Source organism: Rhamphochromis longiceps, linkage group LG22, assembly GCF_057381845.1.
Source record: "Rhamphochromis longiceps isolate RC_006_pf linkage group LG22, R_longiceps_female_GT1.1, whole genome shotgun sequence".
NCBI classification, from domain to species: Eukaryota; Metazoa; Chordata; class Actinopteri; order Cichliformes; family Cichlidae; genus Rhamphochromis; species Rhamphochromis longiceps.
The window spans coordinates 11,660,894-12,221,098 of NC_140577.1; the positions used below are offsets into that span (position 1 = coordinate 11,660,894).

The 560,205-nt window shown below is 42.4% G+C and overlaps 20 protein-coding genes and 140 non-coding genes across 166 annotated transcripts in view; 143 read left to right on the top strand and 17 right to left on the bottom strand.

Annotated features, from left to right (window-relative positions):
• Positions 1–612, top strand: part of LOC146643459 (uncharacterized) — an 8,573-nt gene extending 7,961 nt beyond the window's left edge. Inside the window, exon 4 of the mRNA XM_085396921.1 lies at positions 477–612. The gene's annotated coding sequence lies outside the window, so the exon portion shown is untranslated. The remainder of the gene's footprint in view (positions 1–476) is intronic.
• Positions 613–10,417: 9,805 nt separating this feature from the next.
• On the top strand, positions 10,418–18,755 carry clic1 (CLIC family member 1). The gene is made up of 7 exons (XM_085395512.1): positions 10,418–10,555; positions 10,809–10,873; positions 12,394–12,503; positions 12,850–12,975; positions 13,396–13,502; positions 13,787–13,968; positions 14,089–18,755. Exons 2-7 carry the CDS (start codon positions 10,832–10,834, stop codon positions 14,248–14,250), a joined length of 729 nt encoding a protein of 242 aa, XP_085251638.1. The 5' UTR covers positions 10,418–10,555; positions 10,809–10,831; the 3' UTR covers positions 14,251–18,755.
• Positions 18,756–26,585: 7,830 nt separating this feature from the next.
• Positions 26,586–37,414, top strand: ddah2 (DDAH family member 2, ADMA-independent). Of its 2 annotated transcripts, none has more exons than XM_085395594.1 (6): positions 26,586–26,695; positions 27,518–28,117; positions 29,802–29,990; positions 31,675–31,794; positions 34,007–34,150; positions 36,635–37,414. In XM_085395594.1, exons 2-6 carry the CDS (start codon positions 27,818–27,820, stop codon positions 36,752–36,754), a joined length of 873 nt encoding a protein of 290 aa, XP_085251720.1. In that variant the 5' UTR covers positions 26,586–26,695; positions 27,518–27,817; the 3' UTR covers positions 36,755–37,414. The 2 variants fall into 2 exon arrangements, with proteins under 2 accessions (XP_085251720.1, XP_085251721.1); XM_085395595.1 differs by having other exon boundaries at positions 26,588–26,695; positions 27,759–28,117.
• Positions 37,415–37,958: 544 nt separating this feature from the next.
• On the bottom strand, positions 37,959–41,220 carry rps5 (ribosomal protein S5). Its single transcript, XM_085395596.1, has 6 exons — positions 41,130–41,220; positions 40,192–40,295; positions 39,739–39,948; positions 39,087–39,215; positions 38,202–38,300; positions 37,959–38,075 (listed from the first exon to the last, which is right to left on the bottom strand). Coding segments are annotated over exons 1-6 (612 nt in total). The 5' UTR covers positions 41,131–41,220; the 3' UTR covers positions 37,959–38,006.
• On the bottom strand, positions 38,378–38,509 carry LOC146643463 (small nucleolar RNA SNORA3/SNORA45 family). Its single transcript, XR_014909457.1, has one exon. It is a non-coding gene; the product is annotated as a small nucleolar RNA SNORA3/SNORA45 family (small nucleolar RNA).
• Positions 40,021–40,153, bottom strand: LOC146643464 (small nucleolar RNA SNORA3/SNORA45 family). The gene has a single exon (XR_014909458.1). It is a non-coding gene; the product is annotated as a small nucleolar RNA SNORA3/SNORA45 family (small nucleolar RNA).
• A 1,349-nt stretch (positions 41,221–42,569) lies between the features above and the next one.
• On the bottom strand, positions 42,570–51,637 carry ppt2b (palmitoyl-protein thioesterase 2b). The gene is made up of 8 exons (XM_085396164.1): positions 51,233–51,637; positions 49,678–49,831; positions 47,500–47,595; positions 46,911–47,018; positions 46,697–46,780; positions 46,483–46,567; positions 46,108–46,162; positions 42,570–45,511 (listed from the first exon to the last, which is right to left on the bottom strand). The coding sequence occupies exons 1-8, from the start codon at positions 51,422–51,424 to the stop codon at positions 45,368–45,370; spliced, it is 918 nt and encodes a 305-aa protein (XP_085252290.1). The 5' UTR covers positions 51,425–51,637; the 3' UTR covers positions 42,570–45,367.
• A 2,153-nt stretch (positions 51,638–53,790) lies between these two features.
• cratb (carnitine O-acetyltransferase b) lies at positions 53,791–71,931 on the bottom strand. The gene is made up of 15 exons (XM_085395441.1): positions 71,525–71,931; positions 71,021–71,245; positions 70,128–70,246; positions 69,415–69,468; positions 66,329–66,494; positions 63,425–63,599; positions 58,385–58,475; positions 58,075–58,162; positions 57,890–57,990; positions 57,653–57,772; positions 56,949–57,071; positions 55,999–56,134; positions 55,827–55,889; positions 55,600–55,737; positions 53,791–54,635 (listed from the first exon to the last, which is right to left on the bottom strand). The coding sequence occupies exons 1-15, from the start codon at positions 71,573–71,575 to the stop codon at positions 54,429–54,431; spliced, it is 1,857 nt and encodes a 618-aa protein (XP_085251567.1). The 5' UTR covers positions 71,576–71,931; the 3' UTR covers positions 53,791–54,428.
• Positions 71,932–75,003: 3,072 nt separating this feature from the next.
• Positions 75,004–85,288, bottom strand: ppp1r18 (protein phosphatase 1, regulatory subunit 18). The gene is made up of 4 exons (XM_085396678.1): positions 84,950–85,288; positions 80,688–84,671; positions 77,852–78,070; positions 75,004–75,921 (listed from the first exon to the last, which is right to left on the bottom strand). The coding sequence occupies exons 2-4, from the start codon at positions 84,609–84,611 to the stop codon at positions 75,868–75,870; spliced, it is 4,197 nt and encodes a 1,398-aa protein (XP_085252804.1). The 5' UTR covers positions 84,612–84,671; positions 84,950–85,288; the 3' UTR covers positions 75,004–75,867.
• Positions 85,289–85,895: 607 nt separating this feature from the next.
• nrm (nurim) lies at positions 85,896–89,130 on the bottom strand. Its single transcript, XM_085396800.1, has 4 exons — positions 88,933–89,130; positions 88,100–88,293; positions 87,809–87,985; positions 85,896–86,969 (listed from the first exon to the last, which is right to left on the bottom strand). The coding sequence occupies exons 1-4, from the start codon at positions 89,081–89,083 to the stop codon at positions 86,649–86,651; spliced, it is 843 nt and encodes a 280-aa protein (XP_085252926.1). The 5' UTR covers positions 89,084–89,130; the 3' UTR covers positions 85,896–86,648.
• On the bottom strand, positions 88,630–88,702 carry trnak-cuu (transfer RNA lysine (anticodon CUU)). The gene has a single exon. It is a non-coding gene; the product is annotated as a tRNA-Lys (tRNA).
• Positions 89,055–90,909, bottom strand: limd1b (LIM domains containing 1b). 2 transcript variants are annotated; one of them, XM_085396801.1, is made up of 8 exons: positions 90,812–90,909; positions 90,607–90,708; positions 90,454–90,521; positions 90,289–90,351; positions 89,684–89,814; positions 89,484–89,535; positions 89,315–89,381; positions 89,055–89,223 (listed from the first exon to the last, which is right to left on the bottom strand). In XM_085396801.1, exons 1-8 carry the CDS (start codon positions 90,843–90,845, stop codon positions 89,195–89,197), a joined length of 546 nt encoding a protein of 181 aa, XP_085252927.1. In that variant the 5' UTR covers positions 90,846–90,909; the 3' UTR covers positions 89,055–89,194. The 2 variants fall into 2 exon arrangements, with proteins under 2 accessions (XP_085252927.1, XP_085252928.1); XM_085396802.1 differs by lacking the exon at positions 89,055–89,223 and having other exon boundaries at positions 89,242–89,381.
• A 2,093-nt stretch (positions 90,910–93,002) lies between these two features.
• Positions 93,003–109,509, top strand: cdcp1b (CUB domain containing protein 1b). Its single transcript, XM_085395782.1, has 13 exons — positions 93,003–93,741; positions 96,080–96,298; positions 96,802–97,143; positions 97,671–97,877; positions 98,707–99,061; positions 100,139–100,350; positions 102,987–103,331; positions 103,945–104,304; positions 105,284–105,481; positions 105,788–106,147; positions 106,736–107,089; positions 107,177–107,258; positions 108,200–109,509. Exons 1-13 carry the CDS (start codon positions 93,678–93,680, stop codon positions 108,684–108,686), a joined length of 3,585 nt encoding a protein of 1,194 aa, XP_085251908.1. The 5' UTR covers positions 93,003–93,677; the 3' UTR covers positions 108,687–109,509.
• A 371-nt stretch (positions 109,510–109,880) lies between these two features.
• On the bottom strand, positions 109,881–112,984 carry LOC146643472 (tetranectin-like). 2 transcript variants are annotated; one of them, XM_085395785.1, is made up of 4 exons: positions 112,336–112,984; positions 112,074–112,178; positions 111,865–111,963; positions 109,881–110,935 (listed from the first exon to the last, which is right to left on the bottom strand). In XM_085395785.1, the coding sequence occupies exons 2-4, from the start codon at positions 112,168–112,170 to the stop codon at positions 110,529–110,531; spliced, it is 603 nt and encodes a 200-aa protein (XP_085251911.1). In that variant the 5' UTR covers positions 112,171–112,178; positions 112,336–112,984; the 3' UTR covers positions 109,881–110,528. The 2 variants fall into 2 exon arrangements, with proteins under 2 accessions (XP_085251911.1, XP_085251910.1); XM_085395784.1 differs by having other exon boundaries at positions 112,074–112,350.
• A 599-nt stretch (positions 112,985–113,583) lies between these two features.
• exosc7 (exosome component 7) lies at positions 113,584–117,277 on the bottom strand. Its single transcript, XM_085395783.1, has 8 exons — positions 117,153–117,277; positions 116,901–117,002; positions 116,433–116,527; positions 115,250–115,415; positions 114,615–114,685; positions 114,397–114,520; positions 114,161–114,316; positions 113,584–113,780 (listed from the first exon to the last, which is right to left on the bottom strand). The coding sequence occupies exons 1-8, from the start codon at positions 117,207–117,209 to the stop codon at positions 113,676–113,678; spliced, it is 876 nt and encodes a 291-aa protein (XP_085251909.1). The 5' UTR covers positions 117,210–117,277; the 3' UTR covers positions 113,584–113,675.
• A 742-nt stretch (positions 117,278–118,019) lies between these two features.
• On the top strand, positions 118,020–133,109 carry zdhhc3b (zDHHC palmitoyltransferase 3b). Its single transcript, XM_085396252.1, has 7 exons — positions 118,020–118,381; positions 123,885–124,216; positions 125,760–125,884; positions 126,703–126,799; positions 127,764–127,845; positions 128,189–128,319; positions 129,831–133,109. Exons 2-7 carry the CDS (start codon positions 123,914–123,916, stop codon positions 129,987–129,989), a joined length of 897 nt encoding a protein of 298 aa, XP_085252378.1. The 5' UTR covers positions 118,020–118,381; positions 123,885–123,913; the 3' UTR covers positions 129,990–133,109.
• A 1,329-nt stretch (positions 133,110–134,438) lies between these two features.
• tmem42b (transmembrane protein 42b) lies at positions 134,439–141,334 on the bottom strand. The gene is made up of 3 exons (XM_085395855.1): positions 141,032–141,334; positions 139,572–139,718; positions 134,439–139,289 (listed from the first exon to the last, which is right to left on the bottom strand). The coding sequence occupies exons 1-3, from the start codon at positions 141,206–141,208 to the stop codon at positions 139,143–139,145; spliced, it is 471 nt and encodes a 156-aa protein (XP_085251981.1). The 5' UTR covers positions 141,209–141,334; the 3' UTR covers positions 134,439–139,142.
• A 10,910-nt stretch (positions 141,335–152,244) lies between these two features.
• On the top strand, positions 152,245–152,317 carry trnak-cuu (transfer RNA lysine (anticodon CUU)). The gene has a single exon. It is a non-coding gene; the product is annotated as a tRNA-Lys (tRNA).
• A 460-nt stretch (positions 152,318–152,777) lies between these two features.
• Positions 152,778–152,888, top strand: trnal-caa (transfer RNA leucine (anticodon CAA)). Its single transcript has 2 exons — positions 152,778–152,815; positions 152,843–152,888. It is a non-coding gene; the product is annotated as a tRNA-Leu (tRNA).
• Positions 152,889–153,841: 953 nt separating this feature from the next.
• trnak-cuu (transfer RNA lysine (anticodon CUU)) lies at positions 153,842–153,914 on the top strand. The gene has a single exon. It is a non-coding gene; the product is annotated as a tRNA-Lys (tRNA).
• Positions 153,915–154,378: 464 nt separating this feature from the next.
• Positions 154,379–154,489, top strand: trnal-caa (transfer RNA leucine (anticodon CAA)). Its single transcript has 2 exons — positions 154,379–154,416; positions 154,444–154,489. It is a non-coding gene; the product is annotated as a tRNA-Leu (tRNA).
• A 953-nt stretch (positions 154,490–155,442) lies between these two features.
• On the top strand, positions 155,443–155,515 carry trnak-cuu (transfer RNA lysine (anticodon CUU)). The gene has a single exon. It is a non-coding gene; the product is annotated as a tRNA-Lys (tRNA).
• A 459-nt stretch (positions 155,516–155,974) lies between these two features.
• On the top strand, positions 155,975–156,085 carry trnal-caa (transfer RNA leucine (anticodon CAA)). Its single transcript has 2 exons — positions 155,975–156,012; positions 156,040–156,085. It is a non-coding gene; the product is annotated as a tRNA-Leu (tRNA).
• Positions 156,086–157,038: 953 nt separating this feature from the next.
• On the top strand, positions 157,039–157,111 carry trnak-cuu (transfer RNA lysine (anticodon CUU)). The gene has a single exon. It is a non-coding gene; the product is annotated as a tRNA-Lys (tRNA).
• Positions 157,112–157,575: 464 nt separating this feature from the next.
• On the top strand, positions 157,576–157,686 carry trnal-caa (transfer RNA leucine (anticodon CAA)). Its single transcript has 2 exons — positions 157,576–157,613; positions 157,641–157,686. It is a non-coding gene; the product is annotated as a tRNA-Leu (tRNA).
• Positions 157,687–158,639: 953 nt separating this feature from the next.
• trnak-cuu (transfer RNA lysine (anticodon CUU)) lies at positions 158,640–158,712 on the top strand. Its single transcript has one exon. It is a non-coding gene; the product is annotated as a tRNA-Lys (tRNA).
• A 464-nt stretch (positions 158,713–159,176) lies between these two features.
• trnal-caa (transfer RNA leucine (anticodon CAA)) lies at positions 159,177–159,287 on the top strand. The gene is made up of 2 exons: positions 159,177–159,214; positions 159,242–159,287. It is a non-coding gene; the product is annotated as a tRNA-Leu (tRNA).
• A 953-nt stretch (positions 159,288–160,240) lies between these two features.
• Positions 160,241–160,313, top strand: trnak-cuu (transfer RNA lysine (anticodon CUU)). The gene has a single exon. It is a non-coding gene; the product is annotated as a tRNA-Lys (tRNA).
• A 459-nt stretch (positions 160,314–160,772) lies between these two features.
• On the top strand, positions 160,773–160,883 carry trnal-caa (transfer RNA leucine (anticodon CAA)). Its single transcript has 2 exons — positions 160,773–160,810; positions 160,838–160,883. It is a non-coding gene; the product is annotated as a tRNA-Leu (tRNA).
• Positions 160,884–161,836: 953 nt separating this feature from the next.
• trnak-cuu (transfer RNA lysine (anticodon CUU)) lies at positions 161,837–161,909 on the top strand. The gene has a single exon. It is a non-coding gene; the product is annotated as a tRNA-Lys (tRNA).
• A 464-nt stretch (positions 161,910–162,373) lies between these two features.
• trnal-caa (transfer RNA leucine (anticodon CAA)) lies at positions 162,374–162,484 on the top strand. Its single transcript has 2 exons — positions 162,374–162,411; positions 162,439–162,484. It is a non-coding gene; the product is annotated as a tRNA-Leu (tRNA).
• Positions 162,485–163,437: 953 nt separating this feature from the next.
• On the top strand, positions 163,438–163,510 carry trnak-cuu (transfer RNA lysine (anticodon CUU)). Its single transcript has one exon. It is a non-coding gene; the product is annotated as a tRNA-Lys (tRNA).
• Positions 163,511–163,974: 464 nt separating this feature from the next.
• On the top strand, positions 163,975–164,085 carry trnal-caa (transfer RNA leucine (anticodon CAA)). Its single transcript has 2 exons — positions 163,975–164,012; positions 164,040–164,085. It is a non-coding gene; the product is annotated as a tRNA-Leu (tRNA).
• A 953-nt stretch (positions 164,086–165,038) lies between these two features.
• On the top strand, positions 165,039–165,111 carry trnak-cuu (transfer RNA lysine (anticodon CUU)). Its single transcript has one exon. It is a non-coding gene; the product is annotated as a tRNA-Lys (tRNA).
• A 459-nt stretch (positions 165,112–165,570) lies between these two features.
• Positions 165,571–165,681, top strand: trnal-caa (transfer RNA leucine (anticodon CAA)). The gene is made up of 2 exons: positions 165,571–165,608; positions 165,636–165,681. It is a non-coding gene; the product is annotated as a tRNA-Leu (tRNA).
• Positions 165,682–166,634: 953 nt separating this feature from the next.
• On the top strand, positions 166,635–166,707 carry trnak-cuu (transfer RNA lysine (anticodon CUU)). The gene has a single exon. It is a non-coding gene; the product is annotated as a tRNA-Lys (tRNA).
• A 464-nt stretch (positions 166,708–167,171) lies between these two features.
• Positions 167,172–167,282, top strand: trnal-caa (transfer RNA leucine (anticodon CAA)). The gene is made up of 2 exons: positions 167,172–167,209; positions 167,237–167,282. It is a non-coding gene; the product is annotated as a tRNA-Leu (tRNA).
• Positions 167,283–168,235: 953 nt separating this feature from the next.
• trnak-cuu (transfer RNA lysine (anticodon CUU)) lies at positions 168,236–168,308 on the top strand. Its single transcript has one exon. It is a non-coding gene; the product is annotated as a tRNA-Lys (tRNA).
• A 464-nt stretch (positions 168,309–168,772) lies between these two features.
• On the top strand, positions 168,773–168,883 carry trnal-caa (transfer RNA leucine (anticodon CAA)). The gene is made up of 2 exons: positions 168,773–168,810; positions 168,838–168,883. It is a non-coding gene; the product is annotated as a tRNA-Leu (tRNA).
• Positions 168,884–169,836: 953 nt separating this feature from the next.
• On the top strand, positions 169,837–169,909 carry trnak-cuu (transfer RNA lysine (anticodon CUU)). The gene has a single exon. It is a non-coding gene; the product is annotated as a tRNA-Lys (tRNA).
• A 464-nt stretch (positions 169,910–170,373) lies between these two features.
• Positions 170,374–170,484, top strand: trnal-caa (transfer RNA leucine (anticodon CAA)). The gene is made up of 2 exons: positions 170,374–170,411; positions 170,439–170,484. It is a non-coding gene; the product is annotated as a tRNA-Leu (tRNA).
• A 953-nt stretch (positions 170,485–171,437) lies between these two features.
• trnak-cuu (transfer RNA lysine (anticodon CUU)) lies at positions 171,438–171,510 on the top strand. The gene has a single exon. It is a non-coding gene; the product is annotated as a tRNA-Lys (tRNA).
• Positions 171,511–171,974: 464 nt separating this feature from the next.
• trnal-caa (transfer RNA leucine (anticodon CAA)) lies at positions 171,975–172,085 on the top strand. The gene is made up of 2 exons: positions 171,975–172,012; positions 172,040–172,085. It is a non-coding gene; the product is annotated as a tRNA-Leu (tRNA).
• A 953-nt stretch (positions 172,086–173,038) lies between these two features.
• Positions 173,039–173,111, top strand: trnak-cuu (transfer RNA lysine (anticodon CUU)). Its single transcript has one exon. It is a non-coding gene; the product is annotated as a tRNA-Lys (tRNA).
• A 459-nt stretch (positions 173,112–173,570) lies between these two features.
• On the top strand, positions 173,571–173,681 carry trnal-caa (transfer RNA leucine (anticodon CAA)). The gene is made up of 2 exons: positions 173,571–173,608; positions 173,636–173,681. It is a non-coding gene; the product is annotated as a tRNA-Leu (tRNA).
• A 953-nt stretch (positions 173,682–174,634) lies between these two features.
• On the top strand, positions 174,635–174,707 carry trnak-cuu (transfer RNA lysine (anticodon CUU)). Its single transcript has one exon. It is a non-coding gene; the product is annotated as a tRNA-Lys (tRNA).
• A 464-nt stretch (positions 174,708–175,171) lies between these two features.
• trnal-caa (transfer RNA leucine (anticodon CAA)) lies at positions 175,172–175,282 on the top strand. Its single transcript has 2 exons — positions 175,172–175,209; positions 175,237–175,282. It is a non-coding gene; the product is annotated as a tRNA-Leu (tRNA).
• Positions 175,283–176,235: 953 nt separating this feature from the next.
• Positions 176,236–176,308, top strand: trnak-cuu (transfer RNA lysine (anticodon CUU)). Its single transcript has one exon. It is a non-coding gene; the product is annotated as a tRNA-Lys (tRNA).
• Positions 176,309–176,772: 464 nt separating this feature from the next.
• On the top strand, positions 176,773–176,883 carry trnal-caa (transfer RNA leucine (anticodon CAA)). The gene is made up of 2 exons: positions 176,773–176,810; positions 176,838–176,883. It is a non-coding gene; the product is annotated as a tRNA-Leu (tRNA).
• Positions 176,884–177,836: 953 nt separating this feature from the next.
• trnak-cuu (transfer RNA lysine (anticodon CUU)) lies at positions 177,837–177,909 on the top strand. The gene has a single exon. It is a non-coding gene; the product is annotated as a tRNA-Lys (tRNA).
• A 464-nt stretch (positions 177,910–178,373) lies between these two features.
• Positions 178,374–178,484, top strand: trnal-caa (transfer RNA leucine (anticodon CAA)). The gene is made up of 2 exons: positions 178,374–178,411; positions 178,439–178,484. It is a non-coding gene; the product is annotated as a tRNA-Leu (tRNA).
• Positions 178,485–179,437: 953 nt separating this feature from the next.
• Positions 179,438–179,510, top strand: trnak-cuu (transfer RNA lysine (anticodon CUU)). The gene has a single exon. It is a non-coding gene; the product is annotated as a tRNA-Lys (tRNA).
• Positions 179,511–179,971: 461 nt separating this feature from the next.
• trnal-caa (transfer RNA leucine (anticodon CAA)) lies at positions 179,972–180,082 on the top strand. The gene is made up of 2 exons: positions 179,972–180,009; positions 180,037–180,082. It is a non-coding gene; the product is annotated as a tRNA-Leu (tRNA).
• Positions 180,083–181,035: 953 nt separating this feature from the next.
• trnak-cuu (transfer RNA lysine (anticodon CUU)) lies at positions 181,036–181,108 on the top strand. Its single transcript has one exon. It is a non-coding gene; the product is annotated as a tRNA-Lys (tRNA).
• A 464-nt stretch (positions 181,109–181,572) lies between these two features.
• On the top strand, positions 181,573–181,683 carry trnal-caa (transfer RNA leucine (anticodon CAA)). Its single transcript has 2 exons — positions 181,573–181,610; positions 181,638–181,683. It is a non-coding gene; the product is annotated as a tRNA-Leu (tRNA).
• Positions 181,684–182,633: 950 nt separating this feature from the next.
• On the top strand, positions 182,634–182,706 carry trnak-cuu (transfer RNA lysine (anticodon CUU)). The gene has a single exon. It is a non-coding gene; the product is annotated as a tRNA-Lys (tRNA).
• A 459-nt stretch (positions 182,707–183,165) lies between these two features.
• On the top strand, positions 183,166–183,276 carry trnal-caa (transfer RNA leucine (anticodon CAA)). Its single transcript has 2 exons — positions 183,166–183,203; positions 183,231–183,276. It is a non-coding gene; the product is annotated as a tRNA-Leu (tRNA).
• Positions 183,277–184,229: 953 nt separating this feature from the next.
• trnak-cuu (transfer RNA lysine (anticodon CUU)) lies at positions 184,230–184,302 on the top strand. The gene has a single exon. It is a non-coding gene; the product is annotated as a tRNA-Lys (tRNA).
• Positions 184,303–184,766: 464 nt separating this feature from the next.
• trnal-caa (transfer RNA leucine (anticodon CAA)) lies at positions 184,767–184,877 on the top strand. The gene is made up of 2 exons: positions 184,767–184,804; positions 184,832–184,877. It is a non-coding gene; the product is annotated as a tRNA-Leu (tRNA).
• Positions 184,878–185,830: 953 nt separating this feature from the next.
• Positions 185,831–185,903, top strand: trnak-cuu (transfer RNA lysine (anticodon CUU)). Its single transcript has one exon. It is a non-coding gene; the product is annotated as a tRNA-Lys (tRNA).
• Positions 185,904–186,367: 464 nt separating this feature from the next.
• trnal-caa (transfer RNA leucine (anticodon CAA)) lies at positions 186,368–186,478 on the top strand. Its single transcript has 2 exons — positions 186,368–186,405; positions 186,433–186,478. It is a non-coding gene; the product is annotated as a tRNA-Leu (tRNA).
• Positions 186,479–187,431: 953 nt separating this feature from the next.
• trnak-cuu (transfer RNA lysine (anticodon CUU)) lies at positions 187,432–187,504 on the top strand. Its single transcript has one exon. It is a non-coding gene; the product is annotated as a tRNA-Lys (tRNA).
• Positions 187,505–187,968: 464 nt separating this feature from the next.
• Positions 187,969–188,079, top strand: trnal-caa (transfer RNA leucine (anticodon CAA)). The gene is made up of 2 exons: positions 187,969–188,006; positions 188,034–188,079. It is a non-coding gene; the product is annotated as a tRNA-Leu (tRNA).
• Positions 188,080–189,032: 953 nt separating this feature from the next.
• trnak-cuu (transfer RNA lysine (anticodon CUU)) lies at positions 189,033–189,105 on the top strand. The gene has a single exon. It is a non-coding gene; the product is annotated as a tRNA-Lys (tRNA).
• A 461-nt stretch (positions 189,106–189,566) lies between these two features.
• Positions 189,567–189,677, top strand: trnal-caa (transfer RNA leucine (anticodon CAA)). Its single transcript has 2 exons — positions 189,567–189,604; positions 189,632–189,677. It is a non-coding gene; the product is annotated as a tRNA-Leu (tRNA).
• Positions 189,678–190,630: 953 nt separating this feature from the next.
• Positions 190,631–190,703, top strand: trnak-cuu (transfer RNA lysine (anticodon CUU)). The gene has a single exon. It is a non-coding gene; the product is annotated as a tRNA-Lys (tRNA).
• A 464-nt stretch (positions 190,704–191,167) lies between these two features.
• Positions 191,168–191,278, top strand: trnal-caa (transfer RNA leucine (anticodon CAA)). The gene is made up of 2 exons: positions 191,168–191,205; positions 191,233–191,278. It is a non-coding gene; the product is annotated as a tRNA-Leu (tRNA).
• A 950-nt stretch (positions 191,279–192,228) lies between these two features.
• On the top strand, positions 192,229–192,301 carry trnak-cuu (transfer RNA lysine (anticodon CUU)). Its single transcript has one exon. It is a non-coding gene; the product is annotated as a tRNA-Lys (tRNA).
• A 459-nt stretch (positions 192,302–192,760) lies between these two features.
• trnal-caa (transfer RNA leucine (anticodon CAA)) lies at positions 192,761–192,871 on the top strand. Its single transcript has 2 exons — positions 192,761–192,798; positions 192,826–192,871. It is a non-coding gene; the product is annotated as a tRNA-Leu (tRNA).
• Positions 192,872–193,813: 942 nt separating this feature from the next.
• Positions 193,814–193,886, top strand: trnak-cuu (transfer RNA lysine (anticodon CUU)). The gene has a single exon. It is a non-coding gene; the product is annotated as a tRNA-Lys (tRNA).
• Positions 193,887–194,350: 464 nt separating this feature from the next.
• Positions 194,351–194,461, top strand: trnal-caa (transfer RNA leucine (anticodon CAA)). Its single transcript has 2 exons — positions 194,351–194,388; positions 194,416–194,461. It is a non-coding gene; the product is annotated as a tRNA-Leu (tRNA).
• A 953-nt stretch (positions 194,462–195,414) lies between these two features.
• On the top strand, positions 195,415–195,487 carry trnak-cuu (transfer RNA lysine (anticodon CUU)). Its single transcript has one exon. It is a non-coding gene; the product is annotated as a tRNA-Lys (tRNA).
• Positions 195,488–195,946: 459 nt separating this feature from the next.
• On the top strand, positions 195,947–196,057 carry trnal-caa (transfer RNA leucine (anticodon CAA)). Its single transcript has 2 exons — positions 195,947–195,984; positions 196,012–196,057. It is a non-coding gene; the product is annotated as a tRNA-Leu (tRNA).
• A 953-nt stretch (positions 196,058–197,010) lies between these two features.
• Positions 197,011–197,083, top strand: trnak-cuu (transfer RNA lysine (anticodon CUU)). The gene has a single exon. It is a non-coding gene; the product is annotated as a tRNA-Lys (tRNA).
• Positions 197,084–197,542: 459 nt separating this feature from the next.
• Positions 197,543–197,653, top strand: trnal-caa (transfer RNA leucine (anticodon CAA)). The gene is made up of 2 exons: positions 197,543–197,580; positions 197,608–197,653. It is a non-coding gene; the product is annotated as a tRNA-Leu (tRNA).
• Positions 197,654–198,606: 953 nt separating this feature from the next.
• On the top strand, positions 198,607–198,679 carry trnak-cuu (transfer RNA lysine (anticodon CUU)). Its single transcript has one exon. It is a non-coding gene; the product is annotated as a tRNA-Lys (tRNA).
• Positions 198,680–199,143: 464 nt separating this feature from the next.
• trnal-caa (transfer RNA leucine (anticodon CAA)) lies at positions 199,144–199,254 on the top strand. The gene is made up of 2 exons: positions 199,144–199,181; positions 199,209–199,254. It is a non-coding gene; the product is annotated as a tRNA-Leu (tRNA).
• Positions 199,255–200,207: 953 nt separating this feature from the next.
• On the top strand, positions 200,208–200,280 carry trnak-cuu (transfer RNA lysine (anticodon CUU)). The gene has a single exon. It is a non-coding gene; the product is annotated as a tRNA-Lys (tRNA).
• Positions 200,281–200,739: 459 nt separating this feature from the next.
• Positions 200,740–200,850, top strand: trnal-caa (transfer RNA leucine (anticodon CAA)). Its single transcript has 2 exons — positions 200,740–200,777; positions 200,805–200,850. It is a non-coding gene; the product is annotated as a tRNA-Leu (tRNA).
• Positions 200,851–201,803: 953 nt separating this feature from the next.
• trnak-cuu (transfer RNA lysine (anticodon CUU)) lies at positions 201,804–201,876 on the top strand. The gene has a single exon. It is a non-coding gene; the product is annotated as a tRNA-Lys (tRNA).
• A 459-nt stretch (positions 201,877–202,335) lies between these two features.
• On the top strand, positions 202,336–202,446 carry trnal-caa (transfer RNA leucine (anticodon CAA)). The gene is made up of 2 exons: positions 202,336–202,373; positions 202,401–202,446. It is a non-coding gene; the product is annotated as a tRNA-Leu (tRNA).
• Positions 202,447–203,399: 953 nt separating this feature from the next.
• Positions 203,400–203,472, top strand: trnak-cuu (transfer RNA lysine (anticodon CUU)). Its single transcript has one exon. It is a non-coding gene; the product is annotated as a tRNA-Lys (tRNA).
• A 464-nt stretch (positions 203,473–203,936) lies between these two features.
• trnal-caa (transfer RNA leucine (anticodon CAA)) lies at positions 203,937–204,047 on the top strand. Its single transcript has 2 exons — positions 203,937–203,974; positions 204,002–204,047. It is a non-coding gene; the product is annotated as a tRNA-Leu (tRNA).
• A 953-nt stretch (positions 204,048–205,000) lies between these two features.
• On the top strand, positions 205,001–205,073 carry trnak-cuu (transfer RNA lysine (anticodon CUU)). The gene has a single exon. It is a non-coding gene; the product is annotated as a tRNA-Lys (tRNA).
• A 459-nt stretch (positions 205,074–205,532) lies between these two features.
• trnal-caa (transfer RNA leucine (anticodon CAA)) lies at positions 205,533–205,643 on the top strand. The gene is made up of 2 exons: positions 205,533–205,570; positions 205,598–205,643. It is a non-coding gene; the product is annotated as a tRNA-Leu (tRNA).
• Positions 205,644–206,596: 953 nt separating this feature from the next.
• On the top strand, positions 206,597–206,669 carry trnak-cuu (transfer RNA lysine (anticodon CUU)). The gene has a single exon. It is a non-coding gene; the product is annotated as a tRNA-Lys (tRNA).
• Positions 206,670–207,128: 459 nt separating this feature from the next.
• trnal-caa (transfer RNA leucine (anticodon CAA)) lies at positions 207,129–207,239 on the top strand. The gene is made up of 2 exons: positions 207,129–207,166; positions 207,194–207,239. It is a non-coding gene; the product is annotated as a tRNA-Leu (tRNA).
• A 953-nt stretch (positions 207,240–208,192) lies between these two features.
• On the top strand, positions 208,193–208,265 carry trnak-cuu (transfer RNA lysine (anticodon CUU)). The gene has a single exon. It is a non-coding gene; the product is annotated as a tRNA-Lys (tRNA).
• A 459-nt stretch (positions 208,266–208,724) lies between these two features.
• Positions 208,725–208,835, top strand: trnal-caa (transfer RNA leucine (anticodon CAA)). The gene is made up of 2 exons: positions 208,725–208,762; positions 208,790–208,835. It is a non-coding gene; the product is annotated as a tRNA-Leu (tRNA).
• A 953-nt stretch (positions 208,836–209,788) lies between these two features.
• On the top strand, positions 209,789–209,861 carry trnak-cuu (transfer RNA lysine (anticodon CUU)). Its single transcript has one exon. It is a non-coding gene; the product is annotated as a tRNA-Lys (tRNA).
• A 464-nt stretch (positions 209,862–210,325) lies between these two features.
• trnal-caa (transfer RNA leucine (anticodon CAA)) lies at positions 210,326–210,436 on the top strand. Its single transcript has 2 exons — positions 210,326–210,363; positions 210,391–210,436. It is a non-coding gene; the product is annotated as a tRNA-Leu (tRNA).
• A 953-nt stretch (positions 210,437–211,389) lies between these two features.
• trnak-cuu (transfer RNA lysine (anticodon CUU)) lies at positions 211,390–211,462 on the top strand. The gene has a single exon. It is a non-coding gene; the product is annotated as a tRNA-Lys (tRNA).
• Positions 211,463–211,926: 464 nt separating this feature from the next.
• On the top strand, positions 211,927–212,037 carry trnal-caa (transfer RNA leucine (anticodon CAA)). The gene is made up of 2 exons: positions 211,927–211,964; positions 211,992–212,037. It is a non-coding gene; the product is annotated as a tRNA-Leu (tRNA).
• Positions 212,038–212,983: 946 nt separating this feature from the next.
• Positions 212,984–213,056, top strand: trnak-cuu (transfer RNA lysine (anticodon CUU)). The gene has a single exon. It is a non-coding gene; the product is annotated as a tRNA-Lys (tRNA).
• Positions 213,057–213,515: 459 nt separating this feature from the next.
• On the top strand, positions 213,516–213,626 carry trnal-caa (transfer RNA leucine (anticodon CAA)). Its single transcript has 2 exons — positions 213,516–213,553; positions 213,581–213,626. It is a non-coding gene; the product is annotated as a tRNA-Leu (tRNA).
• Positions 213,627–214,579: 953 nt separating this feature from the next.
• trnak-cuu (transfer RNA lysine (anticodon CUU)) lies at positions 214,580–214,652 on the top strand. Its single transcript has one exon. It is a non-coding gene; the product is annotated as a tRNA-Lys (tRNA).
• A 464-nt stretch (positions 214,653–215,116) lies between these two features.
• On the top strand, positions 215,117–215,227 carry trnal-caa (transfer RNA leucine (anticodon CAA)). The gene is made up of 2 exons: positions 215,117–215,154; positions 215,182–215,227. It is a non-coding gene; the product is annotated as a tRNA-Leu (tRNA).
• Positions 215,228–216,173: 946 nt separating this feature from the next.
• On the top strand, positions 216,174–216,246 carry trnak-cuu (transfer RNA lysine (anticodon CUU)). The gene has a single exon. It is a non-coding gene; the product is annotated as a tRNA-Lys (tRNA).
• A 459-nt stretch (positions 216,247–216,705) lies between these two features.
• Positions 216,706–216,816, top strand: trnal-caa (transfer RNA leucine (anticodon CAA)). The gene is made up of 2 exons: positions 216,706–216,743; positions 216,771–216,816. It is a non-coding gene; the product is annotated as a tRNA-Leu (tRNA).
• Positions 216,817–217,769: 953 nt separating this feature from the next.
• Positions 217,770–217,842, top strand: trnak-cuu (transfer RNA lysine (anticodon CUU)). Its single transcript has one exon. It is a non-coding gene; the product is annotated as a tRNA-Lys (tRNA).
• Positions 217,843–218,301: 459 nt separating this feature from the next.
• trnal-caa (transfer RNA leucine (anticodon CAA)) lies at positions 218,302–218,412 on the top strand. Its single transcript has 2 exons — positions 218,302–218,339; positions 218,367–218,412. It is a non-coding gene; the product is annotated as a tRNA-Leu (tRNA).
• Positions 218,413–219,354: 942 nt separating this feature from the next.
• On the top strand, positions 219,355–219,427 carry trnak-cuu (transfer RNA lysine (anticodon CUU)). The gene has a single exon. It is a non-coding gene; the product is annotated as a tRNA-Lys (tRNA).
• A 459-nt stretch (positions 219,428–219,886) lies between these two features.
• trnal-caa (transfer RNA leucine (anticodon CAA)) lies at positions 219,887–219,997 on the top strand. The gene is made up of 2 exons: positions 219,887–219,924; positions 219,952–219,997. It is a non-coding gene; the product is annotated as a tRNA-Leu (tRNA).
• A 953-nt stretch (positions 219,998–220,950) lies between these two features.
• On the top strand, positions 220,951–221,023 carry trnak-cuu (transfer RNA lysine (anticodon CUU)). Its single transcript has one exon. It is a non-coding gene; the product is annotated as a tRNA-Lys (tRNA).
• Positions 221,024–221,482: 459 nt separating this feature from the next.
• On the top strand, positions 221,483–221,593 carry trnal-caa (transfer RNA leucine (anticodon CAA)). The gene is made up of 2 exons: positions 221,483–221,520; positions 221,548–221,593. It is a non-coding gene; the product is annotated as a tRNA-Leu (tRNA).
• Positions 221,594–222,546: 953 nt separating this feature from the next.
• Positions 222,547–222,619, top strand: trnak-cuu (transfer RNA lysine (anticodon CUU)). The gene has a single exon. It is a non-coding gene; the product is annotated as a tRNA-Lys (tRNA).
• A 459-nt stretch (positions 222,620–223,078) lies between these two features.
• trnal-caa (transfer RNA leucine (anticodon CAA)) lies at positions 223,079–223,189 on the top strand. Its single transcript has 2 exons — positions 223,079–223,116; positions 223,144–223,189. It is a non-coding gene; the product is annotated as a tRNA-Leu (tRNA).
• Positions 223,190–224,142: 953 nt separating this feature from the next.
• On the top strand, positions 224,143–224,215 carry trnak-cuu (transfer RNA lysine (anticodon CUU)). Its single transcript has one exon. It is a non-coding gene; the product is annotated as a tRNA-Lys (tRNA).
• Positions 224,216–224,679: 464 nt separating this feature from the next.
• On the top strand, positions 224,680–224,790 carry trnal-caa (transfer RNA leucine (anticodon CAA)). Its single transcript has 2 exons — positions 224,680–224,717; positions 224,745–224,790. It is a non-coding gene; the product is annotated as a tRNA-Leu (tRNA).
• Positions 224,791–225,743: 953 nt separating this feature from the next.
• trnak-cuu (transfer RNA lysine (anticodon CUU)) lies at positions 225,744–225,816 on the top strand. Its single transcript has one exon. It is a non-coding gene; the product is annotated as a tRNA-Lys (tRNA).
• Positions 225,817–226,280: 464 nt separating this feature from the next.
• Positions 226,281–226,391, top strand: trnal-caa (transfer RNA leucine (anticodon CAA)). The gene is made up of 2 exons: positions 226,281–226,318; positions 226,346–226,391. It is a non-coding gene; the product is annotated as a tRNA-Leu (tRNA).
• Positions 226,392–227,337: 946 nt separating this feature from the next.
• Positions 227,338–227,410, top strand: trnak-cuu (transfer RNA lysine (anticodon CUU)). Its single transcript has one exon. It is a non-coding gene; the product is annotated as a tRNA-Lys (tRNA).
• Positions 227,411–227,874: 464 nt separating this feature from the next.
• On the top strand, positions 227,875–227,985 carry trnal-caa (transfer RNA leucine (anticodon CAA)). Its single transcript has 2 exons — positions 227,875–227,912; positions 227,940–227,985. It is a non-coding gene; the product is annotated as a tRNA-Leu (tRNA).
• Positions 227,986–228,938: 953 nt separating this feature from the next.
• On the top strand, positions 228,939–229,011 carry trnak-cuu (transfer RNA lysine (anticodon CUU)). The gene has a single exon. It is a non-coding gene; the product is annotated as a tRNA-Lys (tRNA).
• A 464-nt stretch (positions 229,012–229,475) lies between these two features.
• trnal-caa (transfer RNA leucine (anticodon CAA)) lies at positions 229,476–229,586 on the top strand. Its single transcript has 2 exons — positions 229,476–229,513; positions 229,541–229,586. It is a non-coding gene; the product is annotated as a tRNA-Leu (tRNA).
• Positions 229,587–230,532: 946 nt separating this feature from the next.
• trnak-cuu (transfer RNA lysine (anticodon CUU)) lies at positions 230,533–230,605 on the top strand. Its single transcript has one exon. It is a non-coding gene; the product is annotated as a tRNA-Lys (tRNA).
• Positions 230,606–231,064: 459 nt separating this feature from the next.
• On the top strand, positions 231,065–231,175 carry trnal-caa (transfer RNA leucine (anticodon CAA)). Its single transcript has 2 exons — positions 231,065–231,102; positions 231,130–231,175. It is a non-coding gene; the product is annotated as a tRNA-Leu (tRNA).
• A 953-nt stretch (positions 231,176–232,128) lies between these two features.
• Positions 232,129–232,201, top strand: trnak-cuu (transfer RNA lysine (anticodon CUU)). The gene has a single exon. It is a non-coding gene; the product is annotated as a tRNA-Lys (tRNA).
• A 459-nt stretch (positions 232,202–232,660) lies between these two features.
• trnal-caa (transfer RNA leucine (anticodon CAA)) lies at positions 232,661–232,771 on the top strand. The gene is made up of 2 exons: positions 232,661–232,698; positions 232,726–232,771. It is a non-coding gene; the product is annotated as a tRNA-Leu (tRNA).
• Positions 232,772–233,717: 946 nt separating this feature from the next.
• trnak-cuu (transfer RNA lysine (anticodon CUU)) lies at positions 233,718–233,790 on the top strand. The gene has a single exon. It is a non-coding gene; the product is annotated as a tRNA-Lys (tRNA).
• A 459-nt stretch (positions 233,791–234,249) lies between these two features.
• Positions 234,250–234,360, top strand: trnal-caa (transfer RNA leucine (anticodon CAA)). Its single transcript has 2 exons — positions 234,250–234,287; positions 234,315–234,360. It is a non-coding gene; the product is annotated as a tRNA-Leu (tRNA).
• Positions 234,361–235,313: 953 nt separating this feature from the next.
• trnak-cuu (transfer RNA lysine (anticodon CUU)) lies at positions 235,314–235,386 on the top strand. Its single transcript has one exon. It is a non-coding gene; the product is annotated as a tRNA-Lys (tRNA).
• Positions 235,387–235,845: 459 nt separating this feature from the next.
• Positions 235,846–235,956, top strand: trnal-caa (transfer RNA leucine (anticodon CAA)). The gene is made up of 2 exons: positions 235,846–235,883; positions 235,911–235,956. It is a non-coding gene; the product is annotated as a tRNA-Leu (tRNA).
• A 953-nt stretch (positions 235,957–236,909) lies between these two features.
• trnak-cuu (transfer RNA lysine (anticodon CUU)) lies at positions 236,910–236,982 on the top strand. Its single transcript has one exon. It is a non-coding gene; the product is annotated as a tRNA-Lys (tRNA).
• Positions 236,983–237,441: 459 nt separating this feature from the next.
• On the top strand, positions 237,442–237,552 carry trnal-caa (transfer RNA leucine (anticodon CAA)). The gene is made up of 2 exons: positions 237,442–237,479; positions 237,507–237,552. It is a non-coding gene; the product is annotated as a tRNA-Leu (tRNA).
• A 946-nt stretch (positions 237,553–238,498) lies between these two features.
• Positions 238,499–238,571, top strand: trnak-cuu (transfer RNA lysine (anticodon CUU)). Its single transcript has one exon. It is a non-coding gene; the product is annotated as a tRNA-Lys (tRNA).
• Positions 238,572–239,030: 459 nt separating this feature from the next.
• On the top strand, positions 239,031–239,141 carry trnal-caa (transfer RNA leucine (anticodon CAA)). The gene is made up of 2 exons: positions 239,031–239,068; positions 239,096–239,141. It is a non-coding gene; the product is annotated as a tRNA-Leu (tRNA).
• A 953-nt stretch (positions 239,142–240,094) lies between these two features.
• On the top strand, positions 240,095–240,167 carry trnak-cuu (transfer RNA lysine (anticodon CUU)). Its single transcript has one exon. It is a non-coding gene; the product is annotated as a tRNA-Lys (tRNA).
• Positions 240,168–240,626: 459 nt separating this feature from the next.
• Positions 240,627–240,737, top strand: trnal-caa (transfer RNA leucine (anticodon CAA)). Its single transcript has 2 exons — positions 240,627–240,664; positions 240,692–240,737. It is a non-coding gene; the product is annotated as a tRNA-Leu (tRNA).
• Positions 240,738–241,690: 953 nt separating this feature from the next.
• trnak-cuu (transfer RNA lysine (anticodon CUU)) lies at positions 241,691–241,763 on the top strand. The gene has a single exon. It is a non-coding gene; the product is annotated as a tRNA-Lys (tRNA).
• A 464-nt stretch (positions 241,764–242,227) lies between these two features.
• On the top strand, positions 242,228–242,338 carry trnal-caa (transfer RNA leucine (anticodon CAA)). The gene is made up of 2 exons: positions 242,228–242,265; positions 242,293–242,338. It is a non-coding gene; the product is annotated as a tRNA-Leu (tRNA).
• Positions 242,339–243,291: 953 nt separating this feature from the next.
• trnak-cuu (transfer RNA lysine (anticodon CUU)) lies at positions 243,292–243,364 on the top strand. Its single transcript has one exon. It is a non-coding gene; the product is annotated as a tRNA-Lys (tRNA).
• Positions 243,365–243,828: 464 nt separating this feature from the next.
• Positions 243,829–243,939, top strand: trnal-caa (transfer RNA leucine (anticodon CAA)). The gene is made up of 2 exons: positions 243,829–243,866; positions 243,894–243,939. It is a non-coding gene; the product is annotated as a tRNA-Leu (tRNA).
• A 953-nt stretch (positions 243,940–244,892) lies between these two features.
• trnak-cuu (transfer RNA lysine (anticodon CUU)) lies at positions 244,893–244,965 on the top strand. The gene has a single exon. It is a non-coding gene; the product is annotated as a tRNA-Lys (tRNA).
• Positions 244,966–245,424: 459 nt separating this feature from the next.
• On the top strand, positions 245,425–245,535 carry trnal-caa (transfer RNA leucine (anticodon CAA)). Its single transcript has 2 exons — positions 245,425–245,462; positions 245,490–245,535. It is a non-coding gene; the product is annotated as a tRNA-Leu (tRNA).
• A 953-nt stretch (positions 245,536–246,488) lies between these two features.
• Positions 246,489–246,561, top strand: trnak-cuu (transfer RNA lysine (anticodon CUU)). The gene has a single exon. It is a non-coding gene; the product is annotated as a tRNA-Lys (tRNA).
• A 464-nt stretch (positions 246,562–247,025) lies between these two features.
• Positions 247,026–247,136, top strand: trnal-caa (transfer RNA leucine (anticodon CAA)). The gene is made up of 2 exons: positions 247,026–247,063; positions 247,091–247,136. It is a non-coding gene; the product is annotated as a tRNA-Leu (tRNA).
• A 953-nt stretch (positions 247,137–248,089) lies between these two features.
• On the top strand, positions 248,090–248,162 carry trnak-cuu (transfer RNA lysine (anticodon CUU)). The gene has a single exon. It is a non-coding gene; the product is annotated as a tRNA-Lys (tRNA).
• Positions 248,163–248,626: 464 nt separating this feature from the next.
• trnal-caa (transfer RNA leucine (anticodon CAA)) lies at positions 248,627–248,737 on the top strand. Its single transcript has 2 exons — positions 248,627–248,664; positions 248,692–248,737. It is a non-coding gene; the product is annotated as a tRNA-Leu (tRNA).
• Positions 248,738–249,683: 946 nt separating this feature from the next.
• Positions 249,684–249,756, top strand: trnak-cuu (transfer RNA lysine (anticodon CUU)). Its single transcript has one exon. It is a non-coding gene; the product is annotated as a tRNA-Lys (tRNA).
• Positions 249,757–250,216: 460 nt separating this feature from the next.
• Positions 250,217–250,327, top strand: trnal-caa (transfer RNA leucine (anticodon CAA)). Its single transcript has 2 exons — positions 250,217–250,254; positions 250,282–250,327. It is a non-coding gene; the product is annotated as a tRNA-Leu (tRNA).
• A 953-nt stretch (positions 250,328–251,280) lies between these two features.
• On the top strand, positions 251,281–251,353 carry trnak-cuu (transfer RNA lysine (anticodon CUU)). The gene has a single exon. It is a non-coding gene; the product is annotated as a tRNA-Lys (tRNA).
• A 461-nt stretch (positions 251,354–251,814) lies between these two features.
• On the top strand, positions 251,815–251,925 carry trnal-caa (transfer RNA leucine (anticodon CAA)). The gene is made up of 2 exons: positions 251,815–251,852; positions 251,880–251,925. It is a non-coding gene; the product is annotated as a tRNA-Leu (tRNA).
• A 946-nt stretch (positions 251,926–252,871) lies between these two features.
• Positions 252,872–252,944, top strand: trnak-cuu (transfer RNA lysine (anticodon CUU)). The gene has a single exon. It is a non-coding gene; the product is annotated as a tRNA-Lys (tRNA).
• Positions 252,945–253,404: 460 nt separating this feature from the next.
• Positions 253,405–253,515, top strand: trnaf-aaa (transfer RNA phenylalanine (anticodon AAA)). Its single transcript has 2 exons — positions 253,405–253,442; positions 253,470–253,515. It is a non-coding gene; the product is annotated as a tRNA-Phe (tRNA).
• Positions 253,516–254,468: 953 nt separating this feature from the next.
• trnak-cuu (transfer RNA lysine (anticodon CUU)) lies at positions 254,469–254,541 on the top strand. Its single transcript has one exon. It is a non-coding gene; the product is annotated as a tRNA-Lys (tRNA).
• A 459-nt stretch (positions 254,542–255,000) lies between these two features.
• Positions 255,001–255,111, top strand: trnal-caa (transfer RNA leucine (anticodon CAA)). Its single transcript has 2 exons — positions 255,001–255,038; positions 255,066–255,111. It is a non-coding gene; the product is annotated as a tRNA-Leu (tRNA).
• Positions 255,112–256,064: 953 nt separating this feature from the next.
• trnak-cuu (transfer RNA lysine (anticodon CUU)) lies at positions 256,065–256,137 on the top strand. Its single transcript has one exon. It is a non-coding gene; the product is annotated as a tRNA-Lys (tRNA).
• Positions 256,138–256,596: 459 nt separating this feature from the next.
• On the top strand, positions 256,597–256,707 carry trnal-caa (transfer RNA leucine (anticodon CAA)). Its single transcript has 2 exons — positions 256,597–256,634; positions 256,662–256,707. It is a non-coding gene; the product is annotated as a tRNA-Leu (tRNA).
• A 953-nt stretch (positions 256,708–257,660) lies between these two features.
• Positions 257,661–257,733, top strand: trnak-cuu (transfer RNA lysine (anticodon CUU)). The gene has a single exon. It is a non-coding gene; the product is annotated as a tRNA-Lys (tRNA).
• A 464-nt stretch (positions 257,734–258,197) lies between these two features.
• On the top strand, positions 258,198–258,308 carry trnal-caa (transfer RNA leucine (anticodon CAA)). Its single transcript has 2 exons — positions 258,198–258,235; positions 258,263–258,308. It is a non-coding gene; the product is annotated as a tRNA-Leu (tRNA).
• Positions 258,309–259,254: 946 nt separating this feature from the next.
• Positions 259,255–259,327, top strand: trnak-cuu (transfer RNA lysine (anticodon CUU)). Its single transcript has one exon. It is a non-coding gene; the product is annotated as a tRNA-Lys (tRNA).
• Positions 259,328–259,789: 462 nt separating this feature from the next.
• On the top strand, positions 259,790–259,900 carry trnal-caa (transfer RNA leucine (anticodon CAA)). Its single transcript has 2 exons — positions 259,790–259,827; positions 259,855–259,900. It is a non-coding gene; the product is annotated as a tRNA-Leu (tRNA).
• Positions 259,901–260,853: 953 nt separating this feature from the next.
• Positions 260,854–260,926, top strand: trnak-cuu (transfer RNA lysine (anticodon CUU)). Its single transcript has one exon. It is a non-coding gene; the product is annotated as a tRNA-Lys (tRNA).
• An 8,888-nt stretch (positions 260,927–269,814) lies between these two features.
• Positions 269,815–364,749, top strand: osbpl10a (oxysterol binding protein-like 10a). 2 transcript variants are annotated; one of them, XM_085396659.1, is made up of 13 exons: positions 269,815–270,409; positions 286,683–286,858; positions 306,111–306,190; positions 308,835–308,903; positions 315,801–315,998; positions 329,888–330,128; positions 335,330–335,460; positions 351,727–351,873; positions 352,263–352,761; positions 358,105–358,291; positions 359,832–360,014; positions 360,105–360,258; positions 363,477–364,749. In XM_085396659.1, exons 1-13 carry the CDS (start codon positions 270,132–270,134, stop codon positions 363,519–363,521), a joined length of 2,388 nt encoding a protein of 795 aa, XP_085252785.1. In that variant the 5' UTR covers positions 269,815–270,131; the 3' UTR covers positions 363,522–364,749. The 2 variants fall into 2 exon arrangements, with proteins under 2 accessions (XP_085252785.1, XP_085252784.1); XM_085396658.1 differs by having other exon boundaries at positions 269,816–270,409; positions 351,724–351,873.
• A 4,463-nt stretch (positions 364,750–369,212) lies between these two features.
• On the bottom strand, positions 369,213–478,044 carry LOC146643614 (dolichyl-diphosphooligosaccharide--protein glycosyltransferase subunit STT3B). Its single transcript, XM_085396657.1, has 16 exons — positions 477,548–478,044; positions 425,515–425,623; positions 414,563–414,850; positions 400,869–400,934; positions 393,546–393,645; positions 391,979–392,077; positions 388,891–389,037; positions 383,249–383,297; positions 382,388–382,542; positions 379,931–380,142; positions 378,334–378,521; positions 377,398–377,569; positions 376,677–376,850; positions 374,268–374,381; positions 370,483–370,689; positions 369,213–370,332 (listed from the first exon to the last, which is right to left on the bottom strand). Exons 1-16 carry the CDS (start codon positions 477,805–477,807, stop codon positions 370,258–370,260), a joined length of 2,415 nt encoding a protein of 804 aa, XP_085252783.1. The 5' UTR covers positions 477,808–478,044; the 3' UTR covers positions 369,213–370,257.
• On the bottom strand, positions 433,809–435,431 carry LOC146643615 (uncharacterized). Its single transcript, XM_085396512.1, has 2 exons — positions 435,263–435,431; positions 433,809–434,375 (listed from the first exon to the last, which is right to left on the bottom strand). Exons 1-2 carry the CDS (start codon positions 435,397–435,399, stop codon positions 434,105–434,107), a joined length of 408 nt encoding a protein of 135 aa, XP_085252638.1. The 5' UTR covers positions 435,400–435,431; the 3' UTR covers positions 433,809–434,104.
• LOC146643616 (E3 SUMO-protein ligase ZBED1-like) lies at positions 445,861–448,255 on the bottom strand. Its single transcript, XM_085396897.1, has 2 exons — positions 446,524–448,255; positions 445,861–446,334 (listed from the first exon to the last, which is right to left on the bottom strand). Exons 1-2 carry the CDS (start codon positions 447,964–447,966, stop codon positions 445,861–445,863), a joined length of 1,917 nt encoding a protein of 638 aa, XP_085253023.1. The 5' UTR covers positions 447,967–448,255.
• A 12,835-nt stretch (positions 478,045–490,879) lies between the features above and the next one.
• Positions 490,880–511,361, bottom strand: LOC146643617 (TGF-beta receptor type-2-like). The gene is made up of 7 exons (XM_085395759.1): positions 511,078–511,361; positions 508,696–508,837; positions 506,019–506,209; positions 501,255–502,018; positions 500,265–500,406; positions 492,529–492,653; positions 490,880–491,261 (listed from the first exon to the last, which is right to left on the bottom strand). The coding sequence occupies exons 1-7, from the start codon at positions 511,148–511,150 to the stop codon at positions 491,082–491,084; spliced, it is 1,617 nt and encodes a 538-aa protein (XP_085251885.1). The 5' UTR covers positions 511,151–511,361; the 3' UTR covers positions 490,880–491,081.
• Positions 511,362–542,591: 31,230 nt separating this feature from the next.
• Positions 542,592–560,205, bottom strand: part of LOC146643618 (RNA-binding motif, single-stranded-interacting protein 3) — a 313,547-nt gene continuing 295,933 nt past the window's right edge. For all 3 annotated transcript variants that reach the window (XM_085395367.1, XM_085395368.1, XM_085395370.1), the window contains 4 exons: positions 554,698–554,808; positions 547,126–547,215; positions 545,300–545,424; positions 542,592–543,464 (listed from right to left, as the gene is read on the bottom strand). In XM_085395367.1, coding sequence (XP_085251493.1) covers positions 543,461–543,464; positions 545,300–545,424; positions 547,126–547,215; positions 554,698–554,808 — 330 coding nt within the window. In that variant the 3' untranslated portion in view covers positions 542,592–543,460. The remainder of the gene's footprint in view (positions 543,465–545,299; positions 545,425–547,125; positions 547,216–554,697; positions 554,809–560,205) is intronic.

The following is a 560,205-nucleotide window of genomic DNA, read 5'->3' on the forward strand; positions in this document are numbered from 1 at the left end:
CAAAATAAAAATTTAATAATTAAATAACAAACAAGTAATAATAATAATAATAATAATAATAATAATAATAATAATCATTTCTTATACAGAACTTTTTAAACAAAGTTATAAAAGCGCTTTACAGAAAGACATTTAAAAAATAAAATAAAATCACAGAAAAGGTTGGGCTTTTAAAAAGTAATTATTAAAAAGTCTTTTTGTTAAAGAAAATTTTAAGAAGAGACTTTAAAAGTGATAAAGTAGTTAAAGTAGTTGAATTCTTAGATTGCACAAAGACAACATAAGTTTAAAAACTACTCCATTATGGCATTCTGAATGAAGCCACTTACCATTATGGGTCTATTTTGCTCTCAGTTGTCTGATCTTTTACTTAACTGTATTTCTTTCATTGTGGAACCTTTTACTTGTAAAATACATTTTTTTGTGATGTATTTTTTAATTTGTTTTTGGGGAAATGCTTCCTCCACTATTAACAGAGGCAAACAGATGAAACTGTGGACTGACTGAAACCTGATCCCTCTGCTGTTTCCCCCCCACTTCACAGCACAATGCCTGACCTGTCGTCAGTGTCCCATTGGCATCTTTGGAACATGCTTCCTATCAAAAGATGTCACTTGTACTAATACAAATCAGAGCTGCTTCACAGGAGATGCACGTAAGGAAACTTTTTTTCCTCTATTGTGAAGATATTCAGACAGAGAAAGCTCAGAACTGAGGAAACACATAAGGAAAAACAGAAATACTTTCCGTCTTTGTTCGAATGACAAAGGTTGATTGAACAAAATCAAATATTTCAGGTGAAATTATTACATTAAAAATTTAGGGTTGCCTGTCAAATACTAAAGCTCAGTACAAAACAGAGATACATCTTTGGGTGTGCAGCAGCTCCGTGTTAAAAAAAACAAAACCAAAAAACTTTAGCCAAAGAAAATTTTAGTCAGATCAGAAAACTTGACGTCGTATGGAAGCTTGTTTCCACCACTGAATAACCTGAATAACTTATTGCTATCAAAAAGGCACAAAAATTGGAGTAATTATCTGTAAATTTTAACAAAATTACTGTGGCGGAAACAAACGTCCACACCAGGAACTATTTGAAAATATTAACACAGTTACCATTTCAAGAGGCAGATGTCATAGTCACTTGCCAATAATTATTTAAATGCCTCCAAGCAACTTATGCATTCCTTTTGTTCACACCCAGAGTTCATACCGCCTGAAAGGAACTGGAAGATTGGCAGTTTCCATCCCCTGGCTCCTTTAGTCACAGTGTATAGGCTACTTGAGCCCCGAAGTTGTCCCCGATGTATCCATCGGAATTTGAGTGTGTAAATGTTTGATGTGCTTAGATACAACTTTGGTAAGACTCAAAACTAAAGGGACCTTGATGATAACATAACAAACCTTAACTAAAAATAACACAAGAAATAAAAAATACAATATAAAATGCTGTGTCACTGGTTCAGCCCCCTGACAAAATGCTACCATGGGACAGTCTGAACCTTTGAAACAGTCTACATTAATTAAACAAACTAGGTTCCCTTTAAAGTTATAAGGTTTCAGGCTGTGGAAGACAGAAGGTTCAGCTGATAATCAGCCGGTATTAACTGAAAGTTTTGCACTTTTATTTTAAAAAACGTTTCCCAGAAGGTTTATGAAACAGAACAGCAGGTGCTGTTTTAGGGAGCAGATAAAACTGCGCTACATATTTACTCATCATCTGCTTCCGGTCCTTGCAGTGTTCAGCGCTGCTGGGGGGCTGAAGCTGCACACCCGCGGCTGCCTGGAGTCGGATCTGTGCGGGGCGTCGCTGAACGGCTCCATCCTCAGTGTGGCCTACAGCACCTCTTTCCAGTGTTGTAACACAGACGTGTGTAACGGAGCCACTTCCATCCAGCTCCCACTCACTGTGGCTCTCTTTGCTGCTCTCCTGGCCTCCCTGTGGAGCTTCTGGGAGATGTAGTTCTTTGTGATATGCCTCAATACTCAAACTGCTTGAATCCATAGTTAATCAGTATATTATCTCCTGTGATTTATCCTGTTTGCTTTGAAATCAAACAATAATTGAAATGAAATTTAATAAATAAATAGCATCAGTGTGGCTTCTTTCTCTGGTCTTCTGATTAAAATTTGCATACTTATAATAGAATTTAAGGAGCCTGGATTATTCAGAAGTTTTTTTTCTTATAAAAATGCCTACAGACAATACTAATTAGATCTTAAACTTTACATTGAGTTCGCTATAAGATGTTTTTTTTTAGGTGAAATCTTTACTAAATAAAATAATGTGCTAAAAAAACAGCAGGAACATTTCCAAATATTGAAAATATTTGAATTTTTTAAATCTAAAAAGAGATCCTGCACAACTTCAGTGACAACTCCATATTAATGGTCTTTAAAAAATACATTTACTGCTGTTAAGTATAACAATCTTACTCCAGGTTCTTTTTAATTTTCTTTGTTTTGTTTTCTGTTGCCTGTTAAATCTGTTAATTTATAATAGGGAAACACATCGCTACATCCAGTCTTGCGAAGTGTGGTATGGAAAAAAAAATCCAGTGCCAAATTTGTTGACCTTTTATCCATGTCGTCTGTTTAACCGATAAAAATCATGAATAATGGTGGTGGTACAATCCCATCATAGGAAATTTGAAAACGCAGCTGTTTCGTCCACACGTAAACGGCGTTTCGAATCAACGAAAATGGAGATTTTTTTTTAAACTCTTTTTTTTTGCGTTTACGTGTGGACGAGGAATACAGAGTTCGTCACGCAACGTCAAAGGTATGTGCCTTTTTTCACGTCATGCTGAGCGCCACGTTATTGTTTACATGAGATGAATTGCAGAATGGCAGATAGAGACATAATACTGTTAATCTGACTATCTTCAGTTTTTACACGCTTACAATACACACGCAGTTACATTTAGAAAGGCAGAGGCATCAAGGTGATTATTTTACGTGTAGTTGTTTCCCCCCCCATGTGTAATAATATTCAACATTGCTATCAATACATTTTTCAAAAAATGCTTCTCTGTGCAAAATGGGTTTAAGAACATAAACAGCTGTGGGAGACTGTTTGTCCGTGATTTGAACAGCCCAGCGCTGCTCCCGACACAGGGAAAACCAATTCTGCAGGTGAAACCAAAGGGAAGATATGCTTCACCATATTTTCTAGTCTTTGGCTTAGAATGAAGTTGGTTTGGAAACATATTCAGCTATGCTTCATCTCCTGCTTTGCGTTTCTGTGGGCGCCCCGTGCTGGCAGTGTCCAAGCGTTTTGGTTCCCCCCCCCTTTCATACCGCCCCCACACTTTGGGATGGTCTGGGTTAGAAGAAGTTAATCCATTCACGCATGGGTCACTTATGCATAAACTACAAAATAGTAAAGTTAGCATCTCAACTGTTGACTAATCATGAATGGGTGAAGGCTTTCTTAAGGATCATATAAACAGTGTGAATCAGCAGGTTTTTCTCTTTTGGGCTTGGAGTGTTTCTTTTGTAAGGATGACCTGTGCTGTGGCATCCTAATCTCTCAGAAATAACCAGATACAGTTTAGAGCAGAGTACTGTTTTTGGTTTTGTTTTCCCCACAGATGGTTTTACATCCCCACCTGACTTTCCATGACTCATGAATGCCGACCAGTGAATTGCAAGAAAGTCTACAGCACAGGGACACTTTTTTTTAGTATTCGTTTCAACCCCATTTTACCTTCTGATCTGCCTTGATTCTTCATGGCACACATTCAACAAGATGCTGGAAACATAACTCTGAGATTGTAGCTCATATTGATATGATAGCATCACACAGCTGCTGCAGATTGGTCAGCTGCACATCCATGATGTGAATATCCTGTTCCACCACATCCCCAAGGTGCCCCATTGGAGTGAGAGCTAATGGCTTTGGAGATCATTTGAGTACAATGAACCCACTGTTCAATAAACCAGTTTGAGCTGACATTACATTTATTAATGAACTCCCTGAGGTCAATGTGAAACAACCCCAGCTACGAGATTAATCACATAAAAAAGGAAGTGTCCCACTTGCAAAGGGATAAAAACCACATTCCAAAGCTGGGGCCAACCGTGCCACAAATCATCTACCCTCAACATATAGACAACATCAACAGGGGACAGTTGTCCTCACACACCCAGCACTCTCTACAGAGTAGGACCACAGTCACCCCGGCCTCAGGAAGCCAACTCTGCAGCATATAGTAGGCTCTGGCCTGCAAAGACAGAAAATATAACAAGAAATTCAACTGAATCTTAATTATATAACTAACAGAATGGCTGCTATAAACATTTTAATCTAAACCATTGTAAGTCTGGACTAAATAACATACCAGAGTGACAGGAAATATAACAGCAGTTTGGAATATAAGTGTACTTGCGCGTGACTGTTATCAAAACACCTGGCTTCAATTAACCCAGCCCACAACAACTGTGAAACACACACAAAAAACCACTCTTAAATTAGCTCCCATTTCCCACAGCAAATTTGAGGGTGAGTTAATATGCAGGTGATACCAATCTACCACATCACATGACTGTGGAAAAATCCCAGCAGACCAGCAGTTTCTTAGATACTCAAACCAGCCTATCTGACACCAACAACAATTCCATGTTCAAAGTCACTTAAATCACCTTCTTCTCCTAATAGCTGATTAAATATTTGCTGTTAGTCAGCAGCTGAACGGTGGGAAAGTGGCTGGTGAGCACAGTGCACTTCAGACAGATTATTTTTAATTTCTTCTCCTGTGAATTATTGTCAACAAACTTAACAACCAATAATCATTCAGTATTATAGGATTTGTTTTGTTAGTAATGTATACACCTGTTGACTTAAACCCCTTTGCTTAGTGTTTTTAAGTGAAGACAGATCATATAATCTCTTAATGTACCCCGGTGGTGCTGGCCCCATTTGGCCTCCATGGACAGACACTGAATCTGGAAAAAGCTTTGGCTATTAGTGTAAAATGATCCATGGATGGAGAACCCAGCAGGACACTCCTCTTTGTATTTACTCTTTACTCTTTAAACTAGACTCAGTTTTCATGTCATGTTTATTATCTAACAAAAGAAAGCTCAATAACCCCCTTGTCATGGTCCTGGGTCATTTTGACCCAACGTTCTTTGTTTCCTTGTGTTTCTGTATCATGTAAAGTTCATTTGCTGTTCTTGGAATTATTCTATCAGTCCTAAATTGTTCAGATTAGTTTATTGGGTTTCCCCTCCGTGTGTGTTATTCCATGTCTCCCCAGCTCATCATGTCTGTGCTCTCCCTCGTGCTCCTCAGTGGTTTTCTCTCCAACTCTGGTCTGCGTCTTTGTGTATTTCCTGTTTTATTGTGAAGGGCTGTGTCTTATGTCAGTGTATTGAGTTTTGCTTCCCCATGGTCTCGTCATGTCTGATTGTTCCCAGCTGTGCTCTCCTTCTGTGGCTCATTCCCTTGTTATCCCTCTGTGTATTTAAGCCTTGTGTTTGCCTGTATTAGGTCCTGGTTTGTCTGTCTCCTGTGTGAACCCTGTTGGACTTCTCCATGTTCCAGGTTTTTTTTGTTCCTCTGTATTATTGTTTTGTAGCTGCTCCCAGTTTAGGCTTTGTTAAATTTAGTTCCCTGCCATGCTCTACTTTTGTTTTCTGCTTCACCTTGCCCTGGAAATAAACTCATCCAGTTACTCAGTTATCAGTGCTTGCACTTGGGTCCACACTTCTCATCTCTTGACGATCTGCCGTGCAGATCTTGACAGATTGAACTCTCTCTCCAAAGACACACAAAAGGTGTTAAAAATTACCTTAAACGGGATTTTTAGAAAAACAAAGTAACAGAAAAGACACGAAAGATGCAAAAACACAACAATGTGCAAAGACACTCCAAATACAAAAGAATTGGAAAAAGACACACCGAACCATTAACATCTGCAGAACAACATCAGCAAGCCGCAACAAGAACACAAGCAGTCAGACACCCACAGCATAAACTGGTAATAAAGAAACACAACGCAAACCTTGAAATGAAAACAACACCAAAAAGAGAAAAATAGCAGAAAGAGATGCAAACTAAACACAAATACATGCAAAACATCTGTCAAAGAACACAAAAGCACATCTATATGAGATGCTGCTCAGTCATAAAAACATGCAAAAATAAAAGCAAATGCACAGAAAAAACACAACCAAACCATATTGTGGCAAACTTCAGCAAAGTAGAAGATGTAGAGCTTTATTTTAGACCTGCAGTTCCTGTGTTCTTTACACTGCTCAGCTACAGAAATGCAGTTTTATTAGGAATATCCAAGAACAGCGGTCAGAGGTCATTAACGGGTGCAGTAGTCTCAGTCATGGTGTCCATTGCTGGCCACACTCAATACAGAACAAACAGCTGCAATAATGTTATACATTAACAATAACATGTTAATGTATAACATGTTATTGTTAATGTATAATAGATCATTAACTTGTGAATGTCACGTGAACAGTCCCATGAGTCTTTGGGCTAGTGGCTCCTCCCCTTAGCCCGCTACAATATTATAGACTGTATTATAAAGAGACACAAAATGACCAAATAAGACTGCTAGCAATGGTAGAGCTGATGAAAAATTAGAAAAACAACCAAAATAGACCAAAAATTTAAAAAGCACATTATTATCAATTCTGTCTCACTAAAACGGGATTGTTTTGCTGAAAAGTAAAGCAAAAAACTCTACATGCTACTATCTAGTGTAATAAACTGCTCAGCTGGGTAAAGATGAATAAACATTGATGACACTGGTACAAAAAATAAATAAATAAATAAAAAAAAAAACCTTTCTGGACAAGAATTGAACTGGAATGTAAGAAATCAGCTTTTAAGAACGCACTTTAGTGCTTCCCAGAGTTATACATCTCAACATCATTAGAAGAGAACCTGTGAGTCAAGGCTCTGTGGTCAAACTGCTGAAAAGAAACCACACTGAGTAAGTCCAGTAACAAGATGAAAGTTTCCAGGAACAAGAAAAGTAAATTAATGGGAATTAAAACAATTGACATCTGTTTCCTGTCTTATTTTGATAGTCAGTTTTGCTTCTTGGTTCCTTAGCTGAATTTTGTTCCCAAGGTGTCTCCACTCTTACCTCATGTGTGTATTTGAGTCCTCAGTTTCCCTCCTTTCTTTTATCACATCATTATCAGTCCTCCCCTAATGCTATGTCCTCTCTCGGCCGTCCTGTGTTTCTTTGTAGTCAGTTTCCTAGTTTACTTAGTTTTGTATTTTGTATTGTTTGAGTTTGTGAGTACAGCAATGAAGCTGCTTTGTTGAGTTTATGTTCAGTCTCCAGAGTCCTGCATTTGTGTTCACTCCCAGGCTACCACACAGCAAGCCTGTGATACTTGGTCTCAGCCAGCCTCAGTAACGGAGCTGAGACGAAGAAGCAAACACGTTAAAACCATCACAGATGGCGTCCGTGTGGCATGTTTTGAAAATGCAGAAAGCTTTGAATATGGACAGAAATCAATTAAAATTAGTGCATAAAAGAAGTAAAGAGCAAATAAAAGAAGAAATAGTGAATTATGTCAGCATGTGCACAGTGAAAAATTTAAAGGATTAAAGTTGAGAATAGTTGTTTTAAAGCAACATGAAGATTGTGAGGCAGCACGGTGCTGCAGTGGTCAGCGCTGTTACATCACAGTAAAACGGATGTTGTCTCCATGCCTGTATCAGTTCTCTCTGGGACAGTTATCCTTTAGAAAACTTACAAATCAGTCCAAAAAACAAAAATTATCAGAATGCAGAAAATGTAACAACTTATACTCAAAATTTCTGGAGACACGACCTCCAGATTTTCTGTGGATTGTGAGTAACACCTTCACCTCTAGGGGGCAGCATTTTACAAGTGGCTGGTAAAACTTGTCAGAATTAAATGAAGCAAATAAAAACTTTTGTGACAAGAAACTTTTTAAAAAAAACCAAGACAACAAAAATCTGTGAAATGTGAAATATGAGGACTGTGATCCTGAATGTGTTAATTTGAAAGGAGATTTAATATTTACAGCAAGTAGAGTGTTTTCTGTAAGTTATCTTTTCAGTTTGGCCCCCAAGGTGCTAATTTTACATACATATTTACAAGTTGTTGTTATTTTCAGAAATAGCAGGAAAATCCAAAAACTTCTGTAAAATAAGGTAAAACAAACAGGCTGACCAGATCCCCAAATCTAAATGTGGGGTGGAATAGGTTTGTAGACCTTACTAATGCCTTTTGTGTTTAATGTTAAAAAGAAACTCGCGTTTTTTTTCCCAGAAAACACCCAAAGGAGCCTGCATGATTCAGAAAAAATAATTTTTGAGACAGATGAAACCAAAACAAGCTCGTACAATGGGAAGAGAAAAGCATGGAGACGGAGAGAAACGGCTCATGAACTGAAGCATATAATCAGTAGTGATGTGCGATACCACTGGTTTCCTTTCTGATGAATTCAGAGTGGTATCGATGATACTGATCCGATACCGATACTCTGTACAAAAACTTAATGTTTCATTGTATTTCATAATACAATATATAACTGTATTATGTACCGGTAATCGGAATAATATAGCTTCATAATGATTACAGGACATCAGACTACTTGTTCATATTGCTTAATAATGTAGAATTATCATGCATAAATAAAAAATCTGAAGTTTTGTGCTATTTGAACACCTTGCCTGCCTGCAGCACTAAAGGACTCCGCCAGAGACGTCTGACTCCCCTAGCAGCACCTGTCCCTCTCCTCCTCTTCAGTTCGCCTCAACATAAGCTCGTCATATTCTGTGATATGATTTACTCTGAGGTGTTTGACTAGGTTAGTGGTGTTGCCACAACACCTCACTGTCTTGCCACATGTATCGCAAACCACATCTCAGTCGTTTGTGGAGGTAAAATACGTCCACACGTGACTTCGTTCACGCTCTGCGTGAGTGCGCAGGCCAGTAGTTTGCATATGACCGTGAAAGGCAAGAGGAAGTAGTTCCTTCCAATTTAGACAATCCGAATGACATAGTTTCTTTCCACGGTGTTCCTGTTAATGAAAAACTACAAATTTACCCCAAAGTACTAAAATATCGATATTGATGAGAATCGATTCTAGAACATAAATTACTGGTATCGGAAGAATCGATATTTCAATATCGATCCGCACACCACAAGTAATCTGTTAAACATGGTGGAGGTATTATTATGTCATGGGCTCGCATGGCTGTCAGTGAAACCAGATCACTTGTGTTTATTGACAATGTGACTACTGATAGAAGGAACGGGATGGGCTATATTCTCTGCTCAGATTGAGCCAAGTGCTGAAAAACAGGTCAGACAGGCTTCACAGTGAAAATTGTTAATGAGCCAAAACAAACTACTAAAGAACCCCAGGAAATTTTCAAGGCAGAGAACTGGGATATTTTTGCAATGGCCAACTCAGTCACAAGCATGCTTTGCAGTTTTTAACAATGTGAGCACAATAATGTATGAGCCTCTTAAAATCAGAGACTGAGCATCAACTAAGCACGTTTGTTTAAACCAGGGTCTATAATATGTGAAACATGTCAAATGTATCCCTCATGAATGATATCAAGTCATCTTGGCCCACAAACAACATTCCTGTAACAAAGTAAAAGCCGCAATCAGTTTTTTGGCAGGGATTTTTATATATCCTTTATTTATGCAGTTAAAAAATCTCGTTCACATTAAAAATGTCTTTTTTTAAGAGTAATCTGGTCGAGAGGGCAGCAGAATTGCAACAAATATAACAATAGTTCTGTAAACATATTTTAAGTGGACAAAGGACACGATTGGTTATAATGTAAGTACAATAACACAGAGTTATAAAGATACTTGAAAACAGGCCATTTTTAAATTTGATATATAAAAAATCTGTAAACCCTTTTCACCGAAGTCTATTTACCAACATACATAAAGATGTTACACGTAAAAAACACGCGGAAACATTGGAAATCAGTTTTTGGCAGGCGATCGCAAGGAAGGCTGAAAAATGTGAAAGAGGGGATCAACTTTTGGACTTTTAACTGTATTTTCGTAAGTTTTACAGCTTTTCCTATTGATAAAGTCTGCATTTTAATCAGATGTTTAAGGTTTGATATAAAAATCCGCTGTGGTTGTGCACAGAGGCAAAACTACAAAATCTACAACCCTAACTGTATATGGGACAGTCAGACACATCAGCCACCGCCCCATAACCAGTGCCTTTAACGCGTCTCCCCAAAGCTGCCAAGTGCTCTTCTCATGGTGGCTGTTACGTAACACGCCGCCTGCTCCAAGCTCAGCTCTCCGCGGTGACTTTTCTGTGCTTTTATTTGCTGCTTTGAAATAAACGTTCTTTAACGTGAATAAACAGACCGCTCCTTCATACGACGGCCGCTTTTATTCGCTGAGAGCACAGCCCGTCATGCACCACCAGGAAATGGAGGAGGATGATGATGATGATTGTGTCGCTGCAGCCAACGGACGCGCGCACACACACACGCACTCCGCAGCAGAACTGGGAGGAGAAACCAGCAACAGGCAACGAGAACTTCGAGCACTGTGAGGTTAGAAGCTCTACTGACTCTAAATTATGTGAATTTTGAGCTTCAGGAGCGCACGGCATGTGTGGATTTACTTTGTGACGCCCGTGGAGCTGCTACATTGTCGCGTTTGTCACTTTAGTATTTAGTATTGTGTAGCGGAAGATGGGCTGGGCTCCCCGCGTTTGCGGTTGTTTCTGGCTCAGAAAAGGCGACTTTGCGCTCGATCGGGCTTCGCGTTAGAAACTTTTTAACGCCCGTGTCTCTCTCTTTATAGGTTTCGTGCAGCTACGGGTGAAGATGAGCGACGCCGGTCAGCCCAAACTTGAACTTTTCGTGAAGGTAAGAGAGTGAATGGGCGCAGAGAAGGAAAGCATCACACCCAGAGAGTGACGCGCACACGGGCGACATTATGTGCCCTGAGTTTATTTAGTGGGCTGAGCCGGTCTGCTCGGGCTTCTTTTATCTTATTGTTTCATCAGCACGCTCAGTGTGTTTTCTATTACATGCTGATAACCTGTCTCTGACACCTGCACGGTCCTTACAGCTGACTTCAAGCCACCTTTATTTTATCTTTTATTTTCACGCAGTATTTGTTGTAATAGTGACGTCAATCAGACCCCCCTCTGCTGACTCACCGGGCTTATAAACCACTGTAAGGCTAATCTAATTAAACGCACATTAAGATAACAGCCAGCCGACTTTAGTCTATATTTAGTATGTTGGCCAGGCAGGCTAATCCCATTTTCTTTGAGTCAAAAACAGGCAGTAACATACTAACCAGTGTGGCTCACTTCACACATAAAGATTTCTCTGTGTGAACATGTGCACCACCCTGTGCTTCCCACCCCCACCTTCTTCACGGTGAAAGATGCTGTTGTAACTTCTCTAAATTGACCTCTTAAATGTAGTTTCTCGTGAACTGTGGTTAACAACACTAGGCGGTTGCCTGATGAGCCACGTTTCAGATCCTAAAGATCAAAACTAGCACGCCCTACAGCAGTAAAGAAGTTAGGGGTGGGTGGGTCAATCCACGTTTACATTTCAGACATGAAAACCGAAAGGTGTGTTTTGTTGCTCTAAAAATTTTAATTTCTTCATAATGCCTTGTTTTCCCCTAGTATCAGTACTAGTATTGGCAATATTTACCCAATATTTACTTAAGTATCGATACCAAAATTTGCCGTATGGCTCGGCAGTAACAGAAGTAACATATGCTGCATCTCAAGCTTCAGGTAGTTTCATTTTGGGGATTGTTTTTGGAGCTGATTAATGATTGGGTCTACAAACTGTGTTATAGTGTTTAAAACAGCCTTGTGCAGACTAAATAATCATAGTTTGTTTCATTTATGCAATAATTATATTCCAATTTATCCGATAGTGGGAAAATTACTGCTGTAAAGACAAATCAGACAAGCAGATAAACTCTGTACATTTGCGATTTAAAAGGCAGAAATTAGAACTTTATTTCCATCATACCAAAAAACCCCGAATTTCTTTTTTGTTTAACAGCAGCTATTCCATCCTGCTCAAACGCCTTCACTTTCAGTTGTCGATTCGAGTTCTTTGAGGAAATGTGATGTGTGGTGATGTATATTTCTCTTTGTTTTGACTCAGACATCCTGTGTGCTGACTTTGCAGGTTGGTTTAAGGGTGAAAAACTAAGGTGCACGTTTCTGCATCAACAGTATGCGTACTGTAACCAAATGTGCGGCCAAGATTTTAAGGCTTTTCTTTGCGTTTTTGGATCGCTGACCTGAAGAAACACAGCAGATTTTCCAGCATTTTATGGAGGAAAGTCTTAGAAAATTAGATGGAAACATTACTGTAATATTGTAATATTCTCTGTTTTTGTTTCCCAGGCAGGAAGCGATGGTCAGAGCATCGGCAACTGTCCTTTCTCTCAGCGTCTCTTTATGGTGCTGTGGCTTAAGGGAGTCACCTTTGACGTTACCACAGTGGATATGAAGAGGTGAAAGCACTCGTCCTTCACGCTCTGTATGGCCACTTTTGTTTATTCTGTCTCTCTCACTAATGCTGGCGCAACAAGGGAACATTCGCCTACACTTTTAATGTTTTAATGGCCCCAAGTGAAGCTGGCACTGAAAAAGCCTGGGGTATTTCATTCATTCATTAAAAGATAAAAAGCTGCCACGCTTTGATTTTAGGTGAAAGTTGGACACATTGTAGCTGCTCACATGGGTAATTTCCTGCGGTTGGAAATCTTTCCACTCCTTTTTTTCCCTTTTTTGTCTTTCTCTGTTCTGACTCACTCTCTACTCCATCTGTCTTCTGGACTTTTTCCGTCCCGCTTTCAGGAAGCCAGACATCTTGAAGGACCTGGCACCGGGTGCTCAGCCTCCCTTCCTGTTATACAGCAGCGAGGTGAAAACTGACACCAACAAGATTGAGGAGTTCCTGGAAGAGCATCTCTGCCCTCCAAAGTAATCTTTCCCTTCATCTCTGAAGTGCTGATACAGATAACACAAACTGTCTTGTTTGATCTGATAATGATCTGAATATTGCAACTTTGTTGGGCACAAAGAGATGTCTCTGGAGGCTTTGAGCACAGATTGATTGTTTTGAATTTTGCAGGAAAAAGGCAACATTTTGTAGACAAGTTGAAAAAGTAGGCCCTGCACGCCAACTCCAAACCACAAGATTTAAATCTGAATCTTTGTGAGATTAAACTATCTAATTCTACATTTTTGCAGGTGTTTCCGTTGTAGATACAGCAATGAATAGATTAATGATAACAAAATAAACCGTTGGCTGGAAATGCATTTGTTGACTTCTTGCACATCAACACGAATCGCTTGAAGATTTATATCTTGATGTGATCTATGATGTGATTGGACATCTAGGTATCCTCGTCTGGCTGCTCGTAACCCAGAGTCCAACACGGCAGGCCTGGATGTCTTCTCCAAGTTCTCTGCCTACGTCAAGAACTCAAACCCTCAGACCAATGAAAGTAAGTCGGCTCCACTCAGACTTATGGTGCAATAAAGTAAATGTTAGAGTAGTGCCTGGTTTAAAATCGTGCTGAGCTGCTTCTGTCAGTTCCCAGATGGGCTAAAAATCAGCAGGGAGCTTCTGTTAATAACATTAGGCTCTGAGTGTAAACACGTCACCTGCTGATGTTTGTGTGCAGCTTTTCCTACCTCGTCTCTGCTGCTGGTTTAAATATATTTATATCAAGACACCTCTCTTTATACTTAATGCTTGAGTGTTTTCTGTGTGTGCCCATGTGCTCAGATCTAGAGAAAGGCCTCCTGAAGGCTCTGAAGAAGCTAGACGACTACCTCGGCTCCCCACTTCCTGATGAGATCGACGAGAATAGCGCCGATGAGCTCACTTCCTCGTCACGCCCTTTCCTGGATGGCCAGGCGCTCACTCTGGCTGATTGCAACCTGCTGCCTAAGCTCCACATCGTGAAGGTGATCTTGTGATTTTTAAAGCAGTGCAGCATGAGGATGATGGGTTATAAGAATGAGTCAATGCTTTGCTTTGTTTTTTTGTAATTATGCCTATTTTTTTCCCACCCTCTATCTCTGCAGGTGGTGTGCTTGAAATACAGACAATTCACCATCCCTCAGAGTCTGACAAACCTCTGGAGGTACCTGAACGCCGCCTATGCAAGGGAGGAGTTCTCTTCCACCTGCCCGGTTGACGAGGAGATCTACTTCGCCTACTCCTCTGTAGCTAAAGCTCTCAAGTAGGGATAGAACAGGGGGTTACATGTTCTGAATATACCAGCAGAGCAACATAGGAAAGCACAAAATACACACACACACACACACTCATGAATATTCACTCTGCAAGCAGCATGGTCGATCCTTTTCTTTGTAAACTGGAGCGCTGCAGGAATCATTTGTTACGCCTGCAGGTTAATTTCTTGCACCCTTATACGCCAGTATCACCTTTCGCAGTGTTGGCGCTAGTTTACATTGTTTTTCCTCACCTGAAACTGGGTCGGTTTACATCAGCAAGGGAAACAAGGAAGCTCGGGAAAGCGCAAGTGAAAGCAATTACATGCAAGTAGTGCAACTTTTAACCCCGTTAAACTTCCTCCTCCGATTGGTTCTTTCACGGGTCACGTTCTCCGGTTGCCGACCACGTTGCTCGCAGGAGCGCACATCCACATCGTCATCGCACTCGTCTAACTACAGCCCTGCTTATGTACAGTTTCACCATGAGCAGATACACACTGACGCTTCTTGTTCCTTTCTTCTTCAAGACAGTTGCTACAGTATGTTTTGGGGTTTTTTGTTATTTTTCCTGGTAGTAATTTCAACAGACACAAAGCTGCCTGACAGATCAAACTTTTCATATGTAACGTTGCAGGCTTCCCCCAGGCAGATTCAGCTCTCATTTCTCTGGTTAAGGAAGTGAAATTTGCATATCAGCTCCAGATCACCTGCCAAAGAGTCTTTTGTACTGAGCCTTTCACATGGACTTTATTTCGTTACTGAGGGTACAAGGCCTTTTTACAGTACAAAATCTTTTTTATCCTTTAATTAAAAGCCAAGTTTTGTCTAAGTGTTAGATTGCTTATTCTTTGTAGTGCACCTCAGAGAGGAAAGGGGTGCATACCGGGTCTCGCTGAAGAGCTGAAAACAGTTACAGAGACAGGAAACTGTTTCAATAGAGGCGGGCTTCCCCTTTCTGTGCTCCCACACAGCAGGCGTGAAGGATTATTTAAGATTACCAAGCGTCTATGTGATCCGCTGTGAGGGCCCATTGCCAGTAATTTATTCAGTGCTGCCCAGTGGGTATTGAAGGAGGTGCAGGATGAAGCGTATTTGTGTTTCTCACTGTCAGTTACTCCCATGAAAATGCTTTCTAATTCTAACGCTTTGTACAAATTAAATCAGCTGCACAAAATATAACATTTAGTCTTCTTGCTAACACGATGAATTACTTCGACTGCTTATCTGGTGTAAGCACTGTGTAAGCATTGCCATTGAATGCTACCAAAAGAAGCCAAAACTACGGATTATATAAAAGGTGTTTGTAGCCACCATGACATCATTTCCTTTTTTTTTGAAACAATCTTTTGAAACCGGATGTGACAAACGAGAGCCGATTTGAAACTTTGCATTCATTGGCTTATGACTTGTCAATAATTTGTCATTGCCGTTAGCCAATGTGCATCCTAGATACACCTTGGACTGACCAAAATGTATAAAATGGACCCGATGTTTTGTTTTATCCATTTATGGTACTTTCACCTCCTTCAAACCTGACACATATAGGGACTACATTAGCTTATAGTCCCTTGAGGCTGGGTTTTATTCTCAAACGGTGCATCTTTCACATGTAAGGCGATTATGTTAACTGCTACGCTGTTGAACCACTCTCTCTTATTCAGTATGATCCAAAATGAGTAACTCAGCCTATTTAAGCTCTTCCAGAAACTGTTTACACAGGACAACTCCAAAGGCTGTTACCCCATAGGTAGTCTTTTCAAGCAGAGAAGTCCAACCCCAATGGCCATGAAAAAGGGTGGCCATTTAAGGCACTTCCCTATTGGTTTCACTCTTCAGACCATGAAGTTACATCCATTTTTTAATAGTCTGCAGTTACCATGAGCCTGTTAAAGTGCTATAAAACATGCTAAACATAGACATTTTTTTTAAAAAAGAGGAAGGATAAGCATCAACATAGCTACAGTTATAAAACAACCAGGTTGATATAAATAGAGTCTGAACATTTATAATATGTGGATTTACTTTTCGAGATTAGTGCACCACGTCAACTGCTAGTATCTCCTGTCCAAATGTCGTCTACATTTTGATAGAAACCAAGAATTTTGGCCTTGTAACCAGTTGTAGGTTAAATGCATTGTTAGTGTTTTCACGGGACTTGCTGACAGTAAAAATATACCTGAACCAGCCTGATCCTTTAAAAGCCTTGTGTCCTCAGAGATGCGCTGTGGACTAATCCACTCCTGGGAGGAAGTCCTCTGGTCTGAAATTCCTGTTTAAGTGACTTGAAATGAACTCGCTGCGAGGAACTGGAACTACTGGACAGCACGCCTTTTCTGACTTTAGGAGCAGCTTGTGAAGGAAATAATGAACTAACATTTATAGAGAGCTCTCAGGGATGGGCCCTGTCTACATGTGCAGTAGGGCTGCCACAAACGATTATTTTGATAGTCGACTAGTCACCGATTATTTTTGCGATTAGTCGACTAATCAGATCATCATCCATTGGACGTAAAACTACAGCTTATTGCACCAGCAGCATCTGCTCTTATATAACTATCATTAGCTTACAGCTTTAAGTGTTTAAGGTCTGTGCTAACTAAAAATAAAGACAAGATGATAGTTTATTAAATTTTAATGAAATTTGCAGATTGTTTCGGTGAAGTTTAATAAACTCCTTGCTATCTAAAATATAACAGGACACTGGAGTATATTCTGGAGCATCTCACACTTCTGATAATCAGTTGTCTGCTTGACGTTTATTCAGCTGTGTAAAAACTATAACTTTAATCTCAGACAAACTGATTTACTCAGGAACAAATAAAATACTAAAAAAAAAAGCCAAACAATAACATTTTAAGTTATCTAAGTGACTCATATATATTTAACCTGAGTAGCGAAAGACGGCGGTGGGTTTGAAAACGATTTGCGGGGAGTCCGGTGTTCTCACGGCGCTAGTGAGCCTAGCCCCCGGCTCGCTAACGAGCTAGTGGGTAACAGATGTCTCCGAAAACGTCGGAGCGCTTTTGAAAATATGTGGTGTCCTGATAAACTGAGCAGATATTTGAGGTTTACACAGCTACATTCTCGCCTGAAAATATGTTAAACGTTTATTTTGTGACCCAGAAAGAATAATAAGAGTAACATTAAAACTAACTAGCTGCCGCCATTGTTGGAAACTGCGCTGGGCCGCGCTATGAATTCTGGGACACAGCTGCTTCTTCTTCTTCTTCGGGGTTTAACGGTAGCTGACATCCTTGTACATGCAATGCTGCCATCTTCTGTTTCAGTCCGTTATTACACTCTTAAATCCTGCCACTTATTCCTGCGTCTTTTGTGATCTTAAAGCTTCAAACGACGCGTCGACTATTAAATCAGTCGTCGACGATTTTGATAATCGACGTAATCGTGACTAGTCGACAAATCGTGGCAGCCCTAATGTGCAGTAGTAAAAATTAGTTTCTGAGTTGTGTTTTTCCCTTTTTTTCACACAAAAAACTTAAATGGAAGCTTTTTAAAACCTCCGTCCACAGTGAAGACTCTCAATAGGGAAACAGGAGGAAAAGGTGTGCGCCTTTATTTCCTTTTTTGACAACAGGCTGGCTTCTAATTGGCCAGCATTCCTGTACAGTTAGGGTCACTTGTTGCGATTATGTCAAGCACCCTTGACGTATTTCTTTTTTGCATTTTTGTGTTACGATTTTTTTTTCTGAACAAAAGCAAAAAATTCCAGTTTTAAAAGAACATCCATGTACGTGTGGACCGGGCTACAGTTTGTGCTGCAAACATCTTTGTTGTGTGTCTCAGATCAGGGTGAAACTCATTGACAAAATAAACCTAAGTGCAATTTAAGCATATTTAAGAAGACAATCTTGAGTTAAACTTTATTAGAAAAACAGCGGGAGCAAAGTCAATTATTTTTCTACAGAGGTTGTAATCCCTCCGCAATGACATGCTTGGTATTGATCAAGTAGATGATGCATTGTACTTGACTGAATTGTTGGATTTTTATCTAATTTTTAAAGTGGAATGATGTTTAAAGGGACAGAGTCTGAATAATTTTAGTGCTAATATATTGTAGTATTTCTTCTCTCCGTGTGTGGAAGACTGTAGGACTTGATGTAATTTCAGGGACCACTTAATATGTTAAATTAGACAAATCATTAAATGCATAGTTTGTTTCTCAATTAACTGTTTTAACTTTTTTTTTTAAGAATATATATATATATGTCATCCATGTCCGTTGTTATCCAAACTGTGCTTTTTGCTTTGTTTCTTAACCATCTTTTACTATTTTAGCCTTTTATTGTCTTTTTTTCCACTCATTTTGCCATCATGTAGTCAAAAACATCTAAACTTCAAAGTCCACTTGATCAAAAGTAAAAGTGCTGACACACAATCAGCTGGCTTAAATCATCGATCAAGGCAAACTACTAGCTGAAATGTATTTTGTACTTTAAACATCTTACGAAGTAGGGTTTATTAATGTCCCAATAAAACATCTTCATAGTAAATCAGTCGGTGACAGATGTGTTTCATTTTTAAAAAAAAATTTTTATCGAGGATAAAACTGCATCGTCTCGTCTGCTGCTCAGGCCAGCAGGAGCCCGAGCGCAGGCAGCAGGCAGAGCACCACTCCCACCAAGCTGGGGGCAGTAACGGACACGGCACCGTTGCACAGGTCGGTATCGCAGCACACGTTGGTGTAGTTGAAGGAGACCCCTGACGTGTATTTCTCTCCACTCACGTCGCACTGGGAGGCAACTGCGCAGCTTTTTTCGTACAACGTCAGCTGTAGTGGGCCTGTGAGAGCAGAGGAGTAGAAGGATATTATTATTGTTATTATTATTCGCATGGAATTTAAAGAGCATTCAATCCTTTTTCTACACTTTTAATGGTTCTTGACACAGGACACTGTGCCTTTTTAGGACTAGTTCACTCAGCAAGTGTCGAATGCGAGGAAAAAAATATTTGATGCACTGATTAAGTATTATGTTTCCAAATGTCTCTCAGTTTTGGAAATTTGCATCTATTTGGACTCAAGGATGATCTGATTTTGTGAAAATCTGAATGTCAAAGGTCACAACAACCTAACAAAGCATGCGTTTAACCAGAACTCATGAATTCATAAATCTGTTTTGTCAAACTTTCCCACCAAAATATAACAGAATGACGTTTTATATCCTCATTTCTCAGCAAATCCAATATATTTTTCAATTAATTGTTATATAACATAAATGGAATCATGACTAATTGAGATGATATGATGTGTTTATGCTTAAATAGATACTGAAGTGTATTGTGTTTTATACATTTTTTGATCGTTTTAAATTTAACATTATGAATGCTTCAAAAACAGTAAAAGCAAAGAAAACTTTGAATGCCTGATTAGTTTTATTTCTTGATTTTTTTTTTTGCACCTGGATGTTAGCAATATAGACTCACCAGACACTTCATTAGGTATACCTGTCCAGCTGCTCGTTAATGCAAATCTCCAATTAGCCAACTGCATGGCAGTAAGTGACATAGTTGTTGGTGCCAGGCAGTCTTATCTTAGTGTTTCACAAACTGGTGATTTGCTGGGATTTTCCCACACAACCATCTGCAAGGTTTACAGAGAATGGCCGGAAAAGATCAATTGTTCAGTGAACAGCAGTTCTCTGGGTGAAAATGCCTCATAGAGACCAGAGGCTACACTGAAGGAATCCATCTTTCCTTGTATTTATGGTTCAGGTTGCTGCTGGCGGTGGTGCAGTAATGTAGGAGATATTTTACCAGCTCATTATTGTCTAAACACCATATTGTTCCCGAGTATTGTTGTTAACCACGTCCATCCCTTTATGCCCACAGTGTACCAATGTTTTGATGGCTGCTCCCAGCAGGATAATGCACCATGTCATCAAATCATCTCAAACTGGTTTTTGAACATGACACCGAGCTCACATTACTCATATGGAACGAGCGACTTTCATCACGAATGTTTAGCCGACAAATCTACAGCAACTGTGCGACGCTATCATGACAATATAGCGTATATGGACCAAAATGTCTGAGGTATTTTTCCAAAAGCTTGCTGAATCTATGACACAGAGATTTAAGGAAGTTTGAACAGCAAAAGGAGATCAAAGCAAGGAACTAGCAAGATGTGGCCGGTGAGTGTAGGAAATCCAAAACTCAAAAAACAACAAGATATAAACAGAAAGGATAGCAGAGTCCAAAAACTGCAGTAGAACGAAGTACAGTAAAACAAGAGACAGCAGATTATTCATTCAGACTCTTCATCAAGCAAGCAAATTTAACTAGTTCCTCACTGGGATTGTTTTAAAATTACTCATACTGCAAACTGAGAGTAATTGTGGGAACTTTGTCCCCTGATGAGACATGGTGATCATTTTTGCCCCACCCAGATAGCCCGGAGTGTTATTTTTAGACATAATTTGACATCACGGGTGCTATTGAGCTGACAACCGGCCTGATGAGAAAATGGTACAGAAGTTTGAATCATTCTTTCACCTGGTTTTGTTTTCACATTTAGGTCACTGACGAAAGACAAGGCCCTGAGAAGCAGTTCAAAGAGCAGCCTACAAAGACATGAAACAGTCCTTATTGTACAGTTTATGTATGATATGTGACCACAAGCTGAAAGGTTTTGTTTATAAAAAGAACTTTAGACTTGGTCCTAATGGTGTCTTTATTGTCTGTTCACTGTAATGTGCATTTCTAAAAATGTTTCTCACAAATCTTTTATAAAATAAGGCTTTATTTTCCAGTTTGTGGCCATCATGCTTGAGACTCACTGAAAATAATCTAATCTAATAAATGCAGACAAATCTGGCTCTTACCTCGTGTTCCTGTCGCTACGCTGGAGAGGCAGCGCTGGCCAGCTGGACACTCCACAGGAAACTTTAAGCAGTCCAGAGGAGAGATGGATGGAAACATACAGGTGTAACAGTGCAAACAGGCTGAGGGGCAAAAACAGTGGTTGTTAGGCACTGTCAGCTGTACAGCTCTGGCAGGGATTGCAACAACAAGAGCTTAAAACTCCAATATTGTATCAGCTGACAGTCACAACATAAAAGATTTAGCTCTGAAACATGATATTTGCGAACTAACAGTAACTGCAATTATGTTTGTTTCCACAAGAAGCCAAATTGTTTCGTAGAAGATGAATGCATATTTTGATGTTGAAAAATAGACTTGTTGGTGCCCCCTGGTGGAATATCTTTGTAATTGAGACACTTTTTAACTTCTCTTCTAACATTGGCTTCTCTGCACTTCAGCAACATCTGATAATTACTTTTCTATCACCGATTCGGCAGACAACTGTCATAACAGAAACTCTAAGTACTTTTCATTTACTAGCTATACATTTTATGATGCCAACATGTTTCTATTCATAAGACAACAGTAAAAACACTGTAAAATGGGTTAAAGGTTACACTCTCTTTACTTTTCGTATTTCCAAGTGTACGATATGTACACAACAAATGTAAATATGCAAACAGCGCACTGCAAAATTACATTGGCAAGCAGCTTTAAGACAGCGTAAGCAGAAGTCATGTGTCCTTCCTTCTGCATGTTCTACTCGGGCACCACCCTTCACCAGAGTTATTGAGTATATGATTAAAGATGTACACTTGTAGTTGAGTAAGTTATTGTTATGATAATATTTCATTTTGAGTTTATTTTATATTTATGAGTAAAACTAGTAAACTTTAAATTAAAATAGTCAAACTCATTAGAAAAAAAGCCTGACATTGGAGAATAAATATGAAATGTTTGTTTATAATTCACTTTTAGTTTAAAAATATCAGAGTACTTGTAGATTTTACATTTAACTCAAGTCAGCACCTTTTAAACTCTTCACATGTTGTGTACGATAAAGTTTAAATATGTAACTAAAATTGTAACTAAAGTAAGTGTGTTATGGGGTGACTGTAGCTCAACAGGTACAGCGAGCCATCTACTAACTGGGACATTGGTGGTTTGATTGGCAGCTGCTTCAGTCTCAGTGCCAAAACGTCCTTGAGCAAAATACTGAACCAAGTTGCTCTTTGTTGCAGTGTGTATAAAACACTGTGTAATAGAAAAGTGTTATATAATAACCGTTCGATTTACCGTGTTAAATTTGTACTTTCCACCACTGAAAAACAAGAAAAAGTGCTTGAACTTTCAAAGTCTTAGACAAAATGTGTACTGGACTAAATGACTTATTTCATGTTTACCAGTCACATAAGAAAAATTAAAAACACTACCGACAACAAATCCAACATACTGAACTTACTTGAACGGATTTCTTCAACAATCTACACTATTTGAATCAAACTACAGTAGTGGAATATAAGCATACACTACAAATCTCCTCTGTGTAGTATTTCCTGGCAAAAAGAGCTTCCTAATTAAAGGGATAAAACTCTCTTTATGTGAAAAGTATACCTGAACTCATCAAATCAAGCATGTTAGCATCCATCATTAATCATTTTTCCTGTAACAGGAGATCTTGCACTAAAATGCATTAAAAAATATGTCAGCTTTAAGAGAGTCAAATCTCAAATGTGCATGCAGAAAAATGTCAAACATCACAGAGTTTTGTTTCCACCGACCAAGCTCTGCAGACTTTGTCCCTCTCACTGACTTAAGTAATGGATGTCCAGTATTTAAAAGTATTCGATTTTTTCCCTTACATTACAAAAGCACCTGAAGACAATTGAATGTTTTTACATACCTGCCAAAGGAAGACAACACATGAGAATAAATAAAAGTTGTGAACGAGGCATGATGCTTCCTTAAAAGTCCCTTGGTTGATGTTTCGAGCTGGATTTTTCTAAACACTTCTTGTCCCAGGGCGTTACAACTCCCTAACTACTTTATGTGGTGCGTCCCCCAGCTCATTTGCAAATTACATTTATTTTCATCTCTGTTTCTCTCTATGTCCCCAATGATCTGATAAAAGGTCCCTCTTTATATCGCAAGCACCCGCGTGTCACCTGAGTTTTTCCCTCAGTCTTTGCTGATTTGTGCTGTCATGAGGCGAACTCCTCCCTGAAACTTCTAATTCAATCTGGAGAGTTAATTGTGGACAGCATGGTTACAGGCAGTGGGAAAATGAAGAGTTATATAGTGAATTTGGTGAGTGTTTATATACTAACGATGCTCAGGAAGCTTTTGACAAGAACAACATCTTCACTCATTCATTCAGTGACTGCTGGTTGCAGGCATTTGTCTCTCTTGTGGTTCTGCCGCAGCATTTCAGTCAAGTTAAGTTCTGGACGCTGACTGGGCTATTTCATCACCTTGATTCATTTTTGTTTTGTTTTGTTTTTAGCCTTTCTGTTGTCTAAGGAGTTTGGAAAGCAAAGCGTCTGGACTTCTTTAATTTTCTTGAAGACATTTCACGTCTCGTCGAGAAGCTTCTTCAGTTCTAAGAGCAAATGGTAAAGAGTCCCAGATTTTTAAGCCCTATGGGAGTGTCCTCCAAGAGGGTAATGAACCGCCTATATCACACGAGCCAAGGTGTGAAAACAGATGTGGGTCACAATCAGCCAAGGTTTCAGGTGAACCCATTAGGAAACCTAGCCTTTCTGTTGTACTTGGGATCATTGTCCTCTTGCACAACCCAATTTCAGCCAAGCTTTAGCTGTCAGAGCAATGGCCTCATATTTTACTACTTTAATACTTTGGTATATAGAAGAGTTGGGTTGCAAAACAAGCTCAACTCATCATCCTTCCACCACCATCCTTCACAACTAGTATGACCCTGTGACCCTGTGCATCATGGCCAAACATCTCCACTCTGGATTCAAAGACATTGATCCAGAAATCTTTTGATTTGTTCAGATGTAACTTTGCAAACCTAAACTGTGCTGTCCTCAGTCAGGACTCTGTAGAAATTTGTGGGTTTTTTCTGACCTTGGGGTGAATTTTCCGCGTTCACACAGAAGACACACCTGACCAACAGACCAGCAAACTGCCAAAACAGCTTTTTGTAGAGATGCTTACAGTTGCTGATGATCAGTTACCAAGTCCATTTGATGATTAGCAAACTGCCTGCTACTTTTAATTGCACAAGGAAGCTGTCTGAGAGTTCTTACCTTAGAAAAGTTTTTCACAGTTAATGCAGGTCCCACAATAAAACCCTGCAGGACTGATTTAGTTAGCTCAAAATCAGTTTTATGGACCATTGTGTGGATATAATTAGTTATAAACTGGTTGTTTTCTTGCCGTACTTGTGTGTATAAATAGGTTTTTTTAAAAGCCTAATTTTCCTGTCAAGTTGTAATCTATTTTTATGTGCAGTGTCATAAATTGCGCGGTTTGCGAGCATGCAACTGCTAAAAAAAAACATTTGAAAAAAACTGCAATAAAAAGGGGGGAAAGGGTTTCTTAAGAAATATAATGTGAAAACTTAAAGTTTTTAGTGATTTTGTTTTGTTAAATACTCTTTGTCATCTAGCTCCATAATTCTTGTGCCAGTTTTGTTTAGTTAGAAATTCTGGCCTCTATCTGAGCCATTTATAAAAGAAAAGACATTATGTGTAACTGCATGAGACAGCAGCTGCTGTAGAGAAAAGATGAGCACCGATAAAGTCAGCACGGTGCAGAAAGAGTCAGCAGACAAACAGAGGGAGAAAGCCAGCAACTCAGAGACAGCGGGTCAGTGAGCTCCACAGCGAGCCTGTTTAAACAAATTATCCTTCAGGGCCTAATGGGAGACGTGAGGGCAGCAAGCAGGACGGTCTGCTGACAGCAAGTCTTGTGATGGAGCGAAACGAGTGGGCTCAGACTGAATAAGCTCTTTACAAGTTGAATAATTACAAGCTTAAAAAAAAATCTTCCTGGAAATATTGAGGTTTTTGTTCATTTCTCTTGTATTTTTTCAGTTACTTTTGTCTGGATGCAATACTGTATGCAGAAATAATCCATGGGCATTGCTGAGGCATAAATGACATTGAGAGTTTATGACCTGTGATGCATTTTGGAGGCATGTATGTTTGCTACTAAAGCAATAGATTTTTGCATGGAGTTTGGTGTGACTTTGTTTCTGTCCATTTGTGTCTTTATTAAATGATTTGCATATAACCTACAAAAGAATCCCCAGAACTAGTGCCAAATAAAAGTATTATGGGATTAAAGGTCCTTTTCTTTTGTTCAAATAAGCAAGCATTCATGTTGTAAAACTTAAAAATACAAGCCTAAAGCGACTCACAACTGAGTCCATTCATGTTTGTGCAGACAGTGTTAATCCTGCATTTGATGGGGATGTTTTTTTTGTGTGTCCTGGCTGAAGGATCTCAGTGGACAGATGGTGTTCTTTAATCCTGTCTGTCTGTGCCCTCTACCTCCCATCCTCCACCCTTTTTTACATCTATTCATTCTGCCGTTTACATCCAGGTTCTCATTTTCAGCCTCTTCTACACACTGGAGACGAGCTCCTGCAGCTTCCCTCGTCTTCCTCGTTGCAGCAGAAAATTTGGATAAAAACAAAGATGGCTCAGTAATTCAGCATATAAATCTTTGATTCGCTTTCAGACAGACCACATTTATATTTGTATATAAAGCACAAGCCTGACCCTTCATAAACAATTCATCAGGATTACAGCAGGGATGGGAGAGGGGGAAAGGGGGAGTCCATAATCCTAGAAAAATCTGACTTTAATTCTGTTTTAATGCGTAGGAGCACCAGTGTGGCAAAAATAGGAATTTTCTGGGCATTTTTCAACAAGGCATCCGTCTAATGTTATATTAAACTAGTCTAAATTACGCATTTGTTAGTAACACCAGATAGGTTGAACAAGTATTCTAAATGTAGCAATTACGTAGGTTAACAGTAACGGCGGTCACAAATGTACTCACAAATTAAGAATATGTTTATATTAACTTCACACAAATTAAATTCTGTTTTGTTAACGAACTCGAAACCAGTGTAAATTAAATTAAAACGGTTGTAACTTTGCAGTGCAGTTGCCACTAAAAGTGCAAGCGCCAGAACAGCAGCGCCTGCGATAAATCACCGCTGATTGAATCCGGGTAGGACGTGTGGGGGATGGGGAGGGGAGGTGGTGGGGGAAGTGAGCGTCAATGGTTGAAAATAAGACCGGAAGTTCCTTGGGGGTGGCGTTAAAAACTATGAGCACGACCGTTGGCAAATTATTATTTTTTTCAGTTACAGTGTATACATAGTGTATACACACTATCGCGCGCTATTTTATCGCGCGCTATTTTTTGTATAGCAGTTGCAATATGGTACAAACGACGCGACACAGTTCATGTAAACCAATGCTGTCTTATTTTGAAATTTGCCACCGGAAACATGCCAATTCACGTTCGCCGTCTTGACGCGATAGCCATTCGGCAGAGAGAAAGGAGCTGGAGAGTAACGGGAACTCGGCTGCTTTGGAAATTAAATTAAAATAGAGGGAAAACGGCGACGAAAGCGGATACCCGGGACCTAAAACAGGTGAGCAGGCCTAAGTGTAGAGCTCTGTTTGTTATTTGTGCGACTCGGGGTGAGGGTGTTGCTGTTATTTTGCCGATTTAAGAAAGATGGGGAACATCATGAAAAGTATTTTGGAAGAGAGTTGAGTTGCTGGGGCGGTGCACTCCTGCAGCCCCACAGCCTCAGGATGTTTTGTTCTGCTTGTGGTTGAAGTTTGTACTGATTAATACAGCTGGTAAAACTCAAACAAAAGCTATACGAGGTAGAAAAATTCAACATATAAGTAGTGATTATAATGTAGTTTGTAAATATTCGGTGTTCAAGTATCCATTAATATTCTCCATGTGCTGCAGCCTTTTAAAACAAAGTCAAGTGAACATCAAAGCCCAGCACTTGTTGCATAAGTTATGAAGCAGATTTAAGAAACATCCTGTGTGCAGCTCACCGTGGGTGACTCCTGCCAGTTACAGGGAAGATGATAAAAGGGCAATTGTCCCAAATCTAACCCACTGGCCAGATATGAAGAGGCTTTGCAGCATATTGGAGGGCTATTGAATAATGATTCCTTATAATCTGACCTTGAACAAAGCTCCTTTGTCTCCTTTCAGCCGTGCTCTTTGTCTGTGTATTATTTCAGCTGTCCTTGGATGTTTTAATGGGGGATAAACAATTTTTTTTTTATTCCCCTACAGAGTAAATAAATTACAGATTTTTAGGACTATATTTCACTTTAGTCCAGTGCCAATGAAAGCATGTAGGCAGGGATGTGACCCTCTAATGTTTTATAGAAATTGATATTTTTGTTTGTTCTTGCCTTGATGTATCCATCTTTTTCTTTCTTAGGCTGGTAGTATTTGCTTCCCATGTTTGGGATAATAGATGGTGAAGTCCCTAATTAAAGAAGAGGCAAAGACCAGGCTGAAGATGCTTCCCATTCTCTTCCTGGATCTACTTCTTCACAAGCTTAGCTTAGTTTAGAGCATTTTTCCTCCAGCGTCTTAATAATACCGAGACTGCAAGAGAGGAGACCAGAAACACATAAACGTTCACATCCTTTTATTGCCTCTTGTTCCTCTCCTGGCAGAGCCAGCTTAGTGAGATTTTTGGCACAGCCCCAATATTTGCTACCACATTATTGAAACCATGGCAAACATGTGCCCTTATGGCCATTTCACCCACGCCGTGGTGAGGGGCATTCCAGAGACCTTTGGAAAGAAAGCAGGGGACAGCCAGGAGAACGGGGAGGTTTCGGTGGACCTGGCCAAAGCTCAGCGTCAGTTCGGTTGCCTGACTGGAGCGTTGAGGCAGAAGGTGGGCCTGCAGCTGATCGAGATCCCCCCTGACCCCGAGCTGCCAGAAAGCTGGAAGATAGAGGATGTGGCTGTCATCCAGGGAGACACGGCGCTCATCACCAGGCCCTTCAAAGAGCAGAGACAAAGCGAGGTAATGCAGCATAGAAAAAGCCTTTCAGAGTGCACTTAATCTTCTATGTAGTATTGGGTAATGGTTTGTATGAGTACGGTATAAAAATGAACTTGACAAACATAGTATGGGCTGTTTGTAACATGGTCTCACTGATCTTTGTTGTTCCTTGTTGCTATGATCATTGGCCTTTCAGACATATCCCCCCTAGACTCCTGAAAACAATGTTTCTAAGCAACAGTGATATTGGTTGATTGATACTGGTTTTCTTTTTGGTGTTTTAGATGCTGGCAGACTTATTGGGAGTGTCCAAAGTTCCAGTTATACTTCTGTAGTTAGATCTCAGGGTTTTTCCTGGCTACAAGTCCATTCATCGGCTATTATTTTTGGCTGTTTGATAAACAAAATGTTATTTTATGACTGACTTAAAAATGCAACTTTAAGAAAAATGTTAAGAGAGAGTTTGTAGTTTTCCTAAACTACTTGGAGGTTTGCTGGAAAAAGCTTTAGGGAAAGAAACTTCTCAACAGTGATGCGGTTCAAATGGTTCCTGTCCAGTTAATAAGTGTTGACACCATTTTACAGTTTTTTTTTTTTTAATGTCCTAATGTTTTCTTAACATGTTTCTTAGAGTGGAACTTAACATGGCTCGGACAGAAAATGAATCAAAAGCCAGGAAGCAAATCAAAGAGCTGATTAATTAAAATAAATTAATAGATAAACACCCAGACCCTTTGGGTGACAGTAAATGCACAGTTCCTTTTTGGAAGTATTTTTCTTCTTTAGTTCCAGATATTATAATGTATTATCTGGTTGTAAATGGACTTTTACTTATATAGTGCCTTTTTACTCATTGAGCACTCAATGCACTTTCTTCTGTAAGTCTCATTCACCCAGACAGACACATTAATACAGCACTTTTATCTAAGCATAAGCTCTTTCTAACATTCTCACACACTCGCGCCCGAGTGAATGCATTGGAGGCAACTTGGGGTTCAGTATCTTGGCCAAGGATGCTTCAGCAAGCGGTCTGGAGGAGCCGGGGATCGATCCCACAACCTTTTCATTGGTAGACACTCAAACACATCCCGGATGTTCTACTGCTGGAACCCCGTTGTTTTGCAGTGTCGCGCGTATTGCAAAATGTGTCACCATAACATGATAAGAGAGTTGTTCTGTTGCACAGTTAATCTAAATGTAGTTTTTATTTACAATTGTGGCTTCCACAAATGATAAAAAAAAAAGCCCGAGATAACTGATCGAGAATTATTTAAATGATTTTTCAGAAATCTGGTTTTGCAACGGTTTCACTGCTTACTCCAACAGTTTCAGTTCCACTTATTCTAAGATGGCAGGAAGAGAGACCTGGATTAACAAGAGGAGGGAAACCAGCTCAGCTGTTTGAAAGAAATCTTTAAAGTTGAACAGTAAATAATCAGAATGTAAATGAATGACTAAATTATACAACAGCTGGATTTATACGCAAATGTTCTTTTATTAGACAGTTGTTGTTTTTAAGCACATTTTAAAATGCTCAGCTGACAGTCTGTTTTTTTTTTTGTTTTTGTTTTTTTAATTATTGTAGCTTCTTATTGCAAATATTAATTGCCAGTGAAACACAGAACTGATGATGTTACACGGAGACCACCTGCCTGAGCTGCTTTCTTCCAACTCTCGTACTGAGTCTAGTTTATTCCTTCCTCAGGTGGAGGCGGTGAGGAGGGTGATGTCGGAGCTCAACCTGACTGTGGTGGAGATGGACGGAGAGCAGGGCGACTCTGTAGGTGCCACGCTGGAGGGCAGCGACATCCTCTTCACGGGGAGGGAGTTCTTTGTCGGCATCTCCTCCCACACCAACCGCAGAGGGGCGGAGGTGCTGGCAGACACCTTCAGGGTAAGGGCTATAGAGGGAAGAGGGTACAGTGAGCAGGAGGAAGCTTTTTCAAACTTTCCCTAGTTTGGGGCTGCCTGTCGTGAAGGCACATGTCTGTCTCTGATTTGAGGAGTCAGGGCGGCATGCTTTTAACAGAATCTGACATTTTTGCCTCAGAGTCGTCTTTTTAAGAGGGATGTCAGTCAACACATTTTGACACGTGGCACAGCTGCATCATCCATCGAGTGTTTTGTTGCAGCCTGCTGCTGTAGTTTATCATGTCAGATGTCATTTGAACTTAAATGTTTATGACAGCTTTTCTATTTAGGGCTACTTGTAATTAAATTCAGTGTGTGGCACAGTACTGGAGGATTTAGCCCTGGCTTCTTTGTTAATTCACTCAAACTGAAGAGCAGTTAATTAAAGTATGTGAAACTTAAAAATGCAAAGGAAGACTTTAGTGTAGGGTCTTCACCAGAGATTAGATAATCCAGGTGTGTCATGCCTCTTTTATACACTAAAGGTAAATAATACCTGTGCATCCATGATTACAGCTCAAGCTGAGGGATCCTTCCACATAGCGTAGTGGGATTGATTTTTAGGTATAAAAAGGAAAAATGCATATAGAGGGAAGCCATACATCAGAGAAACTTTAAAGGTTGAGTCCTCTCTGCCTTTGGTTCACAAACCTACAGGCATTCAGACGCTGTCTCTACTTTTAAGATGAAAACTTTCCTTTGTTAATAAAGCTTATAGTTAGGCCTAGATCAAATCCTCGGGTTATGTTGCTATAGCTCAGGCTGCTGGGGGAAATTCTCATGATGCACTGAGCATGTTTTCTTCACTCCCTTTTTTTTAATTTATTTTTTTATCCTGATGCGTTTATATACAACTGCTACATCTTATTATCTTTGCCTTACAGTAAAAGTGTCTTAGTATGGACCGCTGTATGTCTGTGTATCTCCATAAAAGCCCAGCTAAGGATTATCAATACACAACTAACTAAAATATAGAGTTTATATTTTTAGCCTGCACAACAAAGATTGCCTCGGTGCCAAGATTACAGTCGGATATGAAACCCAGGTGCCAATGTGAGCAGGTGGCCATTTGCTGAATTGCATTTGGGGAATTCTTGTGTATAAACACTGATGAATGAGGTTGTTCCACTGCCCAAATAATCACAACGCTGCACAGCACAGCGTGCTCACTCGGGCTGGGCTCAAGCTGCTCATTAGTATTGACTCTTTTCAAGAACTATAGATGCACTTCTGTTTGACACGCACACATATTTTGCATATTTTGGAGTTGAATTTGCTCTTCGCTCTTCCCTTGGGTGTGGGAGTGTGGGGGTGTGGTGTGAAATGGTGTCAGCGGATGAGAGGGTTTAAGTGTTCGACTGGGGGACTGGGGAAAACCAGGAGATGATTTCATCAGTGTTGTGTTTCAGAGGAGTCACTCTGGCTCCATTTAACTTTCGTTCATAAATATCACCCTTACATATACAGTGTGTAGAGCAGAGATGGAACCACTTTATAGTGTGAGAGTAAGTTAGGAGTCGATTGGAGTCGAGGCATCAGTTACTGGGATGTGTGAAAAGCCAATCTTAATGTTATTAGTTACACCTGTGATGACAAAACAAACCTGCTTGGAAACTTCTAGAAGTTTCCAGTATGCTTGGTAACCGTTCACCCCCACATGTGTTCAGGACTTTGCCGTGTCGACTGTCCCCGTCTGTGATGGAGCCCGACTGAAAAACATCTGCTCCATGGGAGGCCCAAACACCATCATCTTCAGCAACAGTGATGGGGCCAAGAAGACACTCCGGGTATGTATGTGTGTGTTGTTTCCCAAAGGGTAATTCCTTAATAATATTGTGGCATTGTAGCAATTGAGGGAAAAGCGCATACCAAGGAGAAAACACTCCCTGTAGCTTTTATGAAAATAGGATTTTTGCCTGCTTATTTGGATTAACTCAAGACCGTATTAAAAGTCCAAAATTAGATGAAAAGGGATTATTCTGAACACACAATAACAACAACAACAACAACAGAATAAAAATATGGAGCTGGAAGTGAGCATAATATTTAACTTCAATCATTAAAGTTTTGTTTTTGTCCATTTGCTGACTGTGTTATAGAAATCCAGGTGTGACAGCCTGCCAGCTGACCCTGCACATTCATCTATTCATGCCAGTTTGTTTACACAGGCTACATAGCTTTCCATTTAGCATGTCTGTGTGCCTGTGCTGGAGACCTTATAACAAACAAGTTGGAGGCTCTGCCTAAAAGGAACAGAAATGGCTGTGAGCAACAGCTTGTGCGGCTGTATATGAGGGGTGATCAGTCTCAGTAGCTGGAAATCCCTTATCCTGGCACTACGTTTAGTCAGAAAACAAAGGATGGTTCCACGTCATGATACTATTTAGTGTGATTACAAACACCTGGATGTATTGCTATATCCAGCCACATTGGTAGCAGCAATGACCCACAATCCTCTGCGACAGCTGCACCTTTGAAAAGAAATCCAAGGGGCAATGAACGGCACTGCAAGATGCTATACATGATAAGGATGGCTTTCCACCTAATCAAGGAAGAAGTCTGTGAGAAATCATAATAAACAATAATAAATTTGACCTCAGTAATGACCAAAACAGCTAAAAATTACTTGACACATCAGTTTATGCCGTTATGACTCGTGTCCCTAAAACACTGAGAGGTTGATGTAAATTAGAGCTGCCATTTTCAACTTTAATTGTAAATGCACCACTTAAAAAAATTAGTCACATTTTGAAAGCACATTAGATCTCACCTGCGGGGCGTCATGCCAGATCGATATGGATTGGGCAATGTGTTGGAATGAAATTATGCCAAAAAAAAATAAAGTCAAAGTGAAAAAATTATGCAGCTAGCTAGTCTATTTTGAAATAATTTCATACCAACTCAAAATGGTACTCAGTAGTTAGTATGGCCAGACAAGGTCGGGTAAGCTTTCTAATGAAACAATGGATGGTGTCCTGGAGGATCTCCTCCTAGGGCATCACTGAGCTCCTGGTGAAGTCTGAGGTGCAACCTGGCAGCATCAGGCCCAAACATAATGTCCCAGAGGTGTCCTGTTGGATTAGGCTCAGTGCAAGCATGATATCAATTCCTTCCTCCTCCAAGAACTTTCTGCACACTCTCGCTACATGAGGCTGGGCGTTATCGTGCACCAGGAGGAACCCAGGACCCATTGCACCAGCGTAGTCTGACAGTGTTTCCAAGGGTTTCATCCTGGTACCTGATGGCAGTCAGTGCCATTGCCAGCCGGTCTGTGCATCCCTCCCTTTTTGTTAGTCCCTGGCCAACTATGAAAGCAGTCATGCTGAATGATGTTACAGGCCGCAGAATGCTCTCCACATCTTCTCCAGACCCTTTGATGTCTGTCACATGTACTCGGGGTGAACCTGCCCATTCTCCAGAGTGCCAGGCAGGGCCCAAGTAACGCATGCTGGGCCCTCATGCCACCCTCATGAACTCAGTGACACTGACTTTAGCCAGATGAGAACTAGTGGAAAAGAAATGGTCCATCCTTCATGTTTAGGGGGGTTGTCTCGTTGTTGCCTGACTAGTGCACCTTATGTTAATTACATTAACAACAGCAGCTGGAACTGATTAACAAACTCTTCATCTACTTTGACCAGATTAATATCCCAGAAGATTACATGACTTGATGAAAAGGGTTCTTTAGTTAATTTTTTTGGTGACTTTGTATTAAGCATCGTGATGATCAAGCCTTTGTGCTGGTTTTCAGTTAGTTTATTGAAATGTAAAGAGAGAAATGACAACATTTAAAATGAACCTTTTTTAAGACAAGGATTTTAAAGCATTGTGCTAGGCAGGGCCCAACATCTCTCTATGGTCAATACTGTTTTTCATTATGAGTCATAAATATATAATCTCTCCATCCTCACTTGAACTGCACACATCTGTTTATGTCATTAGTGCTGGCTTGGAGCTCGGCGACTGTGTGTAATGCTGGATGTGCGTGTTTGTCTGCAGATGATGGAACAGCTGACTGATCACCACTACGATGTGCTCACCGTCCCAGAGGAGTTGGCAGCAAACTGCATTTACATCAAAAGTCTGTCCAAACGGGACTTCCTGCTGCACCGACCAGCAGACGAATGCCCTGACAGCGTTTCTGTGAGTACCACAGAGGGTTTTTTCTTTTTTTTTTTTTTTTAAATAAACTGCACATTATTGCAGTATAATGTCATGTTCATGTATGTGCTAATAGCAATAAATAAGTTTTCCTGTAATTTGCTATTTTCATTATGTTATAGTTTGACAGATTTTTTTTTTTCTTCCTCTCTGGCAGTTTTTCTGGCTCTTATCTCCTTGTTGTATTAATTAGGCTACATAAACACTGAATCATATGTTCAGTAATCATAAGCATGCATGCTCATCCAACAGCTTTAAATACTGTCAGTGTGAGCTTTAAGGTCTCACGGTGCTTTACTCGGTCGCGTGAGTGCTTGCATAAACCCACAAATATTTGCTAACAGCTTCCATCGGGAGGAGTACAAATGATAGCTGGACTCAGGTTTTCAGATGTTAGCCCTCCTTTTTTCCACCGTCTCCACATAAAAGAAGCTAGGTCATCAGCTCCAGTTCCCTTTAAACAGCAGTCATTAGCTTGTGTGTTTCTGATAAGTCTGTGGGAGAATCTCAGCTTCTTTCAAGACGGAGTGAAGTAAACTTGCCGCCCAAGATCAAATATTTATAACTAGTATTGCTGCAGATTCACATGTGTTTGCGCTGCACCACAGAAATACATGGCTTCTTCTTTGGTGTGATCAAAGCTTTTTATTAGTTTTATCTAAATATAAAAAGAAATGCAACAGCATTAACATCAAAGCCACACTGCATCAACAATATAATAGAAGATCTACAGATGCATTGTATCACACATCAAAATCAACCATCAGGCTCCTATAAGAAATTTGATATCTGCTCAGCTCGTGTTGTTTGTTTTTGTTTTTTGTAATAAACCCTGTGCATCCGGTCCTTTGTGTGATTGGTCCTGTGTGTTAAACCTAAGTGCTTTTATGATTTATAAATCTGTCTGTTATTAGTGATTATCCCTTTTAAGGCCTAATGCATCTGTAATTCAGATGTTACCTCTGTGTCTTGTGCTGCTTCACCACCTGGAAGTCAAGTGCCTCTGTTAATCCTAAATCAGACCTAAATGTGACTGACTCGCTCTAAACTGATCATTAGACAAAAAAGGTTCTCTAAAGAAGATCTGGGATGTGAACAGATTTCTTTTTTTCACATTTCTTTACTCGTTACATTGCAGTTGAAGGTCACAGTTGTGCTTGTGGTTCCAAGAGCTGAAATGTTTTTGAGACTAGTGAAGTCGATATCCCGCTCACGGTGCCGTCTCTGACCCGTTAAATATGTAAGTAGGTGGCAGGACAGAAGCTGAGTCCAGCATAGTGAGAATAAATCAGCATTTTCAGATACTTCTGTAGTTTGTTTCAGGATTGAGGCAAATTAAATAAATCAGAAGTAAAATAATGATTGTATTTTGTGAAACTGTGTGTGCGCCACTGCTAAAAATTATATCAGGCGAGATTTAAAACCGAACTTACAATTAGAGGAGTTAATTTGAACATTTGGAAACTTTGATTTTTCACAATGAGATAAACTTCACAAAGAAAAAGCAACAAATTCCTTTAAAGACTGATAACTTGTTTTTTGCATGATTTCCCTTCAAGCAGTTTGCCCTCAAGTCAGTATTTTGCATTTAAAAAATTTCACAATGTCCAATATTGTCCACCAACCCACCCATACAACCATCTTATAATAGGATCACACAATCTTTGTAGATTATTATCTTTGTACACCAGATTAAAAAACAGCTTCATTCTTAAAGAACACTCCCACAACCTTCAATTTAATCTGAGATGCACATCTGTGCATTTTTGTGATGGCTGGTGTTTTATTGGAATCACTAATTGTTTTCAGTAGAACACTGTGCAACCGGGCCAAGTCATATTGTCCTGAAATGATGTCACTTGTTAGTGTGTATATGCACCTGGCTGCTTTCACAGCTGAAGATGAGCATGCAGCTTGGCTGAGGGGTCAGTTCATCAGCTGTCACTGCTGCCATCAGCTTGACCAGGAGAGATGCATGTGCTGGTTCTGCACAGGCCTACAAAAAAGTTCCACTTGCATCAAGTGTAACAGGTAAATTTGTAAGCAGCATCAGGTCACATGCTGCTGGAATTGTACACTGTACAAATCACATCAAGAAATGTGAATGTTATCCAGACAACGTGGAAACTCATCAGGGGGGAAATGGAAAATAACGCTAGCGTGGCAATAAATCATTAGATGAGTTTGATAAATCAACATTACCATTAGAAATGTAACAAAATTGAAGTTGCTTTTTAATTTATTTATTTTTTAGAGTTTTGGTCTCTAAAGAAAAGGGAAACATCAAAACTGTCATGTAGATCTAAGACTCTTAATCGCTGACACTCATGAGTCAGATCTGGTGTTCTAACTTCCAGCCAGTGAAGCAAATTTTCCTTCCTCCTTTCCTTTCAGTTTTCCCTGCAGTGTAGTCTGTAACAACTAGCTCAGGTCTGAATGACTGAACTGTTTCCTCTCTCTCTGCAGGCCTTCCAGAAGCTCCAGGACTACACCCTCCTGCCGACAGCCTGCAGCGAGGCCTCCAAGCTGGGAGCGTCTCTGTCCTCACTCTGCCTCCTTGTCAACAGAAAGCATACATATTTCTGAAAACACGCCCACGCCACTCAGCATTTATCTGCAGGTGTTCGCAGTGGTGGGGGTAGTGATACTAATGTGCAGTATTTTGAGACAGAACCAGCCACCTAATTTACTGCACCACTACCCCCTCTGCTGAACGAACAGCGCTGCACAATGTCCTTAAATCTACTCATGAAACCACTAGATGAAGCTGTAGTTTTGCACTGTTCCAACTCTTTCACAGTCCACCAAAGTAAAACAGTAACCCCACAGGAAAGTCTTCACTGCAAGTTTCATTCTGTATATATGCAGATGTTCAATACCTTTTTAGACCAAAGTGTGAAGGAAAAGCCAAAGGCAACAATCAGCCCAACATTTTTTTAACTTTTCTCACCAAATTGATGTAATCTAGATCCAGTAAAGGGCATTACGTCTGCTTTCCAGAAATCTGATGTCTCTTAACATTACTGCTTGTGATAGTCCCCTTTAAATGTTTTCTTGGCTAACCTAAGACTTGGTGCCCACATTTACTACAGTGTACAGCTTTCATATCCACATTTCAGTACTTCGGTATTAACTGTTTTTAAATTGCAGACCATCTGTAGCTGCTAGGTGATGATTCAGATTTGATTTAGCTTTGCAGTGTATGAATTTGTCCCAAGTGTAGAAATATTAAAATCCAGCTTCTAACTTTTAGTGATACTTTTATTCCTGTGTAATTCAACTGCCAGTTCTTTAGGTACATCAGGCTAAAATAAATGTAAATCTAGTCTTTTCAATTATTTTCTACTTGTCCAATTCAGAATCTCAGTGGGGCAGCAGCCTATCCCAGCTGTTAGCGAAACCTTGGATTGATCACCAGTCTATCGCAGGGAGAGTACAGACGTGCAACCCCACATTCACACCTAGGACCAATTATGGGAGACTTGCAGAAAACAAACACATGCATTGAAAGACACCAGCTAATCAATGGTATCAAATCTGGCACCTTTTGGGGAGGCTACAGTGCTGACCAACTGTGCCACTATAATTGAACAGTACTTTTGAGCCAGTAAAACAGTAGCTATCAGCAGTGCCACCCATCCAAAATTAAAATATTACAGCTTGATTAAGGGAAAAGTTGTCACAGCACTAACCAATAAGATAATTTTACCTTGTAGTTTAACTCAGAACTCCAGCTTTCCATCACAGAATCAAAGGCTTGTGTATGTGATGTCCAATAAAACACTCAAACTCAACAGAAATTTCTTGATTTATTTGTTTTGTTAGAAAGTGAACATGTTTAACGGTTGGACTTGGCAACTCTCTCCAACTCGTCCTTCTTCTTGATGGCATAAGAGTTAGATGAACCCTGCAAAGAGAGAGAAACTTAAGTTTAACACGCCTCACAACAGTTTCTCATATGTGTCAGCTCTGATCACTAAAAAGGTTCCAACATAATTGGCAGGATGTAATCAGAGTCCACTAAGTCTGTTACCTTAGCTGCATTGATCAGCTCATCAGCCAGGCACTCAGCGATGGTCTTGATGTTCCTGAAAGCAGCTTCTCTTGCTCCCGTGCACAGCAGCCAGATGGCCTGCAAGACGAGACGGAGCACACGTTAGTGAGGTGAAACGGGTTAAACTCCAGAGACATGACCACAGGCCAGCAGTGAAATGTATCTGAGTTGGTGATTGGCTGGGCCACGACAGACTACAGCCAATGAATAAGCAAAGACTTTTAATCTACGAGCACTCTAGCACACCAAGACAACAGAAAATGTCCAGGCGTGACTCTAGCCTCGTTTAACACATCATACATACATGAAAAAACAGTGAACCTTTTCTAATTTATTTTCATGCTAAAACTGTTGAAGATGGTGTTGGACAAAGAGGTTTTTCAGCATGGAAGCATTTTTTTGGTACTTCTGTCCTTTTTGACAGAAGGACACTGGCACTGATGATAATCAAGTATTTATTTACTTACACTGGAGAGGCTATTAATGAAATTGTTAAAAATAAGACTGCCACAATCTAAGAGACTAACTGCCTTTACTGTATTCTATATGCCCAACAAGGTGAGAAAAGACTGAACCTCGCAATTTCTAACGATCACTAATAGGAGGGGTTAAAATGTTCAGCTAAGTGAAGCCAAACTGAACTTCTCAGTTTAGCTTCGCTTCATATTTTCTGTTTTGATCTTTCCGCTTGAGAACCACTCTTGTATGCAGACCTGACAGTAATAAAGGTCATGTGCAAACCAGGAAAAAAACTGAACATGCATCAAACTTTACATGTCCTAAAAGATGCATTAAAGTCATCTAGTCACATGATTAGACATCAACAATTACGTGGAGGTAGAAAAAAAATTGTGCGTTTGTTACCTGGTTGACTCTGCGGAGGGGTGACACGTCAACAGCCTGCCTCCTGACGGTACCAGCACGACCAATACGGGTGGAGTCCTCACGGGGTCCACTGTTGATGATGGCATTGACCAGGACCTGCAGGGGGTTCTGGGAACAAAGAGGTTAAGAAGATAATTTTTTTAAAATCAATCCATAACATGTAGTGACAGAGATCCATTAGTCTGGACACCATCTGAAAGCTGACACAATCTGCTGTTAATCCTTGTGTTTGCTCCCAATTTTCTTACTCAAAGTTTAAAGCCAATATCACATTTACCCTTAAATATGCAGATTAATTCTGGACCCTTGTCTGCTTGGCAACAACCACTGCAAAACTCACTAAAAATAATAAACAATCCAGCAACTGTCTAAAAAAAATGTTTTCAATGCTGAAATACTGTCTTAAAACCCAGATGGAATTCAAATTTGAAACATTTTCTCAGCACGCCGTGTCTAAATTAAGTTATTTATATTTTAGTTATTATTGAAAACTGCTCATACCACAGTAAGATCCTGTTCTCTGTAATTTTCAATAGTGTTTTTCATCGCATAAGGAACCATTTATTTTCTGTAGTTATAATTAAGAATCTCTTTAACAGTGACACATACTATAGCAGTGCTATGAAAGTACCTCTCCAGTCAGCAGGTGGATGATCTCGAAGGCGTGCTTGACAATGCGAACGGTCATCAGCTTCTTGCCGTTGTTGCGGCCGTGCATCATCATGGAGTTGGTCAGACGCTCCACGATGGGGCACTGAGCCTTGCGGAAACGCTTGGCGGCATAACGTCCTCCAGAGTGTGGCAGGTACTTGGCGTACTTCTCTTTCACAGCAATATAATCCTGCAGCGAAGAATGACATCTTTAAGCATCATTTTCTGTTTTAAGTTGAAAAACAGCATCGTTAAAGGCAGATATTGTGTCTGAGCCGGTGATTGACTGGGCCACATTAGACTACAGCCAATGAATAAGCAAAGACTTTTCCTCTGCGAGCACTGTAGCACACCTGGACAACAGGTGAGTGTCCAGGCGTGACTCTAGCCTCGCTTAACAGCACAACAGTGAATCTTTCACACTGCCGCTCACCTGCAGGGAGATGTCGTTGATCTGGACATCATCGGTGCTCCACTTGCCGAAGAGCTTGATCTCTGGGGTCTCAGCCACAGCGGGGGCAGTCTCCCAATCGGTCACTGAGGAAACACCACAACATTACTGGCACATTGTTTTAAAAATTATAATTTCAGGACTATAAATGACAAATGTCTTTTTCCCCCCCCCCAACATTTACACGTAAGAGTTTGGGTTTGTGAAGGTGGACCTTACTGCAAATCTGTGGCCTCTCTATTACATTTCTATGTGACATAAGTCTTATAAATGGAACTTTATTTAACGAATTTGTGTATAATGAATGAAAACTACTGTAGCTTGACTGAGCTGCTACTCAATGTTACGTTCAAACAAAGTGACGTTAGCTTTCCAGCAAAAAGCAGAAAACCCCACGATTTGACACTTTAATAGGAAGCACATTTATTCATATTAATAGGAGATTGAGTAACTGTTTGGTCAGATTTAGCGAAGCAATGACAGTCACAAGTACAGCGAGGCCGGAGATGAAGCCTGCATCACGCTAACACTAGCAAACTTGCGCCACAGCGGATTCTAAGCTTACAAACGTCTATAAACGGGCGTAGGTGCGCGTTTAAATTCAGCATCAGTTAATTAGTAGGGAAGAAATTAAGTTTAATATAGACATATTTTGTGAATTAGTGTCCTGAATTTGACATCTATCGGAGCCGCTACTCAACGTGCAGAATCCACATGTGCTACAGAGCTAGTCGCATGCTAACGCTCAGCGCTGTTGTGCTGATACGGAAACATTCGGAGGGAATAAAAACGCCATTTCGACTAAACTGAAGTTTTCTGTACGAATTTCCAGGACAATGGAAATCCACAGTGATTTTGGATACGCGTCCGTCCCTTTTTCACGATTTATGAAGCAAGTAAAAAGTAAAAATTTCACTCACTTGTGTCTGCCGTTCTGTACCACACTTCTCTGAGACGGAAAAGGGCCTTTTCGGGGCGCCGTGTACAGATATCCGGTCCGGCGTTTGGCTGCTTCCGGCGTACAAAAGCTTATGGGAAACGTAGTCTTTTTTTTTATGTCATTATACATTAATAAAGCTGCTGCTGGCCTTTTAACTTTCACAATTGCTGTAAAAACAAGCAGTTATATTACATCATATTTAATATTATTTAGTTTTAGTTATTTTTCTGTTTAAAAATATGTTTTAAATTAATTTTGATTGATTCAGTCGTGTACTCTAGAATATTCTTCAGCTAGTGATCACTACATTTATATTTTGTATTTTGCTCAGTAAAATGGCAAATTATATATATATATATATATATATATATATATATATATATATATATATATATATATATATATATATATATGTATGTATGTGTGTGTGCGTGAGTGAGTGTACGTAAGGCAAAAATACATTTTGTAGTCTTAACAAACTGGAAAAGTCCGTATTTGATATGACCACCTTTATTCTTCATCTCAGCCTGAAGCCCTTTTAGACAAGCTTTCTTGTCATTTCTTTAAGTAGTCTTCAGGAATATTTCTCCAGGTTTTTTGAAGGCTCTTCTTTGGAAAACAAAGGCAGCAACGCCTTTGTTTTCTGTCAGGAGAATCCCACAATGTTTCAATGTTGAGGTCCAAACTCTGGGGAGGCCAGTCCATGACTGATAATGTTCCACTGTGTGTGTTGTTGTTGTTTTTTGTTTTTTTTTAACAAGTATGCTTTTAATGCACTGGCAGTTTTTTTGGGGATCATTGACATGCTGAAAAATGAAGCTCTTGACAATCAGATGGACAATCAAAATTTGACCATACTGTTCTGTATTCATATTCAATCAATTTTGACAAGATTCCCAATACCACTGTCTGAAAAGCAGCCCGAGACCATGACAGAGCCTCCACTGGCTTTACACTTTGCTTTAAACACTCATTGCAGTACCTCTCCCCTGACCTCCATACAGATAACAATTTGAACCCAAAAGAAATCTAAATTGTTTTTTTTTTTACTGACTCATCTGTTATGTGCGAGAATAACAGTGGTTCATCCAGTAAATTTTGCGCATTTTTGTGCTTGAATAACTCACAGGTCAGGATTAAGCAGCTTAACAAAAAACAAACAAAAACATTCATCTGGAAATGATCAGGTACAAGGACTGGATTGCAAATGAGTCAAAAAGCAGCCGATGTCCAAAGAAAAACTCTGCAAGTCCTTCAGAAAGCCTGGAGAACTATTGTTCAAGAGCCTTTAAAAAATTACAATAAAGTCTGGGTCCTTGGAAGCAAAATGTACAGAAAAAAATCATCTGGTTCACAAGACCAGTTTTGGCTTTATTTATGTGTGTTGTTAACTGACAGGACAAAGCACAAACACAAACAATGCTCAAAACCGTCTTTTATTGAAGACCTGACAGCATTTGACACCTGTTCATTTATAACACAAACACGGTAGAAACAGCTCTGGCTTTGCACGAGCATACATGAACAACAGATGCAATAACATTAACATAGTAGCTTGAACACAGATAAAACCATCCCTATCTCAACAACATCCCTTCTCTTTACAATGTGCAATTCATCCTTAACCATTAAGTTTCTTTTCTGTTTTATCTTTCAAATACACGCTCCGCTTTTTGTCCTTTTGAGAAATATAAGAACGACAAGTATAAATTAAAAGTATTACAAATGAATCCCTTAAACAACAGAAAAGAAGGAACATGAAGGTTGCTAAAAGGCCTGAGATATCTAAATGTGATGGGAGGTTCGGTGGACCAGTAAACACTAACATATCACAGCCACTCTCTAGTCTTATTATGCCCAATGCCACCCCTCCCTATCATTGTTTTTAGCACCGTCACTAAAGGCAGTGTGTTGTAGCACTTTGGTAATGGGCATGAAATACTGAGGCATGTAGGGGGGAAAAATTAAGGCTTCATCTACAAAAGCGATGGAGTAAAGCTCCAAAGCACTGCATGATAGTTACAATAAACTGATGATAAGATCGGAGGCTCACTCTGAATTAGACACCGGGGTTAAAGATGGGGGAATGAAAAACATATAAATGACTCAACGCGAGACGAGCGGGGCAGTAAGTCTCAACATGTAGACGACTTAACGTCGCTCAGGCACTGTCGTGTTTGTGTGGCGGCTTTGAGGTATGTTTGATGGAGCAGACGCACACTGTCTGATACACTGCATGCTTTTAAAGTGATAAACTAATATTTTTATTCAAATAAAAAGGGGCATGCCGCCAACTTTGCTGATACAGCAACACTGGTGAGCTCAGCTGGACAACTACAGCTCACTTACCTCAAAGCCCGCATTAAAACTGGAGGTTTGCCATGAAACAGGCAGGAAGAACGTAACAACAAACTGGACTCACACTTGTAAATAAAATTCAACATATCCTTAATCCTCTGCTACGATGACTGCTTGCACTCTTGTCCCTTGCAATGGTACAATGAAAAATTGTTGGAGTGCTCCTTTAAAGTCAGAAAAGCAGCTAAAACCCCTTCTGACAGCCATCAGCAAACAGGCAGCGATGTGCTGGATTTCTCCAAAAGCAACAATGTGGGTTTTTTAAAATAAATACGTGAAGGAGAAGTGTAACATTTTGGGAAATGTGCTTTTTTTCCCCTTTATGAATCAAGCCTTGGTCGAGATAATGCTACAGGTTAGATTATGGTAAAGGTTTCTCCAGAAAATCTCATCCTTTCAAGCAGTTTGAAAAGATGTATGGAAATCCCTGATCCCTGTACTGATACAACCCACCCAAACAAGAACAAGACGTGCACGACAAGCCGAAACTACACCGCAGACAGTATAAAACATGGACGTATCTCCAGGGTTGGATAAATTAATTCAGTTCTGAAGGTTTTATTGTTAGTTTTTATTAGTTTCAATCTATGTAGACATCCACAGTCTCAGTAAACATGTCCGTCCATCATCATGTCCTCTATTTTTTTTAATTCGTTTTAGTTCATTTTATTTTATTAATATGTAGTTTTAATTTTTAGTTTAGTTTTAGTTATAACAACCTTAGAAACGTACATCTTTCATACCATCTACGTATGACGGTGAGGGCCGGACTCACGTTGTTCGCAAAGGTGACATCAGTGGGAATAAATGGAGAGCGTTAGCTCAACATAGCAGCTGAAAGCCACTAGCCTGGATCTGTGTTATCATTAAAAATGAATTAATGAATTGCATTAAATCTGCCTACCAGCACTCTTAAGCCCACTGAATAACATGTTAAATGTTTTTTTGTTAATGCACCCAAAAATCTAATTGTGATGGTGATATTTTTGGGGTTTTAAAATGCTGGCAACATTATGTTGGTAGCTGGACTCCAGGAAATATCTGCAGATTAACCATTCCTCCAAATGTTTCTTACATTTATAGAGTACATATTATTTATTAAAGCAATCTGCAGTGTGATACTTTCTACTCTCCTTAACCTCATTTTTATTTTGTATTCTGTTTTTTGTTTTTTTTAAATCACTGTCTATGTGTGAAATCTCACAGCATAAGGTCCTCAGTAGGCACCTGTGATACTTTTACCACTTTTACTTTAGCTATGTTGTTTAATTATTGCAGACTGAACTATTTTGTACTCTTTATTATGCTATTATAAAACAAAATTTGAATACAAATCAACAAAGTATCCATCTATCAATCTGTCAATCATGACTGTAGCCTTCCTGCAGTACCTTCTTAGCCCACTAGTAGTCGCCACTAATAGTTGCCAATGTCATTTTACACTTACTTTATTCAGACAAATAAAATAAACAAGTTAGTGAGTGAAGTTAAAAGTGCTGGTTTTGTCCTTGTCACACACAAGCAGGCTAGATGTTTCCCTTTATTTCCATTATTTGTGCAAAGCTAAGCTAACCTGCTTCTGGTATAGCCTAACATGTACTGTACACATAAAAGAGAGAGAGGTAACAAAAATTTTCCCCTAATGTTAAACTTTCTCCTTAAATGTTAAATAAGATGAAAATGAAAGACGGTTTAAAATAAATCCTGACATCACCAAATGATCTTTCACAGCTGTAATCCCCCCAAAATATCAGCTCATGTCCTACAGAAGACACTATAACCGAGGCTGTAGAGGTCGACCGTTTTTGTGTGTTTTTCTGTGTGTCCGTCTGCATGTGTGTGCTGTGAAGAGGTTTTGTGCTACACCAGCCACTTCTCCATGCATGTGTGGAACACGGTCTTGTTGGAGTGCCACCAGACGTGCTGAACGCCGGGAACAGAGCAGAGGATCAGATCTCCGCGAGCCGCCAGCGTCTTCAGCCCGAAAACATCTCTCAAGTACAGCTGGAAAAAGAAAACACAGCACAAGGGAGTCATTAATAAATCTACCGCCTCAGATTTTTGGTGGGGTTGTGCATGTATTTTTCTATTCTTTAGAAACAAAGCACATGCCTTGCTCTGGGAGGAGCACCTCCATAAATGAGACATAGATAAAAGATGGCTCTGCTTTATGACAAACCCATTAACGTGTCAAAGACATCAGAACAAAGATCTTTTTTTGTTTTGTTTTGTTTTTGTGTTAAACTGAAAAACATTTTAGTTTCTCATGATTTATTCTGGTAAGAATCATGGTTTCTCCTTTTTATAATTTATATATTTATTCATCATTAGATCTCTGCCACAGTATGTCTTTCTCCTGTCTTCTTCCCCTCATCCCAGCTGGTCACGGTTCCTAAGCCTGATTTTACCAAAAGTTTCTTCCTCTTAAAAGGGAGTTTTTCCTTCCCACTGTTGCCAAGTGCTCGCTTATTGTCTGATTGTTGGGCGCCCTTAGAGGACTGTTATTGTGAATTAGTGTTATATAACTTATTTAGAATTGAATTAAATGACCTAAAAACAGATAGAAATAAATGAAAAAATGTATTCTGACTTTCACTCACATCTTGGTGCTGCATTTCAACAACCGTCTCGTTGTCGTCATAAAATCCAAACTGGCTGTAAAGACATGAAAGCAGTGTGTTAGCATCACATGAGAGTCATCAGATCATCCACAGTTACACGAAGCAAGATGTCATTGACAGCTGTGACCACAAAGAATAAACTGAAATCCCTTTAAAGCAGAAAATATGATGCAGCCTTGTTTGATCTAAAGTCTTATTTTAATTATTTTAGCACCACAATGAGTTTAAATATATTATTTTTGTAAAATTTCGATCTAAATTCATTTGTTGCAACTTTCACAAAGTCCAAAAATCTTTTTAAAGATATCCATGTGTGTGAGATTTCAGGGAAATAAAATCAGAGGATGCTGTCACCTCGACTGCCAGGGCGTGATGACTCCATCGTCCGGTCCTCCAATCAGTACCAGCTTTTTGATTTTGAGGAAGTTCTTCTTCCATTCTGCAGATGGCAAATAAAACACACCTCATGGCTACTGTGCACTTTATCTGAGTCATTTTGATATAAGTAATTACTCGTTACACTGAGTAATTTTTGATAAGGGTTGTTGTTGATTGTTCTTTTTCTGACCTGTTGAATTTGGGTTGGGTCTCTCACTGTTGAGCAAAGCCAGATAATCACTGCTGTTGACATAGAGGTCTCTGTGGTGGGGGTCTGCAGACAGGTGAAAAGCAAACACAATATCAAACTGCTCGTTTATGATTTTAAAGTCCGAAAAGGCAGGAAAAAAAAGAAATTTGACGACTTCAAAATCTGTGAGAAAAAAGTAATCCTGGAGTCTCACCGTTCCAATAGTTGCAGATGGATATCATCTGACCTAATGCGGTGTAACACAAGTGGTAGAGGTTTGACTTCACAAACTGAGGGAAGAGGTACTTTAAGTAGTCTGTGTCTGAGGGGAAAGAAAGAGGAGCGAGAATGATGACCAAGTCAGAGAATAAATCAGTCCACAGCACGATAAAGTATTTCTGCAGTCTTTCTCTTCACATTGCTTCACAGCTTTCTGCTAACTGTGTCAGTCTGCTGACTGATGCTGGAAATAGCTGCGAGCTCTGGCTTGTCACCAGAGCAGCAAGAGTGATATGAAGCAGTAAGGCTTTGAGCTAAAATTCTCTTAAAAAAAACAATAACTTATAAAAACAGGTCCAACAACATCAGTCTTACTAACTCATTGTTGGGTTTTTACTCCCTAATTTACGATTTTGCTGATAATTATCAGGCAGCTTCTCATCGTTAGATCATGAGAGTTTTCATTTTACAGCTGTCAGATATTGACACTGGTTCACTAACAGGGTATTAGTAGATTCTCAACAGAGAAATACTGATTGCATTTAAAACACGCTGCTGAACTAAGCTCTCCATGTTGGACCCACCTCCGTACTGCCCGGCTTGAGGTGAGGACAGGGAGATGAAGGAGTGGACGTTGTGGTCAGACAGAGTGGAGAGGATCCCTCTGCAAACCAGACCGCCTGTAAGAACATCAATAAAGACACATGTTTGTGTAGCTTTTCAGAGAGCAAGTCCACCTTCCAACCTTCTCATTGAATGTTATATAACCCACTTAGATAAAAAAGTGCCTCACAGAGCAGTGACAGACAGATAACTGGTCAGCTGACTGTGCGTATGTCAATTTCCCAGTGCTCAAAGGTCTTATATCCAGTTATTTTGATTGCAAACTCCATTTTTGATCATTAATTCGTCAAACAAACCTGAAGAGAGTTAGCAACCCACCTCAATTTTTTTTGACAGGCTAATTCAAATCAGGAAGTCAAAATCTCTTTGCAAATCAACACATCTGTTTAGCAGAGAAACATCTGTTCTCTCGTATTAACACATGTTTTAACCTTGTATCATTGTGACGTTTTAAATTCTAACAACACCTTTATTGTCGTTTATTGTGCATTTCACTGCATCCAGTAAGTTATTTTTAGTCTGTTTTATTTCACTTTGTTGAATTTATTGAGCCATTTTACTTTATAGAGACACTCTATTGTGTTACAGTCAGCTTTTTGCATCAGGTTCTGTACTTTATTTAGAATTTTAGTTTAAATATGTTTACATAAGCTCCTTTTGAGGACTTTATTTAAGCTAACTTGAATGTTGTGACCATTTGTGCTAGAGTCAAAATTTAAACAGTTTCAGAAAGAAGAGGAGATGGTTTTACAGGGATATTTGGTGCATCGCAGTAGCACAAAGCAATAATAAGGTGCTGCTGTCTGAACACAGGCAGAAATAAATTAACTCTTCACTGGTCTGATGAAGAGCAGCTTTTCCTCTGTAGAAATGTGAAAATTGAAAATAAATCAATATTAATAATTTAGTTAATAAATAAAGTTTGAAGTTGAGCTTTTTGATTTTTCAGTTCTTGGGGTGAAATCTTGTGTGATATCAGGTTTTACTCCTGTCCACAGTTTTTGTTTTCGCAACTGGTTTATTTGAAATATTCAACGCATTGCACAGTTTGGATTTAGAACCCGTCTCACCAATAAAATCCAATAATCACATTTTTCTGACACAAATCTTAACATTGTGGTTAACCAGACAGAGCTTCTACCAGTGAAACTCCATCTGGTGTCCAGAGATTCTTTAAAGATCTGATCTCCTATCCCGATCCTCCATTTGCCACCAGCCAGGAGTTTTTTCCATCGTCTGTGATTTCTCAGTGAACATCTGATTAGGCTCAATTGTCTTGGTGGATGTGTTTCGGTTGAAGTCTGGAGAACCCGTCTTCCCAGTTAGTCCACCAGGTTATGCGTGTTATTTCTAGCGTCAATTAGTTTTAATGAGCGTGGATTGGCTTATCCTATTCAGACACGGAGGGGGCTCGCCCAGGGCAGGTTGCACAACCATTCACACCCATATTCACACCTATGGGCTATTTTGACTCACCAGTTAACCTGACATGCATCTCATTGTACTGTAGAGTGAAATTCAAACTCGAGCTAGCAGTACATTAGTCAGTGTGGCGCTAAGACTTTGTGTCATTTTGTCATTTCCTCTCACAAAGATGCTCAAGTTCTGAAATACTCGAACGAGGTGTAGAAGCTACTTTTGGCTCGTCACAGCAGGTAGGCCCACATGTTTGAGACACTTTTCCTTACACAATCCCAAAGAAATGCGCGTCTCCTCCCAGGATCGAATGTGTAAACCACTACACCACTGAGCCACTCATGCGACGGTGACAAGTAAACATTCCACAATCAAGATAATGCTTTTCTCATAAAGACAAACTATTTTATCAAGAAGCACACAGAGTAAGTCCATGTTTTTTTCTTTTTGGTGTGCTCTCTTTTCACAGAAACATGCTGAGTGAAGAGAATCTTGTTTGCATTACTTGTTCCTCGGGGGGAAAATTTACATTGAAATACAATATGGCGTTGCGTGGTAGGAATTTCCAGCAGCTGACTGAAGCAGAAATCCTAAAGCAAACAGATCATTAAACACTCTTCCTGAAAATAAACCTTCACAGCTAATAGTGTCGCTCTGATATCTCCCTCAGCGAGATTGCCAGAGAAACCATGGACACATAACTGCAATTTGCACTCGCTCACCTTGAGAGTAGCAGATAAAGTGGACCCCATCTGCTGCGTTTTGCATTATTGGGTAGATAGCTGCCTTGAATCCCTCCACCTGTTTCCACATGGGCTCCAGGCTCGCGCCCCTGTCAAACAGGTCGATGACGGTCACGTTCGTCCCTGGATGAGACTGCAGGAGACGGAAGAAGGAGATGGTTTTGCATCATTTAACAGGAAAAACTCACAGGAAGCACAGCGTCTAAGCGATTTGTCATATTATAGCATTGAACAGCTACAAGAATCAGCAACGTGCCCTCAGTAACTTCAGATGCCGGTGCTGTCAGTTATCCTTGAGGATGTTTAAGCTTCTGAATCACTGAACTGCAAATTAACTAAAGCAGAAAAAACAAGGCCTCAGATCCGCTTTTGGTATTTTAAGCCAACCACAAAGGTCTCTTCTGTGGTTTCCAGAAAAAATAAATAAAGAGGAACCTAATGTTGGTTTTAACCTCTTAAACCTCTCCTGACATGTCCACAGAAACTCCAGAAATATCAACACACAAGTCACATCAGCCAGGTATGGAAGCTTGTTCCTGACACAGAAAACAAAAAAAATCATTTTTATCTCAAAATCTAAACTTCAAACTTCTCAGAAAATAACTCAAAATTGAGAAAATTATTTGAAAATCAGTTGAAATTTTGAGATAACTAGATAACACTTTTTTTCTGAGGCAGAAACAAGCATACATAGCCAGATCATCTGGTGAGAGTTTGACAGTTTCTATAGGTGTGTGTGTGTGTGTGTGTGTGTGTGTGTGTGTGTGTGTGTGTGTGTGTGTGTGTGTGTGTGTGTGTGTGTGTGTGTGTGTGTGTGAGGAGGTTGTAGTAGAAGATTAGTAGTAATTAATCACTTTATCATTGTGAGTACTGAGAGACTTCAAGGTGCTTTAGTGTATCTATTATAAAGAACATTATTTTTCTTCTACACTCGCAGTCCAGAACAGGTTTATTTCAGTTAACTAAACCTCAATAATTAAAACTAAGCATGAGAAATTTAACAGAAACAAAAATACAATTTGGTAAAGTAACTGACAGGATATTATGCACTTACAAAAAGTCGCTAAAATAAAGCAGAACGCTTTAGTCTTTGTCATTTTCTCCCCATCTGTGAGCAAAGCCAGCCTGAGGAGACTGTTTTTAACATATTTAATCTTACCCCAGACATATGCAATAAAAATTACAGGAAAACCAAACACAGCTCTGGAAAGTAACTTAATGATAGTAATAATACAGTAATAATACAACTCTGATCGGTGTTATATTACAGCACAATAACTTCTCTATAATGAGCCCGTTAATTGTATGATTGCTGCTTTATTTCTACATCAACAAAGCAGAAAGTACTTCATATTAAATCACTAAATAATGTATTACCCTTACCATAAAGCTCGCTAACAGCAGATGCATATTGCACGGTCCACGTTTTGCTGATAAACATGTGGTGATATAACCTGTAAGGCCTGCAGGATTTACTGTAAAATACACCTTAACTATCCCCTGAATCAGCCTCTCCGTTAGCCCCGACACTCACCTCGTTAATGAACCGCTGTAAGTTTATAAAATCCCCTGAGCTGTCGAACAAACCGTGCACGATGATCACCGGCTTGTACCCGACCACCGAAGCCCAGAGACACGCACCGAGCAGCGGCCACAGCAGCCCGGCTGCCCCGCTGCTGCTTCTCCTCCTCCTCATCCTCAAGCTGGCACAACCGAAACCCTCCATCACAACTTAAAGTAATAAAGGCGAGAAAAGGTGTTGTAAAAAAATAAAAGCATTAAACTGTTGGGTTTTTGCTAATGTGGCATTATTCTGGGTCCAGTTGTGCTCCTTTAGACGATGCTGTTTCACGGCCAGCGCTTCTCCGTGAGAGTGCTCAAAACACTCCAGGAAAAGCAGAAACACTCCACAGCTGGTCCCTGCTTTTTGTTTTCGTTTGTTCCGGTTTTAAATTACAGGTGAAGCGGCCGCTACTGGCGTCATTTCCTGCTTCCGCTCGTCCAATCAGCGGGAAGCAGAGCGCTGCCCCACAGGGTCACGCGCAGATACAACATAAACAGTTAGACTGTTACACCGTGACGCGAGTATGTAACATAACAAGCTTTGTTTACTCTTTAATGTGCAGCTTTAACAGTGTCTCTCTGATTTTGATCAAATTCATTTAATGCTGGGCTGTGCAACTCAAATATTTTAATGCTTTTAACACAGTGTATTTATTTGTTGCTGCCAATAATGTTATAATAAAATGCAAATACGGTCTTCTGCTCCTTGTCAGCCATCAGGTTAGTTAGCCAGCAGCTGCTTGTACGCCTAGAACTCAAGGTCCCACAGGACCTCAGCCCTGTTGTTTTCAACCACCTTGGTGGTGTTTCCCATCAGGGAATTCTAGTCAGTATATGGACAGATGTTCCTGTACGCTGCCCCAGCCACCTGGTTGTGCCTCTCAACTTACACGGGTCCAATTGCGTCTAACCTTCTGCAACTATATGTTTGATAGTCTCCAGGGCACCTTATCAGTCTTTAGCTTGACCCCTGCCTCTATGGATCTGGTGCTCAAGGGTTGTTCATGCGCTGTCCCTTAGATTGGTGGACAGAAGGCCATGCTATCTATCTCAGACACCGTCTGCCTTTATAAATATTGTAACATTATTAAAAAAAAAAAGTGACAGGGAAAACAAGTTTTAAATAAGTTTTATTTTTTAAATAATGTTTTATAAGCATTTCACTAAAAAAGTTTAATACATTTTGTCAACTTTTTTGTTTTATTTTTACAGAAACTTACAAAGTTTCAAAAACCCGAACCAAATAAGAACTTTGGTAGTTAATACGAAGCTAAAACTGGGAAAATGTTTCACTTTATGTAACTATAAAACTACTGATCATGAGAGCCATAATAATATGATGTAAGCAGTTCCCTCTTTCAATGGTGTTTGCTCCTTTGGTGCATACTCCGTTGTAAACTGAAATTACAATTTTACTGTTGCATTCCTCTGACAGTCAGTCAAGCTGCAGTTTACAGGCATGTTTATTCAGTCTGACCTTTGAACTTTGACATAAATCTCAGTCACAACATAAGCATAAATAGAAATAGATAACAAAGAGGAATAATCTGGATGTTAGGCCACACATACAGCTTCATCTTCAGTGCTGCTTGACAGACTCTAATGCAGTGTGGAGGGACGATGACCAGTTCTCATACACCTCTCCACAAAGCCAGTCCAAATCCTCAAAAAGTGCTCAGCTGGATTAAGAGCTGGTGACTCAGATCATTTTCATACTCTTCAACCCATTCAGTGACCTCCAAGCTTTGGCGTTATGGAAAAGCCTCATGAGTCCAGGCCTGTTCAAAAAGGTTGCTGTATCCCGTCTGCAACTTCATGTTTCCCATTATTCTCAAATATTTTTTTGCACTTTTATACTTTGATCTGTATTTCTGAGCGTACCATTTATATGCATATAATTCTGTGATTTAAAGCAGGTTTCATTACCTTAAAATTGTGCAGCCTGTACAGGCCACCCACTGAGCAGCTTTATTAATTGTGCAGGATCACTTATGGCATGCAGCTTTGACAGGTCTTTCTACTTTAATTTTAATTTCAAACAGCTATTATACGGCCACAGACCCCTTCCCCCCTGACACTGGCCAGGAGTACCATCATCCTTGTAGAAAACACTCACATCACAATGAGATAAACTTATCACTCCAGATAATGTTGTATTGATTTGCAGTGACCCTTACCACTAAGGAGAACCACGTCAGCAAACTACCTCCCTTTAGCCTAGACTGAAGGGTCAGCTTTTCCTGTTATTCATCAGGTAGTGGTCTGCTATGACGGGTTGCATACACTATAGTTATTTAATGTACCTTTCATAAAGTAGGCAGCTCAGATGCTCTGCTGATGAGGTTTGAAAAGTTGAGATCTCATTGTGTCCAGATTTGAACATTGGAGGGGGCGCACTGGAGCAGAAATCAGATTGGGTGAAAAACTGCGATTCTGTGATGCCACTTTGCTGAAAAAGTGTCAGATTTTTAATGGAAATCCTCACTCTCATACTTTCTTTAACATGGACAAAATAATTTGAGTGAGAAATTATGTGAGCACAGGCTTTATTAACCAGTCCTGCAGGTTGAGTGCAGAACAAGATCCTCCAAATAAACAAACAACAAAAATTATGCTTATTCAAAATTCATCTCACGATCAGGTCGAGTTCAGACACAAAAACACCACATCACCCTCAATAATTCCTCTCCTCTGGTCCATTCAAACCACCTTTTTCACCTATTAAAAAAAAAAAAAATCCAACTTTCCCATTAATTCTGATGAAAAAGTGAAATGTGAAAGGTTGAAGGACACAGGTCATCTCACAAGTTGTACAAAGGAGTGCACGCGTAGACGTTTCCGATTAATGCTGGAGTGTCACATTGAGTCGTTTCGCTTTCATCGAGAGACGCTGTGGAATTTGATGCTTCGAAATGCAACGATGACGATGCAAATTTGACAGCTTAGAAAAAGATTTATCGCTTCACCCAAACTTTAAAGAAGCAACAAAAGAACCCGAGAGCTGCAGAGATCTTTTCCAGGCTCTCACACAATTAAATGCTCGAGTGAAGCGTGAGTAGCAAGCATACCCCCCCCCCCCCCAAAAAAAGCACCCCTACAAAAGTCGTACAAAATATTCTTTAGAGATAATGTTTGGCATCTTGCTGCTGGACGCTGTAGCAGCAGCTCTACACAGTAGGCTGCAACATCTCCTGCAGATGACACATGGTGTCCCTCAAAGTGCGAGCGAGTCTCTCTGCGTTAGTGTCCTCGCAGCAGTTAAAGGCCGTGATGGAGAAGTGGATGTGGTCTGCCTGAGAGTTGTAACAGACGGCGTAGCCGTCAGGAACGAGAGGACCGAAACACATCACGCTGTCCGTGTTGTTTGCAGGCATCTGAAGAGACAAGACAGGAGGGAGATCAATAATGGAACTGGGCCTTAAAGCTGGGCACACGTCATTAAAAACACACAAATCCTCAAATCTGAGTCTCAAAGTTCACTCTTCATCACGAGAACACTAAGGCTCACCAGACAGCTGATCTAGAGCTTCCAGTTATATCACATGATCTGTACAGATGCCAAGAGCTCAATTCTGCTGTTCTCATTTCATATCTACAGTGTTTTTAATTGCTCATAAAACATCAAATACGAGCACCTACATTTCAATGCGAGCTGGGCCGTGTTAACTTTGTTGACCAATAACATTCATCACAGTTATCATCAACTACCTCCTTTATGACTAAAATTAAATGAAAATTTGCCGTCACAATTTATGCTCCAACTGGTCAAAATCCACATAACCGGTGATCATAGCTGCTAACTGGAAACTTGTCATTATCTCAACAGCCAGTTGGGTATTTTTTCCTGAATCACACTCATGAGACAACACAACTTTGTCAAAGATAAGAAGGAGAAACAAAACAAATACATCGTTGAGTTCAACCAAGCAGCACAGATCCCCTTTAAAACTGTGCGAATCTGGAACATTCAGCTATACTGTACAAATGCTTTGATATATACTGTCATTTGAAAACTAAGGCATGCCAGAAAAAACCCCACAAACAATCAGGAGCTGACCCCGGGGCAAAAAAGAAAAAAAAAAACCTACAAAAATTCCACACATCTGACTGTCAACACCTAAAATGAGGAAGAGAAACAGATTCATTTTGAGGAAACTCCAAGCATCCATGTATGCGTGTGCTGCAAGAAATTCACAGGAACTTCACAGGAGATTATCTGGTAGAAAATTCCCTCTCATATAGCCACTATCATTTGACAAAACAACAACAACAAAAAAAATTCCCATTTCCTACTGAGCAACAGTGTAAATAACACCTCGAACAAAGACACACACACACCTGTCCTGTCCGGAGTTTAAAGTGTGTTGCTAGCCCGTAAGCCGTGTCCATGAAGATTTTGGGAATGCTCATGCCCTCCTCGATGGCCTGCAGCTTGAGCCCCAGCAGGTGGCGGTCAATGCCGTGTCCATTAAGTGCCTGAACAAATGAAACTCTTGTTTGAGTGTTTTTGAATCAGTTAATCAGCAGCTTTGAGATAAATGTTTTAACATTTATTTAACACTTACCGCTTCGGTCAGAGCCGAGTAGGCATCAACAGCTTCTCTGAACAGCTCCTGCTTTGCTTCCCGCTGCAAACCCCAAAAAATAAACACATTCTGAATCCAAGCTACAAAAATCCTCCAACAGTTCTGTTCCCATTCAGCGGGAGAACTTTCTCACAGGGTTTGTGCTTCTCACCGATACGGACGGATTATCAAAGGCCAGAATGAACTGGAGCCCCTGCTTGGTGGGTGAGCGGATGTACTCGGTCCTTCCTCCTCTAAACATCCTCTGAGTGGCGATATCGCAGGCAGAACAGACTTCACTGTGAACTCTGCAGACAAAAATAAAGCCAATATCAGAGACAATGCTGCTAACAGGTAGGTGTTCATCTCAAGTAAGTGCTGCACTTTAAAGACAAAGCAGAAAACAAAACTTAATGATTCTCACTCTTGTAGACAGTTAGCACATTCAGAATTTACAGAGAACTCACGTGTTACAACCAAGGTATGCAGAATAGCATCTCTGAACACACAACATGCATTCAGAAGCAGGCAGACTACAGCAGCAGAAGACCAAACCAGGTGAAACTCCTGTCAGCTAAGAGACAGAAACTGAGGCCCCAGTTCACAGGGGCTCACCAAAACTGAACAATAAGATGGGAAAAGTGTTTCCTGGTCTGATGAGTCTAATCTTCTGATGCAACATTTGGGTAGTAGGGTCTTAAACAACATGAAGGGATGGATCCATCCAGTAACAGCAAACTATACCTAATAAAGTGGCCGATCAGTGTAAATCAGTCACTCCAATTACTCCAACAGAACTCATCCGATCAAGTCCAGGTATCAAACAAGGCGTTAGATTACCAGGTGGACTGGTGTGAGTGAAGAGGAATCTATTTTATGATCAGTCGGTTCACAAAGCAGCTAAATGGGTCAGTTTTGGACATTACCAGTTATTTAATAAAGTAACTTTCCCTCTCTAATGCAACGGGGTTGAAGTAAAAAAAACTACAAATGCCATCTGATCCAGTCTGAGACTAACCACAGCACAGCAGGAAATTCTAACAGCAGATTAAAAACAAACAAACAAACAAACAACACACAAAAAAAGAAAAAAGAAAAGAAAAGCAGATTGCTGGCACTGACCTGTAGTAGGCGAGCTGCAGGGCGACCTGGATAAAGGAGTTTGGGCTCATCTGGTGCTGCTTTGGAAGATTCTTGCCAAACTTCTTGAAGTTGAACACATTAACGTCGAGGTCGTTGATCAGGCTTCAACAAATTCAGGACAAACATTTGCATTTGTGCTGATTTTATGTTTAAAGTCAAGGTTCAATTAGCAGCTTTAAATAAGCTTTCAGACAGCAGTGTAGAGAGGAGGTGGGAAATCACTAGATTATGTGACAGAAAGTAAACAAAGTTTACTTCTACCTACTTTTACTCACTATTTTAAACATTTCCATATAATATTTTTAAGTCCCGTTGAACTCCACACTGCACGTAAGAAAAAGCTTTATTCCTCAATCATATTTTGGCATCTGAATGATTTGAGAGAGCTCTGAAATTGCACAGGACCATATAAAAAGCTTGGCATCTGACCAGGACAGCAGTGGATTATGAAGAATGACTTTACAGTTATCCACAGAGGCATTATTTCCATCAAGGTTACATAAACACAGCAAAGATAAATCTGTTTACACTCCTGCGGCCTTCTTTTAGAGCAAGTTCTCTCCACCTCTGTCAGATTTCAGAGCAAACACAAACATGCAGCTGATGGTGTGCGGAGAGGTCAGCGCGCTGCAGAGCTCAGCTCAGAGTTTAAGTTAAAAAAAAAAAAAAAGTTGGGAGCTTACATGTCAAGGTTCTGCTTGGCGTGCTCGATGTCCCTCTTGATTTCTCGGTCTATGTGAAAGTAAAGCTTCTTGGGCATTGGTAGCGGGAGCAGCGGCGCCCTCTTTGTGTCCGGTTTCTCACTGCAGACAAGAAAAAAAAAACGTAAACACTCAGAGCAGACACCCCATCATTCTCCACCTCAGCTCAATTTTTCTTGACTAATTCAGCACATCTGCAGTTTCATTCCAACATCTCACCAATACTCGATCACATGATCCAGCAGCGTCGCTACAGGCGGACCCTCGGCCGTGGCTTGCTCATACAGAAGACCCCACGAGCCGTCCTCGCCGACCACAAACTGTTCAAACACAGACACGAGTCAGCACTCTGCATCAGCTGCTCTAAACAAGCCATCTCTCGCCATTCACGTGCGCATTCCCACCTGAAGCGTTTTGTCAAACCAGCGGTTTCCGCTGTTGGAGAACGTCCCGCCGCCATGAAGGACCTGCGCGGCCTTGCGGCTCGCATACCTGTCAATTAAAGTGGTTGCACAAGCGATTCTTCATGAGCTCACACGCAGAAAACCACAGAGAGTGCACAACATTTAAATGGAGCAATAGCTCAAATACGGGTAGTGATAATTGTGCAGTGTTTCCAAACCTCCATAAGAAACAATAATATCTGCACAGACAGCATTACTCAACTGATTTAGCAAACACAGAAATACTCGGTGTGTGTGTGTGTACACATACTTTTCATCTGATATCCTCATGACTGGAGAATCCAGACACAAGGAGAAAAGTCCCGTCTCTATCATCCGCACCGATTCCTGGTTCAGTTTATCTGATACACACAGAGACCGTGTCGTTTAAACCCAATCAACTCGTCTCCCACATGTAGCCGTTATTTATATGATGCCCAAAAATTGTTCCTGCTTATTGATTGCTTCTCCTTATTTTCTGTTAAGTATTGTTTGTTGGTGCTGCTATCACTAGGATTATTTCCCCATTTGTTTATTGTTTTTATTTTATACTATAGAACACGTTTTCATACTTGTTCTCATACATAATGGTATGTTTATATTTGTATGCACCAAAACAATCTACAACTTCAGTGAAAGCAACGACTAATTGTATCACAGACGTAAAGAAGTCATTGTGGAGGACCTGCTGTTTGTGCGTGGCAGCCAATGAGAAGAGAGCTGCCTTAAGGTTCTCAGATGAGAGGTGAAACGTCTTCAAGCAACTTAAAGAAGTCCAGACGCTTTTCTTTGCAAGCTCCTTTGACTCCTCTTTCTACAGTTCCATCTGGTTTCCGAGTTTGACACAACAATCTCACATTTTTCTGTTTTTGCATTTATCAAGTATTAAAAGGAGTTAAAATAAAAAGAGTCAAACTATTCGACATCATCACTCCTCCTGTCCTTTGCCAGCTCGTACGGTTATTAACATTTCTCCTCTATCAGCTCCTGCACTGTCCGTACACACTCTGCCTCTTCTGTCCCAAACTACTGTTTTATAACTTAATGACTTACTTGAAAATAAATTTCTTTCCCTTTGAGGGGCTGCACCACAGTATTAAATAAATGAGGATAATTTTGAGCTGTGAATCATGCAAAACTACTTCAGCAGACTCCAAGTATGAAAATAACAAGATGGAAACACAATGATTCCAACTTTCGGTCATTTTAAGTGTCTGAGAGTTTCGTCCATCACCAACATTTCAGTTTTTCCAACCAAGATTGATTATTGGGTTTCTGCTGATGCAGGCATAAAACATTTAACACTTAAAACTGCTTTGAGACATGTAATGGTCTTAAACACCAAAAAGACCAAGGAGATCATTGTAGATTTCCGGAAGAGGGGTCATAACAACCATCTGCCTCTCTTCATTGGCAGTGAGGCGGTGGAGAGGGTGAGCAGTTTTAAATTCTTGGGGGTAACTGTGACCGAGGACCTGTCCTGGGGCAACCATATCACCTCAGTTGTACGGAAGGCCCAACAGCGCCTCTACTACCTGAGGAGACTGCGGAGCGCACACATTCCCAGATCTCTGATGTTGAACTTCTACAACTGTGCCATCAGCAGCGTTCTGACGTATGGATTTCTAGTGTGGTTCCCCAGCTGCACCAAGGCCGATCAGCAAGCACTCCAGCGGGTGGTGAAAGAAGCTGGCAGAATTATTGGAACAAGTCTGCCAGAGATCAGTAATATCTTCCCCACTCGCTGTCTGAGGAGGGTGCACAGTATCCTGCGGGACCAACATCACCCTGCGCGCCACCTTTTCCATCTGCTGCCCTCAGGGAGAAGGTACAGGTCTATACAGGCCAGAACATCCAGACTGGCCAACAGCCTGTATCCACAGGCAGTGGCGTGTCTAGAAAATTTTTGTTGGGGGGGCCAGGTAGGGGCACAGATTTGGAGAAGGGTGGCAGATTTAATTGGCAGATAATGTTTAAAAAAAAAAATTCTACCAACCCTTAACCATAATTCAATAATCCTATAAACCTAATAACCAAATGCACTTTTAACTCTTATTAGAATGAGATTTTAACCACTACGGTGCAAAGTTTTTAGATACTGCGTTGATAAAGTACAAGAGATACAATCAGTGCTTTGTCAGTGTTTACTCAGCATTCAAGGACAGCAATATTTGCATAGTATTTTTACTGACATATAGTGCACATATGTTTTGGGCAAAAACATTTTTGAAAATTAAAATACGAACATTTGTAACAAACAATTGACAAATTAGCCAGTTCCAATGCAAAACTTTATCTGCCTGTTAAAAAAAGAAGATAATCTTCTCACAAACTGGTGTTTGATTTTGAAACAGGAAAAAAGTGGGGAAACAAATGAAAAGACTAACATTTGAATAAAACCTGAAAGCAAGTAAATACTTTCTATGCTGCCTTATGGTAAACTTTGGTAATATTGATAAAGAACAACACTGGCTGATGATAAAATCCAGTCAGCTGGCATGGTGACACTGCCAGTATTAACCTGCAGGGCTGGACTGGGACAAAAAAATCGGGCATTTTCACTACAGACCGACCCACCAGGTAGTAAAGCCATAAAGACTTTGAATGAAAACAAATGCTGTTGTGACAGTGATGTACAGTCTTGTTGGTATATGTATGATTTCTATACATTTTACGTCAGATAAAAACTTTGGTTGTAAGATTTAGATAATTATTTAATAAAAACTAGGTATTTTAAATGAGAATAAGAAAGAAAAGTATTTCTTTGTGCCCACCTTTCCCTGTTAATGCCCTACCTGGCCCCCTGGCAAAACTTTGCTAGACCTGCCCCTGCACAGTTACCAGCTGTCAGCTACATAAAAAAGGATCCTGGTGTTATTTATCTCTCAGAAACAGTTGATAACTTCAACTCATTCATGTCACCTAAAAGGTAAACCTGTTTCTCCATCACCTGTTCAGCTCTGATGATTCAGTAAGGACATCTCCTGGTTTCATCTTCATGTTTCCCTCTCACCACATATCTAAACAGACATCATGACCAGCAGCTTTACAGCTGTGGCTCCAGCAAACATCAGCTGATACTAGAAATTAATATTAAATACATTCTAACAACAGCTGATCAAGCTTAAACGTGCTGCTGTTGTTTAGCGCAATATCTGCTGGTTTCCTCTTTCTGGCGCAAAGTGGGCGATAAACAAACAAGAGAGAAAAGCCGATCAGCTGATCATTGATCAGTTTCATGATTGAAGTAGCAACAGGAGAGGGAGGGGGAGAGAATGAAAGAAGAAGAGGCAGCTGTGCAGCGTAACGACAGAATAACTCCAGCTTTGTGTCTTTTTTTCATTATAGCGAAAGTTCGGGACAAACTGCGTCTCTTCTCAGCTCAATACGAAACGTGTAATATTTTCTCTGATTGAGGGACCATTCCATTTTTTTTAAGGAGCCGTTGGCAACTCTACTAACCTTATGAATAAAATAAAGTTCACTATCAGTAACATCATAGCACCCACCCAGCTGTATAAAAACTCCGTCAAACTGGCTAGAACGCAGTATGAGTTATTGCAACTGACAGTAAAAAGTCAGCAACATGAAAATAAACTCCACCTAAACTTGGTTTATATCTGACCCAGATAGACTGCAGGTCATAACTTCTTACCTGAAGTTCAGTTCACCTGACACTCGGACTGGCGGCTGCTTCGGGTCTCTCCTCCTGCCTCCCCTTCCCTCATCCACCTGTTGCCTCTGTGGAAGCCCCGCCATAGCCACCACCAAACAACGGAGTTATTTCTACACATCGACCTGCATCTGGCCAATCCACCACCTCTCATTGTTCATGCCATTACAAAAAAAATAAAAAATAAGTCACTGGGGATATGCCCGATGGCCAGTCCAGCTATGTTAACCTGCAACCAAATTTGCAGCTCCATACAGCAATGTTACAACTTAGATTATATCTTATAACTCATAACTCTTATGTTAGCTGCCCTCAGTAGCATACTGTCTGAAATATTCCACAGCTGCAATAATTCTTTAAGTGTTATTTTTTTCCTTGGTATTCTAATTTCACCGAAGTTTACTAAACTCAACAAACTTGATATTACTTACCGGGACATTTATTCTGTCCTCATTTTCTTTCACCGAAAAATTGTTTCCTGCAGTGCCGTCTTTCGTGCTTGGCTCTCCTACCTTTGCTAACGTGATGCGCATAGCGCAGAAGCGATGCTGCAGTCACTTACACTCGGATATCTGAGCGTCACCGTGAAAACATAATCGGACATTTGATATTTGATTGAATTTTATTGTTTTGCCTTTGGGGTGGCACCTGGGGTGGCCAGTCTGGTTTGGGGGGTGGCCTGTGCCCCCCCAGGCCACGCCATTGTCCACAGGCTGTGAGGCTCCTGAACTCTCTGCCCCCCTCTCACGGACAATAACCATATCCAACTTCTTAATAGCAATGAACTGGTCTGCATTGGTGCATCATATCTTTATTCTCTTCCCCCTCCTGCCCCCCCCCCTCTTTCTTAAATAGATAACTATCATATCTGATATCATATCTCACAGTACAATAATATTGAATGGGTTGCATTGTTGTATTTTGTCATGTTTCTCAGGTCTTTGTCTGAATTTCTACGAACATTATTGCTAAGGATTGTCTTATTGCATTGGAGTCACACTGGGTTAAATATGTACACTTGGGTTTTAAGGGGTATTTATTATTTTCTTCTTTTTTTTGGGTTGTATGGAAGCCCCAAACGCAATTTCATTGTTCTTGACAATGACAATAAATAAATAAATACTAAATACTAATCAATCCATCATTAAACCAGTGTTAGGTCTAAAAACATGAAGAGTTCTGATCACTGAGCTGCTCCAAGTACACAGCACCCTCTCCTGTCTCCTATGTGTAGTTAGGTTTCTACAAAGCAGATGATAAAACCACTGAGTTGGAAGGTCTCATTATCTAAAATCTATAATTAGGTAAAAATTAATAAAACGCCTCCTTTGGCCACCACCTTCAAGCTGCTCTAAAGGAACCTCAGATATTGTGACGTCATTTCAAGCACATCAGAAAAATGGATGCGAGGGCGTATCCTATGCTACTCTAACACCAGCAAAGCTTCACCAACATCAGGGGATGTTAATCCTACAGTCAGAGCTTGGCATGTAGACGTTTCTCACATTTGTATTTTCTTAAACTGAGCCATTAACAGATCAGTTTTGTTTGCTCTCTTAAAATAACCGAAAACAGCAGCAGCTTACAGTGAGATAGCAGTCAAGTAGTAAGCACCGGCTTGCGTGTGTGGTGATCTACCTCTCAGCAGGCGGTTGTAAGCCTCTCCCCATGTGTGGCGGTGCTCGCTGGTCAGGATGCCCATCGGCTCCTTGTCCGTCTTCCAAGACTGAGACCTGATCCTGAGCAGCTGCCCGTGGATCTGACTCTCAGTCATCCGCGAGCCATCGCTGTTATAAACCTCCAGCTGGAAGAACTGGGAGTAAGAGGAAAACCATGTCAGTAAGATCAAAGTTTTTAAAAGCAATACAAAACTAAAAGCGGGGGCATCTTTCGATTACTAAGCTGCACTAAGTGCTTTTTACAGTCACAAAAAACCCTTCAAATCCACAGAAACACCAACATTTACAGTTATCAAAAAAACCAAACAAGTTCAGAGCTGAGACGATAAAATCTGAATTTCTGTTAAGCAGTTTAAGTTCTTTGAGGGTTTTCCTGTTCTGCCTTTTACAAAAACAAAAAGAATTGTCACCTGAAAAATATCCTCAAAAGTCCATCAGAAAACCGAGGCTCAGTGGATGAAAGCACTTTTTTTTGACGAGTACATTTCTAAAGAAATAAATAAATAAAAAATTCTCACTGCATCATTTTAATCTCTAAGAAAGCACTTTTGGGTTCTGGTTGCTTGTTGTTGGGATTATTAATCTCCATATGAATGAAGTTACACCTCACAGCTGGTTTAGTTTACTCTTTTCTGCAGGCAGCAGTCTCTGAACACCACTGTCATCAGCGTCACGCCTGACTAGTGGCAGAGCTACTTCCTGCCGGGACTCTCATGTATCCAAGCTGTAACCTTGCAACATCTCTGACCCCTGACCCGATTGTTCTTGGCTGAGGTGCTGAGACGGGGCGCTCCAGTCTGTACTGCGCCCCGCCCAGCAGCTGTTTCAGCAGACGATGCCCAGCCCCACACGTGCAGAGCAGCACAGGACTCTCTGGGTCCTGTATTTATATCCAGAGACTTTCTTGGCCAACGTGGCAAAGACCAAGGAACTGATCGTGGACTTCAGGAAGACCAGGAAACACTTGACCCCTGTTTCAATCCAGGGGGTCAGTGTTGACATTGTGGAGGACTATAAATACCTTGGAGTACACATTGACAATAAACTGGACTGGGCTAAAAACACCACAGCACTTTACAGGAAGGGCCAGAGTCGTCTCTATTTTTTGAGGCGACTGAGGTCCTTCAACATCTGCCAGAAAATGCTGAGGATTTTCTATGAGTCTGTGGTGGCCAGTGCGATCCTCTATGCTGTTGCATGCTGGGGGAGCAGGCTGAGGGTCGCAGATGCCAACAGACTTAATAAACTGATCCGTAAGGCCAGCAATGTTGTGGGGATGGAGCTGGACTCCCTCAAGGTGGTGTCGGAGAGGCGGATGCTGTCCAAGATAAAGACAATGTTGGATAACACCTCCCACCCACTCCATGACATGTTGGTCAGTCACAGGAGCACGTTCAGTGAGAGACTGAGATTACCGAAAAGCACCACTGAACGACACAGGAAATCATTCCTGCCTGTGGCCATCTCCCTGTACAACGCATCCACTTAACACACTGTTTGCTGCTACAACTACACGTTTCTTTTCCAAATATTTATTTATAAGTGACTTATGTATGTATGTATGTATATATATGTATATATTGTACTATTCTTAGTTAGCGTATTGTCTGTCTTGTCTTAATGTTGGTTTAAAATGGAGCACTGTAACAAAAAGTAATTTCCCCCAGGGATCAATAAAGTATTCTGATTCTGATTCTGATTTAGTCACACTGTGTCTCCAACTGAACATTTCTAGGATACTCTGGGTCGACGTGTTCATCAGAGGGCGCCACAACAACACAGCACAGCTGCACTCGTCCATGAAAGGAGAACAATTCCTCGACAGATCAGAGTCCATGCAAATAATGCTGACTGGATCACATTCAGTCATACCTCAGATTAAATGGTGTGCATATACATATAGATTTTAACTTGAGCTACAAAATGTATTTAAAAACACAAACTAGCATTTGGCTTACTAGTATACAATAACTCCGCTTACTGTCATCAGTCCAGAGTGAGAGCTGATGTTGTACTTGTGGCTAATAAACCCTGTAGAAACAGACTAAATAAAAAACAAACTATTTCTATCACTTCTCTGCTGCAGCTCCGCCAAACTTGACGCACTGCAAATGAGTCACGCCCTACATCAATTAAAGTCACTTTGGCAGCAGAAGGCCTTTTCAGTAAATCTGTTAACCTTTGAAAAAAAACTGAGCCACAACAGGAAGCGCCAGAGGTGAACATCCAGGATATTTTGTTAATTTTGGACGCTGCGTCTTCTGAAAGATGAACAACTTACTAACCTACAATAAAAAGTACAGTAGATGTGAGTATGCAGTAGTCCTTAGTCATTATGAAACACTGTGTAGATTTAGTATATCTCATTTCATGCTTTTTTCCTTTCCAGAATCAAACATGTTTTCATGGTTTAAGAATTCCTGTGATAAAAAGTAACAGATGTCTGAAATGCTAAGAAGCATGCTTTTAAACACTTCTCTTCCTTTCTCTAATTACCCAACTGAACTCAATGTTGAATCAGACATCTGCTGACTGGTTCTCCACTTATGTGCAGATACTTTACAAACTAAATAAGCTTCTCTTTTAATCAAGATGTAGATGAAATATCCACATACAGCCAGCAATCACTAGATAAAACAACGATCTCGTGGGATAATGTGCTGCCAGAGTACTCAATGTTCAGAAGAAAGCTTCCTGTACGATCACGTGACTTCTGTTTGCAAAAATTGGTGTATCAACAATCAACTTGGAGTTTAAGAAACACAAAAAGCAGCTTCAGATGTGATTGCACAAGACTCGACTTGACTGGCAACACAAGAGACTATCTAAATCCATCTTCTGCCACCTGTCAGGCACGACTCACCTGGTAGTTCCTGACGACAGTGATGTGCGTCGGCGAGCGGCGGGAGCGGCCGTAGTGAGCAATGTAGTCGTGTTTGGGGCCGGGGATCCTGCAGGAGGAGAAGAGGAGCGGGTAGAGCTCCTTGCACAGGGGCTTCCTTCGCATGAACTCGACCGGCAGCTGCCCGCTGACAGACAAAGAGAAACACGTCAGTCATTATTGTTTTTTTCCCCCCCATCCTTTGCTTTCCTCAGTCACCCTCTCTGGTTGTTTCCCCTAGTAAGATGAAACCCTTAATCCGCCCCTTCTGCTCAGCCATGTTTTGAACAATGAGCGTATACTTATAGCTGCCGCCTCTTCAAGACAGTCACTTAATGACTGCCTGCACCTACAAAGACATGGGTTACCCTCTTCTTGACTGCACCCTGCACTAGTTGAATACACCGAGGGACAATGAATAACATCTCTGTGCGGGATCGCTGATCATCTCACAACTGTGCAAAGAATAAAGACACCCATCAGTTTTAGACCTGCTCATTGCACAGGACCTCACCTGATAAGACGCTGCACCTACTGTAGCTCTGTCAGCAGGCAAAAATGCAGACTGTGAAAGTCTACAGACTTCTAACATGTCTCATTAGGACACTGGAGAATCTGATGGCTTATAACTGACTATTTAATTAAAGTAATGTATAACAGACATTGTTAGTGTCCACTCTTTCAGCGGGAGCCACAGTGGTGTTTAACAATCAGAGCAATTCAATTAAAAACAAACAAACAAAAAGCCAATTTTGTATAAGGTGACAAAGTACAAGTAGGTCCTGTTTTAGGATTATATATGAATGCTTATAGAGCAAGAAAAAAGGTAAAATACTTTTAGAAAAGAAAAAATCTAGATTTTTTTTTACTGATGTTCATCGGGGGAAATGCAAAGACGTTAAATAATATTAAAACATCTCAGACCCTCCTGCTCTTCCAAACAGAGATCCAAGGGAGAATCGATTGGTCAGCGGACAGTGATTTCTACCCGTTCATCTCCAAACTGTAACCTCTCTACAGCACAAGTTACCATGCTGATGCACCCTGTTAAGTGGACTACCTTCATAATACAGAAAACCAGGCTTGACCCTAAGGTTATTCGGAAAAACCCAAATTCTGCTTCCCGGTTCAGGCCGGGTCATTCTGATCCCGACTTCTTCCTAAATCAGCCAGTTAAAAACGTTCCTCTTCCAGCTAGTTTAAATCTTATCTCCCTGTTAGAGTTTAAACTATTGCTGCTGAAGTCCACAGACTATGATAAAGGCGTCCCTCACTGATCAACACAAGGCCCCCTGATTGTTACTCAGCACTGTAACACCAATTTTAATCTTACAGGATGCATGACAACAAAATAAAGTGCAATGTGATAAAAGAGTTCAGATCAGAAATGCACAGCAGCAGAAACTTTCTATACTCAATAGTTCAGAGTTTGTGCAGTGGGAATAGAGCAGAGAGTAGCTATGAAAATGAGAGCGAAAGACAAGGAAGAGGAAAAAACTTTTTGGAGTTTAAAAATTCAGAGCTATGCTGAATGCGCCGACACTGAAACACCTTTTTCATGCTTCATTCGGGGAGACAGAGACTCCAGCAGACGTTGCAGCACTGAGCTGCAGATTCTGTTACAATATGTGCAGGCGAGTACATTTAGACGCAGATTAACTTCATGCACCAGAGAAAACACAAGGCGATGCCAGCCGAGTCAAAGGTCACGGCACAAAAATAGAAGCGAATAAAACCAACTGCAGCACCGCAGCTTAAACGCTGTCAGAGGATTACTGCAAAGTCTGACACCAGTACAGAGCCTGTGATTCCCCCGGGTAATAACCAGCTCCATAAGCTCTAAAGGGAATAACTGTATTTTACTATAGTAACCCCCCAACCCCACCACACAGCAGAGAGACTGGGCACCAGTAAATATGACTTGTATAGCAGCTTGTACTTGATCTGCACTATAAAGTGTGACATATTTTCGTTTTTATTCCACTGATTTAATCTGGCATCTGTGTATAGCTTACAGGCTAAACACAGAATACGTGAACACAGAGTGGGAGAGTGAACCAAAAGAAAAGGTGTTTGATTGAACCTCTGTGTAAAAGTCACTGCCATTTTACAGACTTTGGTTCATGGGTTTCAACCAAATGAAAGCTCCTCTTTTACAAGAACGAAAGTTTTAAGTTCTCACTTTCATTTTCTTTCAAACATTAACAAAAAGCCTGAAACAGCTTTTTGTTTTTAACACAACATTAGTTAAATTACTATCAATGAAAGAAATGAGTCTGAGAGTCATATTTATAGAAATATTTTTACGTGATTGTTATGTATTCAACTTCAACTGCGACAAAAACAATTGAGCTACACACTCATCTGCCACTTTACTAGTTACGCCTGTTCAACTGCTTGTTAACGGAAGTATCTAATCAGCCAATCACATGATAGAAATTCAACGCATTTAGGTATGAGGACACAGTGAAGACGATTTGGTGAGCATCAGAGTGAGAAAGAAAAGTGATTTAAATGACTTTCAACATGGCTGGCCTGAGCATTTCAGAAACTGCTGAACTGCTGGGATTTTCCCAGACAAACATTTCTAAGGTTTCCCAAGAAAGAAAATATCCAGCGAACAGCGGATCTCTGGGAGAAAATGCCTTGTGAAGGCAGAGGTCAGAGAAGAATGGCCAGATTGGTTTAACCTGATAGTGACTCAAGACAACCACTCATTACAACCAAGGTATGCAGAAGAGCATACCTTGTGAGAACTTGAAGCAACAGAAGATCACACATGGCATGCTACTACATCAATATGGTCAGAAATCTCAGAGAAATGTTTCCAGCTCCTTGTTCAATCTGTGCTGTGAAGCATTAATGCAGCTAGCAAGCTGTATTTAATAAAGCGGCCAGTGAATGCTCGCTGAAAACTTTTGACTTTCTATTTTCATTGGAGACAATGCTGTTACTTTTTGTACTAGTGTCCTCATCATTTTTAGCCTTTAGAGCAGAAAAGGGAAGTCCTGCCATGTCCATACTGATCACTGATCTGCTCCAAATATGTTCCATAAATTAAGACTCACGTGTTTATTTTGGCCTTAAAGTCCAGAACGGCTGCAATCAGTCTGGACGCAAACCTGCAGGGAAACAGACACGAAGCGGTTCTATAAACACAAATCATATTCAGCTAAACAAAGCAGCACGATGAAACCTCAGAGATCATTAATGGCATGATTCATGTTTTTTTTTCCCCCCTTTTCAGGCGATGAGATCTAAAGAATTTAAGTGAAACGGACCCCCTTTTCAGTCTCACAGATGCGGCCTATTCGGTTTATGCGTCTGTCTTTTGAAAGAAGTCAACAGAGGCAGTAACGACTTTGGCACACAGAGGAGCAGGACATCATGTTGCAAGCTTTAAATGATAAAAATAAAAACAGCAGGTGTGAGTATCAGGATCATAAGTGCATGATGACACAGCAACACTTAACTAAACCCTTTTGCTTCTGTGTCCTTTAACACTTCTGTTGTGTTTACACACTCAAAGTAATACAAAGATCTGTTGCTGCTGTTGTACTGAAATCTAAAAATGGCTTACACGCTATGAACTGTGAGGCTTTGAGTGTTCAAAATACATACACCGCGGGCCAACACATCTTCAGCGTTGAGATGCTGATGTTAACTTTGTGAGTTAACATCAGCATCTCACCCTTTAATGTTTAATTTTACGGGTTTCTGCACCATCACTTCCACATAGCTGTTCTCTGCCGTCTCTCTACATCAGTTTATGTAGACTCACACCAGCTGGCTCCTCCAGTCATTAAAATCTCTGCGGGGCAGAGAGATAGCCGCGTTCGAGTGCACGGGCAGAGGCTGTCTGCTCTCCAAGTACGCCCGCTGCACCCACCAGTCCGAGATCTGCAGGGGAGACCAAAGGAAGGGCACGGAAATCAGCTCTGAAGTTCAAAAAAAGGACCAAAACCACAAAGGCACTGATTTTTGTTTTTACTGGAGTCTGTGTGTGTGTGTGTGTGTACCTCAAAGCTTTTTAACAGACTTTTGCTGCAAAGTTAAGTCACAGACAAGAAGCAAGACATGACTCTTCTTTGATTCTCGGCAATAGGGTATACGTTTTAACATTCCCTAAACTTTGAAATAATAAGTTTGTTTAATGCAGAACAAGAGCTAAATACATACAATATCATAAAGTAATGCTTATTTTAGTGATTGTTTTTAATCGATAGGGGGGAAAAAAAACTATTTTGAAACACTGTTTTGCAACGTAGTGTAGGTATACACTGAGGGGAAAATGGTGATTCACATGGCCTCACTGACATTGGGCAACAGAAGACTGGAAAAATGCTGCTTGGTCTAATAAGTTCATTTCTGAAAACAGTTACCCAGCTTATAAACCATCAGATCACACATTTAGGCTTGCACAGAAGCTGTTTTTCCTCAACCATTATTAATTTACTGATTTTTTTTCTCTATTTATTGAGAGAAAACGTCCAAACCATCAAAACATCACAAAATTAATGTTTTGTCTACAAGTGGTCAACAAGTGGTCAATAATCAAATAATCAGGGCATTTTTGAATAAGTTATTCTAATTAACTGATTCTGAGGGGCTCGTGTGGGAGTCACCAATTGATTTTTCATTGATTCTTTCCCCTTCCGCTACTCTGCTACACACCCAGTTCTTGTTGAGTCTGGCTCTCTTCTCCAGACCCTCCTGCAGCTGTGTACCAAGCCCGGCCGGCCGGCCGAAATCGTGCACTATCCTACGGGTGTGGCTCAGCTCCTCGAGGGGCAGCAGGGGCTCCAGCGCCCGCAAGTAGCCCTGTAGGGTTTGGGCCAGAGGAGGCACCGGCTGTGGGGGCACCGAGGAGAAGAAACACAGCTCCTGCCTCAGGGAAACCTGCAGGTGGAAGGTGAAGAGGTGAAATAGAGTTCCTCATTTGAAAATGCTGAAAGAGCAGTAAGTGCATGTGAGCACAGTGCAGGAACTTCCTCAGAGGTTTGACCAAATGCCAGAGAGTGCAGGGCGTTTCAAGAAAAGGAGTCAAAGATATGACAGTGGAAGCAACACCCGCTGCTTCTTGTCCGTTTATCATCCGTTTCTGCTCACGCAGAGAGAGTATAACAAGGCTTCAGCGTTTTAGCATGACAGCAAGTGTGAAAACAAACGTCGACTCACCCGGGACAGCCATGCTCTGCAGGTCCCTGAGTGAATGTTCCTAAAAATCATCTTTCCTCGCGTCACAAATCCGCTCCGTGTTCAAAGGTGTGACACACAAAAAACCCAGATGGGCCTTTTTAGCTCACGACAACTTCTGCACAGTTCGCGCGAGGTCAGACGGGCAAAATGAAGCCCGGACCTCCTCCTACTTCTCCACGATGGCTGCAGAGCACAGTCCTCATCGCTCGACACGCATTAAGTTTGAACTCGTTTATATTTCGGGAGAAAAACCGAGCACAGCCTGCCCCTTCCTTCGAGCCGAGGACACGCGAACCCTCACGTACCGTGCAGAAGTGACAAACTGGCGCACGTGCGGACGTGAAAATGTTTCCGTAAACAGCTACGTGACCGAGACAAAGGGCGCACTGCCGCCCCCGTCCACGGGGTGTCGCTGTTAGGCTTGATGACCTCACAAAGGGCGGGTTTGTTCGACATTGTAACCCGAGACTACATAAAAACATACCTGATACCACTTTTTACAGCTGCGAAAATGCAACAATAATCGTGTATTTTAGTATTATTTTCTGAATCGTCTTCTAACATCGTATTTTATTAACTTTATCTACTGGAGGTAGTGCAGGTAACTACAAGAACAAGGTTAAATGCAGTGTTCTTGATGTCACACTCACTCACACAGAGGTCATTAATAAATAAGACTACGATCAAGAGGTGATTTCATGACACCGACATAGCATACATGGCTTGAACAGACTACACTGAATCCACTCTTGAATTTGGGTACCATGTCGTAATCGGGTATCCTAATCATAAAAAAAATGCTAGTAAGGGACGCCATCATTAGGGTGAGCCTGTCAGAGAAACAGCGAAAATTTATGAGTGACCAAATCAACAGTCTGGTTTGTTTTTAGAAAGAAGCTTGGCAACATCACAACATCTAACAAAATCTTGAGAGGGATGCAGGTCATTTTCAAGGTCTACAATCAACAGATGCTGTCATGAAGGTACATACAGAAGGTTTACAACAATGTGTAAACTATTGATTACATGTTTGAGCAGGCAACTACAGGCCACAAGGCTAAAAGGAGCAGCACGGGTTTAGTTCCTTCTCCTACCGCATAAGCAACCCAAGGGTTTCTCAAGGCAAAGATATGATATATTCTTGAGTGGTCTGAACCCAACACAGCATTTTCAGTTATTCACTACAGGTGGATGTAGTAAAGACCACAAAGTTTTGTCATTTGAGTTTAGCCTTAGCCTTCCTTTTCATTAGTTTGACTTTTATTTTTAATTATTATTATATTTCAGAGGATATTATTCAGAGGTGCACTTTTCAAAAGTTCACATTGATGTAAACATCCAATAAAAAGCACCATGACATGACATAAATGTAATAACAAATTTGACCAAAGTGAAAGACATTTTCCATAAGTGTTTTAAATTTGACTTTAGTTTTTGTGCTCACAAAATCCTTTTGGTTAGTTTTCATTTTGCCCAACAGACTGCTGATTTCACTCCTTGTTTAGGATTCTTTATTCTTTTTAGGTAACTAAAATAATCTCAGCTGTAGTTTATTGAGAACAATGTGTCTGCAAGGCAGTTAATCGTGTGTTTGCGCAGAACCCAAAGAATCCAAAAAGATTTCAAACCCTAAAAACGCAAGAGCAAGGAATCATAATTCAAGAAGCCATAAGGGAATTGAAATGTGTGCTCACAGAATAACTATGGGAGAGGCAACGGGTGGGATCCATGGCTGGAAACTATAGACATAATGAGCCAGGGGAAATAAATACAACACAAACCACAGAAAACAACAGTTAGCACAATAAAACAGGAAAACACAACTGAACGAGTAACAAAAGTTAACTTAACATAGGAAAGAACAGGTGGACTCAAACTGGGAACTGGGAAGGCAAAGGACAAATGCAGACAAGCCTGGGACACTAAGGAAGGGAACAAATAAGAGATGACAAGACAAAGGATGTTAAACTCGATACGAAAGACCAGCGATCTAAGACAGGACGTAACTAAAAAGATGACAGACTCACATGTAAAATTACCAGAGAGATACAGAGACAACCACAGAACAGAGTAGGAACACCAAAAGAGAGCAAATAAACCAAAAGTCATAAGCAAACAAAGGACTACACCCATATGGAAAAGATATATATAAATCTTATAAAGTTTGTATCTGTCTTGTGTGAAACTTGTATGAAAAGCATATAAGAGTGAAAACAGATATAAGATCCCTTGAAAAATTACATAATGAAACTTGTATGTTTTGGATACTCTCTAAAACAATGTATGAAAGTAATGAGAAAGTGGCCACTTTCATGAGTAAATCATGTAAGCCTTATATGATTTACTCATGAAAGTGGCCACTTTCATGAGTAATCACATATAAGTTTTTACTATTTCTTTTCCATATGGGCAGGCACAAAAAAACCAAAACAAATAAGGAACCGATACCAGGCATCAGAAGATATCGCCAGGAAATACAAACACTATTAACAGAAAACAATGAACTTAAATTACTTCTCAAATTCCAGAAGAAATAATGAACTGACAGCAAACTCAAAGCCCTGGCTTCAAGACCCAGAGACCACAACGATGACAAATACCATATTCCATATTATAATAACTAAAAAGACCAAAAGAAAAAAACACTGAAACTAATAAAAAGAAAAGAAAACATTTCCAGATATTAGAAACTGAACTGAGTCCAGCAAGTAAAACGAGTAGACTAATAACTGCACCAAAGTGGTATCAAAGGAGTCAGCTCTAAAATAAAATAAACCAAATTGATCGAGTTTAATATATGAAACATGAGTCAAATTGTGGGCTACATAAAAATGTGTCACTTGTGTTAACAGCTGAGTTGGTGATGGTGGTGCAATAGTGTGGGATATATTTTCTTGGTCCACTTTGTGTTCTTTGGTACTGTGAGAATCATGTAAACACCACAGTCTACCTGAGCATTATTCCTAACCATGTCCGTCCCTTTATGACCACAGTGTATCCATCTACTGACCATATCATAAAGCTCATCACTGATGTGCAAACTCAACTGAGTGAAAGAATTAAGGCAGTCCTAAAGGCAAAAAGGGGGTCTAACTAGGTGCTGGCACTAGTACTAACACCAAAGGAGCGAGTGAGTGTAATCCAAATGAAAATGAAATTACAGCATTGAGAAAAGTGTGAAATTTGTTATCAAGCTCATGTGATACAACTGGAAACTCCAGCATAGGTAAAGTGAAACAGAGGAGATTATTTACTGAGCAAAATGCTTAATACTATATTTTTATTAACTTATGTATTTATGTAGGCGATATTGTAATTGATTTCCTGAGAACATTTTGAGGGGAACCACTGCGATTGGACACGGAAAAGCAGATAAAAAGTCTGTTTGTATCCAGACAAAAAAAGAGGAGCCAACACACTTTTCAGTAATTTTTATTAGTTTTTTTTCTTTTGAAGTCAGGTTCTTCAATCACAGAATCACAGAATTTGCAACTTCTTTTACCAATCAAAATGCTCAATTACAAAAGATAACAAGATTATAAATGGTGCACAGCTGAAAGTCAGATATCAGCTGTAATATGAAGTTTCAGTTTGCTCTTTGTCCTCTCAGGGACTTCCTCTCAGTCTCCACCTCCACCCGAGAAAAATAACAATACAAAACCATTCTTTGCACAGCGGTTGTTCATGCAACAATAAAATTCCATTTAACGCCAATTTAAAAACAATTAAAACTTTCATCACCTCACACATTGCACCAAAACCCGTTCATGCAACACATAACACCTGCTGAGAGGAGCGTTTTCTGAAAGGCTTCAAGCAAAACACATTAACAGATCTTCAGATCATCTGTATGGGCAATTCCAGCAGGCACATGAAGTCAGATGATACAAACATCAAGAGTTCTTCTTTTTCTGTGATGAGGCAGTGCTGACTTAAATTAAGAAGGACATTAACATAAAAGAAACTATCATATATATATATATATATATATATATATATATATATATATATATATATATATATATTACCTAGAAAATATAACTCTTATCTGTTTCATTATATTGCATAGACAAGTGATCCTTCATCACCCAGCAGTGCACCGCTGAGGGGTTACGTGCTACTACATTCATGTCACTTTCCCTCAGTTTCCCTGAAAATAAACTAGGTGACTTTATCCGTGAAGTAAACACAATTATTTGGTCCCTTATTCATCCTGATACTAGAGAAAACAAAACACCACAAGTAATGACAAACACAATTAAAAAATGATCAAAACAGACCAAAAAACAACATTATTGTTCAATAAAATGGTGGTGACCTCATCAGATGGGTAATTTTGGCGAAGGTGACTGGCTTCTATCGAGGGCAAGACTCATCTGAAAAATAGAGACGGAGATGGAAGGTAAATATGGTGAATCTAGGATCTTTATGTCATTTTAGTTTGTATTTTGAGGTATTCCCATTCACCAAAGGTAACATTTATAGCTTTGTGAGAGCCATAAATGCAATTTTACCTTTCCATTTGCTCTCTGGTATTTACAGTAGCATTGAATTTAAAAATCTTAACCATTTCTTTGTAATTTTTATTTGCAAAAGTTTCATTTTACCAAGCTTGCCCTCATTTCCAACCAGCTGCTGTTTACAAGATATTCAAATTTGGTCAGTTTGTACAGTTAAGGTATATTTTTATTTCCTATATTTTCTAACCTTCATTTAACCTCCTCTTCTGTTGGACTAACTACCCTTGCAGACAGTTCATATATTTAAAAAAAAAAAAAAAACTAAACAAAAATGATATACTGCTAGGTTAGCAACCAAGCTAACAGATGCGCTGACTAGCAGCTAGTGTGCTAACTGCTAGTTTGCACAATAACTCCTAGAAACATTTTTCAATAACTCTAGGGAAATTATGTAAAATCCACAACAGTGACAGGAGAAATATACATGTCTCCAGTACAGAAGAATGACCTGCCAGCATTTATTAAATGTTTAGAAATGTATATTTTTAACGTCACTCTCCCCTTAGCAGCAAAGCTAGCAGCTAGCTAAATTGAAAAGCCTTTTTGCCCCTTCAGTAAATCTTATTTAATAATATTATGTAAATATTGGCGACAAAATGCTAAGGGTAGTAATTCAGCAAACATGGACGAACAATATTACAAGGAATGTGTATGTATGTTATTTTAATAGAACAATAACTTAGAGTGACCATATTTTGATTTCCAAAAAAGAGGACACTTGGCTACTCATGAAGAACTTGCTTAAAGAAATATATTTAACATATTTAAACGATGCCTTCTCTGTGTGGTTAATGAATTGTCAAAATAAAATATGTCATAGAGGCTTTTGCAAGTCAACAAGTGCAAAAAAATAACTTAAAAGCCTCTGGAATTAAATAATGGTACAGAAATAACGCCTCATCTGCATAAGAAAAATTACCAGTACTGGGTCGGTACGAGGGAAATTTCTTTTGCAGTTCGTCTGAAAAGATGCACTTGCGCTTTGGGATCTTTTAAACATCATTAGGCGCATTGCTGCGTGCTGTCTGTCCCATCTGTGAGCGCAGAACAAGCGCTCACAAAGCAGCAGTTCGGGAATGACGTCACACATGGGTCCTCTGTCTGAATATAGGAAAACCCGGACATTTTTATCAATCTCGAAAATCCCCCCCAGACGCACCGGACAGAACATGAAAAGGGGACATGTCCAGTGAAAAGAGGACGGTTGGTCACCCTACAATAACTAATCTTGTTATTACATGGCTCTGAACAAACTGATGCTACAGAAGGGACCATCACCTGTGGTAACAACATGTGACTGACAAAACATTAACAAATGAGCATCTGGTTTCAGACTCATATAAAGACATCTTTACATTACTGAAGAGACATTTAGTCACCATTTTTCCTTCAGAAATTTCCTAAAAAGCTGGGCACTGTGGTTTTTAGCACACAAGTATTTTTATTTGTGAATTGTACACATTTGGAGTCTCTCAGAAAAACTACAGTGCCCATTCTTTTCCTACTGAGGAAACATCATGAATTTTATGTCAGTGGTAAACAATGAAGAAGCATAATGTCAGGCTTTCTTGTTAGGATCAATACATTGTTGGTTTGGGATTTGCGAGTTATAAGACAAGCTCAAGCCTTATCTTGAGGCACTCAGCCTTCTTCTGACCATAAACCAAAATTCAGCATGTTATCTTTCATGAAATCCAAACCCACAGAGTTTATCAGGGTGTCAGTAAGGCCGAAAAAGACCTCACTAAACGTTATGTTTTCTGAGCCGTGGGGGTAAGTGACTCACATCTATTACACGCGGTCCCGTTGCAGTTCCCGTACTCCTCGTATTCTTCACCACGACCGCCCCCCCCTCCCTGTCACCCTGCTCCTCCTGCACCTCCTCATCCTGCAGCCTCTCCGCGCTCCCCAGGTCCTGAGAGTGGGGATTGAAGAACTGCATGAGGGCCTCCGATGGGTACTCACACACCTGCTCCAGCTTGACCTCATTAAAACACACCTTCCCCTGCAAAAGTGAATACAGAAAGGCGTGGTTATGCTTTTGATGAATTACATTTAAGCTAATATTTACGGTTTTACATGCTTGTTAAAAAATATAGTATTGTAGCAAAAACCTTCACATTACAGATTTGCAGTAATGCTGCAGTAAAAGTGGGGTTATTACAGGGAAAATGTTGGTGTTCCTTTAGCAAGCTGTTTGTTCGTCATGTAAACACACTGCAGATCTGGAGAAGGTTTCAGTGTCAGCGAGGTTTTGATGCTGTCAGTGTAATTTTAAGTGACAGCACGGGGCTTAACACAGCAGAAATACACCGTCTGTAGAAGGACTTACTGGCTGAACCCTTCGTGCACTCATTGATAACTAATTCTGATGCATATTCAGCCTAAGAAGCTGAAACTGAAGTTTTGGTTTGCCACTTCTCTTAAACTGCTGAAAAGGAGAACAAGGCCCCCGCCTGGCCTGACGGGTGTTTGAGTTTGTTTATTCGAAGGCCGGTGTGGTGTAAAACGCCAGCGCATCCCCACACAGCACGTTTTATAACGACAGCATCTCAGCTCTGAAGCCTGAACGTGCAGCAAACACACCCAGAAGCGCAGACGTGATGTGCACGATAACGGCTTTGCACTAAATGTGGACGGAGCACAAAACAGCTCTGGGTTAGAGAAGCTGGCATGCTGAGGCACAGTAGGCTAATCCTTCCTCCCTGAACCCGATTAACCCAGGCACAGCGGGACAGCAGAGGCACCCGGCGACACAGGGATGGGAAAAGAGCAAAAAAAAGAGCCATAAAGAAGAAAGTTTATCAAGTAATACTTGACTTCAGATTCTCAAAAGTGCACTGCTCCATTTGAAAACATGTGACAGCCATGTTTAAGGCCACATCTTAGCAGCATAAAGAAGGATATCTACCACTTCTGGACATATTTTATGCTAGAAAACAAAAAAAAAAGTGCACATATGAAAAGAAAACTTAGATGAGATAGCAGATGAGCCTCTTGCCCTGTGACATGATGGCGTGGCTTGGAGGGGGGAAGGGAAGGAAGCCTGACGTCAAACTGTCTGTAGGGCATCAACGTGAGAGCGACAGGTGGTCAGAGAATCACTCAGTGGTCATCACTCACAGAGGCTAAGGAGGGCGGTGCTTACACATGCAGGCAGGGATTACACAACTTATTATAGAGATGCATGCAGAGAATGCATGATTATTTATCTAATTAAAGGCCACAGTAATGCTATTTGGGAACTTTCATTTTCATGCTTTAGGTTACAGGTGGTCCGGTAATGTAACAGTTGAGCATCAGAGTCGCATTTGGCAATTTAAAAATGGGCACCGCGTCACTTCCCTGTGTCAGGCTCTTTGTCGTGCTTGGAGGAAGTCTTAAAAGAGGAAGTGAGCAAAAACATGCAGCGTGACAGGGAGTTTCTATCAGACCAAATAACAAGACTTTAATCCTCTCAGTATGACTGTCAAAAATGTCAGTTTTCCTTCCTTGCGACTTCTCTGCCAGTGAGCCGCCCTTTGATCTGTCTGCAAAACCCTGCCTCGCTTTCTTTCCCATCTCACGCACATCGAGCTCGTAGTTGGCGGCCTGCTGTCAGCTGTATACAGTGGGAGGGCAGCGTGGTCAAAAACTGTCTGCCAAGACTCTGGTCTAACTACCAAACCCCTGCTAGGACACAGCCAAGAAAACACAAAGGGAGATTTGTGTGAGAAGCTGACTCAACAGAAACAACTGAACTGGTACAAGGGAACGAGGAAGCAGACTGAAGGGGGTTACCACCAATCACATTCTTCTAATAGGCAGTGAAAACTGTCAATACAGCCAGATTTATCATTACAGGATGGTGAAAAAAAAAAAAAAATTGCTGCCCTGCTTAGCAACTCTGGCTTCCCCCTCCTGCTCGGATTCACAGAAGTTAAAAAGAGGAAACAGAACATTTAACATGAACTCCAGGAAAATTAATTTACAGGTCCACTGTGGACGCAGGTGTGGTATCGCATGTATTCACAGAGATAAAAGGTCATGTTATGTAGGTAGAGAAAATGCAAAAAAAAAAAATTATATAGAGAGAGGATGTCTGTCACTGCGGCTTCCTATTTAGCTTTTTTTTTCTCTCCAGTGAATCCTGCAACATTACTGTCAACCGTCTCTGCAGATGACTATGAAGCATATGAGTGAGTCCAGTTAACACCAATCATCAAGCACTTTCCTTTATCCATCTGTGGGTTTGCATGCTTCTTTTTAATGATAATAAATCACCCAAATACAATTTTACTTAAGTGTGTAAAGTGTGATATGTAGAAACCGTTATCACAGGATGAAAGTCAAAAATCTGCACAGCACGAGACCGCATAAGCAAATGGCAAAGGAGATCACTTGAGGACTTCATGGCTAAGAATCAAGATGTCGTGCTTGATAAAGCCTTAACCAGCTTAGGTCGGTCTCTGCAACTGTACTCAGTGGAAAGGGATGTTCTCTCGGTGAAAAGGCTTGATGGCGAGGCCCATCGTGCAGGTGACAGCAGGTGATAAACGTTGGTGTATGTCTGATAAACTTTAGAAAGCATGTGGGGACATGTTAAAACAAAGTAACAAAGTAACAACACAGTTTCCACTCACCTTTTTTGGGGTCCCTCTATTCTTGACCAGACACGACTTCTCCAGGTTCTGATATCCACCGATCACCACAATTTCCTCCACAGTTGGATACTTCTTCTTCCCCGGCTCAGTCACAGCGGGGGCTGTCTGGGTCTGCTGCTGTGGTGTTGTCTTCGTGGAGGTTGACACTGTCTGGCCCTGCTGCTGCTGTGGTGGTGTCTTTGCGGGGGTTGACACCGTCTGAGTCTGCTGCTGCTGGTGTGGGGTCTTCGCTGGGGTTGATGTGGACGCCGAGGGCCGTGCTGCGGCTCCCGTTGCCCTTTTTGGTGTGATTGTGATGGTGGCGCCTCGCTTCACTTGGCCCCCGGAGGCACTCCTGATAGAAAAGAGCACAGGTGTCTGGGTGGGTGACGGAGACACACTCGGAGACTGGGCAGGAGATGGCGAGCTTGGGGAAGAAGCCGGGGTCGGGGCACAATCTGTGGCTTTCAGGGAGTTGTCTGGGGATTGGGTCCTGAGATATGAGGGGGTGACTGTGATAGTTTGTTTGGCCTGAGGTGTGGGAGAACAAGCGTGATGAGAAGACACTTTGGGGTTGAGGTCTGGTGTTTCCTGATCCTTCTCCTGGGTTTTAACATCGTCCTTTATCTGATGTGCTTTGAGGTCGTCCTTTATCTGCTGGGTCCGAAAATCGTCCTCTCTCTGTTGCTTTAACACTCTTTGTTGCCCCTTCGTCTCTCTGTCCTTCAGGGAGGTATTTGACGAAGAGTTTTGCGCTTCCTGCTCTTTCAGCTGAAACTGCTCAATCTGCTGCTGTATTGTCTGAACCCCACTAATGTCATCGCCTGTAAATGCTTTGTTGTCCCCCTGCTGTGAGTTCGATATGATTGGCTTCACTTTAACAAGGTGCACAGACGATGAGATGTCCACTGTCCTGTCCCTCAAATACAAGCCCGACCTCGAACCCACGGTTTCCAAGTTGTAGATCCGACTCATGGCTGCGAGAGAGTTGGGAAGAGGCGGCGAAGGAGAGAGAGATTGTGTAGAATCGAGAGGTGATGTGTATTCCTCTACCTCCTCCTCGGAGAGCTCCTTTCCTTCCTCCTCCTCCTGTTCTTCTTCTGTGCTTGCGTTTCGGCCCCAGTCGCGCCTTTGTGGCTCTTCTACATGTTTCACTGGGTCGTCCTCATCCTCAGATATCTGGAGGGCTTCGGAGGTAGCTTCGGAGGCCCTGGCGGTACACTCGCTTGTCACTTCCTCTCCTCTGACAGTTTGTGACAGTAGGACAGAAACAGGAAGCTGAGGGCAGGTTTTCAACACGCCGACTTCCTGCGTGACGTCAAACGCAGCCGCGGATGTCTGCGCCGCTGCTTCTTCCTGTCCCTGCTCTGTTTCGGCCGGCCTCTTCTGCATGTGTGCTGTAGCTTCCCACTGTTTTTCTATTTCAGTTCCCCTCTCCTCGTACCTGTCCCCCGCTGTCTGAGTAGCATTAATCTCCGCAGCTTCACTTCCTTCACCCTGTCGCTGTTTCTCCAGCTCTCTCTGTCTGATTTTCTCTCGCAGAGACTCTATGCGGCTTAAGGGCTTCCCAATCCTCCAGCTATCCCTCCTCTCGACCTGTCGACCTCCATGACAGTCTTGCCCCTCGCTGCGTTGACACCCGGGCTTTATTTTCTCCACCACTTCTTCTGCAACATAAAACACAGTCCTGGGAATCTGAATCTCCACGGGGCCTGGAGGGTTCCCGGTGAGTGCGCTCCTTTTCGGAGATCTGGGGGTCGAATCATAACTGAGGTTTTCTGATCCTGCTGCTTGCACCTCCTCTTTGCTGTCTTTGTTGCTATAAAAGGTTGTGTCTCCTATTTTTTCTATTTTACTTATTAGATCCTCAGTATGTGGGGATAAAACAGACTGTGTTAGGTAAGGTCCTTGTAGTCTCCAGTCTGCACCTTTATGGAGGGCCCTGTCTGGAATTGTAGAGCCTAAACTGGAGCACTCAGTAAAAGCCAAATCATGTCTGCAGTGACTCTCAGCATCAACGTTGCTTGTTTCGGGTGAGCTCTCTAGTCCATCCTCTCTTTGAGAATCTGTTTTCTCACAAACTTTCACCTCAATCTCTCCCCCTCCCTCTGAATCTTTGTCTACATTCACCTCCCTTTCTAAACTCTTCTCACCTGCCGGTCGCTTCACCTCTCTGTCAGCTCTTGCTTTCCCATCCTGCCTAATCGGCACTCTCCTAGCAAATGATATTCCCTCCGTGTTTTTAACTGAGGCCACCGTGAACCCCACATCCCCGTCTGCATTGCCGACCTTCTCCGCAGCCCTCCTGTCAACAAACTCGACTTTCTTAAGCTGTATACCAAAGTCTTCGGTTTTTACTCTGTGCTTTCCCAATCTGTCTCTCTCTAGAAGTCGTGCACACCCCATCTTCGATGTGGTTTCCCTCCTTAAGGCAGCTACATCTACCCATGGCGCCATGCTCTCTGAGTGAATCCTCTCACGAATTTTTCTCTCGTAAAACCCTTCGTCACCTATCCCATTCTCCTTAGCGCAGATGACTCGATCGGAGAAGCTAAACGAGCGTTTTGGGACACCTTTTAGCAGCGTATTCTTTCCATCTGCCTTCCTCTCCTCGGACTGCTGCTCATCCTGATCTCCTGAGTATTTTCTCCTCCCTGGCTCAAGGAAATTATCGGAGCTTTTGGATCGGGATGGAGGCTTGGGGTGCTCTCCGAATTTACTCAGCAGCTGACTGACCCTCCCTCCTCTCTCCACAAAAACATTATCATCCAAGCTGTCCTTTCTGCTGTCTTTATTAATAACTGTTGCCTGGCCCCATGGTTTCTCCTTTTCTTTCTCTCTCAGCCAGGACACATCTGTTCTCAGCTCCCTGCCTATGCTCTCCCTTCTTGCATCCATGCTGCCCTTCATCTCCCCATCCTCTCTCCCTTTCCCCCCTGCACTCCTTTCTTCAGGGCAGGTTGAGGGCTTTATAATAAGAACTTCAGAGGCTCGGATCTCAGTGACACTCCCTCCTCCAGCCAGAATCTCCCTTAGGTCCATCTTCACCCCTTTCTTCCCCGGCTGGTCCTCCTCGAGCTTCTCCCGCTCTGCCTCCCTCCATCTACCCTTTCTCTCATCGCTGCCCTTCCTGTCCTGCTCGATGATGATGATATTGTCAGCTCTGATGGTCCGAAGACACGGAATAAGAGGGGAAAGCGAAGAAGTGGGTGAAGGGGTTTCTTTTTCCTCTGTGTCTTTTCTAACTTTAAGAAATTCCTGCTCCCTGACTGCATCCTTAACCAACTCCTTCAGCTGGCTTTTTTCCTTTTCACACCCCTCCCTGCTATTCTCTCTTTCTCTTCCTTGACTCCTATCCCTGCTCCTGTCTTTTTCCCTCCCCTCACTCAAGTCCCTAAACCTCTCTTTTTTCAGCTCTATATCTCGTCCTCTCCCCAGCTCCCCATCTTGACTCCTGGGGCTTAATTTATCTCTCTCCTTAACTTCTGGCTCGTTCCCTGTTTCTCCATCCCTGCTCTTCCTCCATGCACTCTGCGTGAGAATAAATGGATTTTCATGGACTGGAACTATTGTTTCTACAGACACCTGGCTCACTAGTTTGGGATCTGCATCCAGCCACTGGCCTGGATCTGGACTGAGCGACAGTTCGCTTCCCAGATTAACTGTTACGAAGCTGTCTGTGTCACTCAGACCATCAGAAGGAGATCTGACATCCACTTGCAGCAGACAGCCGTCTCTCTCCTTCTCCCTGTCACCCACATACTCCTGCTTCGCCTTCCTTCTCTGGATGATCCCTCGCTTCCAAGCTGGCATGCTGGCAAACTTCTCCTCCTCCTCTTTTTCCCTCCTCTCTCGCTCCTCCTCTTCTCTCCTCTTTTTCTCCAGAAGGAGTTGTTTCCATTCTGGCAGAGAGGAAACAGACATAACAGAAAAGGTGCCCACTTTTGGATAAAACGGTTCCTCTTCAGAGCCTCTGGGAATCCTCTGCAAAGAATAAAATATTATCAATTTTCTTTCTAATAAACATGCAAAAATGGAAGTTTTGCCACATAAAGCCGAGGAACAACTACACCTCATGGTAACATGTTAGCAGGTTTAATTTACATCCAAGTAGGCATTAAAGCACACGTTTGACAGTGCAGTCTATTTATCTGTTCATGTTAAAGGATAATAAAAGAGCACATGTAATCGAATTAACTCGCAGCACATAATGCATAACCTCAGTTGTAACATATTTAATGAAAATTCTGAATATAACTCACCCAAACTCTTGTTTTGGCAAAAATATCACTGCATCCACCCCGACTTTACATCTCCACTTGTGCGTAAAGCGGTCTACTCCACCATGGAAAACCTCCTTTGCCTGTAACGAACAGATTAATCTGTCCTGTCAAAACCCAACTTTTAAAAATGATCAGTGACCCAGTCAAACGATATCGGGACCTGAGTGGACATCAGAGCAGAAAAACCTCCGTCCTCCGTGCGGTTGTAAATATTTCCAGCTCGAGAGCTGCAGCGCTCTAATCCGATAATTACATTCAATTCCCTCTGGAGAGTTTAGTGGCACACACCATATTGTCGGACCTAAGAAAAGGCGTTTAAAGCACACAGCCGTCTGCCCGGCCACCAACCAGCCCTCCCCCGCCTTTGCTCACCCCCGCGTCCCGCAGGGTTAATTGGTAAAGCGGTGGAGGTGGAGGGCGGTGAAACGGGATGTGGTGTCAGCATGCAGAGCTGCAGCGGGACTTGATTGAAGCAGATCAAACACGATCAGCTCCACTGACAGAGGTGTGTACCCCAAACTACCGGAATATCTTCATTGCTGATTATTCGCATTTTTATTTTTAAAAATTATTTTCTAGCGTCTCTGATAGAAAACATACAGTCAAAAATGTTATTCATGTTTATTCATATTCATCAACACGAGAGCGTTTAGATGGATATGAAACTTTCCCCTAATTACAAAAATCCCTCAGGTGTACCCAATAAGTTGGCCAGTGAGCATATATATCGATCTATACCCTGTCAAATAAAATAAAAACAACAACAAAAAAACATCTTCTGGCTCGGTTATTAAAGCTGTAGTTCATCTGTGATATATCAGCTTTAAAATTAAATAAAAACAAACAAACAACAATTTAAATCAAACATCTGCTCCTTAAACTCTTAAAACTTGACTCATAAAAATAAAAAATAAACCTAAAAAACAGACACAATTTACCAGGACAAGTGAACTTTCCACTTTTATTGAACATGTTTTTAAAAATACTGAAAGCTGTCACGGTAATTACAGTAAGGCACACATGGGGAAAACATTAGTGTAAAAAAACATACCAAATGAGACATTACAGAATCCACTAATACTAATACTGGCTGCCTTGATAATACCTTATTTATCAAGCATGATAAACGTTAAAAGTAGTTTGTTCGATACGTTCAGCTTCACGTCTTTAAACAATCGGTTTGATCTCACCATCGAGGAAAAGCTTTGAAGGAGATACATTCATTGTAGCAGAAACATTGTCACTTTGTTCTGTCACAGAGCAGAAAAAGAAAAAAGCTTTTACCAGTGTAAAATCTCAGTGAAACGTCGGTTTTCAAAGGAAAGATAAACCTGAAATTAGCTTCCAGAGAAACACAGTGTTAATGTACTTGTCTTGGGCACTGTAACAGCCAGTAAGACTATACAGTAAAACAATTTCATGTATTAAAAAATATTCAGTATAAAAATGTTTCAACCTAATTGTATCAAAATTAGTAGTTTTAAGAAAAGTGACACCTCTGTACGAGCAGGGGGGGCGGCTGTGTTTTCACACGATGGCATAAACTGTAATAAAATACATTTGAAATGACAAAATCAGCAGACATCAGGCTCAAGAGGCCTACAGAAACTCTTTTGTAGTCAGTTTTAAAACATTATTTATGACAGATTCAGATCAAAGCACTGGGAAGACCTCTGCTTCACTTCTTCTTGTGGTCGTCAGTGTCCTCGTTGGGCATGGCGTCGGCGCTGCCTCCGTGTGGCTGCGCAAAGAGCTGCATCTTACTGTTGAGCTGCACACACAGGTAGGCTAAATCCTGTTTGTCCAGAGAGTGCGCCAGAGCCAGGTAGGCCGACAGAGCCCCCGCCAGCAGGAGCCTGTCCAGGGATAAGGCCGGCAGGAGCCACAGCACCACACCCAGCTCCAGGCACACCGGGTGGCGCAGGTGGGACAGGAGGCGCTGAGCACGGGGCGACTTGTGAGAGAGGGGGTCCCCCAATCCGAGACAGTCGTAATACACCTGAGGGAGGAGGTTAGTCAGTAAATGGAGTTTATTCATGCCCATACACACGCTCTCCTCCGGGAGCACCGAAGTTACTGATCTAAGTAATGCAGATTACTTGGGTCAGTATTGTAATCTCTATTGATTTATTAAAAGGGCATTTCATTAAAATGTAATTATAAGATGGTGGTGGAAAGGGTCAGAGTCATTAAATACGGAGTTAGGCCCAGAGCACCAGGTGACAGGTGAAACATATAGATGTTAATAACCGCTGGTTTTCAAAAATTATCAAAATGTGTGCACCAAGGCAATACTGGCACCACACTAGCACTGCTTTACTGGAGGAGAGCCTTTACATTTGGGGACGGAGGTTCAGTTCTCACTGCAGTAAAATCTTTCAGTCCTGCTCAGCCACAACAGTGAAAACTCTGATTAGGGTTGTGATTCATACTGATGGGTGCTGAAAATTAAAACCTTGAAATTCCTCCCCATGTGATGCTCAGTTTGAACTTCAGCAGGTCAGCTGCTCATGTCTACATGCTTACAAGCACTGAGCTGCCATGTGATTGGCTGATTAGATATTTTTGTTATTGACCAGTTGAAAAGCTGTACCTAATGAAACGGCCAGGGAGCATATGTGCAGTAAATATCCATTTGCTTCTTGTTGTTTAACAGCACGATATTTTAAAGTGGTGTTAATTAATTCTTTTAAGGAACACCAACTAACCAAGCAGTAATCAACAACCACAAATAAAGCAAACTGTAATCATAGATTTTTTTTTGTATTTTTAGTTGAGCAACCTCTGATTTTCCAGCATCTGAAAGCACAAACATGTGCATTTGTTTTTGATCCCTACCTGCTTGATGCCCAGTAGTTCTGGGTAATCAAAGATCATGAGGATGCTGCAGATGATGGCCCAACAGAGGAAGTGCAGCGAGAAGCAGAGCAGGGGGAACCAGACACTCCAGGGTGCCTGACGCACTGACCACAGGCAGGGGGCGTTAGTCACAGGCTGCCAGTACCGCATCAAGATCTAACACAGGAAACAGAGCAATGATGCACACTGAAAGGTGTGATTAACACTAAGGTAGGAGTAAGTTATGCTTCTATGTGACAGTAAACACTCAGAGAAAGGGCGCTGCTGTACCTGGAGGGCGAGTGCTGTGGTGAAGCAGTATGCTGTCCTGTTGAGGGGCCCCAGCACTGACTGCAGGGCCTGTTTGACAGGCAGCCAGGCCAGCAGGCTGTGCTGCACGATGAAGAGGGCCAGGAGCCCCAGATCCACAGCAAGAGCCCTCAGAACAGAGCTGTCCCGCAGGGCCACCGACCATGGTATGGAGTCTTAGCCATGGGGAATCAGAGGAAAAAACGTCACTTTAACATTGACGGCAATCCTAATCCTAAGCACTCATTGAAAATGCCACAAAAAAACAAAAAACAAAACGGACAATCGAACGTTACCACGAATAGCTAATTAATCTAATTAACAAACCCAGTATTCCTGCTCACCCGAAATCAGCTTTCAAACACTCGCCATTTGGTCGATATTTGATATTGGCGATAAGCAAATTATGCTTTTAAGCCCGTAATGATAATTTTTGTTTTAGTAAACAGAATAAAATAGCCCTAATAATAAAAACAGCCCTAAAAAAAACATAAGGAAAAAAAAAATCTCACCGCCCAACGTGGGGCTCGAACCCACGACCCTGAGATTAAGAGTCTCATGCTCTACCGACTGAGCTAGCCGGGCGCTGGTTCTAAACAGCCGCCCAGTGGTATTTACAGCACATATGGAGAACGTAATAATTGAACTATATGACGTATATGAATTTAACATTCGTTAAATTATACTTATATAAACCTATACAGTAATTTTTTCCATAGCCAAAAAGTATATGAGGTATTTAACGGTTTTACAGATATCGCCTCCACCAGTGTTTGGTAATCGCTCCTGGCCGCCTGCCGCTTACGGGAACTTACCTCGACAGAGTGTCGTCTCCCCCGTGATGTTATGGTAAATGGCTCGAAACGAGACAAACCGAATGAGATCTGCACCGGATATGAAAACAAACGCAAAGTTTAGCAAAGACGTAGTGCAGAGAGCCAAGCCACGTACCGTGACTGACGCCATTATCAGTGCTTATCGCGAACAGTTCCGGGAGATGGGAGGTGGTTGTAGTACCCGATGTAGACACAAGGTGGTGCTAGTGTGCGGCGAATGCTGCCTACAGGTGGAGGTGCATCAGAGGAGACACAGATCCACACACAAAACTAAGGAGAAACAAATAGCAGGAGTGGATGACTTTATTAGAGTATCTTATTAAGTATCACAGAATCTGTCTTTGTTAAATGAGGTTAACACCAGGCCTGTAGCACTCTACATGGTAGTTTCTGTCACAGGATGTCACTCGAATAGACTCTGTGGATCCCTGAAAAAAAAGAGATAACAAAGCACTCAGAGTGCTTCTTTGTGAAATCATTTGCTGTGAATTGAATTATCAAATATTTTGCATAGTTTCTGTGAAGCTCACTTCTGTTGGGAGTATCGGCAACCTGCAGGCAGCACAGTGGGGAGCCTGGACCCTGAAACCGAGAAGAAGTTTCAGTGAAAGTTCACAGAGGTTAAAACATGAAGTCAACAAAGGTGTGAGTTTTCTCCTGTTCAGCCTGTCTGGCAGGGTTTCCCCCTTTGCTCTTGAAAAGGACTATTGTTGCTACATAAAACACCCACCTGTGGTAGTCGCTGACACAGTAGATCCTGCGGTGTGAGTCGACAGCGAAAGGCTGATCCTCCAGGCTCTGTCTGCAGACGACACAGCGAAAGCAGGATGGGTGGTAGGGTTTCCCACGAGCCTGCAGGATCTGATCATCCAATGTAATGTCAGTTTCTTGCATGTGACACCACACATATACTCACAGTGCTTAGAAAAAGTATTTGACCCCTTCCTGGTTTCTTAATTTTCTTTGCACATTTGTCACATTTACATGTTTCAGATCATCGAACAAATTCTAATATTAGCCAAAGATAACCTAAGTAAAACATTTCTATGTGTGTGCCTGTGTGTGCCTGAGTGTAAAAAAATTAAATGAACTTAGTTTTCCCAAATAAATGTTGTCAAATGTAGGGCAGGCAAGGTTGAACAGCTTTTAATCCGTTAATAAATGAAAAGGTAATTTAAAAACTGCATATTTATTTGGTGTATCGTTTTCTAATATTAAAATGTATTTGATGATCTGAAACATGTGTGCGTGACAAATATAGAAAAAAAACCTAAGATCAGGAAGGGGGGAAATGCTTTTTCACAGTACTGTTTAAGTAAATAAATTAATAGTTACCACATCTGTGATTAAAAAGCCACAGCTGTTACACACTTCAGGGGATGGATGAACTCCAGAGAACTGCAGAAAATACCACGAGTACCAGGAAAACACCACCACCCAAATAGATTAGGCAATAAAGTTAATCTGTCATTTTACAACCTATTAAAAGAACATACTTACCAAAAAGTCATCCTCACAGTATATCATCCCTGACACTGTGTAGAAAGGCTTGCCACTGAGCGTTTTACCTGAAAACATGCAAAAGCTTAAATATGTAGACCGTTATACATCACACTGTACTATCAGAGAAGCATTCACACGAGGAGAGCTCACTGCAAACGCTGCAGATGAAGCACGCGCTGTGGAATAAACGTCCCATCGCCTGACACGCTCGACCTGCTCTGTAGACAGCTTGATTGCATCTCGTACAAGTTCCTGAATAAACATGAAGAATAAATGGAACAACTGGCAGCACGTCTGAATAATAAAAGGCTAATCCGCCAAAAAAAGGTGAATATTAAGTCTTTTCCATTCTTACCAAAGTAAACACTGTCACTGTAACTGGGATTCATCTCAGCACCAGTTTGCCCACTGCTCTGAGTCTGCAGCACGGCTGTCTGGAGGTCTAATTTTATGTGCAGTGCAGACAGCTGTAAGAGGAGCTGCTCGTTGGGTTTATGAGAATTTGCTCTCTGCCTTTGCTCTCTGAAGGGCAAAATCTTAAGAAATGACTCCTCCGAGGCGGCTGAAAAACTTTAGACAGAAAGTAGTTTTGTGTGAACGAAAACACAAATAAACGCGTAAAAGTACTTCAATTTTGTACTTATACAGTATTTAAGTAGCTGTTTAATGTTTTTAAAAGTGTCTAATGGTGGAGTACATATTAGAAAAAGAATAAGTGCCGTTTTTTAGGTTTTTTAGGTTTTTCTGTTGCAGCTACTGTGAGAACTTTCAGCTCTAAGCAGCTTTCTATTTAAAAACTGTATTCTCGGGTAAGCTAAGAGATGAAATGTGTCAGAGCAGCAGAGGAAGGAGCCTGAAGGTGAAAAAGAACCTGCAGCACATTCAGCCTACCACAGCACTCACATTGTGAGGACGCTGGTTTAAACACCTGACTCCTACGTGTTTATACGGCAAAAACTATAAGCTACAAGATAAAAACAGCCATTCATACTAACAATGTGTGAATACTGGATAATGGATGTGGAGTGAAGGAGGACATGCAAAGAGTTGGTGTTATTGTAGGATGTGAGGGTAGGCAAAATTCCCATCAGTCTTATTGATAATTATAATTATTATTATTATTATTTAACACTCACAGGAACTCCTTTTACTTTAAACCTGCTGGTTAAAAAAATCTCCACTTTTACTCAGATAAGATTTTGATAGAATAGAATAGAATAGAATAGAATAGAATAGAATAGAATAAACCTTTATTATCCCACAGATGAGAAGATTTCGGTGTTACACAGCTTTTATAGCAAGGGGAACACAAGATATAGAAGGAAGACACAAAGTGGACCTATATACATAAGCAACTGAAGTTCGTATATACAGGTAACAATGTACAGAAATATGTATAAAATATAAAAAACATGTATAAAATGTGCAGTGAACAAACAAGCTGGTGATGGTAAGATGACCCTTTAAGGATGTTAAAGGAAAGCTGAGAGTTTCAGCACTTCTTAATGGATTTCCTTTTTAATCAAAAACTGAAAATAAGAAAAGAAATAAATAAGAATGTTTTTATATGAGTAATCTAAATATTTAGAAACTGGAAAAAATACAAATATCTTCAGAAACAACTTCAGAGCTCAACGTTTAAGTGAATCCAAAAGAATAAAGTACTACAGTACATGCCTGAGTCTTATATTTTGGCAGCCTAAATGTGCATTTTTAAATATTGAGGAGGAGCAGTGAAGCCTTTTCTGGGATCATCTGTCTTGTGATACTGCCCTCATGTGGAAGCCTTAGGACCTTCCTCTCATAAGTCGGTCACTAAAACCAGACACGCCCAAAGAGCCAGAAATACCTGCACCAGGTAAACACCGACTGGTTGTAACTGAACAATAGAGATCTGTTTGTTTGTTTTTTAAGTGGCTCTTTACACTTATTAACCTTTAATATTTGGTCCTTAATCCTCCTCTTTTATTTTAAAGTCTTTAATCTTTCCAATTGACAATGACAGCTTGTTATTATATTGTAAGTGTATTACAGCAGGTCATTTAAAGTTGCTTGCGTGTCTCCATTAGCTTCCACGCAGAGAGGATAAAGAACAGAAACTCATGCAGCTCGTGTTTTGGATCTACGGTTACAGTTGGAGCAGGGGAGGGATGGAGGGAGGGGGCGTCTGACAGCTGCTGATTCCTCACTGAGGTCCTCTTGTGAAGCTGTCTGCTTCCATCACAACGCCCACTCTCCTAGCTGTCAGACTGGTTCACCAAAAAACTTGCATGTCGTTTGTATGTTGGTTGCGCGCGCGTGTGTGTACTGTTTTTTTTTTTAAAAAACTTTGTGTAATCCAGTGTGTTGTCATGATGTAGAGGTTTGGGTTCATATACGTCAAAAATGCCTGAAGGTTGAATTCAGGCATTTTGACTCAAATAGCAGTACCTGGATGTGTGTTTGTGAGCTGTCTAGCCCTCAGGTATGTTTCTGTGCAGGAATGTCTGCGTCACGAGGCGTGTGGAGGCAGGAGGCAGTCTCTGCAACTGCGGGAGTGCTGTGCAGAAGCTGTCTTACGCACAGTTAATCACATTTCCATCTCCATTTTACAAAATGGAAATTCCAGCTGACCAGGAACAACCTGATTTATGCCTGTTTTGCTTCTCACTAATATTCCTTCTGAAGCTTTAATATTTCTAATCATTCAGACTACTTCTGTCTATCAGTATATTTATCAGCTATGATGCAACGAGGTTTGCTTATGCTCTGGGCTCTGCTTCCACACCCTTCGTCTGCCACATTTTGGGGGGTTACACAGCACGATGCCAACAATCTTTGGCATGTTTGGCTGCTTATAAATAGGGCGCTCATTGTCCCACACAGTGCAAGGGAAGTCAGAAGAGGACCCGCGTCTTAATCTAAGAGTCCGGACTGCGTGCGCTATCGCTGCAGTGTTCCTGCTTAAAGGCACAGCGGCAGGGCCTGCTCTTCCTGTCAAGTTTGGACAGGTACTCTACCTGCGGTCCACGCCCTCTTCTGTGCCGCTGCGCGCAAGTGTTCGTGAGCAGGAAGTGGCTGTCAGCGACGCTGCTGCTGTTGTTGTAACGTTTGGAAATGCAGCTGTAAGCTGTATCTGAAAGAGAGGCGGCGATTTTAGATGATCTTTTTAACTTACAAAAACAATCATTTAAAATTATTTTGCTTTTATTTTATTTATTTTTATTATTTTTTTTGAGGACATGCGGCTCTGCAGGACCTGCGCTCTCCTGGCGCTTCTGTTTCTGGCAGTCTTGGATTCATCAGGTGAGGGGAAAAAACGACCTCATTCAGTATTTTGTGTTGTTTGTTGAATCTACGTGCATCTTCAAAACAAAACACGAAACGTCCTCGTGTCAAAAGCGTGGCTTCTTTTCGCGTTCGTGCGCCAAATGGGTCAAAAACACAGCTGAGAGGAGCGCGCGCTGAGCTGCTGTAAAGATGCACTCAAGCGAAGCTGTGCTTAAAGCTCCGTGTCAATAAATGATAGGATAATAACGAGCATTAAAGGCAGCTCAGACATGACTGAGGCTGGAGCGCGTTTCCACTCATAGCTCCCACTTCCAGACCTCCATTTTCAAAAAGGTTTATGAGGCATTTATGGAGCTTCCTGGAGGCATGAATTCATCACGACTTCATTAATGATTGACCAACAATCTGTTGCTCGTTTTTTTGTTTTTAAATAATCGTTTTATGCTAGATGTAAACTTCCCGGTTTTGTGGGTTGAAATCATCATCAGCAAGTTTAACTTTAAAAAAGGGTTTTTATCATATTTATAAAATGACTTCTAAATAACTTTGGACGGTGTGACGTTCTCAACACACCCACTGTTTACGGTTGCAAGAAGCCCTTTGTGGACTAGTTGTTACAGGTTCAGGTTAAAGAAGGACTTTATTTTGCTTTAGCTTGAGAGAGAGGAAGAGGTAACATTATGCTCACTGCTTTGAGAGTGAGGATTAATTAAATATATTTATTTTGTCGCTTGTTTTGGTTTTAAATCCTAGATTGTATGTTTAGTATTAGGTTTCTTGATATTTTTAGCAGATATGGTCCAGGCAGGGATTATTATGTGATTGCACATGTGAGGGTTTCACCTCATTCAGAGTAGGAGGGTATGTGAGTAAATGTGGAATTTCTTGAATTCCATTCATAGAACTGATGTGAAATAAGGATAAATCAGGAAGTAGGTCAATCCGCATTTCGCAGAATTTGGTGAAAGTAAATAACAGGCAGAAAATAAAGAAGTTAAGAGAAGAGTTCTGATATTTGCAGAGGATGGGAAGCAGGGCAGTAAGTTTGTAACTGTAGGAATAAGTGTGCTTTGTAATATATGAGGGTGTGTGAACTTCCCTGATTATTTGCATACGTTACAAAATATTCACATGGAGTGTGTTACTTGTACACCTTCCTATTCATACTCTTATCTAATCAACCAGCTAGTCATGTAGCTGCACCTCAGTGTAGGTCATGAGCTGCAGTTAACTTTAAACATCAGAATGGGGAAAACATTTATAATGAGAGAGTATTGTTGGTGCCTAACGAGCTGGTTTGAGTCCATCTGGGCTCACTGATCTCCAGGGGCTTTCAGCACCACAGTCTCCAGATTTTACTCTTTAGATGGCTGATGGTAAGGTCACTATTTGGCATCAGCAGCGTGAATCCAGTGACCCAGCCTGCCTTTAGTCACCAGTCCGGGCTGGTGATGTGGGGATGGTGTTTTTGATGCACTTTGATCATTTATGGTATTTTTGCCAACTGTGTTCATACCAGAATGGCTGCTGGTTACAATATTCCAGTAGCTGCTTGCATCATGTTAACACACCAAGTCACCAACAAAAAGTAGCTTCTGAGCACGATCATGAAAGCAGTCATGATGAAGTGGCATCCTCAGTCACCAGATCTAATTCCAGCAGAGTAGAGTAACCTCTGGGATAGACTAGCATGAACGTGCAGGCAAAGAATGTGCCAAAATTATGCAATGTTGACATCAGGAACTGTAGAAATGGCACAGAAGTTTGTGGAAACAGGATGATTAAATAGAAAAGACCACCAAAAACAACACCTGTAACCACATCTGGTTTAAAAGCCTTGCTACTGTGGAGAAAAACTGCTTCTCCCAGAGTTAGAAAAACATTCTCAGGAGAAAACAACGGGAGAGTCACCTCATTATGCTTTTTAAAACTGGTTCACCCTCTCTTTACTCACTAGGTGACTCACGTTTATCGAAATTCAGTTAATTTGCGCTTGTCTGCTACTTCAGTGCATGGGAATAGGTGTGCCTGGAGCTGCTGTGTTTGCTCAGGCATGAACAGAAAAATCAGCTGGACTGTTTAAGGATGTGTTTGTTTCTTTTATATATCATTAAGACCACAAGTATTTGGTCATAGATATAAAAAATAAACTCATCTGAATCTGACTGTGGCTTTTTAGGTAAAAATACATCTTCTGGTGGACATGAATGTGTACATTTTATGGGATCTTATCTTTCAGGGTGAACCAAAGTGACTAAAGTCTGATATAATTATCCCTGTAGAGCTATGCATTTGTTGATCTTCTCTTAAGATTAGTTTACAGCATATTCACATTATTGGATCTGATTTCCAGAATCCCAGCAGGAGGTCGTTCGACCAGACAAAGGCTTGAATGTGACAGTGTCCACCGAGCAGCCAAAATGTTTTGTGTGCATCGTCAGCAAGGTGAACAGCACACAGCTTTCCTGCCACTCCTCTCTCTCTCTGGTACCTGAAGTTGAGACCACACTGGAGTTTTCCTGCCCCCAGCCTGTCGAGCAGGCTTACACTGTGACGATTGCTCACTCCATCGGTGAGTTTACTCACGTTCAGCTTCGATCAGACCTCGTTTAAAGCGTTTTATCCCTTTGAAGGCAAATGTAGAGTAAGTATTCATTTGGTCTAATCATAGCTTCAAGGATAGATAATTCGTTGATGTAAAAAAAAACCACTGTGCAGGAGCCTCTACTTTCACAGCTTTTTCCTACCCTGACATTTTATTGCATTGAGACTTTCCATTATTATTTTTTTTTTTTTTTAATTTTCTAATTAATCCTCAGAAAACAATTTCTTTTCCCCCAGTCAAGTCAATTGGTGGTTATTTCTATTGTGATAGAAGCTCAAAGCTCGTATGCAAATCCACTTAGATATAGCAGTGGCATCTTCGGGTTTTCATTTACTAATTTTTCTAAAGACATTTTCAGTGTTATGCAGATTAAGCATAATTAAGGTGTGAGTACCTTTTTTTTTTTTTTTTTTTTTTTTTTTTTTTTTAACCCATCTGTGCATCTTTTCTTGTCTTCGACTGAAATCCAGAATGCACTGAAAATGCCTGCAGCCCACCAACTCTGCAAACTCAACCATCCATCCTGACTAACTTTGCCAGAATCTTCACCTGGGATCTGAATGCAGCTCAGGATACAGTCGTGCGCCTGAGCATCATCGAAGGAGGGCTGACGGACACATCACAGCCATGCTCAGATGGACATCAGTTCTCTGTGTCCACATCCATAGCCAGCAGCAAGGCCCAGACTCAATACTGTCGAGGCGGTTCTGTGAAAAGTTTGTATCTGATCAATCCAGCTGTCGTGTCTCTGCAAGTGAAACCAAAGGCTCAGGTGGTCAGTGAGCTGTTTCAGACCTCCGTCACACAACTGAGTAAGAACTGTTTGCTAAATATAGACTCTCTTTTAATTAGAAGCTCCACAGGATTAATGCTGGGTTTAACTGGAGCTGCACCACCTGTTAAGTAACCCAATTATAGCTTAAAACTTTTAAAATGAGTCACCAAAAATCAGTCAGATTTTAAAAAATGATTTAACTGTGTGCATTTGCTCTAAATATTTACTATTTCCTATTTGCATTCAGTCTTTCATAGAAATAGGTTTCTTGCTACTTGCAGATGATTTGTGTGAACAAAGAAGATAAAGCCTGTAATTTGCCATTTGTGGGTCTGAAGATATTAGATTATAGTGGGGTTTAATGGTGCTGGTAGACAGAGCCAAGCTGGCCAGTGGTGGCAACACACTTCATAGTTTTTCCATCCATCACTAAAGGCAAAAGTGAGTAATTTAATTAAAGCTTTAATGGTGGACTCTATTACAAGGACCCTGTGAAGGGATTGGCTAACAGCTGGTGCAACTCAACCCTGGCCTCTGTCTCACTCTGCGTTTCACTCTGTTTAGAAACTGAGGTCATAAGCGTTGATTCCAGCAAGACCATGGTCCTCAGCCGGGACCCGAAGGAATCGGTTTGTGAAGTGTGCACCGCTGAAGGCCCCACTCTCACCTGCAGCACGGAAAAGACGCTGAACAATGTTGAGAAACTGTCAGTGGTGTTCAGCTGCCCGAAACCACAAGACGGGTTCAATGTGAAGATAAAAAAGACAATAGGTGAGAGCTGCTGGAGCTGTGACAAATAAATTAATATACTAATAAAGGTTAAAAAATCAAGCCAATCAGTTGCTTTCCAAAAGGTATTGCATGGTGGATCAACATTTGTTCTCTTAATAATTCTATCAATGTTGACAACATCTCCAACACCACTGGCTGAAATCCAGCCCCGAGCCATGACAGAGCCTCCGCCGTGTTTTACAGATGGCTGTAGATGCTCACTGTTGTACCTCCCTCATGACCTCCTCCGTACATATTGACAGCGATTTAAACTAAAATTTTCAAATCTGGATTCATCACTCCGTAAGACCTACAATGATTGTCAATCAAGTGCTTGTGTAATTTGTTATTCCTCAGCCTTTTATCCCTGTATCGCTGCTTTAAGAATGGCTTCTTGATAGCTACTCTTCCACTGAGGCCATTTCTGAACAGTAGACGGATCAACCGGAGAGCCAGATCTCTCAAATCTTGTTTCAGGTCTTTGCTGGACATGACCTTCAGATACTATTCATCCACTGTAGTTTTTTGTTTGTTTGTTTGATTGGGGTTTTTTTTAGACCTTCCACTTCCACTTATTTTATCCCAAGTTACCCAGTTTCCTCACATTTCTTTAGAACACACTGTGCAGCATGCTGCCAAGTTTTTGACTAATAGCACTTTAGGAATCAGCTTGTTGCAAAAATACTACTTTTGCGCATTTATCTATAATGTTTTTTCTGCATGTATTTCTACATTTACTTTGGCATCGCTCTCATTGATGGAAAACTTCACATTTCATCCTCCTCAGCCATCACGTGAAATTAAAATATTTCCTAATTTCTTCATCCAGAATGCACCAAGACTTCCTGCAAACCTTCTACAGCAGAAATTGTTCCCGACCAACTTAATGCCTTCAAAAGATCCTTGACGTGGGACATCAGTGTCCCAGAGAGTACTGTATTAACGCTGGACTTTCCTGGTGGTGGTTTGAAGGAGATTTCTGCAGGGGTGACCTGCCCAGATGTCTATCAGTACTCAGTGAGTACAATTAAACGCAGTGGCGAAATTCAAAGTAACAAGTACTGCAAAGGCGGAACAGTGTCTGATCTGAATCTGCTTGGAGCAACGACTGTGACTATTGAAGTGCCCAAAGGAGAAAAACTGGAGTCGGCAGCATTTAATGTCAAAGCAACAGAGAGAGGCAAGTTTGAACACTTTCTAGAACCCGTAGAGGAAGATGTTTTATTCATTTTACATAAAGAAAAAACATCATAGCACATATTTATGGAGACATATCCTTAACAATGGCTGATAAATCCTTTAAAATGGTAATGATTCAATCATGGCCTCTTTATACAGTTGCAGCTAAGGACCTATAACTCAAATGTAGTTACTTTAATCTGTATATATTTGACTTGGACATTGATTAATAGGGAAAGCAAAGCTAAGCTTTGTTTCTTGTCCCCAGCCAAATGTTAAAAAGTTATACTAAAATAAATTATATGCTATACCTGATTAAATTTTGTGTGAAAACAAATAAATAAATAATAAGTAGAATGTTAATTATGTTTTTATGAAAAATCAACTATAAATATATTTATGTCTCCCTTCTTAATTGAACCACAAATAGCATAATATTAGTTTTCTATTTTATTTCGTTAAAGGTCTGCTGAGGCTGTTGGAAATGTTTCGTTTTATAAGAATATTTGACCAGCAGTGTTTTCTTGAACTGATTTGACTTAAAGGTGTTAATGATGTAAAGTTGTGATTAGGAGTTTTCATGCACTCCAACACACTTCTACCAATTCTGCCATGAACAGTGGTCAGATATCCAGACAGATTTGTGCCAGAAGCTTATTGATGGAAACCAAAAGCATCTGGTTTAGGTTAAAGATGAAAGGAGTAATTTAACCAAATATTAGTGGGAGTGTATGTATACATTTGATCTTATAAGTATACTTTTGACCCTGTGTGGATGAGAGAAAATCCAAAATAAATTCAAACTTGTGCACCCAATTCTTCTTTTTTAAAGTAATTAAAGATGTATGTTGTCCAATTATTCCACCCTAGAAAAGGAACTGTTCCAAGAAATCATTAAAACCCCAAATTGCCAGTGCATTTATGCTCATGAGAGCATATAAACTCCTGGTCACAACTATAAACCACCCGTAAATTATTTCATGTCTGTCTAATATGAATATTTCATCAGACTAGTATAGAGCTGAATTCTCTTCAGCTGGATCAGCATCTCACCATCTTGTGCACCTTTTGTTTTTAGCTAGCATAATGATGTCTGTGGCCTCTGAAATCAAGAAAACCAAAATTATCATCACGAAGGTGAATCGAGAGCTCCACTGCAACGTGTGTCAGATGGCGCCTTACCAGAAATGCTACCCTGAAACCCTAGCACTGTTTGCTCCTTGCAACGTCTCAGTAGAGTTTACCTGCCCTCGACCTCAAGATGTCTTCAGTGTGGAGGTCAACAGAGAAATTGGTATGTAGAGTTAAAATATGTGAAGTCAGGTCTTAAGGTCTAATTTGTCTAAGACTGTAAATTTGTGCAATCCATCAGTTTAGCTTTGTTTTCTTTAACATCTCCTATCTAAAAGGACACTTTCTCATGATTGGCCAGCTTGGGGAAGCCTCCATGGGGGTATCATCTAGTTTTCATGAGATGCCTAAGGAGCATTCTGCACCTGTAAATGACCATGTGAACAAAATACATGATGAGCTGATTAGCTTATTAGCTTTTCTGAAACATAGTGCTGGAAACATTCCTAACAGATTTAGTCCCAAAATTGATGTGTCATAGTTGATTTGTGTGATAACATCACACAGTTGCTGCATATTTCTGCATTCGTTTTAACTGAAGCTGGTCATTTTTATCTGACCTCTGGCACCGAAAAGACATTGATACTCACCGTATATTATCTGTTTTTCGATGGTTTTGTGGGAAAATCCCAGCAGATTAGCAGTTTCGAAAATATTCAGACCAGCCTATCTGACACAAAAATAATACCACATTCAAAGCCACTTAAATTACCTTTCCTCCCCATTCTGTTCAGTTTGAACTTCAGCAAGTCGTTTTGATCATCGTTTAGGTCTACTTGCCCAAATTCATTGAGTTGCTGCCATGTGATTGACTTATTAGATATTTGCATTAAAGAGCAGTTGTAGGTGTATCTAATGAAGTGGCCTAGAAATGTACATGACAGAAAGTAAATGCATGTTTAAATTTTTAAAGCGGTCATAAGCTGATTAGACATAATTTACACATGAAGAGGTGCTAAAGCTAACAGTGATTGCAGGTAAAGACAAAGCTGAAGGTTTAAAAAAAATTAATGCAAGTGGACTTTGTTGCAAGAGCTTGGTTCGCATTGGCGGTGTTGTGCCAAAAAGTGATTGCCTGCCAAAAACTGATTTCCAATGTTTCCGTGTATTTTTTATGTGTAATACCTTTATGTATGTTGGTAAATAGACTTCGGTGAACAGCGTTTACAAAGGGGTTATATATAGAATTAAAAGATTATCTGTTTTTTCAAGTATCTTTATAACTCTGTGTTATTGTACTCACATTATAACCAATCCGGTCCTTTTTCCCCACTTACAATATTTTTACAGAACTATTGTAATATTTGCTGCCATTTCTGATGTCTTACTCTTACAAAAGACATTTTTAATGTTAATGAGATTTTTTTTAACTGCATAAATAAAGGTTCTATAAAAGTTGCTGCCAAAAACTGATTGCGGCTTCTACCTTGTTACACGAATGTTGTTTGTGGCTCAATATGACTTTGTGTCATCCATGAGTGATGCATTTGACATATGTTTCATATATTATAGGCCAACAAGTTACTTATAGCAGTTTAAATACGAGCAATCAGTTTTTGGCAAATACCGGAAATCAGTTTTTGGCAGACAATCACTTTTTGGCACAACACTGGCAATAAGTCAGACTCGTTCCCGGTGGGTGATGGGCTCCGCCAGGGCTGCCCTTTGTCTCCGGTTCTGTTCATAATTTTTATGGACAGGATTTCTAGGCGCAGCCAAGTGGCGGAGGGCTTTCGCTTTGGTGGCCTCAGAATCTCATCTCTGATTTTTGCGGATGATGTGGTTCTGTTGGCTTCATCGGGTGAGGGCCTCCAGCTCGCACTGGAACGGTTCGCAGCCGAGTGTGAAGCAGCGGGAATGAGGATCAGCACCTCCAAATCTGAGGCCATGGTTCTCAGCCGGAAAAGGGTGGAGTACCCACTCCGGGTCGGGGATGAGTTCCTGCCCCAAGTGGAGGAGTTCAAGTATCTCGGGGTCTTGTTCGCGAGTGATGGGAGAAGGGAGCCGGAGATCGACAGACGGATTGGGGCTGCAGCTGCAGTGATGCGGACGCTGTACCGGTCCGTCGTGGTGAAGAGGGAGCTGAGTGTAAAAGCGAAGCTCTCAATTTACCGGTCGATCTACGTCCCTACCCTCACCTATGGCCACGAGCTGTGGGTAGTGACCGAAAGAACGAGATCGCGGATACAAGCGGCAGAAATGAGCTTCCTCCGAAGGGTGGCTGGCCTCTCCCTTAGAGATAGGGTGAGAAGTTCGGCCATCCAGGAGGGGCTCAGAGTAGAGCAGCTGCTGCTCCGCATCGAAAGAAGCCAGCTGAGGTGGTTCGGGCATCTGACAAGGATGCCCCCTGGGCGCCTCCTGGGTGAGGTGTTCCGGGCATGTCCCACCAGGAGGAGGCCCCGGGGCAGACCCAGGACACGCTGGAGAGATTATATCTCTCGGCTGGCCTGGGAACGCCTTGGTGTTCCCCCGGATAAGCTGGAGGAGGTGGCTGGGGAGAGGGAGGTCTGGGCCTCTTTGCTTAGGCTGCTGCCCCCGCGACCCGGCCCCGGATAAAGCGGATGAAGATGGATGGATGGACTTTGTGCTATGACTGACATATGTCGCATTAGACATTTAAACATTGCTGTGTGCTTATCAGAATAGAACTAGTGTACAATGGAAATGGTAAAGACTGGGAGCGTGTAGTAGAATCAACTTAACCTCCAGAGCCTGAGATACCTGGAGAAAGGTTGGAGAGTGAGGGGGAAAAGCCATTGGAAACTCACCATCTCTTTTGTTTTATCTGTATCTGGACAGACGCCCCGTTCTCTGGTGACCCGGTTCAGGCCGAGTCCTCGGTGCTCCCAGAGTTCAACCGGACCTTCAAGTGGGACTTGAAAACTGATTTCACTCACACATTCCAACTGGACTTCCCAGAACAGGGACTGAGACAGATTTCCAGTGAGGAGACATGCCCGGATGAGCACAAGTACTCTTTTATTATCTATTTACGCGGGCAGGCAAATATTGGTACCTTCTGCAGAGGAGGATCTGTGACCACCATCCAGGGTCGCTACAGGGGCCGCGTGTCTCTAAAGGTGCCGGCGAATGCAAAGATGGATCCTTTTGAATTCAAACTCAGTGGCGGGCCTGAGACAAACAGTGAGTCATTTTATATCTACAAAAAAAACCTCAGACAAGACAGAGCACAATAAATCATTGAGTAGAGAACTTATAATGAAGCACTTTTTAGAAACATTACCATAGTTAATAGTCTCATATTGCCACTTGTAAAATGTTATGTTTTCCATGAAAATCTGGGCTTTTATTTATTAAATGGATTGCTTTTATTTTTTTTGTTTATAGATTAATTCATATAGGGCAGCACAGAGTAGACAAAAAAATGCAGCATGGTCTGGGATGAATCCAAAATACTGGTGCAAGGCCTTAAGCATTCAGGTTGCCTGTTCTACCAGGTGAATCACAGGAGTGTCCAAATAACTTGCAAAGCAATGGGGATTTATAACACTGACCTGGTGTTGTATAGAGATTTGTTTTAGTTCAGGTGTCAGTTGCTCGCTGTTTTACTTCACAACCATAAAGAATTGTTTAATCATAAAGAATGCATAACTACAACAGCAAAAATTAATGAAAAGGTTAGAATTAATGTTTTGAGTTTTTGTGTTCTAAAATTTTATGAAATATTATGAAATCTTGATTTTTCTAACTTCAGTGTCCGCTGCTTTTTTTTTTCTTTTTTTTTTTTTACTCTTAGTGATCGCGATAGTGGGGGTCAACCTACCACGAGGTGTATCGGACACAACACTCGTGACAGCTAACTTTCCTCGAGACTTCCCTGACAACATGCAGATGCAGTGGAGCTTCACGGTGCCCGGGATGCACAACTACACCGTGCTCTTTGATCACGTCACACCCCCCGAGTGCCTCAACAATGGAGAGGTGACGGTGGAGTATCAGGCAGGGGCCAAGACGGTAACCAAAGCTCTAAAGGATCCTCAGCCAGAGCATCAACAGGGCAACTTCAACATGGTGCTGACAAATTGTCAAACCAACACGACGCTGCCAGGTCTCACGCTGAACTACAGGGTCTCTGTGGTGAGGAGCGGCCGTCCAGGTACAGTGTTAAAACATAAACAGCTGGGACTTGCACACAGTTTTGTTTTTCTAAACATCAAGCTATTTTATGTGTCTATCACACTACTGTCATTTCCTTTAACTATGGTAGATATTGTAATGTAATTATTTATGTTTTTCGATGATTTTATGGAATTTGCATGGGCAAAAATTCCATTTATTTAAACTTAAGTTCATTACATTGTGCAAGTATCATGTTAACACCAAAATATAGATAAAATGGAGACTGTGTAACACTTTTATCAACAACCCATTACAGTGAAGTCATAGTAGAAAGGGTCCGAATCTAAACAGGCATTTTGTTTGCACACTGAATGTTTTCATTGTGAATTTGGGAACAAAATTCTTCAGCAAATCTGCAGCCTGTTCAGGTTTACACAGGTAGTGCAGTGTAGTCCTTCACGATGGTACATTCATATGTGTCATCAAAAGATGACATGAGATGAGCGCAAACGAGTCTGGAGACAATGTGGCAAAATGTTACGATGCCTATGAGGATGTGAAGAGAACAAATTTTAGTGTCCATTTGATAGACGCCTCACAGCAAGGAGGTTTTGAATCCGCCGGTCAGCTGGGCACTTTCTGTGTGGTTCTCTCTGGGCACTCCAGCCTCCAAAGGCATGTGTCTTAGGTGAATTAGTGATTCTAAATTGGTGTGAATGCTAGAGTGAATGGTTGTCTCCATGTTACCCATATAGACTGCTACCCTGTCCAAGGTGTAGCCCATATCTGACCTTATGTTAGCTCTGATGAGCTCCAACTCCTGCTGTGACCACAGATAAGCCAAAGAAAAATAGATGAAGTATGGTGTCTCTGCTTTGTCATGTCCCACATTATTTTCACATCTAGATGGGGAAAAAATTTTTTTTCATGTTTTGTTTTTATTTATTTGTATTTATTTGTATTGGATATATTACCTTTATCTTTATCTATATGTATTATTTTTATTTGCATTTTAGTTTTGTGCACTGTGGATCTAACCAAAGACCCGGGAGTGTCCCTGCAGATTGAGAATCTAAATTCTGACTCCTACTGTGAGATCAGCATCAACTCTGAGGTTAAAGAGAAGATAAATGTGACTGCGGGATCAATAGCCAAACTGTCCTTCCTCGACTGCCCAAATGACGACATACGCCTGACTGCCAAAAAAGTTATTGGTGAGAGTTCTCATTCCTGAAATCTGTTTTCTTATACATGACAGTAGATCTATCTCTGTTTCCTGGGTATAGAAAAGATTAAATCTAAGTTAAATAGTCCATTTAAAGTCTAAAAGGATAGACTGATATTTTGAGAAAAATGTTTATTAGCTTTATTTCTGAGACTTCAAAGAAAAGCTCATCAAGAGTCCTTCTGTTGGTTTAAATAAGAACTTTTGCAACAACAACAAAAAAGTTTACTATTTAAGTTGTGCTTTATTTGGAAACTTAATATCATGGATCTCACTTCATGCTTTTGGATGACAGACTGCAAGAACACAGAGTCGTGCCCGGTGACTACACTTTCTGTGTCCACAATGGAGCCTTGCCTGCCAGTGCCCCTCAACAGCTTCACCTGGCACCTCAACATCCCCGAAACCAAAACGTGGGACCTGGTGTCACCAAAAGGAAGTTTGCGGCAGTCCCTGCCCAGCCAGGAGTGTAAAGAGCCTTTTTCTCTGCACTTGGCAGAAGAAGAGGGTAGCAATTTTGTTGGAAATTTCTGCTTTGATGGCGTAATCCAAAAAATCCAAGTGCACGCCAACATCTCCATCACAGCTCCGGGACAGCAGTTAAGCAGGATGACGGGGTCTTTCCTCAATATCAGCGTCAGCGAGGAGATCACAGGTAAAATGTCAATATGTATTGTTGGGCTCCTGCCTGGGTTTTTTTTTTTTTTCTTTTTTACTAAAAACCCAGGCCCAGACATATTTACTCATTAATTGTATCAGTTATATTATTTAGAAGAAATGCTGATAACTGGTCATTATGATTTTTTTCCCCCGATAATGGCTTCATTTATTTGTTGTCTGACTGTTTTAAAACATTGCATTCGTGCTTGGTAAATATAATAGAAGCCAAATTCAACATTTAAAAGGACTCAAAAGTGAGAATGACCTGAATCATGAGCTAATCTGTAAAAAGTGACTAGTTTTATCATCCAGTATGTTCTGTAGTCTTCTGTTGTTTGAGTTTGGTTAAAGAAGTCATTTTAAAGAATTACCTTAAGATGAAGGAAATTTGAATCAATAATTAGTTAATGAACAAAATAATTTATTTGAGAGACTAAACAACAACATGCTGCAGTACGCGGCTATTGTACTTTAAAATTCCACGCAGAGGCAGTGTTGCACCACAGATGGGTTTTTATTTATTTATTTTCATTTATAAAACACCCAGGATTTAGACTTGATATGAATTCCTTCCCTCTTTCAGAGACCATTATTTACACGGTCAGTCCTGACACGATGTCTCCAACACTGCTGGCGACCCCCAACTGGCCTCAGGGTATGAAATCTTACCGCACCCTAAGCTGGATCGTCACGCTGCCCAACCAGTACAAAGCACAGCTCAATTTTAACGTCACACAGCCTCAATGTAAAGAGGGACACACAGGAATCGATGTGAGGACGATAGAGAACAGAGAGCTGAAACTAAGTATTTCAGAAAATGATCCGCTGGTGGTGGAACAGTTGGTGGGTGAAAGTTTCTATCTCAACATGTCCAACTGTGAACCAGAGACTCGTCAATTTAGTGCACTGACCACAATCAATCTGCAGAGGAAGCAGAGTAAGCAGTTATCACTGTTGCACATTCACATACACAAAACATCTTAGGGGCATAAATCTAATCAGTGTTTGCTTTGTTCCTCCACAGATTTCTTACCCATCGTCCTTGGGATATCAGGAGCTATTTTGTTTTTGCTTCTAGTGCTAGCTGTTGTATGCATTGTCACAAAGTGAGTACACCTGCAGCAAAACACTGGTAGCCTAAACAATGCCTGAGACTAGGCTGTGTTAGTTAGAAAGAAATCTCTGTCTGTGTGTCTGGTTTTTTGTTTGTTTGTTTGTTCGTTTCTTTGGCTGCAAACTCCTTCTAGACCATCAGGAGTTGAGCAGCCAAACTTAGCATACAGGTACATCTTCGGCCGCTGAAGGTTCTTATCTACATCAGATTTTACACAGTTATCATGTTGCCTAGAAACCACCTTGCAAAATGGCTAAAAGTACTACTTTTTTTTTGCAATTATGCAAAAAACACATCATAAAAGCATATCACTTTTACTTCATAACAGTAACATGTCATTTAAATCCACAAAAGCTGAATTATGCATGGCCATCCTGTTGCCTGGCAACCACCAAGCAATTGTCTAAAATGACCCTTTTTTTTTTTTTTTTTTTTTTTTTTTACATAAACCACATCCACTACCCCAATTTTTTTTGTTCTACTTTTTCTCATTGTGATTACATTTATCAGTAACGATGTGCTTAATCTCAGAGTAGATACTGAGCCATACTTAAAATTACCTAGTTTTTCATCCTTTTTTATCTACTTTATATTTTCTTTATATATTTTTTAAAGTTGTTTTTGCCCAAATTGGAACACAAACCATTTTTAATACCAACTTTTATTTTTGCAGTCATGACATATTAGTGTAAAATAAATATGAACAATGTAGCTGCTGTAAGATAAACCATTGATTTGCTGTTTCTGCTGATATATACACACAGTTAAGTCCAAAGTATATGGACACATTTTATAATTTTGCCTCTGTGCAAAACCAGTGAATTTAAGTTTAAACAAACAAACAAAAAAATTTACAGACATTTTTATGCATAGTCTCTCATAGTGGCATTATTAGACCATAAACCTTTGGTTTGTCTTCATCTTTTCAAACAGGAAAAAGAAAAATCAAAAAAGGAACAGGGGATCGTCCATATACATGCCCAAAGGGAATATCTTCCGGCCATCTGACATGCACTTCACCAAAACCAGATCTGAAAATGAATCTCACGTCTATGACTCCATAGATGAAACGATGGTCTATGGCCATCTGCTGAGTAACTCCAGCCACGGCGAGGCGTTTCCAGACCAGTATAACGGCATTCAGACAGACACCTACCGCACTTTCACAGGCCCCGCTGATGGAGCGCTGCCTGTCATTAAAGAACCAGATCCACAGCCCGGGGACAAAATGTTTATGGATCCCTCTGAGACTTTCATACCATCCCGTCCACGTACTCCCATCAACCGACAGGACAGCCTCGGCTTCCAGGACCGCAGGATGATTGACAATGAGCTATACACATTCAAGACCACAGGGGACATAAACACCATCCGACTCTCTGCTGCTGATATGGAGCCCATACCGGATGACTATTTGTAGTGTGTCAGGACCACAGCCATCCAATGAACTGCTATTACAAAATCCTCCTTACAGCACCAAGTATCTGCCAAGGGGTACTCATGCACGTGTCTGTGCTGTGACTATACTCAGGGAGTCTGAGCTTATATGTCTAAGCGGTATTTGGTAGAACTCAGTCTGCTCTAGAGATCCAAGAGTGAAAGCAGTGAGCCCTGTTTTTAAAAGTCTGGAAAATAATGTCCCTGGGATACAAAGAGTGCATGTACAAAAGCTTTTCCTTTATGCTTGTGCAACGTTTCATAACATTGTGGTCTCACTAATGGCTCAGACATAAGGAACACATCTGGCTCGACCCATCGCAGCTCTAGACAAATGCAGTTAGTAGAGAAAAGCAAAAAGTGTACTTACTGCAGTGTTGAGGCAGCCATGAACCTCAGTGTGAAAGCACACGATTGGCTCATGTAGTTCCAACATGAGCTGTTGATTGGTTCTTTTTTTTTTTTAGCTGCTTTATGTAATTGTCCCATAGCTTTTTATTAAGGATCCTTGATCCCAGAGATATGGCTCACAATCTTTTCATCTTACTCCCAGACAGAAAAAGCAGCAACTACTATTTCTTGAATGTTTGTTTGTTTTTGTTTTTTTTTTTAAACTTGTTTAAAGTATGGAAAATGGAAAATTATCCGTTATTGTTGTTTGTAAATGTTTTTTATCTTGTTGACTAGTATTTTTTTATTTTATTTTTTTAAGATTTGCCTTTTCTTAGCCTGTACATACCAGAATTGTTTTGTTTTTGTTTTGACTTGCAATAAATTGTCAGTGTATGATGGGGAAGCAGTGTAGCCTTACGTGACCTTACGGCCATCATTACCTCATCTGAAGTGATGTTTCATTTTCCCTCTTGTGCTTAAACATGGGCTTCTTTGCATGCTGGACACTAAAAAAAGCTGTTTCAGCGCAGGAACTCCAACTATAAAAACAGTGTGAGGAGAAGGAGGGTGTGGAAGAACCGCTGAAGATTCGCAGCTACTGTTTACCAAGGAGCATAGCGGAAATAACAAATGCAGAGGCCAGGTTTATGTGACATTTCTAAACTGCAGACGATTTTTAAATAAAGTCTGCACGTCTTCTGACTTGCAAGTTTTGTAGAATTAATCTTCAAATTTTTTTTGTGGAAAGCAAATTTCTGAAAAACAGGAAAAAGCAAAACAGGGATAGACATTGTAGTTTATTGATGGTAATTTTACAGGTCGCAGGCTACAAGACTAGCAAACTGGAACGAGTGAAGACTGAGTTATTATAAAAATAAAAAAGTTATATCAGTCATAATTATGGCTTTTTTAAAGTCCTATTTAAAAAGAAGTTTAAAACAGTGGTTCTCAGCCAGTGAGTCACAGAACTGCTGTTGATCGGTGTGAGGACAACAGAGAGTTACACGCAGTTTTTAATTTGTGGATGGTGCCAGCACCCAAACACTATTTTTAATCACATGAACATTGTTATTTCAACTTATGTTTTTCTAAAATGATATGCAGTTTTCTTTGCCATTTCTTTGTACAGCCACACAATCTCTCGCTTACTCCAAACTGGACTGTGGTCTTCTTCTTGTTTTTATTCCAAACACCAGGAACGCTGCAAAATTACATACCAGCAGCATCACATTTGTCTAAAATAACATCTTCTTATGCAACTGATTGTGACTTCTACATCAGACTTTGGTTCTGATGCAAAGCCAGTTGGGAACCACTGGCTTGAACCCCTTTTAGGATAGCAAAAAAAAGCAGCATTGCAGTGAGAGTAAACACACACACACAAAGCAGCTATAACCAAGCAAACGCAGAGTCACTGGTGAGATAAATGTGGTCAAACGATGTTGAACTGGCACACGGATGGCTTCTCGTCGCGGCAGTTCTCGTCAAACCACTTCCCCTGGGAGGCTGCAGAGAGCACAGCGCAGTTCTGGGACATGCTCCCGTCTGGCTGGGGGGACCTAAAGTTGGACGTGTCCCAGTTTTTGTAGGTGATGCTGCTGCTGGTCTGGTCGATCCAGGTGCCCTCAGTTACCATATCGTTGATGCCCAGCCACGCCTGCTCATCTGGGCCGATGCTTTGGCGGACGTAGTCTCTGAGCTCATCGTTCTCATCCTTGGATGTAGGTGTGCCAAGGACACCGCCCAGGGCGTTGCAGTCTTCGCTGGCGGTGTGATAACGTTTCCTCACAGGGTCACTCAAGAAACACTTGCCATTGATCTTTTTGCCTTTTAAACAGACTGCAGAGGGGAGAAAAAAAGGAACTGATGGTTAAATAAGAACAGTAAAATGCTTTTTTTTTTTTTAATGTTTCTTGTTTTTGTGAGGACTTTTTTTGATAATGATATGCAGGAAAAATGTAGCTTTGTTATCATGGCGAACACAACTTTAAAAAAAGAATGTATGTGTTTGTTTTCCAGAAACAATATGATTTTCTGTTCAGAACAGTGGGGCAAACGTGTTTTCCAGATTAAAATATGGCATTTTAAAGACTCCACATGTATCTAATCTGCACTTATGTTTAACTGAAGCATGCTTCAGGATATTGGATCCAACTTAAATACATATTTTGTTCTCTCAACTGTAATCCATATCAGACAGAAGTGAGACTAAGAAGTGCGTCTGTCTCCACTCTGCTGGTGTGATATTAAAGGCATATTCACCTTCAATCACCAGTGACTAGGATCAGCCCAAGCACAGTTTATGAAGGAGGACACGTCAACAAGTGTTATATAGATAAACGGGCTAAAATGGATAAAATAAGTTGATGTTGCATGAATAACTGTGAGAAATTGTGTTGAATAATCTAAATGGGTAGAGTGAGTGAAAGTGTGTACTGGAAATTCTTACTCTGACTTGACTGAAAACATATAAGATGCATGCACACTAAAAAAATCAAACAATGATTAAAAACAAGAATTCTGATATTTTGTGTCTTATTAATAATATGTGACAGCTAGTTTATAGTGCATGCATATTTTTTTAATAAAATATCAAATGTCTTAAGGTAGATTTAACAACTGGCCCCAAAGCAAGGTAAGCAAGGACTGTTATACACTGTTAACTTGCATACACTCGTACACTTAAGGGTTTTATCACATGACGGTGCAGGTAGTGCCTTCTCTTGATGACTGTTTTAACTATGAACTGTTTTAAACACCAGGTTTACCTCTTTGCAGAGCCTGCTGCTCCTTCAGTAGGTTGAGCTCCTGGACGATGTCATCGATCTGTTTCTGTAATTGCACAATAGCAGCATCCTTTGTTGTATCTGATTCCAGACATACAAGAAATTTTTTTAGAAAAGGTTAATTGTGCAAACTCAGTGATCAAACAGCTTTAGAGTGTTTTAAGTAAGAGGAGACTCTTAAGACTCTCTACCTTTTTTCATGGGCTTCTTCTTTGTTGGAATCTGCTGAAGCGAGGAGCTTACGAGCAGCAGCACTCCTAGGAGCAAACACACTCCTTTGAACTCCATGGTTAGACCTGTCGAATGAGGCTGAATCAACGTGGACGCTTGCAATTTATCCATCTCCCTCCCTCTCTCTTTCTATTTGTCCCTCTCACACACTCCCTCTCATCCCCCAGAAGATGGAAAAATTATGTAGTCTGAAAGTGCTGTTTGTAGGAATAACAGTCCAACCTCAGAAGCCTTTAAGGATGGCGTGTGTGCGTTTCTTTTGGCTCCAGACTCTTCACACGGAGGTTGAGGGCTAACCAGAGCCAGGCCTGGAAAGCAGGTGTAGACCTGCAGACTGAGGCCAGACAGTGTGAAGCAGCTATTACATAAGCCCTCTGCAGCTTTCATGAAGGTGTATAAAAAAGACAAACAAAGAGCGACTCTTCTGTTGCATAAGACCCTGCATAACTCAGCTGTAGTTTTACTGGCTCAAATTATTATAGTTTCATCCACAGCATATGGCTAAAATTTGACCTGTAAGTTTTATTACTGCAGATGTTTTTGACAGCAGTGAAGGTGCATTATGATCCTTTAGTAGATGAGATGCAGGATATTTTCTTTTTTTTAGTTTCAGACTTCGCACTGAAAGATTTAGGCAATGGCTCAAACTTTGCCCAAATGTCAGACGGATCCAAAGCAAGAGCTTGTTTTGGATCAGTCTGTTGCCTGCCTGTGCACACACCCTCACCCTGTCTGAGGACAAAGTGGAAATCATCCAGAGTCACATCTGGTCCTTCAGTAAGATTCCACTACACTTATTCCTCAGCTGACACGTGGCAAACACAAAAGGATGCAGAAAGACTGGACAGTTCCAGTGCAGGTCTGCTGAGAGAGGGCAGTGCAGATTTCAAGAATGGAAAGTTTTGCATTTGTGGGGAGTTAAAAAACAACAACCCATTCACTGATGCGGAGCAAACTTTAAAGATAAATGAACACAAACACTAAGTATTGTTCAAGGTTCATATTAGGCCATTTTTCCAACCATTTGCATCATAATAAGTATTTTAAATAATCTGCACTTCATCTTCTTCCTGACTTTGTAACAGCTTGAAATCAGACTAGAACTAAAACAGACAAACAATTAGCCCATAGAAAATATTTTGATAATCAATTAATTATTTTAAGCAAAATGCCAAAAATTCAGTCTTTATTGACAGCAACTTGAATATATTTGGTTTTGGGCAAAAGAATACTGGTGGCCGCAAGTGCTTCCCCTGAGCCTCCTACTATATGCACGTATGGTATAAATGTGAAATAATAATAATAATAATAATAATAATAATAATAATAATAATAATAATAATCCTTCACTAGCTTCAGCTTTCAACCAGACATATCTTCTACAAAGCTTCATCTGTTGTGATTCAGATGCCACATAAAACAATTCCTCTATCAATCTGTGTGCAAACAAAACAACAACAAAAACGTATCTGAAAAAACAAATATAAGCAGAGTACAAATAAACACTTTATTAGAAAATTATGTATACATGTAAACACAAACTTGGAAACAGGAGCGGATTTTTAGCCCAAAAAACCAACTTTCTGTCTCTTTTTTCCGAGACTCTCTTCCTGTTCCAGCAGCTTCATGAGAGGAGCGTGGAGGGCTTTCCCAACTCTTTTGCCCGCCTGCAGAAAACAAGCAAAGAAAGAAAGAAAGGAAATAAACAATCCACCTATTTTTCTGCCACTTATCCAGGTTTGGGCACGGGGCAGCAGTGTAAGCAAAGATGACACTTGGCTCTGCCTAGAAATTCTGTCTATAAAAGTAGTGAACTCCTTTAGTTAGGTGGGTGAGCAGGTGCCCATTGACTTATGGTTGAAATGCAGCAGCCCAGGTTCAAGTTCAACCTGCAGCTCCAACTCCACGTGAGAATATAAAGGATTCCTTTTAACTGAAGGTCAAATGTTGCTGCTTTAAAATGTAAATAAGGTTAAAAGCACAATTTGTTAATTCTTCAGCTGTGCTGAGAGGAGGCCAGATGGCTGAGGAGCGAAGCTGGGCTCACCTCTGTCATTTCAAAGATGCTCTCTGGGTCCAGACTGCCTCCGCCCACCTTCCTCATACAGGTGATGGTGCCCTTGTGCGTGACGGAGATTATGAGGCTTGCCACAGAGCAGGCCTTCTCCTGCAGTGTTGCATCCACCACATGTCTGTGTCCCACCTGCAGAAACACAGTGAGCCGCATGTAGCACTATGGTGTGGTGACAGTCATCACCTCTGAGCATCAGCAAGTGAGCTCACCTTGCACAAAGTCACTATACAGGGAACGTTTTCTACGTTGAGTCTCATACAGTCGTAGGGGTCGTCAGACAGCTCAATTTCTTTTCCTCCTTCTTCATCGGATGATATGTGAACTTTGGGAATTCTGTCGGTGGAGTAATCAAGACTTTTAGTAAGATTTCATTTGTGCAATATTAAATAAACTGTAAGATGCCAAAAAATCTCAAACGGAGACTCACTTTGTGTTGAAGAGAGCCGCCTTGATAGCTACTGATATGGCATCGTACAAGTTTCCATCACACTGCAGGAGCTGTGGAAGCATAAAAACATGAGATTTGACCCAAGTTGTTTGGATTTATTTGGAAATGTTCAAGCAAATCTTAACACCTCTACACTGCTAACAACTCTTACTATACAAACAGGAAGAAAAACGTAAATGCAGGAAAACAGCCTTGTCATTTTGAGGATAAAAGCAGAAGCACAGCCCATAAGAATCACATGTAGGGTTGTGATGGAATAATTGTAATTATTTATTAGTTTTTTGTGCTAAAATATGTCAGAAAATTGTGAAAATGACTGGTGTAGTAAGTTCTCAGTCAAATTATTGTCCAAAAATAACTTGTTCTGTCTAAAAACAATAAATTTATTATTGCAGAAAACAACTGTGGAGCAGCAGAGGAGAGGATTTTGGCTGGATCACTAGTCAAAATTCAATGACGCTCAAATGGAGGGCAAAAAAAACTGCAGTCATGGAGAAAGGGAGCTGCAGTGTACAGTGCACGTTTTCTTTATTTTTGCACACTAGAAAAAATAAATATTAAAAAAGAAAAAAAATTTTAGGAAGCAAAAGGCAGCGTTGGACACTACGACTCACCAGCACATCCACATAGAGCACCCAGCAGTGTTCTCCAGCACATATGCAGAGGCTCTTCAGATCGATGCTGCGTTTGTTGTTGAAGACTTTGTAGAGGGTGTTACTCAGCTTCGTGCCCAGCTCCTCACCCCCTCTGCCCTCAAACTCGGGGGTCGCATTGGCCGAACTGAAGAAGAAACAACCCAGCTATGTCGTACAGCAGGAGCTTATCCCAGAGTAAAGCTTGCTAATCTTGCTACCTCTCTTCACACAAACACGTTATGTATGGTCATATGATAATACTTTCTTTAGTGGACTATGGTGGAAATCCAGGGAACAGATAATGCAACACTACCTCCTGGTGGCAGCACATCCATTAAAACACTCACTTAACTTCAAGTGATTTTTTTTACTTTCAATGTCTTTAAAATCTTTAATTGCTGATGCAAAAATTTTGATTTGAATTCAAGATTTTTCACCTAAACACTGTAAAAAATGACGCGTACCCACGTTTAAACCAACGGGGTGTAACAACTCTTCCGAGCCACAGCCTGGCTTACCTTTCAACTCCCCACAAAACAAAAAACAAAACAAAAAAACAGTTGTTTTTTTTAAACCACATTCATGAATAGAGAAAAAATACACTTAATTATTCTGGGGTATTTTTTTTGGTTTTTATTCTGGGGTATTTCTAGTTCTTTTTATATAACAGCAGCTGTTGCACTTTTACCTATTCTCACGCTGCCAAATAAATCTTACAGCAAATAATGAGAATAATGAGAATAATGAGAATAATAACTGTAATAATAATAATTAATCAAATCAGAAGTAATCAAAATCAGTACATGTTTTAGCACCAACTCTGCTGCTACACTATACAGTTTGTGCCCGTCAATAATACGTAAAAATAAAAATAAAATAATTCTGTGATTAACACAGAAAGCAAATTTCGATAATCACTGTGAAGATTGTAGAAAATGCCGTGGGACCTTTTCCCCCCTCTGTTAAATCCATAGTGGCACCTCTGGGCTCAAACACACACTTGATTACAGCTCTCACCAGACACATGTGCTTTAACGTGGAATTACCAGCTTCAAGTGGAATAGTGAAATCATATTGTGGATGTTTGTATCCCTATTTTGGCCACAGTTTCATAATTGTTATACCCCTCATAAACAGAAATATCATTTAGCAGCATACATACCAATCAACAAAGAACTCCAAATAGCCCTCGGCTGGCACCGTTGGCCTTGGTTTTCCAATCTCTGCCTTAACACCCACAAGAACCGCTGTGTGCCCCTGAAAGAGAGACAAACCATGGGGTGATATAAAAAGGTTGGTCTGACAGTGGAACCTGGAAATGAGCTTCAACAGCACTCTGACTTCTGAAAAGCGTACTCATGCCTTCACTTCATCTCAGCTTTACTACTAACAGTTTTCATTCATCTGCCAAGTCATTCAGGTTTTGCTTTGCTGACTGTAGCTGGACTAAAACCCTGTGGGAAGCCTCTTAAGTGACAAGTGAGATCACATATCAGCCATTGTGGCTTCCTTACACTGGCTCAAAGTCAAATTTAGATGTGATTTTAAGAATTCGTTTTTGCGTAAATCGTTTAATGATCATTAAATTTCAGTCTTTCAGCTGTTCACACATGCTGCCTGATTTAATTACCAGCGTGACTTTGGCGGATCCGTCTGTGTTGGAAACCACATCGGTCTCTATTTCCATGTGTCTGTAGTCCTCGCAGCCTCGTCCATCCACCCTTAAGTCATCCTGAAGACCAGGAAGAAACATGTCAACAGAGACAGTGCTAATGCAGCTAGCTTCCTATCGCTAAAGCTCATAAATACATTTAAAATGATTTTAACAGAATAAACAAAAGTCTGGTGCTGTATTTTTTTAACATGTTTGTTAACAACTTACTCGTATGCCGTGTAGTATGTACACTTTTTCAGCCTCACTAACTTGCACTGTTGCCATTTTTCAGAAACACTTTCAGCATGTGTGTGTATGTCTGTCGCTTTACCCCTGCGTCATCAGAAGACGACAATGGGGGAAAAATCCGAAGGGCATGCTGGTTGTTTGAGTTTTCTAATAATCTTTACAGGTAAACGCCCCACCCAACAAACACAAGACAGTGACCTCCTAAAAACAAAGATATTCCACTGATGTTGACACGAAAAGCAACTTAAAGTTTGAACAACCCTTTACAACAATTTTTCTGCACGTGCTTTAACTTATGCCACGTATTTTTGGTAATTTTTTTCTTGTGATTTTTTTCCACGAAATCTGTGAATTTTGTACCCTATGTATTTTACTTGTAAATTTGTTGTTTTATATTATTAAGTTTCTATTTCCTATTTTATTAAAGAAATTTGGTATTTTTTTAATAAATAGATGAGTGTTTTCTCAACAGCTGCCCATTTTTGCGTGTAAATTTACTTTTTGTGTCATAGACTGACATTTTTTTTTGTTTTTGTTTGTTGCTTAAAATATTGTAATTTTTTGGGGTTATTTGCCACTTTTTTTCCTCTCATTTTTTCCTTGTAACTTTTTTTGGAAATTTTTCTCCCCTAGTACAATCCCTTATTTATTTATTTATTTATTTATTTATTTATTCATTCATTCATTTATCTATTTTCCTTACAGAATTACTCACTTTAACCTTCAGCAGCCCTCACCATCGTAAGGGGGGTGGTAGGATTTTGCAAGGTTTTGATCTCAGCCCGGGTGAAAGTACCACCTAGAAGTCAACGCTCAGGGTTAAGCGGCCCATAACAGACAGGAGAGGGTGTCTGACTTCCTGGTTGGATCTGCATTTTGTTGTCCCGCTGCCCGCAGAGCTTTCTGGATCTGACGGGAGGAGCGGCAGTTCGACAGCACCTTGTGTTAGGTCACGTTTAGCTGACTGTTAGTGAGGATAATTAACACTTCTTTGAAAACGAGACAGCAACGAGAGCGGGAGCCGAGTCGCTGGGGCCGTGGAGGGCAACTGTCCGAAGATCGGTGAGGTTAGCTGGGATTGAGCTAACGGACGCAGCGGAGGGGCAGACAGGCGTGTGTGGATAGTTTGGGGTGTCTGAACTCTACAAGCCTCTAAACTACACAAAGAGTTCAAGAAGCGTCCGTCGAGAAAGGCAAGAGAGTGCGAGGTAGGCTGTGAAAACCCAGTTTCACTCTGGAAAATGGTTTTGTAGATTTTAAGTGTTTCCATTTATCAACTACTGGAAAACCAGTCATCCCGCTCTGTTTCAGCTACCAGTTAACTTCCTGGTTTGGTTTATTACTGCACTTTCCAAAAGATGAGTAGTTATGTCCTATACATCATATATGTTACCATATACGATACTCATCATATCTTTGTGGTGGTTAGTTTACCTGAAATACAGCAAACCGTGCTCAAAAGCACTTCAGCCGTATACATGAGCCCAGAACACACGCTTATTTTTTTTCCTCCTTAGTGCCTCTCAGGTTATTCAACATATTTTAGCAGATGTCTGTTTTTTATCCTCGAAATCAAATCGGCCAAAGACGAGCTGGAAGGACCAGTCAGTGAATCTTGTTGTGGATAAACAAGTAATGAAACTGCTGTCTTGCAGTTGCCATAACATTAAATGCAACCATTATTAAAATAGCTTATCTCATTATGAATGGCTTAATAAAATCAATGTCATATGATAAAACAAGATAGCTCAATAAGATACAAAAAAACACAGTTAGATAAGAAATTAATGATATAATATAAGAGTGAAACCAAAGACAGGTGACTGAAATGAAAAAAGGTGATCATCTCCTCAGAGTTGCACTTTGTCGTGGAGTCAGATATATTGGTGAGCAATCTGTTCTTGATGATTTATTGGAAGGAGGATTGACTTAAATGTTTGAGATTTTATACTCCTACTGACAACTCGCATTCACCCAGGGTCTTATTCTGTTCCACCTTTAACTCTTTTCGTAGCTCACATCCTCGCCTTTGATGTATTTAGAGTCACCAATTAAACATACATTAGGTATAAATGAGAGCAGCTAAATAAAAATACACAACAACAGAAAGAGCAGGTTAACTCCACACAGAGAGCATCCAGGAAGTCTTGAACCCAGGAGCCTCTTGCTCTGAAGCAGTTGGGTCACACCAGATCCAAAGAGGGCAGGTTTTGAGACTTTTACCTACCAAAAGTGGTCCAAAAACAGGACAACAAGTGATAGGTGCTCAAGCGTAATGAGGGCTGTGATAGAAAGTTGAAAGAATACAGAGTGCATCCTGATCTGTGGCCACAAACACCTGAGTGTTAGTATAGGACTACAGTGCAAAGGAGAGATGTTTTATTAAACACAAACAGTGTGTGTTAATGAATGTAGATGTGAACATGCCACATATTCAGTTTACAAATGTAATTAAAATTAAATTCTTAAGTGTAAGAAAGTGTTTCTTTAGTGTAAAGAAGTCCATTTTAAAGCGTTCACCTTAGCTGAATTCAATATTTCAAAAAATCTGAAATGATAAGCTAAATTGAAAGGCACCCTTTTACCCCACTCCCTTAAAAATAAGCCTACAACACAGGGGGTCATTTCATGTTAAAAATTCACACGTGAAACAAATAATCAACCTGAGGTGAACTTGAGAAAAACGGGTGTAGTGTTCTACGTCTTTATGTTTAAACCATGTCTAGATCTCGAAATACTTTCAACTCACCATTCGTTTCACACCTGTACAATAAACATGACATCAGTAAAATGATTAACAATTCATTTTTTACTGAAAAAACTGGACAAATTAATGGCTTCTGTGCAATTTTCACTCTTTGTAAAGCCATCTAGTGGGCCAGACTGGACCCTGGACCTGCTTTAGCCAGTAGAGAGTTCGCTCTGTCAGTTTAAAGACCATCAACAGCTACTCCGTGAGCAGTTTGTCGTGTCTAATGTGTCTCTTCTGCCACTCTGCTTCAATACAGGGACAGCAGTATCTATGTGATGATAAATAAAACAATGTGTATCGGTGTCATATTCAGGTCATGTTTGTTTTTGCAATAATAATCCCTGAAGCATCACATTAGTCTTGAGTGAAACAACCATTTTCAGTTTTTTAAGTGGCCCGATGAGACTATCAGTAAAGTGGAACAACATCAGCATGTTAACTGGCTGTTTATCGCAGCAGGAGGTCCTCGTGCCGCCTGCCCGCTCAGCTGCCTCCTTCACTCGGTGGTGTAATTTATTTTACAGCAGGGTATCAAAAATGCCTGTGAATCGTGGAGTGTTTTAGTGTGCTGCATGCATTTTAAATGAACTTACCTTTACCGTGTTAAACATTTTCACATACTGTATCTACTGTATCTTCCGGATCGTCTTAGACAAGATTTTGTTGTGTAAAGTGTTTCTGTTCCATTCATGTTGGTTTTCCTCTCTATACAAGCAGCTATTCACTGACAGAAATCTATAGACTCATTCTGCAGGAGGAACTATTTGCTTAATTGTTAATGAACTCAGCATCAGTAGTTAGTTTCACTCCAGGGCTTTCTTGCCTATTTCATTGTCTTGAGTTTCTGTCTTTTTTCATCATCTCCATTTTCACTCAACACTGGTTTCATTGCTGTTTCTAGCTGTTGTTTCTAATGAAGGGAGTCGTTTTCAGTGACACGCCGGCCATGTGTAAGCTTCCTGCATCCTGAAGCAAGTTTTACTTGAAACTCGACAGGTGGACTTCCTCCACCCGTCGAGCCAAATACGCGTCAAGTGAGTCACACAAGTAAACAACACGTGGTTATTACAGGGACACTAGCATGTGTACTCAAAATTCATTTAGTACTCCAATAGAACACTTAAAAACAATCGTTCATCTAACCAGAGTGAAGTAGGTGAACTTACAGCTTATTTGCAGCGGGGGAAGTAATCTGAAACTTGAACTTTAAAGCAAACAGTTCCCAAAAATGCTTCAGCTTTTTTTGTGTGTGTCGCTTTGGAACAAACTGTGTTGCTACACCTTTGCAGCCACAGTTACAACATACTGTAATATAGGAAGTTGAATATTGAATATAAATCATGAGAAAAAAGCAAGTGGTTGGTCTGGAGTTGTTTCTGGAGCAAGCTAAAGACCCAGAACATTAGGAAATACCTGAATGGTAGGTTTTAAGTGAACATCGGGCCAGTTTGTCGTGAACGGCATATTTGTGTCAATTCTTGCTGACCTCAAGAGCCCTGGGAATAAATCTGCTAAACATAATTTTTGTAGCATTATAGAAAAAATACAACAAGTGTATTTGGCTACTGAATGAGTCTTTTTAGATTCTGTGATTTCATTTTATTAATTCATTTATTTTTCGGAACAAAGTTGTATTATTTACCAGTTTCAGTGTACACTTTGTGTCTTTTGTCCTGTATTCGTCATTTCACCCCCAGCCAGTTGCAGCAGATGGACACCCCTCCCTGAACCTGGTTCTTCCTGTTACTGGTTTCTTGCTGCTAAAAAGGAGTTTTCCCTTCCACTGTCACCAAGTGCTTTCTTACAAGGGGGTTGTCTGATTGTTGGGGTTTTCTCTGTATTATTGTGGGGTCTTTACCTTAAAATTTAAAGTTGTGATTTGACACTATATAAATCAAATTGAATAAATTTTCAGTAACAGCTGGAACAAAAATTGACTTCTTTTGACTGGTAGTTTACGGTGACAGATTAGTATTATCTGATGACCACGTTGAAATGAATCGCTCAAAAAATTATTTATTCAAATAAAGAGTAAAAATTAGAATAGCCCAAATGAGCGCACAAAACTGTTTTAAATACTTGGTGCTGCTTAAAAATGTCACTGCTGATAGATGCTGTGTGACATTCTTGGGAAATGTAGATGTGCTGGGATTCTTTCCTTTATTGTGATCCACAGCTTGACATGGTGGTGAATGTTGGGTACAGAGTTTTGTTTGTCACCATGCCATCTATGCCGCTTGACATCTGTCCAACTTTGGCTTTAGACGGATTGATCCTTCCAGGAAGCTTTTATTTCACTTGCAGTAATGTAATGACTTGTTGTCAACTTGAGTGATGTTAAATTCTAGCCTGGGCTCATTGCGAAATGGTCATGAAAATGATTTTGTGTGGGGTTTTTTTTTTTTTTTTTTTTGGTAAGTGTTTTTCTTTTTCTTCTCACATGCACGGAGACAAACTGTCCACTTTACTTTGTTATGTTGCAGTCAGCAAGACTTTGGCCAGTCCTGAGTAAGCGGGATCAACTTTGAAACCAGTATGTTTCACATTTGTGCTGCCTCTGTTTTTGAGCGTCCTGAGTAGCATGTGTCGCCATGCCAACCTAGAAAACTGAGCATCCTTTTGAAACGTCCGACTTGTGTACTTTAACCCAGATGTGATCTTTTTCTAAACCTAATCAAATAGTTTTCTTTCCTAAACTGAACTAGGTCATTTTTGGTATGTAAACAGAACTAATGCTACAGTCACACTGGGGAAAACGGTGATCTGCTCTGTCTGGACCCTCCCTCACACATAGACATGGTGAAACAACGAGCATAGGAGAAGAAACTTTGGCACCAAAATGTAGTAAAAACTGATCCTATTAAAAGGTTAAAAATCATAAATCCATTTTGGTTTTGATTTAATTTTGCTTTCCTTCTGGACAGTGATGGAATCTGAGATTTTGTCCCAGATGTGCTGTATGTTTTTATTCTGATTAAATTTCTGTCCTCTGGGAAGCCTGTGTAACTGTCAGGATCATTGGACAAGCCTTAATTAATGTGGACATAAAAGTGAGATTAGACTATCATTCAGTTAAGTCTAATGGATAGATCGAATCCTTAGTTACACCCAAGCAGTTTGATTGCTCTAATTTTAATCTTAAGTTTCAGTGAGGAGAAGGGCATCAAGGTTCCTGTATCCTACAGGAATCAGCTGTTTTATTTTAGCCTTCATGTAATACTGAGATCTAGTTATTTTTGACAGTTTGGCCCCTTTCAAGTCACATCAGATTTTTGTCTACACACACACACAAACCTGCTTGATGACTTATTTATGAGCCTCGTCTCCAGACGGATCTGGATACACACACGCTTAAGCCCCAAGCAGAGCAGGACAGCAGTGTAGTCTGTTTTGTGGTGAAGCATTGTTTTGTGTTACCTTTAAGGCCAAATGCTGAAACTTTGCTGTGAGAGGATGCATGGATTTTCTTGGCGTTGTGGGATCAGAGCGGTTAGTGTTTGTTCCTCCTCCAGTTAATGCGTCCTCTTGAGCGTTTACTCCAACATTATTTGCTGATTCACTGTGCCTTAATGGCTCCTGCCTTTATTTATATTCCTCGAGGACCATGCAGATTCTGTTATTAGTCTGTTTACACTGACTCTTAATTGCTGTGGGACACCACTGTTACAGCGAAGTATCAAAGTAATACAGTCAGAGCAGAAAAAAATAGTTGTTTGATAGAAAATGAATCCAAAAAATAAATCAAACGTTGTTTTGTTCAGCTTCTCTCCTGAGATAATTTGAATTTCTGTGTGTGACAGAGAGAATAATCCATATTGAAGGTGATGGAAGTGAAAATAACTGTATGGCAACTGTGTACCATCCCTCGCATAAGTCCCTAATTCCTCCTCTTCTTTCATTTTCTTCCCACCGCTCTGTCCCCCCCTCTTCCTCACCATCTGTCTCGTCACTCCTCGCAGTATGTGGTTGGAGCCACAGGTGCTTTAGGATGAAGAGCCCGGCGCACCGCACCAGGGACATTGAGCGCCAAGCTGGCTACCTGAAGCGCGAGCACTGCACCCCTCCTCCACCGCGCACCGGCTCCGACACCATGTGGTTCATCCGCGACAGCTGCGGCATCGTGTGTGGCATCATCACCTGGCTCCTGGTCTTCTACGCCGAGTTTGTGGTGGTGTTCGTCATGCTGCTGCCTGCCAAGAACGTGGCCTATAGCCTCTTCAACGGGGTGCTGTTCAACGGCCTCGCCTTCCTCGCCCTTGCTTCCCATGCCAAGGCGATGTGCACAGACCCGGTCAGTCAGAGCTTTATTGGTCCACTTTATTTGCTTGTAGGATGCGATACTGACTGTCTGACTAGCACTATTTATCCTCTCTCGATTTATTACTACAATAATTTAAGAATGTGTTCCTGTTGGTGTGCTCATAGTAAATATTTGACTTGCAACAGTTGCATGGGGTACTAAACTTTTATTTCTGTGCTCTTTTACTTTAAACTTCCACAAATTCCTCCACACTTCTCTGACACGTACTTTGCAAATTATATCTACATTTTATTAGGTACACTGGCAGCTAGGAGTTTATAATATATGCTTATGAAATGCAGCGCTCTCCAAACTTTGTGGTTTTGTATCCTTTAATGTATAGCTGGAGCCTATGGTATGACTCACATGCTTTTATTTAAAAAAAAAAAAAAAAATCTAAACTACCTGTAACTTGCAGCAGAAATAGAAGTAAAAAATAAAATAAAAAATTGATCAGATTTCTGTTATAGAACCAATTTAATTCTTATTTTCCACCACATTAATCATCCCCTCAGTGGATCCCTGATCCTTAGGTTGTGAGCCCCTTAATTATTCAACAGAATTTAAACTGTAGTCATATCAGATATAATAAAAATGTCATTCACGTCATTCATGTCTAAAATGTCATTAGATACATTTTTCTTATAACATCCCACAAACATTACCTTTTTTTTTCTCTCCTTTTTTTTTTTGTTGCCCATCTGGCTTAGTTGTATCACAGTCCATTGACTTTCTTGGATATCAGGTGCAAAATAAATTATCTTGGGTTCTCTCCTAGTTTTTGACTCTGAGGAAACTCTTCTTTGTTTCCCTTATTAGGCTCTTGGATAGTCTCACATAACCCATAAAGCCCTACTGAAAAATTTGACACTTTAAAATGAGTTTAAGGCCCCACCCGTGAGGGCTTGCATGCACTTTAGTCTGGGGTGGGCTTTGTTTTAAGTCTAATCTCATTTTTAATCTTCCGTTACTGTGTTTTAGTAATTTTTTATTTGTACTCTTCTTTATGGATTCAGCAGCTTTTTTTGTTTATCCCTTTCAGTCTAGCTTTACTATTTCTGCAAACCTTTTTTCTAGCATACTCTTAATTTACTTCTAATTGTTACATAGATTTGGATTTGTTTTCTCTATGTGCTTTGTTTGTTTTTTGGTTTTTTTAAAAATGCTTTTGTGTTTGTCATGTTTTGTCTATCCTGGGCTTGGAAGCCTCTTGAGTCAACTCCAGCATTTGTAATACAAAGAAAGTTCAACATAGCCACAATATCTATTCCTTATCTGGTTTCACTTCCCCTAAAATCCGCAGACAGGCTAAGCGGGTCACATGAAGGTGATTACCAACTCGATAAGTCAGCCCAGGGTTTCCCAATCTAGCTATAAGTGCGGTCACATAAAAGAGAGTGTGCGTTTGGCTGGAGAATCACTTTTTAAATGCACTTTATAAAATAAAAGCCATCTTGCCGTCAAAGGAAATCATGTACCACATGTAGAGTGACAGAGCAGAGCTGACTTCTCTTTTCATCCCACTCCTCCTCAGGGTGCTGTGCCTAAAGGAAACGCAACCAAAGAGTTCATTGAAAGTTTGCAGCTCAAACCAGGACAGGTGGTGTACAAATGCCCCAAGTGCTGCAGCATCAAGCCAGACAGAGCTCACCACTGCAGGTACAGCACTGTATGAATTTGTGTAGTATAAGAAAGGGTACACTTCTCATTGCAGACTGCACATTTTGGGAACAAAACAAACAGGAATCTGCTGAAGTCTGCACCTCACAGAGGAAAGTCCTGATGCGACTCTCCGGCTGGGAACGCCACTCCTCCTCTGTGTTTGTGCCTAGACTGGCTCTCCTGCGTCTTTCAGCTGTGTCGCATTTCCCTGCAGACTCTGCAAGTTGATAATAATAAGGACTTCCCTCTGTGGTTGCTCAGTGGTTTCTCTGGGATCTCAAGGCATGAAAAGTGCAAAAACACCTCCGATTAATTGAATTGTGAAGCCAGTGAGTCAGCCCGTCTCAGAAGCAAAAATGGCAGTCAGTTTGATTCTTTTCAAGCTGAATATTATGAGTCATTCTTGAGGGTGCTTCAGATGATACAGTGCAGTGACACAGTTATCTCTAACAACCCAAACAAACAGTATCTTACACACAGAATGGCAGCTTTTTAAAAAGCGATTTCCCCATAAAACAAAGCGCCCAGGCAGCTCGAGTGTGACTCTCTGCTTTGTCTTATGATAAATTATGAGTTTCTGGCTTTTACTTGAGTTGTCAGCCTGCTGCAGTTTTGACAGATAAATAACCCCCAGTCTGCAGCTGCTATGACTGAGAGCAGCCTGTTCATTTTCTCACAGTTGACTGAATTATGCTCCTTAAGGTGTTTGTGTGTGTGTCTTTTAGTGACAGTTGTTGTGACATACCAAAACCCACATTTGTGCATTGCATGACTCCCTCAGGTGTGCCTATGATTAATTTATTTTGTCTCCACAGTGTGTGTAAACGCTGCATCAAGAAGATGGACCATCACTGCCCCTGGGTGAATAACTGTGTCGGAGAAAGCAACCAGAAATACTTTGTCCTCTTCACAGTGAGTCTTTAACAGCAAAACGAATATTAGAATCCACTTGGAAATATTCATAATAAGTCCCTCTTTCATTATCATGCTCACACTTATACTTGCTCTTGGGTCGAATGTCATAATATATAGGGTGCACCCACCGGCTACTTTAGTAGGTACACTGGCTTGGACCCAGTTTTGCCATCAGAACTGGCCTAATTTTTCATTGCACATATTCAGCAAACATAGGAAACATTGGATAGAAATTTTGGTCTATATTGACATGATAGCATCACATTGTTACTGCAGATTTGTTGGCTTCACATCAGTGATGTGTATCTCTTGCTCCACCACACCCCAAAGGTAATCTATTGGAGTGGGAAATGGCACTGAAGGCCATTTGAGCACACTGTAACTCATTGTCATGTTCAAGAAACCAGTTTGAGGTGATATGAGCTTTGTGACATGGTCACATTGTTAACTCTGCTCTAAGCCTACCATCCATATATGACAGCAGAAATTGAGACCAAGACTAAGCAAAGTCTTTCCAATCTGTCTGTCCAATTTTGATGAAGACATGTAAATTGTAATCTTAGTTTCCTGTTTTTAATAAAAGTGGCACCCGGTGTGGTCTTCAACTGCTGTAACCCATGTTGTGCATTCAGAAATGCTCTTCTGCACAACTTGGTTGTAACCAATCGGTGTCCATTTGTGGTTATTTGAGTTAAAGACCTTTAGACATCGGAAAATCCAGACTCCCTTTTTCTTAATCCAGCTGTTCACACTGACTGCGTAATTTTGTTTAGACGAATTTGTGGCAGGTTTTTTTTTTTTTTTTTTGAACATAGTTTGATTTTTTTTTCCTTCTTCTTCTTCCCCCAATTTGCCTGTACGCCTAAATGCATTTTATTTTGGCTTTCCAAATTAAGACCATAAATGAATATGAAGATTATAAAAATGAGATGACTGACATTACATTTGTGTTTGTTTTCAGATGTACATTGCACTAATATCTTTCCATGCGTTATTCATGGCGGCCTTCCATTTCGTTTTCTGCATTGAAGAAGACTGGGCGAGTAAGTGTGTGTCCTGTAATATAGTAGTTTAGTATAGGAACCAATCCAATCAGTAAAGCTTGTGACTAAGATGTAAAATGTTATGCATTAGAAGACTAATGTGGAACTCTTTTCATAGTTGATTTATTGTCTAAGCAAACTTGACACATTCTCTGCACTGACAAGCTATGACTTCTCTATTTTTATGCAAAATGTGAGGGGCAAGCCTCTGATTGGGCTAAGTGAGGGAACAGGGAACCTTGACGCTTAAGTCTTTAAGTCTGTTTAATATCCTTTCTGGTTTCCAAATTTTAGGTTATTTACTTGGTTTAACATAAAAAAAAAAAACTCCCTTTCTTTCCAGAGTGCAGCAACTTCTCTCCACCAGCAACTGTCATCCTCCTCATCCTCCTCTGCTTTGAAGGTCTCCTCTTTCTGATCTTCACTGCAGTCATGTTTGGGACTCAGGTCCACTCCATCTGCACTGATGAAACGGTGAGTAAATCCAGCAGGGAATTTCACCACCTTACCTCTCCTCTGCACACCTCTTGAAAACTGAATTTCAGCTACTGCCGTGTCAGCAGTCTGACATGAGGTTAAGTTCTCATGTCAGAAACTTCCCACCTTGCTGAAGAGCCTTTAAAAAGAAAGATACTAGATCCTTTTCAGCTTGATGTGGAGAAAGTGCTGGCCTGGCTCTGACCCTTGTTTCTGCAGTTTCTACTTCACCTCACAGAGAACATTTCTCTGTATAAAACTGCAGTTAGACTCTTTTTAAAGTTTGACTCAACCAGAAACATTTTGTTGTTTGTCTTCACAAAGTTAAGTGGAAGTAATCATTACATCAGTCGCAACTGATCTAAGTGTAGGCGACCTCATTGACCACATCTTTGTTATTAAGGAAACATGAATATTTTTTATCAATTGTAATGTTTTAGAAGAAAAACAGCAACCGTTTATTGCATGAGATTATATTTATTGATTGTGCTCTCTAAAGCTACTTATGATCAGTACATTTACTCTCAAGAAGAGAGAAAAGGTTTTATTGTCCATACTCTTAAAAAAGGAAGTATTTTCTCAATCTGTAAAATGTAATATTAGAAATTAGAAAAATACTGTACACTAGTCTTAAAAACCCCCATAAATTCATGATACAAAGTTTATTTTGTCATATACTGGACCTTAGTTTAGCCCCTCAGTTCATCCTCTGTGAAACAGTTGTTTTTTTTAGTTTTTTTCCCTTTAAGCTAACTTTCTTGTGATTGGTTGCTCCTTGCAAACAGAAAATTTAAAGTCAGACCTGTGTGCTTGAGGGACTGTACGAGGAGATCTGCTCTCACTGACATGATATGAGAGTTTAAAGAAATTACTAAAACCAGAGATTTAGAGCAGTCTCAACTCTGAGCGTAAACTGACCTCATTATTTGAAACTCTGGCCATGTTTGATATCCGTCACTCTTAAGAGTACAGAAAATAAGGAAAAGCATGTCTGGTCCTTTAAAGAAAAAATGTTTCTTAACAGTATGAAGACCAGCACCAGACTCGGGTGTTTTAGTTTGCAGTTTGGGGTCGAGCCTCCATAAGATTTCCCAATGTATATATTATGTATATAATGTTCTTCCTCTACCCCCTCTTCCTATAACTATGCATTTGACAAATAAAGAACCTTGAACCAAAATAAACTAAACCTGTTCGTCCTCCAGGTGGGTTCAGAGTAATGCATTTTCTGCTCAAGACACCCACAGCTCTGACTCAGACTTATCACTACAAAGAACTGTCAATTGTAGTGTTATATGGCCTCCATTTGTTGACTGTGTTGGTTTATCCTGGGAGCTTTCTTAATCGTCAGGAACCACTGAGAGTGAGTCACCTAAGACCTGTGAAAGGAAAACAAAAGAATACAAATTGTGATTCATTTTTAATCCCTCATTCAGCAGCTGCATGTTTTGATGTTTTGTATCAGGGCTGAATTTAACTCGCACTGCGTTGCTTTACCTTTTTTGCAGGGTATCGAGCAGCTGAAGAAGGAGGAGAGGAGATGGGCCAAAAAGTCTAAATGGATGAACATGAAGGTGGTGTTTGGCCACCCATTCTCTATAGCCTGGCTGAGCCCCTTTGCAACACCTGACCATGGAAAGGCAGATGTGTATCAGTATATAGTGTGAAAGCTGGATTCTAAGTGTCTGTGGACATAGACTGATCACTCTTGCCTGGAGCACAAACTTCTCTTAACCACTTCTAAATTTTCTTTCTTCTAGGAACTATTGATATTTCAGGGTGTTTTGCTGTAAAATGTGTTTTTCCTTTTTAAATTTTGCCGTTGCCCTTTCCCTGTTTTGGTGCTGACTGAGATTAATGAGGTGTAGCTGCACAATACAGCACTCTTAAGCTATGCAGCAGCATCTTGACAAGAAGCATCTAATGAGACTCTGGCAAAACACAACAAGAGACTAAGTTTTGCATTCGCTGGAGTGAATATGCCTGCAGTATCTTCAATCATCTCCTACTTCTAAGACTACACAATGTGAACTCAAGTCCTGAATGTTTCTACTCAAAGAAGCGCAGCATGGTTGCCACAATGAACACCTGGTTTTGTCTTCCTGTAAAAAATGATCCTTTTTCCTTCATTTGCTTTATTAATGTAGTCGCGGTAGTCTTTTTGCTGAATGCTGCGGATGATTTGCCTTAGAACAGAGCATTAGCGAGCAGTGGAATCTGCTTTTTGTAAAGCTATTTCTATTTATTTGCCTTAATGTGACAGTTCAGGCTCACACTTGTTAATGCTACTTGTTTCCTCTTTTTGATGCCAGAGAAAAGTAGGTTTGTCCATTTCATTTTTCTTTTTCTTGCATTACTGCAATCAAAAGACAAATGTAACGCCTAACCTTTCTGGCAAGAAATCACATTTTGGAAAAGTTTTAAGTGTTTTTCAAGAGGACTCTGAAAATGGAGAACAGCAATAACCTCACGGTGGCTGGTTAAAGTTATAACCCTTAAGATTTCTGTGCTACTTGGTCAGTTTATATTGCACTAAACGCTCACTGAGCAGTGTTTGTATGTGCCCACAGAGCATCCAGGTAAAACAAGGTTTCTTTTCATTTTCCACAAGTAACCCGAGTCTTGCAGCGCCTATCTTCTTATGATTTTTTTTTTTTTTAAATTTAAAACCAATCCAGCGTCACAACATCTAGAAAAAGTCTGATCGGGTCGTGAAGGTTAGATCATAAAATGCTAAGCCAAAGGCAATTTGAAGATTAAACTCTGACAATCACTTTGCGTTAGCTTCACAATAAAACTTCCTTTGTGTTTGGCCAGCAGACCATGTAAGAAATGTTGCATTAGATGCAGCTTAAACAGCTGGTACAGATGCTAGCACTGACTGAATTAAGCACTTCCACTTGCTTATGCTGGCAGTTTAAATTGTGCATGATTAATTGCGTAATCTAAGACTAACAAAAAATCTGCAGCTCTGCCGTAAATATTACCTTAACCTTTCAAGCCTTTTGTTTTTTGATGACCTTCATAGAAATCATCAATATGTGTCTTACAGAGATGAGATTTAAAGGAGGAATATTGGGAAATTTATGTTTTTAAATACTTTTCCCCCCCCTTTCTTTGAACAAGTAATGAATGCCGAAAGTTTAAACTAAACATTCAGATCACCTTCTAATATTGTGAAGGTCCTCCTCGTGTTGCCAAAAATGCTCTGACCCATTGAGGAATTAATACATGACCTTTAAGGTGGATCTTGTGGCGTCTGGCAGGACAGCATTTGGGTCCTGTTGGGTTTCAGGGTGTGGCCTCCATGGATTGGGCTTGTTCCAGTCACATGATTGGATGCTTGATCCACTTCTGATCTGGGGAGCTTGGACTCCAGGTCAATGCTTTGGGCTCTTTGTTGTGTTCATCAAGCTGTTCCTGAATGGTTTTTACAGAGGGCTTGGGCACGTTGGCATGTTTGTGGAGGCTGTTTTGCTGTAACATTTAAGTGGGTGGTACATGGGAAAGTAACAGCCATGTGAATGCCAATCTTCCCGGGTGCCCAGCAGATCATCTCACGTTAATAAAATGAGCAATGCTAATTACTTGGTCTCTCAGTGATTTTAATGTTGTGACTGATTGGATTATAATTGAATAGCTGTGTAGAATTTTATGGCAGAGCTGTGTTTAATTACATTAGACTACCTAATAAGGTGACTATGTAGAAAAGCAGTTAGAGAACGTAAATAAACTGGATGTCAAAATGTTGTCCAAAAATGCTAAAAGTGTAAAAACCAAAAGAGTTCAATTTCCTGAAAAGCTTAAGGGTTATAACTTTCAAGTCTGATACTAGGTAGGTAAAAGTGTAAGATACTTACAGTGACTTCCTGGTCGAATATAAAACTGAAGTTAAACCAGCATCCTTTTGAACTTTAGTTTCATTTGCTTTGTAACAATCACCAGCTGAGACAGAAAGTCAGGGAATCAAGCAATACACGTTGCTCTGTGTGTGTTGACACTAAGTGTATTTTACTTGCTCTCAGTTGATGGAATTCACTTGTGGTCTGGTTTGTCACAGATTTTCATTGTAATTATGTTTTTTGGAGGCGGGAGCTCAGAGAAAATGTTCACTCGTGCTGGAAGTGTGTAACTGTCACAACTGTGGATTTTAATGGAACACAGGAAACTTCAGATTTTACTTTTGAGGATGAGAATCTGATGCAGATAAGAAATGGGCATCTTCAAAGCATTTAACACTTAAATGCCTTTGCCAGAACGTGTTATTAAAAGCCTTACTCGAGTTAAAACAAAAAACATGATTTAGAGGATGATGAAAAGATATTATAAATATATGTGTTGCCAAATTGAAGGCTAAAGGAGGGGAGGCAAGGATGTAGCCATTAAAACAGTTGTCAGAAATTAGATTTTCTTAGGTTTTTAAATGTCGTAACCATTATGTGGACACGGAACAGGTTTACACATACAGCACACCAGCTTTTTTTTTTTTTCTTCTTCCTCTCAAAAATGTTCTGTGGTCGGTATGCAAACTTATTTGTCTTATTTACTGTGGGCCACGTGGTTTTTATTTTGTTTTTCTGACCATTGTATTTGTTTCAAAGGATATGAAATAAAATGTATGACTATGGATATTTTATTTACGGTTTGTGTAAGCTTGTAGACATTTTTGATGCAAAGATGTTAGTGATCGATGATATTGATGCCACAATCATTATTTAACAGCTGATTCTTCATTATAGAAGCTTCTATCTAAGGCTAAAAAACATTTTCAAAATTGGGTTTAACATTAAAACAGCATAACCTCACACACAAATACTGTAAAAGCGTAGACCTAAAATCTCATACTGTATCTAAACTGTAATGTGTAATTATATCAACAAAGTTGAAGTTACAAACTTGATTTGCATTTATTTAATTAGAATTCACTTTTTTTTTTAAATTATTTGTTTATAGCTCAGTATTTTGGGAAGGGTTAGTGTGGAAAAACAATGGAGGAAAAAGTGGTGACAAAGTATTGGATATTTGGTTTGAAAAGAAGTCCTGCCACTTATCAGTTATGTATACATTTTCATGGTCCAGCTTTAATTATCCTTTCATCACGGTCAGATATTTTATATAATTTATATCTAATGGTGTCATACAAATATACATTAAGAATTTACTCACTAAACTATAAACTGTCTTTTCAATTAAAATGTATTCATATAAATTTGAATAGAAACATTCAAATTCCCCTATTGTTATATAGCGCCAACTTAAAACAGTCGTCAGCTCAAGGCACTTATAACAGCGGTCGGTTCCGTAAGTCGTTTGGTACCGGGCCGATAGAGTTGAGGCTTAGCTGTGAAACTTATGTTTTTCAAGGGTTTTGTCAGTTTTTATCGTTAAATCTGTTTCCCTGGGTCTTTTCCCATGAATTATAAGTAAATTTTCTTTTGGTTGGTACCGGTAATGGTTTTATTTTGTTGTATTTACCCGCGACACCTTAAAGGCCGGTCCGCGAAAATATTGTCGGACATAAAACGGTCCGTGGCGCAAAAAAGGTTGGGGACTGCTGACTTATAATGTATAATAAGGTAAAGACTCTAACATATTAGAAAGAAACTCCCAACAATCAGACAGTTCTTCATTAGCAGCACTTTGCAAAAGTGAAAGAAGAACTCCCTTTTGACAGGAAGGAGACCTCAATTTGTGCAATCTGTGTAGAATTACAGATTTTCATCATTTCAAAACCTTCAAAGGATGAATCACATCCATTGAATCACAATCTGAATGGTTGCTGCCTTTAAGTTTTGAGCGTACTTTTGCAGATTTCATGAAGGGCTGTTTTCCATTTTTACTGGAACAAGACTACTTAAAGAAAGGAGGCCAGTCTAACAGAGCACACATCTCATTGTGTAATTAGATGTAAACTAGCTCAAGGACAGCACTTTCTCCAGCCCCATTATCAACAGTAATGCTGTTTTTTATCGGACACTGCTGTGGTTGAATTTCCTCTTCTCTTCATGAAAACGTACACTCCCATTCAATGTGAATTAACCGGAAACAGCAGAGCTTCAGATTTACAAAGAGCATCTTACTACAACACAGTAATGAGTCAACAATCCGTTTGTTAGATGAGATGTTTAATAGGTTGGGTGGGACTTCTCTCAATGGAGTTCTTACTTTACACATTTTTCTATATTAACAATATATTTACACTTTTACAAATGTTTGTTCCACATAATCTGTAATGCATTTTAATAATGATTCATATCAGAGCAATCTAATCAAACTGTCTCAATGCATATTAAAAAGTTGAACATGAGAAGAAATATTTTGGTGTAGCAGCTTTCAGATTAAAGCGATGACTGAGCTGCTTATAGCAGGAGCCGGAGTACAACAGACACAAAATCAGTCTGTTTTCCTTCAGGTCTTCAGTGAGCTCCCCTTATCTTGTTTTCAAACATGAACTCTACAATTTCCAGCACACAGTAGAAGAGTCATGTTTTGTCACTATTTGAAATATTCTGTTTTAAATCAAAGAGCTGCCTGGATAGAGCATGCAGAATGCAGCATCTTGCCTGTAGTGAAATCACCAGAAAATGACCCATTCTATTATCATTTGGGTTCAACAGCTGCATCATATAGTTGCATTACGGAGCTACCAAGTTAAACACTGTTTAAGACCATTTTAGTTTTCTTGCAGTGCAGCATATTAACTTGTCATTGTGACATGCAGCTTGTCAGGTCAAAGCCCTACTATAGTGATTTTCTAAACACTTTGGACACCCACGGATAGAAATGCATGCCACTTCAATACCATGCTGCTCTCACAAAGCTATAATTTTTTGCTACTGCAGAATCTCTGGATGCTTATCTTACAGTGAGAGTGGCTTCACAGGAACATGGTTTCCCATATCATGCCGTTAACTGGAGAAAAGCCAGGCAGATATTAAAGGCAGATTAAAGAAATACATCAGCATTTAATTTCTTGCTGTGAGCCAGATGAGATCATTACCACAGCCAAGAACCCCATAGATAGGCCTAACATTAAGATTGCAAATGGGAGAAGGAGGATCTATCAAAAAGACCCCTCTAAAACTCACTGACATATTACTTTGTTAACATTTAAACTCTCTAGGTGTAAAAATGTAAAGTCATTATGATACGGGGTCTAGAAGCAAAGTCTCTGAACACTGATACTAATCAGACAATGAATGAGTTTGACATTTTTAAGAACTGATGTTATCTAAATTAGCTTGCAGCCGTTTGTAGTCTTTATGCCAGCTGCAAGCTGGTTAGTTTAGGTTAGGTTGTAAATGGTTTGGCATATGGATTTATGTAACAATTTTTAAATCATGCTAAGCTAACTAACTAGGTTAGCTACTTGATTAGCTTAGCATAGGATATAAATCGAATTGTTATTTACTAGCAATCTTCTTTTTAGTCTTTTTAGTCTTAGGCTAACCAACAGCTTAGCTTGTAATTTCAAATGTATTGGTATTTACAGTCCATTTAAAATATTTTTGGTGAGCTAAGCTAACTAACAGTTACTGATTAGCTTAACTTAGCATATAGGCACTCTTCTAGTCTTGCTGACCACTTAAAGCTTTTTTACAGAGTGGTATAATGATCTCATCAGGCTCCTGTTAAAATATCTTACTGTTACTTTTAAATTAAAGCAAAACATTGAGGCATAAACACCTGATGATGCTTCATGTACATCCCTGCTATGAAATATTGTTCGGCGTGCCTTGAATATGAGAAGATAATATTATAGTCACATTTTCACTGCAGTCACATTAACTGGGATGCAAATCACATGGTACAAAACCTTCACAGCAGCACTTGGAAGGACATTTGATATATTTGTGCGTTACTGCTGTGAGATACTACAGACAAGTACCATAGCTACCATTATGCATTTATATTATGATATGTATCCAAACAACAGCAAAATGTGATTTGTTCATTAAAGCAGCCTTTGATGTCTTGTTCAGGCAAATCCCTGTAGCTGATTATACTAAGAGAACCTCCCTCTGGTAGCATATATTGACATTTTCTCTCTTCATTTATTAATGTTCACAGCTCCCTCCGTAACACACGTCACAGTGTATGAGAAAATACGTTATTGCACTCTCACCGACTCATCCAGAGATGTTGATGGAAGCTGTTAGCGAACAGAGATGTCTATGAAGCCCAAAGAAATAATGAATTATTATTCAAGATGTGCGACAGACTAATATGAGAATTTAAATTCAGGTCAAAGAAGCTAAACTGGCAATCGCAAGGCCTGGCACTGGAGAGATAGCGGGGGACACTTAAGTCACAAGTTTAATGAAGCGGTTCACAAAGGGGACGTCACTCTGATTCTGAGTGGATTGTAGATGCAGGAGGATGCTTTGGTGTGATTTATCTGAGTTCAGGCCCTCTTGATAATATGCACACATCTATCATGAAATCGAAAATCAGCTGCCTCTGAATCAAAATATGTGTCATGCTCATATCTCGAGGTTAAGGTTCAAGCTGTCAAGAAAGGCAGATAAAAATAAATAAATTCAGGCAGAGAGAGAATTCCTCTCGGGGGGATAAGCCTTTGAGTGCTACATCAGAAGCATTATTACTTGTGAAAATATAAGCACACTTCATTAGCTAAGGACTTCACTTATAAAACATTGCCTTGAGCATGCATAAAATGCAATGTTGGTGCTGGATGTTGTGGTGAGTGTCTTAGTAACTTAAGGAAATGGGAGAATTAAGAGAGCTTTTTGGAATACAATACCTAATGCACAGGCTGAGTGATGCACAGAGCAGAAGATGTTATTTGTCCATTGCTAATGATGACACATGGAAATCAAATATGTGCAGAAATTCTTAAATTATCCTTCTGTATTATTTGAGTTTTCCTATAAAGATTTCCATTTACAGTAATGTATCTATTCCTTTCCTGCAGACAGCCAGATGAAAAGATTGATTACTCTCATGTCTATACAGTTAATGGTGGTGGACAAAGTCTGTCTAATGGCTCAGTCACACTAGAGTAAAATATGATGGTGACTTACTTGCACCTGGGAAAAATTGGTTGTTGCCAGATGACTAGTTGTGGCAACCAACTGGTCACTCAGAGACTGAGCATCTAACACTTTCAGTCTCTGCAGTTACTCTCAGTTGCAAGACAATTGCACAGGTTGCCTGGTGGGAGGCAACCTGTCTCCAGAAAATCGGAGTCTGACTCAGAGTGACAGCAACTGCTCTCAGACAGGTTGACAAGGGTTTGAAAATATTATTGCCAACATGATGCAATCAATCTGAGTTTGTCTGTGCTGATGAGTGCAACTTGTCTGCCATGTCTCTTTGCATTAGTCATCTCAACTCAACTAGTTGCCAACTGGGTGGTTTCTGGTTATATTCCTTAGAAAAGCAAGGTTGATAAGCACCTACGTCACTTTACAGTTATACTGCTGTCCTATAGTAACTACATTACTAATTGTGGAGGAACTTCTCTTTCAAATCTACAAGATTCTGGTTGGACTCTGAGTGCAAGTAGTTAATGTGATTTTTCTGTATATGCAGATGGCAACAGATTTGCAAATTTTCACCAATTTATTTAATCATTGGATTACCACAACAGGTCGCATGTAGTTGCCAATTTGGACCCATTCAATAGCAAACTGATAGCAGAGTTGCTCTTATTGCCTGAAGACAGCAACTGCAAATGATCACAGACTCAGTTCCGTCTTTGAAGCAACTGTTTCAAAGGCAACAAGATCGCAGGTTTATAGCACAGTTAAAATAATTTTGGTCATTTATGGTCTCCAATCACTTTTCCCCTAATAATCTAGTAACTCCCAGCTTGTGTTCTGTGTCAAAAACCAAAGAGTAAAATCAACACCTTGGTTTTAATGACTCCCTTTATCAGGAAGGAAGTCACTACCCTTAGTTAGAAAGTAGTTTCACAAATATTGACCTACAAAGACAATAAATGTCATTTTTGCAGTTCTGTTTGTGAATATATTACACAAACATGACATAATGCATTAATTATTTAAATAAAATGTGTTTAAAAGGAGATTTGGTTATCTTGACACTGAGCCAGGCCAGCTACCCTTTGATTTCCAGTCAGACTAAATTATGCCAGATGAGGCTTCATAAAGTATGTCTCTAAAGACATGTTAGTGGTATCAATCTTCTCATGTAACTCTCAAAAAGAAATCAAACAGATGCATTTCCCAAAATATCTAACAACCTTTTTATTTATCTTCCTTTTTACATTTTACATTAGCTCAGAAGCTGTTGTGCTATTGTTGACTTTCCAAAAAGTAATGTAAAGCTAGTATAATTTTTGCTTCTTCTTTGTGGACAGAGATGATTTCAGACTTAGCCATCCATTATTTTGTCTCTACTAGCCAGACTTTGGATGTGCTCTGGTTTGACTGTCTGAAAGCCAACATCTCCTCTGATTTTAGGAAAGGGCTAAACAAGGCTGCACCACAGCTGAACCAGCAGGGTTTTACATCCTGCAGGGCTACAAACAGCAACCTGTAAAACAGATATTGATTTCAATAAAGCAATCTTTTTTTAAGTATGTTGATTAATAATTTCACTTTAGGCTAAACAGGTGAAACTGAATTTTGTTATATGACTGGAAGAAAACAACTATTTCTACTTGCTCTTTAGCAAGTGGAATAATAACTTTTCCAGGTGTGCCCAGATTAAAGAAGAAAACACTTTAAATTCAACTGCTGTTTCAGATTTTACTGCTCTTTGGCTCTGAAGTCAGAGAAGATGTCTGCCAAAACAGACCACAAGCCACAGCCAGCTGGTAGAGACAGGTCACATTATTCATCTTTTTTGGCAACCGTGTTCTGTTGTCCATCCTGCGGCGAAACCCTCTGCAGTACCAACAAACCAGAGAAGGTCAGAGAGATCCCAACCCACCACAATGTTATCTGGGCTTCCCCAAAGATCAGCTGGCCCAGGAAAGCCTGCAAAGAAAAAAACATCATGCCTGTTTTTAGAAACAAATTGCCAATAAAGGTGCCCTAATGGCCAATATCCCTGCTGAGCTTAACAATGAAGAGCCATAAATCACAGTGACAAGTTATTTCTGAATACAGTCTAGCCTATTTTCTAAAATAAATCAGGTTACATAAGAAGGAAGGACGTTAAGGTCAACGTGAAAATATTTTCACCCTCTACTGTCTGATGTAAAGGATTTCACTCAGAGGACATGAAGTAAGAGCTATAAGAGACAGATCGTCACTTACGGAAGATATGAAGTTGGAGGCAGTGGTGGTCACAGTGGTTCGGGTGGAGGACGAGGAATACCTGAGTGCTTTGGCAAGGAAGGTCCACATCACAGCATTGCAGGTGAAAAGCAGGCCGCCACACAGCAGCCTCAGAGGGATATGAAGCTGAAAGACGAGAGAAGAAACTTATTAAAGATGCTCTTGACAAATTTTTCTCCCCCACTGAAGGGAGGAAGTATCTAATCTGCACAGTTTTTTTGTTTGTGTGTTTCTCTGTTTGTTAGTGGTCTAGTGTCCACAGTTTTCAAGATATCATTTTCAAAATTAATGTGATGGTATATACTCATAACTGATTTCATTTTTGTGAAAATTGGGTCAAGGTCACACCAAATGTGAAATTAAAATTTTATATTACCCACAATTTCTTTTTGATCATCTTTAAATATCACAACAATGTACTAGGTATTGGGCAGCATGGATACCTAGTTTGGCTAACATTTGACTTTCACCTTCATGGTTAGCACCCACGGTCAAAGTTAACCTTGTAAAAAAAATTTCAAGCAACCACATCGAGTAATGTGCTATATGAAAGGCGACGGAGAGAGCTGCACAACACACTTTTTCCAATACAAAGTCCAACAACGTCACATTGATGCCATAACGGGTTGATGTCATCATATTGGAATAAAAACGTCATAAAACATCAAAGTTCTTTGTACAGCCCATGCCCTTCGGGGGAAGTTGCACTCTCTGAGAGCTCCAACAATGAGAGAGACCCCTAGCTCTTTCCCGACAGTGGGAAAGAAAAACTCCCTTTTAACAGAAAGAAACGTCCAGCAGTATCATGCTCATAGAGGGGCCAGTGGCCAAAGGTAGTCACTTAGTTCTAACATTTACTTTCCAAAGCTTCACAGTGCATTGTGGCAAATCTCGTGGTGCAAAGTAACAGCCTTTACATACGCTTTGCATCCACCTGCAATCCTAATTTGCAATTCTGTCAATTCATTTGTGCCTTAAATCACGTATCGGGGTCGCTGCTTTCCACGTTTCTACAGTTTAAGGCTTCAGACAGCCGCCTGCAGATGTTTCTGACATCACTGTGTGACGTATGTAGGCAGCTTGAAGGTCATTCACAGAAAAACTTGACATCCTCACCATCAGATACCAGCCGTTCAGCTTATTATCTACACGCAGAGATAATTTTTACGCTTATAGAATAAAACAACGCCTAAATACAAGTAACTGTAGTGGTGTGCTTCGGGGGCGCGGGTACGCCACGAGCGCGCCGCTGCCTGCGCGGGCTCCCCCAGTGTGATGCCGCAGATGGTGCTGATGCTGAGGGAGGCGGTGAGGAGAGGCGGGCGGGGATAACCCCCCTAACTTCCCTCGTGAGAAATCACCCCGCTCGCAGGCGAGCATTATTATTCACCCTCACTGTGTTAATAATTAAAGCGAGTTTAACTGCGGCAATGCCTCACCCGGTCACAGGCGGTAGTTTCGTCCGCCTGTCTGAATTTCCGCTGTTCTCCCCATGTCCGGAGTCCGGTTTCACAGACACCCTTCAGGTAGTCGGCTCCCAGCGACAGTTTGGCCGAGGACGACGCCACGGCCCCGAGGAAACCCGCCAGCAGTGCATAGAAAACTCCCGGGAACATGGTAGTGGTGATGATGGTGATGATAGGCGAGGGACATTATTTTCTAATCCATCTTTTTACATGTCTGCTGCTGAAGCTGGTCGGCGCTGAGCTGCGTGCATGCTTGTATGACTGTCACTGAGCACGTTTTCCTGCACTTTCCATCGACAGCCGTCCGGTGGCAGTCACACAACTCATGGCCGTGGCTCTCCGAGGCATTCTGGGAATTGCAGTTCCGTAATATTAGTTCCGATATTTTAGTTTCGTATTATCTATTTTTTATATTTATATCATTTTGACTCTTAGTTTTTAAGTCAGTCTAGCTTCAGTTAGTTTCCATGGTGTTTTTTTTTTAGTTAATTTATTATTATTATTATTTTCAGAGTTGGTTTTAGTCTTTTTAATTGTTATTTAACATGTTGTATATTATAGAGGCAAGATTTCGGACAATCAGTAAAGGAATTACAACAAAAACACAACTTTTTGGAAGCAGTGGACTCTCAGTCTTGTAGGGATGCAAAGTCTCCATAAACATGTTCATTTAAATCCCCATCAGGCAAGTTGTAATACCATTTTTTATACCAAACCAACAAATATTTAAAGTAAGGCTATTTCCTTTATATTATTTTTCATTTTATTTTAGTTAAGAGAAGTGACAATTACAGGTAAAGTCACACTTTTGTATAAATCACATAATATATCCCACATTAGTGAATACATGCCTTAAGTTTTTTATTAAAACATTGTGAGGTTAAGAAGAGTTTGAACTGAAGTCCCTTCACATTATTTTGTACTATAAATCCTGGGTGGAGCAGAGGGCAGTCAATACTAATGTAATGTTCTTGAGTGTGGGTGGAGAGCACTGACTCCACTTGATCCAGGGACAAACCTTGGTTTGCTTTTAGCATACTGATGAGCTGCAGTATAAAGGTTCATTACATTAACCCACACAGGGTATAAGTTAAGTGAGTGAGAGGCGTATGAATGTGTGTTGGTCACTTATGGTCCTTCGGTGGTCCTTATAGAGAGAGGACCCTGTAAGAGAGGTGGAACCAGAGCAAGACTAAATGAGTCTCCTAATTAGAGGCAGAAAATTGAGCAACAGCTCAGATCCATGGGTCTGTAATGAGAGTATTAATCAGAGTGTTGTAATAGAGACAAGAGTCATCAGACAGATGTCCGTCTCTTCATCGGACTCTGCAGCTGAACATCTGGTTGTAGATGGATGAGAGACCATTCAGTCAGCATTGCATTTGGCTATTAATTTGGCTTTTCATGTGGAGCAGCATGAATCAGTGCTTCATACACCAGTGTAGTGAACTCAGCATAGCGCACACTGCCTGGCCTTTATAGTAAAACACAAGACTGTGCATGGGAAATAGAAAGAACACAAACAGAGATGCATAAACTCGCCGTAATTACTTTACTTTCAAATGTAGGTGAATGCATTTGAACGTGTGATGTCTGCTCTTACAACTGATTGACTTATTGCAAAGAAGGGAGACATGACCTTTTCAAAAAAGAAAAAAAAAAGTCAAAATTTGAATAAATACTGATCTTTTGGTAAAATGGTACAACAGATTGACACTGTTATTCAAAAATTGATTATATCAGTGAAGATAATTCAGGTTGCCTTGGAACTGTTCGCAGCCGAGTGTGAAGTGGTGGGAATGAGAATCAGCACCTCCAAATCTGAGGCCATGGTCCTCAGCCGGAAAAGGGTGGAGTGCCCACTCCGGGTCAGGGACAAGTTCCTGCCCCAAATGGAGGAGTTTAAGTATCTCGGGGTCTTGTTCACAAGTGATGGGAGAAGGGAGCAGGACCTCGACAGACGGGTTGGTGCAGCGGCTGCAGTAATGCGGACGCTGTACCGGTCTGTTGTGGTGAAGAGAGAGCTGAGTGTAAAAGCGAAGCTCTCAATTTACCGGTCGATCTATGCCTCTACCCTCACCTATGGTCACGAGCTGTGGGTATTGACTGAAAGAACGAGATTGCGAATACAAGCGGCGGAAATGAGCTTCCTCCGAAGGGTGGCTGGCCTCTCCCTTAGAGATAGGGTGAGAAGTTCAGCCATCCGGGAGGGGCTCAGAGTAGAGCAGTTGCTCCTCCACATCGAAAGGAGCCAGTTGAGGTGGTTCAGGCACCTGACAAGGATGCCTCCTGGGTGAGGTTTTCCGGGCATGTCCCACCGGGAGGAGGCCCTGGGGAAGACCCAGGACAGGCTGGAGAGATTATATCTCTCGGCTGGCCTGGGAACGCCTTGGTATCCCGCGGACAAGCTGGAGGAGGTGGCTGGGGAGAGGGAGGTCTGGGCTTCTCTGCTTGGGCTGCTGCCACCGCGACCCGGCCCCGGATAAGCGGAAGGAAATGGATGGATGGATGGAGATAATTCAGGTTACTGAAGCAACCAGCTTATTTTTGTAGTTCTGGTTGATTTCTACGTTTCTTATGTATTTTAAAAAGTTTTCTCAACAAAAAAGTTTGATTTATTTATATAAAATAATTTTAAGATGCACTTTAAGTGGTCTAACCATGAGAAATTATATAAAAATACTCGAAGTAGTTTTAGTCTAAGGCAGAGGTGGAGGTTTCTTCTGCTAAGCCAGCATGGTTTAGTCTAAATTTAACATCAACACTTTAATTTGTCTGATATAATAATTAAATGAAGCAACCAGCTTATTTATGTGGAAAAATATCTTAAATTACTGTGATTAAAGTTTACCAAACACAGTGTTAACTACAGGGAGGCAAAAAGAAAACGTCACCTAGCTTATATTTAGACTTAAAACTGTTAGGATGCCTGGGTCGTCGACCCAGGGTTTTTGAGTTTATGATATTATTTATACTGTCTAGTTTTTGGTTTCTTTGAGTTCTGTCTTATGGCTTAGGTCTCTGTCTTCTTTAGTTGCTCTGTCTCCCCTATCACCTGCATCCCCTTGTCTAGTTCGCGTCTATGTGTATCTTAAGTTCCTATATCCCCGTGTTCAGTCAGTGTTTGTGTCTGCCCTGTTCCCACGTCTCTGTTCCCTTTGTAGTGCCTGCATGTGAGTCTGTGTCTTTGTTCAGTCTGTGTTATGTGTTTCCTGTTTTACTTTGAAGGTCTCCGTCTTTTCTCAGTGTGTTCAGGTTACGCTTCTTTGGTCTCGTCAGTTCTGATTTGCCCCAGCTGTGTTTCCCTTCTGTTACTCATTTCCTGATTGCTCCCTCTGTGTATTTAAGCCCTGTGTTTCTTAGTGTCTGGGTCGCGATCTACCGTTTATTTTGCTGTGTGTTTTGCCAGTCCACCGGTGTTAGTTTATGTTCAGTTTTTCCCAGTTATGTTATGTTTACGTTCAGCATTAAAGCTGTTTTGGTTTAAGTTTGTCTCCGGAGTCTGCATCTTGGGTCCTATTCCTGTTTGCACACAGCCGTCACCTAACAAAAACAGACTGCACAGTCTACTGCTTGCACTATGAGCAACATCATGTATTTTATCACAGAGTAAATCATTATTACAGCTATTTTAGCTGATTTAAGGCTCCTTTGACAACGTATTTGAAGCTCTCATACAAGAGAGTTAAGAAAAAACTGTAACAAATAAATAAGTCAATAAAACAATAATATACTTATAATAAATGTCTGTCTATAATATAGACAGACATTTACAAGCATGTTTTTAGATTGTTGGAGAAATCCAGAGAACATGCAAACATCCACACCGAAAGGAATCGGCCAGCAGATTCAAACCCAGATCCCCTTTGGAGTGAGGTGATAGTGCTAAACGCTGCACCAATGTGCCACCACTTCTGAATGTGTATGTGTGTAAACACACATTAACAGTGATGAAGTGGTAAGTCATGACAGTAAATCAGCAACCACAAATAGCAGGATTTTAAAGTAGTGAAGCAGGTAAACGTCACTCAGTCTTCGTTAATCTAATTTAAACCTGCGTCTTTCCATCTGTAACATACTGAAATGGTTATTTGGCAAAAGATTTAGCATATCACCTGGTATTTCCTAAGAAATTATGTGTTACCCTCGTCATACTCAGCTCAGTTCTGGACAGGTTTGGGGTGGCCTACTTTGCTAAGACCAAGTCTACTGTTGCCATTGTTTATAAATCTGGAAAATTACATCATTACTTGGCACAACTTCCCCAACCACATCTTTACTGGCCAGCAGAGGTCTCTAGTGTTCTGCAGAAATATAGACATCGACTACAAACCTGCTGTGGATGTAAATCATTGACTTGCTGCCTGCATGCTGTTGATTCAGGTAACAATTAGGTTGAAATACAACCTATTTTCACTGTTTATGCTTTGATAAGTTGTTTCCACATCTGCCCATTGCTTTTCCATCTTGACATTTGGAAGTAATAACATTTTGATTATTCCATAAAGAAGTTATTATGACAGCATTGCTGCTGTCAGTGCCTTTGTATGTTAGCTTACAAGAATTTAGCTAAGAAGCAAATCATAGAGTTCTCAAAGGAAATTAGAGTCACAAAACATGGGCAGTAATAAAACCTGAAGCTCATAACAGTGCAGGTTGTTTGTGTGTGTAGTTTGCATGCAGTATGTGTGTGTGTTTTCCTGTTGCCCATGGAAGAGGAAATTAAAGTGGTGAGCAATGACAAGGCAGAAGACAAGTAAGGTGTCCTCTGCATTGATTTCAGTGAAACAAGCTTCAGGGGAACCATTGTCCTCACTCCATCACATTTAGACTTTTGACACAGTCATCCTTTTGGCTTAGAAGCAAAAATCTTCTCATACTGAGTTTCCAGCCTGAAGCCCCTCTGACAAACACAAGTGTCAAGTTAGACCACTAATTGGGGTCCTTCTGCTTCTGTTCAAATGAGGGATAATTGAGCCCACAGAGAGCCTTAGTGACAGTTTTGCTTAAGGTCTGCCGCTGCTGTCTAGTATCTTTGTCCGCCTTTTATGCTTTCGGTCCTCCAGGGTGATCTAATAATGAAAAAATATGTATGTCTTCAAACTGTAGGGTTCATTAGTGTAATGGCTTTAACTCTGACATTTAACTCTGGCAAACGATTGATGACTAAAATAGATTATAATGAAATTTGATAAGCAAAAAGTCTTTGAAGTGTCTTTTTTTTATTACCTTTCTATTTTGAATAATTTTTCATGGAAACTAGGGATTTTTATATATGATGTGCAAATAGTTTAACTTCATGATGGAGAAAATGAATTCACAGCTGCAGCTTGCGTTTTCAGTACTGACTAAAGGACTAAAGTGGTCCTAAGGTGCTGGCATTTTTTGATATGTGAAATCTTGCACTGTTGCCAGCCAGATACTTTCCAGATGGTATTACATGGTGGATCAAAAATCTTTCAGGTCCTGTCCATGTGAAATATTTGTGAATCCCTTGAGCCAAAGGGCCCAACTTTCACTCTGTAGGAAAACTCCATTATTGATTTGTGTGGCAATTTTCAGTTTCACTACAGCCTGGAGAGTTGTTTGTCACTGGCCAGTCAGTAAATCAGTCACTTCCGTTCACAAAAATATGCTAAAGAACAGAACAATCATATGGAATTTCTCTGCCAACTGACTGGGGAATACACATTTTTCCCTAGTGACAGGTGGTTGCCAGGGGATCACTGAACAGTTTGTAAGTCAATTTTGCAATTATTATAATACTATTTTTTTCCTTGCAATTGTTGGTTGCCAGATGGTTGGGGAGCAGTCTTTAGGTGCTTTATTCACTTGACTCTACATTTCACCATTTGGTCACACGTCCAAAATGGCGGATTTGTTAATGTCACATGGTTAGTGGTCATGTGTCTGCAAACCTGTTTGTTTTCTTGGGGGGTTTTTAACCAGTGGAATTGCCCCCTGCTGGCAGTTAGAAATAATGCTGGTTTGTGGCATTTACTTATGCACCTTTGTAACTGAAGAGACTTCCTTAAACCTGCAGTAGATTCAGTTTTCATAGACAAAAGCTATATCTATCTTTTATATGCCCTCTACTGCATTAACAGCAATGAATTAACGAGCTTTAAATTAGTTGCGATAAGGTTATCAGAAGGTTATTTCATCAATTTCACTTAAAATATGTTATGTACGGACCTGGATTTTTGATATTATGAAGGCCATCTCTGATACATTTGTGTTAATTTCCTGGTCTTAATTGTCTTCATTCTTGTACAAGTATTGGTATTAAAAAGAATCATACAAAGTGCTGCCTCCATATTTAGCATCACGCAGGCTTATTTCTAAGCCTCCTAATGAATATGCATGGCTTCATCTTACACCTGTGCATGGAAAGAGGCAGTAGGGAGAGAGATACAGTGAAATATTCGGTCAAAGGCAGAGATCCAATAAAATCCCTCTCCTTTGCTTTTAGCTTCTCTTTCCTGTTTCTGTCTGACTTACACACACAAATACACACACAGTCGAATAAACATAGTCAGCTGACCTTGTCAGCATACAGGGTCAATAGCTCCCCTCTAGTTCATTAAGTAGTTAGTGGCGAGGTTGTGAATAATGCAGGCTGGTGTGCAAACATATGCAATCTTTTGGCAAGCTGAGCACTGCTGCATGCCACTTATATAGGCTGTACTCAGTTATACATCTCACTCACAAATTAAATAAAGAGAAAAATGTTTTGACTCAAGATGACATGATGTCATAATTTTAAGATTACGGTAGAGTAAAACCAAAGTAAGAGCTGTCAGAAACAATAAGGGTTTTTTACATATCAGATAAGAGAGACATTTTATGGAGCCATCTTGGTGGGTAGCAAAGTTTGCACTAAACAGATAAAATGCTCCATAAACAAACTGGCTCAAAATTATCTCAGTTCTCATGGTTGCCAGAAACAATTAGATGATGTAAAATGCTAATCTAATCCAACTTTTCGTTGAACATGCAGTGTCGGCTGAGCAAACGAAGGTTACTGTGTCTGTCTATTTCTATGTTATTACATGGCTTTGATTTGAACTCTGAATCTGCTAGGAGCAAAATGCTGAGGGACATGCAGATTATGAGTGTGAATAGGTGCACAAAGTGATTGGCAGTGTAACATTATGTAGAAGTACCAGGAACAGGGACAGCCAAGCTCACAGATCTAAATAATAATACGATCACTGATGTAATACATCAGTTATTCAAATTCTGACAGCCATCTCTAAATTGAGCCTTGTTATTCATTAGTTTTCCCTGTAACCTTTCAAAATGTGCACAGACTGAACAACAATCTTTTTTTTTTACATCTACAGTGGGGCAAAAAAGTATTTAGTCAGCCACCGATTGTGCAAGTTCCCCCACCTAAAATGATGACAGAGGTCAGTAATTTGCACCAGAGGTACACTTCAACTGTGAGAGACAGAATGTGAAAAAAAAAATCCATGAATCCACATGGTAGGATTTGTAAAGAATTTATTCGTAAATCAGGGTGGAAAATAAGTATTTGGTCAATAACAAAAATACAACTCAATACTTTGTAACATAACCTTTGTTGGAAATAACAGAGGTCAAACGTTTACTATAGGTCTTTACCAGGTTTGCACACACAGTAGCTGGTATTTTGGCCCATTCCTCCATGCAGATCTTCTCGAGAGCAGTGATGTTTTGGGGCTGTCGCCGAGCAACACGGACTTTCAACTCCCGCCACAGATTTTCTATGGGGTTGAGGTCTGGAGACTGGCTAGGCCACTCCAGGACTTTCAAATGCTTCTTACGGAGCCACTCTTTTGTTGCCCGGGCAGTGTGTTTTGGATCATTGTCATGTTGGAAGACCCAGCCTCGTTTCATCTTCAAAGTTCTCACTGATGGAAGGAGGTTTTGGCTCAAAATCTCACGATACATGGCCCCATTCATTCTGTCCTTAACACGGATCAGTCGTCCTGTCCCCTTGGCAGAAAAACAGCCCCATAGCATGATGTTTCCACCCCCATGCTTCACAGTAGGTATGGTGTTCTTGGGATGCAACTCAGTATTCTTCTTCCTCCAAACACGACGAGTTGAGTTTATACCAAAAAGTTCTACTTTGGTTCCATCTGACCACATGACATTCTCCCAATCCTCTGCTGTATCATCCATGTGCTCTCTGGCAAACTTCAGACGGGCCTGGACATGCACTGGCTTCAGCAGCGGAACACGTCTGGCACTGCGGGATTTGATTCCCTGCCATTGTAGTGTGTTACTGATGGTGACCTTTGTTACTTTGGTCCCAGCTCTCTGCAGGTCATTCACCAGGTCCCCCCGTGTGGTTCTGGGATCTTTGCTCACCGTTCTCATGATCATTTTGACCCCACGGGATGAGATCTTGCGTGGAGCCCCAGATCGTGGGAGATTATCAGTGGTCTTGTATGTCTTCCATTTTCTGATGATTGCTCCCACAGTTGATTTTTTCACACCAAGCTGCTTGCCTATTGTAGATTCACTCTTCCCAGTCTGGTGCAGGTCTACAATACTTTTCCTGGTGTCCTTCGAAAGCTCTTTGGTCTTGGCCATGGCGGAGTTTGGAGTCTGACTGTTTGAGGCTGTGGACAGGTGTCTTTTATACAGATGATGAGTTCAAACAGGTGCCATTCATACAGGTAACGAGTGGGGGACAGAAAAGCGTCTTACAGAAGACGTTACAGGTCTGTGAGAGCCAGAGATTTTCCATGTTTGAGGTGACCAAATACTTATTTTCCACCCTGATTTACGAATAAATTCTTTACAAATCCTACCATGTGGATTCATGGATTTTTTTTTTCACATTCTGTCTCTCACAGTTGGAGTGTACCTCTGGTGCAAATTACTGACCTCTGTCATCATTTTAGGTGGGGGAACTTGCACAATCGGTGGCTGACTAAATACTTTTTTGCCCCACTGTACAAATAAAACCCTCCTTTTGCCACTTGCTACAGGTACCTTTCAGATGTCTGGATCAGAAAAAAAAATTGTAGGGCATGGTTCAGAGTTCAAAATTGGGAAACATCTCTAAAGTTCTGAAACAAGAACTCCAGAAACAAAAAGCTGGCAGCACAACATGTGATTGTTTTTCATTAAAGAGGTAGTTTGACATTTTGAAAAGTATGCGTATGCACTTGGATGCATGTATAAGGTGCACATATACTTAAAAATTAAAGGAACAATTTTTTAATCCGAGTATAGCATCATCTATTATCCTTTTGAAGCCTAACAACTCAGTAGCGAAGAAAGATGTTTCCCAACACTTTTTAAAAACATTTATAACTCCTATAACTGCTAAACCATTTGCTCAATTAAAATAATTCCAACACTTCTAGAAAACAGCGACTCTACACTTTACAGTGATATTAGTGTTATTACTATAATCCCACGCACGGTGTCACATCAGCCCCATGAAGACGAAGGTTGGCTGAGAGAGTTAGTGAGAGAGATGAGCTCTCAAGAAAACAGCTGGTTTATTGGACCTTTGGGTTATGTTTAACATGTTTTTTAATTGTTTTGTTGATGCTTTTTGTTGTTGTTTTTTCTGTAAAAACCGGATAATCACTGAAAAAGACAGAGTTGATGCTTTCAGGAACCATTGGAATTTTTTGATCAAGCTAATGGTTCAAGAGTTATGGTGGTTTGACTTTTGTTTTAATAATTTAAATTCCTAGGATATTAATTTAGTCTGGTGTATATACCAGACAAGACTTTTGACAGTTTGACCTAATTTGATGTTAAGGAAATTATCAACAGGTACACTAGAGTGGAAAACCCTGAAACAAGTGGCACTGGCAATTTTTCCATCCGTGTCATATCTCAAATCAAATCAAATCAAATCAAATCACTTTGATTATCACATCACATGTGCTAGTACACTGGTACAGCACATGTGACTGAAATTGCTTCACAAGCAACAGTGGTAAGAAAAATACAGAACCATAAGATACAAGCCAAATATAGGAACAGGAATGTGACAATTGTAAGAAAAGTAAAAATATAAGAATGTATGCACATTACTATATATATATATATATATATATATATATATATATATATATATATATATATATATATATATATATATATATGTATGTGTGTGTGTGTGTGTGTGTGTGTGTGTGTGTGTGTGCACGTATCTACATATATCTAAAATAAAATATGAAGAGGTCAGCAGTATGAATAATGTGCAAAAGAAATGGCAATATGTACAAAATGGAATGCATAAATGTCGAAGTACCAATGAGTGTTTGTGTGTTAAACTCAACAAAGTGCGGCTTGTTGAGGTAGCTGTAGGGTTGCTGTGAAATCAGCTTTGCAGGTTATAGGAACTTTTGTAGTGAAGAGCTTTCGTTAACATGACAGAGCTCTGCTTTCTAAGTGGAAGCCTGAATTGAAATCCCGCTTGTATCTGGCATTTGTCATGGAATACCAGAATTGCCACCTCCACCACTGGCACCCTGTGCTTTTCACAGAGGACAGCGGATTTAACCTTAGAACATATAACACATGTGAAAGCTTCCCGAGAAGTCGTGGGGAACTTTATGCTGAATGTAACATCCTTGATTATGAGTGCTTTGCTGGTGGGTCAGTGATGGTCTGGAGAGGCACATGCACTGAGGTATGCACAGGCCTCTACAGGCAAGGCAACAGCACAATGAGTGCAGTTAGGTATGGGCATGAAATTCTCCGACCCACTGTCAGACCCTACGCTGGTGCAATGGCTCCTGGCTTTCTTCCTGCTGCCCGGCCTCATCCGACAAGAGTATGCAGGCAGTTTGCGTGGGGACTGATACCGCTGACCGACACTCCCCACCCCCCAACCCTCTATTGGCCTACTTGACCAAAATTCAATACAACACCCCTGGGACATTTAGCTTTGGTCCATCTGACACCACCAGGTTGGAACTCAGACTGTCCAGGAGCTCAGTGATGCCCTGGTCCAGATCTGGGGAGAAGATTCCCCGGGAGACATTCAGTCGTCTCAATCGGAGCATGCCCCGTGGTGTGGCATGCATACAAGGACATAAGAGCTTGAATGGATGATAGAAAAACTTGAAAGTAGCCTGTGCTTTCTTTGCCTGCGCTTGAAATGCTAGTCAACCTCCCCCAGCTATAAGAACCTGTGTCCATCTTAAAGCCTTACTGCTGAAGAAGCCCAGCTAGCTCAGTCGGGAGAGCATGAGACTCTTAATCTTAGGGTCGTGGGTTCGAGCCCCACGTTGGGCGAGGGGACTTTTGTGCAAATGCCCGCAAGAGTGAAAACACGTGTGTATAGAGAACAGCAAATGGCGTGTTGTGCAAAGGAAGATGAATGTATGGTAACAGAAACCAAAGTTCCACTGTCGTGTCTGCACAAGTCCACATCTCCACCATTTGATGATTCTGGACTAAATTTAAGGAGAGCTTAGCAAAAAAGCAACACTCTAGGTTTACCTGCATCCCTACTCTCACCTAGGGTCACAAACTGTGGGTAGTGAATGAAAGCATGAGCTCACAGATATAAGCAGCGGCAATGAGTTTTCTCAGTCAGGTGGCAGTGCTCGGCCTCGGAGATTGGATGACAAGCTTAGTATTTCAGGAGGAACTCAGATTACAGCTGCAACTCCTCCACATCGAAAGGAGCCTGCTGAGGTGGTTGGGACATTTGAACATCCAGGATGACTTTGAAGAGGTGGTTGGTCAACTCGTCAGGATGGCCGAGTGGTCTAAGGCGCCGGACTCAAGGATAGGCTCCTTCCAGACAAAAGGGACTTCTGGTCTCCAAATGGAGGCGTAGGTTCAAATCCCACTCCTGACATCTACTTTCTTTACTTAAACATATGTTTTCAAGAGCTTCATCAACCTTTGTGTGTTAAACTCAACAAAGTGCGGCTTGTTGAGGTAGCTGTAGGGTTGCTGTGAAATCAGCTTTGCAGCTTATAGGAACTTTTGTAGTGAAGAGCTTTCGTTAACATGACAGAGCTCTGCTTTCTAAGTGGAAGCCTGAATTGAAATCCCGCTTGTATCTGGCATTTGTCATGGAATACCAGAATTGCCACCTCCACCACTGGCACCCTGTGCTTTTCACAGAGGACAGCGGATTTAACCTTAGAACATATAACACATGTGAAAGCTTCCCGAGAAGTCGTGGGGAACTTTATGCTGAATGTAACATCCTTGATTATGAGTGCTTTGCTGGTGGGTCAGTGATGGTCTGGAGAGGCACATGCACTGAGGTATGCACAGGCCTCTACAGGCAAGGCAATGGCACAATGTGTGCAGTTAGGTATGGGCATGAAATTCTCCGACCCACTGTCAGACCCTACGCTGGTGCAATGGCTCTTGGCTTTCTTCCTGCTTCCCGGCCTCATCCGACAAGAGTATGCAGGCAGTTTGCGTGGGGACTGATACCGCTGACCGACACTCCCCACCCCCCAACCCTATATTGGCCTACTTGACCAAAATTCAATACAACACCCCTGGGACATTTAGCTTTGGTCCATCTGACACCACCAGGTTGGAACTCAGACTGTCCAGGAGCTCAGTGATGCCCTGGTCCAGATCTGGGGAGAAGATTCCCCGGGAGACATTCAGTCGTCTCAATCGGAGCATGCCCCGTGGTGTGGCATGCATACAAGGACATAAGAGCTTGAATGGATGATAGAAAAACTTGAAAGTAGCCTGTGCTTTCTTTGCCTGCGCTTGAAATGCTAGTCAACCTCCCCCAGCTATAAGAACCTGTGTCCATCTTAAAGCCTTGCTGCTGAAGAAGCCCAGCTAGCTCAGTCGGGAGAGCATGAGACTCTTAATCTCAGGGTCGTGGGTTCGAGCCCCACGTTGGGCGAGGGGACTTTTGTGCAAATGCCCGCAAGAGAGAAAACACGTGTGTATAGAGAACAGCAAATGGCGTGTTGTGCAAAGGAAGATGAATGTATGGTAACAGAAACCAAAGTTCCACTGTCGTGTCTGCACAAGTCCACATCTCCACCATTTAATTTGATGATTCTGGACTAAATTTCAAGAGAGCTTAGCAAAAAAGCAACACTCTAGGTTTACCAGCATCCCTACTCTCACCTAGGGTCACAAACTATGGGTAGTGAATGAAAGCATGAGCTCACAGATATAAGCAGCGCAATGAGTTTTCGCCGTCGGGTGGCAGTGCTCGGCCTCGGAGATTGGATGACAAGCTTAGTATTTCAGGAGGAACTCAGATTACAGCTGCAACTCCTCCACATCGAAAGGAGCCTGCTGAGGTGGTTCGGACATTTGAACATCCAGGATGACTTTGAAGAGGTGGTTGGTCAACTCGTCAGGATGGCCGAGTGGTCTAAGGCGCCAGACTCAAGGATAGGCTCCTTCCAGACAAAAGGGACTTCTGGTCTCCAAATGGAGGCGTGGGTTCAAATCCCACTCCTGACATCTACTTTCTTTACTTAAACATATGTTTTCAAGAGCTTCATCAACCTTTGTGTGTTAAACTCAACAAAGTGCGGCTTGTTGAGGTAGCTGTAGGGTTGCTGTGAAATCAGCTTTGCAGCTTATAGGAACTTTTGTAGTGAAGAGCTTTCGTTAACATGACAGAGCTCTGCTTTCTAAGTGGAAGCCTGAATTGAAATCCCGCTTGTATCTGGCATTTGTCATGGAATACCAGAATTGCCACCTCCACCACTGGCACCCTGTGCTTTTCACAGAGGACAGCGGATTTAACCTTAGAACATATAACACATGTGAAAGCTTCCCGAGAAGTCGTGGGGAACTTTATGCTGAATGTAACATCCTTGATTATGAGTGCTTTGCTGGTGGGTCAGTGATGGTCTGGAGAGGCACATGCACTGAGGTATGCACAGGCCTCTACAGGCAAGGCAACGGCACAATGAGTGCAGTTAGGTATGGGCATGAAATTCTCCGACCCACTGTCAGACCCTACGCTGGTGCAATGGCTCCTGGCTTTCTTCCTGCTGCCCGGCCTCATCCGACAAGAGTATGCAGGCAGTTTGCGTGGGGACTGATACCGCTGACTGACACTCCCCACCCCCCAACCCTATATTGGCCTACTTGACCAAAATTCAATACAACACCCCTGGGGCATTTAGCTTTGGTCCATCTGACACCACCAGGTTGGAACTCAGACTGTCCAGGAGCTCAGTGATGCCCTGGTCCAGATCTGGGGAGAAGATTCCCCGGGAGACATTCAGTCGTCTCAATCGGAGCATGCCCCGTGGTGTGGCATGCATACAAGGACATAAGAGCTTGAATGGATGATAGAAAAACTTGAAAGTAGCCTGTGCTTTCTTTGCCTGCACTTGAAATGCTAGTCAACCTCCCCCAGCTATAAGAACCTGTGTCCATCTTAAAGCCTTGCTGCTGAAGAAGCCCAGCTAGCTCAGTCGGGAGAGCATGAGACTCTTAATCTCAGGGTCGTGGGTTCGAGCCCCACGTTGGGCGAGGGGACTTTTGTGCAAATGCCCGCAAGAGAGAAAACACGTGTGTATAGAGAACAGCAAATGGCGTGTTGTGCAAAGGAAGATGAATGTATGGTAACAGAAACCAAAGTTCCACTGTCGTGTCTGCACAAGTCCACATCTCCACCATTTGATGATTCTGGACTAAATTTCAAGAGAGCTTAGCAAAAAAGCAACACTCTAGGTTTACCTGCATCCCTACTCTCACCTAGGGTCACAAACTATGGGTAGTGAATGAAAGCATGAGCTCACAGATATAAGCAGCGCAATGAGTTTTCGCCGTCGGGTGGCAGTGCTCGGCCTCGGAGATTGGATGACAAGCTTAGTATTTCAGGAGGATCTCAGATTACAGCTGCAACTCCTCCACATCGAAAGGAGCCTGCTGAGGTGGTTCGGACATTTGAACATCCAGGATGACTTTGAAGAGGTGGTTGGTCAACTCGTCAGGATGGCCGAGTGGTCTAAGGCGCCAGACTCAAGGATAGGCTCCTTCCAGACAAAAGGGACTTCTGGTCTCCAAATGGAGGCGTGGGTTCAAATCCCACTCCTGACATCTACTTTCTTTACTTAAACATATGTTTTCAAGAGCTTCATCAACCTTTGTGTGTTAAACTCAACAAAGTGCGGCTTGTTGAGGTAGCTGTAGGGTTGCTGTGAAATCAGCTTTGCAGCTTATAGGAACTTTTGTAGTGAAGAGCTTTCGTTAACATGACAGAGCTCTGCTTTCTAAGTGGAAGCCTGAATTGAAATCCCGCTTGTATCTGGCATTTGTCATGGAATACCAGAATTGCCACCTCCACCACTGGCACCCTGTGCTTTTCACAGAGGACAGCGGATTTAACCTTAGAACATATAACACATGTGAAAGCTTCCCGAGAAGTCGTGGGGAACTTTATGCTGAATGTAACATCCTTGATTATGAGTGCTTTGCTGGTGGGTCAGTGATGGTCTGGAGAGGCACATGCACTGAGGTATGCACAGGCCTCTACAGGCAAGGCAACGGCACAATGAGTGCAGTTAGGTATGGGCATGAAATTCTCCGACCCACTGTCAGACCCTACGCTGGTGCAATGGCTCCTGGCTTTCTTCCTGCTGCCCGGCCTCATCCGACAAGAGTATGCAGGCAGTTTGCGTGGGGACTGATACCGCTGACTGACACTCCCCACCCCCCAACCCTATATTGGCCTACTTGACCAAAATTCAATACAACACCCCTGGGGCATTTAGCTTTGGTCCATCTGACACCACCAGGTTGGAACTCAGACTGTCCAGGAGCTCAGTGATGCCCTGGTCCAGATCTGGGGAGAAGATTCCCCGGGAGACATTCAGTCGTCTCAATCGGAGCATGCCCCGTGGTGTGGCATGCATACAAGGACATAAGAGCTTGAATGGATGATAGAAAAACTTGAAAGTAGCCTGTGCTTTCTTTGCCTGCGCTTGAAATGCTAGTCAACCTCCCCCAGCTATAAGAACCTGTGTCCATCTTAAAGCCTTGCTGCTGAAGAAGCCCAGCTAGCTCAGTCGGGAGAGCATGAGACTCTTAATCTCAGGGTCGTGGGTTCGAGCCCCACGTTGGGCGAGGGGACTTTTGTGCAAATGCCCGCAAGAGAGAAAACACGTGTGTATAGAGAACAGCAAATGGCGTGTTGTGCAAAGGAAGATGAATGTATGGTAACAGAAACCAAAGTTACACTGTCGTGTCTGCACAAGTCCACATCTCCACCATTTAATTTGATGATTCTGGACTAAATTTCAAGAGAGCTTAGCAAAAAAGCAACACTCTAGGTTTACCTGCATCCCTACTCTCACCTAGGGTCACAAACTATGGGTAGTGAATGAAAGCATGAGCTCACAGATATAAGCAGCGCAATGAGTTTTCGCCGTCGGGTGGCAGTGCTCGGCCTCGGAGATTGGATGACAAGCTTAGTATTTCAGGAGGATCTCAGATTACAGCTGCAACTCCTCCACATCGAAAGGAGCCTGCTGAGGTGGTTTGGACATTTGAACATCCAGGATGACTTTGAAGAGGTGGTTGGTCAACTCGTCAGGATGGCCGAGTGGTCTAAGGCGCCAGACTCAAGGATAGGCTCCTTCCAGACAAAAGGGACTTCTGGTCTCCAAATGGAGGCGTGGGTTCAAATCCCACTCCTGACATCTACTTTCTTTACTTAAACATATGTTTTCAAGAGCTTCATCAACCTTTGTGTGTTAAACTCAACAAAGTGCGGCTTGTTGAGGTAGCTGTAGGGTTGCTGTGAAATCAGCTTTGCAGCTTATAGGAACTTTTGTAGTGAAGAGCTTTCGTTAACATGACAGAGCTCTGCTTTCTAAGTGGAAGCCTGAATTGAAATCCCGCTTGTATCTGGCATTTGTCATGGAATACCAGAATTGCCACCTCCACCACTGGCACCCTGTGCTTTTCACAGAGGACAGCGGATTTAACCTTAGAACATATAACACATGTGAAAGCTTCCCGAGAAGTCGTGGGGAACTTTATGCTGAATGTAACATCCTTGATTATGAGTGCTTTGCTGGTGGGTCAGTGATGGTCTGGAGAGGCACATGCACTGAGGTATGCACAGGCCTCTACAGGCAAGGCAACGGCACAATGAGTGCAGTTAGGTATGGGCATGAAATTCTCCGACCCACTGTCAGACCCTACGCTGGTGCAATGGCTCCTGGCTTTCTTCCTGCTGCCCGGCCTCATCCGACAAGAGTATGCAGGCAGTTTGCGTGGGGACTGATACCGCTGACTGACACTCCCCACCCCCCAACCCTATATTGGCCTACTTGACCAAAATTCAATACAACACCCCTGGGGCATTTAGCTTTGGTCCATCTGACACCACCAGGTTGGAACTCAGACTGTCCAGGAGCTCAGTGATGCCCTGGTCCAGATCTGGGGAGAAGATTCCCCGGGAGACATTCAGTCGTCTCAATCGGAGCATGCCCCGTGGTGTGGCATGCATACAAGGACATAAGAGCTTGAATGGATGATAGAAAAACTTGAAAGTAGCCTGTGCTTTCTTTGCCTGCGCTTGAAATGCTAGTCAACCTCCCCCAGCTATAAGAACCTGTGTCCATCTTAAAGCCTTGCTGCTGAAGAAGCCCAGCTAGCTCAGTCGGGAGAGCATGAGACTCTTAATCTCAGGGTCGTGGGTTCGAGCCCCACGTTGGGCGAGGGGACTTTTGTGCAAATGCCCGCAAGAGAGAAAACACGTGTGTATAGAGAACAGCAAATGGCGTGTTGTGCAAAGGAAGATGAATGTATGGTAACAGAAACCAAAGTTACACTGTCGTGTCTGCACAAGTCCACATCTCCACCATTTAATTTGATGATTCTGGACTAAATTTCAAGAGAGCTTAGCAAAAAAGCAACACTCTAGGTTTACCAGCATCCCTACTCTCACCTAGGGTCACAAACTATGGGTAGTGAATGAAAGCATGAGCTCACAGATATAAGCAGCGCAATGAGTTTTCGCCGTCGGGTGGCAGTGCTCGGCCTCGGAGATTGGATGACAAGCTTAGTATTTCAGGAGGAACTCAGATTACAGCTGCAACTCCTCCACATCGAAAGGAGCCTGCTGAGGTGGTTCGGACATTTGAACATCCAGGATGACTTTGAAGAGGTGGTTGGTCAACTCGTCAGGATGGCCGAGTGGTCTAAGGCGCCAGACTCAAGGATAGGCTCCTTCCAGACAAAAGGGACTTCTGGTCTCCAAATGGAGGCGTGGGTTCAAATCCCACTCCTGACATCTACTTTCTTTACTTAAACATATGTTTTCAAGAGCTTCATCAACCTTTGTGTGTTAAACTCAACAAAGTGCGGCTTGTTGAGGTAGCTGTAGGGTTGCTGTGAAATCAGCTTTGCAGCTTATAGGAACTTTTGTAGTGAAGAGCTTTCGTTAACATGACAGAGCTCTGCTTTCTAAGTGGAAGCCTGAATTGAAATCCCGCTTGTATCTGGCATTTGTCATGGAATACCAGAATTGCCACCTCCACCACTGGCACCCTGTGCTTTTCACAGAGGACAGCGGATTTAACCTTAGAACATATAACACATGTGAAAGCTTCCCGAGAAGTCGTGGGGAACTTTATGCTGAATGTAACATCCTTGATTATGAGTGCTTTGCTGGTGGGTCAGTGATGGTCTGGAGAGGCACATGCACTGAGGTATGCTCAGGCCTCTACAGGCAAGGCAATGGCACAATGAGTGCAGTTAGGTATGGGCATGAAATTCTCCGACCCACTGTCAGACCCTACGCTGGTGCAATGGCTCCTGGCTTTCTTCCTGCTGCCCGGCCTCATCCGACAAGAGTATGCAGGCAGTTTGCGTGGGGACTGATACCGCTGACTGACACTCCCCACCCCCCAACCCTATATTGGCCTACTTGACCAAAATTCAATACAACACCCCTGGGGCATTTAGCTTTGGTCCATCTGACACCACCAGGTTGGAACTCAGACTGTCCAGGAGCTCAGTGATGCCCTGGTCCAGATCTGGGGAGAAGATTCCCCGGGAGACATTCAGTCGTCTCAATCGGAGCATGCCCCGTGGTGTGGCATGCATACAAGGACATAAGAGCTTGAATGGATGATAGAAAAACTTGAAAGTAGCCTGTGCTTTCTTTGCCTGCGCTTGAAATGCTAGTCAACCTCCCCCAGCTATAAGAACCTGTGTCCATCTTAAAGCCTTGCTGCTGAAGAAGCCCAGCTAGCTCAGTCGGGAGAGCATGAGACTCTTAATCTCAGGGTCGTGGGTTCGAGCCCCACGTTGGGCGAGGGGACTTTTGTGCAAATGCCCGCAAGAGAGAAAACACGTGTGTATAGAGAACAGCAAATGGCGTGTTGTGCAAAGGAAGATGAATGTATGGTAACAGAAACCAAAGTTCCACTGTCGTGTCTGCACAAGTCCACATCTCCACCATTTGATGATTCTGGACTAAATTTCAAGAGAGCTTAGCAAAAAAGCAACACTCTAGGTTTACCTGCATCCCTACTCTCACCTAGGGTCACAAACTATGGGTAGTGAATGAAAGCATGAGCTCACAGATATAAGCAGCGCAATGAGTTTTCGCCGTCGGGTGGCAGTGCTCGGCCTCGGAGATTGGATGACAAGCTTAGTATTTCAGGAGGATCTCAGATTACAGCTGCAACTCCTCCACATCGAAAGGAGCCTGCTGAGGTGGTTCGGACATTTGAACATCCAGGATGACTTTGAAGAGGTGGTTGGTCAACTCGTCAGGATGGCCGAGTGGTCTAAGGCGCCAGACTCAAGGATAGGCTCCTTCCAGACAAAAGGGACTTCTGGTCTCCAAATGGAGGCGTGGGTTCAAATCCCACTCCTGACATCTACTTTCTTTACTTAAACATATGTTTTCAAGAGCTTCATCAACCTTTGTGTGTTAAACTCAACAAAGTGCGGCTTGTTGAGGTAGCTGTAGGGTTGCTGTGAAATCAGCTTTGCAGCTTATAGGAACTTTTGTAGTGAAGAGCTTTCGTTAACATGACAGAGCTCTGCTTTCTAAGTGGAAGCCTGAATTGAAATCCCGCTTGTATCTGGCATTTGTCATGGAATACCAGAATTGCCACCTCCACCACTGGCACCCTGTGCTTTTCACAGAGGACAGCGGATTTAACCTTAGAACATATAACACATGTGAAAGCTTCCCGAGAAGTCGTGGGGAACTTTATGCTGAATGTAACATCCTTGATTATGAGTGCTTTGCTGGTGGGTCAGTGATGGTCTGGAGAGGCACATGCACTGAGGTATGCTCAGGCCTCTACAGGCAAGGCAATGGCTCAATGAGTGCAGTTAGGTATGGGCATGAAATTCTCCGACCCACTGTCAGACCCTACGCTGGTGCAATGGCTCCTGGCTTTCTTCCTGCTGCCCGGCCTCATCCGACAAGAGTATGCAGGCAGTTTGCGTGGGGACTGATACCGCTGACTGACACTCCCCACCCCCCAACCCTATATTGGCCTACTTGACCAAAATTCAATACAACACCCCTGGGGCATTTAGCTTTGGTCCATCTGACACCACCAGGTTGGAACTCAGACTGTCCAGGAGCTCAGTGATGCCCTGGTCCAGATCTGGGGAGAAGATTCCCCGGGAGACATTCAGTCGTCTCAATCGGAGCATGCCCCGTGGTGTGGCATGCATACAAGGACATAAGAGCTTGAATGGATGATAGAAAAACTTGAAAGTAGCCTGTGCTTTCTTTGCCTGCGCTTGAAATGCTAGTCAACCTCCCCCAGCTATAAGAACCTGTGTCCATCTTAAAGCCTTGCTGCTGAAGAAGCCCAGCTAGCTCAGTCGGGAGAGCATGAGACTCTTAATCTCAGGGTCGTGGGTTCGAGCCCCACGTTGGGCGAGGGGACTTTTGTGCAAATGCCCGCAAGAGAGAAAACACGTGTGTATAGAGAACAGCAAATGGCGTGTTGTGCAAAGGAAGATGAATGTATGGTAACAGAAACCAAAGTTACACTGTCGTGTCTGCACAAGTCCACATCTCCACCATTTAATTTGATGATTCTGGACTAAATTTCAAGAGAGCTTAGCAAAAAAGCAACACTCTAGGTTTACCTGCATCCCTACTCTCACCTAGGGTCACAAACTATGGGTAGTGAATGAAAGCATGAGCTCACAGATATAAGCAGCGCAATGAGTTTTCGCCGTCGGGTGGCAGTGCTCGGCCTCGGAGATTGGATGACAAGCTTAGTATTTCAGGAGGATCTCAGATTACAGCTGCAACTCCTCCACATCGAAAGGAGCCTGCTGAGGTGGTTCGGACATTTGAACATCCAGGATGACTTTGAAGAGGTGGTTGGTCAACTCGTCAGGATGGCCGAGTGGTCTAAGGCGCCAGACTCAAGGATAGGCTCCTTCCAGACAAAAGGGACTTCTGGTCTCCAAATGGAGGCGTGGGTTCAAATCCCACTCCTGACATCTACTTTCTTTACTTAAACATATGTTTTCAAGAGCTTCATCAACCTTTGTGTGTTAAACTCAACAAAGTGCGGCTTGTTGAGGTAGCTGTAGGGTTGCTGTGAAATCAGCTTTGCAGCTTATAGGAACTTTTGTAGTGAAGAGCTTTCGTTAACATGACAGAGCTCTGCTTTCTAAGTGGAAGCCTGAATTGAAATCCCGCTTGTATCTGGCATTTGTCATGGAATACCAGAATTGCCACCTCCACCACTGGCACCCTGTGCTTTTCACAGAGGACAGCGGATTTAACCTTAGAACATATAACACATGTGAAAGCTTCCCGAGAAGTCGTGGGGAACTTTATGCTGAATGTAACATCCTTGATTATGAGTGCTTTGCTGGTGGGTCAGTGATGGTCTGGAGAGGCACATGCACTGAGGTATGCACAGGCCTCTACAGGCAAGGCAACGGCACAATGAGTGCAGTTAGGTATGGGCATGAAATTCTCCGACCCACTGTCAGACCCTACGCTGGTGCAATGGCTCCTGGCTTTCTTCCTGCTGCCCGGCCTCATCCGACAAGAGTATGCAGGCAGTTTGCGTGGGGACTGATACCGCTGACTGACACTCCCCACCCCCCAACCCTATATTGGCCTACTTGACCAAAATTCAATACAACACCCCTGGGGCATTTAGCTTTGGTCCATCTGACACCACCAGGTTGGAACTCAGACTGTCCAGGAGCTCAGTGATGCCCTGGTCCAGATCTGGGGAGAAGATTCCCCGGGAGACATTCAGTCGTCTCAATCGGAGCATGCCCCGTGGTGTGGCATGCATACAAGGACATAAGAGCTTGAATGGATGATAGAAAAACTTGAAAGTAGCCTGTGCTTTCTTTGCCTGCGCTTGAAATGCTAGTCAACCTCCCCCAGCTATAAGAACCTGTGTCCATCTTAAAGCCTTGCTGCTGAAGAAGCCCAGCTAGCTCAGTCGGGAGAGCATGAGACTCTTAATCTCAGGGTCGTGGGTTCGAGCCCCACGTTGGGCGAGGGGACTTTTGTGCAAATGCCCGCAAGAGAGAAAACACGTGTGTATAGAGAACAGCAAATGGCGTGTTGTGCAAAGGAAGATGAATGTATGGTAACAGAAACCAAAGTTACACTGTCGTGTCTGCACAAGTCCACATCTCCACCATTTAATTTGATGATTCTGGACTAAATTTCAAGAGAGCTTAGCAAAAAAGCAACACTCTAGGTTTACCTGCATCCCTACTCTCACCTAGGGTCACAAACTATGGGTAGTGAATGAAAGCATGAGCTCACAGATATAAGCAGCGCAATGAGTTTTCGCCGTCGGGTGGCAGTGCTCGGCCTCGGAGATTGGATGACAAGCTTAGTATTTCAGGAGGATCTCAGATTACAGCTGCAACTCCTCCACATCGAAAGGAGCCTGCTGAGGTGGTTCGGACATTTGAACATCCAGGATGACTTTGAAGAGGTGGTTGGTCAACTCGTCAGGATGGCCGAGTGGTCTAAGGCGCCAGACTCAAGGATAGGCTCCTTCCAGACAAAAGGGACTTCTGGTCTCCAAATGGAGGCGTGGGTTCAAATCCCACTCCTGACATCTACTTTCTTTACTTAAACATATGTTTTCAAGAGCTTCATCAACCTTTGTGTGTTAAACTCAACAAAGTGCGGCTTGTTGAGGTAGCTGTAGGGTTGCTGTGAAATCAGCTTTGCAGCTTATAGGAACTTTTGTAGTGAAGAGCTTTCGTTAACATGACAGAGCTCTGCTTTCTAAGTGGAAGCCTGAATTGAAATCCCGCTTGTATCTGGCATTTGTCATGGAATACCAGAATTGCCACCTCCACCACTGGCACCCTGTGCTTTTCACAGAGGACAGCGGATTTAACCTTAGAACATATAACACATGTGAAAGCTTCCCGAGAAGTCGTGGGGAACTTTATGCTGAATGTAACATCCTTGATTATGAGTGCTTTGCTGGTGGGTCAGTGATGGTCTGGAGAGGCACATGCACTGAGGTATGCACAGGCCTCTACAGGCAAGGCAACGGCACAATGAGTGCAGTTAGGTATGGGCATGAAATTCTCCGACCCACTGTCAGACCCTACGCTGGTGCAATGGCTCCTGGCTTTCTTCCTGCTGCCCGGCCTCATCCGACAAGAGTATGCAGGCAGTTTGCGTGGGGACTGATACCGCTGACTGACACTCCCCACCCCCCAACCCTATATTGGCCTACTTGACCAAAATTCAATACAACACCCCTGGGGCATTTAGCTTTGGTCCATCTGACACCACCAGGTTGGAACTCAGACTGTCCAGGAGCTCAGTGATGCCCTGGTCCAGATCTGGGGAGAAGATTCCCCGGGAGACATTCAGTCGTCTCAATCGGAGCATGCCCCGTGGTGTGGCATGCATACAAGGACATAAGAGCTTGAATGGATGATAGAAAAACTTGAAAGTAGCCTGTGCTTTCTTTGCCTGCGCTTGAAATGCTAGTCAACCTCCCCCAGCTATAAGAACCTGTGTCCATCTTAAAGCCTTACTGCTGAAGAAGCCCAGCTAGCTCAGTCGGGAGAGCATGAGACTCTTAATCTCAGGGTCGTGGGTTCGAGCCCCACGTTGGGCGAGGGGACTTTTGTGCAAATGCCCGCAAGAGAGAAAACACGTGTGTATAGAGAACAGCAAATGGCGTGTTGTGCAAAGGAAGATGAATGTATGGTAACAGAAACCAAAGTTACACTGTCGTGTCTGCACAAGTCCACATCTCCACCATTTGATGATTCTGGACTAAATTTCAAGAGAGCTTAGCAAAAAAGCAACACTCTAGGTTTACCAGCATCCCTACTCTCACCTAGGGTCACAAACTATGGGTAGTGAATGAAAGCATGAGCTCACAGATATAAGCAGCGCAATGAGTTTTCGCCGTCGGGTGGCAGTGCTCGGCCTCGGAGATTGGATGACAAGCTTAGTATTTCAGGAGGAACTCAGATTACAGCTGCAACTCCTCCACATCGAAAGGAGCCTGCTGAGGTGGTTCGGACATTTGAACATCCAGGATGACTTTGAAGAGGTGGTTGGTCAACTCGTCAGGATGGCCGAGTGGTCTAAGGCGCCAGACTCAAGGATAGGCTCCTTCCAGACAAAAGGGACTTCTGGTCTCCAAATGGAGGCGTGGGTTCAAATCCCACTCCTCACATCTACTTTCTTTACTTAAACATATGTTTTCAAGAGCTTCATCAACCTTTGTGTGTTAAACTCAACAAAGTGCGGCTTGTTGAGGTAGCTGTAGGGTTGCTGTGAAATCAGCTTTGCAGCTTATAGGAACTTTTGTAGTGAAGAGCTTTCGTTAACATGACAGAGCTCTGCTTTCTAAGTGGAAGCCTGAATTGAAATCCCGCTTGTATCTGGCATTTGTCATGGAATACCAGAATTGCCACCTCCACCACTGGCACCCTGTGCTTTTCACAGAGGACAGCGGATTTAACCTTAGAACATATAACACATGTGAAAGCTTCCCGAGAAGTCGTGGGGAACTTTATGCTGAATGTAACATCCTTGATTATGAGTGCTTTGCTGGTGGGTCAGTGATGGTCTGGAGAGGCACATGCACTGAGGTATGCACAGGCCTCTACAGGCAAGGCAACGGCACAATGAGTGCAGTTAGGTATGGGCATGAAATTCTCCGACCCACTGTCAGACCCTACGCTGGTGCAATGGCTCCTGGCTTTCTTCCTGCTGCCCGGCCTCATCCGACAAGAGTATGCAGGCAGTTTGCGTGGGGACTGATACCGCTGACTGACACTCCCCACCCCCCAACCCTATATTGGCCTACTTGACCAAAATTCAATACAACACCCCTGGGGCATTTAGCTTTGGTCCATCTGACACCACCAGGTTGGAACTCAGACTGTCCAGGAGCTCAGTGATGCCCTGGTCCAGATCTGGGGAGAAGATTCCCCGGGAGACATTCAGTCGTCTCAATCGGAGCATGCCCCGTGGTGTGGCATGCATACAAGGACATAAGAGCTTGAATGGATGATAGAAAAACTTGAAAGTAGCCTGTGCTTTCTTTGCCTGCGCTTGAAATGCTAGTCAACCTCCCCCAGCTATAAGAACCTGTGTCCATCTTAAAGCCTTGCTGCTGAAGAAGCCCAGCTAGCTCAGTCGGGAGAGCATGAGACTCTTAATCTCAGGGTCGTGGGTTCGAGCCCCACGTTGGGCGAGGGGACTTTTGTGCAAATGCCCGCAAGAGAGAAAACACGTGTGTATAGAGAACAGCAAATGGCGTGTTGTGCAAAGGAAGATGAATGTATGGTAACAGAAACCAAAGTTACACTGTCGTGTCTGCACAAGTCCACATCTCCACCATTTAATTTGATGATTCTGGACTAAATTTCAAGAGAGCTTAGCAAAAAAGCAACACTCTAGGTTTACCAGCATCCCTACTCTCACCTAGGGTCACAAACTATGGGTAGTGAATGAAAGCATGAGCTCACAGATATAAGCAGCGCAATGAGTTTTCGCCGTCGGGTGGCAGTGCTCGGCCTCGGAGATTGGATGACAAGCTTAGTATTTCAGGAGGAACTCAGATTACAGCTGCAACTCCTCCACATCGAAAGGAGCCTGCTGAGGTGGTTCGGACATTTGAACATCCAGGATGACTTTGAAGAGGTGGTTGGTCAACTCGTCAGGATGGCCGAGTGGTCTAAGGCGCCAGACTCAAGGATAGGCTCCTTCCAGACAAAAGGGACTTCTGGTCTCCAAATGGAGGCGTGGGTTCAAATCCCACTCCTGACATCTACTTTCTTTACTTAAACATATGTTTTCAAGAGCTTCATCAACCTTTGTGTGTTAAACTCAACAAAGTGCGGCTTGTTGAGGTAGCTGTAGGGTTGCTGTGAAATCAGCTTTGCAGCTTATAGGAACTTTTGTAGTGAAGAGCTTTCGTTAACATGACAGAGCTCTGCTTTCTAAGTGGAAGCCTGAATTGAAATCCCGCTTGTATCTGGCATTTGTCATGGAATACCAGAATTGCCACCTCCACCACTGGCACCCTGTGCTTTTCACAGAGGACAGCGGATTTAACCTTAGAACATATAACACATGTGAAAGCTTCCCGAGAAGTCGTGGGGAACTTTATGCTGAATGTAACATCCTTGATTATGAGTGCTTTGCTGGTGGGTCAGTGATGGTCTGGAGAGGCACATGCACTGAGGTATGCTCAGGCCTCTACAGGCAAGGCAATGGCACAATGAGTGCAGTTAGGTATGGGCATGAAATTCTCCGACCCACTGTCAGACCCTACGCTGGTGCAATGGCTCCTGGCTTTCTTCCTGCTGCCCGGCCTCATCCGACAAGAGTATGCAGGCAGTTTGCGTGGGGACTGATACCGCTGACTGACACTCCCCACCCCCCAACCCTATATTGGCCTACTTGACCAAAATTCAATACAACACCCCTGGGGCATTTAGCTTTGGTCCATCTGACACCACCAGGTTGGAACTCAGACTGTCCAGGAGCTCAGTGATGCCCTGGTCCAGATCTGGGGAGAAGATTCCCCGGGAGACATTCAGTCGTCTCAATCGGAGCATGCCCCGTGGTGTGGCATGCATACAAGGACATAAGAGCTTGAATGGATGATAGAAAAACTTGAAAGTAGCCTGTGCTTTCTTTGCCTGCGCTTGAAATGCTAGTCAACCTCCCCCAGCTATAAGAACCTGTGTCCATCTTAAAGCCTTGCTGCTGAAGAAGCCCAGCTAGCTCAGTCGGGAGAGCATGAGACTCTTAATCTCAGGGTCGTGGGTTCGAGCCCCACGTTGGGCGAGGGGACTTTTGTGCAAATGCCCGCAAGAGAGAAAACACGTGTGTATAGAGAACAGCAAATGGCGTGTTGTGCAAAGGAAGATGAATGTATGGTAACAGAAACCAAAGTTACACTGTCGTGTCTGCACAAGTCCACATCTCCACCATTTAATTTGATGATTCTGGACTAAATTTCAAGAGAGCTTAGCAAAAAAGCAACACTCTAGGTTTACCTGCATCCCTACTCTCACCTAGGGTCACAAACTATGGGTAGTGAATGAAAGCATGAGCTCACAGATATAAGCAGCGCAATGAGTTTTCGCCGTCGGGTGGCAGTGCTCGGCCTCGGAGATTGGATGACAAGCTTAGTATTTCAGGAGGAACTTAGATTACAGCTGCAACTCCTCCACATCGAAAGGAGCCTGCTGAGGTGGTTCGGACATTTGAACATCCAGGATGACTTTGAAGAGGTGGTTGGTCAACTCGTCAGGATGGCCGAGTGGTCTAAGGCGCCAGACTCAAGGATAGGCTCCTTCCAGACAAAAGGGACTTCTGGTCTCCAAATGGAGGCGTGGGTTCAAATCCCACTCCTGACATCTACTTTCTTTACTTAAACATATGTTTTCAAGAGCTTCATCAACCTTTGTGTGTTAAACTCAACAAAGTGCGGCTTGTTGAGGTAGCTGTAGGGTTGCTGTGAAATCAGCTTTGCAGCTTATAGGAACTTTTGTAGTGAAGAGCTTTCGTTAACATGACAGAGCTCTGCTTTCTAAGTGGAAGCCTGAATTGAAATCCCGCTTGTATCTGGCATTTGTCATGGAATACCAGAATTGCCACCTCCACCACTGGCACCCTGTGCTTTTCACAGAGGACAGCGGATTTAACCTTAGAACATATAACACATGTGAAAGCTTCCCGAGAAGTCGTGGGGAACTTTATGCTGAATGTAACATCCTTGATTATGAGTGCTTTGCTGGTGGGTCAGTGATGGTCTGGAGAGGCACATGCACTGAGGTATGCACAGGCCTCTACAGGCAAGGCAACGGCACAATGAGTGCAGTTAGGTATGGGCATGAAATTCTCCGACCCACTGTCAGACCCTACGCTGGTGCAATGGCTCCTGGCTTTCTTCCTGCTGCCCGGCCTCATCCGACAAGAGTATGCAGGCAGTTTGCGTGGGGACTGATACCGCTGACTGACACTCCCCACCCCCCAACCCTATATTGGCCTACTTGACCAAAATTCAATACAACACCCCTGGGGCATTTAGCTTTGGTCCATCTGACACCACCAGGTTGGAACTCAGACTGTCCAGGAGCTCAGTGATGCCCTGGTCCAGATCTGGGGAGAAGATTCCCCGGGAGACATTCAGTCGTCTCAATCGGAGCATGCCCCGTGGTGTGGCATGCATACAAGGACATAAGAGCTTGAATGGATGATAGAAAAACTTGAAAGTAGCCTGTGCTTTCTTTGCCTGCGCTTGAAATGCTAGTCAACCTCCCCCAGCTATAAGAACCTGTGTCCATCTTAAAGCCTTGCTGCTGAAGAAGCCCAGCTAGCTCAGTCGGGAGAGCATGAGACTCTTAATCTCAGGGTCGTGGGTTCGAGCCCCACGTTGGGCGAGGGGACTTTTGTGCAAATGCCCGCAAGAGAGAAAACACGTGTGTATAGAGAACAGCAAATGGCGTGTTGTGCAAAGGAAGATGAATGTATGGTAACAGAAACCAAAGTTACACTGTCGTGTCTGCACAAGTCCACATCTCCACCATTTAATTTGATGATTCTGGACTAAATTTCAAGAGAGCTTAGCAAAAAAGCAACACTCTAGGTTTACCTGCATCCCTACTCTCACCTAGGGTCACAAACTATGGGTAGTGAATGAAAGCATGAGCTCACAGATATAAGCAGCGCAATGAGTTTTCGCCGTCGGGTGGCAGTGCTCGGCCTCGGAGATTGGATGACAAGCTTAGTATTTCAGGAGGATCTCAGATTACAGCTGCAACTCCTCCACATCGAAAGGAGCCTGCTGAGGTGGTTCGGACATTTGAACATCCAGGATGACTTTGAAGAGGTGGTTGGTCAACTCGTCAGGATGGCCGAGTGGTCTAAGGCGCCAGACTCAAGGATAGGCTCCTTCCAGACAAAAGGGACTTCTGGTCTCCAAATGGAGGCGTGGGTTCAAATCCCACTCCTGACATCTACTTTCTTTACTTAAACATATGTTTTCAAGAGCTTCATCAACCTTTGTGTGTTAAACTCAACAAAGTGCGGCTTGTTGAGGTAGCTGTAGGGTTGCTGTGAAATCAGCTTTGCAGCTTATAGGAACTTTTGTAGTGAAGAGCTTTCGTTAACATGACAGAGCTCTGCTTTCTAAGTGGAAGCCTGAATTGAAATCCCGCTTGTATCTGGCATTTGTCATGGAATACCAGAATTGCCACCTCCACCACTGGCACCCTGTGCTTTTCACAGAGGACAGCGGATTTAACCTTAGAACATATAACACATGTGAAAGCTTCCCGAGAAGTCGTGGGGAACTTTATGCTGAATGTAACATCCTTGATTATGAGTGCTTTGCTGGTGGGTCAGTGATGGTCTGGAGAGGCACATGCACTGAGGTATGCACAGGCCTCTACAGGCAAGGCAACGGCACAATGAGTGCAGTTAGGTATGGGCATGAAATTCTCCGACCCACTGTCAGACCCTACGCTGGTGCAATGGCTCCTGGCTTTCTTCCTGCTGCCCGGCCTCATCCGACAAGAGTATGCAGGCAGTTTGCGTGGGGACTGATACCGCTGACTGACACTCCCCACCCCCCAACCCTATATTGGCCTACTTGACCAAAATTCAATACAACACCCCTGGGGCATTTAGCTTTGGTCCATCTGACACCACCAGGTTGGAACTCAGACTGTCCAGGAGCTCAGTGATGCCCTGGTCCAGATCTGGGGAGAAGATTCCCCGGGAGACATTCAGTCGTCTCAATCGGAGCATGCCCCGTGGTGTGGCATGCATACAAGGACATAAGAGCTTGAATGGATGATAGAAAAACTTGAAAGTAGCCTGTGCTTTCTTTGCCTGCGCTTGAAATGCTAGTCAACCTCCCCCAGCTATAAGAACCTGTGTCCATCTTAAAGCCTTGCTGCTGAAGAAGCCCAGCTAGCTCAGTCGGGAGAGCATGAGACTCTTAATCTCAGGGTCGTGGGTTCGAGCCCCACGTTGGGCGAGGGGACTTTTGTGCAAATGCCCGCAAGAGAGAAAACACGTGTGTATAGAGAACAGCAAATGGCGTGTTGTGCAAAGGAAGATGAATGTATGGTAACAGAAACCAAAGTTACACTGTCGTGTCTGCACAAGTCCACATCTCCACCATTTAATTTGATGATTCTGGACTAAATTTCAAGAGAGCTTAGCAAAAAAGCAACACTCTAGGTTTACCTGCATCCCTACTCTCACCTAGGGTCACAAACTATGGGTAGTGAATGAAAGCATGAGCTCACAGATATAAGCAGCGCAATGAGTTTTCGCCGTCGGGTGGCAGTGCTCGGCCTCGGAGATTGGATGACAAGCTTAGTATTTCAGGAGGATCTCAGATTACAGCTGCAACTCCTCCACATCGAAAGGAGCCTGCTGAGGTGGTTCGGACATTTGAACATCCAGGATGACTTTGAAGAGGTGGTTGGTCAACTCGTCAGGATGGCCGAGTGGTCTAAGGCGCCAGACTCAAGGATAGGCTCCTTCCAGACAAAAGGGACTTCTGGTCTCCAAATGGAGGCGTGGGTTCAAATCCCACTCCTGACATCTACTTTCTTTACTTAAACATATGTTTTCAAGAGCTTCATCAACCTTTGTGTGTTAAACTCAACAAAGTGCGGCTTGTTGAGGTAGCTGTAGGGTTGCTGTGAAATCAGCTTTGCAGCTTATAGGAACTTTTGTAGTGAAGAGCTTTCGTTAACATGACAGAGCTCTGCTTTCTAAGTGGAAGCCTGAATTGAAATCCCGCTTGTATCTGGCATTTGTCATGGAATACCAGAATTGCCACCTCCACCACTGGCACCCTGTGCTTTTCACAGAGGACAGCGGATTTAACCTTAGAACATATAACACATGTGAAAGCTTCCCGAGAAGTCGTGGGGAACTTTATGCTGAATGTAACATCCTTGATTATGAGTGCTTTGCTGGTGGGTCAGTGATGGTCTGGAGAGGCACATGCACTGAGGTATGCACAGGCCTCTACAGGCAAGGCAACGGCACAATGAGTGCAGTTAGGTATGGGCATGAAATTCTCCGACCCACTGTCAGACCCTACGCTGGTGCAATGGCTCCTGGCTTTCTTCCTGCTGCCCGGCCTCATCCGACAAGAGTATGCAGGCAGTTTGCGTGGGGACTGATACCGCTGACTGACACTCCCCACCCCCCAACCCTATATTGGCCTACTTGACCAAAATTCAATACAACACCCCTGGGGCATTTAGCTTTGGTCCATCTGACACCACCAGGTTGGAACTCAGACTGTCCAGGAGCTCAGTGATGCCCTGGTCCAGATCTGGGGAGAAGATTCCCCGGGAGACATTCAGTCGTCTCAATCGGAGCATGCCCCGTGGTGTGGCATGCATACAAGGACATAAGAGCTTGAATGGATGATAGAAAAACTTGAAAGTAGCCTGTGCTTTCTTTGCCTGCGCTTGAAATGCTAGTCAACCTCCCCCAGCTATAAGAACCTGTGTCCATCTTAAAGCCTTACTGCTGAAGAAGCCCAGCTAGCTCAGTCGGGAGAGCATGAGACTCTTAATCTCAGGGTCGTGGGTTCGAGCCCCACGTTGGGCGAGGGGACTTTTGTGCAAATGCCCGCAAGAGAGAAAACACGTGTGTATAGAGAACAGCAAATGGCGTGTTGTGCAAAGGAAGATGAATGTATGGTAACAGAAACCAAAGTTACACTGTCGTGTCTGCACAAGTCCACATCTCCACCATTTGATGATTCTGGACTAAATTTCAAGAGAGCTTAGCAAAAAAGCAACACTCTAGGTTTACCAGCATCCCTACTCTCACCTAGGGTCACAAACTATGGGTAGTGAATGAAAGCATGAGCTCACAGATATAAGCAGCGCAATGAGTTTTCGCCGTCGGGTGGCAGTGCTCGGCCTCGGAGATTGGATGACAAGCTTAGTATTTCAGGAGGAACTCAGATTACAGCTGCAACTCCTCCACATCGAAAGGAGCCTGCTGAGGTGGTTCGGACATTTGAACATCCAGGATGACTTTGAAGAGGTGGTTGGTCAACTCGTCAGGATGGCCGAGTGGTCTAAGGCGCCAGACTCAAGGATAGGCTCCTTCCAGACAAAAGGGACTTCTGGTCTCCAAATGGAGGCGTGGGTTCAAATCCCACTCCTCACATCTACTTTCTTTACTTAAACATATGTTTTCAAGAGCTTCATCAACCTTTGTGTGTTAAACTCAACAAAGTGCGGCTTGTTGAGGTAGCTGTAGGGTTGCTGTGAAATCAGCTTTGCAGCTTATAGGAACTTTTGTAGTGAAGAGCTTTCGTTAACATGACAGAGCTCTGCTTTCTAAGTGGAAGCCTGAATTGAAATCCCGCTTGTATCTGGCATTTGTCATGGAATACCAGAATTGCCACCTCCACCACTGGCACCCTGTGCTTTTCACAGAGGACAGCGGATTTAACCTTAGAACATATAACACATGTGAAAGCTTCCCGAGAAGTCGTGGGGAACTTTATGCTGAATGTAACATCCTTGATTATGAGTGCTTTGCTGGTGGGTCAGTGATGGTCTGGAGAGGCACATGCACTGAGGTATGCACAGGCCTCTACAGGCAAGGCAACGGCACAATGAGTGCAGTTAGGTATGGGCATGAAATTCTCCGACCCACTGTCAGACCCTACGCTGGTGCAATGGCTCCTGGCTTTCTTCCTGCTGCCCGGCCTCATCCGACAAGAGTATGCAGGCAGTTTGCGTGGGGACTGATACCGCTGACTGACACTCCCCACCCCCCAACCCTATATTGGCCTACTTGACCAAAATTCAATACAACACCCCTGGGGCATTTAGCTTTGGTCCATCTGACACCACCAGGTTGGAACTCAGACTGTCCAGGAGCTCAGTGATGCCCTGGTCCAGATCTGGGGAGAAGATTCCCCGGGAGACATTCAGTCGTCTCAATCGGAGCATGCCCCGTGGTGTGGCATGCATACAAGGACATAAGAGCTTGAATGGATGATAGAAAAACTTGAAAGTAGCCTGTGCTTTCTTTGCCTGCGCTTGAAATGCTAGTCAACCTCCCCCAGCTATAAGAACCTGTGTCCATCTTAAAGCCTTGCTGCTGAAGAAGCCCAGCTAGCTCAGTCGGGAGAGCATGAGACTCTTAATCTCAGGGTCGTGGGTTCGAGCCCCACGTTGGGCGAGGGGACTTTTGTGCAAATGCCCGCAAGAGAGAAAACACGTGTGTATAGAGAACAGCAAATGGCGTGTTGTGCAAAGGAAGATGAATGTATGGTAACAGAAACCAAAGTTACACTGTCGTGTCTGCACAAGTCCACATCTCCACCATTTAATTTGATGATTCTGGACTAAATTTCAAGAGAGCTTAGCAAAAAAGCAACACTCTAGGTTTACCAGCATCCCTACTCTCACCTAGGGTCACAAACTATGGGTAGTGAATGAAAGCATGAGCTCACAGATATAAGCAGCGCAATGAGTTTTCGCCGTCGGGTGGCAGTGCTCGGCCTCGGAGATTGGATGACAAGCTTAGTATTTCAGGAGGAACTCAGATTACAGCTGCAACTCCTCCACATCGAAAGGAGCCTGCTGAGGTGGTTCGGACATTTGAACATCCAGGATGACTTTGAAGAGGTGGTTGGTCAACTCGTCAGGATGGCCGAGTGGTCTAAGGCGCCAGACTCAAGGATAGGCTCCTTCCAGACAAAAGGGACTTCTGGTCTCCAAATGGAGGCGTGGGTTCAAATCCCACTCCTGACATCTACTTTCTTTACTTAAACATATGTTTTCAAGAGCTTCATCAACCTTTGTGTGTTAAACTCAACAAAGTGCGGCTTGTTGAGGTAGCTGTAGGGTTGCTGTGAAATCAGCTTTGCAGCTTATAGGAACTTTTGTAGTGAAGAGCTTTCGTTAACATGACAGAGCTCTGCTTTCTAAGTGGAAGCCTGAATTGAAATCCCGCTTGTATCTGGCATTTGTCATGGAATACCAGAATTGCCACCTCCACCACTGGCACCCTGTGCTTTTCACAGAGGACAGCGGATTTAACCTTAGAACATATAACACATGTGAAAGCTTCCCGAGAAGTCGTGGGGAACTTTATGCTGAATGTAACATCCTTGATTATGAGTGCTTTGCTGGTGGGTCAGTGATGGTCTGGAGAGGCACATGCACTGAGGTATGCTCAGGCCTCTACAGGCAAGGCAATGGCACAATGAGTGCAGTTAGGTATGGGCATGAAATTCTCCGACCCACTGTCAGACCCTACGCTGGTGCAATGGCTCCTGGCTTTCTTCCTGCTGCCCGGCCTCATCCGACAAGAGTATGCAGGCAGTTTGCGTGGGGACTGATACCGCTGACTGACACTCCCCACCCCCCAACCCTATATTGGCCTACTTGACCAAAATTCAATACAACACCCCTGGGGCATTTAGCTTTGGTCCATCTGACACCACCAGGTTGGAACTCAGACTGTCCAGGAGCTCAGTGATGCCCTGGTCCAGATCTGGGGAGAAGATTCCCCGGGAGACATTCAGTCGTCTCAATCGGAGCATGCCCCGTGGTGTGGCATGCATACAAGGACATAAGAGCTTGAATGGATGATAGAAAAACTTGAAAGTAGCCTGTGCTTTCTTTGCCTGCGCTTGAAATGCTAGTCAACCTCCCCCAGCTATAAGAACCTGTGTCCATCTTAAAGCCTTGCTGCTGAAGAAGCCCAGCTAGCTCAGTCGGGAGAGCATGAGACTCTTAATCTCAGGGTCGTGGGTTCGAGCCCCACGTTGGGCGAGGGGACTTTTGTGCAAATGCCCGCAAGAGAGAAAACACGTGTGTATAGAGAACAGCAAATGGCGTGTTGTGCAAAGGAAGATGAATGTATGGTAACAGAAACCAAAGTTACACTGTCGTGTCTGCACAAGTCCACATCTCCACCATTTAATTTGATGATTCTGGACTAAATTTCAAGAGAGCTTAGCAAAAAAGCAACACTCTAGGTTTACCTGCATCCCTACTCTCACCTAGGGTCACAAACTATGGGTAGTGAATGAAAGCATGAGCTCACAGATATAAGCAGCGCAATGAGTTTTCGCCGTCGGGTGGCAGTGCTCGGCCTCGGAGATTGGATGACAAGCTTAGTATTTCAGGAGGAACTTAGATTACAGCTGCAACTCCTCCACATCGAAAGGAGCCTGCTGAGGTGGTTCGGACATTTGAACATCCAGGATGACTTTGAAGAGGTGGTTGGTCAACTCGTCAGGATGGCCGAGTGGTCTAAGGCGCCAGACTCAAGGATAGGCTCCTTCCAGACAAAAGGGACTTCTGGTCTCCAAATGGAGGCGTGGGTTCAAATCCCACTCCTGACATCTACTTTCTTTACTTAAACATATGTTTTCAAGAGCTTCATCAACCTTTGTGTGTTAAACTCAACAAAGTGCGGCTTGTTGAGGTAGCTGTAGGGTTGCTGTGAAATCAGCTTTGCAGCTTATAGGAACTTTTGTAGTGAAGAGCTTTCGTTAACATGACAGAGCTCTGCTTTCTAAGTGGAAGCCTGAATTGAAATCCCGCTTGTATCTGGCATTTGTCATGGAATACCAGAATTGCCACCTCCACCACTGGCACCCTGTGCTTTTCACAGAGGACAGCGGATTTAACCTTAGAACATATAACACATGTGAAAGCTTCCCGAGAAGTCGTGGGGAACTTTATGCTGAATGTAACATCCTTGATTATGAGTGCTTTGCTGGTGGGTCAGTGATGGTCTGGAGAGGCACATGCACTGAGGTATGCACAGGCCTCTACAGGCAAGGCAACGGCACAATGAGTGCAGTTAGGTATGGGCATGAAATTCTCCGACCCACTGTCAGACCCTACGCTGGTGCAATGGCTCCTGGCTTTCTTCCTGCTGCCCGGCCTCATCCGACAAGAGTATGCAGGCAGTTTGCGTGGGGACTGATACCGCTGACTGACACTCCCCACCCCCCAACCCTATATTGGCCTACTTGACCAAAATTCAATACAACACCCCTGGGGCATTTAGCTTTGGTCCATCTGACACCACCAGGTTGGAACTCAGACTGTCCAGGAGCTCAGTGATGCCCTGGTCCAGATCTGGGGAGAAGATTCCCCGGGAGACATTCAGTCGTCTCAATCGGAGCATGCCCCGTGGTGTGGCATGCATACAAGGACATAAGAGCTTGAATGGATGATAGAAAAACTTGAAAGTAGCCTGTGCTTTCTTTGCCTGCGCTTGAAATGCTAGTCAACCTCCCCCAGCTATAAGAACCTGTGTCCATCTTAAAGCCTTGCTGCTGAAGAAGCCCAGCTAGCTCAGTCGGGAGAGCATGAGACTCTTAATCTCAGGGTCGTGGGTTCGAGCCCCACGTTGGGCGAGGGGACTTTTGTGCAAATGCCCGCAAGAGAGAAAACACGTGTGTATAGAGAACAGCAAATGGCGTGTTGTGCAAAGGAAGATGAATGTATGGTAACAGAAACCAAAGTTACACTGTCGTGTCTGCACAAGTCCACATCTCCACCATTTAATTTGATGATTCTGGACTAAATTTCAAGAGAGCTTAGCAAAAAAGCAACACTCTAGGTTTACCAGCATCCCTACTCTCACCTAGGGTCACAAACTATGGGTAGTGAATGAAAGCATGAGCTCACAGATATAAGCAGCGCAATGAGTTTTCGCCGTCGGGTGGCAGTGCTCGGCCTCGGAGATTGGATGACAAGCTTAGTATTTCAGGAGGAACTCAGATTACAGCTGCAACTCCTCCACATCGAAAGGAGCCTGCTGAGGTGGTTCGGACATTTGAACATCCAGGATGACTTTGAAGAGGTGGTTGGTCAACTCGTCAGGATGGCCGAGTGGTCTAAGGCGCCAGACTCAAGGATAGGCTCCTTCCAGACAAAAGGGACTTCTGGTCTCCAAATGGAGGCGTGGGTTCAAATCCCACTCCTGACATCTACTTTCTTTACTTAAACATATGTTTTCAAGAGCTTCATCAACCTTTGTGTGTTAAACTCAACAAAGTGCGGCTTGTTGAGGTAGCTGTAGGGTTGCTGTGAAATCACCTTTGCAGCTTATAGGAACTTTTGTAGTGAAGAGCTTTCGTTAACATGACAGAGCTCTGCTTTCTAAGTGGAAGCCTGAATTGAAATCCCGCTTGTATCTGGCATTTGTCATGGAATACCAGAATTGCCACCTCCACCACTGGCACCCTGTGCTTTTCACAGAGGACAGCGGATTTAACCTTAGAACATATAACACATGTGAAAGCTTCCCGAGAAGTCGTGGGGAACTTTATGCTGAATGTAACATCCTTGATTATGAGTGCTTTGCTGGTGGGTCAGTGATGGTCTGGAGAGGCACATGCACTGAGGTATGCACAGGCCTCTACAGGCAAGGCAATGGCACAATGAGTGCAGTTAGGTATGGGCATGAAATTCTCCGACCCACTGTCAGACCCTACGCTGGTGCAATGGCTCCTGGCTTTCTTCCTGCTGCCCGGCCTCATCCGACAAGAGTATGCAGGCAGTTTGCGTGGGGACTGATACCGCTGACTGACACTCCCCACCCCCCAACCCTATATTGGCCTACTTGACCAAAATTCAATACAACACCCCTGGGGCATTTAGCTTTGGTCCATCTGACACCACCAGGTTGGAACTCAGACTGTCCAGGAGCTCAGTGATGCCCTGGTCCAGATCTGGGGAGAAGATTCCCCGGGAGACATTCAGTCGTCTCAATCGGAGCATGCCCCGTGGTGTGGCATGCATACAAGGACATAAGAGCTTGAATGGATGATAGAAAAACTTGAAAGTAGCCTGTGCTTTCTTTGCCTGCGCTTGAAATGCTAGTCAACCTCCCCCAGCTATAAGAACCTGTGTCCATCTTAAAGCCTTGCTGCTGAAGAAGCCCAGCTAGCTCAGTCGGGAGAGCATGAGACTCTTAATCTCAGGGTCGTGGGTTCGAGCCCCACGTTGGGCGAGGGGACTTTTGTGCAAATGCCCGCAAGAGAGAAAACACGTGTGTGTATAGAGAACAGCAAATGGCGTGTTGTGCAAAGGAAGATGAATGTATGGTAACAGAAACCAAAGTTCCACTGTCGTGTCTGCACAAGTCCACATCTCCACCATTTGATGATTCTGGACTAAATTTCAAGAGAGCTTAGCAAAAAAGCAACACTCTAGGTTTACCAGCATCCCTACTCTCACCTAGGGTCACAAACTATGGGTAGTGAATGAAAGCATGAGCTCACAGATATAAGCAGCGCAATGAGTTTTCGCCGTCGGGTGGCAGTGCTCGGCCTCGGAGATTGGATGACAAGCTTAGTATTTCAGGAGGAACTCAGATTACAGCTGCAACTCCTCCACATCGAAAGGAGCCTGCTGAGGTGGTTCGGACATTTGAACATCCAGGATGACTTTGAAGAGGTGGTTGGTCAACTCGTCAGGATGGCCGAGTGGTCTAAGGCGCCAGACTCAAGGATAGGCTCCTTCCAGACAAAAGGGACTTCTGGTCTCCAAATGGAGGCGTGGGTTCAAATCCCACTCCTGACATCTACTTTCTTTACTTAAACATATGTTTTCAAGAGCTTCATCAACCTTTGTGTGTTAAACTCAACAAAGTGCGGCTTGTTGAGGTAGCTGTAGGGTTGCTGTGAAATCAGCTTTGCAGGTTATAGGAACTTTTGTAGTGAAGAGCTTTCGTTAACATGACAGAGCTCTGCTTTCTAAGTGGAAGCCTGAATTGAAATCCCGCTTGTATCTGGCATTTGTCATGGAATACCAGAATTGCCACCTCCACCACTGGCACCCTGTGCTTTTCACAGAGGACAGCGGATTTAACCTTAGAACATATAACACATGTGAAAGCTTCCCGAGAAGTCGTGGGGAACTTTATGCTGAATGTAACATCCTTGATTATGAGTGCTTTGCTGGTGGGTCAGTGATGGTCTGGAGAGGCACATGCACTGAGGTATGCACAGGCCTCTACAGGCAAGGCAACGGCACAATGAGTGCAGTTAGGTATGGGCATGAAATTCTCCGACCCACTGTCAGACCCTACGCTGGTGCAATGGCTCCTGGCTTTCTTCCTGCTGCCCGGCCTCATCCGACAAGAGTATGCAGGCAGTTTGCGTGGGGACTGATACCGCTGACTGACACTCCCCACCCCCCAACCCTATATTGGCCTACTTGACCAAAATTCAATACAACACCCCTGGGGCATTTAGCTTTGGTCCATCTGACACCACCAGGTTGGAACTCAGACTGTCCAGGAGCTCAGTGATGCCCTGGTCCAGATCTGGGGAGAAGATTCCCCGGGAGACATTCAGTCGTCTCAATCGGAGCATGCCCCGTGGTGTGGCATGCATACAAGGACATAAGAGCTTGAATGGATGATAGAAAAACTTGAAAGTAGCCTGTGCTTTCTTTGCCTGCGCTTGAAATGCTAGTCAACCTCCCCCAGCTATAAGAACCTGTGTCCATCTTAAAGCCTTACTGCTGAAGAAGCCCAGCTAGCTCAGTCGGGAGAGCATGAGACTCTTAATCTCAGGGTCGTGGGTTCGAGCCCCACGTTGGGCGAGGGGACTTTTGTGCAAATGCCCGCAAGAGAGAAAACACGTGTGTATAGAGAACAGCAAATGGCGTGTTGTGCAAAGGAAGATGAATGTATGGTAACAGAAACCAAAGTTACACTGTCGTGTCTGCACAAGTCCACATCTCCACCATTTAATTTGATGATTCTGGACTAAATTTCAAGAGAGCTTAGCAAAAAAGCAACACTCTAGGTTTACCAGCATCCCTACTCTCACCTAGGGTCACAAACTATGGGTAGTGAATGAAAGCATGAGCTCACAGATATAAGCAGCGCAATGAGTTTTCGCCGTCGGGTGGCAGTGCTCGGCCTCGGAGATTGGATGACAAGCTTAGTATTTCAGGAGGAACTCAGATTACAGCTGCAACTCCTCCACATCGAAAGGAGCCTGCTGAGGTGGTTCGGACATTTGAACATCCAGGATGACTTTGAAGAGGTGGTTGGTCAACTCGTCAGGATGGCCGAGTGGTCTAAGGCGCCAGACTCAAGGATAGGCTCCTTCCAGACAAAAGGGACTTCTGGTCTCCAAATGGAGGCGTGGGTTCAAATCCCACTCCTGACATCTACTTTCTTTACTTAAACATATGTTTTCAAGAGCTTCATCAACCTTTGTGTGTTAAACTCAACAAAGTGCGGCTTGTTGAGGTAGCTGTAGGGTTGCTGTGAAATCAGCTTTGCAGCTTATAGGAACTTTTGTAGTGAAGAGCTTTCGTTAACATGACAGAGCTCTGCTTTCTAAGTGGAAGCCTGAATTGAAATCCCGCTTGTATCTGGCATTTGTCATGGAATACCAGAATTGCCACCTCCACCACTGGCACCCTGTGCTTTTCACAGAGGACAGTGGATTTAACCTTAGAACATATAACACATGTGAAAGCTTCCCGAGAAGTCGTGGGGAACTTTATGCTGAATGTAACATCCTTGATTATGAGTGCTTTGCTGGTGGGTCAGTGATGGTCTGGAGAGGCACATGCACTGAGGTATGCACAGGCCTCTACAGGCAAGGCAATGGCACGAGTGCAGTTAGGTATGGGCATGAAATTCTCCGACCCACTGTCAGACCCTACGCTGGTGCAATGGCTCCTGGCTTTCTTCCTGCTGCCCGGCCTCATCCGACAAGAGTATGCAGGCAGTTTGCGTGGGGACTGATACCGCTGACTGACACTCCCCACCCCCCAACCCTATATTGGCCTACTTGACCAAAATTCAATACAACACCCCTGGGGCATTTAGCTTTGGTCCATCTGACACCACCAGGTTGGAACTCAGACTGTCCAGGAGCTCAGTGATGCCCTGGTCCAGATCTGGGGAGAAGATTCCCCGGGAGACATTCAGTCGTCTCAATCGGAGCATGCCCCGTGGTGTGGCATGCATACAAGGACATAAGAGCTTGAATGGATGATAGAAAAACTTGAAAGTAGCCTGTGCTTTCTTTGCCTGCGCTTGAAATGCTAGTCAACCTCCCCCAGCTATAAGAACCTGTGTCCATCTTAAAGCCTTGCTGCTGAAGAAGCCCAGCTAGCTCAGTCGGGAGAGCATGAGACTCTTAATCTCAGGGTCGTGGGTTCGAGCCCCACGTTGGGCGAGGGGACTTTTGTGCAAATGCCCGCAAGAGAGAAAACACGTGTGTATAGAGAACAGCAAATGGCGTGTTGTGCAAAGGAAGATGAATGTATGGTAACAGAAACCAAAGTTACACTGTCGTGTCTGCACAAGTCCACATCTCCACCATTTGATGATTCTGGACTAAATTTCAAGAGAGCTTAGCAAAAAAGCAACACTCTAGGTTTACCAGCATCCCTACTCTCACCTAGGGTCACAAACTATGGGTAGTGAATGAAAGCATGAGCTCACAGATATAAGCAGCGCAATGAGTTTTCGCCATCGGGTGGCAGTGCTCGGCCTCGGAGATTGGATGACAAGCTTAGTATTTCAGGAGGAACTCAGATTACAGCTGCAACTCCTCCACTTCGAAAGGAGCCTGCTGAGGTGGTTCGGACATTTGAACATCCAGGATGACTTTGAAGAGGTGGTTGGTCAACTCGTCAGGATGGCCGAGTGGTCTAAGGCGCCAGACTCAAGGATAGGCTCCTTCCAGACAAAAGGGACTTCTGGTCTCCAAATGGAGGCGTGGGTTCAAATCCCACTCCTGACATCTACTTTCTTTACTTAAACATATGTTTTCAAGAGCTTCATCAACCTTTGTGTGTTAAACTCAACAAAGTGTGGCTTGTTGAGGTAGCTGTAGGGTTGCTGTGAAATCAGCTTTGCAGCTTATAGGAACTTTTGTAGTGAAGAGCTTTCGTTAACATGACAGAGCTCTGCTTTCTAAGTGGAAGCCTGAATTGAAATCCCGCTTGTATCTGGCATTTGTCATGGAATACCAGAATTGCCACCTCCACCACTGGCACCCTGTGCTTTTCACAGAGGACAGCGGATTTAACCTTAGAACATATAACACATGTGAAAGCTTCCCGAGAAGTCGTGGGGAACTTTATGCTGAATGTAACATCCTTGATTATGAGTGCTTTGCTGGTGGGTCAGTGATGGTCTGGAGAGGCACATGCACTGAGGTATGCACAGGCCTCTACAGGCAAGGCAACGGCACAATGAGTGCAGTTAGGTATGGGCATGAAATTCTCCGACCCACTGTCAGACCCTACGCTGGTGCAATGGCTCCTGGCTTTCTTCCTGCTGCCCGGCCTCATCCGACAAGAGTATGCAGGCAGTTTGCGTGGGGACTGATACCGCTGACTGACACTCCCCACCCCCCAACCCTATATTGGCCTACTTGACCAAAATTCAATACAACACCCCTGGGGCATTTAGCTTTGGTCCATCTGACACCACCAGGTTGGAACTCAGACTGTCCAGGAGCTCAGTGATGCCCTGGTCCAGATCTGGGGAGAAGATTCCCCGGGAGACATTCAGTCGTCTCAATCGGAGCATGCCCCGTGGTGTGGCATGCATACAAGGACATAAGAGCTTGAATGGATGATAGAAAAACTTGAAAGTAGCCTGTGCTTTCTTTGCCTGCGCTTGAAATGCTAGTCAACCTCCCCCAGCTATAAGAACCTGTGTCCATCTTAAAGCCTTGCTGCTGAAGAAGCCCAGCTAGCTCAGTCGGGAGAGCATGAGACTCTTAATCTCAGGGTCGTGGGTTCGAGCCCCACGTTGGGCGAGGGGACTTTTGTGCAAATGCCCGCAAGAGAGAAAACACGTGTGTATAGAGAACAGCAAATGGCGTGTTGTGCAAAGGAAGATGAATGTATGGTAACAGAAACCAAAGTTACACTGTCGTGTCTGCACAAGTCCACATCTCCACCATTTAATTTGATGATTCTGGACTAAATTTCAAGAGAGCTTAGCAAAAAAGCAACACTCTAGGTTTACCAGCATCCCTACTCTCACCTAGGGTCACAAACTATGGGTAGTGAATGAAAGCATGAGCTCACAGATATAAGCAGCGCAATGAGTTTTCGCCGTCGGGTGGCAGTGCTCGGCCTCGGAGATTGGATGACAAGCTTAGTATTTCAGGAGGAACTCAGATTACAGCTGCAACTCCTCCACATCGAAAGGAGCCTGCTGAGGTGGTTCGGACATTTGAACATCCAGGATGACTTTGAAGAGGTGGTTGGTCAACTCGTCAGGATGGCCGAGTGGTCTAAGGCGCCAGACTCAAGGATAGGCTCCTTCCAGACAAAAGGGACTTCTGGTCTCCAAATGGAGGCGTGGGTTCAAATCCCACTCCTGACATCTACTTTCTTTACTTAAACATATGTTTTCAAGAGCTTCATCAACCTTTGTGTGTTAAACTCAACAAAGTGCGGCTTGTTGAGGTAGCTGTAGGGTTGCTGTGAAATCAGCTTTGCAGCTTATAGGAACTTTTGTAGTGAAGAGCTTTCGTTAACATGACAGAGCTCTGCTTTCTAAGTGGAAGCCTGAATTGAAATCCCGCTTGTATCTGGCATTTGTCATGGAATACCAGAATTGCCACCTCCACCACTGGCACCCTGTGCTTTTCACAGAGGACAGCGGATTTAACCTTAGAACATATAACACATGTGAAAGCTTCCCGAGAAGTCGTGGGGAACTTTATGCTGAATGTAACATCCTTGATTATGAGTGCTTTGCTGGTGGGTCAGTGATGGTCTGGAGAGGCACATGCACTGAGGTATGCTCAGGCCTCTACAGGCAAGGCAATGGCACAATGAGTGCAGTTAGGTATGGGCATGAAATTCTCCGACCCACTGTCAGACCCTACGCTGGTGCAATGGCTCCTGGCTTTCTTCCTGCTGCCCGGCCTCATCCGACAAGAGTATGCAGGCAGTTTGCGTGGGGACTGATACCGCTGACTGACACTCCCCACCCCCCAACCCTATATTGGCCTACTTGACCAAAATTCAATACAACACCCCTGGGGCATTTAGCTTTGGTCCATCTGACACCACCAGGTTGGAACTCAGACTGTCCAGGAGCTCAGTGATGCCCTGGTCCAGATCTGGGGAGAAGATTCCCCGGGAGACATTCAGTCGTCTCAATCGGAGCATGCCCCGTGGTGTGGCATGCATACAAGGACATAAGAGCTTGAATGGATGATAGAAAAACTTGAAAGTAGCCTGTGCTTTCTTTGCCTGCGCTTGAAATGCTAGTCAACCTCCCCCAGCTATAAGAACCTGTGTCCATCTTAAAGCCTTGCTGCTGAAGAAGCCCAGCTAGCTCAGTCGGGAGAGCATGAGACTCTTAATCTCAGGGTCGTGGGTTCGAGCCCCACGTTGGGCGAGGGGACTTTTGTGCAAATGCCCGCAAGAGAGAAAACACGTGTGTATAGAGAACAGCAAATGGCGTGTTGTGCAAAGGAAGATGAATGTATGGTAACAGAAACCAAAGTTACACTGTCGTGTCTGCACAAGTCCACATCTCCACCATTTAATTTGATGATTCTGGACTAAATTTCAAGAGAGCTTAGCAAAAAAGCAACACTCTAGGTTTACCTGCATCCCTACTCTCACCTAGGGTCACAAACTATGGGTAGTGAATGAAAGCATGAGCTCACAGATATAAGCAGCGCAATGAGTTTTCGCCGTCGGGTGGCAGTGCTCGGCCTCGGAGATTGGATGACAAGCTTAGTATTTCAGGAGGAACTTAGATTACAGCTGCAACTCCTCCACATCGAAAGGAGCCTGCTGAGGTGGTTCGGACATTTGAACATCCAGGATGACTTTGAAGAGGTGGTTGGTCAACTCGTCAGGATGGCCGAGTGGTCTAAGGCGCCAGACTCAAGGATAGGCTCCTTCCAGACAAAAGGGACTTCTGGTCTCCAAATGGAGGCGTGGGTTCAAATCCCACTCCTGACATCTACTTTCTTTACTTAAACATATGTTTTCAAGAGCTTCATCAACCTTTGTGTGTTAAACTCAACAAAGTGCGGCTTGTTGAGGTAGCTGTAGGGTTGCTGTGAAATCAGCTTTGCAGCTTATAGGAACTTTTGTAGTGAAGAGCTTTCGTTAACATGACAGAGCTCTGCTTTCTAAGTGGAAGCCTGAATTGAAATCCCGCTTGTATCTGGCATTTGTCATGGAATACCAGAATTGCCACCTCCACCACTGGCACCCTGTGCTTTTCACAGAGGACAGCGGATTTAACCTTAGAACATATAACACATGTGAAAGCTTCCCGAGAAGTCGTGGGGAACTTTATGCTGAATGTAACATCCTTGATTATGAGTGCTTTGCTGGTGGGTCAGTGATGGTCTGGAGAGGCACATGCACTGAGGTATGCACAGGCCTCTACAGGCAAGGCAACGGCACAATGAGTGCAGTTAGGTATGGGCATGAAATTCTCCGACCCACTGTCAGACCCTACGCTGGTGCAATGGCTCCTGGCTTTCTTCCTGCTGCCCGGCCTCATCCGACAAGAGTATGCAGGCAGTTTGCGTGGGGACTGATACCGCTGACTGACACTCCCCACCCCCCAACCCTATATTGGCCTACTTGACCAAAATTCAATACAACACCCCTGGGGCATTTAGCTTTGGTCCATCTGACACCACCAGGTTGGAACTCAGACTGTCCAGGAGCTCAGTGATGCCCTGGTCCAGATCTGGGGAGAAGATTCCCCGGGAGACATTCAGTCGTCTCAATCGGAGCATGCCCCGTGGTGTGGCATGCATACAAGGACATAAGAGCTTGAATGGATGATAGAAAAACTTGAAAGTAGCCTGTGCTTTCTTTGCCTGCGCTTGAAATGCTAGTCAACCTCCCCCAGCTATAAGAACCTGTGTCCATCTTAAAGCCTTGCTGCTGAAGAAGCCCAGCTAGCTCAGTCGGGAGAGCATGAGACTCTTAATCTCAGGGTCGTGGGTTCGAGCCCCACGTTGGGCGAGGGGACTTTTGTGCAAATGCCCGCAAGAGAGAAAACACGTGTGTATAGAGAACAGCAAATGGCGTGTTGTGCAAAGGAAGATGAATGTATGGTAACAGAAACCAAAGTTACACTGTCGTGTCTGCACAAGTCCACATCTCCACCATTTAATTTGATGATTCTGGACTAAATTTCAAGAGAGCTTAGCAAAAAAGCAACACTCTAGGTTTACCAGCATCCCTACTCTCACCTAGGGTCACAAACTATGGGTAGTGAATGAAAGCATGAGCTCACAGATATAAGCAGCGCAATGAGTTTTCGCCGTCGGGTGGCAGTGCTCGGCCTCGGAGATTGGATGACAAGCTTAGTATTTCAGGAGGAACTCAGATTACAGCTGCAACTCCTCCACATCGAAAGGAGCCTGCTGAGGTGGTTCGGACATTTGAACATCCAGGATGACTTTGAAGAGGTGGTTGGTCAACTCGTCAGGATGGCCGAGTGGTCTAAGGCGCCAGACTCAAGGATAGGCTCCTTCCAGACAAAAGGGACTTCTGGTCTCCAAATGGAGGCGTGGGTTCAAATCCCACTCCTGACATCTACTTTCTTTACTTAAACATATGTTTTCAAGAGCTTCATCAACCTTTGTGTGTTAAACTCAACAAAGTGCGGCTTGTTGAGGTAGCTGTAGGGTTGCTGTGAAATCACCTTTGCAGCTTATAGGAACTTTTGTAGTGAAGAGCTTTCGTTAACATGACAGAGCTCTGCTTTCTAAGTGGAAGCCTGAATTGAAATCCCGCTTGTATCTGGCATTTGTCATGGAATACCAGAATTGCCACCTCCACCACTGGCACCCTGTGCTTTTCACAGAGGACAGCGGATTTAACCTTAGAACATATAACACATGTGAAAGCTTCCCGAGAAGTCGTGGGGAACTTTATGCTGAATGTAACATCCTTGATTATGAGTGCTTTGCTGGTGGGTCAGTGATGGTCTGGAGAGGCACATGCACTGAGGTATGCACAGGCCTCTACAGGCAAGGCAATGGCACAATGAGTGCAGTTAGGTATGGGCATGAAATTCTCCGACCCACTGTCAGACCCTACGCTGGTGCAATGGCTCCTGGCTTTCTTCCTGCTGCCCGGCCTCATCCGACAAGAGTATGCAGGCAGTTTGCGTGGGGACTGATACCGCTGACTGACACTCCCCACCCCCCAACCCTATATTGGCCTACTTGACCAAAATTCAATACAACACCCCTGGGGCATTTAGCTTTGGTCCATCTGACACCACCAGGTTGGAACTCAGACTGTCCAGGAGCTCAGTGATGCCCTGGTCCAGATCTGGGGAGAAGATTCCCCGGGAGACATTCAGTCGTCTCAATCGGAGCATGCCCCGTGGTGTGGCATGCATACAAGGACATAAGAGCTTGAATGGATGATAGAAAAACTTGAAAGTAGCCTGTGCTTTCTTTGCCTGCGCTTGAAATGCTAGTCAACCTCCCCCAGCTATAAGAACCTGTGTCCATCTTAAAGCCTTGCTGCTGAAGAAGCCCAGCTAGCTCAGTCGGGAGAGCATGAGACTCTTAATCTCAGGGTCGTGGGTTCGAGCCCCACGTTGGGCGAGGGGACTTTTGTGCAAATGCCCGCAAGAGAGAAAACACGTGTGTGTATAGAGAACAGCAAATGGCGTGTTGTGCAAAGGAAGATGAATGTATGGTAACAGAAACCAAAGTTCCACTGTCGTGTCTGCACAAGTCCACATCTCCACCATTTGATGATTCTGGACTAAATTTCAAGAGAGCTTAGCAAAAAAGCAACACTCTAGGTTTACCAGCATCCCTACTCTCACCTAGGGTCACAAACTATGGGTAGTGAATGAAAGCATGAGCTCACAGATATAAGCAGCGCAATGAGTTTTCGCCGTCGGGTGGCAGTGCTCGGCCTCGGAGATTGGATGACAAGCTTAGTATTTCAGGAGGAACTCAGATTACAGCTGCAACTCCTCCACATCGAAAGGAGCCTGCTGAGGTGGTTCGGACATTTGAACATCCAGGATGACTTTGAAGAGGTGGTTGGTCAACTCGTCAGGATGGCCGAGTGGTCTAAGGCGCCAGACTCAAGGATAGGCTCCTTCCAGACAAAAGGGACTTCTGGTCTCCAAATGGAGGCGTGGGTTCAAATCCCACTCCTGACATCTACTTTCTTTACTTAAACATATGTTTTCAAGAGCTTCATCAACCTTTGTGTGTTAAACTCAACAAAGTGCGGCTTGTTGAGGTAGCTGTAGGGTTGCTGTGAAATCAGCTTTGCAGGTTATAGGAACTTTTGTAGTGAAGAGCTTTCGTTAACATGACAGAGCTCTGCTTTCTAAGTGGAAGCCTGAATTGAAATCCCGCTTGTATCTGGCATTTGTCATGGAATACCAGAATTGCCACCTCCACCACTGGCACCCTGTGCTTTTCACAGAGGACAGCGGATTTAACCTTAGAACATATAACACATGTGAAAGCTTCCCGAGAAGTCGTGGGGAACTTTATGCTGAATGTAACATCCTTGATTATGAGTGCTTTGCTGGTGGGTCAGTGATGGTCTGGAGAGGCACATGCACTGAGGTATGCACAGGCCTCTACAGGCAAGGCAACGGCACAATGAGTGCAGTTAGGTATGGGCATGAAATTCTCCGACCCACTGTCAGACCCTACGCTGGTGCAATGGCTCCTGGCTTTCTTCCTGCTGCCCGGCCTCATCCGACAAGAGTATGCAGGCAGTTTGCGTGGGGACTGATACCGCTGACTGACACTCCCCACCCCCCAACCCTATATTGGCCTACTTGACCAAAATTCAATACAACACCCCTGGGGCATTTAGCTTTGGTCCATCTGACACCACCAGGTTGGAACTCAGACTGTCCAGGAGCTCAGTGATGCCCTGGTCCAGATCTGGGGAGAAGATTCCCCGGGAGACATTCAGTCGTCTCAATCGGAGCATGCCCCGTGGTGTGGCATGCATACAAGGACATAAGAGCTTGAATGGATGATAGAAAAACTTGAAAGTAGCCTGTGCTTTCTTTGCCTGCGCTTGAAATGCTAGTCAACCTCCCCCAGCTATAAGAACCTGTGTCCATCTTAAAGCCTTACTGCTGAAGAAGCCCAGCTAGCTCAGTCGGGAGAGCATGAGACTCTTAATCTCAGGGTCGTGGGTTCGAGCCCCACGTTGGGCGAGGGGACTTTTGTGCAAATGCCCGCAAGAGAGAAAACACGTGTGTATAGAGAACAGCAAATGGCGTGTTGTGCAAAGGAAGATGAATGTATGGTAACAGAAACCAAAGTTACACTGTCGTGTCTGCACAAGTCCACATCTCCACCATTTAATTTGATGATTCTGGACTAAATTTCAAGAGAGCTTAGCAAAAAAGCAACACTCTAGGTTTACCAGCATCCCTACTCTCACCTAGGGTCACAAACTATGGGTAGTGAATGAAAGCATGAGCTCACAGATATAAGCAGCGCAATGAGTTTTCGCCGTCGGGTGGCAGTGCTCGGCCTCGGAGATTGGATGACAAGCTTAGTATTTCAGGAGGAACTCAGATTACAGCTGCAACTCCTCCACATCGAAAGGAGCCTGCTGAGGTGGTTCGGACATTTGAACATCCAGGATGACTTTGAAGAGGTGGTTGGTCAACTCGTCAGGATGGCCGAGTGGTCTAAGGCGCCAGACTCAAGGATAGGCTCCTTCCAGACAAAAGGGACTTCTGGTCTCCAAATGGAGGCGTGGGTTCAAATCCCACTCCTGACATCTACTTTCTTTACTTAAACATATGTTTTCAAGAGCTTCATCAACCTTTGTGTGTTAAACTCAACAAAGTGCGGCTTGTTGAGGTAGCTGTAGGGTTGCTGTGAAATCAGCTTTGCAGCTTATAGGAACTTTTGTAGTGAAGAGCTTTCGTTAACATGACAGAGCTCTGCTTTCTAAGTGGAAGCCTGAATTGAAATCCCGCTTGTATCTGGCATTTGTCATGGAATACCAGAATTGCCACCTCCACCACTGGCACCCTGTGCTTTTCACAGAGGACAGCGGATTTAACCTTAGAACATATAACACATGTGAAAGCTTCCCGAGAAGTCGTGGGGAACTTTATGCTGAATGTAACATCCTTGATTATGAGTGCTTTGCTGGTGGGTCAGTGATGGTCTGGAGAGGCACATGCACTGAGGTATGCACAGGCCTCTACAGGCAAGGCAATGGCACGAGTGCAGTTAGGTATGGGCATGAAATTCTCCGACCCACTGTCAGACCCTACGCTGGTGCAATGGCTCCTGGCTTTCTTCCTGCTGCCCGGCCTCATCCGACAAGAGTATGCAGGCAGTTTGCGTGGGGACTGATACCGCTGACTGACACTCCCCACCCCCCAACCCTATATTGGCCTACTTGACCAAAATTCAATACAACACCCCTGGGGCATTTAGCTTTGGTCCATCTGACACCACCAGGTTGGAACTCAGACTGTCCAGGAGCTCAGTGATGCCCTGGTCCAGATCTGGGGAGAAGATTCCCCGGGAGACATTCAGTCGTCTCAATCGGAGCATGCCCCGTGGTGTGGCATGCATACAAGGACATAAGAGCTTGAATGGATGATAGAAAAACTTGAAAGTAGCCTGTGCTTTCTTTGCCTGCGCTTGAAATGCTAGTCAACCTCCCCCAGCTATAAGAACCTGTGTCCATCTTAAAGCCTTGCTGCTGAAGAAGCCCAGCTAGCTCAGTCGGGAGAGCATGAGACTCTTAATCTCAGGGTCGTGGGTTCGAGCCCCACGTTGGGCGAGGGGACTTTTGTGCAAATGCCCGCAAGAGAGAAAACACGTGTGTATAGAGAACAGCAAATGGCGTGTTGTGCAAAGGAAGATGAATGTATGGTAACAGAAACCAAAGTTCCACTGTCGTGTCTGCACAAGTCCACATCTCCACCATTTGATGATTCTGGACTAAATTTCAAGAGAGCTTAGCAAAAAAGCAACACTCTAGGTTTACCAGCATCCCTACTCTCACCTAGGGTCACAAACTATGGGTAGTGAATGAAAGCATGAGCTCACAGATATAAGCAGCGCAATGAGTTTTCGCCGTCGGGTGGCAGTGCTCGGCCTCGGAGATTGGATGACAAGCTTAGTATTTCAGGAGGAACTCAGATTACAGCTGCAACTCCTCCACATCGAAAGGAGCCTGCTGAGGTGGTTCGGACATTTGAACATCCAGGATGACTTTGAAGAGGTGGTTGGTCAACTCGTCAGGATGGCCGAGTGGTCTAAGGCGCCAGACTCAAGGATAGGCTCCTTCCAGACAAAAGGGACTTCTGGTCTCCAAATGGAGGCGTGGGTTCAAATCCCACTCCTCACATCTACTTTCTTTACTTAAACATATGTTTTCAAGAGCTTCATCAACCTTTGTGTGTTAAACTCAACAAAGTGCGGCTTGTTGGGGTTGCTGTGAAATCAGCTTTGCAGCTTATAGGAACTTTTGTAGTGAAGAGCTTTCGTTAACATGACAGAGCTCTGCTTTCTAAGTGGAAGCCTGAATTGAAATCCCGCTTGTATCTGGCATTTGTCATGGAATACCAGAATTGCCACCTCCACCACTGGCACCCTGTGCTTTTCACAGAGGACAGCGGATTTAACCTTAGAACATATAACACATGTGAAAGCTTCCCGAGAAGTCGTGGGGAACTTTATGCTGAATGTAACATCCTTGATTATGAGTGCTTTGCTGGTGGGTCAGTGATGGTCTGGAGAGGCACATGCACTGAGGTATGCACAGGCCTCTACAGGCAAGGCAACGGCACAATGAGTGCAGTTAGGTATGGGCATGAAATTCTCCGACCCACTGTCAGACCCTACGCTGGTGCAATGGCTCCTGGCTTTCTTCCTGCTGCCCGGCCTCATCCGACAAGAGTATGCAGGCAGTTTGCGTGGGGACTGATACCGCTGACTGACACTCCCCACCCCCCAACCCTATATTGGCCTACTTGACCAAAATTCAATACAACACCCCTGGGGCATTTAGCTTTGGTCCATCTGACACCACCAGGTTGGAACTCAGACTGTCCAGGAGCTCAGTGATGCCCTGGTCCAGATCTGGGGAGAAGATTCCCCGGGAGACATTCAGTCGTCTCAATCGGAGCATGCCCCGTGGTGTGGCATGCATACAAGGACATAAGAGCTTGAATGGATGATAGAAAAACTTGAAAGTAGCCTGTGCTTTCTTTGCCTGCGCTTGAAATGCTAGTCAACCTCCCCCAGCTATAAGAACCTGTGTCCATCTTAAAGCCTTGCTGCTGAAGAAGCCCAGCTAGCTCAGTCGGGAGAGCATGAGACTCTTAATCTCAGGGTCGTGGGTTCGAGCCCCACGTTGGGCGAGGGGACTTTTGTGCAAATGCCCGCAAGAGAGAAAACACGTGTGTATAGAGAACAGCAAATGGCGTGTTGTGCAAAGGAAGATGAATGTATGGTAACAGAAACCAAAGTTACACTGTCGTGTCTGCACAAGTCCACATCTCCACCATTTAATTTGATGATTCTGGACTAAATTTCAAGAGAGCTTAGCAAAAAAGCAACACTCTAGGTTTACCAGCATCCCTACTCTCACCTAGGGTCACAAACTATGGGTAGTGAATGAAAGCATGAGCTCACAGATATAAGCAGCGCAATGAGTTTTCGCCGTCGGGTGGCAGTGCTCGGCCTCGGAGATTGGATGACAAGCTTAGTATTTCAGGAGGAACTCAGATTACAGCTGCAACTCCTCCACATCGAAAGGAGCCTGCTGAGGTGGTTCGGACATTTGAACATCCAGGATGACTTTGAAGAGGTGGTTGGTCAACTCGTCAGGATGGCCGAGTGGTCTAAGGCGCCAGACTCAAGGATAGGCTCCTTCCAGACAAAAGGGACTTCTGGTCTCCAAATGGAGGCGTGGGTTCAAATCCCACTCCTGACATCTACTTTCTTTACTTAAACATATGTTTTCAAGAGCTTCATCAACCTTTGTGTGTTAAACTCAACAAAGTGCGGCTTGTTGAGGTAGCTGTAGGGTTGCTGTGAAATCAGCTTTGCAGCTTATAGGAACTTTTGTAGTGAAGAGCTTTCGTTAACATGACAGAGCTCTGCTTTCTAAGTGGAAGCCTGAATTGAAATCCCGCTTGTATCTGGCATTTGTCATGGAATACCAGAATTGCCACCTCCACCACTGGCACCCTGTGCTTTTCACAGAGGACAGCGGATTTAACCTTAGAACATATAACACATGTGAAAGCTTCCCGAGAAGTCGTGGGGAACTTTATGCTGAATGTAACATCCTTGATTATGAGTGCTTTGCTGGTGGGTCAGTGATGGTCTGGAGAGGCACATGCACTGAGGTATGCTCAGGCCTCTACAGGCAAGGCAATGGCACAATGAGTGCAGTTAGGTATGGGCATGAAATTCTCCGACCCACTGTCAGACCCTACGCTGGTGCAATGGCTCCTGGCTTTCTTCCTGCTGCCCGGCCTCATCCGACAAGAGTATGCAGGCAGTTTGCGTGGGGACTGATACCGCTGACTGACACTCCCCACCCCCCAACCCTATATTGGCCTACTTGACCAAAATTCAATACAACACCCCTGGGGCATTTAGCTTTGGTCCATCTGACACCACCAGGTTGGAACTCAGACTGTCCAGGAGCTCAGTGATGCCCTGGTCCAGATCTGGGGAGAAGATTCCCCGGGAGACATTCAGTCGTCTCAATCGGAGCATGCCCCGTGGTGTGGCATGCATACAAGGACATAAGAGCTTGAATGGATGATAGAAAAACTTGAAAGTAGCCTGTGCTTTCTTTGCCTGCGCTTGAAATGCTAGTCAACCTCCCCCAGCTATAAGAACCTGTGTCCATCTTAAAGCCTTGCTGCTGAAGAAGCCCAGCTAGCTCAGTCGGGAGAGCATGAGACTCTTAATCTCAGGGTCGTGGGTTCGAGCCCCACGTTGGGCGAGGGGACTTTTGTGCAAATGCCCGCAAGAGAGAAAACACGTGTGTATAGAGAACAGCAAATGGCGTGTTGTGCAAAGGAAGATGAATGTATGGTAACAGAAACCAAAGTTACACTGTCGTGTCTGCACAAGTCCACATCTCCACCATTTGATGATTCTGGACTAAATTTCAAGAGAGCTTAGCAAAAAAGCAACACTCTAGGTTTACCAGCATCCCTACTCTCACCTAGGGTCACAAACTATGGGTAGTGAATGAAAGCATGAGCTCACAGATATAAGCAGCGCAATGAGTTTTCGCCATCGGGTGGCAGTGCTCGGCCTCGGAGATTGGATGACAAGCTTAGTATTTCAGGAGGAACTCAGATTACAGCTGCAACTCCTCCACTTCGAAAGGAGCCTGCTGAGGTGGTTCGGACATTTGAACATCCAGGATGACTTTGAAGAGGTGGTTGGTCAACTCGTCAGGATGGCCGAGTGGTCTAAGGCGCCAGACTCAAGGATAGGCTCCTTCCAGACAAAAGGGACTTCTGGTCTCCAAATGGAGGCGTGGGTTCAAATCCCACTCCTGACATCTACTTTCTTTACTTAAACATATGTTTTCAAGAGCTTCATCAACCTTTGTGTGTTAAACTCAACAAAGTGTGGCTTGTTGAGGTAGCTGTAGGGTTGCTGTGAAATCAGCTTTGCAGCTTATAGGAACTTTTGTAGTGAAGAGCTTTCGTTAACATGACAGAGCTCTGCTTTCTAAGTGGAAGCCTGAATTGAAATCCCGCTTGTATCTGGCATTTGTCATGGAATACCAGAATTGCCACCTCCACCACTGGCACCCTGTGCTTTTCACAGAGGACAGCGGATTTAACCTTAGAACATATAACACATGTGAAAGCTTCCCGAGAAGTCGTGGGGAACTTTATGCTGAATGTAACATCCTTGATTATGAGTGCTTTGCTGGTGGGTCAGTGATGGTCTGGAGAGGCACATGCACTGAGGTATGCACAGGCCTCTACAGGCAAGGCAACGGCACAATGAGTGCAGTTAGGTATGGGCATGAAATTCTCCGACCCACTGTCAGACCCTACGCTGGTGCAATGGCTCCTGGCTTTCTTCCTGCTGCCCGGCCTCATCCGACAAGAGTATGCAGGCAGTTTGCGTGGGGACTGATACCGCTGACTGACACTCCCCACCCCCCAACCCTATATTGGCCTACTTGACCAAAATTCAATACAACACCCCTGGGGCATTTAGCTTTGGTCCATCTGACACCACCAGGTTGGAACTCAGACTGTCCAGGAGCTCAGTGATGCCCTGGTCCAGATCTGGGGAGAAGATTCCCCGGGAGACATTCAGTCGTCTCAATCGGAGCATGCCCCGTGGTGTGGCATGCATACAAGGACATAAGAGCTTGAATGGATGATAGAAAAACTTGAAAGTAGCCTGTGCTTTCTTTGCCTGCGCTTGAAATGCTAGTCAACCTCCCCCAGCTATAAGAACCTGTGTCCATCTTAAAGCCTTGCTGCTGAAGAAGCCCAGCTAGCTCAGTCGGGAGAGCATGAGACTCTTAATCTCAGGGTCGTGGGTTCGAGCCCCACGTTGGGCGAGGGGACTTTTGTGCAAATGCCCGCAAGAGAGAAAACACGTGTGTATAGAGAACAGCAAATGGCGTGTTGTGCAAAGGAAGATGAATGTATGGTAACAGAAACCAAAGTTACACTGTCGTGTCTGCACAAGTCCACATCTCCACCATTTGATGATTCTGGACTAAATTTCAAGAGAGCTTAGCAAAAAAGCAACACTCTAGGTTTACCAGCATCCCTACTCTCACCTAGGGTCACAAACTATGGGTAGTGAATGAAAGCATGAGCTCACAGATATAAGCAGCGCAATGAGTTTTCGCCATCGGGTGGCAGTGCTCGGCCTCGGAGATTGGATGACAAGCTTAGTATTTCAGGAGGAACTCAGATTACAGCTGCAACTCCTCCACATCGAAAGGAGCCTGCTGAGGTGGTTCGGACATTTGAACATCCAGGATGACTTTGAAGAGGTGGTTGGTCAACTCGTCAGGATGGCCGAGTGGTCTAAGGCGCCAGACTCAAGGATAGGCTCCTTCCAGACAAAAGGGACTTCTGGTCTCCAAATGGAGGCGTGGGTTCAAATCCCACTCCTGACATCTACTTTCTTTACTTAAACATATGTTTTCAAGAGCTTCATCAACCTTTGTGTGTTAAACTCAACAAAGTGTGGCTTGTTGAGGTAGCTGTAGGGTTGCTGTGAAATCAGCTTTGCAGCTTATAGGAACTTTTGTAGTGAAGAGCTTTCGTTAACATGACAGAGCTCTGCTTTCTAAGTGGAAGCCTGAATTGAAATCCCGCTTGTATCTGGCATTTGTCATGGAATACCAGAATTGCCACCTCCACCACTGGCACCCTGTGCTTTTCACAGAGGACAGCGGATTTAACCTTAGAACATATAACACATGTGAAAGCTTCCCGAGAAGTCGTGGGGAACTTTATGCTGAATGTAACATCCTTGATTATGAGTGCTTTGCTGGTGGGTCAGTGATGGTCTGGAGAGGCACATGCACTGAGGTATGCACAGGCCTCTACAGGCAAGGCAACGGCACAATGAGTGCAGTTAGGTATGGGCATGAAATTCTCCGACCCACTGTCAGACCCTACGCTGGTGCAATGGCTCCTGGCTTTCTTCCTGCTGCCCGGCCTCATCCGACAAGAGTATGCAGGCAGTTTGCGTGGGGACTGATACCGCTGACTGACACTCCCCACCCCCCAACCCTATATTGGCCTACTTGACCAAAATTCAATACAACACCCCTGGGGCATTTAGCTTTGGTCCATCTGACACCACCAGGTTGGAACTCAGACTGTCCAGGAGCTCAGTGATGCCCTGGTCCAGATCTGGGGAGAAGATTCCCCGGGAGACATTCAGTCGTCTCAATCGGAGCATGCCCCGTGGTGTGGCATGCATACAAGGACATAAGAGCTTGAATGGATGATAGAAAAACTTGAAAGTAGCCTGTGCTTTCTTTGCCTGCGCTTGAAATGCTAGTCAACCTCCCCCAGCTATAAGAACCTGTGTCCATCTTAAAGCCTTGCTGCTGAAGAAGCCCAGCTAGCTCAGTCGGGAGAGCATGAGACTCTTAATCTCAGGGTCGTGGGTTCGAGCCCCACGTTGGGCGAGGGGACTTTTGTGCAAATGCCCGCAAGAGAGAAAACACGTGTGTATAGAGAACAGCAAATGGCGTGTTGTGCAAAGGAAGATGAATGTATGGTAACAGAAACCAAAGTTACACTGTCGTGTCTGCACAAGTCCACATCTCCACCATTTAATTTGATGATTCTGGACTAAATTTCAAGAGAGCTTAGCAAAAAAGCAACACTCTAGGTTTACCAGCATCCCTACTCTCACCTAGGGTCACAAACTATGGGTAGTGAATGAAAGCATGAGCTCACAGATATAAGCAGCGCAATGAGTTTTCGCCGTCGGGTGGCAGTGCTCGGCCTCGGAGATTGGATGACAAGCTTAGTATTTCAGGAGGAACTCAGATTACAGCTGCAACTCCTCCACATCGAAAGGAGCCTGCTGAGGTGGTTCGGACATTTGAACATCCAGGATGACTTTGAAGAGGTGGTTGGTCAACTCGTCAGGATGGCCGAGTGGTCTAAGGCGCCAGACTCAAGGATAGGCTCCTTCCAGACAAAAGGGACTTCTGGTCTCCAAATGGAGGCGTGGGTTCAAATCCCACTCCTGACATCTACTTTCTTTACTTAAACATATGTTTTCAAGAGCTTCATCAACCTTTGTGTGTTAAACTCAACAAAGTGCGGCTTGTTGAGGTAGCTGTAGGGTTGCTGTGAAATCAGCTTTGCAGCTTATAGGAACTTTTGTAGTGAAGAGCTTTCGTTAACATGACAGAGCTCTGCTTTCTAAGTGGAAGCCTGAATTGAAATCCCGCTTGTATCTGGCATTTGTCATGGAATACCAGAATTGCCACCTCCACCACTGGCACCCTGTGCTTTTCACAGAGGACAGCGGATTTAACCTTAGAACATATAACACATGTGAAAGCTTCCCGAGAAGTCGTGGGGAACTTTATGCTGAATGTAACATCCTTGATTATGAGTGCTTTGCTGGTGGGTCAGTGATGGTCTGGAGAGGCACATGCACTGAGGTATGCTCAGGCCTCTACAGGCAAGGCAATGGCACAATGAGTGCAGTTAGGTATGGGCATGAAATTCTCCGACCCACTGTCAGACCCTACGCTGGTGCAATGGCTCCTGGCTTTCTTCCTGCTGCCCGGCCTCATCCGACAAGAGTATGCAGGCAGTTTGCGTGGGGACTGATACCGCTGACTGACACTCCCCACCCCCCAACCCTATATTGGCCTACTTGACCAAAATTCAATACAACACCCCTGGGGCATTTAGCTTTGGTCCATCTGACACCACCAGGTTGGAACTCAGACTGTCCAGGAGCTCAGTGATGCCCTGGTCCAGATCTGGGGAGAAGATTCCCCGGGAGACATTCAGTCGTCTCAATCGGAGCATGCCCCGTGGTGTGGCATGCATACAAGGACATAAGAGCTTGAATGGATGATAGAAAAACTTGAAAGTAGCCTGTGCTTTCTTTGCCTGCGCTTGAAATGCTAGTCAACCTCCCCCAGCTATAAGAACCTGTGTCCATCTTAAAGCCTTGCTGCTGAAGAAGCCCAGCTAGCTCAGTCGGGAGAGCATGAGACTCTTAATCTCAGGGTCGTGGGTTCGAGCCCCACGTTGGGCGAGGGGACTTTTGTGCAAATGCCCGCAAGAGAGAAAACACGTGTGTATAGAGAACAGCAAATGGCGTGTTGTGCAAAGGAAGATGAATGTATGGTAACAGAAACCAAAGTTACACTGTCGTGTCTGCACAAGTCCACATCTCCACCATTTGATGATTCTGGACTAAATTTCAAGAGAGCTTAGCAAAAAAGCAACACTCTAGGTTTACCAGCATCCCTACTCTCACCTAGGGTCACAAACTATGGGTAGTGAATGAAAGCATGAGCTCACAGATATAAGCAGCGCAATGAGTTTTCGCCATCGGGTGGCAGTGCTCGGCCTCGGAGATTGGATGACAAGCTTAGTATTTCAGGAGGAACTCAGATTACAGCTGCAACTCCTCCACTTCGAAAGGAGCCTGCTGAGGTGGTTCGGACATTTGAACATCCAGGATGACTTTGAAGAGGTGGTTGGTCAACTCGTCAGGATGGCCGAGTGGTCTAAGGCGCCAGACTCAAGGATAGGCTCCTTCCAGACAAAAGGGACTTCTGGTCTCCAAATGGAGGCGTGGGTTCAAATCCCACTCCTGACATCTACTTTCTTTACTTAAACATATGTTTTCAAGAGCTTCATCAACCTTTGTGTGTTAAACTCAACAAAGTGTGGCTTGTTGAGGTAGCTGTAGGGTTGCTGTGAAATCAGCTTTGCAGCTTATAGGAACTTTTGTAGTGAAGAGCTTTCGTTAACATGACAGAGCTCTGCTTTCTAAGTGGAAGCCTGAATTGAAATCCCGCTTGTATCTGGCATTTGTCATGGAATACCAGAATTGCCACCTCCACCACTGGCACCCTGTGCTTTTCACAGAGGACAGCGGATTTAACCTTAGAACATATAACACATGTGAAAGCTTCCCGAGAAGTCGTGGGGAACTTTATGCTGAATGTAACATCCTTGATTATGAGTGCTTTGCTGGTGGGTCAGTGATGGTCTGGAGAGGCACATGCACTGAGGTATGCACAGGCCTCTACAGGCAAGGCAACGGCACAATGAGTGCAGTTAGGTATGGGCATGAAATTCTCCGACCCACTGTCAGACCCTACGCTGGTGCAATGGCTCCTGGCTTTCTTCCTGCTGCCCGGCCTCATCCGACAAGAGTATGCAGGCAGTTTGCGTGGGGACTGATACCGCTGACTGACACTCCCCACCCCCCAACCCTATATTGGCCTACTTGACCAAAATTCAATACAACACCCCTGGGGCATTTAGCTTTGGTCCATCTGACACCACCAGGTTGGAACTCAGACTGTCCAGGAGCTCAGTGATGCCCTGGTCCAGATCTGGGGAGAAGATTCCCCGGGAGACATTCAGTCGTCTCAATCGGAGCATGCCCCGTGGTGTGGCATGCATACAAGGACATAAGAGCTTGAATGGATGATAGAAAAACTTGAAAGTAGCCTGTGCTTTCTTTGCCTGCGCTTGAAATGCTAGTCAACCTCCCCCAGCTATAAGAACCTGTGTCCATCTTAAAGCCTTGCTGCTGAAGAAGCCCAGCTAGCTCAGTCGGGAGAGCATGAGACTCTTAATCTCAGGGTCGTGGGTTCGAGCCCCACGTTGGGCGAGGGGACTTTTGTGCAAATGCCCGCAAGAGAGAAAACACGTGTGTATAGAGAACAGCAAATGGCGTGTTGTGCAAAGGAAGATGAATGTATGGTAACAGAAACCAAAGTTACACTGTCGTGTCTGCACAAGTCCACATCTCCACCATTTGATGATTCTGGACTAAATTTCAAGAGAGCTTAGCAAAAAAGCAACACTCTAGGTTTACCAGCATCCCTACTCTCACCTAGGGTCACAAACTATGGGTAGTGAATGAAAGCATGAGCTCACAGATATAAGCAGCGCAATGAGTTTTCGCCATCGGGTGGCAGTGCTCGGCCTCGGAGATTGGATGACAAGCTTAGTATTTCAGGAGGAACTCAGATTACAGCTGCAACTCCTCCACATCGAAAGGAGCCTGCTGAGGTGGTTCGGACATTTGAACATCCAGGATGACTTTGAAGAGGTGGTTGGTCAACTCGTCAGGATGGCCGAGTGGTCTAAGGCGCCAGACTCAAGGATAGGCTCCTTCCAGACAAAAGGGACTTCTGGTCTCCAAATGGAGGCGTGGGTTCAAATCCCACTCCTGACATCTACTTTCTTTACTTAAACATATGTTTTCAAGAGCTTCATCAACCTTTGTGTGTTAAACTCAACAAAGTGTGGCTTGTTGAGGTAGCTGTAGGGTTGCTGTGAAATCAGCTTTGCAGCTTATAGGAACTTTTGTAGTGAAGAGCTTTCGTTAACATGACAGAGCTCTGCTTTCTAAGTGGAAGCCTGAATTGAAATCCCGCTTGTATCTGGCATTTGTCATGGAATACCAGAATTGCCACCTCCACCACTGGCACCCTGTGCTTTTCACAGAGGACAGCGGATTTAACCTTAGAACATATAACACATGTGAAAGCTTCCCGAGAAGTCGTGGGGAACTTTATGCTGAATGTAACATCCTTGATTATGAGTGCTTTGCTGGTGGGTCAGTGATGGTCTGGAGAGGCACATGCACTGAGGTATGCACAGGCCTCTACAGGCAAGGCAACGGCACAATGAGTGCAGTTAGGTATGGGCATGAAATTCTCCGACCCACTGTCAGACCCTACGCTGGTGCAATGGCTCCTGGCTTTCTTCCTGCTGCCCGGCCTCATCCGACAAGAGTATGCAGGCAGTTTGCGTGGGGACTGATACCGCTGACTGACACTCCCCACCCCCCAACCCTATATTGGCCTACTTGACCAAAATTCAATACAACACCCCTGGGGCATTTAGCTTTGGTCCATCTGACACCACCAGGTTGGAACTCAGACTGTCCAGGAGCTCAGTGATGCCCTGGTCCAGATCTGGGGAGAAGATTCCCCGGGAGACATTCAGTCGTCTCAATCGGAGCATGCCCCGTGGTGTGGCATGCATACAAGGACATAAGAGCTTGAATGGATGATAGAAAAACTTGAAAGTAGCCTGTGCTTTCTTTGCCTGCGCTTGAAATGCTAGTCAACCTCCCCCAGCTATAAGAACCTGTGTCCATCTTAAAGCCTTGCTGCTGAAGAAGCCCAGCTAGCTCAGTCGGGAGAGCATGAGACTCTTAATCTCAGGGTCGTGGGTTCGAGCCCCACGTTGGGCGAGGGGACTTTTGTGCAAATGCCCGCAAGAGAGAAAACACGTGTGTATAGAGAACAGCAAATGGCGTGTTGTGCAAAGGAAGATGAATGTATGGTAACAGAAACCAAAGTTACACTGTCGTGTCTGCACAAGTCCACATCTCCACCATTTAATTTGATGATTCTGGACTAAATTTCAAGAGAGCTTAGCAAAAAAGCAACACTCTAGGTTTACCAGCATCCCTACTCTCACCTAGGGTCACAAACTATGGGTAGTGAATGAAAGCATGAGCTCACAGATATAAGCAGCGCAATGAGTTTTCGCCGTCGGGTGGCAGTGCTCGGCCTCGGAGATTGGATGACAAGCTTAGTATTTCAGGAGGAACTCAGATTACAGCTGCAACTCCTCCACATCGAAAGGAGCCTGCTGAGGTGGTTCGGACATTTGAACATCCAGGATGACTTTGAAGAGGTGGTTGGTCAACTCGTCAGGATGGCCGAGTGGTCTAAGGCGCCAGACTCAAGGATAGGCTCCTTCCAGACAAAAGGGACTTCTGGTCTCCAAATGGAGGCGTGGGTTCAAATCCCACTCCTGACATCTACTTTCTTTACTTAAACATATGTTTTCAAGAGCTTCATCAACCTTTGTGTGTTAAACTCAACAAAGTGCGGCTTGTTGAGGTAGCTGTAGGGTTGCTGTGAAATCAGCTTTGCAGCTTATAGGAACTTTTGTAGTGAAGAGCTTTCGTTAACATGACAGAGCTCTGCTTTCTAAGTGGAAGCCTGAATTGAAATCCCGCTTGTATCTGGCATTTGTCATGGAATACCAGAATTGCCACCTCCACCACTGGCACCCTGTGCTTTTCACAGAGGACAGCGGATTTAACCTTAGAACATATAACACATGTGAAAGCTTCCCGAGAAGTCGTGGGGAACTTTATGCTGAATGTAACATCCTTGATTATGAGTGCTTTGCTGGTGGGTCAGTGATGGTCTGGAGAGGCACATGCACTGAGGTATGCTCAGGCCTCTACAGGCAAGGCAATGGCACAATGAGTGCAGTTAGGTATGGGCATGAAATTCTCCGACCCACTGTCAGACCCTACGCTGGTGCAATGGCTCCTGGCTTTCTTCCTGCTGCCCGGCCTCATCCGACAAGAGTATGCAGGCAGTTTGCGTGGGGACTGATACCGCTGACTGACACTCCCCACCCCCCAACCCTATATTGGCCTACTTGACCAAAATTCAATACAACACCCCTGGGGCATTTAGCTTTGGTCCATCTGACACCACCAGGTTGGAACTCAGACTGTCCAGGAGCTCAGTGATGCCCTGGTCCAGATCTGGGGAGAAGATTCCCCGGGAGACATTCAGTCGTCTCAATCGGAGCATGCCCCGTGGTGTGGCATGCATACAAGGACATAAGAGCTTGAATGGATGATAGAAAAACTTGAAAGTAGCCTGTGCTTTCTTTGCCTGCGCTTGAAATGCTAGTCAACCTCCCCCAGCTATAAGAACCTGTGTCCATCTTAAAGCCTTGCTGCTGAAGAAGCCCAGCTAGCTCAGTCGGGAGAGCATGAGACTCTTAATCTCAGGGTCGTGGGTTCGAGCCCCACGTTGGGCGAGGGGACTTTTGTGCAAATGCCCGCAAGAGAGAAAACACGTGTGTATAGAGAACAGCAAATGGCGTGTTGTGCAAAGGAAGATGAATGTATGGTAACAGAAACCAAAGTTACACTGTCGTGTCTGCACAAGTCCACATCTCCACCATTTGATGATTCTGGACTAAATTTCAAGAGAGCTTAGCAAAAAAGCAACACTCTAGGTTTACCAGCATCCCTACTCTCACCTAGGGTCACAAACTATGGGTAGTGAATGAAAGCATGAGCTCACAGATATAAGCAGCGCAATGAGTTTTCGCCATCGGGTGGCAGTGCTCGGCCTCGGAGATTGGATGACAAGCTTAGTATTTCAGGAGGAACTCAGATTACAGCTGCAACTCCTCCACTTCGAAAGGAGCCTGCTGAGGTGGTTCGGACATTTGAACATCCAGGATGACTTTGAAGAGGTGGTTGGTCAACTCGTCAGGATGGCCGAGTGGTCTAAGGCGCCAGACTCAAGGATAGGCTCCTTCCAGACAAAAGGGACTTCTGGTCTCCAAATGGAGGCGTGGGTTCAAATCCCACTCCTGACATCTACTTTCTTTACTTAAACATATGTTTTCAAGAGCTTCATCAACCTTTGTGTGTTAAACTCAACAAAGTGTGGCTTGTTGAGGTAGCTGTAGGGTTGCTGTGAAATCAGCTTTGCAGCTTATAGGAACTTTTGTAGTGAAGAGCTTTCGTTAACATGACAGAGCTCTGCTTTCTAAGTGGAAGCCTGAATTGAAATCCCGCTTGTATCTGGCATTTGTCATGGAATACCAGAATTGCCACCTCCACCACTGGCACCCTGTGCTTTTCACAGAGGACAGCGGATTTAACCTTAGAACATATAACACATGTGAAAGCTTCCCGAGAAGTCGTGGGGAACTTTATGCTGAATGTAACATCCTTGATTATGAGTGCTTTGCTGGTGGGTCAGTGATGGTCTGGAGAGGCACATGCACTGAGGTATGCACAGGCCTCTACAGGCAAGGCAACGGCACAATGAGTGCAGTTAGGTATGGGCATGAAATTCTCCGACCCACTGTCAGACCCTACGCTGGTGCAATGGCTCCTGGCTTTCTTCCTGCTGCCCGGCCTCATCCGACAAGAGTATGCAGGCAGTTTGCGTGGGGACTGATACCGCTGACTGACACTCCCCACCCCCCAACCCTATATTGGCCTACTTGACCAAAATTCAATACAACACCCCTGGGGCATTTAGCTTTGGTCCATCTGACACCACCAGGTTGGAACTCAGACTGTCCAGGAGCTCAGTGATGCCCTGGTCCAGATCTGGGGAGAAGATTCCCCGGGAGACATTCAGTCGTCTCAATCGGAGCATGCCCCGTGGTGTGGCATGCATACAAGGACATAAGAGCTTGAATGGATGATAGAAAAACTTGAAAGTAGCCTGTGCTTTCTTTGCCTGCGCTTGAAATGCTAGTCAACCTCCCCCAGCTATAAGAACCTGTGTCCATCTTAAAGCCTTGCTGCTGAAGAAGCCCAGCTAGCTCAGTCGGGAGAGCATGAGACTCTTAATCTCAGGGTCGTGGGTTCGAGCCCCACGTTGGGCGAGGGGACTTTTGTGCAAATGCCCGCAAGAGAGAAAACACGTGTGTATAGAGAACAGCAAATGGCGTGTTGTGCAAAGGAAGATGAATGTATGGTAACAGAAACCAAAGTTACACTGTCGTGTCTGCACAAGTCCACATCTCCACCATTTGATGATTCTGGACTAAATTTCAAGAGAGCTTAGCAAAAAAGCAACACTCTAGGTTTACCAGCATCCCTACTCTCACCTAGGGTCACAAACTATGGGTAGTGAATGAAAGCATGAGCTCACAGATATAAGCAGCGCAATGAGTTTTCGCCATCGGGTGGCAGTGCTCGGCCTCGGAGATTGGATGACAAGCTTAGTATTTCAGGAGGAACTCAGATTACAGCTGCAACTCCTCCACATCGAAAGGAGCCTGCTGAGGTGGTTCGGACATTTGAACATCCAGGATGACTTTGAAGAGGTGGTTGGTCAACTCGTCAGGATGGCCGAGTGGTCTAAGGCGCCAGACTCAAGGATAGGCTCCTTCCAGACAAAAGGGACTTCTGGTCTCCAAATGGAGGCGTGGGTTCAAATCCCACTCCTGACATCTACTTTCTTTACTTAAACATATGTTTTCAAGAGCTTCATCAACCTTTGTGTGTTAAACTCAACAAAGTGTGGCTTGTTGAGGTAGCTGTAGGGTTGCTGTGAAATCAGCTTTGCAGCTTATAGGAACTTTTGTAGTGAAGAGCTTTCGTTAACATGACAGAGCTCTGCTTTCTAAGTGGAAGCCTGAATTGAAATCCCGCTTGTATCTGGCATTTGTCATGGAATACCAGAATTGCCACCTCCACCACTGGCACCCTGTGCTTTTCACAGAGGACAGCGGATTTAACCTTAGAACATATAACACATGTGAAAGCTTCCCGAGAAGTCGTGGGGAACTTTATGCTGAATGTAACATCCTTGATTATGAGTGCTTTGCTGGTGGGTCAGTGATGGTCTGGAGAGGCACATGCACTGAGGTATGCACAGGCCTCTACAGGCAAGGCAACGGCACAATGAGTGCAGTTAGGTATGGGCATGAAATTCTCCGACCCACTGTCAGACCCTACGCTGGTGCAATGGCTCCTGGCTTTCTTCCTGCTGCCCGGCCTCATCCGACAAGAGTATGCAGGCAGTTTGCGTGGGGACTGATACCGCTGACTGACACTCCCCACCCCCCAACCCTATATTGGCCTACTTGACCAAAATTCAATACAACACCCCTGGGGCATTTAGCTTTGGTCCATCTGACACCACCAGGTTGGAACTCAGACTGTCCAGGAGCTCAGTGATGCCCTGGTCCAGATCTGGGGAGAAGATTCCCCGGGAGACATTCAGTCGTCTCAATCGGAGCATGCCCCGTGGTGTGGCATGCATACAAGGACATAAGAGCTTGAATGGATGATAGAAAAACTTGAAAGTAGCCTGTGCTTTCTTTGCCTGCGCTTGAAATGCTAGTCAACCTCCCCCAGCTATAAGAACCTGTGTCCATCTTAAAGCCTTGCTGCTGAAGAAGCCCAGCTAGCTCAGTCGGGAGAGCATGAGACTCTTAATCTCAGGGTCGTGGGTTCGAGCCCCACGTTGGGCGAGGGGACTTTTGTGCAAATGCCCGCAAGAGAGAAAACACGTGTGTATAGAGAACAGCAAATGGCGTGTTGTGCAAAGGAAGATGAATGTATGGTAACAGAAACCAAAGTTACACTGTCGTGTCTGCACAAGTCCACATCTCCACCATTTGATGATTCTGGACTAAATTTCAAGAGAGCTTAGCAAAAAAGCAACACTCTAGGTTTACCAGCATCCCTACTCTCACCTAGGGTCACAAACTATGGGTAGTGAATGAAAGCATGAGCTCACAGATATAAGCAGCGCAATGAGTTTTCGCCATCGGGTGGCAGTGCTCGGCCTCGGAGATTGGATGACAAGCTTAGTATTTCAGGAGGAACTCAGATTACAGCTGCAACTCCTCCACATCGAAAGGAGCCTGCTGAGGTGGTTCGGACATTTGAACATCCAGGATGACTTTGAAGAGGTGGTTGGTCAACTCGTCAGGATGGCCGAGTGGTCTAAGGCGCCAGACTCAAGGATAGGCTCCTTCCAGACAAAAGGGACTTCTGGTCTCCAAATGGAGGCGTGGGTTCAAATCCCACTCCTGACATCTACTTTCTTTACTTAAACATATGTTTTCAAGAGCTTCATCAACCTTTGTGTGTTAAACTCAACAAAGTGTGGCTTGTTGAGGTAGCTGTAGGGTTGCTGTGAAATCAGCTTTGCAGCTTATAGGAACTTTTGTAGTGAAGAGCTTTCGTTAACATGACAGAGCTCTGCTTTCTAAGTGGAAGCCTGAATTGAAATCCCGCTTGTATCTGGCATTTGTCATGGAATACCAGAATTGCCACCTCCACCACTGGCACCCTGTGCTTTTCACAGAGGACAGCGGATTTAACCTTAGAACATATAACACATGTGAAAGCTTCCCGAGAAGTCGTGGGGAACTTTATGCTGAATGTAACATCCTTGATTATGAGTGCTTTGCTGGTGGGTCAGTGATGGTCTGGAGAGGCACATGCACTGAGGTATGCACAGGCCTCTACAGGCAAGGCAACGGCACAATGAGTGCAGTTAGGTATGGGCATGAAATTCTCCGACCCACTGTCAGACCCTACGCTGGTGCAATGGCTCCTGGCTTTCTTCCTGCTGCCCGGCCTCATCCGACAAGAGTATGCAGGCAGTTTGCGTGGGGACTGATACCGCTGACTGACACTCCCCACCCCCCAACCCTATATTGGCCTACTTGACCAAAATTCAATACAACACCCCTGGGGCATTTAGCTTTGGTCCATCTGACACCACCAGGTTGGAACTCAGACTGTCCAGGAGCTCAGTGATGCCCTGGTCCAGATCTGGGGAGAAGATTCCCCGGGAGACATTCAGTCGTCTCAATCGGAGCATGCCCCGTGGTGTGGCATGCATACAAGGACATAAGAGCTTGAATGGATGATAGAAAAACTTGAAAGTAGCCTGTGCTTTCTTTGCCTGCGCTTGAAATGCTAGTCAACCTCCCCCAGCTATAAGAACCTGTGTCCATCTTAAAGCCTTGCTGCTGAAGAAGCCCAGCTAGCTCAGTCGGGAGAGCATGAGACTCTTAATCTCAGGGTCGTGGGTTCGAGCCCCACGTTGGGCGAGGGGACTTTTGTGCAAATGCCCGCAAGAGAGAAAACACGTGTGTATAGAGAACAGCAAATGGCGTGTTGTGCAAAGGAAGATGAATGTATGGTAACAGAAACCAAAGTTACACTGTCGTGTCTGCACAAGTCCACATCTCCACCATTTAATTTGATGATTCTGGACTAAATTTCAAGAGAGCTTAGCAAAAAAGCAACACTCTAGGTTTACCTGCATCCCTACTCTCACCTAGGGTCACAAACTATGGGTAGTGAATGAAAGCATGAGCTCACAGATATAAGCAGCGCAATGAGTTTTCGCCGTCGGGTGGCAGTGCTCGGCCTCGGAGATTGGATGACAAGCTTAGTATTTCAGGAGGATCTCAGATTACAGCTGCAACTCCTCCACATCGAAAGGAGCCTGCTGAGGTGGTTCGGACATTTGAACATCCAGGATGACTTTGAAGAGGTGGTTGGTCAACTCGTCAGGATGGCCGAGTGGTCTAAGGCGCCAGACTCAAGGATAGGCTCCTTCCAGACAAAAGGGACTTCTGGTCTCCAAATGGAGGCGTGGGTTCAAATCCCACTCCTGACATCTACTTTCTTTACTTAAACATATGTTTTCAAGAGCTTCATCAACCTTTGTGTGTTAAACTCAACAAAGTGCGGCTTGTTGAGGTAGCTGTAGGGTTGCTGTGAAATCAGCTTTGCAGCTTATAGGAACTTTTGTAGTGAAGAGCTTTCGTTAACATGACAGAGCTCTGCTTTCTAAGTGGAAGCCTGAATTGAAATCCCGCTTGTATCTGGCATTTGTCATGGAATACCAGAATTGCCACCTCCACCACTGGCACCCTGTGCTTTTCACAGAGGACAGCGGATTTAACCTTAGAACATATAACACATGTGAAAGCTTCCCGAGAAGTCGTGGGGAACTTTATGCTGAATGTAACATCCTTGATTATGAGTGCTTTGCTGGTGGGTCAGTGATGGTCTGGAGAGGCACATGCACTGAGGTATGCTCAGGCCTCTACAGGCAAGGCAATGGCACAATGAGTGCAGTTAGGTATGGGCATGAAATTCTCCGACCCACTGTCAGACCCTACGCTGGTGCAATGGCTCCTGGCTTTCTTCCTGCTGCCCGGCCTCATCCGACAAGAGTATGCAGGCAGTTTGCGTGGGGACTGATACCGCTGACTGACACTCCCCACCCCCCAACCCTATATTGGCCTACTTGACCAAAATTCAATACAACACCCCTGGGGCATTTAGCTTTGGTCCATCTGACACCACCAGGTTGGAACTCAGACTGTCCAGGAGCTCAGTGATGCCCTGGTCCAGATCTGGGGAGAAGATTCCCCGGGAGACATTCAGTCGTCTCAATCGGAGCATGCCCCGTGGTGTGGCATGCATACAAGGACATAAGAGCTTGAATGGATGATAGAAAAACTTGAAAGTAGCCTGTGCTTTCTTTGCCTGCGCTTGAAATGCTAGTCAACCTCCCCCAGCTATAAGAACCTGTGTCCATCTTAAAGCCTTGCTGCTGAAGAAGCCCAGCTAGCTCAGTCGGGAGAGCATGAGACTCTTAATCTCAGGGTCGTGGGTTCGAGCCCCACGTTGGGCGAGGGGACTTTTGTGCAAATGCCCGCAAGAGAGAAAACACGTGTGTATAGAGAACAGCAAATGGCGTGTTGTGCAAAGGAAGATGAATGTATGGTAACAGAAACCAAAGTTACACTGTCGTGTCTGCACAAGTCCACATCTCCACCATTTAATTTGATGATTCTGGACTAAATTTCAAGAGAGCTTAGCAAAAAAGCAACACTCTAGGTTTACCAGCATCCCTACTCTCACCTAGGGTCACAAACTATGGGTAGTGAATGAAAGCATGAGCTCACAGATATAAGCAGCGCAATGAGTTTTCGCCGTCGGGTGGCAGTGCTCGGCCTCGGAGATTGGATGACAAGCTTAGTATTTCAGGAGGAACTCAGATTACAGCTGCAACTCCTCCACATCGAAAGGAGCCTGCTGAGGTGGTTCGGACATTTGAACATCCAGGATGACTTTGAAGAGGTGGTTGGTCAACTCGTCAGGATGGCCGAGTGGTCTAAGGCGCCAGACTCAAGGATAGGCTCCTTCCAGACAAAAGGGACTTCTGGTCTCCAAATGGAGGCGTGGGTTCAAATCCCACTCCTGACATCTACTTTCTTTACTTAAACATATGTTTTCAAGAGCTTCATCAACCTTTGTGTGTTAAACTCAACAAAGTGCGGCTTGTTGAGGTAGCTGTAGGGTTGCTGTGAAATCAGCTTTGCAGGTTATAGGAACTTTTGTAGTGAAGAGCTTTCGTTAACATGACAGAGCTCTAAGTGGAAGCCTGAATTGAAATCCCGCTTGTATCTGGCGTTTGTCATGGAATACCAGAATTGCCACCTCCACCACTGGCACCCTGTGCTTTTCACAGAGGACAGCGGATTTAACCTTAGAACATATAACACATGTGAAAGCTTCCCGAGAAGTCGTGGGGAACTTTATGCTGAATGTAACATCCTTGATTATGAGTGCTTTGCTGGTGGGTCAGTGATGGTCTGGAGAGGCACATGCACTGAGGTATGCACAGGCCTCTACAGGCAAGGCAACGGCACAATGAGTGCAGTTAGGTATGGGCATGAAATTCTCCGACCCACTGTCAGACCCTACGCTGGTGCAATGGCTCCTGGCTTTCTTCCTGCTGCCCGGCCTCATCCGACAAGAGTATGCAGGCAGTTTGCGTGGGGACTGATACCGCTGACTGACACTCCCCACCCCCCAACCCTATATTGGCCTACTTGACCAAAATTCAATACAACACCCCTGGGGCATTTAGCTTTGGTCCATCTGACACCACCAGGTTGGAACTCAGACTGTCCAGGAGCTCAGTGATGCCCTGGTCCAGATCTGGGGAGAAGATTCCCCGGGAGACATTCAGTCGTCTCAATCGGAGCATGCCCCGTGGTGTGGCATGCATACAAGGACATAAGAGCTTGAATGGATGATAGAAAAACTTGAAAGTAGCCTGTGCTTTCTTTGCCTGCGCTTGAAATGCTAGTCAACCTCCCCCAGCTATAAGAACCTGTGTCCATCTTAAAGCCTTGCTGCTGAAGAAGCCCAGCTAGCTCAGTCGGGAGAGCATGAGACTCTTAATCTCAGGGTCGTGGGTTCGAGCCCCACGTTGGGCGAGGGGACTTTTGTGCAAATGCCCGCAAGAGAGAAAACACGTGTGTATAGAGAACAGCAAATGGCGTGTTGTGCAAAGGAAGATGAATGTATGGTAACAGAAACCAAAGTTACACTGTCGTGTCTGCACAAGTCCACATCTCCACCATTTGATGATTCTGGACTAAATTTCAAGAGAGCTTAGCAAAAAAGCAACACTCTAGGTTTACCAGCATCCCTACTCTCACCTAGGGTCACAAACTATGGGTAGTGAATGAAAGCATGAGCTCACAGATATAAGCAGCGCAATGAGTTTTCGCCGTCGGGTGGCAGTGCTCGGCCTCGGAGATTGGATGACAAGCTTAGTATTTCAGGAGGAACTCAGATTACAGCTGCAACTCCTCCACATCGAAAGGAGCCTGCTGAGGTGGTTCGGACATTTGAACATCCAGGATGACTTTGAAGAGGTGGTTGGTCAACTCGTCAGGATGGCCAAGTGGTCTAAGGCGCCAGACTCAAGGATAGGCTCCTTCCAGACAAAAGGGACTTCTGGTCTCCAAATGGAGGCGTGGGTTCAAATCCCACTCCTCACATCTACTTTCTTTACTTAAACATATGTTTTCAAGAGCTTCATCAACCTTTGTGTGTTAAACTCAACAAAGTGCGGCTTGTTGAGGTAGCTGTAGGGTTGCTGTGAAATCAGCTTTGCAGCTTATAGGAACTTTTGTAGTGAAGAGCTTTCGTTAACATGACAGAGCTCTGCTTTCTAAGTGGAAGCCTGAATTGAAATCCCGCTTGTATCTGGCATTTGTCATGGAATACCAGAATTGCCACCTCCACCACTGGCACCCTGTGCTTTTCACAGAGGACAGCGGATTTAACCTTAGAACATATAACACATGTGAAAGCTTCCCGAGAAGTCGTGGGGAACTTTATGCTGAATGTAACATCCTTGATTATGAGTGCTTTGCTGGTGGGTCAGTGATGGTCTGGAGAGGCACATGCACTGAGGTATGCTCAGGCCTCTACAGGCAAGGCAATGGCACAATGAGTGCAGTTAGGTATGGGCATGAAATTCTCCGACCCACTGTCAGACCCTACGCTGGTGCAATGGCTCCTGGCTTTCTTCCTGCTGCCCGGCCTCATCCGACAAGAGTATGCAGGCAGTTTGCGTGGGGACTGATACCGCTGACTGACACTCCCCACCCCCCAACCCTATATTGGCCTACTTGACCAAAATTCAATACAACACCCCTGGGGCATTTAGCTTTGGTCCATCTGACACCACCAGGTTGGAACTCAGACTGTCCAGGAGCTCAGTGATGCCCTGGTCCAGATCTGGGGAGAAGATTCCCCGGGAGACATTCAGTCGTCTCAATCGGAGCATGCCCCGTGGTGTGGCATGCATACAAGGACATAAGAGCTTGAATGGATGATAGAAAAACTTGAAAGTAGCCTGTGCTTTCTTTGCCTGCGCTTGAAATGCTAGTCAACCTCCCCCAGCTATAAGAACCTGTGTCCATCTTAAAGCCTTGCTGCTGAAGAAGCCCAGCTAGCTCAGTCGGGAGAGCATGAGACTCTTAATCTCAGGGTCGTGGGTTCGAGCCCCACGTTGGGCGAGGGGACTTTTGTGCAAATGCCCGCAAGAGAGAAAACACGTGTGTATAGAGAACAGCAAATGGCGTGTTGTGCAAAGGAAGATGAATGTATGGTAACAGAAACCAAAGTTACACTGTCGTGTCTGCACAAGTCCACATCTCCACCATTTAATTTGATGATTCTGGACTAAATTTCAAGAGAGCTTAGCAAAAAAGCAACACTCTAGGTTTACCAGCATCCCTACTCTCACCTAGGGTCACAAACTATGGGTAGTGAATGAAAGCATGAGCTCACAGATATAAGCAGCGCAATGAGTTTTCGCCGTCGGGTGGCAGTGCTCGGCCTCGGAGATTGGATGACAAGCTTAGTATTTCAGGAGGAACTCAGATTACAGCTGCAACTCCTCCACATCGAAAGGAGCCTGCTGAGGTGGTTCGGACATTTGAACATCCAGGATGACTTTGAAGAGGTGGTTGGTCAACTCGTCAGGATGGCCGAGTGGTCTAAGGCGCCAGACTCAAGGATAGGCTCCTTCCAGACAAAAGGGACTTCTGGTCTCCAAATGGAGGCGTGGGTTCAAATCCCACTCCTGACATCTACTTTCTTTACTTAAACATATGTTTTCAAGAGCTTCATCAACCTTTGTGTGTTAAACTCAACAAAGTGCGGCTTGTTGAGGTAGCTGTAGGGTTGCTGTGAAATCAGCTTTGCAGGTTATAGGAACTTTTGTAGTGAAGAGCTTTCGTTAACATGACAGAGCTCTAAGTGGAAGCCTGAATTGAAATCCCGCTTGTATCTGGCGTTTGTCATGGAATACCAGAATTGCCACCTCCACCACTGGCACCCTGTGCTTTTCACAGAGGACAGCGGATTTAACCTTAGAACATATAACACATGTGAAAGCTTCCCGAGAAGTCGTGGGGAACTTTATGCTGAATGTAACATCCTTGATTATGAGTGCTTTGCTGGTGGGTCAGTGATGGTCTGGAGAGGCACATGCACTGAGGTATGCACAGGCCTCTACAGGCAAGGCAACGGCACAATGAGTGCAGTTAGGTATGGGCATGAAATTCTCCGACCCACTGTCAGACCCTACGCTGGTGCAATGGCTCCTGGCTTTCTTCCTGCTGCCCGGCCTCATCCGACAAGAGTATGCAGGCAGTTTGCGTGGGGACTGATACCGCTGACTGACACTCCCCACCCCCCAACCCTATATTGGCCTACTTGACCAAAATTCAATACAACACCCCTGGGGCATTTAGCTTTGGTCCATCTGACACCACCAGGTTGGAACTCAGACTGTCCAGGAGCTCAGTGATGCCCTGGTCCAGATCTGGGGAGAAGATTCCCCGGGAGACATTCAGTCGTCTCAATCGGAGCATGCCCCGTGGTGTGGCATGCATACAAGGACATAAGAGCTTGAATGGATGATAGAAAAACTTGAAAGTAGCCTGTGCTTTCTTTGCCTGCGCTTGAAATGCTAGTCAACCTCCCCCAGCTATAAGAACCTGTGTCCATCTTAAAGCCTTGCTGCTGAAGAAGCCCAGCTAGCTCAGTCGGGAGAGCATGAGACTCTTAATCTCAGGGTCGTGGGTTCGAGCCCCACGTTGGGCGAGGGGACTTTTGTGCAAATGCCCGCAAGAGAGAAAACACGTGTGTATAGAGAACAGCAAATGGCGTGTTGTGCAAAGGAAGATGAATGTATGGTAACAGAAACCAAAGTTCCACTGTCGTGTCTGCACAAGTCCACATCTCCACCATTTGATGATTCTGGACTAAATTTCAAGAGAGCTTAGCAAAAAAGCAACACTCTAGGTTTACCAGCATCCCTACTCTCACCTAGGGTCACAAACTATGGGTAGTGAATGAAAGCATGAGCTCACAGATATAAGCAGCGCAATGAGTTTTCGCCGTCGGGTGGCAGTGCTCGGCCTCGGAGATTGGATGACAAGCTTAGTATTTCAGGAGGAACTCAGATTACAGCTGCAACTCCTCCACATCGAAAGGAGCCTGCTGAGGTGGTTCGGACATTTGAACATCCAGGATGACTTTGAAGAGGTGGTTGGTCAACTCGTCAGGATGGCCAAGTGGTCTAAGGCGCCAGACTCAAGGATAGGCTCCTTCCAGACAAAAGGGACTTCTGGTCTCCAAATGGAGGCGTGGGTTCAAATCCCACTCCTCACATCTACTTTCTTTACTTAAACATATGTTTTCAAGAGCTTCATCAACCTTTGTGTGTTAAACTCAACAAAGTGCGGCTTGTTGAGGTAGCTGTAGGGTTGCTGTGAAATCAGCTTTGCAGCTTATAGGAACTTTTGTAGTGAAGAGCTTTCGTTAACATGACAGAGCTCTGCTTTCTAAGTGGAAGCCTGAATTGAAATCCCGCTTGTATCTGGCATTTGTCATGGAATACCAGAATTGCCACCTCCACCACTGGCACCCTGTGCTTTTCACAGAGGACAGCGGATTTAACCTTAGAACATATAACACATGTGAAAGCTTCCCGAGAAGTCGTGGGGAACTTTATGCTGAATGTAACATCCTTGATTATGAGTGCTTTGCTGGTGGGTCAGTGATGGTCTGGAGAGGCACATGCACTGAGGTATGCACAGGCCTCTACAGGCAAGGCAACGGCACAATGAGTGCAGTTAGGTATGGGCATGAAATTCTCCGACCCACTGTCAGACCCTACGCTGGTGCAATGGCTCCTGGCTTTCTTCCTGCTGCCCGGCCTCATCCGACAAGAGTATGCAGGCAGTTTGCGTGGGGACTGATACCGCTGACTGACACTCCCCACCCCCCAACCCTATATTGGCCTACTTGACCAAAATTCAATACAACACCCCTGGGGCATTTAGCTTTGGTCCATCTGACACCACCAGGTTGGAACTCAGACTGTCCAGGAGCTCAGTGATGCCCTGGTCCAGATCTGGGGAGAAGATTCCCCGGGAGACATTCAGTCGTCTCAATCGGAGCATGCCCCGTGGTGTGGCATGCATACAAGGACATAAGAGCTTGAATGGATGATAGAAAAACTTGAAAGTAGCCTGTGCTTTCTTTGCCTGCGCTTGAAATGCTAGTCAACCTCCCCCAGCTATAAGAACCTGTGTCCATCTTAAAGCCTTACTGCTGAAGAAGCCCAGCTAGCTCAGTCGGGAGAGCATGAGACTCTTAATCTCAGGGTCGTGGGTTCGAGCCCCACGTTGGGCGAGGGGACTTTTGTGCAAATGCCCGCAAGAGAGAAAACACGTGTGTATAGAGAACAGCAAATGGCGTGTTGTGCAAAGGAAGATGAATGTATGGTAACAGAAACCAAAGTTCCACTGTCGTGTCTGCACAAGTCCACATCTCCACCATTTGATGACTCTGGACTAAATTTCAAGAGAGCTTAGCAAAAAAGCAACACTCTAGGTTTACCAGCATCCCTACTCTCACCTAGGGTCACAAACTATGGGTAGTGAATGAAAGCATGAGCTCACAGATATAAGCAGCGCAATGAGTTTTCGCCGTCGGGTGGCAGTGCTCGGCCTCGGAGATTGGATGACAAGCTTAGTATTTCAGGAGGAACTCAGATTACAGCTGCAACTCCTCCACATCGAAAGGAGCCTGCTGAGGTGGTTCGGACATTTGAACATCCAGGATGACTTTGAAGAGGTCGTTGGTCAACTCGTCAGGATGGCCGAGTGGTCTAAGGCGCCAGACTCAAGGATAGGCTCCTTCCAGACAAAAGGGACTTCTGGTCTCCAAATGGAGGCGTGGGTTCAAATCCCACTCCTGACATCTACTTTCTTTACTTAAACATATGTTTTCAAGAGCTTCATCAACCTTTGTGTGTTAAACTCAACAAAGTGCGGCTTGTTGGGGTTGCTGTGAAATCAGCTTTGCAGCTTATAGGAACTTTTGTAGTGAAGAGCTTTCGTTAACATGACAGAGCTCTGCTTTCTAAGTGGAAGCCTGAATTGAAATCCCGCTTGTATCTGGCATTTGTCATGGAATACCAGAATTGCCACCTCCACCACTGGCACCCTGTGCTTTTCACAGAGGACAGCGGATTTAACCTTAGAACATATAACACATGTGAAAGCTTCCCGAGAAGTCGTGGGGAACTTTATGCTGAATGTAACATCCTTGATTATGAGTGCTTTGCTGGTGGGTCAGTGATGGTCTGGAGAGGCACATGCACTGAGGTATGCACAGGCCTCTACAGGCAAGGCAACGGCACAATGAGTGCAGTTAGGTATGGGCATGAAATTCTCCGACCCACTGTCAGACCCTACGCTGGTGCAATGGCTCCTGGCTTTCTTCCTGCTGCCCGGCCTCATCCGACAAGAGTATGCAGGCAGTTTGCGTGGGGACTGATACCGCTGACTGACACTCCCCACCCCCCAACCCTATATTGGCCTACTTGACCAAAATTCAATACAACACCCCTGGGGCATTTAGCTTTGGTCCATCTGACACCACCAGGTTGGAACTCAGACTGTCCAGGAGCTCAGTGATGCCCTGGTCCAGATCTGGGGAGAAGATTCCCTGGGAGACATTCAGTCGTCTCAATCGGAGCATGCCCCGTGGTGTGGCATGCATACAAGGACATAAGAGCTTGAATGGATGATAGAAAAACTTGAAAGTAGCCTGTGCTTTCTTTGCCTGCGCTTGAAATGCTAGTCAACCTCCCCCAGCTATAAGAACCTGTGTCCATCTTAAAGCCTTGCTGCTGAAGAAGCCCAGCTAGCTCAGTCGGGAGAGCATGAGACTCTTAATCTCAGGGTCGTGGGTTCGAGCCCCACGTTGGGCGAGGGGACTTTTGTGCAAATGCCCGCAAGAGAGAAAACACGTGTGTATAGAGAACAGCAAATGGCGTGTTGTGCAAAGGAAGATGAATGTATGGTAACAGAAACCAAAGTTCCACTGTCGTGTCTGCACAAGTCCACATCTCCACCATTTGATGATTCTGGACTAAATTTCAAGAGAGCTTAGCAAAAAAGCAACACTCTAGGTTTACCAGCATCCCTACTCTCACCTAGGGTCACAAACTATGGGTAGTGAATGAAAGCATGAGCTCACAGATATAAGCAGCGCAATGAGTTTTCGCCGTCGGGTGGCAGTGCTCGGCCTCGGAGATTGGATGACAAGCTTAGTATTTCAGGAGGAACTCAGATTACAGCTGCAACTCCTCCACATCGAAAGGAGCCTGCTGAGGTGGTTCGGACATTTGAACATCCAGGATGACTTTGAAGAGGTGGTTGGTCAACTCGTCAGGATGGCCGAGTGGTCTAAGGCGCCAGACTCAAGGATAGGCTCCTTCCAGACAAAAGGGACTTCTGGTCTCCAAATGGAGGCGTGGGTTCAAATCCCACTCCTCACATCTACTTTCTTTACTTAAACATATGTTTTCAAGAGCTTCATCAACCTTTGTGTGTTAAACTCAACAAAGTGCGGCTTGTTGAGGTAGCTGTAGGGTTGCTGTGAAATCAGCTTTGCAGCTTATAGGAACTTTTGTAGTGAAGAGCTTTCGTTAACATGACAGAGCTCTGCTTTCTAAGTGGAAGCCTGAATTGAAATCCCGCTTGTATCTGGCATTTGTCATGGAATACCAGAATTGCCACCTCCACCACTGGCACCCTGTGCTTTTCACAGAGGACAGCGGATTTAACCTTAGAACATATAACACATGTGAAAGCTTCCCGAGAAGTCGTGGGGAACTTTATGCTGAATGTAACATCCTTGATTATGAGTGCTTTGCTGGTGGGTCAGTGATGGTCTGGAGAGGCACATGCACTGAGGTATGCACAGGCCTCTACAGGCAAGGCAACGGCACAATGAGTGCAGTTAGGTATGGGCATGAAATTCTCCGACCCACTGTCAGACCCTACGCTGGTGCAATGGCTCCTGGCTTTCTTCCTGCTGCCCGGCCTCATCCGACAAGAGTATGCAGGCAGTTTGCGTGGGGACTGATACCGCTGACTGACACTCCCCACCCCCCAACCCTATATTGGCCTACTTGACCAAAATTCAATACAACACCCCTGGGGCATTTAGCTTTGGTCCATCTGACACCACCAGGTTGGAACTCAGACTGTCCAGGAGCTCAGTGATGCCCTGGTCCAGATCTGGGGAGAAGATTCCCCGGGAGACATTCAGTCGTCTCAATCGGAGCATGCCCCGTGGTGTGGCATGCATACAAGGACATAAGAGCTTGAATGGATGATAGAAAAACTTGAAAGTAGCCTGTGCTTTCTTTGCCTGCGCTTGAAATGCTAGTCAACCTCCCCCAGCTATAAGAACCTGTGTCCATCTTAAAGCCTTACTGCTGAAGAAGCCCAGCTAGCTCAGTCGGGAGAGCATGAGACTCTTAATCTCAGGGTCGTGGGTTCGAGCCCCACGTTGGGCGAGGGGACTTTTGTGCAAATGCCCGCAAGAGAGAAAACACGTGTGTATAGAGAACAGCAAATGGCGTGTTGTGCAAAGGAAGATGAATGTATGGTAACAGAAACCAAAGTTCCACTGTCGTGTCTGCACAAGTCCACATCTCCACCATTTGATGATTCTGGACTAAATTTCAAGAGAGCTTAGCAAAAAAGCAACACTCTAGGTTTACCAGCATCCCTACTCTCACCTAGGGTCACAAACTATGGGTAGTGAATGAAAGCATGAGCTCACAGATATAAGCAGCGCAATGAGTTTTCGCCGTCGGGTGGCAGTGCTCGGCCTCGGAGATTGGATGACAAGCTTAGTATTTCAGGAGGAACTCAGATTACAGCTGCAACTCCTCCACATCGAAAGGAGCCTGCTGAGGTGGTTCGGACATTTGAACATCCAGGATGACTTTGAAGAGGTGGTTGGTCAACTCGTCAGGATGGCCGAGTGGTCTAAGGCGCCAGACTCAAGGATAGGCTCCTTCCAGACAAAAGGGACTTCTGGTCTCCAAATGGAGGCGTGGGTTCAAATCCCACTCCTCACATCTACTTTCTTTACTTAAACATATGTTTTCAAGAGCTTCATCAACCTTTGTGTGTTAAACTCAACAAAGTGCGGCTTGTTGAGGTAGCTGTAGGGTTGCTGTGAAATCAGCTTTGCAGCTTATAGGAACTTTTGTAGTGAAGAGCTTTCGTTAACATGACAGAGCTCTGCTTTCTAAGTGGAAGCCTGAATTGAAATCCCGCTTGTATCTGGCATTTGTCATGGAATACCAGAATTGCCACCTCCACCACTGGCACCCTGTGCTTTTCACAGAGGACAGCGGATTTAACCTTAGAACATATAACACATGTGAAAGCTTCCCGAGAAGTCGTGGGGAACTTTATGCTGAATGTAACATCCTTGATTATGAGTGCTTTGCTGGTGGGTCAGTGATGGTCTGGAGAGGCACATGCACTGAGGTATGCACAGGCCTCTACAGGCAAGGCAACGGCACAATGAGTGCAGTTAGGTATGGGCATGAAATTCTCCGACCCACTGTCAGACCCTACGCTGGTGCAATGGCTCCTGGCTTTCTTCCTGCTGCCCGGCCTCATCCGACAAGAGTATGCAGGCAGTTTGCGTGGGGACTGATACCGCTGACTGACACTCCCCACCCCCCAACCCTATATTGGCCTACTTGACCAAAATTCAATACAACACCCCTGGGGCATTTAGCTTTGGTCCATCTGACACCACCAGGTTGGAACTCAGACTGTCCAGGAGCTCAGTGATGCCCTGGTCCAGATCTGGGGAGAAGATTCCCCGGGAGACATTCAGTCGTCTCAATCGGAGCATGCCCCGTGGTGTGGCATGCATACAAGGACATAAGAGCTTGAATGGATGATAGAAAAACTTGAAAGTAGCCTGTGCTTTCTTTGCCTGCGCTTGAAATGCTAGTCAACCTCCCCCAGCTATAAGAACCTGTGTCCATCTTAAAGCCTTACTGCTGAAGAAGCCCAGCTAGCTCAGTCGGGAGAGCATGAGACTCTTAATCTCAGGGTCGTGGGTTCGAGCCCCACGTTGGGCGAGGGGACTTTTGTGCAAATGCCCGCAAGAGAGAAAACACGTGTGTATAGAGAACAGCAAATGGCGTGTTGTGCAAAGGAAGATGAATGTATGGTAACAGAAACCAAAGTTACACTGTCGTGTCTGCACAAGTCCACATCTCCACCATTTGATGACTCTGGACTAAATTTCAAGAGAGCTTAGCAAAAAAGCAACACTCTAGGTTTACCAGCATCCCTACTCTCACCTAGGGTCACAAACTATGGGTAGTGAATGAAAGCATGAGCTCACAGATATAAGCAGCGCAATGAGTTTTCGCCGTCGGGTGGCAGTGCTCGGCCTCGGAGATTGGATGACAAGCTTAGTATTTCAGGAGGAACTCAGATTACAGCTGCAACTCCTCCACATCGAAAGGAGCCTGCTGAGGTGGTTCGGACATTTGAACATCCAGGATGACTTTGAAGAGGTGGTTGGTCAACTCGTCAGGATGGCCGAGTGGTCTAAGGCGCCAGACTCAAGGATAGGCTCCTTCCAGACAAAAGGGACTTCTGGTCTCCAAATGGAGGCGTGGGTTCAAATCCCACTCCTGACATCTACTTTCTTTACTTAAACATATGTTTTCAAGAGCTTCATCAACCTTTGTGTGTTAAACTCAACAAAGTGCGGCTTGTTGAGGTAGCTGTAGGGTTGCTGTGAAATCAGCTTTGCAGGTTATAGGAACTTTTGTAGTGAAGAGCTTTCGTTAACATGACAGAGCTCTGCTTTCTAAGTGGAAGCCTGAATTGAAATCCCGCTTGTATCTGGCATTTGTCATGGAATACCAGAATTGCCACCTCCACCACTGGCACCCTGTGCTTTTCACAGAGGACAGCGGATTTAACCTTAGAACATATAACACATGTGAAAGCTTCCCGAGAAGTCGTGGGGAACTTTATGCTGAATGTAACATCCTTGATTATGAGTGCTTTGCTGGTGGGTCAGTGATGGTCTGGAGAGGCACATGCACTGAGGTATGCACAGGCCTCTACAGGCAAGGCAACGGCACAATGAGTGCAGTTAGGTATGGGCATGAAATTCTCCGACCCACTGTCAGACCCTACGCTGGTGCAATGGCTCCTGGCTTTCTTCCTGCTGCCCGGCCTCATCCGACAAGAGTATGCAGGCAGTTTGCGTGGGGACTGATACCGCTGACTGACACTCCCCACCCCCCAACCCTATATTGGCCTACTTGACCAAAATTCAATACAACACCCCTGGGGCATTTAGCTTTGGTCCATCTGACACCACCAGGTTGGAACTCAGACTGTCCAGGAGCTCAGTGATGCCCTGGTCCAGATCTGGGGAGAAGATTCCCCGGGAGACATTCAGTCGTCTCAATCGGAGCATGCCCCGTGGTGTGGCATGCATACAAGGACATAAGAGCTTGAATGGATGATAGAAAAACTTGAAAGTAGCCTGTGCTTTCTTTGCCTGCGCTTGAAATGCTAGTCAACCTCCCCCAGCTATAAGAACCTGTGTCTATCTTAAAGCCTTGCTGCTGAAGAAGCCCAGCTAGCTCAGTCGGGAGAGCATGAGACTCTTAATCTCAGGGTCGTGGGTTCGAGCCCCACGTTGGGCGAGGGGACTTTTGTGCAAATGCCCGCAAGAGAGAAAACACGTGTGTATAGAGAACAGCAAATGGCGTGTTGTGCAAAGGAAGATGAATGTATGGTAACAGAAACCAAAGTTACACTGTCGTGTCTGCACAAGTCCACATCTCCACCATTTAATTTGATGATTCTGGACTAAATTTCAAGAGAGCTTAGCAAAAAAGCAACACTCTAGGTTTACCAGCATCCCTACTCTCACCTAGGGTCACAAACTATGGGTAGTGAATGAAAGCATGAGCTCACAGATATAAGCAGCGCAATGAGTTTTCGCCGTCGGGTGGCAGTGCTCGGCCTCGGAGATTGGATGACAAGCTTAGTATTTCAGGAGGAACTCAGATTACAGCTGCAACTCCTCCACATCGAAAGGAGCCTGCTGAGGTGGTTCGGACATTTGAACATCCAGGATGACTTTGAAGAGGTGGTTGGTCAACTCGTCAAGATGGCCGAGTGGTCTAAGGCGCCAGACTCAAGGATAGGCTCCTTCCAGACAAAAGGGACTTCTGGTCTCCAAATGGAGGCGTGGGTTCAAATCCCACTCCTGACATCTACTTTCTTTACTTAAACATATGTTTTCAAGAGCTTCATCAACCTTTGTGTGTTAAACTCAACAAAGTGCGGCTTGTTGAGGTAGCTGTAGGGTTGCTGTGAAATCAGCTTTGCAGCTTATAGGAACTTTTGTAGTGAAGAGCTTTCGTTAACATGACAGAGCTCTGCTTTCTAAGTGGAAGCCTGAATTGAAATCCCGCTTGTATCTGGCATTTGTCATGGAATACCAGAATTGCCACCTCCACCACTGGCACCCTGTGCTTTTCACAGAGGACAGCGGATTTAACCTTAGAACATATAACACATGTGAAAGCTTCCCGAGAAGTCGTGGGGAACTTTATGCTGAATGTAACATCCTTGATTATGAGTGCTTTGCTGGTGGGTCAGTGATGGTCTGGAGAGGCACATGCACTGAGGTATGCACAGGCCTCTACAGGCAAGGCAACGGCACAATGAGTGCAGTTAGGTATGGGCATGAAATTCTCCGACCCACTGTCAGACCCTACGCTGGTGCAATGGCTCCTGGCTTTCTTCCTGCTGCCCGGCCTCATCCGACAAGAGTATGCAGGCAGTTTGCGTGGGGACTGATACCGCTGACTGACACTCCCCACCCCCCAACCCTATATTGGCCTACTTGACCAAAATTCAATACAACACCCCTGGGGCATTTAGCTTTGGTCCATCTGACACCACCAGGTTGGAACTCAGACTGTCCAGGAGCTCAGTGATGCCCTGGTCCAGATCTGGGGAGAAGATTCCCCGGGAGACATTCAGTCGTCTCAATCGGAGCATGCCCCGTGGTGTGGCATGCATACAAGGACATAAGAGCTTGAATGGATGATAGAAAAACTTGAAAGTAGCCTGTGCTTTCTTTGCCTGCGCTTGAAATGCTAGTCAACCTCCCCCAGCTATAAGAACCTGTGTCTATCTTAAAGCCTTGCTGCTGAAGAAGCCCAGCTAGCTCAGTCGGGAGAGCATGAGACTCTTAATCTCAGGGTCGTGGGTTCGAGCCCCACGTTGGGCGAGGGGACTTTTGTGCAAATGCCCGCAAGAGAGAAAACACGTGTGTATAGAGAACAGCAAATGGCGTGTTGTGCAAAGGAAGATGAATGTATGGTAACAGAAACCAAAGTTACACTGTCGTGTCTGCACAAGTCCACATCTCCACCATTTAATTTGATGATTCTGGACTAAATTTCAAGAGAGCTTAGCAAAAAAGCAACACTCTAGGTTTACCAGCATCCCTACTCTCACCTAGGGTCACAAACTATGGGTAGTGAATGAAAGCATGAGCTCACAGATATAAGCAGCGCAATGAGTTTTCGCCGTCGGGTGGCAGTGCTCGGCCTCGGAGATTGGATGACAAGCTTAGTATTTCAGGAGGAACTCAGATTACAGCTGCAACTCCTCCACATCGAAAGGAGCCTGCTGAGGTGGTTCGGACATTTGAACATCCAGGATGACTTTGAAGAGGTGGTTGGTCAACTCGTCAAGATGGCCGAGTGGTCTAAGGCGCCAGACTCAAGGATAGGCTCCTTCCAGACAAAAGGGACTTCTGGTCTCCAAATGGAGGCGTGGGTTCAAATCCCACTCCTCACATCTACTTTCTTTACTTAAACATATGTTTTCAAGAGCTTCATCAACCTTTGTGTGTTAAACTCAACAAAGTGCGGCTTGTTGAGGTAGCTGTAGGGTTGCTGTGAAATCAGCTTTGCAGCTTATAGGAACTTTTGTAGTGAAGAGCTTTCGTTAACATGACAGAGCTCTAAGTGGAAGCCTGAATTGAAATCCCGCTTGTATCTGGCGTTTGTCATGGAATACCAGAATTGCCACCTCCACCACTGGCACCCTGTGCTTTTCACAGAGGACAGCGGATTTAACCTTAGAACATATAACACATGTGAAAGCTTCCCGAGAAGTCGTGGGGAACTTTATGCTGAATGTAACATCCTTGATTATGAGTGCTTTGCTGGTGGGTCAGTGATGGTCTGGAGAGGCACATGCACTGAGGTATGCACAGGCCTCTACAGGCAAGGCAACGGCACAATGAGTGCAGTTAGGTATGGGCATGAAATTCTCCGACCCACTGTCAGACCCTACGCTGGTGCAATGGCTCCTGGCTTTCTTCCTGCTGCCCGGCCTCATCCGACAAGAGTATGCAGGCAGTTTGCGTGGGGACTGATACCGCTGACTGACACTCCCCACCCCCCAACCCTATATTGGCCTACTTGACCAAAATTCAATACAACACCCCTGGGGCATTTAGCTTTGGTCCATCTGACACCACCAGGTTGGAACTCAGACTGTCCAGGAGCTCAGTGATGCCCTGGTCCAGATCTGGGGAGAAGATTCCCCGGGAGACATTCAGTCGTCTCAATCGGAGCATGCCCCGTGGTGTGGCATGCATACAAGGACATAAGAGCTTGAATGGATGATAGAAAAACTTGAAAGTAGCCTGTGCTTTCTTTGCCTGCGCTTGAAATGCTAGTCAACCTCCCCCAGCTATAAGAACCTGTGTCCATCTTAAAGCCTTGCTGCTGAAGAAGCCCAGCTAGCTCAGTCGGGAGAGCATGAGACTCTTAATCTCAGGGTCGTGGGTTCGAGCCCCACGTTGGGCGAGGGGACTTTTGTGCAAATGCCCGCAAGAGAGAAAACACGTGTGTATAGAGAACAGCAAATGGCGTGTTGTGCAAAGGAAGATGAATGTATGGTAACAGAAACCAAAGTTACACTGTCGTGTCTGCACAAGTCCACATCTCCACCATTTAATTTGATGACTCTGGACTAAATTTCAAGAGAGCTTAGCAAAAAAGCAACACTCTAGGTTTACCAGCATCCCTACTCTCACCTAGGGTCACAAACTATGGGTAGTGAATGAAAGCATGAGCTCACAGATATAAGCAGCGCAATGAGTTTTCGCCGTCGGGTGGCAGTGCTCGGCCTCGGAGATTGGATGACAAGCTTAGTATTTCAGGAGGAACTCAGATTACAGCTGCAACTCCTCCACATCGAAAGGAGCCTGCTGAGGTGGTTCGGACATTTGAACATCCAGGATGACTTTGAAGAGGTGGTTGGTCAACTCGTCAAGATGGCCGAGTGGTCTAAGGCGCCAGACTCAAGGATAGGCTCCTTCCAGACAAAAGGGACTTCTGGTCTCCAAATGGAGGCGTGGGTTCAAATCCCACTCCTGACATCTACTTTCTTTACTTAAACATATGTTTTCAAGAGCTTCATCAACCTTTGTGTGTTAAACTCAACAAAGTGCGGCTTGTTGAGGTAGCTGTAGGGTTGCTGTGAAATCAGCTTTGCAGCTTATAGGAACTTTTGTAGTGAAGAGCTTTCGTTAACATGACAGAGCTCTGCTTTCTAAGTGGAAGCCTGAATTGAAATCCCGCTTGTATCTGGCATTTGTCATGGAATACCAGAATTGCCACCTCCACCACTGGCACCCTGTGCTTTTCACAGAGGACAGCGGATTTAACCTTAGAACATATAACACATGTGAAAGCTTCCCGAGAAGTCGTGGGGAACTTTATGCTGAATGTAACATCCTTGATTATGAGTGCTTTGCTGGTGGGTCAGTGATGGTCTGGAGAGGCACATGCACTGAGGTATGCACAGGCCTCTACAGGCAAGGCAACGGCACAATGAGTGCAGTTAGGTATGGGCATGAAATTCTCCGACCCACTGTCAGACCCTACGCTGGTGCAATGGCTCCTGGCTTTCTTCCTGCTGCCCGGCCTCATCCGACAAGAGTATGCAGGCAGTTTGCGTGGGGACTGATACCGCTGACTGACACTCCCCACCCCCCAACCCTATATTGGCCTACTTGACCAAAATTCAATACAACACCCCTGGGGCATTTAGCTTTGGTCCATCTGACACCACCAGGTTGGAACTCAGACTGTCCAGGAGCTCAGTGATGCCCTGGTCCAGATCTGGGGAGAAGATTCCCCGGGAGACATTCAGTCGTCTCAATCGGAGCATGCCCCGTGGTGTGGCATGCATACAAGGACATAAGAGCTTGAATGGATGATAGAAAAACTTGAAAGTAGCCTGTGCTTTCTTTGCCTGCGCTTGAAATGCTAGTCAACCTCCCCCAGCTATAAGAACCTGTGTCTATCTTAAAGCCTTGCTGCTGAAGAAGCCCAGCTAGCTCAGTCGGGAGAGCATGAGACTCTTAATCTCAGGGTCGTGGGTTCGAGCCCCACGTTGGGCGAGGGGACTTTTGTGCAAATGCCCGCAAGAGAGAAAACACGTGTGTATAGAGAACAGCAAATGGCGTGTTGTGCAAAGGAAGATGAATGTATGGTAACAGAAACCAAAGTTACACTGTCGTGTCTGCACAAGTCCACATCTCCACCATTTAATTTGATGATTCTGGACTAAATTTCAAGAGAGCTTAGCAAAAAAGCAACACTCTAGGTTTACCAGCATCCCTACTCTCACCTAGGGTCACAAACTATGGGTAGTGAATGAAAGCATGAGCTCACAGATATAAGCAGCGCAATGAGTTTTCGCCGTCGGGTGGCAGTGCTCGGCCTCGGAGATTGGATGACAAGCTTAGTATTTCAGGAGGAACTCAGATTACAGCTGCAACTCCTCCACATCGAAAGGAGCCTGCTGAGGTGGTTCGGACATTTGAACATCCAGGATGACTTTGAAGAGGTGGTTGGTCAACTCGTCAAGATGGCCGAGTGGTCTAAGGCGCCAGACTCAAGGATAGGCTCCTTCCAGACAAAAGGGACTTCTGGTCTCCAAATGGAGGCGTGGGTTCAAATCCCACTCCTCACATCTACTTTCTTTACTTAAACATATGTTTTCAAGAGCTTCATCAACCTTTGTGTGTTAAACTCAACAAAGTGCGGCTTGTTGAGGTAGCTGTAGGGTTGCTGTGAAATCAGCTTTGCAGGTTATAGGAACTTTTGTAGTGAAGAGCTTTCGTTAACATGACAGAGCTCTAAGTGGAAGCCTGAATTGAAATCCCGCTTGTATCTGGCGTTTGTCATGGAATACCAGAATTGCCACCTCCACCACTGGCACCCTGTGCTTTTCACAGAGGACAGCGGATTTAACCTTAGAACATATAACACATGTGAAAGCTTCCCGAGAAGTCGTGGGGAACTTTATGCTGAATGTAACATCCTTGATTATGAGTGCTTTGCTGGTGGGTCAGTGATGGTCTGGAGAGGCACATGCACTGAGGTATGCACAGGCCTCTACAGGCAAGGCAACGGCACAATGAGTGCAGTTAGGTATGGGCATGAAATTCTCCGACCCACTGTCAGACCCTACGCTGGTGCAATGGCTCCTGGCTTTCTTCCTGCTGCCCGGCCTCATCCGACAAGAGTATGCAGGCAGTTTGCGTGGGGACTGATACCGCTGACTGACACTCCCCACCCCCCAACCCTATATTGGCCTACTTGACCAAAATTCAATACAACACCCCTGGGGCATTTAGCTTTGGTCCATCTGACACCACCAGGTTGGAACTCAGACTGTCCAGGAGCTCAGTGATGCCCTGGTCCAGATCTGGGGAGAAGATTCCCCGGGAGACATTCAGTCGTCTCAATCGGAGCATGCCCCGTGGTGTGGCATGCATACAAGGACATAAGAGCTTGAATGGATGATAGAAAAACTTGAAAGTAGCCTGTGCTTTCTTTGCCTGCGCTTGAAATGCTAGTCAACCTCCCCCAGCTATAAGAACCTGTGTCCATCTTAAAGCCTTGCTGCTGAAGAAGCCCAGCTAGCTCAGTCGGGAGAGCATGAGACTCTTAATCTCAGGGTCGTGGGTTCGAGCCCCACGTTGGGCGAGGGGACTTTTGTGCAAATGCCCGCAAGAGAGAAAACACGTGTGTATAGAGAACAGCAAATGGCGTGTTGTGCAAAGGAAGATGAATGTATGGTAACAGAAACCAAAGTTACACTGTCGTGTCTGCACAAGTCCACATCTCCACCATTTGATGATTCTGGACTAAATTTCAAGAGAGCTTAGCAAAAAAGCAACACTCTAGGTTTACCAGCATCCCTACTCTCACCTAGGGTCACAAACTATGGGTAGTGAATGAAAGCATGAGCTCACAGATATAAGCAGCGCAATGAGTTTTCGCCGTCGGGTGGCAGTGCTCGGCCTCGGAGATTGGATGACAAGCTTAGTATTTCAGGAGGAACTCAGATTACAGCTGCAACTCCTCCACATCGAAAGGAGCCTGCTGAGGTGGTTCGGACATTTGAACATCCAGGATGACTTTGAAGAGGTGGTTGGTCAACTCGTCAGGATGGCCGAGTGGTCTAAGGCGCCAGACTCAAGGATAGGCTCCTTCCAGACAAAAGGGACTTCTGGTCTCCAAATGGAGGCGTGGGTTCAAATCCCACTCCTCACATCTACTTTCTTTACTTAAACATATGTTTTCAAGAGCTTCATCAACCTTTGTGTGTTAAACTCAACAAAGTGCGGCTTGTTGAGGTAGCTGTAGGGTTGCTGTGAAATCAGCTTTGCAGCTTATAGGAACTTTTGTAGTGAAGAGCTTTCGTTAACATGACAGAGCTCTGCTTTCTAAGTGGAAGCCTGAATTGAAATCCCGCTTGTATCTGGCATTTGTCATGGAATACCAGAATTGCCACCTCCACCACTGGCACCCTGTGCTTTTCACAGAGGACAGCGGATTTAACCTTAGAACATATAACACATGTGAAAGCTTCCCGAGAAGTCGTGGGGAACTTTATGCTGAATGTAACATCCTTGATTATGAGTGCTTTGCTGGTGGGTCAGTGATGGTCTGGAGAGGCACATGCACTGAGGTATGCACAGGCCTCTACAGGCAAGGCAACGGCACAATGAGTGCAGTTAGGTATGGGCATGAAATTCTCCGACCCACTGTCAGACCCTACGCTGGTGCAATGGCTCCTGGCTTTCTTCCTGCTGCCCGGCCTCATCCGACAAGAGTATGCAGGCAGTTTGCGTGGGGACTGATACCGCTGACTGACACTCCCCACCCCCCAACCCTATATTGGCCTACTTGACCAAAATTCAATACAACACCCCTGGGGCATTTAGCTTTGGTCCATCTGACACCACCAGGTTGGAACTCAGACTGTCCAGGAGCTCAGTGATGCCCTGGTCCAGATCTGGGGAGAAGATTCCCCGGGAGACATTCAGTCGTCTCAATCGGAGCATGCCCCGTGGTGTGGCATGCATACAAGGACATAAGAGCTTGAATGGATGATAGAAAAACTTGAAAGTAGCCTGTGCTTTCTTTGCCTGCGCTTGAAATGCTAGTCAACCTCCCCCAGCTATAAGAACCTGTGTCCATCTTAAAGCCTTGCTGCTGAAGAAGCCCAGCTAGCTCAGTCGGGAGAGCATGAGACTCTTAATCTCAGGGTCGTGGGTTCGAGCCCCACGTTGGGCGAGGGGACTTTTGTGCAAATGCCCGCAAGAGAGAAAACACGTGTGTATAGAGAACAGCAAATGGCGTGTTGTGCAAAGGAAGATGAATGTATGGTAACAGAAACCAAAGTTACACTGTCGTGTCTGCACAAGTCCACATCTCCACCATTTGATGATTCTGGACTAAATTTCAAGAGAGCTTAGCAAAAAAGCAACACTCTAGGTTTACCAGCATCCCTACTCTCACCTAGGGTCACAAACTATGGGTAGTGAATGAAAGCATGAGCTCACAGATATAAGCAGCGCAATGAGTTTTCGCCGTCGGGTGGCAGTGCTCGGCCTCGGAGATTGGATGACAAGCTTAGTATTTCAGGAGGAACTCAGATTACAGCTGCAACTCCTCCACATCGAAAGGAGCCTGCTGAGGTGGTTCGGACATTTGAACATCCAGGATGACTTTGAAGAGGTGGTTGGTCAACTCGTCAGGATGGCCGAGTGGTCTAAGGCGCCAGACTCAAGGATAGGCTCCTTCCAGACAAAAGGGACTTCTGGTCTCCAAATGGAGGCGTGGGTTCAAATCCCACTCCTGACATCTACTTTCTTTACTTAAAAATATGTTTTCAAGAGCTTCATCAACCTTTGTGTGTTAAACTCAACAAAGTGCGGCTTGTTGAGGTAGCTGTAGGGTTGCTGTGAAATCAGCTTTGCAGGTTATAGGAACTTTTGTAGTGAAGAGCTTTCGTTAACATGACAGAGCTCTAAGTGGAAGCCTGAATTGAAATCCCGCTTGTATCTGGCGTTTGTCATGGAATACCAGAATTGCCACCTCCACCACTGGCACCCTGTGCTTTTCACAGAGGACAGCGGATTTAACCTTAGAACATATAACACATGTGAAAGCTTCCCGAGAAGTCGTGGGGAACTTTATGCTGAATGTAACATCCTTGATTATGAGTGCTTTGCTGGTGGGTCAGTGATGGTCTGGAGAGGCACATGCACTGAGGTATGCACAGGCCTCTACAGGCAAGGCAACGGCACAATGAGTGCAGTTAGGTATGGGCATGAAATTCTCCGACCCACTGTCAGACCCTACGCTGGTGCAATGGCTCCTGGCTTTCTTCCTGCTGCCCGGCCTCATCCGACAAGAGTATGCAGGCAGTTTGCGTGGGGACTGATACCGCTGACTGACACTCCCCACCCCCCAACCCTATATTGGCCTACTTGACCAAAATTCAATACAACACCCCTGGGGCATTTAGCTTTGGTCCATCTGACACCACCAGGTTGGAACTCAGACTGTCCAGGAGCTCAGTGATGCCCTGGTCCAGATCTGGGGAGAAGATTCCCCGGGAGACATTCAGTCGTCTCAATCGGAGCATGCCCCGTGGTGTGGCATGCATACAAGGACATAAGAGCTTGAATGGATGATAGAAAAACTTGAAAGTAGCCTGTGCTTTCTTTGCCTGCGCTTGAAATGCTAGTCAACCTCCCCCAGCTATAAGAACCTGTGTCCATCTTAAAGCCTTGCTGCTGAAGAAGCCCAGCTAGCTCAGTCGGGAGAGCATGAGACTCTTAATCTCAGGGTCGTGGGTTCGAGCCCCACGTTGGGCGAGGGGACTTTTGTGCAAATGCCCGCAAGAGAGAAAACACGTGTGTATAGAGAACAGCAAATGGCGTGTTGTGCAAAGGAAGATGAATGTATGGTAACAGAAACCAAAGTTCCACTGTCGTGTCTGCACAAGTCCACATCTCCACCATTTGATGATTCTGGACTAAATTTCAAGAGAGCTTAGCAAAAAAGCAACACTCTAGGTTTACCAGCATCCCTACTCTCACCTAGGGTCACAAACTATGGGTAGTGAATGAAAGCATGAGCTCACAGATATAAGCAGCGCAATGAGTTTTCGCCGTCGGGTGGCAGTGCTCGGCCTCGGAGATTGGATGACAAGCTTAGTATTTCAGGAGGAACTCAGATTACAGCTGCAACTCCTCCACATCGAAAGGAGCCTGCTGAGGTGGTTCGGACATTTGAACATCCAGGATGACTTTGAAGAGGTGGTTGGTCAACTCGTCAGGATGGCCGAGTGGTCTAAGGCGCCAGACTCAAGGATAGGCTCCTTCCAGACAAAAGGGACTTCTGGTCTCCAAATGGAGGCGTGGGTTCAAATCCCACTCCTCACATCTACTTTCTTTACTTAAACATATGTTTTCAAGAGCTTCATCAACCTTTGTGTGTTAAACTCAACAAAGTGCGGCTTGTTGAGGTAGCTGTAGGGTTGCTGTGAAATCAGCTTTGCAGCTTATAGGAACTTTTGTAGTGAAGAGCTTTCGTTAACATGACAGAGCTCTGCTTTCTAAGTGGAAGCCTGAATTGAAATCCCGCTTGTATCTGGCATTTGTCATGGAATACCAGAATTGCCACCTCCACCACTGGCACCCTGTGCTTTTCACAGAGGACAGCGGATTTAACCTTAGAACATATAACACATGTGAAAGCTTCCCGAGAAGTCGTGGGGAACTTTATGCTGAATGTAACATCCTTGATTATGAGTGCTTTGCTGGTGGGTCAGTGATGGTCTGGAGAGGCACATGCACTGAGGTATGCACAGGCCTCTACAGGCAAGGCAACGGCACAATGAGTGCAGTTAGGTATGGGCATGAAATTCTCCGACCCACTGTCAGACCCTACGCTGGTGCAATGGCTCCTGGCTTTCTTCCTGCTGCCCGGCCTCATCCGACAAGAGTATGCAGGCAGTTTGCGTGGGGACTGATACCGCTGACTGACACTCCCCACCCCCCAACCCTATATTGGCCTACTTGACCAAAATTCAATACAACACCCCTGGGGCATTTAGCTTTGGTCCATCTGACACCACCAGGTTGGAACTCAGACTGTCCAGGAGCTCAGTGATGCCCTGGTCCAGATCTGGGGAGAAGATTCCCCGGGAGACATTCAGTCGTCTCAATCGGAGCATGCCCCGTGGTGTGGCATGCATACAAGGACATAAGAGCTTGAATGGATGATAGAAAAACTTGAAAGTAGCCTGTGCTTTCTTTGCCTGCGCTTGAAATGCTAGTCAACCTCCCCCAGCTATAAGAACCTGTGTCCATCTTAAAGCCTTGCTGCTGAAGAAGCCCAGCTAGCTCAGTCGGGAGAGCATGAGACTCTTAATCTCAGGGTCGTGGGTTCGAGCCCCACGTTGGGCGAGGGGACTTTTGTGCAAATGCCCGCAAGAGAGAAAACACGTGTGTATAGAGAACAGCAAATGGCGTGTTGTGCAAAGGAAGATGAATGTATGGTAACAGAAACCAAAGTTACACTGTCGTGTCTGCACAAGTCCACATCTCCACCATTTGATGATTCTGGACTAAATTTCAAGAGAGCTTAGCAAAAAAGCAACACTCTAGGTTTACCTGCATCCCTACTCTCACCTAGGGTCACAAACTATGGGTAGTGAATGAAAGCATGAGCTCACAGATATAAGCAGCGCAATGAGTTTTCGCCGTCGGGTGGCAGTGCTCGGCCTCGGAGATTGGATGACAAGCTTAGTATTTCAGGAGGATCTCAGATTACAGCTGCAACTCCTCCACATCGAACGGAGCCTGCTGAGGTGGTTCGGACATTTGAACATCCAGGATGACTTTGAAGAGGTCGTTGGTCAACTCGTCAGGATGGCCGAGTGGTCTAAGGCGCCAGACTCAAGGATAGGCTCCTTCCAGACAAAAGGGACTTCTGGTCTCCAAATGGAGGCGTGGGTTCAAATCCCACTCCTCACATCTACTTTCTTTACTTAAACATATGTTTTCAAGAGCTTCATCAACCTTTGTGTGTTAAACTCAACAAAGTGCGGCTTGTTGAGGTAGCTGTAGGGTTGCTGTGAAATCAGCTTTGCAGCTTATAGGAACTTTTGTAGTGAAGAGCTTTCGTTAACATGACAGAGCTCTGCTTTCTAAGTGGAAGCCTGAATTGAAATCCCGCTTGTATCTGGCATTTGTCATGGAATACCAGAATTGCCACCTCCACCACTGGCACCCTGTGCTTTTCACAGAGGACAGCGGATTTAACCTTAGAACATATAACACATGTGAAAGCTTCCCGAGAAGTCGTGGGGAACTTTATGCTGAATGTAACATCCTTGATTATGAGTGCTTTGCTGGTGGGTCAGTGATGGTCTGGAGAGGCACATGCACTGAGGTATGCACAGGCCTCTACAGGCAAGGCAACGGCACAATGAGTGCAGTTAGGTATGGGCATGAAATTCTCCGACCCACTGTCAGACCCTACGCTGGTGCAATGGCTCCTGGCTTTCTTCCTGCTGCCCGGCCTCATCCGACAAGAGTATGCAGGCAGTTTGCGTGGGGACTGATACCGCTGACTGACACTCCCCACCCCCCAACCCTATATTGGCCTACTTGACCAAAATTCAATACAACACCCCTGGGGCATTTAGCTTTGGTCCATCTGACACCACCAGGTTGGAACTCAGACTGTCCAGGAGCTCAGTGATGCCCTGGTCCAGATCTGGGGAGAAGATTCCCCGGGAGACATTCAGTCGTCTCAATCGGAGCATGCCCCGTGGTGTGGCATGCATACAAGGACATAAGAGCTTGAATGGATGATAGAAAAACTTGAAAGTAGCCTGTGCTTTCTTTGCCTGCGCTTGAAATGCTAGTCAACCTCCCCCAGCTATAAGAACCTGTGTCCATCTTAAAGCCTTGCTGCTGAAGAAGCCCAGCTAGCTCAGTCGGGAGAGCATGAGACTCTTAATCTCAGGGTCGTGGGTTCGAGCCCCACGTTGGGCGAGGGGACTTTTGTGCAAATGCCCGCAAGAGAGAAAACACGTGTGTATAGAGAACAGCAAATGGCGTGTTGTGCAAAGGAAGATGAATGTATGGTAACAGAAACCAAAGTTACACTGTCGTGTCTGCACAAGTCCACATCTCCACCATTTGATGATTCTGGACTAAATTTCAAGAGAGCTTAGCAAAAAAGCAACACTCTAGGTTTACCAGCATCCCTACTCTCACCTAGGGTCACAAACTATGGGTAGTGAATGAAAGCATGAGCTCACAGATATAAGCAGCGCAATGAGTTTTCGCCGTCGGGTGGCAGTGCTCGGCCTCGGAGATTGGATGACAAGCTTAGTATTTCAGGAGGAACTCAGATTACAGCTGCAACTCCTCCACATCGAAAGGAGCCTGCTGAGGTGGTTCGGACATTTGAACATCCAGGATGACTTTGAAGAGGTGGTTGGTCAACTCGTCAGGATGGCCGAGTGGTCTAAGGCGCCAGACTCAAGGATAGGCTCCTTCCAGACAAAAGGGACTTCTGGTCTCCAAATGGAGGCGTGGGTTCAAATCCCACTCCTGACATCTACTTTCTTTACTTAAAAATATGTTTTCAAGAGCTTCATCAACCTTTGTGTGTTAAACTCAACAAAGTGCGGCTTGTTGAGGTAGCTGTAGGGTTGCTGTGAAATCAGCTTTGCAGGTTATAGGAACTTTTGTAGTGAAGAGCTTTCGTTAACATGACAGAGCTCTAAGTGGAAGCCTGAATTGAAATCCCGCTTGTATCTGGCGTTTGTCATGGAATACCAGAATTGCCACCTCCACCACTGGCACCCTGTGCTTTTCACAGAGGACAGCGGATTTAACCTTAGAACATATAACACATGTGAAAGCTTCCCGAGAAGTCGTGGGGAACTTTATGCTGAATGTAACATCCTTGATTATGAGTGCTTTGCTGGTGGGTCAGTGATGGTCTGGAGAGGCACATGCACTGAGGTATGCACAGGCCTCTACAGGCAAGGCAACGGCACAATGAGTGCAGTTAGGTATGGGCATGAAATTCTCCGACCCACTGTCAGACCCTACGCTGGTGCAATGGCTCCTGGCTTTCTTCCTGCTGCCCGGCCTCATCCGACAAGAGTATGCAGGCAGTTTGCGTGGGGACTGATACCGCTGACTGACACTCCCCACCCCCCAACCCTATATTGGCCTACTTGACCAAAATTCAATACAACACCCCTGGGGCATTTAGCTTTGGTCCATCTGACACCACCAGGTTGGAACTCAGACTGTCCAGGAGCTCAGTGATGCCCTGGTCCAGATCTGGGGAGAAGATTCCCCGGGAGACATTCAGTCGTCTCAATCGGAGCATGCCCCGTGGTGTGGCATGCATACAAGGACATAAGAGCTTGAATGGATGATAGAAAAACTTGAAAGTAGCCTGTGCTTTCTTTGCCTGCGCTTGAAATGCTAGTCAACCTCCCCCAGCTATAAGAACCTGTGTCCATCTTAAAGCCTTGCTGCTGAAGAAGCCCAGCTAGCTCAGTCGGGAGAGCATGAGACTCTTAATCTCAGGGTCGTGGGTTCGAGCCCCACGTTGGGCGAGGGGACTTTTGTGCAAATGCCCGCAAGAGAGAAAACACGTGTGTATAGAGAACAGCAAATGGCGTGTTGTGCAAAGGAAGATGAATGTATGGTAACAGAAACCAAAGTTCCACTGTCGTGTCTGCACAAGTCCACATCTCCACCATTTGATGATTCTGGACTAAATTTCAAGAGAGCTTAGCAAAAAAGCAACACTCTAGGTTTACCAGCATCCCTACTCTCACCTAGGGTCACAAACTATGGGTAGTGAATGAAAGCATGAGCTCACAGATATAAGCAGCGCAATGAGTTTTCGCCGTCGGGTGGCAGTGCTCGGCCTCGGAGATTGGATGACAAGCTTAGTATTTCAGGAGGAACTCAGATTACAGCTGCAACTCCTCCACATCGAAAGGAGCCTGCTGAGGTGGTTCGGACATTTGAACATCCAGGATGACTTTGAAGAGGTGGTTGGTCAACTCGTCAGGATGGCCGAGTGGTCTAAGGCGCCAGACTCAAGGATAGGCTCCTTCCAGACAAAAGGGACTTCTGGTCTCCAAATGGAGGCGTGGGTTCAAATCCCACTCCTCACATCTACTTTCTTTACTTAAACATATGTTTTCAAGAGCTTCATCAACCTTTGTGTGTTAAACTCAACAAAGTGCGGCTTGTTGAGGTAGCTGTAGGGTTGCTGTGAAATCAGCTTTGCAGCTTATAGGAACTTTTGTAGTGAAGAGCTTTCGTTAACATGACAGAGCTCTGCTTTCTAAGTGGAAGCCTGAATTGAAATCCCGCTTGTATCTGGCATTTGTCATGGAATACCAGAATTGCCACCTCCACCACTGGCACCCTGTGCTTTTCACAGAGGACAGCGGATTTAACCTTAGAACATATAACACATGTGAAAGCTTCCCGAGAAGTCGTGGGGAACTTTATGCTGAATGTAACATCCTTGATTATGAGTGCTTTGCTGGTGGGTCAGTGATGGTCTGGAGAGGCACATGCACTGAGGTATGCACAGGCCTCTACAGGCAAGGCAACGGCACAATGAGTGCAGTTAGGTATGGGCATGAAATTCTCCGACCCACTGTCAGACCCTACGCTGGTGCAATGGCTCCTGGCTTTCTTCCTGCTGCCCGGCCTCATCCGACAAGAGTATGCAGGCAGTTTGCGTGGGGACTGATACCGCTGACTGACACTCCCCACCCCCCAACCCTATATTGGCCTACTTGACCAAAATTCAATACAACACCCCTGGGGCATTTAGCTTTGGTCCATCTGACACCACCAGGTTGGAACTCAGACTGTCCAGGAGCTCAGTGATGCCCTGGTCCAGATCTGGGGAGAAGATTCCCCGGGAGACATTCAGTCGTCTCAATCGGAGCATGCCCCGTGGTGTGGCATGCATACAAGGACATAAGAGCTTGAATGGATGATAGAAAAACTTGAAAGTAGCCTGTGCTTTCTTTGCCTGCGCTTGAAATGCTAGTCAACCTCCCCCAGCTATAAGAACCTGTGTCCATCTTAAAGCCTTGCTGCTGAAGAAGCCCAGCTAGCTCAGTCGGGAGAGCATGAGACTCTTAATCTCAGGGTCGTGGGTTCGAGCCCCACGTTGGGCGAGGGGACTTTTGTGCAAATGCCCGCAAGAGAGAAAACACGTGTGTATAGAGAACAGCAAATGGCGTGTTGTGCAAAGGAAGATGAATGTATGGTAACAGAAACCAAAGTTACACTGTCGTGTCTGCACAAGTCCACATCTCCACCATTTGATGATTCTGGACTAAATTTCAAGAGAGCTTAGCAAAAAAGCAACACTCTAGGTTTACCTGCATCCCTACTCTCACCTAGGGTCACAAACTATGGGTAGTGAATGAAAGCATGAGCTCACAGATATAAGCAGCGCAATGAGTTTTCGCCGTCGGGTGGCAGTGCTCGGCCTCGGAGATTGGATGACAAGCTTAGTATTTCAGGAGGATCTCAGATTACAGCTGCAACTCCTCCACATCGAACGGAGCCTGCTGAGGTGGTTCGGACATTTGAACATCCAGGATGACTTTGAAGAGGTCGTTGGTCAACTCGTCAGGATGGCCGAGTGGTCTAAGGCGCCAGACTCAAGGATAGGCTCCTTCCAGACAAAAGGGACTTCTGGTCTCCAAATGGAGGCGTGGGTTCAAATCCCACTCCTCACATCTACTTTCTTTACTTAAACATATGTTTTCAAGAGCTTCATCAACCTTTGTGTGTTAAACTCAACAAAGTGCGGCTTGTTGAGGTAGCTGTAGGGTTGCTGTGAAATCAGCTTTGCAGCTTATAGGAACTTTTGTAGTGAAGAGCTTTCGTTAACATGACAGAGCTCTGCTTTCTAAGTGGAAGCCTGAATTGAAATCCCGCTTGTATCTGGCATTTGTCATGGAATACCAGAATTGCCACCTCCACCACTGGCACCCTGTGCTTTTCACAGAGGACAGCGGATTTAACCTTAGAACATATAACACATGTGAAAGCTTCCCGAGAAGTCGTGGGGAACTTTATGCTGAATGTAACATCCTTGATTATGAGTGCTTTGCTGGTGGGTCAGTGATGGTCTGGAGAGGCACATGCACTGAGGTATGCACAGGCCTCTACAGGCAAGGCAACGGCACAATGAGTGCAGTTAGGTATGGGCATGAAATTCTCCGACCCACTGTCAGACCCTACGCTGGTGCAATGGCTCCTGGCTTTCTTCCTGCTGCCCGGCCTCATCCGACAAGAGTATGCAGGCAGTTTGCGTGGGGACTGATACCGCTGACTGACACTCCCCACCCCCCAACCCTATATTGGCCTACTTGACCAAAATTCAATACAACACCCCTGGGGCATTTAGCTTTGGTCCATCTGACACCACCAGGTTGGAACTCAGACTGTCCAGGAGCTCAGTGATGCCCTGGTCCAGATCTGGGGAGAAGATTCCCCGGGAGACATTCAGTCGTCTCAATCGGAGCATGCCCCGTGGTGTGGCATGCATACAAGGACATAAGAGCTTGAATGGATGATAGAAAAACTTGAAAGTAGCCTGTGCTTTCTTTGCCTGCGCTTGAAATGCTAGTCAACCTCCCCCAGCTATAAGAACCTGTGTCTATCTTAAAGCCTTGCTGCTGAAGAAGCCCAGCTAGCTCAGTCGGGAGAGCATGAGACTCTTAATCTCAGGGTCGTGGGTTCGAGCCCCACGTTGGGCGAGGGGACTTTTGTGCAAATGCCCGCAAGAGAGAAAACACGTGTGTATAGAGAACAGCAAATGGCGTGTTGTGCAAAGGAAGATGAATGTATGGTAACAGAAACCAAAGTTACACTGTCGTGTCTGCACAAGTCCACATCTCCACCATTTAATTTGATGATTCTGGACTAAATTTCAAGAGAGCTTAGCAAAAAAGCAACACTCTAGGTTTACCAGCATCCCTACTCTCACCTAGGGTCACAAACTATGGGTAGTGAATGAAAGCATGAGCTCACAGATATAAGCAGCGCAATGAGTTTTCGCCGTCGGGTGGCAGTGCTCGGCCTCGGAGATTGGATGACAAGCTTAGTATTTCAGGAGGAACTCAGATTACAGCTGCAACTCCTCCACATCGAAAGGAGCCTGCTGAGGTGGTTCGGACATTTGAACATCCAGGATGACTTTGAAGAGGTGGTTGGTCAACTCGTCAAGATGGCCGAGTGGTCTAAGGCGCCAGACTCAAGGATAGGCTCCTTCCAGACAAAAGGGACTTCTGGTCTCCAAATGGAGGCGTGGGTTCAAATCCCACTCCTCACATCTACTTTCTTTACTTAAACATATGTTTTCAAGAGCTTCATCAACCTTTGTGTGTTAAACTCAACAAAGTGCGGCTTGTTGAGGTAGCTGTAGGGTTGCTGTGAAATCAGCTTTGCAGCTTATAGGAACTTTTGTAGTGAAGAGCTTTCGTTAACATGACAGAGCTCTGCTTTCTAAGTGGAAGCCTGAATTGAAATCCCGCTTGTATCTGGCATTTGTCATGGAATACCAGAATTGCCACCTCCACCACTGGCACCCTGTGCTTTTCACAGAGGACAGCGGATTTAACCTTAGAACATATAACACATGTGAAAGCTTCCCGAGAAGTCGTGGGGAACTTTATGCTGAATGTAACATCCTTGATTATGAGTGCTTTGCTGGTGGGTCAGTGATGGTCTGGAGAGGCACATGCACTGAGGTATGCACAGGCCTCTACAGGCAAGGCAACGGCACAATGAGTGCAGTTAGGTATGGGCATGAAATTCTCCGACCCACTGTCAGACCCTACGCTGGTGCAATGGCTCCTGGCTTTCTTCCTGCTGCCCGGCCTCATCCGACAAGAGTATGCAGGCAGTTTGCGTGGGGACTGATACCGCTGACTGACACTCCCCACCCCCCAACCCTATATTGGCCTACTTGACCAAAATTCAATACAACACCCCTGGGGCATTTAGCTTTGGTCCATCTGACACCACCAGGTTGGAACTCAGACTGTCCAGGAGCTCAGTGATGCCCTGGTCCAGATCTGGGGAGAAGATTCCCCGGGAGACATTCAGTCGTCTCAATCGGAGCATGCCCCGTGGTGTGGCATGCATACAAGGACATAAGAGCTTGAATGGATGATAGAAAAACTTGAAAGTAGCCTGTGCTTTCTTTGCCTGCGCTTGAAATGCTAGTCAACCTCCCCCAGCTATAAGAACCTGTGTCCATCTTAAAGCCTTACTGCTGAAGAAGCCCAGCTAGCTCAGTCGGGAGAGCATGAGACTCTTAATCTCAGGGTCGTGGGTTCGAGCCCCACGTTGGGCGAGGGGACTTTTGTGCAAATGCCCGCAAGAGAGAAAACACGTGTGTATAGAGAACAGCAAATGGCGTGTTGTGCAAAGGAAGATGAATGTATGGTAACAGAAACCAAAGTTACACTGTCGTGTCTGCACAAGTCCACATCTCCACCATTTAATTTGATGACTCTGGACTAAATTTCAAGAGAGCTTAGCAAAAAAGCAACACTCTAGGTTTACCAGCATCCCTACTCTCACCTAGGGTCACAAACTATGGGTAGTGAATGAAAGCATGAGCTCACAGATATAAGCAGCGCAATGAGTTTTCGCCGTCGGGTGGCAGTGCTCGGCCTCGGAGATTGGATGACAAGCTTAGTATTTCAGGAGGAACTCAGATTACAGCTGCAACTCCTCCACATCGAAAGGAGCCTGCTGAGGTGGTTCGGACATTTGAACATCCAGGATGACTTTGAAGAGGTGGTTGGTCAACTCGTCAGGATGGCCGAGTGGTCTAAGGCGCCAGACTCAAGGATAGGCTCCTTCCAGACAAAAGGGACTTCTGGTCTCCAAATGGAGGCGTGGGTTCAAATCCCACTCCTGACATCTACTTTCTTTACTTAAACATATGTTTTCAAGAGCTTCATCAACCTTTGTGTGTTAAACTCAACAAAGTGCGGCTTGTTGAGGTAGCTGTAGGGTTGCTGTGAAATCAGCTTTGCAGCTTATAGGAACTTTTGTAGTGAAGAGCTTTCGTTAACATGACAGAGCTCTGCTTTCTAAGTGGAAGCCTGAATTGAAATCCCGCTTGTATCTGGCATTTGTCATGGAATACCAGAATTGCCACCTCCACCACTGGCACCCTGTGCTTTTCACAGAGGACAGCGGATTTAACCTTAGAACATATAACACATGTGAAAGCTTCCCGAGAAGTCGTGGGGAACTTTATGCTGAATGTAACATCCTTGATTATGAGTGCTTTGCTGGTGGGTCAGTGATGGTCTGGAGAGGCACATGCACTGAGGTATGCACAGGCCTCTACAGGCAAGGCAACGGCACAATGAGTGCAGTTAGGTATGGGCATGAAATTCTCCGACCCACTGTCAGACCCTACGCTGGTGCAATGGCTCCTGGCTTTCTTCCTGCTGCCCGGCCTCATCCGACAAGAGTATGCAGGCAGTTTGCGTGGGGACTGATACCGCTGACTGACACTCCCCACCCCCCAACCCTATATTGGCCTACTTGACCAAAATTCAATACAACACCCCTGGGGCATTTAGCTTTGGTCCATCTGACACCACCAGGTTGGAACTCAGACTGTCCAGGAGCTCAGTGATGCCCTGGTCCAGATCTGGGGAGAAGATTCCCCGGGAGACATTCAGTCGTCTCAATCGGAGCATGCCCCGTGGTGTGGCATGCATACAAGGACATAAGAGCTTGAATGGATGATAGAAAAACTTGAAAGTAGCCTGTGCTTTCTTTGCCTGCGCTTGAAATGCTAGTCAACCTCCCCCAGCTATAAGAACCTGTGTCCATCTTAAAGCCTTGCTGCTGAAGAAGCCCAGCTAGCTCAGTCGGGAGAGCATGAGACTCTTAATCTCAGGGTCGTGGGTTCGAGCCCCACGTTGGGCGAGGGGACTTTTGTGCAAATGCCCGCAAGAGAGAAAACACGTGTGTATAGAGAACAGCAAATGGCGTGTTGTGCAAAGGAAGATGAATGTATGGTAACAGAAACCAAAGTTACACTGTCGTGTCTGCACAAGTCCACATCTCCACCATTTGATGACTCTGGACTAAATTTCAAGAGAGCTTAGCAAAAAAGCAACACTCTAGGTTTACCAGCATCCCTACTCTCACCTAGGGTCACAAACTATGGGTAGTGAATGAAAGCATGAGCTCACAGATATAAGCAGCGCAATGAGTTTTCGCCGTCGGGTGGCAGTGCTCGGCCTCGGAGATTGGATGACAAGCTTAGTATTTCAGGAGGAACTCAGATTACAGCTGCAACTCCTCCACATCGAAAGGAGCCTGCTGAGGTGGTTCGGACATTTGAACATCCAGGATGACTTTGAAGAGGTGGTTGGTCAACTCGTCAGGATGGCCGAGTGGTCTAAGGCGCCAGACTCAAGGATAGGCTCCTTCCAGACAAAAGGGACTTCTGGTCTCCAAATGGAGGCGTGGGTTCAAATCCCACTCCTCACATCTACTTTCTTTACTTAAACATATGTTTTCAAGAGCTTCATCAACCTTTGTGTGTTAAACTCAACAAAGTGCGGCTTGTTGAGGTAGCTGTAGGGTTGCTGTGAAATCAGCTTTGCAGCTTATAGGAACTTTTGTAGTGAAGAGCTTTCGTTAACATGACAGAGCTCTGCTTTCTAAGTGGAAGCCTGAATTGAAATCCCGCTTGTATCTGGCATTTGTCATGGAATACCAGAATTGCCACCTCCACCACTGGCACCCTGTGCTTTTCACAGAGGACAGCGGATTTAACCTTAGAACATATAACACATGTGAAAGCTTCCCGAGAAGTCGTGGGGAACTTTATGCTGAATGTAACATCCTTGATTATGAGTGCTTTGCTGGTGGGTCAGTGATGGTCTGGAGAGGCACATGCACTGAGGTATGCACAGGCCTCTACAGGCAAGGCAACGGCACAATGAGTGCAGTTAGGTATGGGCATGAAATTCTCCGACCCACTGTCAGACCCTACGCTGGTGCAATGGCTCCTGGCTTTCTTCCTGCTGCCCGGCCTCATCCGACAAGAATATGCAGGCAGTTTGCGTGGGGACTGATACCGCTGACTGACACTCCCCACCCCCCAACCCTATATTGGCCTACTTGACCAAAATTCAATACAACACCCCTGGGGCATTTAGCTTTGGTCCATCTGACACCACCAGGTTGGAACTCAGACTGTCCAGGAGCTCAGTGATGCCCTGGTCCAGATCTGGGGAGAAGATTCCCCGGGAGACATTCAGTCGTCTCAATCGGAGCATGCCCCGTGGTGTGGCATGCATACAAGGACATAAGAGCTTGAATGGATGATAGAAAAACTTGAAAGTAGCCTGTGCTTTCTTTGCCTGCGCTTGAAATGCTAGTCAACCTCCCCCAGCTATAAGAACCTGTGTCTATCTTAAAGCCTTGCTGCTGAAGAAGCCCAGCTAGCTCAGTCGGGAGAGCATGAGACTCTTAATCTCAGGGTCGTGGGTTCGAGCCCCACGTTGGGCGAGGGGACTTTTGTGCAAATGCCCGCAAGAGAGAAAACACGTGTGTATAGAGAACAGCAAATGGCGTGTTGTGCAAAGGAAGATGAATGTATGGTAACAGAAACCAAAGTTACACTGTCGTGTCTGCACAAGTCCACATCTCCACCATTTAATTTGATGATTCTGGACTAAATTTCAAGAGAGCTTAGCAAAAAAGCAACACTCTAGGTTTACCAGCATCCCTACTCTCACCTAGGGTCACAAACTATGGGTAGTGAATGAAAGCATGAGCTCACAGATATAAGCAGCGCAATGAGTTTTCGCCGTCGGGTGGCAGTGCTCGGCCTCGGAGATTGGATGACAAGCTTAGTATTTCAGGAGGAACTCAGATTACAGCTGCAACTCCTCCACATCGAAAGGAGCCTGCTGAGGTGGTTCGGACATTTGAACATCCAGGATGACTTTGAAGAGGTGGTTGGTCAACTCGTCAAGATGGCCGAGTGGTCTAAGGCGCCAGACTCAAGGATAGGCTCCTTCCAGTCAAAAGGGACTTCTGGTCTCCAAATGGAGGCGTGGGTTCAAATCCCACTCCTCACATCTACTTTCTTTACTTAAACATATGTTTTCAAGAGCTTCATCAACCTTTGTGTGTTAAACTCAACAAAGTGCGGCTTGTTGAGGTAGCTGTAGGGTTGCTGTGAAATCAGCTTTGCAGCTTATAGGAACTTTTGTAGTGAAGAGCTTTCGTTAACATGACAGAGCTCTGCTTTCTAAGTGGAAGCCTGAATTGAAATCCCGCTTGTATCTGGCATTTGTCATGGAATACCAGAATTGCCACCTCCACCACTGGCACCCTGTGCTTTTCACAGAGGACAGCGGATTTAACCTTAGAACATATAACACATGTGAAAGCTTCCCGAGAAGTCGTGGGGAACTTTATGCTGAATGTAACATCCTTGATTATGAGTGCTTTGCTGGTGGGTCAGTGATGGTCTGGAGAGGCACATGCACTGAGGTATGCACAGGCCTCTACAGGCAAGGCAACGGCACAATGAGTGCAGTTAGGTATGGGCATGAAATTCTCCGACCCACTGTCAGACCCTACGCTGGTGCAATGGCTCCTGGCTTTCTTCCTGCTGCCCGGCCTCATCCGACAAGAGTATGCAGGCAGTTTGCGTGGGGACTGATACCGCTGACTGACACTCCCCACCCCCCAACCCTATATTGGCCTACTTGACCAAAATTCAATACAACACCCCTGGGGCATTTAGCTTTGGTCCATCTGACACCACCAGGTTGGAACTCAGACTGTCCAGGAGCTCAGTGATGCCCTGGTCCAGATCTGGGGAGAAGATTCCCCGGGAGACATTCAGTCGTCTCAATCGGAGCATGCCCCGTGGTGTGGCATGCATACAAGGACATAAGAGCTTGAATGGATGATAGAAAAACTTGAAAGTAGCCTGTGCTTTCTTTGCCTGCGCTTGAAATGCTAGTCAACCTCCCCCAGCTATAAGAACCTGTGTCCATCTTAAAGCCTTGCTGCTGAAGAAGCCCAGCTAGCTCAGTCGGGAGAGCATGAGACTCTTACTCTCAGGGTCGTGGGTTCGAGCCCCACGTTGGGCGAGGGGACTTTTGTGCAAATGCCCGCAAGAGAGAAAACACGTGTGTATAGAGAACAGCAAATGGCGTGTTGTGCAAAGGAAGATGAATGTATGGTAACAGAAACCAAAGTTACACTGTTGTGTCTGCACAAGTCCACATCTCCACCATTTAATTTGATGATTCTGGACTAAATTTCAAGAGAGCTTAGCAAAAAAGCAACACTCTAGGTTTACCAGCATCCCTACTCTCACCTAGGGTCACAAACTATGGGTAGTGAATGAAAGCATGAGCTCACAGATATAAGCAGCGCAATGAGTTTTCGCCGTCGGGTGGCAGTGCTCGGCCTCGGAGATTGGATGACAAGCTTAGTATTTCAGGAGGAACTCAGATTACAGCTGCAACTCCTCCACATCGAAAGGAGCCTGCTGAGGTGGTTCGGACATTTGAACATCCAGGATGACTTTGAAGAGGTCGTTGGTCAACTCGTCAGGATGGCCGAGTGGTCTAAGGCGCCAGACTCAAGGATAGGCTCCTTCCAGACAAAAGGGACTTCTGGTCTCCAAATGGAGGCGTGGGTTCAAATCCCACTCCTGACATCTACTTTCTTTACTTAAACATATGTTTTCAAGAGCTTCATCAACCTTTGTGTGTTAAACTCAACAAAGTGCGGCTTGTTGAGGTAGCTGTAGGGTTGCTGTGAAATCAGCTTTGCAGGTTATAGGAACTTTTGTAGTGAAGAGCTTTCGTTAACATGACAGAGCTCTAAGTGGAAGCCTGAATTGAAATCCCGCTTGTATCTGGCGTTTGTCATGGAATACCAGAATTGCCACCTCCACCACTGGCACCCTGTGCTTTTCACAGAGGACAGCGGATTTAACCTTAGAACATATAACACATGTGAAAGCTTCCCGAGAAGTCGTGGGGAACTTTATGCTGAATGTAACATCCTTGATTATGAGTGCTTTGCTGGTGGGTCAGTGATGGTCTGGAGAGGCACATGCACTGAGGTATGCACAGGCCTCTACAGGCAAGGCAACGGCACAATGAGTGCAGTTAGGTATGGGCATGAAATTCTCCGACCCACTGTCAGACCCTACGCTGGTGCAATGGCTCCTGGCTTTCTTCCTGCTGCCCGGCCTCATCCGACAAGAGTATGCAGGCAGTTTGCGTGGGGACTGATACCGCTGACTGACACTCCCCACCCCCCAACCCTATATTGGCCTACTTGACCAAAATTCAATACAACACCCCTGGGACATTTAGCTTTGGTCCATCTGACACCACCAGGTTGGAACTCAGACTGTCCAGGAGCTCAGTGATGCCCTGGTCCAGATCTGGGGAGAAGATTCCCCGGGAGACATTCAGTCGTCTCAATCGGAGCATGCCCCGTGGTGTGGCATGCATACAAGGACATAAGAGCTTGAATGGATGATAGAAAAACTTGAAAGTAGCCTGTGCTTTCTTTGCCTGCACTTGAAATGCTAGTCAACCTCCCCCAGCTATAAGAACCTGTGTCCATCTTAAAGCCTTGCTGCTGAAGAAGCCCAGCTAGCTCAGTCGGGAGAGCATGAGACTCTTAATCTCAGGGTCGTGGGTTCGAGCCCCACGTTGGGCGAGGGGACTTTTGTGCAAATGCCCGCAAGAGAGAAAACACGTGTGTATAGAGAACAGCAAATGGCGTGTTGTGCAAAGGAAGATGAATGTATGGTAACAGAAACCAAAGTTACACTGTCGTGTCTGCACAAGTCCACATCTCCACCATTTGATGATTCTGGACTAAATTTCAAGAGAGCTTAGCGAAAAAGCAACACTCTAGGTTTACCAGCATCCCTACTCTCACCTAGGGTCACAAACTGTGGGTAGTGAATGAAAGCATGAGCTCACAGATATAAGCAGCGGCAATGAGTTTTCTCCGTCGGGTGGCAGTGCTCGGCCTCGGAGATTGGATGACAAGCTTAGTATTTCAGGAGGAACTCAGATTACAGCTGCAACTCCTCCACATCGAAAGGAGCCTGCTGAGGTGGTTCGGACATTTGAACATCCAGGATGACTTTGAAGAGGTCGTTGGTCAACTCGTCAGGATGGCCGAGTGGTCTAAGGCGCCAGACTCAAGGATAGGCTCCTTCCAGACAAAAGGGACTTCTGGTCTCCAAATGGAGGCGTGGGTTCAAATCCCACTCCTCACATCTACTTTCTTTACTTAAAAATATGTTTTCAAGAGCTTCATCAACCTTTGTGTGTTAAACTCAACAAAGTGCGGCTTGTTGAGGTAGCTGTAGGGTTGCTGTGAAATCAGCTTTGCAGGTTATAGGAACTTTTGTAGTGAAGAGCTTTCGTTAACATGACAGAGCTCTGCTTTCTAAGTGGAAGCCTGAATTGAAATCCCGCTTGTATCTGGCATTTGTCATGGAATACCAGAATTGCCACCTCCACCACTGGCACCCTGTGCTTTTCACAGAGGACAGCGGATTTAACCTTAGAACATATAACACATGTGAAAGCTTCCCGAGAAGTCGTGGGGAACTTTATGCTGAATGTAACATCCTTGATTATGAGTGCTTTGCTGGTGGGTCAGTGATGGTCTGGAGAGGCACATGCACTGAGGTATGCACAGGCCTCTACAGGCAAGGCAATGGCACAATGAGTGCAGTTAGGTATGGGCATGAAATTCTCCGACCCACTGTCAGACCCTACGCTGGTGCAATGGCTCCTGGCTTTCTTCCTGCTTCCCGGCCTCATCCGACAAGAGTATGCAGGCAGTTTGCGTGGGGACTGATACCGCTGACTGACACTCCCCACCCCCCAACCCTATATTGGCCTACTTGACCAAAATTCAATACAACACCCCTGGGACATTTAGCTTTGGTCCATCTGACACCACCAGGTTGGAACTCAGACTGTCCAGGAGCTCAGTGATGCCCTGGTCCAGATCTGGGGAGAAGATTCCCCGGGAGACATTCAGTCGTCTCAATCGGAGCATGCCCGGTGGTGTGGCATGCATACAAGGACATAAGAGCTTGAATGGATGATAGAAAAACTTGAAAGTAGCCTGTGCTTTCTTTGCCTGCGCTTGAAATGCTAGTCAACCTCCCCCAGCTATAAGAACCTGTGTCCATCTTAAAGCCTTGCTGCTGAAGAAGCCCAGCTAGCTCAGTCGGGAGAGCATGAGACTCTTAATCTCAGGGTCGTGGGTTCGAGCCCCACGTTGGGCGAGGGGACTTTTGTGCAAATGCCCGCAAGAGAGAAAACACGTGTGTGTATAGAGAACAGCAAATGGCGTGTTGTGCAAAGGAAGATGAATGTATGGTAACAGAAACCAAAGTTCCACTGTCGTGTCTGCACAAGTCCACATCTCCACCATTTGATGATTCTGGACTAAATTTCAAGAGAGCTTAGCAAAAAAGCAACACTCTAGGTTTACCAGCATCCCTACTCTCACCTAGGGTCACAAACTATGGGTAGTGAATGAAAGCATGAGCTCACAGATATAAGCAGCGCAATGAGTTTTCGCCGTCGGGTGGCAGTGCTCGGCCTCGGAGATTGGATGACAAGCTTAGTATTTCAGGAGGAACTCAGATTACAGCTGCAACTCCTCCACATCGAAAGGAGCCTGCTGAGGTGGTTCGGACATTTGAACATCCAGGATGACTTTGAAGAGGTGGTTGGTCAACTCGTCAGGATGGCCGAGTGGTCTAAGGCGCCAGACTCAAGGATAGGCTCCTTCCAGACAAAAGGGACTTCTGGTCTCCAAATGGAGGCGTGGGTTCAAATCCCACTCCTGACATCTACTTTCTTTACTTAAACATATGTTTTCAAGAGCTTCATCAACCTTTGTGTGTTAAACTCAACAAAGTGCGGCTTGTTGAGGTAGCTGTAGGGTTGCTGTGAAATCAGCTTTGCAGGTTATAGGAACTTTTGTAGTGAAGAGCTTTCGTTAACATGACAGAGCTCTAAGTGGAAGCCTGAATTGAAATCCCGCTTGTATCTGGCGTTTGTCATGGAATACCAGAATTGCCACCTCCACCACTGGCACCCTGTGCTTTTCACAGAGGACAGCGGATTTAACCTTAGAACATATAACACATGTGAAAGCTTCCCGAGAAGTCGTGGGGAACTTTATGCTGAATGTAACATCCTTGATTATGAGTGCTTTGCTGGTGGGTCAGTGATGGTCTGGAGAGGCACATGCACTGAGGTATGCACAGGCCTCTACAGGCAAGGCAACGGCACAATGAGTGCAGTTAGGTATGGGCATGAAATTCTCCGACCCACTGTCAGACCCTACGCTGGTGCAATGGCTCCTGGCTTTCTTCCTGCTGCCCGGCCTCATCCGACAAGAGTATGCAGGCAGTTTGCGTGGGGACTGATACCGCTGACTGACACTCCCCACCCCCCAACCCTATATTGGCCTACTTGACCAAAATTCAATACAACACCCCTGGGACATTTAGCTTTGGTCCATCTGACACCACCAGGTTGGAACTCAGACTGTCCAGGAGCTCAGTGATGCCCTGGTCCAGATCTGGGGAGAAGATTCCCCGGGAGACATTCAGTCGTCTCAATCGGAGCATGCCCCGTGGTGTGGCATGCATACAAGGACATAAGAGCTTGAATGGATGATAGAAAAACTTGAAAGTAGCCTGTGCTTTCTTTGCCTGCGCTTGAAATGCTAGTCAACCTCCCCCAGCTATAAGAACCTGTGTCCATCTTAAAGCCTTGCTGCTGAAGAAGCCCAGCTAGCTCAGTCGGGAGAGCATGAGACTCTTAATCTCAGGGTCGTGGGTTCGAGCCCCACGTTGGGCGAGGGGACTTTTGTGCAAATGCCCGCAAGAGAGAAAACACGTGTGTATAGAGAACAGCAAATGGCGTGTTGTGCAAAGGAAGATGAATGTATGGTAACAGAAACCAAAGTTACACTGTCGTGTCTGCACAAGTCCACATCTCCACCATTTGATGATTCTGGACTAAATTTCAAGAGAGCTTAGCGAAAAAGCAACACTCTAGGTTTACCAGCATCCCTACTCTCACCTAGGGTCACAAACTGTGGGTAGTGAATGAAAGCATGAGCTCACAGATATAAGCAGCGGCAATGAGTTTTCGCCGTCGGGTGGCAGTGCTCGGCCTCGGAGATTGGATGACAAGCTTAGTATTTCAGGAGGAACTCAGATTACAGCTGCAACTCCTCCACAGCGAAAGGAGCCTGCTGAGGTGGTTCGGACATTTGAACATCCAGGATGACTTTGAAGAGGTCGTTGGTCAACTCGTCAGGATGGCCGAGTGGTCTAAGGCGCCAGACAAAAGGATAGGCTCCTTCCAGACAAAAGGGACTTCTGGTCTCCAAATGGAGGCGTGGGTTCAAATCCCACTCCTGACATCTACTTTCTTTACTTAAAAATATGTTTTCAAGAGCTTCATCAACCTTTGTGTGTTAAACTCAACAAAGTGCGGCTTGTTGAGGTAGCTGTAGGGTTGCTGTGAAATCAGCTTTGCAGCTTATAGGAACTTTTGTAGTGAAGAGCTTTCGTTAACATGACAGAGCTCTGCTTTCTAAGTGGAAGCCTGAATTGAAATCCCGCTTGTATCTGGCATTTGTCATGGAATACCAGAATTGCCACCTCCACCACTGGCACCCTGTGCTTTTCACAGAGGACAGCGGATTTAACCTTAGAACATATAACACATGTGAAAGCTTCCCGAGAAGTCGTGGGGAACTTTATGCTGAATGTAACATCCTTGATTATGAGTGCTTTGCTGGTGGGTCAGTGATGGTCTGGAGAGGCACATGCACTGAGGTATGCACAGGCCTCTACAGGCAAGGCAACGGCACAATGAGTGCAGTTAGGTATGGGCATGAAATTCTCCGACCCACTGTCAGACCCTACGCTGGTGCAATGGCTCCTGGCTTTCTTCCTGCTGCCCGGCCTCATCCGACAAGAGTATGCAGGCAGTTTGCGTGGGGACTGATACCGCTGACTGACACTCCCCACCCCCCAACCCTATATTGGCCTACTTGACCAAAATTCAATACAACACCCCTGGGGCATTTAGCTTTGGTCCATCTGACACCACCAGGTTGGAACTCAGACTGTCCAGGAGCTCAGTGATGCCCTGGTCCAGATCTGGGGAGAAGATTCCCCGGGAGACATTCAGTCGTCTCAATCGGAGCATGCCCCGTGGTGTGGCATGCATACAAGGACATAAGAGCTTGAATGGATGATAGAAAAACTTGAAAGTAGCCTGTGCTTTCTTTGCCTGCGCTTGAAATGCTAGTCAACCTCCCCCAGCTATAAGAACCTGTGTCCATCTTAAAGCCTTGCTGCTGAAGAAGCCCAGCTAGCTCAGTCGGGAGAGCATGAGACTCTTAATCTCAGGGTCGTGGGTTCGAGCCCCACGTTGGGCGAGGGGACTTTTGTGCAAATGCCCGCAAGAGAGAAAACACGTGTGTATAGAGAACAGCAAATGGCGTGTTGTGCAAAGGAAGATGAATGTATGGTAACAGAAACCAAAGTTCCACTGTCGTGTCTGCACAAGTCCACATCTCCACCATTTGATGATTCTGGACTAAATTTCAAGAGAGCTTAGCAAAAAAGCAACACTCTAGGTTTACCAGCATCCCTACTCTCACCTAGGGTCACAAACTATGGGTAGTGAATGAAAGCATGAGCTCACAGATATAAGCAGCGCAATGAGTTTTCGCCGTCGGGTGGCAGTGCTCGGCCTCGGAGATTGGATGACAAGCTTAGTATTTCAGGAGGAACTCAGATTACAGCTGCAACTCCTCCACATCGAAAGGAGCCTGCTGAGGTGGTTCGGACATTTGAACATCCAGGATGACTTTGAAGAGGTGGTTGGTCAACTCGTCAGGATGGCCGAGTGGTCTAAGGCGCCAGACTCAAGGATAGGCTCCTTCCAGACAAAAGGGACTTCTGGTCTCCAAATGGAGGCGTGGGTTCAAATCCCACTCCTCACATCTACTTTCTTTACTTAAACATATGTTTTCAAGAGCTTCATCAACCTTTGTGTGTTAAACTCAACAAAGTGCGGCTTGTTGAGGTAGCTGTAGGGTTGCTGTGAAATCAGCTTTGCAGCTTATAGGAACTTTTGTAGTGAAGAGCTTTCGTTAACATGACAGAGCTCTGCTTTCTAAGTGGAAGCCTGAATTGAAATCCCGCTTGTATCTGGCATTTGTCATGGAATACCAGAATTGCCACCTCCACCACTGGCACCCTGTGCTTTTCACAGAGGACAGCGGATTTAACCTTAGAACATATAACACATGTGAAAGCTTCCCGAGAAGTCGTGGGGAACTTTATGCTGAATGTAACATCCTTGATTATGAGTGCTTTGCTGGTGGGTCAGTGATGGTCTGGAGAGGCACATGCACTGAGGTATGCACAGGCCTCTACAGGCAAGGCAACGGCACAATGAGTGCAGTTAGGTATGGGCATGAAATTCTCCGACCCACTGTCAGACCCTACGCTGGTGCAATGGCTCCTGGCTTTCTTCCTGCTGCCCGGCCTCATCCGACAAGAGTATGCAGGCAGTTTGCGTGGGGACTGATACCGCTGACTGACACTCCCCACCCCCCAACCCTATATTGGCCTACTTGACCAAAATTCAATACAACACCCCTGGGGCATTTAGCTTTGGTCCATCTGACACCACCAGGTTGGAACTCAGACTGTCCAGGAGCTCAGTGATGCCCTGGTCCAGATCTGGGGAGAAGATTCCCCGGGAGACATTCAGTCGTCTCAATCGGAGCATGCCCCGTGGTGTGGCATGCATACAAGGACATAAGAGCTTGAATGGATGATAGAAAAACTTGAAAGTAGCCTGTGCTTTCTTTGCCTGCGCTTGAAATGCTAGTCAACCTCCCCCAGCTATAAGAACCTGTGTCCATCTTAAAGCCTTGCTGCTGAAGAAGCCCAGCTAGCTCAGTCGGGAGAGCATGAGACTCTTAATCTCAGGGTCGTGGGTTCGAGCCCCACGTTGGGCGAGGGGACTTTTGTGCAAATGCCCGCAAGAGAGAAAACACGTGTGTATAGAGAACAGCAAATGGCGTGTTGTGCAAAGGAAGATGAATGTATGGTAACAGAAACCAAAGTTCCACTGTCGTGTCTGCACAAGTCCACATCTCCACCATTTGATGACTCTGGACTAAATTTCAAGAGAGCTTAGCAAAAAAGCAACACTCTAGGTTTACCAGCATCCCTACTCTCACCTAGGGTCACAAACTATGGGTAGTGAATGAAAGCATGAGCTCACAGATATAAGCAGCGCAATGAGTTTTCGCCGTCGGGTGGCAGTGCTCGGCCTCGGAGATTGGATGACAAGCTTAGTATTTCAGGAGGAACTCAGATTACAGCTGCAACTCCTCCACATCGAAAGGAGCCTGCTGAGGTGGTTCGGACATTTGAACATCCAGGATGACTTTGAAGAGGTGGTTGGTCAACTCGTCAGGATGGCCGAGTGGTCTAAGGCGCCAGACTCAAGGATAGGCTCCTTCCAGACAAAAGGGACTTCTGGTCTCCAAATGGAGGCGTGGGTTCAAATCCCACTCCTGACATCTACTTTCTTTACTTAAACATATGTTTTCAAGAGCTTCATCAACCTTTGTGTGTTAAACTCAACAAAGTGCGGCTTGTTGAGGTAGCTGTAGGGTTGCTGTGAAATCAGCTTTGCAGCTTATAGGAACTTTTGTAGTGAAGAGCTTTCGTTAACATGACAGAGCTCTGCTTTCTAAGTGGAAGCCTGAATTGAAATCCCGCTTGTATCTGGCATTTGTCATGGAATACCAGAATTGCCACCTCCACCACTGGCACCCTGTGCTTTTCACAGAGGACAGCGGATTTAACCTTAGAACATATAACACATGTGAAAGCTTCCCGAGAAGTCGTGGGGAACTTTATGCTGAATGTAACATCCTTGATTATGAGTGCTTTGCTGGTGGGTCAGTGATGGTCTGGAGAGGCACATGCACTGAGGTATGCACAGGCCTCTACAGGCAAGGCAACGGCACAATGAGTGCAGTTAGGTATGGGCATGAAATTCTCCGACCCACTGTCAGACCCTACGCTGGTGCAATGGCTCCTGGCTTTCTTCCTGCTGCCCGGCCTCATCCGACAAGAGTATGCAGGCAGTTTGCGTGGGGACTGATACCGCTGACTGACACTCCCCACCCCCCAACCCTATATTGGCCTACTTGACCAAAATTCAATACAACACCCCTGGGACATTTAGCTTTGGTCCATCTGACACCACCAGGTTGGAACTCAGACTGTCCAGGAGCTCAGTGATGCCCTGGTCCAGATCTGGGGAGAAGATTCCCCGGGAGACATTCAGTCGTCTCAATCGGAGCATGCCCCGTGGTGTGGCATGCATACAAGGACATAAGAGCTTGAATGGATGATAGAAAAACTTGAAAGTAGCCTGTGCTTTCTTTGCCTGCGCTTGAAATGCTAGTCAACCTCCCCCAGCTATAAGAACCTGTGTCCATCTTAAAGCCTTGCTGCTGAAGAAGCCCAGCTAGCTCAGTCGGGAGAGCATGAGACTCTTACTCTCAGGGTCGTGGGTTCGAGCCCCACGTTGGGCGAGGGGACTTTTGTGCAAATGCCCGCAAGAGAGAAAACACGTGTGTATAGAGAACAGCAAATGGCGTGTTGTGCAAAGGAAGATGAATGTATGGTAACAGAAACCAAAGTTACACTGTTGTGTCTGCACAAGTCCACATCTCCACCATTTAATTTGATGATTCTGGACTAAATTTCAAGAGAGCTTAGCAAAAAAGCAACACTCTAGGTTTACCAGCATCCCTACTCTCACCTAGGGTCACAAACTATGGGTAGTGAATGAAAGCATGAGCTCACAGATATAAGCAGCGCAATGAGTTTTCGCCGTCGGGTGGCAGTGCTCGGCCTCGGAGATTGGATGACAAGCTTAGTATTTCAGGAGGAACTCAGATTACAGCTGCAACTCCTCCACATCGAAAGGAGCCTGCTGAGGTGGTTCGGACATTTGAACATCCAGGATGACTTTGAAGAGGTGGTTGGTCAACTCGTCAGGATGGCCGAGTGGTCTAAGGCGCCAGACTCAAGGATAGGCTCCTTCCAGACAAAAGGGACTTCTGGTCTCCAAATGGAGGCGTGGGTTCAAATCCCACTCCTGACATCTACTTTCTTTACTTAAACATATGTTTTCAAGAGCTTCATCAACCTTTGTGTGTTAAACTCAACAAAGTGCGGCTTGTTGAGGTAGCTGTAGGGTTGCTGTGAAATCAGCTTTGCAGGTTATAGGAACTTTTGTAGTGAAGAGCTTTCGTTAACATGACAGAGCTCTAAGTGGAAGCCTGAATTGAAATCCCGCTTGTATCTGGCGTTTGTCATGGAATACCAGAATTGCCACCTCCACCACTGGCACCCTGTGCTTTTCACAGAGGACAGCGGATTTAACCTTAGAACATATAACACATGTGAAAGCTTCCCGAGAAGTCGTGGGGAACTTTATGCTGAATGTAACATCCTTGATTATGAGTGCTTTGCTGGTGGGTCAGTGATGGTCTGGAGAGGCACATGCACTGAGGTATGCACAGGCCTCTACAGGCAAGGCAACGGCACAATGAGTGCAGTTAGGTATGGGCATGAAATTCTCCGACCCACTGTCAGACCCTACGCTGGTGCAATGGCTCCTGGCTTTCTTCCTGCTGCCCGGCCTCATCCGACAAGAGTATGCAGGCAGTTTGCGTGGGGACTGATACCGCTGACTGACACTCCCCACCCCCCAACCCTATATTGGCCTACTTGACCAAAATTCAATACAACACCCCTGGGGCATTTAGCTTTGGTCCATCTGACACCACCAGGTTGGAACTCAGACTGTCCAGGAGCTCAGTGATGCCCTGGTCCAGATCTGGGGAGAAGATTCCCCGGGAGACATTCAGTCGTCTCAATCGGAGCATGCCCCGTGGTGTGGCATGCATACAAGGACATAAGAGCTTGAATGGATGATAGAAAAACTTGAAAGTAGCCTGTGCTTTCTTTGCCTGCGCTTGAAATGCTAGTCAACCTCCCCCAGCTATAAGAACCTGTGTCCATCTTAAAGCCTTGCTGCTGAAGAAGCCCAGCTAGCTCAGTCGGGAGAGCATGAGACTCTTAATCTCAGGGTCGTGGGTTCGAGCCCCACGTTGGGCGAGGGGACTTTTGTGCAAATGCCCGCAAGAGAGAAAACACGTGTGTGTATAGAGAACAGCAAATGGCGTGTTGTGCAAAGGAAGATGAATGTATGGTAACAGAAACCAAAGTTACACTGTCGTGTCTGCACAAGTCCACATCTCCACCATTTGATGATTCTGGACTAAATTTCAAGAGAGCTTAGCGAAAAAGCAACACTCTAGGTTTACCAGCATCCCTACTCTCACCTAGGGTCACAAACTGTGGGTAGTGAATGAAAGCATGAGCTCACAGATATAAGCAGCGGCAATGAGTTTTCTCCGTCGGGTGGCAGTGCTCGGCCTCGGAGATTGGATGACAAGCTTAGTATTTCAGGAGGAACTCAGATTACAGCTGCAACTCCTCCACATCGAAAGGAGCCTGCTGAGGTGGTTCGGACATTTGAACATCCAGGATGACTTTGAAGAGGTCGTTGGTCAACTCGTCAGGATGGCCGAGTGGTCTAAGGCGCCAGACTCAAGGATAGGCTCCTTCCAGACAAAAGGGACTTCTGGTCTCCAAATGGAGGCGTGGGTTCAAATCCCACTCCTGACATCTACTTTCTTTACTTAAAAATATGTTTTCAAGAGCTTCATCAACCTTTGTGTGTTAAACTCAACAAAGTGCGGCTTGTTGAGGTAGCTGTAGGGTTGCTGTGAAATCAGCTTTGCAGCTTATAGGAACTTTTGTAGTGAAGAGCTTTCGTTAACATGACAGAGCTCTGCTTTCTAAGTGGAAGCCTGAATTGAAATCCCGCTTGTATCTGGCATTTGTCATGGAATACCAGAATTGCCACCTCCACCACTGGCACCCTGTGCTTTTCACAGAGGACAGCGGATTTAACCTTAGAACATATAACACATGTGAAAGCTTCCCGAGAAGTCGTGGGGAACTTTATGCTGAATGTAACATCCTTGATTATGAGTGCTTTGCTGGTGGGTCAGTGATGGTCTGGAGAGGCACATGCACTGAGGTATGCACAGGCCTCTACAGGCAAGGCAATGGCACAATGAGTGCAGTTAGGTATGGGCATGAAATTCTCCGACCCACTGTCAGACCCTACGCTGGTGCAATGGCTCCTGGCTTTCTTCCTGCTTCCCGGCCTCATCCGACAAGAGTATGCAGGCAGTTTGCGTGGGGACTGATACCGCTGACTGACACTCCCCACCCCCCAACCCTATATTGGCCTACTTGACCAAAATTCAATACAACACCCCTGGGACATTTAGCTTTGGTCCATCTGACACCACCAGGTTGGAACTCAGACTGTCCAGGAGCTCAGTGATGCCCTGGTCCAGATCTGGGGAGAAGATTCCCCGGGAGACATTCAGTCGTCTCAATCGGAGCATGCCCGGTGGTGTGGCATGCATACAAGGACATAAGAGCTTGAATGGATGATAGAAAAACTTGAAAGTAGCCTGTGCTTTCTTTGCCTGCGCTTGAAATGCTAGTCAACCTCCCCCAGCTATAAGAACCTGTGTCCATCTTAAAGCCTTGCTGCTGAAGAAGCCCAGCTAGCTCAGTCGGGAGAGCATGAGACTCTTAATCTCAGGGTCGTGGGTTCGAGCCCCACGTTGGGCGAGGGGACTTTTGTGCAAATGCCCGCAAGAGAGAAAACACGTGTGTGTATAGAGAACAGCAAATGGCGTGTTGTGCAAAGGAAGATGAATGTATGGTAACAGAAACCAAAGTTCCACTGTCGTGTCTGCACAAGTCCACATCTCCACCATTTGATGATTCTGGACTAAATTTCAAGAGAGCTTAGCAAAAAAGCAACACTCTAGGTTTACCAGCATCCCTACTCTCACCTAGGGTCACAAACTGTGGGTAGTGAATGAAAGCATGAGCTCACAGATATAAGCAGCGGCAATGAGTTTTCTCAACAAAGTGTGACTTGTTGAGGTAGCTGTAGCACTGCTGTGAAGTCAGCTTTGTAGGTTATAGGAATTGTGTCTTTCTTCTTTTTCTTATTTCAATAATACATCTAGAATGTCTTAAAATCTACTGTGTATAAGACACTAGAGCACTATCATTCCCAACACGCAACATACTGACGATTTGTCACGGCCTAAGGCGTCTCATAGTTACGCAAAAGGCACTCTTTCACGTCCTCATAATACACTCTGGGTTCTCAGTATATTCCAATATAACCTCACTTGTGGCCGTAAAAGATTCTTAGAGCAGAAGTTCAAACCATCCAGTCGAACATAATCACATCAAGGTGTTTGTGATATTAGTGACAACAATAAAATAGCTTCATGTTTTGGCCATCACATAGTGTAATCCAAACCCAGTCAGGTTTTGAAATTATACAGATTTAAGGTGCTTAATACTTTTTTAGGTTTATTATTTTCATTTCACACGTAGAGCACAAGTATAGATTCGTTCCAACCCTCTCTCATTCTTAGAGGCCCACTGTCATTCCCAACATGTAAATTCCCCACGTCTTCACAGTTCCAAGACATAAAATAGTGATGACTTTTCACAATCATCGCAATGTTGCCTGTTGGGATGAGACCCTATTGCCAAGGAACAACATCCGAGATCTCTGTCCAGAAGAGCGCAGTTCTAGGAACAGCTGAGACGCTATATGTGCTGTGTTGTCTTGTGCTTGAGGTGTTTGGAGTACCAACTACAGTTAAGTTGTTACCAGGCCGGGTCACTGCAAGTTGCTCTTCAGTACCACAGTGGTTCTGCTCTCTGTGGACTTTTATTTGCAGGACAGCACATAGACATAAACGCTTTAATTTTTTAGTGAGGAAACCTTGTTTATTCCAGTTCAAGATACAATTAAATAAGCAGGAGCAATCCAGACAAATCTGCACATTGATAAAGTTTATGTACAAAGCAACACACCTGCCATTAACCGTTTCTTATTTAGTTATTCCAATATTTCACTCTTAAAGTAAAAAAGAATGTTGAAAATCTATTTACATTGGTATTCATATGTGTTCTGCTTATTTCATACATCTCCACATATGTATTATAACTATATGTATCAGATAAAAATAGTTCAGAATATCTAAAGAGAGCACTTTTAAGAAATGCTGATTGTGACTTATCAGTGTTTGTTTTTAAAAACATACATCTATCAGAGTCATTTTCATTTGTGCAAAAAATACAACCTGGCAAGAAAAAGGAAAACCAAATGCTTTACAAACAAAAATATAGTGTCAATAATTAATTATTATGACATCTAATGACAAGGTGAATGGTACAACGATTATATTCAACAACAAAAATAAAACATGATTGAAAATAACTGTATGAAGAATGAAAGACAGTTATTGATGGTATCGTAAAACCATTAAAATATATATTCAACTTGTCGTTTCAAAAAGGAGTTTTTCCACAAAAAATGAAAGTTGCTAAAGTTATTCCCATTTACAAAACTGGTGAAAGACATCATTTTACAAACTATAGACCAGTGTCAATACTCTCCCAGTTCTCTAAGATACTGGAAAAACTCTTCATAAAAAGATTTGACAGTTTTGTGGAAAAATATGAATTAATGACAGATAGTCAGTATGGGTTCAGAAGCAACAGATCAACAGCTTTGGCACTGATAGATTTAATGGAAAAGATAACGGAATGTATGGATAATAAGAGGTATGCGCTCGGAGTTTTCTTAGATCTAAAGAAGGCGTTTGATACTGTTAATCATGAAAGTCTATTAAAAAAACTGGAAAAGTACGGGTTTAGGGGAGTGGTTTTGGAATGGTTAAAAAGCTATGTAGGGAATAGGCAACAATATGTACAAATAAATGAATATAAATCTAATTTGATGGATATAGCTTGTGGAGTACCTCAAGGTTCAGTACTGGGTCCAAAAATGTGTATTATGTACTTAAATGATATCTGCAGAGTATCGGAGATTTTAAAGTTTGTAATATTTGCAGATGACACAAATATACTGTGTTCAGGTGTGGAGTTGCCACAGGTTTTGGAAATGATCACACAGGAATTAACGATATTAAAGAAGTGGTTTGATATAAATACATTATCATTGAATCTAGATAAAACCAAATTTATGTTGTTTGGAAACCAAAAGAAAAACATCGAAGTAGAAATATGTGTTGACAATGTATATTTAGAAAGAGTAAATGAAATAAAATTTCTTGGGGTGATCATTGACCACAAGCTCTGTTGGAAGCCACACATTACTTATGTTCGGGGGAAATTGGCACGGGGCATTGCCGTCCTGGCGAAAGCAAAGCATATGTTGGATCAGAAAGCACTGCACATTTTATACTGTGCTTTACTACTGCCATATATGAGCTACTGTGTAGAGGTCTGGGGAAACACATACAAAAGTAACACACAAACAATAACTATAATACAGAAAAGGGCCATTAGATTAATAAATAATGTAGGGTACAGGGACCATACAAATGCACTCTTTGTCAAAATGCAAGCTATTAAATTCCAAGACTTGGTGAAGCTTAAAACAGTGCAAATAATGTATAAAGTAAGAAATAAACTGCTTCCCAAAGAAATCTGTAAATTGTTCATAGAAAGAGAAGGTGGGTATAACTTAAGAGGGAAATGGAATTTAAAAATACAAAGTGCTAGAACAACTTTAAGAACTATGTCTATCTCAATTGCAGGAGTTAAATTATGGAACAGTCTAACAGAAGAAATAAAAGACAGTCAAAACATAAAACAGTTTAAAGTAAAATATAAAAACCTAATTTTAAATAAGTATAAGAATGAAGAAAACGGGGTTAACCCAGGACGGTAATGTTGCTGGTAATGGTGTTGCGGTTCTTTTTTGTTTTTTTGTTTTTTTGTTTTGTTTTGTTTTGTTGTTTTTCCATAACTTGTGTATCTGCAAATATACACATTCTGTATTTTTCATATAAAAGAAACTATACTGTGGTGGGGCTTGCTAATTTCTTGTTTTTGATTTATGTATGTTATGTTTTGTTTTACTTCATATGTTTCATATGTTGTTTGTTTAATTTAAGACAAAAAAAAATTAAATGAATGAGAGGTAAAACTTGAGGGGGTAGGGACAAATAAGTAAATACTTCAGCCTACTCCTTTTCAAACAAATAATGGAATGATATTTTGTAATGATTGTGAAGGCACATGTTTGAAATGTTTGAAATAAAAATGAACTGAACTGAACTGAACTGAAATGCTTGGAAACTGTGACATTAGTTTGTTCATCTTCACCTGTGGCCTGGATCATGTGATCATAGTGTCAGCTTCTCTGTACTGGATTATTCTGTTTTAATGAGATAACTGACAGTTATCCCAGCCAAACGGCACAAGTTTAGCCACTTACTGCCACCTATAGGTTAAAAGAGAGGTTGAATTAAAGCTCAAATATGAATAATTTCTTGTCAAAAGTCTTTAGCAGGAAGAAAGCCTATAAAAGTCACAAGGGGAATTCAACAAACTCCTGCCTCACTTTGTTCACCTGTGTGCTGTATTCCATGGGCTGGTTGGCTGCAGGACCAAACATTTGGCCTGAAATTACAGACAGTGTCCTAAGCATTTTCCTGTATCCGTCAGACAAAGAGGACTGGGAAAGCCACAACTTTTGCCCTGGCAATGTTATGGTAGAAATATGTCTACCAAGTTTATTAATGCAAAATCCTTGAGTAAAGTGTCACTGAAGGTCTGTGTTGAGGCATCTACTCCAGCAGTGTGACAACTCTGACTTTTAGCTAACTACAAAGTGTTGGTATAGATGACCAGTGTTGGAAATGCCACCAAACTAAAGGTACTTTGATACATACCCTCTGGTTTTCCCAGTTTGGAAAACTGTATTGAAATATATGCAGGGATGGACACCTTGTAACTTGCCCATATCACCTAAATTGTGTCCACTAGGAGACAAAGGAGAAGTTCCACATTGGAAGGACTCCCATACTCCAACACTTAAAAAGTGGAAAGAAAGAATGATTGAGACGTTTCTTGCAAAAAAGATGTTGGGAAGGTTACATCACGCGACTGAAGCTTCGGTGGAAAAATGGGACAGTTTTTGCACCTATTTGTCTACCTGAAGCGGACATTCCAGCTTAATGCAACAGATGTTAAAACCTCACTGTTTTGTTTTGTTTTTTCTTGTTCTTTATTGTTGTATTTTTGTTTTTGTTGTTATAAAATGCAAAATCTAATAATTATTAAAATTATAAAAAAGATCAATGGACAGGCATCGCTTTAACTTTGGTTTTAATTGATTAACCTGAAAAGCACTGCTTGTCTTGCCTGCCCTGATGCCATCACATCAAAAAGAGAGTTTCCCATTTCTGGCCCATCAAAATTTTGTGATTTTGTCAAAGCTATTAGTTTCACATTAACATAACAGTGTTGTCAGCGCTGTGATGTATAGGATTATGGCACTATGATTGTGGTACTAGTACTGCTACTGTATCATCAACTGTAAAAAAAACAAACAAACAAAAACCCCAACATTGTCAGAATCAAGCCGCCTTGACCTCAAGCACGAGCCTACAACAAAACCATTGACTCTCTGTTGCCCAAGGATTTTTTTCTCTCTCTCATATTGGTAAATGGTAAATGGCCTGTATTTGTATAGCACTTTTCTAGTCCTTAAGGACCCCAAAGCGCTTTACACTACATTCAGTCATTCACACACACATTCACACACTGGCGATGGCAAGCTACATTGTAGCCACAGCTGCCCTGGGGCGCACTGACAGAGGCGAGGCTGCCGGACACAGGCGCCACTGGGCCCTCTGCCCACCACCAGTAGGCAAACATGGGGTTAGTATCTTGCCCAAGGATATTTGGCATGCAGCCAGGATGCAGCCTTGGGATCGAACCACCGACCTTCTGATTAGTGGCTGACCTGCTCTGCTTTACAAGCAGCCAGTATCTCTCTGTGCCCTGTTAAGCATCTTGTGGAGATTCATTGCGGCATGCCTTCGATTTCTCAGTGCAATCTCAGTCTCTTCTTAATGGCCTGCAATAGTCTTCAGTCTTGTCTTCATTAAAGTGTCCTTTTCACCCTGGTTGTCATGGTTGTGATTGTGAGGGTATGTGCACAAATAGGTTATATAATGCTTTGATTAGAAATATATCCATGCTTCTATCTCAAGTAATTTCAAACTAATACTTCTTTGGTGTCAAGTCTCTTTTACCATATCTACTCACAGAAAAAATGTCTTTCCTCATATTATTTAGTTTCCTGGATTATAAAAATGAAAGTGAGCCATGCAAGTAAAATATAAAGTGACACTATACTATGTAGTCTACTGAGTTGGTTGGATGTAATCTCTCTTCGGGCCACAGAAATTGCAGAGTAAAGCAGAATCTGCAGTTCAAAAAAATGCTATTTGTAGTTGATGTCCATGTCTGTTATCTCTTTAACAGTCTTTCTGCATTTACTGCATGGTGGTTCTTGTGCAATGTTTTTACAGCAATGATTATTAAAAAAAAAATACTGTTGCTTGGCATTACTAGTGCTTAAATACCCAGGGCACAATTTTTAAAGTAATAACATCTTAAAATGTAACCTGTGTACCAGTAGTTTTTGTGTATTATACGAGAAAGTTTTACACATAAATGGGTTCCTAACATCCTTTCTCTCATGTAAAAAATGACTCAGCCGTGTATTGTGTTTTAACTTCCTCTGGGAAAAAATAAATAAATCAAAAGCTATCAAATGTTCGCTGAAACACACCTGAATCGTTTCATTCTGGCACATACTGTATACAGAAAGATCTTTTGCGCATCTCTCACAAGGACTTTCCTTTAATAATGAGAAAATTAAATCTCACTCACAGGTAGAATATATGAAGTTTATAGCCAGAATTTTAGTGACTGAAACAGAGTACCAATAATTTTAAAAACTGACACTGAGATCACGGTGAATATTGTTATAACCTTTAGATTTATTTAATGTGCATTTGTGCATATGTATATTTTTTATTGTTTCAGTTTGCAATGTGCAACACCAGCCATTTTCAGCAGAGTTAATCATCTGGTGCCATACATTTAGCTATATAGCTTTCGTGTAACAATACACCAGTCTGGTTCACAATTATAATATTTTTCTACATTTTATTTTAATGTTAATCCAGTTGTAAATACTTGCTTTTTTAAAGTGTAAAGAGTCACCTCACAGGGCCATAATGCTACAAATGAAGCAGTCAAAGAAGAGATCCCCCCGTTCACACTAAACTACATCCTCTCACATGCTTCTCTCTCACAAAGCGACTGTGAAATAAAACAAGCTATCTAGTAAGGGCTTCCTTCCTTTTTCTGCTGCTTGTGTAACTTTTTTGTTGCTTTATTTGGATTGGACCTTTATTCTTAATCATGACTGTGCTGCACTGGCAAGTATGCATTGCACTAGTCTGCTTATGAGTATAAACGTGTGTTGATTGTGACATGTTATTTTATTATCATGAGATTAGGTTAATTTATCATGAATAAGCATGAATTGTTGTTTGTATTTCTTACCTATTCAGGACGTACTTTGCCTCTCATCCCATGACATTTGTGGTATTAATATAGACTATAGATTGAATGATTGCTGTACACTTAGGTCCATAATTTGTTAGGCAAAGACACATTTTTTTAGTTCTTCGTTTTTACACTACCACCACAGTGAATCTTAAATCAAATAAGCCAAAATGTAATTGAAGTGCAGACCTTCAGCTTAAATTCGATGGGCTTAATAACAAAAAAATTATGGAGACTTTTTTTTTTTTTTAAATACAGAATCACCCATTTTCAGAAGCTCAAAATTAAATTAACACTTGACTGATTGAGCAGATTCGTGGTCAGGTGAGGAAATGTTTCCTTTACTTTTTATTTTATCTGTAAACATGAGTGCCAAAGAGATTTCAGTGCAAGTGAGGGAGGCCACCATTAGGTTGAAAAACTAGAATAAACCTATCACAGAGAGCACTTTAGAGATGGAAAAATCAGCAGGGTACAAACTACTTTAACACTCAGGAACAGGAAGCCAAGATTTTTTTTTTTTTGAAGAAAACATCTAAAGAAGCCTGCACAGTTATGGGGAAAAAACAGTTGTAAAGATAAAACCAAGATTAATTTGTACCTTGGTGGGAAATATAAATGATGGTGAAGGAGAAAATCAGCTGATAATCCGAAGCAAACAACATGTCAGCCATGATTGAGGCAATGATATTGCTTTGATATGGTCCTGTCTTCTCTCTCTCTCCCCTGTCCGTTTGAATATGGAGATGGATCTAAACGAACCAGTGTCCTTCAGTGGCAGGTGTGGTCACAGGAAACCCTGAATGGGCACACCTGTCTCTTATCTTCATTCAATGCAGTATTTATACTCCCAAAACCACAACCTGTCACCAAATTGTTAGCCTACTAATGTGGGAATATGTTGGAAAGTCTGTCTCATTCTCAACTGGATATGTGCAGATCTGTCTGATCCACTCTCCCCTTGCTCATTTCAAAGACTTTAGTATTGGATATCCAAGACCTGAACTAGTCCCCTTATTACTGAGCTCTACAGCTTGTTGTCGGTTCTGTCTCCCTATCCTCAGCCACAACTAGTGGTGGACTTGGCTGCCCCTTCCTGAGCCTGGTTCTGCTGGTTTTAAAGGGAGTTTTTTCCCTTGCCACTATTACCAAGTACTTGCTTATAGTATATCCTGTAGGTCCTGTACATGTAGTGAACTGCCAATAAAAATCTTTAAAACTGATTGCTGGGGTTTTCTATCTGTTATTGCAGGATTTTACTTTACATTAACAAAGTGTTGTGAGGTAACTGCTACTGTGATTTGGTGCTATAGAAATAAAACTAAATTGAGTTGAACTGTATTAAACTTACCTGAACATCTTACCTCACACCTGCTGTAGGGATTCCTAGCTGTTGTTCATCTGCCCATTAAAACTGCAAAACGTTTTGAGCTTGTCCTGTGTTTGTGGCCTTCTGGTGAACTTTGACAGGAATATTCTTCAATGATCAAGTCAGTCACCTGATCCCAACACAATAAAGCATGCTTTTCAGCTATTAAATACAAAACTGAAGGCAGACAGACTCACAAACAAGCTGCACCTCTAAACTCTACACTCTCTTGGTCAAATCCAGACTTTTTAGTTTATCGGCATTTATTTGTCAAAGCCAACACACATTGTTTTATATTTAGACAGACTATCTCCACAGAAGTCCCCCTAAAGTGCGCCTATAGTGAAGCTTTAGGGACTTTAGGGGGATTTTCTTTCCTATAACATTCCGTCAGTATAGTTGTGTTTTTATTCATCCACAATTATTGTAGTTTAGGCATGCATACATGCACATAGTGAGCTGTCACTGTTCACAAAAAAAGTCATGCGTATCAGCTTAAATATGTGTCATGTGAGGCTTTTCCTGCCCTTTCCAATTTTTTTTTTTTGGACGGAGGGGGGGGGGGGGGGGGGGGTGTCTGACGATACGTTTCATAGGAGAGTGCATAGTAGGTAATATCCGGGGGCAGGTCTAGAGTAGAGTGGGAGTGTCTGCGCTCTGCTGTCCTTCCTACCAGAAAAACGGTGGATGAGACCCACATTGCCACACAGCCGCGCACTGCAGAGGACAGAGCGGGACTCAAACACCATCGAGGAATATGTCAGCTGTGTCACGCACCGAGGGACGCATAAAGCCGCCGCGCAGCGCAGTTTCTGCACATCCACTGCCTCTGCTTTAGTTTAGCAGACAAACACAACCCCGTTTAGCACTTATGCTTTGCTAAAAATCTCTTCTGCTGCTGCTTCTGGTCCATTCCTTTCCCTCCTCCCCTCTCTTCCTGCTCCTCCTCCTGCTGTGTGCCGTCCCGTCGCCAGGATGGACAAGACGCTCTGCAGTCCGCATCCCGGGACCAACAAAACAAACTCTTCCTCCGCGGACCTCCGCGGGAGCTCATCATCGAGGAAGCCCGGTGGGCGGCCCGGGTCGCACAGCCCCGGCTCCGGCTCCCTGGGAGGCTCGGCTGTAGCGGGAGGCAGTCGGGCAACTGTGCTGGGGAACAGCATGAATTTGCAGCAACAGCAGCAGGCGCGCAAGAGGCAGCTGGAAGGAGTCCTGAGCAAATACACCAACCTGATCCAAGGCTGGCAGAACAGGTAAGCACGTGGATGGGGTCGGGGACGTTTGACACATGATTTAGTTTCGGTTCATGCCCCAGGTGAGGCTTCGTGTTGTTATTTGCCCCGTCCACGTTGCACTTTTACCACCACGTCACTGCAAGGGGGAGGGGGTTCAAAATCACACAAGTCTGGACGCCTGCTGATGAATTAGTTTGTTTGATCGCTGTCTTCATGGGCTGACTTACATAATGGGCAAAAGAGATGTTAGAAAACAAAAACTGTCATTAAATAATACTTATAATAATAATCCTCTAAAATTCTTGTAATTTCCAGTATATTATGTTATTATATTAATTGCTAAAGTATTTTCAGAAACATCAGATTTGCTGCTTTTCTTGGTCTGTTCTTATAATAAAGTTAATATCTTTGGGGGTTTTGAAAGCCTGGTTTCCTAACTTGCATTCTCAGAACTCAGAGTAAAAGTTTTAAACTATTTTGGAACACTTGAGCAATAATTTAAAAAATGTATAAATTAAATTAGGATTAGAGATTACTCAACTGAAAACAATGATGGAATTGGAAAATGCCAAAGTAATTAATCATTTGTCAAAGTTGGTGCTGATTCATCATCTGTCAATACATTTTAGAGCTACTGGATTAATTGTTCCCCCTTTAAAATAGCCCTCTTAAATTCTTAACTATCGATCTCATTAAAGATATTGGTTTATTAAAAAAAAAAAAGTTAGCCATCCATCTGTTTTCTGCTACTTATGTGGGTCTGGGTTGTGGGGGCAGCAATCTGAGCAGAGATACTCTTCCATCTCTTCTGGAGGGGAACCCAAGGCATTCCCAAGCCAGCTGAGAGATGAAGTGTCTTCAGTGTTTCATGAGTTTGTATCAGGGCCTCTTCTCAGCATGACATAACATAGGGAGCCATCCTTATGTTGTGGCAGAGTACTGAATGGTTAAGTTGGCGGTAAACATTAGCCTTCATTTTTATTACATGTTATAAGTGCGCTTCAAACAACACGACTGATTACAGCAGTGGTTCTTAAACTTTTGCCACTACACATCCAGTTATAAGAGAAACGGCTACTAAACTAACTAATAAAAGGTGCTTAGATGGTGTTTTTCTTCTCAATTTGACAACTGAAAGTGTCATTCACCTATTAAATCATTTATACAAGTGCTTTTCTATGACTAAGCACTTTAACCTAACATTGGGTCAGGGGAAAACTGGGCTTCGGTATCTTACCCAACAATACTTTGACATGCAGGTTGGTGCCAGGGGTCAAACAACCGACCTTCACATTAATAGACGACACGCTATACCAGGTAGCACAACGCCATCAGCACACTCTTATTTATTTTCCCCAGAAAAATCGAATTAATTCAGCCATAGTTTCTAGTATTTTCCTCCAGCTTGTGCAGGTCTCCACCTTTAGCAGCTCTGTGGCCTTCACTACAACTGAATAGGACTGAAACTGAAGCCAATCAGATATCATGCAGTTTGATTAACGGGAAAGTGCCAAACGACTAACTAACAATCATTGTTACTTTGTTTTAACCAACTGGTGTTTGGCTAATAAAATGTGGATAACACAAAGGTCAAGGTGGACAAAATGAAGTCTTGCTGACATTAAAAAAGATTAGAAAGGACAATGAAAAGTGGCTAATGCGCAAGAATGAGACCCTGCTGCCACAAAGTGTTTGTGTTTCCTGAAACTGTGGACACACTGTACACTTACGCCTGCCCGTCTGTACAGGTTTTTGCAGTTGCTGATCTGTACTGATATTATTCCCATATACTGTGACAATCTGTAATTCCGCTGCTCCTGAATCAGTGCAGGCACTCTTGTAATGAAGTATATAACATCTTCACAGCAGTGCAATTCTCAAAAAGTGCCTGTACCTCATCCAGAATTTATATGCCATCACGCCGCCCTGTCCGATTTCCTCATCTCAGACACAGACAAATACAGAGAGAGGTTTTTATGAGAAGCTGTGTTTTTAATTTTAAGTCAATGTGAGTCACATGTGAAACATCTTCCCCTGGGTTGGACTTTCTTTTCATTCTTGTTTTTCTTCCCCCCGCGGTCTGAACAGCTAACATGAATTATGCAGGATCTCTGCGTTTGGCAGTGCAATTAGTTTTGTGTGTGGGTAAAGAAGAACTAAGCGACTTGGAGCATCCCATTGTGTACAGTGGCACTGCTGCAGAGGAGAGGGAAGCTCACGTTGTGTGGGGTTTGTTTGTGTTGAGGGGCGGTGTAGGAAGGCGGAGGAAAGACTGACTCGTCCCTGCTCTCCCATCAAACTGACAGACGATGCAACGAACTGCATCTTGATACGTACCCGCAGGAACACTTGTGGGACAGCGAGACAAACCTTCATTTCAGAGCGATCAAAGCGAGGTGGCACTGATTAAAGGAAGCCTTAAATGTGCGTGATGTTCTCGTGGGATTTGTCACATGTAGCCTGTGAAGCGCGTTTTAATCAAATAGTACGGTCTGCCATGTGCACGGGTGTGCTGATTTCTGATCTTTGTACAGACGAAAGGGCATTACCAAATTGGTTTGGCCTTTGTGGGTGATGCTGCCTGTCCAGTGTCAATTTCAAAGTGCCTATAGGGTAAAGGTGTAGCTTCGCAGGAGAGAATCCTTTAACTTCATTGACTTGAGCAAGCGCCAAGACCTCAAGCTGAAAGAGTGTTTCAGCACAGACGGGGAGCAGCGACTAAAACATCTTGAAAACATAGCCTGGAGCTGAGATGGCTTTTAGTTTCCATTTAGATTGTCTTTGAAACTATACTAACATGGGTCAGTAGGCTTATTGCTACTGCTCATAGCCCTAACATTAGTAATGATGACAAAATGTACAAAGTAGTTTCATTTGAATTCAAATTCATAATTTTTAAATTGTATTTTTTGGCTCTTGAAGGAGGAAAAGAGTTTAGCAATCAGACTTTGCTTTGCTCTGTTTTTGTTTTTTTCACGTACAGAACACTGCCACGATGTGACTAATCAAAGCAGTGATGATTATCTCTACCTGAAATTCAGTTAAAGCTATATAAGTGAATTAAGGTGATTCCTGGAGTCATCTTATTATCACTACCAAGAAGGACTGTTTGATCCTCTGTTTGCTTGTAGGATAACTTTAAATTAAGAATGTGTTTCCAGAGCTGGGGCTAGAAGTAATAAAGTTTTAGAGTTCTGGATGTGGATTTAGGAATTTTAGTGCACTCTCTTAATAAAAGACGAAAGTTGTCACTGAGAATCCAGAAATTAATCAAGTGCAACATTCAACTAGTAAGACAAATTTTTCTGCTCATGAATGGAAGTAAATAACTTTAATTTAGTGTCTAATCCAAAAAAGAATGCTGTGCATGCCTTTTTTTTATGCTTTTGTTTTTGTCAAACAGTAAATTAGAAAATTCATGGATAACAACAATAACTATATTTTAGCATTAAAACTGTCATTTGGATTAAAGAGCTTGTGCATGCTGGTGGATTAACCATTACAGAAACATAAAAAAATATTTTGGTAATTACCAGTGCTTTTAATTTATGGCAGCTGTGACATGAACCTTACATTGTGTGGTGCTCTAATAAATGTAAGCACTGTAAACACCATGCTGAAGTAAGAACAAATCAGCAGACACTGTCTTAATGTTCTCAGGGAAATGTAATCTTCTGGATGTAGGGAGTCCGTTTATGGATGGTGTGGAACACGGTGCAATCTGCCAGGAGCAAATCGACTTTCACTTTCAGTACTTGTGCTTCTGTGACTGTAGAGATAACACTGCGAAGGGGATGATCAGGATCTGATCCATTCCCACATTTCATTGCGTCACCAGGCACCTGTTTCGGTGTAAAAAACAGAGACAATGAAAAGGGGAGTTTTACAGGAGAAAGAAATGATAGAAACAGTCATATGGAGCACTTATGCATCGTCTCCATGAGAATTCCCCACAAAGGTGGGATCTGCAACTTGTTGTTTAAAATCCTTGAACTGTGGTTCAGCTTTGCAGCTGCCGTCTGTGACATCCTGCAGTTGCAAACTCTTAGTATCAAGAAATTATTATGTGCACTTAGGTTTGTTGGCTTTGCAGCTAATGGTGTCGCTGCTGGCAGAGAAGCCACACTTGGTCTTACAGGCACGTTTCTTGACTCTTAAACTCTGAACTTTTACTGCAGATATCAGTAAATAAAGTAAATGAACATGATTGCTGTGAGCTCTGTGCAGAGATTTGCAGGTATGGGTAAAAGAGGGGTGACTCACTGGAGGATGCACCAACAGATAGCAGTTTTTCAAAGGAATCTGCTGTAGTGGAATATTCATTTATTCTTTTTCTTCTTCTTTTTTTTTTTTACAGCATTATATGCAATTGCATTTTGAGATGATTTAATATTAAATATTAATATTTAGCTTAAATTGCAGAGTTATCCAAAGAGTGCTTAAAGTACAATTGAAATCTGCCATGTTAAACCTTTTGCACTCTTAAGTTTGATTGGATCACCCATGAAGAGGAAAACATGGGTGATCCATGGGTTGACATTCATAATTATTCTGTAAATCTTGCATTGACCGGAGTTTTCACCCTTGATGGCTTATTTTAATGTGTTGTGCTGTGAAAGGCCAATATGTCACAAACCCAGGAACACTGAAACAATTAACTGGAAGTACTTGTAGTCCTTTCATTAAAGCAAAACAAAACAAAAACAACAAACTCCCCCACCCCACCCCTGAAAAACTGTAATGTTGATAATATGTCAACATGAAGGTCAGAAAGCATTACTTTTGTTATTGTTTATGGTATTTCTATTTTTAGCTCGTTTTAAAGCTTTTAAAGCAGAAACCATTGCAGCCAATGTAATTATTTTTAAAATAATCTATTCCAGCAAGATTATTTCTTTAGAATATCTTTAGTAAAAATGTCATTCTGCTACAGCAACGTTTTATTTATTTATTTAATTTCAAGATTATTTAGTTTTGAAATGAATCAGGACTGAATGGTGGGTTCACTGTTGTGTTTTGAGCCTTTGTTCATATTTCTTCACAGTAAGTGATTTTTACACCCTATGCTGTAGTTCTCTATCTTTCTCTGAGCTCAGGAAAGCATTTGCTGTCACCTGGGATAAAGATTTATATTATATATATATATATATATATTATTAGAGGTTTACTATGGGAGGGGGCCTGTAGAGAAATATAAATCAGCTAGGTTAAAAATGAAAGGCTTTTTGCAGCCGGACCAGATTTTAAAATGACCCGTTTCTTTTATACCTGTGAAGGAAGACGATCAGATGCTCCATCCTTCCTCAGGTTGTGTTCAGCTCACAGTTAATATCCGTAAGTGCCCGCAGCGTAAAAATAGAAACGTTTAAAGGAGGAGAGGCCGTGCCCCGGTGGAAGACATTGTTTGAGTAATTACATTGTCAGTCACGTTTCATCACGTGGAGGAACACAAAGTGTGTGTGTGTGTGTGTGTGCGTGCGTGCGTGCGTGCGTGCGTGCGTGTGTGTGTGTGTGCATGTTTGGCAGGCCGTGTCTTGGTGGGCAGGAGACCTGAGTGGAGCTAATTCTGCCACTGTGTGGGCGGCCATGTGTCAGCGTGAAGTACCGTTATGTTGAGTAGGTGCTGTGTGCGTTTGTGTGAAGAAAATGTGCTAAGTAGTCAGTTTTGTTTATATATGCACATATGAAATGCGTGCTATACTTGTAAGGATAGTAAATGATTCAAACCCTTTAAACCTAAGCATTGATGACAGTCACAGTCAGTGTAATATAGTAATAATCATTTATTATAACACTGTTGTAATAATGGCAGTGTGACTTTAATAATGTGCCATTATGGGAAAGCTAGTGACACATTTATACCCAGATGAACTGATGAAAGGAAAGATTTTGGAAGGGAAGAAGTTTAATGTGCAACAGAGCAAATGAGCTCAAAGTTTGCCTGAAGGTGCTGTAGAGATTAATTGAAATGCTTATCATAAAAAAGTGGTTAATAAGAATAAATGGTCTAAGGCAGTGTATACAAAACCAATAAACAGATGGGGTTGTTAACAAGAGTTTCAGTATTATAAGCATTGAAACTGCAGAATTCTGGAAAGCCAAAACCCCCCCAAGAAAAAACAGCCTTCTTTCAGCAAGTCTTGTCTCTGTCATAAGCTCCTCCCACCAGCGTAAGCACACGCATCTGTGTCATACGTGTGAAAAACGCAAAGGCAAAAGTCAACACACAAGAGCAGTACTTACTCCTCTGTTTAATTTTTTTAATTATCAAGCGCCACCGATCGTTACACAATCTCACATGAAAGAAAAAGAAAAGACAAAAACATCACAAGCCACGTCTTCTACACTCCAAAGAGGGCGAGGCATTTCTAGTTTCCTCTCAGATGACCTCAGTTATAAAGGATCAGTTATGTTTCTCAAAAAAATGAAAGAAAAATCACATGGTTCAAAGTGTTTTCTCTAGCTGCCTGCGTGTGTTTCCTCCCACAACCTAAACATATGCATCTTAAGTTAGCTGGTGATTCTAAATTGACTACAGCTGTGGGAGTTAGGGTTGGGTACTCTTTACATTTTGAACCCATAGTGGCAGCTTGAATTGGCTTCTATGCTCGGCGGTAACTTTTTAGTGCTTATTTTGAAATAATAAATGTACATTTTTGTCTTACAAAGCAAGTCCATACTTCTCGACTGAAACATTTTATTTATTGACAACATTTGTTCGCTCTGACAATGTCTGACGCTGACGTTGCTATCAGTGTTTGCATACAAAGGTCTTTGATATAGTTCCTCAGATAGCGTGTTGCTTTCCCGTCAATACAATGCTGGTAAGAAATTTCAATACAGCCAGAGGAAGAATGCTGAGTTTAAATGTCAAACAATAAAGTGGAGGGAAAAAAGGCCAGTTTCTCTGACGACAGCTGATCCAACTTCCTAATTAATTACCTACTGCGATATTGACAAAGTGCCCAGAAAATGTTTCATTATCATCTATGGGTTAACTTCTCATATGTTGATGGCCAATATGCTAAAGTTAGTTGGAAACTTATGAGGCTATAAAATAGGTGGACTGGCAACAGGCCTACACCCTGATTATTACTGTGTTACAGTTGGAATGGTCTCCCTCTCTGAAGTGTATTTAAGATTACTTTGGGATGTTTTTATATTTAAGGAAACCAAGTAGCACAATCATTTTAATATCAACAAAAGTCCTTACATGCACTGACAAAAAGTGTGGCTGAATATGAAGGAGATCATTAATATGCCATCTATCCTTCGTATGTCCCAGATGCAAACTTTGCACAGTGTCACAAAGATTAATAGAGGAAGTGTTGTTTGCAAGCTGCTTGTTATTCAACAGTTGATTATCATACACGGTGTATGTTGTGTTCGCATGCATAAGAGGAAGTGTTGTCAGACAGGTTTTGTAACAAACACAGAGCACAGTCAAACTTATTTAGAAGAGAGAATAAAGGGTAACAGGTTTTTAGAGTTTATTCTAGTTGTGTGTGCTTATGTTTTTTCTGTGCTTCTGATGATTCGTCAATCATTTGCAGATTGACTTCCTATCTGTCTGAGCTGCTTCACATTCACACACCTGTAACAACTCTGAGGTCATGTAACCAGTTGCTCTAACACATTCCTCAAATGAGATTAAAACAGAGAGGTGATCAAAATATAAATGTTTGCACTAAATATATGGAATGATCTAACTCTGCACATCTGCTTGGCTCAGATTTTAAATCCTATTTTATTTTAATAAATTTTTGTCTTTTAATGTTGTGTATTGTGTTCTGTTTTCCTGGATTTTAGTGTTAAGTTGAATTGGCCTATATTTTGCTGTTTTAAATGTGCTGTATAAACAAATTTGACCTTGACTATGGCTTGTAAATCAGTAACTATTTTAAAGCCTTTTATATCCTTATCACGCTGAAAAGGAGTGGATAGTTGGTAAAGAATATAGTGGATGGGAGGAAAAAAAGAACACAATCATTATAAAAATCCTTAAATCAAGTCTTAATTCTCAAACAGCTCTGTGTAGAAATGAGACTATGACTAAAACTTAAAGGTGCAGAAGTCTGATTGGTCAGGAAGCCTTTGAATGTGCAGACAAACACACACATACGAGAACTCATCTCCTTCTTAATGCTGCCCTAGAAGCCACGAGAGTCCATTTGAGAATTAATAGGTTGACATTATGCATTCTCCGGCCTCTCAGACTAAACAATCAGTTTGCCACAGTGAAGTGTTCCCACTTAAAGACACTCTGAACATATTTAGCATGTCTGCAATGATAGGAAAATACTCAGCTTATTTATTACAGACACATAAGTACCATCTGTGAGGCCTGGTTTACCTCTCGCAGCTTTTTCTGTCTGCATTTTGAAGTCATGCATTACCTGCAAGTGGTTACTGTGTGATCATTTCACGCTAGTGGACATGCTTTTTGTCATTTTAAAAGTAGAAATGTGAGCTTTTGATTGTGGATTGTAGCGCACGGCTAGTTTCCAGGGGGACGAATGTTGACGACACACTTTAAAAAAAATGGAAAAACAACGTCACCTTCTGCTGCTGTAAATCAGTTGTAACATTCATCATTCCATGGAGCAGATATCTAACTTAATTCTTTGTAATTTGGTTATCGGCATATGTATGAAGTGTGTGCCAATCACACAATTCATACCATTTATAGCTCTTTCTCAATTTCCATTTTAGACCGTCTTCCTGTATAAGAAGCTGTGAGCGTTGTGTAGATGTTATATCCATGTCTTCGTAAGTGCTCTGCAGGGTGGGGGATGTACTGTGATGAACAAATAATTTCTTTGCACTTGCACTCAGTGGAAAAGGAGCTCTGCTGTGCTTCTTTGATCAAAGCTGTGAGTCGGGGTGGTGCAGCTCTGGTGGGTGTTTCTGTGTCTGAAAAGGGGAAGAAAACTGCAGGCATTAGCTTGGCTTCATGTTGATATATTTCTGTCTGTTTAATGGCTGTATCTCCTGTCTTTTTGCTGTTTCTTGGGTTTCTGTTCTAATTTTCTGTTTTTTGTAAGGCCAGCTTTGATATTAGAGTGCAGGGGAAAGGGAAATGAGTTAGCATTTTGCATTTCCCCTTTCCTTCATATCTTGTTTGGTTTTCTTGTGTGTAGTTTTCTTGTATACTTTTAGGAATGCTTAAAATAACATCTGGTTTTAACAAAGCCTTTTAATAGTTTCATTGCCCCCACTTGTGAAACTATTCCATGTCCCTGATATGGCAGCTGGTCAAAAAGTACAGCCTGAAATGTTTAGATGTTTAAAAACGTCAGATGGTAAAGTTTTATTATGATGATACGTTTGTGGAAGCAAACAAGAGTTAAGAGATTGTGAATGATGAGCTTACACTCACCAGCTACTTTATTACATACATCTATTTAGTTGCATGTTAAAACATGATTTATCAGCAAATCAAGTCCATGCATTTGTGGATCTAGGTATGGTTAGGATGACCTGCTCAACGTCACACTGAGTATCAGAAAGGAGAGGAAAGGAGATTTGAGTCACTGAATGTGGCATGGATGTTGCTGCCAGCTGGGCTAGTGCGAGTTTTTCAGAAGCTACTGATCTGTTGGGATTGGATTTTCCTGCACAATCATCCCGAAATAATAAAAAAAAATATATATCTAGTGATTTTTAGAGAGGTTTGGATAGATTGCTTCAAGCAAGGTTTGGACCTTGAAGCAGATGGACTACAGCAGCAGAAGACCACACTGGGTGCCACGCCCGCAAACTAAGAACAGAAAACTACAATTCACAATGACCTCATCAAAATGGACAATGGGAAATTGGAAAAATGTTGTCTGGTTCTGATGAGTCATGATTTGTCCTGAGACATTTGGACGAGGATCAGAATTTGGCATAAATAACATGGGAAAAAAGATGATTCTGATGACAGCATGAAACCATCCTGCTTGGTATGAACAACTATGGGTGGTGCTTTGAGTAGAGGATGTTTGGGATGTGGTGAAACAGGAGATTTTCATCATGGTTATGTAGCCAACAAATCTGCAGCAACAGTGTGATGCTACCATCTCAATGTGAACCAAAATCTCTAAGAAATGTTGCCAGTAACTTGTTGAATCTGTACCACAAAGAATCAAAGCATCTCTGAAAGCAAAAGTGGCTCCTAACCAGTAGTAGCAAGGTGTACCTAATGAAATGATTGAGTATAATTTATTTGGCCACAGCAGTGTCAAGATCTTCTCATGATGTTACAGGAAAATAAAATGCCAGCAGCATGTAATCTCCCTGATAGTTGCCAATCACTCTCTTATTGATCCCCCTTTTCCTGCCAATAATCAGTGTGATTCACTACTCTGACGTCCCTCCAAGCATATTTGAGAATTAACTGCCAAAAGAGCAGCGAGGAGATGTAAATCCTGCTGACAAGCCATTTCCTGCAGCACAATTGTTAAATCCATTAGGAAATGATAGTGTTTCTGTTGATGTGGACAAATGTGCTTGACTAAGCTCTTTTTAAAGTGCAAATATTGTTATGGTGGTGATTTATAGCGGGCTCTATGTTGTTACAGATGTCTGCTCCTGAGTGCACGTACAGGTTTCTAGAGATAGAAAGTTTGAACATGAATTCTAATTCAAGTATGTATAAAGGTTTAAAATAAACAGCTGTGGTATATTTAGAAGCAATAAAACCCTACGTGATGACACGTTCTCTGATATTTTAAGGGCGGATAACAAAATCGACTGCAGATGGTGATTTGTTTCATGATTGCATTGAGTGAATTGATTTGTCCATTAAAGGTATTGAATGTCTTTGCCAACAAAGAATCCCACCCCAGGGTACTGTAATATCTAAACTGAGTAACAAAGGCATTCACATTCATCATGCATTAGCACATATTACTGAGCATATTCAACTTCCTGTTCTGCTTGGTCACCATGCATTTAGTGCCCATGTTGTATCCCTGTGTTAGGGCTGAACGATATATCGCATTTGCGATAATATCGCGACATGATCAAGTGCAATTTTCTAACCGCAAAGGCTGCGATTATACTCTGGACATGTCCAAATTCATGGGCTGCATCCTCCTGAGGCCGCATTTGTAGTTTATTATTAAACTCCACCGAGACAGCGGTGACGCTAATCAGAAGGCTAGACCGTCCAATTTCACGCCTTTAAAATTTAAAGGCGTGTTTGTGTGTGTGTTTATACAATTGCTATTATGTTTGCACTTTATGTGTAATGTTACTGACTGCAAAGATCAGTAAGATGTGTGTATTTTTTATTTATTAGTTTTATTTATTTAATATTATTTTTTAATTGAATGACTGTCTAGTAGTTCACAGATGTCGAAAAACTGAGTGTGGTAAAGCCACTGATTTTTTTTATGTATATTTCTGCAATCTGCACATTGTACTGACTTTCATTTTAATGTTTACACCAGGGTTCCTTGTCAGCACTTTATGCTCAGATGTTTGTAAGCTAAAAATAAACTATTGTGTATGTTCAAATATACTGTTGTGATTGAAGAAGTTAAATAAAAATGTCAGTCATCAATTCATGCATCACCTCATGTCATCATAACAGAGGTCTGTCTTCCAGGAAAGAACAGTTTAAAATTAATGTAATATAGTATTGGCCATACTATATGATGTATTGCTTGTCTTTGTTTAATAATACAGAAGACAAAGACCTTAAAAAATAATCGCATATCGCATCGCAATCGCAATATTGGGGCAAAAAATCGCAATTAGATTATTTTCCATAATCGTTCAGCCCTACTCTGTGTGAGCCTTATTCTCATAAATTTCTTTCAGCACCTTCCAATCTGTTTTTTCCAGGACACATTTTTCTTTCTTTTTTCTTTTTTAATCATGATGTTGGGTGTCTTTTGAAGCCCTACAGTTTCATTTATCAACTGGAAAGTGACAAAAGCCCACATAACAGATTGTGAGCCATATGCACAGCCTGCATTTTAGATACTAAGGTACTGTAAAATATTGTTCATGAATCAAGTTTGATACTAGTTGGAAATTAGATTTACTGTCTTAGATTTTACTGCAGCCAAACTAATCATCTTTTCATTTGGTCGGCGGGCTGCTGCAGCCTCTTGCGTCCAAAGGCGAAAAGGTCTCTGTGGGCCAAGACTCTGGCCCTGCAGGTCGGTATCGGCTTATCAGCAGAGAGAGCCCACGAAAGCCCGGACTTTGCTTTCTGGCGCCATTCATCATATCAAAAGTCTGCAATGTGGTTTAGCTGGACAAGCGAAGACTGCCTGGAGGGGGTCAACAGTGAATGCCTCCATTCTGCTGACTGCACAGGGGATAAGACTTGATACACTGCTGTGAACTCAACATGCAGCGCGTGAGGCCGACGAAGACAGCCCTGGATATAAAGTGATGCAGGCAGATTGTTCCCTGGATGGCTGCGGTCGGCATAAATCTCCAGCCCTCCTGATGGAAGGGGACAAGACTGTGAGCAAGGATCAATTTTCAGACGGCAGCGTTCCCCGTGTGCTCGCTGGAGCTGAGAGGGTTCATGGGGAAAAATGCATCCTGTGAAGGATGGAGAAGTTAGCAGCTCAAGCAGCTAATGAGTTAGGAAATTATGATATATGCACTGTTAAAGCAGTGGTTTTTGAATACGCTGCTCCAGTTTATCTCAAGATTTTAAATCAGCCTTCGCGTCAGTGTGCTTTGCTTGTTACGTCACACACATGCTTGTTTTGCTTTCAAGGGAAACTTTGTCATGACTCACCTGAAGTGCGAGTATTTTAATATCTTTTTAAGGCAGCTTGTAAAACATTACATTATTCAGCATCCCTCATTTCATTTGTTAGTTAGAGCTTGACCTGGTGTCCGTGCCTCCAGCCATAAACTCAAACTGCTTTGTTTTGAGCTCTTTTAGATTAATGAACAGATGCAGGCAGCATGAAAAAAGCCTAAAATGCATCCAGGAAGGAGGGTTGCCATTCACTGTCCATCAGGGTCTCAACAAAAAGGTGCTCTTTGCATTCATTTGCTGCTTTTATGCATTCATACACCCCCACCCCCCTCCTTCTGTTGCCCCCTCTGACATGCTTGTATTAGTCACGACCCACCTCCTTGAAAGCTGGGAACCAATCAGAATGACCATGATGCAAATGGAAGAAAGAGGCTGGAAATATATGGAAAACCCAGTTTCCCAGTGTAGCTGCAGAGATGTGACAGAAAAACAACAATGAAAATCTGATTTGTGCAACACTTGCTGGCCTCACTGTTTCTATCAACATTTTTGTCAATAAAAATAACCCCTCAAGCAAAAAAAAAAAATCAATAGATTACTTCATGACTTGACCAACTTTATTTAGTTTAAACAGGCACAGTTTTGAGTTCACTGGACTCATGTGTGAGTCATGTTTCAAACGTAATGTTTAGTCAGTTGACAAAGATTGATTCGCAGCATTTCTGTTTGCGTGTCGCACAGTTTGAATGACTTTCTGCTTAACTAGGAGCCAGCATATGTTTGAGGATCACACATCAATAGGGTGTAATGATAAATGGAAAGCAGTGTCTGTTCAGCAGATGTTGGTTTATTGTGGTAATGAACTTTTTTTTTTTTTTTTTTTTTTTTTCTTTAGTCATTAGAGAAATGATCCTTTGGTGTTCTGCGCTAATATATCATAGATCTGATATGAGAGCTAGCATCTCATCTCAGCTTTTCCTAATCATCTAAAAGGCCTGCATAGTCCTAGGAAACTGATGGTTATGTTCTTTTCTTTATACCTTTTTATCCTTTATTTAGGTGAGTAGTGAAAGCTGGGAAAGACATGCAGTTAATGGCCTCAGGGTGGATTTGAACCCGGGTTTCTGTAAATGCTTAAAAAAAACTGATCACGAGCTTAACCTGATGGGCAACAATGGGGGCTCATATTTTCACCTTTTTAATTAAATAATGATGCAGATACATTGGTAAAGGAAGATGATGCGTTTCCATTAAACTGTGGGGGATACAGATTCATAACAGGTAATAAGAATATAACCTGTTATGAAGAAAATAGGAAACGGTGCCAGTGTTTGAAACATGAAGTAAACAGCTTTTCTGAGACACCCAAAAGACACATGTGACATGGAATGGATAGATGGCGCCTTAAAGTTCTATTTAAGATTCATATAGAGAAAAAATTTCCAAACCTTCCTAGCCCCACGTGGAAAAATAATTGCACCCCTTTGCGAAGTCATGAATTATCTGCTGAGACCTGTTAAGTCAAAACTGTTACAATGGTAGATGTTTATATAAAATGGCCAAAGTTTCCAATAAAGCGTCAGTGAGTGTATGTACAAGTAATCAATATGAACCCAAAGCTCAGGCTTCAGACAGTTCCACGTTTAAAAAAAAAAGTTTTTTTTTTGTCCTGATCTGCATGATGTCACAAAGAGGGGATATCATCAGAGACACCATGATAATTCAACATTTCCATGATGCTTAACTCACAATGCATTGGTAAGTTCTCAGTCTCTTCTTCTCATGTCACTTGTTTTTATTGCTGCAAAAGGGGAGCGTGGCGCAGACAGCCTGATAAATATTTTTCGTTAAAAATGTTGCATGCACCTTAAAAACTGAACTCTTCGCATTGCAGTCTAGTCCAAGTTACTTGGATACAAATACCTGTTGACTGCTGTACTGTTACAAGTGTTTTGAATGTGAGACAGCAGTCAGTCTTCTGTGACATAAGAGTTCTTGTAGATTTGGGTACAGCGGTGTCATTTAAAAAACGTTGTGTCATACCTGCACTCCAGTACCTAACCAGTACCAGCAGCCCATAAAGTTTGTGATGGATTCTGTTATTTTCTTTGCTCACTCTGAAATGGGCAGTAACTTGGTAATCAGCTCTCTTCTTTGCTCAATCTTTGTTTAAAAATCCAGAATAAGTCCATATGTTTGATTTGCACATGGGCGGCACTTTCCTCGAGTTCTTCCTCCGATGCATTCATCTGGGTTTTACCGGTTTCCTCCCACATGCTGACTGTCACTTATTTTGGCCTCACTAGAAATGTTGTTGTACGCCGTACAGTGACAAATAAAGGCACTCTGTTCTAAAAGCACAAAAACAGAGCAGCCGAAAGTAGCTTTTATCCCTGATCATTAAAATCCAGCTGATGTTCAAACTTTCTGTTTGCAAGGGCAGCCAGTCTGATGAAAGATTGCTTGAAAGGAGAGTGGACTGGGAACGGGAGCTAAAACTGAGATAAACTTGATGGCGATGTGCCACAGCCCAATGTAGGATGAAATCAGATTATTTTGAACTGCAGATCATGCAGATCTACTCTAGTTGAGTCCATTAATACAAATATGGAGCTGGAAATGAGCATAATAGGTCCACTTAGGTTTGCTGATCAATACTGCAGCTCCAGTAATGGTGCATGGAGAGTTTTATGTTTAGTTTTTTTTAATATACAGGTTGAATCTCAGGGAAAGGAGGATGATACAGGGCGCCTCTGAACATGAACACAAGACAAAGACAACCGCTATTGCCTCAGGCCTCTGTGCAAAAACATGAAAAGGTCAGCCATAGCCACCCAGTGCCATTGTGGTCTGTGCTGAACTGCAGAACCAGAACAGAGTGTTAAGCAGAGCCGACGGACCAGCTTCTTGAATGTCATACGCGATCCTTTCCGGCCACAGGAAATGAAATGTCTCTGCCTCTGTTTGCCTGACTGGCTTTGCATCTTCCAGCCAGCGATGAGGGATTCAATTACCCAGTGATTGAATGCGATTCATTAATCACAAAGGAGAAAATGTGGGGTTTAATTTCCACGCCTCGGGCTGTGGGTTCTGCACAAGATGACCGCGCTAATTGCTACCATGAGTAATTTGGAATCAAGCTTGCCGGCTTGATGGTGCTGAAAGCAGGCGTTAATGTAAATGAAGGGCTGTTCTTTTTATTTTTTAAAATTTTTTGTTCACGAGTGCTGCCTGAAGAGAGATGTGGTGAATAATATCCTGCAGGCATCATTACATGGGAGGTGAGATATGTTAAGGGTGTTGAGTGTTATTACGGCAGCTCTCTTTTTGCTCCATTTCACATACATTCATGTCCCCCGCCTTGTTTTCCTATTCTCTTCCACATCCTGCACAAAGTTTGTGCAGCAGGAATATATAAAAAAAAGTTTTTACCAGTAAACAAGATAATGAGAGCATAAAACAAAATGATGATGATAACGGTCACGGTGCTTCTTCCATTTCCCGTTCCCCGGTCTTTTCCCTGGTTCATTACTTTCTTAACTTCATTCTCTCTCTCTGCCTTTTCCTCCTGTGCAGGTATTTTGTGTTGGATCCAGAGCTGGGACAGCTGCAGTACTTTGTCAATGAGCAGGGGAAGAGCCAGAAGCCCCGTGGCTCGCTGCCTCTGATCGGCGCCTCGGTGACAACGAGCGACGAGGCTCCGCACATGTTCATCGTAAACGCCGTCAATGGAGAGCTGTATAAACTCAGAGGTATGTCCTCGCGCTGGCCTCAGGCTGCCCGTATACGGCAGAGAACAAACAGTGAGAGGGTGTGTGTGTGTTTTACTTTGGATTCCTGTGAAGTGCGGTGTAGATACTAGCAGCGGCGGGATGAATAGCGGCTTATAGATGGCTCATAAATTCGAGCTGCAGTGTTTTTCTTTAAAGAGCAAAGACTTTCGAGGACATTTTTCTGCTTATTTGATTTGTATTACTTCATTGTTTTGGTTCAAGCCTGAGCATTTTATTTTTAGCAACACTAGATAGATGACCTCCTGAACACTACCTGCTCACGTCCACACAGAGAGATGAGTAGTCAGTGGAAATAACTGCATTTATCAGCGAGTCAGATCTGATCTGAATCAGTGTTTCATTCAGTAGTTGTAAGAGGTCAAGAAACAGATAAGAGACGAGGAATCTTGGATTTACATTCGCGACGTGACAAAAACCATGACATGAAATAAGAGCGATGTGTTTATTTAGCACTAGAACTGCCATGGATTCCTGTGGGCTGGTGGCTTTTTGACTCAATCCTGCAACAACAGCAGTTGTGTGCAAAGAAGTAAGTTCTTCAAGAAGTTAATTTGTGAATTAAAACAAAACAAAAAAAAAGCTTTTTATACTTTGAAAAATTGGGGTTTTAGTTTTTAGTTCTAGTTTAACAAAACATTTATATCTTTTCATTACAGAATATAAAGTTAAAGTGTGTACTGGAATTCACTAATAAATAAAGATTATACCGAGCAACACAATAATAGATCTAAATCATTTAATTATTGTAGAAGAAAAACAGAGTTAAAAATGAGTTTTGGATAATGGGCTGTATTAGTTTAGCTAAAATAAAGAAGGTATAAAAAACAAAAAACAAAGTGCTCTCTGTGACACAGATTGAACAGGTCATTGCCCACAGTTGGCTAAAGAAAAAGAAAGATACACTGTGCACTAAATCAGTTATTGTAAAAGTACAACACAACATCCTCATCTGCCTCCGCCCACCAGACTCTGCTCTGCTCCCCAGGCATGAAACATGTCTGATTCAGCTGTTCTGCTCTGGATTTCACTCTTTATTTGCTCTGATTAATTCCCCGCATGCTGGGCTTTCTGCTCGGTTCAGCTACAGTTCTCCACGCGCTCCATCACACACTCCTCCGCTCTGACCTGGCTCAACATCCCAGGCATGACCCTTTCAGCGCGGCGGTAATTATTCATCATTTATCCAACTACAGTTCCCTATATATTTATTTATCAATATCATCTAGCTATATCTGGCTCATGTTAAAGCTGCCATCACATCACAATGTGTCCAAACAAGTGCGTTGCTAGGCAACCCGGCATTCTGCAATTGCTGTTTTACATGAATTTCTATTGGGTCAGAATGACACCCGATGTCTAAGTTGTCATAATTCTTTTTTCTTTTTTATCCCACACACTCCAAAGTTCATTATATGATCAATAAACCCGTTTTAGGGAAAGTCGTGAGATGGCAGAGTTTTAATTTAACAGAGTTACATATGTTTTAAAATGCCAAGAGATCAGAATGACCCTCAGTTCTAGTGTTGGTAAGTAAAGTAAACAGTTTCAGTTCCATTATTTATTGATTCATTTCATCGATAGCAGTGCTGTCTACAGAAGTTCCAGTATGACCTGATGTTGCTTTTTTCTCAGACTTTTTACTAAATCTGTTCAACACTTAAGACTAGAAATTATATAAGTCTTTAGTTGATTGTCTAGAAACTATATAAGTGTGAAGTCATGAACAGATTTGGACACAATAAATCATTTAAAGTCTTTAGACTTTGATGGACATTTATTTAATCCGTATTAATTTGGTGTCATCCACATGGACATTGAGCTTTGTGGATAATAAAACACAACATTGCCATTTTATATCAATTCAATTAAATGTAGTTCAGTTTTCTTTATATAGTGCCAAATCACAACAACTGTCACTCCCTTTTCGATTATAAAGACTTGACCCTAAAATAATCGAGATAAAAATCCCAGAGATTAGGATGACACCCCTATAAGCATGGTCTTGGCGACAGTGGGAAGGAAAAACTCTCTTAATAGGAAGAAACCTCTCGCAGACATCTGCAGTGACCAGTTTGGGTTGAAGGGAAAGAGTTTCAATTTGTTAAGTTACTTATCATTCATTTATTTACAGTCAATAGGAGACTCACTCTCATTCTTAGAGTGCACTCTGTTATTTACACAGTAAACATATAATAATGGTGTCAGACACCTCTGGAAAGTGCTGTGGATATTAAAAACGACTGTCCACAGTAGGGGTGGGTGATATGGCCTCAAAAAAAAATTACGTCACGGTATTTCAAGGAAATATACAGAAAGAACAAGGTTTTACTGGTGATTGCAACAGACAGTAGGATTTCATAGTGGAAACAAAATCCATCTTTCATCAATGAGCTACTGTCACTGATTTACAGACTGCTTAACTGAAAGTATGAATCTTTTGCCACAAGGTGCCACAGCCAGTGTAAGCATAAAAGTAGCCTAGCTTGTGTTTTTCAATGAAACCTTTAAGTAAAAGCAGAAAGTAACCACTTAACATTAGAGTTTAACACAAGCTAAAGTAACCTTGTAACTCTTCAGTTGCACAAGGTTGTCACATAATAAAATTGAAACTTTCTTTTCTATTTTCTACCTGGGATGGTAGTATGTTGGGTCAGACTGTGTAAAGTGGATTTCCATCCACCTCGTCACACTGTTCCTGTGATATATTAACGAGTGCTCCAACAATCCTTCACCTACTCTGTCCTCCTTGGGTTCCTTAATAGCTTTTTTTCCCTTTCTGTATTTTTTGCCTCAAGTATATCCTTTCCACCTTAGTTAGTTAGTTAGTTAGTTAGTTAGTTTTCTTGTTCACATTGCAAAATACTATGCTTTATTGGAGATCTTACCTCTGATAACTCCTTAGGTACTAAATAGTCATTACAGGGTGGCACTGCTGCTCTCGCTCTCAGACATGACTGGTCTTGTATTGTTGTGCTGGCTAGGGAGCGTAAACACGTAGCATTATCATGTCATAGATATTGCTATTGACACTATTTTATCATGGAAACATTTATGTTTTTTATGATTATATCGAGATATGACATGCACAGCCCATAGGATCAAACTTAATAGTGGCTATATAAATAAAAAAAATCAACTTAGGTAAGGGCGGCACGGTGGTTAGCACTGTTGCCGCATAGCAAGAAGGTCCTGAGTTCAATTCCACCATCAGGCCGGGGTCTTTCTGTGTGGAGTTTGCATGTTCTCCCCGTGTCTGCGTGGGTTCCCTCCGGGTACTCCGGCTTCCTCCCACCGTCCAAAGACATGCAGTTTGTGGGGATAGGTTAATTGGATAATCCAAATTGCCACTAGGTGTGAATGTGCGAGTGAATGTGAGTATGAATGGTTGTCTGTCCCTGTGTGTTAGCCCTGCGACAGACTGGCGACCTGTCCAGGGTGTACCCCGCCTCTCGCCCTATGACAGCTGGGATTGGCTCCAGCACCCCCCGCGACCCTGAAAAGGATAAGCGGTAGCGAATGGATGGATGAATAGATGGAACTTAGGTAATCATCATTGTTCATTTTAAATATAATTTAAAACCAATTTTTATTTGAACTGTGATGTTGCATCTATATATAGTCATTATTTTTCATGCAAATAAGTCGGCATGCACGTGTGCCTAATCCAGATAAGAAATTATGTTTCTATGGCCATTCAATAAGTGAATTTACACAAAGGTGAAATGTTTCTTTAAGAAGTATTGCCGCAACATGATCCTTAAGGTGGTTACTGTGCTAAAGGCCTGGGCTTTCAGTGACCTGTATCCACTTAAATAAGAGAGACTCCTTTTTCATTGTTGCTCCACTTGAGCTGCTGGAATGTCCCCTTACAGTCTTGAGGGGGAGGATATCAGAGTAACTTGGCCTATATTCTCTGAATAACTCTGTGATCCAGTGAATCAAGCTAAAAGGAAACAATAATACCACAGTGAAGAAGAAGTTGGACTTTGTAACTCACAGAAGAGGTGTTTCTATTTCCAGTGACTCATTCAGATGCTTGCCAAAAAAACTGCAATCCTGTCTCGACTGGTGCCAACACCCCAAACTAAACAAATGCGTTAGAGGATGGTATTGTTGTTGGGGTCAGCAACAAAGATATCCTTAAAAATGTTTGCTAAATTAAATTATATTTTAAAAATTAGCCACAAAAGAGTAAAATTTGTACTTGCAAAAGCTCACTTTGCTCAACCAGCAGGGCACAAAGTGGCTCAAATTAGCTTTTTAGTAGTCTGTGAAGTTAAGATTGGCTGGTATACTCAGTTCTGGATATTGGTTACCATGAGAACCCCTGAAACCTACTTGGATGCGGGTTGGGGGAACTTTAAGGTTCAGTCGGGAGTCATTTTTCAGTCTTTCTGGTTTAGCTGATAAGCAGTGTATAAGTCCACCAATAGTCCAAGTCCAGAGCTGTAAATGCCACCTTTATTCTCAGGATGATATCTCTTCACAGGATAGCTTTGAACGACTTGCCTTTTCCCTAGCTGCTGTAAGAAGATGCTGGATACACACAATCTGTAGCATTTCTCACACGGCTATACAGTAGCCTGAGAGTTTTCTGCCTCTAAACTGAAGCGGCTTCGTCCTTCCGTTGTCGGATATAAGGACACATGGGCCGCATGTTTTGTTGCTGAGCAAAGGTGAAGAGCGACTTGAATTTAATCATGTCTGAACACTGAGATGAAAAATTAAGCTATTTATCATATGAAGACTCAGAGACGCGAAGCCAATGAAAGGGTCAGGTTTTTGTGAGCTGGGTACAAACTGGCTTATTAGGATGCCTGGCACAGTTTTGATTGTGCAGCTGTATAATTAAAGCACAATGTTTTAAAGCCATCATCAAGAGTTATTGTCTGATTAGTATTTGTAAGACTTGTATGGCTTCTCAGGATGGCCCCTGTTAGCTGTGGACGGTTTTGGCTGTTGTACATATTCAGCATAAATTTCACTGAATGGTAATTGGGTGTTTACTGATTTGCTTCCCTGTGGACAAATTGTTGTTAGTTATTGTTTGATTTAGACCATATGCTAACGAAAAGTGTGTAAAATATGTCAAATGTGTAAAGACTGTTGACTGCATTTAAAAAGTGCACAGGCTGTGCATGACTCCACTCAGAGGATTGTGGAGTATTATTTTGAAACCTCTGATGCAACTTTTCCCCCGTATGAGTTAGTAGACTGTATGATGTTTGTTGCTAAGAACATAAATAAAATGATATCATAATGCCACTTACTTAAAACTTGGATCTCGGATACATACAGGTTGTTGGTGATTGGTTGCTGGCTAAGTGAGTGTGGCACCAGAAACCTCTTTGTGATTGATTGCTGCAGTCGCAGCAAAAAGTTGAGCCTTCAAAAAGTTGAACTGTTTTGAAATGAGTGTTGTGAGCGCAAGGAGGAAAAAAATGCTCTGACCTGAGGATCACAGGCCCCTAATCACACATAACCTTAAGTCTTAATACCGTTTGAATGGGTAAGGAAGTTCATCTGCTATACAACTGAGAGTTGACATAAGACAAATTACATTCATAGGCCAAAAGTGGTTTTTGTACCAGGCTATAAATGTGTTTAATTTGCTGTTAGGTTTGATGGGTTTATATAGGAGTATGTGCAGAATGGCTCTTGGTAGCAGGGAAAAAATCTAATTGGCCATTGTGATGTTTGGACTGTTAAGATAGAACTGAAGAAGCTTCTCGGATGAGAGGTGAAACGTCTTCAAGCAACTTAAAGAAGTCCAGACGCTTTTCTTTGCAAGCTCCTTTGACCACATGAAAGAGCCTTACATCAACAGCTCAGGCTGGTGATGATGATGATGTAATGATGTTTGGGGGATATCTTCTTCAGGGCTCTTAGTACCCTTAGTGGTGTTTAAGCCACATCCTTTGATGGCTTCTTCCAACAGGATAACGCGCCACATCACAACACTCAAATACTCTCAAACTGTTTTCTTGAACATGTTTTACAGTGTTGTCAAATGACCTCCAAGGTTATCTCGCTCCCAATAGAGCATCTTTGGGATGGGGGTGGAACAGAAGATTCACATCATTGATATTTTTTTCTTTGGCTTTGGTTTAAACTTCTTTGGTGGGTGTTTAAAAACACAGACTACATGATCAGCTTTTCTACTTTCACTGAAGTAAACTTTTACTCTGCTACTCGTCTACGGCGAAGTAAGAAAGGAAAGGATTACATCTGTTGCAGTCCTTTAAGGGTGCGATCATTAAGGAACAAAAATCATTAAAATGTGCCAATAATTGGGGAGCACTCAGTCTTTTGTCTTTATTAACAGCCACTGTTCACTTTCACATAGTAACTTTTATCTCAGAATATGTGTGACTTTTGCCTTAATTGGACGTTCTTACTCTGTTTAAAGATGACATCAAATTCCTCTTTTCTGATCAGCGTAGGAGATTAAAATGAACTGCTTGGTGCAAAAAAAAAAAAAAAAAAATCGTGAGGTGCAGTAGTGTGAAGCAAGAAAAAGCAATTGTATCTAAAGTTAGCCTGTAATCACAACAACGTTTCTTTGCATATAATGCACTGGGACTGCTTTAGCAAGAGCATAGGGTTCAAATGTCATTGTGCTGTGCTGATGAGTGAAGGCTGGTTGCTGGTTACTGTAATTGCCTGGCAGCTCTTCCCTCTGTTCTAGGCTTCGTCAGCCCGTCCATTTTCTTGAAAATATATGTTTAAAGTGCCTCGCTCATAATATCTCCCAGCACTTTAATCAAATCTAACTGCTCGTCCAAGCATTAATCCTCAGACTCACCATTATCATAACCAATAACATCTTTCATGACACTGTAATTAAAACATGTGTAATTAGGCGGTGGTGGTGGTGCCATGACTGAGTGGGAAGGAGGTTTCTCTTTCTCTCTCCTTCTCTCTTGATCACCTAGTAATGTTCAGATATCACTCAGCCATCTCTGTGGGCTGGATATTGACTTTTAAATAAGAGCAGACTAGGACGGGTGTCCATTGTTGCTCGTTTTAAATGAGCACACGGTCCAGCTTCTCATTTTCCTGTTAGTCTTCTCACTTTACAGGGCAAACTTTATGTATTCATGAAATGAATTGAGCTGTCAGTGTCATCTCCAAGACAAACCCAGCTAAATTTATTTCAGGATCAGTGTAATCCTCCTCAGTGAGGCAGCTACTCTTATATAAATGCTACACTACTATTTTGCATCCAGTGAGTCAGTCTCTCTCATATTTCTTTATTAAGCGTTTATAATCAGTCATTTTCCAGGCCTTTTGAAGGTCTTTACAAGGTTTTCTTTAGACAGCGGCTGCTTTATCAAACATTTTCAAAGGAATTTTTGGTTTCGTTTTTTTGGATTCCTCCTTCTTTAGTTACACCGATGAAAAATACCAAAGATTTAGTCAGTTTGTTGTTTCACTTTGATTCAGTCTGACCGTTGTAATGGAGCTACAAATATTTACATGAGAATACAACTGATGAACTGAGACTGATTTCCTAATCATTAACTCATTGGTCAATCACTTTCAGCTCAGAAAAAATTATTCATTAAGGCAAAAGCCCATTAGTCTCTGGTTTCTACATGTTACCTCCAACAAGCCAGAATTTTCTTGTATTCTTTTAAAGTGAGAAATTGTCTCAGTGGAAAGGTACCTGTCAAGAAGCCATTGTTAAGGAAGTGAAACAGGGAGAAAAGGCTGAGGCATGTCAGGTTACACAAGAAATGAATGAAAAATCGGTGGCAATAAGTGTGATGAAGTGATGAACACTGTCTACAACCATCTGTAAAATATCTGCTTTATGGTTTAAGGCTGTATTTCAGCCAGTGGCACTCTGGCATTCATAATTCTGTCAGATATTAATCCACAATGCAGTACCATCAGAAAAGGATCTGATTGTCAGCAGCCTAATTTTTCAGCATGTCAACGATCCCACTTTTATTGCAAATGCAGTAAAAGCCTACCTGGATAGAAAAACAGACAGAGCCTGGACCACAACACTATTGAAGCAGTGTGGGATCATCTTGACAGACAACAGAACAAAAGGCAGCAAACATCCAAAAAAGAGCTTTGAATGTCCTTCAAGAGGCCCAGAGAACTGTTCCTGGAGACTACTTAAAAAAAATTACAAGAAAAATGCCAAAGAGAGTTCAGGCTGTGTTGAAGAATAAAGATAGTCATAACAAATATTGACTTCCCAGCTCGTTAGAATCGTACAAACTTTGTTTTTGTTTTTTTATGCTGTTTTTACATGTGTTTTTGGATATGCTTCAATAAATCTCTGCACCTATTTCTTTATGTTAATAAAAAGAAAAGACGAGTGACTCAAGATTTTTGCACAGCACTGTACGTATATCACTTGTGTCAGCATATGCACAGGTGCAAGGCTGGTGCTCAATACAGATGACTAATTACCTAAAATCACAGCTGTGCTTGTGCACATCACAGATAAACATCAGATTTAGGCGCTTGCTCATCTGCGGGTAAGTCGTCCCTTTAGTCAGAGTGAGTGATTTCTGTGGATGATGACAAGAAGAAGAAAGTGGGAAGCTTGTTACCGGATATTTTTTGCAGAAAGACAGCTTGTTACAGGTGTTTTTGACTGAATACTGTGTGCTCCCTGCAGGGGCGAGCAGCCACTCCCAGTGGGAGAACACACATCGAATGCGGCGTTTGTGTGAATGTCTCATTTTCAGAGTTGCCTCTTCACTTAAAGAGACCTTCTGTAGCTGGCAGATGTTGGCAGTGAAAGTGATTGACAAGTGCAAATTGAATTCTTCCTGCACTAAAATAACCCGAACCTCAATAATAACATCTCAACTTAACTTTAAAAAAGAAATCTCAGAAGATTTTTTTTTGGTTGTTTTGGGTGATGATGTAATACCGCATTAATCCGATGATAAAATGTGGCCGCCTTGTTTTATTCTCCCTAACAAGGAGAGTGCTGCACTCATTTTCCCACTTAAACATCTTCTGATGATTATATTTGTGAAAAATACTCTGGAAACAAAGGGGAGTTGATTTAGGGTCCAGTTTGCTTCAGATGAATGTGTTTGTACAAAGTGATGAAAATTACACTATTCTCAGAAATTCTCAGTGGTGCTGCATTCACTTACACATTTAACAAGCAAACAAAAAAGCTGTGTGAGGAGTTTGAACCCTGCTAACTTTCACTCCAATACAACCAGCCCACTTCTGTTAAACGCAACATTTTCCAGTGTTCCCAAAAACTATCAGGGGATGCTTTTCCCCTGCAGAAAATCACAAAGTTTCACTGATGTTTGGCATAAATCCTTTTTTAAGAGAGTACTGAGGACTCTCTTTTTTCCAGTCTCCAGTAAATGAGTAGTGGATTAATGGTGCTCACAAAATGCACTGTTTGACTTGAATAATGTTCCTATCACAGTTCCTGAAGTTTTTGGTACAGCAGAGAAATGAGAATTTTAAAAAGAAAGAAAAGGTTCAAGAGTGCCTGAATATCCTTAATTACTTCTGTAACAGACAAAAGCATTCCAGTGCTGCAAACTGTTAATAAGAAAAGACTTTGATCTGTTTCGTTTTAAGTATAAAAAAAAAAAATGCAGACAGAGAATCCTGTCTTCATAAATGCGGCCGCCATCAGCAATGACGTCATCAGGAACAACGGGACTTTCTAGTATTTGCAATCCTTGTTTGCTTTTAACTTCAGTGTCTGTAAACATCCCTCAAAACTATTTCTGAACAGTTTCTGAAGTTTCATAAGCTGCAAATAAATGATGTCCTGTAAGTCCTCGTTCAGCGAACCTCTCGACTGTGAGGGGAAAACTCTCTGACGGAGGTTTCAGAAAGGAAGATGTTGTTCAAGTTGTGCTCCGTATTAGACAATCCTCCACACTCTTTGTGTTGTACAGCCACAGGAGCGCAAGACTCGCTCAGCCATGATGTATGCAACAGGAAATCCCACCTGCGGCATTATGACACCTGGACTATTTTCACTTGTGATATCTTGTCTAGACCGTACCTAGTGTTGCTTTAAGCTTTGGAATATTTCATTTTAATTTAGCGTTTCACTTTGAGTGCCTTAGTTTTACTTATTTCTTCTTTTTTTTTTTTTTTACTTTTGAGTTTTTGTTTGGTATCTTTCATATTTATATTTAAGTGAGCATCTGTAACAAAACACTTACACTCCTGGAAGTTATAGAGAAGTTAAGAAATATTCTGATTTTGACTCTGAAAACCCCGTTCACAGAGCTACCCACAGCCGGGGGGTGCATCCTTGCCAGTCAGCCAGGCAAGGCAAGTTTATTTATATAGCACAATTCAACAACAAGGTGATTCAAAGTGCTTTACAGAGACATTAAAAAACAAAAACAATAAAAAGCATGATTTAAAATTGATTTAAAAAAACAGTAGATAAAATCAGAACAGTAGATAAAATCAGTAGTTAAAATATAAGTTTTGAAATTTAAGCTTAAAAGTGTGGATTTGGTGTTTTATTCAAATGCAGCTGAGAATAGGTGAATCTTCAACCTGGGTTTAAATAAACTGAGTGTTTCAGCTGATCTGAGGCTTTCTGGGAGTTTGTTCCAGATATAAGAAGAATAAAAGCTGAATGCAGCTTTTCCGTGTCTGGTTCTGACTCTGGGAACTGATAAAAAACCAGATCCAGATGACCTGAGGGATCTGGAAGGTTCATACTGGGAAGCATCAGAACTTTAAAGTCTATCCTCTGACGGACAGGCAGCCCGTGTAAAGACCTCAGAGCTGGGCTGATGTGGTCCACTTTTTTGGTCTTAGTGAGGACTCGAGCAGCAGAGTTCTGAATGAGCTGTAGTTGTCTGACTGATGTTTTTAGGTAGACCTGTAAAGATGCTGTTACAGTAGTCAAGCCTACTAAAGATGAATGCATGGACTAGTTTTTCCAGGTCCTGTTGAGACATCAGATCTTTTATCCTTGAAATATTCTTGAGGTGATAGTAAGCTGATTTTGTTATTGTCTTAATGTGTTTTTCTAAGTTTAGGTCTGCATCCATCACTACACCCAAATTTCTCGTCTGGTTTGTGGTTTTTAGGTGTATAGATTGAAGTTCTCTGGTGACCTGTAATCGTTTTTCTTTGGCACCAAAGACTACTACTTCAGTTTTATTTGTGTTTAGCTGGAGAAAATTGTGGCACAACGAGTCATTAATTTCCTCAATGCATTTACCAAGAGCCTGTACAGGGCCTCGGTCTCCTGGTGACATTGTGATATATATTTGTGTGTCATTTGCATAGCTGTGGTAGTTTATTTTGTTGTTCTTTATAATCTGTGCCAGTGGGAGCATGTAAATGTTAAACAGAAGGGGTCCCAAGATGGAACCTTGGGGAACTCCACATGTGATACTTGTCTGCTCAGATGTGAAGTTACCTATTGATACAAAGTATTTCCTGTTTTCTAAGTATTTTTTGAACCAGTTTAGTACAGTTCCTTAAAGACCTTCCCAGTTCTCCAGTCGTTTGAGTAATATGTTGTGGTCAACTGTATCAAATGCTGCACTGAGATCCAGCAAAACTAAGACTGACATTTTTCCACTGTCTGTATTCAGACCTATGTCATTGAACACTTTGGTCAGAGCGGTTTCAGTGCTGTGGTTCTGTCTAAAACCTGACTGGAAGGCATCATAGCAGTTAGTCTGTTTTAAGAAGTAATTGAGCTGTAGAGAAACTGCTTTTTCAATAATCTCACTTAAAAATGGGAGATTTGAGATCGGCCTGTAGTTGTTCACTTGTGTTTTGTCAAGATTGTCCTTTTTCAGTATAAGTTTAATTACAGCAGTTTTTAGTGGTTCTGGAAACACACCTGACATTAAAGAAAAGTGGACGATCTGTAACAGGTCTGACTCCAAAGTCTTTGAGACCTTTTTGAAAAAACTTGTTGGCAGGACATCTAAACAGCAGGAGGAGGAGTTCAGTTGACCTAAGATGTCCTCCAGGTCTTTGCTGTTAATAGGGTGAAACTGTTTGATGGTGTTTAAACAGTTTTTCAGTGGACTCTGTATATATCCTGAATATGTTGTTGATGTACCAATTGCTGGTCTAATCTTTTGGATTTTGTCTGTGAAGAATTTGGCAAAGTCATTGCAGGCCATGGTCAAATGAAGTTCAGCTGCCACTGACACAGGAGGGTTTATTAGCCTGTCAACTGTAGAAAATAAGACCCGAGCATTATGACTGTTTTTGGTGATGATGTCAGAGAAGTAGGACCTCCTTGCACTCCTCAGTTGTAAATTATAATTGTGAAGTTTCTCTTTATAGATGTCATAATGAACCTGGAGGTTTGTTTTTCTCCATCTGCGCTCAGCTTTCCAACACTCTTTTTTTTTCATTTTTCACCAGGGTGGAGTTTCTCCATGGAGACTTTTTCCTTCCAGAGATAACCTTCACCTTAATGGGAGCAATAGTGTCCATAACATTTAACATTTTAGCATTGAAGCTATTGACGAGCTCATTGACTGAACCTCTGGACAGGCCAGGTGTTAAGGGGAAGACCTGGTTAAATATCTCACTACTGTATTCAGTTATACACCGTTTTGTGATCACTGCTGTTGATATATTTGTGTGGGCTGAAATTTTACTTTCAAAGAAAACACAGTAATGATCAGACAGGCCCACATCAGACACAGTAGTGTTTGAAATGCTCAGGCCCTTGGATATCAGTAGGTCAAGAGTGTGTCCTCTATTATGTGTGGCCTCTGTTACATGCTGAGTCAGCCCAAAGTTGCCCAGAGTGTTACTCAGGTCTTTAGTCCCTTTGTCCTGAGGGTTGTCCACATGGATGTTAAAATCCCCAGCAATAATTACAGTCTAAATCAACACAGATCACAGACAGCAGTTCACTGAGGTCATTTAAAAAGTCTGTGCAGTATTTGGGAGGCCTGTAAACATTAAGAAACACAACTTTGGATGGGGCCTTCAGCTGTAAAGCCACATATTCAAAAGACTGAAAACTTCCAGGAGATAGCTGCTTACATTGAAATGATTCATTAAATAAGACAGCGACCCCCCCCCCCCCCCCCCCCTCCTCTCCTGCTCACCCTGGCCTCACTGATAAAACTGTAGTTAGGAGGGGTCGTCTCGATGAGAACAGCTCCACTGTTACTTTGGTCCAACCAAGTTTCTGTTAAAAACATAAGATCAAGGCTGTGCTCAGTGATTAAATCATTAATTAAAAATGTTTTCCCAGCTAAAGATCTAACGTTTAATAAAGCCAACTTAAGTGTTTTAGAGGTATTATTTGCCCCCTCGTGTTTGGGAGCGGTCAATGTAACTTCAATTGCTCTGGTGGGGGGTTTATGGGGGGCAAAAACGGATTGGACCGGGGGGTAGATCTGAGCCCAGCATTGACCCACTCCATCATCTCCTCAGTGAATTTCAGGTGTGGCGAGGAGGGAGAAAGGGAGGTGGAGGAGGGAGATGGCCTGTCAGGGGTTTGGGGGACAGGGGAAGGTCGTGGTCCCTGGTCCTGGTCGTTGGTGTTGTTGAGAGAGTTGGAGGCAAATAGGGACCCCTCTTCTTGCCTCTGATGTCTCTCCTTTCTGAAGCTTTTCCGGCGTGGGGGCAGATGAGGCTCCTCCTCAAGGTTTCTGCTGGGCTTTGTCTGTTCTTGGAGTACTGTTTGTTCCTCTTTATGAGATAACTCCTCGTTTATATGAGCCTTAGCACCAAGCACAGATGGATGACGTATGGAATAAAACAAGTTGGAGGTGAACGGTTTCACCCCTGACTTGTTAAAATTAAATCCATTTGCTTTAAACAGATGCCTGCGTTCCCAAAAAATATTAAAATTGTTGATAAAATGCACTGAGTGGTCAGTACATGCTGATATAAGCCATTTATTCAGTGCAAGGAACCTGCTGAATCTCTCGTCTCCTCCAGCAAACTTTTCCCACTTAGTTTTGCTGGTGACCTTAACTTCTTTGGCCTGTGGAGATAACGCTGTGTGGATTGTGATCAATAAACAGATTCTTGTAACCTCAGTGCAGTTTTGTACCTAAAACTTAATAATTTACAAATGTGCTACAAGTGAGTATTTATCCATTTGTATCACTGCAAAACAACAATAATTCAAATAGTTTGACATTTTTAAGTTAAAAATACATAGAAATTAAACAAAAACAGATAAATGTGGCCTTTATTGCACATTAATCTTGAAATTTAGAAACGTTACAAAAAGTTAAAGAAAATACATTTGACTTTTTTTTTCTGGTTTTACATGCAGCGTCACATATTTTAATACAAGAAGCACTCCAAGAGCGCAAACCTCCACCAAGCTTACTCACTCTTGGGAAGTATTCACTGTGAAGGGAATAGCATTGTACTTGGTACATTATGTAGAAGTGGATGATAGATAACAGGTGTTTGTGAGGATTAAACTCCATAACATTATTCTCCAATATATTTCTCTTTCTCTTGACAATGCTTTTTCGGTCAAACTGGCAAAAACGTCGATGTCAAATGTAAAAGTGAGATGACATGATATGTTGATGCAAACAATAATGTGATATATGAAATTCCCATATACAAGTATAATTTCTTACAGTTCTTATGGTTTTACCTTATATGACCTTGAAGAAGAGGTCAGAGTTAATAATCAGATATTTAGAATTCCCGTATGTCATTCCCCATATAAATGAATGTTTTCAATACAAACAACTGCAGTAAGAAGCATAGTTTTAAAAAGGATTCACTTTTACCTTCAGATCAGATCAGCTCAGAGGTCAAATATCACATGATATTTGAAATCCTTACACAGTACTTTCTATCTGTTGACAACACACAACACACTTGTAAGAATCAGTTTCTAAGTTCTGAGCCTTTTTGTCAATTTGTGATCATTAAATTATTCAGTTGACCTTGAACACCTTGGTGGATGTCTGGCAAATGTCGATATATTAGCATTAACATGATCCCACTCCACACCTACACCTAAACTACACCTACACTGTTGTATCAGAATGAACTCTTTTCGAGCTATTGTGTTTGCAGACACAATGGCATGGATGCAAACACCTCCAAAAACAAGCCTTCTTGGTGAAGGTAATGATTTTTTTTTTTGTATTACTATGATGAGATTAACCAGTAAATCCAGAACGCCAGGAATAGGTTAACAGTTGCCCAAACCACTGCTGCATTTTCTTCTTGCCAGCACTGAGGACACATCCATTGCCTTTGAAATAGTTAGTTGGCACCTCCTGGGAGCCTGGGTTGAGATGGGAAGCCTCATTTTCTGACTAAGGAGCAAGTTTGATTAAAAGTGAAAAAGAACACGTAGCATGACTTCACACATTGTACGTGTTTAATAAAACTGGCACAGCGTTCGTTCAGATGTCAGCGCTAATCCTGTTGGCATGCTATAGCTTATTTTTGATGCGACTGCTGCTCTTCCAGAGCATTTTGGTTGGAGCTTGTGATCTTGAAATTTTATTCTCATGCTGCAGATGTGCCAACACGAATAGACTTCTGACAGAAACTTTTTGGCTCGGTGGCTGGCATGAAATAAGGAAACCTTACACTGAACCAAGTGCCGTGCACTGAACAGTCCGGAATAAATATACATACCTTTCGAGGCTGGCACCTGCTGCTTCAGACACATGTTTAATTCAGCGTGTGCAGAGTGGGAGTGCTGTTCTGGTTCAGGTTCAGCTGAGATTTATAAGTAATAAAAACTTTAGTTATGCCTCAGTTTACTTTGTGCTTATGTGCATTTTATCTTTTCTTCTGACAGTTATGTCTTAGTCAGTCACTAAACGCAGCAGAATATTTGAAGTTGTGAGGGATGTTCAGTTTGAACTTTCTCTGTGTGTTTTTTTTTCTCGCTGTTCTGGCTCATTGAACTCAAAACATTCAGAGTTCAGTGTAGTAGTTTAAATCTGAATGAAGCCCATCTTTCTGGTAAACTTGAAGCAGTGTTTACGCTGTGATCTATAAATAAGTCTTGTGGGCCTATTGTGCTCATTCATGCGAGGATTTTGTAAAGACTTTAGGTGTCCCACTCCTGTTTTTCTGTTCCGCAAAGATGCTCCCAAGTGCTGCTGTGAGCCTCAGATGGACCGTTTGGTAAAGTTGGCATCTGGACAGACTTTACAGCATTATTTTTATTGTGTGACCTGCATAATTAGAACAAAAAGCAGAATGAAATGGCTCTTAAACAGATAAGCATAAAATCTAAGGAGTTATTGGGGTTTCTTTTTTATTAGCCTTTTATGCCTTTCCTTATTTTTCTGCCATGTGAGCATACACACTTGCCAGCCACTTTAGTTGCTTAGTTGCATATATCATATATCTATAAGCAGCCAATCACAAGCCAGCAACTCGGTACATTTATGCATGCAGACATGGTCACGATGACCCTGAATGTGGCCTGGTTGTTGGTGCCAGACAGCCTGGACTGAGCGTTTAGGAAAATTCTGTGATTTTCACACACAACCATCTCTGACCCAAAAAAGGTGCCTTTCTTATCAGCTGAGAACAGGAAGGTGAGGGTTTAATTACGCAGACTCACCAAAGTTAAACAACAGAAGATTGTAGAACAGAAAGCTCTACAAATTGTCCCCTTGACTGCACCAAAAGAGTTGAGAGAAGTATCTGTTTTGTAAAGTGGAACAGAGAAATTGCTAATATGAGCACAGTCTATCTAGCAGCTGTGAGTGAATGTTAGCGCAGTCCTCATCCTCACAAGCAGTGCAACTTTGTTTACTAGCTGGTTCTGTCACAGGCACAAATTCACACATTATCAACCGCCACTGGATGAATATGTTCTTGTCCAGCTGAGTGTGGCTGCTTACTTTTTCCAATTTGTTCAGCTGCCAAAAAAGAAATATGTGCTTTTTCTAAAGTTGCTTTCCTGAGCTTGTATTCTTCAACGTTTCACGGTTCAAGGTCTTTAAGCTCCAGGTGCTTTGTGATGAAAAGCAGCTTTAGCTTAGCTGGATTCATGACTTCAGGTGACAGGTGACACATTTTTGTTTTCTGTTGCTGTTCTCAGTTAAACCAAAGTTGAGATGACTTTGATTAGTTTAGTTGATTTGGGCTTAGCCCCACTTGTAGTAAAGTAAAGTAGTAAAAATGCATCTGTTGTCACTAGCTAGGTAGGCTAACGGCTGGAATGTGTATCAGGTGCGTCCTGAGGAAAGGGATCAAAGTGAGTGATGGACAACAGATTTATGTGATTTATGTGATATGTCACAGTCATATGAGGTTTTATTGCCCCAAATGTTGAATGAGCGTCTTTATTTTATGGCATAGTCGGTCACATGTAGTTACAGACGTTTTTAATGATATGCCTAACATTTTTTTTAGTTTATCATCAGGTCATACCTGTTTCAGGTGTATTTTAATGAATTTAAAGGCATTTTACTTCATAATGTAAAATGGTTTTTTTGGTTCCTTTCTATTGTTTGCTATATTGAAATAAAAGAAGTGCAGAATGACATCTGGCCTGCGTGCATCAAAGCTTTTTTCTACTGTTTGTACTCCAGCTCGAGTTGACCTGCTGTCTTACTTTTATCAGTGCCATCACAGTTATTTTTTCTCTAATAATTAGTCAGTGAAATGAGATCAGGTGGATTTCCGTTCTGCCCTGGAAGAGGTCAAAGCAAGCAGACAGTCAGCGTCTTCTTCAGCCTGAGGCTGCAACTCACTGCATTAGTCAGCAAATCTGGCGGTTTGTGTTTGGATAGCGGCCTGGATTGTTTCTGTGCTGAGGGGAAAAACCACATGCAAGCTGAGCGCAAAGTGGCCGAATGAGTTGCTGGTGTTTCTTGAATACTGAGTGTTCAATTTGGCGTGGACAGGAAAATGAAGAGGTTCAAATGTGATAGCAGCCCTCAGGACATCATTCAGAAAGTAACATGATCAAATATTCAGGAACACAGTCAGCAAGTTCAGTGATCATTCAAAAGCAAATGAGATTGCTGGCATCCTGCAGGTTGACCTCACTGATGCCTCATTTGCAGCCCTCATCGCCCTTTGGCGAAGTTTGTAGCTTAAAGCAGTAGCCGGTTCACTCCATCTCAAACCGTAATCTAGATCCTTATTTATTTTACACTTGTGTACCCTGAACTCTGTTGTAGCTACACCCATTAGGCTTAGCTTAGCAAAAAGCCTGGAAAGCAAAGAGCATAATTCTGCATTGCTATGCTGCACCACTGTTTAACATGTTTGATCCATACAAATCGAAAAGTGTAACGGGGTCATGTGGGGATTTGTGCGTGGCTACTTTTTAGTAGCAGTTTAGTGCCACAGCTGGAGAATGAAACCTATGAAACATGTTAATTAGCTAGCTTTTGAGGCGCTAGTAGGTTGATTTTTTATTTATTTATTTATTTATTTATTTTTTATCTTTGGCAGAATGAGGATAAGCTAAGCTAACTGTGTGTTGGCTGTTTTATTCTCTGCTCTTTGTTTTTTGCGGCATACCGACTCATTTCTGCCTTTTGGGGTTAATTAAGTCTTTGGTTAAACTTGCTTAAGAATTTTGATTTAACATAAAGTAAAGAAGGCTGCTGGTTGTTTAAAAAAGGTAAAACCAACTTGTTTACGTTGTCTGTTTGAAGCACTGTAAATCATGTGTGGGAACATCTTTGCCTTGTTTGATGCTAAACCCTTAGTCACTGTGTAGTTTCACTTGGATTTGATCTAATGGTCTCATCCTGTGAAGGAACTAAAACCATTTACATGTGAGTAAATAGATAACATATAAATCTGGGATGATTTACTAATCATTAACTCATTAGTCAATAAATTTCAGTTTTGAAATGGTTATTTATTAAGGCAAAGGCTGATTAGGTTCCAGTGCTTGCACCTGGGCATTTTCACTGCAATGTATCCTTAAGCCACTTAACACTGATCTATGAATTATTCAAGCATAAAAAAGGCAGATGGACGAGTGTTGTGTTTACACTAAGACAGTTTAGCAAAAACACTGAAATGCAGTTGGGCTGCATTTCAGTGTCTTGAACCCTTAATAAAGTCCCCTGTCTGCAGCCGTGACTCTGTCTCACTTCATGCCGATAATAAGTGCTTGTTAACCATTGGTAGATGTGGACACTTGAAGGCTTTCTTATAGCTGTGTATTGATCGGCACCTGAACTCATGCACTAGTTTGTTAGTCGAGTCAGGAGCATATGGGTTTTAATTTTTTTTAATTAGCTTTTGTTCTGTGTGTGTTTTTCTGTAGCCTCTGATGCCAAGGAGCAGCAGTTTTGGATCAGCCAGCTCCAAGCATGTGCCAGACGTCACTCTGACAGCAGTGCCAAGGTAAAAAACACACACACACACACACACACACACACACACACACACACACACACACACACACACACACACACACACACAGACACAGACACAGAAACATGTTATAAACATGACCCTGGTCTAAGCTCTTGGTGTCTGTTGCTGAGGAAGATAAGTCAGCAGAGAACCTTGACATTTCCCTCGAGATTAATGTTCTGTTGTGTGTCTGTTTATAAAGGCCTGAAATAGAATACTGTTGCAAACTCATACTGGGTTCAGTACAAAGTTTTTTTTGTTGTTTTTGTTTATTTGTTTTTGACAGGAGTAGGATTTTCCTCAGGTGGAAAACTCTGTGCAGCGTACCTAAAGGAATTCCTGCCCTCTTTCTTTTTATTCTGCTTTTAAGCGGCTGGCTTTGAGTAAATGGAAAAGTGACAGATTTCTTCCTGTCATTTTAAGTTTCAATTGGTCTCTTAATTAACGACCCATCACAAGATACAGTCTAGATCATAATACTCCTGATCTTATTTAGTCGTGAACTGGATTAATTTGTCCCAGATTTGGCTGTTTGCGAGCTTCCTTAACTTCTCAGTTGATTTTAATTGACAACAAAATCTTTCTTTCAGCACTTCGCGCGCTACAATAACCTGTGACTTGCTATGGATTGTGAGCCAGATGAGCTACTACTGTTTTTATTATTTCTTCCTGTCATTGATTCGTAGTCATAGTGCACTAAAATATCATTTTTTCCGCTTCTTTAAAAACAAAAAACAAGTGACTTCAAAGAGTTATTGGGTTATAGCTTCCCAAAGCGTTTGTGTTATAGCAGGATAAACAACAATGAACTCCGGCTGCATCCTGAATTTCAAAGTGAGTGTAGTACATTGGCTCTTGTACTTATTTGACAATGATCTTGGATGGTGATGAAACAAACTGAAATGGATGACATGAAAGTAATAGTGCTGAATAGTTTTAACCTCGACACACTGCGCGTGGCATCTTCTTTCGGGTGATTTACAGAGGTTTGTTACATTTTCCGATTCTTCTCTGCACTCGCCCTATGAATGCTCATCACAGTGAGCATATCTGCAGTCAGAAGACTTTATTAAATGGCATCCAGATAAATGCCACATCTCTGCCGACAACAAGTACTGTTACGTTTCCAGATGAACTATGTGCCTCTGACTTTGTGAGCGACTCATTCTAAAAGGAAACAAATAATATGAAAAAGAAAGTGAACGAGACATACAGAAATGTGTTAATGTACGCAAGAAATAAAATGAAAACGGCAACAAAAGTGAGGCTGACACCCTTTGCCCAACTCATCTCATCTGTCTTGTGAAGCTTTGCCTGCTGATTAATCTGACAATATTTTTAGTCCTTCCTTTGATTTAGTGATTTAGGGAAATATCGTGTAGTAGAGCGCTCCTGCTGCTTTAATAAAGGATGCATGTGCAGCTAAGAGTCCCTGGCGTCACTGTCCTCTTCTTATCTCTGTATGCTCACTCCAGATGGATTACTGAGTTGGGTGCATTATAACTACCTTCATCAAAAACTGTATTTTTTTTCCAAATATGGATTTCATGGAATAATGTTTGGGCCATTGCTTCTTTGGGGGTTTAGTGTGGTCGTCAAGGGATTAGTTCTATGTGTGTCGGTGTGTGTGTGCTGCCTGTATCTCTGTGGGGTGTATCCCCATTCGTCTGATCCAGTGGAGAATGAGGCTTGTTATAGAGCTCCTTGTGGAGCTCCACAGCCGGTGGTGACAGTGTGAAAATCAGCAGTGCATGAACAAGAGAAAAAATCCAAACTGTGTTATTTCTGCAAACTTTTGGTATTAAAGTTAGGTTTTTGCGTCAGATTGCAGTTACTCAGAATGTACTTCATCGTTTGTTTTTTGAGTAAAGTTTAGAGCTGATGCTATTAGCCACTTCATTATATGAACATCTGTACAAACTGTTAGTTTGGAGAAGCTTGTTTGAGGCTATCGCTATCTGATACTGCAACGCTGGAATATGTAGAGTTCACAGCGTTTATCTTTTGAGTTATCTCTTTTGTGCCTCGTAAAATTGCAGCAGTAAGGTAACAACTTTTGCTCTGAGGGTGAGGTTTCTGATTTCTGGTTTGTTTTGGACTTTTTCCAAGTTTTACTCTTTGTTTTCCAAACAATTTGGGATCTTCCATGAAAGCTAAGGTCAAATGCAGTAATCTGCTAGATACCAAAGTATTCTGAGGTACTATCTTTGCGAATGATATCAACCCACAGGAAAGAACACCCACCAGTGATACACATTGCCAAGGGGTTGCTAAGTGGACTTCTGGGCTAATTTATATTCTTGAACATAGATAAAGCCTACAGGATAAAAAGAGAAACAAACTTTTAGATTTAGATTTTAATCACCATAATATTTTACTTGTAATGCAAAGATTTTTGAGTGTAGTGATTTTCCTGGCATCTTTTTCACTTTAGCTTCATGAATAGAAAAGAAATACTTGTGTATGTATTCACTATGTTTGCATACTAAATCTGCAGAACTTTAAAGATGACTTTAAGATGAAATCTGTATTTTTATACATTTTTTTTCTACTGTTCTTCGCTCTTTGGAAGCAGCTGCTTTTTTCAAATAGGTTTTCTTCTTTTTTACTTAGTTTATGCTTTTTGTTTCAGGTGAGGAAGCTAAAGGGCTCAGATGAACACTTGAGTGTGGAAAGAGCAGGAGGAGGCCAGGAGCTGCTGGTGAGTAAATGACAGACAAATATTGCGCGCGCGCACACACACACACACACACACACACAGGTTCACCTTCAAACTTTAAACCATGAGAGCGAAAACTTCTGTTGTTCCTTGAGCGTAGATATCAGTCCGCTGCATATAGCTCCTTACAAAATCCAGATTTTGTGCGTCTTTTTCAACAATTAAATAGTTTACAGCCTCATTATGTTGCCTGTTTGCCAACTTGCTTATTCAACATGTAGCTCTTCAACACATCAAACCGTTGCACAGCTGGAGCGGGGGGGATTCCAATTACTCTGCTCGGCCATAATGAGAAAAGCAATCAAAAGATGGGAGAAAATTGGATAAGTAAGGAAAAAATGGAAAGGCAATGCGCTCTATCAGTCTTTTCCCTTCTGGCCTGTGGAGCTGAGTAGCAGTTTTGTTCCCGTTCGGTGACTGCGGGGCATTTCCACGGCAGCAGCTGTTATTACTGTACGCAGTGCTGTGGTCTAATCCGTCCCTGAGCCTCGCTGTCTGCCTCACAGATCGTTATCGCAGCCACTCCGTTGATGAGGCAGCTGGCGGTGGAGGCGCAGCCACATCTCCGATAACTCACCTCTGTGACACAAAAAGTGTGTCGGGAAAGATTTATTACAAACAGAGGCGAATGATTTCGTTTCCTTGTGAGTTTTTATGGAAAAAGATGTTGATCCATTAAAGGTGCAGTCAAAAATGGCTTTTATTTTGAAGTAGAGCAAGAATATGCTTGTGTGCCATGCTTCTAATCAGTAGGAGGTAAGTGCAGATATCCTTTGGGCTCGACAAAACAGTGTGAATTAATGACAGTTTGTACGGCATGTTTGTGATGATATGCCACTTTATTGCCCAACGTGGTGCTGTGCGTTATGCGCAGATATTTCTGCCTTGATCTTGTCTGTCTGAAAGGTTGTTCTAGATTTCTTCAGTTGCAACTTTGGAAACCTAAGCTGTGGCTTCATGTCCATTTTAGCCCTCAGTCAGAGACTGGACACAGAACCCCTGAAATCAGTCTGTAGGGGAAAATTGTGTAATTTTGGAGCAGTGGGGAAGTGGTTGCTGGAGGTTGCTGATAGTCTCTAGTTGATATTAGTAACAAAAAATATATGCTGCAGCACTGAAAACCACCTTGAGATTGCTTTGGTTGTTAGCAGATTGCCATCATTTCCTGTAGTTTGCCTGTAAGACACTGACTTGTCAGCAAAAATAGCAATCCGTCAATTAATATTATTCTGATACATCGTTAGGGCCCACCTCCCACCTCCCATCCCCCTTTTCCTTTTGAGTGTGTGTGTGTGTGTGTGTGTGTGTGTGTGTGTGTGTGTGTGTGTGTGTGTGTGTGTGTGTGTGTGTGCGCATTTGTAAAGCTATACCTGTAATCTCCATAATACCAAAACCCCTGAAAAGCCAGCAAAGTGCACCATGATGAGAGCCAGAAACCAATATTGAACTAAGGTGCGTACACAAGCATAGAAGGCAGCCAGCAGTGTGGTAATTGTGCTATGAGAACAACTCTATCCCCATCAAAAACACCCCAATCTTCACAGTTCAAACATATAACAAAAAGTGTTGATGAGGTGACAAGAACTTAAAAGTCCAGAAACCCCACAACCAATAGCAAAGACCAACAAGCTGAGAACACCAGCGTTCTGTGAGAGAACCATGCAGGAAAGTCTGAACACACGGTATAAGTCAACCAATACTGCAGAAGCCAAAAGGCAGAAAGCGATCCGAAGGCCAAGTGGGACAGCAGCTACCCCAACCCAGGGGCTGCCGCACAGCTCCAACAGTGCATGACGACCAATCCCACAAGGCGTCCACCCCAGGCTGACAGCTCCTGCACCCCTACCAGTCCTTGAAATGAGAGGCACCCACCACACCCTAAAGAGCCAGGCACAGGGACAAGGCAACGTGTCTGCAGGGAGGCCCCAGGGAATGCACCTCACAGGCCAACACAACGTGGGGAAGAGAAGGGAAGGGAGCCACAGAGCCAAGTCAGAAACCCAGTAGTACCCGGCAGCCCCCGCCCTCCTTCCGGTCCAACTGCTCCACATATCCAGTGCCACTCCCAGCCTGCCCGGAGCCAAGAGAAAACGCAGCAGAAAGGCATTTACTTTTAACTACATGTAAATTTATTCTGAGGCTGTCACAGCCATCACCTCTCTGCCCCTCGATGTCAGCATTATAAACGCATACAAGCAGTTCAGTGTGAAGTACATTCGCTCAGCAGGAAAATACATGTAATCTTCAACCCTAGCTAACCTTTATTATTGTCTGTATTTCTTATTTTAATGATAAAAAGATTATTTTGTTTCCTGTTTTGTTTGATTAAACTGTATTTACACCCAGAGCCATCCCCGATATCCTCCGAAACTCACTATTCGACCACTGAGACATGTAAACCTTTTGCCACTGTTAAAAGATTAAACCTTCTATTTCGGTATGGCTTTGTAGAAAACTTGATGGTTATTATTTACGGAGGCATGTGCATTCACATTGCTCTATATTCCAAGCTAATAACATTTTAAAATGTGATATTTAATCAGTTTTCCTTCCATCATGCTTTAGTCTTGCGCTGTAACTAATAATCATCAGTCTTATGTGTGTCATCACCACCATTCATCAACTGGACTGATCGCAACAGAGTTTACTGCTAGAAAGCGTGTCCTTCATTTCCTATAAACACATTTACACATCTTTATCAATAAATGGATATCTATCCCAGTCACAAACACGCCTATGAGCATGAGGCCGGTAAAGAGAGACTGCATTGTTAGACATGATGAGGTCTAAAGGTTAAAAAAATGAAGCATGCTAATGTTGTGCTACTTTGTTTGTGTGCTGTAAAAGGGAGTGATGAGGGGGCAGTAGAACTGAACCAAGTGATGTAACTAGGCTGTTTTTCCTTTGTGTGTGTGGGTTTTTTTTTTTTTTTTGGCCTGCAGAATTACTCAAAGATTTATGGACAGATCTCAACGGAAATTTAAACTTTGAACTTACAAAATTTTGTGGCGGGGCGCTTAACCATTTCATTTTGTGCCATATATAATACATAAAGATCATTTAAAAGTGAGGTTTTGCTGTTAAAATGTGTTTCCTGTTTTAACCTGCTTTGTTGATAATCTAGTGAAAGTGCAGAATAAATACATCATCTTTCTCTGTGCAGCCACGTTGTTTGCATCACATACAGCTTCCAGTCTAAGAAAGCCCCATGTTCAACAAAGCACTAACTCTTAAATGAATGAATAGACACTTATATCTCTTCGCCTGAGGATCTTCCCATCATTTCCCACAGGACAAGTTGACCTTGTTTATTGCAGTGCGGCCAAAATATCAGAGGTCGCATCTGTTGGAGTCAGCAAACAGGGTTCCCCTTTCCAGCCACAGCTGAGTCCTGCAGGTAGCCGGCTCCAGCATTCTGTTGTGATAGTCTAAATTCACGTGACATGGCTTCAGAGTTTCTCTGTAAAAGCCTTTGAAGTTATCAAGCTGATTAGCAGTCTGATAAATTGGCCAGTGACCTTATTATTTCTTTTGTTGTGAAGCTGGAAAGGTGCAAACACCCCTCCTGAGGGCACAAGAAGGCAACATATGCCCTGTGAGTTAGACTGATACAGCTGTTTCTGCTCGATTAAGCCTTTGAATAGACTTTGATCAATTCACACTTGAAAGTTTTTCATAGTGGACACCCACCTCGTCAAAGTAATGGGCCATATCTGTTAACAAGTCAGTCAGAAGTTTCTTCACTCCTACATACTCTCTGGTGTATAGTAAGTTATATTGTTGCAAATGAAAGCATTTAAGAACCACAGCAGTTAAAGAGCATTGTTTTCCAGTGTGTAAAGGGCACCAACTCTCTGTTAGCTCAATGACTGCAATTTCATTTTAATTCAGTTTCACTTATATAAGGCCAAATTACAGCAGCCTTCACCTCATAGTGCTTTATTGTTGGGTAAAAACCCTAAAAAGGTGGAGAGAAAACTGTATGAGCAAGTATTTAACCACAGAGAGAACTAAAAACTCTGCTATTACCATCAGCACCAAATCTGTGTGCTGGGAGCTTCATGGCTTCGGTTTTGGTGGCCTAACAGCTGCAGGTGTAATGTGTCTGTGGCCCAGTACTTTTTTTCCATTTTAGTGTCTCAGTATTGAGCTATTTTCAGACACTCTAACCAAGTTTATTGCTGAATAGCAAGTTGTTTGTAATAAGTGTCTTTCCCTGTGGTGCTGACTTTCCTGTCTACTCCTGATGCCTCGCAGAGGGCCAGGTTTGCCCACGCAAGTGTTGTTGTAAAGATAGGACTTCTGTACCGCAGGGTTAGACTAACAGGAAGTGTACCGAGGCCACCTTCTTTGAACGAGCCCTGTCCCCCAGTAAGACCTGTAAGACCTCTGCTTTTCTCTTTAAGTGAAGTTAGTAAAGTATAATCACATTAACTTTGCAATTGCCGAGTTATTTATTTATTTAACTTAACGATTTCAGCAGTTAATTTTAGATAGAAGTGAAATGGTAAGAGAGGAATGCACTTAACTAAAAGAGCTCTAATTATGTAAATACACGTCTGTCCTCCTTCCTTCCAGCTCTGGCCCTCCTTTTTCTTTACAGCTTTCTTATTTTTTCTGTTGCAGTTTATTAAAGTGCTTTGGGGCTCTGTGCCAGTTTTTGGAGTACAAAACCTCAGCGTGTCTATCTGTTCACACTCCCGAAACACTGTCTTTTCCTCATACTCATAGCTCGTGGCTTAGCCGCGCACAATACAACAATGTACTCTCCCGTAAGCTGATTATCTTCTGTTAGAACTGCTTCACAAGTACCGACCTTCAGTACCTCCCTCTGCTTAGACTTTGGTGATGCATCTAATCAGAAGGAAAATATTCTTAACTTGTGAGCAGTTTTATTATCTGAAAAGAAGAGGGAGTGACCCCTGATTATTTGTGTGGTATGTAACAACGGCAGGTTCGTGATGGGTTTGATCCTCTTGGTTACTGCAGAGTGAGCAGCATCTCTGACCAAAAATGGGAAGGCCATTTGTTTCCCTCTCATTGTGTGGTGCTCTGGGGTGGAAGTTGTTTATTTGATCCATTTTATTTTCACCGCTGCTGTGACCAGACCTCTGTGGTCTTCTGGGGGATAAATCTGCGCTGGATCTCTGCTGCAGTATACTAATGGAGAGCAGGGGCAGGAGAGAGAGATACTGGTCTGACATCGCTGCCTGTGTGAGCATGGAGGTCAGCGAAGTGAGGAGACAAGAGTCACAGAGGGGGAAGCAAAGGAGGCATCAAAATGAAAGATGTGATGTGACTTAAGCTTTGCCGCAGAGGGAAACAAAACAACAAAAAGGCTGATTCTATCTTTTGATAAAACTCAGCTGAGGCACCCACCACCTATCAATTCACATGCTTGTATGAGAAAAAATGTTTTTAGGTAACAGTTTTACTGGGGAACAACAAGATGCATGACACATCACACTGTGTCAACATTTATTTAACACAAACTAATCCAAAATGCAATGACTCCATGATTCAGTTGTTGGCAGAGCCACCTTTAAGCTGTTTTGGATTTTATCAGTATCTCACATTGTTATGGACGAAAGTTCGTTGAGGTTTGCAGGCATCCGTCTATGCACAGCTCTCTTTAGGTCCCACCGCAGTTGATTGGATTAAGCACTTGACTTTGATTGATGTCCAAACCGCCATCATTTAATCTGGAAGTTTTCTGGCTTCCTCTTTGGACACATTTGTTTCATTTTCTTCAGTTGGACTCTCTCCTGCAGGGTTTTCCCTTGCAATTGATTTATTAACGTACACATGGTGGTTAGAACAGAACGGGAGGCTGGCACATATCCCATAAATCCAATGGTAAATTAGTGTTTTCACATATTGGTAAATAGGGGCTATGACCACTTTCAGGCCAGATTTACCTGCCAGACTGATGGCCTCATATTTGACTGTAAAATACTTTGGTATGTTTCCAAGTTTTCTCTTTGACCGCAAGGTGTTCAGGTCCTGTGGCTGCAAAACAGGCCCCAACCACTGCCTGACAGTTGGTATGCTGTGCTTGTTTTTTGCTGTGCAAATGTGAGCAAATATCTCCACTTTGGTCTCATCTGTCTTAAGGAGAGTCTTGGCTTTTTTGGCTTTGCTGTCATGCTCATTTTAGAGAGAAAACGGTTGCTGTTTTTCCAAATAGTTCTGCCATGAACGTTTAACATACTGCGGCCTGTAGAGTCTCATCAGTTAGTTAAGTGCAGTTGATTAGCAGCGCCCGGCTGCTACTTACTCTCTTAGTTCCTAAGAAAGCAGTAAGGGTGTACTTCACACACTGCTTCTGCTACTATATTTTACAAATAAATAATATGCTTTAATACGTCATGTGTTATTGTTCATATGAGCTTGTATTTACCTAACTTCAAGACCAGTTTAGGACCAGTTCATTTTTCTTCCATTATGTCCTGATATGTAATATCTTAAATTGAAAGAGGTTGTACTTTTTTTGCCACATGACTGTAGCACAAATCATTGTACGATTGTGTGTCACTGGATGAAAGTGGCGTGTAGTGCTCAGTAAGATTAGTACGGTTTAAGTAACAGTTCATTTACCAGGACTTACCCAGTGAGTTTAAAGGTTTTAAGGCGTTGGTTGTGATGAGTTGGAAGTGACGGATCCGTGTCACTAGGTGACATCATAATAAAACGCACAACATTAACACTAGCATGAAGCTCATGAACATAAAACTACTCCCCATTTATGTGTAATAGTGAATACATCTTACTAAACCCTTATTTATTTATTTTTTAATCATTATGTATAGATTTTTTATTTTCCTTTACTTTTTCCTTTACATCATCATGTTCCTGTCATCTTTAAATCCCATCTTCCAGGGCTCCTCTTCCTCTGGTCGGACCCGTAGTTTCTCCCTCCTTCCCCACCTAACACCAACTTCATCCCCGGGATCTCCGAGGCACCTGGGTCACCCCGCCACACCCAGCAACATCGTCACGATCACTCACCACAAATCTCCAGCTGCAGCTCGACGAGCCAAGAGTCAATACCCAGGCCGGCTGCTGGAGGTCAAAGAGGTGGGTGGAGAAGTCGTAGCAGTAACAACACACCTTTTGACTTATGAGTGGGCATATGTTTTCACCTTTTAGATTTATTGAATGCAGTTTCCTTCTTCAGTACACTTTCTTTCTGAATTTTTCCCTTAAAAGAAACTGGCTTTAATTATATGTTACAAGAACTAAGTTAAAGAATAGTTTTATTTTTCCAGAAAATGTTATTTATTAATTGATAAATTACATAAAGAAACAAGAACCCAACAAGAGCTTAACCTATCATGGCGTGTTTGTGTCAGTTTCTGTCTGACACAAGTGAATCGCGGGAAGGAAACCTCCTCTTCCTCCTCTTCCACTGTAATCTCGGCAGTTCTTTTCTCTGTTTTTACTGGAGACGGTCACTCCTTAACATCTCTTTTTCATTATAAAGATTATTCAGCTGTGTCTGTCCACTGCTTGAGGGTATCCAGCACAGATTTGTACTAATTTTCGGTAATGGCTTTTTTATTAATGCCAGCAGTGAGCAGTGTTTTCCAAAGACAGGATTTGGTATTTGGTATTCCACCTAAGGAAATACTTTCTATAGTCTGACTCATAAGAGGCTGTTTTCAAAGGCTTTTACAGATTGGTTATCTAGTAATTATATTTAATTTTAGTATTTTTGTGTCCATTAGCAGAAATGTTTTACTTTGAAAAACTAAAGCCCCTCTGCGGTGTAACGCTCTGTTGAAGTAGCAGAAGTCTGTCATTCGGATGTGGGTCACTTTAACATTAATGCTCGTCACAGCTTCATTCAAGCTTAACAACAACAGAGCGCCATGGCGCACACGAGACGGGACAGTACAGCAAGTGATGTATAATGCATCACATCGCAGTAGACAAACACGAGTGTTCAGAGATTTCTTTTTTCCTTCATTTTATTGCTGTTAAGGGGATTTTTTTTATTTTATTTTTTTTTTTAGAAAAACTGATAATTTCTTAGCTTTTTTGTGAGCTGAGTAAATCAGACAACAGGGAATCTTGTGAGTGTCTGACATTTTACTGATTTTCAAGCACATAGATTTAGCAATTTAATATTTAGAAATTGTGTAATTGCAAATAAATCAAATCAAATCACTTTTATTGTCACATCACATGTGCAGGTACACTGGTACAGTACATGCGAGTGAAATTCTTGTGTGCGAGCTTCACAAGCAACAGAGGTGTGCAAAAAAAAAATACAATAACATAAAACAAGCAAAATATAAGAATGGCTAAATCTGAGAGTAATAAATATATGTACAATATATATTACAGTAAAGGCAGAAATATCAAACATTTATTTCTTACAGCTTCTTCCATGTAAATAGTTATAGATTTAATTTCTTTTACCCACAGTATCTTGCATAACTGTGCAGCTGATTGAAATTATGCTTCGTGAATAGTTGAGCATATATACTGCAGGGATTTGTGTTCTCCTGCAGTAGAGACTGAGAGAAGTAGATGGGTAGCATTCCTCTGGTTAGAAACAACAGCATGGACACAGATACAAAGCACTGTATATAAACTATAGCTACGTTGAAGCTAACAGATAATTCAGCCGCTTGTTTTGTTTTCTCATCAATTGTTATTGCGACTTTTATAAGAAGGAGCCAGAGTGTTCATTGTGAGCTGGACATTGAAAAGAGCACGCTGTCTACTTTGACGTATGAAAAGCTGATGCGATTTATATCAAAGTGAAGAAATACGTGTTTAAAAGTGGCGTAAAGACATGCAGCAGGGTGGATGATGAGGAAATTATGGTTCAGCGGTGGTAACGTATTAGCAGTGCGTTGGCAGGTTTGGACTCCCCGTCTACCTGCAGTGAGTGTGTGCTGTCAGATGAGGGTATTGTAAAAATATGTGGTATTACTGATCTGTGGGCTACTCTTTCTTGGTGCTGATGCTTGGTTGCTGGTCTAGCAGCCAGTTGCAGAGAAGAGTGAAGTAATAATATTTGACTGATGCACAGAATCATCCATGTTGAGCATCAAGGTGTTGGGATTTGAGAATTGCACAGGAATCCTTTCCAGTGGTCAAAAACCCCTCATCACAGGCAAATACCTCCCCAAATGGGCATTTAAATTAAGCATGTTTTATATAATATCATTTTATATTTGTCACCCTTTATACTGTGAAGCCTCAAATATAATTTACAATATAATTGTCCCACAAATAATCATTTTTCCGGTGCCATCGTCAGCAAGCTTCAACCTGACTAGCTTACTGGGAGTCCAGTAATTTCTGTGAAGCAACTTGTATTGGATAAGCTGAGATTGGGCTTCACATGAGCAAACATACCACGATGAAACCAGCTTCTTCCAACTATCCCCTAAAATCTGAATTCCCCCCCGAGCCTGGAATTCTGATTAACTGGAAAGTTTTCCAGTTTTTAATTAATACAGACTAGTTGTTGGTTGTCTTTTCTCCTTATTTCACCCAAACTTCACCGAAAGTCCATTGCAAGGCCTGGGTTTGAGTCCAATTCAGGCCATTTCCTATGTGTTATCCCCCCCTCTCTTGACTTTTTTCTCATCTACTTTCCTATCCTGTCAAAATAAAGGCAAAAAAATAAATCTTTTTTTTTTTTTTTTTTTAAAGCTGTGCTATATTTTCTGTGACCTTTGTCTTCAGAGATTGTAAAAGTCTCAGGCGAGACACTGGTGCAGTGAGTTCAGCAGATATTTCTGGCATCTTGGCAGGCCTGACACTGACTGCAGTGTGCTCACACTTTACTGTAAGTTCAGCATGGTTGGCATTTTTTATTGCATATATATCAATACTGATTAACGTGGCTGGTGACAGAAGCAGTTTGTGCAATCATCAATTTGCAAAAAAAAAAAAAAAGCTAGAGAAAAGACTAAACTGTAAACCGTTGATATTCCACGCAGTGTTGCCCGGTTCATCCCTGAAAGTGTGTACTGTACTAATGCTACGTTTAAACAGTTTTATGATTTCTGTGAGTTAAAACTTGGAAGCACAGCGTAAGTTAATTAAAAAAAATCTCCTCACTTGACATTTCCGGTAACTTTTGCTGTAGTTTGAAGTTCAAATCCTCATTAATTCTCCCCGCCTCATTCACCAGTCCTGTCAGTTCTAGTTACCACTTTGTCCCCATGTGCTACATCTCTGTACTCTCAGAACGGTCGTTCACCCTTTACCGCTTATCTTTCCAGAGAAGATTTTTTTTTCCCCTCCTTTTCTCCCATCACTTCTTAATAGGCTTGTCTGCAGCTGATTTAAATTGATTAATTGCACAACATTAGGCTTGAAGTGAAGTTGGTAAAGCAAAACTAATAGACACAATGAAGACATGATTGTATGCTTGGCTGGTGAACTATACAGCCTTTTGCTGCTGCAGTTTTGCTTTCACCCCTTTTTTTGTTTAGAGACAAAATGTTCTTTTCGGATTATTGCCAAGCAGCTGTGCATCTGGTCGCTAAATTATGGAGAGATGATGACAGGAGGAAATATGGACAAAGAGAGACAAGAGGCTTTCTAAAATACTTCTGCCCATGTAAACTGTTGGTACTGAGAATGGAAACAGAGGCTGACAGGTATGAAGTCATGCCGGCCATGTCAGAAAATGTTTGTTTATCTTTATAAGAGACTTTTTGATATGTTTTTGTCTTTTAATTATGCAAACCTAAATTAAGACCTCAAAAATTATTGAATATTTTAATTTTCACTCTTTTTTTTGTTGCGTGTTTCATTCCCTAATTGTGGTGCAAGCAATTGTATGTGAAAGTGTGTAGTGACAAACCGACTGAGCATTACATGAGTGCAGTTCCCATTAAGTAGTCTGTGTAATCAGCCATGCATTGCATTTGGTTTGCACCATAGAGCACCATAGAGCTAATCCAGGGGAGCATATGCAAGTCGGGGAATCTGATATGGCACAGCGCCTTTGGAAATTTGTTAAAACAAACCATAAATGGGTTTTTTCAGCCTGAAAATTGGGGCAAATTATGTCTGTCCATCCATTTTTCAATCGACTTTGTGGGCGCACTGGAGTCTGTCTCAGCTGTAGTACTGTGACAACCTGGCCAGGCCACCAGTCTGTTGATTGGCTTTTGGCATTGTTTCTCACCTCACATCTTTTCAGAAATACAAATTTCCTTTCTCCATGAACTGGAATCTGCTGATATCCAGCATATTTATTCATTAACAACACACGCGCAGTGTCGCAAAACTGTCAGCGACATACTAGCATAGTGTGGAAGCCCTTCATGAATCAATTTGCAAGTAAAACGCAGCAGAACTGCCACAGAAGCGTGCACAACAATAAACCTCGGAACCAGCTACAAGCTTGCAGCCTCGGTATGAGCAAAGGATCAAATCAGGTACAGGAAAATTATGGAGATGAGTGAAAAAGTGAAAAGGATGGATGACCTGTTATCTGGAGAAGTTCTAAGCCTACTGGGAATTGATGCATTGGAAGTATCTGATATGTTTTTGTTGTATGACGTATGTTGTTCATTCAGTTCATTTTCAGTTCATTTTTTGCACGTCTTTACAGAAGCAGAGCACTTATTTTGTTTTATTTTGATGTCAGAAGATCCTTCAAGTTACTGCATTTGGGGAAAATTGTGAAGTTTGTTTTATTGTGAAAAGACAATTTTGCTTTAAAGTACATTTTTATTTGTGTATGCTGTCAGTAATTGGTCAAGAAAATTAAAATCTGCAAAAATGTGAAAGATCTGAAAAGCGGGGACCTTCAGATGTTTGCTATTTTTAACTTTAAATCATTATTTCAGCCATGAGTCGGGCTGACTGTGTTGCTCAGCTGAAGGTTACAGGGATAAGAAGACAATCTTTGACCTGTGGATTTCTGAGCTTTGTACCAGAATGACAAAGACAGTTCATTTACTGTCTTCTTTGAGCTGGGACAAAGGAGCTTTATGTGACGCCTACCAAAGAGGAGATGTTTTGTTTTGTTTTTTTGCCTAATAACTTGTCGTGTAATTGACATTTCACTGGAGCATCTGTTAACCTTGAGTCACTGTGCCGCCCAACACTAAACGGTGTATTAAAGCCTGCCGTTTAACTCAACAGTTTCTCCTGCATGCGAGTCTGAAGGCACTCTTTGGAGGAGCATCAATGTTTCATGTGGAGATCTTTCTTTTAAGCCTTACTTGCTCGCTGAAGACCTGGCTGACTTCGACTTGTTAAATTCCCCATTCAAGATGCGCCACGCTGTGCGTCTGTCTCCCCATGCTAAGAATATCACGCCTAAAGGATTCACTCTGTGACAGAAAAAGAAGCTAGTGATCAGTATGAGTGCAGGATCATTTCTCACCTCTCAGGAGCAGAGTGTCTCTCCTCAGAATGAACCAGGGACAGTTTGAGTAAATAACAAGCAGATGGTGTGATCATTAAGCAAAACAAACATTCCTCTGGTGCCCGCCTTTCCTCCACAGACAGAAAACAAGGCCCTCTGTGATGCATGATTCATCCTCTGTAAGGCTTCACATTCTTTTGGTCCGGAAGAATTAGGTTGCTTCTTTCTGTGACCTGATTCATATCTACCATTATTTAGCTCCTCTCCATCTCTCTTCATGTCTTCTCTTCCACTTCTCCTCCTGCCTTCCCTTCTTCCTCTTGTCATTTGTTGTTTTCCAGCCTTTATTCGTAACAGGCCAGTACACTGGAGCTGATAGTACAGGAGTCTGCTTGTGCTGTGATTTATACACAACTACACACTGTAGAGGCCAGAAAGCTGCTGCATGCTGATTACATAGTGGATTTATGATCAAACAGCAGCATCTGGGATGTTTTGTTGTACATCCAATTTATTTTCTGGTTACTACAGCTGATAATATTCATAAACACCACTCTTTTGCTTCCTGTAAGGCTCTCTATCACAGCTTTTTCCAATGTGAATCATGCTTGGATTGGTCCTTTACCTGGAACTAGTTTGAAGTGGGAGACCTTACCAGGGGCAAATTGCCCCTGACCTTGTAGATGCAATGTTCACTAAGGCACACAAACCCTTTCTCACAAGCTATCCAAACCTTCCTGGACCCTTTGTTGAATCATGAATTAATTGTGGGCACATTTTGCGGAAGATGAGTTCAGTTTCACAGGCCTGATAATAAATCACTTAAATAAAACCTGTGTTACAAAGTGAAGTAGGCTAAATAATCTCACAAAGCCTGAGAACAGCTGAGAAATCATTGACATCTTTTAGCTTGAAAATTGTTATAAAGCCATTTCTTTGGGACTCCAGTGAACCACGGGAAGAGCCGTCATCCACAAATGGAGAAAACTTGTGACAGTGGTGAACTTTCCCAGGAGTGGCCAACCTACCAAACTCATCTCATCAATGACTAATCCAGGAGCTCACAAAAGAACGCAGAATAACATCGGCAGGCCTCGCATGCGTCAGCTAAGGATTAGAATTTATGATTCAACAATAAAAAAGCGAGTGGGCTAAAAATAGCGTCCATGGAAAAGTTTGTATTTGCCAAAAAAGTCTTGATGGTTCCCAAGACTTTTGGAAAAATATTCTGTGGTCTGATGAGACCCAAGCTGAATGTTTTGGCAGGTTTGAACAGTACTAACAAAGAACATTATACTAACAGTCAAACATGGTGGTGGTAGTGTGATGGTGTGGGGCTGCTTCTGGACCTTCTGCTGTCTACCAAGAAATCCTGAAGGAGACTATCCAACCATCAGTCTGTACACTGAAGCTCAACGGTGCTTGGGTTATGCAGCACAACAATAATGTAAAACACACCAACAAGTAGGGCTGGGCTATATCATACTGTTCACGGTAATACCGGTGTAATTTTGGGCAATGATAGGAAAATGAAATATCGCAATAGAATATGAGTAAAACGTGCATGTGCAGTGCCTATGTTTATATACGCACATGGCGGCGACGCAGAATGAGAAGAGCGAATTGGTTTGTAAAAATGCTGCAACTTCCGTGGTGTGGAACTGGTTTAGCTTTCGTCCGTCAGATACACAACAAAGCACTATTTTTGGTATGCTAGCGGGCCGTCGTTATTACCGTGTTGTTTGGAAAATACGGCACACTTAAAATCAATCCTTTTGATTTTTCTGAAAATCGACAGTGCCCCTTATGTATGAATTCTGGTTGTGTTTGCTGACCTCGAAACGATTTTACATGGTACACGGCGCTCGAAAATCTGTCAAATGTTTTAGTACGACTTTGCTAAGCTACGAAGCCGCACCGCTTGATGGATTGACGGAGCATTACGGCTATTGCAGGCAGGAGCCTCGCGGAGTGATACGTACTGGGCTTCAACATAATATTACCGTATTGTGTGTGTATAACCTCTTTAAGTTTTGTGGATCTTGTACATGCTTATATGGATATGTCAGCCAATTCCACTGGAAATGCCTTTTGGTTAAACTGTCAGCAAGGAATTTGCACTGTTACGTTTTTACAGTGGGGCAAAAAAGTATTTAGTCAGCCACCGATTGTGCACGTTCCCCCACTTAAAATGATGACAGAGGTCAGTAATTTGCACCAGAGGTACACTTCAACTGTGAGAGACAGAATGTGAAAAAAAAATCCATGAATTCACATGGTAGGATTTGTAAAGAATTTATTCGTAAATCAGGTGCAAAGTGGGCCAAAAACAAACAAGAGAGACTCGCTACAGAAAAGCCGATCAGCTGATCATTTAAGCAGTTTCACGATTGAAGTAGCAGCCGGAGAGCGAGAGGCAGTCGCTCGTTAAGCTTAACGTGGGAATGCTTTACAAACATTCAGAGATGGACTTACACACTTGCTTTACTTCTCTCGGGATAACTTTGTCGGAGATGAAATGCCAGGTTGCTAGCGAAGCTCCAAATGCTATCCAGATCACCGACAGGTCCCGCATGCCACAGCCGCTCTATCACGTGATGCATATTGCTCCGACGTGCTAACGTTCTGAGGCGAGTTACGGCGTGTTGCAAGTTTTGTGAGGTGCTTTCGTGATATTTAATGGATCGGATTACATTTTTTATTTTTCTCCGATATCCGATCCAGTAATTTAGGTCAGTATCGGACCGATACCGATACGTAATATCGGATCGGTCCATCTCTAGAACAAACATCAACTTCTGTGTCAAACTAATGTGACTTCCATGTTGAGGATCATCACTGCGATGGTGATTGTATCAAAGCACCAGATCACGAGCATGACGGGGAACCTGCTTTCAACCATCAGCTTTTGAGCTGCCATATTAAAAAGCCATTGTTTAGAAAATGTTTTCAGCTGCGTCTTTTTTCTAATTGATTCTAGCTGGGGACACAAATCCACTTTGGGGTTGCATCAGGAAGGACATCTGGGGTAAAACTCCAAATCAAACACGTGAAGCTACCCGCTGTGGTGACCACAGGTTAAGGGAGCAGCTCAAAGTAGGTTTTATTTGGTACAACGAGTCTATCAATTATCGCTCTGGACTCTCAATTTAACACTGAAAGATTTGGATGTCTGAGCTCTGGAAGCACATCTGGTGACCTGCAGGTAGATGGCTTATGTTTTATTCACAGCTTTTCATAGACAAAGTCTATACACAACAATCCAAACCAGCGCACATCCTCTTTTTCTTTGTCACATATAATCAGCATGCTCTGAATTAAAACACCTTGCTCTGCTTGCCAACATAATCTTTGGCTGCTGTACACAACTGAAGATTTTAAAGAATGAGAGAAATGAAAGGGAACATTACCACAAATTTTAGATATAATATTAACAGAAACTTGCTCTGTCAAAAAACAAAAAGTCAATATTTGTGGAATGATTCACCTAAATTTAACTGTTGATATTCATATTCATCATGTTCATAGGGCCACTGCACCAGATCCTTACCTCCTGCAAATACTTACTAATAATAGGACTTAGTTGAAAATGTTTTCTAGATAGTGGAAGTTTTAAAATATAATATCTAAAAAAGACTCCTTCCTTCATCCCTTGAAATACCCTTAAATGTGGCATCATTTTCATCAAAAAGTGGAACATGTTTGATTTTTAATTAGATGAAATCACCCAATTTAAGTTTAAGAGTCAGTGTTTTGACATGTGCAAGTACATGTGGCAGAAAGAGACTTCCACTGAGTGCATAAATGGCATAAATCACTTTATGATTTCACTTGATATTATCGAGCATGCTTGCGCTCATGCTAAAACAGACTGGTCATGTTGAACTCACCACTTATACAGGAAAAATGTCAACCATGATATTGTGGTATGAGGATTTCTGTCACAAGGTAATGTAGAAAAGCCTTAAATAATGCCCTGTAATTACAGTAATGTGTCACAGAGTGTGACAGCGTGAAGGATTTTAGCTGGAAAATAAAATAAAATCCTGTTTCAAGTAAAAGAGTAAGTTGTGATTGTTTGACAGACACAGTGAAGCAGAGATGATATCAGTGATACCATACACTAAGAATCTATTTATAACAAGCATTCAATAGATGACACCCTTCTCCCCAAGAACTTCAGCATAGCTGAATAATTGGAAAACGACTGTGCATTTTCAGGATGAAATTCCTTCCTGTGAATCTCTTTGCCACATCGTCCTCACTGCAACAGCTTTTTAGTGACTCCAGAATAGCTCTGTGTACTGATGCATGGAGACAGATGTGCTGTAGAAGTGTACGCAGAGGACGAGTGTTTGTGAAGCCATTCAATATTAATGAATACAACATTTCCAGCGTGATAAACAACCCAGATTCATTAGCCCTGAGAAGCTTATTACACTGGAAGCGAGAAGCGGTTAGTCTTTTTTCTTTTGTGATGCATTTAGACTCTGATAGGTGACTCATACAGAGATAATTTCAGTAAGTAAGAAATACTCGGTGTGTCTGTGGGAGCACGGAGGAGAACCTTTCTGCTTTGACGAGTTTTTGCAGTTTCTTGTTTTGGCACTCTCGTCTTGGAGCAGGTTGTGTGGATTGCTTGTTTCCAGTAGTCAAGACTGAGGTTATACCACTAGAATTAATGCTAAGTGGTATCACCACCAACATGCCAGTAAAGTTGTTGTATAAGATGATGAAAGATGAGTCACATTCATTTCTGTTTCTTTATGCGTGCACTTGACATTTTTGGTTTGGTTTGTGAACATAACCTGTGCAAACAGACTTCAAATACTGTCCTCAGTTAATCCAACATGATAACATTTAAAGATGCTGCAAGCCATTTTCTAAAAGTGTGCATTAGAGTGTCTCTAATGCTCAAAAGTAAGCTTTAATGTGGCCTGTAGCCCAAAAGTGATGCTAGGATCCTGCTCGGTGTTTAAAGAAACAAACAAACAAACTGATCTTACTTTTAAAGATTTGCTCTTTCCACAGTGAGTCAGCACAGCTGGAACTAAATAGCTCGGCAATTCAGGAGTCAGTTGTCCGCTCTAGGATGAAGATACATTCTCTCTTAAACTTATTCCCTCATTCTATGCTTTTAGGTTTAAAGGTCCCTAAAATGCAAAAACAGGTCAATAGTTCAACAGTATTGACTGTTAAGATGGACAATTTCCTAATTTCTTTTTCTTAATCAAACATTAGTTAAAAAGCAGCAAATTGAGCATGAATTGTTGATACAGGCTAAATACACGTCACAATTAACTGCAGCATCTATTTTAAATGCAGCTTTGTTTCATTTAAAATTGTTGCTTCAAAAATCAGATCCAGGTCTGCAACCAATCACAGTCGCGGTGTTCAAAGTTACTTTGATACATCAAGGTGGTGATAAAATGGCAGAGGTGGATTCAGTCTGCTGTCAGTCGGCGACTAAATTGGTCAAGTTGACAATTACATGCAATCTGTTTGTGATAATGTGGTGATTAAATGTGCCGTCTACACGGACGTTAACATGGACTGCTTACATTCAGAGTGTAGAAAGAACTTCATATATCTGAATTAGAAATTCCTCCACAAATAGTGATGTAGTTGCTGCAGGGCTGTACCTGCAGAATAGCGTAGGTGCCCATAGGTGCCGTCCTGCTTTTACTCCAGTTTGACTGAGTTATTAATGAATGGCAGAGTAGAGATTTAGTTTTAAGAAAGAGAATAAAAATGTCAAATATTATCAGCACGTTTTCATCAAGTGCCTCAAAAAGTAACAATCTGTACATTAAAATATGTGTGAAGTACAGTCCTGATCAAAAGTTTAAGACCGCTTGAGAAATGGCAAAAAATCATATTTTGGATCTTAACAAGGTTCCAAGTAGTTTCAATATGCAACAAGAAGAAATGGGAGTGACACAAATACAAAAAATTTTTGAGCATACAATTTATTGAAAACAACGGTTAAACTGAAACAGGCTGTTTTACAGCTGATCATAAGTTTGCCTTTATAAACCCAAATCTGTGCAAAAATGTGGATTCATTGTCATTTTCTGTCAGGTAGTCACACTGTCATGATGTTCTAATAGCAAAGGCAAAAAAACGTTTCCTCTTTGAATGTTGTTGGGTTGTTGAACTGCATAAGCGAGGTCTCTCACAGCACTAGAGATGGACCGATCCGATATTACGTATCGGTATCGGTCCGATACTGACCTAAATTACTGGATCGGATATCGGAGAAAAATAAAAAATGTAATCCGATCCATTAAATATCACGAAAGCACCTCACAAAACTTGCAACACGCCGTAACTCGCCTCAGAACGTTAGCACGTCGGAGCAATATGCATCACGTGATAGAGCGGCTGTGGCATGCGGGACCTGTCGGTGGTCTGGATAGCATTTGGAGCTTCGCTAGCAACCTGGCATTTCATCTCCGACAAAGTTATCCCGAGAGAAGTAAAGCAAGTGTGTAAGTCCATCTCTGAATGTTTGTAAAGCATTCCCACGTTAAGCTTAACGAGCGACTGCCTCTCGCTCTCCGGCTGCTACTTCAATCGTGAAACTGCTTAAATGATCAGCTGATCGGCTTTTCTGTCGCGAGTCCATCTCTCTTGTTTGTTTTTGGCCCACTTTGCACCAGAAAGAGGAAACCAGCGGCTGAACAACAGCAGCACGTTTAAGCTTGATAAGCTGTTGTTAGAATTTATTTAATATTACTTTCTACACCAGGATCGTTTTCTACGTAGCTGACGCTGGTAACTGTGCAGGGGCGGATCTAGCAAAGTTTAGCCAGGGGGGCCGATAGGGCATTAACTGGGAAAAGGGGGCACAAAGACATACTTTTCTTTCTTATTCTCATTTAAAATGTCTAGCTTTTAATAAATAATTATCTGACACCCAAAGTTTTAATTTGATGTAAAACGAATAGAAGTCAATTACTGTATATAGTGACTATTAAGTCTAATGTATATATACCCTAGTAAGCTATAGTACTTTTTCCTTTGGGAAGGTACCATCTGTGCAGTCTGCAATTTTGTTGAAGAAAGATGTTGAATCTATTTAATATTTCTTGAAAAATAATTGATTTCTGTGCATTTTTTTTCACACTGCATCAAATTAAGGTTGATTATGTCGATTAAGCATCATGAGGTGGCGCGTGAGGGGTGGTTCCCTATTTTTTATTTATTTATTTTTGTTGTTGCTGGGAGTTGGAACCCTATTAGTTAGGTTGCTTAATATTTACGCTAAGTACTCTTTAAAATTCCAGAATAGGGAGGATGGTGTAGGTCTAAGTTTATTAGATTGATCAGTATTGCTGAACTATGAAATATTTTTTTTGTATACAGGTATAACAGAATAGCTTTAGTGTAGTTGTTGTTTTAAACTTGAGTATGAACTTGCAGACTTGCAAAATGCAGCAAGATATTTTAAAAAACAGTTTTGTTGATTAAAAAACACTATATCGGATTCATATCGGTATCGGCAGATATCCAAATTTATGATATCGGTATCGGACATAAAAAAGTGGTATCGTGCCATCTCTACACAGCACGCCATCACTGCTGAGGTGGGACGCAGTAAGACAGTCATTCGGAATTTCTTAAATGATCCTGAGGGTTATGGCACAAAAAGGTCAAGTGGAAGACCAAACAAATTTCACCAGTACCGAGCTGGAGGATCCAGTTGGCTGTCCGTCAAGACGCTGGACGATCCTTGACCCAAATTAAGGCCGTTACTGGTGCCGACTGCAGCGCCATAATCATCAGACTGAGACTGAAAGGCTTCAAAAACAAAAAACGTCTTCAAAGGCCTTGTCTCCTTGATCAACGGAACTTCAGGAGGTGCAGGGGTGTCAAACGGCCGCACGCTTAGTCCAGATGTTGCAACATACCTCATGACTGAGAGGGTCCCTCGTCTGTGTGGTAACAACTGGATTTTTCAACGGAACAATGCTACAGTACACAATGCCAGCAGGAAAAGGCACTTCTTCCAGGAGAATAACATCACTCTTTTGGACCAATCTGTGTGTTCCCCTGATCTAAATTCAGTTGAGAACCTTTTGGGATGGATGGCAAGGGAAGTTTACAAAAAATAGACAACAGTTGCAGACAGTAGATGCCCTTCATGCAGCCGTCTTCACCACTTGGAGAAATGTTCCCACTCATGTAAACGCTTGCATCAAGCATGCCACAGTGAATTTTTGAAGTGATCAACAATAACGGTGGAGCTACTCATTACTGAGTTCATGTTTGGGACTTTTTTTGAGGTGTGGTCCTAAACTTTTGATGAGCTGTAAAACAGCCTGTTTCAGTCTAAGTGTTGTTTTCAATAAATTGCATGCTCAAATAATATTTTGTCTCATTCACATTTCTTCCTGTTTTATGTTGAAGCTCTACTTTGAACCTTGTAAAGATCCAACCATGCAAACTATGATTTTTTGCCATTTTTCATCTGGTCTTAAACTTTTGATTGGGGCTGTATTACAGTGGGCGTAATTTCAGTTTATATGCACCCAAATTGGAAATTATAGTAACGTGACGGTTGATTGTATGATTATTTTTATTAATGTCATGTCTCACTGTGCATCCACAGGTTATGTCCCAAGCAGAGGGCCAACAGAAGAACCTTGTCCAGTCCATCGACTCCCTGCCCACCAAAGGGCCGCTCTCCTGTCTGGATCAGGACCTGCTCCTGCTCAAAGCTACGTCGGCTGCCACACTGAGCTGCCTGGGCGAGTGCCTGAACATCCTCCAACAGACTCAGAGCCGCAGCCAGGTTCCACCTCAGTCCCAGGTCTCCCAGCGCAACCACGCCTCCCAAGGAGCACCCTCCGGTGAGTCCGCCACGGGTCCCGTTCCAGTGCTTCTGCTGGAGCCCCCGACCCCTTCATGCCCCACATCCCCCTTGTCTTTTCAGTCTCCATCTCCCGAACCCAGCGGCAAGGCCCAGCTGTGTCAGCTAGACTGCGCCTCTTGTCCCTGCCTGATGGGTGCCATGAACTTAAACCTTTCCAGCAATTGTTGTTGAATGTTGCATTTGTGTGTTAAATTGTTGTCTTTTCTCATAAGCGTTGTTCTGTATCGCTTCCATTCATTTTTATGTCTTCTTCAATGTCCTCAGTTGCATTGAAATGCCAGCAGTCCTCAGAATGGTCGTGCCAAGTAAACGCATGAAGGAGCGCGTATGGCAATGATTTTAACAGAAAGTATTGTTTACAGAGCTGGTGCAGACATTTCAGATTGTCACCCTATATGCATGTGAGGGGAAAAAATCAGGGTGTATGTGTGAATGAAACCTTATACTATGCTCTTCAACATCTCAAAGGTTCAAGTCTTTGCCAAAGGAATCCACACTGGTGCCTATATTGTTAGACCTCTGCCATGTTTAACCCTCTTTGTGCCAGATCATAATGGATCCAATAAAGTTGTTTCTATTTAAAACCGTTTACAGACTGAGGGTGGTTATATGGGTATATAATAATAAAAATAAATAAAATAAAAATAAAAATGCCAACGGAAAGGATAAAGGAGGATGAAGGATGAAGGAAATTGAAGTCCATCAAATGTAGGAGTCTAATCCTATTTTCCAAGCAAAGAGGAATATTTGTAATCTATTTATACTTTCTGGGTTTCTATAAAACAATAGCATGATAAAGGTTTTCTCCAGGAGAGGAGAGGGGTTGATGTAAAGTAATACTCCTCTAAAAACCTGTTGAGTACCAAACAGTCGTTGCCCCTAGGATTGGGGGAAAAAAAGAACAACAAGTGGCAGTGGCAGATGTATTCTGTTTGCAGTCACAGCAGGATGGATCACACCAACTATTCATAAGCTAGGGCACAATCTGGGGATACACTTCTGTCGACAAATCAACAGTTCCTTCCTATTATTGGCAATTGGCTGCTAATATAATAATAATAATAATAATAATGGATACTTTATTGATCCCCATGGGGAAATTACTTGTTTTTCTCTGCATTTGACCCATTCACTCAGTGAAGCAGTGGGCAGCCCACTAAGCAGGCGCCCAGGGAGCAGTGTGTAGGGACGGTACCTTGCTCAGGGGTACCTCAGGGTAGCCGTTAAGTGGATTCGAACCGCCGACCTTCCGATCATGGGGCGACCACTTTACCTACTGAGCTATCCCTGCCCCTATATGCCACTAAAAATACATCTGTGTTGAAATATTGCCTTGGAGGTACTGCATTTGGCAGTTTATTGGTAAAAGAAATATTACTGGAAATAAAAATAAGTAAAATTATGCTGTAGACGTGTTTGGGGAGGGTTTATGCTGTTTTGTAAGACTAAAGATTTAAATCACAGACAATTAGCATGAATTAGTTTTTCTTTGAAAGGTTGCTTGTGGTAAACCGAAGGTGTGTTTAGAAAGAACGCGAGTTTAAGTTGACCGCTGGGCCTTTAGAGGAGTTCATAGTGGCTACATTTATGTGTAAAATGATCTCTCAGAGCAGGAAGCTCTCACACTGAAGGAGTAGAGTGCTGTCCAATACAGCTCTTGCTAGTAATGAATAGAGGCTTTAATTGCTTTAGCACAAGCGAGAGGGATGTGAAGCAGACAAGCTGAGATGATATTCATTCCTGCTTTTAGAAAAAAAAAAAAAAATCCATAAACTGAATGTGGATACTGAAGAGTTGAATATTTTTAGCTTCTAGGGATTTTGAAATCTGCTGTAACTGCTGTAAATCTGAACCGCTTTCCTCCTGCGAGCAAACTGTAACATTTTCCGATCCATCATTTACGCCCTGTGGATTATTCATTGGAGTGTTTGAGCCATAAAGTTGTTTTCCCACTTGTACCTGTAACTTTGGGAAGGTCGTTTGGGTTTGGATCGCATCCTGAATCTTCCAGTCCTCACAGTTTGTTGGTCTTCTTTTTGCGCCAGCATTCACCTTGCCCTGTACCTGTTCGTCAGACAGGGGGTGGTGTGGAGTGGGACCACCGGGCCGCAAGTACAGACCTCTTTCCTTCCGCATCCTGGCTGATAAGTCCCGCGGGGGTCCAGCTGCTCCCTGCTTCCGGCATGTACCCGCCACACCTCAGTGAGGAGTTCGTTTTTGTTTTTGTTAGGATCCTCGGTCGTTAGCATAGCTTGGCTCTCAAGCATGGATGGCTACCTGAGTATCTTGTTAAAAAGCAGCTGATAAAGGGAGTGGCTGGCTGGTTGAATGGTATTGTTATGCCCACAGACCAAAGCATTGCCACTGCATGGGCAAGATAACTCTTGCAGAGAGCCAAGCATGAGGTTGGACTGAGTTTGGCTGGCACGTTTGTCCCTCCAGGCTTCCGTACTTTTAAACCAAACCAAAGCAACTTGCTTTTGAGTCACAAACCCAACATAAACCTGCCAGTCACACACCAGACAGCATTATTATCGGCTGATATCACAGAGGATCTTTGCTGCTTGCTCTAGCACTTTCTGGATCCCCTCCTTTCCGCTGCTCAGTCAGTGTCATAAAGAGCTTGAAGCCCCACCCACCCTACTCCTCTTTCCCCTGCACACAAGCAGCATTTTCCTTTAAGGAACTGAAAATCCATAAAGGAAATTTCCAAACCTTTGCGAACCAGTCCCCTTCAAGCTTAGCAAACATTTAGTAAAAAAACACACCAGTCCATCTAAATATAAGTGAGAGCTGAAAGTCTTATTTAAAAGAGGTGAAAGGGGGAACTTGTAGGGGGAAATTCTGATGTGACAACATCATCGGGAAGTCTGAATTGATGTCACGGCCCAGAAATGGAAGATAAAGCCATTGGAAACATCTTCTGCATGAATGTTTGTGTCGCCACTGTTTGATCTCTGATAACACACCTGCATGCCTCTCTCCAATGGCCCGCGACATGCCCCAGCTCACCGAGTAGCTCTGCTTCTGGTGCTTCATTGTGACATCTTGGAGAAAGTATTTAATTGTAAAAACCCATTAATGAAGAAAAAAAACACAAAACTTCAGAAGTTTTAAATGAATAATTAATTACGTTAAAATTGAATTCTGATAAAAGCCATCGCCATCTTCAATAACCTTTTCAAAAAGTGCACACACAAAAACACTCAATTTCACTTTATTCACAGCTCAATAACAAATCTTGCCCTCAGGCAGAGCTGGCTGCCCTTATGTCTCCGGTTTACAGGAGCCAGGTATCACTGGAGGTAGTTTCTTCGCACTTTCAGGTTCCTGCCAGTCAAACTGTTCAGTTGACCAAAGCAGAACCTGGCCTGAGGGCTATTTCAGCACTTTTTCCAGAGACAGACCCTCTGGGCCCAGCAGAATGCCAACCTGTATCAGCACAGTTAGCTTCTCACTAATGGATATCAAAGAGCAGCCTCTTGGTGCATTAGATATTTAACCTAATTTTAGTGCAGAGAGTGGATATGAGAAGGATCTCTGGTGTTGCACCATTAACAGTACTTTGAAATGGGATCCATTTCTCTGCTGTGTATTAGCAGCTTTTAACAATTGAATCACGCAGCTTAAAAATTGATCATTTTTATTTTACTGATAAAGACACTTAGGCCTTCATCAAATACTGGGTTGCTCGAGGACTGCATTGGAAGCCCTTCAAAAGTAGCGACTCTATTTAAAGTCTGAGGATGTAGTTTGGACGTTTCGGCACACATCCAGTGAGGAGTCTCGTTGTGATCTAACCTTTGACTCCTGTCGTGATTTTGAGGACTTTTCACCTGCATCTGCGCCAGCTGTTTAAAATAAAACCCTGCTTTATTTTTCCATTTACGTTGAGAACTTGATTCGACCTTGATCTAACCCAGCTTCTAGGTGTGAGTACCATAGACGTGCAGATAAACAAACTGCAGTAAATAAATGTAAATCCACCCTGTAGGAGCGCGGCATCTTTTGTTGCCTGCTGACACGTCTGGTAAATAAGTGGACCGAACATTCTCAGAGTTGACTTTGAGTTTTATCTGCATGAAAAAAACCCAAACCATAAAAAAAACCCTACAAGTTCGCAAATTAATTAAAGGATTCAGGCCAGAGTAAATGAAGTGTAGGTGAGAAAATGTCCTGTTTAATCAGCTGTTTCACTTCAGTTTTTCTGCCTTTCCCCCTGCTTCTTAGATAAAAATACCTAAGGTGTCATTAATGCTGAAAATAAATAAGGAACACGTTGCCTTGTGAGCTCCTAACTTGTTCACATTAGCTCAGAAACTAATATTTTGAGAGACTGAAATGAGCCTTGTTATATTTTACTGCCTTCATTTTGTTTGTTGGTGCAGGTTTGGCTTCTGCTTTTGGTTTACCTGCAAGTCTTTTTCATGTACTCCAGTTTGGGAACCACTAAATTATTTTGCTTCGGAAAGCAGGATTTGATTAAATTACAATGAAGCAGGTGCTGATGTAACATTTAAAGACGATGCATGAAAATACTGATTTTAAATCAAATCAGCGCCCATTTAATCTCAAGCATCCATGTTGTACTTATTTGTGTACAATGTGTGCAGGTGTGGCTGCTTTTTAATTAAAGTTTCTTAACATTTTGAACGAGTTAGAAAATCCCTAAAAATGGGTCAGTTCTGACAACGCTGACATTTAACAACTGCGCCTTCAACAAAAGATCCTTGAGTTGGATGATCATCTCTGACAGCAAAAGCCCAGAAGGTGAAGACAGTAAAGGTTGAGCATTTTTCGGTATGATTTATTATTAAATGCACAATCGCTGCAGTAAGTGGAAAGAAATTGGTTGATTGATTTCTTTTCTTCTTCTTTATTGAGCCTTTGATCTTTTTGGGACGGGAATCAAATTTAATCTCCATTCTAGTCGCTTCTGTATGTTTGATCATGTGAATCAATACAAGGCAGGCTATAACACTGAACAAATATTAAATTCGCGTAGATTCATGCAAGGACACACATGCACACACCTTCCTGGTTTGTCACTTCCATCAGTCACACACACACACCTTTATATTGAATGTCACATATATATATAAAAAGGAGAGGCTAATCTTGGTTTTCACCCTGATCCCTCTTTGATTCTTTCAACAACAATAACTTGTCGTTTTTCAGATGGTGCTCCTGTGTGGACTGTACCAAAGTCGCCCTCGGGGGAGCAACTGAAGAACGGGGGTCTGACTCCTTTGCAGTCAACCGAGCCCTCCCCGGCCCTCAGGAAAAGGATTCTGCCCCATGGTGCTGAGGTGAGAAACATCACGTCACGCTGTCAATTATCGCGTCAGTATTCGGCCCGTCTCTCTGACCTCTGCTAGCTTGGCTTGGATGCTAAAGGGCTGCACAAACAGTCTGTATGATTTCTAACTGCAGTGTGTTTCATTCAGATCACTGTACAGCTGCTTGTTGATAGGATTTGGTTGGATGGGTACAAAGAAAATCAATTTACATTTGCTCCTTTGGCCCTAAAGTTCAGGCTTATCATGCAAAGTGAATTTTAGTGTATTTTTTCGTCCTTTGCTGCATATTGCATTTATTGGATTGTGTGCGTGTAGCTATGAGCAGGAAGCACAGTGAGCATGGCATACAGCAAAGGTCACTTCCTGTAATTAAACTGTAAAAAAAAATACATCTACAGGGTATCATATTCCACTGCTATGCTCTGCTTCATGTTCCTGAATCACATTCAGTTTTATTGCAAAGTTTTGAGGAGTTTGACCTGGATAACAGAGACACTAGAAAAAGAAAGCAAAGGCAGGTACTGCGAGTTAAGAAGCTTGTGTGAAATTTTGTTAATTTTATTGAAAGTGTGAACAGGTTTTTTTTTGTTTGTTTTTTTGTATTGAAAGAAATGAAAAGAAAGCAGCAGAGTGCAGGGATGTGCAAACTACTAGCATGGAGGGCACAGAAAATATATCTGTAACACTTGGAGTCATGTGGTTAACTTTATGCTAAAATAATGTGCAGTGTCAGTGGAGCAGGTGCCTTGATATGGTGTGAACAGATTTAAAAGATGGATATAGATTTCTCACGTGACATTGTGCGCACATTACTCAAGAAATGTCCAACATAATGGATGTGATACAACCACTTATTGGTTGGGAAAAATGTGTTTTCCAAGAGTGGCTGGCAGTGATTCCTGAAGGTTTCTGGCTCTTGTTGGTTGAAATAGGATGCAAAAAACAGATAATGCACCACAAACCTCCTAATAATTGCTTTGAATGCTAGCATATTCCCACAGTTGCATGTATTTTTTTAATGTAAACACTCCATCAATTACTAAGACTGTACCAATATCCTAAAGTGGTCACAAGGAGGTTTTTGCCTATGTGACTCAGGCTCAGCAGCCACTTGCAACCACTCAGGGAATACTAATTGTTCTCCCACAACTGGTGGTTGCCAGAAGGTTTTAGACCAGTCTCTAGTGGTTAGTTCTGGTCTCTTTCATATCTGTTAGGGTCTGCTCAGACTCTGATGTAAGTAGTTAATGTGCATTTCTGTGTATTTGCAGCGCTGCAGATTAGTTTATCACCAACAGATTTTCTGTAATTTCTGACTTGAAGCCTTTTAATCTCAAACTTGTAGCAAACTGGTTGCAGACTAACTCAGTTTTGATGCCATTTTATTGCTGTGTTGATGCACCAAAGTTGCTTTGAAGACCGTCTCTGCAAACCTGGTCCATGTGTTTGAAACAACCATTTCAAAGGCAACAAGATAACAAATTCATTGCACAAGGTTGCAGGTATTTTGGTCCTGCCATGGTCACAAACTGTTGTTGAGGTAATTGGCGACCGCTTAAGTGACCGTAGCGTTGTCTATGATGTGAGTAAACGCTTTCCTGATGACTATATGGTTTCCATTGCTAGTTTCGTGTCTTATTCAAAACAACATCATGTTTATTTTGTAAATTGCGGTTGCCAATAGAGTCAAAAAGAAGGATAAAACAGAGTTTGGCTTACCTGTTGCTTGACCTTTTAATATTTAATGGTGATGATGCAGTGCAACCTCATGTGTTAACTAGCTGAGCCTTTTTTCTTTATCTTAGCCTTGTTGACCTATCAAATTATGAAGCCAGTTTTAATTCTGCAAACACTTAAGTTAATTTTAAGGGGATATTTGATTGATTTCCTTTTTTTCTCCAAGTTTCTTTTTATAAGCTTTTCTTTATTGAACTTTGAATAAATAAAGACAAAGCTTATGTAAACAAAAACACTCTGTGGCATTAAATATGCAACAAAGTCTCAAGTGGTTGATGTCAGGCCTTCTTGAAGTTGCCAAAAGATGCATTTTTTTCATGTTCATTGTTATGAAAACTTTGCCTTTTAGTGCTTTGTAAGCTGAAATTACTTGCTGTGGTGATGATAGATACAAATACAAAATATACTTAAGCTGAAACTCAGGGGCCAGTGGCCTCACTTGAGAATTTCTGCCACACTCTATCGTGTTTGCTCTTCCTGGCTGGAAGGGGGAGCACTCCACTCATCTGACAATTTTAAAAGAAGTGCTGTCAAATAAGTGGGTCACACAGTGTACTGAGCCAATCCCTGGAGGAATGTGTGTCTGGACCAACCTGTTTCAGTACCAAGAAATGGAGGGGGCAGGGGGCAGGTGACTGTGACGTAAATGCAGTGAGAGTCTGGTGGAGAGAAAGAGGGGACACTGGAGTGAGATATTAGCGCATCAGTTTCTGTAATTTAGTTAAAACATTGACTTTTAACAACAAGTTCCACCCAAAATAAATCATTTTAATTTGCTTATATTTGCTGTGAACCCCTTAATGTTTTATTTATGCAAATTCTTTTATTATCACTAAAGTTAAAGCAACAAGTTCCACTGGTAGTTACGAGAATGACCATAGACAAAAGCAAAAGCTGTTTTCCCCATTTTCTCTTCATTGATTTCATTTTAAATTCCTTGTAATGCCATTCGTGGAATGTCAGAATGTTTCTCTTGCACACCCACAAACTACACCCTTTTTGGCTCCTACCTCAAAGCACACTGTGTTCTGTTGATCTGATGTGCTGCACAATAATGTTTAATATTTAGTATTTACTGTCATATTCCCATATATCATGGTGATGTTGTTTATTCTATTACTCTTGTTCTCTTCTGCTTGTTTTCTTTTTTCTTTCTCAGCAGGTGATCCAGGTGATTGATATATGCATTTTTTTCTTTTTTTTTTTCTGCTCATTCTGTTGGTTTTTGTCTTTTGCCCTTCTCCCCCGTCCCTCTTCTCAGCTGTTTCTCTTTCCCTCTTTCTTTCTCCCCTTCTTTCCCCCAGTCAAGTCTGTCCCGTATTCAGTAAGTGAAAATAAAATAAACAATAAAAGGTGAATCAAATGGACCATTACGGCAAGGCTGGGATGGTCAATTTGGTAAAGTAAATCCGTTGGGCATCTTTGTTTGCCTTTAGACAATAATTCTGATGGCAAAAGAGCCAAACGGGACAGGCAAAAAAAAAAAAAAAAGAATGTTTCTCTTGCGCTGGAATGTCCAGGGACCCCCACATTGGGAGCAAAGTTTTCAAAAAACCGAAAGAACAAGATCGCGAATACAAGTGGCAGAAATGGACTTCCTCCGAAGGGTGGCTAGTCTCTCCCTTAGAGATAGGGTGAGAAGTTCCGCCATTCGGGAGGGGCTCAGAGTAGAGCCGCTGCTCCTCCACATCGAAAGGAGTCAGTGGAGGTGGTTCAGGCACCTGACAAGGATGCCTCCTGGGCACCTCCTGGGTGAGGTTTTCCGGGCATGTCCCACCGGGAGGAGGTCCTGAGGCAGACCCAGTACACACTGGAGAGATTATATGTCTCGGCTGGCCTGGAAACACCTTGGTGTTCCCCCAGATAAGCTGGAGGAGGTGGCTGGGGAGAGGGAGGTCTGGGCTTCTCTGCTTGGGCTGCTGCCACCGGGACCCGGCCCCGGATAAGCGGAAGAAAATGGATAGATGTGTAGTTGTAGGTTCACAATTATGGAAGTAGAAATCGGCTAAAATGCTTCTTAAACCAGCCTTTATTTTATTCGGTGCACTTTGCAAGCACCAGTTCGGACTCTGTTTTTCCTTCAGAGATGCTTTAATTATTCGTGGCACAGATTTGACAAAGTGCTGATCAATATTGATATAATAGCATCACACAGTTGCTGCAGATTGGTGGGCTTACATCAGTAATGCAAATCTCCTCTTCTACCACACCACAGAGGTGCTTTATTGGTCTTATATCTGGTGACAAGTTCAAGAAGGCAGTTTGAGATGATTTGAGCTTGTGTTGTGCTGCTGGGAGCAACTGTAAGAAGATCAGAATCCAGATGGTTTTAATTTCCATTGCAAATAGTAAAATTAACACACAACTAAAACGCATTCGATGATCTTTTGTGCTGTGTTTATTACCCACTGGACAGCCTATTTATTCACTGCATACCACACTGTTACACAGCAAACCAGGATGCTTTCTGTGGTGGAGTGATACAAGGCCACCAGCAGTTTCCCATCCACGGTGGTCATAAAGGGATGAGCATGGTCAGCAAGAACACTTAGGCAAGCTGTGAAATTTAAACAATGCTCAATTAGTACTAATATCACCACTGGCAGCCTGAACTGTTTATTTAATTTAGGTGAGGTCTGTGCAAATTGTAGTCTTGGTTTCTTGTTATTAGCTGACAGGAGTAACACCTGGTGTCGTCTTCTGTTGCTGTAGCTCATCTGTTTTATGGGTGTGCACTGAGAGATGCTTACCTTGGTTGTAAATAGTGTTAATATTGTTGACTATTAATTTTTGTGATAGTTTTTCCTGACAAAAACAAGACGATAACCAAATAAGAACTAATGCACTTGGACAGAAGCTATGATGAAATGGATTGACACGATTGACACGAATAAAAACAAGATGAAAATGTTTTGGAGAAACGAGATCCACTCAGTATGAATTAAGTTGGGGAGGCGGGACGAGTTTGGAAGTGATCCAATTAGAAGTAATCTCCTTGTGCAGCAAGGTGAGACGCGGAGAATTTGATGTCCAGGGAGTAAGAAGAGCATACATATGGATATGGACACATTTTGCACTTACTGTCAAGAAAAATAAGCAACTTTCGCTAGTCTTTACACTGTCTATATGCCAACCATGCCAGGTGTACCTAATAAACTGACCGACGTGTTTACATGAGCTTCTTGTAATCATAAATCACTTTTCTTTAACACCGTTGTCACGAGTCACATTAATCTTTGGCGCTGTCATCTTTTTATTCAAACTTAGTGGAATAATGTAACCCTCACCTACACATAAGAAGATGAAGATTAATGGATGGAGTGTCGTCTCAGCAGCTTTCAATTCTGCTCATGCTCACAAATATCCTTTTCATCAAATGCTAGACTTTTATCATTACCTGTCAGAAGTGTGTGTTGCTTGTTAAATACTTGTCAGATCTTGTAATGGCCTGACATTCATTTCAGCGAAACCACAAAACAAATAATGGAAGGCTTTGTGGAAAATTTTAGCCTCTGTGTAAATGTTCAATCAGCTTCCTGCTTTTACGCCACGAGGGACGAACTGTGCCTGGAGCGATCTGATCTGCAGCCACAGAATTATAATCTGTCATGTTAATGATCATTTTCTATTGACATACGAGTGTGAAATGGGTATTACAGTGTTGCAGTGTCAAACCATTTACAGTCCAGCTGTTCAAAACACTTCACGTCGAACAATTATAAGCAGAGAAGCGAGGGCAGGTCGTAATAGTGATTTGGCCCCTTTTAAGACAGCATTATGGCAGTTATGATTCAGTCGGCTATCTCCATTGACTTCCCTGCCTCTGCCGGTATGTTTCTGCCAACTTAAGTAAGGCGTACCATCCTTCACTGATGGATAATGGCAAGCTATTAGGGATATCATAAAAATGACAGTGACTGTATTTTCATGGAGCTGGATAAGGCACACGTTGTCCTGCTTGTAGCCTCGTTAATGATACGATGAATTATCGGCACTCATTCCAGATGCATACAAATGTGCAAAAGTCTTGAGCTACCAGTGATTTCTTTATATTTTCTAGGTGTAGTGATTTATTGAAACATGTGCAGACATGTATGGAAATACAGCATGTGAGACCACAAACAGAGTTTGTACAATTCTAGCATCTGTCTCATAATTTAAAATGGTCTTCAGAAATAGCTCTCCAGACTTCTTGAAGGACATTCAAACATCTTCTTTGGATGTCGGCTGCCTTTTGTTCTGTTCTCTGTCGAGATGATCCCCCATTGCTTCAATAATGTTGAGGTCTGGGATAATCAGGGCAATCCGTGACTGATAGTGTTGCGTTTTCTATCCAGGTACGCTTTGGTGCATTGGCAGTGTGGTTTGGATCATTCTCATGCTGAAGAGTGAAGTTGTTTTCAAAGTCGCTTTAATAATTCCATCAATAGTGACAAGATCTTGAATACTGGCTGAAATGCAGACCCCAAACATTGATAGAGCCTCAACCATGCTTTATAGATGACTGTGTTACCACTCTTCTATACATATTGAAACACCTTGAACCAAAAATTTCAAATGTGGATTCATTAATACTCAATAAGACCTGTTGCCACTGGTTTTCAGCACAGTTCTTGTGTATTTTAGCATACAACAGGCTTTTTTCCTTGTTTCCTTTCCTTAAGAATGGCTTCTTGACAGCCATCCTTCCACTGAGACCTTTTCCGCTGAGGGTTCAGTGAACAGTAGATGGATTAACTGAATGCCAGATGGATCTCTCAGGTCCTTTGTCAGGTCTTTGCTGGATTCTTTCCCTTTTTTTTAATAACGTGACTTTCAGACACCGTTCACCTGCTGTAGATAGTTTTTTTTTTTTTTTTTTTTTTAGGTCACCTCTTCTTTTGTCTTTAACTTGTCAAGTTTTCTCAGGGATTGTAAGGATAGACTGCACACCGTTACAAGATATGCCCACTTCTGACTAATAGAGCTTACATGTGATATACTGTTCAGCACTAAAACTGCTAACTTAAAGTATACAGAACATGGGTGTATGCCTGTAGTGTCGTGTTTGCTGTAAAAGTGCCCTGTCATGTGTGATGTCAGTAGTTATCACAAAGACTAGATGTCATTTTTAAAGGAAAAGTAGAGCTCTAAATTTGGAAACATGCTTTTGACTTTTACCACTCTGTGTCTCTGCTCTGTAATATTTCACGCTCTCCTGCAGCCTGTTTCTCAGCACTGCCCTGCAGCTTGATCCAGATTTCATTAGAGCCTTTAAAGATGCTCTGGCTGCCGTTTGAAGGCGCAAGGCAGAGAGGCAGCGGACGTACAGTGCAGGCACATTAGTCCAGCCCGACACTGATGTTTAGTCCTCCTTTAAGAGGAATTTTCTAACCGGCGTCCATGTCTCATCGAGTTGATTTAAAGCCTTTTCTCAGTATTAATGAGAACAGAAGGTGAGGCAGAGCGAGTGAGAGATTCTTCACGACTCGACAGCCTTATCATTAAGATGATGTTTAGATAATCAAGGATAAAGATTGCTCTGGGATGATAATTTATCTGATGTTCTGTGCTTGGCATAGTAATGGTGGATTTGTTGAGGCGCTGAGTTTGCCATCTTGTGGTTGTGAAATGCAATGCAGAAAGAATTTGAATAAAACCAGCTTTAAATAATTGGTTTGGACAAAACCCTCAAAACGAACATTTGCGATGGCGTAAAGCTCAAGGTCAGTTTCTGATCCTCTTGGCCACTTGCCCGTTTAACATATACCCCGTAATCTCATGAGCAGACTTGAGAGAAGGAAGAAAATACATTACCTCAGAATAATAAAGGCTTTCTGTATGAATTATGTAGCACTGCTGTGGCGGTTGATATTAATTCCTATGCAGTCAGTAGGAAAAAGCTCAAGACCGATGCGTGACTGTGGGAAAATAGAGAGGAAATTGCTGGTGCTTGCAGAAAACCCATTGGTTTATGCATCTACAAGAGCTCCAGTGCAATCCCCTACCACATATTAGAGCTGCCTACAGTATTGCTGTGGTTATGAGCTGCTGCTGCAGAGCAGGAATTCAATGATAGACAACTCTGAATTATAAAGAAAAAGGCAGAAAACAGGAATAAAACAGTAAAAAATGTGGTAAAATGTGTCAGTATCAGTTATAATATCAGCGACAGCCTCTATCTTCAGATCCAGGATTTGGAAAGAAACACAGTCATGTGGAGAGAAAGCACAAATACTGTTGCATCAGAAAATAGTCCATATTTTCTTTTCTCTTAAGTGCACTCTGGACAAAATCCTCGGTGCACTGCAGAGTTATTGTTCCTTCTTTACTCCAGCAGAGGGCAGCAAAGTCTTCCCATAAGTCACTGTGCAGCTAATTCAGTATATAGGAAACGTAAAGATGTGTATTTTTTGCTTCTTCTTTTAAAAGGAGAACAACCTGGATTTATTTTATTTCTAAACTTTGCCCTCGACATCAGTAACATGCTAACATCCTGCAGCACTGATGCTTCCTCAGTCTTATTAATAGACAAAAGGTCCTGTCAGTCTGCGTGTGACAAAAACAAATAATGATAACTGTGTTCTCAGCTCGCATTCAGTCTGTTCAACAAGCCATGAGTCACTCTCTGCTCTGTAATCTGTTTTTCTAATAAAATTCCAACTTTACACTGACGGTGACATCCCCCTGTTAGAAACCACCTTCTCCTTTATCTCCTAAAATAGACCTCAAGGCGCTCACTTTTTAAATGGTTATTCAAAAAAGCTTTCTCTGCTCCTGCACACAGAAAGGAAGTTTGTAATAAGTGATTTTCTCAGGTAATTGATAATCAATTTGACCAATAGAAGATCAGAAATGCTTGTTTTGTTCAAGATCCTTTAAAAGAAAAAAAATGTGATTTTTGGTTAAAAACACAAATCGGAAATTAAAATTGTTCCTAAATCATTTAAGCATAAGTCTGCTTTCATAAAATCCAGACAAGGACCTTTAAAAAAGCTTTAATGACATTTGTCACTCTATTTTTGCTGCTAAACAAAGATTCTGGTGCAGATGTTTGTTTGTTTGTTTTTTGCCTTCCTGTCATGTAACGGTAACTGTGCATCATCCATGATTTAGAAACTTGAATGCTGAAGCGGATTACTCAATGCTTCACTGAATAATTATGCAGGATGCAAAATGAACTTCAGCTGTGTGGCGATGCAGGCACGTTTATGACTCCTTTTGAAGTCGATAAAGAAGCATTTAACGGAGTGAACTTATTTGTCAGCCACTCAGAGGCTTTTTATCGCCATCAGCAATGGATAGCTTAAAGAGATGCAACAGATCTGGGAGATGAACGAAAGCAGTTTCTGAGATCTCATAAAGCTCACTCTGCAACCTCAAAAGGTTTTGAAGTTAGGGACGTCTTTTTTTAGTTCGAGTTTAATGTGTTGATTATTGGCTGCATACAAAAGATGAATGCGTCCACCACAGCATCAGCTGTTGGTTTGTTTGTTTTTATCTCATCCAGGTGAAAGAGTGAATCTGAGTATTGGTCAGATTTTTGCTTTCTTAAGGGACTTTAATTCTTCAAAGTGTGTGCAATCCAGCCAAGCAGGGACAGTGAAACTCATAATTGTTTTACTTGGATCACAGATGAACTACTGCATCGATGACGTTCTGGTTTTAAACTGGACGTGATGGTTGTGATTCATCAGTCACAGTGTGGGGATCCCCTCAATCTTACACTCTATTTTAGTTTAAATGGGGATAACAATGCGCAAAACCTACATCACAGATTAATTGTGTGTGTGTGTGTGCCTTTTACGTCCTCACAGCCCATGTTAGATGCTGCTCTAATGAAGCTGGTACAACAGGGTACAACATCCGCATCTCCACTGCAGTGCCTGATTTAAAAAATATTATTATTTTATTCTTTAGGAGGGAAAAAAGGTTTTGTGAGGTTTTCTTTCTTGACAAAGCTGAACAGCTTTTTCATTCATACCCATTCAAGGAGTCTGAGGCTGTGAATTATTTATTGCAGTTCTGATGTTGCATCTGGGTCAACGCCCACCTCCCCCCCCGCCCCCCATTGTACCGTAAGCATCTGCGGCGTCTCAGCTTGAACTCTTTTCGTGGACTTTATTCCTTTTCCGGAGCTTCTGGGAGATTTAAAACTCTGTTGTGATCTTGCGAGCAGAAAACTAATTTAGTCTTTAAAACATTAAAGACATCTAAACAGCTTTAAGTGGATTTAAAGCTGCTAATTACCCCATTGATGCATGATAATATGCTTTGTTGGCGAGCAGTATAAGCACTGCTCGTGTAAATTGGCAGAAGCAACTGCAACTTAAAAGCTTTTTAGTAATTCGCTGGTAGTTGACATTCACAACATGCCTGACATTTAACAGGAGCTCAAAACACACACACATACAGTGGTTACTTTGGTAAGTGGTAGATCCTTCCATTTATTCACTTCCAGAGCTCCTCAGGTAGTGATTACACTACTTAGCTGCAGTGTAAAGCACACAGGTGAGAAGATCATTGGTTGAGTAAATGTCAAGCGATTGACAAAGTGATTATAAAGTGATTTTCATGTGGCTGCCTGTTAGTTTAGAGAGGACATGTACCCAGCCAGCTAGAGTCTTACCGGTGGAAATGCCACACTGATCTAAGAGAGGTCAGAGGCTAACAGGCTGGACTTGGATAGCACGGGAACTCAGCACTACAGGAGGTTAATGTGATCCCGAGCTGGACTTTGTATTGAACTTAAAGTGTCTCCCTGGAGGTAAGACACATGCTTTATTAACATAATGCGACATCATCACACAAACTTGATGGTGATGCTCATATTAAGGATGGTAAACATGAAGATATCTCCAGAGTATCTACAAACAAGCTTCGGCTTCACACGTTTTTATTTCTGCTGCTGGATCTCAATGATGTCAAAACCAACGGATATTCTTACACGGTCATCTCAGACACACACCTCTGGCTGTGAGCAGAGAGGCGCCACCGTCCTGTATTTTTACCTGGAACATTCACATTCAACACATTGTGTTTGTGTGTGAAGCTGTTTGTGATTTCAGAAAACTGTGTGAAATTATGCTTAAAAGTGTTTGTTGCACTGCTAGAGTTAGGTCCAGAGTGGATTTTATATCGAACGATCAAGACGATTGATGTGATAAAAGTGCAAAGATGTTTGGGAATTACAGATATTTTTATACACGCATTTTCAGAGGCTCATGGCAAATGAAGCAGGCATAATATTCTGAAGTTGAAAAGTAGACCAAAGACATGCTGGATGATTACATCTCTCGGCTGACCTGGGAACGCCTCGGTGTTTAAGCAGGAGAAGGTGACTGGGGAGTGGGAGGTTTGGGCATCCTTGCTTAGGCTTGCCCTGCAAGGATCCTGGTCCTGTATAAGTGTAAGGAAATGAATGGATAGATTCAAAGCTGTGAATATATATATATGCGTAAATAAATATATAAGTATAAATATGAGGCACAAAGACATGTCAGTGAAGTGAGTCAGGCCATCATTAGGCTGAAAACTCAAACTAAACCCATCAGCTAGAAAACAGAAACTTTAGGATTGAAAGAACTAAAACGCATGACGACAGAATTATTTCCGTGTTTGAGAAAAACTACTTGGTTAGATGTCGTAAAGTTAAGAGCAGTCTTGAGGAGGCAGGCGTATGGCTGTCTAAGCCTACAATCAAGAGACGGATTCATGAATGGAAATACAGTGTGTTTACAACAACGTGCAAACTGCTGATTGCACTCAGGAACAGGAAGGCCAGATTAGCCAGAAGTCATCCAAAAAGACGCTGCACAGCTCTGGGAAAAATATTTGGACAGTTGAAAGTAAGATTAACAGGATTATATAGTCAGCACTTCATAGTGTCCAAAGCAAACTGTAAAAGCAACCCAGGAGAAAAACCGAATATTCTTTAAGGGCCAAGTCAGTCACCTGATCTCAGCCCAACAGAGTATTTGCTTTGCTTTTGATTATTAAAACCAAAACTGTATTTAAAAAATGTCTGCAAGTCTCAAACAGTTACTGCAATTTGCACATTATGGACCCGATGTATTACTATACATGACATTATTTTAAAAACTGCAGTATTTGTTGGCAAAAGCTGGTCTAACAGGGTGGACTGCTCGATAGTTTTCTTTCTGTTTTCTTTCTTTTTTCAACAAATAATTGTAAATTACTCCGTGTTTAGGTTTTTGAACTCTTGGATTGTTTTTGTGAATCTGAAGTGATAAATAATTAGTTTCCATTTTAAAACACAGCAGCAACAACAGCACGGAGGGGAAGCTGTGGCTCATATTTCATCAGACGTCTTTGTACTGTAGGTGCCGGCTCCCCATTGTTAAGAGTGTCAGTTTCATAATCTCAGTAAAAAGATGTGCGTGCACACTGCAGTGGTGGATTTTGAACTGACTTTAATCTCATTCATTAAAAAGAGAAAAAGCTGTATTTCCCCAAAAACCAGCTCTCTGTTGTTTAGCTGGTGTTTCGTGTCCTGAACAAGGTTTAGGGTCAGTTTTACGCTCTGCATAGGAGGAAACACATCCAGCCAATGAAAATCTGTGTTTGAGCTGGATGGAGACGAATCGTTTCCTTTTTATTTTTCTTATTTATTTATTTTCTGTGTACTGCTCCCAGAGGAGTAGAAGCAGGAGAAATCCACTTCACTCTCGTACACACACTTCAGAGGCCGAGCTGGAAGGAGGACAGAGCTGCTGCAAAATAGCAAGTGGTTTAGAAGATTCCTTTTCTCAGATGTTGTTTCGACAAACAAATGAGTGAAAATGGAAGTGATGATGATGATAGGGGATGAGAAGGACAGCTGGTGAAGGAGGACAAGCCCTCAAAGTTGTAACTGAGGAAGAAAAGGAGTCTTTGAAGTGCAGACTTGCACTAACTGAGCCTTCTGCAGACGCCTACACTGGATAGAAAAATACATTAGGAAGGAGAAGGAGGCAGGGGGGAACCATGTGAATGAGGGCGAGGAAGACGGTTAAGGAGAAAGATGATGATGAAACAGAATAGCGGATGGCATGAATGAAGAGCTGGGGGGGGGGAGTAAATGAAAGACACAATGACGGAGATGACAGTGTGAGGGCGGAGGAAGAGTGGGGAAGAATGAATCAAACAGAGGACTGGAGTTAAAAAAAAAAGAGAGTCTGTGTTACAGAGAGAAAATGTACTGGAAACGAGCTGAAAGGTAGAACAAGGTAGATGATAGCCCCCCCCCCCCCCTCGCATGTGTTCCTGAAGAGTCGACTACTGTAGGGGTGCAGAACTGGCAGACTAGTGGTAATAATAGGAGATAATACATACACCCGTCCCACATATACTAGGAGAGGAGGAGGAGGCGTAGGAGGTAGGGAAGCCTTGTCAGAAGAGGACAGGAGGGAGGGGAGCAGAGGAAAAAGTGATGAGGTAAGGGTGGAGGAGGATGAGGTAAAAATGGAAAGATGAAGGGAAATCGGAGATGGATGATGGGAGGGTGTAGAGGGAAGCATCACTGGGACTTTCCCTCAGCTGTTTTCTTCCCTACTCCCTCTTTTTATAAAGGCGGGGGGGGGGGGGGGGGGGGGGGGGTTAGCAGAGGCGAGAGAGAGACTCTCTGTAAGTCATGCATAGCAACTTTGCTCAGGCACACTGAACGCCTCTCCAAAAACCAAAAAAACACAACAAAGAGCCAAGACTCCTTCAAGGCAGCTGCTCACTCAGTCAGGAAACCCACATGTGGGAGAAGACACTTCGAGCTTTAATCACCTCAAAAGATCCAAATTTAGATCGAGTTTCCACCAAGAGAACATCTCTTAAATTGGATTTTGATCCGGCTGAAGTGCCGTGCTGTGGCCGTCCTGCTTTTGGAGCAAGAAAATTTAATTTCCCTCCTTCCACTGGATCGTTTACCTGAGGCCAGCCTATCCGTTTCTTTTCTTCTTTTTGGAGATGAGATCCAGTCTTATGCAGATCAAGCCTGTAGCTGCACAACAATGCAGTGTAAGTGTTTCTGAGCTGATATTTGTGTGTGCATGCACCCTTGCATCGTGTGCTGATTATCTTTTTTTCTCTGTTTTGGTTATGGGGTGAGTAAGTGTATATGCAGCCTGGGGAGGGGGGTACACAGTGTGCACAAGTTTGTGCATTTTGGCAGTGAACATTGCTGGTCTGATGTGGGAGGCAGTGAGTTTTCCTCCAACACTGAGCGCCTTTGTTGACTTCATAAATTATAGAACAAATCAGCCGTCGGGGTTTATTCGTGTGGTAAACATTTTCTGCATCTGTTAAAGTTGCTGAGATTGTTTTTGAAGTGCAAAATACACTCTTAGACTCTCATTAATACATCTGACATGCTTAATTCTGTAACTAATTGTTAATAGATATGTATTAATGCCTTATTGGTCTGCTATAAGCTGACATTTTTTTGTGTTTCATCTGAAAAATCTCTCGCATCCTCTTTATATTGCATTTATGAAGAACATGGTGGAATATAAGCATTGCATTTTTGGAGGAAAATATTGAACTATACTCCACTCCATTTATTTGTCATATCTAGCCACTAGTTAAATTATATACTAAAGTTATTTTTGCTAAATATAGATCAAATCTGGATGATTAATTATTAGATAACCTACCGTTTTGCAGATACAGCTGATTCTGTTGTTCTTTATAAGCACATAAAGTGTAATTTGGTGATCTGAATACTTACTTCACCACTTTAAAGGAATCTCATACAACACTGTATGAGATGAGTTTGGGAGAAACTGCTTGACTTTGAAAATTTGAGCTTTGTCTGTGTGTATGTTAAATGTTCACAACATGTGTAATTGTTAGGGACTATGGTAGGAACAGTGGGCGGTTAAAAGGGTAAAAAATGCGACAGGAAGCACTACATGAGAGCAAGAGGGGCATATACGTGATTTTAAACATGACTATAGAAGAACTTATTAAAATGATGGATTTTCTGCTACAATGTGTGACGGTAGCGGGAGGAACGGAGCTGAAACCTTTTAATAGTGTACTTGCTCTTGTCCTCTCCCTCTCTCGCTTCGATGGAGCCATAAATCTGAACACACTTTGCAGTTATTTCCTATTTGAGACACATTATGATCCACTTTTGGACGAGTTGGACTGCATTAAGAAGTCTGAGTTAATGCCAGCCACCGAGTCCACCGATATATCCACTCGAGGGTTTTCTGGAGAGATGCTCTGACCTCCTCAGCAGTAATTTCCTGTTGCTGTCAGGAACCTCTTTAATTAGTTAGAACCACTGAAATCATAACAGACCTCCTCCTACCATCCTCCCCTCCCCTCCTTTTCATTTCTATATATATCACTCTGCTGCGAGAACCAGGCAGCCCCAGGGACTCCTGTACATGTGTGCTCATGCATGCTCCCTCCTGTGTGCGCTGGTGTCTTTTGTGCAAAAATGTTTTGGTGCAGAGAGCGTGTAGTCTGTGTGTGCATGTGGATATTTTGGCGTGCACCCATGGAATAAAATATTCATGTGACAAGCAGGCACTCGGGTCCTGGAACACTCTGGTATTCTTCTGCTTCTCCCAGCTCTCTGCAGGAGCCCTGTGTGCAATTACACTGCCTGGAGTTTCAGATCAGACTTCCCTCAGTATTCCTGCCTGTTTTTGGCTTTTTTTCCTGCAGCGTCTTCACTAAAATAATCTAAAGTAGGAAAGAAGACACGTACTGTATGTATCTGTAAATGTTATTGCATAGAGTCACAGATGGAAATGGAGGATAAAGAGCAGAGGGGCGTGCAGAGAGTTGTTGTTGCCTGCAGCCTCGAGAGCACTTTCTGCATTATACATCAACCTCTTTCTTTTTTCTTTCCCATCTTCTTTTCTGCCCCAAGTTGCTGCAGGAGATATCAAAGGCACGAGCTCCTCTTTAACCTTGACTGGATGTGTTTGTAGTTGAATGGTGGGACACAAACGAAGGACACAACTTCTCACCATTGCAGACGTAGTGAAGGTCAGAGCTCGAGGCTCTTGAGTCCAAACAAGAGGCCAGTCGGCGCACTCAGAGAAATTCAGAGCTCCTGTTGCCATTTAAAACACTCAAAGTGCCTTGAAAGGCTGAAAGGACATGAATGGGCCACAGTGAAAATGAACCGAATGACTGGTGATAATTGGTAATTGGCTGTGTCCCGATAGGTTGCTTCTCTAACAGGTCCTGTCTTGGCCTCTAAATGAGATGCGTGACCTTATCATTGGTATTGACAGTTGAATGGTGGGGGAAGAAAATGACTTTATCTTCCTCCTCTTGGCCTTTTCAGAGGACAGGTGCCAGAGCGAGCACCATTGTGTCTGTGACTGTGGAATACTAAGCATGACTAAAGTCCCGAATGTGCACCATCTTTTGGTGTTAGCTTTTGATTGACTTCTTAGTTTGTTGCATTTTTTTTTGAGTTCTCAAGATGTGAAAATATGTGTGATTCCGACATAAAAGATGAAGAAAAAATATAATTAATATGTTGGATTTTGTGCAAGCAGTCCACCTGGGCCAATTTTCTTTTCCCTCTTGTTTTCACAGCAGCACCCAGGGCTGGAAGACGTCAGCCCCAGTGAGGAGGTGACGGATACGGAGGACAACGAAGAGGAGGACCTGGGCGTCCTGGATGACCAGCGGAGCATCATTCTCCACCTGCTCTCGCAGCTCAAACTGGGAATGGATCTCACACGGGTATGACACAGAAACACTGACTCTATAAGAGAGATGGCATCCTTACTTATGAGAATTAGTTCAGCCAGGCCTCAAAGTCATGTACTAAACCCTCCTAAGTTCCTCCTGCAACTGTAACTCATCTTTACATCTATTCTTTCTTCTTTAATGCGGTGTCTGAGTTAATTAGCATCATATTTGTTGTCATTGACGTCAGCTAGGTTCTGTAATTTGGCATCTTTCTACCACAGCTGCTTTCTTCGCCTTGGGCCTTTCATGGATGCAAATGGAAAGGCAGAAGAAAGTCAAGTTACCAAAAAGTTCTTGGCTATGAAGTTTGATTTTAGCAGCACTGACTGAAATAAAATGTGTCACAAAGTGTCTATCTTTCCTTTGCGTTGCTTTCCTAGGTGGTGCTGCCTACTTTCATTCTGGAAAAGCGATCACTGCTGGAAATGTACGCTAACTTCATGGCGCACCCCGACATGTTCCTGTCAATAACAGCGGGGGCCACAGCTGAGGACCGAATAGTCCGCTTTGTGGAGTATTACCTGACTGCCTTCCACGAGGGGCGGAAAGGTGCCGTGGCAAAGAAACCCTACAACCCCGTGTTGGGGGAGACCTTCCACTGTTCCTGGGAAGTTCCTCGGGACAAAGTCAAGCCTTTGGACAGATCGAACCCGGGGTCGGCTCGGGAGCCAAGCAGAGGCCCCAACAACACACAGCAGGACGAGGACTCACCGGGAAGCTGCTACAGAGTGCGTTTTGTGGCCGAGCAGGTGTCCCATCATCCCCCTGTGTCCGGGTTTTATTGCGAGTGCCGGGAACGGAGGATGTGTGTCAACGCCCACGTGTGGACCAAGAGCAAGTTCATGGGCATGTCTATAGGAGTGTCCATGGTGGGAGAAGGTGAGCCAGTCTACCACAAACCTTCTAAAATACTGTGGGTCAAAAAAAAGTTATCACAGAAAACAATCAGTCTCCTGCATTCATGCATTTTGTTTTGATCTTTACTTTATTTTTATTAATGCATACAGCTCTAGCTGTAAGCACAGCCACATGCACCTGTTCTTGATAGCTTCTGTTTGCAAGGGGCAGCCAATCAGAAGAAAGCTGTCTTAAAGGGAGAGGAGAAAAAGCGGCTTGTTAGCAGATGAACAGTGTTATGCACCTGCATAAGATAAATAAGCATAATTTTGAACTGTGAATCATGTAAATCTACTCTGGCAGGGTCAAGAATATGCTATGCAGCCACAAGTGAGAAAAATAGTTCCCCTTTAATAAAGAACAATCCCTCATTTAGTGTAGCTCACCTTCTAGCATCTACAGGCTATGTAGAAAGTCTCTAAACAGTGTGTCTCACCAAAACTGCCTGCCACTGTCTGTGTGAGGACTATAAGATCCCTCCTGTGGCAATCAATAGCCCAGACCTCTCTGCTGGTACTGTTACATCGTGTACAGTAAGCTGTCAGGGATGAGTCACCCTGAGCCGAGATACAGGAAGTCCTTGGGCCCAATCAACTAAATCCGGATACGTAAACTGACCACCTGCCACCAGGTTGTGATGCAGCAGTTCGTTGTCATGCGCGGAGGCTGATGCTGCCGTCAGAGAACACGATGACCGTCACCCCAGGATCCATTGATTGGTGGATTTATTTTTTGCAGTGGCGTCTTTCCTGACAGCAGCTGATACTGTAGTTTTATAAAGAGGCACTGATACTGATTGGCAGTGAGTCAGCAGCAGAATAAGAAACGGCAGCTGATGCAGCCTGAAAGCTACACGAGATGCTAGATTTCGGTTTGACCTGGATCTCAATGTATGGAGCCTCCTAGAGGTCGTGTAGGATAGAAAAAAAGAATAATAAACCTTTTTATACACTGATGTGCCACATCTGGATTAACTGAAGTTCTTTGCTTTAATCTATGACATGCAAAAGCATCTTTAGAACCTTTACATGATTAGTTGAAAACGTGCTCAGGATGTTATCTCATTACTTGACTGATAATGGACTTCAGTACTCAGGAGAGTGACAGTTATTGAAAATATATTAATATGTATATAATTAACATGAAATTGCTTGTTTGTTTTTTAATATTGTGGCCATCATTAACACTTTTATATAAGTGCTACGTAAGGGTTTTGCTGACTGTAGTGTAAGCCTTGGATTAAACAAATATAAATCCTATTTCTTGAAAAGTTGGGTTATTTTCTAAGAAGAAAAAAAATCACTGAAATAATCTATAATATCACTTGAACCTTTATTTAAGTGACAGAAATACAAAGAAAAGACTTTGAGTAGTTAATTGCACTTGGAAATGTACAAGATGTCAGGATTTGACAGCTGCAACACACATGGCATGTTTACTGATGCATTACATCAGCCTTCCTTTTAATAAAACCTTTTAATCGCTTTGGTACTGAGGATATTATGTTGTAGTTTTGCAGCTGGAAATTTTGTCTTGCTTGCTGTAATGCCTCAACTCACCTCAGCAGTCCTGGTCACTGTTGTGTGATTCTCCTTTTTATGAAGTGCTGTACTTTTTCAACAGGAGATGGATTTGGACTGGCAGCAGGTCAAACGCTCACTCTGTCTGTGAAGTTGTGTCTTTGTAGCCATGAAGACATTGTCCTGCTGAAATGTGCATGATACTTCACCTGCTACCAATTAACTTGCTTAATGCTACAATCACACTAGCAGGGGTGTCGAACTCCAGGCCTCGAGGGCCGGCGTCCTGCAAGTTTTATATAATACCCCGGGTCAACACACCTGGCCTCTGGAGAACTTCTAGGCATGTCGGGGACGTAACTTAGCCTTTAAATGAGCTGTGTTGGATCAAGGACACATCTAAAACCTGCAGGACACCGGCCCTTGAGGCCTGCAGTTCGACATCTGTGCACTAGGGAAAACCACAGAACGACCCAAGGTAGCATGACAAGTATGCAGTCTTGTTGCCCTTGAAATGATTGCTTTGAAGACTGGAATCAGGATTGCAACCACTTGCAGTTAGTTGCAGTCTTCACAGTGACTTTAGTGCAAAAATGGTCAAAGAAAAAGTCGGGGTCAGTCTGCTATCAGGTGTGATTGAATGAGGTCAGGTTCAGATACAGTGCATGCAAACTGTTTGTGATAATATGGAGATTAACTGTTCGCAGAAATTCACATTAACTATTCACATTCAGAGTCCAGGCAGAATCGTATTGGAAACAGAAATTACTCCACAAATACTGATGTTGTTGCTTCAGGACATCCAGTTGAGTCGAGTCTGTTGTTGCAGACAGACTCTGATTGTTGCTCAAAGTTGGACCATGATTATTTTTTAAATGGAAACTTATGGAATTGGCTCATGACAGCCGAGTGACCAGTTTGTTAAGTGAACATTTTGTCGGTCAGAAAAAATGTAAAACAAAAAGTCAATGCAATAAATGGGCAACCAGCAGCGTTTCCTAATTGGAGGAAACATCCATCATAGGTCTGTCCCAGCTTGTTGAATGTTTTTGAAGCCATCAAATTCTAAATTTGTATAATTTTAAAAAATACAGTTACAATTATATTTTTAAATACTTTTATGTACTTCTGTCAGTTAAAGGTTCAGATGAATCAGTACAGATTTTTGTTTGTGTTGCACTTTTCTAAATAACCCAGTTTATATATATGTGGTATTGATCTTCATATTTAATTGTCTAAAGCACCAAAGCATTTTTACTCAAAATGTGCCCTAATGTAAGAATAATGCTAATGTATTTGCATCTCTCTAATAGTTTTTCTATGTGTTTGACTCGTAAATGAAAAGCTTAGTCACTTGAGCCCCTTGGAGGAGGAATTCATTTCTTATATTTTGTGGTTGCTACTTTTATTTGCTCTAAATGAGCTCTGAATAACTCCACCACCACGAGTTTACTCATTTACCATACAGACAGTTCTTTCAGCAGTACTTGGTTAAGCCTGGCACTCCCGTCGCTGGTTTCTCTCACTCTGTGTCATTATGTGCTCACAATAGGACCGCATGCAGTTTTTTCCCCTGAAGGCATCTTGCAGTGAAACAGCTAAACAAGTGACCTCTTGCAAACACGAGGTTATGATGGTAGAGCTGAAAATTGTTCGTGGTCATGAGAGGGGCATGGGAAAACTTGATCTAACTAAATCTCCTTGTACACTGATGACACACATGATGTTGGTGAGTGGATTATTAGAAGCACAATAGCTTTTCTTTATGGGGATTCCTGAGAGACTGAAACACAAACAAGGAGCCCAAAGAGATAAACTGGTTTCTATTTTGCTAAACATTCTCCAGTGTAGCTAATAGCTTTTATAATTGCAAATTAATACAGGTTCAAACTATATATATCCCATAATTCCGGTGTTTGATCACTCTGTTTGGCAAAATTTAAAATTCAATTCAATTGATTAATTCCTGGCACAGACGCAGCTTTTAAGTCTAGTCCAAATGTTCAATTGGGTTGAGGTCAGAGCTTTAAGAAAGCCAAACCAGCAACTGTTAACATTTTTTTTTATCAGTTTCAAAACCAGTTTGATGTATATTTAGGATCATTTTCCTGTTATAACTGTGTCTAAGTTTCAACTGTTCATTTGGGTTGTTCTTTATTATTCCATCCACTTTGTTGACTGTACCAGCACCACTAGCAGCAAAACAGCCCCCAGAGCATGATGCTACCACCTCCATGCTTGACAGCTGGTACAGTGTTCTTAGGTTTGAAAGCCTCGCCTTTACTTCTCCAAACAGACCTCGTTACTGTGGCCAAATTACTGAATCTTTGTGTCATCTGACCATAAAACTTTTCTCCAGAAAGCATTTGGCTTGTCCAAGTGCGCAGCTGGAAATTTCAGTCAAGCTTCAAGGTGTTGATTTTGTAGCAGGGGCTTCTTTCTTGGTCTACATCCTCTTAGTACGGAGGCGATGTAAAACCTGCTTCACTGTCACAGTGATGCTAGTGTTTCAGCAGTTTCCACTTTATGGCCGACTTGTGTGTTTAAACTGATCACCTTTGAATCTGCAGTTTAGAAATGGGTCTAATAGCTCCAACCTGTTAAAATCTACAGTTCTCAGATCTTCACTGAGTTCCTTGGACTTTACCATTGTCCTTAGTATTGGTCAGTCCAAGGAGTGCTGTCAAACAAATCATTGCAAGCCCAAAATCACAATGACTACCATGCCTAGGATGACTGTATGTAAACTTCTGACTATCTTGAGCATCTCAAAAGCAGATCATGCAGTCTGCTTTTTATCTTTTATTTGGTAAATTTGATGATTTTTGTTGTTCCTGTGCAATCCAGAGCTGGAAGCTGCTCATGGATCTGTTCTGAAATGCACTGTGACACATCTGTTGGAATCAGACATCATCTTGAGTGGTTTTGGTTCAGCTCCTTTTTATTGTCTTAGACTATATTAGAATGGCTTTGCATGATTCACAATTCAAAAAATAATTCCCATCTAAATGTCCTATTATGCCGTTAATATCTTATTTATGTGACCCGTCTGAACCAAGCTGTCTTTAAGGCAGCCCTCCCCGTAAGCCAACCTTCCTGTGATTGGCTGTCCCTCAAACAGGTTTTATCAGAAGGCGGCGCCCACCCACCTGAGACTGTATTAGGGACATATTATCTCATAGCTGTCGTAGAAAAAGTTTAGGACTGCCTGACACTTGAAAGGGGTAACTCGCCAATAAGCTGCCCTCATGGCTAGAAACCTTTGGCTATGTTCTATATAATCATCTACAACTTTAACAATAAATATATCAGCTTTAAAGATCTTTCGGATAAAGCTTGAACTGAAAACACATCTGAATCCATATTTGTTAAAAAAAAGAAAGCGTTGCACCCCTACATGTGTGCACGTTTGATGTAAGTGTAAAGTTTTTAAACAGTGTCTAATGTCTGTATCTGCTGTTTAAGTCTCCAGGCTGCCTTCTGTGTTTCATAAGCGAAAAATGCTCAGTCAGTGACGGGCACATAGCTGGCTTAGTATCCATATACGAAGCCCACGCATTTAATTACTTTGACAGCTGATTGTGTTTTCAGACAAAGACGGATGGTGTGCAGGCAAATCAACTGTGCTGGCATTCCTCACCTGATTTAAACTTCTTGGAAAATGGTGTTCACACTCTTGGATTACTCAAACAATTCATTCTCACAATGAGCTTCAAAAAAAAAAAAAAAAAAAAAAATTCTTGTAGCTGCTCTCATCATATCCTGTCGGACTGACTTTAAGAGCTCCGTCTCTTTCTCCCCGTAGGAGTCCTTTATCTCCTCGAGCACGACGAGGAGTACGTCTTCACATTGCCCTGTGCCTACGCCCGCTCCATCCTCACTGTGCCCTGGGTGGAGCTGGGGGGCAAAGTCTCCATCAACTGTGTCAAGAGCGGCTACTCGGCCACAGTGACCTTCCACACAAAGCCTTTCTACGGAGGGAAGGTACATCGGTGAGTATTCCCCCCTCTGCGATAGCTTCTTCATACATGTGATTCAGTTTAAGGACGGCTGGTTCTTGTTCACTTCAGGGAAGGCAGAGGAAGCGAAATAATTCATCTGTGAGGTTATCAGACTCTTACATATGACAGATTATGTCACCAACAGTAGTAGTTCATGCATGCAGTGGATTTCACAGCTTATGCTTCTGTCTTAACGTTTCAGTATTTGTGAGTTATTTTATAAAATGAAACATTTTAGCTGATTTAAGCAAAGAAAATACAGGAAATGTTTGCCAATAATTTGGTCATAAAGAACATTAACTATCTGTCGCACCAGAACTCTTCTTCACCGTTAAGAGAAAACAATGTTTCCCACACACTGAGTAGATGCTTGCATAAAGTTGATGTATTGAGCACACTTATGCTGTCAATGTGGCATCATCAGTGTGAACCAGGAAGTTTCATAAGAACAATCCAGGTGTGGCAGGTGGATGCTCTCCCTGAACCTGTTGTATGCAGTTTGAATGCTTCTGCTCAGTACCAAGAGAGTTAAGAGTCTGTGGCTGGGATGTCTATGGTGAGAGGACCCTCTATGTCTTCCTCCTGCATTGTTCTCTTTACAGGCTCTGGATGGCACTTCAGTTCACCCTGTTGGTCAACAGATGATAGGGATTGCTTGAGGAAGAGCCTACGGATCCAAGCATTGCTTGTTGCATAACTTTTTCAAGAAAATCATTTATTACTTGAACCAAATAATATGGAGAGCTTTGCTCTTTTTGTCTTCCTGATTAAGCCAAACAAATAAGTCACAACTTCCTGAAAAATGATTGGAGTAATGTGATTTAGCGACTAAGTAAAGACAGGCGACCATTTAAATTTTGTGACCATTTTCTGACAGTGGTGGTGGAGAGTGCGACCCAACACTGGTCCAAAATCTTCCACAGGCATTTAGTAGACTTCAGATCCAGTAATGGTAAATGCCGTAGCGTGTTACTTACATCGTTTTCATAATCAAACAACTCAGTGACCCCTTAGGCTCCTGTGGATGGACTGAGAGACGTTTCATTCCGAGCCACCTTGAGCTCAAGCTCACCGTGTTTCCTTAAATTTAGTCAACAGATGGATGTCACAGTGTAAGCACAGTATGGAAGGTAGTTTTAGTAAAACTGCTTCAATAAAGGAACTATTTGGCGATTAAACTCTGATGAAACTGAATAATGGCAGAGCAGAGTAAGTAGTAGGTGACGATCCATGCAATCTAGATGTTGGCAGTGTTGGAGATGAAGCAGGTGGAGAATTGGATAAGGCTTTGAGCAAACAAATGAGGTGGAGATTGGGAGTCTGAAAGTCAAACTAGAAGAGCAGCACTGGGATTCAAAGCACAGGGAGCAGAGTAATGATGGCAGATGTGGCTTTGACAGCCCAGAGAAGACAAACAGCCCAAACACCCATTAATTGATTTTAAGTGCATGTATATATCTTAACTATCTGCTTGCTAAAGGCTGCTTTTAACTTAACAACAACAACAACGGTCTCTGTCTTGCTGCCATAGGGTGACAGCAGAGGTCAAGCACAACCCGACCAACACCATCGTGTGCAAAGCACAGGGAGAGTGGAACGGCACGCTGGAGTTCACGTACAGCAGCGGGGAAACCAAAGTGATCGACACGACCAAACTTCCCGTCACCAAGAAGAAGCTGCGGCCGGTGGAGAAACAGGCGAGGACAGAATCCAGGTGAAAGGCAGCAGAGTTCAGTGAGCATTTTGGGAGCGTTTCACACTCATTTGCCCTCCGACACGGTTTTAAATGTGTTTTGGCTTATAGGCGGTTGTGGCAAAACGTCACCAAGTCGCTGAAGGAAGGGAACATCGACGAGGCCACGGAGCACAAACACAGACTGGAGGAGTGTCAGAGAGGGGAGGAGAGGCAGAGAGCAGCTGATAACAAACCCTGGATGCCCAAATACTTCACTAAAGAGGTACTGCAAGAGCAATAAGATTCAGTCTGAGCTCTAGTTTGTAAACATTCCTATTTCAAAGTATATCCCACTGAACGGCATAATACTATATTTAATAAACAGTGCGCTTCATTTACTGTGAAATCTGAGTGAAAATCTTTGCATTATTTAGTCGCCCTGACAAGCAAAAGAATTTTGAGCCTTGCTGATTGTTTCAGAAGTAAGCTTTATTTTTAACTCGAGGTAACGCCTCTCCCCTTTTCCTCATTAGTAGCACACACAGCGCTTGTAACTGTGTGATTATACTGTGTGCTGTTTTTGTGGTGATACATTTTTGGGTCACAAACTAAATGTTAGGTTTAGTTCTTGCTTCTGCAGTGGCAACCGACTAAAAGAGAACTCGTGAAGAACACGCAAAGTCGTTCTGCTTTAATCACCTTTGCTTCCACTATATTGCTGTCTACCTTTTTTTTTTTTTTTTTTTTTTTTTTTTGGCCTGTCCCGTTTGGCTCTTTTGCCATCAGAATTGTTGTCTAAAGGCAAAGAAAGATGCCCAACGGATTTACTTTACCAAATTGACCATCCCAGCCTTGCCGTAATGGTCCATTTGATTCACCTTTTATTGTTTATTTTATTTTCACTTACTGAATACGGGACAGACTTGACTGGGGGAAAGAAGGGGAGAAAGAAAGAGGGAAAGAGAAACAGCTGAGAAGAGGGACGGGGGAGAAGGGCAAAAGACAAAAACCAACAGAACGGGCAGAGAAAAAAAAATGCATATATCAATCACCTGGATCACCTGCTGAGAAAGAAAAAAGAAAACAAGCAGAAGAGAACAAGAGTAATAGAATAAACAGCATCACAATGATATATGGGAATATGACAGTAAATACTAAATGTTAAACATTATTGTGCAGCACATAAGATCAACAGAACACAGTGTGCTTTGAGGTAGGAGCCAAAAAGGGTGTAGTTTGTGGGTGTGATCACCCGTGTGTACACCTGTGAGCATGGACGTGCTTGTTTTTTGTTTTTTAAAAGGTTCCTTCATGTAATAATCTGCTAGAGGGTGTGGGGGGGCCACAGCCCCGTCCTCCAGGGCATGAAGCAGGTATGGAGGAGATCAAAACTCCAGACATCCAGAGGCCCCCAGAACACAAGAGACCAAGGAAGACCAACAGAGGGGCAGCCGCGCCACTGTCCCAGAAAGAGCTGAGGAGAGTCCCAGATGAGGGCTCACTCAGCAGCCGCGGAGCAGAAGCCAGGGGGAGTTGCAGTGACGCGCCCGTGAGCTCCGCCGGCTGCCAGCCGTGCCTGAGTGACCGAGCCCCAGGCCGAGAGGCCGGGGGCACCCCACCTCCGAAATGGCCCGAGCGAGCCCCAGGCTCCAGGCCCCGATAAGCGGCCGCCAAGGAGTGAGCCGGTGTGTACCTGGACGCCCATCCCCAGACACAAAGAACCACCAACGCACCGACACCTGAGGGAGTCCGCCACTGGCAGGGGAAGTGGTGGTAGGGGGAGATAGGCCTCCAAACCTTGGAGGGCCTGAGATGTCCCCAGAGAGGTGGCGCCTGACACCCAACCTGACATATAGACACAGACATACAGGCACACACAGATACAAACATCCATTCCCACCCTCATGCTCTCATATGCACTTACTCCACACTCAACCAACGTGGAGACAGACATAAAGAGACGCTGTACACACGATCACACTCCCCAAGCGTACTCTCCAAACCTCCCTCCACCCGCTCATTGTAGTGTTGATGCATGTGTGTTCTAAGGTGCATTTAAAACCCAGGAGGGCATGGAGCTACCTGCCAGAGAGCAGCAGGTAAGCGCATGGTCCCTCCTGCTAGCCCTCAATGTCTATGTGTATTTAAAATTGAGAGGTGGGCAACGATGCCAGGGGTGGGGTGTACACCCTGATGGTACTTTGGACTCCGTGTATCGTGCCCACCCCCAAGATCCTATATGTATGTGTAATGAGAGTGTGAGTAATGTGAATGTCTAAGTTGTGGGATAAAATTGAGGCAGAGGCAGCCAGAAGGGGACGGGGGGGTAGCCTCCTCTGCACCCTGGTGACATACCCCTACTCCAAGGCCCTGCATGTGTGGGTGGTTGTGGTGGAGCGGGAAGAGCTGTCTACCTTACAGAAATGGACTGGTTCTTATGTAAAGCACGTTATACACTATGACTCAGGCACACAAGCAGTTTTTTTTCTACATCTAAGTGTTTTCTATCTAACATTCATGCACAATTACATATAAACACATCAGAAGCAACTCTGGGTTCAGTATCTTGCACAAGAATACTTTAGCATTCATACTGGAAGAGATGACCTGCTCTACCTCCTGAGCCACAACCACCTGTAGAGAAAACTAGTACAAGTGTATGTGCAAAAAAAAAAAAAAAAAATCATCTTTTCTTTTTGCTTTTTACTTCCAAACGATACATTTTGTTCCATATGAAGTGAAACATCCTTTTATATATAATTGACTGATTATTTCTTACAGCACATGAAAAACTGAATAATTATCTCAGATTATGAGAATTTTCTAGTTTGAATACATTGCAGTTCAAACTGTACAAATACTGTGCGTCTCTCAGAGATGAGGATCCAAGTTTTCAGATGAAAGTCAATTTTGCTTTTAATTGGAAATCAAAGTCATGGAGTCTGGAGGAAGAGAGGAAGTCACCGAATCCAAGCTCCAGAGTGAAGTTTCTGCAGTTGTCATGTGATCTGCTGGTGTTGGTGGTGGTTGGTTCGCTCTGTTTTTACCAAGTCCAGAATCAACACAGATTTTAGAGCACTTTGTGCTTCAATCATCAGCTGACTAGCTTTATCAAGAAGACTACAGATGCTAACAGAGCAACGTGGACTTCAGCTTTGCGCACTGCGTTGGTGTTACTGATCTCTTCGACTCACACTGATGCAGTAATTTGCGGTAAAAGAGCCCATGAGCCAAGTAATGGTGTATAAATTAGCATACTTTTCAAAAGTTGGACTTTACTGCTTTCTGAATCCTATTTTGATTGATTTTAGGAAATAATGTTATAATCTAAATTTCTGATTTTCATATGCTATCAAGCATAAAGAGCTTTTATACAATATTGCACGTTTTTAAAGATGCACTGGGTGGGATTTAAATGGGCCTTACTTTGTAAATTTTGGTAATTTGATCCAAATTTGAGCTTTATTTTCTTAAAAGGCTTTTTCTCCCTCACCTGTGCAGGGGGATGGTTGGAGCTATAATAACCCGCTGTGGAAGTCAACCTGACATCAAAAACGCTCCTTTCTAATGGACTATAACAACTCCAGTTCCCCGTGCTGAGGAGGATGGGGGAGGGGGTCAAACAAGGGGAGCGGCGTCCCCCATGGACCTTCAGACCCCACCGAGTGACACTACGGCGACACAAACAAGAAACAAACAAGGTGCCAAATGGATCTCCACAGTTTGGGACTCCTGGGGAGAGCAGTACATTTTATATACAGTTGGTAGTATTCAAAGTAGAATATTTCTATTTTTCACCTGTCAAGGCCTTTTTTTGCACACACACATAGTTTATGACGCCTGCCACTAGTCTCCCACTTTGTATTTTTCTTTTTAATGATCAGCGCATTTTTCTCAGAAATCAGTGTTTGTTCCAGGTTTCATGCCTTGTTAGAGTGGATCACATCTCCTGTAACACATAACACTGTAGTTCCCAGATTAGTTTGTTTATAGAGCACTTTTAACATAGAAGTAAATCTACTATTTTGTATCGATGGCTTTTACCAATCAGGTTGGGTCTCTCAGAGCTTTAGAAGAATTAAGGAAACCTAAGCAGATTTAAAACTATTTAAAATCAAATGTACTATATTAGATGATTTAGTATATATTAAAATAGAATATATTACAGCAGGTTACTAGAAAGTGAAGGTCCTGATTGTTTGTGTCTGCACTATGAATGTATCTTGGCACATTTTAATTGTACAGTATGCTTTCCCATCTTGTACTGATGGCTACTACACATGCTTACGACAGTATGTTGCTCTATCACCTCTGCCTACCAGATGAGCTCCATTACTACCTCTCGTTTCACCATCACACGCTTTTTCTTCCAGAAGAAAACACCGGTTTGTTTGTATTGTAGCCAAGAGCTCCTCTAATCGGTGTTGTATCTGCGCCCCTCAGACGACACGTCCATAATTAGGGAGCCCCTGTACACCCCGTCTGTGCCTCCTGAAGTTAATACTTCTTTGTTTCAGCTGTGGTGATGATTATGGATGAGGCAGCTTGCAGGAACATACAGCCATGTTATCACATTTTGGGGGTGGTGGTGGTGGGGGAAAGAGGCTGCCTCTGTGAAGATGAAGGTCTGCCAGAATAACAATCACTGGGACACTGCAGGAAGAGGTTCATACCACTGTGTACTCGCGTTTTTATGTCTACATTTGACGAGATATGTGACGATTATTCAGACTGATCGGCTTTTCTACAATAAAGTAAAAAGGTTTTAAATGAACACTGTTTATTTTTTGTCATAAAAGAAAGAAAACCGCACAACCCCGCCTTAGGTTTTTAACGTATGACAGTATTTGTATGCAGATGAGCTCACCCACTCCATGATGATGCTCTGCATTATATATGTGTAAAAAACAAACCTGTCAGACATTTAGACCAATGTTGGAGCTTGTTTTACACAAACACTGACTTTGGCCTTACATGAATCCAACAAGCAATTATTAAACATGTTTTCTTTAATGAAACCTGGGAACATCTGGGCTCGGGCAAAACTCGTGCATACAGCATGTTAGCTGTCACAGGTGGCCAACCTCTTTTTTTTTCCCCTAGCCATGCTAATACAACTTCAGTTCAATTTTATTTATATAGCAGTCACAGCTGCATCACAGGGCTTTATACTGCAAGGTAAAAGCAATGCAGCAGGGGTGTCAAACATTAGGCCCGGGGTTCAGTATTGCCCTGACAAAGATTACAATCTGGCCAAAATATGAATGAGGACATACATTTTTAGACTTTTAACAGTATTTTTTTTTAATTAATTTGATAGTTTTTCCTGATTAACATCTCTCTCACAGCCAGTCATACTATATTTATTACTTAACTACTTAGTAAAGAATAAAAGGACAGAAGTTAATTTTTCATTGTTGACTTTTTGATTTTTCTAAATTTATCATGTAGAAAAATTGTTTTGTGCTGTTGAAATGGCACTTCATTATCTTGTACTAAGATGTCCCAGGGATTAAACGTGTAGTTAAACGTCTGTACACTGACACAAAGTGGAGTCTCACTTATCCGGCTAACTTAAGATCAAAGTGTGTCCCTCGTGGTAAAATGAGTTTGACATCACTGCCCTGTAATACAGAGAAAACTCCAATCATACGAGCCCCTATGAGCAAGCATCCACATATGTACCACTGACTAGATCCCCATCAGCTGATTACACAATTAGTATGTTAACACTAATCAGACATTTCATTAGGTACACCGTGCCAGCACCAGGTTTGGACCCCTCTTTTTTTTTTCCCCCTTCAGAGCTGGAGGTGAAGGTGGTGGATACATATTTACATGATAGCATCACAGTTGCTGCGGCTTTTTCGGCTGCTCGTCCAGCACATCTTGATTTTGCACAGCACACTGTGCATGCATAGGCTGTATATAAAAGATGGACACAGTCACCATATCACCCGCATCAGCATCCACAACATGTTTCATGTTACATCGTTTCTTTTGTTGACATGAAAGAATGCCAAAATCTCGGCTAATGCTAGCAAGCTTAGCAAATGGCATTTGTAAACTCTTCCAATGCAAAGAACAGAAGGGGAGAGGAAAAAACCCCATGTGTTCCCAAAACAATTTTTATTTTCACACCTGTGTTTTTCCTGCTGTAACATGCAGTGAAAAGGCCTGTGGCATCATCTTCAACAGTAATTTCACCTACAAGTCTTACGCTTCAGCTGGTGAAAACTAAAATAATTTGAAATTTAAAGCTGAGCTTTTGGTGAAGTAGTGCCAGCTGTAGAAGAGAAACCTTTTGATTTATATGGAGATGTCCTTTCTTCTGGCACCACCATGAGGCCAATTCACCGCCCGACTCATATCGCTGTAGCGATGCCAAGATTCGCAGTGCTAGTGTGGCTGCAGACTTTACATCTAAGCACTGCTGCAACGCTTCTCATTACTGTCAGGAGTTAAAGTGCCACCTGCTTTAATACATCATTCTTAGGCTTTGTTGCCAGGCACCGTTGCTCAAAGGGGACTCACCAAGCATTTCCTTATTTTCTGTCACATGCATACTCTTGCAAATAATGGTTTCAGCAACATGTGCAAGCAAACCCTGTAAGCCCAAAAGCTCAGACTTCAGACTGCTCTAAAGGCTCTGTTTAAGTCTTTTTTTTTTATACTCTTGGCTCTTAATGATGTCAGAGGGAACCGATATCCCCAATATGGTGATCTCAGGCACAGAAGCTCCACCCACCTGAGGTTCAAACCTTTTGTTTGCAAGGGGAAACCAATCGGAAGACTTCAAATAAATGGTGAGCTAGGGTCATTTCAGACAGGGTGAACTCAAAAGCTGCACTAAGGCCCAGAGTGAGATTATTTTCAGCACAAAAGTAAATATATAGAGTGAAGTATCTTCACTGGAGAAATCACGAGTTGAGATCGCATTAAATAATAAGTGGCTGAAGAACAGCTACTCATCCGCCACCAAATAAAGAGATCTCACCCCCTCCACAATCAGAGTGTTCTTTATGCGTACTGCTGCACACTCAGAAGCAAAAGTCTTCACCCAAAGTGTAATGCTGCCATCAAGTGGTTCATTTTGCATTCAACTATGTTTAAAGTCACATTTACAGATGGTCCATGCAACGCTTTCAAAGTGAGAAGACCAGCAACAACACACACACACACACACACACACACATCAGTGTTTTCTTTAAAGTGTATATTCAAAGATGGCTGAACAGAACAACAATGTAAAAATGTAAACTCTGAAGATGAGCAGACACATGTGGGAAGAGACTGCATTAGAACAACAACAAAAAAAGAAAGATGTTGTCGGGGACAGATGCCACCGAGATTCTAAGACATGAGGAAATTCAGAGCAACCATTCTGCTGTTCCTAATTAAACAAACAAAACAAATGAGCACAAAAGAGGAGCACACTGTACATCACATTAAGGCTTAGTCTGAACTCTGTCCTCTGTGTAACAGAACAATGAAGTGGCATGTCGAAGGTCTGAAGCCTCAAACGGTGACAGTTTGAGAGATCAAAGCATTCAGATACAAAAACAAAAAAAAAACACCCGATATGAACAAAAGTTATTTTTTGTAAAATGTGACAAAACAAGTATATCTGCATGATGTGTCACTTTTTTGATCAAGAAAAAAAAAGTTACAGAAGCGTGCACACATTAGTTTTTAGACAGAGTCTAAGAACCCAAACACACGGAGAACAGTGCAATGCCCATAGAATAAGACATAGGCTACCACTCAGAGCTGTGTCCCAGCTGCATACCGCATACTCCAACTAACACTCTTAGGATAGAAATATTTTATATTATGTCTTTTTTAAAGATAAATATCAGGGGGTTTTTCTGAAATATAATCAGTATCAGGAACCAACTCACCAGTTCTAAACATGATGTGGGGTGCAGAATAAAAAAAACCAACTGTATTAAAGTGGATTATTCCAAAGTAATTCCAAACTCTTTTTGTTATCAATTACAGACCTAATCTCAGCACCTGGAAAATTAAAACACCTTTTTCTGGAGAATTTACAGAAAATTTAACTGATAGACTAAAAGGCAACCACAGGCTAACCTATTCAAAAGCATGCAGCCCTTTTTAATACTGCATTGAACAAAAGAATGAATGGATCAATGAACAGCTGTAAACTTTACTGCTTTAAAAATATCTCAGTAAAGTAAAATGTCACTGTTATAGCTTTTAAAAACGTAAGGAGCTTCCAAATCTCTTTAGAGACAGAAAAAAGTGATTATTTTGTGGACTTCTCAATCCATTAAGTTTTCCTCCTTTTCAGCCTCATGTACAAATACAATGCTGGATGCTCATATTAAGCACTCTGTCTCATCTTGGCTTTGTATGATGTCACAGAGCAGATGTCACCAATGTGGTCATCTCAGCCAACAACCTTCAGCCAATCAGAATAAAGTTGGCTTAAAATCAGAGAGGCCACTAGAGTTTGTTTCAGACAGAGGATAATCTCTCTGAAGAGATTTCAAAGAATAAGGATTATTTTGAACTGAATCATGCAAAGCTACTCTGGCAGAGGAGAAGAATAAAACTCCTAAAAGACCTTAGTTTTCAGGTTTTTCCAAGGGTAGTTTTTCCAAGTGACCACCCTCACCAAGTTCTGATGCACAATCATTTTGTTTTATAAGCAGCCCTGACCTTTCACTTCAGAGCTTCAAGGGTTACTCTCAGTATGCTTTCAATGAGTAAAAAGTTAAAGACATCACAACTGGCTCTGAGGACCGTTTTCAGGAAAAAACATTAACTGGGAAATTGATTATTTCAACCGCCTGCTGTACAAACATCTATTAGTGCAGCAGTAGTATACAGTACAGGACAGGGACACAGCTTCAGAGTACCACAGAGACATTTGTTAGTCTTATTCTCACTGATCCATCTTATGTTACAGGCAGAGATGGAAGTCCATTATAGTTTCTCATTCAGTTCATCTTTTCTAGATTCAGTGCCTGTATACTATGTAGCCCCCACTCCCCCCCTTCACAGTTCACCAGTCCATTTCCAGATATTATGAACATTTCCAGTTTTCAACGCCTCAGTCTGGTTGAAGCAGCGAAGCCGCCATTCTGACACACGATGAGCTTAAACAAAAGTAGACAGCCACAAACTCAAACGTAAAAATTAAAAGGAAAGATAAAAATCAGGCGATGGACGACCAGCGATGAGGCACTAGGCTTTGCTCACTTGAACTAGAGAGCTCCCCCTGCAGGAAGGGAGGCCTAATTTATTAATCACTACTTTGTACACACAGTTGCTTGTTTCCGTCTTTAAACCCTAGCAGCAGAAATGTACAATCTATGCATTTAGAGGGGGGGGAAAAACAGGGGGTGTGTAAAAATTCACATTCAAATTCATTCTGTCAGCAAAAATCTCAAGCCCCTCTGTACAAGAATTATTGCATTCACTGTTCTAAATGCTGTCAAACAAAAATCAAACAATCGCACAAAAACTGGGAAGAAAAAAAAAACTAAACAAAAAAAACCCAGAAACTGCATATTTAAAAAGTCACCACAACAATCCAATATATTATCATCCTTTTAGACAGTTTCTCTTTATATCGCATATTTACATATTAGGCCAATTTCTCTCCCCAGAGAATCTGTGGGGAAAACAGGGGTCAGGAAGCCAGGCAGAAGACAGAAAAGAGATGATGACAAAAAGGTTAATATTACAGAAGGGCTGTGCGTGGATGGTGACGTTCCTCCATACCGCATACTGTCCTACTGTACACGAGTCAGGAACAAAGTCCTCGGCTTTCACTGCTTCGCCTCCTCGCTCCCAGTAATGAGTTCACATGTGCCACGGAGCAAGGTCGATGGGTCTTTGGTGCAAATGTTCCTAGTCTTCTCTTGTTTCGCCTTCACCCGATCCCTGTACTGATAAGCACTTAATTAACATCACAAAAATTAAATCAACGCTGGACCCAGTAAAGCAGCCCTATGCCTCACCACACATTCAAGTACAAAGTAATAAAAAAAAAAAAAAGAATTGAAAAGAAAAAAAAAAACAGAAGAAGAAAACGCAAGACAAACATCCTCAGGATAAAAAAACCAAAAACCAAAAAAAACGGACGACAATTCTGGAGCTAACCAGATATGACACATCCTCGACACACGAGGGCGCTCTAGAGACAAGCGCCCGAGACCAACTGCCAGATAAAACAGCACCTGTGTTCTTCATCATTGGTGTTTAGAGGTTTCTTCACGTTTGTTCTCCTACAGTTCACGATTCGTCGCCGTTATTTTTTTTGGAGTTTCTTGCCCTTCTTCATGGCAAGTTTGTTCTTGATGTGCCCTCGCTTCCTCTTGGCGGTCTGGTTAGAGAAATGAGGTCGAAATAAAAAGAAAACATCTGTAAATATTAGAATTGGTAGGATTTAAATTAATTTTTTTAAGCAACTTTTTGTACATTTAAAGAATTAATAAATAAAAAGACTGAATGAACACATGCTCTATGTTGTTACCTTTTTGGAGGTGTACTTCTGCTTGGGCACGACACTACGGAGCTTGTGGTCGAGCGGCTCTCTGTTTTCCAGGTCCTTCACCTTGTAGATCCTGACCAGCCAGTGCTCTGAAGTGAACGCCTCCTCCAGGTACTTGAACTTAATGTCCTTGTTGCCGATCTCGACGTTACGTGTCCGGTCAAAGCCAGGCGGCGTCCTAAAATCCAGCTGAGAGACGAGCAGGTTTATTTATCTGATTTTCTGGCAGCTATCAGTGACAGGAACGTATGAAACTGTGCAGTGCAATTGTTTGTCTTCTTATAGAGGAAGGTGGGAAGAGGTACACTGGAGAGGCAACAAAACAACCCCAAATTCCTTCTCGACTGATTTTTCTGTCGTTCTTGTCACTCTACTAGTTACACAATTAGACCACAGAAGATTCGCCAAGTGTGGAGGAGATACCAGGAGGCAGGCCAACACATGAGAGCTGCCCATAAAAGGGCATCGACCAAGGAAGCAGAACATGTATCTGCTCCTTCATGTGCGGAGGAACAGAAGCACTGCCAGAACCCTACAAATCGACCTCTAGTGGGCCACTGAAGTGCATATTTCTGATGAAGCTGTGATATACATGTACTACGGTGGCATAAGGGCCTGATGTCCCTTAGTGGGTCCTGTAATCACAGACAGTGCAGCTCAACTGGCATTCAGAAAATACCACAACTGGCAGGCACTGATGACCTAGTCTCTCCGCAGATAATTGTTGCAGGCAACAATGGCAAGTGCCAACTGAGCTGCATGGTGCCGGTCAATCAGAAGCATGCACATGAACAGCCCACTAGAGAGGATTGTGTAGGGATCTTGTAGCATTCCTCTAGTTCCTTCTTGCACAGAGATGCAGATCTAGGTCCTGCTTAGGGGGAAGGCTTTTTTCAGCCCTGCTCACCTCTCCTCATCTCCACCGCACGCTTGAGACTGTGCAGGGAGACACAGTGAGCCTTCTTGTGACAGCACATGTGAACACGACATCCTAAAGGAATGTGACTACCTGTGAAACCAGGCACCACCTCCTACTATCAGAGGTGACAAGAAAAGAAAACGTAGTCAGGTGGGACAATGAGAGAGCAGGAGTTGTGCCCACCACCTGCAAAACCATTTCTTTTCCTGAGGGGGTCGTCTTGTTGTTGCCTCTTCAGTTCACCTGTTGTCATTTTCATCTGGACCGAAGCTGCTTAGAAAGCAGAAACCAGCTGAGAGGACAAACTGAAATCCTTCAAGTTGAACTGAATTTGTGTCACGGAAATATAAATGACGTCAAACCAAACACATGTTAACAAAGACACGATAGAAGCTGCCATCCCAGCTCCTAAAGAGCCAAACACCAATAAAAAAATGAATACATTAGCCAAACATATTGCTGGTTATAATAGTTTTTGATTTTTAATGGTTTTTTAAATTATTTTATTTGTTGTCATTCTAGTTTACAAACTGAGATTATTCATTTTAGTTTCATTTTATTTTTCGAGGCACGTTTACCTTTAATTTTTAGTAGTTTTGAGAAAATAAATTGACGTTTTTAGGATTTTATTATTCATTTAGCATTTTTCAGGGGCAAAATGTATGAAGTTCAGATTAGACATCACAATATAAACAAACCTTTGAAGGCTGCTGACTCGCAACAGTGCAGACCCTTGTCTCAAACAGCTGCACCACAGCCTCCTCAGGCTACTGGCATTAATAAGTGTGGTGTTTCTTTATCATTTTTTGTACACCATCACTTGCTCCTCATATTTTGTCCTGCATTCAACTGTGTTTGAACACTTTAATAACCTGTGGGATGTGCACTGTGTTGGCAGAAGACTTTGTGTTACTGCGGTACAGATGTGCCAGAGTGTACCTTTTTACTTTCTCCCGGCTTATTCTTGCTATAATGTAAATCAGCATGGCATTTATTCAGTGGTCTGGTGGAATGAGTAGTGATCACTGATCACTCAGGATTGAAGCTGTAACAAGGTGTACAAACTGAGCACGTGTAATAGAAATACACCTTAAGAGATTTAAAGCTTACTTTGGATCAAAGCCAGCAAATCTGTTAAGGCATATAAGCGGATTTTTATTTCCTGGTGATTTCAACCGTTAAGGCTACACTATACAATTACATAGATGCTTTAAAACAACTACCCAGAGGCGGTGCCAAGATAGATGCAGTGGCAAGGCTCTCTTCCAGAGAGAGACTTTGGTTGAATTATCTACAAGCTGCTTAATGACTAAAACCCACTCCTCCCCATCGCTGCTATTCTGTTACTTCTAGACAGAAGCAGGCTGGCAGTGTCCACGTTTTAACTGAATAGCCACGAATAGCATCAGTGTTCTCATCTTACTCTTTCTGCAAGTGAATTTCCCAAAATGTCAAATAGTTTCCTAAAATAAAAGTGAAACGGAAGGCAGGAGCCTCTCCACCCACTACTAAAGCATCACCTTTGATCCATCTCAGCACAAAGCAGCTCTACAGATTCAAACTAAATTAGGTCTGAACAGAAAAAGACGAGAGCAAACATTTTAAACTCGATTATGAAAGATAAACAGTGAGTTTGATTACACTTTCCACGAGCAGCATAAAACCTCTCGTCCCCGTAATTCTGCTCTAAAAAGGCCCTTGATTGCTCATCCTCCTTACTCTGCAACTGTTACTGTGTCCCTCGAAAATATGTCAACTCTATTCTCAAAGTAAAAGCCTCCATCTAGGTTCCCGCCATTGTTTTTCCTTCTTGTCCAATTTCCTCACTTTGTGTTCTAACCTGTAATTGTTCCTCAGGCTGCTCCACAGGACAAAGACTTTAAAATAATAGAATATCAGCAGCAACAAGATCTTAGCCTCTTAATGTGCTTTTATTAGTGCGGTTTAACCTGTCATTTTAATATAAAAGGAACTAAATGAGTTAGTTTGGGGGCTTCAAAGTAACCAGTCCATGGGTTCTCTTTTCATCATGAGTTCTATTCTGTTCTCTATTATGCATTCTCAGCATTACAGTTTAATATTGGTCCATGACTATAAAGTGCATTCTCGACAATCATGAATGGCTGCCTCCGCTCTGCTCATCGCCTTCTTCCTCGTGTCCTCCAAGCCTCAGTTTACACTTGTCACATCTTGTTTTCATAACTGGAATCATATTCTAACACTTTTCTGTCTTTGGGATCTCTCCATCCTGTCCTCCTCCTACTCCTTCCGTGCCTCGGTTTCTCCATGCCATTAACCCAGAAACAGCACTTTAAGCTATGCAGAGCTTTGGCTGTTTGTCCGCAGATGGCGGAAGCGTCGATTGTACGGTAGGGATGTGAGCACCTGGCATGAAGGATCCGTCTCATCTCTCCTCTGCTACCTGCCAGAAGTAGCCGTGGCGCATTTCAAAGCTTCTGCCAATCCTTCATATTTCCTCTCGCAGCCTCTCGTTCCCCTCCGACAACCCCTCTACAAACTTCAGGAGCTCCCTAAGGCGCCTCCTTAAAGACCCGTTCCACCCGTCTGTCAGCCTTTTACTGTAAGCGAGACGTTTTTACATGCTTGGCAGAGGTAGCTGCTCGTTACTGCCTGATAAAGCTCCATGTTGCATAAAATACAACACGTTTTTCCTTTATTGTGGCAGCTGCTCATCATTTCATCCATTTGTAAGTGTGAAGTGGATCCTAACTCCAGAAAGATTCAGTGGAGGGTTTCTCTTCTGTCCTGAAAAGTCCTCACATACACAAAACTAATTCTAAGAAACAAGCAAAGTTTCTGATGAAGTAATGAGAACTTCTCCTCTTACCTGCATTTCACCAAAGCGATAGTAAGACATCTTGTACATGAGGCAGTTGAGCAGAGTTGGTGAACCCGCCTTATCCACTCTGAACTCTCCCTGAGGAGTGAAGTAGTCGCTCTCCTAAAGAAGACACAGAGGAGGGCCCAGAAAAATCACCAGATGGCAAAAGTAGGTAGCATCAGGAGTAGAAAGTTCACACTAGATGGATGCAGTGGTGAGAGGACGCATTTGAATGACAGCAAAGGGGAAAAAACTGCTCTTAAACAGCTCAAGTAATCAATTGGCCATCATTTTAAAAACTACTCATCTCAGTGCACGATTCAAAGCTCTAACACACAAACTCTATAACTGTGGAATTAATGTATTTTTGTCAGCATTAGTCTAAATTTTCTACTAAACTAGCCACAGTCACACAAAAATCAATGCCTAACCACAAGTATGTGTGCACAGCTTATACACTACTTTGTGTATTTTGTCATTAAAGAGGAACCAGGTAATATTCAGCATGTTTGTTCCTTGAAGCCATTCATACAATTAGCACAGCCTTATTGAATTAAATGGAGTAGGAAGAATATAAGAAATGCCTCTAAACTGGAAAATTCCAACCTTGATCCAAGTTAAATTGCTGCTTAATTGTTTCTTGACACAACCCCAAAGGGGTTGTGTCAAGAAAACGGTTGCTGCCTGCTGTGGTGACCCTACTATGACCACACAGAGCTCTAAAGTAGCTTCTGCTACGTTACTTGGGTTTCAGTGGGACGGGCTCGCTGTATTCCCCGATTGGACCCTGGAGATCGTGTTAGCAGCTGTCAAAGAGTCCTCCTTTTGATTGCTTTGGTATCTAGCAGATTGCCGTGGTCACCCACAGTTTGAATTGAAGGCACCAACTGGTCTGCAAACACTCGCAGAGCAGTAGTGAAACTAGAAACTGTTTGCGCTCAAAATAAAAATTACGCTCGATACACGCTGGTTGCAGCAGAAAGGTGACCAAACCAAGGTGGTGCCGCACGGTGGTTTACAATGTAGACCCCTCTTTGCGACCAATTTCACATAGTGCCTGCCAACAACCACTCACAAACTGACCGTGCAATACACAATTATTTTGTTTCTCCCCGTGGTTGTCGACCGCCGGCCTGTGTGACTGAAGCCTGAAAACTGGCGCCTCCACAGTCCCGCTGCCGGATTTTCTGCTGATTTGCAATGCAGCAGTATTGATGAAACACAATAGCGTCACTGTCCTTGAAACTCGTGTTTACTCGTCTTTCTTTGTAAAAATTCAGCGTGAATACAAACTGGATCGGAGTTACAAGGGTAACAAAATGCAATTCTCTCTTCGGTTAAAAACTAAATTAGCCAAACAACCTTGAAAGTCGGGAAGCAACAACAGCAAAGTACAGAATGCTAAAAAATGAAATCCTGACCATACAAGTTGACAAGAAAAATGCTTTAATATAACAGCACGACTATGGCTCAGGAACAGGCAGAGTGTGGTGTCCACCAATCAAAAGGCCTGTGATTCAGTCGGCACTTCCTCCAGTCAGTATGTTCTGCCACAAGACACTAAATGCCAAATCTGTATATCCATGATGCAAAAGAACAAATTTGTTGTATTCATTAAAGTAGATCTATTATCATTTTCCTTATTTTCTATTATAAATTCATTTTTTCCATCATACTACCTGCAATAAATTTGTATATTTACAGATCATTCCTGACAGCCAGGGGTCAGGGTATTAAACATCTTTCCACTTTCTACTCTCGTCTCCTCATGATGTCAGTGAGAGCGGATATCCTTAATCTGTTCATCTCACACACACACAGCTCTAACCCTGCTAACCTGCTGTTTACGAGGGGCACCCAATTCCAAGATAAATGACGAAAAGAGGCTGGTGCTGAAGCAAGAGGAGTTAAAGCTCATTTCAGGTAGTGGATGAAATGGTAGATGGCACCAAGGCCCAGTGCAAGAGCTCTGGAACACACACAGCCACACTTATTCAAGAATAAAAATGTGGCGTTGGAAATGAGCACAGTAAGTCTCCCTTAACAAAGAGCACTCTGGAAGTGTGTATAAATGGGTAAAATCTGGTTTGCAGTCTGAGACTATTAGCAGTCAAAGAACAGAAAAGCCCTGCACGTACGCTGGTCCATTTTCTGCTCCAATAACAAAAAGCAGCTGTTATGAAAGTCCTGAATAAGGGACCTTGTGAGTGTATCTCAGGGTTTCCTGGCTGACGTCTTGTTTTTGAACAATGCAATGAGTAATCTTTGCTTCTGTTCAGGTGAGAAGGGTTTGAAAAAGCACCTTGACTTTTGTAAGAGGAAACATTGATTTTACTGCTGTGTAAGTCCAGCTCCATTCCTTCTCAGAGAAAACTCGAGCTCTATTTACAGGCGCTGCTGCTGTGTTACACTCACCCTGATGTCCTTAGGGTGCTCACCCTCGGCAATCCTCACCATCCACAGGAACTTGTTAATATCGTCGCCCGAGTAACCAATTACACCTCCGAAGATGATAAGCACATAGTCCACGTCCAGGGACCTCATGATCTGGTAGGCTGCACTCTCATTGGAAGACATGGCTTTCCCCACCTAGAAAGAAAGTGATGGCGATTGAGAAGTTATCCTTTAACTGAGCTTTACCCGTTTCACAAGAGACGACGCTTCGGCAGAGCTGCGGGACAAAAGAGCTGTTAAACGGAGATCCGTGATGCATGATACTCTGATGACGTTTCCTGTGGACAGATGCCGACGAGACAACAGGCATTGGGTAGGAAGTGAGAGTGAAGAAAGCTAGAGGGGCTTTAAAAGGCAAAAACATTTGTCTACATTTGGCAGCAGAGAGGAAAAACGAATAAATCAAACCCACAGAATCTGACAGCAATTAACTGAAATCTCCCTACAGTGTAAATTCAATAGGAAAAAGTTTAAGGAAACAAGATTATCTGGCTTGTTGGAAGCGGCCGTTTTATACAATATGGCAATTACATTTAAAAAGAAATAAATAAATAAGTGAAGAGCTTGCTAATCATCCAGCAGCTGCGAGAAGAAACCATTGATTTCTCTGCACGTGCTTTGATCCACGAGCAAAACGGGGAAGAAGACAAATGAAGACAAGAAAGACGATAACAGCCCTTACCAGCGCTATGTGACTGTTGTTCCACGTGTTATTGTCCACTAAAGTGGTCCTGTTAGCCATGCCCGCTATCTGATAACCGTAGTCCCACCAGGACATGACACGTGCGTGCTCATCAGTATTCTGTCTTAACCAGTAGTAAGCCTCCCTGAAGTCATCCAGGATGTTACGCGTCCTAACAAGGGGGAGAAAAAAAAAGAAAAAATAAGGTTGACAGGTAACCGCGTTGGTTGGCAGGCATATAGCTGAGGAAGCCATTAATATTTCATTTAGGACTTTAAATCAGAAGGGCAACAACAGCTGAAAATAGAGCATCCATATATAATGAACTGAGGGTTTAAAAAAAACAAAAAAAACAACACCTTGCACTTTAAATGTTCACGTCCTAAATTTACCTCGCGCAGAGGGAGCAAACACGAAGCCAGGGAACCAATTAGCTCCAGGTATGGTAATCATATTACGTCTGTGTGTGTGGGCGTATACGTGCAAGAAAAAGAGTGACAGGCACGCTGCTCCCAGCAGCATAGCTAAACCACTGTCTGAGAACTACTGTAGTACCATTAATATATGCATGAGAACTTGCATCTACCACTTAGTCTCGGTCTCCAATATTTCCTCCTCAATGCTTTAAAAGAATAATTATGCCTGTAAAGAGTCTGAGAGAATAATACATCAGCTTTTTGTAACCTAAGAGATGCTTACTGTGACCTAGAAGATTAAAAGTTAATCAGGTACGGCCTCACATATCATTATTTCTCCAATCCCCTTGTGAAATATGCTCGGCTCTCTTGCTGCACAACACACATACGTGCTAATTTGCATGCAAGGTGGAGGAGCCCATCCTTCTTCATTATGAAGCATCATGGGAGGCATTGCTCTGCTCTTTGCAGTTGCTTTACATCCATGTACGCAGCGTTCGGCACGGCGGAGCGCTCTCACCCGTCGTGGTTGTATGAGGCGAGCACCACGCTGGGGCTGGAGTAGGCGTTGCTGGTGACCCACGTGCAGTGGACGGCGAACATCATGAGCAGCATCAACATGAGCATGGTGACTATGGATTTGATATTTGGACCCAAACCCTCCTCTGCTTTCTCCTGCTCCGACACATGTTTGCGCACCTTGCCGGCCTGCAGGGGGAGACAAAACACCATCAGGAGGGTTGGCAAACGAGTCTGAAGCTTTCCAGAAATCTGAATTATTGAGTGTGATAAATTATTGAATGAACTAATAAGAGAAGTGTTTTAGAGTATCCTCAGCTTTTTTTCCTCTACTGTGTGAAGACATATCAGTGAGAAATGTGAGAAAATCCCTGTGATGAGCAGCAAGAAACCTGAAGTAAAAAAAAAAAAAAAAAAAAAAAAAAAAAAAGCACCAGAGATGATTTGTACCAAATTAACACCTTCAGTTGCTTCCTCTCACACCCAAACTGCATGCTGAAACTCAATAAAGAGGGACAGCATGAATGATAGACATGAAAATTAACTTTTGAACCCATCACTGCAGGAAAAGTGGGATTTCTGTTGCTGTAAATTGCAGTGGGCGCACGGGGATCTGGAAGCGGTGCCGAAAACTTCCAGGAGATGTCAGGAATTGAAGTCCAATTTCAATTTCTGGCAGCTTACAACCCCCTTATAACTTGTAAGTAGTGAAGCTTTGGGCAAATTCTAGACAACAACAGGGGGCCAACCACTGCACCAGAAGCCGAATCTATTTTAAGCTCTTCCCTTGTTTCTCCTGTTGGTGCCTTGTGTCAGCGAGCGGTCAAAATGCAATGTGATATGCATGTAATTTGTTCACAGGTTTGTCTTTTAAATGAGACTGTGGTCTTAATTAGACTACCTGAATAAATACATCTCAATTAAGCTGCTAACTAATCAAGTATCCACATGTAACCATGACACATTCAAAGGACAAAACTGAAACACAAAAAGGGCTTAAACCTCAAATTTCAGATCTAAACGTGTTGACGTCATTCAATGTTCCCAAACCTGTGTGCAAACTCGGCCGACGACCTTTGATATTTGCCATTTTGCCAGTATTTTTATGAAGTGTGTCGTTTCAGATAAAAAAGGCATTTTAGAAACCTCTCTAGAAGAGAGAGGTGTTTTGGAGAAAGCAAAAAAAGAAAGATGGAATTACGTGGCAGGCTGCAACTGACGCATCCTCAGCCGTGACTACAGAAAAGAGTTCAACGTTCAACAAAGGCGGCTAAAATTATAGCAACAGAATCAAACAGTTGCTGCTGAATCACAGCTGAATCACAGTTTATCCAAACTGGTGGGGAGTGAGGAGGGAAGCTGACAAATACGCAACTGATGAATCCAAACCCCAAAAGGTACCACGAAAGTGTGAAACACCCCACGGGTGTTCACTTGTTGACAGCTTTTTCACTTTGTTCATTTTATTACATTTTTCCCAGCCAAAAGTTTAGTCCCACAGCAACTTGACCTGTCACATGACATCAACAAAGTGTAGCATCATCAATACTGAAAATCAGTGAAGTGTAAATTCAGCAGTTTCTCTGCCGTGCTTTGACCTTGTCGTAGAGGTTCCCGGAGTTCCTCTTGTCATCTTCGTCGCTGCTGTCCTCAGCAGGGGGTTTCTCCCTCTTTGTGTCGTCTCCCATGTAATGCTCAAAGACGCTGGAGAAAGCCACGGCTGACAGCATGCAGACGACCGGAGTCAGAGTCAGCATCAGACGCACCATCACGCCGGCAAAATAGACTGCACTGATGGCATAGAGAGCCACTGGAAGGCAGGAGACAAAGAAGGCGGTGGTTGACAGAAAGTTAAAAAACCGAGAATAAGGAAAGCAAAGTCGACAAAGGTGAGACAAGGAGAAAGACGGCGTGAATATAAAAGAGACAAAATGAGTCGGTGTTGGAGGCAGATAAAGACACGGAAAGAGAAATTGAGTTGTTAGAGTAACACTGAATAATCAGTCTATGTTAGCACTGCAGATCTCAAACCCTGAATAGAGGAGCACTGGCTGTTCTTTGTCCTTGAAAAGCACCGACCCGGCTCAACAGGTGTGTGGCTAATCAATACCTGTAATTGGCTAATTAAGTCTGTGGGAGAAACGGGCTGCTGAAGGACTTTGTTTCCAGCACTTAAGGGTTCCTTGCCCTCCATCTTGGCTGTCTACCCCTAAGTTTTATTTAAGCTGCTGTATAAAGAAGTTCAATCTCATTATTTCAGGCTTTTTCAAAGCTGAGAGTGCTTAAAGCTACTCGAGAAAGGATGCACTGTCCACAGACCAGTCTGCTAGTCACGACATTCTACCCATTTTTATTTTTATTTTATATAAATCATGCATTTTAATCACAGATGATCAAATAAACTCCACTAAAAACAGAACCATTATTAATTCAAGAGCTAATCCCAGCTGACAATGAATCAGGTATGACAGAGGAGCTATTTCAGGAATCCCTGGCTCTGAAATACCTATTTATTTGCTCCATAGACAATATTACAGGCCTGACTGTTGGAGAATTTAAGGCTGCGATGGGCACCAACCTCCTGGTTGAATTATCGGTCGTTAAATTTCTCAAGACAAATTAGAAAATACCTGGTTCGTCACTGAAAAGTCAAACGTAGAAGCTCTATACATGACAGGATAAATGACTTCTTAGGTGGGTTTCAATAAGAAGCATCCAATTACCGAGCTTAAAATGCATCTATGTGCTGCTAAAAGCAGGTGGAATTTCACCATTATATCACTGACAACAATAACCATCTGTCCGTGGCATATCCAACATCAGGTTGTCGTGGCAGCAGACTAGGGGATTTTAACATCCTTCTCCCCAGCCATACTTTCCACTTCCTCCTGGGGGATCCCGAGGCATTCTCAGGGCAGATGAGAAAGATAAACTCATAAGTGGTTTCTCAGTTTACCCTGGAGTCTCCTCCCAGGTTGGAGGCATAGCCAGAACACCTCCAAAGGCAGGCGCCCAGGAATCACCCTAACCAGATGCCCAAAACATATCAACTGGCTGCTTTCAACCACAGGAGCAGCGGATCTACTCCTTGATCCCTCTGAATGTCTGAGCTCCTTACCTTATCTCTAAGGATGAGCCCTGCTACCCTGCAGAGGAAATTAATTTCAGCTACTTGCATTAGACAACTTCCTCTTTCAGTTTCAGTCATTACTAGGAAATCATAACCACAGGTGAAGGGGTCTGGACTGCTAGTAAACCAACTAGTAAAAGAAAGCTTCGTCTTTCCGCTCAGCTCCGTCTTCACGACAAAAGTCCATTGCACACAGGTTTGTCTGTTTTCTATAAATTTTTAACTTGAAGATGCCAATGATGGATAAGTAGGGTGAAAAAACAGCAAATAAAAGGTTCCTGAAAGGGCCCGATGAGGCTGGCTGCATAAACTGTTAAATTCTCCAACCCTAAAGCAGCCTCTTTAAAAATCAACACCCATTTGAACCATATTAGGGTTCAACATTGCCCATTTTTAGGGGTGTTGCTGCTTACTGGTAGGTGGGACCTGACTAGCTCTCTAATAGGCTTCATCTAAGTCTCAGAACTGCACATCTTTAAATGAGTTTTGCAGCTTTTTTCACCCTTGTTAGATAAAACATACTGAAGACAAGAAAGCAAGTAAAGAGAGTAACCTCCATCTTTACACATTTCAAATTTAATGTGATGAAGACGATAAAACGATGAATGGAAATTCTTTTATAGAGACTATTCATTTAAAAATACACAAGCGAACCTCATTAAGATATAAAATAAAAAGTTAGTGGGGGCACTAAAAGTCAGGTGACTCCAGGAGTGTCTGCATAAAATTTCAGGGCCAGTCACTCAATAGTGGTTGAGATGTTTTAGTCTGAACACGGACAGCATCACTGTGTCTAGATTAAAGAGGTTTAAACGACTTAAACAACAAAACAAAAACATTTGTGGTGGTTTATAACATACTGGATCACTCCTCATTCTCCACACCACAGAGAAAAATCCTGTTTTCATTCATTTAAGACCCCTACCAAACACGCGTTCATCGTTGATGTTCTTGATGCAGAACCAGAGGCCCGCTGGGAAGGTGCAGACCAGGATGTGGAGGTCAAAGAAGAAGGACACCCACGTCGTCGGCTGGTGCTCCGACACCGACGCTATGATGGGGATGTGGATCTTAGCGTAGCTGCATGTAGGAATAAGGGAGGAGGGGAGAAATCGGAAGGAGGGAAGAGACATGTAATTCATGTCGAGCTGAATGCTTTGGGAGTGTTGAGACAAATTATACAATAGATCCTCCTGATTAACTCAAGAATTATGAGTGTGGTCGGGGGGTAATTTTGCTCCCCTACATGCTTATGGTAAAATATGAAGAAATTTAGCACTACTGATGAGTAATGTACTTTTCTGTTAGTAGTTTCTGATCTGTGTGTTCCCTGTTTATTCCTAATGGGCTTTTACACAGCACTTTCTGTACAATCTTAAATATTTCTCTCTCAAGTGTTTTGTTATTACAGCTGGGAAAGAAACAACACACAGCACATTAAGGAATTAGTATCAGCCTCCGAAGGAAAGGAAGGGGGGAGGCATCAGTTACTGCTTTAGTCAGCAAACTGGGGTATTTAGGAGGGGGGGGGGGCATTGATTCGGAAATATCAAACACACTGCGGAGTGTTTGGAAAACATAGCACTGCCTGGTGCTTTTTGGGAGTAAGACAATACTTCAACACAGCTTGTGCTCTACAGTTTTCCCCTCTGGGATGTTGAGAGGGGAAAGGGGGGGGAGGGGGGGGGGTAATATCCATCTCAGGACACACACACACACACACACACACACACGGCTGAACAAGCGTCCCATCGACAGCGAGAGTGTGAAGGTCAGCAGAGCTTACCCGGTGTCCCAGAGAGAGTAGAAACGACCACTCCACGGAGCAATGTATCCTAGAGGCAGAAAAAAAAGACGATCAATAAAGAGAGGCTCATCTTTAAATGCTTTCCATTTCAGACGTGAAATACGAGGACTGCAACTGGGGGTTCGGAGGGGTTAATATAAAGACGAGCGAGATTAAAGTTGTTTGTTACAGCACGTCATTGTGAGGAACAAAAATATAACAGAAACTTTAATTTGCCTCCCCTTTGTTGCAACAATATGTAATTATTTATAGGGCGAACTCTGCCCAAGTGTGCAGCTCTCAATAAATACAAAGAAAAAATATATATAATCCAACCTACTGGCCTGGAAATCTGTAGCACAGACTGCCCGAGGATAACAAGAATGACGAGTAGAATATACTGCTAGCATTAAAGCCGTGAAAATCTCAGTTGGGTTTTCACCGTATTTCAGAACAAATCAGACCGAACCAAGTCATAAAATCATTACATCATAAACTTCCACTGGATGTCTCTTGACAGCTAAAGATGTTCTTTTTTTTTTGGTCATTATTGGTCATTTTTGCATTCATTTCTTTGTTATCACTTAGTTAAATCAACATTACAACTAAACTTTCTGCCAACTGTAGTTCAAAACCCAGAAAGCTCTCAGTGGAGAATGTGTCAGTGCTGAGAATATATTCAGCTGATGTTACTTAATTACTGGAATTGACTTGTTTATGAATGTAACTGAAACCGTTTAGGCTGCAAATTAAGCCGCACAGGGTATTTTATGTGCGCATACAAATGTCTTATTTTGGTTGAGCTTTGATCTGAAATACATTTCAGCTGAACTGTTGCTCGCGGGCTGTTGCAGGCTCTCACAGGGGGGGGGAGCTAAAACTCTTACATATTTCTAGATTTTGTGTCATGTTGTACCAACATACGGCTGTGACATGTCCTGTGCTGCTCTTTAAAAGATAATATGAAAAACGTGTTTAATCTATAAAACTCTGAACAAAGCTCTTAACGAATGCAGGCAAGAGAAAGATGGTGTTTTACTGAGAGCTGATTTAAAGGATGACACTGATTTAATCAATCGATGCTTGGCTCCGAGTTAAAGATACAGAGAAAACCCACACGGGTATAATGCTGCAGACTTGAGGGGAGTGGGGATGTCCTGACAGACCAGAGGAGTGAGACATGCGCAGTCTCACCTCAAAAACTGTCTTCAACTCCCACAGCTCCATTTAGATGGGAGACAGATCACAGCATTTATTAGATGAAGCAATTATCCTCAGGAGACTGGGATTCTGCATCCATATGAGAGGCCAATCAATTCTAAGGCAGGAAGGTCCTAACAGTCCAAGCATGCCAGCATTATGTCAGCTATAATGTGCCATCGTGTCTTTGCTCTTAGTACAAGCCAGAGGACAGAGGAGTCTAGATAATTTGCAGGAATATGGCAATCAAGACGAGACTCTTAGCTTTAATTTAAAGATATCTGAAATAACCGTTAAGGAAATAGTCATTTTGTATAGTCAGCTATTTCCAGGGGCTCACATCTACAGTTTCAATAACAGATGTAGACCATTTCTATGCCATTTCTTTCACAAATCAAGCAGTTAAGTTATTCATACATTTTATTATCCTCATATTATTACTTGTATATGAACATAAACTGGTGCTGGCACTGTTACCTCGCAGCAAGAGGGTGCTGAGTTCAACTCCAACATCTGGCCTGGGCCTTTCTGCATTTGTGTGAGTACTCTGGCTTCCTCCCACAGTCCAAAGACATGCAGTTAGTGGAGTTAGGTTAACTGATTATTCTAAATTGCCCTTATATGTGAATGTGAGTGTGACTGCTTGTCTGTCTCTATGTGTTAGCCCTGCAATAGACTGGTCCCCCCCTCGCTCCCTATGACAGCTGGGATACGCTTCATGGATGGACGAATGAACATAAACTAAAAAGGAAATAAAAGTGATGACAAGAAACAGTTACGGTAATTTCCAAAACAAAAAAAAATCCCACAACATTGATTTCCTTTAAGATTCAGCAGGAGAGAGAGAGCGAGAGAGAGCACATTTCTCCATTACATAGATGTCCTTCACAAGTTTGAAAATCTTGCAGTAAAGAGATGTCTTGTTTTTTTTTACTTGCAGCAAAGTTTTTTTTGGAAAAAAGTCTCACCGAGGTCACGTTTATGGGAAATCGCCTCGATAAACCACATCAAAGATGAGAAAACTCTTTCGTGCTCTCTCTATGACCTGATGCGGGTCTGCCAAAATGAATCTTCAAAGTTGGGCTCTAGAATTCGGAAAACTTATCTGTAAAGATGCAAGATGAGGTCAAAGGGGCCTTTGAAACAGGAAGGATCAAGAGGTTTGGTAAATACCCACGCATAATGGTGAACTCGGCAACATCTGGATATTTAGAGAAGACAGTGGAAGGCCTACTTAAAGATCTTAATGTGAGACTCTCTGACAGATGGACTTGATCTGTAAGCACTTTGAAGTAGACAGTCATGTAATAAATACATATTAAATTCGCTTACGAGCAACTCTGTATTTGATCAGTTAACAACATATGAGGCCAGTTTGAAGCAACACACACGATACAGGCGGAAAATCCAGTGAGATTACATCGTTTTAAAGTTTCCTCGGTGGGCTGTTGTGTACCAAATTCTCCATATCTTAATGCTTTTAAAATATGACGGTAAAAGACTTATGTGGCCTTTAAAGTCTAATCAGTCAGCCGAATTGTGCTCTTAAACCCAAACCCTTCAGCAGGAGACAAAAAGGGGGGGAAAGAAAAAAGAAAGAAAAATCAATAAATAAACAGCAAGAAGGCAACGTTTTAAACCGTCTGAAACTCGAGCCCTTTGGCCACAAACTGAAAATAATGGGCAAAACATCAACAAGGATAAAGTTTCACCAGCTGGCTGCACGCGCTGGGGTCCAACCGGCACAATCAAAAACAGCAGTTCACATGGTGGAGCACAAGCCTCCACAAATTTTCTCTAACAGCAAAGCTGCAGCAATCATATCAGTTTATATTTGTTTATCATTTGCCTTCCAGGTTTCATTTTCTGACAAACACGAGCGCGAGTTAAAAACCCGATGGAGAGGCCCGGAGGTTAGATCATCGGGGAATAGACTAGGAGCGCTCTAACTTTTGGCTAAAAGAAGAAAACAAAATGCAGAATGGCAGAAATCCCAGATCTGGATCAACATTGAAATTTAGTTAATGGTTCCTTTCACAAAAGGCTAGCTGCCCAACAAATCTCAACTAGGGCTGCCACGATTAGTCGACTAGACACGATTACGTCAACTATTAAAATCGTCGACGACTAATTTAATAGTCGACGCATCGTTTGAAGCTTTGTAAGATCCCAAAAGCTGCAGGAATAAGTAGCAGGATTTAAGAGTGTAATAACGGACTGAAACAGAAGATGGCAGCACTGCATGTACAAGGATGCCAGCTGCCGTTAAACCCCGAAGAAGAAGCTGTGTCCCATAATTCATAGCGCAGCCCAGCGCACTTGTCAACAATGGCGCAGCTAGTTAGTTTTAATATTACTCTTATTATTCTTTCTGGGTCACAAAATAAAGTTTAACATATTTTCAGGCGAGAATGTAGCTGTGTAAACCTCAAATATCTGCTCAGTTTATCAAGACACCACATATTTTCAAAAGCGCTCCGACGTTTTCGGAGACGTCTGTTACTCACCAGCTTGATAGCTCCCGTGAGAACACCGGACTCCCGGCAAATCGTTTTCAAACCCACCACTGTCTTTCACTACTCAGGTTAAACATGATATATAAGTCACTTAGATAACTTAAAAATGTTATTGTTTGTTTGTTTTTCTGTATTTTATTTGTTCCTGAGTAAATCGGTTTGGCTGAGATTAAAGTTTTTACACAGCTGAATAAACGTCAGGCAGGCAACTGATTATCAGAAGTGTGAGATGCTCCACCGAAACAATCTGCAAATTTCATTAAAATTTAATAAACTGTCATCTTGTCTTTATTTTTAGTTAGCACATACCTTAAACACTCCAAGCTATAAGCTAATGATAGTTATATAAGAGCAGATGCATGCTGGTGCAATAAGCTGTATGTTTTATGTCCAATGGATGCAGAATCTGATTAGTCGACTAATCGCAAAGATAATCGGTGACTAGTCGACTACCAAAATAATCGTTTGTGGCAGCCCTAGTCGTGGTTTTTTTCCACAGGATGAAAACATTATCATCCTCCACTTTGTCTTATTAGAAAGTAATCATCAGCTATGAAGTTATCTGACCGTCTCTCAACCAATCTTGCCACGTAAGTGCACCTACCATCCATCTGTGTTTGATTTGCATTTTTTTCTAAGACTCATTTCTCAACAAAGAGGATCTTTGTATTTGTTAGACTGGGTGGGAAGCACGTTTAACCAATGCTCAGCTGTGAACACTGTTTATTCTGCTGGTAAACTTGAAGCCATGCTAAAATGATTAAAATAGTTGTACCTTCTCAAACTGTTCCCAAACTAAAAGCTCATGATTGAATTTGCTAGCTCTGGCTGATTTTATAAAACTGTTAAAAGTGAAGCTGAAAGCAAAAATCTGACAAATCTGACTACTAAGAATAAGGTGCAGTCAGTACTTTGAGAATTTATTTAAAAGGAAAAAAAAAAGAACAATGTACTTACAAACATAAATTGATGAGTGTATAATTATGTCTTCAAAAAGAGTGGGCGCTAGTTTGTGGAGGCCATCTTGAATACAGTGGCTGTGATGGACGACGCCGTTCTGCCTAACTGCATTTTATGTTTGTGGTTAGAGACCAGCCACCATGTATTACTCCTTTTAAGTTAATTTCAAGATCACAGACAACTCTTTCAAACTACATGCAACCATTCAACATTTACACCTGTATATTTTATCATCTCGTTGTCATTGCGTTTTTCCAATTGTCCACCGCTGCTCCATTTCCTTCCTCATTTCCCCTCCTCTTCCTCCTCACCTCAAACTTAATCTCCTCAACTTAAGTCAGGACTAACACATGAAAATGTGCATAAACATGCTTATTGATTACCACATTGCCACAACTACATTATGCTAGCTAATGTTAGGCTCGAGTGTCCTGGGAAAAAAGGGGGGGAAAAAAATATCACACTTTCCCTCCAATAAAACAGCGTGACTACATTCTTACAAGTGGCCGAGTCACTTCAAAGAAAGTTTCACTAACAGCAGGTAACACAACATAAACAGCTTTCCTTACCCCACTCAGCATATCCTCGACAACTAACCTCAGTATTGCTGTCAGATGGAAGTCAGCGTCACTGACTCATTGACTTGTATCAGCTTTCAACACAAAGTTTTAGAGCCTCCAAAGTAATTAGATGTGGAAACAAAGTATATTGACAGCTGAGGTAAACAGCAGACTGACAGCCTACTCTCAGTGTAGATAAACAATGATCAGGTCCTACTGCAGCCGGGATTATGCAGTTGAAATGGAAGTGGTAAGAAAACAGAATTGACTGCTCACATCTAGTAGTGGTATTTTACACACTTTACCCTTTAAGATGATTTAAAAAAAAACCCTCTGAGAACTGAAAACAAACAAATGACACTGCTTACGATGTATGGAAGCAGCATGTGCATCAGGACATACAGACCTGTGTATGTGAGATAGATCACTGTGAGGAAGACCACACCAGCAGCGAGAGAGACTCCGAGGAAAAACAGTGTCTGGAATTCCTGTCTGGTCAGCCTGTCCTTTAGGTACTGCAGGAACGCATAGGCTTGGAGGAGTGCAAACACACCTGAGAAAAAGACAGAAGAACGTGAGCCAACATACAGAGGAAACTCACACTGAATATTTGAGGAGGTTCCTACTGATGCTGCATTCTGCAGGGAGCAAAGCAAGCTTACACGGTCGAGAAGCACTGTGATTTTAAACAGTATACCCATAAAGCACTCAACAACAGCCCTGCTGGCTACTCACGTAGATGTGAAAGACGAATATTGCTGGACAGCATATTTCAAATGCATGGAACAAATGTGTGTAAATAAACCTTTCTCCTTTTATTGTCTCGTCATTCTTTTTCAGCCCCTTAGGTTATACTTGCTTTTCCCGTTTCCTTCCTCTGTCATTTTTTTGAGCTGTTTTTCCCCAGCGTGCCTGTGTTTGGCAAATTTGATATAAAAAAATTGAAAAGCGTGAAAAGATCCTGTTATCCCCCCCCTCTCCTTTTTCATCACCTACCACCTTTCAACAAACCTTCTGTGATATTTCCCTGCTTTTCTCCACCCTCAGCGATCGCCTACAGCAGGTCTCACCCATTTCCAAGGTTAAGCCCCTGCCTGTCTCCTGGAGTGCCGCCATGACGCTAACACGCTTGTCACACCATGCCACTCTGCTTTCCTGCCTCAGGGGCCGACATCTCAGCGGTACCGACAGGTCCATTGCTCTGTCACTCTCTTCCTGCCTCCCACTGTGCTCCGTGAATGCTACCACCAGATGTTCTGAGCAGCTGCTACCCAGAGCGACATAAAACCACACTTGCTCTTTGAGAGCGAGCGGGGAGCCAAAAACGCAGAGAGGCAGAGATGATTTTTGATGGTGCATTCTTCAAAGCCTCTCGTAATGCTGTTTGTGTTGGAGAGATCCAGGAAAACAGGGACACTTCAGAGTACACCTACCTGCTGTGGTGTTAAGTGAATTCTCCAAAAGGCCTCCGCTCATCTTCTTAAAGCTGCCAACAACATAAATGAATCGTGCACATATGTACGCATCCATCCATGCTGTCAGCAAGCAGATGGGGCTCACACTTGAGAGACAATACTCAACAAGCTTTAATAAGCTACCCACAAGCCAAAATGAACAGTGCTTAAAGAGCTAAGCCCATATGGGTGGCATGTAGGTGCTTACCCATATCCATTTCATAGATGTACCAATGTTCTCCTGCAGACAGAGCGTGACTATCACTGTAGGCACAAGGGGATTCAATTCCTGCAGCAGCCAACCACTCTTAGAGCATGTGCAATCACCAGAGGGTGCTTTGGACATCAACCAAGCCTGCACAGTTCCAGCTTTAATAGACAAACAACTGCAATAAGACCTAACTTTCCATTTGTGGCCAGAGTTTATAAACAAGTGTGTAAGTGAAAATGAACCTGCAATATCGTTCACTGTCAGCAGGAGGCGACACCTCTTGCTGGAGAAAGAAGATTGAAAAGAAGTTTAGTAAAAAAACAATTCTTTAGCTCACTTTATAGTTTTCCTGATGCCTTTCTCATCACACACACAACCAACCTGAGCCTGCTTCTGTCTGAAGGAAGGACAGTTTCTTCCTGTTAACAGGGAGTTTTTCTTTCCCAGTGTCGCCAAATTCTTTCTTAAAAGGGGCCACCTGATTGTTGTTTTTTCCCCTGTATTATTGTAGGGTCTCTACATTACAATATAAAGCACCTTGAGGCAACTGCTGTTGTGATTTGGTGCTATTTAAATCCAGATGAAGTGACTTGAAGTGAAATTCCAGGCCTTAAACACTGGGTTCAAATCTTATTTAATTGGCTGTAGCTCAGGAGGCACAGCAGGTCATCTACTAATCAGAATGATTGAACTTCAGATGCATTCATCTGAGAGTGAATGTTAGATAGAAAGCAGGTAGAAAAAAGTGCTTACGTGAATGGGTGAAGTACGTTGTACAAAGTGATTTGAGTGCTCGAGCAGAAAAGCACCATTTTATACAGAATGATATTCAACTTGCAAATTATGGTCCTATTTAGGGTCAAATATGATAAAGTAGGGCATGTTTCATGCTATGGCTACTTTGTGAGTGGCAGGTCACTAACTTATGAGCGCATTTCTTCAGGTTTTGATTCAGCACTGTTGTAAAGGTTATCACATTTGGAAGTGAAAGATGGGGTAAGCCCAAGAGGGGGGAGACAAACCCAGCCTCAGGACATAGACTAGTGTATTCCTTGTGCAGGTGCCAAGCACAGATAACGGGGAGAGTTACATCAGGAAGGGCATCTGGAATAAAATCTGTGCCAAATCAGATATCGGATCCATTCCCTGTGGTGACCCCTTGGGACACAAGGGAGCAGCCGGCTTACTCACTCATCACCTCTGGTTTCATAAATCCAAGATTGCAATGGGCATAATGCTCAGTCTGAGGCGTTAAAATGGGATATCACTAACTAACAGGTGATGTCATGGTGGCTACATCCATCTCTTATTTACAGTCTATGGTTGTGGCAGAAATTCCCTGACAGTCACAGCAGACAGAGTTGAAATAACAGCTTTGAATTATAATTTCTGCAATGCGTCCATATGATGAGCAAGGTCCTGAGAGATATATTGCTCAATTATTTTATTCAACCACATTTCACACAGTGTTGGTCTCCAAACTACTCTATTGAAATTCAAGGCACATAATAACTGAAGTGTTTTATCCGAGTTAAAGGGAACAGTCTGAACATTTGTTCAGTCAATATAAACATACTGATTAGATCAGCTGTTAGCACAAATAACTGCTTGTTCCTGCTTTAGGTAGGATAAAGAGAAATATGCTTTTACCTTCATGTATTTGTGACATCTGTTTATGAGTGAGTCATAAATTTGGAATAAAGAGCAGCAGTATCTTCCAAATACTGCTGACTTCATCATCAGGTGGCTTGAGCTTTGTAAAGGGGAACCTGTTGTTCCAGGCTGAATAGAGGATCATTCATACTGCAGGTACAGAGGATGAGACTTACCAGCAGCAGCCATGTGCTCACTCGTCCTGATTGGCTGGAAGCCGACGAAAGGGACCTGCATGGACAGTATGAGGCCCACAATGTAGAAAGTGCTGTAAGCTGTAGAGAGGAGAACAGCGGAGAAACAGGTAAAATCATTAAAATAAAACGACACTAAGAAGAAAAAAAAAAAAGAAAAAAAAAGCACAATTTGGGTTCGACTGAGGGAAATCAACTTCGGTAGGGGTATTTAAAGTCTATTGATTTTCACTGTTGTACCTCAGAGGGAGCAAATACAAAATACCTAATCCAATGTCATTTACTGAGAAAATGGGAGTTGGCCCGGCGCGGTGTGGTCGGGAGGCCCGAAGTGAGATGACAGTGCTGAGAACAGTGCAACTCCCACCATTGTAGCTTCAGGAAACCAATTCGCAGATGCACCACTTTAATTAAGATTTCATACTCTTCCTGAAGAGTGTGCCTCGTTTTTGAAGTAGCTCTGACCGCCCTCAGCGATCTTTTTTTCTCTCCACACATCTGCTATTGACTCATGACAGACAGAGACGAATTGCGAGAGAACAGGCTACGAGGCATTTTATTAAACTAGGATTTTCTTTCTTTTTTTTTAAACCTCCCTGCTTTTTTTATGTGTTCCTTCATTGCAGTTGAACAACACCTGACTCTGAAAAGAGGCGGTAAGGAATAGAGCAGGTGTCTTTTTCTGTCATCGGAATAAGTCTACAAATATATTTCCCCATCTTTCATTTACTACGAAAAGCGGCATGATGAATGAGGCAGCTATTCTTGAGGAACAGGGAAGACTGTAGAAATTTTTCCAGCTCCTCTAACAGCCCTGCTTCACCAAGCAGAGTTTAATTGTTGTAGGAGCAAAGGTAGGTCAAAGCCCTCTTACGGTGAAGAGGCGATAATTTATTTTCAGTGCTCTCAAAGACTGTGCTTACCAGTTACAGTGAGTACAACATATAATCATGCAGAGATGATACTTGACATGGTATCATTTATCTTGACCACAATAGTGGCGTCTGCTGTGAATTCATCCCGAGCTGAGGACGGTGGAGGGTTCTCCGAGGCAACGGATAACGTGCTGGAGCCACCACATGCATTCGTGAAACTCGGATGTTATCTGTGGGATAACAAGCCTACCCACTTCACCGGTTCTCTACCTCCGGTATATGCAAAGAATAGAAAAATAAATAAAGAATAAAGAGGATCAGGTAGCAGGTGGATACATTTACTGCTAAGTGGTGCGTGGGTGTATAGATGTCTGCTGATGATGCTTGCTGTTGTGAGAGACGGGCACAGGCGTGACTGGGCATTTGAGCTTGTTTCAGGGTCAAATGCTCGGGCAGCCATGTTGTGAGATGCATGTGTGCATGAGCGGTCGTTTTCCTGTATAGTTCCCACATTCATATTCTAATGAGAGAAGATCTAAAAACACGAGCGAGTCTCCAATACAGAGTCGGGTATGTGGGCGAGTTTTAAATATTAAGCCGCACGGTGAAAGTTGTCGTCTCGCGCGAGTGCTCGCACGCTCTGTGCTCATGTTTGGCGTGTGTGACCATCTTACCGATATAGACTCTCCTACTGTAGCGTTGCATCAGGAGCAGCACAAACACATGCAGCGGGATCAGGTTGATAATAAACACGTAACCTCCCCACGCCGACACCTAGAACACAAATACACAGACATGTCAGTAAACGGACATTCATCATTACTCAGTTTTTTGTGAGTGGGTGGTGCCCGGGTGGTGCCCATGTAAAACACGGAGGTACCAATGATTTTGTCATGTATTGCTTTGTGGTCTCATGTTTGGCATTTTCATTGTCACTGTTTGGCGCTTAAAGCTGATCGTCAGCGAGCGGGTGTGTTTAACTTTGAAAGCAAGGACACTATTCTCATAACATGCCAATCAAAAGGTAACCACGCTCTAAATTATCTCTTTTTTCCCTTTAACTGGACCGAAAAGTCTGTCTTTGCATAAAGTAACTGAATATAGGAAACTGTAATATAGGTATGTTTAAGACTTCAATGCTCATTAAGTCATTAAAAAATTGAAGGAAAGAAAAAGAAAGAGAAACACATTTTTACGAGTGCTTGGATTTCATATGACATGACATATGACACTGGCACCAGAAGGTGACAGTCATGTGTCTACAAGCTGCTTGGCAACCATCACTAAACAGCAAAATCTGAAGAATACTAACAACTGCCGGGTGTCACACCAATACAGCCTGTGTGTTGCTGTGAGAGTCGGTGCTTGTGTAGAAACAGGAAAAACAAAGAACAATGCAACCAGCTGTCTAGTGTAAAATCCTATCTCTAATAGAAAGGCAAAACTGTGCAGTCATAGAACTAGAAGCATTAAAATGGCTCATGTAGGCTACGTTTTCCTCTGCAACAGTGTTGGAACCCCCAAATGAATGTTAAACATCTGGCAACATTCAATCTGTTGTGTTAATTCAAACTGTTCAAACCACTTAACCTCACGTTTCCTCACTAGCTTCAAACAGAAGTAGTCATAAACAACTGTTGCAAAAAGCATTTACTTTTGTCATCAATTACAATCAGCTAATGGCTCACTCTATATAATGTCAACCAAAACCGTAAAAAAATGCCATTGCAGCGTCTCTGAGCTCGAGGCAATGACTATTACTGCCTTGGATCCTCTGACCAACCAAAACCTGAACAGACTAATTCAACAGATGTAAAATAGTCTTTACTGCTGCTTCACTATTAAATGCAGGCACACTGCTGTAAAAAGAAAAACAGACATATACAGATTCAATAAAAGGCTGGCAGTAATACTTTACATGTTAGATGCACCAATAACTTTAAAAGCGCTACTAAAATTATACAGTTCCTGAGGTCTGCTGGGTTTCACAACTGTGGATGTGGGGGCCATAAAACTATGGCCCCAAAAGTGGGGAAGAGAAGAAAAGAAAAAGAAAAAACCCATCACTGACAAGTTTTCAGTTGCCTGTACTTGCAAAGGGCAAATGGAAATGGTGAGAGCATTAGACAGAACAGGATGGAGAAAAAGTGAAAGTACACAGTGAAAGCAGAGCAGAGCGAGCGGCGGAGGAAAAGTGAAAGCATGTTCGTGCCAGAATGTGAAACCTCGAAAGAGGCCAAGAGAGCAGAGAGGGAGGAATCAGAATAACATATGCAAACTGTTTCACAACAGCTTTTGAGAGAGAGAGATCCCCCATTGTACCTGTTAAATGTGCTGAAAAGATCATTCATTACACTTTCACAATCACAGGAAAAATAAGCATGCGTCATGTCTAATTGATAAACAATAATATCCCGCAATGAATAAACAGAGCCAAAGGAAAATTTCTAAATAAGTTCCTCGCAAGTGTAATTATCTTTTGGCAGTCATTCGCATCTGTTCACTCAGATGTTGACAGTCAATTAGTAACAGGCGAACCGTGACTTATGTGGATGCAAGAGATGACTTCAATTTAAGTATCGTTTTCACTGTTGACACAAGGATGGCTAATCGAGTCCCTGCTGCTGACTGGCTGGGAACTAATTGTAAACATCACAGTAGGAGCACAGTGACAGAGGCTAGCTGCTGCACTCGACTTGACCAGATGCAACATGTCTGCTGTGTTTGCCAAACACAACATTATGTACGTGTGTGTCAGTTATGTCCGGCACTCCATTTTGTCACGATGATGCTACAAAGTCTATTTTGAGCAGCTGAGCAGATGTTTACATCCCTGCCCGTCAAGCCAATGACATTACCATCCAGGAAGCACTAGCAGCTAGCTCGAACCAATCGCAACATCGTCTCCAGCAAATTGTATAAGCATGACAGAGTCAGGAAAACAGATAATGCAGAGTGGGAGTTTGAATAATGTGGAAGAGTGTTTAATAATCAATATTCCCACACAATATAGAACCAAGACTAACTGATCTCCCTGAAGTATTAAGCAGCTACGGCTATAATAAAATGTAGCTCTAAACAGCTCATTAGGACTGCTGCTCTCTCCTGAATGTGCCCCTTTTTAAAGAAAAGGGTAATAAAATAAGTCCATATGTTGCTCGTGTTAATTTAAAAAAATAAAATAAATCAAGTATACCACCTCCTTCCATCAGGTTAAACTTAATGAAAACAGGCTGTTTAAAATATTGATCGCTCTGAATAGAACATTATTTAAATGCATTAACAACTCAAAGTTACAACAACACTTTTTTAAAAACTTGCTTTTCCGCTTTGGGTATAAGAGAATCAGGCCACAAGCGTGGAAGCGGAAGTCTGGAGAAATTCCAATGGCCTAATTGTTATTAACACAAAAAAGTGAGGTCACTATCATTTGTACTGATACTTTCAGCTGCTTCCCACGTTTCCCTCGGGGTTGCCACAGTGGATGGATCCACATGCTTCATTTGTCAAAGATTTTACGCTGGATACCCTTCCTGATACATTTTTCCAGACTGGGAGTACACCAGCTTGTCAGGCCCCCTGAGGGTGGGGGTCTCCCGTCCCAGAATCGATCTATGGACGAAATGAGCACATTTTTGTCTTACAGCTGTAGAAAATGAAAGGTTTAAGAGTTTCTGTACCAAATGAGCTGTAACGCAGGGCATACTGCAACATGGAGCCAGAAATAGATTTCCATGCTTGATATCCTGAGAAATTAGCACCAAGCCCAATATATTTTTAATCAAGACTTCTCTCTGAGACTACACTTGAGGATAATGATGCTTTGAGCTAAATGGTACAATAAGCACAATAACAGTGACTATGCTTCCATGTTTAAAGGTAAAATTCACTAAATAGCTTTAAATACATCACAAAACAGCAGAAAAAATATTTTTCTTTTAAACTGATAATGGCAGGTGACGAATTGCAATTAAGTCCACGGATTTGCACCATGGATTTGTCTAATGTTCATGATAAAAGACAATCCTGTGTGAAAGAGCAGGAACAAGCTCCATTTGAAATTATAGCTCTAAACGACAGTCTAGCCCGAGCCACAGGGTAACAGCAGAGGGCAGGAATCAGAAAATGTTTGGAGCCAAGTCTTTTAGCAGTTATCGCTCTCTGCATTTCATAGCTGGCTTATCTGATGACCACAGGGCCACTCTGAAGAGGCTATAGAGAACACAGCACGCAACACAGAGAAGGGCTTTACTCTGAATGGGTGTGTGCACGATGTGTGGACATCCATCTGTACACAAGTGTTTGCAGGCTACGTGCCCTCACTAGGAACCACTGATTATTTACAAAAAAAAAAAAAAAAAGGAAATAAATTGTATTGTTCTCCCTCCATAATGCATACTGTGGGGCCCACACACACACACACACACACACACACACACACGCTAGCATACTCACTCCACAGCGCTCCAAGTTCGTACTGGTGAACGACAGAGAGAAACACACCAGGGAGTTCAGTTCTCACTTCCCGCATGAAGGGAAAGAACGTATGCAATGCCAGTGGGAGAGACTGATTCACATATGATGAGTCAACCTACTGTAATTCATGTCTACAAGATATCTAATCTAATTATATTGATAATTTGGTATACATCAGCTTTTTCTCCCAGTTTTCCTTCGTTGAGAATGGCTTCTTGTGTTTTTGATGCTTGAATGATTTTAGTCAGTGTTTTGGCTTAAACACAAACCAAAGAAATACACATGTGCTCATCTGAAAACGATCAGGTATGAATGAAAAAGCAGCTAATGTCCAAAGGAAAACGTCAAAACCTTCAGAAAACCTAGAGAACTTTCACTCAAGACTAACCTCAAAATGCCAAGCAAGTCTGGCTGACTGGAAGCAAAATATTAAGAGGGACAGCTATACACCTTTGCACAGTAATGTAATCTTTCAATTTTCTGTCATTTGGAGATGATGGATCAGTGTAACAGCTCATCACTTTCAAATAGAAGAATAAAATAATGCAAGAGGACTATAAAGTCGCTAAATGTACTGACAATGCAGTGAACTGACATAATCCAAAACTCAGGTACAGCCCTAGCATTCAGGACAAGAAATAAATACCTGATTAAGTGAAGGAGCTGCAGACATGCCCTGAAATTACAGGCTTCTTTACTATAGGAGGGTTTAAAAGTAAGAATAAGCCAGTGCTTCTGGATTTAACAAGCAGACAGCGCAGCTGATGCATGCATCTGTTTTTGCTCTCTACAGCTTTTCCCTCCTTTACTCCAGCCTCACCGCTGGAGGGTTGAAAGGAGGACTTTGCACAGCTGCCAGAAAGGTTCCTGTGGCTCCCGTCCATCAGTCTTTCCAACTGCTCAGATCCTCTTCTTAATCTCATCCTTCTCTGCCCCCTCTCTTCTGATTATACCAACATTTAGGCAGGGGATTTCACCCTCTGTCTCCATATATGCCTTGAAAATGACACATTCAATTAAGCCCCAGGGGAAAACATAGTTTTGGCCATTTCCTGATTAAACTGACAGCATCACATGATATAGTGGGTTAAAGATAAATAAATAAAGGCGGGTTAGCCAGTGTTTGCAGTTCTTTGTGCGCAATATGAGAAAGCGGGTGCTGTTAGGACCTTGGTGTTGTTGGAGATGTACAAACCTAGTGTCATCTGCAGAGGGAGGTTAGCTGCAGACAGTACAGAGAAACATTGGGGGAGAGAGAGAGAGAGCAGGTGTGAAGGAGAGGAAGTAGTAATAAGGAGAAAGAAGCATGGAGACACAGTGTTCCCTTCCATCTAGAACATCGCAATGTTTTCTCCTTGTGGTGTCTTATCATTCTGTATTTGTCACCATCTTTTTGCCCCCTGCTTATCTCTCCATCCCTTTGTCTCCATTCTCTCGTCTATTCACCCTTCCACTACTCTTCTCTGTAGTCCTATCTGTCCACACACCCACTGGACAGAGTCTGATCGATGAAGCTGGATTTTGGTAATCTGTTTCATTTGATATCTCTCCCACTGATGGCCACAGAGATTTAGTCTGGAATGAGCCAGAAGCCCGAGATTTCACAGGCACTCGTGACCGTGACACACACGCCAAGAAAAACAATGCAAACAATCTGTCCCTGACGCACTGTGCTTGGACCGTCTTTTTATCTAATCCCTGTCATCAACTCCCTGGATGAGCTTGTGCCCGGATTCATAAATAAGGCAGGAAACACCGGATAAACCGTCCCTCCAAGTTTCCATGCAACACCATGTGACTGCTAGATTGAGTGGACAGCCACTCCAATGCTACCATCTCTGCTCCTCTCTTTCTTTCTTTTTTTTTTTTTTTTTTTTTTTTTTTAAATTATGGCCCAGTTCTGAATTAGAACGAACACACACACACACACACACACACACACACACACACACTGGAGCATGCCAAGAAAGACAGGCTAGTTCTATGAACCAAAGGCAAAGGACCTTCTGTGTTTTGAACAGTTCAATCAGCACGTATTTAAATATAGTATTCAAGGATCTTAGAAATCGCAGACAAGAGCCGCAGGTAGCACTTTACAGACGTCAGCTGCAGTGTAAGAAAATTATTCCACAGCAGGGAGAAAGTCTGGCCGCCAGGATGAAGCACATCCTACAGCATGAGAACATAATGTCTCCTCAGAATCCACCGGTACCAGCGCATTCTAGCGCAACTATTGTGAAATGTTCTATTAGGAAGTTGCTTCATATATAATATAGACTCATGAAATACTAGGTATACCTTTCAGGTACGCAGTTGGACTCCCTTTTGCCTTCACCGCTGCCTTAATTCTTTGTAGCACAGGTTCAACAAGTTGCTGGAAACATTCCTCAGCCTCTGGTCTCCATTGACATGAAAGCATTACACAGTTTCTGCAGATTTGTCTGCAAATCACATCAGTGATGCAAATCTACAATTGCACCACATCATTCCAAAGGTCTTCTACTGGATAGAGATCTAGTGACTGTGGAGGCAATTCGAGCATGTTCAAGAAACCTGTTGGAGACGATTCAAGCTTTGTGATGTTATCCTGTTGAAAGCAGCTATCAGATGATGTACACTGTGGTCATGAACGAATGAACGTGGCCAGCAATATTCAGGTATTTAAACAATTGTACACTTTGGTTGTAACGAATGGCTATGTGAGTTACTGTTGCTATCCTATCAGCTTGAAGCAGTCAGGTCATTCCCCTCTGACCTCTGGCATCAACAAGGCATTTTCGCCCAGAGTAAATGTCTTGCCGCTCACTGGATATTTTCTCTTTTTCAGGCCATTCTCTGTAAACCCTACAAATGGTTGTGTGGGGGAGAATCCCAGCAGATCAGCAGTTTCTTAAATACTCAGACTACTTGTTTCAAAGTCACTTAAATTTTCAACTCCAAGTTCAAACTGCATCAGTTTGAACTTCAGCAGGTATCCTGCCCATGTCTACATGCCTAAATATACAGAGTTGCCACCATGTGATTGAGTAATTAGATATTTAACAGGCAGTGGAACACGCGTACCTAACAAATTTGCTGCTGCATACATGTTAGTTTACATTTTTGAAGGACTGAAGCACAGAAATTGGAATGATAGGTGATTTTATGATCGTGATGTTATGGCAGTCATGCAAAAAAAAAAATCCAATAGTAATAAATAGCAAGATAAGAAATAGAAAGAAATTGTTTGTCAAGAGTCGCTATTAAGAAGCCTGGAACCAGAACTGATAATCTTAATTACACTAGGCTCCAATTACTTTTATTATCGACTACACTGTATGGTCGTTAGAAGACAGGAAGTACGCCTGTTACAATGACTTTGAGACAATGCATTATGCATTTTATTCACTATAAAATGAAAAAAAAAAAAAAAAAAAAACATACTAAAGAGGGTTAGCATCAATCAGTTTTGCAGGTTTAAATTAGTCAGAACCCTACTAAGTTACCCATTGTGTTTGAATTTGTATGCAAAATATTCTTACCATGTAGAAATAGGACAGACAACAGCCAATGGTCCAGAATACGGAGCCCGTCTTCACCGATTTGACCTAAGAGGACAAACAGAGAGCAGAAAACAATTCAAGCCTCAAAGCAGTTTTTTGACCATGTATAATTCAACATAAAAAAGGATATGTATACCTTCTGTTATAATGACATTCGGCACTATTCAGAATACACCAGAAAAATATGATATGTGGGCATGGAGTGCAGACAGCCCTATGCCCTGCTGGTTTACTTTATTTGCTTTATTCACTGCTGAAACACCATCAAATCAGAAGCTTGTGTTTAAAAAAAAAAAAAAGAGAGAGCTTAGTACACTTAGTATGGCTGAAAGTGCTAAAAATACATAACTTTTAATCCTTGAAAGAAGTTTAATAATCACAGCGCAATGATCATAGCCGATATGGAACAGCCAGCTGCCGTCAGAGAGATAAGGCTGGTTCAGAGTAGACCAGAGGCAACATCTTGTAAACAAGCTCTTCTTCCGAGCCACGGGGTGACACAGAAAGTAAGAGTACACATTTACATTAAAAAAAAAGAAAAAGTACACACACACACACACACACACACACACACACACACACACACACACTTCACAACAGAAACGCATTCAACAGTGACCTTTAAAATGATCAATCTCAGAGAGACTACCAGGGAGAACGGCAGTGTGCGATGTTGTCAAGAAGCTTTATGGTAGCCAGCAACGCGTAAGATAAGCTGAAAATGGGGGAAATCGATAACTGCCAGACCAAGGTGGTCTCACCTCCTCAAGCTAGCCAGCCCATTGGTCAGCCAATCAACCCAAATGCAAAAAATTAACAGTCCTCGAGCAGTTCTTTACTTGGCAGATGGGGCAGGCTGCTCTATCTGATTATAAATCTCATCCATTAGAAGATAGATCTTAGCTTTGTTTGTGGGAAAAGTGACAATATTTTAAAGCCTCGTGGTGCAGTTTGGCTTGGCATGACAGAACAAATTAAGATGAGATCTTCTGCACTATGAGAGATGAGACAGATTTAATATTACATGCCCTGATCATTGATTTAATCCCACCACAAGCCCATTTATCTTCCTTTTTTTTTTTCTTTTAAACCCACAATCCAGTAATAACCACGGCCCAATTACACTGTTTTTTGGCAAGCTCATTGGGTCTATAATTTAAGTCAAGTCAAGAGAGAGACTTTGTATAAAAAGCACTTTAAGCAGCAAAGAGCGACGCTTTTTTTTTTTTTTTTTTTTTTAAATCAGTGTGACACACAAGCCAGTTTAAAAAAAAAGGGGGAAAAAAAGTACAGGATTAAAATGATCACTTGTTTTTATACTCATACTCCACTTCAAAGATTAATCATCTATCAAAACAATTCTGGAAGAACTAAAGATGAACTTTATGGAAGTAAGTGGGTTGTTGTGTTGTCACAGTAAAGCTGCTCTTTTCTTTGTGTAGTGAGCTAGCATAAGCATTTAACAGTGTCACAGATGTGTAGTTATTCGAGTCCTTTCTAAGATAACATGACAAAGTATGCTCAAATCATCCAGGTAAAGAAATCCCCAAAACTGGATTCTGTTCATCTGGAGTTATTTTCAAAGTTCAGTTAGCTCCGGTCCTTTCATCTTCTCCCTTCTCTAGCATCTTGGACTCCAGTTGGCATTGATACCCTTTCTTCTGCCCTGGAGCTCCACAAAGAGCTGGAGGGCAGCTCCAACCAGAACCTGCAGCATATGCTAACATGCCAGACTTGCTGAGGCTGCAGAGCACAAGAAGGATACTGCCACACAGCTGCAGGTTGATTTCTTTTGCCATAATGAAGCAGCCGTTCCTGATAATTCTCAATATTTTACACATCAAAGTATTTTGCAAATCAAATATTTGCTGATAAGGGACTTAAATACAGCTGTTGAACTGTATTCTGTTATATTAGGCTTTTAGTTACTAATTTATGCAAATGTTTAAAAAAAAAAACTAGCACACACTGCCAAAGGCAGAACCACCACAACACAACACTAATCTTGTAAATGGCTCCACGCTGAGTCTACGTTTCTTTGTTTCTGAATGAAAACAAGCATTGTAGCAGAAAAGAATGGCAGTAGTTACTGTACAAGCTGCTGTACTCTCCTCAGAAAACATTCTCCTTCGGGTCAGGGCCAAGGCTAGCATGTAGCCTTTTGCTGTAAATGTATGTATAAAATTGTGTTCAACTGGTGCCTCTCCCCCTGCCCCTATTGCACTCCCTTTGTGAAGACAAACATTACACCGTGTGATTCGAGTCCAGCTAATTAAATGGATACTGAGAAAAAGAATGAAATTCCTGTTATAGCCATCTGTGGAGAGGACATGGGAGTCAGAACAAGAGAGGGCGACTGTGCAACCGTGTGCTGCTGTTCAAATTGGCATCTTAGCCATGCTGGGACTCTAGTGTGTGTGAAGGATTCAATTATAGATTATGTGAGGGTGTGTATGTTTTAGGTTTGGGAAGGGTGGGGGTAAACAGAGATTAAACAAGTGGTGTTGAATGGGTTAGCAGCAGATGAAATGAGTCTGTTAATGAAGATTGGGTAGGACTGGAGGGAACCGCTCCGAGTTTCCACCACAGAGTGGAGAGGACAGGAGTAAACAGAAATTGAAAAAAGGAATCAGCAAATAAAATAGAGGAAGAGGAAGTAAGGCGAGCAGAACACGGAAGAGGTGAGAAAAAGCAGAACAAAGCAAGAGCTCAACAATGGCAGGGACAAAGAAAGACAGACAATTAAAGGGAGACAAGATGGAAGCAAGACGGAGGGAGGAGGAAAGGAAAATGTAAGAGACAAATGTGGGTAAATGAGAATGATAATGGGAGGCAGTGGTGCATGGCCAGAATGATTGTTTTTCGAGGCCCTTGCCAAATAGATTGGAGGACTGAATTGTACTAGGTGAGTGCAGAGGGATTTTTTCCCCCCCTGATAGCACTGCTCTGTTGATAACACGTCAACTTAAGAGGTGAGGGGTGCCACGAGGAACACCTGCCTTGCTTGAAGATGTATCATCCATACACACAAGATTACAAAAGACCATTATAATGATGCAGAAACAAGCAGATGTCCCCCATCGCAACCTAATACAAAAGCTGAGGTACAACAAATGGTTATGGAAGAGTTTTTGGACCAGTCTCGGAAAGTTAGAAGGTGACATCATGATTTGGCAAAGGCTCTTTAAACAGTGACTCATTGTTTTCATTCTTATTGTTAAAAACTTTTTCTTATAATTTAATTCAGGAAAGACTGATCTGAGGAGCATTACTTAAGGTAGAGCAGTATGCAATAAAGCAATATGTCTGTGGAGGTTCTCAGTCATCCAGAAATCCAGTTGTCTCCTTGAAAAGACAGTCTGATTTCTTTACGTTTGTAAAGAAGTTTCGCCTCTCATCCAAGATGTTTTTTTTCCTCTTCTAATTGACGTAGAGCCACAGGTATTTAAACCCTAGTGGGCGATGTCCCCTTGGAGGTGGGTGCTGAGGGTTGTTGATTTCTTATCAAGTTCCCAATGGTCCCAGTGATGTAAATTTTATCATGAGACATTTAGCACGAGGGTCTGTGCGGACATGTGCGTTCCCGCGTGTTTTTATTTATTTATTTTTTCACCCAAGTGGTGCACTTCAAATAAGTATAACAGGAATGACTTCTTGGCCAGTGGCTCTCCAGCTGTCCATTTCCACAACATACTATAATGAGTGAACTTTCTCTCCCTGGTGTTGTAGGGTTCTGGTTTCCCCATGTCGGTATTCTAGAGGGTGGTGGGAGTCAAAGAACAGGTACTGATCTGTGTGTGGACTTCCGATAAACTTCAGAGACTTCGATCCATCTCAATAAGCACAGCCCAGTCCATGACCGGTAACCCATTTTCTCTTTGTATCCTTCCTGGTGAACAGTGGTGGTGTCATAAGTCACCACCTGTCAGCCACCAACAGTGCAGTCTTGAGATCCCTCACCACCGGTCAGGTGATTTGACCCACAGCTTTGGTGATTAATCAATATCATTTGTTCCTGTTAGACCAGCTCTAAGGGGACAGCCCCCCCACTAGTGGTTAAATACCTGGGGGATGACTCATTTGTTCTACACCTGCAGTGTATTCTTGGATGAGAAGAGAAGCTTCTTTAGAAACCAAAAAGTCCACCTGCCTTCTTTTTAAGCACTTAAAAATGCCATAATGCAGTTCATCCAGATTCAGTGCAGAGCCACAGCTCACCTCAAGCTCACCTCTTACAAATATTCACTCGACTGCAGCTCTCTGCTGAGTTTGCAGTCTTTTCTGCTAAACTCATCTCAGCTAAACTTTTTTTTTTCTTCTTTTTTCTTTGCCATTTCATTTCAGTATTTATTAGCAAGTCAAATGATTTCTCAAAGATGTCATTTTTTACAGCCCCATATGAGCTGATAAAATCATTGTCATTTGTTCTTTGTTTTTAGTCATTTAATCTAGCTCTGGACGGTAAGGCCAAAAGTTTGTGTCAAAAAAAGATTCTGGTGGTTTTACAGTATATCAGAATTGTTACTACTACTACTATTCTTGGATAAGAAGGTCTTTACATAGAGAGCTCTAGTAGCCCTTTTTCTGAGAATATATTTTAAAAAATTGTCAACATTTAAAAAAAAGTACACAAAATTACACAACCATACAAATGATCACACATCTGACATAAGGAGGCTATTTGTTAACAGGCTGCCCGTTATGCTTTTCACTTGTTGCCACTGTTTTTAAAGTCAACATATGGCTCGTTAGTGTTAATGCTTTTATACTGGAGCTGTGTGACGCGACAAAGAACCACATTTGGATGTGTTTTTTCCAAACTTTGTGGCACAAATTATTCAGTCATTGGGGGGGAAACACCTGTTACCGTTGAGTAGCATATTATCTTGTGTGTGAGGAGCTGCCAAAGCCGCTGGCTGCAGTCAAAATCCAGCATAAAAGCAGAGGAAGCAGGAATGAAGCAAAAAACATTGTCTTGGTTGGTTTTACTGATAAACTTCCAAACAGCAGACACCGCTCCTCTTTTGGTCACCAGTTATTTTTACGTTATCTTCAAGTTTAATTTCCATCTGTCTTTGCTGAATGTGCTGACAGAGTGCAGAGTGATAACTATTGCACTAACTAGCTAGCTAGCATTACTCAGCTTGCCAGTTGGAGGAATCCTTTTTTTTTTTTTTTTTTTTTTTTTTTAACTGTCCGACTTTTAATACTCCAATTTATTTATTTATTTACGTCACTAATTATTTTGTGATGTTTGTTGAATGTAAAACGTGCCTTTAACTTCTAGGTTGGAAAAATTAAGCCAATGAGCGAGTGCCTTATACCTGCATCCTATATGAAGGCCGCTGAAAGGCAATAGTTGTGGATGCAAAAAAGACTTTAAAAAGATGCAAAAAGATTCATTTTGTGGCATATTGATTCAGATTACTGGTAAGATAAAGTTATTGATCTCAAAAAAGGACAATTAATTTGTAGCTTATCCACCCAGTACGTTACTTAATTACTCCCTAACAATTGTAATGTTATACTATGTATAACATAATTTGATTACTTTTGCTTTTCCTCGTAAAATGACCTAAAGTGCACTCATAATTACCATTTATCTACAAAAACCTTTAGGCTATCGTCCCTAAAGCATTTGCTATTCTAATGAGGACACATGAGGATCTTTCTCTTAGTATTTATGTATGAACACAAAGCCAACAGCACAAAGCAAAGATGCAAACCAGCACAAAGAGACCTTAAAGCGATCGCCAGAGTGATCCTACTTAAAAATATCAACCAGTAGAAACAGAGGCTTCAGGCTGACTGCTCTTCACTGATTTAGTTATCTGTTGAAGGTCTGCTGAGCTGGGGTCTGCATTCAAAGAGCCAAAGTTGTGTTAGCAGTCTAATGCAGTTCTGTCCTGGATGCAATTTGCACTTTACCATAGTGCTGCTGTCCTTTTGAGCAATAAAATATAAATAAAATGTCCATATCCCTGCTGTAGACAGAAGACTGCGCCTCCATTTTCCTCTTCCGCCAGACGAACTGAAATCTACTGATTGTTGCGCCAGTACAAATGGAATGCATACACTGACTAACAATTCCAAGGAATTGAATTCTTGGGAATCGAGAACAGATTCCCATCTCTAATGAGGTCGACAAATAAATAGCGATAAACAACAAAATTCATAAAAAATAAGTAGATATGTGAACAACAAAGAACAATCAAAACAAGGTAATCTAAATAACCTTAGTCTTAGGCAATGAAGTATCTATTTGTTATACACTGGGGTAAAATGTAGCAGCGACCTGAGCGCAACCTTCCTGAACATAAATAACAAAACATGGTCAGGATGTTTTTGCCATTTTTTAAACACCTTTCTGCTCCACCGTCATGACTTTGGAGCATGCATTAACAATGCTACTGAGGGAGTTTCCTAACAAATAACAAGATGATCAAAGAAAGTCTTAAAAGTATTAAATATGACAGGAAAAAAAAACAAAACGCACAGCACTGCGCAGGTCGAGGAATTAACCTCTTACCCCTAAGATGGCACTATGACGCAGCTATTCAACATTTAGCTGGTACCAGTTTATTCCTGTGGAATTCAAAGAATTTCACATTTTTCATGCATTGAGATTGTATCACCGTTGGCTCCACTTTCTCATAGGGGCACACTGTTTGTGGGTGTTGGGTTTATTATTTATTTATGTTTTCAAACGGACTAAGACAGGGAGACAGATAACCACCAGACACTTTACAATCACCAGTCAACTTGACAAGCAGGTCTTCAGACAGGTTAGAACTAGGGCTGTTCGATATAACGATATATATCTGATGACGATATAAAAACGTCTATCGTTGCATTTTACGCTATCGTTTGTTTCGTGGTGTCGCAAAATAAACTGTTTGCGGCAATATTTTTTTCATCGTTTTGATGGTCACTGTAGTGGCTATATTCATTTCTTAAAGTTCTCTCTTTCTCTTATATTTTATATAACCACACTATGGACGGACAAGCGCCTGTTTTTATGCATTGTGGTTAGCAACAACGATGGTAACACCATCGTGTGTCCGCTTGTTTATGTTCCACGTAAACCTTTCACAATAAAGCTCAAGATCCTGTTGAGACTTTTCAAAATAAACTGAATCACGTGAAAGAGCAGATTATTTACGGATGAGAAGTTTAAAAAAAAAAAAAAAAAAAAAAAAAAAAAAAAGAGCTGCCAGGTGCTAAAAATTAAACCTTAGACTCAAACGTTAGAACAGGCTTTTCCCCGCAGCACGCCGTGTAATAAATACTCAAAGAAAACGGCGGCGTTACAACTTATGTCTAAAAATGTGTAGTTTCATGCATCGGTTAAAACACTCGACTCCAGCTACATGACGCGCAGCTGGAAACACTTCCCGCAAGTCGAGCTGCCCGAGATTCACAGAATTTACAGAAAATGTTACATTTTTGTGATTTATATCGTTATCGGGACGATAGAATTCTTATATCGGAATATGAGATTTTGGTCATATTGCACAGCCCTAGTTAGAACCTATACACATCTTGCTGTTTAGCGATGTGTTCAACACATCATGCCACCTAACTGTGTTTTATTGTCTAACTCATGTAACCGATCTAACTACACTATGAGGTAAGGTTGGAAGGTTAGTTAGTGCGCCACTCTCCCCTACTTTAGCACATGGTTGATAGACTAATTTATATAGTGTTATATTACTCTTACTTAGATACAGGAGCTGGGGATCAAGCTACCACCAAATTACTGGGGACGGGGACTTGGTTAATTTCAGAAAACTAAAGTTGACGTCTACGTGGTCCAAAAGGCCATTAGAAATATTCAAGTCTTATTATTATATTATAATAGTATTTATCATAACAGCCACCATCTAATGGCTAAAAGCTTTAACAAAAAATTCATCACAAAAGAGTTTATGACTCAGATCTCCTGTGAATGACTTCCCGTAATCGTAAACTCTGCAGCACTATATAGCTTTGTTATACTGTGTTCCTCAACAGGTCCCTGAGGTCATGTGATCGGGGCTTGCTGGTTGTCCATCACACAAGGCTGAAAACGAAAGGTAACTGTGGCCCCCAGACTCTGGAACTCTCTCCCTTTGAGCTTGAGATCTGTGGACTCAGTGGTCTCTTTTAAAAAAAAAAAATTTCTTAAAAAGCTAAAAACTTGTGTTTTTAAACTTGCTTTTAGTTCATTTTGTTCTACACTTTGTGTTTTTCATCTTGAAAGGTGCTATACAAATAAAATGTTACCTTACTTTTTACTTTACTTTCAAAATGGAGGATCACTGGTTTCACATGTCGTTTCATAACCCCTGCTCATCACATATTTTCCTTCTTGTTTTTAAAAAGCGAAACAGCCAAAGGTCAAACGCCAAAGGTTCTCAAAGGTTCAAAACACAACTTTAAAAAACGATGACATCCTGGTAACCGTGTCCATCTTTTAAACCATCTATGCTTGCAGCTTGGAAAAGCCCCAGGGGACCTTTTTTGTTTTTCCCATTCACTGGCATTAGATTTTTAAAGCACCATCACATTATGCATGACGACAGTATAATATGAGGATATACCGCCCGGTTCAAATTTAATCTCTTCTGACTTTTGAGAAAATGTTATGAGTGTGGTGTTATATGCTGGTCCCAAAAAACCATAGCCTGCATTCAGACCTTACATTACAGAAGAGAAAGAAATGCCAGTAACCTGCTGTATCTCTAAAATACACACGAAAGCCTGTACACACGTGTGCATACACCTCCCAAATATGTTTGGTTTACCAACACTCACTGCATGTTTGAGGATGTAAACGCTCCCAGTGTTTGCAACAATCATCAGTTCAGTTTCACTCTGCTGAGCCGGTACACACAGAGACAGCTAGGGGTGTTGTATTGAGATTTAAATTGTAGGCACAACAGCAGAGCTCAGGCAGCCACCTGGACACTAAACTGTAGGAGCATTGCCAGATCAGTGACAGCGAGCGAGTTCAAAAAAGGGCCACAGAGCTGTCCGCAAGCACGCTCCAGTATAGTGACCCATACTACCTTGAAACCGCATGGACAGATTCATCCATACATGATTTGACAAAGTGACATAAACTTGGATGGCTAAATCCACGGATGGATAAAAGGTCCCTTCAAAGCCTGCGGCAACTTCCCTGCCAGGCTTCTTACACTGTGACACACGGCACTGAGTCACGGTGTGATGAAATACCTGCATCGCTACTTCTACCTGGATAAAAGCCTCCACGGCTCAAGATGTTTTTCCACTTGAGTATAACACAAACCTTGAAGGTAAAAATTAAAAACTGCATAAATAGACAATGTCCTACCATTACTGCTGAAGATTAGCTGTGGCATGTTCAGTGAAAGCACTTTCTCATCACTAATTGAACTGGCCTTGTATGAGGAAGGTTACAAGCACTAGTTTCATTAGCCCTTCTAACACTAGGTTTCGGTACTATTCAGCAAATAAATCACACGATGAAAGGAAAAAAAGCTCCATGTTTGTAATAACATAAATTTGAGGCATTTTTTGAAATAGTATTATCTTTTTAAGTCTGCTTTCATTGGATGCCTGTTGCCTTTTGCAGTTGAGGTCTGTGAAAAATTCTGAATAAATCAAACAGTAAACACGAAGAGACAATCAAAAAAAAAAAAAAAAAAAAAAAAAAGCAAAAGTAAAAGTTGAATCGTTCTCTCTTGCAGTTAAGACCAGATGCTTCTAAAACTCAACATGCAAACAATGACATGAAAAGGAAAAAGAAAAAACACACCAAAAACGTGGGCCTATATTACACTCCACTGCAAACACAGACAGCTGAATACCCAACAGCTCAGCAGGCATTCCCATTATACTTCTTTGAGGTCCACCATCTGGGGTGCACGAGTTGCAGACGACAAACATGTCATCATTCACTCTCTAGTAGACGCACGGTATTCAAGGTGGACACGGAATTCAAAGTGGCTTCCAGATGTCATTTTAACATTTGCTACAACTGTTCTGAAATTAGTGCTGGCTGGCATGACCAAACATCTTGCAGTATATAAAAAGGAAATCTACATTTAAACTCCATTAAGGTAATATACATTTGGCACAAGGCTACAGAGTTAGGCCCCTAACAAGCTGCCTGCTCTGCTTTTAGATTACCTGTAATGGCACCTTTTGTCACCACTAATTTTAAAGAAAGGCACCATCTGCCTCATTGGTGTGAATATAACAACCTCAATTCTGACTTATTCGCCCAAACTTTGTGGCACAAATGGTTCTGCCATCAGGAGAATACAGGCGTACTACAGCACTGAGTGGAGAACAATGCAATGCATATTTAAAGCACATGGAAATTGCTTATGAATGGCAGATCCAGCAACTTTACCTGAAATGTTCTTATTTCTGTTTAGGACCTGCAAAAGCTGATTATGTTGAAGGTATGCAGTCTGTCCACATGAATTTATTCAAGCTCATGTAAAGAGATTATAAATCAAGCAGGGTGCTACTCATAAGCTTAATAACCCTTACTGTTCAATCTGTCAAAATAAAGTGTGAATTCATTAATTTCACTGATTGATTCTAAAAAAAGTACAACATTGTCAACTGGCTTAAAAATGTGTCCATTATAACTTAACACATTTACAGAATAATAAAACTCCTTCATGCACACAGAGCCAATGTGAAAACGACCCACAACCTTAGTTGACATGTTTACCAGTTACATAACTGCAATGCTCAGGAATACATGCTTCTGCGCTTATTGTGTGTGTGGTTAGGTTTAACAGTAGCCTCTCAACTTGCTACTGTGCTGTGCAGTAATTGACTCAGGCCAGCGTGAGCTGAGACCGAACATTTGTCCTGAACGCTTTATGTGCAGTGATGTACAGCATTCAAATTCGCATCTGCATAATTGTGTGACTTCTGCAGGCTGTATGCAGCTTTGAGCCATGGAGACATTTTTTTAAATCAGTTGCATGCGGTTGAATTACATCACCGAAATAATGAAAAATAGGGTTTTCTAAATAAATTGGTTATATAAATATGTTACATTTGTCTGCCACATTTCTGTGAATCTCATATACTGGATGTGAACCAGCCAGGAATTACATCTTCCTACAATCACGCAGCTACAGTCAGTCAATAATAGACATGTGGCTTATATGCATAAGTCCCCTGGCCCCAATAGGATTGTAGCATTCTATCATGTAGTAATCTTTCTAGATAATACCAAAGCTTCTAAGCAGAAAAAAAGAAACCCCTGTGTCATTTGCCAAAGTAAACTGTGCTGCAGAATCAAAGGAAATGCACAGAGAATCCCAACGATGAATTAAACCTGGGATGCTATTGTAATTACATTACTGTTATCATTTATGCTGTCTAATTTATGTTTAAAAAACTCAAGGATAAAGGCTAATGATGCTGTCAAACACTGTGCGTTATAGCTGCTTAGGTTTACAGCCAGCCATGGTAAACGCTTTCAAATGACAGACTCATCAAGGAGCAAGTTTTCGTGGTAGTCGATGGAGGCCGAAGAAAAACGTCGATGATTCAGCAACCTGTAAAACCACCTTTAGCCACAATAACTTGAAGTAATCATTTTCTGTATGTCTTTATCAGTCTCACATCACCTGGCAACCCATCGAAACGAGCCATACTTGTTCACTCTTTTGCGGCTGAACAACTATGACTTGTTCGACATGACAGTTCAAGACTGCACTGTGATGAACTTTAACATTTAACATGACAACTCAAGCCTGCAGAGTCTGAGATGTAGCTCCTGGGTGTTTTTTATATGGTTTTTTTTTTTTGCCGTTTTTGAGCATTGCAAAAAATCTGACAAAAACTGCCAAAACATCTGCTTTTATAGAGGTGCTCACACCAGCTGATGAGCACTCACTGACTGTATTTGATAAGCAGAACCTGTTATTTACCGCTTAGTTCCTGTGGAAGCAGTAGGGTAAGTTCAATTTCCCCTTTCCCCATGCATATTTGAGAGAAAGATTTGCAAGCAGAGGCAGAAACAGAGGCCTGTAAGAGTTGCTATCTGCTAAAACTGTCTTCCAATCAATTCCGTGTCTTCAGTGATCACTTTTATATTGATAAAATCTACAATATTAAATTTGTCCTCCCTGAAAATACCCCGCCATTTTTATTTGACACCTGCTCAGCACAGGTTAACTGCAGAGGTGGGCAACTGCTTCTCTGTAGCCTGCAGCCTTTATATTCTATCCCTGCAGTCCACAGGAACACGAAGTGATTTCATTAATAGAAAATAATTTTATGGACTCAGTGGGATGGCACAATACTGTATGAACAGGAAGCACTGTATGCTCACTTTGTGCTAATGAAAGGCCGTAATATTTACACTTTCAAAGAATCTGCAGCTCTTCTCCAATAATTCTCTACTCGGCACTGAAAACTGGACTGACCCTGAATTTTATGTTCCTCGTAGCAGAATGATGACTAACAGGGATGCATTTCAAGTCAGATATGTTGGAAGCATATAGCAAGGACTACATAATGCCACTTTCATGACTTTAATTTAATTTTGTGGCGTGTCTGTTGCATTTTTTCCCCTTCCTCTCTCATCACCGTTAGCACCTTTAACCTTTTGCTACTTAAACATCATTTTTGCATGGACTTCTTCCATCATCTGCTCTTAAGCTGTATTTCTATGTGGCCAATAGAAGCTCAGCTCAGCTCTTTAATGTCAAGAGAAACCCAGTTATGGAGAAAGACACAATTACTTCCATTTTCAATAAGCTGGAAATATTAAATTTTTTCTATCTTAGGATGAGTTTAAGCAAAGCAGGGAAAAAGTCAGTGAACAGACTCAGCTCAATACAGAAGGAAAAAAAAATCCGCAGTACTTGTCAAGGTCAACGGCAATAACAAGGAAGAAGTGAATGCTGATAAAAACTGTTTGCAGAGCTCTTCATTTTCACACAGACAAATACAAACACACGCTTGTATACAAAGGCACACGAGATGCATTCTTAGTAAGAAAGCTGCAGGGCTGAAAGGCAGCTGCTGATGCAACTGAAAGAGTGGATAGACTGAAAGTAAAGTCTGTTTCAGGCATCTTTCAACTTGAAAAGCTTCTTCCTTCCACCTGCTGTGGAAAATATGTTGCAATGCAGTTGCTGCAAACATTCAGGCTGTATTTTAAAAAAACAAAACAAAAGACTCTTCTCATCTGCCTTGTTAGCTCAAGGATAGGCCGCATTTATTGAAGTAAAAAAATAAAATAAATAAATTGTTGAAGGCAGGGGGGGGGGAAAACTAAATAAAACAAGGTTAGCCACTTTATGAACAAACACTCCGTTCATTTCATGCATTTTTAAAAAGGAAAGGAAATTGGGAGAGGAGATATTCAACCTTTAAAAGGGAGATCTTGTCAATTCTACTCTTAAAGGTCATCATATTGTGAAGGTTTTATGGTGCAGCATGTCGTTTCCGGGGCTTCACGTGGTGCACAAAGAAGCCTAGCATGCCTTTCAAGGTTGTGGATAAATAATTCAACATCTATGAAAAGTAAGATTTGAAAGTGGGGCTACTTTTGTGGGTAAAATCCTCCCAAAAGAGTGAGCATGAATCTGATTCCTCACAAAGAAGTTTAAACTGTCTCCTCTATACAATAGGATTCCTCCTTACGGCACTTTTAAGTCTGAACTTACCCAGAGGTAGTAGGTGAACTGCAGGGCGAAGATGGCGATGCCCTCATTGTCAAAGGAGCCGGCGACGGAGCGAGAGATATAACCGGGGACGATGGCGATGAAGCAGGCTGCCAGCAGCCCGGCACCCTGGTTCCACAGCTCCCGGGTTAGCAGGAAGGTGGAGATGGCGGTCAGGCCGCTGAACACAGGCGCAAGAAAGACGCACACATCACGAATGTGGACGGTGATGTGGAGCATGTTGAGCACGTAGTGGATAAGGCCTGCAGTCGCCATGAGCCCTGGGTACACCTGAGGGAAGGTTTTTAAAAAAAAAAAAAAAAAAAAAAAAAAAAAAGGCAGAAGAAGAGTTTGTGAGAAACGCAAAGAGGAAATAAAACCAGAACAGAGAAGCCTCAACATCTATAGTAACATAAGTTAAAGGAACACTGTTAAGTCAGACTATTTTTCCCCCTTTACACATTTTTGGCGCCTACCAGAGAGATTTTAGCCAGCGCCAAAGAAAACTACACTTAACCTCCCAACATTTTTTAAACAGAGGTTTAATTTCCTCAAGCAGATTTCTTGAGTAACACACAGATTTCTCTCACAAAGGCTCACTGCCTTTCCTGAAACGACCAGGTATGTGCTGCATTATTCTGATGTTATCCATGTTGACAGAGAGGGAAAAGTAAAGTGCAGAGAGTTGATTAGTTCCATCACTGGAGAGTAGAGAGGTATGGATTGGCTTTTCTGTAAACCTTGGGACAGATGAGAGCAGCACCTGTAGTCGTGATGACCTTACGCAACGACGACAGTCAGAACTGTATCCTAAAAACCCTTAAGAGGATTTACTTAAAAATAAGGTTACAAAAAAAAACAAAAAAACAACGCACATTTTGATCAAAAGACTAAAATTAAATCAACATCAGAAGCCAAATTAAAAATGGTTCCAATAGCTTCCAATAGACAGGCGGTGGCATCAGGCTTTTCTCGTCTCCCATTGAACAGATGTTCAAATGTGACCTCTCCCTCCCCGACCCTCAGTGCGAGCCTCTCGCCGTGGGAATACTCGTTGTATTAGTGAAAGCTGCTAATTCTCTTAAGATTAAATGACTTGAGGTGAATCGCAGCTCTAATGTGTTCATTTTCCACATTCTCTCACTAATTAAGCGCTGCATACAAAAATCTACGTCTCCGTCTGCTGTGTGTTCAGACAAATTGTGGGAAAATGGAAGGCGTAACTCGTGAATAATTTTAAGCTGCTTGCGAGAAGATTTAACGTGGGCTCGTACCACATCGAACGCACGTAGACGCCACACGACAGTCGATCTTATAGACCGTGTGCTGTGCGAACCAGCTGTTAAGCGGGTATATGGAGAATTGACGTGTAGGTTATCATCAGGTATTGATCGGAAAATGAAACAGCTTTCAATTAGGAAAACTGTCACTTTTACTGATTTGTAGTGAATGTTCTGTAATATTTACACAGGAGAAAAACAAAAATATAATCATTTGTGTAATCAATAGTCAATTGTCTGGGCAATGATTGTTCTGGAAATGCTGTGTGACTAGCTTTTCAGTCACAAGTGAATAACATTTCAGGACTCGGATGTAATGTAATATAAAAACATTAGAGGAAAAACTTAGAAGAGTTAGAGAAGAAAGAGGACAGTTACATGACCCACATCTATTCTGTGGCATGATGTTGATATATAGGGTGAGTACAAGTACCTGGGCATCCATATCAACAACAGGCCAACACAGAGCCTGTGCATAAAAGAGGGAGGAAAGCTCTATTACCTCACCCAATGAGCAGGTTCTATTACCTAAACAAGCAGAGATCCTTAAATATGTGCAGCAAAATGATGGATATTGTCCAGTCAGTCGATTGTGGCAAGTACAGCGTACTTTGCTGTGGTCTGCTGGGGGGAGCAGAGTCTGAGCTGATGACAGCAACAGACTAGATAAACTGATTATGAAGGCTGGCTCTGTGATTGGCCGTAAACCGTACACTTCTGAAGCTGTGTTGGAGAGGAGGTCACTGAACTGACTGTTATCCATCATGGATAGCAGCGACCACACTACTTACTGACCAGGCTTGTCTAACTAATCTAATACTACATCATCTCAACTGCTATAAAATACAGTACTGTATAAAAGTCTTGAGCTACCCCTTATTTCTTTATATTTTTCTAGGAAAATGGGAAATAGGTCCATTGTAACATGCGCAAACACACATGGAAATAGAGCTTGTACAACTTAATCGAGCTTTAAAGTCGATATCTGATAACTTTATTGTATAATATGAATAACTTTATTCTTCAACGCAGCCCAAACTCTTTGACAGGCTTTCTTGTAATTTTTTTAAGTAGTCTTCAGGAATAATTTTCCTTGTTCAATTCAGTCATGATGATGATGTTGTTCAGGCTCTGGGGAGGCCAATCCATGACTGATACTAATCAATTTTGTGTTCGTCTATCCAGGTATGCTTTTTTCTGCATTGGCAACGTGCTACTGTATGGTGGATTGAAATCTGATCATACTTTTCTACATTCAGAATTCCATTAACTTTGAAAAAAATCCAACATCACTGGCTGAATTGCAGCTAAAGACCATGGAAGAGCTCCACCGTGTTTTATAGGCAGCTATAAACATTCCTTGTTAGTCCTGACCTTCTCTGTACATACTAATAATTTGGATTCATCACTTCATAAAACCTGTTACCAATCTAGTTCTTGTGTAATTTGGCACACCACAGCCTTTTCTCCCCGCTTTCCTGCCTTAAGAATGACTTACTAACAGCCGACCTTCCACTTAGACCATTTCAGATGAAGCTACGTTGAATGGTAGATTGATCAGTGAAAGGTCCTGCGTCAGGTCTTTGCTGGATTATTTTTTGCCCCGTTTCTTAAGGACATGTCTTTCACATACTGTTCATCTGCCATAGAGTTTTTTTGGACCGCCAAACTTTCAACTAACAGCTCTTTGAAAATACTTTTTTTGTGCTGTGATTTTATACTTGTCAAACTGTGATCTCTGGCATTTTGTAGATTCTTTGTATATTTAACTAAAGCGATTCTTTCAAGCCTTCCTCGGTATTTCACTATGGGAAGCAGCCTCTGGCATGACCAATTGTGGGAGTTCCACTACTACAAGCACATCAGACAGACCAATGACTTCAAGGACACGAGGTCCTCTGACACCCTTTATAGCAGCCTTTGTAGAAGGCTGTTAATAACAAACTCCCTAAAGATACAATTTAAAATTGATTCTTTGCCAAGTTGTCAATTATGTGTATGTACAAAACACTGTTTCATCCTTTGAGTAAAGTATCTTTTCAAGCTTCACTGATTCACAGGTCAAAAACAACCCATTCCCCTAAAAATGGTCACTTACAAGGCCCTTCAAAAAGCCCAGAAGTATTGCCTCTGGCTCCTTGGAAACAAAGAAAAGAGTATGGGCTCAAGACTTTTGCACAGCACTGCATTTCTCATTTCATTAGGTCAAAACTTCAGCGAGATTTAACAGGAGGTAATGTGGCCATTAACAAGCTCCATTAATGATGAACACGAGTTACTGATGGGCATTTAGGCACCAAACACCAGCGTGCACTGCCACAGAGCCACCACTGTTTATTACATATTACAGGGGCAGCAACGAAAATAAATATTCAGCTCAACCAATATGCTAATTGCAAATAACCAAATTAAATCGAACTAAACTGAATTGGCCTTGAATCACACTGGGCACACTTAAAGGTCTGAACAATTATTTCTGCTATCAATTTGTTGATTATATCATTAATAAATCACAGAATCTCCTTTTCTCTGTTCTCCATTTTGGTCGATTCAAACACTAGAAAACTGGGATGAAAAGGAAAAAGGAATTATTTTTGCTTGCATAAAGAAAAATCGAGGGTCAAGTTTTGCCACACATGGTGTCAACAAGAATGTTATTATTAAAACCATTAAAGATGGGGCCTGAGTGGGTGAGGCTTAATGTCCTTGTCTCATCTGTATGAGAGCAGATCCAATTAGAGCTTTGTGCAGTGCAATGTGGACGTCTGAAATAAGATGCAAAATAAAGGTTATGTTTAACGTGCGAGTAGTCCTTGATGCGTTTCCACTGTAGGCCCACTCCATACGCTACTGCTAATAAACTTAGGTCTTCACGTCTCTAATTAGCCAATGCCTAGAAGTCCAACCTACACCAGCTAATCTACATCTGCGTAAATCAACCACATCTCATAGCTCTGAGAATTTGACAACAGTCCATTATTACCCATTCTAAACTGTCGTATGGCCCAGGTCCCCTCAAATATGACTAAAGCTGTTCATCATAGTCAAGGATATTTAGCAATGAGGTCTGGCTTGAAAGAAATCTTTGTACATAAATTTAATCAACACTTCTCTAAACTGGCATTCAACAAAGCACAAGGCGGCTTGCTCATTTTGAAAACAGCATCAACTAAAACTGTCAAAAGGCGTTACAGAAACGCACTTGAGTCATTGTCATTACGGCAACAAAGAGCGGTTTATTGGATTGACAGCCTGCTGTTGTTCTGGACTGTCACATTAGAGAAGCCTTCCTTCCTTATCTGTGGCACAGGAGAAAGAGCAACTGGCAGTCATCCTCTGGGGAGTGGAGGCTGGGTGGGAGTGAAAAGGGGGAAATAAAAAGGGAGAGGGCAGCTGGACTGGCGTGAGCATAAAGGCACTCAACTGTCACATTAACTGACATCGGCTCATCTTTCTTCCGAACGGCCTGACCCGTCTCAGTGCTTAGAGACTTAATGCTACCATACACAATTAATGCAGACTGTCAGGATCATCTGTCTAATTTTGAATAAAGGGCGGTGGAGGGGAGTGTAAGGATGAGACTGGAAGCATAGTAGATGTGTGAAAGGCAGAGGCAGGCAGAAGAAAAGATATGATGAAAGATAACGAGCCAGTGAGGCTCATGAGAAGAGGAGGAGACTGTGAGCTGTATATACTGAAAGGTGAGCCCAGGTAGGTCGAACGGAGCAAATGTAACATTAGCAAAGGTGTTTTCGTGAATCCTACCTGGCGTCAGAGGTCACAGCAAGCAGAATAATTGTTAAAACGTCAAACCCAGACTGGCTGTTTAAAATGACGGCAGAGTGTAACTTAGTAATTCACAAAATTCTGAATTACATTCTCCGCTCCCAAGTTTCCTAAACAACAGCCATTGATTGCATTTACGGGCTCGCTGCACCAGTCTGAGATGAACCCAGCACTTGTCCACACCCCTGCATGTTTTAAAAGCATAGGCTTGATGCAAATAAGAGCTCTCACACATTCGTTTTATGATTTCAAAAGCAGTGTGGGAGTAAAAGTAAATGCCCTCCTTCCCTGAAGCCTGTTTGTGTTCATAAAATTATCTCGCTCAGTCATGCAAACAAGTGGGATTTTCACCATAAACCTACACACCAAATAAGCGAGCGCCTCTGTTACTCCAGCAACTGCCATCGCTGTGCCCTTGAGCAAGGCACTGTTTGCAGCCGACTTTTAGTGTTGAACAGTCGCTCTCTATATATAAATGTTGACAAATCCCACCTCCGCTTCTAACTGTGAAGCTGCTGTTTGACACTGCAATCTTCTTTTGACTGCTCCCTTTAGGGGTCGCCACAGCAGATTATTTGCCTCCCTCTCCCCCTCTCTCCAGCATGTACTGTCACACCAAACCTCCTCCCCTACATCTGCGGTCTTCCTCTCGTCTTTCTCCCTGGTAGCTCCATATTCAACACCCTTTGTACAATTCCCCACTAGCCCTCCAGTGTGCATGTCTGCGAACCTCTTAACCTTCTCATTTCCAGTCCCGTTTCTCTTAGTGCCACTCTGGCACCTCCAGCTCTACTTCCCATCTTTTGTCAGTGCCACTGTCTCCAAATCATACACCATACGTGCTCCCACTTTCATCTTGTTTACCTTTCCTTTAGCCACTATTCTTCTCTTACAACTCCAAAACACTCCTGACACAGGTCTCTACCCACCACTCCACTTGTGCACGGTCCACTCCCCGGGGTATATAAACTCATCTACGTCACTTCCTCTACTCCTTGCATCATCACCTTCCTGTCTTACTCTACTTTACAGACATGTATTTTGTCTTCCACCTACCGACTTCCTTTCTATGTCTCTCCAGAGCATACCTCCACCTCTTCAGACTCTTTCACCTGCTCCCCACTCTCCCTACAGATACCAATGTCATCTGCAAACATCACAGACCACAGAGACTCCTGCCTGACCTCATCTGTCTATCACCACTGCAAGCAAGCAACAGCTCAGAGTCGATCCCTGATGTAATCTCAGCCCTTAATGAACCCATTTGTCTCTCTAAGCAATAAAATAATAATCAAGAATAATTTGTTATTTTTCAGTTATTTTAATGCAATCTCAAATGTGCTTAAATTTGCATTTCCTTAGCTTTCAGATTGCTCTCTCTTATTCAGACACTTTGGAGAAAAGGTCATAATCATGCTTGTTATGCTGTTTGCATTCCTGTAAAGTCTGATCCAGTTAGTTTTTTCATTTTCCTTCATCTATTTTTTTGTAATAAAAAAAAAAAAAAATAGGTCAAATATTTCTAGTTGCTAAAGGGCCATAGTTCTATCAGATGCATCAATTCCTACGCATCAACTCCTAGACTCTGCACATTTACATGTGATACGGAGACATTTGCATTTAGTGTGGCCAATTAAATGACCCACCCATCTGCTAAAGAAATGGATGTGTCTTATAAGGGGAAATGTCACCTGCCATCTGCCACTAAACGTTTTCCAAAAGTCCACTGTGGGTTACAGTGGACTGTTTTGTGTAGACCGAGCATGTAAATCTCAAAGGGAGCCACAGTGATGCCCTGGGATATCTGGGCATTTTAACAAACAGGGGATTAGTATGCATCTGGTAAGCTAGTGAGTATTTACATCAGCAAGACCATGCATAAGAGACTGACTTAAAACAAAACACAATGCTAATGTTCATGGTGAGGAAGCAACGTGTCATTTATGTAGTGCAACAGTGTGGCTCACTGACAGTGACACAGTTTGGGGGCAAATGAAGCGCTATGGCACAGAGAAATATGCTATATCAAGCCTTGGCTTACACACAGATCTTGCTGGAAGGATGAATTCATTATCCATTTCTGCATTTTCAAGGGATTTGTTGACAATGATTAAAAAAAAGAAATACAATATCTCCACTTTTTGCGATGCCACAGCCATTCCGCTGCAGTGCATGTTTTACTCTTTAACATTTTTCTTCCAGTCAGATTAATTAATTTGGTTGCCAAAGCACCTTGTGAAGCTGCATATTAGTTCCAGCATGCTTTATGTGAATTCATTCCAGTGGTATAAGTATCATCCCTGGGGATCCAGAATCAGGCATTTTAAAAATGTCAAATAAAAGAAGAAGAAAAAGGTATGAAGTAAAAATCATCTACAGACGATGCTCAAAATAATAACGCCGCAAGTACTACATGACCTCTGTAATTGCAGACAGTGCAACACATACCTTAGGCCCCAGCACAATCGCTCCACAAATTATACTTGCTGAAATGGCTGCAGTGACTCTTCATAACCACTCAGCACAACACTTCCAAGAAAAGTTCAGAAACACAGGCAGGATTTTGTATCAGCTTGAGCCTGTGTGTTTTAGTTAGGCTAGATTTGTCATACTTATGTCCTACATAATACAACGGTTAGAAATCAAACTGACCTTAATTCTATTCTTATGATTTAAATGTTAGGGTTTTGTTTGTTTGTTTAATGGGGGAACATCGACATTTGGAACAAGCCTAATATTAATAAAACAAATGACAAATAGAAGTATACCAGAAATGAAGTTATAAAGCACTCATGAAATGCACCATCTGTCTGCCAACTTCTAATCTCCAGCTGTGATACTGCTCAAGCCCATGTATGTTCTCCCTTTGCAAATTGCTTTAGTCTGCTGAGAACATTCAAATATTTAAAGTAATGTCCAACTGGAAAATGAAATGAATCTTCAGTGAAACTACATTGAGCAGAAAGGAGACTGCAGCGTGTGAATTACTCTACGATCATTTCCCGTTTTGACTCATACGCCATCAATATATTCCAAATGTGCAGAAGAAGAACCTCAGCTCTGTGTGCACTGATATTTATGCTGAAGATAATGCAATGTACAGTCCGGGAATCTTGTTAATGTCATGATTAGACGAGTAATCTGAACTGGAAGGCGTACAGTCTTAAATTAATTTTCATGAGTTTCAGCTTCCACCCTCTGGGTACACGGCTTAGCCCAAGCGTCCATGTACTGAAACAGAAGCAGAGCATCCATTATTACAGGCTAGGCTTGTCATGTGCAATTACCAGAATCTGATGGTAATTACTTATGACAGATGAATCCTGATGGATAGGTTTGGGATGTATAATTCCTTGGATTGCTTGTGCAGGAGTGAAAACTATATTCAAATATCAGTATGTAGAATGTCTTCCAGCTCCAGCCCTGGACATTGTTTGGTACTACAATAACAGAAATGTGAATAAATGCACAGCATTAACATGCCTCGTTGTATCGGCTATGTGCAGGAACTCCCTAATCAGAGGGAAAGAGACAGGAGTCGCACTACAGGCTCCAAGGGTCAGGCTCTAGCTCAGCGTTTTACCTGAACTAGTAATCGAGGTAAGAATTCATTTCCACATTTATCTGGCACTGAGTACCTAGATTCTGTAGTCCTGATGCACCATTAGCTAGAGCAATTATAGCTCAGAGTATAACCCTAGTATGTCCATGAAGCTTGGTTGAGAGAACAAACAGCAGGTGGGGACGTTAAGGAGGAAAGGGAGATGGAAAGGCCAAAGGTATTTAACTCACATAGACGTCACTGTTCACAGGATAGAGGGGTGAGAAGATGAGGCTGGGAGATGAGGGAATCGGGGAAATGGGAGACACATTTTGTAGAATCATCATGTCCCATTTTTCACCGAAAAAGTTCAATATTTTATCGTAATCATGTTGCTGGTCAGTGGGGAGGGCACGGCAGCTGAGGGGAATCAGTCAAGTTAACGGTTAACTGTTGTTCCTGGATTGTGACTTAAATCCATGCTCTTTGATGGAGGCTTATGGGGCTCTATGGCATCCTTGATCTGCCAAGCCTGACTTTAGTACCCTCGAAATACTTCTCCACACTGCATGTAGGCAGGCCTTCTTTGTTCTTGTATGTAGTAAGCTTGTGTTTGTTTTTATCCCTGTATTGAACCTTGTGTGCCGACAGGATCAAATGGGCATCTCGATGTGCTGGTCGACCTATGTGTGAGCCTCTGTGTGTTCTGCCACCAAACCAGGTCAGGGTCATGCAATGCAAATATATCTCAGTCTTTTTAAAAATCAGGACATTGCGGCATCAAGCGTACTATTTCCAGGCTATGTACGATGCAGAATTCCTCTAGCTTATGTCCCGTTGCCCTGAGATTTTTTGCAAGGCAGACTCTAAACACTAAAAGCTTTCTTCAACCTTATCCTTAATATTAGAAGACTCATTAAAGTAGTGTAAATCTATTCTTTCAGGACCAATTTGACTCTCAGTATCAGGCTCATCTTACTCTCCTTCATGAATACAACTTCACTGTGTCACACATGGGCCAGAAAGTTGCTCCCAAGTTGAAAGGGAGCAATCTAATATAGTGCCATGGCCTCAGCGTTAGTTGCTGACACTTATCTCAACCCCTTTTAGTCTGATGCAGAGCGAGCTCGTTCACACTTGAGGTCACTGTCTGATTAAACAAACTGCAAGACACATTCAGCAAAATGTAGTGCCTCAATGCTCAAGTGACCAAACTGGAAACTACAGGCTGAATTTAAATCAGCCATTAAAATAAAAGATGCGGAGACAAGGCAACACTTTGGTGGAAACACAAAGAGGATGAAACACTTGTCTGAGCTGATTTAGTAAAACAACAGAAAATTGAGGGGGAAAAGGCAACTATTTAGAAAGGTTATCCTTGGGGTCAATTTCAAGCACAGCAAATGTTCGGCCTTCGGAAATGTAAACGCTTGCCTCTGTGTTTTACATCAAACACCTAAAGCAATATGCAGATGATTGACCTTCAGCTGGGAAAAGTCGTGGTTGGAAATAATGATCGCTTTTTAGTCTTTTCTGATACACACTCTCACTGGGGTAGAGCTGTACAACTACTTCATAGACACATATGTAATCAACCAGTCACGTGATAGCAACTCAGTGCATTTATGCATGTAGACATGACCAATAAGGCCTGCTGAAGTTCAAATCGAGCATCAGAATGAGGGAAGAAAGGCGATGTAAGTAATGCTGGATTGGATACGGTCGTAGGTGTCAGCCAGGTTGGTTCGAGTGTTTCAGAAAGGGCTGATCTATTGAGATTTTCCCACACAACCAATCTGTGGTTAACAGAATGGCCCAAAAAGGTAAAGTATCCAGAGTATTATGATTCTGATGTAGGCTGAGGGCACCATGGTTTTTCTAAAGAGTGTAAACACTGACTGTTCCCCATACACATACACAGAGGTCATTATCCAAGTCAGTGTTGCTCAGGTTCTCTCTATTATTATTATTATTTTTTTAATCACAAAACATATTTTCTTAAAATTTTGTGAGCCTGTGGTACTCCTGTGTGGAGTTTCCCCACAGCCATACTTTTTAGGTTAAATTATGATTCAAAATTGACTGTAGGTGAGGATGTGAGACTGTGTGGGGGGGCTGTTGACAGATCCAGTGTGTACCCAAGATGTGTATGCAAGATGGGATAGGCTCCATCAGCTTTGTAGCTCCAAAGCTGAATAGGCCATTTAGAAATCGGATCAGTAGAGATACTTGTGGCTCTTATGGGCACCTTATTAACAAGATTTAAATCTCTAGTTCTCTAAACTGGAAATGGAAAATTGATGAACAAATATGTAACAAATGGAGCTGCATTTTGAGGATAAACTTACTGTGCCACCCACGATCCTCCCCAAGGGGTACCACGCCCTTTCATCGAACCAATTGAGGAACTCATAGAAGCCATTGGTGGTGAGATGGTGTGTTGATCTGTAGTTGAACCTGTAGAGATGCAGAAAAATAATAGGGATTACTTCGTGTAAGGCAAAGAAACAACCACACAGATAGAATAAAGATCTATTTTCATTTGTAGGCCAATTTTGAGAAGGGGAACAACAAAGACTCATCTCTAGGAACGAATAGATTATTTACAGATTTTCTGAAGGCGGTACGAATGGATAAGCTGCTGAGTTTTTCTTTTTTGAAACATGGAAGATGAAGCTTCCATTCACAACGTGAGCCTTTGTGCTATCGCCAACAGCTCAGGTCAGTCGCTGATTTAAAAAAGGAAAAAGGTTGCGATGAAGGGCTTTCATACATACGGTGGCATTTTCAGAACAAAAGCCTGCTTATTGTACAAATAGTTCCAATTTCAACCACTAGGCTGAGCTGACGAAGACGTAAAATAGGTCTGGTATTAGAACAGAGAAATAATGACCAAAGGGGGGGAAACTAAGAATAAATATAAGGAATATTACTCCAAACAGGCTTCGATTCACACTGTAGCCGTGGTAAGCCGAGGGGGTTGGAACGGCGTCAAGCAGCAGAACCAAAGAGCTGACAGTGCTGAGAAGAAAGCTGCCAAAGAGAACGAAGCAAGTGTTCAGTAAATTTTCAGAGGCAGCTTCTTTTGCCACCGAGCTCATTAATGTAGGCCGAGTATGTTCAAAGGCTCATGTAACATAATTCATCTATAGAGATCCTATAGCAAACCTCAGCAGCTCACTAAAGGACTATTATTAGACAAATGTATATCACAGAGGACACAGCAGCCTCATCTGTGTGACTAATAAGCTCTGGAGCAATTCTTTGATTCATATTGCATCAAGTCTAACAATATGACAAGCCAACAAACACAAAGGCTATAGTAACAAGACTGAAATGAGACTAAACAATACAAAGCCTTGGTTGGGACAGTTTTGCTTTAAAACCAGATTTTCTGTGTTTATTTTCAGTCAAATATGCACATGTGGCCGTTGCTGCACCAATAGCAGGCTCAGGGGTTTCAACAAGCTGATGCTGTAAATTTGCATTTATGTGCATCTTAAAGCAGCATATACATGCCAAAGTTTAGAGGCTATAAAGAGGCTCCTGCTGCATGAGGTTTTTTTTTTCTTTTTTAAACACAAATCAAAAGAGTATAAGTAGAAGGCAAGCTTGGCATTTTAACAATGCAAAACAGTGAGACGTTTATCTGCATCTAAATCTGCTACAAATAACAATAATAGGCCATAATACCGACTCAACAGTGCAATCACTTCCTTATTACTGGCACTCGTTAATGAGAAAACAGGGATTAAAAGTCACTTAAAAAGACTTAAATACTGAACTTGTATCTGATATAAATTTGCAAACAGTGTATACTCCAACTGTAAAAAGAGAAACATGCAAGCTGCTGGAAGAGGCAATTATAATCAAATTCATCTGACCTTAAAGTAGTGTCAACAGAAACAGTGAAACACAACAAGCACACACACACAAAAAGCACACACACAAAAAGCACAGGTGTCTCGGGCGCAACGACAGCTGCGAAGCCAATCAACTACATTTTCTTCCTTCAGCATACCCCACTCTTCAAGTGCGAACAGGCACAAACCCTTAAACACTGGTCTTTTCAAAGACGGCTGTAATTTTAGCTAGAAAGTTCTCGTGTTGTCTTGTGTTATGAATGGAGCGCACCTCTTTCCTCCCTAGAAGCACAGGCTCACTCGCCATTTTGTTCCTCTGTAACTGAAATGACTGAAAGAGCGCCTCTGCACAACAAGATCAATCCAGACGAAAATAGGAGTCGTAACAAGGTTTCCGTAGGTAAACCTGTGGAAGGATAATGGTTTCCTGCAGCAGTCTTTGTCTCCACTAAGGCTCTGTCACCCAGTCCACATCCTACAGAGCGGCTGAGGTGTCAGGTGGTTACTGGCTTCAGCTCTCCATCAAGCTCCCCATCTGCTGCCAGCCGTGCCTCTCTTCACCCCAATATGCCTCTGTGGACGTTCCACGTTGGAGGTTGCAGGCTGGCAGGGACCGACAGTTGTCTTTGGAAGGGGTCCTCATGGTCAAAAACATCTCCTAGTCTGGGTCCAACTCTCTACCAGGCGACCCTGTGTCCCTCATAGTGTCCACCCCTTTCATTTGAACTCATAAAGGTCAAGAAAATCCTCTGCTTAAAAACAAACAGAAAAACGACAAAAAACACCTATGTGTTTAATAAATGCATATTTGTTGATAAACAATCAATAGTTTAATTACTGACCAAATTTATCGTCAGCATGTTTTCAGTCACAATCGAACAGGCCGGCTAGGGATGTCATTAAATCAATAAGCGTGCTTCCAAAGTTAATCACATAAACTGCGTTTCCATGTATTCAGGTGAGACAGATTAAGAGATGACAAGCAATGTCATTAAAAAGCTGCAAAGTCGTGGAGCGTGAGACGCTCACGATCAATGCAATAAGTTTAAAACTGCTGCACGGTCACGAGATGCTTGGTTTGCTCTCATCTTCTCTATTCCCATCCCTCAGTTAGTTTTGAGAAGACGTCTTTGTATGCAGCACGCTTTCATTGATGGAGAAGTTGCAACATGATGATGGGATGCTGTGGGATACAGGTGATACTGGAAAAAAGTCAACAGATCCCAGGATTTTTATTTTTGTGTTTCATTCTCTATGACAACAGTTACTAACCATATTGATAAGTCAAGACGAACAGAATGATCATAAATTAGAAGAGCAATATTCTCTATGCGACGGATGAAACAACAGGCAAACACTCACAGGCATTGTGCCTCTTAAAGTGATCTTGAAAAGCTATAAAGAAGCTGACATGAGTGTTTATCCTTGGGGCTCCTCAGGCAATCACATTACTCAACAACCTGAGGCCCGAGAGTCTGAATCTGGGCAGAGAACAGACTGGGACAAACAAACCATCCAGCTGGAACACAGGAGTCACACAGGAAAGGAGAAAAAAGAGCTACTGGCTTTACAGTTTTTCTGCTACAAAACCCCCCATACAAGATTAGGTCCTGTCAATTAAAGTCTAGCAATTGTTTCATATGTTTAATGTCCAGTTCTTTCAATACAAATATTTCATTGCATGCTGAGGCGTGGAAAGAAGCTCAATGTTACGAAGTAAAAAAGGGAAAAAAAATAACTACAGAAGCAGCCAGGTGTGCGAGTTTGACCACAGAGAGACTGAATGTAGGTGCTGTGAAACTGGCCAGCCAATCCGGCCTCATTGTTCTGCAGCTGTCAAAGCAGCGAGGCGGAAACACGGCAAATTCAAAGAAAGCCTTTAAAAAAGACAACTTTGCGCACTGCCACACCATATCCACACAACCCATTTTCCAAAGATCTCATGCACAGCTGAAGGGAGCGCTCTACCTCTGCCCTTGTCACTTTGACGGGGCGGATAATGTAGCTCTGCCAGGAACATTAGCAATTTAATGCATAGCTGCCAATATGGTTTTCAGGCCCACAAAGCACACGAATGACTAGTGATTGTACTGCAGCACCTCTGAAAACCAGCAAGTACGCTTCAAGGAAAGCAGCACACCTCTAATAACACCATTTAAAGAACATAAATTTAAAAAAATCCTGGATTCATATCTGCAGAACAACTCTTATATAAACTCCGCAGATAATATCTGAAAGCAAAAATAAAAATAGAAGTGGGATATTTATGCACTTGATATCACAGGGGGACTCCTGCAAGCACCGTCATTTATTTTAATCAAGGTCCGTTTCACTGATTACCAGTTTCCTGTTCAGGCTGTGCCATCAGCAGCAGCATGACTAAGTGGGCTCCCTTCCTGTTTATAAACTAGTAATGCCTCATTCAGCATCAACTGCATAATCAGATGCATCATTGGCTTTTCCCCACTCGTCCATATTCTGGTGAGTGTCTGAATGGTCGTTGGTTCTAATCGCCACCTTGACTAATTAACAACCTCTGTGAACAACGTGTAAATGATGAAACTGTTTATGGACCAAGAAGGCAAACAAGCACAAACAAAATAAGCTTCACACAGTGAGGTATCCGGCAGTCGAGCATTGTTGACCATCGTCAGGGTGACCCTGTTATTGTCGTTTTGTAAGGCCACGTCTCTTAAAGCAGAAATTAGAGTTCTGTGCCGAGTCCCTGTCACAGGGTACGGTGTTGCTGTTTGCATTGTGAGCTGATGTCTCTGTGCTGCTCTGCAACCTCAAGTGAAACTGGACTGTTATTTTTACTGAAATGCAGAACAGAGAGAAGACTCGAGGACAGACTGTAAATCTATACACGGACTGACAGAGCTATAAGAATGAGAAAAACATCTACACCAGCGTAATGAACCTGATACAATTACATCCCATTGCATTTTGTTTCACAGTGATATTATCCTTGTGCTAATCAACTTACTGGGTTTGCACTGCATATTGCTACCCTACACATCTTTGAGTTCTGCATCAGGCTACGGCATAGAGTACAGAGATACATTGCCACAAACATTGCTTTCTATTTAAAATATACATGTATATATATTACATAGAAAACGTTAGTGCATGCCACCAATATGATTTTAAAAAGTAGGTACACGGGGAACTAAAGACAGCTAGTGGAAATCTCACAGCTAATAAGGTTAATTAGCAACATGATTATAATGATTATTATAAAAAGAACATCCCGGAGAGGCAGAAGATTGTTACGCCACTAACATTCAAGCATAAAAAGGCACCTAACTATGGATGAGCTGCTCTACACATAACAGACAAAGCAAAGAAACAATTTTAAATCCTCTTTTTGCTCTTTGTAACTAGCAGCAAAAGAAAGGAATAAAAATAGGCCAGTTTCTTAAACTGAATTTACAGGTTGACAGACATAAAAATAGTATTTTTCCACCAACAAGGTAATTCTCAAAGACACATTAGCAAAAAAAACCCTTCAGTTCTCCTCAGGGGAGGAAAACAGCCATCAGTAAAGCACAGTGGAGGCTCTGTGGTGGTTTATTACTGCATTTTAGCCAGTGGTGTTGGAATCTTGCCAAAATCTATAGACTTATGAAGACAGAAAAAAATACCAATAATTATATGGAAAATATTTCACTGGCAATGGCCTCATTTTTCAGCATGACAATAGCTCCAAACACACAACTAATGTAGTAAAAGCATATTTGGATAGAAAAAACAGCAAAAAAACAAAAACCAAAAAAAAAAAAAAAAAAACAATACTCATGGACTGGCCTCCCCAGACCGAACCCAACATTATTAAAGCAGTGTGAGATCATCTTGAGGCGCCAACACCCCAAATATTAACTTGCCAGTTTGCATGTGTTCCAATAAATTGCTGCACCTATTTCCCATTTTTCTAGCAAATATGAAGAAATGATGGGTGGCTCAAGACCTCTGCAGAGTACTGTGGAATGAGAATAAAAATTTCATCATTCAAATGTCTAGAATCTAAAGATTTTAATCAGGAACACAACTAAAACCAAGGAGTGAATAGCTGTTCACTGGCTCAGCTAATGTCCATTTGAAAACTCTCCCTGGGCTAACAATTTCTATACTTATGTAATATGTACCTTTGTGATACATGTGACTACCTGATCAGGGTCAAAAACCTGAGTTATCAAAATGATCATATTTTTTGCCATTTAATTATACTTTGACTAAAGGCACGTTTTCTTAGGCAACAGTGCATTCGCCTCTTTTAGCAACCTTAGACGGGCCATTTGAAGAACAGGATTACAGCTATCAACAGCCCACAAAAACTTGCCTTCCAATATCCCCAAAATAGGATTTTCTGGTTGGATTTAGGGCTGGGCCATATTATACCGTTCACGGTAATACCGGTATAATGTTAGGCAACGATAGGAAAATGAAATATCGCAATAGAATATGAGTAAAACGCGCATGCGCAGTGCCTTTGTTTTCATACGCACATGGCCGATTGTTGAGTGAAACAGATGAACCAGAATTGGTTTGTAAAAATGGTGCAACTTCAGTGATGTGGAACTGGTTTGGTGTTTGTCCGTCAGATACACGAAAAAGCACATTTTTTTGCAGAACATGCAAGCGGCCGTCGTTATTGTCGTATTTGTCGGACTAAGATGCTCTTAAATCTGGGAGTAATCTGGGTCCTAAACTCCGTAAGCTTCAGGTCAAACGAACACTGCAGCATCACTAAGAGTTAAAAACTGTCTAAATTCTTTCATCTTTAATAAAACGATCAGCATTGCTGCTTTACCAGGTGTAACTATGAAGTTTAACTTCCAGGCATCCATGAAAACAAAAGTTATTACATTTAACGGAGTTAGAAGCTAGCAGGAAGCTAGCGGAAGTTAGCTCGCTAGTTTCGCTAGTTACCTAAACATGATATTGCATGTTCTGACTGAGAGATTTCTGAAAAAAATCAAACGTACAGCTCTGCTATCACTTCCAACATAAATGAAGACAGGAAACTAAACAGCAGTGACGTTTGTAGGGTTACTGAAGTTGGGCTAGCTGGTATATAATTATGTGCTACGTGATCGCTAGCAACACAGCTATGTTAGCATAACATACACAGTGAAGCTGGAGGACAAACACACGGTGTGTTCACACCGAAAGCGATGGACGCGAATAGAGCGTCAGGTTTACATGTAAAGTCAATGGAAAGGCGCGATGACGCGCGATTGCGGGTCCCGCGAAAATTCGGAAGCAGATTTGCGTCGCGAAAACGCCAAAACGCGTGAAACGCGCGTCAGTGTAGCGCGTCTGGCGCGTTTGACTCGCGAATAAAACCACGCGCGTGAGTTTTTGTGTTGCATTTTGTGCATACGTGCGTTTCGCGTCTACCGCTCGAGTTGGAAAAATCTGAACTCCAGCGTCAAATCGCGCCGCGACAACCAATCAGGAGCCTGGTGACGTGGCTGTTACCTAGGTCAAAGGGGCAGATCCAGCCAAAGCCTTTCATACTTCAATGGAGGGGAAGGCTAATCAATGCGGTAGCAAACAACTCGGAGCTGTACAACACCAGCTGCTTTCAGTACCGAGACAGGAATAAAAAGGACCGAGCTTGGAGGAAGATATGTGAAGAGATCGGGCAACCTGGTAAGTTCATTCATTTCTCTTTTGAAAGTTTTCACTGACCCGGGAAGCCGCACAAAAGCTAGCAAGCCACCGCTATTTTCCCACTGACGTACAAATACCGTTCTGCTTTTATGCATGTTGTCATTTAGGAATATATTTTATTGTTTATTAATAAACAGCACACAGTGGTCCCGCTGTTCATCCGTCACTGCTTTGCTTTTTCGCTGATTTTTTTATTGCACAGTACAGCATTGCATTCTGCAGCCTGATTGACAAATCTCCTGCGCTTGCCAAATTTATCACGTTTGGTTTTGATAACCATCGCGTCCAATAGAAAAAACAGCACAAAAACACCCATAACTATGAGCCTCATTCGGAAATAGACACCTGCACCGTGAGGGAAAAAGGCGCACGAAAGTGGCGGGCAGATGAAGACAAACCGCGGCATAATAATACTTTTACGTTTTGCAATCTACAAAGGTTTGCACTTTGAGAATCAATTGTGAGAACTGTGACCAGGGGCTAGTTATCCTGAGAACCCCTGCAATAAATGAGGGACCACTGTCTACTCTACGATTATTATATCCAACCTGTTAACATTTAATACTGTATTGATAGAACCAACTGATTCTGCAGCAGAGCATCCCCAGTCCCTGAGCTCCTGCTGCTGCACCCACAGATATGTACAGCAAGCAGATACCTTTTTAGTCGGTGGGATTCCCTTTTACTAAATATCTACAACCAATCTGATTATATCCTGTTATTGTTTTTTTCAATGTTGAAATTAAAATCTAGTAGCAGCCTTCTCATTTCTTTGTGTTTTGTGCTGTTTTACAGGCCCACAGAGGAGGACGGCTCCGAGGCAGATGAGGGACGGGTCCCAGGACGGTCCATCGGCGGTGGAGCTGGCCATCCTGGAGTCCCTGAAGAGGCCACACCAGTCTCCAATGGAGCATTTCCTCCTCAGCCTTGTTCCTGCTCTGGAGAGCAGCTGGTCCTTTTTATTCCTGTCTCTCTGTAAATTCTTATATTTTATATATTTATGTTTAATGTTTTTCTGTTTGAGACTTTTAATATTATTTCAAATAAATGTTTATAATGACTAATGTCTCAGTTCTACTACACAGCAAATGTTGGCACACAACTTGACACATGTAGAATTTATTTCATATTATACTAATGACAAAATATACTGATACAGTGGGATGCAGAAGTTTGGGCAACCTTGTTAATAGACATTATTTTCCTGTATAAATCGTTGGTTGTTACAATAAAAAATGTCAGTTAAATATCATACAGGAGACACACACAGTGATATTTGAGAAGTGAAAAGAAGTTTACTGGATTTACAGAAAGTGTGCAATAATTGTTTAAACAAAATCAAGCAGGTGCATCAATTTGGGCACCACAAAAAAGAAATGAAATGAATATTTAGTGTATATCAATGTGTGTGTCTCCTATATGATATATGGGGTGCCTTTGTCTGGATGTGCTTCCCATCCAGAGCTGCACAGCACAGAGGAAAGTTCCAGCGCTCCTGGAATCCCTCTGTGATGGAGCGCCAGTCTCCAGGTGAAGGCACAGCCATGAAGTCGTCCACTAGACAGTCCCAGATGGACGTCGCTGCCTGGGGGGTGATCTGGCTCACCGTGGACACACCGACTCTGAAACTGAACGCGATGGTCCTGAAGGAGTCCCCGGTGACAAGGAACCTGGACAAAATTGTTCAAAATCAGTATTATGTGTACTGCAGTTACAAAATACATTATTCAAATTCCAAAATACTTTTGTGATGTCAGATATAAATCACAAAACTTAAATCTTACATAAAACATTTTGTAATTATAAGGATAATTACAAAATGTATATTAGATAATATCTAAAACAGTTGTGTTTTGTTTTAACTTTAACATATCATAATTTGATTGGTAGCAACTTTCACAACTACAGTGAGCCAATCACTCATAATTCCTAAACATGTCAATCAGGTAGGAATGAAGTGAGACATTAATAGAAATAAAGAGTTGTATGTTGACATGTAGCCCTTTCCTTGCTTAAATCATTAATATTTTTGAAAAATTAATCTGTGATAAGACAGCTTATCAAGATAGAACCATGTAACTAGAGATGAACCAAACTGTTCACAGTTTTATCTAACTCTGTTTTAATAAAGGCTGTGACCCCTGCTATAGAGTCTGACAGCTGCAGGGATTATATACAAATATTCAACTATCCCAGAATCAAACCAGGTCTAAATAAAAAGGAGTGAGTATCACTACAAGGTTAACTCAGTGGTCCTAATGCTACAGTTTGATATCAGCAAACACCGAGCGCATACATTGATGTGACACCACAGCCATGCTATCATGCAAACACTGATAACAGCATAAATCGAATTAAATCGGGACTTGATGAGACCTTCTGAGTATCACTAGAAATATTATAAAGAGTCGTCTCTGTACCACAGTTTGCTTTCAGTAAACACCGACAGCATTCACTGTTAGCATAGCACATCCATGTTAGCAGTGTATAACTGGATGGATTAGCATATTAGCACAGATATCAATAAAGGACTACCGTATTAAATAGTTTTACTAACCTCAGGCAGACGGACAGGCGCTCTGCAGGTGGGATTGAGCGTCTGTAGTTGGTGTCTAGGCGGGCGATGCTGGGACCGACGAGGGAAAGCAGGTCCTCAAACTGGCCGACGGTGATAGCGCTGGAATCGGCCGTCATCCAGGCGCAGCTCCTGGAGCAAGTGGTGAAACTCACCAGACTGCTCATGCCTCTGGAGGACCTGATGGACCCAGGTACGGCGAGGACGTCTTTTACGCTGCTGCTCTGCTCTCCACAGTACATAGAGAAGGGAGACTCTCTCTTCAAGCGCTAGCTCGATAGCTGCCATCTTGCAAAGATACCGGTCTGGCACAACTCCCTCCCACATTCCTCCCACATTTTCCGGTTCACGCGCGTCAAAATATTTTGACGCGCGATGGATTTTTCTTGGACACGCGTTGAGACGCGAATGTACACGCGTCAAATTAGGGGCGTTTGGGGCGTTTTATTCGCGTCCATCGCGTTCGGTGTGAACACACCGTACTTTTCCACTTATAAAAGTTAACGTTAAGGTTCCTCATGGTTAGAGACAAATGCAATCGCATGGCAGGATGCTGTAAACGGACCAAACTTCAGTCAGGAGAACAACTGAGATAATCCATCCACAATACGAGGTTAGTCATTAATATACTGCAACAACATGGGAATAGAGCAGCTGCCAGAGAATTCAACATTAATGAATCAATGGTACAGAAGTGGAGGAAGCAAGAAGAATGAGTTTAATAAAGTTTGATTTAGCTGACTGCTTTGTTTCGCTTAATGTGCCTTATAATCCCGTGCACCTTATGGTCCGAAAAATACGTACTGCACACTGCAGTTTAATGTTGCAAAGCACCTCTTTTTAACTTCAGTGGATATTATACATGGTTATGCTCAGGATATGTCAGCCCATTTCTACTGGAAATGCCTTTTGGTTAAACTTTCAGCAAGGAATTTGCATTTGCACTGTTACATTTTTATAAAGCTTTAATGTACATAAAAACCAGCTTCTTGTTTAATTTTTAAGTGAAAATAAATGATAGGTTGTCTTTTTGCGCTAGTAATGTTGTGGAGTTGTATTTTGTCTCGCATCAATTATATCGTCAGTTATATCGTTATCGCAAATTTTCAAATATATATCGTGATAAATATTTTTGGCCATATCGCCCTGCTCTAGTTGGATTAGCACAGAATTGGATAACAGTGAGTTTTCAGTCACACTGCACACTTTGTCCAACTGTCCCAAAAACTAATGACTCAGTACTGGTGGGAAAGGTCACACTAACTGGCTGACTGGATCGTTGCCAAAGCTTTAATGGTGTCTACTGGTCCTGCCATCACCTGACAAGATGAAGCATCCTGGCCACTAGTGATATCTCTTCATTGTTCAAACTCTTAGACCCAGCAGTGGATAGAACTATCCACCCAAAACACAAGTGAACTCTGTGCCAATATTGGAACAGCAAAGCTGCATAAGTCTACAAACATCCAGAGAGTGTGATGAATGATTTAGCCTACTGTAAAGAGTGCGTGCAAGCAGAAGGAAACAGCTAATGTCAAGTCTACTAACTCCTTATACTTTATATCTGTTAACAGTAAGAGTGGGCTAACAATACACATGAGCCACCTTTAATAGCCAGTGATATAAGAACACAAAATTACACAATGCTTAAACATGCAGTGGCTCAACTTAAATCGACTGGTATTTACTTCAATACTCTAATTGAGCCTTCAGCAGCATTTAACTAAACCACACATTCACCACAAGTGTTTTTTCTGTGCTCAAGCACTTTTTAATCCAACATTCACATTCAACATTTGGCGTGTGAATGTCACATATGAATTGATTACATTTTGAAGTTTTATTGTTACACTGTATTCTATCAGTCACAAACAAGCCCACACTTTTTCTAATGAAAAGCAACTTCAATTAATTTTTTTTAAAATATATATAGCACCAAATCACAACATTTTCCTCAAGGTGAATTATATTGTATGTTAACGACCGCACAATAATACGCAGAAAACCCCAACAATCACATGACTCCCTTTGAGCAAGCACTTGTTGATCATTTTTGAAGGTGGGGGGTCTGCTGCAACCAGTTGATGGAACAAAAGACACATTGCAAAGTGGTGTAGTGAGTGGGGTGGTTGGCACGACACAGGCACCCATGTCAGCAAGAAAAGCCAGATATCAAACTACCAAACTTCCAATTACACCAGTTAAAAGGGAGTTTTTTTCCTTCCTGCTCTCGTCAAAGTGCTTGCTCAGAGGAGGTCATTTGATTGTTGGAGTTTTCTCCACAATTGAATAGAACAGTTTTATGCAGATTATGGGACCTTCCCATGTGAAGTGTGAAGGTTGGGTTTTAACAAAGACACACGTTCAGGTGAGGTTAATTAAGGATTAGATTAATACAAATAACGCAATGAAGATTATTTTCTGAATGCATGACAGCAATATGTGCATATGTTCCTTGAAAAATTACTTTGTCAATGTGAAATTCTGCTTAGACAAGCAGTGAGTGCAGTAGGTTGACTGAAGCACCGACTCAGTTGATCATGTTTGCACGAACCAGAGCAGAAAAAAAGAAAAGAGGAAACATTAAAAATATTATGAGATAAACAACAAATGTGCAGCTAATTATTCTGCTAGGTCAACCATTTCCAAGTCTCCAAACAGGCAAAAAATATAATTATCTTAATTTCAATAAGTTAACACTTGCTGACACTGCAGAGGAGACACCCCCCACCCCCAATTTAACCCAGAGTGCACAGCTCATCGTCTGAGATGAAGAGGTCCAGTAAGAGCCATTTAATCCTAATGCTACAGGAAATGAGGCATTACATTAAAATTGAACTCCACCCAAAAGATTTTTACATATTAAACGCTCATCCAGCACAGCTAAAACATAACAAGTCTATCATATCTTCCAGACTTCATTTAAATTAAGAATATTTAGCATTTAGCACATTCAGCATGGTCAAAAATGCAATTAGTAGAATCACAGAAGGGGCATATGTAACAATCCTTACCGGGAATGAGCAACACATTTTCTCAGCAGGCCAGACTGACTATGATACAGCAAGCAAAGGGCCACATATTGAATAAATGAAACATGACACATATTGCTGAAATATATGCTAATGCATACATTTTATAATCACAACAGACTGAGTCCAAAGGCTGTTAGCTTTCTGTTAGAAAATATTGATCATTTCATGCCAATCTGCTCATCAGTCAACCTGCAGGCTGTACCCACTTAAAAATATATTTACGCATGCACATAAAATGTATGCTTGAATCAAGAAAGCAGTGAGTGACTGTTTTACTTGTGCTGATAAATAAAACTATTATGGTACAGACCTGCATCAGTAAATGAACCCAATATTCCACAGAGACCTCTCTTGATTGGGAAGCCCGAGTATATTTTACCCTTCTATCTGGGATAATGACAATGAGATGTATAAGCAATCTCTCTGAATGTTATTTTGAAAGTTCAGTTGCTAACTAGGCGTAGGTCATGCAGTCTCAAATTTATACAAGTGCTTCAAGAAAGATTTGCGCTAACGGAATCTACAAGGACACAGAAAAAAATAAAATCCTGAATGTGTTATCACTGCTTGCAGCTCGCAGGCAGGAGCATTTCTAAAGCAGTAAGTAAATCTAATTTTATACTATAAATAAATAGCATAAAATAAAGGCTTGACATTTTTGTTCAACAATAACTAAAGTAACGCAACCTTGTAACTCTTCAGGAGCTGCACAATATTATCCCATAATAAAACTGAAAGAAAAAATAATAATAAACCTGGGATGTTGCATCTCCAGTCGGGCTTTTAAACCAGCTCCTCACAGCCATGCTTTTCCACTAGTACCTGCAAGAGTAATTTCCATCTTCCTGACATATAGAGTGAAGTGCTCCAGTGATGCTCGGTGGAGTCATTTGATTACATTTGGGTCACATCACCAGCTGCTGTAAGTCCCCTTTGTCGCTTGGTTTTACTCGGTGTGTTTTTGCCTCAAGTAGTGAGACAAGACTTCCTGTTAAATTTGGAAACAAAGTTTCCTCACATATTTAGCAAAAATACTGTGTTCTGTTGGAGGTTGTCGATGTAGCACACTTTTTAGGTACCAAATTGTAATCCGTAGCTGACACGCAAATTTCGCCGTCAGACGCATCAGGACTTGTCATGTTGTTGTGCATGCTAAGGAAGGTGAACACATTGCATTACTATAACAGGGATATGATACTTTTATATGATGAGGTCAGTGATCTTGGAGTGTCTTGTCCCATGGTTTGACTCCACCATCTTGGTCTGAAATTGGTGAGAGTGGTCCTTGTCCTGCTCTGGAGCGACAGAGGGAAGCGGGGACACACAAGGCAGAACCAGCTCTGCAGCTCACAGAGGCTACAGAGCAGAACAAGACTACTGTTGCACACTGCAGTTCAAAGACTGTGGAATTCGACTCCATATGAGAAGCTTAGAGAGACAGTACCCAAAAATGGGTACAGCCGTGTTAAAACCCTCAAGAGAAACGACCTCTGGGTGAAAACCGTAATGTCCAGAGTCCAAAGACATGCATGTTAAATGAACTAACTTGGCTCTAGGTGTGAATCCAAGTACAAATGGTTGACTGTCTTTGTGTTAGCCCTGCCACCCTACAGGAACCCTAAACTGGATAAGCGGTTTAAAAATGATTTAATTAAAATAAAAAAGGAAGCTGGCTGGATGAGCCAACCTCATAGTTTTGCTTTCTCGCATCTTGAGAGATGTAACATCATGGCAGTATGCAAAAAGCCAAATTAGTGCCCGCTCAAACTAATGAATCAAAGCTAAAGTTGAATTTTCCATCTTAGATCATCAGTGACAACCTTAAATAGACATTACTATGCTCCAGCTCTAACTGGGATCCATCTGACACACAGCACTATTTATTTGCTCCAATACCTCCACATTTTGACAGTCATAATAAAAATTCTCAGTTTGTTCGGTTATAAAAAAGGCTGTGGGGAGCAGAGTTATTCAGCTCTGAAATAGAGCAGTCTCATAAAGACTTTTCTTTGACTAGGTGCTGTTGTGTGAATACATCAATGTGGTGTCTCTTTCTATAACAACAAATATGTAAGAAAGCTTGTGGCTCGAGCTTCACTGTTTGGATGCGCTCTTTTTTGTGTAAAATGCAGTTATTTGATGGAGTTAGCCACTGAGGTCTACATTCTCCTGACATCAGACTTCAAGAGTCCCAGCTATTGACATCCCAATTATCTTTTCACACACATTTAGACTGCTACTCACAACCGTGCGCAGGCTGGCAATGCCTACCCATCACAAAGACACAGGCTTTTAATACCTTATGGGCCTAATAGGACAATCAATCTTAAATTGTGTCATATTCTTGGCAAGGTACGACGAGATGCTTACCTGAGCTAAAAGACAACAATGAGAGTCGCTGAAAGTAAATTATCAAAGCAGTCGGGGATACACAGGTGACTGCAGGCAAAGCAAGTCTGAAGCAAGAAGCCAACACACCATTTGTGTGTACACGTGCTGAGATGATTGCTTAAACTTTTTAATTTTAAAAAAAAAAAAAAAAAAAAGAAAAGAAAAAAAGAATTGATGAAAAACAAAAGCATGGGGAAGTTAAATCTCAAACTTATTATGAAATCCAATTTAGGTCTCTTGTCTGGTCAAATAAAGCCTTAATTGATTTTTTTTTTTTTTTTTTTTTTTTTTATTAATGGTGTCTGGAGCAAACAAAGTAGTTAAGATGTTTTTAATAAGAATTAACCAAACTATTCAAATGAAAACCTGTCGAAAGCAAAATCATCTCTAATGTGCTGGATTATTAAAACTAAATATGATTTCATGAAAACAAAAATGGCTCTGGACACCTTTCAAATTTATGCATATTCTGTATAATAATTTCTGCAATATACTTATATTACAATTAGTTCAGGAGATCATTTAATAACCAAGATGTCAACAAGATAGTCGCATAGTCCCTAACCCTATACTGCACAAACTAACAGCAATTAACTGACTAATTAACCAAGAAGTCAACAAGGATTGCAAACATTTCTATCTGGCACAAATTGATCTTGCTTCACTGAAATGATGATTCTTGTGAAAACAGAAAAGTGCCTGTAAAACGGCCGATATGACCTTCGCCATGACTTCGGTGAAGACCCATTAGACTCCCGTTACACAGGCCTATTGACCATTTAATGACTGCCTGGCAAACACCCATCGCTGGGGGCAAATGACTGATTGCAACTGGTTACTGGCAGTCGCTGTGAAATCAATCGCTAGTTCCCAGTTATGACAGACTAGAGACTAGTCAGTGACCTCAGAAAATTGTGTCTTGCTGACTGGTGGTCGAACGAATGGTTTCTGCCAGCACACAGTGCTTCACTGAAAATCCTGTGATTGCTTTGGTGGATATCAGATGAAGACTCCAACTTGTCCGCAAAGACTCACAAACTAGTTGCAAAATATTAGTTAAAGTATTTAAATTGTGATGCAAACCAGAAATAAGAGCATTCATCTTCAAAGTAAAAGTTGTGCCTGAGCACTGGAACCCACGAAAAACGTTTTTCTAAATTCTGACAAACTCTAGAAGTACTGATTCTTCTGAGCTCATTGCCCTTCAGCTAAATGAGCTAAATTTTAACTAAATCTCAGCATGAAGATGTATAATCCTAATTGTACAACAAACCATTTCACAAACGGATAGATGCATCGAGGTAATCTGGAAATCAACATCTTGCCCAACACCACTTGGACATTTGGGCACATCGACAAGCTGCTCTACTCCACAAGAGCTGCCCCTGTATCATGGTACAGTCTCTCCAGCTCATGAATATAAAGCATAATGGCCAGAACTGGGTAGAAGGACAAAATGGTAAGCATTCAGCCTTCATGCATGAGGTGAAGGCCTGCTGCTGATTCTACCTGTGGAGAGCGCAGGGTTGCCGAGGTCTGAGAAATTTAAGACGAAGGTTTGGTACATAGATTCATTTCACACTCCATAGATTCCTGCATTTTAAGTTAAACACCTTGAATGAAGTTAGCAATCTACACAATGCAATCTCTCAGCATGATCTTTGTGATAGGATGAAGAAGAAGAATGTGCTTGGTCAACTGAATCCAATGAGGCCAACATAGACATTAGGAAGACACACCAAGGTCAAGACAAGCTTAACCCTCAGTTTAATTGATAACATAGCACCGCTTGTTTAACTGATGGTCTGAACATTTGGTTGAGCAAACAAAGCCTCTGTGACTCAACCATTTACAACAAATATTTATGATAAACCTTGTGGAAAAATAATTTACAACAGCAGGACTGATGAAACTTGGTGTGAGGTAAGGTTTTTATTTTGAAGCAGGATTTTTACAAAGTTTGAACAGAACAGAAATAAAACTTATGAGTCTATATTTTTCCCTTCTCTATATCACCAAGACTTTCAAGTTTCATTTGAAGCAAAGAAATTTATTCCTTGGCTATTCAGTAGAAAGAAGAGAATGGAGGGGGGAATTTTCTGAGGATATAGGAAGAAAGCTTTATATCAAACAGCACTTTGGAAACCAAAGCAAACAGCGACAGTGAGCCAGTCTCAATAGGCTAGGTCGAGATTATCAGCACTTGCAAAACTGTAGGCTGACGTGCAGAGAAACCGTCAATGACAAAGCCATTAGGTAACTCTGCTTTCTGTGTTCAATAACACTAGACTGAGGTGCAGCATACAATTAACCAACTGGGGCCAGTATTGATTAGAACTTTCAGAAGAAAAATGAGAAATGTGAACCCCCACAAGTATAGGTTTAAACACCACAGCAATTACTGTGCAGAAAATAGTCCTAGGTAAGATGAAGATGTGGGTATAACAAAAAGGAGGGGGCCACAGTAAACTAGAACCTTAATAAAACAAAAGTATTTACTGTGATCAATCTTAAAGTAGCTTCTTTTATTGACTTGATATTTTTTCTTTCATGGATCAAAGCAAACTGACTAGATCCATTAGTTCACTAAACCAGAATAACATGGGCAATCGGTTCCTAATGCGATTATGTTACATCAGTGATAAAGTACATCGCCTGGCCAGCACAGAGAAGTTCTGCTTTATTTCCCATCACTAGCATGGAAAGACTGAGCACCAATCACAGAAGCATCAGCATTTCATATTGGAAAAGACCTGTTGACCTGGTGATTAAGACTGTTAGAATTAAACTATTCCAACTGCGAAACACCAAGCTAAATGTTCTTTGAAATGACTGCAGTTTGTATGTTTAGCATTTTCTTAGCATGTTTAGCACAAACAGATGGGGGTAACTGTGCTGCTCCTAGAGTAGTCTCAAGTAGGTTCAACAGTTCTAATTTTCCACATTTCTAGTTTTCTTTTATTGGCGACCAGTGATGTCTTCCATTTAAAAAATAAAAAAAATAAAAAAATAAAAAACACACTGACAGTTTCATTGGAATATTCATTAGAAACAGATACAATTTCAAGGTGCGCTTTTTGCAAAAATACAGGCAGAAACAGAATGTTAAAACTGATCTTCATAACACCAAAGATACATTTAACCATACAATCCACCCATACAACCAGCTTTCAAAATACACACCCACCTACAGCAACCTGTAACACATCAGGCGTTTACCAACTCACAGCTGCTTAACCGAGGTCTTTCATCCGCAACTTCCCATTACATTTCCAAAGGAACTACTAATTTGCCGGGTACATCCATCATCTTTAGCCAAAATAACAGTTTTGAGACATGTAGCATCCTCCGTAATCTCATATGACTGCTCCAAAGCAAAGGCTCTCAAATATCCCAGTTGATGAACATGCTGGATTGACAACTGACGAGTAGACTTCAATTGCAACAGCTGTTTCGGTGACATTCACTGCGTACTGCATGGGTGCCAGATGGGAAATTAAAAGCGTAGTTCTTAGCACTGCAGATTAAAAGCAAGCACAAATGTGTCTTGCTAACTGCTGTGTGGACAAACTAGTTGACTACCACATGGTAACGTCAATGTATTATAGAAATCATCACTGTTTTTTGAATGATGATAATGATTTCTACAGGTGATGTAATGATGATTTCCCACGGATTTCTTAAACCACATTCCTGAAGACAGTCCTTGGAGGGCATAAATTCTCCTTTCTTTACTCCAACTTAAAAGCTGCTGAGCCTTTAAGCCCACCAATACAAAATGCAGGATTTAGAATTATTTTAAGTGCCTCTGAAACAACAGTGATTCGAAGAGAGCTAAAGATTTGTACTTCCAGTCCATTTAAAAGGTAAGGAGGGAGATAACAAATGTGATGTTCCCAAAAGCACAAAGTCACAGAATTTCAAGTTGCGGTGTGTGAATCAAAGGAAATGGATGAAAGGCACGCCAATTCCACATTTAGCCAAGGAGTCCACTGGGGCAGAGGCTTCTCTTTTATCAAAACCCACTGTTGCCATCGACCAAAAATAGGGAAAGCACTGGGAGAGCCAAGCAGAGACAGCAGGCAGTAGTGAATTCCAGAGATAGGGAGTAATTACTGGCACAGAAAGAGCTTTGCTGTCATAACGGGTGGCTAATCAAACAGATATCACAAATACAAACACCGAGGACAAACAGCAGCAATAATTATGGGCCTAATCATCACAGGCTGAGATCTCTATTGAAGGCATTCTGTGAGGAAAAACTCATTTCTGAACTGCTTGCGTGATATTTTCCGGGGGGGGAGAACCTAAAGTTGGGCTACTGACAAGGTGTGATGAGAAGGGCAATGATCATATATGTAATACTGCTGACGATGCTGTCGCCTAGGGCTGTTCGATATAACTATATATATCGGATGACGATATAAAAACGTCTATCGTTTCATTTTACGCTATCGTTTGTTTCGTGGTGTCGCAAAATAAACAGTTTACGGTAGGGGTGTGTATTGGCAAGAATCTGGCGATACAATATGTATCATAATACAGGGTAGACGATACGATATATTGCAATACTAAAAGCCAGACGATATTTGTGTTTAGTAGGACTAAATTTAATTAGGAAAACTCAAGTAAACAGTCCAAACTGTTTAATGCTTGACATGAAACATCTGAAACAAAAACACTCTAAGTTCAAAATGAATGGAGAAATTAACATCTGCCTTATTAGAAGTCATGTCAAACAAACAAACAAAAACTACTTTACTGAAATATCAAGTATTTTTTAACATGAAAAAAGTAAACATGTAACACTGAAGTCTTTCTAAGTACTATGATTGTAAAATACTTATCCAAAAACTGCTCTATGGAGCATCAAAACAAAGCACTTTTTATGTGACCTTAACATAAACAAATATAAATCAAAAATGAAATTGCTTGAAGAATCCATCCAAGTAAACATTAACAAAAAATGTAAAGTGCTATTACAATTAAGTGTTAATAAAATAAAGTACAGCTCTGCAGTGTCCATCAATGGAACACTTTTAGTACAACCTGAAAAAAGGAATTTACTCATCTAAATAAGTGCTTATGAGACTCAACCAAAATGTCAAACATTCTCATATCAGAGATTTTACATGTGTAGTGTTTTCTCAGTGTTTATTTTTCAATTTCCAGATTTTTGTGCAGGAATACAAGCTGATCGACATGGTCAGCTCTCAGGACACTTCTCTGTGCATTTACAATGTCTCCTGCAGAGGAGAAAACTCTCTCTGCAGAGACACTTGTTCCAGGAATGCATAGGAAACTCCTTGCTACTTTGGATAGCTGAGGGTATTCCTGTTCATGGTCCTTCCACCAACTGAGAGGATTTCCTGTGAGAGGCAAAGGGGTCTCATCTCTATACCTCTTGATCTCAGCTGCAGCAACATCATGTTCTGATTTTGGTGCAGTATTGTCACTAGTAGAGGCAAACGTAGCTCCGAGCAAGTCCACCAATGCACATGAGGTCCTCTGTCTTTTTAGGGGTGGCCGAGGGATGGAGTCAAAGTTGTCTTTGATATGTGGGTGATGAGCCTCCTCTGTGGCATTCTCTTCCTCCACCTGTTTGTCAGTCTCCTCATTCTTTTGCTGCTGAAAAACATTAAATTCAAATAGTATTAATGTCAGAAAGTCAAAATTCAAATCCAAGATTCACCCTGTTTTTCACTAATATTTGATGACAAATGTCATCAATATGCTTTTTTTTTTTTGCTTTTTACTTTATTCACTTGCTTATAACTTCAGTTGAATTTTTCCAAATAAACTAATTTATTTACTTACATTTTCTTCCTTCTTTATCACAGTCACCACAGTGTCCAACAGTCTGGAATAGGTCTCACTGGTCTCTGCTTCAGACAGGAAGGGCAGGTCCTTAAACCGAGGATCAACAGTTGATGCCATCCATAGTGTCTCCCTCTCATTTACATATCTCTTTCCCAGATCTTCTGCTATGGCAGTCTTAATGTCCCTTACTGTCGGTGTATCATCAACACTTTCTTGTGCACCCATCACAAGCTTGGCATGAAGAGGAGCAATGATGGACAGGGTTGGCATACTCTCCTCTGACATCACCAGGGTGGCGTCCTTCATAGGCTTGAGTGCCCTGACAACTTCTTCTGCACATGTGATGTCAGACTCACTTAATGTGAAAATTTCTTTTTCACTCTTCCTAACTTCTGCAGAAAGCAGAGCTGCACAGATGGCTGGTTGCTGTTCTAAAAATCGTTCTATCATATCATAGGAGCTGTTCCATCTTGTAATTATGTCCGTGATCAATCTGTGAGCTGGTAGCTGAAGGAGGCACTGTTTCTGCTTCAACTGGTTGCTGGCTGTGGTGCTGCGCCTGAAAAAGGCTGTTACACGTCGGATCCTCCCGAGAAGTCGCACCACGGATTGTATTTTCAGTGCTTTCTGTGAGGCGAGATTCAGACTGTGTGCAAAACATTGTATGTGCGTCATGCCTGCAAGTCTAGCCGCGAGAACCATGTTTGGTGCATTATCGGTAACAACAACAAGGTCCTTTGCGTTCAATCCCCATTCAGCCACAGCGTCAGTTAGTAACGCTGCAATGTGCTCACCTGTGTGACTGTCATGCATGGCTCGGGTTTGTAGTACATGAGACTGAAGGTTCCACTGGTCTGTTATGTGATGTGCTGTAACAGTTACGTACGATTCAGTGGCTCTCGAAGTCCAAGCGTCGCATGTCAGAGCAACTGTCTCAGCCGAGTTGAGAGAGTCCAGCACTGTCGCTTTGACTTCTTGGTACAACTTTGGCAGAGCGATGTCCGTGATGTGTTGTCGAGAAGGAACGGTGTAACGGGGCTCCAGCGTTTTAATCATATTACGAAATCCTTTATTCTCCACAACACTCAGGGGGCGCATGTCTTTGCAAATAAAAACAAGTACTGACTGCGTTATTTTTGTTGCACGAGTTGAAGTTGCTGGTAGTTTCAAAAAGTTAACTTCTTCAATTGTCCGTTGAGAGGAATCACCTCGTTTTGTTTTAAAATTAGCATTTGACGCTACGTCGCTATGGTGTCTAGACACGTGTGTTCGTAAATTTGTTGTGTTACCGGAATATTTGACTCTGGCGGTGCAGATTTTACAGACTGCATAGCTCTTGTCATAGTCTTTACTGCCTTCTTTTGTCCTAAATCCAAAATAAGTCCACACATCAGCTTTGAAAGCTGCGGGGGCCGGCTGTATCCTCTCCTCTTCAGTCATCAGTTAGCTAGCATCACACACGTCCACTGACTGTTCTACTTCGTTCTTTTGGCAAACTAGACGCTTCTACAGTTATCGCGAGACCTCGTTTTTACGTCATAGTAAAGGCGGTGAAAACTGCAAACCAGTGGCCGGAGTTTGAATTCCAACATACAAAAGAAATAAACAGTAAATGCATGTCATTTTTCAATTAAAAAAATCGATAACAGTGATTTTAAATATCGATTCAGTATCATTGCGCGAAATATCGCGATATTTCGTTGTATCGATATTTTCTTACATCCCTAGTTTACGGCAATATTTTTTCATGGTTTTGATGGTCACTGTAGTGGCTAATTTCTTAAAGTTCTCTCTTTCTCTTACATTTAATATAACCACACTACAGACAGACAAGCGTTTGTTTTTATGCGTTGTCGTTAGCAACAACGACGGTAAAACCACCGCGTGTCCGCTTGTTCCACATAAACCTTTCACAATAAAGCTCAAGATCCTGTTGAGACTTTTCAAATAAACTGAATCACGTGAAAGATGCAGAGTGTTTACGGATGAGAAGCAAAAAAGCCGTCAGGTGCTAAAAAATAAACCTTAGACTCAAACGTTAGAACAGGCTTTTCCCCGCAGCACGCCGTGTAATAAATACTCAAAGAAAACGGCGGCCGTTACAACTTATGTCTAAAAATGTATAGTTTCATGCATCAGTTAAAACTCGATGCCAGGTACGTGACGCCCAGCTGGAAACACTTCCCGCAAGTCGAGCTGCCCGAGATTCACAGAAGTAACAGAAAATGTTACATTTTTGTGATTTATATCGTTCTCGGGACGATAGATGTCTTAATATCGGAATATGAGATTTTGGTCATATCGCACAGCCCTACTGTCGCCCTCAAAATACAAACTAGCGTGAACAATAGAGTCTGTTTTAAATTTTTATGCGTAGCTATTGGCCGCTACCATAATAATAAATTCAGACACTGGATAAAAGAGCATCCAAAAGTACTTTTTCCACAGGGGTTACCACAGCAGATGTCTGAATTGGCGAAATTGTTATGTCAGGTGCATTCCTTCACTGATCAGGTTAACATTTATAATAACTGCTCGATACTTCAATGCTGTTGAAATAGGCATTTTACTGACCTTTTAAAATTCTTCCTAAAGGTGTTGTTGGGTGTTGTGAACGCCAACAACATCAGCTGTTCGTGAGGGGAGGAGCTAGCACTCGCCTCTCAGCAGGTTGCTGTGTGAATGTGTTATCGACTGGAGGGAAAGACATCAATTGTGCAAATTCTGACGACATTTTTTGACAAACTGAAAGTGTATACAAGTATCCTAGCCAATGTAGCAACATCAGATTTCTCCTTTTTTTTTTTTTTTTTTAATTATGGCACAGCCACAAAAATTCACACTGTGCTGTGTTCCACGCTGTAATGCTTAGAAAGACCCGAACATGTTGGAGCTACACAAACATACTAAATCCACCAGTGTGAAGCTCTAGGCTGAAAATCCTGCAGTGAGGGTAAACTGAGGGCAGCTGCCCACAGCCAACTACAGCTTGAAAATCATCTTTCCTTCATTCAAACATCCACCTGCTGCTGGAAAGGTTGAAACAGGGAGAGGGGGAAGAAAAAGCTCTATAAAACTGTGCAATGGCCAGAAATGAAACCATAAAACTACAAGTTAAAAACACAGCTGTGGACAATCACACTGTCTACATACAATTGATTCCTCTGGATAAAACATTACTGCTCTCCCTTTGAGCATAATGGCTTCACTATGAGCTGCAGAGTCACTAAGCGATAGTAGAGAAAGCCAGTGAGACATTTATGGCTCATTGGCTTAAATATCAGTGCGAGGCACTCAGTAACACCCTAGTCAAGATTAGCAGATACGAGACGCTTTCTACAACCTCTCTACAAACTCGACAATCATTAGGACAGTTTGCCTACATCACAACACAAGTTATTGCTGCCCCAAAGCTGCCATATCTGCATGAATGGGCTTGCCGCTGTGGTTCGGAAATCCTGAGGGGTCAAAATTTACTGCGAGGGCTGAGTAATTATACACTGTCTTCTGTACCACTGCGGTCCCTTCATCATTATTTCCTAACACATGGCTGCCTCTGCTGTTTCATATTCTATGGCTGTAAGATAATGGGAGAGGACAGAGTGGTGTACTTCCCTCTCCTACTCCTACTCCGTTCCTCTTCTCCTATAGTGGTGACAAATCAGTGTTTCAGTCTTTCACAAGGGAGTCTGAGGTGTTTAAATTCCCAAAACTTACAGTCTCTTCAGTGCAAAGGACAGCACAGACGTACTGAAGTTTGTGCAATCCATTGCAGGGTTTCATTAGTGTACTGCAAGTCCGGCGGCACATTGAGCCTAAACTGACCACCTGGCGGGCCTAAGCATTGGGGAGTTTTGTATCACAAATATTGGGTTAGCTACAGTATTTCATTATCCTACTGTTAGAGTTACTTTTAAAAATAAAAACCGCTTGAAAGAGTACACAGAACTACAAGGAAACTTTAAAAAACTGATATGAATTAAGTGGAAGGAAGCTACTTTTCTATCGATGATAATGATAAACTGTGTGTGCATGCCACATCCTCAGTTTCAGAGTCTTGACTCAGTGTACCATGCAGCTCTGGGTTTTATTACAGATGTGAAGTCTGACTAGAGACTGCATTGTTTATGATTTCATGGGCTGGCCATCACAGACCCCTTGCAGAAGACAGCACTGGTGTATTTTTATCTATAAAGCAAGACTGGGTAAACTTTGTCTGAGCTGCAGCAGTCACCAGCTACACTCCTCCAAATGGTTGCTTTTTGATGTGCCCAGGGTTTTGACAGATCTGGGGGAAACAGAATTGTGTTACTACACACTGTGGATGTGGAAACCACCTTTGCAAACAGATCTAAAATGAACATGTTTATATCTACTATTGAATCTAGCAGCATAAGCAGTGTGGTGAAGGAGCATAGATTGTGAACACAGCTACGTCACATCACCCGCTGGTTTATGAAATGCTGTTTGGAAGCCTTTACATGAGCATTTCCGCAATCGTTATCTTTATGTTTAAAATCAGACGTGATAAGCAAGAGTTCAGACCTGACTGTGTACCTACATCTTCACTGACTAATGCCCAAACCCTGAATAATCCCCTTTTCTAAAAGAATAAACAAAATTGTCTTAAGTTTCATTTAGTGTGAGTGAGCCCATAAAGTCCAAGGGCCATCTTCCTATAGAGTTCAGGACTAGAAGTCTTCTTACAACCACAGCTATCATGCTTGGTGATAGCTAAAGTCAGAAAACTGAGGATGTTATGTGAGAGCACAAATTTCAAGTTTTCCTAATGTTTACATGCAATGGCAACATCTTGGATTTTGAAGTTGGGGGTCGGTGGGCTGGTCCATCTTTTTGAGTTGTAAGTGTGACTTGAAGCAGCTTTTCAGCTGAAAATGCTGACTGGGAGCTCAAATTCTATTATAAATTGAAAAATGTACATGAATTTGCATATCATTCACTTTAAGTTAAAAAAAAACAAATATAACAATCTCTTATGAGCTTGTGTGGCTGCCTTTGAAAGAAATTTGACCTTGATAGAAGATAATAAAATTTAAAAAAAAAAAAAAGAAAAAAGAAAAAAGATGACTTTCACAGACAGGGAATCTTTCTAGGGGTTTTTCCCCCCTTTTTCCTAATAATAAAAAAAAAAAAAAAAAGATAAATAAAATATAAGGTTGCCTTAAAGATTTCTTATCAGATCAGGTCTCCTTCGTGGAAGCCAAAGGTGAACGTAGACAACACAGGCAACACGACTCCACTACAAGCAACCCAAAGAGCGCTTGTTTGATGTCTAAAACCCTTAACGATTCACGTAATTTAATGAGCTACCATGCCGAATACTGATATCACCACAGGGGGCTTTTCAACTTTGTACAACACAGAAAAGACTACTCCGTCATAAATGTGACTCTGCATGCATAATTGCACTAAAGGAAGAGGACACTGATTTTGAGGGGGTGGGGGCAAAATTGCTGTAGTAATTTCCAGCAGTGGAAAGACAATGAGCCTTTTGTTATTCCTCCAATTAAATCTCCCCCCCGACGTAGCAAAGCTTCCACACTTCAGGCCTTCTGTGCCAAGGATGAAAAATTGCTTGTGGCTAAATAGAGAATACTGTAGCTGCATGCAATGCTACTCTTAATTCAGGCCAAGGCTTTCTGAATGCAACTCTGTGTCTGAAGCAATGCACCAAGACTTCGTAATGCTTAGACTGAGTCACTGTTGTCTGAGTTAACAACATTTTATACACCTCTCGACATGTGGTGCCCAATAAAACAGCTGTCTGACCTATTTTCGTCTCAAGGCATTACGAGAACTGAGACTACGGGAGAACAGCTCCAAATCCTCCTGCTCCAGTGACAAATTAAACCAAATACCTTTTCAGTTTTTTGTTACATCAAAAGATGATCGCCCTTTAAATGTGTTCCCGTCAAGTCATTACTGCCTGTTTGTGTCAAGCTCGTGCAGCTGCTCCGCTGCCTAAGGTTATCGCTAAAGAAAACCAACAAAGCGTATAAAAATGATAGCCAAAATGACAGCTTTTATAAGAGGAACATCACAGCTTTGCCAAGTGGTCAGCACTGTTATGATATGAACCATGGTGTGTGCAAACTCCCAGTGAGCAGGAATCTTATCGCTTATTCCACACTGAAAACACACGGATGCCCTAATCCGACTTTGAAACTTCAGCAAAGATAAAAATCAAGCAGCGCAAGCACTCGCAGATAATGTATCTGTGCAAAATGCACAGTGATAGCATCTTAGTAGAAAACTGGGCTCAGGGCAAAGAAAAAACATAAAAGGCAACAATGAGCTCATCTTGGATAAAAACTCCACTCTCTCTCACTCATACCCGATAGGTTTGGAGTGGTGGATGAGAGCAAAGGCTTCTGCTCACTCTCGTCTGGGTAGCAAATCCCAGCCAGAGGCGGAAACAGATCCAGCACCCTATTACGGGTGAGCCTGAGAGACGGGAGTGCAGTTTATTCCCCGCCAAATTCAGCTTTTGTCTAGCGGCCACGTCAAACGGGACCCAAAAAAACAAAAACACAAAAAAAAAAAAAAAAAGTGGGCAGGGATAGCTCAGTAGGTAGAGTGGTGGCACCATGATCGGAAGGTCGGTGGTTCGACTCCACTGAACGGCTACCCTGAGGTACCCCTGAGCAAGGTACCGTCCCTACACACTGCTCCCCGGGCGCTGCATTGGTGGCTGCCCACTGCTTCACTGGGTGAATGGGTTAAATGCAGAGGAACTATTTCCCTACGGGGACTAACATGCACACTTTACTTTACTTTACTTTTACCCAACCTTCACTGGAAGCGGCATAACGACATAATGTCAGCTCTGGCTGCAGCAACTGCAGGACGGGCGTGCATGTGCATAGGTGTGTACCTGCATGCATATTAAATGAAGAGACGGTGATGAAGGAGAGAGTTCCAAACTCCTTATTGAAGTGCAGCCCAGAAATGCAAACGGAAGAAACAATCCCTCTGATTTCCCTCCACAAGTAAATGATGCTGAGACTAGCATACTCCCCTGAAAGACAAGCTTTGTGCCAACGGCAAGATGCCGCTTATCAAGATGGGACCATTTGAGCGCTCATGCACCTTGTATCAAAGTTTAAGAAATGGTGTCGCAGAAAGTTAAAACCATAGTTCCACACTGTGCCCTTAACACATGCCACATCAGTTCACATTAAAAGGCTTATTAATTCTAACTCTGAATGAAATTAGCTTATTAACAAATGAACTTGAGCCTGCCCGACCCCAGTCGGACCAAACCGTTTGCTAAAATCCACCTACCAGTCAAAACTATGACTTCACCACAAAGTCAGTGTTAATGACTCTGGTACCCACATGTCAAAGTTTAACTCAAATTAAAGCATGCACAAAATTGAGCTAAATTTACATTTCTGCCTCGAGTCCATTTGGTTTATTTATTAATTTTCCCAAGGGGCCGCATGATGAACTGGGACTGGTGTGGCAGGCCACACCAATAAGCCGAATCCAATTCTGCTCTCTATAAACTCATTGGTGCGGCCCTCCCAATTTGTAATGTGGCCCCTCGAGAAAACTAATCACCCAGCCCTGATTTAGAGTCTATGATGTAGCCTAGATGCTTGCCAGCATTTAGAGTTCTGCTCGGTGTGCCTGCGGTGCTCTGCAGTTTCTCCGTTTGGGCTGATCCATTGTCTTTTAGTGTATTTGAAAGAAAGAAAGAAAAATGGTGGCAGAAGAATTAGTAGCTGAAAATGCACAGGAGTGAACTGGCCAAATGGCAGTCGCTGCAGTCTGTTGACACGCCATGTAATTAGATTTGTAGGGGAGGGTCTATGTGAGGTTACAGCATAGGCTTGCCAGGAGGGGTTTGCAGTTGTGACATACCTTGAGCAAAAAGTATAAATCCCACTTTGTGTCAAAAATGAAAAAAGCACTTCTGAGGACTTGGCTGCACTTTTTTTATTTTGCATTTACTACAAATATAAAGGGAAAATAAAAGGTAGGACTCACACTTGAAGTTTTCTTTCACAGAGCAATCCATTTATCATTAATCCATCTATTACAGCCCACGCATCCAAATTGTATTACACTTTAGAAGTGTGCAGTTTGAAGTAACATAAAACAACACTGCCAATCTTCCCAGATGGGGAGGCCAAAAATGTTAATGTTTAACATTTTGCTTAAAAATGTCAAAGTATTACCATTAAGAGCTGTCCAGTGCAATTCTGAAAGCCTACCATTAGACTGGCGACATCAGCTCCAGAAAAATAAAAAATAAAAAAAATGGTGAAAAATACTTGCAGGACTGACTAAAGAGTTGAAAAATGGAACGTCTATGAAAACATTCTAAATATTCTGAATGACGTTACATCATCCATCTCTATAAAATATTTCTGAAAAAACTCATAGTACCGACAGTTTATTTTATCATTAAGATGAATGATAACCTCTGACAGAGAGGAAAGAGATGAATTTTGACAGACAAATCCCTTGGGAATTCACATCATATGCTGTGCCAGATGGGAACTGTAAGAGCATTATATTTAAAAAAAAAAAAAAAAAAAAAAAAAAGAATATTCCTTAACAACCTCACTGGCACATTAACTGAGTGTACGGGGTATTAGCATGCAATCAAAGTCTCGGAAAATACATTTTTTTAGAAAAAAGAAAAAGCTTTAAAACACCAGTGCTTGGTCTGATCGCCAGGGTAGGGTCTGCGTTTATGTGGCTTATGAAGCAAATGGGGTGACGGCTAACAAGTTCTTCTTGCTTTGAAATGCAACTCCGGATAGCTGGAAGGGCCAGATGGGAGTTAAAAGACTATGAGTATAAGACTTGCTTGCAAAGTTACAAAAGTCTTGCTCATGGGAAGAGAACAGACAAAAGAAACCAGACAAAAAAGAAAAAGAAAAAAAAAAAAAAAAAAACAACCTGGCGAGTACAAAAGTAAGAATGGCAGAAAGAAGAGTACCTCAGTCACTTTGTCACCTCGACTAAGAAAGTACGTTTCAAGGTCAAGATAAGCAGCCATGCTAAATGAAATTCTAATGACTGCGGTAATTGCCAAATTGCTGGAACTATATTGAAAGGGAAATGTCGAAGTCTGAGGTCACTTATCTCTCGTGAGTTAAATCATTTCAAGTGCTTAATGATCTCCTTCATATATTCCAATGAAAGTTTGGGAGCATTTTTAATGGAGCGGTGCCATCGCCAGCGCCAGATTCATTTCTTAAGTGTCGGAAATATCCCCCTTGATCTCGCTAACTAGACTATCTGCTTAAAAAGGGAAACATGCTTTGAAGGTCACAGGTTGAGATGAAAAACTATGAAAGTGAAGATGACAGGCTCATCACAGGCGTACATTAAGTTCGCACTCTTTGATTTCAGTGCCAAACGTAAAGGACCAGAAGAGGAGAAGCAGGAATGCAGGATTTGTCACGAAAAATAGCAGCAAGAGAATAACAGTAAACAACCTGTCATAAATAATAAACCTGCTGAAAATTTAGAACCAAAGACGTTTACATGGAGTTGGGAATTTATTATACACCAAGCAGAGGTATCATTTGGCTAAGTTTAGAGAAGGGTCAAGAGAAATCCGGATAATTAACTGCAGCTACAAGACACCAAGGAATTTGCAAAGAGACACAAGTTAGTTTTACACTTTATGGACTCTAAAAGACATGCTGTAAATGCATCCTTCATTTCACAGTTAATGCTCCAGGAATTCTTCAAGAAAGTACTGTGTACTGCTTTCACTGAAATGCTGCTGAACCACAAATGGAAAGCAAAGAGCCTCAGGAAAAAGACGAAGGAATAACTGAAATGTTACCAACTGGATTGAAAATGTCATCAAACTTTTAGAACCCTTCTCCTCAACTATCTCCAATTTGCATAAAGGTTTATGGTCCAAAGTCATACAGTGGGGCAAAAAAGTATTTAGTCAGCCACCGATTGTGCAAGTTCCCCCACTTAAAATGATGACAGAGGTCAGTAATTTGCACCAGAGGTACACTTCAACTGTGAGAGACAGAATGTGAAAAAAAAAAAAAATCCATGAATTCACATGGTAGGATTTGTAAAGAATTTATTCGGAAATTAGGGTGGAAAATAAGTATTTGGTCACCTCAAACAAGGAAAATCTCTGGCTCTCACAGACCTGTAACGTCTTCTGTAAGACGCTTTTCTGTCCCCCACTCGTTACCTGTATGAATGGCACCTGTTTGAACTCATCATCTGTATAAAAGACACCTGTCCACAGCCTCAAACAGTCAGACTCCAAACTCCGCCATGGCCAAGACCAAAGAGCTTTCGAAGGACACCAGGAAAAGTATTGTAGACCTGCACCAGACTGGGAAGAGTGAATCTACAATAGGCAAGCAGCTTGGTGTGAAAAAATCAACTGTGGGAGCAATCATCAGAAAATGGAAGACATACAAGACCACTGATAATCTCCCTCGATCTGGGGCTCCACGCAAGATCTCATCCCGTGGGGTCAAAATGATCATGAGAACGGTGAGCAAAGATCCCAGAACCACACGGGGGGACCTGGTGAATGACCTGCAGAGAGCTGGGACCAAAGTAACAAAGGTCACCATCAGTAACACACTACAACGGCAGGGAATCAAATCCCGCAGTGCCAGACGTGTTCCGCTGCTGAAGCCAGTGCATGTCCAGGCCCGTCTGAAGTTTGCCAGAGAGCACATGGATGATACAGCAGAGGATTGGGAGAATGTCATGTGGTCAGATGAAACCAAAGTAGAACTTTTTGGTATAAACTCAACTCGTCGTGTTTGGAGGAAGAAGAATACTGAGTTGCATCCCAAGAACACCATACCTACTGTGAAGCATGGGGGTGGAAACATCATGCTATGGGGCTGTTTTTCTGCAAAGGAGACAGGACGACTGATCCGTGTTAAGGACAGAATGAATGGGGCCATGTATCGTGAGATTTTGATCCAAAACCTCCTTCCATCAGTGAGAACTTTGAAGATGAAACAAGGCTGGGTCTTCCAACATGACAATGATCCAAAACACACCGCCCGGGCAACAAAGGAGTGGCTCCGTAAGAAGCATTTGAAAGTCCTGGAGTGGCCTAGCCAGTCTCCAGACCTCAACCCCATAGAAAATCTGTGGCGGGAGTTGAAAGTCCGTGTTGCTCGGCGACAGCCCCAAAACATCACTGCTCTCGAGAAGATCTGCATGGAGGAATGGGCCAAAATACCAGCTACTGTGTGTGCAAACCTGGTAAAGACCTATAGTAAACGTTTGACCTCTGTTATTGCCAACAAAGGTTATGTTACAAAGTATTGAGTTGTATTTTTGTTATTGACCAAATACTTATTTTCCACCCTGATTTACGAATAAATTCTTTACAAATCCTACCATGTGGATTCATGGATTTGTTTTTCACATTCTGTCTCTCACAGTTGAAGTGTACCTCTGGTGCAAATTACTGACCTCTGTCATCATTTTAGGTGGGGGAACTTGCACAATCGGTGGCTGACTAAATACTTTTTTGCCCCACTGTATATAGTGGATAAATATAAAAATTTTAGCTTCATATCTAATACATAGAAAACTTCCAGCGTGTTTTTTGCACTTTAAAACTAAGGTCATGTTTGGAAAAAAAAAAAAATTGGATGGCTGAAATTTTCTATGGCCCTTCTCATCAAAAATAAAACAGGATCTGTAGGGGAAATCTGACAAAGTCTCATATCCGAGCGCACACTCACACAAAAACTAATTGCAAAAAACAACCTGTAAGAATTTTGGAATTGTATAAATGTTATATAAATGCCATTTTTATTCAACTTGCAAGCTGGACTGAGCAAATATGATAAATTTTATAACATAAGATATCAATAGATAGTATAATCTGAAAAGATCTCAAATCTGCAGCTTACACATGGTACTCCAAGTGTAACTGATAAAATTATTTTGTTAAATATGTGCATATTTCTCTACTCTGGGGAAATCTTTAGATAAATGCCTATAATAACTGGCTATAACTAACCAATAATCAAACATGTTTTGTGTATCTATCCCAATTAACATGCCGTTTTTGTTTTTAAGAATTTCAGAATTTTACTTTCAACGGTTAAATTTAAAAGATTAATTTTCAAACATTACCTCAAAAAAAACAAAAAAAAAAAACAAAAAAACAACACCACAACAACAATCTGATAAGTGGAATTGTTGTTTCTTGGGGTATTTTAGGATTGTCTACGTGGATTAACTCATTTTTGGAGCCAGCCTCAGACGGACACTTGAGGAACTGTAATTTTTTGGAACTTTTACAGTGGCTCAATTTTACAGGCCCAGATGTTGCTACCTGTTTGCTAACATCAGTCTTTATACCTGTCAAAGGTATAACAGTCCCCAGTTAACACTTTCCTGGTGCGTTTATAGTCTTTATGATTGTACAAAATACAATATGCTGTCATTTCTGTAAATTACAGCCACATTAAGAGACAAAAGAGAAAAACCAGGGTATGCTTTAGAGCAGGTATACCTTATTACTACCATGAGAATACAGCTGCTCCTAGTTTTTCTATCAGATCCATACCACATTACACGCAGTTTAAAAAAAAAAACAACAACAACAAACAAACAAAAAAAAACAAACAAATAATATTGGTGACAATAAAACGCTTCGTGGGTGACACTGGAGTGGCTGGTCTGTGGAAACAGGGTCGGCCTTGTTGACCACGATGGATGCCAGACTATCACTGTCTTGATTTTTCTTCAACTGCATCTGTTGTGCTTTTTATACATTGCTCTATAATGTTATCAGTGAAATAGCAAACATTCAAGCTCAATTTTAGATCCTTCTGCCTCTCCAAGCCAACAAAACCTGTGCTTGCATAAGTGGAATGACTTTGAGAAATGCATGCTAAGAATTAAATGTTCAGCATCCCTATAGCAGCACGAAATAAAATCTGATATTTGCTCTTGTTTTGCGGACCATCTGTGTCCATTACACAGGAATTGCAGGGTTTCTGCCAGGAAAGTTGTTAGACTTGGGGGGGGCTATGTGCTCTGTCCACATCCATCTTGAAGTGCATACAACGTGTTCAGTTTGCAACCCCACAGCAGACAGCCTTTCTCACCATTTTTCCTGCTGATAAAAAGAGAGAATGTGGAGGGATATGTTGGCACCACCCTGGCATCCATATGGTAGCTGACTCAGAAAGAATTGAGCGTGACAGCCAGTTTGCCGTGGTGACTCAACAGAGTCCAAGAACGGTTACTTTACCTAACCCATCACGCAAAAACTGTTTCACACAAAGGTGAACAAAGAAACAGACGGCTTCAAAAACTGACAGCAATTTTTCAGGATGCGTGTGGATGGCAGAAACGAACATCTCATTCAAATGGGTCATTCCACACTAATGTTAGGAAATCTAGGACTGCAGCAGACATAATACTCCGAACAATGATCATAATTTTGAAGGAAAAGATCCTCTGCTGCTGGGGTGCTACATGTCTCAAGGACATTAAGTTGTAGAGCTGGCTGGGTGGAAAATCATTTCCTGTATTAATTTCAGAGAAATCAGTTCTGAAGGCTAGGCTTGGATCAGAAGGAGACTTCATAAAAAAGGCAAAATGAGGCAGATTTGTGTCTCTGCAGACTGTAGAGCTACAAGATGACACCATCAGTTGAATAAAAATAAAAGTAAAATGCAAACCAACTTATCTATTGAATCTGTGAGAATTTAAGTTGTTATAGTGGGGGGGGGGGGGGAGATGGAAAGATGGACATAAAGCTCAGGGCAACGATATTGACCAGACTGGCACTTCCCTGGAGTGTGACATACACGCACAAGAAAGCATACAACTTTGAGGTACTCGAGGACATTGTCCACAGTATTGAAAAAGCTGAGTTGGTGCAGCAAATAACCAGGTGTGCAGAGCAGAGAAAGCAGGCAAGATTTGAAAGTCTCACCTAGAGAGCTCGAAAGTGTCAGCTGTTATCCACTTCTGAATGGTTATCAAATTGGTCTTTCCTAGGGATGGGTACCGGTGTCCGGTGACATAAACGGTAGTAACCAGACCGAAAAGCAGCGCACATTTCGGTGCTTTATTTTCCTGAGCTGTGATACACTTCTAGCCAATCATTTTACGTTTCCGAGGATAGTAGGCGGGGCCAGGTACGTACGTTCTTTTATGCAGAGCTACAGATTAAAAATGCCCAAGGCGAAGCGGTCAAAAGTCTGGCTGTACTTCACAGCAAAAGATGCAAACTCAGCAGCCTGCAACAAGTGCTTTAAGCTGATACTGTCAAAGGAGGTAACTCCTCAAATCCGATGAAACACCTGGCGACGCATAGCGTTTTTTTTTTCTCCAAAAACCAAGAAATGCGCTGTATTTGATAGCTTGCTGCGAGACCTCACACCGAGCGCATCTACTGCGGTGTGGTGCCTGTTATCGGACCCGGAGTTAGCAACATACCCAAAAACACGAAGAGGAGAGTCCTGGCCCCTAGCCCTGCCAGTGTAGCAGAAATGATGACGGATGATGATGGCAGCAGCAGCAGCCGTTCTTCTCTGCGTGAGTAATTTACGTTGAGTAGGCTAACCACGTTATTAAATTAATGCATGTAAGGTGAACTAGCAAACATCATCATATCTACATGCGGCTGTCTTCTTGTTTGATGGCAGATACTCCCTTCACCCTGGCCAAAAAGGCTAAAATGACCAAAGAAAAAGAGGGAAACAGCTGAACATGAGCGGTTTTTGGACAAAGTTTGTGTTTTTTCCATTGATTAAGCACTGCTTCCAGCCAAGAGTGATACCATATATGCCCTATAGCTGCAGAAAAGGCTAACATTGTTATCTTTTTACAAAAACCAAATCAAATCAAATCACTTTTATTGTCACATCACATGTGCAGGTACATTGGTACAGCACATGTGAGTGAAATTCTTGTGTGCGAGCTTCACAAGCAACAGAGTTGTGCAAAATACAATAATGTAAACAAGCAAAATACAAGAATGGCTACATCTGAAACTAATAAATATATGTACAATATATAATAGTATATGCATTTCTGGATGTGTATAGTAAATATTTTCCTACGTGTGTGTGTGTGTGTGTGTGTGTGTGTGTGTGTGTGTGTGTGTGTGTGTGTGTGTGTGTGTGTGTGTGTGTACATATTTTACAAATTAAATAGAGTAAACAATAAATAAAATATATAAAATATACAGAGTTGAGACATGTGCAAAACAGTGGCATTACTGTACAGTATGGAGTGCATAATGTTAAAGTTCCAGTAGTGAAGCTGAGGTGTCTATGACGTGTTCAGCAGTCTGATGGCCTGGTGAACCAGCTGAACATGAGAGGTTTTTGGACCAATTTTGTGTTCTCCATTCTTTAAGCACCGGTTCGAGCACCGTTTAAGCACCGGCACCGTTTCAAAAGTACCGATTTGGCACCGGTATCGGATAAAACCTAAACGATACCCATCCCTAGTCTTTCCTCTACGAGAAATGCTTTTAACCAGTCTGGACAAGCTTTGTACATTACAGTACAAAAGTATGGGGTTTTTTGGATTGGGGGGGTGGGGGGTTTGAGTTAGACTACTAGAGCTAACTGACATCCCATTCATACAGTCCCCTGAATATACCTAGGTATTCACCACTCATCCAACGTGTGAAACCTGCTGTGAGGACAATTAAAGTGTGGCCAGAGGGGACAGACGCAGTGCTCCAGGACAGATTTAAAAACACAGACTGGAATATGTTCACCCACACAGACCTGGACCAGTACGCCTCATCTGTACTGGATTACATCTCCGAAACCACAGACAGTGTCACCACCCAGAAACGGATCACCATGTACCCCAACCAGAAGCCTTGGATGAACCGGGATGTTCGTCTCCTCCTGAAGGCCCACAACACCACCTTTAGGTCAGGAGATGCACACGCCTACAGCACAGCCAGGGCTAATCTAAAGAAGGGCATCAAAAAAGCCAAACAGCATTACAAAAAGAAGGTAGAAGAACACTTTTCCAACTCCAACCCCCGACGCATGTGGCAAGGACTCCAGACCATTACAGACTACAGGACCACCAAACCCTCCCCCGCATCCTCTGATGTCTCCTTCCTCAATGAGCTCAACAACTTTTATGCTCGTTTTGAGCGAGGGAACCCCAAAACCGAAGCAGACGTGACGCCAGACCACCAACCTCTGACTCTCTCCCCCACCGATGTAGGAGCGGTGCTGAGCAGGATTAATGTCCACAAGGCTGCAGGTCCTGATGGCATCCCCGGGCGTGTTCTCAGAGCGTGTTCTGGGGAGCTTGCAGGAGTGCTCACAGACATATTCAACCTGTCCTTGGCCCATGCCGTGGTACCGGCCTGCTTCAAATCCACCTCCATCGTCCCGATACCCAAAAACTCCAACCTATCTTGCCTCAATGACTACCGCCCAGTAGCACTCACCCCCATCATCACAAAGTGCTTAGAGCAGCTGGTCCTAGCACACTTCAAATCCTGTCTCCCCCCCACCCTGGACCCCCACCAATTCGCATACCGCCAGAACAGGAGCACAGAGGATGCAGTCTCCATCACACTGCACTCTGTCCTCTCACACCTGGACAACAACAACACCTACGCCAGAATGCTGTTTATAGACTTCAGTTCAGCATTCAATACAATCCACCCCTCACAACTCATCAGGAAACTGACAGACCTGGCCATCAGTTCCCTCATCTGCAAATGGTTACTGGACTTCCTGACCAACCGCCCCCAACATGTCCGGCTGGATAACCGCTGCTCATCTACAATCACGATGAACACCGGTGTACCACAAGGCTGTGTGATGAGCCCTTTCCTCTACTCCCTCTTCACCCACGACTGCAGACCTGCTGACGGTTCCAACACCATCATTAAGTTTGCAGATGACACCACGGTGATTGGCCTCATCAGTGACAACGATGAGGCCGCCTACAGGGAGGAGGTGGATCGTCTGGCTGAGTGGTGCGACAGAAACAACCTGCTGCTTAACACCGAGAAGACCAAGGAGCTCATCGTGGACTACAGGAGGAATGCTGACCCACATCCACCCATCCACATTAAGGGGATGGCTGTGGAGCGTGTGAGCAGCTTCAAGTTCCTGGGAGTCCACATCTCCGAGGATCTCACCTGGACGACCAACTGCTCCAAGCTGGTCAAGAAGGCTCACCAGCGCCTCTTCTTCTTGAGGACTGAGGAAGAACCACCTGTCCTCAGACATCCTGGTGAACTTCTATCGTTGCACCATCGAGAGCATCCTGACCAACTGTATAACAGTCTGGTACGGGAACTGCTCTACCTCGGACCGGAAGGCGTTGCAGAGGGTCGTGAAAACTGCCCAGCGCATCACCGGAGCACCACTTCCTGCCATAAAAGACATCTGCAGGAAGCGGTGTCTGAAAAGGGCTGGGAAAATCATCAAAGACCCCAGTCACCCATCACATGGACTCTTCACCCTCCTGCCCTCTGGGAGGCGCTACAGGAGCCTCCGGACTAAGACCACCAGGTACCGGAACAGCTTCTTCCCCACAGCCGTCAGACTCCTGAACTCTGCCTCCTGACATCTGACCCACGTTAACTCATGGACTGAACATACACACACCCACAATGGACAACTGTACCCTCAAACACACAATAATAACATGGACTGAACCACCACTCACAACCACTAGCACTTTATATAGCCTCTGTAGGAATTATATCTCACTTATCTTAACTGCACTACTGTATAGCTCTGTGTAAATAATCATTCTGTACATTTGATAATTTTTAATCCTACAACTGTTTACAACTTACATAGTTTCCATTTCTGTATAACTGTATATCTCAGATTTCTGTAAAGTTATTTATTTCATATTCTGTATAGTTTTTCATATTTATATCCTGTTCATAGCCTGTACATAGCTTGTACTCACTACAGCCTGTGCATACTTAGTTATAGAATATTCACAACATACTTCATACCGTGTACATTATAACATACCATAATAGACCCATTTCTGTAATATACTCACATATCTATATTATTGCTAATATATATTGTAATATATCTATATCACTAAAGCACTTCTGGATGGATGCAAACTGCATTTCGTTGCCCTGTACCTGTGCAATGACAATAAAGTTGAATTCTATTCTATATACTTGTTTCCCTTCCCCCCTGTAAAAAGGTTAAAAGCTACCGATAATTCTATAATGCCTCACTAAAAATTCAAAGGAATGTCTCCAAAATCCAATATGTCTTAAGGCCGAAACAAACTGTTTATCTAATGGCCTGAAAGTGCACTGATGCCTGCTGTGAGTTGCCTGGAGCCACAATGAGTCATGCTATGCTCAAAGCACTTCTCAGACATTTTTAGCAGCAGGTTAGCTGCATAGGAACAATGGCCATAGCTTTCATGAGGGTAAACCTGCACTCAGCAAGCACTCGCATTACACTGTGCCTTCTGTCACTCCATTGAAAAGGTGGAAGGCAGGTCCTTGACAGAGTTTGCAGCTTTCAATGCCTAAAGAGAAACAACATTATCTGAGGGGCGCCTACAGGGTATTCTTTATGAATATGGAAACAAATACAACGGGCTTTCAACTGCAAAGGCAGTTTTTACAGTGATCTATTTAAACTATACATATAGCATGGCCTGGCTGAACAGACTAAAGGAACAACTCCATAGGTGAAATGACCTCTCATTTGATATTAAATGTAGATAATGGATTTTTAGAGGCCTTTAAATTTCTTGATGAATGTGTTTCACATGATTAATTTCAATCTTAGTTTCCCCGACTTGTCTTGTTCAGCAGAAATTTCACCTTTGCCGTGCAGACATCCAGGACTGTCATCTTTTCTTTTCTCTTTTTTTTTTGAAGCTGGCAGAAAGAAGTTGAGCGGAGGACTAATCCATCTCTGACAACATGAGAGAAAAATCCAAAGTCTTCATCGTATCATTTATAAACTTGGACAAAGAAACAGACCTCAGACAATTAAATGTCTGGTTAGTACAGCACCAACTACAAAGAAAAATCTACCGCAAACATAATCAAACCGCTCAAAAGCATGGATCCTATTCTTAATAAAAGTCTTTACTGGTTCTTTTACTGAGCTGCCTGCATTCAACTCCAACGATCACGTAATCACACATCAGGCTCATTGCAGCATTTTTTGGCATAAAAATGTCACCTTGTTTCAGAGCCATGTGGCTCACCCAGGCTACCTGCCAGCTGCTTTACTGGATAACCCTGATGAAATGACAGGCTTTTTTTGCAACCGGTCAGAGATTGACAACCTATTCCAGCTGTCACTCCGTCCTGCTTGAGACGCCTTCATTCGTTCATCTGCCGTTTCTCATTCTCTGCCCTGATCTCTCTTCCACCCGCTCCTCTATCAGTCCCAGCCTGGCTCTAGGCTGTTCTCTTGACTTGAAACAAAGCTGTGGCCTCAGACCACAGCGATCCATAATGTCACACCAGGTGAGCTTACCAGCAGCTAGGCTGTGACAATAAAGTCATCCGCTCTCAATGGGCCGAGGGGAATGAAAACAAACACAAGAGCAGAACAATGGACACATCTGCACCAGAAAAACAAGAGATGGGGTGCTGCCAAAATGGAAAGATGCCCACTGGCGGCCTTACAGTGGGCAGAGTAGCAGTATACTGTGGCCTGCTCATAACACAAAACACATCCAGCAAATCGGTATTTATTCTGAATATTAAAAATTCTACTAGGAATTTCTGAATACAGCTATAATCCGCAGCTGTGTTTTCATCCCACTTTTGTCTTCGCTTTCTCTTAACACAAGCGAACGTGTCGGCTGATTAATATAAACTCCACAGCTCCCTGCGGCTGCAGTTGACTTTAATCACCTGGAAACCTAAAGTCTGGGGAAAAACAGAAACGGCAATACAGCTTCAACAACTCACAGGTTAATCAATCCAAGGCAAATTGATTGGCAACACTTTTAACTGATTAATTCCCAAGTAATCTTTTCAGGTCACTGGTTTCCAGCCTCGCTATGTTTCAGAGTTTTACGACAGTCAAATCTAAATCAAACCTTGTAAAATAAATCAAATACACTTTTGTACTGTCAATCACAAAGATATATTGATATTCAGCTCACAAAGCTCAAGTCAGTCTAATTTCACATTGGTTTCAATTTAGGAAGTGAAACTCCACTTCCTGTTTCTTTTTTTATGGCATGGAAACCACAAACGGAAAAATACAACATTTCGACTTCACACAGCACTTAGATACCATTCTGCTTCTTATACACATTTAAAAAGAATATGCCCATCATACTGTCAGTGGGTTGTTAAGCGTTTAATAAACATTAGGTTTAGTCAGTACATCTCCAGGGCCTTTGTGAGACAACTATGCATACAAGTATAAATAGGTTGTATACAGTTAAGGTAAGCGTTATCTTAGGAAACCTGTATAGTTTAATTTCTGATCTAATAAACAGATCTCAAGTAAATTAAACTCCGCTTATCAAAAAAATCTTTTGGTGGATGGCCCAAACCTCTTTGGTTGGTGCCAGAATTCTTTTATACGAGAAGAAAAACCCAGATCTCCTAAAACTGCAAGTCTCCGTTACATTGTTCTCATTAGAAAGTACTAATTTCTTAAGAGCTATAGGAAGCAGATACACGGGCCCTTGGGGACCAACTTAAGTCTGAGGCCAGTGGCTTAGTCGAGGACAATAGCAGGAGTGCTTTAAATCCCAAAACATCCTCGTTGCTGAAGAAGGAAACCAAAGCACCCAGAACAAACCCATGTAAACCCAAGAGACGTGAAACCTCCAGAGTATATTAAAATTCTAAGGAGAGACGATATATTGAAAAACAACACAGGAGGAGAAACAAACAGCGGCCGTGTAACCCTTTATAGTAACTGCAATAAAATCAGAGACTTGATTCATTTTATTTACAGAGCGATCAAAAGACTGATGAGTGAGTCATACACCTGAGATGTAAAGATATGCTAGAAGCTTACATAAAACCTACCTTGAAACAAGGAAAATAAGCAAAAGACTTCAAATGAAGACAACAAAATCTGGACGACGCAGAACAAAAGGCATTTAAGACGTGCCAACCTGAGAGCTAGCCAATCCTCCAACAAGGGATTGAGCCAACAAGCACAATAAACAAAATTAAGCAGGGAAACGTGCACCCAAAACTCAATATAACATAACCAGCTCACGGAGTAGAAAGCCTGAACAACTACCACTTTTTATCACCTCGTTGTGGAGAAAACTACTTGACATTCGCAATAACCCTTTCTTTGGTATTTATTTGATTAAACCAGCTCTTAGCCATCTACCTAGCTTCCCTGCTGATGCTAAGCAGCAAGTTTCTAGGGACTTTCTGCAAAATGTTGGAGGGATTAAATTGAAAAGAGGAAAAATTACTCAAGAATAAGCTGAGTTGAGCTATTTGAACTATTCAGTAATGCTTCAGAGACGCTTTAAGCAGCCGATCTTATTAAATGGACTCTGGTGTAAGTAGTCTATCAGCTACAGAAGACATTCAATTTAACCTGAGGCAGAAGACGACAAAATAATACATCAACCCTATCCTCCCCCTCCATAAAACCATACAGCACATATATTACACATGAACATGCACACAAACAAACTGATAAAGCAGTTATTTGGAACAATAAAATTTCTTTGGCTTCACCGCCAAAGCCTCCCTCTGTTTGAATGCCTGGCAGGCATTAATTTCTTCTCTCTCCTTCCGCCTCCTACTATCCTATCGCCGTTTCTCTCACTCCTCCTTTCTTCTCCTCTCTGTATGCAGGTGCGCTCGCCCACTGAGCTGCATGCTGACTCCTGTCAGTAAGAGGACAGGGATGTATGATAAGCACAGATCTTCTTTGTTCCCTACACCCAACTTCGCCCTGAACCAGAGTGCATCGAGGACCACTTCAAAGCCAAAGTGAAGGCGAAAAAGAATGCAGTAAGAGTGAGGCAACATTTGAGGCAGCATTGTCAGACTTGTTACCTTGTTTGTGGTTTGGTGCTGTGGATTATTTTCAGTCTGTCTTAACAAGCAGATATTAGGTTTCTTGCTTCAGTCGAACTCTACTCTTTTCCCCCTCGGGAGGAGCACTACTTTTATGCTGGTTCTGCGCAAGCATCACTATATACACCTGTTGGTCTCGCATTGTTTAGTCAAGTGCAAGAAACAATTCTCACTTGTCAAGCTCTTCACGAAGCTCTAAAAATAACAGAGGCGCCCCTATAAAAACTATTATTCCACAGACGGAAGGGTGAAGGCATTGCTCGACGGTTGTGCTGCTGAGCAAACTCAAAGCATGAAAACTTACTGCTGACCAGTTACTCAATTCGACCAATGTGTCTTCTCAACAAAAAGACTAAACAAAAGTGCGCCGGTATTCAACGAGTGCTCTCAATTACGGCCTTGCATCTGTTAAGCAGACACGTCTCTCGATCTGTTGCCCCCCTACTCCCCTCCTAGATGGATGGATACTCCAGCATGAGCGGTCACGGAACAACGATCGCGTCAGAGACTCCATGACAACGCCAAACAGCTGGATAAAAGATGGATCGACCACACATTTTCACTTTGCGTGACACACACCAAGCTGTTTGTCACATTGATCGTTTTTTAGAGCCGATTGCTAAACATTGTTTTCGCTTCCTTTCCCCTCAGTCACGTTTGTCTGGAGGCTTTGTGACCACAGTGTGAGCGTGTTTTATGATCACTAGCCTTTTCTTTCAAAAGAACGACAAAGAAGCGTACCCGTCTGTATCGCTCCTGCCCCCTCATATACTATGTGAATGTTTGTGGGCGAATTCAGCTGAAAGGTAGCATCTTACCAAGCACATAACCGTCTTCGGAGTTTGACAGATGTATTCGATCTATATTAGACAGGCTACTCTGGCAGCAACCGCAAATCTGCACAGTATGCTGCACTAAATGTTCCCACCAAAGCGAGCCTTTCAATTCTGATAAATAATCTGTAGTGCATTTGCCAGCACCTGAATAAATTTTTAACAAAAGAGAAGTCTTACCTTTTTTTAAACAATGTGGCCTGAAATTTATTAGACCGGCGGTCCAAAGGTGAACGAATGGCACAACACTGGAAACACTGCCATTTACATCTTTAAATGTTAAAAATTATAGAGTGCATAATCATACTCTTAGCCTCGAACAAGAAGCACAATGTTGGAACACACTGTTCAAAGCTTTCAAAGGACAATGCTCTTAAAATCTCATTAGCAAACGGCTGCCAAAATTTATAAGACTGTGGTTTAGAAAGCTAAGGCAGACGACAGGCTCAAGCTAATTTGTAATGAATAATAAACCAAGGCTCTTTTATACCGTGCCCTATATAAACAGGGGACTATGTTCAAACCTCTCTGACCATAGTGTAATTAAATGTAAAGTTAAACAAATACTTAACAAATACTTAACTGGCTTCACACGCATTCTCCACTGCAACCACTGAACATCCAGGGTATGGACATTGAGGCTGTGGACAGCTACAGGTACCTTGGTGTTCATCTGAACAACAGACTGGACTGGACTCATAACTCAGACGCCCTCTACAGGAAAGGGCAGAGCAGGCTGTACCTGCTGCAGAGACTCAGGTCGTTTGGGGTGGAGGGCCCACTCCTGAAGACCTTCTATGACTCTGTGGTGGCTTCTGCTATCTTTTATGGTGTGGTCTGCTGGGGCGGCAGCATCTCTGCTGGGGACAGGAAGAGACTGAACAGGGTGATCCGAAGGGCCAGCTCTGTTCTAGGATGCCCTCTGGACCCAGTGGAGGTGGTGAGTGACAGGAGAATGGCGGCTAAGCTGTCATCCCTGTTGGACAACATCTCCCACCCCATGCAGCAGACTGTGACAGCACTGAGCAGCTCCTTCAGTGGGAGACTGCGGCACCCACGGTGTGGGACGGAGAGATTTCGCAGGTCTTTCCTCCCCACTGCTGTCAGACTCCACAACAAAGACTTTAACTGAACAAACACACACATCCACACATGTGCAATAACACTAAGTGCAATAATCTTTTCTGGCATCGTATTTTTACTCAGTTGTATATAGCATTCGTATTCTATTTTTATCTTATTGTATATTTTTATTCTATTTTATTCTACTGTATATAGTATATTATTTTATTCTATTCTGTACAGCTGTGTACTGTATTTATTCTTATTGTATTCTAATTTTTGCGTCATAACTTTTGCACTGTCCACTTCCTGCTGTGACAAAACAAATTTCCCACGTGTGGGACTAATAAAGGTTATCTTATCTTATCTTAAAAGCTGCTAACGTGTGGGTGAGTACAGCTCTGAATGTGAGGCAGGGGCAATTCATCACACTAACAAACTGAACTACCTCTCTCACAGTGCCATGACCCTCCACGAAGGGGTCTGCAAAGTCGTGTGTTCTCTGAAAAGCTGACGAGTGAAACCAGAGAGGTGGCGATCTTGCCAGTGCTTTCAAAAACAGCTAATGAGCAACACTGGCTAAAACATAGACGCTTACAGTTTGTCTATAAGAGGAGCACTAACACCATTGTCTTCAATACTCAATGCAATGCCTGCAGTACAATGGCTTAGCAGTATCAGTCACGTGGTGTCTTTGTGATAACTGCAAACTTGTTTGTTACCTATGCACTTAACACATCTTTCCTTTTATGCATACAGGCCAGGCTCGACTAAAAGCCATTAACACAACCTCAGAACAAAGGGTATAAAGAAAGTAAATTCAAGTAGTCTCAGTTCTCAATCATGAACAGGCATTTAAAACAAATCCAAAACCTTGGTCTCTGTTAGAAGAAATAAAGATCCAAAATCAAATGACAACAGAAGACTGGGTTGTTTGTGTGACTTTCATTGTACTAGGCAGCGGCTACCCCAGGCCTGTTGCTGTTTCCTGCCAGGAGCAGCTCAGCGACACATGCCCCAGGTGCCCTGGAAGAGATCTGTCGCTTCCTGTCTTCACACATGGAGCGCTCCTCAGATTCGCAAACCTCGCTGCAATGCCTGACACTAGTCCGCTGGGAAGCCTTGCCTCCAAAACAGCACTTAATCATCAGAGGCTTGATATGAAGTCTCCTGACTGGGGAGAAAACAGAAAATGAAAGTTCTGTAAGGAAGAGGAAAAGAAACTCTTCCTGTGTCCTTTAGGTGCTGCGACATAACTTCAGCGCAAAGGTGGAATAGAAATATAGCAGCTAGCTTTGGCACTGGGGCATGCTGTAAAATACTAATACGCAGCTGTGGTCAACTCCAACCCGTTAACCAAGACTTAATGTAAGTCTTCCTTGTAAGTACCAAGCATAATATCAGGAAGGATGGGCTCCTTAGGGGAAAAAAAAATCCTGCTTCAGGTAACTGGACACCAAATCTGCGCTGAATATTTTATAATCTGCCGGACAGTTGGGGGTTTAAGCAAGGATCACAGCTCCAGCCAAGTGTCTGGTGGAAAGATCAGTCACAACTTATTCTCCATTTTCCCACACTACAGCATTAGCTCACATGTTGCTGTGCCAGCAGCTGCTGGCCTAATCTACTTTCAGATAAAAGTTTTGAAAAAGACAGAATTAAAGGAGGGTGAAAAACACTCAGCAAAGTCCATCATAGACCACATTATTAAAGCAATCAGAGACACTAAAACATCATTTCTGAGGTGTTAACTCATATCAGAGTGTTGTCTGAAACAGCAAAGGACTGTATAATGTATCTGTGAAACCGCTGACATTTCACACGTCTTGTTTTTCTATTAACACTCAAAAACAGGTCATAATCATTGGATGTTTTCCTCTGCATCTTACATCAAAGTCACTATCACCCCCCCCCAAAAAAGAAGATGGGAAAGATTCTGCATTGCTATCCAGCTGTCGTACTAATAGAGCCTCCAGTTTTGCAGGTTTCCAACGGCGATGATCAAGAACAAAGCTGACAAAGTGTTAAAATTTTAAGGATTTCTTTGGGGGGAGGGAGAGGAAGTCGTTTTGTACATTTTAAGCCCAGAAACAAGAGCACAGTGAAAAAGAGAATGTAGGCAAGTGTGATGAAATAACAGGAATATCCTTTAGAGCATGTTAGGCAGTTTTCCAATGGCTCCCATTTAAAAATCTTGTCTTGACCCGGTAACACTGCTTTAGTAAATGTGTGCACAGATTGCATGAATTCCACAGCAGGAGAAGGCACAAGCACAATCATCTCTCTCACCTTCACCTAAACATGACCCTTGCAAATTCAAACGTTTTTCAGCTGTAAGGATTTGTCGAACTGAAGTTATATGCAGATATGCAACTGGAGCTGAGCACACAGTATTTAACATTGCACTTTAAATACAGAGAAGATGTACTTTGTTTAGAGCTGAGAGAGAGAGAGAAAGAGCTCAGAGCTGAGAGATTCCTAATAAACTTAAACAATACGGACAGCCAGGCTGAAGATGACACTCCAAGGATAAGATTTAACCCACAACAAACAACCACTGACTACCAGGAAAACCCAGCTCTCAGCAGCCCGAGTTAATCCCAAGGAAGGCTCAGGCTGTCTTGTTCTCAATTTCATGATAAAAATTAATCTTCCCGCTATCAGTTACATTCATTTTGTCATGACAGGTCACCGTCTTCATTTTAATGACTCAAAAAAATCCCTGGCCTTATACTGAGCCAAGTCTGAAAGCAGCCAACTTGGGCTGCACTGCGTCTCACACACTCACACACACCCTCCCAGTTTGGCGGTCTATTTAATGTCCAGAACTTCCAATTTCTCTCTCTAACCTTTCACTGCAGTGCTGCCAGCCGGATATTCACTTATTACTCCCCACATTTATGCTTAACATATCTGTGGGCAGTGATGAGCTTGGAGCCTGGAAACCAGACTGACTATTTTGATGCTTTAATTAATCAATCATTTAATCTGAGTGTTATCTGACTGACATTACTGCATCTAAAAAGCAATGCTTGTGCTGAACTGGTAATCTGTACAACCCTGAGCTGAAGAATCTGAAAAAGTAGCACACCACCAGTGAGTATCAAATCTCTTTTCCGAACAGCTTCTGAAAACCCAATTAATTTAATTCACAAGCATGTGATGCAGGGAAAAAGTCCCCTTACAAAGCAAACCTTACAGCTACTCGCAAAAATGAGTTTGGTATTTTTATGCATGATAAAGCTACTTCTGGCTGTTCCCTTCTACACAAGGGGTCACATGTTTGGCGCTCTTCCTGATGGACTTCAGAGGGACTTGTGCCCCCCTCTCAGAACCGAACTGGTAATCGTTGGCTTGTTGGGTGAACGTGTAAAACAGCAAATTCTTCAAAGATCACCAACAACAATCTCACATGACCCTGTACTGCTGTAGCAGATTTATACTCGATTAAGAGGGGGGGGGGGGGGGGGGGGGGGGGGGGGTTGCTGACAAAAAAAAAAAAAAAAAAGTGTAACGGTTAAATGTGAATTATGCAACTGGTGAATTTCTGTCTATGTAGACTGCAACACGTGAGATTTTTGACAATTTACCAAAGCAAATTGCCGTATTACCCAAAACAGGTTGGATGCAATTGCCAACATGACCCCATTCAACCACAGACTGACTGCAGACTGCAACATTTATGGTAGGTTTTGTTGAGTGTCAGCAATCTCATTTTGCAGCTATGGACGAAATAAAGTGAGATAACTTCGTATTACTGGATAAAACAGGTGTTGGCAAAGTTTATCTTTAAGGACATACTATGCTGTTGAGAAAGAAAAGTGATAAATTGCAATTTATGTTACTGCAGTATATCAAAAAATTATTAAAAAATTAAATTAAATTAAATTAAAAAAAAAAAAATCACAGTAATATTATATCCCAAGTACCTGAAGTGAACCCCGCCTCTAGTGGCTACCAGAGAGTCCATACATTAACCCCACTGAGAATCTGGGATGTGCTCGGACGTTATCAGTATAAGAGCTTCTCAGAAACACAATGTGACTCTAGATGACGATAAATGTTATGACATTCCATAAGCTTATTTTAAATACGTTGTTTTGTAGCTTAATGATAACTGAATATTTAAAACTCCAGACTACCCCTGTCATTTATATACACGACAGCACAGTGACACCGTTTCCTCACAGCAAAGAGGTCCTGGGGGTCCTGAATTCGATTCCATTACCTGGCCAGGGCAAAAGACTGTGGGAGGAAAGCTAGTGGGTTAGGTTAATTAGTAAATCTAAAATTCCCCATAGGTTTGAATGTGAATGAATGGTTGTCTGTCTCTATCTGGTAGCCCTGCAATAGACTGGCGACGCGTCCAGGGTGTAGCCTGCCTTTAGCCCTTCAGTAGCTGGGATGGGCTCCAGCCTCTGCGACCCTGACAAGGATAAGCGGAAGAGAACGGATGAATAATACTACATAAAAGGTGCTGGTCCACTGTTTGCGGCAATCAGCTGCCCCTCCAGTGACACTTCTCCTTGTCCTGTTCAGCAGCCTAGGCAAACAACAGATGAACGGCACTAGCCATCTAGGCTATGCCAGTCTCCTAATGTACTCCAGTTATTGTGAGCCAAATCATCATTTATCTTTATGTAAATGGGGTTAAGTGATTCTTTTGTTCTCTTGCTGACATAGTGCACCTTACCTTACTTTAGGAGAGAGAAGTTGGCCGTTAGTAGCTACACACTGTGTCTGCACCTAGGCAGCCGTACTGTTCCATCTGTGCCACACAGCAGGCTGGCACCTATGTCCTCCACCCACCCTTGGAGTGTCCCAGCCATCAGGCTTTACACCTTTCTTGGCATGAACCCTAATTAGCTCAATCAATGGATGAAAATAAATAAATAAATGAATCCCACCTGAATGCCAACTAATCCCCCCTGATTTTTAAATAAACAAATATTAGGAAATTAAAATTAGCACAGCCAGATATAGCCGAACCACGGCAGCGACCCTTCTGCAAAAATCAGCACAGCTCAGAGCATTTGCATACTGCAGAATAAGCTTGACATTTGGGTGCTTGTAAATCCAATCTTGATTCTTCAAATTGCCAGCTTGTTTAACGTAATGGTTAGCTGCTGATAATTTGAAGCTCTGTGCAGAGGGGGGGAAAAAAACAATAAAAAAACAATAAGCGCTTAGACAACAACGGACAACGGCACTGATGGTGTGTCTGGTGCTGACTTCCAATCAGCATCCAGTGTTCACACAGCTGGAAAAAACAAAACAAAAAACACACAATTTCTTTCTGTCACAAAAGTGAGAAAGTTATAGTGCTTGATGAAACATAATTACAAAACTCTTTAAAAGATGACCAAACAAACATTAGTACATGTTTAAAAAGGACACTCAAAGTAAAAACCCAAGGGAGGGTCAGGTTTGTCGGATTGTTAGGAGTATGAATTATTAAGATGTCAGTCGGTTCTTGTTCAAAACATGACACAAGGGGAGGAGGACAATTTAGTATCAATGAACAGCTAACTGTAGATATATTTTTTTTGATGCAAGTCTCCACTTTAATAAGGATACTGTGCATTATAAAATAAAAATAAAAACACTCCAATGCGACAGAATTTACAGTTTTACACATTTAAGCTGGCAACAGACGGTTGAAACGGTGCTTTGTGTTGTGTTGGGGGGACAAAAATTGAGAACAGATGCAGACTACTCGTTGCTGCGAGGGCTTTTTAAACTTCTGAATATCAAAGAATGTCTTTGCTTTCTTTCCTGTGACATGCTGCCAAAGACCTGTGCCATTCTTGCTCTGCAACTGTGGAAACGGGTGCCACATTATAGCTTTATACTGAGGCAAAACAGCTCCCACTGCTACTGTGAAATGCAGCACAGTACCATAGATAATATACTGTATCCAAAAGCTCTATGACTACCCCCCCCCCCCAAACTTTAATCGGGAAATATGAAGGTTGTAAAAGCAGCTTCTAATGAGTGCAAGACACATGGGACTACTCATTAACAGCGCTAAGGTCAGCCCTTTCAGCAAATTCCAGTCTGAGAAAAGGAGCAAGCTCATCTGAACCACGCAGAACCTCCCACAGCCATAAGCCTTGGCCCTTGGCTTTTAAATGCAATCAAGTTATCAACATAATTGAAGACGCAAGTGTCACCCTGAACTAGATGGAGCACCTGTCCTTGAAAATTAATAAATGGATGCATCAGTTCTGCTGCCTCGTTGAATGCCACACAATATAAGAGAGCAATGAGGGAATGACAGGGCAACCAGGCGGCCGCCTGTGAGCCCATGTGACACTGTTACAAAGCGGAATAATTCTCCATTGTGATGACAGACACGCCAGATCGGATCAGTTGGCTTCCGGGTTACAACCTGCTTTTACGAGAAGCACCGGCTGGAAGCTTGCAAGAGACCCTGGTCATTCAAGATGTAGCGAAGCAACAATAAGACATGAGAAAACCAAACTACTTCAATCAATCAAACACATCAATCAAGCACACGAGTAAAATAATCAGGCTGTTAACTATTTTACACTTTCACTGGTTAAAATGCAGATTTATTTATTTTTTTCTCTGCTCTTTCAATCCGAATAAAGTTCCTGCAGCTGAAGACTCAAGGCAGAGCTCACTGCAGCAAGTACACAAACCTACTGTTGGGTAACACACAACTGGACAACTGGTCAAACCAGACTAGTTAGCTAGCTCTTTATCATATTTAAATGTCAAGGTCCCGCAGATGGGCTGCACATTGGGCCACCGAGCCCGTATATACAAGTGTATGTGCCAGGGTCATTTGGGGGGGGGCATGCTGTGTAATAACGAGCATGAGCCGCTAACGAACCACAGCACGAAATCAAAATTAAAGTTAAAGCTGAGCTGCATTCAAAAACTTAACACCGCTGCGATTGTGCTAACTTTATAAAGCGTAAAGCAAAGCAAGGAGATAAATAAATATACGTCGTGTTTAATTTAAAAAAAAAAAAATACCTCCCCTCTGTAGGGATTAAATTCTCAGTCTCTCATTTCCATTACAAGCAAGTGTAACCAGCGAACAGCAGACAGTAGTTAGCTAGCTTACCACGGGTCGAACTCGTGGATGATGCTCTCGAACCGGATCACCGCAAAAAGTCTGGAGCTGAATCCCGCCAGGCAGGCCAGAAAAAGAATGCTAAACGAGAGTAAAGACTGCCACCCAGCTGGCTGTGTCAGTCCGCCAGACAGGCCTCCTTTGCCCCCTCCTCCACCCGCGGCGCCGGGTCGACTGTTCCCGTGCACCGAGCCCCCGGCGTTGGTGGACGCTTTGTGCTTGCCGTCGCTGGCTGCGTGTTGCTCCGCCATTTCTGCGCGCAGTGTCGGCTGGATTTGCTCCTGCCCCGCTCCACGTCTTTCCCCCCGCTCCGTACTGTCGTATACTTCCCTATGCTGTGCCCACTTCTCTCAGGTATCCTATCATCTAACTCCTTCGGGTGTAAGGTATGATTTAATTTGGTATCGCTACTCCGGGAGACCGCAGTTACATCCCGAAACGCACACTCATGCGCCACATACCGAGGATGCAACCGTCAATCCGCTTCACGATTGAACGCCGGCGGAGAGGGGCGGGAGGGATGCGAGAGGCGGGCTCTAGGACGCTCAGGCGACCTCTCACAGATCGACAGGTACGAAGGGGCGGGATTCTATGTATCTAGACCAATCAGAGAAACGAACCTTCTAATCCGACAGAAAGTTTTACCAATGAAAACGGAGCAAAATTATGGCTGCAACTGATTGAAATAGGGATTATCCCTATTATACTTTCGATAAAGTAAATCCGATAGTAACTATAAATCAAACTTTTATCACTATTTTTTTTACAGTTTTTAAGATAGAGAATAAGTTACAGAATGAGAGCGCACAAGGTTCTTAATCTTGAGGGAAGCGCTTTCGTGTACCTATGGGTATATAAGCAGGTGTGCGAAGATAAATTGTCTGTGCGACTGCAATATTTCTGTTGCCCTTGGATGTTGTGGACTGACGGTAGGGTGATAATACAGATTGATGTATCTCATCATTACTGTGTCCCCCAGCAAAGACAAGAACACAGCATTCATCATTCCCTTAAAATCGGGATGTACTTTCACAACTTGCCCCAAAGCCTTGAAAGACTATATTGAAATGAAACACGTTTTTTTTTTAATATTTCAAATAAATCTTCAAGCCTTTTGTATTTTGTAATTTTTTTTTATGATTGATTGTATACATTTATTTTGTACTTGGTGGTTTCAAATAACGATGAGACGGATGTAGGAAGTATTATTGATTTATCTGAGGTGTGATCCAGTCCCAAAGGAGAAAAATTATAGTCCAACAGCCCTCTTCGGTGTAATCTGATAGCAAAAAACGTTTTGTTTTTTTTCCGAACTTATTGTAGACCAAATAGATTTAACCCTGATAAGGATAAGTGGAAAATGATGGATGGATGTATTGACACCTGTTTTCAATACTTTTGAATTGGGCTGTTTAAACGGATGATGTATATTCTAATAGCATTAGCATCTTGACATCATAATTTTGAATTTATAAGATAGAACAAACAGCTAATACCCTACACTGGTTTGGAAATATCTCAAACTGGCCCAAATTCGCATACCTACTTTGCATCAGCACTGTTTACAGCTACCCTGTCACCTGTGAGACGATCATTTTTGAAAACTCAAATGAAAAATTCATGTAAGAGAACAGGACTGAAGCTTGAGCCGGCTTAATGTGGCTGTGCATTCAGGCTGTCTGGTGGTGAGATGAGAAGGGGATAAGAGGGAGATGAAAAATACAGCTTTGGAGAGATGGGTAGATGGAAAGCTCATAATAAAGGAGAGTAAAAGGATGATTATGAAAATTGATGGGGGTCATCATAGAAAGCAGGTGGAGTGGCAGAAGTGGATAAGAGTTTGGAGTTCAGGAAGAGATCGTAGAGACTGAAAGAGAGACGCCATCAGCGTCTGAAGCTGGGATTCAGTGCCTAAATTCATTCACACACAAAGACTAAATGCAGACAGACGGCAGGAGTGTGATACATGTAAACACATGAAATCCTACGCACACATAACCGCATGCATATTGATGAAGCCGTCCTCTTGTAGGCGCACGACAGTGTGCTCATTCACACACATATGCGCCCAGCGTCTCGATCATTCGTTAAGGCCTGCTTATGCCATGAAAAACACTCTAACCCTTCACGCTTTCTATTCTACCTTAAGATTATGAATGGGTGACCTTTGAAAAGAAGAAATGGAGGCTGTGAAGATTTCTTCAATTGCATCTCTTGTCAAAAGGCCAAGCCCAGATGAAAACCAGCCAAAATAAGTGCTGTTGCCAGGCTAGAGCGGCTTTGCCTTCACCCTCTCTCCAGAGGCAGGCTTGACTGTTTCTGTTTGCTTTGTTTTTATTTTCCTTTTTTTTCTTCTCCCCACAGCATCACAGACTTGCAGAGTTTATGCACAGCATCCTTAGGTGTCTCCAGCTTTTAATTTTGCTAAAGGGCAGTTGTAAAGAAAAACCCCCAACCCTAAACCCTTAAATGCCTGCCATGGGTCAGTGAGCGAGGTGTCATAAATGATTAAGAGGATTATAATAACAGCATGCCAGTTTTTGGTTTTCTGAAAATGTTACAAGTAAATCCTGTAAGCCAGAAATATTTATCATGTCATAGAGGCGGAGTATTGATTAGCCTAAACAATTTGTCTGGAGATACCTATCAATATCACATCTCTGTCTCCTTTTGTGACTCAGTGAAAAGAGAAGAAAACAACTCCTTTATTAGATGTCCCCGATGAGAGCAAAGTTGCTGCCCGCTTTTTAAAAAGTAGCCTCCCATCTAATACATGCATTATATGTGAGGTCCAGTTAGGAGCGAGCCTGGAGTCAAAAACTGACGTCACAAAGCCTGACCAGATTCCTGATACTCTGGGGATTTGATAAGGAAAGAGAGAATTATAGATCGATCTGTTATCTATACCTGCTGCTTCCTATTGAGGGTCATTACTGGAGGCTGGAGCCATTCCCAAGATACAATCGTTTGAAGGAAGGAAAACAACTAGATTGATTACCAATCCTTCTTTCAGGGATAGCAGGACCATACAAATTCATACACCCATTACTCTCCAATAACCAGCTTCATGTCTTTCCAAGACTGAATGAAAACTCAACACCAAGTTTTCTTGTTGCTCTGTTTTCTCTCATTTCTTTTCATTTAGCCGACTTGGCACTCCTCTTAACTAATTACCTTGTGCATCATCTATGTGTAAAATGGGTAAATCCATCATGTACATTCCATTTGCTCATTATGAGCAGAAACACAAGATTCAGACATTTCATTCAGGAAGCTTTGAAACTTTACCTGTTATACTGTAATCCATTATAGCGGGATGATTAGCCAGCACCACTGCACTCTCAGAGCTGCAGTGAATTGAGAGTACTTAAAACAACCACTTACTGTTCCAATAAGGTGCAGCATCCAACTGTTAGGAGCTGTGGCAAGGAGAGAGTTGGGCTGTCTGTTTTAATGCTCTTTAAAAAAGAATTTGATGGTCACGTTAATCGAAAAAAAAAAAAAAAGCCTGGGTATTGAAGGCTCTCCATGAGTTAAATTACATCTTCAGTCTTTCAAGTGTTAATGAGAAATCAGAGGAGGAGAAATATAGCAGAAGCAATGACCTGAGTCAACCTCTACTTGATGGTGTGTGCTCTGTGACCAAGTGCACGGGGGTTACCGGCATGGCCTCATCAGTGACACACCATTTCACACTGAGCACGCCTCATTTCTCCACAGGGGGCCACAGAGAGGTAGTTAAATGCACCGGATGTGGACACAGCTCCCTCGGTCCCCACTGAACACACTCGGATGATACTCGGCAACTGCACGACGCGCTCATCTCGGCACCGATGGGAGGAGTGTTTACATGGCTTTGGCATTACTTGGCTATTCAAATATGTGCCTGTGCACACGCCAGATAAATATGAAATAGTGCAATAAGCTTCTATATTTTGCAACAGAATATAGAACAATCTGTTATCCCAGAGATCAGAGAGCTTTTGCTCAATTTATTATGCTGCATCTGCAGCAAGATGGTATTGTATTCAGCGCGTTCATCTGCCATTTTCCAGTGTGTGTGAAAAGTTTTCTCCCCCCAAGAGGCTGTGAAGCTTCAGAGACAATGGCAAGTCTTTTGTATTTTGCTTACAAAAATACTTGAATTGAATCCATGTAGAAAAACAAAACAATCAATGCAATAATATTTCTTTGTATCTTTATTCATTCAGTGTATCATTTTAAGGACTTATAAGCTTTTATTTGTTACAATTACTCCATGAAATGACAAAATAATTAGGCAATTATAAAATATATATAAATATAAAAACCTGTGTGGGTATGCGTAAAGCAGGCTCCACACAAAAATGAGTAAAAGAAGAACAGTCACTCAATTTTTTTTTTAACTAAGAATAACTCTGGAAAGCATATCAGCAGAGAAAATTGTCTGAAAACATTCACAGTTCACCACATTCATCAAGATTGATTCTGACTTGTCGACACGGCTGAAAGTGCCTGCAGTGATGCTTCAAATTTTATATAAAAATCTATATAAGAAAGTTTCAATTGATGGAGCACGAAAAGAGAGAGTAAGATGGAGAAAGAGTAAGAGAGGGAGAGAGAAGCAGATATTGAGAAATAGGGACAACCGAAATACTTACCTGAGCTCAACAGAGATATCAGCTGTCTGCAGGCAGAATGTCAGAGTCTGAGAAGTTGGCTTGCACTACTTCCTCTTCAGAATAACACGCGCCTTATCAACATTTCCCTGACTTTGGTGTGGTTCGTGAAGCCTCCGCATGCTGTCTATTGAGAAGACATGGCGCTCAGATATGAGAAATGTAATGCGTAAGAAACGGCTGGAACCTGGCCTGACATTATCCCAGCAGGAGAGAGAGAGAGAGAGATATATGACTCACGTGCTGAAAATTGAAGTACGTCTCCCAATTTCCACAGCTGCCTCTGCTTGACAAATGACCCTTCTTTCACTTTCCTGAGCGGCCGACATGAGCTGTCTCAATTCAGAACACAACATATTTATTTGCTACTGTTTCAGTGACATCCCCGACAACCCTCCCGTGGCAAAATTACAATGGTGGCATTCAAAATAAGATGGGCAGATACACAAGCCACCTCGCTGGCATGTTTCTGCTGCATTCACATGTGAGTTAGAGAGAAAAGGTATATATGCTCATCAAAAGCAATAGATTATGATTTTTTTTTGTTGTTGTTTTGCTTAAATTCCAAGAAAGCATCTGCCTGAAATACTCCTTCTCATGCCAGGACTCTCAAGCCACTGTAACACCAAACACCAAACGTTATAAACAGTAAAATGTCGCTTGTGCTCTTTTTGCTTTGTATAATGAGAAAATCTTTTACATTAAAAGCTAGCTCTGGTCTATTTTCTGTCCAAATAGCACTTTACACAGGCTGCTCAATACCAAGTGGCCCCTTGGTCAGGGGTATGCTTCTCTCCGCTGCGCTTATATCCAATCGATCCGTCTCCTGGTTGCCCTCGATCGGTCATCTGACAGCACGCAATTCACACCTTTCAAATAAAGTTAAACTTAGCTTGGCTTTCCAGTGAAGATGGGAGAGGTGGGACAAGGTGGGAGTAGAGGAGAGGCTGCAGGATGGAAAAGAGAGAGGACAGAAGACAGCCAGCTCTGTGCCAGATCATTACTGCTCCTCTGTTGTTGCTCGTGTGTCGCATGAAGCCAGAGTAATTCAGGTCAGTATAATGTCTGGAGCTCAGCGTTTCTTAAAGTTCAAACTTGTGTCTCCAAGCACCTCTAAACCTTCCTAATTAACATCTTTTGTCTCTCTTTTTTAAACTCCATACACAATCAAAAGTCGGTTCCCTGCTCTCCTACAATCCACTGCTGATAAAAGAAAATGAGGGCAAAAGTGCAATTTGCTTCCTTTTCTTCCTTTTTTATATCTCATGTCAACTTTGGTTCACCCCTGGGCACAGCTTTGAGGGCTATTTAACAATGAGCGATCGCTGTCATTGCATTCTTGCCTGCCATGGGACATAAACTAAAAAGGCAGCACAACCAGTAAATTGTTTATAAACAGATAAATGAATATGGTGCACAGATAAACTGAGCCAAATTAGTCCCAGATCATCATCACGTCATGTGTGTAAATAGGAGATGATTGATGTGGGGAATTAAGTTTACTGGTGCTGTCCTTGTAGACTCAAATGACCAAATCATTTAAGCTTTTGTTGGAGAGGAACTATTACACCTTCATTTCAAACATGTTTGTCCTCCACTGGGTTTCTTTCTTTCCCTTTCTTTTTTCTTTTTTGTTATTGAGTACTCTGAGAGGCTTACAGCTGAGCACATAATGACACAATAGTTCATTCAGGCATAAGGAAATTAAAGTAAGATCAGAACTATCAAGTACACTGCCACGGGATAAAAATATCTAAGAGGACAGGAGGGGTAATGGCCTCTAATACAGCAGTGGTCTCATCTGTAAATCTCTGGGCTTGAGCTGCCAGCTGCTCTTATCTTACCAGGCACATCATCCGCTGGACAAGCGCTGCATACAACTGTGACTGTGTGAAAGTTGTTTGAAGAATGTGCCTCCTTCTTTTGGCAATCGCAAAGCTGCATGCTACACAGAACAGCTTTATAATATGCTGGAGAAGAAGAAAAAATAAACCGAAAACTCCAAAAACAAATCAGGGGCTGTAAAAGCCTGGGTCGGTGGAGAACATGACCTGTGACGATAACCGGACCCACACGAAGCCGGCGGAGAAAGCGATATCTGATGGAGGAGTAATTTGTCTTCCTTGTCATCGCCTTACTAGGGCTTAAAATATTGTTTATAGCACTCAGCAACCAACGCACTCCCCAGCAGCTTTGATTGATGTATGAGGTGTCGCCATGGCAACCGGCATGTGGGAATGATAAGTGACTTTGGCAGGAGAGCATCTCCTTCTGGATGATTAAGACCACCTAAGGGTTCTGTGAGCTTTGTGTGTGTGTTTGTATATAGAAGGGTGATGAGCTCTACGTGGATAGCCACCCTTGTCTGCTGTTGCCACCCACTCAAAGGGTTAATCGGATTAGGAAGTATGATGACTGAGCAGGTGACAAGGATCCATATGGTGGCACAGGTATGGAGTTTAACTGACATTAATAGAGGGCTGCAGAGTGCTGCTTCAAGCTTCTATTTCCTGATACTTCTTGACAGGCAGTGATGGAAAAAATATAGAGAGAGAGACAGAACAGAGGGCGTGAAACAGGCAGGGAGAAAATTTAAGCAATGTTTGCCAAAAGCAAACTGTTTAAATGCAATTAGCTCTCATCGGGAAGTAAAATGACTCTAGTGTTTGGTGACTTGTTGGTTCCACTGAGTATGAGTCTTGGTAATGGAAAGACCTGTCACATCTTGAGCTCAGCACCCCCTCATTTTCCCAGTGCAGTGCTCCCATGTTTTGCCCTCAAAGCACAAATGTAAGCTCACTGGATCCCGCAGCTCAGCCACTCCAATCCAGTTGACTGCTGAAGGCACAAGCGAGGCCTTTGTACGGCGTTTGCAGTAGAACCACCACTCCCTCTCCTGGTGAAAAGACAAAATGCAGCTATCCGGCGTATTTAGGTTAATATTATTCTGTTGTGTTGCTGCTGGTGAAGTAAATAAGTGCTCAAGCTCCCACGATGCCTTAAAGAAAACAAACGCTACAGTAATATCACAGACCTGGTGATAGCAGGAGGCGATAATAATTATGAAAGTTGAACACACAAATAAAAGTTTGAAAAAAAAGATAGACTTTGTCCAATTTAGTATATTGCTGCTAAATTCATTTGCAAGTTACAGCAATGCAAACTACCATAAGAGGATTAAACATAACAGGATTATTTCTGATTCTACGTGTGCCTCATGATTCATAAGTAATTGCTTTACCCTTGTCCCACACTGTTAGCCAGAACGCACCTCAGAGTATAGACCAGGGATGCCAAAGTCATTTTACATGGTGGACCTCATACAGCCCACTTTCAACCTGAATGGCAGAGACCGATGAAACTCCCCTTTCTGTCAGTGTAAAAAAGTTTAACTGCACATTTAATCCCTGAGATACCTTAATATAAAGAAAAGAAGTGCAATTTCCACAGCATGACTCAGTTTTTCTGTATGAATAAGAAATGCTACTCTACTAAATGAAAGCAATCTGTTTCCATGACTGTTTGGCTTTAATTGCAGGAAGTAAATATTTAAAACGGCAGAAGCTTATTGCCTGGATTGCCCTGTAATAATACAACAGAAAGATTTTTTTAATTCAGAGAAAATTTGGGATGGTTTCTGTTATTTAGTTGTTGATCTATTGGTTAATTACTTTGGTGTAGTTTGAAAGGCAATGGGGAGGTCCTTAGTAGCAGGAAAAGCTGTAAAACACATGAAAATATAGTTAAAAGTCCGCCTTTACATTTATCATAGCTGTTCAGTGGGAAATGTCCAATTTTGGGCCCTGGGCCTTATGTTTGACACACCTGGTATAGAGCTTTCCCAGAGGATCTGTGCTCTATGGCTCCTGCAGTAAGATAGTAAAAGCTCATTTGAATTTGCTTTGGGAATGAAGACATTATTCTTTCAGTCACAGTTTAAAAAAAGAGGAAGACATTTAGAAGCTTTCACTTTCTTTAAATATGTATCTCCCTCTTGAGAACTGGGCTTCACTGCTGCAGGAAAATTGGCGTCACATGATTTGATTGTGAAAAATGAAGAGAAAGGTTAGTTTTGACACCCCTGTGGTAATCCATTTATAATGCAGAATTATAAATCATTTATCATCACCCCCCTCTTCGGCAGTGTCCAATATGTCTGTGTGCCAGCCCACACCCAGAGTGCCTGTGGCATAGTTTATGTAAATAGAGCATGTAAACTGTCGCAAGGGTGCTGGAAACCTCCCTGTGAGATAAAAACTAGCCTAGCATAGCAGAAAAATCACTTACTGTTCCCCAGTGCATTTGTTTAAGTTCATGCTCTTTCAGTAACAGTGCTTCAGTGTTGATTAATGTGTTTTCAGTGAGGCCAATTTTGACATAATACATATAAGAATCACCAGCTCTTACACAGCTTGTTAGAAGAGAGCTAAATAACATACACACGCATACCACTTGATCCCCCCCTTCAGTAGATTATTATCTCAGTGTGACACTAATTTATAATTTAGTTTAATTAATCAGTTTTTCCAAAATGCATTCTGGGATTCATAGAAAAATTAAAAGCAGCCACCTGCAGACAGCTGGACAGAGAAACAGGCAAATAGTGGCAGAGGCAGGTAGGCAGAGATCCACAGACAGACACGTGTTCCAGTCTGAGTCAGCTTCGGGCTGAGGATAAAAGGCTCGTCAAACACTGCAGACACGCCATGCCAAACACAGTGCGGGCCTCCTGATTCCCTTATCTTTTGCCTTAACCAGTGCAGACACCACCAGTGTAAAAGTATCAAGCATTATCTGTCAGTCAGCAGAGAACTGGCACTCAGTGTAATCATGAATTTAAGATGAAACATTTTCTGTGCTTAAATGAATGAGCGCTTGTCAACACCAGCACGCTGTGGATCCTGTATACTGCTGGATCTGATATCATCAGGACATAAACTGTTTAAAGCCTGAGATTACTTGATGGGCAAAAGGGATCATGATTTTTGAGAGCTTGTCATCCTTCAGAAGCTAAGTGCTCCGGCAATAAATTCGATTATATCGTTCCACAGTAAAAAAGTACTTTAGTGCAGAGGTGTGGACTCGAGTCACATGACTTGGACTCGAGTCAGACTCGAGTCATTAATTTTATGACTTTAGACTTGACTTGAAAAAATGTTCTTAAGACTTGTGACTTGACTTGGACTTTTACACCAATGACTTGGGACTTGAATTGGACTTGAACCGGTTTACTTGAAAAGACTTGATATTTTACCCCAAATATAAAATTTAACATGCATATTATATAGAGATTGAAAATGTGACGTCATTCACGGGTAGAACCGCAAAGGATTCTGGGAACTCGTGGCAAGCGGTACTAGCGCACGCAGGCTTTCAATTAAAATCAGTTATACAGCGATAAAAAGAAACACAAAAATGTCAAGAAGCTGTTGTATTATTAACTGCAATAGCCGGTCACATGACAGCCACGGGAAGCCGACGGGTAAAGAGATCGGTTGTTATCGGATTACGTCATTGAGGAGAAATTGTTCAAGCCATGTTTCCGAAGTAACAAAGATGCGACGGATGGCCTGGATTGCAGCCATTCAAAGATCAAATATAACGTCCCAGAACACTCCAGCTCACAGGTTAGTCTGCTCCAAGCATTTACACGAAGGTCAGTGTCTTTTAGTACTTAATACGTCATTTTCATAACATAATTGGTGATATAGGTTACAAGCAAGTCTGGCGCTGAACAGAAATTGTCGCGCTATGCTCCTTTATTTATTGTGCATAAATAGTGAATTGTCCTGACACAATATTGCGTTTCGCTTCTGTTATTATGGTACATTGACAAAAACATATACTTTTATTCACAGGATAAAACAGGTTTTTTGTATCACTAATTGCACAGTACGATTACAGCATACAGTATTATTGTCACTGCTACATTTCTGTGATGCTACCAGAAATTATTTCCACTACTAATTAATTACCGTTGAGCTCAAAGGTCCTATTAATAAACGGTTAAGGAATGTGTATTTATGACGACGATTTGTGAGACTGGTAAACTTATGATACGTACGATGGTCTTTCGTTCTACACGGTGCATTTCAAGGTCCTGCACCCATCCGTCGGTAAACTGTACCTGGGCTTGTTGCAGTGACCGGAAGTTACTAAACTTCATGAGTGTATGCACTCACTCCAAGAACCGTATGATTATAAATATGCATATAAATATGCTAAGATGAGATAGCTGACTTCATCTAACTAGCAAATGTTGTCCAGGCTATGTTGGTGATACAGTTTTTTTTAATGTGTATGATATTTTTGTCATGCGATTTTAAAGCCGGTCCTACAACCGCATCCAAGAATAACATGCAGCTTATCTCAGAACTGTCGGTGAAAATTATTCTTGGAGCTAGGTTTAATTGAGCTGCATTTTAAAGAGGTGCAATTTCACAATTTGTGTATATTTTCTAAGTTCACTATTTTGTCATGTGTTGAGAAAAACACAGATTTTAAAATTACATGGTCTAATATTTACATTTAGCATAACTGCAACATTATTTTTTCGTTTTTTTTTTTAAAGACTCGAAAGGACTTGAAATTCAAAGTTTCAGACTTGTGACTTGACTCGGACTTTTACACCAGTGACTTGAGACTCGACTCTGACTTGCCTGACATTACTTGAGACTTGACTTGAGACTTGAGGATAAAGACTTGAGACTTACTTGAGACTTGCAAAACAATGACTTGGTCCCACCTCTGCTTTAGTGCATCTAATGTATGGCACTGAGAACCATTTCTCTCATTTCTTAGAGGGGAAAAGATGAAAAAAAGAGGAGAAGCTGACAAACACAGGACCTAATTGTAACAATAAAGTTATATAACTATCCTGAAATAACTGCAAATGCTAAACATGTCTCGATGTTAACAATCCAACATATGAATACTTCTTTTTTTTATTTCAACTGAGCATGCTGGGTGATGGACATCAGTTTTAGTAGGATCAAGATTAGCAGTACTTATTCACTGGCTACTTTATTAGGCATATCATACAGGATAGATCCCCTTTTTGTCTTCAGAACTCTTTTAATTCTCTGTTCCACACATCCAACAAGGTGCTGGAAACATTACACAGAGATTTTGGTCTATATCTGTGTGATAGCATTGCACATTTATCTATTTATCTGCACATTCATGATGAGAATCTCTTGTTCCACCACATCCCAAAGTTGCTCAGTTGGATTGAGATCTAGTGATATTGGAGCCCAAACATGACAGTGAACTCGCTGAACTGATGTTTAAGAAATCAGTTTGAGATGATTTGAACTTTGTGACATGGAGCATTATCGTGCTGGCAGCAGCCATGAGAACATGGGTACACTGTGGTCATAAAGGGTAACCTACACCACTAAATGCAGCTGTCTACCTAACAGTATAATGGGGCCAAAGTAAAATAACATCCACACCATGCCTTCCTATCAGCTCAAATCAGTGTGTCCACTCTCCTCTGACCTGTGGCATAAACAAGGCATTTTCACTCAGAAAACTGCTGCTCACTAGATATTTTGTTTTTCAGACTTTTCCTGTAAACCCCAGAGATGTTTGTGTGAGAAAATCCCAGCAGATCAGCAGTTTCTAAAATACTCAGATCAGCCCCTCTAAAACCAACAACCACGCCACATTTAGAGTCACTTTAATGCTCTTTCTTCCTATTTCTGATGCTTCGTTTAAACTTCAGCAGGTCATCTTGATCATCTCTACATGCCTAAATGCATTCATTTGGTGCCGTTTGTGTGATAAGATATTTGTGTTTATATACAGTTGTCCAGTCAAACACGTGTACCTAGCATATTTTCCAGTGTGTGTTTCCTTCATTTAAGGCTAGAAAAGTAGCATTAATAGTTTTTGATTGTAAAATGAAGTATCTCAAATAAAAAACCCAAAGTTAAACAAAGTATGACAGCAGCCGAGAGCATTAAAAAGCACAGCAAACAGAGAGCATAGTAACGTTTTTAATAATGATTTCTATACAAAAATTCCTTTGATACAGATAATTTCTGAGCAGATCAGAATTCCCTTCTCAGTATAAAAAACAAAAATTCAGCTTTTATAACATATAGACAGTGACTGGATGTTCCAGTTTGGAGTCCTTAATACATCTCTGCATTCCTTTTATTCTCTTTATCTTATTAAACAGACTTCCTTTTTCAGTTTAGAGTCCTCTGAGTAAAATGCCCCCCTCTCTCAAACACACACCTACCTCTGTATATCTCAGTTTCCTTTCTCCTTTCAGAATGATTTTGCTGTCTTTATTTTACATTTCATAGTCCTTGAGATATGAAATCAGCTATCCCTGCAGATTAGTTCTTTGGATGTTTTTCCCTCTACTTCTTTGCCGTGAATAATTTCCACTTCTTGCCAGAGGTTCTATTAGCACCCTGAATGTTGCTTCATTCAGTTCATTGGACTTTGATCCAAGACCACCTGGCCATTTCGAAAAACAAGGCAGGTGCAGGAGATCTTAGTGTCTTAATATTTGGTCAGTCTTTCCCCATTTTTAATACATTTGCAGTCTGTTTATTTCCTATACCTGAAATTTTAAAAACAAATAAGACACAACATATATATAGTTTGGTGTGCATAGATGTTTATAAAGTGCAAATAGTATTTGGTAAAAAAAAAAAAGAAAGAAAAAAAAAAGCTTTATAATGTGAGCGCCCTTTTTGTTTAGGACTTAATCCAGAATATGTAAGTCCACCTCTGGAAACAGTTCACTTTCATCTACATTTCAAATGCCTCCACTCATATTCCTTTTCCCCTCAGCAGCTCGATAAAAATGTCTCAGTCACCCTGCAGGGGGCAGTGTTTCTGTTAAGCGTTTACTTTTCATCCACTACAAAGATTTCTTCAGGGATTTTCTCCTCCGAGTCAGAGCAATCTGACAGCTTGTCCAGGTACTCCATGCCATTGAAGCGCTCAGCAACACAATGGGCGGTGAGACGGGCCTCCGGGTCGTGGTCCCAGCAGTCCTCAATGGAGGCACACAACATCTGGATGCCCTGCATGAGGAGAACAGGCTCACAGTTAGTCAATATAATTGACTTTGGGGCAATGCAACTTAACTCAAACTGAAGCTATGAATGTGCATTTATGCATTTTCAACTGTGTGTTTATCCATATGCACCTCTGTATCAGTACTTTTATAAAGGACTTTTGATGCATTTCTATTGGAGAAACTAGCATTGAGAGTTATTCTTTCTGAAGGACCATTTTGCAAGGAGAATAATATGCAATTCTTTGAACATAAATGTTGCAGCTGCTTCATCTTGTGTACAGCTTCACTTTAAAATATGGAGACACTAGGTGCCACCAGTAGCTAGACACAGAGCTCATTTTAATGTTGTAGATATCACAACAATCCTATTTAAAGAAGAGCAAAACAAAGCGAGAGACAGTGTGTGACAATGCGCTGTGGCAGCTTGAATGGATGAATCTTTTCATTGTGACATACATAGTAAAGCATAAATAAATAAGCTGTGCAGAAGGGAGACGGTTTTAAACCCTCTTGCATTCTACTTTTATTTTCTACATAGCGAACTGCTGAGTACAGCAGCATGAATGTCCTCCAGGAGACACACTGAAAATTTGTGCAGCTATCTCCAAATCTAAACAACACTGTCTCGTTCTTTATGACAGTTTCCCTTTGTTTGGAACAACTATAAACACTTCTGATTTAAAACTTGGCTGCCAATGTGGAAAATAAAGTTTATTTATGGTTTTTTTTTTTTGTATCTTAGAGAATTTATTGATCCCCTACTATGATTTATTCGTTAACATGGCCACTTTAAGTTTTCTTCGTAGGAAAAGAAACTATATTAACATTTTAAAATAATAAAAATATAAAATGTGAAAGGGGCCACATTCATGAGTAGGTCATAGTTTGCATATACAGACTTTTAACCATGTAAACTTTGCAAACCCTAGTTTAAACACAGTGTGGATATTGCAAGGGACAGCCTGCGTCAGTAATGTTCTCACTATTGGAATTAGGTGAGGGTGAGCAGAGAATGGACACAGTGAATACATCACACCATTACCTGCACTGTTCTCACAGCAGTGTGAAGGATCTGGAATACTGAAGACTGTTTAAAGTAGGTGTTCCATTCTCATTTCTGTGTTTGGCCCGTAGTGATTAATCCCAAATAATCAATGTTATTTTTTTATATTTTATGTTTGCTGTGCTTTGTTTTTAATATCAGCTGACAAATCTGTTAAAACACAGATTTTGTGGTTACAAACGAGGCATTTATAAATTTCATTTCTTACCAAGTGGTTGGTCCAGCTGTTGGGGATCTCAGGTCTTCCTCTGTCCCTGAGGACGCTGTCCTTCATGCTCTCTACACACGGGTGTTCTCTCAGGTTTCCAAACGGTGGCTCGTATGCTTTCACGTCTGCATGTGAACACACAGAAACAACAGGTGGGTTCAGAGAATTAGCCTGTGCACAGCTCAAGATGGTAAGTTTAGGCTTTTACACCTGCCGAGAGCAGGGCAAAACAACTTTGAAACAGATCACATCTGACAGATGAAGTTCTGTGGAATAGAGAGAAAGATCAGATGGAGGTGCCCCACAGCACACACATCAATAACACCTCTCAAAGGATTCACTGTGCGCTCTAAATTGAAACTGTAGGATGCAAACTTTAAATAGCACTGAAGCGGCACAAACAACTGAAGAACCCTAAGCTGTTGATAGAGGGGCCATGGGCGAGATTTTCTGAAGAGAAACACTATCGTCACATTTTTAGCCTTACTGTCGATGAGTTTAAAGAAACCTCAGCAACAATGCTCTGGCTTTGTGTCAGCTCTCTTACACAACAATTCCAGAGTGCTTGTCAAAGGCCACTTACCAGTTGTGTTTACTTAGGGCAAAATTTCAAAGCAGGTCTGCAGGAAACAGCCTGAGAGCTATGAGTCAACAGTTTCCGAAAAAAATATATCGTATGAATTCCAATTCCTCTTTGTTTGAAGTTTGGATTCCTCAGCCGCAACACTGAATTACACTGAAGTTAAAACCTAGCTCAAGCTAATTATCAGTCATTAAAAGATGGACTAGCAAAATTAACAGATTTTATAATGGATACAAAATCAGACTGAGAGAATAAAGTGAAAAAGAGATGCATATTAATAAACTATATAACAAAGTCACTGTGGAGTCTGACTGTGATCCCTGGCATACGTGGCAAATAGTTGTCAGAATTAAAACAGTTTCTACTTTTCTCACCTACAAAGACAGAGTCGTCGTTAAAAACAACGAACACATTTTACAATGCATCCTGGCTGTGTGAAAGTTACAATGTACTATTAAACAACAGTGGTAAATTCTTGTAAATACTCAGGAAGTTTCAAAAGAATAATTTTGAACAGGAACAAAAAACTGATGACCAGCAGCGATAACATGGGCAAGTATGGCTGCCCGTGAAACTGTCTGACGAGTGTTTATTTATGATGTGACTGCTGATAGAAGCAGCAGAATGAAGTGTATAGGGCTGCACTCTCTGCTTAGACTCAGAAAAATGTTGCAAAACTAAGCAGAGAGCAATTTGAGTTTAGATGGATAATGATCCAAAGCACACTGCAACAGTAACCCAAGAATTTCTCAAGGAAAGAAACAGGATATTCCTCAAGGGTCAAGTCAGTCACCTGATCTCAACCCAATGGAGCATGCTTTTCAGTTACTGAAGACCAGACCTAATGCAGAAAGACCCACAAACAAGCAGTAACTGGAAGCGGCTGCAGTAAAGATGTAGCAGAGCATCTCAAGGGAGGAAACAGAGCATTTGGTGATATCCGTGTTCTCTAGACGTCAGTCAGTCATTGACTACAACGGCTCCAGTCAATGCAATATTTTTGTTAGACTCCTTGCATTAAAGCTAAAGGTCTGCACAGTTTGATGTAAAAACCACTGTGGGGGTGGCATGCAGAGGCAAAATGACAAATGCGCGTCACGGTTCCCTTATGGACCCAAATATACTGTGGCTATATTTCTGTCAGTGATACTGCAGCTGCTGTTTAATGTCACACAGCTGAAATACAGAACAATGGCTTTTACAGGCCAGTAAGAATCTAGCAGAACCACTTTAATTTATACTTCATTGTAGCAGAGGCATTTTGTGGTATAAAAATATAGATATTTATACACACATACATATTTTCTAACAATAAAATAGAATACAATCCCTGTAATGAACTGCTGGCTATTAAATCTGTCACTGGAAACACAGAGATTTCAAATGTACTGAATAAAAAAAATAAAAAAAAGCACAATGCAGATTTGTCCTGCATCTTCTCATGTAAATCTCAGAGTTTACGTAACAGTGCAGAACAAAGCTGTGTCAGCTGTCGGCGGGTTCTGAGGTTGCCTCTTCAGTCATAAGGCCAACATGTTGTTGCTGAGAGTAAAACAATATTTTGTATGTGAATTATTATGAAAAAAAGGTAAGAAATATATAAAAGCTGTTTGTAGCTTTTTAAAATAAACTACTGGAACACATAATCCTCACATAAGCATGTTGTTTGTACTGTTTGATGATCGTGATGACATTTTATTTCTTTTTAAACACGTTAAAAAGAAAAGATCGCAGGGAGTTATGCAACCTACAGACAGGAATTGGAGGATTCTGGGACACAGACTACTGCAAAAAAAAAAAAAAAAAGTTCTTTACAGTCTGGAACTCAACATTACTGTAAGCAAAGTACTTCTGGTTTGTTATTCAAGCTTAAACACAAACCCAGTCAACCATTTTTAAGAGAAAAGGAGACAGATGTTGTTTGTTTTGTTGTGACAGGTCCAGGGAGTGTATAACTGTGTTCTAGACAGCAAACCCACTTTGGAAAGTGTCAGCAAACATGCTCGTGTGCTCATCTCCAAACAATGCTTCTCGAGTATAGGACTTGTACTACTTCATAAACAAAGTGTGTATTCCAGGACAAACAGATTTGCCCAATCTGGCTCTAAAGGCAAAGATGTTTATTAAAGGTAAACCTTAAATTAAACTGCAGTGGCAGAAGAGGCTTCTGAAAGCACAATACAGTGCGAGTGAGGACTGCTGGGGTTTGCAAAAGTCACACATTGCACACTGACAAGATTTCCTCCAAAGCTATTTAACAACTTCAGCACAGTAACAATGAGGAACTTACACTATATGTCCGACAGCTGACATGTAGTGATGTGGATTTTGCAATGCTAGCACATATTTCCTCCTTAATGTCTATTTTCCAGCCCACTTGTCCGCCATGGCAGTCGAAAGTGTATGTGCATATGCAGCCAAGAGAAATGTAGTCATTTTTCTTTCCTACTGCAAACAAGGAAAAACTCTTGATGAATGGCATCGTTTTGAAGCTTTGTAATTTACATCCGTCACACTGCACTTTTGTTCTCGTAGATTGACCACCTGCTCCCCTACGCACATCCCAAACTCACCAGTCTTAGTTGGCATACTGAAATACTAACCTCACACAGGTCTGCTTAGAAATCAGTCTGCACAAGCATTTCACATTTTGTTTGATAGTCTTTCTCTGCTGCCCTTCCAAGTGAACAATTTTTTTGTCTAATTATAGCTTAAATAAAATATAAACACTGAAAATAAGAAGAGAAATCCTGTCACCTAAACACATAAATAATACAGCAAAAGCGATCCAAACAGTTTCCCCATGTATTTGGAAATAAATTAGTAATGTGATCGCAACAACTGTGTCAGCTTCCCCAAGTCTGTCTGAGTCTGGAACATCAGCTTGACTAATCTACTCCCAGCCGCTGCTGGTTTTCATTAGTTTGCGGTGGCTCCAACACTTGTTTTCTGTTGTTAAACTCAAGCATTACAGATGTATGCATGAACATTACTCATTAGCAGAGCTTAATTTTAGGGCATATGGCACCGACTTGCCCTGGAAGCTTACCCTACCATTAACTGCAGCTGATACATTCCCTAACCATCGACTAACCCCATTAAGTAAAACCAAAAAAATATTTTAGCCCGCTTTGTATGCAGCTTCAGGGAACGTAAATTGGCTGCACGTATTTTGACCCTATTTCATCCTCAATCAAGTCTAAAATTTGTTCCTAAATGCGCGTTGTGGCAGCCCCCCCACCACACGCATTAGACCCTCCATATTCTGAAGGGTTTGATGGTCTGACATCTGGAGAGCAGCTGCCCTAACCTTTCCTCCTCTCCAGTCAAGCTCAACCTCTCCCCTCAGGGAATGGAGGCATTTTTTTTTCGTCTGCAGCTCCACATTCGACACCACTCCGCTATTATCCTCCTACTTTGCCCCACCCGCTCGAGGAACGCCCTCACAATCTTTCCAAGACCTAAATCTGGACCAGCTAAATTATACAGCAGAGGCATTTTAAGGAACAGACACTCAGATAAAAAGATCTGAGCCTGGAATCTGACTTTTCCTTCTCTTGGAGGTGTGCTGATCTCTCCGTTTCCCCCCTTGCTCTAACCCTTCCCTCAGTCTTGGAAGATAAAGAAGGTAAAGTGATGGTTTGTGCCTGGCTGGCTGTCGACAGACAGTTTTTTTCCTCTCGTCTGGCAGATCTCAGATCAGACCACGGCCTCAGGAGCCGTGACAGAGCAGCCCTGTGCCTGCCTGCAGTGATCAGACATCTTCCTTACATTCACACAGGCAGGTGGCATCAGAGACAAGAGGAAAAAGCAGGGCATCACCCTAGTCATTATACTGATGCCCTGGGATGTGTCACTCTGAATTTATGAGTGTGGGTTCACATCTGCTCATATTTTGTCTCAGGAAGGTAAGATCTCAGGGAGTCATAAGTGACTCACCGACCTCCAGGGAAAACGTGGCAACTTCATAGTAAAAAAACAGCAGCAGGAAAGCAAGCAACTCTTGAGTGTACTTTGTAAACACATCAGCTTTGCTCTCATGCTGCTCTGCTCCAGAATCAATACCAGATCTCAGCCAGCACACTATCTGCAAGGAGATTTTTAGCTGCCAGTAAGGGAAAACCAAATTACACCATCTCATTTGTGCAGCTTATTCTTTCCACCTTTCTCATCGTCTATCAAGGTGAGAGCTTAGCTTTGTTTGTACAGTGATTTAATCTCTGAACAGGAAAACGTCTCCTTCAGTTACAGACCTCACCCTTTTACACTTCTCCAAGAAATGCCAAGTCTGAAAAATGGGGACAGAGATATGTGAAACACAGGAAAATGTGAACTAACCGAGTGGCTTCTATCTTTAGTCTAGAGGTGGGACGGGAACCTTGCGCTTCCTTTCCCGAGTAAATTTACACTGGCCTGTCCTGTCTTGTCTGTGCCTGCATGAGTAAAGCTTCACGGCTGCCTATGGTGTGTTGCACTGCAGTGGGAGACTAATTAACTGCTGCCTCACCTACCTGTGTCTCAGAAGAAAGAGACTGAGAGAGACGGGAGGAAAAAATGTAGCGTAACTGAGTTGAAAGTGCCAGATTTAGAAACAGGGAATGGTCGAGTGTATCTGGGCAGGACAAAAATGTGTTTTGGCATAACGTTTAATTCTGTATACAGTGTTTAGGTTAGCTAAACCTAAACTAATGCAAAGTAAGGGAATGAAGGACTTAATCTGACATGCATGTAACGGATGGAGGGAAACGCAGGATAAACAAATGAAGATGTTGTTCGCGCAGATTTCCTGAAATCCCTCAAGAGGAAACCAAATGAAGCCAGAGTGAACCTGGATCTGTTTAGTGCATCTTTACTCATCTCTATATACTGCCTGTCCTGATCTCAAGAGACATTAACCACTAAATGTCCTAATATAAACCACACTTGCAAAGTTAAAATCTCTCTAAAAAAAAAACCTGCGTCTTGGGACTGTGCTCTTTGCAAAGCAGGAAATACTCTGTTTTCTTTTCAAATGTGTACCCACAGGGCACTCACGTTGTTGCAGTTTGGAAGGAAAAGCAAGAGGAATTGTGGGTCACTTGCTCATGTTTTTGCTTCAGAGGACTCATGGGCAGAATAACTGCACGATACACTTCAAGGAAGCCCCCTGGGGAGGGAGGGGAGGGAGGTTAGTGGGGGCAAAACAGGAAAACTCAGAAGCAGAAGTGTTCATGCCCAAACCCGGCATTCAATCACTGCTGTGACACAATGGAGACAGGAGCAGTCTCAGAAACAAACAGGACCACAGAGACACAAAAGGAAGCAAAAACAAATAACCTTCTGTCGACATGAAATACTGCACTGTACTGGCTTCAGATAATCAACCACTTCTATTATTTGCACATACCTCGACCTTGTTTTGCTGCAGAGTGACAAACACGAGTAACGGTACATTAGTAAAGTGAAGGCTGATCCTTGAGGCTTCTACAAGATGGATTGTGGCTTTGACACTTTTAGATTTTCTTCCCACCATGACTAATGGGTCAACGAATGCTCGCACATAAGTCCTGTCACACAGCTAATAAGTGAACTCACAGTGGAGTTGGTCACTTGGTGCTTGTATTGCTCAGAGGTCAAACAAGCTTTTACAGTATTTCTGAGGATATTTACACAGCCTCTAAAGGGAATTTCATCAATCAGTGCTTCTATTGGTTTCCTATACTTGCAGTGACCCGAGCTAATTTACCAACGAAATTGATGGTTATCTCCGCAAAGGTTAGAGGGAGTGTTAAACGTGTGTAGAGTACACTACGTTGATAGTCAGGAAGACAGAATATTGGGTTTAAAACAAGTACTGAGAAAGCGTGACAGAAAATAACAAGTGAGATGTAAAGTGTCAAATAGTACGCTCGCATTTAGTACATAAACAAGAGTGAAAAAGTTATTTTTTCTCTAAATGTTGAACTATTCTCAAGTAGCCTGTGTTTCAGGAACTAGATGCATAGCATAGAGCCTTTCTTCTGCATTTCCTGTGTGATAAGGTTAAACCGACTCTGGCAAGAAACCAATGCTTTTTTCTCACCGACATCTTAAGTATTCCTCCCAAAACACACATTAAAGCTAAACTCTATTTACATAATCATTCACTGATGTTCTATATCATCAATAATTAATTTTACGGCTAAATCATCAGTTTATGTAAGGTTGTTTAATCTATTCAAAACATTTGGATAAAGCCAGTGCAGGCTTTTCATAACTCGTGTTCAGACTTCATTTTATTGACGGTGGGGAAAAAGTCATCTCTCCTTTCAAAAAAAAAGCAGGACTAAGAGCCATCATGCGCTACTGGATTACTGGAAGAGTCCTTTTTGACCAGGATATGTCCTTCAGCGTGCACAGTAAACAAATATGTACTGTTGCTTTCTTTCATCTGTGCAATATCACTAAAACTACAAACATCCTGTCTCAGAGTAATGGTAAAAAAATAAAAAACAGTTCATGCATTTTTAACTTCTAGGCTGGACTATGGTAATTCATCATTATCAGGCTGATCTAAAAGCTCCCTGAAAAGCCTTCAGTTGATGCAGCGAGAGTAGACCATATTTCTTTCATATTAGCTTGTCTTCATTGGCTCTCTGTTTAATCCAGAATTAAATTTAAAATCCTTCTCCTCACATACTTCAATAATCAGTCCCTGTTACATCTTAAAGATCTCATACCATCATATTATCCTAATAGAGGACTTCACTCTCAGACTGCCGGCCTACGTGAGTTCTTAGGAAGTTTAAAAGTAGAACGGGAGGGAGAGCCTTCAGCTATCAGGCCCCTTTCCTGTGGAGCCAGCTTCTAGTTGGAGCTATATCAAATGACCTTGAACCGTCCCTCAGTTAAGGTGCCATAGGCTCAGGCTGCTGGGGGAAGGCTTCACATTATGCACACTGCACGTCCTCTCCACTCCCCACGTGTTTATGGATCATTGTGGCATGTTGCTATCGCTTCTTTTGTGCTGTGTTCCGTCTCCCTGCACACCCCTTTTTGCTTTTCGTTTCCCCCCCTCAGCAACAAACAATAAACAACATTGGCATTTCTTTGGGAATTTTAACTGAAGCGATCGTTCTACAGCACAGCGTGTTAACTGATTAACATAGAGCATAGAAGGACTTCATGATCTCACCTCCGACTGCACTACACCTTGAGATGATCTCCCACAGTACGAGAGCCATGGAATAAACATCTGCTTGTTTGAAAGACTCAATGTTTTCTAGGTTGATTCTGGACTCCAACACCTCGGGGGCCATGTACCTGGCAGTGCCCACCTGTGGAAATACAAATAGAGAGCGACACAGATTAATAATCGTCTTTGACCGTAGTTGCAAATGCACAATATTGTTATGCACGATTTAAATATAGAGGTACATCTAAGGGAAGGTGGCGAACCACTTTTTTTTATCTGCTAAAACAGCAATCGTTTTGTTGAAAACTGCTCGTTAAACAGTAGCTGCATTAATCGAGCGACAGGTAGTGATTTTGTCCTGTGTGCTCTAAGAGATCAAATCACATTTATCTACATGAGAAAAAAAGTTGATGTAGAAAATAATTAGAAAAAAAGGGCACCACTGAGCTCATCAAAACCTTGCTTGTCTTCACATAATTATCATCCTTGAAAATGTGTCCACTGGAGCTTCCTCCTAATGCATTAGGGGCATCACAGTGCATTAGGTGTGCTGTGTGGCAAAGGGTGAGCCCTTTTCATAACAAGCCATTTTCATAACAGAGTGTAAATTGTCTCTGGCCTATTACGTCTTTGTAATGAGTCCATTAAGAATCAATCAAGCCTGTTTGTCTTGTGACTATGATAAAACAACAACAACAACCCAAGAGCACTTACAGCAGTATTTCTATCAGTATTATCCTTCTGGGGACAAGATGGAGTGAGTGCCATATATACACACACAATGTCCTGAAGTTGTGAGGGTAAGAAAATGAAAGGTTTGATATATAGCTTGGCTCTTTTCAAAGTCTGACAAATATCCCAGAAGAATTATACGACAGGGCTTAGAGTGGTTTGTGTTTGGGGCACTGGCAAAGTTGATGATGTCTGAAGTGATTGACAGCCAAGTGAAAACAATCGATCGCCCAAAATTTAGTCTTAGGTAAGCCTTACCTGCCCACTGTTGGCCAGCTCATCCACAGACAGAGAGTTGTCCAGCCGAAGCGCAAGGCCAAAATCACACAGGCAGCAGGTCAAGTCATTTTTCACCAGTATGTTGGAGCTCTTAATGTCCCTGTGCGCGATAGGCACCTTGGAGCGACCGCAGGGGGTGCGGTCGCTGTGAAGGTGTGCCACTCCACGGGCTAGCGAACCTCCGAGCAGCCACAGGTCATGCAAGCTGATAATATTATGAGTCAGGTACTCCTGGAGATTCCCTCGTGGATGATAAGCTGTGATCAGCCAGTACTGTCTCGGCTCCTTCCTCTCCTCTGCTGTCAGGAAGTGAAGCACATTCTCATGCCTCAAATCCGCATCTGAGAAAATGTCCTTCTCGTTCTTCCAGGATGGATACTCCTCGTGTGAGAAAATTTTAATTGCTACAGTCTCAAAGCCCTGCTCCACGCTAACAGAGGAGCCCTGCTTCAGCTTGGCTTTGTAAACTTCTGCAAAGCGCCCTTTTCCAACCTGCACGTCCAGCTCGATGGGCAGCAGCTCAGTGTTGTGATTGAGGCTGTTGGCGTGCGTGGAGCTGCTGTCTTCTTCTATAATGACGAGTGGGTCGATTTCCAGCAGAGAATCTTTCTTGTGTCCGCAGTGGCCACTGCGCTGGCGGCACACACGGTAAAAGTAGAAGAAAGTGATGACCACGGTAGCCATAACCAGGAGAGGCACCAGGCTTACTAAGATAACAGCCATCACCTGTGGTTCCGTGGGCCCTAAAGGTCAAAGAATCAGCACGTGTTAATGAAGATAGTGTGAGGTTAAGATGCAGAACAGACAACCAGTTTAAAAGTCACTTTAAATCTGTGAGAGTAGTAACTGTGTTTCTTTTTTTTCTTTTTTTTTTTTAAACTACAACACCCACAATATGAAGACATAAAACACTAAATTACTTTGTGGCAGATTGTATCAGCACTTAGCTACAAGTAAAGTAATCAGAAGACAAGAGAAACCCGACGCTTCTTTGAGGAATGTTTATCAGGATCAGAGCTAAAGTTAGATTCTCAGCCACAAATGTAAACTGCTCCAAACCCTGACCCAGTCAAGCACGATCTCATGTCTGATTCTTATAATTTGGGAGGTGGTGTGTCTGGTAGCTGCTTTGGTTTTGGCAAACAGTGAGAGTTTATGCTTGTGCTGTGTTTATAGTCCAGTTTTTAAAGCTGCAGCAATAGAAGAAGATCTATAAAAAGTAGATCACCAGACATAAAACACTAAACAAGAAAACCTCAAATGGTCCCCAGTATGAAGCGCTCTAAATTTAGTCATTTATAAGTTGTGTTGCTAAAGCAAATGCCACACTTTATTTAGCTGTCTAGCTTACATTTGAGTTGCATAACACGTGTAGGCAAGAGTATCACGTGTGCATTATTTTTCAAGAAATACCTGGCAAACAATTTTAGGAGCAAGTGTAAATGCGTGGAGCAGAGTCAGGCATCTAACCGACAGCTGAGTTGAGCCCTCGACTTCTCTCTAATTTTTTTTTTTCTGAACAGGAAACCACATGTCTGAAATCCTCTACAGGGCCTCAGACAGACTGTTTGTTTTGATTTTTGTGGAGTGAGAAGCTATTTCTCACAACAAACCTGTCACTGTGCCTCCAAACTCCTCCGGGCTTTAGACAAAATCCTTACTTGTTGTGTGAATTATTGAAAGTGCAGAAGTAATGCTACATTTAAGGTCTGGAGATGCTGTGAAAAACCGTGTTATTGAGAATTATCTTTAAGTTCAAAGTGTGAAATACTGCATACACAAGGGTAGAATCTTTAGAGGGAAAAAGACTTTAAGAAATACTCTTGCTGGTGGGAAGTAGATCCATACTACTCACATACCTGCCTGTTAAATATGATGCTTCAGATATGCTTAGCTTAGCATAACATAACGACTGGAAACCATCGAAAACAGTGGTACCTATCATCTTAAATAAAGCTTTAAAGTTGTACTTGTTTATTTGTTTACACACCATTCAGTCACAGCATTAAACCCACTGACAGGTGAAGTGAATAACATTGATCATCTTGTTACGTCTTGTTCGATTCTGGCATTCACATGGGTGTTACTCTGACAAACCACCCGCTCACATTCAATATAACAACTGACGTACCTTGTTTTCACTCAAGCTAGGTCTCATTTCGTAACATTGCCGTTCCCAGTAGGCTTTGTTAATGTGTTTCTGATAATAGGGTGGGAAATACCATTAGCTTGCTTCTCAAGGCAGCTGTATACCAGTATGAAGAGAGGGAAAACTGCAAGCAAAAGCTGAATCGTTAAATGGTGCTTTGTTCAACAGGTTCAAATTGGCATTATTGCCCTGTTGTTCAAGCTCATCTGCAGTGCCTTTACTACAGAACTTACCCACTTTAGTCACTGAGAACTTCCAAAGAGCACACAGACATTCCCAACAGTGAGAAAATATGTTTCCATGACGTGCTTTGCTCCGCGCAGATGCTTTCAATTTGGCTTTCGGTGCAGAGCCAGGTCTCGGAAATGTACCTTAGTGTTATTACTGCCGGGACACCGTAGTCAAAATACATCTTATTCCAGGGCCAATGTTGTAACTGGAGTCTAGAAGCCAGTGTCTACATGATCTCCTAAAGCTGTTTGCAATTATGCATCTGGAGAGCATCCCAGTGCACACATGTTGGCACTCATGCACGACAAACTGATAAAAAATTCTGACGTTATCATGTTATCCTCACAAATGAAAGAATAAATACTTCCACTTCTAAGATGTTAAATGAATCTTCCTCCACTTTAAAAAGAAATGAAAGATAGAGGGAGTAAAACTTAAAAATCAGATCAAATAACTGGTGTGCAATATGTAAGGTATGACTCTCCCAGTGATGAACTCTGAAAACTATTTCCAGGCAGGGGTGTAGCACAGAACTCTGAGCCCCACTCAAAAGCACTCTCTGCAGGAACCCTTCCTTTCTCATATCGCTCATCCATCATTGTGTGTGTGTGTTTTTTTAAATAGATAATTGAGCCAACAACTTTACAAGAACCTGTAGGGGTCCTTAGAGTACCACTTACGTCCATAACGCTGCACATGTTAAAATGGACACACACTTCTTAGCGTGCTGTCGTCTACAATAACTTGAACATCTAGAATTGAATGTTCATGATTCTAATGTCATAAAGACATTTGAAATACCAACCCTATAGTCTTCTAACACTTACATTAAGAAAATGCCGAGACTACTATGCTGCATAATAAAGACCGTTGTATTACGAACATGTTTTTTCCACCCACCCCAAAGAAAATGTTTTCTTAACATCCTGCGTAATTATAAGAAATCTCTCTTCATCCTCCCCCCCTGCTCTCTTCACTTCCTCTATCACATCTTCTTCCTCACTATCTGCCACACAGACTTCTAGAAGAATGATGCGTGCAGGATTGATATCAGCCTCTAAACCTGCTCACAGCCAAACACCGTTTTCAGCCTGTGCAGTGCTAAAGGCACATCAGGCGTCAAACCAGGTCATCAGGGCACACCAAAATAACTTGAAGCTTATTTGTGTTTACAAAACCAACACTATAATTACACTATAATAACACTATATTACAATAATATGAGTCATAGTGATTTTCTTGTCTTGTTCCTTTGATGTTATCAAAGACAAACAGAGATGTCATGTGGTTACTCTCGGCTGCTCCCTTGTCACAGTGGGTCGCTGTTTAATTTGGCAGAGTGTTTGCAGTGGATTCCTAATGCAATCCCACAAGGGATGTTTTATTGGCTGGAATTTAAACAGAGACATTTGGCTTGCAAAACTAATGTGTAAACCACTACTCTAAGGAGCAAACACCATGCATGACATAATAATGTTTACACTGTTTGTCGATGTGCTGCCTGACACTGTTTCATTATAACTAGCAAAATAAGTTTGTTTTTTTCCCTTGTGTCGCATCATTTGGAAATGAACCTGCTGCTGCTCAATCGCTCTGGCTCTTTCTGTAATTCAAGGCCGTGGGTTTCATGGTGATAAGCTGTGCTAGGTCTTTTTGGTAGCTATATTGTCACTTAACAGCTGCTGAGAGCTAAACTTTTCTCGACTGGTTAGTTGTGCTCTACTCTCCTTTCTTTTTAAAATAATTTTTTGTAACAGCTGTCTTCCCTCGGTTTGCTTATTTGACCCTCACCTTTCTTGCTATCGATCCTTTGATTTTTGCTTTCTTGGTGAAAAACATGACTCAGTGCACATTATCACCTAGTTAGAGTAAAAATTAACTGTGGTGCAGAATTAAGTTCAGAGCATTTTTCCTCACTTCTAACGAATAAAAGGGGCATCAGAGAGCCTCCGTGTTTATTTGGAATCAAAGTTCAGACACCCACCGAAATGTAGTTATGACACCAATTACTTAGTCATATAATGTCCCTGTTTCCAGCTGCAGCTCTGAAGAGGCTTTAGCCTGCTTTAGTTAATTGTTTGGGTTTTACAGCTTGCAATTTGACCATTTTGGCTTAATTTCACTCTTATCAAACCAATTTCCATTCAGAGCGCTCAGCTATATTCAAAAGGCTCTAAAAATCTACTGCATGGACTTATGTACCAGTGTTGCTAGACTGACAAATTTGCAGCTATTTGTTGCGCATAGTTTAGCATTTAACAATAAAAGATTCAAATATAGCAAAAACAAGTTAAATATTAATAGTGAACTGTCTTCTACCACATTTATTTCATACATTTTGACAAATTGCCAATTTAACTTACTTGGGTCAAAAAAGACGCGCTCATTGCATTCATCCTCAGAGCACGAACAGATGAAGAACTTTGAGCCCATGCCACTCAGCTCTTTCATTTCACACTCGCTGTTGTTGTAGTCCTTTAAGACTAAGCCGTACAGTTTTTCAGCTGGGTTGTGGCACACTGTATCAAAGGTGACGTTGCCATCTTTCTTCCTCCTGAGAAAGAGAAGGCGGATAAACACTTTTTACCAGTCAAGTTTGAGTTCGGGTATTCACTACCTGCTTTTCAAAGATTTGTAACAAAGAGATGATGGCAGACCTACACTATTGTGCGAAAGTCTCAAGTCACCCCTGATTTCTTTATATTTTGCTAGGAAAATGCTAAACAGCTTCAGCGATTTATTGAAATGTGGAGGCCAATCCATGACTGATAGTGTTCCATTGTGCGTTTTTCTGTCGGTATGTTTTTACTGCATCAAATTAGACAAGATCTTCTACTCACTAGCTGAAACACAGCCCCACACCATGATGGCACCTCCACTGTTTTACAGATGGCTTTAGACACTCACTGTTGTACCTCTCTCCTGACCTTCTCCTTACATATTGACAACAATTTCAAACAAAAATGTCAAATTTTGATTTATCTCTCCAGAAGACACGAAAGGCTTCTTTGCAGCGGTCCTTCCACTGAGACCATTTCTTTGCCTCTGATGATGCCCACATCTTTCCAGTTGCACAGCAGGTCATTACAGGATCTTTTCCTATCTCTTAAGAACGTAACTTTTAGATACTGTTCATCTAAATCTAGCTTTTGGCCTGTCACTTCTAATTTTATCCACCATGTGCTCAGTTTCCTCAATTTTTTTATTTTTACAGACACACTGCTCAACATGCTGTGATTGGTCAAGCTTTCAGCTGACATCTCTTTTTAGAAATCACTTGATGATGCAAAAATATTATTTTATTCCTGTCAAACTGTTATGTTTGGTGTTTTTCTTACATTTGGTTAAAGGAAAGAAAACAAATTGTATGTTTGTCGACTGCTAGTACTACAAAGTACTTTCTTCTCGCTCTCTGCTCCCTTTCGGGGTTGCCACAGTGGATCATCAGCCTCCATCTCAACCTATCTTCTTCTGCTACACCAACCCTCTGCATGTCCTCCTTTACTACATAAATCTTATCTACAGTCTTCCTGTTTTCCTCCTGCCTGGCAGGTCCACATTGAAGACCTTTTTCCCAATATTCTCTGGGAATTCTCTGTTCTCTGCACACGTCGAAACCATCTAAACCTTGCCTTTGAAACCACTCGACCCGAGCTGTCCTCTAATGTACTCAATTCTAATTTTATCCGTCGTGGTCACACCCATGGAAAGTCTTAACATCATCAGCTTGGCCTCCTGTCTTTTAGTCAGTGCCACCATCTATAAACCATACATATGCCAGGTCTCATATATAAACCATTCTTTTCACTCTTGCTGCTACCCTTGTGTCACAAATCATCCCTAATACATGTCTCCACCTACTCTATCAAACCTGCACTCTCTTCTTCACCTGTCTTGTGCACTGTCTATTGCTTTAGATGGTTGAGGTATTTAAACTCATATTTCCTTGCACTTTTTACCTTGCACTCATGTAAAAGTTCTTATGTATAGACACAACACCGGTTCATCCCTTTCTGTTAGGCGCCTTTTTTGTGCTTGATTGATTTATAGATAAGTGTTAAATGACTTAAACAACAACCCAAGCACAAAATAAAATCCTCTGAAAATGTTCAGGCACAAGCGCTGAACTGAAGATCAATGAAAAGCAGCTTATGTCCAAAGAAAAGCTCTGTAAGTCTGGAGAACTACTACTCAGGAACACTTGAGTATAACAAAGTTTGGCTTCTTGGAAGCAACATATACAGAAATGAGAGGTGGATCAAGACTTTTGCACAGCCTTAATAATTAGGTACATAATGCAATGACAAACTTGTAGCTGTAAATGGCAATATTTTTATGTAATATACAATATACACACACACAAATGACTAAAACATTGAATTCAAAGTTCTAAGGATGGAGACTTAAATACAAACAACAGAAGAAAAAAATAAAAACTTGGCTCTGTACAAATCAGCATATTTACATTTGGAATTCCTGCTGAGCAGTGCTACCTGGGCGGTTATGAGAGACATTTTAAAGAGGTGCTGCTGTCCACGTGCCATTAGCTTTCTGCTAACCTCAGCTCATAACAAGCCCACTACACTGCGAGTATAATGAGAAACAGCAGCACTGCTTTAAGCTTTTAACACCAATACAAATCTGCTTCTACTGCTTCTCACAATCAGAGTCAGATTTGATGCTGACGGGTGGTTAGGCGATCACGAGCTGTCATAATCGGGCCGGCTTTTTGGGCAAAATGCTGACGGAGAAAGTGGAAAAAAGCAAAAGGTCACACAATGAAGGAGATTTTAGAGCTTCAGGAAGGAAACGACGGCTGATTTGATGAATAAATAAGTAGCCATTGTTCCCCTTATTTCCTAACTTCGCTTTGTGTTTGCATGAAGAGGCGTATAAATATAAAAAGGCACAATAAACGTCAGAAAGTAAAGAACGAAACAAAGAAAAGCTCTTGAGTCTCTTTGCTATAGTTTAATTGTTCATTTACATCCTGAATCATTGCATTAGAATCACAAGGCAGGAAGTTCAGTGGACACTTACCAAATACTGACACACACGTCTTCTTTTTGGGGGCAAATAGATGTAATGCCACACTCCACCTTACAGTTCCCTTTACCCGAGCAGTTAGTTGGCTGTATATCACAAAACTTGCACAGCTTATGTAGCTTCATTATAGAGGCCTCTGGAAAAAAAAAGAGGAAGTGAAAGAGGTAAGATTAAGTTGTGAATTTCATTTCAACAGCCTTAAAAACCTGAAATTTAATCAAAGGACGGAGGTATTTTGGAATTTGTCAGTGTGCAGAAGCTGATATTCCACATAACCACAGGAATATCCAAACAATTTCATACTACAGGGGTGGACACATTTTCCTCCCCCTGTGGGAGCTTAACAAAGCAGAGCAGTGGCATCCACCTCCTTTGGACTTGTTCAGACCTGTATCAGTGAGACACACAGGATTGTGTGAGGAGTGCCTGTGGGTTTGATAATCATCTAAGGAGACAACTGCCAGACAGGCAAGAACAACAAACAGAGGAAACACGGATGAATTTTCTTGCTGAGGGTCTCTAATTTGTCAGCCCGATGAGTCGGCTCCCCATCAAGTAAGGTGTTGTGCCAACACCGCTGATGATTTGTTGATGGAAAAAGAAAGGGGAAAAAAAACGAGATTATGCATCAGTCTGTGAAGAACAGGAGCGAGAAAGAATTTTATTTCCACAAACAGTCCTAGGATGCAGTTCTGTAATTTATCCTTGCATTGAGGGACGTGATGACAAAAACCCCACCAAAATAAAATCAGAGACAGAAAGGTGAAGAATCTCTTCTCTAGTTTTTAAAAGGAGTTCTGGCTACTACACAAAATTATGAGCGAAAAGAGGATGTTGTGGCTTTAAGATGTGGAAACAGTTTGTAAAGGGGACATTTCAGGTTTACTAGGATTAATAAGGAGAATGATTAAAAAGAAGAAACAATCACGATGTCTGGCAGGATTGAGATGCATGCATTGCATGTGTTACGCAGAGTGGAAACACGTGACTTTGCTGGTTCAGTTAAACCACCTAACCACAGTTCATCTGTATGCTGACTTCACGTGTACAGGAAGTTGAACCTGCTGTTTTCATCAGAGAATTCAACTCACGAACAAACCAAGAGGGAAAACACCGCTTCTGGTACACTGATGTACCTGAAGTTGGTCGATGTCTCAAAATGGCACCGCTGAGGGTTTATCACATGACCAAATAGTAAATAAGTTTTAGAAGGGGAAGTGTAAGTGAAAGCGTGCTTCTTGACATGGTCAGCAAAAAAAAAAAAAAGTATGCTTTGGGCTTCACACAAGCTTACGAGAAAGGTGCTCTCTGTCAGTGTGTGTGTGCTCTTAACCTGGCACAAGGATCCTACTATGTCTGTTCCCCCAACACCCAGGCTGCAGGGTGGGGTCAGCAACAGACACGCTGTACAACATGCACCCTGGAAGTGCAGCAAAATTAGATCACTGCCACCGGATGGCTGCGCCTGACAATCAGCAGCAGATGAGGCACTTTCACAAGACCTTATCAGGAAATCGTTGGCTTTTTTTGTTTTGTTTTTGCTTTCAGGGCTTGTCTGCACTGAGAGAGGCCTTCACAAATAAAAAAACAAAACAAACATGAAAATATCACACCTGAACTCCAGACTAAACTACGCCACAGAGCAATTTTAAAAGTCTGCCCAGCGGGCTGGTGAGGTGTTTTGAAGTAAATCAGCACTGAAGGGATAGTCCATGCCTGAGTGCTGTAGGAAGGTGGCTGAGCCTGAGTATTTATATCATTAGAGCAACTCCTCTGAAAGAGCATGTCATTTTAACCCAGGAGGAGGCGGGCAAAGGAAGGGATGAATGGTAGTAATTGTCACCCAGGGCTACATATAATTGCAGAGAGGTGGGGGGAAGGATTAGGAGCAGCCAAAGCCACTTGGTGCCGCTGGGACTGAGTCTGAGACAGATGAAGGTAAAACACTGTCTTCCTTAAGGGGGGGGGGCGTTAGACCTGTTAGCACTGTGGCTACACATCAAAGATGCAGATAACCAAATGAGGCTGGTGACTTACAGCAGGTGATGTCTTCCCAAAGCTATCGCATTCGCACTGATGAAAGTTGCGACAGAGAGACTCACGGAGTCAAGTGAAGCTAATTTACATTTGAGACCACATTAGCAAGTAAAGTGTCCTGAATAAACAAGGGTATTTTCTTTTTACGTAGTTTTAGCTAAAAGCTAAAGAAACACCTGTTTGGGGAAAAAAAGCAATTACAGTATCATATTTTTGCCCAATAAATAAATAAGGGTAATCAATTGTCACTTTGTATCACTCCGCTTCTTCTTCACAGAGTCCGCTGAAATAAGTTCCGAAGCTTTGACTACTTTTCTGAGAGTTTAAAGTTCAACTCACCCGCCTCCTCGAGCAGACTACTACCAAAGAGTATCATTCCACACCAAAAAGCGGAAAACCGAAGTAGCTCCATTTAGACTGTGCGCTGCCCTCTTTCTCATTAATTTGCCGAAGCCTTGACAGCGGGTTAATATCCAGTCTCCGCGGACTTTCTTCGGCCCGCCTGTTGCTCCCTTTTAAACGCCTTCACGGCTCCGGGAAGACGAAGGAAAAGAAGCAGATTGGGTAAACACAAGGCAGGACTTACCCTATATGACTCACAGTATGTGCGCATTTCATGAAACAGGAAATCTTCAGAAGGGGTTGGACAGGTTTTTTTTCTCTTCTTCTCGTATTCTTTTTTTTTTCTTCTTGGTCAGGCTCATGCGGCTCTGAAGCATGTCATTAAGAGGCTGAAAACCAGCAGAGCAAGACTAGAAATGACACGCTCAAAAAATAGCTTAACCGCCTATAGGCTTTTAAGTCAATGCAAACACCCTTTTACTTCAAAACAGTCACTCGTTGCAGATCTTATTTAGAGGTGTCAGCTTTGAAAGGTAGCTGCTGAGTTCTGTGTTTTGGATTTATTAGAGTGTTACTGCGTTTTACACAATAAAAACTCAGCACATTAAATTCACTTAAATGTCCCCATCCAAGTTTAAAGTTTAAATTGCGTTCCTCTGCTGCTGCATGATTTTGCTGGAGAGGTTCCAGGCCCACGGTTTGTCAAGGATGACATGAGAAGCTGTGAGAGTATCTTTATATCTCACAGTGTTGGTTTTTATTGAAGACACACAGAGGTTAAGTCCACTATAACACCGATAAATTACTGGTCTATTGCCAGGGTTTTGCAGACATGCGTTTGCTTTTGCTTTTCCTCTACATACTTGAGATGTGATGTCAGGTTTCAGTTCTGACCCTGTAACCCTTTGGCTTATAACTCTTTTTCTTTTTTTCCTTTTTTCCGAGCTGTACTTTCTATAACCACCAGCTCAGTGAACTTTATTAGCACCTCTTATATTACTTCTGGCAAGCCGGCTTCAGTGTAGGTGCAGTGTTGAGTTTAAAAAGAAAAAAACATCAGAAGATGCCTCAGAATAATGATCATCATGTTTTGAGATGGTCTTCAGTGATAGTTGACTGTACATTTTAGGCATACAAATTCTAATACAGGAGGTTTTAATGTACTCTCAAATAGTATGGTGCATTTATTTATTTTTTTCATATTTGCTCTTAGTCAGTGGGTGTGGGTGGGTTTACACAAGTCTGTGCACGTTTTTATTCAAGCCTGCATGGCATTCAGCCACCCGGCACTGCATGATGGGGTCCAAGCCACAAGGTGGAGACCCCACAGCGTTGTGAGGCAGCTCCCCACAGATCACACAAAACCTAAGTAGATCACAACATCCTGCTGAGTGACCACAGCACCCGAACAAAACGCCTTCAGAACTTTATAAATATACTCTGTACCAAACTGTGTGATTTTTATCTGCCTTTGCGCTACAGGAAGCGCAGCACACTCAAGTGTGCCAAGAAAGGCTTATTTACACTTTTAGCCCCCCCTCCCTAAACCTTGCACAAGTTTCTCCATGCACGTCTACCTTTGAATGATTTTTTTTCCTAGTTCATTGCGCAAACACAGATAAACAAGCACCAGGTAAACATACAGGTGCTCGCCGTTCTTGTAAACTTCTCTGGTCAAGTGAAAAGATCAACAGACCAGCCTGATAACAAATCTCTGGATTCATGCCTTGGGATAACACCGGTGGCAAACACGCACTGCATGCATTATAAAAGGCTTTTCAGGGATGTCAGTCTCTTTGCACATCTGTGTCTCTGTAGTTAAAATAATGATAAAAACAAGTGTGGTGTCTTTCCCACACAGGATTTTCTGCATAAAATGTATGCTCATTGCCCACCGGAGGTATTACACAAAAGGAGATGACACACGGGGATATTGATTCATTACTAAGTGCTAAGCTGAGGAGAAGGCAAGTACTCAAAGTGAGGAAGATGCTGAATTGCAGATCGGGTCAGTGAGCCACTTTAATAGGTACACCTATTTAACTACTTGTTTAAAAAATAAATGATTTTTTAACAATATTTTTTCAGCTGTTTGTTAATGGAAATCTCTAATCAGCCAATCACATGGCAGCAACTCAATGCATGTAGACCTGCGCCAAATGAAACACTAAGGTTCAAACCTGAGTATCTGAATGGGTATCAAAAGCGGTTTAAGTGACTGTGAAAGTGGCATGTTTTTTAGCACCAGATGACCTGGTGGGAGTATTTCAGAAGCTGCTGCTCTACTGGGATTTTCCCACATAACAATCTTCTTCTTTTTTGGACTGATACTCACTGAGCCGCAGTTCTCCCAGTGAAAATGCCTTGTTGTTGCCAGAGGTCAGATAAGAAGGCCAGACTTCATTAAGCTGATAAGAAGGCAACAATAACTAAACTAACTACTGGTTACAACCAAGGTTTGCAGAAGAACATTTCTGAACACATGACACATGGGACCTTGGAGTAGATGGGCTATAACAGCAGGAGACCACACTGGGTGCCATTTTTGTCAGCTAAGAACAGGAAACAGAGGCTACAATTCACACAGGCGCATCAAAACTGGGCAACAGAAAAATGGAAAACATTTTCCTGCTCTGATGAGTCTCGATTTCTGTTGCAATTTTCAGGAGATAGGGTCACAATTTGTTGTAAACGTGAATCCGTCCTGCCTGGTATCAGTGATTCACACTGCTGCTGGTGGTGGTGCAGCGGTGTAGGGATATTTTTTGACACAATTTAGACCACTTAATACCGACTTAGTATCATTTAACCCCAAAGCCTGCCTAAGTATAGTTTCTGACCATGTCCATCCCTTTAAAACCACAGTATACCTATCTGCTGAAGGCTGTGTCACAAAGATCAAATCATCTCAAACTTTTTTCTTGAACATGACAATGATATACATGACAATTACCAAACAAACAAATATACTACTAATATCTTATAGTCTTAAGTTTTAGGTTAATGTAAATATATTTTTAAAATCTGCTGGCGAAGCAAAATGGGCGGGAAAATTCACTCACAAGTGTTTTATTAACCAGGATTTTTGTTGCTGTAGGAGTCAGGATGAAGAAATGTTCTCACAAAGAGCAAACCTCCTTAATAGAATTTGTATTTTGTCCAGTTTTTACAGACATATCATCAAGAAATCTTGATCTCCAGGTCACCTTCAAGGTTGGTGATTCATAAAAATGCTTTCTAGCCTTTAGGGTGTATGGACTTGTATCTGAACAGATTCCCTACTGCCTCAGCAGAGGAGGTTTAGTCATACTTCTTTGGGGTGTTGTTGGCACAGCAGTTATAAAAGCAAGCAAGCTGCAAGCCACCGACCTCATGCTGTCTATATACAACCTACTTTCAGTCAGGACTTTGTTACAGGATAAAATGCTCAAGTTCTGCTTATGCCAAAGGAAAAACTGCAGTCCCATGAGAGCAGCAATGTGTATTTGCACAACAGAAAGAAATTTAATGCAACTTGCAAATTGCTGGTGAGAATAGTGGCAAAAAACTAAAACAATTGAGTCATTTTGAATCAGTATCTTCTTCACTTGAATTGCACATGATTAAGATGCCTGCCTACGCAACGGGAATCTGAAATGTTTCATTAGCTTGTAGATGTCAGCCTGTCAGGTGTCTGCGCCTCAGGATGTGCCTCTTCAATCCTTCAGATGCTACTTTTGCCCCAGAGATCTCAGATCCTCTCTTACAGTATTACAGTCAAACTGCACCAGTTACAGTACAGTGTTGCTTTTTTAGGGTTTCAGGTTTTTTTAAGGATTAAAATGACTGCATACTCCGAGCTAAAGAAGCACTGAGAGTGAGCAGCACTCCCCCATAACTAATGATCTAAATCTGAATGTTGGGTGGGGGTGGGGGTGTTTACTTGCAATTCTGTTAATACATCTTCCTAACTACCAGATAGGCTGTAGTCTGGCACACATGGGGTACACACCAGACTGGTCGCCGGTTCATCGCAGAGCTAACAAAGATAGACACACAAGACATACAGTTCACAGCCACAAACGCACCTACAGCCAATGGACCGTGGAAAATGATGCAACCTGAGAAAAAAAGAAGGGCTCCAGACCAGCAGATTCAAACCAAGAGACTTCCCTGCACTGCTGTACCTCCCCTTCATGAACCTCCACCTGGTATTACACCACCTGGGGAACCTGCAGTCAGCTGAGACCGTAGACGTCACTTGGATGAGTGATGAAATGTTTTTTCTGCCACTGAAAACACTATGTCCAGTTGAACAGAATCAACATTTTGGGCTCCACCTGGTAATTTTTGCTTAATCTTGCTGACAAGGAAGGTTTCAGTAAGTATTTAATAGTGAATCTTAGGGCAGGAAACAGTTTGGCGACCTCAACACAATCACCACGGGAATTATTCCCTGACCAGTCGGCGAGTGGCGGTTGGCAGGCAGGTAAAATTGGTTGCATAGCGGTATGCTGCTAGCAGGTTTCCACAGTTGCCTTGCAGTTTGGATGGAAGATGTTGCTGACATGTTCGCGAACACTCGCCAACTATTCGCTGAGCGGTAGTGAAAGTTTAAAAAGTGCCATGCGAAATGTTTTTAAAGCAAAAGTTGCACCTTTTAAAAGGTGTTGGTTATAACTTTAATATACACACAAACTACACAGATGTGCAACAAACATACCCCATATGGTGAAGATAGGTAGGTAAGGTAAAGCACAAAATAACGTTTTACTTCATAAGTTCATGCACTTTGCCACAAATGTTACTCAGTGCTCAGGAACTGTGAGGCAGACATGTCCTGCACGAGGGTCACAGAGTCACACCTAACAGCTTTAGTGACACAGTTACATGGCCACAAACAGTAACACATGTTCCCACACAATGGCTTGGCACAGTTTTCTTGGTACCACTGGCGAACCTAAGGAAGTCGAAATGGCCTATTCTGACAACAACAGGCTCTCTCTGTCTTCTCCAACCGCTGTGAACAGGCTTTGTCCTTCAGCATTAGTCAGACGCTGTGAAGGAAGGGAAAGTTTATCTTGAAGGCTCCAAAGGTTACAACCTTTGGTATCACATCACTTTTAGGCCTATTGTTCCCAGGCATAAAATTGATATGTGTCTCAAACTGTGCCAAGACTTGTTTTAGAAAGAGAAGCAAACATGTGAACAAACGCTGCAGCATGTGACTCCCCTTTTCTGTGTCACAGGGAACATCCTGTTGCTCCGTTTAGATTGTGTTCAATGGTGAAGCAAAAGACGTGAGATGAAACAACAACAACAACTTTTATCTGTACCCAGCATGCGTGTACCTGTGTAAATCCAGGCTAACCGCACTGAGTATTGCATACACTTACGTAACACAGCATTGTGGTAGTGCTATTAATTGAATCACAATGCAAATGTGAAAACAGACCCTTATTCTAAAGTAACAAGACAAGAAAGCAGAGAAAAGAGAGGATGAAACAGCAGAAAGGGGAGAAAAAACTAGGAAAGACAAAAACCCACCAACATGTCAGCTGATATTGTTTGGAAACCATTTCTTCCCTTAGAGCATAATGGCACACATCAAGCGTTTCAGCGGCCCTCGCCACAAATGGCTTGCATTGAAGTATGTAACTGCTTAAAGGAGGATTGCACAGCCTAGGCTTAAACCAGCTTCAAGTCTGTCCTGTCATTGGCCTGTAACTACATCTGTGGTGCAACAGAGCAGAGAGAAGATGATGAAGATGATGGTCATGCCATTCTTCAAACCAAGATTACAGGGAGCGGACCATTTAAGCAAAGAGGGGAAAGATTCATTTGCCCTGCTCTCAATAAAATGTTTCAATATGGGTCCCTAATGTGGCTGGAGATACAGTTACACACATGCATACTCAAGGTGGTTCATGAGAGGTATTGCGTGCTGTTTATCGGAGAATTTCATGCATACTAAAAAGGAAACGTATGCTTTGTATCCGATCTCTGCAGTGATGAAAGATTTATTTTGTTTGGGTTTAACCTTTTAGATGCTACCTTTAAGATTAGGCTTACGTGTTTCTGTATGAGTGACACTAGAATGCATAATTAGATGTCATTAGTTTTGCATTGGGATTAAAACATGCACTTTAAAGCTGCAAAAATGATTACTGTGAAGGAGGCATCCCATCGAAATGCAGTGATCGTATCACTTTCCTGTTCTTTACTTTATATCATTTTAGTGGTTTATTGGATTTTTATTATCTCGCTTTACTTTCTTGCCCTCATTGGTGTCATTTTTTATGAACCAGCTTTTTTATTTGTATAATAGAAAAAAGCAAAACCTTCACCAAACATAAAGAATGATTAGAACCCATCCTTTATTATTGCTAACACAGTTTACAGAGGTCAGCTGGCTCATTTTGACTTATGGCAGTAGGAAGAGCACGTAATAAAATTAATGGTTTACTTCGAGGCAACGTTAATATGAGTAAATCAAACTCAAACTACTGTGAAAAGAGGTTGCACCTATTCTCGGGTTGTCTGGGAGTAGCCTACATGTGGACCTAGATTCACTTCATACAGTCATTGTGTGAAAGCAGTTTTATTAATATGTTCTTAAATTACTTAAAAGATAAACCTCTTCCTCCTCTACTGGATTTCTAAGCTTCAGAACTTGAAATGTCAGTGGTCCAATGCACCGTGAATACAAAGAACTTTATGGTAATTTATTGATCAACCTAAGGCAAAATTGAATTGCTTTCATTTCAATTCAATTTTGTCTTTATAGCACCAAATTACAGCAACAGTTGGCTAAAGGTGCTTTACATTGTAAGGTAAAGACCCTACAATAACACAAAGAAAGCAGAGAAAACAGCCAAATCATATGGGCAAGCAGTTTGGCAACAGTCGGGAGGTAAAAATCCCTTCTAACAGGAAGATGCCTGTGGTGGACCCAGACTTGGGGAGTGGCAGCTATCTGCCACTACCGGTTGGGATTAGGGTAGGAAGACAAATATTTGAGAGGTATAATATTTGGAATAAATGCTACATTTACCTTTTAACTGCAGCGGAAACACATAATATTTCAGCTAATTTCCATAATGTGGCACTGTAAACCTTAAACATCCCACATCCACCCACAATGTTAATACAAAGGTTCTTAGTATAGTAGATGTGCACAGAATAGAATTAGACTGTTGTGAAATTGAAGTGGTGTTCAAAAAATCTTAATCTTAATCCTCCTAATCTTTCTCTATTCCTGGAGGATTTAAGGTCCGAGTACTTATCTGGTTACACGGGATGTACACATGGATCGAGAAAACTGCATTCACAAAGACGTGGAATCGTCCGCCTTTCAAAATGCATCCAATGAGCGCGCCCAGTGATTGTGGTTTCCTGAGTAAAGCCACTTCTAATAAACATTCAACATCAGAGTGTTTGAAGGGCAAGTCCTCCATGGTCTCAGTGGCTGTGTGCATTTTTACAAACATCTGCAGAATTCCTTGATCAGACCAAAGATTCCTCTGTGTGCTTCCCATGGGAAAGGCTTAGCCGAAAGACCCAGATGAAACAACGCTGCAGCCAAATGAGGTTTCCGCAGTAACAAATGGCAACAGACAGTATATTAATGTCACACACAGAGGCCTCCACTACCCAGAGGGATCCCTTTGGAGTCACACGGACTCATAAAATACTACTACAAAAAGATCACTTTGGCATTAAAGGCAAAGTTAGAATAATAATTGGTTTGCTGACATTTATCCTTTTATTAAAAGTCAAATAATGTATTTATCAAATAACTCTTTAATCTGCTAGTTATGTGGGGGCCTTTAAATGTATTTGGAAGCCACTGTGTTCTTCTAATCTTGTGATAATTGCCAGTTTTTATAGGTTTCACTACAAATTTTAATCCTGTGATCTCATATCACAAATGTTGTTTGAGCACCATTTCGCTCATTGTAATGATAAAGAGGAATTTTAAAGTATATTCAGGTTTTAAAGAAAAATGGAAATTCATAATCCATAAAAGCCCGGACCTCTGCTGAGCCAAGGCAGATCCAAAACCACCTAAATCCTCAAACCCCTCTGCACCTTTTTTCCCCCCCTGTTACTATGATGCGTCTTGTCAGGTGAAGACAGGAACTTTCTGCAAACTTCTCTCTGCCAATCGTATTCTTGCAGCTTTCTTTGATCTCAGGCAAACAGCTACATAGAATGCCACCTGAAAACATCCATCATACAATACAGTGTAACCGCTACAATGCTTCCTCTGAGTATGGGGTGGATGTGGTTCCTGGTGGGTACATGCTGGGTGTGCCAACACAGGAAACAGCACTCATCCTGTGCCACCTTCTGCTCTTGTTGCAGGCAGGAAATACCAACATGACCCGACACTGATAAGCACGAGGAGCTGAACCGTGGCCACGTGGTAAACATTGTAAGACAATAGAGAAACTGTATATTATGTATTTATGTGTACGTAAGAGTGAGAAAGCAAGAGATGTTATCTGTGTCTATACCAGCATATTATTTCAGACTAATTCCATCTTAAAATGTTATTGTTTCTGCCTCAAACTGCACTTTAGTGCTGCTAATGTTGTTTATTAAAGCGAGCGGTGAACACGATGCGTTACAGACTTCAGTTGTGTTCCAGCGTTATTGCAGTAGATAAACACTTGTAATACTCTCACCCCAGAGAGTGTGAATGTGCTCTAAATGTGTTTAACATCCACTACGCAGTCAGCCAACACGTTCGTCCTCCTGGCCCGCTGAGAAATATGTCAAATATTTTAAGATGCACTTGAAAAGCGACGCTGTGACGTCAACAGACCAAATGGATTTAATTTAACGCCTCATTCCATAAGCTTTCCCTCGCCGATTTGTAAATTTACCATGACTGCGAACATACGTTTATTCTCAGCCACTCCATGGAAATTGGAGTCGATTCTCAGGCTCTCGTGGACGACTTTGATGATAGAGAACCTGCTCGCAATTTCTACTTTTCTAAGCAAACTTTGCATGACACAGAGCGAGATTGAATCTCTGTGTGTTCCCTCGTAGCCCGCGCATCAACACAGCACGCACATGACAAGAAAATTACAACCCTCCCCTAAAAGAGCCATTGTAGGCTTTATTCAGTGCAGCCACTGTGCTGCAGTCGCGTATAGTGCAGCTAATGATGCTCAGAAGAAGCTGCTGGTGAAGTATCACAAAATACTCTCCGGTGGATACAAAGTGTGTTGATTTTCACATGTCAAGGTTGAATACGGTTCAATGAACTTCTTTCAGATTAAATTGACTTTTTCCATTTGGACAAGATTTCACATTCACTCATTTTCCCCATCACATCTAATGAAGTTCATTTTGGCTTTTGGACCGAGGCACTTCTTTTTCTTTCTTTTTCATTGCCAGATCCCAGTGAGCTTATCCAAACAGAGTGACTGCCAGGTATCTCGCTGTGAGGAATTTCCTTACAGAGCACCCCCCCCCCCCTGCCACTGACTCTCCCGACACCGGCACGATTTAGACATTTCGGGAAATCAGACTTCAGCTTCCAGTTCTGCTGTGGTGCAACAGCGAGACACCGGGGTTTTGATTTATTAATCATTCTGGGTGGAATTTCATCAGAAAGTCTAGTTTTAAATATGGTGTTCTCAGACAAATGACGCTCTCACAGCGAGTTACTGGCCATGCGATGAAGATGAAGGCATTTAGATGAAAAATACATTCAGCACTGGCTCCTTGGTGTCACGTTTATATTAACTAACAAAGATGATGCTTATTTTTTTAGAGGAAATACAGCCGGCAGAGTTAATTTCAGAAGCAGAAACGACTTACCCGAGTCTTATCTTCCACTGCTAAATGTTCCCGTCTCTCCTGTTTAGTTCTACATCACCGAGGGGAAGAAAGAGTGTGTTTGCCACATTGTTAAAAAAAAGGGTCTTACAGCATAATCAGCTGCTGCATGCACAATACCAACACTGTCAGGGATGTGTTGGCCTCTGCTGACATGGATAACACAGCCAGTCTTTTCTTTGTTAAGGCTGCTCTTTCAAGCTGTTCTCTGTCTCTGGCTGTAAAGATCAAAACTCTGAATACTTTAAATGTTTCAGAAGAATGTTGAAATTTTGCATGTTGGACAAGAAAGTGTGTTCATGGCTCTTTTTTAAAAAAAAATACAAGATTAAGAAATCCACAGGCATTCAGAAAAACCAATATATTACACTGAATCTGCAACATTTATACGCCTCTCTCTCTCGAGCAGTAGAGTGGACCAGGCCTAGGGCATAATAGATTAGCAAAGGAAGATTTCCTTAAATGTGCTTTCAGTGCGTTAAGATTAAATTTTGAGTGGGAGTAGGAAGAGCAGTCCACAGCGATCCATTCAGGAATATATATTCTGGCATAATGTGTTCTACATAAAAGCCTATTTTCCCCACAGCAGCCCATTTTCATGCACACTGGTCCTGTCCTAAAAAAACTGCAGAGGAAATGGCCCACACTGCGTTTATTTCCAGGACATCCTCTGCGGTCCAGCCTCATTAAAATGCATTGCCGTCATGGCTCAACTTATACTTTAAGTTGCTGCCTAAGCGCTTTGTTTCAAGTGGAGCTGGCAGGTGCACTGAAATTTTAACCTGAGCGCGGAAGCACGTGAGATGAAAAGGTTAAATGTATCCGATCTGATGATCGTGACAGAGAAAAAAAGGGAGAAAGAGCGTATGTGCATGTGTGTGTGTGTGTTGGTCCATCTGGCTTTATCGTGGGGAGGTTTTCCATTTGACCCTGTCTGCATTATCTGACTGCTGGCCCGACTACAAGAACAATGACAGCAGTGGCTGTGCATTGCAGGATTGTTGTATTGTAGGAGCAGGAAAAGCTCCCGCTGGTTGCTGCTGTCTAGAGGAAAGCGTGTGGTTCAATGAAGTCAGCCACAAAATTACAGCTCACCCTCATGGATTGTTTCATTTAAAGCGGACCTATTGTGTCAGAGACAGTTAGCGGTGTGCTCAAAAAGGAAAATGTTGCAATAAAGTATGCAAAATATTTCAAGATAACAGTTTGCATGACTATACATGCAATTTCCTAGGTCTGACCCATCTTATTATACCTGGAATGACTGTAAGCTGTTATAAGACTAAGGAAGAGACCGTTTTTGCTTGGCTGGGTTAAAACATCAGGACAAAGATGAGAATATTGATATTAAATCAGCACGTCAGCCATATTTGTGTTATTTTAAATCGTTTCACTGCTCAAATATTGGCTGTTCTGTGGTTTCATATGTGTGTTTGCCTTTCCAAAAACCCCCAAAAAGTCACACGCTGTAATATTTTGTTGGATTGTCTGAAACTCGAAGATCATTTCAATAAGCTTATGCAGTGTTACAGCATTTATTTCCATCTAGAGTTGATCTATCCAAACCTGGTAGCTTTAAAAAAAAAAATGAAAATCACATTTTGTGGCCCACCTGCAGTACCATCATGGCACACCAGGGGGCCGCAGCCCACACTTTGAGAATCAGCATCGATAAGCCATCCTGTAATCCTGAGGAGGTTAGAAATCAGATTCACTCTGTCTTAGTGTATTAAAATATTATTAAAGAAAATGACCAAAGGAAAGAACATTAAAAAAAACGGACTGGCAGTGAATTTTTAGGCCGGATCTGGAAGGAGAAGTCCTACAAGCAGCCTGCTCAAATCTTGCTTCAATATAAATCTAGTAAGAAGGAGGACAGTTGCAAGGTTTCTCTCAGTCCAAAAGCAGGTGAGTAAAGTCGATCCAAAACTCTGCCACTCACAGTAAACAGTCCAGAGTTTGTACCAAACAGAAAGAAGAAAAACAATAGTGTTTGTGTTATATTATGATCTAATATGATGTTATGTTAAGCGTAACGGAGCTCTATCTCACAATTTCTGTAACTCTGGGAAAATCCTGTTTCAGGGAAGCCTTTCAGACTTGTCAAAGACGTGTTAGGATGCAAGCCTCTCTTTCAACTACATCTGATATTCTTGTCTGTATAGCTGAGTGTGAAGACATGAAAGCGTGTATTAGCATGCGCCTTACAAGTAGGTAGCCCAAAACTGAACAGTGTCCCACTGGTTTCAAATGGAGAAGGGGAAGAGGCTTAGCTTGAGACCCTTCGTGATTTGGTAGTTATTTGTTTTTTGCTTATGTCTTACAGTTAAACATTTGAGAACGCCAAACAGATTTGAATATTAGACAAAGACAGCCTGAGTGAATACTGATTAGGCTCTCACCATGGAGTCCCAGAGCTTTATAAATGGTTTCTAACCCTTTCCAGACAGATAGATGTCAGTGACTTTGTTTTACAGTTGTTCTTTGTTTACAGTTATTGAAGCTAAACCACTTCCCCTTCTCCATTTGAAACCGGAGGGATACTGTTGAGTCAAACCTTTTTGCAAGTCACATGGTAGCACAAGCTTTTATGTCTTCACGCTCAGTTTTACAGACAGAAATGTTAGCAGAAAAAAAAAAGCACTGCAAGTCAGTGAGGACGTTTGCCTAGCAGGGCTTTGTAAATAAAGAAAGGCATGATATATTTTACCTTTGGCAAAAGACAGGCTATATTTTTCCACTGCATTTAGTCTTTATGCTAAACTAAGCAAACCACTTCTGGCTTTAGCTTCATATTTAATATATGATTATGCTAAAGTCTTTTCATCTAACTGGTACTCTTTGTTCAGCGGTGTCAGTGAGCAGACTTCTTTACAGGTTTTACTACATAAACACTTGGAAAGTTAATTTGAGACTTTTCTGGTCTTTCTCATAACCTCCCATCGGCAGTGATAAATGAAGACTCCACATAGACTATGTTATACAGACTATATATTTACAGTGACTGCACATCCAGCCCCCCTCTTTCATCTAATGAGGCTCCGAATTCCAGATGTTCTGACTGCAGCAGTTGCCAGCTGTATCCATCCAGTGCATCACCACTTTCCATACCTCTGCTATCTCTGTCTTCTTTTCAGTTTCTGTTCAGATTCTCATGAAATCTTTTTTGTACTTTTCATGGAAAAGCACTGAGGAATGTCCTGGCATTCGGACACGGCATCATTAGCCACAGTCTGCACACTGCCAGCTCCATCCTGCACGTCTTAATCTTCACCGCTGTGTACACTTGTTGTCCAGCTGGCGCCATGGCAACCAGGCTACATTTTAGTAGACCTTTGCTATGCTATCTTGAGTTAAAGAGGAATACACAGACATTTGGGCAGAAAGGCAGGAGGAAAAGCAGTAAAGAGAAGCATTAAAACCAGAGCACATAAAGCAGAGCACTGTGGCAGAGGGTGGATGAAGCACTTCTGCATAGCTCTGTTGTTCTTCAGTGATTGTCTGTGTATGATGTTCAGCCCTTAGCGCTCACCATTAGCCATTTACAAGCTAAACCAGAGAGTGTACTGCTTGTCAGAAGAGAGGCCCGACTTGCTTAAATATTGGAATATATTACAGTCATAACAGTGTTATTAGAAGCAAACCAAATCACTCATGGCAACATAGCTGGGCCAATGTCCAAACACATGAAATAAAACAACAGCATAACACACTATTCTTATATAAGCTCCAGGATAAAGCTGATTTTTAGAGGATAGCAGATGTTTTAGGCTCAGATCCTATGGTAATCATGTGGCAGCCAGAACTGACCACCTTTTACATGGGTTACAGCATGCACTCATGTGGCCTTTTCCATGCCAGGACATCAAAAACATGAGCATTTAATGGGTACAGATGATTTTTTTTGGGAAACTGAAAGCACTGTGGACTGAGAAAGTATAATTATGCAACAAATTAAAAAGAAATGACCACCAGTCGATAGCATGTGTTTTCAAGAGTGCCAACAAACTCAATTTTTCAATCATGTTTCGTATTTTTTTGCCATCGCTATCGCACACAGCATTACAAAAACAAACAAGTGGCGCCCCCGCTAACAATCGAAAAGCTCGTCACTGCAGAAGAGCAATTCAAACTGGAGTAATAAACCTGAATGACTGAGTTTATAGTCGTCTCGACTTATCACCTCAAACTGGTGTCCCTGAACCCACTGCCATGTTCAAGAAACCAGTTTGAGATGATTTGAACTTTGTGGCGTGGTGTGTTATCCTGGTAGGCTCACATAGGCTGTGGTGTTTAAGCAAAGCTTAGTTGATGCTAAGGGGTGCAAAGTGGGGTCATGATATATCTCCCACAATAGCAGCCAGAACCAATGATAGAAGGCAGGATGGATCCATGCTGCTTTCACCAAATTCTGATCCTACAATCGAGAATCAGACGAGACGAGAATTTCTTCTATTGTTCAGTTTTGGTGAGTCTGTGTGAACTGCAGCTTCACGAGTGGATGGAGTGTGGTCTCCTGCTGCTGTAGCCTTTGTCCATCAGGAGTTCATATGTTGTGCTTTCAGAGGTGTCCTTCTCGCCTAACCTGGTTATGCTTAATTGTTTATTTGAGTTACTTCTACCTTCCTATCAGCTTGAAACAGTCTGGCCATTCCCCTCTGACCTCTGGCATCAACAAGGTATTTCCACCCACAAAACCACAGAGACCCACAACCCCACAGATTGTTCTGCGGAAAAATCCCAGCAGATCAGAAACATTTCTGAAAAACTCAGAATCAACCACCATGTCACGTTCAAAGTCTCTTAAATCACCTTCATTTCTCGTCCTGATGCTCTAAACTTCATCTCGATCATGTCTTTGTGCCTAAATGTGTTTTCGCCACGAGTGGCTGATTAGATATTTGCATTAACAAGCAGGTGAACAAGTGTACCTAAGATGTCAAATGTAAACCCAAAAATGTAAATGCAGCTTGAAAACACTAAAACACCATACAAATAACAGAAAAGAAGATTTTCTGACTTTCGTATAAAACACTGTATTTATTTCAGCCTCGATGCTGCGACACTGTCATACTGGTGCTCCAGGGCTTTCCTGGTGAGTGTGTTCTTACTGGAAAAAGTCTGGTTTTTCAGAAGAAAACGACCAGATGGTTTCCAGGGAAAATTCTTAGACATATAATCGCTGGGCTAATCTTTGCACAAACACGCAAACAAATAATAATGTAAAATTAAGTGATAAATTCATGTGGGTTCACTAAATTCCTAAATATTACAACAGTGCAGACAAAGGCACGAGCCAAAGGTACTTGGAGACGTCTACAAAGCTCTTTCTGTAATCAGAAAGCTAAAAAACAAAAGCATTTTCTATCTTGCTTCATAGTTTTAGCCATGATTATCAGAATGAACTATAGGACAGGTTCAATTATCACCACTTAAACAGTCTTTTCTGCTTGTCTAAAACTAAAAAATTCTCATTGTTTTTCAAACTCGGTTGTGTTTTTAATTTTTGGTCAGGTTTGTCCATTTCTTCTTCACAACCAAATATTTGAGTTACATAACAATCTTACTTCAGCTTTTGAGAATTTCCTGTCTGGAACAGCCGCAGGAGTTTCAGAAGAAATGTTTTCATCTGCTTCTATAACCAAATCAATGGTAACCACTTCTGCTTAGATAAATAGAATAAAAAAGGGCTTTTCTAGTAATTATTTAGCTGTTTAACATGTAACACTGTGTGCCAATGAAAGACAGATCTCACCATTACTGAAAATAAGTCATTAATGATCTATAATCAAAGGCTCCATTGATCAATAATTGTCAATTAATGTACCTCCCCCCCCAAAATAAATAAATAAATAAATAAAAATAAAATTACATAAAGAAGTTAAATCAAAACAGAGCTTAAAGAAGACAAAATGTTCTGCAGACACCTTTCATGTTACACATCATCAATTTCAGCGTGTGACCCTGTAACACTGCACCTCAGCTGCGACGGGACTCTCGGTCTGAGCGTGTTGAGTCACACGTTTTACTTGAAAAAGTTGAATTTTTCATAGGAAATAAGACCAGACAGTCCCAAAGGGAAGATTTAGACATTTAATCTCTGCTTTTGGCCGTTTTGCTCTGCTTTGTCCCGAGGCCTTATCTGTGGCTCGCACATGCCCTCCTGCGCACACTTACGCAGATAAAAACTGATACAAAAAATGGGGTCATAAATTCTTGTGGTTTGGCTAAAAAATACAGACATGCTTGAACAGAAGTTGGCACATGTAGACATGTACAGCACATGTGGGAGCACTTAAGAAATTTTTAGCCCCCCCCCCCCCATCTCTTACTTCGGCTCATGTTGAGTTTCTTTGTTGTTCATGAGTGGGTTAGTCTGCCGCAGCCATAACATGTGTAATGTACCAGAACTGCACACATTAGAAAATGTTCTGCTGGTCTCCAGAAACGCAGCAGCGATGCTGGTAAGTGGGTCTGAGTAAGTAAAAAAAAGAAATGTTCAGTCCCGTATATCAACTCAAGCTGTGTAAGGTGTGTAGGTGTGCATGTGCAGGGCATGGACCATTGACCCAGAACAATCAGCGCTCATTTCTTTGCTCTGCTTATAGTCCACAGTACTTTGCAGAGTGTTAAATCCAGAACCGCCCCAGTCAATCAGCACCAACCTTACAAAGACTCCGACACAGCGCTTCTAACGTATTTATAGTGAGTGTGGTATTTCCCCCTGCTTGTTGCCCTTAACCAAGTCCACCTCCCATTGTTATTCTTGCTGAAGAGGGCATGACATTTGGTATATGCACCATTCTTTCACTGAGCTCTCATAATACGCTGCCTGATGAGGGCAAAGGGTTATCCAGATGACAGATGGAAACGAACGCTGAGCACTGTGGAAAGCAGGAGGACCGACAGTGACATTTGCAACTTCGCCGTATAATAGAAAATGTAAGATGAACGATAAGATAAAAGTAAATCAATTACCACATCACGCAGGACTGTAATCAAAGCTTAACAGACAGAAAGGAATAGTGCAGATATTTTAGACAACAATAAGTTTAAAAATCACCAAGATAAAAGTTTGTGAGTTCATGGGTTTTACTAGAACTTTTAAGTTGGTTTAGATAATAGTATGTGACCAATTGAGAGCGTTGTTGATTTTCATTTAGAATAGGGAGATCTATGACTTCCCTCGTCTCCAAATACTGTCCAAGCCTAAGCTAAACTCATCTATTGACAGGCACTTAATTTTCCATTTAACTCAAATATTCCTAAAATTTTAGGAGGTGCGTTGAATTTTCCCTGGTGCTGAAGATATGTTTTACGGCCTCACACTGACTTACACTGAATTCCGGTTACAGTTCCACAAACCTGCTGCTGGCCCCTGGAGCATGTGTGGTCTTCGTCTTGTTGCCAGGAGGAGTGTTTATTCACCTGCACGCTCGTGCTGTAGATCACTTCCCCGGGCCTGGGAATGATAGTGAGCTATTAAGACCTCATCCTGCAGTCCTCGAGGGCTGATGGCTGCAGGTGAGAAGAGGGGAGGTGAACATTGATTTTTCCCTTTTTTGGTGATTTTTCTGCTCATTTTACCCTCCTCTCCAGTTCCTTCACTAGACAGAATATTGCATCTGTTTTGGGATTTGGAAAAAATGTCGCGTTTGTAATATAATTTTGCATTACTTACAACTTCCAATTCTACAAAATTTGGTAACATTTAAATAAAATGTAAATAAATGTAAATAAAAACAGAATGCAATGATTTACAAATCCCATGATGCCACATTTTATTCAAAATAGAGCATAGAAAAAATATCAAATGCGTAAATGAAAACATTTTACTATTTCATAAGAAATGTTTGCTCATTTTTAAGTTGATGGCAGGAAAATGTCTTTAAAGTTTAGTTTCTCAGAAGTAAAGATAGGCAGAGGTTCACCAATCTGCCCCCCCCCCCAAAAAAACCTAGAACGAACAAACAAACAAACAAACAAACAAACAGACAGACAGAAAACAACTGCAAATTTCAAAATAATGTTGAAATTGTGTAGTCCTTGAAGATCTCCTCAGCTACAGTACATAATATTATGAAAAAATTCAGAAAGGTTGAAGAAATCTCTGTGTGCAATAAAGGACAAGGCCAAAAATTAGTAGTCTTATCTTTAGGCCCTTGGGCAGCACTGCATTAAAAACAGGTGTGATTCTGTCACAAAAGTGTCTGCGTGGGCTCAAAACACTCCCAAGACTCTCTGTGAACACAGTTTACTGTGCCATCCACAAATGCAGATGAACAAAGAAGATGTCGTATGTGAACACGATCCAGAAATGCTGAGCCAAAATTCAGTCACAATAGACTGAGGCAAAGTGGAAAACCTCCATACCATCAATGATGGGGGTGCATTAGTGCCTATGCAGCTGGCAACTTGCATCATTTTGAAAGGCACCATTACTGTAAGGTGTATGGAGGTTTTAGAGTAACACGCTCCGATCCAGATGACATCTGTGGTGGCCTCAGCCATCTTCTATGGTGTGGTCTGCTGGGGTGGCAGCATCTCTGCTGGGGACAGGAAGCGACTGAACAGGCTGATCAGAAGGGCCAGCTCTGTTCTATGATGCCCTCTGGACCCAGTGGAGGTGGTGAGTGACAGGAGAATGGTGGCTAAGCTGTCATCCCTGTTGGACAACATCTCCCACCCCATGCATGAGACTCTGACAGCACTGAGCAGCTCCTTCAGTGGGAGACTGCGGCACCCACGGTGTGGGACGGAGAGATTTCGCAGGTCTTTCCTCCCCACTGCTGTCAGACTCCACAACAAAGACTTATGCAGCTGATCAAACCCTCACATGTGCAATAAGACTGCTATATGTGCAATTCTTGTACAATTCTTCTTCTGACAAAGTTATACTTTTGTATTTTCTTACTCAGTTGTATATAGCATTTGTATTTATATGCCAACAGACTTAATAAACTGATCCGTAAGGCCAGCAATGTTGTGGGGATGGAGCTGGACTCCCTCAAGGTGGTGTCGGAGAGGCGGATGCTGTCCAAGATAAAGACAATGTTGGATAACACCTCCCACCCACTCCATGACATGCTGGTCAGTCACAGGAGCTCGTTCAGTGAGAGACTCAGATTACCGAAAAGCACCACTGAACGACACAGGAAATCATTCCTGCCTGTGGCCATCTCCCTGTACAACGCATCCACTTAACACACTGTTTGCTGCTACAACTACACGTTTCTTTTCCAAATATTTATTTATGAGTGACTTATGTATGTATGTATGTATGTATGTATGTATGTATGTATGTATATATATATATATATATATATATATATGTATGTATATATATATATATATGTATGTGTATGTATGTATGTATGTATGTGTGTATATATATATATATATATATATATATATATATATATATATATATATATATATATATATATATATATATATATATATATATATATATATATATATAGTACTATTCTTAGTTAGTGTATTGTCTGTCTTGTCTTAATGTTGGTTTATAATGGAGCACTGTAACAAAAAATAATTTCCCCCAGGGATCAATAAAGTATTCTGATTCTGATTATTTCTATTTTATTCTATTGTATATATTATTCTATTCTATTCTATTTTATTCTATTGTATATAGTATTTTATTTTATTGCATTCCAGTGTTTTCTAATTTCTGCTACATAACTGCACTTTTGCTGTAACAAAACAAATTTCCCACCTGTGGGACTAATAAAGGTCATCTTATCTTGTCTTATCTTTTTTAGGGAAGGCTTTTCACAACAATGCTAACCTGCATACTGCATTTATTACAACAGCAGAGCTTTGGGGTCCAAGAGTGCTGAACTGCCCTGCCTGAAGTCCAGACATTTATAACAAAGGAAACCCAGAACTGTGGAGCAGCTAGAATCCTGTATCAGACAAGAACAGGACAACATTCCTCTCCCAAAAGTCCAACAGCTGGTCTCTGCAGCTGGTTATTTTCTCAGTTTAAACATTTGACATGTTTTATATGCTCTATTGCGAGTAAAATATGGGCTTATGAGAGTTGCAAATCATTGCATTATATTCATCTCGATTTGTAGATGACTTTTTTTTAGGAACTGAGGAATCATGCACGTGTTTGTATTATTAAAGCTTTAAAAAAGTTCCAGTCACTCTGCTCGCTCACCTGCTGCTGCTAAAGGCTGTGGTGATTATGACTGTAGCCGTGTGATGACATGGCTGTTGCTGTAATTGTGGCTAGCAACTTGCAAGGTTCCTATCAGTGCAGCAACACAACTGTGCTGGCTGAGCGCGCTGTATTGGTAACACATTTGCTAGAGCTGATCAAATACTACAGGATTAGATCTTATGTAGCAAAACAATTCTTCATCGGTAGTTTGTCCAGCATTTGCAGTACTCTCAGCAAAGTCCACACCAGCTGTAGTTGCATAGCTTTAAGTCAGTGCTACTCTCTGAGGTAAAGCAAAACAATGTTCAGAAAGACAAAAAGAGGATCTGCACCGTGACTCTTAGAGAACAGCGGCGCATACAGATCAAAGCCTCTGATCAGCTAAGCGTGTTCAGTTAGTAAATACCAGCCTTTAAAGCGCTGAGCTTTATGTGAGACTGCAGTCAATTTTAGATCCCTGTGAAAGTCAAATCACTTGACCCTTACGCTAAACTTTAAAAGCTCTAACATGCCCCTTCACAAATTCTTCAGCTTGTTAAAAACTAATCAGATAGTAAATAAACCGGTCGGCCAGCTCAGTGAAAACACAGCATCAACTTCAATCATGAGAATTTTATGTCCTTCCTTTCCCCCCCTGCTTGAGGAAACACATGTTTTCCTTCACGCTGACTTTTGATCTCGAGTTAACTCAGATGATGATTCTGGATTAATACCAATTTAATACGTTTGGTTTGGCTGTCATTTCAGATTGATTATTGGACTGTGTTCCCCCCTCATTTGACTTGAAACTTAACCAGCTACTCAGTTATTATTGTAATATTATCACTATTTTTTCCTGCTCCACCACATTAAGTGCCAATTTTTCCGCAGTTCAAAAATTGAATGAACTCAAATACATCTGAAGCCTTCACATGTGACCTTTCAAATTACAGATGAAATCAAACGGGATTGGTTTCATACGGATTAATGACAGAAAGAGGGGCGTTCACAGAATGGGGTCTCTCATCGTATCCTCAATTAACACCTATTGTCCTCATTTTATTGGAAGCAGAACTGGGCCCTTGACATAGACCCACAGCTGCGCCACCTGGGGAACAATGCCTTCTGCGCAGGCCCCAGGATCTCCTGGGACACAATTGTTTAACTAATGTCAATTGAAAACTTCAATAGGCTTTGACTGCGCTCTCAAATCCTGCAACACAATGATAGTAATCCATCATGGGAATATTGAAATGGAGCTGCTGTCAGAATGAGTGTGTTGCCACATGGGATTCTATTGTGGATGAGGGGAAAGGTATCCATGTTTTTCATTTGTTCTGTTGGTTTGAGGAGCACATCTGGCAAAGACGTTTACACCTTGTTTAGAGCGGGATGTGATGAAGCTCTTTATGTGGCCGAACAGCTTTAAACCTGCATTTGTCACTCGTTTTTGCCGCTTGGGGCAGAAGAAGCTACTTAATGACCTAATAAAGTTGATACCACCAAGACATGAGCAGGTGATTGCCTTTTTGGACCTTCAGCATACATGAGCAACATTAGCATTCAGTTGGTTAGTTAATAGACAAAAGTCTCATAAATTTAAGCATAAAATGAAACGGCTATGTTCAGCAGCCAGTCGCTAACTGTCTGTGATTTAATGCTGGGTGGGTAGAGTGCAGTGTGTTTATTGAGTTGTTGCAGAAAACAGCTGTGTGGTGATGAGAGCACTGAGCGGGAACCGAAACAGTCGAGCCAAAATAACAATAAGCTGAAAAATGTGTCTCCAAGCTGAGAGGAAACACAGAGTCAGGTGTTTAAATTAAATAACATAACAAATATGTCATTTGGCTGTTCTGCCCAAAGCTGTTACAGATGCTGCCGGGAAACGAAATCAGTAGTGTTGTGGATAAGGTCGGACAGATATATAACTTGGTTAGGGAACGATGAGATAAAAAAAATAGAATTCAAGTTTGGGGTCATGTATTTTGGACCTCTTTAATCGAGTGATTCTGTTGCTCTTGATAACTCAGCGTGAAACCACAGGTCCAAACAGCCTTGTTCTTGTAGCTGTGAACATCAGTGTAGTAAGAAAAGTGAAACTGGTCCATCTTTCAGGTTGGAGTCCTGCCTGTAGTTTTGTCAGATTATCTAAATGAGCAATTCGCAGCCCTAAAAAATATATTAATGTTAGAAATAGCACAACTCTGATTGACAACACGATGCAGCATTTCCTTTTGTCACAGTCTTATTGCTGCTTTCTGTTTTTTTACTCATTTAGGTTGAATCTCCATTAATAGCTTTCATTTTAACACCTTACAGGCAGCTCTTTGTTTTTATTTCCCTGCCAATGGCAGGAAATCTAAAGTACTTACATACAGAGGAGATCATGGTTGGCTCACTGACTCAAAGATGTCCTGATCCTGTGGCTGTAAAACAAGCCCAAGTCATGACCCCTCCACCACCGTGCTTTGACAGTTGATATGAAGTGTTGGTGTTGTTATCCTGCATTATGTGGATTATGACCAAACAGCAAGTCATGGTTGTCTAATTTTGCTTTCATAAACTTTAACTTTTACCATGGTAACTTAAGCCTGTAGAGTCTGAGATGTACCTTTTGAGGTTTTTGACGTTTCTCTGAGAGTTGCATGGCCTGACTTCGGGGGGAATTTTCTGGGACAAGACTGTGGTGTTGTATTATTATTGTATTGTAACACATGCTGAATGGTCCCGATCAGCAAACTACCAAAACTTCTGCTTTTATAGAGGCAGACACATTTACTGATGATCAGTTAATCAAGTGGATTTGATCAGCTGCTACTTTCCTACTTACTATGGAAGCAGTAAGAGTGTGTGTCTGTACTCAGTCGTTCACAGAGCCCTGAATGGCACAGGAAATCAGTCTGAAAGTGCAGCAGCCTGCTGTCAGAGCTGGAGGTCAGGCGAAACATTTATGATTTTACCTTTAACCTGTCAATGCAGCCCCAGATCTCAACAGCTAAACTAGTAAATACAGACACGTTATGATCATAGTCGCTGGCTAAGTTGTGGTAAAAATAATTAAGCTGTATCACTTTCAGCTCGTCTAAAACTATTACTATCCACTAATGCGCCCTGAATCTAATAGAGCTAGGAGGTGTAAAAATCTGAATCTTGTATTCTTCACCTAATGAGATCCATATTTAGTTTGGTGTAATGAGGCTTCCTGGCCCAGTGTTACTTTCACATATTTTCAGGATTAAACAAAAATTCTCCCTCACAGCACACAATCTCCCTCTTGGGTATTATTTAGATTTTGGCCCAGCAGTGCAGATACTCCTTTCGGTTAATTATGTCTCTCTTAGTGGAGTCTATAATAATAATAAGGAAGCACCAGGTGTGTTTGTCGGTGCTGATGATCACAGATTCCTACGAAATGCTTGCACTGCACCTGGAAGCTCGGGATCATTAAAGGTCCCAATCAAGGCAATTTTGCTGAATTCTCCAGATCGATCAGGAATAAAATCCACTGCGTTCAACTAGCCAGAACCTGAAGCTTTACTACCCCGAGAGGTCTGTGCAGATCATTTGTTGGAGGCTGATTGATATCCTTTACAGCCAAAATAATGGTTACATCTAATTACTGGTGCTTGTTTTGTGCTGCGTGAGTCATGTTTATTACATCAGGACAATTTGGAAACTGCTGGGCTAGCAATCAAAGCACCCTGATGAAGACATGCAGCAAAACAGAGCTTATTAAAGCCTTGCTTTGTTTCGCTGCCCGTCTTAATTAACATTACACCAGTTTTTCAACATTTTTATCCGATTGTGTCTGTATAAAGCAATCCTTCACACTGAAATGACACCTTGCTGTAATATAGATGTTTGCTGTACTGTTAAAAAAACCAAAACACATTCACTCTCTCATTCATACACCTGCTCTGGATAGATTCACCGCTGTCACAGTGATGCTCCTGCCTAGATTTACCATCAATTCCCACTATCGATTACAAATGTTGCACCCAGGAACCCTGAAAGGATTGTGTTTATCCTATATAAATGTGCATCAAACAATTTGTGGAGCAAGTAGGGCATATAAATTGAACCCGCGTCCAGGCTCTTCCTTACTAATCACTGTATATATTCAGCAGATGTTTGATGACAAGGCTGGTTGTGTTGAGTACCCCCCAGTGGAGATGTCCTTGATCTGTATCCAATGTTGTTGGTGTGTATGTGTGTGTGTTTAAAGAGCTGCGTTCTCCCTCCTCTGTGAAACATACACACAAGATAACATCTGTGTTGGTATGCTGCACCCTTGTGGTGCTCAGCTGCTACATCTCTATAAGTCCAGATAAGGAGGCTGCCTGGTTAAATGTTTTAAATTGCTGTAAATACACATCAACAGTTATCTCTGTTGAGCACTGAGATACTTCTGGATATTCAGAGGAAAGGTGGTAGGAAGGAAGGAAAGAAGGATGGGAGGACGCTGCATCTCCTGGGAGTTGAATCATGTGCATTAAGGTGCACACACACACACACACACACACACACACACACACACACACACACACACACACACACACACACACACACACACAATCCTAGCAAGTCAATTGTTCTCTATTAAGACATCCTTTGTCTTAGAGTGCCGGTCTTGTTGCCTTGATCTTGTAAAGATGTCTCAGGCAGCAGCTACTGTGCAGCGGCGGTATTGACAGTACAGGCGTCCTAGGAGTCGACAAGGACAGCAATTGATTGGGCCTAAATGAGAGTGAAGAGGAAGATTGATTGCCATCGATCCACTTCCTCCTCCAGCAGAATCCTCCATCTTTGATTATGACCACTTTACGTCCAATCAAGCGTATGGGAGCTGCGATGGTGGGGTGGGGTATGGGGATCCCATCGAGAGGTATTAGCTCCATTTGCGAAGGCTGTAATTATGAGAGGATGCGAGGGCCCAAGGTCAACACGCAGCAGGTGCCATCAGCCTGGTTTATAATGACAGGGCTTCCTCTTACTTCCCACTGCAATTTAGTCATATAGATAATAGGCTGTGGGGGAGATGGTGTATCCTGTGTATGTGTGTGTGTGTGTGTTCCTCAGAGGATACTCGGTGCATAATAAATGTTTCAGTAATGATGGCTTGAGGAGAGAGAAAAAGCTAGCTGTGATGAAACACAATCATTTGTGAAGCAGAGTGAAAGATAACTGCACTCTTTGATGATTTTTTTCCACATTTTTTTATTGAAAGCTTCATCAGAGAGAAAAAAACAACTCATAAAATCCAAATCCTAACATCCACAGATGTACAGATAATTTCTCCAAGTTCACACACACTGAGCAGCGTGTGCGAGGCGTGACTGTGTCCTCCTCGGCGCTGAAATGAAGAAAAGTGGAAGAAAAAACCCAAAACAAACCAAAAAAAAAAAAAAGAGAGAAAACTAATAATAAAAAAACAACACAAAATAAACCCCCAAAACAAATTAAAAACCGCTCTGCTGTCCTAATAAATAGTTCCTCTTTTTATCTGGTAAATGAGTCCCATGCCTAATGCACTCTCTGTGCCGGCTATCTTAACATATTCGGTTGGCCATTTCCTAGTGATCATTAGATTCGGGATTTCTCAGGGAGACGTTTGAACTCCACGAGGGCTGTGCTGGCTGGCTGAGTGGCTGAGCTCCTGGGGTTGTGTGGCCAATCGATCAGCCCTCATCAAAGGTGGACCGAAGCATCAATTAAAAAGCACAGGGCCTCACTCTTGCGGGGAGGGAGGGGGTTAGCTGGAGCAATTTTCCCACTGCATTATATGTTCGGATAGAGTGTGTGTGTGTGCGTAAGTGTGTGGTTGTGCTGGTCTGTGATGACTTATTGAGCCACAGCTCTCCTTTACACTTGGTCTGTGAGAGTAACTCTGAACTACTGTTTTCCTAACACACGACAATCAATGAGCAATGGCTGCGACTCCGTTCACGACGAATGAATCCACAAGAGCCTCGTGAAAACTGAGCGTGACGTGTAATACATCTAATGAGTTTATTCCTTTGACAGTGCGGAAGCCACACTACATAAATGATTTTCTGGGGCAGATTTAAGGAAGGCGGCAGTGATTGTGAGTAATGGTGAGAAAGGGACGGATTGGGTTTAAAAAGAAAAAGTCCTCCTTAAAGGCAGTGAAATAAGCACCGCGCCATGAAAGACTTACACCGGAGAAAACCGGGATGTAGGTAACATCTCAAGATCTGCACTTCATTAGGTATCTCAAGCTCACAGAGGATCAGAGTCATCTTGTAGAGAGTGTGTGAACAGAAATCACACACTCTCTTTTTTCCCCCCCCCCACACTTTGCTCTGAACGCACAGTATTTTTTCATCTTCCTGCATCAAACAGAAGTTGGAAGAAAATGCTGAGCATCGGATTCGGGTTTCTTTAAGGGTTTCAGATGTGTGAGTTTTAGATATGAGACAGAGGAATGTCTAAACACAAATTTAAGTTGTTCACATCATGATTGCAGAAACTTTACGACAACTTTTGTGGCAAACTCGCAGCAACTGGTTATCCTCCTGACAGCTGAGTAGGGAAAAAAGAGGTGTAAAGAGCACCAGTAGGGCCCATAATCTGAAAAACAAGCCAGCATGGATATTACCCCTACAAACTGCTGTCCCTCCTCAGTGAGCAGGCATCACATTGGACTACAGTCCAGGGGCCTGTTTCACTAAAGCGATTTGTGAGAACCCAGATGGTAGGATTTGCAAATTATTGTTGCTTGCAAATTTTGATTCCAGCAGGACTCTCACATGCTCGTGCACCGAAGTAGCAGAGAAGGGAAAATGACATTGTCAAAACTTCTCTCAACAATGGACAATGCCTCCTTTTCTGGTCATAAGAGATCCCTCTTTCCTTCCATGTACTTTCTCATGATTAAATTTATTAAATATCTCAAAAGTAACACCCATTTTGCGCCATTTATCTGGGTCCAGGTCACGGGTGGCAGCAGTCTAAGCAGAGAGGCCCAGACCTCCCTCTCTGAAGCCACGTCCCTCGGCTCTTCTGGTGGAGCATGCATTCCCAAGCTAACCGATGCACATATTCCCCTCCAGTGCATCCTGGGCCTGCACCAGGGTCTCCACCCAGTGGCATCCCAATTCCCATGAGGCATCCTAATCAGATCAACTACTCCAGATGGATTCTTTTCAGATTACGGTGTCTTGTTCCAAATGGACGCCGGCACTTTAAAGCAGCCGTAACAGCGATGAACAGATTTCCGTCTAAAAGCTGAAAAGGACATAGGGTGGCTACTGTGAACTTGAAGAAGAGGAAAGTCAAGTGTGACAGCGAGGTACCGCACATCACACAGAAAACTTAAAATGATGAGTGGCTGTGTACAAAAAGGGAGGGAGGTGTTGGTGTGATGGACAAAGAAGGGGTGAGAATGTGCTCTTAATTAGCACGGGGGGGTCGCATCGGTCACCTCCTACAGTCCTGTACGGGGAACACACCGCTGCATCGCGACAAAGAAACTTGAGGCTAGGGCCACTTTCTGCCTGGCAACAGGAGCTAACGATCACCCCCTCTTTTTCTTTTTACGCACCCACTTTCTTTCTGGGTATGGCTGGCTTCTGGTTTGTGCTGACACACGGGCTGAATGGGAGCAGTTTCTGCTCCTGCCTCCTTAAAATTGCAGGCATGCCCTCTGTAAACTTCGGAGAAGGTATTTGTATTCTGAAAAGGTACATTATGCCATTGTGCTATTAAGAAAAAGCCATTTCTGTTTGTTGGGTAATCTTTCAGATCTATGTGAAATATTGGTACTGTGCACTAGTAGCAAACACCTGCCTTAACATCTTTTTCTTTCTTGAATTTCCATTAGCAAAATAGAACTGATATCCTTTTGTTGTGCATTTCCCCCCCCATAATCTCTTGGCTATTTGTAATCCCATTTCCCATAATGCCATTACTATTGAATCTCAGGCCATTTGTAGGACGCTCTGCTCTCTGATGTGCAACTCCTGCATTATGAGTCCTATTAAGCTTCAAAATGTCTCCTGTACTCTATAAAACAGCAGCTGTAAAAGTCTAGAGAACTCGGTTTTAGCTATGCTGTACTCATAACCTTGCTAAAGGTTGAAACACTAACACAAACAACTCTTCACATATACACCAGACACACAAAAACACACACTAGCTTAAAACTGGTAAAGTGTAGCAGCTCTGTTGTTTTGTCAGGACACTTAAAAACGAACAGTTGTGAGCAGATGAGCAGCGTTGGCACGACGAGGGAACCCTAAAGCCCAACAGTGACTTGTTAGCAGTTGGAGGTGGAAGGGACTTGTTCCACGGGAGATAAGAGCAGATCGTAGCCTGAAGGCGAGCGAAAGCAGATGCTGAGTGGTAGATCAGATGAAAGGAAAGGCCCAATGTGTTGATGTGACTGGATAACAGTCAATGAGGGACAGCTCGAGTGACACGTCTGGCTTCTGATGTCCGTCGGTGGATGGAAGACAGGAATCTTCAGAGGGTGTTCGCGGTGCGACTGAGGGAAAATAAAAATATGGCTTTTACAGTGTAGTTCACTTCGGGAACAATTTTTTTGTGTCATCGAGTGGACAGGAGGCCGGTTAAGATCGAGCTGGCGGCCAAGTGATCAACAGTGGCCGGCTCACCACAGAAAATCACCGATCGCAATGAAAGGCAGAAGCCCAAGACAGCTTCATCTTTAGCACCATAGAGTAGCGTTTCCTCAGCACAGCTTCTTTAACAAGCTCTTCCATGTGCTTTGCTTTATTAACAATTACACAGATGATTTGGAATTATTTGGAAGCTTTGTTAAAAAGGCACTCAATGTACAGTTTGATTGTTGCTTACGGAAAAAAAGGAAAACGAGAAATCACCGCGAATGATGACATACCGCAGTTCACTTTGCAACGTGCACACTGCCAGGAGCACAGGATTTGAATGAGTCACATGAACTGTGAGTGCTCAATTGCAATTGTCACCAAACAAAAAGCTCCCTCTCTCTCCGCAAGAAAGGGGTCTTTTGAGGGACACTGGAGTGGATCCTATTGCCCCGGAGGGAGACAAATTGGGCCCGTCAAGCCTCATTGCGAGAGTGACTGAAATTGGTTTGTGGTTCTGCTTCTGCACCATCCAATAAAGAGAAGAAACCTCAGAGAGTGAGAGAGAGATAGCGTGAGAGACGGGGGTGGCGGTGTTGGTGGAAGAGGGAGAGGCTGACAGCGAGGGGAAAATGAGAGCAAAGGAGGGTGGCTTGACCATGGCACATTAATGTTGCAAGCGAAGCCGCGGTTCTTTTTAGTGCTGCGGCACCACAGCCGGGGCCGAGCAGGGGAGGCCACGGGTGAGCAGAACACAGACGCACACAGCGTTCCTGACACACAGGCTTTCTGTAATACGGGCAGAAATGACCCACAGGCAATTTCTCTGGGGACAATCCACAGAGATGAAGTCACTGAAAAAAACCTCATGCGGCTCAGGGATGGAAAGACCGGGTCAGACGAGACGGGGTTGTTTGTGCAACAAATTGGGACAACTAGGGGTGTAACTGACACTCAGTGGCGAGGTTGAGGAAGAAGCTGCCATCGACATCCTGTTATGGCTGGTGGGAAGCCTAGTTACTTCCCACAGGTGTGCTGACCTTCTACAAATGATCAGGAGGGATGTTCAAGACAAGCAGTCCCTCTTCTTGCTTTTAAACTCCTTACCTCCATGCTTTGTTAGCGTCACAGTGATGGCAGGCGGTAGTGACAGCGGGCTTACTACACAAATAATACAAAAGCAAAGTGAATGGTTACTACATGTCCACAAAGTTAAATGTGGCTCAGAGGAATATTTCTCCATCATTGTTCTTCTGCATGTCCAATTCAGGGCCGCGGTGGGGAGGGGCTATTCCCAGCTGTCACAGGATGAGAGGCGGGGACGTTGCAAGACTAAAGGTGTTATTTTTGTATAAAACAAATGATTGGTGGTGCTGCAAGGTTTTCTGCTCCACGTACTGTTCAAGGCTAAGCCAAACTGCTGGGTGCTGACTAATCCAGCAAGATTATAAACTTCTAAAGAAAAAAAATTGCGATAATTTTCCCAAAATGTCAAACTACTCAGTTAGGCTGCTGTAAACACAAGGAGAGTGCCATTAAGTGCCGTAAAGTTTATGCAATCATTACCAAAAGACTTCAGTTTTGTTCCTTTTGGGGAGCAATTTATGCACAATATGCAGCAAAGGTGACTCTGGTGTTTTGAGCACATAAATATATTAAAAAGCGATCCACCTATGACATACTGATTAAACATGAGGTCAAACAGCAGGGGGGGGGGGGGGGGGGGGCTTCCTGCTGAAGCTTAGTACACTGACAAATGGCTGAGATAGTTATGGTTGAATTAAACAGATAAACAGAATGAAATTAGCTGGAAGCGATGCGTCGCGTCAACGACCACTTAGCAGACACAGCAACATTCCCCAGTCTGATTCCTAAAGTTTTCCCTGCAGGATTTGAGAGAGAGAGAGAGACAGAGGTGGGATGCACACACAGTGTGTGAAAGCATTACAGAAGAAGACGAGATGAGACACACACAAGAGAAATTAAAAGACGGAAAGAGGACTTTTGATAAAACTGCCACGCAATTCAACACTGTGTGGTGTGTGTGTCTGAGACGGCGTATGAGCGTTATCGATATGCGTGCGCGTGAGCGTGCGCGACAGCTCTGACAACTGTGAAAAGTGTTCTTAAACCCGGTTAAGAAGGATAGCAAGGACTGGTCCGGCCATTAAGGTAAAAAACAAAACCAAAAAAAAAAGAAAAAGAAAAAATAATGAAAAAAAAAAGCAGAAAAAAACCCGACAACAACAGCAACAACAACATCAACATCAACATTAACATCATCATCAACAACAACATCAACAACAACAAAATCAAACTGAAAAATGAAAATGAAAACAAAACAAAAGGAAACAATAAAAGAAAAACTAAACTCTGGTTCAGAGTGTCTCTTCATCTTTGGTATAAAAATGGCCATCCATGGGCTGCATTTGATCCACAACTAGGAAAGACTACAGAAATTGTCAACAATTTCTTTCTATTGCTTTTGCACTGATTGGTTTAAACCATAAGCTCCTACTGAATCTAACGTTGTTGTTTTTTTTGTTTTACTGCCAGAATTTTCTCTGTAGTTTGTTGTTTTCCTCCTGCTCATTTTATTTATTTTTTTTCCTCCTTTTTTGTGAGTTTTTTTTTTGCAGTGTGACAAGCAAAGCGGGCTAAAAACATCTTTAAAGCTCATAAAAAAGGTAAAATGTGGCAGATAAAAAGCACTAATGTCATCGACAGCAACGTTGCCATGTAAAATAATAATGACGATAAAAAACAAGTTCAGCATTTGCAGCAGACTGCATCCTGCAGGACTGCAGCATGTTTTCTTATGTTTACTTTTTCTTTTTTTTCCTCACTGTGAAAAATCTCTTCAAAGCTTCGCCCCCACCCGCCCGCCCACCCGCCCACCCAGTCTCCCACCCCCACGACAGACATTTGTTTACTTCTGACACTTAGTTACCTCTGACATAATAATTATCAAAGTTTTCTTCTAATGAAGAAAAGAAAAAAAAGCTCTTCTCTATTAAATCTGTACAGCTTATGTGATAGATTCTTTTTTTTTCCTCTTTAGAACAATTCATCTACTGTCTTGTACCCTCCAAGTGGTCCAAGAGACTGTTTTTGTTAGCTTTTTTTTTTTTTTTTCCTCCCAACATGACGTCAGACTTAATCTCTGTAAAAAGTTTCTGGCGCCCTTCAAATTAAGGCCATGAAGATTCAAGAAAGAAAGGAGAAAAAAAACATCTTGTTTTTCGAATATATCTAGAAAACTAAGATTTAACACTAGAACATAAAAATACAGAAAAGAAACTGTAGCTTAATATCTGAGGAAGACAATCTCTGTGTGTATCTCAAACTTGACTCCCCTTTTCTAATTACAAAATAAACTTCATCACCTACCTGCGCATTCAACCTTTTTTTTTTTTCTTCGAATTTTCAATTTTATTCTTTTTTTGTAGTTTTTCTTTGTTTTGTTTCAATTCGTTGAGAATTTTCTTTGAGAAACTTTTCAAGCTTCAGCCCAGCCCCTTCAGGCAGGTTCCCAGACTAAACAAATTCACTTCTTTGCACTGTGCCCAGCAATTTTCCCCATCCCCTTCCTCTGCAATCTTTGCCTCCTTCTTGATATTTTTTTCCTTGTAGGCCAGGTAGGAAATGAAAAAAGTGTCTCTTTTTTTTTGGTGCCTGGGCAATCTGGAAGCAATCTCTTTTCTTCTCTCTTTCTCCTCACATTCACAGTGCAGCCACCTTCTGTCTCAAGGCAACGCTGTCACAGGAACATTCGCCTAGGCCGTTGCTATCTGATGAAAGAGGAGAAAACAGAAATACAGAGAGAAAGAGAGAGCGTGAGTGCGTCTGCAATCTAAGCACAATTTTACAAACGCAGCGAAGCAATAGAGCCGACGGCTGACAGCTCAGTCAGAATGCTGGAACAAAATGATACGCGTTAAAGAGTTATGATCGGGTCAGAAAGCAAAAAAGTGACAACGGCAGCCAGGAATAATCTGAATCATTATGTAATGCTACTACATTTCATAGTACTTTGCTTTTTTGATTTCTTTTTAAGGTCTCTATTAAGCCTCTGCTTCACAAAAACCTTCGTCAAACAGAAAAACCTCACAAACTTCACTGCTTTTGTTATCACAAACACCCGAGGGAGACTATCTACTGAAAACAAACTGTAAAAAACAAAACTGAGAAATTGTACCGGATTATAAAACCCAAAATGATCATTTACTTCCAGCCTATTTAAAAAGGACAACAAAAACTAAAAAACAAAACAAACAAACAAAAAAATACCTATCAGTTGCTTAATATTGTTTTAAGTCAATAAAGTTAATATTTAAATGGTGTGAGGAATAAAACATTTTAGTTTTTATGTTATGTGTTCTGTTTGATTATAATATACACTTATTAAGTCAAGACAAATAGTGTCAGTTAATAAAACCCAAGTACCGTAGTATCCATTACTCCATTAGGCAGTCTGAATTTACATAAGGCAGTCGGTGTTATTTAACTAGCATTATTATTCATTGCTTTATCTTGGACAAAAAACTTTAGACACTTTATATTTTAAAATTAGCAGGGCATCACTCTGCACATTACCAGCTGATAGTCACTAACACAGCTTTGTGCTACAGCATTAAGTTAAATATAATCGTAATAGCAGAAATGTAAACAAATATAAATCCGCTGAATAAGACAGATCATTAATCTTCATCATTTTCCTCTCCTTCCCAAACATGTCCGGATGCTACAATATTAAAGGCCAAGCATATCCTCCACAGACGTACACGAGATAAATAAGTAGACGATATAAATGGTGATTACCTAATCTGCATGATGGTTAATTAAAATACTCTGTTTCATTAACTCAAAATGGGTGAAAATGTCATTTAAAGTATTTAATCAGCTTTAATTACTTTGAGCATTTGGGTTTATGTGCTGGATCAATACACACTCACTGGCCACTTTGTTAGGTACACCTGTTCATCTGCTTGTTAATGGAAATATCAGCCAATCGCATGGCAGCAGTTCATTGCATTTAGGCACTGAATTGCCTAAAGGGCTTACGAGAATGATCCAAAGTAGAGAAAATATCCAGTGAGCAGCAGTTCTCTGGGTGAAAGCGCCTTGTTGATGCCAGAGGTCAGAGTTGAACAGCCAGACTGCTTGGAGCTGATAGGAAGGCAACAGCAACTCAAATAAATGATTGTTACAACCAAGGTATGCAAGAGGAGCGTCTGTTACACCTGTTAACTAACAACAGGAAACTGAGGCGACTGTTTGCACAGGCTGGCCAAAATCAGACAAGAGAAGATTGGAAAAATGTTTCCTGGTACAACAACAAGAAATAAGGAATCCATCATGTCTGTATCAGTGGCTCAGGCTACTGGTGGTGTAATGGTGTGGGGGATCCTTATTGTTTGGAACTAATGAAGTGGCTGGTGTATGTATATATATATATATATATATATATATATATATATATACACATACATATACATAGTCATATATATTGCCGTTTCAAAAGCTTGAATTTTAAAAATAAGATTATATATTAAGAAAAAAATTAATGAAGAGAGATTTTGATGCATACAAAAGGTTAGCAGAAACTGTCTCCTGCTGGACGTACTTGGACTGGTATGAGTAAGCAGGAACATGGTCAGTAGCACTGTCCACCTGGATCTGTTGCTGCTGGCCAGCCACGTCCTGTGATGAAGGAGCCACTGTCTGGGGTGAAGCGTCTGTCACCACTCCCTGGACACACACAGAGACACAGGTGGAAACATGTAAGCTTGGAAGAAGACAAGTATGCGGCTGTATCTAGTAAACTTCTCCTTCTGTCTACTCTGTGTTTACATTTGTGGTGTCGCATGCCTGTCTGTCTTGGAAAAGGGACAATTCTTCTGTTGCTTTTCTGCTGCTTATGCGGTTTGTCTTATTTGTTTTCTGTAAAAGGATTTTTTGGTGCAGTTTCATCACAGAAATCAAGAGTCTAAGGATAGAGAATATCTTTCCCGCAGACGTAATACAGACAATTTGATTTGACTTGACATAAAAGTATACCAAAGAGCATTTTTTTGTTTATTCACTTCTCAAACTGACAGACCCTATGGCAGCTCCATCCACTCTAAACACATAACTTCATTTAAAGCAAAGAGTTCTTCCATCTGAAGAAGCCAATATACGTTGAGAAGAATTACACACGCTGTAGAAGTGCGGCCGACGTTTGCTTCGTGCACTACAACAAAAAAATAAAAGGAGCATTTTTATTCTAAGAAGAGCAATACCGAGGAGGCTAAACAATAAAAAAGATGCACAGTCTGTGCGTGAGATCATGCCATTAATGAAACATACTTTATATTTTTTGCCGAATTTTAAGTCTAAGGTAGAAACTTTTTAAAGGATGGCTACGTACAATGAATTCATCACAACAGCCTCTTAGCCTTTTTACGTGTCGAGCAATACAGATAGCCACCATCACTGAGTCATCTCAATCACCTTTAACAAGCTCTCAAGGATACTGCGTCCTGTCCATACATCAGCCCTCCAGACACTGGCTGATACAGTGATATACACCCCGCTGCTGACGCTGGCACTGAGAAGACAATTGTGAGGATGAAATAGGCAAGAGGTGCCGTGGGCTACGCTACAACTACATCTCTTTCCTCCGCCTCGCTCCTTCATGACGAAGACTGCAACTTTCTGACGGGGTGGGAGGGGGTGGGGTGGGGGGCGAGGAAGCGACTAATGGCTCTGTCAGTGAAAACTGTCATTGTCCGTTGCCGGTGGGCTAGCCAGAGCTCCGTGGCTGACGGATGTGTGCATGTTCCAGCTACCTACCAGCTTAAACCGGCTGTAGGGGAAGAGGTGGGGTGGAGAGAGAGAGACAGCACCGCCGGCACTGTGTCTCACTTCAGCTCCTGTCATCTGATACACGACTGATAGTCCATCTGAGTACGACCGCACTGTCAGCCGCCAGACAGCTGGCCCGCTCTCCTTGCTGGCCTGCCTGCCTGCCTGTCTGCCTGCCTGCCTACCCACCCGCTCTCCACGTTCATCATTTCTCAGCCTGGACTGCCCGAACCTGCCAGGAGCTCAGACAGCCGCCGAGGACGTGAGAAAGTCTACACTGCACTTCAAATGTCTTTCCCAAATACTATAAAACTTCTGACTCATCTTGCTTTGCTTGCAGTTTTTGATCCTTGTTATGTGCTGCTGGTACGAAGCCATTTGTTTAGAGAGAATAAAAGCAATTTGCGCCATGCTTCAAATGTAATTTGTCAATTTAATGACTGTTTAAGTCTACTGATGTGGCGAGCAGGCTTAGAAATGGCGAAGGGAGTGCTTGTGGGTGGAAGTGAGTAGGCTGTTAGTACTAATGATGTCCTCCTATGCGTAAACGTCGACAGATTTTTAATACTTGACGAGTAGCGTGCGCATGCATGTGGGTCTTACTTCGACAGGGACAGCGGTTGGAGGCACAGGAGTGTACTGGGGAATGTAGGTCCCTTGCATAGGCGCCGCGGCGGCTGCAGCAGTCATGTACTGAAACAGAAACAAAAGACACACACGCATCAAAATCCTGTCATGTGGTAATTCTTACAACACACATCGGAACCACAAATTCCATTATAACATTAATCAATACATGCTTTTCACATAAAAAAGCCCTATGTCTATCATAATTCCCTGGAAGACTCATTCAGTGTAATTACTCCCATAACTATTAGGGTGGCAGATTGCTGTGCCCTCAGCATCCTTTGGGGGGCGCTAAAAGAATATGTGTATATATTGAGCAGAGCAGAGCAGATCAGAAGACTACATAAGGAGAAGGAGAAAGAGGAGAAAGAAGAGATGCCCTGCTGTCCCACCAAGACTTCAGAGGCAAGCAAATGCACTGGGCCACAGCTGAGAAGATAAAAAAACGACAGGGATGAGGAGAGAGAGGGAGAGGAAAGAAAAAGCAGGTGGTCTGCTGCCTGTGGCCTATATTCTTTTAGTCATGCATGCCCTGGCTTTTAACAGGGTGCTAGCTTGCTCCAAGATGGCCATTTTACAGGCGTGACACAGGTTTCGTTACATGACAGCCAGGGGGGGGGCTTTCACATGCAATATGAATGAAGACACGGCACTTTGTGCAAAGCCTTTTCTGTAACTTGCTGTGAATGCTTTGTGTGGCGGTGGTAATGGTGAACACACACACACACACATCAGTGTGAGCCTGATTTACTAGTGTGCGTGCTTGTTTTTAATTAGCACATGCCTGTGCATAAAAGATGACTTATCACTATTTGTCCGTCCAACTGTGAATGTGCAAGTTCTCCTGTGTACAGCTGTGTGTGGGATACATACGTGTGTGTGTGTGTCTGTGTTTGAGAAAGACAGACAAAGACAAAGAGGCTTGGAATGATAATGCTGCAGTACAGCGCCAACGGATGTGATCCCAGATAAAAGCCACCAGGCTGCCTCTCCCCCTGGCCTCATCTTCCTGCTGCTTTTCCGGACCAAGCGAAAAGGGAAGTACAATCCCTTTCTTTCTATTTTATTTTTCCCTTTGCCTCTTAGTCCCACCTGCAAGTGCTAAAAAGCGTGTACGCAGTGAATGCAGTACGAGTCGGTAATGGAGGGGCTGCGCCGGGCTGCGAAGCCTTTCTTGGCCGCGGGCCCGGCGGTGCTGGTGAAGTGTCATTACCGGCAGCGTTGCTAATGGATCGGGTACGGCTCCACCGCTCACCGCTAATGAGAGCAGCTAAAGGCCATGGACATGGGTGATTAACTCCCCCACCGTTGCTACGCGCGGCCAGGAGGATGCCCTGGGATGGATGTTAGTGTGGCGTTCGTAGGCGAGCGTGGCTGTGTGGGTCCGGGCAGGGGAATTTAAGGTTATCACACCTTCAGAGCTGTCACACTCAGGATGGGGTGAGGTGGCATATCCAGACTTCCTGACACATTACCACATTACCTCTCCGTGTCGTCCCTTCTTTCCTCTCACCTTCCTGTCACTCTCTCTCTTTCTTGCTCGCTCTCTTTCAACCTGCTAGCGTCTAAAAAGGCCTATCAGATTGTTGAAGTGACCTTCTCCCTGGTGGATCAAAACCATGCATACCAATTTTCCTCGGGACTTTAGGTCTTCGCCTCTCCACCCTATTAACTTATTCAGCCAACTCACCTGTGAGGGCTGCATGAAAGCAAATGAAGGAAAGTAGGAGATAATTAGCAATATCAAAATCTCCCTGTCATAGGGAGAATGTCCATTTGAAAGGTTATATTTCTCTGCAGGACTGCAAAAGGAATTTAAATTAGATTTAACAAGAAAATTTAATAAGATAAGATTTTTTTCTTTTACCATAACCATTAGTTAACCTATTTAATGTGGCAGGTTGAGCAAGGCATATTTCTCCAGTCGCTGCTGCGGCAAGTCAGGGGGATGTCAAGCGCGGCTACAGATAATCGAGTTGCTATAGTGATAAAGATGATTTTTGTCCAATTTCAACACTTTTAATACTTTGATGTCCATATTCAGGGGACAGGTTTGGGTAATATAAAGCATCCCTAATTGGCCATAAATGGTGTTTCACTCTCCAAGTCACACATATACGTCAATACACATGCACACACACACAGCAGTGCCAGAAGCAGATGGCGTGTGCGTATGTTTGATGAACAAGAGGCCTGAATAGCTCCTTAACGAGAATGGTGTGAGTAGACTCCTTAAGTCTCTTCTCTACCATCACTCTCCATGACATACACCTATAACTACGGTATAAATTCAGACCGCAATGCAGCAACACCAGGATGAAAATCCATAGCATAGACACAGCCGCGCTGGTTCAGCGGTGGTTTGGGCCTCTGCACCACAATGATGTGTAAAGACACTTTAAGTTTGGTGGGTACGAGGATTTCTCAGCTTTGGTGGAATGTGGCACAGCACATTAGCATTTCCAAATGTTCACATAAATCTTCTGCCTCTTGGCCTGCCACTCAAGCTCCGCATCTATCCATCCTCTGTGCGTTGACGCTCTCTTTTTCAGTTGTATCGTCTGCAAGGTGAGGGATAATAGCGGGTCAAGGCTAGAACATCCAGCTACTCAGTGTATGTTATTAATGGCCATGCGGCGTGGGGGAAGGGCTCTGATGATTACTGATCTAAAAATCACAGTGAAGTTTTATTGGAAATGCACATCAATAGTTGTGAATTACAGTGCTGTCCCACTTCACTGTGACAAGCTCTTCATATCCTCATCCCAAGGGTTTGTTAAGACTGCCTGCAGAGATTAATGCCAGTAAAATCAGTCACTTTTATGGTAGAAAGCTTTTATTTACGACTCACTCTCCCTCACCAGGATATTGTTTAAACTTTTTGACCACCGGTGCTATCAGTGTTTCCCACAGAATTACACTGCTTTGTAAGGAGACAGGGGCATATACTCGTACATATATGCGCGCGAGTATGAAAGAAGAAGCTGTTGCCGTGGGTTCCGGTTGGAGTGGCCCTTCAGCTCACAGCAGGTATGAAGACTACCGTCGCCAGCTGCAGTTCAAAATGTGGAGCTGGAGTCTGTCCGACTGCAGATTCTTGCAGCTGATTGACATTGAGGACCACTCAACCTGCTTGCTTCCTATGAGCCAGACTTTCTTGTTATTTAAAGTGGTTTTGAGAAACAGGCTTTCTGAAGGTCTTTCAAAGTTATTCTTTGAACATTGGCTGCTTTTTCTCTCATTTTCAGTCCAGTCCTTTTTTCTTCAGAGAAGCATTTTCTTTATTTCTTAAGCCACTTGGCACTAACCTTTTAATCATTCAAGCATAAAAAGGCTTGAATGACTTGTGAACCAGTGTTGTGTCTGCACATAGACAACTTTGCAAGAGAACCAGTTTGCTCCAATTTATTTAGTTGAATTTTTGAAAAATGTCCAATTAACATAGTTTGACAGCATAAAGTTGTATTTTTTCACCAAAAAGGTGATTCACAAAGAGCTATTGACGCAACATTTGGCATATCTCGGCATTCTGTGTAGTGTTTCCTTAAAAACGTGAGGAAACTAGACAGGGAGGACAAAATAAATGGTAGGCCTACAAACTATCTATAGCAGATGAACAGTATCTGAAGGCCAGGACACAGAGAGATGCATCTGGCCTTTCACTTGTCTGGAAAACAGGGAGAAAAGGCCAAGCTATGAACTGAACTGGACTGGACTGAAAATCAGTGAGTACAGGAAATATTTGGTTCAAATCGCTACCAATATGGTGGAGGTCAGGAGAGAAGTGCAACAGGTGAATCTTGTCAAAATTGATGGAATTATAAACACAGGAAAGTACCATTAGATATTGATCCACCATGCAGTGCCATTTAGAAAGAGTCTGACTGGCAGTGGCTTCATTTTTCATCATGACAATGATCAAGAAGGCTGGAAAACTATTCCTGAAGACTATTTAAAGGAATTAAAAGAAGGCTTGTCTAAGAGAGTTCAGACTGTGTTGAAGAATAAAGGTGATCATACCAAATACTGACTTCTTAAAATTGCACAAGCCCTGGTTTTGCCTCATATGACGTATTACTTTATATATTTCCATGTTTCATCAAATCGCAGCACCTATTTCCTGTTTTCGTAGCAAAATATAAAAGAAATGAGGGGAGGTCACTGATTCCCGATCCAGCCTTTAGATTCAGGATCAGACCAACATCACAGCTCCAAATATTTCAAAAGAATGTAAACCTGGACTAAGACAAAATAAAGATAGTTCAAGAGTGTTGCATTAAAAATAATCATCCCAGTCTTGCAAAGACCAAAGAGCTCGGTGGTAGGGGGAATCAGCAGGGTGTCAACATGTGTTACAGTCCGAAGTCGAAGAGGAAGAAGAAAGTGCATGCTCGTCAACTTTACCCATGCAGGGAAAGCTTACGAGCATGCACACGCACAGATGTATGTAGAAAAAAGCAAAAACACGAGGGAAGCTGTCCAGATAATAAAGGAAAACACTTCATACAAATCTGTCTTCCTGTGACACAGATGCTGTCAATCACCGCTGTCACCATGACAACAGAGTTCTTCATGCCATGACAGAAAGAGGATGGAGAACACTGAGAGAAGGTCACCTCCTGTCATGTCAAACAATATGTCGATCGCACAAACGTAGATGCTGACAGCCATGCAATCACACACAGACACAAATATCAAAAGGACGAACAGAGCGCACGCACATGTGCACATGCACGTGCACAGCGACTAACAGGGACACGAGGCATGACAGATAGACTCCTGTTAAGTGGTGAGACCTCGAAGACGGTAAATAAATCAGCAACAGAGCAATATGCACCAAACAAGGTAAAATAAATCAGCGTGAAGCATGGATGGCATGTTTATGTGTGCCATCCATAAACAGTGCGCCTGAGGTTCTTTAGCATTCTGTAATCAAGTCGTTCAAGTCAGACAGACACCAAGCTGAACTGGATGAGTTCAAAACAGAACATTTTCTGGTGAAGCAGCTAAATTCCAAAGCAGTGACCATTAGGAGGCAACGATCCATCCTCATTCGTTATGAGGCGAGGTTTTTCCTTGCTGCTCCTTTTTAAAGCCTCACCCTGCAAGCTGATCTGCGCTGCAAAATAACACGGCATTCTCGGAAAGCTACGGTCACCACACCAGTGTGACAGCTTGGGCGGACTGAGAACATTTGGTTCTTTTCTTGGAGAGGAAAAAGGAAGCCACAGCCATACACAAACAGCCGCAGCGAGGCCTGGAACAGCCAAGAGTATTCTGAGGTGTGGCTCTACTTCAGCAGCCAGAAGCATGATAAGTTGTTGACTCTGGAGACGGTGCTTACTGCAGGTGCTCTTCTGCGGTGAAGGCTAAGTCACGTGACCAGTAGGGGCATTCAAAATAACCTCACCGCTTCTGTGTGTACACTTGAGGAATGTGCTCAAAGAGTATGTGGTGTCAAGTCCAGTTAAATACATGAATAGTTACAGATCCTTGTTCCTAACCCCTTCTTTTTAACAGGCTTTCCCAATCATGAAAGGGATTTTGCATCTGGTGTAGGAAACGCGTCTCAGTTCCCCAAGATGATCAAGTGTGGCATGGCGTGCATGTTAGTTCAGCCGTAGAGAGGTTAGGCTACACAGCACATTGCCTCAGGAAAGCTAAGTACGCATAAAGGGGAGAGGTAGAAAGGGTAAACCCGAAATGAAAAAAGCAGACAGAGAGCTTTAACCCACTTTCTCCTATAATACAACCCATCAAACATCAGAAGCCATCATCATAGATTAGCCTGTCTCTAATCCTGGCTGTTAGCACAGCTGGGGCAGATTAGGGAGGGGGCATTCCTGACAGAGCCAACATGGCGTCACAGTCGCTGACAGCTCACCTGGAAACACATGGATAACTGTACAATGCAGCACTGTTTCAATCATACACACCCAAACACACACACAGAGATCAAACGTAGTTCTGGAGCAAAGCTGTCTGCCTGCCCGCCTGCCTGCGGGCAGCAGGGTTAGGGCAGGAAGTCAGGCTTCAGAACCGTGTGACACCTCTAAGTCGACTTGATCCTGAAACAGGTGGGGAGTTCACGGTTTAGGGGCCAGCAACTGTAAGTGAGTGTGTGGAAAACTGATGGAGCGATAGATTTTCTGTGCGATTTAGAGAGCGAGGAGAGACAGAAAAGTGTGAGAAAGAAACAGAAATTAGGGGGTGAAAGTGAAAAAGGTGGAGAAGCGAGAGGCCTGTCACACTGTTGAGCTTCACAGGAAGTCTGTTTAATGTGGAAGATCAGGAAGGAAATACGCTCTCTCAATATGTGGCTGTGAACGCATGCTGTGTAAAACAAATGATATGGCAGCTCCGTGGCTGAGCACATGTGGCGACAGCCTAAGAAGGTTTGGCTTCTTTGAAAGGAAATGTAAAACCCATCTCTTACTCAGTGTTTCTAAACTAAACGAACAATGTTCTCTGAGATGAAAAGCCTCCAACTCGGTCATACCGACCTATAGCACCCCTCACAACAACTTGAACATTTCTTTTTCATCTCTCAAGACTAGACGCAGATTTTTTTAGATATTTTCCAACTGTATACTGGAATAGAGGAAACAAATAACAAAAAACAACCGACCACGTATATTTAAAGTGCACCCTTCTATGAATCGATTTGATTTCATTTTGGAGCAGACTACATGTCATCTACCCTGCAGACACCCCGGGATACTCCACTAGAAACCGGAATGTATTGCTGGGGAAAGAAAGACACCTGGATTACACTGCTTACCCACCGTGACCGGACATCGGATAAGCAGAGGAAAATTTGCTTGTGCTTGCTGTTACTGTCGAGTGTAGGTATTTCTTAGAGTTAAGTGACTTCCAGTAAACATGTAAAATATGCACTGAGGACGACACTCTGGCAAGCTATGAATGGAGCTTTCTAACACTGTAAAAAGATGAAAACAAGTTTTAACCCAAACCATGATCTCTTGTTTATTCTGTCTGAAAAGACCTGAAAATCAAACCAGACTCAGAGACTTGGAAATCCTTTTGCCAGAGCTACAGATCACAGCTCGAAATTATTAAAATGAATGTTGAAATGTTATTATGTATTGTTGCTATGGTGCCTGGTAGCACAGCTTATGTAATACAGAGTACAAATTGTAAATCAGGCCATTAGAATTTAGATGGTTGCTGGTTGTACTTTAAGGACTTGTATGCACTGTTTTTTATGTTTTACATACATCTCTGTGTAAGTCGCCATAGTGTAGTCACAAGGGTTTTGTTATTGAAGAATAGCTGCTGTATAGCTGTACCTAGTGCAAAGCTAAACTAAATTCAACTGAACTTCATCATCCAGGAACTTTTTCAAAAATTTAATGCAAAACTAACTGAAACACTCAAAGCAACAGGTTGTTGCTAGTACAGCTAACATGTTGGAGCACTTCAAAATGTCCTTGTAGCCAGATTCTGTCACGATGATCACGGCAACTATGTGTGCTTGTGTGGGGTTATCTGTGTGTGGTTCGCTGTGACACAGCGAATCCTACTCACACTTCCTGTAGTGCCCAGGGACAGATGGTTCATCTGCTGAGTGAGAGGGCCCATCATATTGGCAGGCTGCATGGACATAGTGTGGTCCATGGCTGGCGTGATCACTGCACCCTGAGGGAAGCAGGTAAAAACAAACAAACAAATAAAAACAAAAAAAGGACAAGGTGAGAAGAATTAAGGAACAGAAGAAATGATGGAGCATTTTGATTTAGTGAATTTCTCTCTCTGATTAACTATGCGGGCTTACATAAGCCTTAAGCGAACTTCCACAAGTAGTTGCTAGTCCTCATACTGTCTAAATATAAATTATATAGTCCTTTAGACTAGGCGAAACAAAGTGAGATGAAGTACAACATAAGAGAATGTCAGCATGAGGACAGAAAGAAGAAAACTTGGGTTAGTGATTGAATCATCAAAAGCATGAAATGAATAGAAACAGAGGACGACAGGAGGGTTTTTGGGCACAAAAAGACGGACGGTGTCAATAATCAGCAACAGAACACAGGGACCAATACACACCACTGTCTTTAGTCTATCAAAGCCATCACTATCTGCTGCCGATGTATCAGCAGTATGATTTTTTTTTTGGGTTGCCGAGTGAAAATGCTTTCTCTCCGTCCCTCGCTCTCACTTGCTCGCTCTTGAGCCTGTCCTCCCAGTATAATGCACAGCATGTTTTTCCCTAACGGGCGGATGAGAACACTAGAAGCTTCTTTTTCACGGTGCAGTGAAACATGAGGGAAAGCGATGAAACCATTGTTGCTCTTTCATCCCTTGTCATGATAGCTCCATTTCCTCAGCACTGAAGCCTTCGAAGGAATGCATTCAAAACCAGCCCTTTTTCTTCTGCTCGGCTCTCTTCTCTTGTTGTGTGCTCGTAACACTGTAATGATGCCTATGTGTGTTTGTGGGTAAGCCTGCAACACACTGTGTGTAACGAGTGTGAAGGAGGACAGTACTGTCTAACTTCAAAGTGTGTGTGTGAGGGTGCAATTTAAGTAGTGTATGCTTGGGAGTGTGTGTGCATGTGTGTACCCCACTGGCGACTCTGTGTGGGCCTTTTGGAGAACAAACTGTGCAGACACAGCCTGTCAGAATTGCTCTGCTTGTCTACTCCCTGCATTCCCAACACAGGCAGCTAAACCGCTCTTCCTTCCTCCCTCTCCTCTTCCATCTCTGCTACCTCTAGCTCAATATAGAAGCTTCACATGAAACTTTGTGGAGGTACACAAACAAGAAAGAAACTGGATAACGAGTGGACACAAAAAGTAGGATTAGTTGTCACCTCTTCATGTCCTGGACTAGTGTTGTTGAAAACTGTAAGGCTAAATGAATAGCCGTGAGGTCAATTAGAGACATAAAGGAGAACGCCTTATAGGAAAGAACCACGAAACACATGAATGTATCAAGTTCTGAAACCTTGAAAATATTTTTTTTGGATACAAATATTAAGGCAGGTGACTCAACAATGACAGTAATTACCAGTCACTAAATAAATGTAATGTTTGATAACAAATAAAGGCGAGGAGGAGTGAAGAAGGTAATCAAATACAATCTTGTGAAAAAGAAGGTTTTCACAGGACTCACTGCATGGTGAGTCCTGGGGTGTACTTAGTTGCTTTCAACTATGTACACCCCAGGATTCAATAGCTTGTTTAACCGCCTTTAGGAGCAATAAGTCGAAGTAATTGTTTTCTGTCTGACTTTATCAGTCACTCACATTGTTGGGGAGGAATTTTAGCCGCTCTTCTTTGCATCATTGCTTCAGTTCATTGAGGTTTTCAGGCTTTTGTTTATACACAGTTCACTTAAGGGCTCGCCGCAGCATTTTGATCAAGTAGAGGTCTGGGCCATTGTGACACCTTGATTTTTTTTATTTTTCAGACATTCTGTTGCAGTTTTTCTGCTTTGTTTGGGGTCATTGTCCTATTTCATGACCCAGTTAGAGCAAAGCTGTCCAACAGGTGGCCTCACATTTGTCCACAGTATTCTAGAGTCACGTGGTCGACTCAGTGACAATAAGGTGGCGCAGGTCCTCTGGCTGATAAACAAGCCCGAATCATCAACCCTCTACCACTGTGCTTGTCTTTTGGAATGAGGTGTTTGTGCTGGCAGGCTGTTTGGTTTTTGCTCAACATGATGCTGCAGATTAAGGCCCAAATGTCTCCACATTGGTGTAATCTGTCCAAAGAACACTGATCCAGAAGTTGTGGGGTTTTTTTTCAAATGCAACTTTGCAAACCTAAGCTGTGCTGCCATGTTTGTTTTAGAGAGAAAAGGCTTTCTCCTGGAAACCCTTCCAAATAGGCCAAACTTGTTTAGTGTTTTTCCTAATTGTACTCTCATAAACTTTAAGATTTAACATGCTAATGGAGGCTTGTAGCTCTGAGAAGTAGCTCTTGGCATTCTGCAGTTTCTCTGAGCATTGCGCGTCGAATTCGCTGAGATGTCCACTTCTGGGGATATTGCAACATTATGTTAACACACGCTTAAATGTTCCCAATCAGCAAACAACAAACTGCTTTTATAGAGGTGTTTAGACTCGCTGATGATCAATTAATCAAGTGCATTCGATCACCAACCTCCGGCTGCTACTTTCCCACTTACTGGAAGCAGTAAGGATGTGATTTTCTTTTCACATGACAGTAAGGTTGATATATCCCGCCCGAACTTAAACTAAGATTAAATTCCCTCGTGGATATGCAGACGGGAGTCTTTGCACACCACGGGCAAGTAGTTGTACCTATTACACCCACATTCTAAGCTGCTGGGAGTGCACTTCAAGGACACATACATACACTCAACAAAAATATAAACGCAACACCTTTGTTACTGCTCCCATTCCCCATGGGATGGACGTAGAGACCTAAAATTCATTCCAGATACACAATATAACCATCCCTCCCAAACAGTGGTCACAAATCAGTCCAAATGTGTGGTAGTGGGCACATCTGCTATATTGAGATAATCCATCCCACCTCACAGGTGTGCCACATCAGGATGCTGATCTGACATCATGAGTAGTGCACAGGTGTACCTCAGACTGCCCACAACAAAAGGCCACCCTGGAATGTGCAGTTTTGTCTCACAGCAAAATGCCACAGATGCCACAAGCAATGAGGGAGCGTGCAATTGGCATGCTGACAGCAGGAATGTCAACCAGATCTGTCGCCCGTGCATTGAATGTTCATTTCTCAACCATAAGCCGTCTCCACAGGCGTTTCAGAGAATATGGCAGCACATCCAACCGGCCTCACAACCGCAGACCTCGTGTAACCACACCAGCCCAGGACCTCCACATCCAGCAGGTTCACCTCCAAGATCGTCTGAGACCAGCCACCCAGACAGCTGCTGGAACAATTGGTTTGCACAACCAAACAATTTCTGCACAAACTGTCAGAAACCGTCTCAGGGACGCTCAACTGCATGCCCGTCGTCCTCATCGGGGTCTTGACCTGACTCCAGCTCGTCGCCGTAACAGACTTGTGTGGGCAAATGCTCACATTCGATGGCGTCTGGCACGTTGGAGAGGTGTGCGCTTCACGGATGAATCATGGTTCACATTGTTCAGGGCAGATGGCAGCTGAGAATGTCCCAGTTCTTGCATGGCCAGCATACTCACCGGACATGTCACCCATTGAGCATGTTCGGGATGTGCTTGACCGGCGTATACGACAGCGTGTACCAGTTCCCACGAATATCCAACAACCTCGCACAGCCATTGAAGTGGAGTGGACCAACATTCCACAGGCCACAATTGACAATCTGATAGACTCCATGCGACGATGTGTTGCACTGCATGAGGCAAATGGTGGTCACACCAGATACTGACCGGTTCTGGGTCCCCAGACCCCCAATAGCGCAAAAAACTGCACATTCCAGGGTGGCCTTTTGCTGTGGGCAGTCTGAGGTACACCTGTGCACTACTCATGATGTCAGATCAGCATCCTGATGTGGCACACCTGTGAGGTGGGATGGATTATCTCAATATGGCAGATGTGCCCACTACCACACATTTGGACTGATTTGTGACCACTGTTTGGGAGGGATGGTTATATTGTGTATCTGGAATGAATTTTAGGTCTCTACGTCCATCCCATGGGGAATGGGAGCAGTAACAAAGGTGTTGCGTTTATATTTTTGTTGAGTGTAGTTGGTGCCCTAGTAATAAAGTATTTCTTTTTGGACAAGTAATGTGTTGACACCAAATTTGAGGACATGTAGATATCTACACTGAGCTTGGCATACTCGCTCTGTTGACGAAACATCAGTCAGACCCAACAGACACTTTGGAAGCTTGTGGAAACATAGCACTGCCATTAGAAGAAGAAAAAGAATACACCTTAAAGCTCAAACTTAATACTAATCTCAGTGGAAAAAATGGTTTCTGATAGATTTTGTTTTTTATTGTGAACTTGATTGTGAAGTTTGTTGATGAAGGTATGTTTAAATAAAAAAGACGAGAATATAAGCTCTATATATTTTTGACCACACTTAAAACTGCTAATCAACAAACGATATTTACAAAAGTACAAGTATCTCGTAGTGTAACACTTATATATTATCAGATTCTTACTGATGTATCAACATGTATGCAGGCAGTATTTTCTGACAAATGTAACCACTTTACATGCTGCTGAGTACTTTACTGTATAATCATACTTAGTGTCCTAAAAATTGACCCTATATTTTGTATATAAGCTGAACTGACAAATTATAGCAGCAATATTAATGCAGTCAAAAGCACACAGACTTATAAAGTAGCACCAAATGAAAATACCCAGTACTATTCTGCCACTGGCTGTGACAGATGAATAAATAAAGGGAAAGGGGAAATGAGGAAAGAGAGACAGAAAGACACTGTGAGGACAGGAGAGAGATGATTAAGCAAAGATGGAGGTCACGGGGAAGACGGGAGTGAAGAAAGATAGATGAGGGAAGTGAAGCCAGAGACTTGGAGAGAAAAAGTGGAATTTTGGAAAGAGAGAGAGAGAAGTCAAAGACCGAGAATGAAAAAGAAGACAGATGAGTAAGGCGGAAGAAAAAAAAAAGAGAGAGGAGAAGCGAGAAGGAAGCAGCAGGGGCTGTGGGCTACCTGTTACCGATTCAGCCTCTGACAATGCCTTTATAATGGGAAAGGGAGAGCAACGGAAAGGCTTAATTCACAGATGTGTCAGGGAGAGTTAAGCCGATTTGTGATTTCGATTTTCTGTGTTTGTGAGACTGAGTGTCTGTGAGAGAGAGGGTTTAAAGTGTGTGCGTGTGTGTCTGTGTGCAAAAGCGTCTGTCTGGTTGTGCGTCTGTCCATTGATGGGCTAGAGAGGAAAGAAAATGAGAAAGAGATTGACACAAAGAGACAATATATGTTTTTGATTTGTCCTCTGTGTGTAAGAGAGAATAAGATAATGCCTGCTGCAGACGTATCTGTTACAAATGTACGAGACGATGTTTACAGAGCTCCGCAATGTATGCACATGTATTCCTGTTTGTGCATGCGTCTGTGTGCAT

Bases quoted from the DNA above. Each gene is read 5' to 3' on its own strand.
- osbpl10a (XM_085396658.1), top strand. From the start codon at position 270,132: ATGGACAAGACGCTCTGCAGTCCGCATCCCGGGACCAACAAAACAAAC. The intron at 270,410-286,682 runs GTAAGCACGTGG...CCTCCTGTGCAG, and splicing joins ATCCAAGGCTGGCAGAACAG to GTATTTTGTGTTGGATCCAG. The intron at 306,191-308,834 runs GTAAAAAACACA...TTTTTGTTTCAG, and splicing joins ACTCTGACAGCAGTGCCAAG to GTGAGGAAGCTAAAGGGCTC.
- zdhhc3b (XM_085396252.1), top strand. From the start codon at position 123,914: ATGAAGAGCCCGGCGCACCGCACCAGGGACATTGAGCGCCAAGCTGGC. The intron at 125,885-126,702 runs GTACAGCACTGT...TTGTCTCCACAG, and splicing joins GACAGAGCTCACCACTGCAG to TGTGTGTAAACGCTGCATCA. The intron at 126,800-127,763 runs GTGAGTCTTTAA...GTTTGTTTTCAG, and splicing joins AATACTTTGTCCTCTTCACA to ATGTACATTGCACTAATATC.
- cdcp1b (XM_085395782.1), top strand. From the start codon at position 93,678: ATGCGGCTCTGCAGGACCTGCGCTCTCCTGGCGCTTCTGTTTCTGGCA. The intron at 96,299-96,801 runs GTGAGTTTACTC...ACTGAAATCCAG, and splicing joins GACGATTGCTCACTCCATCG to AATGCACTGAAAATGCCTGC. The intron at 100,351-102,986 runs GTATGTAGAGTT...GTATCTGGACAG, and splicing joins GGAGGTCAACAGAGAAATTG to ACGCCCCGTTCTCTGGTGAC.
- ddah2 (XM_085395594.1), top strand. From the start codon at position 27,818: ATGGCAAACATGTGCCCTTATGGCCATTTCACCCACGCCGTGGTGAGG. The intron at 31,795-34,006 runs GTATGTATGTGT...GTTTGTCTGCAG, and splicing joins GGGCCAAGAAGACACTCCGG to ATGATGGAACAGCTGACTGA. The intron at 34,151-36,634 runs GTGAGTACCACA...CTCTCTCTGCAG, and splicing joins AATGCCCTGACAGCGTTTCT to GCCTTCCAGAAGCTCCAGGA.
- exosc7 (XM_085395783.1), bottom strand. From the start codon at position 117,209: ATGGCAACAGTGCAAGTTAGTGAGGCTGAAAAAGTGTACATACTACAC. The intron at 115,416-116,432 runs GTATGTATGCTG...TTTCTTCTTCAG, and splicing joins TTGGAGTTCTTTGTTGATTG to TTCGGCCAATGCGACCCCCG. The intron at 113,781-114,160 runs GTGAGCCCAGCT...TGTTTTCTGCAG, and splicing joins GCATCTTTGAAATGACAGAG to GCGGGCAAAAGAGTTGGGAA.
- LOC146643472 (XM_085395784.1), bottom strand. From the start codon at position 112,224: ATGGATAAATTGCAAGCGTCCACGTTGATTCAGCCTCATTCGACAGGT. The intron at 111,964-112,073 runs GTAGAGAGTCTT...GTCTGGAATCAG, and splicing joins GAAGAAGCCCATGAAAAAAG to ATACAACAAAGGATGCTGCT. The intron at 110,936-111,864 runs GTAAACCTGGTG...TCCCCTCTGCAG, and splicing joins GCAGCAGGCTCTGCAAAGAG to TCTGTTTAAAAGGCAAAAAG.
- LOC146643616 (XM_085396897.1), bottom strand. From the start codon at position 447,966: ATGACTGAAGAGGAGAGGATACAGCCGGCCCCCGCAGCTTTCAAAGCT. The intron at 446,335-446,523 runs GTAAGTAAATAA...AATGTTTTTCAG, and splicing joins TGATAAAGAAGGAAGAAAAT to CAGCAAAAGAATGAGGAGAC.
- LOC146643614 (XM_085396657.1), bottom strand. From the start codon at position 477,807: ATGGCGGAGCAACACGCAGCCAGCGACGGCAAGCACAAAGCGTCCACC. The intron at 414,851-425,514 runs GTAAGTTTATCC...ACCTTCCCTCAG, and splicing joins GGAGGATCGTGGGTGGCACA to GTGTACCCAGGGCTCATGGC. The intron at 370,690-374,267 runs GTAAGAGGAGAA...CTCGTCTCTCAG, and splicing joins ATCGCTTTGGTGAAATGCAG to CTGGATTTTAGGACGCCGCC.
- LOC146643617 (XM_085395759.1), bottom strand. From the start codon at position 511,150: ATGGAGCTACTTCGGTTTTCCGCTTTTTGGTGTGGAATGATACTCTTT. The intron at 500,407-501,254 runs GTAAGGCTTACC...GTATTTCCACAG, and splicing joins AGCTGGCCAACAGTGGGCAG to GTGGGCACTGCCAGGTACAT. The intron at 492,654-500,264 runs GTGAGATCATGA...GTTCACATGCAG, and splicing joins AAGGTGTAGTGCAGTCGGAG to ACGTGAAAGCATACGAGCCA.
- nrm (XM_085396800.1), bottom strand. From the start codon at position 89,083: ATGGCGTCAGTCACGGTACGTGGCTTGGCTCTCTGCACTACGTCTTTG. The intron at 87,986-88,099 runs GTACAGCAGCGC...TTCCTGTGTTAG, and splicing joins CCACAGCACTCGCCCTCCAG to ATCTTGATGCGGTACTGGCA. The intron at 86,970-87,808 runs GTAGGGATCAAA...CTCCTCCCTCAG, and splicing joins AACTACTGGGCATCAAGCAG to GTGTATTACGACTGTCTCGG.
- limd1b (XM_085396801.1), bottom strand. From the start codon at position 90,845: ATGAATCCCAGTTACAGTGACAGTGTTTACTTTG. The intron at 90,709-90,811 runs GTAAGAATGGAA...ATGTTTATTCAG, and splicing joins CAGTGACAGTGTTTACTTTG to GAACTTGTACGAGATGCAAT. The intron at 89,536-89,683 runs GTGGGTGTTTTA...TCTCGGTTTCAG, and splicing joins TGTGTCAGCGACTACCACAG to GGTCCAGGCTCCCCACTGTG.
- tmem42b (XM_085395855.1), bottom strand. From the start codon at position 141,208: ATGTTCCCGGGAGTTTTCTATGCACTGCTGGCGGGTTTCCTCGGGGCC. The intron at 139,719-141,031 runs GTGAGGCATTGC...CTCGTCTTTCAG, and splicing joins AAACTACCGCCTGTGACCGG to CTTCATATCCCTCTGAGGCT. The intron at 139,290-139,571 runs GTAAGTGACGAT...TTTTCTTTGCAG, and splicing joins CCTCCAACTTCATATCTTCC to GCTTTCCTGGGCCAGCTGAT.
- ppp1r18 (XM_085396678.1), bottom strand. From the start codon at position 84,611: ATGTCTGTTTCCTCTCTGCCAGAATGGAAACAACTCCTTCTGGAGAAA. The intron at 78,071-80,687 runs GTGAGTGGAAAC...TCACTTTTGCAG, and splicing joins ATAGAGGGACCCCAAAAAAG to GGGAAGGTGTGTTTTAATGA. The intron at 75,922-77,851 runs GTGAGTCACTTA...TCTATTTTTCAG, and splicing joins CGGGACCGCGTGTAATAGAT to ATGAGTCTTGCCCTCGATAG.
- clic1 (XM_085395512.1), top strand. From the start codon at position 10,832: ATGAGCGACGCCGGTCAGCCCAAACTTGAACTTTTCGTGAAG. The intron at 10,874-12,393 runs GTAAGAGAGTGA...TTTGTTTCCCAG, and splicing joins AACTTGAACTTTTCGTGAAG to GCAGGAAGCGATGGTCAGAG. The intron at 13,969-14,088 runs GTGATCTTGTGA...CTATCTCTGCAG, and splicing joins CTAAGCTCCACATCGTGAAG to GTGGTGTGCTTGAAATACAG.
- cratb (XM_085395441.1), bottom strand. From the start codon at position 71,575: ATGATTTTTAGGAACATTCACTCAGGGACCTGCAGAGCATGGCTGTCC. The intron at 63,600-66,328 runs GTGAGTCGTGCC...TCTTACTCCCAG, and splicing joins CTGTCGTCAGGAACTACCAG to TTCTTCCAGCTGGAGGTTTA. The intron at 57,773-57,889 runs GTGAGATGTTGG...TCTTGTCTGCAG, and splicing joins GATCATGTGATCGAGTATTG to TGAGAAACCGGACACAAAGA.
- LOC146643615 (XM_085396512.1), bottom strand. From the start codon at position 435,399: ATGACGGCCGATTCCAGCGCTATCACCGTCGGCCAGTTTGAGGACCTG. The intron at 434,376-435,262 runs GTTAGTAAAACT...AATTTTGTCCAG, and splicing joins CGCCTGTCCGTCTGCCTGAG to GTTCCTTGTCACCGGGGACT.
- rps5 (XM_085395596.1), bottom strand. The intron at 39,949-40,191 runs GTGAGCGGCAGT...TCTTCGCTGCAG, and splicing joins TCAACGACATCTCCCTGCAG to GATTATATTGCTGTGAAAGA. The intron at 39,216-39,738 runs GTACTTTCATAG...CTTTGTTCCCAG, and splicing joins TCCACCTGCTGACTGGAGAG to AACCCCCTGCAGGTCCTGGT.
- ppt2b (XM_085396164.1), bottom strand. From the start codon at position 51,424: ATGGAGGGTTTCGGTTGTGCCAGCTTGAGGATGAGGAGGAGGAGAAGC. The intron at 47,019-47,499 runs GTGGGTCCAACA...CTTTCCCCTCAG, and splicing joins TCAAGCCGGGCAGTACGGAG to ACACAGACTACTTAAAGTAC. The intron at 46,568-46,696 runs GTCAGAAAAAGA...TGCCATCTGCAG, and splicing joins ACCCAACCCAAATTCAACAG to AATGGAAGAAGAACTTCCTC.